At 44.6% G+C, this 529,857-nt stretch overlaps 9 protein-coding genes and 1 pseudogene across 19 annotated transcripts; 1 reads left to right on the plus strand and 9 right to left on the minus strand.

Annotated features, from left to right (window-relative positions):
* Positions 1-8,415: 8,415 nt before the first annotated feature.
* PTN (pleiotrophin) lies at positions 8,416-74,131 on the minus strand. The gene is made up of 5 exons (XM_069763192.1): positions 73,900-74,131; positions 27,546-27,643; positions 26,171-26,344; positions 25,904-26,065; positions 8,416-9,372 (listed from the first exon to the last, which is right to left on the minus strand). The coding sequence occupies exons 2-5, from the start codon at positions 27,640-27,642 to the stop codon at positions 9,320-9,322; spliced, it is 486 nt and encodes a 161-aa protein (XP_069619293.1). The 5' UTR covers position 27,643; positions 73,900-74,131; the 3' UTR covers positions 8,416-9,319.
* Positions 74,132-83,375: 9,244 nt separating this feature from the next.
* Positions 83,376-352,622, minus strand: DGKI (diacylglycerol kinase iota). 10 transcript variants are annotated; one of them, XM_069763213.1, is made up of 34 exons: positions 352,449-352,622; positions 224,838-224,946; positions 224,233-224,328; positions 213,802-213,876; positions 213,440-213,496; positions 211,251-211,349; positions 204,089-204,160; positions 201,584-201,700; positions 195,904-195,978; positions 192,070-192,165; positions 191,882-191,964; positions 191,137-191,197; positions 189,415-189,528; positions 172,094-172,231; positions 168,647-168,725; positions 155,948-156,003; positions 155,691-155,753; positions 150,106-150,179; positions 149,886-149,997; positions 143,056-143,255; positions 141,788-141,850; positions 141,009-141,109; positions 135,700-135,779; positions 134,941-134,979; positions 128,748-128,817; positions 128,617-128,657; positions 128,401-128,528; positions 127,227-127,355; positions 114,991-115,016; positions 112,384-112,421; positions 95,039-95,159; positions 85,671-85,707; positions 85,313-85,412; positions 83,376-84,304 (listed from the first exon to the last, which is right to left on the minus strand). In XM_069763213.1, exons 4-34 carry the CDS (start codon positions 213,817-213,819, stop codon positions 84,188-84,190), a joined length of 2,604 nt encoding a protein of 867 aa, XP_069619314.1. In that variant the 5' UTR covers positions 213,820-213,876; positions 224,233-224,328; positions 224,838-224,946; positions 352,449-352,622; the 3' UTR covers positions 83,376-84,187. The 10 variants fall into 10 exon arrangements, with proteins under 10 accessions (XP_069619314.1, XP_069619312.1, XP_069619307.1 ...); XM_069763211.1 differs by having other exon boundaries at positions 211,251-211,316; positions 352,449-352,568; XM_069763206.1 differs by lacking the exon at positions 352,449-352,622 and adding an exon at positions 229,433-229,986 and having other exon boundaries at positions 211,251-211,316.
* Positions 98,805-110,229, plus strand: LOC138675183 (uncharacterized). Of its 2 annotated transcripts, none has more exons than XM_069763214.1 (3): positions 98,805-98,923; positions 106,451-107,881; positions 109,178-110,229. In XM_069763214.1, the coding sequence occupies exons 2-3, from the start codon at positions 106,475-106,477 to the stop codon at positions 109,178-109,180; spliced, it is 1,410 nt and encodes a 469-aa protein (XP_069619315.1). In that variant the 5' UTR covers positions 98,805-98,923; positions 106,451-106,474; the 3' UTR covers positions 109,181-110,229. The 2 variants fall into 2 exon arrangements, with proteins under 2 accessions (XP_069619315.1, XP_069619316.1); XM_069763215.1 differs by having other exon boundaries at positions 98,832-98,949.
* A 22,032-nt stretch (positions 352,623-374,654) lies between the features above and the next one.
* On the minus strand, positions 374,655-376,539 carry LOC138675172 (E3 ubiquitin/ISG15 ligase TRIM25-like). The gene has a single exon (XM_069763193.1). The coding sequence runs from the start codon at positions 376,388-376,390 to the stop codon at positions 374,813-374,815; it is 1,578 nt and encodes a 525-aa protein (XP_069619294.1). The 5' UTR covers positions 376,391-376,539; the 3' UTR covers positions 374,655-374,812.
* Positions 376,540-393,679: 17,140 nt separating this feature from the next.
* On the minus strand, positions 393,680-395,802 carry LOC138675173 (E3 ubiquitin-protein ligase TRIM39-like). Its single transcript, XM_069763194.1, has one exon. The coding sequence runs from the start codon at positions 395,608-395,610 to the stop codon at positions 394,006-394,008; it is 1,605 nt and encodes a 534-aa protein (XP_069619295.1). The 5' UTR covers positions 395,611-395,802; the 3' UTR covers positions 393,680-394,005.
* Positions 395,803-401,590: 5,788 nt separating this feature from the next.
* Positions 401,591-426,800, minus strand: LOC138674427 (uncharacterized; annotated as a pseudogene).
* A 35,624-nt stretch (positions 426,801-462,424) lies between these two features.
* Positions 462,425-465,944, minus strand: LOC138675175 (E3 ubiquitin/ISG15 ligase TRIM25-like). The gene has a single exon (XM_069763197.1). It carries the CDS (start codon positions 465,928-465,930, stop codon positions 464,344-464,346), a length of 1,587 nt encoding a protein of 528 aa, XP_069619298.1. The 5' UTR covers positions 465,931-465,944; the 3' UTR covers positions 462,425-464,343.
* A 6,584-nt stretch (positions 465,945-472,528) lies between these two features.
* On the minus strand, positions 472,529-478,391 carry LOC138675174 (E3 ubiquitin/ISG15 ligase TRIM25-like). Its single transcript, XM_069763196.1, has one exon. It carries the CDS (start codon positions 476,714-476,716, stop codon positions 475,115-475,117), a length of 1,602 nt encoding a protein of 533 aa, XP_069619297.1. The 5' UTR covers positions 476,717-478,391; the 3' UTR covers positions 472,529-475,114.
* A 24,494-nt stretch (positions 478,392-502,885) lies between these two features.
* On the minus strand, positions 502,886-506,545 carry LOC138675176 (E3 ubiquitin/ISG15 ligase TRIM25-like). The gene has a single exon (XM_069763198.1). It carries the CDS (start codon positions 506,441-506,443, stop codon positions 504,836-504,838), a length of 1,608 nt encoding a protein of 535 aa, XP_069619299.1. The 5' UTR covers positions 506,444-506,545; the 3' UTR covers positions 502,886-504,835.
* Positions 506,546-519,493: 12,948 nt separating this feature from the next.
* On the minus strand, positions 519,494-523,056 carry LOC138675177 (E3 ubiquitin/ISG15 ligase TRIM25-like). Its single transcript, XM_069763199.1, has one exon. The coding sequence runs from the start codon at positions 523,042-523,044 to the stop codon at positions 521,437-521,439; it is 1,608 nt and encodes a 535-aa protein (XP_069619300.1). The 5' UTR covers positions 523,045-523,056; the 3' UTR covers positions 519,494-521,436.
* Between the last annotated feature and the right edge of the window lie 6,801 nt (positions 523,057-529,857).

Consider the following 529,857-nt stretch of genomic DNA (forward strand, 5'->3'; position numbering starts at 1 on the left):
CCTCTTACTCAGCCAGTAATGCCAAGCTGGCCAGCCCCCTTTTCGATAACGTTTTCACAACCTTGTTCCCTTTTTGAAACAATACGGTACTGTATTTCTAGGGATTGTATCTGAAAAATTCAGACAGTTTTGGAAAATTCGGGAATGTTGGCAAGTATTATCATGTGGTGACAGGGCGTTTTACTTGTTGTACAACAGACTGACCCTCCATGATGAACAGACTTCTCTCATTAGAGAATTCTGTACTAAAGTTGGCCACAAACTAGACAGAAGCCTAGATGAAGCCTTCAGAGAAACTTGTCTAAAGGTTAAGCAACTCGCCAACACCTCTGGAGGGTGGCGACGTCTGGAAAATGGTGAAACCTGTTGGACTCCTGGTTGGCAAAATTCTTGGGTATTCTCAAAAACTTCCTGAAATGCAGTTCTTCGAGAAAGTTTTTTCGTGGAGGTTGCGTGAAGAAATGTGGAGGGAAGAGTCATGATGTCTGTAAAGCGCTGTGGAAATTAATGGCGCTATATGAGTGAGCGAAAATAAATAGATGAAGGGAGAGTGGAAAATGTGTGTAGGTGACATGGAAGAGACATGGAAGTGGAGAAACAGAAGTGGCATAGAGAGGGAAGAGGTATAGAGTGGGTGTGGAAGAGTCACAGAGCTGGAGTGGAAGAGGCGTGGAGGGGTTGCGTTGGGGATGTGGAGGAGTCATGGAGGAGTGGAAAAGCATGGATGGGTATTAGAAGAGTTATGGAGGCCAGGAGCAACAGGAGGTGAAGAAGAAGAGGCATTGATGAAGACTCATGGTGGGAGAGTCAAAGAAGCATGAGGGTGGAGTGTGGAACATGCATGAAGGGGGAGTGGAGGGAGGATGGAAGAGTTATAAATGGGGAGTTGAAGAAGTATAGGAGGGATGTGAAAGGGGCATGGAAGGGGTGTAGAAGAGATATGGAGGGGTTGTGGTGGGGGAGTGGATGAGTCATGGAGGAAAAGTGGCTAAATAATGGATAGGAGTTAGCAGAGTTTTGAAGGAACACGAGGTGGAGAGGAAGAGGCATTGATGGAGGGTGGAAGACTCATCAAGGGAGAGTCAAAGAAGAATTGAGGGGATGTGGAAGAAAAATGGAGGTGGAGTGAAAGAGGCATGGAGGTGTTTTGGAGGGGGTGTTGAAGAGTCATAGAGGGGAAGGCATAGAGGGGGCGTTGAAGAGTTATGGAGATGAAGTGGAAGAGGCATGGAGATGAAGTGGAAGAGGCATGGAGACTTACTTGAAGAGGCATGAAGGAGGAGTGGAAGAGGCATATAGGGGAAGTGGAAGAGGCATGGAGGTGTTGTCAAAGAAGCCTGGAGGGGTGTGGAACAGACATGGAGGTGGAGTGGAAGAGGAGAAGTTATAGTGGCAGTGTAGAAGAAGAAAGCATAAATAGATATTAGAAGAGCTATGGAGAACATGAGGTGGTGAGGAAGAGGCATAGAGGGGGAGTCGAAGAAGCATTGTGGTTTATGTGGAATAGGCATAGAGGTGTTATGGTGGGGGTGTGGAAGAGTTATGGACTCGAAGGCATAGAAGGGGGTGGAACGGGAAGAGTTATGGAGGGTGAGTGGAAGAGGCATGGAGATGATGAAGTGGAAGAGGCATTGAGATTGAGTGGAACAGGCATAGAGGTAGAGTGGAAGAGGCATGAAGGGGGAGTCAAAGAAGCATGGAAGGGGTGTGGAACAGACATGGAGGAGGAAGTGGAGGGAGGGTGGAAAAGTCATGAAAAGGGGAGTTAAGGAAGCATGAAGGGGATGTGGAAGAGAAATGGAGGTCAAGTGGTAGAAGCATGGAGAGAGTGTGGAACATGCATGGAGGAGGAGTGGTGGAAGCATGGAGGGAGTGTGGAAGAGGCATGGAGGAGGAGTGGAAGAGGCATGGAGGGAGTGTGGAAGAGGCATGGAAGAGGAATGGTGGAAGCATGGAGAGAGTGTGGAAGAGGCATGGAGGAGGAGTGGAAGAGGCATGGAGGGAGTGTGGAAAAGGCATGGAAGAGGAGTGGTAGAAGCATGGAGGGAGTGTGGAAGATGCATGGAGGAGGAGTGGTGGAAGCATGGAGGGAATGTGGAAGATGCATGGAGGAGTGGTGGAAGCATGGAGAGAGTGTGGAAGAGGCATGGAGGAGGAGTGGAAGAGGCATGGAGGGAGTGTGGAAGACGCATGGAGGAGGAGTGGTGGAAGCATGGAGGGAGTGTGGAAGATGCATGGAGGAGTGGTGGAAGCATGGAGGGAGTGTGGAAGATGCATGGAGGAGGAGTGGTGGAAGCATGGAGGGAGTGTGGAAGAGGCATGGAGGAGGAGTGGAAGAGGCATGGAGGGAGTGTGGAAGAGGCATGGAAGAGGAATGGTGGAAGCATGGAGAGAGTGTGGAAGAGGCATGGAGGAGTGGAAGAGGCATGGAGGGAGTGTGGAAGAGGCATGGAGGAGTGGAAGAGGCATGGAGGGAGTGTGGAAAAGGCATGGAAGAGGAGTGGTAGAAGCATGGAGGGAGTGTGGAAGATGCATGGAGGAGTGGAAGAGGCATGGAGGGAGTGTGGAAGAGGCATGGAAGAGGAGTGGTGGAAGCATGGAGAGAGTGTGGAAGAGGCATGGAGGAGGAGTGGAAGAGGCATGGAGGGGTTGTGCTGGGGGTGTAGAGGAATTGTGAAGGAGAAAGCATGAATAGGTGTTAGAAGAGATATGGAGGGCAGGAGAAACTGGAGGTGGCGAGGAAGAGGCATAGAGGGAAGGTTGAAGCATTGAGGAATATGTGGATTAGGCATGGACGTGTTGTGGTGGGGGTGTGGAAGAGTCATGGGGGAAGGCATAGAGGGGGCATTGGATAGTTATGGAGGGGGAGAGGAAAAGGCTTGGAGATTAAGTGTAAGAGTCATGGAGTCAGAGTGGAAGAGGCAAAGAGGTGGAGGGGAATGGAAGAGTTATGAGTGGTGGAGGAATGGAGGGGAAATGGAAGCAGAACAGATGGGGTTTGGATTGAGAATAGAGGCATAGCTGTGGAGAACCATTTTCCAGCACACTCTTCCCTTCAGGATGACTTTCCTTAGAATTGTCAAATATACTGTAGATGTTTCTTCCATGTCGGGCAGCCATGGGCCTATGTCCCATAGGTGCCTTGGTGACTCCTACCCCCTATAACCTGTAGTGAACTCCCCCTCCAGAGAGGAACCTAACTTTTAGCAAACAATAGAAAATCCTTCCCTCTCGAGCGTCAAAACTCAACATAATTTTGTGGTGAATGGGGGGATCTGGTATGATCTAGGGGATGAGATCCTAAATGTCCGAATGGTCAGTTCACACCTGACTGGTCAAAGGATCCAGTCCAGTTTTAATGGAGCGGTGGTCGACATTCATATAGTTGTCACCTCAGCTCTCGGCGTCCGGACCCCACTAATGAGGCCTAGTGCAATATCTGGCTGACAAGCCACTTGAAGGAGGTTTATACCTGAGGTTAACGCTGACATTTACGCCATAAATTCCCATTTAGCTCCGGTGAACCGATTAATTCTGCCATTATTGATGACCGGCAGCGTCTGCACCGGCGCCAGTTCTATCTCTTTATAATTAATGATTCTGCTCTGATACTGTTTGGGTTCAAGACTCATATTGAAGAGTACGAAAATAAATATAAATAATCAGGTGTCACCATGGAAACTGTGGTTGCTATGGTAATTGCTTGACTTTTTTCTTTTTTTTTCTCCAGGATTTTTATTTCTGTCTTATGAAAGGACAAGTTGATAACTTTATCGGCATAGTTTTCAGAGTGGACAATATTTGGGATTTATTTTCACGTTGTTCATATATATATATATATATATATATATATATATATATATATATATATATATATACACACACACTTCAGGAAAATAAGTATTGAACATGTCACCAACTTTCCAAGTATATCTATTTCTAAAGGTTCTATTGACATGAAATTCTCATCAGATGTCGGTAAGGACCAGTCCATTCCACACAGGCAAAGAAATCATCCATAGTTGTCCATAAATGATGTGTAATAATGAGAAATGACACAGGGAAGACGTGTTGAGCACACTTATTGGAATGTATTTAATGTTTCGTACAAAAGCCTTTGTTGGAGAGGCTTCATTATGCCTCCTGTATGGAGAAACTAGTCGCAGGCATTGCTCAGGTGTGATTTTATCACATACGTGTGCTTCTTCTATGAACTCTGAGCTTTAGTTCCTTCCATACATTTTCTACTGGATTCAGGTCCGGTGATCGGCTCGGCCATTGTAGCAGATTTATTTTCTTTCTCTGAAACCAATTGAGAGTTTCCTTGGCTTTGTCTTTGGGGTCATTTTCTTGCTGAAATTTCCACCCTCATTTCATCTTCTTCATCATCCTGGTAGACAGCAGAAGATCTTTATCAAGAATGTCTTCGTACATTTGTCCATTCATCCTTCCTTCAACCATATGAAGTGCCTTTTGGCCTCCCATATGGTATGTATTATGGCAACCAAAAAGTGCAATTTTGGCTTCATCTCACCAGACTATATTCTCCCAGTATTTCACAGGATTGTCTAAATGTTGTTGAGAAAACTTTAAATATTCTTTTTGTTCAGCAATGAAGTCTTACATAGCGAGTGTGCATACATGCCATGGAGGGTGAGTGTAATACTGATTTCACGTCTTTCTGTTGCTCTCCACAGGTGTTCCTTGGCTTTTGGACAACTCTTCTAGTAATTATTTCCACTCCTGTCTGAAATCAGGCCGAGAGCACCTGGCCATGGATGTTTTATGGTGAGATGATGTTCTTTCCACTTCCGGATTATGGCCCCAACAGTACTCACTTATGGGAGTCTTGGTGTATGTGGTCAAGAGGAACAGGTTTATGCTTCTGTGTGACTTAAGACCATGAAGGGCCCCAACTCATATTGGGTCTTTGAGAGTACTTATGGGAGTCTAAATGTATGTGGTGATGGAAAGGCTTACATGTCTATATGCCTCAAAGATATGGAGGGCACCAGCTCAAGTTGGAACTATGAAGGTCCTTATGAGGGTCCAGATGTATGTGGTGGAGAGGGAAAAATTTGTGCTTCTATATGTTTCAAGAGCATGGAGGGCACAAGCTCAAGTTGTGTCTAAGAAGGTTCTTATGGGAGTCTGCTTCAGAATATATATTTTGGAACTCAACTAGGACATTCCAGAAACAGGCAAGACCTCCCATACTCCCTTACAAAAGTTGGAGAATCACACACATGCGTCATGAAATTTTTCAGAGAGCGGTTGCAAACCATGGCAATCAGAGTTGTATTTCAGGGTGAAGAATTGGGTATGAGTGAAGAAGACATGTCGGAAAGGGCCTTGGTCATGTAAATGAAAATTCCCCAAATTTGCAAAAGCTTTAAAGCATTACACGATCATGGTGGGCACCAGCTGAATTTAAGTTCTAAGGGGTCCAGGTGTACAGAGGTAGATGCTGAAGCTTCTATATGGCCCATAACCATAGTGAACCCCAGCTGAAGTTGAGTTTATGGTCTTTTTGAGGTGAAGGTGTATTCGGAATAGAGGCATGCCCTACCTAATGTACTGCCAAAAATTATGGCAAATCTCCTAGATGGCACTATAAACCATACCAAAAGCTCTCAGAGACAAGTGTTCCTACAAGGTTTTCTTTCCCTTGGTCTCCAGAAGAACATTTGATAGGGAAGGTCGGAGCCAAGAACATTCTGGGCTCAACTGGTGTCTAGATACCTGTAAGCTTGAGGAACCTGGTCGACATATTGTACGAAGGTCCCATAAACATGATGGTTACCAAAGTTGTATCAGTCTACGTTCTTCAAGGGTAATATGAATCACTTTGGTGGTGTTCAAGTCTTCTTCAGCCTCATTCATAACCAAGTCGGGCTCCGTAAATCCTTCTTTCTTTCCCAAGGGAAGTGTGAAAGTCCACCAGACCCTCCATAGATGGTGGTTCACAGGATCATAGGAGGGAACATTACGTTATCTGGGAAGTATGGAAGTATATGGTCCATCATATGGCGACTTCATCGGAGGGCTTTATCCAAGGTAAAGCGCTATGAGAAGACAACTACAAAACTGTACTTTGTGCCAAGCTGCCGTGTTGTCCTTCAGTTCTACGTGGGGAACATCGACCCTGAGTGAATATTCCAGATTCTCCTATAATTATTGCACATTGCTACTTTGAGGTGTTAGGAATCTCCAAGTGTCCTATAAGGAGATCACCCAGTACGACTACCAGCGCCCTACAGTCCGTGCACAGTGGGGGTTGTAGTTGGCCCCTGGTAGCAGATCCTTCAGAACCTATATCAGTAGGAAGGTGTATTGTGGGCTCCCCCTAGTGGAGCACGGAGTGAAGGAACAGCAAATCTCCCACTGTGAAGAGCAGTCTCATCTGGGGTCTGCACTTATGTAGGGTGTCAGGATTTAGTTAGCGGTCTCATCTGGGGTCTGCACTTATGTAGGGTGTCAGGATTTAGTTAGGGGTCCGGTCTCATCTGGGGTCTGCACTTATGTAGGGTGTCAGGATTTAGTTAGGGGTCCGGTCTCATCTGGGGTCTGCATTTATGTAGGGTGTCAGGATTTAGTTAGGGGTCCGGTCTGGTCTGGGGTCTGCACTTATGTAGGGTGTCAGGATTTAGTTAGGGGTCCGGTCTGGTCTGGGGTCTGCATTTATGTAGGGTGTCAGGATTTAGTTAGGGGTCCGGTCTGGTCTGGGGTCTGCATTTATGTAGGGTGTCAGGATTTAGTTAGGGGTCCGGTCTGGTCTGGGGTCTGCACTTATGTAGGGTGTCAGGATTTAGTTAGGGGTCCGGTCTCATCTGGGGTCTGCATTTATGTAGGGTGTCAGGATTTAGTTAGGGGTCCGGTCTGGTCTGGGGTCTGCATTTATGTAGGGTGTCAGGATTTAGTTAGGGGTCCGGTCTGGTCTGGGGTCTGCATTTATGTAGGGTGTCAGGATTTAGTTAGGGGTCCGGTCTGGTCTGGGGTCTGCATTTATGTAGGGTGTCAGGATTTAGTTAGGGGTCCGGTCTGGTCTGGGGAGTGTATTTGGTGAATCTTATTTGGTGCCTGTCTTTATATAGGGTGTCGCCATATATCTTGAGGGGTCTAGGCGAGGGTCTGTGATAGAGCTTCTGGTCTGGAATCTGACTTGTATAGGTGATGGTCTGTATGGGTCTCATATGGGGGGTTTATTTAGGAGATCTGGCATGGTGCCTATATTTATTTAGTGGGTCTTTCCAGGAGTCTGCATTTATTTCAAGGTTTGGTTTGTAGTCGGTATTTATTTAGGGGTCTGGTCTGGGGTCTATTATTTAGTGGATCTGATCTGGATTCAGTATTAATTTAGAGTCCTGTTCTGGGGTCTTTATTAATGTGGCCTGTTTTGGGGTCTGTATTATTTAAGGGTCTGGAGTCTGTATTATGTAGGGGTCTGGGGTCTGCAGTTAGGGGTCTGGTCTGGGGTTCATTATTTAGGGGTCTGGTCTGTGGTCTATATTTATAGGTTATGGTCTGGGGTCTGTCTTATAGTTAGGGATCTAGTCTGTGGTCTGTATTTGTTTAGGGATATGCTCTGGGTCTTGTCTTAGTGAGGGGATATGGTCTGGGGTCTATATTTATAGGGTCTGGTTGGGAGTCTGTATTACTTAGGGGTCTGGTCTGGGGTCTGTATTATTTAGGGGTCTGGGGTCTATATTAATTACAGATCTGGTCAGGGGTCTGTATTATTTAAGGGCTGGTCTGAGGTCAGTATTTATTTAGGGGTCTGTATTTTTTAGGGGTCTGGTCTGGGGTCTATATTATTTAGATTATTTAGGGGTCTGGTCTGGGGTCTGAATTATTTAGGGGTCTGTATTATTTAATGGTCTGGTGTCTGTATTATTTAGGGGTCTGGGGTCTGTATTATTTAGGGGTCTGGGGTCTGTATTATTTAGGGGTCTGGGGTATGTATTATTTAGGGGTCTGGTCTGGGGTCTGTATTATTTAGGGGTCTGGGGTCTGTATTATTTAGGGGTCTGGGGTATGTATTATTTAGGGGTCTGGTCTGGGGTCTGTATTATTTAGGGGTCTGGGGTCTGTATTATTTAGGGGTCTGGTGTCTGTATTATTTAGGGGTCTGGATTTAGGGGTCTGGGGTATGTATTATTTAGGGGTTTGTAGTCTGTATTAATTAGGGGTATGTATTATTTAGGAGGTCTGGTCTGGGGTCTGTATTATTTTGGGGTCTGTATTATTTAGGGGTTTGGTCTGGGGTCTGTCTTATTTAGGGGGTCTGGTCTGGGGTCTGCATTTACTAAGAGGGCCTAGTCTCTGCTCTATATTAATTTTGGGGTGTGCCCGCGGGTGGTCCCCTATAAATCGGCGCCTTCCCTTTCTTTCCTTTGACGACAGCAGATAAAACACTTTTAGTTGAGATGTTTTTATTTCCTTGCAGATTTCGCACTGGTGATAAAACACTCGGACATATTGATTAGTTTATTAAACGTCGCCGTCTTGGCTCTAAGCCGCTGGATTATACATTGACCGTCAGGACCACTCACTGGAATTTCCCACAACCTGATGTAAAATTGCAATTTAGGAATTTTGACCCCTGGGGCACAACTTCTATATGTTTTCCGTTACTCCTATGTATTTTGTTTTACCGTAAATCTGCTACTAAATGACTGCAATTGCCGACAGCCACCACTAGAGGGAGCTCCCTGCATATAGATTTATACACAGTGCTTCCAAGTTACTGTATACGTCTGTACACATTAGGCGCCACCTAGTGGTGATCGCAGGTAACAGCTTTTTATCATCTACTTCAAAGAAGTAAATCATGGGAATTATGTGTCCTCGAGCCCCCGGAGAGGAGCAGCAATTATATGTTACCCCCACTGGATTATTGCTCAATTCTTCCATAGTGGTCCCCTGACCTTGGCTTGTAATGGACAGTGCTGGCATGGGATAGGTGGTCCGCCTGGTCTACAGTACATACAAGGATAACCATACAGACAAGATATAAACACCCCAAATCTCAGTTACACCCCCGCCAAAAAAAACCCTCCCCAGCCCGAAAAAATAATTCTAGAAAATTCTACATCCCCGTCCTCCCGCTATGTACACGTCTAATGGAAGGTGGACACTTTCTCCTCTTCTCTCCTCTAACACAGTGTTACGGTTTTAAAAATAAATCTGTTCCCCCCTCCACCAAAAACAAGACTACAGAGTACAGAGTGCGCCCCCCGCCCGCCACTACAGGTAGAAAGGTAGATAATGTGTTATGCCGTCTCGCGTCGGGCACCGCCGCCCCGGATGCTGTCGTCCATCAGTCCACCATCTTGTCCTGCTTCTTCCCTTCTTTTTTCTTCTTTTTAGACTCTGCATGGAAAATAAAAAACAAAATGTGATGATTATAAGTTCTGGAAAGGAGGAAAAACCAGAGCCAAGGAGAGTGCCACAATATCAATCAATAATATCAGCATCCCTGGTGGTCTAGGGCAGAAAGGGTTAATATCAGCATCCCTGGTGGTCTAGGGCAGAAAGGGTTAATATCAGCATCCCTGGTGGTCCAGGGCAGTAAGGGTTAATATCAGCATCCCTGGTGGTCTAGGGCAGTAAGGGTTAATATCAGCATCCCTGGTGGTCTAGGACAGTAAGGGTTAATATCAGCACACCTGGTGGTCCAGGGCAGTAAGGGTTAATATCAGCATCCCTGGTGGTCTAGGGCAGTAAGGGTTAATATCAGCATCCCTGGTGGTCCAGGGCAGTAAGGGTTAATATCAGCATCCCTGGTGGTCTAGGGCAGTAAGGGTTAATATCAGCACCCCTGGTGGTCCAGGGCAGTAAGGGTTAATATCAGCATCCCTGGTGGTCTAGGGCAGTAAGGGTTAATATCAGCATCCCTGGTGGTCTAGGGCAGTAAGGGTTAATATCGGCATCCATGGTGGTCCAGGGCAGTAAGGGTTAATATCAGCATCCCTGGTGGTCTAGGGCAGAAAGGGTTAATATCAGCATCCCTGGTGGTCTACGGCAGTAAGGGTTAATATCGGCATGCCTGGTGGTCTAGGGCAGTAAGGGTTAATATCAGCATCCCTGGTGGTCTAGGGCAGTAAGGCTTAATATCAGCATCCCTGGTGGTCTAGGGCAGTAAGGGTTAATATCAGCATCCCTGTGGTCTAGGGTAGTAAGGGTTAATATCAGCATCCCTGGTGGTCTAGGGCAGAAAGGCTTAATATCAGCATCCCTGGTGGTCTAGGGCAGTAAGGGTTAATATCAGCATCCCTGGTGGTCTAGGGCAGTAAGGGTTAATATCAGCATCCCTGGTGGTCTAGGGCAGTAAGGGTTAATATCAGCATCCATGGTGGTCTACGGCAGTAAGGGTTAATATCAGTATCCCTGGTGGTCTAGGGCAGTAAGGGTTAATATCAGCATCCCTGGTGGTCTAGGGCAGTAAGGCTTAATATCAGCATCCCTGGTGGTCTAGGGCAGTAAGGGTTAATATCAGCATCCCTGGTGGTCCAGGGCAGTAAGGGTTAATATCAGCATCCCTGGTGGTCTAGGGCAGAAAGGGTTAATATCGGCATCCCTGGTGGTCTACGGCAGTAAGGGTTAATATCAGCATCCCTGGTGGTCTAGGGCAGTAAGGGTTAATATCAGTATCCCTGGTGGTCCAGGGCAGTAAGGGTTAATATCAGCATCCCTGGTGGTCTAGGGCAGAAAGGGTTAATATCAGCATCCCTGGTGGTCCAGGGCAGTAAGGGTTAATATCAGCATCCCTGGTAGTCCAGGGCAGAAAGGGTTAATATCAGCATCCCTGGTGGTCTAGGGCAGTAAGGGTTAATATCAGCATCCCTGGTGGTCCAGGGCAGTAAGGGTTAATATCAGCATCCCTGGTGGTCTAGGGCAGAAAGGGTTAATATCGGCATCACTGGTGGTCTACGGCAGTAAGGGTTAATATCGGCATCCCTGGTGGTCTAGGGCAGTAAGGCTTAATATCGGCATCCCTGGTGGTCTAGGGCAGTAAGGGTTAATATCAGCATCCCTGGTGGTCCAGGGCAGTAAGGGTTAATATCAGCATCCCTGGTGGTCTAGGGCAGAAAGGGTTAATATCGGCATCACTGGTGGTCTACGGCAGTAAGGGTTAATATCGGCATCCCTGGTGGTCTAGGGCAGTAAGGCTTAATATCGGCATCCCTGGTGGTCTAGGGCAGTAAGGGTTAATATCGGCATCCCTGGTGGTCTAGGGCAGTAAGGGTTAATATCAGCATCCCTGTGGTCTAGGGTAGTAAGGGTTAATATCAGCATCCCTGGTGGTCTAGGGCAGAAAGGCTTAATATCAGCATCCCTGGTGGTCTAGGGCAGTAAGGGTTAATATCGGCATCCCTGGTGGTCTAGGGCAGTAAGGGTTAATATCGGCATCCATGGTGGTCTAGGGCAGTAAGGGTTAATATCAGCATCCCTGGTGGTCTACGGCAGTAAGGGTTAATATCGGCATCCCTGGTGGTCTAGGGCAGTAAGGGTTAATATCGGCATCCCTGGTGGTCTAGGGCAGTAAGGGTTAATATCAGCATCCCTGGTGGTCTAGGGCAGTAAGGGTTAATATCAGCATCCCTGGTGGTCTAGGGCAGTAAGGGTTAATATCAGCATCCCTGGTGGTCTAGGGCAGTAAGGGTTAATATCAGCATCCCTGGTGGTCTAGGGCAGTAAGGGTTAATATCGGCATCCCTGGTGGTCTAGAGCAGTAAGGGTTAATATCTCCATCCCTGGTGGTCTACGGCAGTAAGGGTTAATATCAGCATCCCTGGTGGTCTAGGGCAGTAAGGGTTAATATCAGCATCCCTGGTGGTCTAGGGCAGTAAGGCTTAATATCAGCATCCCTGGTGGTCTAGGGCAGTAAGGGTTAATATCGGCATCCCTGGTGGTCTAGGGCAGTAAGGGTTAATATCGGCATCCCTGGTGGTCCAGGGCGGTAAGGGTTAATATCGGCATCCCTGGTGGTCTAGGGCAGTAAGGGTTAATATCGGCATCCCTGGTGGTCTAGGGCAGTAAGGGTTAATATCGGCATCCCTGGTGGTCCAGGGCGGTAAGGGTTAATATCGGCATCCCTGGTGGTCTAGGGCAGTAAGGGTTAATATCAGCATCCCTGGTGGTCTAGGGCAGTAAGGGTTAATATCGGCATCCCTGGTGGTCTAGGGCAGTAAGGGTTATTATCAGCATCCCTGTGGTCTAGGGTAACATAGTAACATAGTTAGTAAGGCCGAAAAAAGACATTTGTCCATCCAGTTCAGCCTATATTCCATCATAACAAATACCCAGATCTACGTCCTTCTACAGAACCTAATAATTGTATGATATAATATTGTTCTGCTCCAGGAAGACATCCAGGCCTTTCTTGAACCCCTCGACTGAGTTCGCCATCACCACCTCCTCAGGCAAGCAATTCCAGATTCTCACTGCCCTAACAGTAAAGAATCCTCTTCTATGTTGGTGGAAAAACCTTCTCTCCTCCAGACGCAAAGAATGCCCTCTTGTGCCCGTCACCTTCCTTGGTATAAACAGATCCTCAGCGAGATATTTGTATTGTCCCCTTATATACTTATACATGGTTATTAGATCGCCCCTCAGTCGTCTTTTTTCTAGACTAAATAATCCTAATTTCGCTAATCTATCTGGGTATTGTAGTTCTCCCATCCCCTTTATTAATTTTGTTGCCCTCCTTTGTACTCTCTCTAGTTCCATTATATCCTTCCTGAGCACCGGTGCCCAAAACTGGACACAGTACTCCATGTGCGGTCTAACTAGGGATTTGTACAGAGGCAGTATAATGCTCTCATCATGTGTATCCAGACCTCTTTTAATGCACCCCATGATCCTGTTTGCCTTGGCAGCTGCTGCCTGGCACTGGCTGCTCCAGGTAAGTTTATCATTAACTAGGATCCCCAAGTCCTTCTCCCTGTCAGATTTACCCAGTGGTTTCCCGTTCAGTGTGTAATGGTGATATTGATTCCCTCTTCCCATGTGTATAACCTTACATTTATCATTGTTAAACCTCATCTGCCACCTTTCAGCCCAAGTTTCCAACTTATCCAGATCCATCTGTAGCAGAATACTATCTTCTCTTGTATTAACTGCTTTACATAGTTTTGTATCATCTGCAAATATCGATATTTTACTGTGTAAACCTTCTACCAGATCATTAATGAATATGTTGAAGAGAACAGGTCCCAATACTGACCCCTGGGTAGTAAGGGTTAATATCAGCATCCCTGGTGGTCTAGGGCAGAAAGGCTTAATATCAGCATCCCTGGTGGTCTAGGGCAGTAAGGGTTAATATCGGCATCCCAGGTGGTCTAGGGCAGTAAGGGTTAATATCGGCATCCTTGGTGGTCTACGGCAGTAAGGGTTAATATCGGCATCCCTGGTGGTCTAGGGCAGTAAGGGTTAATATCGGCATCCCTGGTGGTCTAGGGCAGTAAGGGTTAATATCGGCATCCCTGGTGGTCTAGGGCAGTAAGGGTTAATATCAGCATCCCTGGTGGTCTAGGGCAGTAAGGGTTAATATCAGCATCCCTGGTGGTCTAGGGCAGTAAGGGTTAATATCAGCATCCCTGGTGGTCTACGGCAGTAAGGGTTAATATCGGCATCCCTGGTGGTCTAGGGCAGTAAGGGTTAATATCAGCATCCCTGGTGGTCTAGGGCAGTAAGGGTTAATATCGGCATCCCTGGTGGTCTAGGGCAGTAAGGGTTAATATCGGCATCCCTGGTGGCCTACGGCAGTAAGGGTTAATATCGGCATCCCTGGTGGTCTAGGGCAGTAAGGGTTAATATCGGCATCCCTGGTGGTCTAGGGCAGTAAGGGTTAATATCAGCATCCCTGGTGGTCTACGGCAGTAAGGGTTAATATCAGCATCCCTGGTGGTCTAGGGCAGTAAGGGTTAATATCAGCATCCCTGGTGGTCTAGGGCAGTAAGGCTTAATATCGGCATCCCTGGTGGTCTAGGGCAGTAAGGGTTAATATCGGCATCCCTGGTGGTCCAGGGCGGTAAGGGTTAATATCAGCATCCCTGGTGGTCTAGGGCAGTAAGGGTTAATATCGGCATCCCTGGTGGTCTAGGGCAGTAAGGGTTAATATCGGCATCCCTGGTGGTCTAGGGCAGTAAGGGTTAATATCGGCATCCCTGGTGGTCTAGGGCAGTAAGGGTTAATATCAGCATCCCTGGTGGTCTAGGGCAGTAAGGCTTAATATCAGCATCCCTGGTGGTCTAGGGCAGTAAGGGTTAATATCAGCATCCCTGGTGGTCTAGGGCAGTAAGGGTTAATATCAGCATCCCTGGTGGTCTAGGGCAGCAAGGGTTAATATCAGCATCCCTGGTGGTCTAGAGCAGTAAGGGTTAATATCAGCATCCCCAGTGGTCTACGGCAGTAAGGGTTAATATCAGCATCCCTGGTGGTCTAGGGCAGTAAGGGTTAATATCAGCATCCCTGGTGGTCTAGGGCAGTAAGGGTTAATATCAGCATCCCTGGTGGTCTAGAGCAGTAAGGGTATGTTCACACGTTCAGGATTTCCATCCTTTTTTTTTCCTGACTGTTTTTTAAAAAACTGCAGCTCTTGGCAGAAAACGCAGGTCCTTTTTTTGGTCCTTTTTTGGTCCGTTTTTGATGCGTTTTTTGATGCGTTTTTTGATGCGTTTTTTTGATGCAGTTTTCTAGCCAGAGTCTGTGTGTTTTCTAGGAATTTTTTTAGGGTTAAAATGGCTGAAAATACCCTAACCCTACCCCTACCCCTAACCCTACCCCTAACCCTACCCCTAACCCTAACCCTACCCCTAACCCTACCCCTAACCCTACCCCTACCCCTATTCTAACCTTAGTGAAAAAAAAAAAAAAAAATTCTTTATTTTTTTTATTGTCCCTACCTATGGGGGTGACAAAGTGGGGGGGGTGTCATTTACTATTTTTTTATTTTGATCACTGAGATAGGTTATATCTCAGTGATCAAAATGCACTTTGGAACGAATCTGCCGGCCGGCAGATTCGGCGGGCGCACTGCGCATGCGCCCGCCATTTTGCAAGATGGCGGCGCCCAGGGAGAAGACGGCCGGACGGACACCGGGACGCCGGGTGAGTATAAGGGGGGGAGATTAGGGCACGGGGGGGGCATCAGAGCACTGGGGAGGGGCATCGGAGCACTGGGGTGGGGCATCGGAGCACGGGGGGGCGGGATCGGAACACGGGGGGGGCAGCCACACTCCGCCCACGCACTTCCGCCCGCTCCCCGCACTTCCTGCTGCAGCGGTTCTGCACATCAAACCGCAGTAAAACCCGCAGATATATTTTTGATCTGCGGGTTTTACTGCGGTTTGGACCTCACAATGGAGGTCTATGGGTGCAGAACCGCTGCGGCTCCGGAAAAAGAATTGACATGCTCCTTCTTTTTTCCGGGAGCTATTCAGCGCGTCTTTTTTTTTACAATTTCCGGACCATGTGCACAGTGTGTCCTGTTTTCCATAGGGTACAGTGTACTGTACCCTGCATGGAAAACAGCTGCGGAACCGCAGCGGCAAAACCGCCGCGGTTCCGCGGTAAAAAACGCACTGTGTGAACATGGCCTAAGGGTTAATATCAGCATCCCTGGTGGTCTAGAGCAGTAAGGGTTAATATCAGCATCCCTGGTGGTCTAGGGCAGTAAGGGTTAATATCAGCATCCCTGGTGGTCCAGGGCAGTAAGGGTTAATATCAGCATCCCTGGTGGTCTAGGGCAGTAAGGGTTAATATCAGCATCCCTGGTGGTCTAGGGCAGTAAGGGTTAATATCAGCATCCCTGGTGGTCTAGGGCAGTAAGGGTTAATATCAGCATCCCTAGTGGTCTACGGCAGTAAGGGTTAATATCAGCATCCCTGGTGGTCAAGGGCAGAAAGGGTTAATATCAGCATACTTGGTGGTCTAGGGCAGTGAGGCTTAATATCAGCATCCCTGGTGGTCTAGAGCAGTAAGGGTTAATATCAGCATCCCTGGTGGTCTAGGGCAGAAAGGCTTAACATCAGCATCCCTGGTGGTCTACGGCAGTAAGGGTTAATATCAGCATCCCTGGTGGTCTAGGGCAGTAAGGGTTAATATCGGCATCCCTGGTCATCCAGGGCAGTAAGGGTTAATATCGGCATCCCTGGTCGTCCAGGGCAGTAAGGGTTAATATCGGCATCCCTGGTGGTCTAGGGCAGTAAGGGTTAATATCGGCATCCCTGGTGGTCTAGGGCAGTAAGGGTTAATATCGGCATCCCTGGTGGTCTACGGCAGTAAGGGTTAATATCAGCATACCTGGTGGTCTACGGCAGTAAGGGTTAATATCAGCATCCCTGGTGGTCTAGGGCAGTAAGGGTTAATATCGGCATCCCTGGTGGTCTAGGGCAGTAAGGGTTAACATCAGCATCCCTGGTGGTCTACGGCAGTAAGGGTTAATATCAGCATCCCTGGTGGTCTAGGGCAGTAAGGCTTAATATCAGCATCCCTGGTGGTCTAGGGCAGTAAGGGTTAATATCGGCATCCCTGGTGGTCTAGGGCAGTAAGGGTTAATATCGGCATGCCTGGTGGTCTACGGCAGTAAGGGTTAACATCAGCATCCCTGGTTGTCTACGGCAGTAAGGGTTAATATCAGCATCCCTGGTGGTCTAGGGCAGAGGTCCCCAACTCCAGTCCTCAAGGCCCACCAACAGGTCATGTTTTCAGGATTTCCTTTGCATTGCACAGGTGATGCAATTATTACCTGGGCAAGACTAAGGAAATCCTGAAAACATGACATGTTGGTGGGCCTTGAGGACTGGAGTTGGGGACCTCTGGTCTAGGGCAGTAAGGCTTAATATCAGCATCCCTGGTGGTCTACGGCAGTAAGGGTTAATATCGGCATCCCTGGTGGTCTAGGGCAGTAAGGCTTAATATCAGCATCCCTGGTGGTCTAGGGCAGTAAGGGTTAATATCAGCATCCCTGGTGGTCTACGGCAGTAAGGGTTAATATCGGCATCCCTGGTGGTCTAGGGCAGTAAGGGTTAATATCGGCATCCCTGGTGGTCTAGGGCAGTAAGGGTTAATATCGGCATCCCTGGTTGTCTATGGCAGTAAGGGTTAATATCAGCATCCCTGGTGGTCTAGGGCAGTAAGGGTTAACATCAGCATCCCTGGTGGTCTACGGCAGTAAGGGTTAATATCAGCATCCCTGGTGGTCTAGGGCAGTAAGGCTTAATATCAGCATCCCTGGTGGTCTAGGGCAGTAAGGGTTAATATCAGCATCCCTGGTGGTCTACGGCAGTAAGGGTTAATATCGGCATCCCTGGTGGTCTAGGGCAGTAAGGGTTAATATCGGCATCCCTGGTTGTCTATGGCAGTAAGGGTTAATATCAGCATCCCTGGTGGTCTAGGGCAGTAAGGGTTAATATCGGCATCCCTGGTGGTCCAGGGCAGTAAGGGTTAATATCGGCATCCCTGGTGGTCTAGGGCAGTAAGGCTTAATATCAGCATCCCTGGTGGTCTAGGGCAGTAAGGGTTAATATCGGCATCCCTGGTGGTCTAGGGCAGTAAGGGTTAATATCGGCATGCCTGGTGGTCTACGGCAGTAAGGGTTAACATCAGCATCCCTGGTTGTCTACGGCAGTAAGGGTTAATATCAGCATCCCTGGTGGTCTAGGGCAGTAAGGGTTAATATCGGCATCCCTGGTGGTCCAGGGCAGTAAGGGTTAATATCGGCATCCCTGGTGGTCTAGGGCAGTAAGGGTTAATATCAGCATCCCTGTGGTCTGGAGCAGTAAGGGTTAATATCGGCATCCCTGGTGGTCTAGGGCAGTAAGGGTTAATATCAGCATCCCTGGTGGTCTACGGCAGTAAGGGTTAATATCAGCATCCCTGGTGGTCTAGGGCAGTAAGGGTTAATATCAGCATCCTTGGTGGTCTAGGGCAGTAAGGGTTAATATCAGCATCCCTGGTGGTCTGGAGCAGTAAGGGTTAATATCGGCATCCCTGGTGGTCTAGGGCAGAAAGGGTTAATATCAGCATCCCTGGTGGTCTACGGCAGTAAGGGTTAATATCGGCATCCCTGGTGGTCTAGGGCAGTAAGGGTTAACATCAGCATCCCTGGTGGTCTACGGCAGTAAGGGTTAATATCAGCATCCCTGGTGGTCTACGGCAGTAAGGGTTAATATCAGCATCCCTGGTGGTTCAGGGCAGTAAGGGTTAATATCAGCATCCCTGGTGGTCTAGGGCAGTAAGGCTTAATATCAGCATCCCTGGTGGTCTAGGGCAGTAAGGGTTAATATCGGCATCCCTGGTGGTCTAGGGCAGTAAGGGTTAATATCGGCATCCCTGGTTGTCTATGGCAGTAAGGGTTAATATCAGCATCCCTGGTGGTCTAGGGCAGTAAGGGTTAATATCGGCATCCCTGGTGGTCCAGGGCAGTAAGGGTTAATATCGGCATCCCTGGTGGTCTACGGCAGTAAGGGTTAATATCAGCATCCCTGGTGGTCTAGGGCAGCAAGGGTTAATATCAGCATCCCTGGTGGTCTAGGGCAGTAAGGGTTAATATCGGCATCCCTGGTGGTCCAGGGCAGTAAGGGTTAATATCAGCATCCCTGGTGGTCTACGGCAGTAAGGGTTAATATCAGCATCCCTGTGGTCTGGAGCAGTAAGGGTTAATATCGGCATCCCTGGTGGTCTAGGGCAGTAAGGGTTAATATCAGCATCCCTGGTGGTCTACGGCAGTAAGGGTTAATATCAGCATCCCTGGTGGTCTAGGGCAGTAAGGGTTAATATCAGCATCCCTGGTGGTCTGGAGCAGTAAGGGTTAATATCGGCATCCCTGGTGGTCTGGAGCAGTAAGGGTTAATATCAGCATCCCTGGTGGTCTAAGGGGCTGACATCAACCATCCTGACGGCCTAGGACACTGGAGGGTTAACGATGTCTTCTTTACTGGTCTACAGCCGATCGGAGGTGACTGTCATTATCCCTGGTGGCCCAGTGCAGTAATAGGTTCATTTGTGCGTCCCTGGTGGCCTAGGGCTGTCAGGGATTTCTTAGCAGTTGTCCTTGATAGTAATTGTTTCATTTCTCTGAATGAGTCCACGTCTTTTTGGGATCGCCCTGCGCCGTGTCAGTCTCTACTGTCACTCTAGAATTATATTCATCATCCAAGAAGCTGAGAATAATCGTCATTGCGAGGAACTGCACCGATCGTCGCGTAAAACATTAATATCAGTGTCGTAAGTTTCTGTGACGGATCTTTCCAGCCCAGCAGGACCATTACTGCAGGCGGCCGCGCTGGCCATGTCCTCTACCGGGGCGAGGAGGACACAATACATATGTATATCCTGACTCGCCGTGTGGCCCCCGCAGTGTGAGATGACAGGTGGGCAGCAGAGGGGACGCGATTAATTCTGCCTGTTTTCAGCGATTCACCGACTGTGACCGCGTCAAGTGGACGAGAGCCCAGCGAGCGCGAGGGAGTCAGACCACAGAGAGATCCGAGGCCGGGACGGATCCACTCAGAATTCAGGATGTTCTGTCACTCATCATTGCCATGCTACGCGAGGAAGACAGCAGCAGGCGGCCACAGGGGAGGCAGGTCACGCCGGCGCTTCCTTCCTTCACTGCTTTTATTTACCCTCTTTTGTTTGTTTTTTATTATTATTATTATTATATATACAGATGTGTCCTTCTTCAGAGTTCCTCTTGGCTCAACATATCCCGAAATGCGTCTAACATCACCAAGAGATCACTATATTTCAGGAGACTTCTATGCTATAGGTGCCTATATGTGACCATCCAGTGGTTGCAATGTGGGTTGCTTACATCTGTGCTGTTGTGGGCAAGCCACAGAGTCAGTCACCTTCCCCTTCTGGCTGCTGGCAGAAAAAGCATCCTTCATTCTCTGGAAGCTGACAGAATAGTCTCCTTCCTCCTCTGGCAGCTGACAGAATTAGTCTTCTTCCTCCTGTGGCAGCTGACAGAATCAGTCTCCTTCTTCCTCTGGCAGCTAACAGAAACAGTCACCTTCCACCTCTGGCAGTTGACAAAATCAGTATCTTTCATTCTCTGGAAGCTGACAAAATTAGTCTCCTTCCTCCTCTGGCAGCTGACAAAATCAATATCCTTCCTCCTATGGCAGTTGACAGAATCAGTCTCCTTCTCCCTCTGACGGCTGACAGAATCAGTCTCCTTCCTTTATTACCCAGTGTAAACGCCGCTGTTCTCCTGAATTCCCCTGTTTTTCTTTTGTCTCTGCGGCTCCCTGTTCCCTCAATATGAGCCCCTCCCTATTCCCTTAATGTAAATATAGTCTTTTAGCCAAAAGGGCGTTTTTCCCAAGAAGTCACCCACAGAGAAAATGACCCTGCCCATTTGCCCAAAATGGCTACATTTTTATACAAGAAATTAAGGGTCATATCTCAGGAACGGAGAGGCGCAGGAAGAAAAGAAAAACAATACCGGATTTAGGAGAACAGCAGCATTTACACCAAGTCCTCAGTATTAGTTCATGTAGCTCTGATGCCGATCACTTGATTGGTGGGATCTAAAGTAACATAGGACCATACATCTACTATTGGCCTTTTCTGCTCTTGACTTGTACAGGAAAAAGGTGGCAGTACCCTTCATAACCACTACAAAATGTATGGCGCTGTATAGCCTCCAGCACTGCCTTCAATCAGATGATCATAAAGGTGGCGGGAGACAGACCCCCACTATTCTGATACTGATGATTTATTTATTGTGTCAGACAGCTGCAAACACAAACTCAAACTCAACATGGAAGGACCCCAACATTCTCAGGGCTGAGGAATGGAAGCAGGGAGCACTAAAGTAATAAACTACATAGCACAGCTCAGCAGGGGCCGGACATGGAGAGAGGAGGAGCCACTATAAACCAATGAAATGTGAGGAAGGAGAGAGGGAAGAAGAAAAAGGATTGTATAGTATAAAGCTACAGCATGGCTCAGCAGGGGCCGGACATGGAGAGAGGAGGAGCTGTTATCAACCAGTGGCCCTGGCCAGATTGCCCTCATGTGCAGCGGTTAGGGAGCGATCCCTGCAGATCCGCTGCCTATAGGAGAAAATGGCAGCGGAGCTGCAGGGATCAGTCCTGCTCCCTGGCTGCACTTCCTGTCTGACACAGCAGTGCGGCTGGATGACGTTTCAGAGAGAAAGCTGCAGGCAACAAAGATGCTGCGGCTGCAGGGAACATGCGGAGAGGTGAGTGTGTATGTATGTGTGTGTGGTGGAGAGGGCAATGATGCAGGTGGTGGAGAGGGCAATGATGGAGGTGGTGGAGAGGGCAATGATGGAGGTGGTGGGGAGGGCAATGATGGGGTGGTGGGGGAGAAAGCAATGATAGAGGTGGTGGAAAGGGCAATGATTGGGGTGGTGGGGGAGAAGGCAATGATGAAGGTGGTGGAGAGGGCAATGATTGGGGTGGTGGGGGAGAAAGCAATGATGAAGGTGGTGGAGAGGGCAATGATGGAGGTGGTGGGGGAGAAAGCAATGATAGAGGTGGTGGAAAGGGCAATGATTGGGGTGGTGGGAGAGAAGGCAATGATGGAGGTGATGGAGAGGGCAATGATGGAGGTGGGGGAGAGGGCAATGATGGGGTGGTGGGAAGAAAGCAATGAAGGAGGCAGTGGAATAGGCAATGATGTGGGTGGTGGGGGAGAAGGCAATGATGGAGGTGATGGAGAGGGCAATGATGGAGGTGGGGGAGAGGACATAGATGGGATGCGGGGGGAGGAGAACAATGAGGGGTGTGGGGGATTGGAGAAAGGGGGACTTATAATTGACTTACGAACTGTGGGAGGGGAGGAGGACCTTAGATATGGATGTAAAATGAACTGTATGGTGGAGGAGGGTGCTAAGCCCCTGATAGTGTCCTCCCCATCTCACAATTCATTATGATGCTATCAATGACTTATAATGAATGCTGGGGACACAGGACAGGACTAAGGCTATGTGCACACGTTCCGGAATTGCAGGAGAAAATTCTGCTGCATATCCTGATGTGTTAGCAGGAAGAAACTTGCGTAAAATACATTTATTTTTTTTCCCTGCTTTTGTTACATATTTCTCCCCATTAGTACGGCTGAAATACACTGGGTACGGAAAGTATTCAGACCCCTTTACATTTTCTACTCTTTGTTTCATTGCAGCCATTGGGTAAATTCAAAATAGTTCATTTTCTCTCATTAATGTAAACTCTGCACCCCATATTGACTGAAAAAAACTGAAATGTAGATATTTTTGTAAATTTAGTAAAAAAGAAAAACTGAAATATCACATGGTCATAAGTATTCAGCCCCTTTGCTCAGACTCTCATATGTAAGTCACATGCTGTCCATTTCCTTGTGATCCTTCTTGAGATGGTTCTCCTCCTTCATTGGAGTCCAGCTGTGTGTAACTAAACTGATAGGACTTGATTTGGAGCGGCGCACACCTGTCTATATAAGATCTCACAGCTCACAGTGCATGTCAGACCAAATGAGGATCATGAGGCCAAAGGAACTGGCTAAGGAGCTCAGAGACAGAATTGTGGCAAGGCACAGATCTGGCCAAGGTTACAACAGAATTTCTGCAGTACTCAAGGTTCCTGAGAGCACAGTGACCTCCATAATCCTTAAATGGAAGAAGTTTGGGACCACCAGAAGTCTTCCTAGACCTGGCCGTCCAGCCAAACTGAGCAATCGTGGGAGAAGAGCCTTGGTGAGAGGTAAAGAAGAACCCCAAGATTACTGTGGATGAGCTCTAGAGATGCAGTAGGGAGATGGGAGAAAGTTCCACAAAGTCAACTATCACTGCAGCCCTCCACCAGTCGGGCCTTTATGGCAGAGTGGCCAGACGGAAGCCTCTCCTCAGTGCAAGACATATGAAAGCCCACATAGAGTTTGCTAAAAAACACACGAAGGAGTCCCAGACTATGAGAAATAAGATTATCTGGTCTGATGAGATGAAGATAGGCCTTTTTGGGGATAATTCTAAGCGGTATGTGTGGAGAAAACCAGGCACTGCTCATCACCTGCCCAATACAATCCCCACAGTGAAGCATGGTGGAGGCAGCATCATGCTATGGGGGTGTTCTTCACCTGCAGGGACAGGACGACTGGTTGTCATTGAAGGAAACATGAATGCGGCCAAGTACAGAGATATCCTGGATGAAAGCCTCTTCCAGAGAGCTCTGGACCTCAGACTTCCAACAGGACAATGACCCTAAGCACACAGCTAAAATAACAAAGCAGTGGCTTCAGAACAACTCTGTGACCATTCCTGACCGGTCCAGCCAGAGCCCTGACCAAAACCCAATTGAGCCTCTCTGGAGAGACCTGAAAATGGCGTCCACCAACGTTCACCATCCAACCTGACGGAACTGGAGAGGATCAGCAAGGAAGAATGGCCGAGGATCCCCAAATCCAGGGGTGAAGAACATCATTCCCAAGAAGACTCCTGGCTGTACTAGCCCAAAAGGGGCTTCTACTCAATACTGAGCAAAGGGGCTGAAGACTTATGATCATGGGAGATTTCAGTTTTTCTTTTTTAATAAATTTGCAAAAATTTCTACATTTCTGTTTTTTTTTCAGTCAAGATGGGGTGCAGGGTGTACATTAATGAGAAAAAAAAGAACTTTTTAGAATTTACCAAATGGCTGCAATGAAACAAAGAGTGAAAAATGTAAAGGGGTGTGAATACTTTCCGCCCCCGCTGTATGTAGGTAAATCTATGGCTCAGTCATTTGGGCGCCATGTCTAAGGTCTTGGTAATTTCCCAGTGCACCACCAGAGGGCGCCCGCAGACGTTCCCACACACCGCCCCCTCCTGCGCCCGCACTGCTGGCATAAGCCCTTTCCCATTGCTGGGTGCCAAGGCCGTCTCTATTCATACTGGTAAGTGTAATGAACACAGGGGGGAAAAAAACCCCAGGGACAATCGATGTCTGACATACTTAACGGCCGGAGATAAAGGCGGCCATTGAGGATCTATAGAGAGGAGCAGACATAGTTAAAGTCGTATTACTCTGCGAGCGCCATGAGGCGGCACAAACTCGGGAAACTTCGTCTCATCTTTCTCCTATTATTTATTTCCGGCGCAGACATTGTGGATTCCTGTGGCCACCACAAGAGGGAGCTCAAGAGATTACTGCATACAATGTTACCAGTGACATCAATGTAATCCCCTGAGCTCCCTCTAGTGGTGGCTCCAGGAAGCAAAAAAAAAAAATACAGTTTATCATTTCTTTTTCTGCCTATGCAGAGTATTTGGAGGTATTGTTCATACTATAAAGCAAAAACAGGGGGAAAGAGACATATTGCAGCATAGACACAATAACTGTGCTTCTGTCAAGTTGTCTGTGTTAATTTCCAGGAGGAACAACAGAAGGACGTCCCAGAGAGATAATCCTGACCACCTCTATTACGTGTTTGTTTGTTACTAAATAATTGCATTTCCAATCTGGAGATTCTTTCCTCAGATTTCTGTATTTGTGTCGATCCTCTGTTGCCCCTCCTGTAAATATATGAATAAATTAGACAATTGGGCGTCACCATTTCTCTTGTCAATAGGGTGTTCACTATCAGTCTGTGTATACAGACGCCCCTCTGCTGACCAGATAAATAGCAACACCCAGTTGTCAATTTTATGATAAATTTCCAGGAGGATTAACAGAGGGACAGCTCTGAGCTTTGCATTTTTCAGCAGGTTGTGCGCCCCGCAGTCTGTAAGGTCAGGTCCTGCAAGAGGAATAACAGAGGAGCAGCCACACTTACTGCTGTATCATGGGGAATACAGCTATGTGCTGAAGCCGAGGGTCCGGGTCCGCCCTCCCCAGAGCGAGCGTCAGAGGGGTAACGTCTCCCCGCGGACCCTCCGTGTCATAGAGGAGTCCAGGAGCCTCGGGGGCAGAGACAGGAGGAGAGCGGAGGATCCATGGCCAAGAACGTGAGCTTGTCTGCCAGAGAGGATGGGGGTCTGCTGGGAAACCGGGCGCGGACCACCCCAACCCCACCGCTAAATGTACAGGGAGGTGTGGAAAGATGTAGAGGAAGTATCTAGATGGAAATAAGGAAAGAAAGGAAGGAAAAAAGGAAGAGAGAAAGAAGGAAGGAAGGAAGAAGGAAAAAAGGAAGAGAGAAAGAAGGAAAGAAGAAAGGAAGGAAGAAGGAAAAAAGGAAGAGAGAAAGAAGGAAGGAAGAAAGGAAGGAAGAAGGAAAAAAGGGAAGAGAGAAAGAAAGATGGAAAGAAGGAAAGATGAAAGGGATAAAGGAAGAAAGAGAGGAAGGAAAATTGAAGGAAGGAGGGAAGGAAGGAGGAAAGGAAAATGGATGCAAGGCAGGAATGAAAGAAGGAGGGAAGGAAGGAAAATGGAAGGATGGAGGGAAGGAACGACAAGGAAAATGGAAGGAAGAAAGGAAAATGAAAGGAAGGAAGGAAAATGGAAGGCAGGATGGAAGGAATGAAGGACAGAAGAGAATGAAGGACTACAGACAGACAGACAGATGGAGACAGACTTTTTGTCCAGTGGCCTCTGCTCCCTCGGACATGACATTTTCCGACAACTCTCCTTTCAGTGGCGCCATCTGCTGTCTGACCAATGACATTACAGCTGCAGGGGTCGGCTGTGGACCCTTCACCCTCCACCATTACTGATTCGAGGGGATGACACCATGACGCTTTCTTCGCTCTGGGGCCCCATCATTCCATGGTTTTCTACGCCCCTTTAAGCTCCGTCCATCGCAGCCCCAGAACGGTGCCAGTAAGGGGCAGGAAAGCCCGAAGCCGCCACCGATGGGTAAGAGGACCCGGAGGGGAAGTCTCACACATATCATCATGTGACGCTGGATATTGTGACGCCTGTCCCTGTGGTCCTGCACCGCCCCTTTAACACCACCGCCTTCTCACCTTGAGGTTTGGGTTTGGTGATCTTTCCGCACGGCTTGGAGAGCGTGACGGTTTTCTGGCACTCGGCGTTGTGCAGGGCCCTCTTCAGGCTGCCGTTCCGCGTCTTCACCCCAGTTAGGGTGTCGCACTCCCCCCAGTCCTGAAACTGGTACTTGCACTCAGCTGTGGGGGGACACAGAGTGAGAAGTGACCCAATGCCGCCAGATGGTGCCACATGACAATAGTGCCACGCCATCTGGAGACGCCGCGGAGTTAACCCCTTCTTACCTCCGAACTGCTTCTTCCAGTTGCAGGGGATCTTACACTTCTGAGTCTTCATGGTCTGTTTGCATTCCTTCCCGGATCGGGTGCCCTCCCGAGTGCCGATCCCGCAGTCCCCACTCGTGGCCACGCACACGCTCCACTGCCACTCCCCACAGTCTGACTTCTTGGCCTTCTTCTCTGTAGGATGGAGCGGTCACCATTAGTGGTCAATGACGACACCATTAGGAAGGTCCATCACCCTGTGCTATTCATCAGTAGTGGACACAGAGTCCATGGGAAAACCCAAAACAACGACAAAAATGAGGCCCCTTTAAGCAGCTACCTGACACCAGAACACACTGAACCATCTATAGAAGAAGATTCTGGTGCCTCCACGGATTGTTGGGGGGTATCCTGTGCTAAAGGTTCAGAAGACAAGTGGTGCACAAAGATGATGGGAAGACCCATAACAACAATAAAAATGAGGCCCCTTTCAGGAGCCACTTGACACGAGCACACAGTCAGGAGATCTTGGTATTCGTGAAAGGTTCTGGTACCCTGTGCTATTCCTCGAGGGTCAAAAGACCAGAGCCATAAAAAAAACTGGATAGATGAATAGCAACGATAAAAATGAGGTCCCTTTAAGCAGCTGCCTGACACCAGAGCCTCCATTCATTTAGGGTTGATGTGTCCTGTGCTAGACCCCAAGGGTCAATAGGCCAGTGGTGGCATAGAGGACAGAAATTCTCAAAGGAACGATAAAAATGAGGTCCCCTTTAGGCAGCTGCTTGACACCAGCACTCGCTGAACCATCTATGAGAGGAGGACTTAGTGCCGTAATCCCCAAGGATCAATAGGTCAGTGTTATACAAAAAGGCGGAAAAGCAAGGTCCTTTTAAGCAGCTGCTTGACACCAGAGCCTCCATTCATTTAGGGTTGAGGTAACTTGTGCTGGACCCCAAGGGTCAATAGACCAGTGGTGTACATAGAGCATGGGAAGACCCAAAGGAACGATAAAAATGAGGTCCCTTTAGGCAGCTGCTTGACACCAGCACTCACTAAACCATCTATGAGAAGGGAACTTACTCCCTAAGGGTCAATAGGACAGTACCATATCAGAAAGGCAGAAAAAGCAATTGCAACGATAAAAATGAGGTCCCTTTAGGCAGCTGCTTGACACCAGCACTCACTGAACCATCTATGACAGAAGATTTTGTACATTTTTCAGCATCTGGTGAGGGAGGTCATCTTCTTTCTAGGGTTCCCATGGTCCACCTATAAGCTAGTCTTGGCATATCCTGTCCCTGGGGTCCCACACTAATATTCTATACCCTGGTTCTACAAAAGTGCCCCCCGATAAGTCACCTGAGACTCCATAAACACGGAGTGACCCTCTTACCTTGCTTGTCTTTCTTGACTGTGTCCGTCCCGAGAACCGTTACCACCAAGAGGAACGCCAGCAGCGCCAACGTGAATATTCCATGGGGATGATCCATCCTGGGGGCAGAAACATTCTGCTGTAATATTTCATCATTTCTGTAGGAGTACGGACCCCCCAAAAATGTAATGTACATTTACTCCTGGATGCCACACCGAAGACCTGAGGGTATGACTGTAGTCAGCCATCTTGGGGGCTATGGGGAGCGGACCATGGTCACTCGGTCACCCACCTGCACGCACAGAATCAGACACTTTCCTGCGCTCTCTCCCCAAATAAAGTGGCGCCTCCGAAACCTCCCTAAATCCCAACTATTCCAGGCAGGGGCTCCTCGTGGGAGAAGCTCCTTCATCAGACGAAGCCTCACTGACCAACTGAGCATTAAAGGGGCGAGGAAGGGGCACGGCCTGAAAATGGGGCATGGTTAGGGAAAATGTGGGGGCTACTAATAAGTCCTAGAAATTAAAGGGGAGCAGAGGTAATAATTACACCCAGAGAAGAGGACGGGAGGGGAAGAGACATTGTATCCGCGGCATTAGAGGAGTGGAGTGATTCATTCAATAATTGATAATGAGCAAATATTAAAAAAGTAAAAAAACAAAAACATTTGTCTGCGCTAATCAAGAAAAATGGTGAGAGTCAAATATCAGTGAATTTCACCTCTGTGCCTGACGCCAGCGCCATCTGCAATTACTCTGCACTGGACTGATCTGCTGGGAATCTCCAATGCTGAAAGCTCCCTCCCAGCCAGAAACAATACAGAAAGCTCCCTCCCAGCCAGAAACAATACAGAAAGCTCCCTCCCAGCCAGACACAATGCAGAAAGCTCCCTCCCCAGCCAGAAACAATACAGAAAGCTCCCTCCCAGCCAGACACAATGCAGAAAGCTCCCTCCGAGCCAGAAACAATACAGAAAGCTCCCTCCCAGCCAGAAACAATACAAAAAGCTCCCTCCCAGCCAGACACAATATATAGAAGCTCCCTCCCAGCCAGAAACAATACAGAAAGCTCCCTCCCAGCCAGACACAATACAGAAAGCTCTCTCCCAGCCAGACACAATACAGAAAGCTCTCTCCCAGTCAGACACAATGCAGAAAGCTCCCTCCCAGCCAGACACAATACAGAAAGCTCCCTCCCAGCCAGACACAATATATAGAAGCTCCCTCCCAGTCAGACACAATGCAGAAAGCTCCCTCCCTGCCAGAAACAATGCAGAAAGCTCCCTCCCAGCCAGAAACAATGCAGAAAGCTCCCTCCCAGCCAGAAACAATGCAGAAAGCTCCCTCCCAGCCAGAAACAATGCAGAAAGCTCCCTCCCAGCCAGACACAATATATAGAAGCTCCCTCCCAGTCAGACACAATGCAGAAAGCTCCCTCCCTGCCAGAAACAATGCAGAAAGCTCCCTCCCAGCCAGAAACAATGCAGAAAGCTCCCTCCCAGCCAGACACAATACAGAAAGCTCTCTCCCAGCCAGAAACAATACAGAAAGCTCCCTCCCAGCCAGAAACAATGCAGAAAGCTCCCTCCCAGCCAGACACAATACAGAAAGCTCCCTCCCAGCCAGACACAATATATAGAAGCTCCCTCCCAGCCAGACACAATACAGAAAGCTCCCTCTCAGCCAGAAACAATGCAGAAAGCTCCCTCCCAGCCAGACACAATACAGAAAGCTCCCTCCCAGCCAGACACAATATATAGAAGCTCCCTCCCAGCCAGAAACAATGCAGAAAGCTCCCTCCCAGTCAGACACAATGCAGAAAGCTCCTTCCCAGCCAGAAACAATGCAGAAAGCTCCCTCCCAGCCAGACACAATACAGAAAGCTCCCTCCCAGCCAGACACAATGCAGAAAGCTCCCTCCCAGCCAGACACAATATATAGAAGCTCCCTCCCAGCCAGACACAATGCAGAAAGCTCCCTCCCAGCCAGACACAATGCAGAAAGCTCCCTCCCAGCCAGACACAATGCAGAAAGCTCCCTCCCAGCCAGAAACAATGCAGAAAGCTCCCTCCCAGCCAGAAACAATGCAGAAAGCTCCCTCCCAGCCAGAAACAATACAGAAAGCTCCCTCCCAGCCAGACACAATGCAGAAAGCTCCCTCCCAGCCAGACACAATGCAGAAAGCTCCCTCCCAGCCAGAAACAATGCAGAAAGCTCCCTCCCAGCCAGAAACAATGCAGAAAGCTCCCTCCCAGCCAGAAACAATGCAGAAAGCTCCCTCCCAGCCAGAAACAATGCAGAAAGCTCCCTCTCAGCCAGACACAATACAGAAAGCTCCCTCCCAGCCAGACACAATATATAGAAGCTCCCTCCCAGCCAGAAACAATGCAGAAAGCTCCCTCCCAGTCAGACACAATGCAGAAAGCTCCTTCCCAGCCAGAAACAATGCAGAAAGCTCCCTCCCAGCCAGACACAATACAGAAAGCTCCCTCCCAGCCAGACACAATGCAGAAAGCTCCCTCCCAGCCAGACACAATGCAGAAAGCTCCCTCCCAGCCAGACACAATGCAGAAAGCTCCCTCCCAGCCAGAAACAATTTAGAAAGCTCCCTCCCAGCCAGAAACAATGCAGAAAGCTCCCTCCCAGCCAGAAACAATACAGAAAGCTCCCTCCCAGCCAGACACAATGCAGAAAGCTCCCTCCCAGCCAGACACAATGCAGAAAGCTCCCTCCCAGCCAGAAACAATGCAGAAAGCTCCCTCCCAGCCAGAAACAATGCAGAAAGCTCCCTCCCAGCCAGAAACAATACAGAAAGCTCCCTCCCAGCCAGACACAATGCAGAAAGCTCCCTCCCAGCCAGAAACAATGCAGAAAGCTCCCTCTCAGCCAGAAACAATACAGAAAGCTCCCTCCAAGCCAGAAACAATATATAGAAGCTCCCTCCCAGCCAGAAACAATACAGAAAGCTTCCTCCCAGCCAGACACAATGCAGAAAGCTCCCTCCCAGCCAGAAACAATACAGAAAGCTCCCTCCAAGCCAGAAACAATATATAGAAGCTCCCTCCCAGCCAGAAACAATGCAGAAAGCTTCCTCCCAGCCAGACACAATACAGAAAGCTCCCTCCAAGCCAGAAACAATATATAGAAGCTCCCTCCCAGCCAGACACAATGCAGAAAGCTCCCTCCCAGCCAGACACAATATATAGAAGCTCCCTCCCAGCCAGAAACAATACAGAAAGCTCCCTCCCAGCCAGAAACAATGCAGAAAGCTCCCTCCCAGCCAGAAACAATGCAGAAAGCTCCCTCCCAGCCAGAAACAATACAGAAAGCTCCCTCCAAGCCAGAAACAATATATAGAAGCTCCCTCCCAGCCAGACACAATATATAGAAGCTCCCTCCCAGCCAGAAACAATACAGAAAGCTCCCTCCCAGCCAGAAACAATGCAGAAAGCTCCCTCCCAGCCAGACACAATATATAGAAGCTCCCTCCCAGCCAGAAACAATACAGAAAGCTCCCTCCCAGCCAGAAACAATGCAGAAAGCTCCCTCCCAGCCAGAAACAATGCAGAAAGCTCCCTCCCAGCCAGACACAATGCAGAAAGCTCCCTCCCAGCCAGACACAATATATAGAAGCTCCCTCCCAGCCAGAAACAATACAGAAAGCTCCCTCCCAGCCAGAAACAATGCAGAAAGCTCCCTCCCAGCCAGACACAATATATAGAAGCTCCCTCCCAGCCAGAAACAATACAGAAAGCTCCCTCCCAGCCAGAAACAATGCAGAAAGCTCCCTCCCAGCCAGAAACAATGCAGAAAGCTCCCTCCCAGCCAGAAACAATACAGAAAGCTCCCTCCCAGCCAGACACAATGCAGAAAGCTCCCTCCCAGCCAGACACAATATATAGAAGCTCCCTCCCAGCCAGAAACAATACAGAAAGCTCCCTCCCAGCCAGAAACAATGCAGAAAGCTCCCTCCCAGCCAGAAACAATGCAGAAAGCTCCCTCCCAGCCAGAAACAATACAGAAAGCTCCCTCCAAGCCAGAAACAATATATAGAAGCTCCCTCCCAGCCAGACACAATATATAGAAGCTCCCTCCCAGCCAGAAACAATACAGAAAGCTCCCTCCCAGCCAGAAACAATGCAGAAAGCTCCCTCCCAGCCAGACACAATATATAGAAGCTCCCTCCCAGCCAGAAACAATACAGAAAGCTCCCTCCCAGCCAGAAACAATGCAGAAAGCTCCCTCCCAGCCAGAAACAATGCAGAAAGCTCCCTCCCAGCCAGACACAATGCAGAAAGCTCCCTCCCAGCCAGACACAATATATAGAAGCTCCCTCCCAGCCAGAAACAATACAGAAAGCTCCCTCCCAGCCAGAAACAATGCAGAAAGCTCCCTCCCAGCCAGACACAATATATAGAAGCTCCCTCCCAGCCAGAAACAATACAGAAAGCTCCCTCCCAGCCAGAAACAATGCAGAAAGCTCCCTCCCAGCCAGAAACAATGCAGAAAGCTCCCTCCCAGCCAGACACAATGCAGAAAGCTCCCTCCCAGGAAGATACAATATAGAAAGCTCCCTCCCAGCCAGAAACAATGCAGAAAGCTCCCTCCCAGCCAGAAACAATGCAGAAAGCTCCCTCCCAGCCAGAAACAATACAGAAAGCTCCCTCCCAGCCAGACACAATGCAGAAAGCTCCCTCCCAGCCAGACACAATGCAGAAAGCTCCCTCCCAGCCAGACACAATACAGAAAGCTCCCTCCCAGCCAGACACAATGCAGAAAGCTCCCTCCCAGCCAGACACAATACAGAAAGCTCCCTCCCAGCCAGAAACAATACAGAAAGCTCCCTCCCAGCCAGACACAATACAGAAAGCTCCCTCCCAGCCAGACACAACACAGAAAGCTCCCTCCCAGCCAGACACAATATATAGAAGCTCCCTCCCAGCCAGAAACAATACAGAAAGCTCCAACCCAGCCAGACACAATATATAGAAGCTCCCTCCCAGCCAGAAACAATACAGAAAGCTCCCTCCCAGCCAGACACAATACAGAAAGCTCCCTCCCAGCCAGACACAATACAGAAAGCTCCCTCCCAGCCAGACACAACACAGAAATCTCCCTCCCAGCCAGACACAATATATAGAAGCTCCCTCCCAGCCAGAAACAATACAGAAAGCTCCCTCCCAGCCAGACACAATATATAGAAGCTCCCTCCCAGCCAGAAACAATACAGAAAGCTCCCTCCCAGCCAGACACAATACAGAAAGCTCCCTCCCAGCCAGACACAATACAGAAAGCTCCCTCCCAGCCAGACACAACACAGAAATCTCCCTCCCAGCCAGACACAATATATAGAAGCTCCCTCCCAGCCAGAAACAATACAGAAAGCTCCCTCCCAGCCAGACACAATATATAGAAGCTCCCTCCCAGCCAGACACAATGCAGAAAGCTCCCTCCCAGCCAGACACAATACAGAAAGCTCCCTCCCAGCCAGACACAATATATAGAAGCTCCCTCCCAGCCAGACACAATGCAGAAAGCTCCCTCCCAGCCAGACACAATATATAGAAGCTCCCTCCCAGCCAGACACAATGCAGAAAGCTCCCTCCCAGCCAGACACAATATATAGAAGCTCCCTCCCAGCCAGACACAATGCAGAAAGCTCCCTCCCAGCCAGAAACAATGCAGAAAGCTCCCTCCCAGCCAGAAACAATACAGAAAGCTCCCTCCCAGCCAGAAACAATGCAGAAAGCTCCCTCCCAGCCACAAACAATACAGAAAGCTCCCTCCCAGCCAGACACAATGCAGAAAGCTCCCTCCCAGCCAGACACAATGCAGAAAGCTCCCTCCCAGCCAGACACAATACAGAAAGCTCCCTCCCAGCCAGACACAATGCAGAAAGCTCCCTCCCAGCCAGACACAATGCAGAAAGCTCCCTCCCAGCCAGACACAATACAGAAAGCTCCCTCCCAGCCAGACACAATGCAGAAAGCTCCCTCCCAGCCAGACACAATGCAGAAAGCTCCCTCCCAACCAGACACAATGCAGAAACCTCCCTCCCAGCCAGACACAATATAGAAAGCTCCCTCCCAGCCAGACACAATACAAAAAGCTCCCTCCCAGCCAGACACAATGCAGAAAGCTCCCTCCCAGCCAGAAACAATACAGAAAGCTCCCTCCCAGCCAGACACAATACAAAAAGCTCCCTCCCAGCCAGACACAATGCAGAAAGCTCCCTCCCAGCCAGACACAATACAGAAAGCTCCCTCCCAGCCAGAAACAATACAGAAAGCTCCCTCCCAGCCAGACACAATGCAGAAAGCTCCCTCCCAGCCAGACACAATACAGAAAGCTCCCTCCCAGCCAGAAACAATACAGAAAGCTCCCTCCCAGCCAGACACAATACAGAAAGCTCCCTCCCAGCCAGAAACAATACAGAAAGCTCCCTACCAGCCAGACACAATACAAAAAGCTCCCTCCCAGCCAGACACAATGCAGAAACCTCCCTCCCAGCCAGACACAATGCAGAAAGCTCCCTCCCAGCCAGACGCAATGCAGAAAGCTCCCTCCCAGCCAGACGCAATACAGAAAGCTCCCTCCCAGCCAGAAACAATACAGAAAGCTCCCTCCCAGCCAGACACAATATAGAAAGCTCCCTCCCAGCCAGACACAATACAGAAAGCTCCCTCCCAGCCAGAAACAATACAGAAAGCTCCCTCCCAACCAGACACAATACAGAAAGCTCCCTCCCAGCCAGACACAATACAGAAAGCTCCCTCCCAGCCAGACACAATGCAGAAAGCTCCCTCCCAACCAGACACAATGCAGAAAGCTCCCTCCCAGCCAGACACAATACAGAAAGCTCCCTCCCAGCCAGACACAATACAGAAAGCTCCCTCCCAGCCAGACACAATGCAGAAAGCTTCCTCCCAGCCAGACACAATGCAGAAAGCTCCCTCCCAGCCAGACACAATGCAGAAAGCTCCCTCCCAGCCAGACACAATGCAGAAAGCTCCCTCCCAGCCAGACACAATGCAGAAAGCTCCCTCCCAACCAGACACAATGCAGAAAGCTCCCTCCCAACCAGACACAATGCAGAAAGCTCCCTCCCAGCCAGACACAATACAGAAAGCTCCCTCCCAGCCAGACACAATACAGAAAGCTCCCTCCCAGCCAGACACAATGCAGAAAGCTTCCTCCCAGCCAGACACAATGCAGAAAGCTCCCTCCCAGCCAGACACAATGCAGAAAGCTCCCTCCCAGCCAGAAACAATGCAGAAAGCTCCCTCCCAGCCAGACACAATGCAGAAAGCTCCCTCCCAACCAGACACAATGCAGAAAGCTCCCTCCCAACCAGACACAATGCAGAAAGCTCCCTCCCAGCCAGACACAATACAGAAAGCTCCCTCCCAGCCAGACACAATATAGAAAGCTCCCTCCCAGCCAGACACAATGCAGAAAGCTCCCTCCCAGCCAGACACAATACAGAAAGCTCCCTCCCAGCCAGACACAATACAGAAAGCTCCCTCCCAGCCAGACACAATACAGAAAGCTCCCTCCCAGCCAGACACAATGCAGAAAGCTCCCTCCCAGCCAGAAACAATGCAGAAAGCTCCCTCCCAGCCAGACACAATGCAGAAAGCTCCCTCCCAGCCAGACACAATACAGAAAGCTCCCTCCCAGCCAGACACAATACAGAAAGCTCCCTCCCAGCCAGACACAATGCAGAAAGCTCCCTCCCAGCCAGACACAATACAGAAAGCTCCCTCCCAGCCAGACACAATACAGAAAGCTCCCTCCCAGCCAGACACAATACAGAAAGCTCCCTCCCAGCCAGACACAATACAGAAAGCTCCCTCCCAGCCAGACACAATGCAGAAAGCTCCCTCCCAGCCAGACACAATGCAGAAAGCTCCCTCCCAGCCAGACACAATGCAGAAAGCTCCCTCCCAGCCAGACACAATGCAGAAAGCTCCCTCCCAGCCAGACACAATGCAGAAAGCTCCCTCCCAGCCAGACACAATACAGAAAGCTCCCTCCCAGCCAGAAACAATGCAGAAAGCTCCCTCCCAGCCAGACACAATATAGAAAGCTCCCTCCCAGCCAGACACAATGCAGAAAGCTCCCTCCCAGCCAGACACAATGCAGAAAGCTCCCTCCCAGCCAGACACAATACAGAAAGCTCCCTCCCAGCCAGAAACAATGCAGAAAGCTCCCTCCCAGCCAGACACAATATAGAAAGCTCCCTCCCAGCCAGACACAATGCAGAAAGCTCCCTCCCAGCCAGACACAATACAGAAAGCTCCCTCCCAGCCAGACACAATGCAGAAAGCTCCCTCCCAGCCAGACACAATACAGAAAGCTCCCTCCCAGCCAGAAACAATGCAGAAAGCTCCCTCCCAGCCAGACACAATATAGAAAGCTCCCTCCCAGCCAGACACAATGCAGAAAGCTCCCTCCCAGCCAGAAACAATGCAGAAAGATCTGTATTTCTGTTGGTAAAGTTTACATTCAGTAACAGTTAGCAGAGTTGCAGAAACATCATAAATTGTTGGAATTTTTCACATTTTTCACAGATCTAGTTTTCTTCCAGGCGGAGGGCCAGTCAGCTTATTACACACGCAGCTGTTAATTACCATCTCGGGGCGCACAGAACGGTATTTTCACTGATTATTAGACCATTTTAAGATGGCAGATATCCGTCGTGAAGAATTAGAGGAACGCGTGATGAGAAAATTTGGCACAAACCTATTAACACAGATGAGCCCGGCATGGAGCTGATGCTTTTAGATTCCATTTAGCAGCATCACTCTCATTTCTGCACCGTTATAATTGCTCGTTATGTGTAGTTAAAATCGGAAAATTAAAATAAAAAAAACTTCTGAGAAGTCAATGGAGAGGAACGAGGCAGAATCCGGAAATGGCTGATATTTCTGATTATTTATAAACAGCACGAAAGATGGATGGATGGATGGTAGATGGAAGGAAGGACGGATGGGTGGGTGGGTGGATGGATGTAAGGATGGATGCATGTAAGGATGGATGGGTGGGTGGAAGAAAGGATGGAAGGACAGATGGAAGGAGGGATGGATGGACGGATAGAAGGATGGATGGAAAGATGAATGGGTGTATATGTGGATAGATGGAAGGATGAATGGAGGGATGGATAGATGGAAGGAAGGATGGATGGTTGGAAGGGATGGAAGGAAGGATGGATGGAAGGATGGATGGAAGAATGGATGGAAGGACGGATGGATGGATAGAAGGATGGATGGGTGTGTGGGTGGGTGGATGGAAGGATGGATGGAAGGACAGATGGATGGATGGAAGGATGGGTGTGTATTTGGGTGGAAGGATGGATGGGTGTGTGGGTGGGTGGGTGGATACTGTAGATGGAAGGATGAATAGAGGGACGGATGGATGGAAGGAAGGATGGATGGGTGTGTGGGTTGTTGGATGGAAGAATAGGTGGGTGGATGGAAGGATGGATGGGTGTGTGGGTGGGTGGGTGGATACTGTAGATGGAAGGATGAATAGAGGGACGGATGGATGGAAGGAAGGATGGATGGGTGTGTGGGTTGTTGGATGGAAGGATAGGTGGGTGGATGGAAGGATGGATAGATGGGTGTGTGGGTGGGTGGATGGAAGGATAGGTGGGTGGATGGAAGGATGGATAGATGGGTGTGTGGGTGGATGGAAGGATGGATAGATGGGTGTGTGGGTGGATGGAAGGATGGGTGTGTGGGTGGGTGGATGGATGGAAGGATGGGTGTGTGGGTGGGTGGAAGGATGGGTGTGTGGAAGGATGGGTGTGTGGGTGGGTGGATGGATGGAAGGATGGGTGTGTGGGTGGGTGGATGGATGGAAGGATGGGTGTGTGGGTGGATGAATGGAAGGATGGATAGATGGGTGTGTGGGTGGATGGATGGATAGATGGGTGTGTGGGTGGATGGATGGAAGGATGGGTGTGTGGGTGGGTGGATGGATGGAAGGATGGGTGTGTGGGTGGGTGGATGGATGGAAGGATGGGTGTGTGGGTGAATGAATGGATGGATGGATAGATGGGTGTGTGGGTGGATGGATGGAAGGATGGGTGTGTGGGTGGGTGGAAGGATGGGTGTGTGGGTGGGTGGAAGGATGGGTGTGTGGGTGGGTGGAAGGATGGGTGTGTGGGTGGGTGGAAGGATGGGTGTGTGGGTGGGTGGATGGAAGGATGGGTGGATGAATGGAAGGATGGATAGATGGGTGTGTGGGTGGATGGATGGATAGATGGGTGTGTGGGTGGGTGGATGGAAGGATGGGTGTGTGGGTGGGTGGATGGATGGAAGGATGGGTGTGTGGGTGGGTGGATGGATGGAAGGATGGATAGATGGGTGTGTGGGTGGATGGATGGAAGGATGGGTGTGTGGGTGGATGGATGGAAGGATGGGTGTGTGTGTGGGTGGATGGATGGAAGGATGGATGGGTGGGTGGATGGATGGAAGGATGGGTGTGTGGGTGGATGGATGGAAGGATGGGTGGGTGGGTGGATGGATGGAAGGATGGGTGTGTGGGTGGGTGGATGGACGGATGGATGGATGGGTGTATGGGCGGAGGGATGACGAGACCATGAGAATTTCTTTGCTCATCTTTAGTATAAACCAGAGAACACTTCGGCCTCCGGAAGCGCTGACATCTTTGCAAACATCGAATATATGAAATTTAAACTGTCATATAAACTGTAGTCATAAAACTGAGGACACAGGTAAAGATCTATATAATGTGCGGCAGGAGCCATCAGATCCCTGCTCCACCGTTCTGCTTGAGGAAAAGCTCTCGGACCTTCAGGCCACGTGACATTCTCAGGTTTTGTGACTGCATCAGAGAGCGGCTCATTTGCTGAGAAGCAGAACCCACAGGCAAGTGGGGGCATCATATTGTGTGTAAGTGGGGTCTGTAGGGGCATCACACTGTGTGTGTGTGTGTGTGTGTGTGTGTGTGTGTGTGTGTGTGTGTGTGTGTGTGTGTGTGTGTGTGTGTGTGTGCGTGTGTGGAGCTGTGGGGGTCATCAATGTGTATTTGTGAAGCTTTGCAGGCTATCATACTGTGTGGGGTATCATACTTTATGAGGTGTTAGGGTGTTATGATACTGTTTTGTGAGAGCTGCGAGGCATATCATGTGTGGGGGGCTGTGTGGTCCATCATACTAGGTGTGGGGTCCATCATACTGTGTGGGGGGCTGTGTGGTCCATCATACTAGGTGTGGGGGGCCATTATATTGTGTGTGGGGGACTGTGTGGTCCACCATACTAGGTGTGGGGGGCCATTATATTGTGTGTGGGGGGCTGTGTGGTCCATCATACTAGGTGTGGGGGACCATTATATTGTGTGTGGGGGGCTGTGTGGTCCATCATACTAGGTGTGGGGGACCATTATATTGTGTGTGGGGGGCTGTGTGGTCCATCATACTAGGTGTGGGGTCCATCATACTGTGTGTGGGGGGCTGTGTGGTCCATCATACTAGGTGTGGGGTACATCATACTGTGTGTGGGGGGGCTGTGTGGTCCATCATACTAGGTGTGGGGTCCATCATACTGTGTGTGGAGGGCTGTGTGGTCCATCATATTAGGTGTGGGGTCCATCATACTGATGGGGGGGCTGTGTGGTCCATCATACTAGGTGTGGGGTCCATCATACTGTGTGTGAGGGGCTGTGTGGTCCATCATATTAGGTGTGGGAGCCATTATACTGTGTGGGGGGCTGTGTGGTCCATCATACTAGGTGTGGGGTCCATCATACTGTGTGTGGAGGGCTGTGTGGTCCATCATATTAGGTGGGGGTCCATCATACTGATGGGGGGCTGTGTGGTCCATCATACTAGGTGTGGGGTCCATCATACTGTGTGTGAGGGGCTGTGTGGTCCATCATATTAGGTGTGGGAGCCATTATACTGTGTGGGGGGCTGTGTGGTCCATCATACTAGGTGTGGGGGGCCATCATACTGTGTGTGGAGGGCTGTGTGGTACATCATACTAGGTGTGGGGTCCATCATACTGTGTGTGAGGGGCTGTGTGGTACATCATACTAGGTTTGGGGTCCATCATACTGTGTGGGGGGCTGTGTGGTCCATCATACTAGGTGTGGGGTCCATCATACTGTGTGGGGGGCTGTGTGATCCATCATACTAGGTGTGGGGTCCATCATACTGTGTGGGGGGCTGTGTGGTCCATCATACTAGGTGTGGGGGGCCATTATATTGTGTGTGGGGGACTGTGTGGTCCACCATACTAGGTGTGGGGGGCCATTATGTTGTGTGTGGGGGGCTGTGTGGTCCATCATACTAGGTGTGGGGTCCATCATACTGTGTGTGGGGGGCTGTGTGGTCCATCATACTAGGTGTGGGGTCCATCATACTGTGTGTGGAGGGCTGTGTGGTCCATCATATTAGGTGTGGGGTCCATCATACTGATGGGGGGGCTATGTGGTCCATCATAATAGGTGTGGGGGCCATTTTAATGTGTGGGAGCCATTATACTGAATATTATCAAGGACAAGTTGTTTCCTTAAGTTTTATGCTGATTTATCTTGACATACAGGAGATCAGCCAAGATTCCTGCACATAACCCATCCTGGTGAAGGACGTGTTTGACAAGAAATTGTTTAACCAATATTTCTACCAACCGTTATGTAATACTTCTATTTCCTTTGATCTAATCCCTATAAGAGATGAGCGTATCTAATAACAGACTATTCAGTAATACAGCTGTCTGTGTGTCTTGCTGTTTGATTCATCATGCTGTAGGGGCATCATATTAAGTGGGGGTCTTTGAGCAGTGGCGTCACTATACCAGGTGCAGGGGACAATCTCACCTGGGCCCTGGAGCTTATAGGCCCAAAAGGTCTATTTGGCTCTTATGAAAAAACCATCATGATAGTTGGGGGACCTGATGGTGATTTTGCATTGGGACCCAAGAGGTTCAAATTACACCACTGGCATCATACTGTCTGGGGATCGGGGAGGATGCACTATGGTGGGGGGCATGAAGGGGGAATCGTAATGCATGTGAACACTACTGGTTTAGGGAAGTGACTTAACGTAACATATCATTTGCTGTGTCGCGCTGCACTGAGTGATGTTATCAGCGATCCCCGGGGTCTGTGTGATGTTATCAGCGGTCCCAGGGGTCTGTGTGATGTTATCACCGGTCCCAGGGGTCTGTATGATGTTATCAGCGGTCCCAGGGGTCTGTATGATGTTATCATCGGTCCCAGGGGTCTGTATGATGTTATCACCGGTCCCAGGGGTCTGTATGATGTTATCAGCGGTCCCAGGGGTCTGTATGATGTTATCACCGGTCCCAGGGGTCTGTGTGATGTTATCACCGGTCCCAAGGGTCTGTGTGATGTTATCACCAGTCCCAGGGGTCTGTATGATGTTATCAGCGGTCCCAGGGGTCTGTATGATGTTATCATCGGTCCCAGGGGTCTGTATGATGTTATCACCGGTCCCAGGGGTCTGTGTGATGTTATCAGCGGTCCCAGGGGTCTGTATGATGTTATCAGCAGTCCCAGGGGTCTGTGTGATGTTATCAGCAGTCCCAGGGGTCTGTGTGATGTTATCAGAGGTCCCAGGGGTCTGTGTGATGTTATCAGAGGTCCCAGGGGTCTGTGTGATGTTATCACCGGTCCCAGGGGTCTGTGTGATGTTATCACCGGTCCCAAGGGTCTGTGTGATGTTATCACCAGTCCCAGGGGTCTGTATGATGTTATCAGCGGTCCCAGGGGTCTGTATGATGTTATCATCGGTCCCAGGGGTCTGTATGATGTTATCACCGGTCCCAGGGGTCTGTGTGATGTTATCAGCGGTCCCAGGGGTCTGTATGATGTTATCAGCAGTCCCAGGGGTCTGTGTGATGTTATCAGCAGTCCCAGGGGTCTGTGTGATGTTATCAGAGGTCCCAGGGGTCTGTGTGATGTTATCAGAGGTCCCAGGGGTCTGTGTGATGTTATCAGCGGTCCCAGGGGTCTGTATGATGTTATCAGCGGTCCCAGGGGTCTGTGTGATGTTATCAGCGGTCCCAGGGGTCTGTGTGATGTTATCGGTGGTCCCAGGGGTCTGTGAGATGTTATCAGCAGTCCCAGGGGTCTGTGAGATGTTATCACCGATCTCAGGGGTCTGTATGATATTATCACTGGTTCCAGGGGTCTGTGTGATGTTATCACCGGTCCCAGGGGTCTGTGTGATGTTATAACCGGTCCCAGGGGTCTGTGTGATGTTATCATTGATCCCAGGGGTCTGTGTGATATTATCACTGGTTCCAGGGGTCTGTATGATGTTATCACCGGTCCCAGGGGTCTGTATGATGTTATCAGCGGTCCCAGGGGTCTGTGTGATGTTATCAGCGGTCCCAGGGGTCTGTATGATGTTATCATCGGTCCCAGGGGTCTGTATGATGTTATCACCGGTCCCAGGGGTCTGTATGATGTTATCAGCGGTCCCAGGGGTCTGTATGATGTTATCACCGGTCCCAGGGGTCTGTGTGATGTTATCACCGGTCCCAAGGGTCTGTGTGATGTTATCACCAGTCCCAGGGGTCTGTATGATGTTATCAGCGGTCCCAGGGGTCTGTATGATGTTATCATCGGTCCCAGGGGTCTGTATGATGTTATCACCGGTCCCAGGGGTCTGTGTGATGTTATCAGCGGTCCCAGGGGTCTGTATGATGTTATCAGCAGTCCCAGGGGTCTGTGTGATGTTATCAGCAGTCCCAGGGGTCTGTGTGATGTTATCAGAGGTCCCAGGGGTCTGTGTGATGTTATCAGAGGTCCCAGGGGTCTGTGTGATGTTATCACCGGTCCCAGGGGTCTGTGTGATGTTATCACCGGTCCCAAGGGTCTGTGTGATGTTATCACCAGTCCCAGGGGTCTGTATGATGTTATCAGCGGTCCCAGGGGTCTGTATGATGTTATCATCGGTCCCAGGGGTCTGTATGATGTTATCACCGGTCCCAGGGGTCTGTGTGATGTTATCAGCGGTCCCAGGGGTCTGTATGATGTTATCAGCAGTCCCAGGGGTCTGTGTGATGTTATCAGCAGTCCCAGGGGTCTGTGTGATGTTATCAGAGGTCCCAGGGGTCTGTGTGATGTTATCAGAGGTCCCAGGGGTCTGTGTGATGTTATCAGCGGTCCCAGGGGTCTGTATGATGTTATCAGCGGTCCCAGGGGTCTGTGTGATGTTATCAGCGGTCCCAGGGGTCTGTGTGATGTTATCGGTGGTCCCAGGGGTCTGTGAGATGTTATCAGCAGTCCCAGGGGTCTGTGAGATGTTATCACCGATCTCAGGGGTCTGTATGATATTATCACTGGTTCCAGGGGTCTGTGTGATGTTATCACCGGTCCCAGGGGTCTGTGTGATGTTATAACCGGTCCCAGGGGTCTGTGTGATGTTATCATTGATCCCAGGGGTCTGTGTGATATTATCACTGGTTCCAGGGGTCTGTATGATATTATCACTGGTTCCAGGGGTCTGTGTGATGTTATGACCGGTCCCAGGGGTCTGTGAGATGTTATCATTGATCCCAGGGGTCTGTGTGATGTTATAACCGGTCCCAGGGGTCTGTGTGATGTTATCACCGGTCCCAGGGGTCTGTATGATGTTATCACCGGTCCCAGGGGTCTGTATGATGTTATCACCGGTCCCAGGGGTCTGTATGATGTTATCAGCGGTCCCAGGGGTCTGTGTGATGTTATCAGCGGTCCCAGGGGTCTGTATGATGTTATCAGCGGTCCCAGGGGTCTGTGTGATGTTATCAGCGGTCCCAGGGGTCTGTGTGATGTTATCAGCGGTCCCAGGGGTCTGTGTGATGTTATCACCGGTCCCAGGGGTCTGTATGATGTTATCAGCGGTCCCAGGGGTCTGTATGATGTTATCACCGGTCCCAGGGGTCTGTATGATGTTATCAGCGGTCCCAGGGGTCTGTGTGATGTTATCATTGATCCCAGGGGTCTGTGTGATGTTATCACCGGTCCCAGGGGTCTGTATGATGTTATCAGCGGTCCCAGGGGTCTGTGTGATGTTATCACCGGTCCCAGGGGTCTGTGTGATGTTATCACCGGTCCCAGGGGTCTGTGTGATGTTATCAGCGGTCCCAGGGGTCTGTATGATGTTATCAGCGGTCCCAGGGGTCTGTGTGATGTTATCATTGATCCCAGGGGTCTGTATGATGTTATCACCGGTCCCAGGGGTCTGTATGATGTTATCAGCGGTCCCAGGGGTCTGTGTGATGTTATCACCGGTCCCAGGGGTCTGTATGATGTTATCAGCGGTCCCAGGGGTCTCTGTGATGTTATCACCGGTCCCAGGGGTCTGTATGATGTTATCAGCGGTCCCAGGGGTCTGTATGATGTTATCAGCGGTCCCAGGGGTCTGTATGATGTTATCAGCGGTCCCAGGGGTCTGTATGATGTTATCATCGGTCCCAGGGGTCTGTATGATGTTATCAGCGGTCCCAGGGGTCTGTATGATGTTATCAGCGGTCCCAGGGGTCTGTGTGATGTTATCACCGGTCCCAGGGGTCTGTATGATGTTATCAGCGGTCCCAGGGGTCTGTATGATGTTATCAGCGGTCCCAGGGGTCTGTATGATGTTATCAGCGGTCCCAGGGGTCTGTATGATGTTATCATCGGTCCCAGGGGTCTGTATGATGTTATCAGCGGTCCCAGGGGTCTGTATGATGTTATCAGCGGTCCCAGGGGTCTGTGTGATGTTATCACCGGTCCCAGGGGTCTGCATGATGTTATCAGCGGTCCCAGTGGTCTGTGTGATGTTATCACCGGTCCCAGGGGTCTGTATGATGTTATCAGCGGTCCCAGGGGTCTGTATGATGTTATCAGCGGTCCCAGGGGTCTGTGTGATGTTATCACCGGTCCCAGGGGTCTGTATGATGTTATCAGCGGTCCCAGTGGTCTGTGTGATGTTATCACCGGTCCCAGGGGTCTGTATGATGTTATCAGCGGTCCCAGGAGTCTGTATGATGTTATCAGCGGTCCCAGGGGTCTGTGTGATGTTATCACCGGTCCCAGGGGTCTGTATGATGTTATCACCGGTCCCAGGGGTCTGTATGATGTTATCATTGATCCCAGGGGTCTGTGTGATGTTATCGGTGACCTGTGAGTGTTTGTATGTTGTATGTAGAAGCATACAGCGCCCCCTGGAATGTGCTGCAGGCACTGCGCCTGCTCTTACCACATAGATCGGAACCATCAATTTGTGGTTGTTGTGTGAAAAGGAATAAAATAATCTGTGCAGCCCCCACAGTCTGACACCATATCAATAAGGGGGGACGCGCTGTGCTCTGGACTATACAATGACACTGTGAGGAGAAGGGACGTCTGCAGACTCTGATCTAAAACTTATCGATACTTAGGACATTTCCAACATTACGCGACCAGGAAACAGTCCAGATACAGCTGGGATAATCCTGTGACCTGTGGCGCAAAAGTGAAGGGAATCATGCTAATCCCACCCAAAAGTGTTCATTGGGGTTTTTTTGGGGGTTGTTCCTGGGCGGTCAGTCAGGACAAGGCTTGCCCAGGCATAGATAATAGATAGATAGATAGATAGATAGATAGATAGATAGATAGATAGATAGATAGATAGATAGATAGATAGATAGATAGATAATATATAGATATATAATAGACAGATAGATAATACATAGATATATAATAGATAGATAGATAATATATAGATAATAGATAGATAGATAGATGATAGATAGAAGGATGACTATGACAGTTTCTGTTATTCTCCGTGCTCTTCTGATATCTCCAGCCATTACACTTAACACCCTGATCATTGCTCTTCGGGGGTCTCCCGCGGACCCTGGTGCCGCGTCGGTGGGTGAGGGCGATGCTGCCTCCCTCAGACTCTCCCTGGGCTCCGCTCGCTGCCAGTCGTTCGTGTTTGCTCCTCTTTCCCTGAGGATTCTCCTCTTCTCTCTTCTCCTATTTTTAGTCCAGCTCCATTAATGAGCCGCCAGCGCCTCCTCTCCGCCTGGGGGTCAACGCTGATTTTTAATGAGCCCCAAACAAATTAATGATTGAATAATAAGTCGCGGAGCGGTTACCCTGAGGAATTCAGAGAAGGGGCACATGCACCCGAGGAACTGGCAGACATTACTACGAGACTATCCGAGCCTGTATCTGGCGGCGTGTCCATTCTCCTTTACTATATTCTGCATTATTATCTATGGTCACATTTATTCTCCCCAAGACAAAGCCATAAATTTACCACTGCACAAAAAGACGACTCCTGGTTCTCATTACTTTACTAACAGCATTGGTTCTGACTGCTGGAAATTTATTTCAGGTCCAATATTATCTCTATTTCTCTAAAACTTGGCTCTGAAGTTATATGATACAATTCCTGCAGTCACCACTAGAGGGAGCCGGTGATTTCCAATAGTCTGCACTAAGCTCTTTGGCTCCCTCTAGTGGTGACAGTGGGCAAGCAGACTTTTATTCTTTTATTATCATGATTTTTTTTCACTCCCGTTAATATTTTTTAACCCTGTGACTACTAGAAGCGTGTGTATTTAAATGAGTATGTCTGGAATATCGACAGCCCAGAAGGTTCGTGAGTTACAGTCTGTGGATGAGGCGTCACTCTTGGTAGTTACTCGCACAATTAGTTTCCTGCAGAACACGAACAGCAGAGCAGTCGCTGAACTAGACCATACCCCGTGGGATGCCACCTCCTTAGTAGTATCCCCATAGTCCGGACATTACCATCGTCTATGGGGATACTACTGCGTCTGGAGGAGAGAAGGTTTTTCCACCAACATAGAAGAGGATTCTTTACTGTTAGGGCAGTGAGAATCTGGAATTGCTTGCCTGAGGAGGTGGTGATGGCGAACTCAGTCGAGGGGTTCAAGAGAGGCCTGGATGTCTTCCTGGAGCAGAACAATATTGTATCATACAATTATTAGGTTCTGTAGAAGGACGTAGATCTGGGGATTTATTATGATGGAATATAGGCTGAACTGGATGGACAAATGTCTTTTTTCGGCCTTACTAACTATGTTACTATGTTACTATGTCTCCCTGCTCAGCCGCTCACTCTGGCTAACGGAGGAGGTCGACGCTCCCTGAGGGAGCCAAGGGAGAGGAGTTCCAGATTATTTTTTATCTACAGGAATGAGGCATGAAATAATGGGAGAGAAGGATGTGGGGTACAAATGGTGCAGGAAAGAAATATATCTTGGTACCGTGTTGGAACAAATGGAGGATTTTACTTTGGGGGGCACAAATGAGGGAAAGAAAAAGAGGGATATTACTAGGTGGGGCAAAAATGTGAGAAATTACTGCGGAAAGGCACAAAGAGGATTATTAGGATTACAGTGTGGGGGTCACAAATGCATCATTATTGTGTGCAGGCACAAAAGGGGCACTATTACAGTGTGGAGGAACAGATTGGGCACTATTACCTTGTGGGGGCATAGAGGGGGCATTATTACAGTGTGGAGGAACAGATTGGGCACTATTACCTTGACGGGGATAGAGGGGGCACTATTACAGTGTGGAGGAACAGATTGGGCACTATTACCTTGTGGGGCATATAGGCGGCACTATTACAGTGTGGAGGAACAGATTGGGCACTATTACCTTGTGGGGCATAGAGGGGACACTATTACAGTGTGGAGGAACAGATTGGGCACTATTTCTTTGTGGGGGCATAGAGGGGGCATTATTACAGTGTGGAGGCACAGATTGGGCACTATTACCTTGTGGGGCATAAAGGGGGCACTATTACAGTGTGGAGGAACCGATTGGGCACTATTACCTTGTGGGGCATAGAGGGGGCACTATTACAGTGTGGAGGAACAGATTGGGCACTATTACCTTGTGGGGGCATATAGGTGGCACTATTACAGTGTGGAGGAACAGATTGGGCACTATTACCTTGTGGGGCATAGAGGGGGCACTATTACACTGAGGAGGCACAGATTGGGCACTATTACTTTGTGGGGGCATAGAGGGGGCATTATTACAGTGTGGAGGCACAGATTGGGCACTATTACTTTGTGGGGCATAGAGGGGGCACTATTACAGTGTGGAGGCACAGATTGGGCACTATTACCTTGTGGGGCATAGAGGGGGCACTATTACAGTGTGGAGGAACAAATTGGGCACTATTACCTTCTGGGGGCATATAGGTGGCATTATTACAGTGTGGAGGAACAGATTGGGCACTATTACCTTGTGGGGGCATAGAGGGGGCATTATTACAGTGTGGAGGCACAGATTTGGCACTATTACTTTGTGGGGGCATAGAGGGGGCATTATTACAGTGTGGAGGAACAGATTGGGCACTATTACCTTGTGGGGGCATATAGGCGGCACTATTACCATGTGGAGGCACAAATTAAGCACTATTACTTTGTGGGGCAAAGAGGGCACACTTTTACATTGTGGAGAGACAGATTAGGCACTATTACCTTGTGGGGGCATAAAGGGGGCACTATTAAAGTGTAGAGGCACAGATTAGGCACTATTACCATGTGGGGCATAGAGGGGGCACTATTACAGTGTACAGGGACAGATTGGGCTTTATTACCTTGTGGAACATGGCAGGGGACTTATTGCAGTGTGGGGGCACAGATAGGGTACTATTACCTTGCAGGGGCACAGAGGGGTCACTCTTACTTTTTGGGAGCACATAAGGGCCACTGATAATCTGTAGGAACAGAAGAGGAAGTAATACCAGGTGAAGATATTATTACAGTGCAGAGCACCAAGCACTTTTTCTTTTTTTTGTCTTGAGGTATTCGTTAATGTTTTCTGCGCCAAATTCATCAAAATGGCGCATGTGGTTCATGAATTTGTCTCAATGTCAAAAAAATTATTTTTTTTCCAGTTATTAACCATTTTTTGCACAAAACGGAACTTTTGAAAGATGTGCTTCAAAATCGTATTGCGAGGGGGACTGGAGTGAAGTTGTGCCATATTTCGGGACACCATATAGTGAAAAAAAAAAAGCAGCGAGTGTCTATCAGATAGACTTAAAAACCGAGAGTAACTGGGTGCAAACAAAAAAAGACTGAAAACCAGACATTATCAGGACACAAAGAGTGTCATCATTGTTACCTATGGCATTATCTGTGGTGTTACCCATTACTGCAGGTGTCATCAATGGGATGGCAGGATTACGGGGCTTTTTCAATGTTCAGTCAGGGCCGATCCCCGCTCGCTCGGCCGCCATCTGAGACCTGCAATATTCCATATCCAGTAGCGGTGTACCGATGGAGGACACTTCTCTTCGCGGCTCATGTGGGTCATCCGGGGAGGTTGTGGACATCCATTTAGACACTCATCATGGTGGCCATTATCTGGGCTCTGTGTTCCCCTATTAGCAGTGTATTTTACAGGCACAGATTGGAGAACCTGCCATCTGTTCCTGCAGACGGCCCTGGCTCGCCACCATCATTCTACCTCTCTCGACCTACTCCGTCTGTTGTGTGAAGTGGCAGCCAGGTTCTACGAGATCAGTGTTCACGCTGCCGACATCCACGAGTAACCTGGTACTCGCAACGGGGAGCTTGTCATCTCCAGCAGGAAGCAGAAGACGCTGGCGGGACGAGGACCGGTGATTAGCGATGGAACCGGAGCAGGAGGATGGGTCTATAGCGCACGGTGCTCTGTAATCACCACTGTCAATCATTGTAATCGTCAGACTGATTACAGCGCCTGTCACATACAGTATAGTAGATCCAACTTGTGTCTACAAAACAGCTCTGGCCCGGCAAGGCCTGGTCTCCACACGACCAATGAAGGAGACCTTCACACATCACAAGACCTGCTTTAAACCAAGAAAACCCCACAAGACCCGTGTAGCATGGCTAAAGGGTTTGTAGTCGATGGGAGGTATGTGCCACATAAGTGCCTGGTTGCTGTAATGTAGCCCGGAGTATTCCTGTCTTGCACATAATCTTGTATATGTGTTTCAGGACCTGTGGTAATGTCAGACCACATGGCTAATCATGTGATGGGTTACTGGGTGGGGTTAGCTCTTTATAAGACTGGCTAATCCTTTACACAGCAGATATGTGTGGAGGTGAAACCCTCCTGAGTGTGTTACGGCTTCAGGACTGAGCCGGATGAACTGGACACTTGCTTTTCTTTGCCTGAACCAAAGGCCCATTTTGCTTTCTGTTATTTGCCACATGGTTTATGAAGCAATAAACCCAGTGAACTTTAAAGGAACACGTCTCCTGAGTGTCAGCCGTCGCAGCTGAGTGAGTGAAATCCTTACAATTGGTGGAGAATGCGGGCAGTTCCCAGCGGAGACGTGAGTTTATTTTTGAATGTCCTGGGTCAAGGCTGTTGCAAGCCAGCAAGCATTGCCGGAGAAAATGGAGGACCTGCTGAAACACTTGGTCCAGATGCAGTCACAGCAGGAGAAAAGGCAGCAAGAGACCAACAGGCTGTTGATGCAGCAGATACAACAGAGCCAGCAGGAGCAACGGCAGAGTCAGCAGGAGCAACGGCAGCAGATGCAGCAGAGCCAGCAGGAGCATCAGCAGCAGATGCAGCTTCTGGCAACCGCCATCCAGGGCAAGGCGAGCGCCCCAACCCCAGGTTTGGCTGATGACACCCACGTCCGGAAGACGGTAAGACGCGCATTGCAGAAAATGACTCCCGGGGATGATGTTGAGGCCTTCCTGACGGTGTTTGAGAGGGTCGCTGAGAGGGAAAAACTTCCGCCAGAGCAGTGGGCAGAGGTACTTGCGCCATACCTGACGGGAGAACCCCAGAAGGCGTACTATGATTTGACCTTGCAGGATGCCAAAGAGTATCACAAATTGAAAGCCGAGATTCTCGCACGTTTGGGGGTGACACTGACTGTCAGGGCACAGCGAGTTCACTCCTGGGGCTATCACCGGGACAAACCACCTCGTTCCCAAATGTTTGATCTGTTGCACCTGGTCCAGAAATGGCTGCAGCCAGAATCCTCTGCGCCTGCACAGATGGTAGAACGGGTGATGATGGATCGGTTTGTCCATTCCCTCCCGAGGCCTATACAGTCTTGGGTTGCCCAGAGTGATCCCCAGAATGCCGACGAGCTGATCGGACTGGTTGAGAGATACCAAGGGTTGGAAGGCTCCTTCAGGAGGCAGCCCATGCCGTACTGGGGGTCCCAGAAGGCAGCTGAGTCCCAAAAAGGGGTGGTGCGTCCAAGGTCACAAAGGGCGGGGGAGGTGGTGCCCAAGGTCCCCACGGGTGATATTATTTGTTGGAGGTGCCACAAGCCAGGACATATAGCTGCCCGTTGTTCCCAAACCACTGAGCAGATGGACTGCAGCATAGGACGCCGTTGTTCATACTATGCGTATCCAGCCTGTAGCGTGAACTCTCCATCCAACGAGGGACCTCAAGCGTGTCCCGTAAAGGTGAACGGTCGAGCAGTAACGGCACTGTTAGACTCGGGGAGCCTAGTGACCCTGGTGAGGGCCACTTTTCCTCTCCACCTGCTCCCAGGAAAGAAGGTCGGAGTGCGGTGCATACATGGTGATGCAAAGGACTACCCTATGGCCAGGGTGGACATTGAAACGGCATGTGGCACTGAGTCCCACATAGTCGGCGTGGTTCAGGACTTGTTGCACCCTATAATTATTGGCCGGGATTTCTGTTTGTTTTGGGATTTGTGGGGAAATGGTTCTGAGCTCCCTGGCAGGGAACCAGTGAACCCTGGAAGGGTATCGCCACACCCAGAGGCAGACAGTTTTCCTTTTTGTGTTCTGGTTGGGGATGAGGAGGAAGTATCCCCTACATCTGACATTCTGGAGTTAGAAGTTACCGGTGAAAATTTTGGGACTGCCCAACATAGGGACCCCACTCTGAGGGAAGCCTTTAATAATGTCACAGTTATTGACGGGGTGGTACAGGAGCCGGGGGCAGACACAAGATTTCCCCATTTTCTGTTGAGGGGGGAGTTGTTGTACCGTGTCACGAAAATACGGGAGGAGTTGGTAGAGCAGTTGATAGTGCCGGGTCCGTATAGACGGAAAGTGTTGGACATGGCCCATTCACACATCTTGGGTGGACACCTGGGGGTGGAAAAAACGCAGGAACGGGTTGTGCAGAGGTTCTATTGGCCTGGGTGTCACCGGGAAATAGTGAACTATTGCAGGTCCTGCCCTACATGTCAGCTAACTGCTCCTACTCCTCATTTCCGGAACCCCCTTGTGCCACTGCCCATTATTGAGGTACCGTTCGAGAGAATTGCCATGGACTTGGTCGGTCCCTTAGTTAAATCAGCTCGGGGCCATCAGTATATATTAGTCATCCTGGACTATGCCACACGCTATCCTGAGGCAATTCCCTTGAGAAATTCTTCCTCAAAAAGCATAGCCCGCGAGTTGGTCCATGTCTTTTCCCGGACAGGTCTGCCAAAGGAGATCCTGACTGACCAGGGTACACCTTTCATGAGCAAGGTGATGAGGGAGTTATGCAAAGCCCTGAAGATCTCCCAGTTGAGGACCTCGGTGTACCATCCCCAGTCAGATGGCCTTGTTGAGAGGTTTAACAAGACACTAAAGAGCATGCTGAGAAAAGCTATAGAGAAAGACGGTAGAGACTGGGATTGTCTCTTACCCTATCTGATGTTTTCCATTCGTGAAGTTCCACAGGCCTCCACAGGGTTCTCACCGTTTGAGCTTCTATATGGCCGACATCCACGAGGACTCCTGGATATAGCCAAGGAAACCTGGGAGGCCGAAGTCACACCCCACAGAAGCGTCATTGAGCATGTGGCCCTGATGCAGCAGAGGATTGCAAAGGTGATGCCTATCGTGAAAGAACACCTTCTCCAAGCACAAGAAGCTCAAGCCAGGGTCTACAACCGGTCTGCAAGAGTGAGGCAGTTCAATCCGGGAGACCGAGTTCTTGTGTTAGTTCCAACGGTGGAAAGCAAGTTCTTGGCCAAATGGCAAGGGCCATATGAGGTTGTCGAGAAACTTGGTGAGGTAAATTATAAAATTCACCAACCAGGAAGACGGAAACCATTCCAAGTTTACCATGTCAACCTCATCAAGCCATGGCAAGATAGAGAGCCGACAGCAACTCCATCATTGTTAAGCAACCCAGAAGGTGAGGTTGGAGCGGTTACTATAGCAGAGACGCTATCAAAGACCCAGAAACAGCAGTGCCGGGAGTTACTCCAGAAAAACAGGGACCTGTTTTCAGAATTGCCAGGATACACGAAGGTCATAGAGCACGAGGTCCTAACAGAGCCACATGTGCGGGTGAATGTGAAACCTTATCGTATTCCTGAGGCTCGTCGAGAAGTTATCTCCAAGGAAGTGGAGCGTATGTTGAGGCTTGGGGTCATTGAGGAATCCAAGAGCGGTTGGTCGAGCCCAATTGTCCTGGTCCCAAAACCTGATGGAGAGTGGAGGTTTTGCAACGACTATCGGAAGTTGAATGAAGTCTCCAAGTTCGACGCTTATCCCATGCCCCGTATTGATGAGCTCATCGAAAGGCTTGGGCACGCCAGATATATATCCACCTTGGATTTGACAAAGGGGTATTGGCAGATCCCCATGGCACAGGAAGCCAAGGAGAAGACGGCCTTTTCGACACCTGATGGATGCTTCCAATATGCCCGGATGCCGTTTGGCCTACAGGAAGCTCCGGCGACCTTCCAGAGGGCTATGGATAGAGTCCTTGCACCCCATAAGGCCTACGCTGCTGCGTACCTAGATGATATCGTCATCTTTAGCCCGGACTGGGAGAGTCATCTGGAGAAAGTCCAAGCGGTGTTGGATGCTATAAGAGAGGCCGGATTTACTATAAACCCGAAGAAGTGCGCCTTGGGTAAAGAAGAAGCTAAGTACCTTGGATACATAGTGGGTCATGGAGAAATAAAACCCCAAATCAATAAAGTGGAGGCAATCCAAACATGGCCAAAACCAGTTTCCAAGAAACAAGTTAAAGCCTTCCTGGGAATCGTGGGATATTACAGGAGGTTCATCCCAAACTTCGCCACGATGGCTGCGCCTCTGACTGACCTGCTAAAAGGGACAAAATCAGTAATGGTTAAGTGGTCCGAAGAAACAGAGTCAGCCTTCCAAGAAATGAAAAACGCTTTGTGTAAGCAACCCGTTCTGATGGCCCCACACTTCAAGAAAGAGTTTATTCTTCAGACAGATGCCTCAGATGTTGGGGTGGGAGCAGTCCTTTCCCAAGAACTACATGGGGAGGAGCATCCTGTTCTCTATCTGAGTAGGAAGATGTCCTCATCTGAAAAGAACTACTCAGTCGTTGAGAAGGAGTGCTTGGCCATAAAATGGGCAGTGGACACATTGCGGTACTATCTGCTGGGACGTAAATTTAGACTGATATCCGACCATGCCCCACTTAGGTGGATGAGGGAAACGAAGGGTAGAAATGCTAGGGTCACCCGTTGGTTCTTAGCCCTGCAGGACTTCAGTTTCCATGTGGAACATAGGGCCGGAAAGCTGCACGGTAATGCGGATGCCCTATCGAGAATCCCTTGTTTAGTGGGGGAAAGTGCCAAGCCCCACGGCTTTAGGCAGAGGGGGGAGGTATGTAGCATGGCTAAAGGGTTTGTAGTCGATGGGAGGTATGTGCCACATAAGTGCCTGGTTGCTGTAATGTAGCCCGGAGTATTCCTGTCTTGCACATAATCTTGTATATGTGTTTCAGGACCTGTGGTAATGTCAGACCACATGGCTAATCATGTGATGGGTTACTGGGTGGGGTTAGCTCTTTATAAGACTGGCTAATCCTTTACACAGCAGATATGTGTGGAGGTGAAACCCTCCTGAGTGTGTTACAGCTTCAGGACTGAGCCGGATGAACTGGACACTTGCTTTTCTTTGCCTGAACCAAAGGCCCATTTTGCTTTCTGTTATTTGCCACATGGTTTATGAAGCAATAAACCCAGTGAACTTTAAAGGAACACGTCTCCTGAGTGTCAGCCGTCGCAGCTGAGTGAGTGAAATCCTTACACCCGCCATATACTGAGAGCATCCCACAAAACTCACGATATACCAAAAACTCTCCACAAGACCTGCCGTATACTGGAAACACCTCACAAGACCTGCTGTATACCATGAATGTCCCATAAGACCTTTTGTATACTGCGAACACCCCATAAGACCTGGATGTATACCATAAACACCCCATAAGACTTGTTGAATACTGTGAACACCCCACAAGACCTGTTGTATACCATGAACACCCCACACGACTTGCTGTATACCGTGAACGCACCACAAGATCTGCCGTACACTGGAAACACCCTACAAGACCTGCTATATACCAGGAACAACCCACAAGAACTGCTGTAAACTGTGAACACCCCACATGACCTGCCATATACTGGAAACACCCCACAAGGCCTGTTGAACACCAAGAACATCCCACAAACCACACAATATACCAGGAACATCCCACAAGACCCGCAGTCCACCGGGATCACCATACAAGATCTTCCGTATACCGAGAACACACCACAAGACCCGACGAATATAAGGAACCGCCCTCAAGACCTGGCCTATACTAAGAACACCCTCAAAACCTGCCAAATACCGGGAACACTCCACAAGACCCACCAAATACAGGAAACACCCCACAAGACTCACCGTATACTGGTAAAACCTTACAAGACCTGCTGTATACCGGAAAAATCCCCCAAGCTCTGCCATATACCGGTAAAACCCTGCAAGACCTGTTGTATACTGTCGACACCCCATAAGACCTGCAGTATATTGGTAACATCCCACAAAACGCACAATATACCGGGAACAGCCCACAAGACCTGTCGTATACCGGGAACACATCACAAGGCCCGCAGTATACCAGGAACACCCCACAAGACCTGCTATGTACCATAAACATTCCACAAAACTTTCCATATACTGTGAGCATCTCATAAGACCTGCCATATACTGGGAACACCCCACAAGATCTGCCGTATACTGGGAACATCCCACAAGACCCATCAAATACAGGGAACACCCCATAAGACTCATCGTATACTGGTAAAACCTTACAAGACTTGCTGTATACTGGAAAAATCCCCCAAGCTCTGCCGTATATTGGTAAAACCCCGCAAGACCTGTTGTATACTGTCGACACCCCATAAGACCTGCTGTATATCGGGAACACATCACAAGACCCGCAGTATACCAGGAACACCCCTCAAGACCTGCTATCTACCATAAACATTCTACAAAACCTTCCATATACTGTGAGCATCCCATAAGACCTGCCGTATATCGGGAACATCCCACAAAACGCACGATATACCAAGAACAGCCACAAGACCTGTCGTATACCGGGAACACATCACAAGACCTGCTGTATATAGGGAACACCCCACAAGACCTGCTGTATATCGGAAACACATCACAAGACCCACAGTATACCGGGAACACCCCACAAGACTTGCTATGTACTGTAAACATTCTTCAAAAACTTCCATAAGAACCACCAAGTACCCAGAACAACCCACAGGAACCATTGTATATTAGGAACACCCAACAAGGCGTGCTGTATACCAGGAACATCCCATAAGACCCGCCATCTATCCAGAACAACCCACAAGACCTGTCGTATACCAGGAACACCCCACAAGACCTGAAGTATAACCCGAATACCCAACAAGACCCACCGTATATTTAGACCAAGCCACAACACCCATAAGACACAACGTATATTGGGAGCACCTCACTAGACCACAAGAATCTGGGAAAACCCACACGATCCATCGTCTAGCAAGAACACCCCCCATTATGTGAAACACCACAAAAGACCTGCCGTATAACGGGAACACTCCATAAAACCCGCTGTAAATCTGGAACAGCCTACAAGACCCAAAATATACTGAGAACACCTCACAAGACCACCAAAAATCTGTGAACACCCCAAAAGACCCATCGTATACCGAGAATACCTCCTAGACCTTCCATATATCAGAAACACCACAAAAGACTTGACAGATACTGGGAACACCCCACAAGACCAACCGTATATCTCGAACAACCTACAAGACCCAACGTATACTGGGAACACCTCACAAGACCATTATACAGAAAACTCCCCTTAGACTTTCCCTATACCAGGAACATGCCAAAAGATCTGTCGTATACCTGGAATACCCAACAAGACTTGTCGTATACTAGGAACACCCAACAAGACCTGCTGCACACTGGGAACACCCAACAAGACTTGCCGCATACTGGAAACACAAAACAAGACCTGCTGTATACTGGGGACACCCACAAGACCTGTCACAAACTGGGAACACCCAACAAGACCTGTCAACTACTGGGAACACCCGACAAGACCTGTCGTATACTGGGAACACCCAAAAAGACTTGACACATACTGGGAACACCCAACAAGACCTGCCGCATACTGGGAACATCCAACAAGACCTGCCGCATACTGGGAACACCCAACAAGACCTGCTTCATACTGGGAACACCCAACAAGACCTGCTGCATACTGGAAACATCCAACAAGACCTCCCGCATACTGGGAACACCCAACAAGACCTGCGGCATACTGGGAACATCCAACAAGACCTGCCGCATACTGGGAACACCCAACAAGACCTGCTTCATACTGGGAACACCCAACAAGACCTGCTGCATACTGGAAACATCCAACAAGACCTCCCGCATACTGGGAACACCCAACAAGACCTGCGGCATACTGGGAACATCCAACAAGACCTGCCGCATACTGGGAACACCCAACAAGACCTGCTTCATACTGGGAACACCCAACAAGACCTGCTGCATACTGGAAACATCCAACAAGACCTCCCGCATACTGGGAACACCCAACAAGACCTGCGGCATACTGGGAACATCCAACAAGACCTGCCGCATACTGGGAACACCCAACAAGACCTGCTGCATACTGGGAACACCCAACAAGACCTGTCATATACTGGGAACACCCAACAAGACCTGTTGTATACTGGGAACACCCAACAAGACCTGTCATATACTGGGAACACCCAACAAGACCTGACGTATAATGGAAACACCCAACAGGAATTGCCGCATACACGGAACACCCAACAAGACCTGCTGCATACTGGGAACACCCAACAAGACCTGCCGCACACTGGGAACACCCAACAAGACCTGTCGCATACAGGGAACACAAAACAAGACCTGCTGTATACTGGGGACACCCACAAGACCTGTCACAAACTGGGAACACCCAACAAGACCTGTCAACTACTGGGAACACCCGACAAGACCTGTCGTATACTGGGAACACCCCACAAGACCCGAAGTATAACCCGAATACCCAACAAGACTTACCGTATATCCAGACCAACCCACAACACCCATAAGACACAACGTATACTGGGAGCACCTCACTAGACCACAGGAATCTGGGAAACCCCACACGATCCGTCGTCTAGCGAGAACACCCCCCTAGTAAGTGAAACACTCCATAAGACCCACTGTATATCCGGAACAGCCCACAAGACCCAACATATACTGAGAACACATCAAAAGACCACCAAAAATCTGTGAACCCCCCAAAAGACCCATCGTATACCGAGAATACTTCCTAGACCCTCCATATATCAGAAACACCACAAAAGACCTGACAGATACTGGGAACACCCCACAAGACCAACCGTATATCTCGAACAACCTACAAGACCCAACGTATACTGGGAATACCTCACAAGACCATTATACCGAAAACACCCCTTAGACTTTCCCTATACCAGGAACACGCCAAAAGATCTGTCGTATACCTGGAATACCCAACAAGACTTGTCGTATACTAGGAACACCCAACAAGACCTGCTGCACACTGGGAACACCCAACAAGACCTGCCGCATACTGGAAACACAAAACAAGACCTGCTGTATACTGGGGACACCCACAAGACCAGTCACAAACTGGGAACACCCAACAAGACCTGTCAACTACTGGGAACACCCGACAAGACCTGTCGTATACTGGGAACACCCAACAAGACTTGATACATACTGGGAACACCCAACAAGACCTGCCGCATACTGGGAACATCCAACAAGACCTGCCGCATACTGGGAACACCCAACAAGACCTGCCGCATACTGGGAACACCCAACAAGACCTGCTGCATACTGGGAACATCCAACAAGACCTGCCGCATACTGGGAACACCCAACAAGACCTGCCGCATGCTGGGAACACCCAACAAGACCTGCTGCATACTGGGAACACCCAACAAGACCTGCTGCATACTGGGACACCCAACAAGACCTGTCATATACTGGGAACACCCAACAAGACCTGTTGTATACTGGGAACACCCAACAAGACCTGTCATATACTGGGAACACCCAACAAGGCCTGCCGCATAATGAAAGCACCCAACAGGAATTGCCGCATACACGGAACACCAAGCAAGAACTGCCGCATATTGGGAACACCCAACAAGACCTACCGCACACTGGGAACACCCAACAAGACCTGCTGCATACTGGGAACACCCAACAAGACCTGCCGCACACTGGGAACACCCAACAAGACCTGTCGCATACAGGGAACACAAAACAAGACCTGCCGTATACTGGGGACACCCACAAGACCTGTCACAAACTGGGAACACCCGACAAGACCTGTCGTATACTGGGAACACCCAACAAGACTTGTCGTATACTGGGAACACCCAACAAGACTTGACGCATACTGGGAACACCCAACAAGACCTGCCGCATACTGGGAACATACAACAAGACCTGTCTTATACTGCGAACACCCAACAAGACCTGCCGCATATTGTGAACACCCAACAAGACCTGCTGCATACTGGGAACACCCAACAAGACCTGCCGCATACTGGGACACCCAACAAGACCTGTTGTATACTGGGAACACCCAACTAGACCTGTCGTATACTGGGAACACCCAACAAGGCCTGCTGTATATTGGAAACACCCAACAGGAATTGCCGCATACACGGAACACCCAACAAGAACTGCCGCATACTGGGAACACCCAACAAGATCTGTCACCTACTGGGAACACCCAACAAGACCTGTCGTATACTGGGAACACCCAACAAGACCTGTTGTATACTGGGAACACCCAACAAGACCTGTTGTATACTGGGAACACCCAACAAGGCCTGCCGTATATTGGAAACACCCAACAAGAACTGCCGCATACAGGGAACACCTAACGAAAACTGCCGCATACTGGGAACACCCAACAAGACCTGTCACCTACTGGGAACACCCAACAAGACCTGTCGTATACTGGGAACACCCAACAAGACCTGCCGTATATTGGAAACACCCAACAAGAACTTCCGCATACTGAGAACACCCAACAAGACCTGCTGCATACTGGAAACACCCAAGAAGACCTGCTGTATATCGGAAACACATCACAAGACCCGCAGTATACCGGGAACACCCCACAAGACCTGCTATGTACTGTAAACATTCTACAAAAACTTCCATAAGAACCACCATATACCCAGAACAACCCACAGGAACCGTTGTATATCAGGAACACCCCACAAGGCGTGCTGTATACCAGGAACACCCCATAAGACCCGCCATCTTTCCAGAACAACCCACAAGACCTGTCGTATACCAGGAACACCCCACATGACCCGAAGTATAACTCGAATACCCAACAAGACCCACCGTATATCCAGACAACGCCCATAAGACACAACGTATACTGGGAGCACCTCACTAGACCACAGGAATCTGGGAAACCACACACGATCCGTCGTCTAGCGAGAACACCCCCCTAGTACGTGAAACGCCACAAAAGACCTGCCGTATAGCGGGAACACTCCATAAGACCCGCTGTATATCTGGAACAGCCCACAAGACCCAACATATACTGAGAACACTTCACAAGACCACCAAAAATCTGTGAACACCCCAAAAGACTCATCGTATACCGAGTATACTCCCGAGACCTTCCATATATCAGGAACACCACAAAAGACCTGACAGATACTGGGAACACCCCACAAGACCAACCGTATATCCCGAACAACCTACAAGACCCAACGTATACTGGGAACACCTCACAAGACCATTATACCGAAAACACCCCCTAGACTTTCACTATACCAGGAACACGCCAAAAGACCTGTCGTATATCTGGAACACCCAACAAGAATTGTCGTATACTAGGAACACCCAACAAGACCTGCCGCACACTGGGAACACCCAACAAGACCTGCCGCATACTGGGGACACCCGACAAGACCTGCCACAAACTGGGAACACCCAACAAGACCTGTCACCTACTGGGAACACCCAACAAGACCTGCCGTATATTGGAAACACCCAACAAGAACTTCCGCATACTGGGAACACCCAACAAGACCTGCTGCATACTGGAAACACCCAAGAAGACCTGCTGTATATCGGAAACACATCACAAGACCCGCAGTATACCGGGAACACCCCACAAGACCTGCTATGTACTGTAAACATTCTACAAAAACTTCCATAAGAACCACCATATACCCAGAACAACCCACAGGAACCGTTGTATATCAGGAACACCCCACAAGGCGTGCTGTATACCAGGAACACCCCATAAGACCCGCCATCTTTCCAGAACAACCCACAAGACCTGTCGTATACCAGGAACACCCCACAAGACCCGAAGTATAACTCGAATACCCAACAAGACCCACCGTATATCCAGACAACGCCCATAAGACACAACGTATACTGGGAGCACCTCACTAGACCACAGGAATCTGGGAAACCACACACGATCCGTCGTCTAGCGAGAACACCCCCCTAGTACGTGAAACGCCACAAAAGACCTGCCGTATAGCGGGAACACTCCATAAGACCCGCTGTATATCTGGAACAGCCCACAAGACCCAACATATACTGAGAACACTTCACAAGACCACCAAAAATCTGTGAACACCCCAAAAGACTCATCGTATACCGAGTATACTCCCGAGACCTTCCATATATCAGGAACACCACAAAAGACCTGACAGATACTGGGAACACCCCACAAGACCAACCGTATATCCCGAACAACCTACAAGACCCAACGTATACTGGGAACACCTCACAAGACCATTATACCGAAAACACCCCCTAGACTTTCACTATACCAGGAACACGCCAAAAGACCTGTCGTATATCTGGAACACCCAACAAGAATTGTCGTATACTAGGAACACCCAACAAGACCTGCCGCACACTGGGAACACCCAACAAGACCTGCCGCATACTGGGGACACCCGACAAGACCTGCCACAAACTGGGAACACCCAACAAGACCTGTCACCTACTGGGAACACCCAACAAGACCTGTCGTATACTGGGAACACCCAACAAGACCATTATACCGAAAACACCCCCTAGACTTTCCCTATAACTGGAACACGCCAAAAGACCTGTTGTATACCTGGAACACCCAACAAGACTTGTCGTATACTAGGAACACCCAACAAGACCTGCCGCATACTGGGAACACCCAACAAGAGGTGCCGCATACTGGGAACACAAAAGAAGACCTGCTGTATACTGGGGACACCCACAAGACCTGCCACAAACTGGGAACCTCCAACAAGACCTGTCACCTACTGGGAACACCCGACAAGACATGTCGTATACTGGGAACACTCAACAATACCTGACGCATACTAGGAACACCCAACAAGACCTGCCGCATACTGGGAACATCCAACAAGACATGTCGCATACTGGGAACACCCAACAAAACCTGAAGAATACTGGAAACACCCAAAAAGACCTGTCGTATACTGGGAACACCCAACAAGACCTGTCGCATACTGGGACATCCAACAAGACCTGTCACATACTGGGAACACCCAACAAGACCTGAAGAATACTGGAAACACCCAACAAGACCTGTCGTATACTGGGAACACCCAACAAGACCTGCCACATACTGGGAACACCCAACAAGACCTGCTGCATACTGAGAACACCCAACAAGACCTGCCGCATATTGGGACATCAAACAAGACTTGTCGTATACTGGGAACACCCAACAAGACCTGTTGTATACTGGGAACACCCAACAAGACCTGTCACCTACTGGGAACACCCGACAAGACCTGTCGTATACTGGGAACACCCTACAAGACCATTATACCGAAAACACCCCCTAGACTTTCCCTATAACAGGAACATGCCAAAAGACCTGTTGTATACCTGGAACACCCAGCAAGACTTGTCGTATACTAGGAACACTCAACAAGACCTGCCGCATACTGGGAGCAACCAACAAGACGTGCCGCATACTGGGAACACAAAACAAGACCTGCTGTATACTGGGGACACCCACAAGACCTGCCACAAACTGGGAACACCCAACAAGACCTGTCACCTACTGGGAACACCCGACAAGACCTGTCGTATACTGGGAACACTCAACAAGACCTGACGCATACTGGGAACATCCAACAAGACCTGAAGAATACTGGAAACACCCAACAAGACCTGTCGTATACTGGGAACACCCAACAAGACCTGCTGCATACTGGGAACACCCAACAAGACCTGCTGCATACTGAGACATCCAACAAGACTTGTCGTATACTGGGAACACCCAACAAGACCTGTTGTATACTGGGAACACCCAACAAGTCCTGCCGTATAGTGGAAACACCCAACAAGAACTGCCACATACAGGGAACACCCAACAAGAACTGCTGCATACTGGGAACACTCAACAAGACCTGTCACCTACTGGGAGCACCCAACAAGACCTGTTGTATACTGGGAACACCCAACAAGACCTACCGTATATTGGAAACACCCAACAAGACCTGCCGCATACTGGAAACACCCAATAAGACCTGCCGCATACTGAGAACACCCAACAAGACCTGCCGTATACTGTAAACACCCAACAAGACCTGCTGTATACTGGGAACACAAAACAAAACCTGCCGTATACTGGGAACACCCACAAGACCTGCCGTATACTGGGAACGCCCACAAAACCTCCCATATACTGGGAGCACCCAACAAGACCTGTCACATACTGGGAACACCCAACAAGACCTGCCATATACTGGGAATACTGTTGTGAATTCTGTTTTGGAACTCCCTCCTGTGGTCATGAATGGTACTTCGGCGAGTTCTGTCCATGGACTCCCTCTGGTGGCTGTGAGTGGAGCTGCTGGTTCTGAGATTCCTTCCACAGGTGACCTGGTTTATTCTTAGGCTTCTGCTCTATTTAACTCCACCTAGATCGTTACTCCATGCCACCTGTCAATGTTCCAGTACTGATTCAGTTCGCTCTTGGATCTTTCTGGTGACCGTCTTTGCCAGCAGAAGCTAAGTCCCTGCTTGTTTATTTTGTTGTTCTTGTTTTCTTGTCCAGCTTGCTAATATTATTCTGTCTGGCTAGCTGGAAGCTCTGGGAGGCAGAGTGGCACCTCCGCACCGTTAGTCGGTGCGGGGGTCTTTTTGCACACTCTGCGTGGTCTTTTGTAGTTTTTTGTGCTGACCGCAAAGTTACCTTTTCTATCCTCTGTCTGTTTAGGTAGTCTGGCCTCCCTTTGCTGAAACCTCTTTCATTCCTGTGTTTGTGTATTTCATCTTAACTCACAGTCATTATTTGTGGGGGGCTCCCTTTTCCTTTGGGGTATTTCTCTGAGGCAAGGTAGACTTTACTTTCTATCTCTAGGGCTAGTTAGCTCTTAGACGCCTCGGCACAGCCTAGGCCTGTTAGGTACGCTCCACGGCTATTTCTAGTGTGTGTGATAGGATTAGGGATTGCGGTCAGCAGAGTTCCCACTTCCCAGAGCTTGTCCTGTGAGTTTAACCATCAGGTCTTTCCTGGTGCTCCTAACCACCAGGTCCATAACAGAACAGGTGGCCCAAAGTATTAATGCATCTCAATAGAGGGATAAGAGAAGTTCTGAGACCATTTTTTTTCTCTGCAGTGTGTTTTGTCTCTCTTTTCCCCTTTACCTCTGGGTGGTTCAGGACACAGGTGTAGATATGGACATTCAAGGTCTGTCCTCTTGTGTGGATCATCTCACTACAAGGGTACAAAGCATATATGGCACAAGACCTGCCATATACTGGGAACACCCAACAAGACCTGTCACATACTGGGAACACCCAACAAGACCTAAGGTATACTGGGAACACCCACAAGACCTCACGTATAATGGTAACACCCAACAAGACCTGCCATATACTGTGGACATCACAGTTTTGCTTGCTCATTTTTCCCGCTTTGACAACACGACTGGTTTCTCTGTGGCGAGTGGGACCCCCGGCTGTAGTTGGTTGAGGGCTTCTTGGGGGGCTTTGTGGTGGTGATGGGGCAGACGATCTCCTCCCCAGATACACATTTATGGATTCCTCGTCTACAACGTACAAGCGATGGGGGAGGGGAGGAGATATGTTTCTGTCCAGATTCCTAGATTTGGATCTTTGCCTCCGGTTCTCACTTCTCGGCAGCTTTACTCAACATTCATTCTCTCTGTCCGTTTCCAGGGACAACACGTAACAGAGCCGCAAAAATGGGAGCAGGTTCAGAGGGACCCTCCCCTCCGGCCCCCGACAGAGGGACTGAATGAGGCTCATTCATCAGGGGTGGAATGGAGGCGCTCGGCGAGGGAGGAAAGGAAATGAGCTCCGGAGAAGCCGCCATCCCGACCCACAACAAAATCACCAATATATGTGCGCCCCTCTATACATGGTGAGACGAGGGGTCCTGGGACCACTGACATCACAGGATCCGGCTCTATCATCAGCATCACCTTTAATTCATTTAATCCAATAATCCAGAAAATCCAATAATCCGAGTCTTGCAACACCGGATGGCAACATAGTAAGGAAATTTCATCACTGCTTGTTGTCAGTGAGAGGACGACACCAGGGCCAAACACTTCTCACACATGGGGGTTTGTTACAGTTGCAAATTTTACCTGCACTGATACATTGTAACGCAGGATAAGACGCAGGGAATTATAGGGTTTTTGGGGTGATGGGCACAACCAGAGGTTCCGACAGGCCCACATTTTAGGAAACAATCCTGACAATTTGGGCACAGGACGTGGTTTATGTAATCCCCCCAAAGTCAGCGCTCCCCTCTCTGGTTCTCTCTTTTTTAATTGATCACCAACAGTAAAAGTCTCTGCATAAAGGTGTTTGCACCTCTTACCTGGAAAATGACAACTCCGAGCGGCGGGCAGGAAGCTGCAGGATCATTATACTGCACAGATCCTACATGGCCAGAGGCCGGTGTGTGCTCAGGGGCCGGTGTGTGCCCAGGGGCCCATGTGTGCTCAGGGGCCGGTGTGTGCTCAGGGGCCGGTGGTGCCCAGGGGCCGGTGTGTGCTCAGGGGCCGGTGTGTGCCCAGATGTCGGTGTGTGCCCACGCAACGGTGCGTGCATAGGGACTGGTGTGTGCCCAGGGGCCGGTGTGTGCCAAGGGACTGGTGTGTGCCCAGAGGCCGGTATGTGCCCAGGGGCCGATGTGTGCCCAGGGGCCGGTGTGTGCTCGGGGGCCGGTGTGTGCCCAGGGGCCGATGTGTGCCCAGGGGCCGATGTGTGCACAGGGCCGGTGTGTGCTCAGGGGCCGGTGTGTGCCAAGGGACTGGTGTGTGCCCAGAGGCCGGTGTGTGCCCAAGGGCCGGTGTGTGCCAAGGGACTGGTGTGTGCCCAGAGGCCGGTGTGTGCCCAGAGGCCGGTGGTGCCCAGGGGCCGGTGTGTGCTCAGGGGCCGGTGTGTGCCCAGATGTCGGTGTGTGCCCACGCAACGGTGCGTGCATAGGGACTGGTGTGTGCCCAGGGGCCGGTGTGTGCCAAGGGACTGGTGTGTGCCCAGAGGCCGGTGTGTACCCAGGGGCCGATGTGTGCCCAGGGGCCGGTGTGTGCTCAGGGGCCGGTGTGTGCTCAGGGGCCGGTGTGTGCCCAGGGGCCGATGTGTGCACAGGGCCGGTGTGTGCTCAGGGGCCGGTGTGTGCTCAGGGGCCGAAGTGTGAACAGGGCCGGTGTGTGCTCAGAGGCCGGTGTGTGCCCAGGGGCCGATGTGTGCTCAGGGGCCGGTGTGTGCCCAGGGGCTGATGTGTGCTCAGGGCCCGGTGTGTGCTCAGGGGTCGGTGTGTGCCCAGGGGCCGATGTGTGCACAGGGCCGGTGTGTGCCCAGATGTCGGTGTGTGCTCAGGGGCCGGTGTGTGCTCAGGGGACGATGTGTGCACAGGGCCAGTGTCTGCCCAGAGGCTGGTGCGTGTTCAGGGGATGGTGTGTTGCCAGTGGCCATTGTGTGCACAGGGGTCAGTGTGGTCCCAGGCACGGTGTGTGCCCAGAGGCTAGTGTCTGCCTAGGGGCCGGTGTGTGCATAGAGGCCGGTGTGTGCCCATGGCCGGTGTGTGTCCAGGTACCTGTGCGTGCCTAGGAGATGATGTGTGCCCCAGGGCCAATGTGTTTATGCATAGAAAATGGTGTGGTTCCTGGCACGGTGTGTGCCCAGGGGCAAGTGTCTGCCCAGGGGCCGGTGTGTGCATAGAGGCTGGTGTGTGCCCAGGTACCGGTGTGACCAGGAGACAGTGTGTGCTCAGGGGCCAGTGCATGCGTAGAGCAGGTGTGTGCCCCAAGGCCAGTGAATGCCCAGAAGCCGATGTGTACCCAGGGTCCGATCTGAGCATAGAGGACAGTGTGAGCCCAGGTCCGGTATGTGCCCAGAGGCCAGTGAATGCCCAGGTGGACATGCATGCTCAGAGGACAGTGTGTGCTCATGGGACAGTGTGTGCCTGTTTACCCGGGGGCTGATGCGTGCCAAGGGGGCAGTGGGTACCCAGGTGCCATGAGGAGCTGTGAGACAACTAGTGATCAATTCCTGCCTACAGGCGCCCCGGCGGTCGAGGTCAAAGGCTCTAAGCTCGCACGTCCATCTGGTCAGGAAAACCCAGGTACAAATCGTCTATTAATATCACAACAATCCTATTAAAGAGCACAGACAATCCAGACTAAGGCGCCGCTTATCACCCCGAGGAAACCGCTACACAACAACCGATCTCCTCACAGAGAAATACAATACAGGAGATGCCCAGGTTATACCAGCTGTACATATATAATTATATACAGGAGATGCCCAGGTTATACCGGCTGTACATATATAATTATATACAGGAGATGCCCAGGTTATACCGGCTGTACATATATAATTATATACAGGAGATGCCCAGGTTATACCGGCTGTACATATATAATTATATACAGGAGATGCCCAGGTTATACCGGCTGTACATATATAATTATATACAGGAGATGCCCAGGTTATACCAGCTGTACATATATAATTATATACAGGAGATGCCCAGGTTATACCAGCTGTACATATATAATTATATACAGGAGATGCCCAGGTTATACCAGCTGTACATGTATAATTATATACAGGAGATGCCCAGGTTATACCAGCTGTACATGTATAATTATATACAGGAGATACCCAGGTTATACCAGCTGTACATATATAATTATATACAGGAGATGCCCAAGTTATACCGGCTGTACATGTATAATTATATACAGGAGATACCCAGGTTATACCAGCTGTACATATATAATTATATACAGGAGATGCCCAGGTTATACCGGCTGTACATATATAATTATATACAGGAGATGCCCAGGTTATAGCAGCTGTACATATATAATTATATACAGGAGATGCCCAGGTTATACCAGATGTACATATATATTTATATACAGGAGATGCCCAGGTTATACCACTCTTTTACATTGAAGATCACTTGTAGCCAAGAAGGAAAGTTTTGGGCTTTTCCTGTTCTCTCGGTACAATAAGTGCATTTTTCTGGAGTAATTGTGTAATACTTCATTTCTCCTGTGGTGGCGCTGCAGAGAAATTAAACACTTGTCCCCAGGTTTCCCCCAGATCTTAGATGATTTATAGGATTCCTTGACATAAAAAGATTTCTTCAAAGTAAAAATAAAATCCTTCCTATAACAAGCTGAACTCATCCGCCTCCTCCAAACTAGATCAGTGCTGCTGAGCCAGAGACCTCCCCGGCTTCTCCCCCTCTACACTGCGGGGGGCATCTCGCTATGGTCACCGGCATGATGAGGGAACATGCTGGGATGAGGTGTTACCCAATATTATTATTATTATTATTATTACCCATGATCGTGTGCTAACAAAAAGTCTTCAGCGTGACCCTTGATTAGCACACCAGCCGAAACACGTGTCTGCATGTTAGGCAATCCCTGTGTGTTGTGGCTGTTGGTGAGACATGCAGCCGCGGGGACTCGGACATATTTTTCGAGCACAGCGAAGTCACTCGGTTAACACCCGAGCATGCTCAGATAACACCTTATTCGTGCACGTTCATTCATCACTAGTCACAGTCTTTTTATTATAATTGTGATGTCACCCTCCCCTCCTGCAATATCAATTTATCGTCAATATCACTGGACCAAAGTGACCAACGCATAAAATTAATAATATTAAAAAACATTACAAGCTCCACTAGTCGGAGCAGCAGAGGGACATTAGATCAGGGGTCTGTGGGTTGGAGCAGCAGAGGGGCATTAGATAAGGGGGTCTGTGGGTTGGAGCAGCAGAGGGGCATTAGATCAGGGGTCTGTGGGATGGAGCAGCAGAGGGGCATTAGATCAGGGGTCTGTGGGTTGGAGCAGCAGAGGGGCATTGGATCAGGGGTCTGTGGGTTGGAGCAGCAGAGTGGAACTAGATCAGGGGGTCGGTGGGTTGGAGCAGCAGAGGGGCATTAGTACAAGAAGGTCTGTGGGTTGGAGCAGCAGAGGGCATTAGTACAGGGGGTCTGTGGGTTGGGGCAGCAGAGGGGCATTAGATCAGGGGTCTGTGGGTTGGAGCAGCAGAGGGGCATTAGATCAGGGGTCTGTGGGTTGGAGCAGCAGAGGGGCATTAGATAAGGGGTCTGTGGGTTGGAGCAGCATAGGGACATTAGATCAGGGGTCTGTGGGTTGGAGCAGCAGAGGGGCATTAGATAAGGGGTCTGTGGGTTGGAGCAGCAAAGGGGCATTATTAGATCAGGGGGTCTGTGGGTTGGAGCAGCAGAGGGGCATTAGATAAGGGGTCTGTGGGTTGGAGCAGCAGAGGGGCATTAGATAAGGGGGTCTGTGGGTTGGAGCAGCAGAGGGACATTAGATCAGGGGGTCTGTGGGTTGGAGCAGCAGAGGGGCATTAGATCAGGGGGTCTGTGGGTTGGAGCAGCAGAGGGGCATTAGTACAGGGGGTCTGTGGGTTGGAGCAGCAGAGGGGCATTAGTACAAGAAGGTCTGTGGGTTGGAGCAGCAGAGGGGCATTAGTACAGGGGGTCTGTGGGTTGGAGCAGCAGAGGGGCATTAGATAAGGGGTCTGTGGGTTGGAGCAGCAGAGGGGCATTAGATCAGGGGTCTGTGGGTTGGAGCAGCAGAGGGGCATTAGTACAGGGGGTCTGTGGGTTGGAGCAGCAGAGGGGCATTAGATAAAGGGTATGTGGGTTGGAGCAGCAGAGGGGCATTAGATCAGGGGTCTGTGGGTTGGAGCAGCAGAGGGGCATTAGATCAGGGGTCTGTGGGTTGGAGCAGCAGAGGGGCATTAGATAAGGGGTCTGTGGGTTGGTGCAGCAGAGGGGCATTAGATAAGGGGTCTGTGGGTTGGAGCAGCAGAGGGGCATTATTAGATCAGGGGGTCTGTGGGTTGCAGCAGCAGAGGGGCATTAGATAAGGGGTCTGTGGGTTGGAGCAGCAGAGGGGCATTAGATCAGGGGTCTGTGGGTTGGAGCAGCAGAGGGGCATTAGTACAGGGGGTCTGTGGGTTGGAGCAGCAGAGGGGCATTAGATAAGGGGTATGTGGGTTGGAGCAGCAGAGGGGCATTAGATCAGGGGTCTGTGGGTTGGAGCAGCAGAGGGGCATTAGATCAGGGGTCTGTGGGTTGGAGCAGCAGAGGGGCATTAGATAAGGGGTCTGTGGGTTGGAGCAGCAGAGGGGCATTATTAGATCACGGGGTCTGTGGGTTGGAGCAGCAGAAGGGCATTAGATCAGGGGGTCTGTAGGTTGGAGCAGCAGAGGGGCATTAGATAAGGGGTCAGTGGGTTGGAGCAGCAGAGGGGCATTAGATAAGGGGTCTGTAGGTTGGAGCAGCAGAGGGACATTAGATCAGGGGTCTGTGGGATGGAGCAGCAGAGGGGCATTAGATCAGGGGTCTGTGGGTTGGAGCAGCAGTGGGGCATTGGATCAGGGGTCTGTGGGTTGGAGCAGCAGAGTGGAAATAGATCAGGGGGTCTGTGGGTTGGAGCAGCAGAGGGGCATTAGTACAAGAAGGTCTGTGGGTTGCAGCAGCAGAGGGGCATTAGTAAAGGGGGTCTGTGGGTTGGGGCAGCAGAGGGGCATTAGATCAGGGGTCTGTGGGTTGGAGCAGCAGAGGGGCATTCGTACAGGGGGTCTGTGGGTTGGGGCAGCAGAGGGGCATTAGTACAGGGGGTCTGTGGGTTGGGGCAGCAGAGGGGCATTAGATAAGGGGTCTGTGGGTTGGAGCAGCAGAGGGGCATTAGTACAAGAAGGTCTGTGGGTTGGAGCAGTAGAGGGGCATTAAATAAGGGGTCTGTGGGTTGGAGCAGCAGAGGGGCATTAGATCAGGGGGTCTGTGGGTTGGAGCAGAAGGGGGGCATTAGATCAGGGGGTCTGTGGGTTGGAGCAGCAGAGGGCCATTAGTACAAGAAGGTCTGTGGATTGGAGCGGCAAAGGGGCATTAGATCAGGGAGTCTGTGGGTTGGAGCAGCAGAGGGGCATTAGATCAGGGGGTCTGTGGGTTGGAGCAGCAGAGGGGCATTAGATAAGGGGTCTGTGAGATGGAGCAGCAGAGGGGCATTAGTACAAGAAGGTCTGTGGGTTGGAGCAGCAGAGGGGCATTATTAGATTAGGGGTCTGTATGTTGGGGCAGCAGAGGGGCATTAGATCAGGGGTCTGTGGGTTGGGGCAGCAGAGGGGCATTATTAGATTAGGGGTCTGTGGGTTGGGGCAGCAGAGGGGCATTATTAGATCTGGGATCTCTGGGTTGGGGCAGCAGAGGGGCATTAGATCAGGGGTCTGTGGGTTGGGGCAGCAGAGGGGCATTAGATCAGGGGTCTGTGGGTTGGGGCATCAGAGGGGCATTAGATCAGGGGTCTGTGGGTTGGGGCAGCAGAGGGGCATTAGATCAGGGGGTCTCTGGGTTGGAGCAGCAGAGGGGCATTAGATCAGGGGGTCTGTGGGTTGGGGCAGCAGAGGGGCATTAGATCAGGGGGTCTGTAGGTTGGAGCAGCAGAGGGGCATTAGATAAGGGGTCTGTAGGTTGGAGCAGCAGAGGGACATTAGATCTGGGGTCTGTGGGATGAAGCAGCAGAGGGGCATTAGATCAGGGGTTTGTGGGTTGGAGCAGCAGTGGGGCATTGGATCAGGGGTCTGTGGGTTGGGGCAGCAGAGGGGCATTAGATCAGGGGTCTGTGGGTTGAGGCAGCAGAGGGGCATTAGATCAGGGGTCTGTGGGTTGGGGCAGTAGAGGGGCATTATTAGATCAGGGGTCTGTGGGTTGGAGCAGCAGAGGGGCATTAGATCAGGGGTCTCTGGGTTGGAGCAGCAGAGGGGCATTAGATCAGGGGGTCTGTGGGTTGGGGCAGCAGAGGGGCATTAGATCAGGGGGTCTGTAGGTTGGAGCAGCAGAGGGGCATTAGATAAGGGGTCAGTGGGTTGGAGCAGCAGAGGGGCATTAGATAAGGGGTCTGTAGGTTGGAGCAGCAGAGGGACATTAGATCTGGGGTCTGTGGGATGAAGCAGCAGAGGGGCATTAGATCAGGGGTTTGTGGGTTGGAGCAGCAGTGGGGCATTGGATCAGGGGTCTGTGGGTTGGAGCAGCAGAGTGGAAATAGATCAGGGGGTCTGTGGGTTGGAGCAGCAGAGGGGCATTAGTACAAGAAGGTCTGTGGGTTGCAGCAGCAGAGGGGCATTAGTAAAGGGGGTCTGTGGGTTGGGGCAGCAGAGGGGCATTAGATCAGGGGTCTGTGGGTTGCAGCAGCAGAGGGGCATTAGTACAGGGGGTCTGTGGGTTGGGGCAGCAGAGGGGCATTAGTACAGGGGGTCTGTGGGTTGGGGCAGCAGAGGGGCATTAGATAAGGGGTCTGTGGGTTGGAGCAGCAGAGGAGCATTAGTACAAGAAGGTCTGTGGGTTGGAGCAGCAGAGGGGCATTATTAGATCAGGGGGTCTGTGGGTTGGAGCAGCAGAGGGGCATTAAATAAGGGGTCTGTGGGTTGGAGCAGCAGAGGGGCATTAGATCAGGGGGTCTGTGGGTTGGAGCAGCAGAGGGGCATTAGATCAGGGGGTCTGTGGGTTGGAGCAGCAGAGGGCCATTAGTACAAGAAGGTCTGTGGGTTGGAGCGGCAAAGGGGCATTAGTACAGGGAGTCTGTGAGTTGGAGCAGCAGAGGGGCATTAGATCAGGGGGTCTGTGGGTTGGAGCAGCAGAGGGGCATTAGATAAGGGGTCTGTGAGATGGAGCAGCAGAGGGGCATTAGTACAAGAAGGTCTGTGGGTTGGAGCAGCAGAGGGGCATTAGATCAGGGGTCTGTGGGTTGGGGCAGCAGAGGGACATTATTAGATTAGGGGTCTGTGGGTTGGGGCAGCAGAAGGGCATTAGATCAGGGGGTCTGTAGGTTGGAGCAGCAGAGGGGCATTAGATCAGGGGGTCTCTGGGTTGGAGCAGCAGAGGGGCATTAGATCAGGGGTCTGTGGGTTGGGGCAGCAGAGGGGCATTAGATCAGGGGTCTCTGGGTTGGGGCAGCAGAGGGGCATTAGATCAGGGGTCTCTGGGTTGGGGCAGCAGAGGGGCATTAGATCAGGGGTCTGTGGGTTGGAGCAGCAGAGGGGCATTATATCAGGGGTCTGTGGGTTGGAGCAGCAGAGGGGCATTAGATCAGGGGGTCTGTAGGTTGGAGCAGCAGAGGGGCATTAGATCAGGGGTCTGTGGGTTGGGGCATCAGAGGGGCATTAGATCAGGGGTCTCTGGGTTGGGGCAGCAGAGGGGCATTACATCAGGGGTCTCTGGGTTGGGGCAGCAGAGGGGCATTATTAGATCAGGGGTCTCTGGGTTGGAGCAGCACAGGGGCATTAGATCAGGGGGTCTCTGGGTTGGAGCAGCAGAGGGGCATTAGATCAGGGGGTCTCTGGGTTGGGGCAGCAGAGGGGCATTAGATCAGGGGGTCTCTGGGTTGGGGCAGCAGAGGGGCATTAGATCAGGGGGTCTCTGGGTTGGAGCAGCAGAGGGGCATCATGCTAGGCTTCTTGCTGCTGCTCTGTCTTTGGTGCTGAAGCCATGGAGGACACGGAGCCACTTACTTTGATGCCTCTGGCTCCCCGGTCTCTGTCCTCCTCTCTTTTCCTTCTTGTTACTCTCCTGCCTGGATTCTTTGCCCCAGTCCTTGCGCCTTTTGTGCACTTTTGCGCCTAATATCTTCTCTGTGGCTCTTTCTTTGCCCGGATTTCTCCAGGTTCTCTGCTGGTCCCTGAGATGATGGAAAGTTCTTGTTGTGAGTTCCTGCTGTCTCCGCCTGTTGGTGCCTGTGCTGATGTCTCTGCTGAGGAGCAGGGGGCGGAGGAGACAGTGACAGGGAGCTCTGCCTGGGACCACTCTCCTCCCTGCTCGGGGGGCTGTGCTCTGCTCTGGGGGGGATCACATTCCAGGAAGGAAGAAACATCTGATTTACAAATTAACAGAATGTGACTTTATTCTGGAAATGTTATTGGTAAACATCAGAATGTAACTTGTGTCTAATAAGGGAAGAGGATGCAGAGGAGACAGAGACAGAGGGAAGAGGACAGGCAGAAGGAGGGATGGGTGACACCAACAGAGAAGAGAGGGTGTAAGAAAATCAAAGGGGTTTTGGTATTCATAGGGATATATGAAGGGAAGGCTCAGGGGGGAACATAGAGAGGAAGCGACAGATGAGGAAGGACAACAAGGAAATACAGTGTCATCCATCTTGTGGTCATCCTGATACAGGTGGTAGGAGGAGAAGGGTCAGGAAGAGACACAGGCTAAAGGTTCGTGCACATGGTCGTATTTATGGCCCGAGTGTGATCCAACAAAACATCAGATCGCACTCGGATCAATGTTATTCTATGAGACCGCGCACGTCTGATTATTTTTCGTCGGATCGCTGCATGCCGAAGTTGGATCCAAAATTCAGGTCCTACAAAGCAAGTCAATGCGTCCGTGGAAAACATCGGACTGCACTCGGATAACATCTGAGTGCAGTCTGATTTCTGCAGACTGACAGAATGGAGAAAAAGGAGAATTTTTTTAGTCCATCTTCTGATCCGTAGATAGATCTCTTTGAGACTCTGCCTCCGGAGATTATTATAAATGAAAAGGGGCGTTACCAGTGTGAGACATGTAATGACTGACACATGACTGAACACATATTTGGGGAGAAACAGAGACATAGAGGAGAAAGGGAAAAGAATAACAGGAAAAGGGAAGGTACATTGAGCAAGAAACAGATGAGGGTAAAAGGAGTAACAGAGACGAAAGGTAAAGGAAGTAATGTGGGGAGTCACAGAGAAGAAAGATAAAGGGAGTAACATAGAAGGAAAAGGTAAAGGGAGTAAAATAGAGGGGGACGGTAAAGGGAGTAACAGAGAGGAAAGTTGAAGGGAGTAATGTAGAGGTTAAAGGGAGTAACGTAGAGGAAAGGTAAAGGGAGTAACAGAGGAAAGGTAAAGGGAGTAATGTACAGAGGAAAGGTAAAGGGAGTAGCGTAGAGAGGAAAGGTAAAGGAAGTAACGTAGATATGAAAGGTGAAGGGAGTAACGTAGAGATGAAATGTAAAGGGAGTAACGTAGAGATGAAAGGTAAAAGGAGTAACGTAGAGAGGAGAGGTAAAGGGAGTAACGGAGAGAGGAAAGGTAAAGGGAGAAACATAGAGAGGAAAGGTAAAGGGAGTAACAGAGAGGAAAGGTAAAGGGAGAAACATAGAGAGGAAAGGTAAAGGGAGAAACAGAGAGGAAAGGTAAAGGGAGTAACAGAGAGGAAAGGTAAAGGGAGTAACAGAAGAAAGGTAAAGGGAGAAACATAGAGAGGAAAGGTAAAGGGAGTAACAGAGAGGAAAGGTAAAGGGAGTAACAGAGAAGAAAGGTAAAGGGAGAAACATAGAGAGGAAAGGTAAAGGGAGAAACAGAGAGGAAAGGTAAAGGGAGTAACAGAGAGGAAAGGTAAAGGGAGTAACAGAAGAAAGGTAAAGGGAGAAACATAGAGAGGAAAGGTAAAGGGAGTAACAGAGAGGAAAGGTAAAGGGAGTAACAGAGAAGAAAGGTAAAGGGAGAAACATAGAGGGGGAAGGTAAAGGGAGTAATGTAGAGATGAAAGGTAAAGGGAGTAACGTAGAGATGAAATGTAAAGGGAGTAATGTAGAGAGGAAAGGTAAAGGGAGAAACATAGAGGGGGAAGGTAAAGGGAGTAATGTAGAGATGAAAGGTAAAGGGAGTAACGTAGAGATGAAATGTAAAGGGAGTAACAGAGAAGAAAGGTAAAGGGAGTAACGTAGAGATGAAATGTAAAGGGAGTAATGTAGAGATGAAATGTAAAGGGAGTAATGTAGAGATGAAATGTAAAGGGAGTAATGTAGAGAGGAAAGGTAAAGGGAGTAACAGAGAAGAAAGGTAAAGGGAGTAATGTAGAGATGAAAGGTAAAGGGAGAAACATAGAGATGAAAGGTAAAGGGAGTAATGTAGAGATGAAAGGTAAAGGGAGTAATGTAGAGAGGAAAGGTAAAGGGAGTAATGTAGAGAGGAAAGGTAAAGGGAGTAACGTAGAGATGAAATGTAAAGGGAGTAACAGAGAAGAAAGGTAAAGGGAGTAATGTAGAGATGAAAGGTAAAGGGAGAAACATAGAGATGAAAGGTAAAGGGAGTAATGTAGAGATGAAAGGTAAAGGGAGTAATGTAGAGATGAAATGTAAAGGGAGTAATGTAGAGATGAAAGGTAAAGGGAGTAATGTAGAGAGGAAAGGTAAAGGGAGAAACATAGAGAGGAATGGTAAAGGGAGTAACGGAGAGATGAAAGGTAAAGGGAGTAACGGAGAGATGAAAGGTAAAGGGAGTAACGTAGAGATGAAAGGTAAAGGGAGAAACATAGAGGAAGGGAGGATTTTAGAAGAGGAAAATACACATACATAAAAGGAAAGTAATAGGAGTCACAGATAAATGGTGGAGATTGGGGGAAACACATAGGAAAGGTGGTGACAGATAATAAAGGGGTCTCTAGCCCCCTAGTCTACAGCGTGAGACCTGCAGTGGTGCACAGTGAAGAACGTATAAAAGCATTATTGGACCCGTAGGTTGCGTAGGGACCTGCTTGTACTGTATAGGGCCCCCCTAATAATTTGTGTGCATTTAACACATGAGGGGTCCTGCAAATGTCCTAGTTATATACTGGGGACGGCTGTGACCCCAATAGTCGCCGCTTCCTCCCCCCATACTACATTACATATTCTTGTCTCATCCTGAAATGTCACTGTCCATCCCCTCCATGTTTTGAGTTGTTCCCATTATTCTGGGCCCCTGGAGAGCTCCGGGGGGTCACCTAAGCTGTACCCCTAGGCTGAGGACGGCTCCCAGAGCCGGACGTCCAGCTGCCTGTGGCATGTAATCCACCCCGCCATGCATTATACATCAGCAGGAGATTTATCACAATTCTGCAATACTTCCCAGCATGAAATATAAAAGTGCACCCCCCGCCCCCCGGGAGTCATCTGCTGCAATCACAGGCTGGATGTTTCCATGTTGCATATCATGCCTGATGCACAGGGACCTCTAGCCTCTCAGGAGCCTCAGGATCACATTTAACCATTGCTGAGCCAGAGGGGAAGGTGAATTAACCCCGTCATTGCCTGACCTGGATGTACAAAGTATCTATATAGCTACATATACAACCTCTGACAAAGGTGCTCCAATGGAGTTCATTGACTTCTATGGGCAGCAGATGTCTGGTGCTGAGTCACCTCATTAGCGCTGGGCAGCCATGTTTTCTACATGGGTTATGCATGATCCATTGATCAAGGCTAGCCTTAGGGGGTATGTGGTTCCCACGGCAGATCAGCTGTCACCCTTCTAGAGGCCACAACCGGTCGTAATGATCGGGTCACCTGGATCTTTCCACCTCTGATCCCACATTGCATCCAAAAGTTATGGAAATATAGGGGCACAATACAATCCCTGGTATAGCGAGGTCTTAAGGGCGAGGGGGCAATAAAAGGCATTTCATTGGGCACTAACCACCCTAAAGCCATGGGTGCCCAAAATGTAGTGACCTCCTGAACTGCAGCATTTCTAGTCTCATCATTCATGTCTTCATATTAAGGGCCTCCCTCCCATCACCAATGCCATCAAAATAGATGAACTATCAAACAAAGAGGGGGTTCAAAACCAGACATCCCCTTTAATTACCTGAGTCTATAGCTATTTACTAGGATATTGTCCTATAAGGCATCACATCTCTCCGTGGGTTCATAACCAATCCTAATGCTCTGAGAACAGGGTATTTCGCTTCCTATAGGTGGAGGGAAGGGGGCGATTATGTCCCACCACCACGGTGCATTCTGGAAAACTAGTGCAGCATGCGAGAAGTCTTGGAGACCAAAGTGCATGGGTAAGGTGATAGATGGACATGAGGGAGGTGATATGGGATCTTTGTGGGTGAAAGAGATAAGTTTATATTATGCTCTGTGGCGGATAGGTAACTAGTGCAATGGCCGACACAGCATGGAGGCAACCGTGTAGCGACTAAACAGAAGTAAATGGGGTGATAGAGATATAAGAAGGTGCAAAACTGTGGAGCACTTTGTGGATGAGAGATAAGTATATTATTCTCTGTGGCAGACAGGTAACCAGTGCAATGACTGGCACAGCATGGAGGCATCAGTGTAGCAACTGGACAGAAATACATAGGGTGACAGACAGAGACGAGATATAAGATTGTGCAAAACTGTGGAGCGCTTTGTGGGTGAGAGATAAGTTTATATTATACTCTGTGGCGGATGAGTAACCAGTGCAATGGGCGGCACAGCATGGAGGCATCGGTGTAGCGACTAAACAGAAGTAAATGGGGGGATAGACAGAGACGAGATATAAGATGGTGCAAAGCTGTGTAGCACTTTGTAGGTGAGAGATAAGTTTATATTATACTCTGTGGCAGACGGGCAACCAGTGCAATGGGCGGCACAGCATGGAGGCATCGGTGTAGCGACTAAACAGAAGTAAATGGGGTGATAGACAGAGACGAGATATAAGATGGTGCAAAGCTGTGTAGCACTTTGTAGGTGAGAGATAAGTTTATATTATACTCTGTGGCAGACGGGTAACCAGTGCAATGGCCGGCACAGCATGGAGGCATCGGTGTAGCGACTAAACAGAAGTAAATGGGGGGATAGACAGAGACGAGATATAAGATGGTGCAAAGCTGTGTAGCACTTTGTAGGTGAGAGATAAGTTTATATTATACTCTGTGGCGGATGGGTAACCAGTGCAATGGCCGGCACAGCATGGAGGCATCGGTGTAGCGACTGGACAGAAATACATAGGGTGATAGACAGAGATGAGATATAAGATGGTGCAAAACTGTGCAGCACTTTGTGGGTGAGAGATAAGTTTATATTATACTCTGTGGCGGATGGGTAACCAGTGCAATGGGCGGCACAACATGGAGGCATCGGTGTAGCGACTAAACAGAAGTAAATGGGGCGATAGAGACGAGATATAAGATGGTGCAAAACTGTGTAGCACTTTGTGGGTGAGAGATAACTATATCATTCTTTGTGGCAAAAGGGTAACCAGTGCAATGGCTGGCACAGCATTCAGGTATCAGTGTAGCGACTGGACAGAAATACATAGGGTGACAGAGATGAGATGTAAGATTGTGCAAAACTGTGGAGCGCTTTGTGGGTGAGAGATAAGTTTATATTATACTCTGTGGCGGATGGGTAACCAGTGCAATGGCTGGCACAGCATGGAGGCATCAGTGTAGCAGCTGGACAGAAATATGATCCTTCCATTCTGGTTAGTACAACATGGTACAATATTGTATGATTTGATATAGTACAGTATAGTATATTAGTATGGTGTTATGATATATTACGGTATAGGGTCGTATTGGTAATACTGTATTGTATGGTGATGTATATGATATAGTATGATACGGTATAATCCTGTACGGTAGATTCAGTATGTAACCTTGTGGCCATTGTTAGGATATAGGATAAATCCACTCGTCTAGTAAACGTTGCAGGCGGCACAGTTTCCTCTACAAACCCCCCGGATCGATATAGTCTCAGATTCCCTCCTGGCATTTTTCTGTTCTGCCGGATCGGTAATGGTGGGGAGGGGGAGCGAGCAAATCCTGGAATGTGTTTTATTAGCCATTATTATAAATGGATCATTTCTGGAGAGGAGACAACGCCGACGTCCCGGAGGTTTTCTTCTGCTACATCTTCTGGCTGAGCCAAGTCCATTAAAGTAATGGCTGCAGCAATCTCACGAGTCCTCCGCGTCTGTGAGATCAGACTACAGAAGTCGTCATCTCCCTTCTGGAAGTTCAGTTTTTAAAATATTTGTAGAATTTTAAATTTTAAAAAAAAAAATTAAAGGGGCACTCCAGGAAAAACGGATTCATTGCAGGGCAGGGCAGAGGGGGCGGAGCGTGACGTTTTCTTTTTTTTTGTCACGCTCCGCCCCCTCACTAAGCTTAATATAAACATTACATTTGGTCAAAATTATTAAAAAAAAACTTTCATTTTGCCCGGTGTTCATATAATTGTAAAAAAGAAGTAAAAGTCCACAGAACGATGAAGAGAACGATAAAGATTTTTCAAAATCTTTTATCCCTTTGAATTAACAATTCTTAGAACACGTCGATTCCTCTATTGCTCCTCCTGGAAATAATCAAATTGACAACTGGGCGTTACCATTCTACTACACAGATACTGTCCAATCAGCTCTGTGTCAGAAAGTGCCCAAATTACCGGGGGAATTGTAACACCCGGTTATCAACTTATTAATGTATTTCCAGGAGGTTTAACTGAAGAATTCCATAACGTACAACGTAGTAGTGTATTAATTTATTCTAAAATGTTCTTTTAATTAAAAAAAATAAATAAAAAAACAATTCTGGAACATGGTTCTTTAAAATCTGTTGTTCCTCTGATATTCCCCTTGGAAATGTATATCTAAATAAATGCCTGGATATTCTACTTTACAGTTCTGATTGGGCCTCTCCGAGCTCATGATCCCCAGTGGGAATATATCTAGAATATTTCTTAAAAACCTTCTATGCTGAGACGTCCTTTTTTCTGTTCGGAATCCTTTGCTTAGCTTCAAAAAGTCATAAAGAAAAAAATGATCTTTTCAGCAGCCTTCAGCCACCACTAGGGGGAGCTCACCACTTAATAATAGGGTCTGCATACAGCTGGTTGCTGGCTGTTGTAACTTGCTGCAGAAATAATGAAAGGGATGCATACAGGGCATGGTGGGAGTGGGAGTGCTTTATATAGACTCTATTTTCCTTTTTTTAAAGGAGTCTTATTGATGAGCAAGACTATGTATTCCACCTGTCTCCACACATGCCGGCCACCACTCCACACTGATATATTAGATGCCAGGATCAATATTGTGCCTCTTAAATGCCGCTTCCTCAGGATCCGTCCGGTCAGCGTGACTTTATTACAAGTCTTCCATCACTAACCTTCCCTCTCACTTGACACATTTATGTTACCACCACAGTATTGTATTTATCCATCGTCTGTGATTTATATTACGTCAGTTTAAACCATTTACTGCACAAAACCTTTCGTAAAATTCTATCATAGAAACAATCTGAACGATAGTCATATGAGTACGGCTAATAAATTAATCAAATCCATGAGACGCGACTGTGGCGTCTGCGGTTTTACCCATTATTCCAAGTTATGGAGCATACGATACATATAATTTAACTACAAATAAATGTTTAATACTGCCCCCTATGTACAAGGATATAACTACTATAATACTGCCGCCTATATACAAGAATATAACTACTATAATACTGCTCCTATGTGCAAGAATATAACTACTATAATACTGCTCCTATGTACAAGAGTATAGCTACTATAATACTGCCCCTATGTGCAAGAATATAACTACTATAATACTGCCCCCTATGTACAAGAATATAACTACTATAATACTGCCCCTATGTACAAGAATATAACTACTATAATACTGCTCCTATGTACAAGAGTATAACTACTATAATACTGACCCCTATGTACAAGAATATAACTACTATAATACTGCCCCTATGTACAAGAATATAACTACTATAATACTGCCCCTATGTACAAGAGTATAACTACTATAATACTGCCCCTATGTACAAGAATTTAACTACTATAATACTGCTCCTATGTTCAAGAATATACGGTAACTACTATAATACTGCCCCTATTTACAAGAATATAACTACTATAATACTGCTCCTATGGACAAGAATATAACTACTATAATACTGCCCCTATGTACAAGAATATAACTACTATAATACTGCTCCCTATGTACAAGAATATAACTACTATAATACTGCTCCTATGTACAAGAATATAACTACTATAATACTGCTCCTATGTACAAGAATATAACTACTATAATACTGCCCCCTATGTACAAGAATATAACTACTATAATACTGCCCCTATTTACAAGAATATAACTACTATAATACTGCTCCTATGTACAAGAATATAACTACTATAATACTGCCCCCTATGTACAAGGATATAACTACTATATTACTGCCCCTATGTACAAGGATATAACTACTATAATACTGCTCCTATGTATAAGAATATAACTACTATAATACTGCTCCTATGTACAAGAATATAACTACTATAATACTGCTCCTATGTACAAGAATATAACTACTATAATACTGCTCCTATGTACAAGAATATAACTACTATAATACTGCTCCTATGTACAAGGATATAACTACTATAATACTGCTCCTATGTACAAGAATATAACTACTATAATACTGCTCCTATGGACAAGAATATAACTACTATAATACTGCCCCCTATGTTCAAGAATATAACTACTATAATACTGCCCCTATGTACAAGAATATAACTACTATAATACTGCTCCTATGTACAAGGATATAACTACTATAATACTGCTCCTATTTACAAGAATATAACTACTATAATACTGCTCCTATGGACAAGAATATAACTACTATAATACTGCCCCCTATGTACAAGAATATAACTACTATAATACTGCCCCCATATACAAGAATATAACTCCTATAATACTGCTCCTATGTATAAGAATATAACTACTATAATACTGCCCCTATGTACAAGAATATAACTACTATAATACTGCCCCTATGTACAAGAATATAACTACTATTATACTGCTCCCTATTTACAAGAATATAACTACTATAATACTGCTCCTATGTATAAGAATATAACTACTATAATACTGCTCCTATGTACAAGAATATAACTACTATAATACTGCCCCTATGTACAAGAATATAACTACTATAATACTGCTCCTATGTACAAGAATATAACTACTATAATACTGCTCCTATGTACAAGAATATAACTACTATAATACTGCTCCTATGTACAAGAATATAACTACTATAATACTGCTCCTATGTACAAGAATATAACTACTATAATACTGCCCCTATGTATAAGAATATAACTACTATAATACTGCCCCTATGTAGAGGGATTTAATGACAGAGGTGTAGATGAACGTTACTTTTTAATAAAAGACACTTCATTTAGACTTTAATAACCTAAAATGTCGGACAGAGAACAGTAGTTTGCAACGATCTATGTAATAATGTTACAAATCAAACATCACAGGATATGTCATGGTATATGAGCGTCGATATATATATCCATATATTTGTGAATGTGACAGGATGTCTTCTCGTGTTGTATAATTATAACGGTATTTTAGGTCATGTGAATCGTCTCATTAAAAAAAATACTGATATATTATGTCGACTCTCCATATGATGAATAAATTATAATCTGTTTGTGCCCGGACGGTCACCACACTCATTCCTTGCAGTTTCCAGTCTCTTTTTAATGAGTTGGTTCTGCAGATACTGAATAAAACAAAAAAAATAAATAAATAACAGCTGTGAGGTTGATAACACTGTGCCGGCCCTGGAGTCCTCCCTTCTGACTGAGCCGAGAAAGGTCTGACCAACGTGAGGAGATTAGACAATGGACGGGATCATGCGCCTTTTTGGAATACACAGAGAAAGAGAGAGAGAGAGGGTTCCTCATGGGGCGGGGGCGAGGGCTCGGCCCAGCCTCGGCCATCCTTCACCCCGCTTTCGTCATCCCTCAACAAGTGAGTGTCAGTTCCGTGGCATGTCTCGTTAGCCCTTCAGAAACTGGAAAGTGCACCCTACACTGGAAATCTTGCATGAAGAAGGGGTGCCACTTCCGACCAGTTTCCTCCACCTGGGTGAGGGGGTGACCTTCACCAGGATCCTTTCGGCTACGCGGGTCTCTTCGCTTTTCAAACTGGTTTCTGCCATATGGTGCCCTCATCAAACTGCTGTCTCCAAGTCGTCATTGGAAAGAAGTTGCTTTGCTTGACATGTTTCCAAGTAGGATGCAAGTTCAGAGTCTCCGGTATTTTGGGCTATCTCCAGTGGGGTTTGTCCCTGTTGACATAAAATAAAAAAAAAATCTGTTCAAAAGTAATAAAATATATTGGGTCAACTGGATACAAATTTGCTAATTCTGTAAGAATTTTTATGGGTCATTATATGAGAAGGAAAATTTGGTGAAAGTGCCGTATAGCCACCAAACCAACAAACCTGTTCTGGGGCGCAGTGGTGACCCACCGTAGTTCCTAAAAGGTTATAAAACTGGGGGCATCGAACATTGTGTTAAATTTTATTAGTTGCCAACTTTCACCCAATATACCATGGCCACCTTTAGGCTTGATGGAGCTGGGTTGTCGGCTTCCAACTTCAAGGTGTCTCAACTATTTGGCAGAAGGAGCCAAGGCAGAAAGTGTTGGGTGTAGAAAGTAAAGGTCGGGTAGCAGAAGGTCTTAGAGAGATGGAAACAGTAGCAGAAGGGAGATGGAAACTTTTGGAAAGTTTAATTTTTTGGGGACCATAGTTTGACATTAGTTAATAGGCGACTCAAACTGACTGGGCTCTCGAAGGGGCCAAACGTAAAGATCCACCGGTTCGAAAGTAAGGTCTTCTTCTAACCCTACGGAATTTTTTTTTTAACTTTTTTTTTTTCCAGAGAACACGTCCAAAAACTCAGTGAAAATAGAAAAAAATTGGAGTCTGGCTCAACAGGACTGGATTTTCCTTTTCTTTTTTCTAAAGAAAATATGGTGCATACAAAAGAAAAATTTACATGGTCGACTTGACCCAGTCGACGTGTTTCGACTGCACTAGGCAGTCTTACTGGGTCATGTCGGCCATGTAAATTTGTATGCACCATATTGTCTTTTGAAAAAGAAAAAGAAAAGGAAAATGCAGTCCTGTTGAGCCGGAGTGTAATTTTTTCTATTTTCCTTGATGTGAGGCCAGGGCGAGGCCGGCGTCTGAGCCCCAGGTGGATGAGCATAGAGCAGCTGGGTGAGCTGGAATCAAGTTTCTATAACAACTCATTGATCGTGAAATCCATAAAATTAGTTAATGATTCACCTTAAAGTCCCTCTTTGACAAACAAGCACCGGCATCCACGAGAATTTGGCAAACATGTCGGTGTCCCTGGAAAGCAGCTTTGTGCAACGCCGTCTCTCCTCTAAAAAAACATATAAAAGTGAACACACATTGTGCAAGGTCATACATCTGCGATAAAAAGTCATGTCCATGTATGATGGATAAAAATACCCATTGTGATCCTCAGGGATAGAAAATAAAGCGTTGGCTATGTTTCATTCATCCAGAGCTGCATTTATAATTCTGCTGGCTTCCATATTGCTACACCCTCACTTTATTTTTCAGAGAAGTCAAGATTATCGAAAAGCGTAAGAAAGGAGATAGCTATTGATAAACTTACGTGGTTCTGTCGACCATGTCCAGTAGATCCTCAGGTCCTAAAGGGAAAGAGTAAAAAAAAAAAAAGGGAATGAGAATTTAAAGGAAAATTCCACTTTACATTATATCAGACTTAGTGATAACCAAGTTCGCATGAGCACATGTTTCAGTTTTTTTGGGTTCTTCAAAAATGAGGACAGAAAAAAATGTAGAACCACCATGTTGCTTGCTACTAACATAGGCGGACTTGTTTCATTTTGCTTAGTCTTGAAAAACAGGTTTGACGGTCTTGCACTTAAAATCTAATTAGATATTAATATAATGAAGAGCGTAAAGAGTACCAAGTGTGGCAAGGTAAACCAACAAGTAATCACTTGAGCAATAATCCCACCACTGCTCCTCGAAGATTGAAGCTCTACAAAAAGAAAACCCAACTCAATGGAGAAGACAATTAGGTTTGAAAGACCCAAAAGGATGAAAAGAAGAAAAAAAAAATCAATAGAAACGATTACAGTGATTATGACTACGCCACTGAGAAGCTCAGAGAGCCAAATAAAGCCAGCGATGATCTCGAGAATCCCATTTTAAGATCATTAAGCGTGCTCAAAGTACCAAAGGTGGCAAGAAAAACAACCAATTGACCAATTAAAGCCACCACTTTCTCCTCGAAGACTGAATGTCTGGGTGTACATTAGGAATGAGCCTCAATGTAGAAGACCATTAGGCTTGAAAGAAAAAAAATTTAATAGAAACGTGCGATCGATACTATACCACTGAAAAGCATAGAAAGTAATCCAGAACCAACAATGATCTTGAGAAGAAGTCCATCCTATTGTTGTTCGAAGTAAAAACCCTCAAAAGATGCTAAGATGATGAAGACTATTCAGGAGTCAAAAGGTGGCAAGAAAAACCAATAAGTAACCACTTGATTAATCAAGCCAACCCTTCTGCTCAAAGACTGAAGGTCTACCAGAAGAAGATCCAACTCAATAGAGAAGACAATTAAGCTTCAAAGACCCAAGAGGATTAAAAAAAGTGATAGTAATGATCACAGAGATTATGACTATGCCAGTGAGAAGCTCAGAGAGCAAAACAGAGCCAGCAAAGATCTCGAGAGGTCCACCCTATGGTTGTTAGACATCAAAACCCTCAACTGATACTAAGATGATGTGGAATATTCATAGAACCAAGGGTGGCAAGGAAAACCAACAAGTAACAACCTGTCCAATCAAGCCAACTCTTTCCTTAGAAGACTGAAGTTCTTGAAGACCCAACTTAATAGCGAAGACAATTAGGCTTGACAGAACCAAGAGGATGAAGAGAAAATAAAATTGATCACGGAGATCATGACTATGACACTGTGGAGTTCGAAGACCCAAACAGAAGAATGGGAACATCTCAAATGCTAAATGTGCTTCACCATCTTTCCGAAGACCCTCAGACAACTTATAATACCAGATTATTCCATTATTTTAAGGAGAATTTATAAAAACCAAACCAATGAGAAATCAATGTCGAAACATTCTAAAAGAACTTTACCACCACATGAACATGAATTTCAGGGTTGGGATTATGGAAAAAAACCCACTTAACTGAAGTCAATAATGAAGAGCCCCGAGATTTGTGTTGATTAGAGTGACATAAATAATTAATTTAAGGCTGCGGTACTAGACTCGGAGGGGCGCTCCAATGCTCTTTACCCCCAATGCTCTATTCTAATGTAAATCTTTAAGAAAAAACTACAAAACAAAAGATCTCCTGGATTAAGCCTATTCCTGGAGGCAAGCCCTCTGTAATTACTGACACTGATCTACCCCAGGGATCACCACCAAGATTTTAAGGGACTGAAGGCCTCACAGATGGGAAATGAGAAATCGGCATCCTAGGTAATGAGTGTTTGATTATTCGGAGAAGGAACAATTGTAGGACCTCTGTGGTTGATGTCCGGAGTGAACAGAACGCTGTAATCTCGGTGAATCTTATTTCTTTACGAGATACCTGAGACTTCACAAATACTCCACATCAAGATTGTTCAAAGGTATCTGGGACTTCCCACATACTCCACATCAAGATTGTTCTATCTGCGGTCCTTTTAGGGCATAATTCGGCACAGTGTGTTACGAATGAATATAGTGTGAAACAGATCGTTATGCACATGGGGTTTAGTAAAGGGTTGTTCAATATAGGAAGAGGAAACGGACAGGAGACAGGAGAAAGTGTAGCGGAGGTCAGTACAGACGGAGTATATAACCATTGTGATCAATTAGCCATTTGAATTACAGAACATTAAAAGTGACATCATCGTGTGTGCGTGCTTCCCATATAGTATTTCAGGATGCACCAGTATAGAAAGAACATACATTGGTTTGTTCTAACAGAAGACTGCATTGAAGGATATAATGTGGGATCATTTTGTGTAGCTGGCACAGTATATCCATATACGTCTTCTACACTCACCTCCTATACACTCCATAATAGTATGTACTTCTGTATTGAGCTACTATACACTACATCATTGTATATATGCCTTCTACTCTGACCTCCTATACACTCCTTTACTTTTTATATTTTCCTTCTGTACTGACCGCCTCTATACCTTCTCCTTTATCTTGTTAATTTCCTCTTCTATATACTCCATCATTGTATATAATCCTTCTATACTGACCTCCTATACACTACACCACTGTATATAGACCTTCTATACTGACCTCCCATACACTGACTACACCACTGTATATACTCCTATACTGACCTCCTATACACTGACTACACCACTGTATACACTCCTTCTATGCTAACCTCCTATACACTACATAATTGTATATACTCCTTCTATACTGTCCTCCTATACACTACAACACTGTATATACTCTTTCTATACTGACCTCCTATACACTACATCATTGTATATATTCCTTCTATACTGTCCTCCTATACACTACACCAATGTATATACTCTTTCTATACTGACCTCCTATACACTACACCACTGTATATACTCCTTCTATACTGACCTCTTATACACTACATCATTGTATATATTCCTTCTATACTGACCTCTCATACACTGACTACACCACAGTTTATACCCCTTCTATACTGACCTCCTATACACTACACCACTGTATATACTCCTTCTATACTGACCTCCTATACACTACATCATTGTATATATTCCTTCTATACTGTCCTCCTATACACTACACCACTGTATATATTCCTTCTATACTGACCTCCTATACACTACACCACTGTATATACTCCTTCTATACTGTCCTCCTATACACTACACCACAGTATATACCCCTTCTATACTGACCTCCTATACACTACACCACTGTATATATTCCTTCTATACTGACCTCCTATACACTACACCACTGTATATACTCCTTCTATACTGTCCTCCTATACACTACACCACAGTATATACCCCTTCTATACTGACCTCCTATACACTACATCATTGTATATATTCCTTCTATACTGTCCTCCTATACACTACACCACTGTATATATTCCTTCTATACTGACCTCCTATACACTACACCACTGTATATATTCCTTCTATACTGTCCTCCTATACACTACACCACAGTATATACCCCTTCTATACTGACCTCCTATACACTACACCACTGTATATATTCCTTCTATACTGACCTCCTATACACTACATCATTGTATATATTCCTTCTATACTGACCTCCTATACACTACACCACTGTATATACTCCTTCTATACTGACCTCCTATACACTACACCACTGTATATACTCCTTCTATACTGACCTCCTATACACTACACCACTGTATACACTCCTTCTATACTGACCTCCTATACACTGACTACACCACTGTATATACTCCTTCTATACTGTCCTCCTATACACTACACCACTGTATATACTCCTTCTATACTGACCTCCTATACACTACACCACTGTATACACTCCTTCTATACTGACCTCCTATACACTGACTACACCACTGTATATACACCTTCTATACTGTCCTCCTATACACTACACCACTGTATATACTCCTTCTATACTGACATCCTATACACTACACCACTGTATATACTCCTTCTATACTGACCTCCTATACACTACACCACTGTATATACTCCTTCTATACTGACCTCCTATACACTACACCACTGTATATACTCCTTCTATACTGACCTCCTATACACTACACCACTGTATATACTCCTTCTATACTGTCCTCCTATACACTACACCACTGTATATACTCCTTCTATACTGACATCCTATACACTACACCACTGTATATACTCCTTCTATACTGTCCTCCTATACACTACACCACTGTATATACTCCTTCTATACTGACATCCTATAAACTACACCACTGTATATACTCCTTCTATACTGACCTCCTATACACTGACTACACCACTGTATATACTCCTTCTATACTGTCCTCCTATACACTACACCACTGTATATACTCCTTCTATACTGACCTCCTATACACTACACCACTGTATATATTCCTTCTATACTGACATCCTATACACTACACCACTGTATATACTCCTTCTATACTGACCTCCTATACACTACACCACTGTATATACTCCTTCTATACTGACCTCCTATACACTACACCACTGTATATACTCCTTCTATACTGACCTCCTATACACTACACCACTGTATATACTCCTTCTATACTGTCCTCCTATACACTACACCACTGTATATACTCCTTCTATACTGACATCCTATACACTACACCACTGTATATACTCCTTCTATACTGTCCTCCTATACACTACACCACTGTATATACTCCTTCTATACTGACATCCTATAAACTACACCACTGTATATACTCCTTCTATACTGACCTCCTATACACTGACTACACCACTGTATATACTCCTTCTATACTGTCCTCCTATACACTACACCACTGTATATACTCCTTCTATACTGACCTCCTATACACTGACTACACCACTGTATATACTCCTTCTATACTGTCCTCCTATACACTACACCACTGTATATACTCCTTCTATACTGACCTCCTATACACTACACCACTGTATATACTCCTTCTATACTGACCTCCTATACACTACACCACTGTATATACTCCTTCTATACTGACCTCCTATACACTGACTACACCACTGTATATACACCTTCTATACTGTCCTCCTATACACTACACCACAGTATATACTCCTTCTATACTGACCTCCTATACACTACACCACTGTATATACTCCTTCTATACTGACCTCCTATGCACTACACCACTGTATATACTCCTTCTATACTGTCCTCCTATACACTACACCACTGTATATACTCCTTCTATACTGACCTCCTATACACTGACTACACCACTGTATATACACCTTCTATACTGTCCTCCTATACACTACACCACAGTATATACTCCTTCTATACTGACCTCCTATACACTACACCACAGTATATACTCCTTCTATACTGACCTCCTATACACTACACCACTGTATATACTCCTTCTATACTGACCTCCTATGCACTACACCACTGTATATACTCCTTCTATACTGTCCTCCTATACACTACACCACTGTATATACTCATTCTATACTGACCTCCTATACACTGACTACACCACTGTATATACTCCTTCTATACTGACCTCATATACACTACATCATTGTAAATAATCCTTCTGTACTGACCTCTTATTCACTCATTTCCTCTCTATATTCCCCTTTTGTACTGACCCGTTTCACCTTCTCCCGTGTTCCTTTATCATCTGTTTTCTCTTCCATACACTCCATCATTGCATATACTCCTTCTATATTGACCCCCTATACACTCCACCATTTTATATACTCCTTTACTGGCCTCCTATACACTTCATTATTGTATATACTCCTTCTATACTAACCTCCTATACACTTTACCATTGTAAATACTCCTTATATAGATTTTTTTTATGCACTACATCATTGTATATACTCCTGCCATACTGACCTCATATACTACATCATTGTAAATACTCCTTCTGTACCGACCTCTTATACACTCCTTCACGTTTTATATTCTCCTTCTGTACTGACCTCTTTTACACCTTCTCCCCTGTTCCATTATCATGTTTTCTCTTCTATACACGTCATCATTGAACATACTCCTTCCGTATTGATCTTTTATATAGTCTTTTACTTTTTATATTCTCCTTCTGTACTGACCTCCTCTATATCTCCTTCTGTATATCTGCACCTTTTCCGTTTCCTCTGTATGTATGTACCCATGTGATTACGATCTGTCCCACATTACTTCCTTTCTACGCAGTCATCTGTTACAACCCAGTATACGGTATATTCTTTCTGTATTGTTGTGCCTCCTGAGATACTGGATGGGAAGCATTTGCATTTTATTAATATGTATACAAGGTCAGTAATGAAGGATATACACAATGATGGACTATATAGGAGGTCAGTATAGAAGGAGTATATACAGGGATGGAGTATATAGGTCAGTATAGAAGGAGTATATACAGGGATGGAGTATATAGGAGGTCAGTATAGAAGGAGTATATACAGGGATGGAGTATATAGGAGGTCAGTATAGAAGGAGTATATACAGGGATGGAGTATATAGGTCAGTATAGAAGGAGTATATACAGTGATGGAGTATATAGGAGGTCAGTATAGAAGGAGTATATATAGGGATGGAGTATATAGGAGGTCAGTATAGGAGGCGTATACACAATGATGGAGTATATAGGAGGTCAGTATAGAAGGAGTATATACAGGGATGAAGTACATACAGGTGTCAGTAAAGGAGTATATAGATAGTCTGGCATCTATAGGGTCACTACTGTACATACAGGGATGGAGTATACAAGAGGTCAGTATAGAAGTACTGTATATACAGGGATGGAGTATACAGGAGGTCAGTATAGAAGTATATACAGGGATGGAGTATACAGGAGGTCAGTATAGAAGGAGTATATACAGGGATGGAGTATATAGGAGGTCAGTAGATTCAAGATTCAAAGAAGCTTTATTGGCAGGACCAAATACACATCAGTTTTGCCAAAGCAAGTGTATAGAGGCAATAGGGATAGGGACTGTGGGGATGTTGGGTAGGAGCTGTGGGGGAGGTGGATGGGGCAGATCCAGGTTGGGGGCTATAGTCCATGGCATAGGGGAGGTGGATGGGGCAGATCCAGGTTGGGGGCTATAGTCCATGGCATAGGGGAGGTGGATGGGGCAGGTTCAGGTTGGGGGCTATAGTCCATGGCATAGGGGAGGTGGATGGGGTAGGTCCATTGTGGGGGCTATAGTCCATGGCATAGGGGAGGTGGATGGGGCAGGTCCAGGTTGGGGGCTATAGTCCATGGCATAGGGGAGGTGGATGGGGCAGGTTCAGGTTGGGGGCTATAGTCCATGGCATCGGGGAGGTGGATGGGGGCAGATCCATTGTGGGGGCTATTGTCCATGGCATAGAGGAGGTGGATGGGGCAGATCCATTGTGGGGGCTATAGTCCATGGCATCATAGTTCTCTTTCTCGCAGTCTATGACATTTGCTCACATACCGCGCTGCTATCTCCACTGCTCTCTCTTCTTCTCCCAGCAAGATATATGTTTTCTCTTCCTCCTTCATGGTGGTGAAGTCTGGGAAGAGATGTGAGAGTCTCCTGAAGTGAGTGTCCCTCACTGCTGAGTATTTGGAGCAGTGTAGCAGGAAGTGGGTTTTGTCCTCTATGGCCTCCTGATCACAGTGTTGGCACAGTCTTTCCTCCCTGGGCTTGTAGCTCTGCCTGTGTCGGCCACATTCGATGGCCAGACTGTGGACGCTGAGTCTATATCGGCTCAGGATCTGGCGGTCTCTGGGGTCCGGGAGTTTCTCCAGATATGGGGCCAGTCTGTAGTCTCTCTGTAGGCTCCGGTACATGGTCAGTTTCTGTGAGCTGATGATATCATTCTTCTAGTCACTGACATACCTCTCATGGCCTTCATCTGCCATCTTCCTAATTCCGGCTTTTGTCAGGTTGTTGTGATTGGTGTTCTGCTCCGGTTGGGTTTGGCTGGGCTGTTCCGGGGGTTCTGGTTTTTCTGTTTCACCTTCATGTATCAGGGCTTTATGGTGATGGGAGCTTGGATTGCTCCTATGCAGGTGAGCCCGGAATGACAGCGCCCTCTTTAGAACTGTTAGGTGTAGAGGGAATCTGCCCAGCTCGGCCCGACAAACACTGTTGGAGGTGCTCCGATGGACCTGGAGAAGGTGCTTGCAGAATTCCAGGTGGAATATTTCTGTTGGACTGGAGTCCCACTTTGACCAGTCTGGGTAGGTGTGAGGACCCCAGACTTCGCTGCCATACAGGAGGATTGGGGCGATTATATATCCTCCAGTATAGGAGGAGTATATACAGGGATGGAGTTTATAGGAGGTCAGTATAGAAGGCGTATACACAATGATGGAGTATATAGGAGGTCAGTATAGAAGGAGTATATACAGGGATGGAGCATATAGGAGGTCAGTATAGAAGGAGTATATACAGGGATGAAGTATATACAATAGGTGTTAGTAAAGGAGTATATAGATAGTCTGGCATCTATAGGGTCACTGGTGCAAGTCATACGTGCTGACTGCTGTGGTTTTTTTTGTTCTTGATGACTTCAAACTTTCTAATAATTTTGGCTCTGACTCCTCGAGGATCCGTCACATAAAATCTTGGGCAGCGTAACCCGGGCATCACCGGTGAACCATCCCAAAATCAGCCAAAGATGCCATTACCGGACTGTCAGTCAGTGCCCAGCGGGTGCCCACACAGGAGACAAGGAGGAGGAGAGGCAAAAGATGGAGAAAAGGAGACAAAACCAGCCGGGCTGTGAAAAAGAGAGCAGAGGGGGAGGAAGCAGCAGGGAGGCAGCACGTACAAAGGCTCAGCACACAGGCGCGGCGGGGAGGGAAAATACTGCCAGGAAAGTGGGCACTGTTGTGAGGATTGGGAAAAGATGGCTGCAGAGGGACTGGGACGGCGAGCTGAGGTCATGGTCAGGCGGTAGTCAATTTAACCCTTCCAGTCTTGTCCACAAATGCCCAAGCGTACCAGCTGCATTTACCATACAGATATCGCAGAGCTGGGTTTGTCTGATGCAGCAGGGCAGGAGCTGACGTTTGCCAGGGGAGCAGTCGGGCAGGACAGAGCTTGTCAGAAGCAGCAGGGCTAGGCTTGTCTGCTGGCCAATGCTGCAGAACAGAGTTTATATGATCTAGCAGAGCCAAGTTTGCGTAATGTAGCAGAGCTTGTCGGATGCAGCAGTTTTGCCTCTGTCTGTTGTAGTCGAGCTGAGCTTGTCAGATGTAGCAGAGTTGAATATGAACGTTTTCTGCGCTCACCGTTCTCCAGGATGTACGCTACGATCTCCCCGTGCCCGGCCCGCGCCGCCAGGTGTAGCAGTGAGCAGCGCACCGGCCCCTGGACCCGTAAACGTGCTCCTTTCTCACAGCACTCAGTAACCTGCAGAAAAGAAAAAAAACACTGAAAATGAGTAAAAAATTTTACATCTTCTGTGCAAAAAGTTTTTCAACTTGTGTCCCTACGACAACACTTCTGAGCACTGCTAGCTCAGTTTTATCCTACCAGAGAGAATTGCGCAAATCTTTGCCCCTATGACAACACCGATCCGTCAGAGGCGTCATCATGAGAGACACAGAACAAAGCCGAAAACTTAATAAAGAAGGTTTTAGTGAAGATTTTAAGCTCCGATGTAGCAGAGCCATCAATTGTGTCAGCAGACTCATCAATCAAAGGAAATTAAGAGCCGGGGAGAAAACGGCGCCAACAAAAGGGCGAAGAATCCTGCACCGGGTGCGATAATGGACGGACCCGCAATTGTGATAATGGCAGGTCGGAAATTGACAGACTGAATGAAAGTCGCAATTACGGGAGGCCGGACGCGTCTTCCCGCCATAACGGTCTTTCATGTGCACAAAAGGAGAGAAAAGCAGAGGTATAATATCATCTCCTGCCCCCTCGTCATATTCAGCGGAGCTCATCCGGCCTCCAGACGCCATAAATGTAAGGTACGGTATATCGGAAAGTCGTCTAAAATATAGAATAGTATTGGGTTGTGCCAGGTTCTGCTGAAATAATTTGCAAAAATAAAATAAACATGTTCGCAAACATGATTATAAGCTTCTGCCACTAGAGGGTGATCTGTAAGTGGCGCCCTCTAGTGGTGGCCAAGACGTCCGCTGATTGGATGGTGGCGGAGGACCCCATCGAAGCCAAAACAATCCTCTGTAAAAGCAGTATCATTTTAAGCTACATTTTTGTGACCATAGAGAACTCCGATTCCCCCCCACTATTGCCCCTCCTCAAGGTCGCTTCTCCTGTGGCCTCCAACATTTACTGATTAGAGCAAAAAGTGAAAAAAATATATATTTAACTCCTTCACTTTCTGCCAGATATGGCGGCACAAAGCTCATCAGTTATCTAAACATTCTATAAAAACAAAAAAACGGTTTTTGTTGCCCCCAGCGACCAATTCAAAACTGTCATTTCTTCAACTGCTCTATGATTGGTTGCTATGGGCAACAACGACAGTTAATTCTCACAAACAGTTTTGAAAATTCCGCTTTGATGTTCCGGCATCCGGCAGCATCGACCACGAGGGGCCCTAAAGCAAAACAAAAAATAGTGCACCCTGTCTTTCTGCCATAAGTGAAAATGCGCATTGAATTTCATTCTTATTGTGAATCCACCCTTAAAAAAAAAAGTGGTAAACTCAACTATTCTGTGTATTACCTCCTTGGTTGATCCCTCCGATTGTTAATGATCCACCCGTTAATCCTTGTTGATCACTGTTGATTGGGGTCTCTACAAAAGGTCAAGGAGGAGTAACCCTTTTGGAGTAGGGGGTCCCCAACCTTTCTTACCTAGAGAGCCACATTCAGCTCTGAGATATGGTCGCAAGCCACATCCTACGATAATAAATCCATGAAGTCCCCTGTGTTTATTAGGGGGCACTCTGGAAATTATAACCTTTAAAGTAATAATGCCTCCATATAATATGGTAATGCTCTGAGTACTCCTTCTTAAGAAATAATGCCCCTACAGTGCCCCCTTAAAAAAACCCATCCCCAATGTACCCCTTATAAAGTAATAATGCCGCGGGTGCTCCCTTATAAAGTAATAATGCCGCGAGTGCTCCCTTATAAAGTACTACTGCCATGAGTGCTCCCTTAAAAAATTATTATGTCACAAGTGCCTCATTAAAAAAGACATAATGCCGTGAGTGCCCCTTTTAAAGAAATAATGCCCCTTCTGGGCATATAAAGTAACAATTCCAAAGTAAAAATTATCAGAGTATCCCATTGAAAAGTAATTCCCTTAGGTTCCCCCTTAAGAAGTCATATTATCATGAGTGTCCCTTTCAAGATAATAATGCCCCTTGGAGCTATGGCCGATTTGGTACACTGCCGAGCCCCATGGCTGTCCCTCAAGGTTTGTGTTTCGGTTTGATCATGTCTTACATTGATGGAGTAAAATATAAATAACTTTTAATAGTATGATTAAAAAAGACTATATTTATCCACAATACTAATAAAACAGTATTAAATGTACAGAGTAGACCCTAGATCGAACTACAATGAGTCCTGCCTGGCAGTGGAGGTTGGCACCCTACTTTTCTGCGGTTGGCGCCCCCACTCCTCGACGGCTCGCCCTTACAAGCCCTATAAGGACCTATAATCAAAGAAAGGCTAAATAAGCCCTACTCATAATACCTAAAATGGTAACCTGCCTAACAGTGGAGGTAGACACCCTAATTTTCTGCGGTAGGCGCCCCCACTCAGCAGCGGCTAGCCCTAGGGTCCCTAATAATCCCTAAAATTTGGGATAGACAAAAAGATTTTGTCCCACAACCACCACCGATACCCGTAGAAGAGAAAAAAACCCAAAACAAAATAGAAAAAGTAACCTAAGCAAAAGAATATAAATAACGAAAAAGAGTGTACTGGCACTGTACTATACCAGTGTACCCTAGAGGGTAAACTAGGATGCTGTGATGTAGGAAAAATGTTACCCTCAAGGTAATGTACAATGGAATACCTTAACCCAAATACGGGTATACTGGGTGCAATAATATTTTTGTCCACAAAAAGAAACCCAGCACTTAAATAAAGTCCACTCTTGTTACACTATATAATATGCAAATGCTTGATGTAAGATGACAAATAGTGTATGTCCATAAATATGGCACAGCAACCATGACAAGGAATGGACAAGAGAGAGGAAAAAACCTCCAGGCAGCCAACAAAATAGGACCACAACCACCACTCGGTAATGATATGGTGAGGGCTCCTCAGAGTATATATAATGAGGATTCAAGGACTCCATCGTCCTGCTAGTGCAAATAGACAGTCAGAGTTATTTATCACCAGTGTACTCATCTTATCTGCTGAAGTTTCATGGTGTGGATCCAGCTGCTGCCAAAGATACTGAGCGGTTTCATGTAGATAAACATAACCAGCGTCTCTCAGACAGTCCCCAAGCAATGCCCGACGCGTTACCCCCCCATAGGGAATGGCGGGGGTTCATACACAGAATGAAGGTGCTGTTGCGGTGTCATTACATTGATGGAGCTATTTCTTTGGAAAATATATTGCGAAAATGTGACGCTTTACCAAAATGATGTAAAAATGTTCCCCTTTTAGGCTGTGTACTGTAATTATGAAAGTGATCTGCCAGCACATTATAAATACACAAAAAGGTAAAATAAAATAATAAGTGATAAAACAGCCTAAAAAAAACTAAGACCGTCTTCAAATTAGAAACATGGAGCACATATTTAGCGTCCTCATAGTCGTAACAATCAGTCAAAAGGGGCCAATAAAAGAAACCTTGGGGCGAAGGTTCGGGAACAATAATGGGCACTAAAATCGTGCCTGAAAACCTAAAAACTCCAGCAAGCTCATCCTACAAAAAAAGAAACTAAACAAACGACTTTTTACAGCTCTACTATCTACACAAAAGATATAAAAAAAGGTTTTGACGGTGGGGATGAGGGAAAGCAAAATTAAAACATTTTTCGGTCTCGGTAGCCAAAATTGTGTGCGACATTAAGGGGTTAAACATCTGATCTTGCATGGGAGGAAGCATGGGAGGAGCATTATGTGAAATACACAAAGCATTGTGGTTCCAGAACTGCGTAATAAAAGTCTTTGCACTTATATGCAACAGGACAGGAGAACACAGAGTGACCCCAGCAAAAAGAGAAGGTAAATAGCTGGGCCCTGCACCGCGGGTATGTAACCCTTAAGAAATGACTTCGTATGATGATCTTTTAATATATTATTTACTCAAGTTTTTAGTAATTTAAAGCAATCATCAGATGGTACAATCTGGTCAAAATGGTGCACGGGAGCGAGGCTGGGGCGGGTATCAGATCATCAAGGCATGTTTGCACTAATATGTAATGGGGTTTGTCGCTGTTATTTACCACATTAATATAAAAAATGTGCATAAAACTGGAGCACCCCTTTAAGGCCTCGAGTTCCAGCACGAACATCAGAGTCCGCGATCACAATAGATTACGGTGTAATACTGGGCATACATGTGCTAAGCTATAGGGATATATGGGCATATGTGATTTCATCGAGGTAAGAGTTAAACGTTCGCTTATAGACACGTACACATGAGCTCACAGAATGCACACCTGCTACATATAAGTGAGCACCATATACACACACACACACACTACACACCTGCAGAATCACACACTATGCATCCTAAGTACATGCACGGATACACACATGCGTTTACCCACTACATGCATGACCATGGACACACAACACCCAGATACCTGCACAATCAATAAGTACTATATATGCACCAACACATATGTCTACACAAACAAACCACATACACTGTATGTATACTCAGTACCTACATATAAGCACACAGATACATGCACCCCACGCACAATCACTACATATTGTGTAATCACATTCCATATTCACACACACACGCACTTTACAGTCAAGCGCAAATACACCTACATGCACACTTCACTTTCAGGCACACACATGCAGTTTATATCCATATACACATGCAGTTTACATTTATGCACAAACACGTGCACACTTGGCATTCATAAACACACAGAAACATATACATCTATAATATAATGGTAGGAGCGTCACTCTGTCCGAAGCCTTAATAGACTGCGCAAGCGCGACGCTCCTAGAGCTAGATTATAGACACAGTGTCCGTATTAAAAAAAAATGGCGCCGGAAAGTGCAGACTGCGCTGGCGCCGAAATCTGTGTCACAATCCCGCCCATATCACTTAGTTTCCACCCCCACTGTGTCCCCACGCCCCCTGATTCCAGCCCATAAATGTCCCCCTGCTCCCGGAATCAGGGGGCGTGGGAACACGGCGGACATGATCCCGCCTTCATGACGTTGCAGCAGATCATGCCACAGCAATTACTTACTTACGCCCCCTGATTCCGGCGCATGAATGTCCCCCTGCTCCCGGAATCGGCGCCTGCGCAGTCCGCGCTTTCCGGCGCCATTTTCTTGTGTGTCTTCCAGAAAATGGCGCCGGAAAGCGCGGACTGCGCATGCGAAGATTCTGGGAGCAGGGGGATATTTATGAGCCGGAGTCAGGGGGGCGTGGGGACACGGTGGACACGATCCCTCCCTCATGAGGTTGTGACAGTTCATGCCACAGCAATTACTTACTTACGCCCCCTGATTCCAGGGCATGAATGTCCCCCTGCTCCCGGTATCGGCGCCTGCGCAGTCTGCGCTTTCTGGTGCCATTTTCTTGGATACTGCAGTGTGTTTTCAAGACAATGGCACCGGAAAACACAGACTGCGCAGGCGCCAATTCAGGGAGCAGGGGGACATTTATGGGCTGGAATCAGGGGCCGTGGGGACACGGTGGACATGATCCCGCCCTCATGACGTTACTTACATACATCTGAAGAGACACTGCTGCGCGGACTGCGCAGGCGCCGATTACTGCGGCACAATCCCGCCCTCTCATGATGTCGTGGCATTTCTGCCCACAATAATGATTTCGTTAGAGATCTCAGGAGCATGTGTAAGAATATCTACACTATACAATACGTCACCAAAGCTACCAAATAACTTTCTAAAGAATATATAACACACGTCTGTGGAGCAAGGCAGCCACTTTCAACTCAATACCGCCACAGTGTCTGTTGCCATCACTGATTAAAGCGGGAGCAGGACGGGGACCATATACCAATATAAATGCTCGCCACCCGGGCGTAGAACGGGTTCAATAGCTAGTACATGCATACACACATATATGCACACTTCACATTCATACACACAGTTTACATTCATGCACACACACTTCACATTCATACAGTTTACATTCATGCACACACACATGCACACTCCACATTCATACACAGTTTACATTCATACGCACACAGATGCACACTTCACATTCATACACACAGTTTACATTCATGCACACACACATGCACACTCCACATTCATACACAGTTTACATTCATACGCACACAGATGCACACTTCACATTCATACAGTTTACATACATACACACACATACACATGCACACTTCAATCATACACACAGCTTACATACATGTGCACACACTTCACATTCATACACTCACACACACTTCACATTCATACACAGTTTACATTCATGCACACACACACACTTCACATTCATACACACAGTTTACATTCATGCACACACACACACACACACACACTTCACATTCATACACACACACACTTCACATTCATACACAGTTTACATTCATGCACACACACACACTTCACATTCATACACACAGTTTACATTCATGCACACACACACACACACTTCACATTCATACAGTTTACATTCATGCACACACATGCACACTCCACATTCATACACACAGTTTACATTCATGCACACACATGCACACTCCACATTCATACAGTTTACATTCATACGCACACAGATGCACACTTCACATTCATACAGTTTACATACATACACACACATACACATGCACACTTCAATCATACACACAGCTTACATACATGTGCACACACTTCACATTCATACACTCACACACACACTTTACATTCATACACAGTTTACATTCATGCACACACACATGCACACTTCACATTCATACACACAGTTTACATTCATGCACACACACACTTCACATTCACACAGTTTACATTCATGCACACACACATGCACACTTCACATTCATACACAGTTTACATACATACACACACATACACATGCACACTTCATTCATACACACAGTTTACATACATGTGCACACACACACACTTCACATTCATACACACAGTTTACATACATGCATACACACATGCCCAATACACATTCATACACAGTTTACATTCATGCACACACACATATGCACACGTCACATTCATACACACAGTTTACATTCATACACACACACATGTACACTTCACATTCACACACACATACACACAGTTTACTTTCATGCACTCACACACATGCACACTTCACATTCATACAGTTTACATTCATGCACACGCACACACACTTTACATTCATGCACACACTTTACATGCATGCACACACGCCAACTACAGATCAGCCAGAACACACATGGTATGCATTCTAAGTGAATAAATGCAAGCACACACACACACACACACACACACACACACACACACACACACACACATGCATACCCATAGATACAAAGCTGATGTGAACTTTTATATACGGTTTTTATTTTCAATAGTTTTCTATTTCATTTTTACCTATATATTTATATATATATAAATATATATTTATTTTTATATATTTTGAGCCCACATAGGGGATTTGCACAATTGCATCGGCGAAAGAAGAAACATCCCCATTCTCTCACCGCTTACATGCCGAGGTCACGACTTGGCAGGGCTTCTAGTGAGGAAGTGATGGAAGACAAACTTTAACCTCTTAAAGGGGTGGCGGGCTGATCTCACTCATTTATTTTTCCATCTTTTATCGAAATAATCAGTCGGATCAGAGAACTTTCCGAAGTTCCGACATAAAAATTTGGCTTTAAAACAGCTGCTAAAAAAATCACCAAAGTCCACCTAATTCAACAAAAATAAGCAAGTTATACCTTCCTTACAACAATCTAAATGTTAAACGTAAAAAAAAAATCTGGAAACAAAAATGAGTTCTGATGGCCAAAATTATATGTGTCGTTAAAGGGTTAAAAAAATAGGTTTTTTTTTTAGGCGGAAGGAAGTGTGGGAGGAAAAAAACAGATCCCCAGCTGCTCTGTATTAATCGTCTGTGCACCTGTGTGCAACAGGTCAGGAGAACAGAGGGTGGCCTCCAGCCAAGAGACCTGGGGAGGGGGCAAATTCAGATTTCTGCTGGGCTGGAGGATGTGGCGTGACTGCTAAAGCCTTAATATTCAGGTCTGTACACTTTCAGGAGCTATAAGGACACAGTATTATTTAAATTTTTTATGAGTTTATGAGCGTTTTTTTCCAACAGCTTTTACGGTTGTTTCCCGAGCGTTTCTCTGACAGTTTTGGCGCTCCTTGGTTGTTTACCCAGCTTTTCTCCAAAGATTTTGGCCTTCTTCAGTTGTTTCTGGACCGTTTTTCAGATGGTTTTAGCCTGCCTCGATAATTTCCTGAGCGTTTTTCCAATCATTTTGGCCCATCTCGGTCATTTTTATGGGTGTTTTTCCAAAGGTTTTGGTTCTCCTCGGTTGTTTCCTAAGTGTTTCTCCAACGGTTTTGGCCTTCATCGGGTGTTCCTGGACCATTTTTCCGACGGTTTTAGCCCGCCTCGGTAATTTCCTGAGTATTTTTCCAATGGTTTTGGCCCACCTCGGTTGTTTCACGAGTAATTTCCCCAACGGTTTTAGCTCACCACTGTAATTTTCTGACAATTTTTGCAACAATTTTGGCATGCCTCGGTTGTTACCTTAGTGTATCTCCAATGGTTTTGGCCTTCATAGGGTGTTTTTGGACCATTTTTCTGACGGTTTTAGCCCACCTCGGTAATTTCCTGAGTCCTTTTCCAATGGTTTTAGCTCACCTCGGTTGTTTCCCCAGTTTTTTCCCCAAAGGTTTTAGCTCACCACCGTCATTTTCTTTGACCGCTTTCCAACGGTTTTGGCATGCTTCGCTTGTTTCCTGAGTGTTTCTTCAATGGTTTTGACCTTCATCGGCTGTTTTTAGACTGTTTTTCTGGCGGTTTTAGCCCTCCTCGGTAATTTCCTGAGTATTTTTCCAATGGTTTTGGCCCACCTCGGTTGTTTCCCGAGTTTTTTCCCCAACGGTTTTAGCTCACCACCGTAATTTTCGTACAATTTTTCCAACGATTTTGGCATGCCTCGTGTGTTACCTGAGTGTGTCTCCAATGGTTTTGGCCTTCATCGGGTGTTTCTGGGCCATTTTTGTGAAAGAAATGGTTAATCTGAAATAAATAAAATATATTTCTCTGCAAAGGGTCAAGTATTATCATCCAAGTCTCCCTGAGTCCAGTTTCCCGTACATTCCATCTAGTAAAAGGTCAGTTATTCCGGGGGGAATGTCAATAGGTTGGGAGTTGATATCCTCTCAAGGATGTACATATGTTTTGCCCTCTTTACAGAATAACCTACATAGTTTAGCCAAATCCCTTGTTTACCAGGAATATGTACAAAACACCCCCGCATTCTATCTTGGGCATAAGTGACAAGCCGTCAAGTAATGTGTGTGTTTTTGCCAAGTGCGATGTAACCTATACTCCTTGTAACTTTTGGGCTATAAAAGAGGGCTCGTTCGGGATAATAAATAGAATACTTTGGAAAGACAACCTGCTGTCTGTCTCTCGGATTTATTTCTCCAAATTATAGGTGCCTATCAACAACGATACCTGAGGTTGGTTTCCATTAGAGAGAAAATCTCATCTCTAACATTTTTCAGACGGTTTTAGCCCGCCTCGGTAAGGCTACTTTCACACTAGCGTTAACTGCAATCCGTCACAATGCGTCGTTTTGCAGAAAAAACGCATCCTGCAAAAGTGCTTGCAGGATGCGTTTTTTCCCCATAGACTTGTATTGACGACGCATTGCGACGGATTGCCACACGTCGCATCCGTTGTGCTTTTGCGGACCGTCGGGAGCAAAAAACGCTACATGTAACGTTTTTTGCTCCTGACGGACCGCTTTTTCCGACCGCGCATGCGCGGCCGGAACTCCGCCCCCACCTCCCCGCACCTCACAATGGGGCAGCGGATGCGCCGGAGAAATGCATCCGCTGCCTCCGTTGTGCAATGCGTTAAACGCTAGCGTCGGAATCTCTCCCCGACACATTGCGACTGGGAGATTCCGACGCTAGTGTGAAAGTAGCCTAACTTCCTGAGTTTTTCTCCAATGGTTTTGGCCCGCCTCGGTTGTTTCCTGAGTTTTTCTTCCCAACGGTTTTAGCTTACCTCCGTCATTTTCTGACTGCTTCCTGACGGTTTTGGCATGCCTCGGTTGTTTCCTGAGTGTTTCTTCAATGGTTTTGGCCTTCATCGGCTGTTTTTGGAATGTTTTTCTGGCGGTTTTAGCTCACCTCGGTAATTTCCTAAGCGATTTTCCGACAGTTTTAGCCTGCCTTGACAATTTCCTGAGCGTTTTTCCAATGGTTTTTGCCCGCCTCGGTTGTTTCCTGAGCTTTTTTCCTAACGGTTTTAGCTCGCCTCTGTCATTTTCTGACAGTTTCTGACCACGGTAATTTCCCAACCATTTTTTTGTCTGTTTGCACCTGCTTTTCTAATTTCCTAAGCATTTTTCCAATGGTTTTGGCCCGCTTCGTTTGGTTCTTGAGCATTTCTCCAACAGTTCTAGCTTCCCACAGTCGTTTCCTGAGCATTTTACCCACGATGTTGGCCTGCCTCCGTCATTCCCTGAGCATTTCTCCAATGGTTTTGGCTCGCTTCGGTCATTTCTTGAGCGTTTCCTCAACTGTTTTTGCCCTTTGGTCTGTTTTTTTTGGGATGGTTTTCCCATGTTGTATACAACATGTTTTTTACTGTCGTTTTCTGGTCTTGAAGAAGAAACCGTCAGCTTTTTTATAAAGGTGAAAAATGATGGCAAAACGCTCCAAAAGACGACCTTTTGTCTTTTGAGCTTTCCCACTGACTTGCATAGTAAAGTACAGGGTGTCTTCGGAGCGGTCAGGTCACTTCTTTTAACAGTTTGCCGTTTTTTTAGAAACTTGAAATGGTTAAAAGACGTTTAGAAGCCTGAACAATGTGTCCTTTTTATATAGAAATGCTTATGTTGTTCATTGTTCTGTATGTGCACAAAACTCCTCGAAAAACTCCATCTGCACATAGCCCGGCAGGGTTTGTTGCTGATTATCCTCCCTATATTATAAACTGTATCTACTTATTGCATACCCTTTGTATCACGCCACATCGCGTACAATAATATCCCCTCAGTTTTTTTTTTCTAATCCAGGACAACTCTTCTAAGTATCAGAGAGTTAATCCCATAAAATAGGTTATCACTTGTGGATCAGTAGCTGGTCTTACCGCCGGGACCTCCACCGTTCTGATATTGCCCCATTGAAATAAGGGCCACCAGAGATAGCCCATTTTTGGCTTCTTTGAGTGGTCCCAGTGGTCAGACTCCTACCAATTTGCATGTTATCATCTATCCTAGGAATAGTACTTTTCTAATAAACTTAATAAAATAATAGGTGTAAAACTGTATATATTTTTTTTGTAATAAATATAATTCCATCTCTTCTTAGCAAAAAATCTCAACTTCCACCATTATGGATGCTCTAAAAAACTGGATACATGGGAAAAACTATCGTTCTTGGAGAAAGGTGCGAGACGAGTGGTACAAGGTCATATTTTCTAAATTTACTATCACCTGTAATTATTCTTCTCTGGAATACAAAAATTGGAACCCATGGAAGGTTTGGTGCGAATCATGGGAAGAGTTTCAGTCCTCCGAAGAAAAGCTTCCAAAATCTGATAAGCCCAGAGCCGCCGTGTTTTCGGAGATGTTTAACCTAGCCAAAATGACCAGTGGCAAGCTAGAAGAAGCGAAAGCCATGAGGATAGATCTGAGCCAGAAAATCCACGAGAACGAAAGTTTGAAAAACCAAAATTTCATCTTGGAGAAAAAATGTGCCGAGCTTCAAATGGAATTGAATATCAGAGAGAAGATGAGAGTCCAAAATCTGGAGAAGGAAGTCAACCTCACAACGGCACTGGAGGGTCGGGAGCAAATCTTGAAGCTACAGGTCAAACGCTTGGAAGACGAACTTTGCCAAGCCCGAGCCAAGTGTAACCAACTGGAGGAGACGATTTCGTCTTTTCAAAGGCAATTGGTGGAATATAATAAAAAAGGCAATTGCCAGATCATCATCAAAACTGACATGCATTGCGATCTTTACCCTAAAAGTAGCCAACCTTTTCCTTACAAACAACTGGAAAATGCTGAGGGAGAGAAATCGTTAGATCTAGAGTCCATTAAGAATATTGTCGAAAGGCTTGGACCGGTCACTAGACTCAATGTTTTCGATTGGCTGTGCAGCTGTGATGCAGAATACCGAATATGGGGATGGAGTGGAAAAGACTTTGAAAAAATCCTCCACCGGTGTATGAATTCGAGCATCTACTCTTCAATAACACCCATAACAAGAATGACTGAAATTTCTTGGTCCGAAATGTGCAAAGACATAGCCGAAAAGTTCATTCCTGATCTAGACGACTTGTTGGCCAATGAACGAATGAAGGAGGATGAGACCGTGTTGCAATATTTCAACCGCATGTGGATGATATATCGCTGCATCAGTCTCTTCTCATCCCGGGATGAACCCGAATATATAGAGGCCATCTGTGACGGCCTGCTCCCTCACTTGCGTGATTATGTCAAACAGTTCTGTGACGAGGATGAGGACTACATGGCCATCGAAGCATCAGCCCGTTCGGCTGAGTATTTGTGGTGGAAGTCGGAAAGTAAAGAAGAGGAACGCTATTGGGCGGTTCGGAGAGCGGGGCCCGGATGTCCTTCACGTACTACAATATGGAGGAGGTTGAAAGAGCATGGGGTTCCGCACAAAGAAATTGATGGTGCTACGTGGTGGGATCTCTTGGTGCGTCTGAGCAGATGTGAAGATCTTGGAACGAGAGGCAAGATAATTTGCCAAGAGTGTAGAAAAAAACCTAAGGTAACGTAAACCTAATGGTAACCAAAAACTTTGCAGATTTTTTTCTAAATTTAATCCTTCTAAATTATAAATCCTAGATCTCAGGATATAGGTTGTAAGTGCATAATAAAAACTGTCCGCATTATCTTGCATCCGGAAGTTCCTATAGAGACAATGTGGGCACCTGATTGTATCAGGAGAACCCTGAACATTATATAGATGATATGAATGGGCTACTAGGGAACACATGGGTACACCAAGTCCTCCAGAATGGGAGATGCCTTCTTTTTATATTAGGGTCTTCTGAACGAGGGACCACACGCTATGATGTCAATAGGACAAGAATTTACAATGTCTTCATTATGCCGGAGGGTCTGGACATCATTGTTATCACACTAATAGGTTCTCAGAACTTAAGTGGGCCTCTAAAGCATCATGATGTCATGAGGGCCTCCATATTATGGTGATGTCATGAGGGCCTTTATATTGTAGTGATGTCATGAGGGCCTCTATATTATAGTGATGTGATGAGAGCCTCTATATTATAGTGATGTCATAAGGACCTTTATATTATAGTGATGTCATCAGGGCCTCTGTATTATAGTGATATCATCAGGGTCTCTATATTGTAGCGATGTCATAAGGACCTTTATATTATAGTGATGTCATCAGGGCCTCCGTATTATAGTGATATCATCAGGGCCTCTATATTGTAGCGATGTCATGTGGGCCTCTATATTATAGTGATGTCTTCAGGGCCTTTATATTATGGTGTTGTCATGAGGGCCTCTATATTAGTGATGTCATGATGGCCTCTACATTATGGTGATGTCATGAGATCCTTTATAATGTGATGTCATGAGGGCCTCTATGTTATGGGGATGTCATGAGGGCCTCTATATTAGTGATGTCACGAGGGCCTCTATATTAGTGATGTCACGAGGGCCTCTATATTAGTAATGTCATGAGATCCTCTATAATGTGGTGATGTCATGAGGGCCTCTATGTTATGGGGATGTCATGAGGGCCTCTATATTAGTGATGTCACGAGGGCCTCTATATTAGTAATGTCATGAGATCCTCTATAATGTGGTGATGTCATGAGGACCAATATGTTATGGTGATGTCATGAGGGCCTCTATATTAGTGATGTCATGAGGGCCTCTATATTATAGTGATGTAATGAGATTCTCTATATTATGGTGATGTTATGAGGACCTATATTTTATAGGGATATCATCAGGGCCTCTATAATATGGTTTCCTTTGTCCCATATGACCATGTGAATAATTCTCATGTCTCATTATCGTTTTGCAGTGATTTCCCAGCTGACTTGCTGCTTTCAGGGACCTTCCAGAACAACAGAAGTCCCAGAATGACGTCTTGACCAACCTAATCAACTCTTCTTTAAAGAGATGCCAAAATGTCTCACGTCTACAGACCAAGTCTATGAGTCAAGTGCTAATAATAATAATAATACAAAAATATATCTTAGTCCCACCCTTTTGGCTAGGACCTGCCCCTCCAGCCACTCCCCACCAGAAGGAGGAGAGGAACCAATGCAAGATATGAGGGTGGTCCAACAATCAACCCCTGATTTTGACAAAGGTCTTCTTGTTTCCGGACCCCCGTCCTCTTTTCAGGTTCGGTGTAGCGTCCCTTTAAACTCTACACGGTGTTGTCTGTGTCATGGCGTTCCTGGCTCCTGAGCCATCTGACGGTAATAATAACCGACTAGGGAAACATCAGAGCCGTCCGATAGAGAGATAAATGAACCCATTGCTGAAAAACTATGAAGCATTGTGTCCCTTTGATCTTCCGTGTGTAATCTTTTTTTATTTCTTTTCACAATAATTGTTACAGGGATTCCTGCGTTTCTAATAAATCTCACAATATCTTATCTGTGCTCACATTGTTGGCTTGGCTCCCAGAACCAATCTGTTCCCGCTCGCCGGCTGACGGTACAATGAGGCTTTTACTGATTTTCCTTCGGCTAAAATTCTCTCTATTTTCTCTCGCTTGGTCTCTGCGGATGAGAACTTAGACGGTTTACATCCATGGACCTTGTTTCTAGCAATCTGATCATTACTCTTCAAGATACATTCCGCCAAAATGGGTGGGTGGGGCGAGGATGGGGTGTCATGTTGTCTTCGAGGAGCCTTAAAGAAGCCTTCAACGCCAACTCCAGGCGCCAATGGAAAATCTGTGGTCGCCCAACTATCACATGTCCTATGGGGACTTTTTGGCCAACTTCTTCACCCCCACTCGTGGTTTTGGTTTCATACTTGTAGACCCCCGTATAAGCTGTGCCTGTTTTATACCATATTTCTTGTATGTGATGCCTTCAATAAACCTTATGGTCTCGTAAATTGTGCAATTTTTCTAAACGTATACTTGTAATTTCAGGGGACTTTTCAGAATTAGGTGTCCTGTGTGTGTCGGTGAGGAATAACACAATTTTTGGCCATTATCTGACTCGTATCCTGTATTTTTTTCAGGTTTTCCCTTCTACATTGTTTTCTCCAGTTGTCTCTGAGCTGCTGGGTGTAGACTGGCTGCTATGATGTATCCCATGCACAGCACACACAGACATGAGGGATTCCTGTTTTCCCTTCTCCGTGTAGCTTATGTTCAGAAGAAGCAGCAGCATGGAGGACACTATACAGCAGTACTGAGAAGTGTAGCTGTGATTCCAGCACTGGGGTTAAATAAAACACTATAGCTTGTCTATGCGTCTCGCTCTGCTCCTTCCTCATCTCTGCATAGAGTTCAAAAGTCAGCTGTAATATGATCCCTTGTTTAGAGCAGTGCAACACCCATGCCGGCGTCCCTGCACGGCTACCCTTCTCCCTCCATGCAGGGATGCTGACATACTCATTGCCATGGCCACGCATTCACCTCCCTGTCGCTCAGCATGTCCTGGGTGTGCTCCTTACTTCCTGCTCCTGTGCACGCCGCACTCTGTTCTTGGCCCGTTATTGCCCGCATGCGGGCCACTGCTCATAAAGGTGCAATGCGCACACATTTTAAATGACCCCCACCAAAGGCTAGGAGGCATTTTGTATAAAAGGCACCCCCCCAGTAGGGAGGTGCCGAAACTACGTTAATTCATTAGGGTATTGGTTTACTAGTGAGTTGTTAGGTCTCCAGGTCTTTGTGCGACCAGGCCCTGAATCCGAATCCCTGGTCCGTGTGCGGCCAGTGCCTGAACCTATCCCCCTGGTCCTTGTGTGGCTAGTTCCTGAACTTGCCTACTCTGGTCCGTGTGCAGCCAGTGGCTGAACCTATCCCCCTGGTCCTTGTGTGGCTAGTTCCTAAACCTGCTCCCCCCGGTCCTTGTGCGGCTAGTTCCTGAACCTATCCCCCCGGTGCTAGTGCGGCTAGTACCCTGAATCCTGAAAACCTAATCCAGTGGTACCTGAACTCTGAAGACGCTCCAGCGGTACTCGAACCAGTGCAAGACATCTGTGTGTCTGAACGTGCACCTATCCTTGCATTCTGCATTGTCCGCACTGTTTTACCAGTTTCCAAATCCAGCCCTGCCTGTGACTCCGTGTCAGTGTCTGTTCTTCCAGAGGAGAAGCCTGAATGCAGCCCGAGTCCATGTCTGCGAACCTGACCCCTGGGGTGAACAGCTGCAGTACAGGGGACTGCCTGGGAGTGGTACCTAGTGGCTACCTGCAGCTCAAGTCTGACTCCACCATCAGGAGCTTCCGTGAAGACCAGATAGCCGCTTAGCTATGTCCCTCCTAGGCAAGCCCGACCCGGTGGCACAGTGGGTCGACCAACCATGTGCATGACAAACAAGACAGACTTTAGCACTAAATTATGAGTTCAAGTGGTAAGAGGAGGATGGGGGGAGAAGTAGCTCATATTTCTCCGCTAAAATGCATTTTATTAGCTTAAGCTACAGATTTATGCAAATTATCTCAAAATAACAGTGACCATTTAAGTCATTGTAGTTTAACAGTACAAAATATTGGACTTTTTAGACACCAAAGGCAGCTATTTTGTGGGTTGAACAAACCTAAGAAAAGCAGTCATCCAATTACAAAGACGGATTGCAATTCTTTAGTGGAACTGTAATGGGGTCTACATTAAAGCGTGAATGTAAACCCCACTACTGTCCCCCTTGGAACTGTATACAGTGATTAATTTTTTTTCTTTTTTTTTAGAAATAAACTATTACTTATCCTTTCCATACTACTAGAATTGTCATCTGTAGGTGAAAATCTCAAGGTACGGCAAGGAGCACAAGGTTTTACAGCTTCTCTGGATGACTTTGAGTAACAATGTATTCAGTGGGCACAACAACGGTGCAGCAGGGAAAATGTGTGGTTGTCTGCAACTTTCTCCAGGGATTAATGCTGATTACTTTAGTAGCTCAATTATTATACCCCATTCATTATATTGTTCAACAATTGCAGAATGATGATGCATCACATTCTGGTTTTCATAAGAAAACATTTCTACGTTGTATCAAATGGACCCAAGTTTTGTACAATAACGAACAACATTCTTACCTTGTCGAGGTCACCGTCAAGCACTGCATGTACCAGAGCTACAACAAAATAAAAAAAAACAAAAGGTTTAATGACGAAATCCTACATTCACAGCTTCATCATTAAAGTCATGTATCCCCAATCTGTGATCTCTGTTATCTATTCTCTCCGAGACAGCGCCACCCTAGTCCATGTGGCTGGGTCTGGTATTGCATTTATTTGAATGAACCGCAATAACAGATTCATATTAAGTAGGTCGAGATCAGAACATGGCAAAGCTAGGAAGATGCCGGGGTCTGTAGTTCTTGGGCTGGTGGGGGAAGTTATAGGGAACTCAAAGGAAAAGGATTAGAGGGGGCTACAGTCTAGGATTCTCCTCAATGCGACCAATTTGTAAAACCAACCAAACCCAACTTTGCTGCAGCAGACGGCCTCAGCTCTGGCACCTCGGTGCAGACGCGCGGCACGGACATTTGTCAGCTCTGTATTCTCGCTGCATTGCAGGGCGAGTAAACAATCCTTTGCCAAGATTTCTGCTGCAGTCTCATATATCGGTGGATCCGACTTGAAAGGTATTTATTGCTAGAAGCAATTACTTCAAACCAAAAACGTAAAGCCGCGAGCCGTTCGAGAGCCGCCGCCATTGGATAAATCATTCATTCAGACCAGGAGGGGCGGCGAAGGCAGAGCTTCCATCATCACTTAGTGGACCCGTCCATGACTCCGCAACCGATGGGAACAGAATTAATTTACTTCGCCTACTTTCATTTGCTTAATTTCCTTTATTTACTTTATTGCCCCCCTGGAGGGTCCGGAGCGCAAAACTGCAGCTTGTGATCTGTGCAAGGGGGATATAAGTCAGCGCGTTTCTTGGCTCGGCTCCATAACATTGGGCGAGTCTTCTGAATAACGATGGGTTCTGCAATGCTGAGGATGAGATCTGTGTGTGTGGGGTCCTGCTGGCCCCTATGGAAGACCCCAAATCTGCCTCTCCGTGCTGTAGGTCCTTCAGACGCTGAACACGAGGAATTGAGACTTTGGGGCAATCCGGAGACTTTTTCTTTTACACCATATGTGACCGCGATGTCAGAATATCAGAAAATGTCTGAAGGCAAAACTGTCTATAGTTGGGACCCTATAAATGGGGGGAAAGGGGTCTGGTCTGGGGTTTGTAAATGGAGGGAAGGGTTGTTGTCTGGGACCTGGATACAATGGGCATATGGTGTGGGGTCTGTAAATAAAAGTAGTAGTCTGATGTCTGTATGCACTGTGGGGGATTGGTCTTGGGTCCGTATGCAGGGAAGGAGTGGTTTGGGGGTCTGTAAATAGGGGAGGATGAATTGGGGTCTGTAAATAGGGGAGAATGGTTTGGGGCCTATAAATAGGGGAGAATGTTCTGGAGTCTGTACATAGGGAAGGATGGTTTGGGGTCTGTAAATAGGGGAATATATTTTGGAGTCTGTAAAAAGGGGAGGATGGTTTGGGGTCTGTAAATAGGGGAGGATGGTTTGGGGTCTGTAAATAGGGGAGGATGGTTTGGGGTCTGTAAATAGGGGAGGATTAATTGGGGTTTGTAAATAGGGGAGGATGGTTTGGGGTCTGTAAATAGGGGAGGATAAATTGGGGTCTGTAAATATGGGAGGATGGTTTGGGGTCTGTAAATAGGAGAGGATGGTTTGAAGTCTAAATGGGGGAGGATGTTTTGGGGTCTGTAAATATGGGAGGATGGTTTGGGGTCTGTAAATAGGGGAGGATGGTTTGAAGTCTAAATGGGGGAGGATGTTTTGGGGTCTGTAAATATGGGAGGATGGTTTGGGGTCTGTAAATAGGGAAGGATTAATTGGAGTCTGTAAATAGGGGAGGATGGTTTGGAGTCTGTAAATAGGGAAGAAAGGTATGGGGTCTGTAAATAGGGTAGGATGTTTTGGGGTCTGTAAATAGGGGAGGATGAATTGGGGTCTGTAAATAGTGGAGGATGGTTTGGCGTCTGTAAATAGGAAGGTTTTGGTCTAGGGTCTAAAATTAGGGGAGGATAATTTGGCATCTGTATATCAATAGAGGTCTGTACACAGGAGAGCTACGGTTTGGGGTCTGTAAATAGCGCCGTTTCAGCCTGGGGTCTGTAAATAGAAGGGTTGCGGTCTGGGGTCTGGAGATAGGTGAGGGCTCTCATCTGAGGACTGTAGATAAGGATGGTTTGTATATAGTTGGGGGACTCTGTACAAAGGAAACACGTCGTCAGGGGTCTGTATACAGGAACAATTTGTTTGGGGGGGGGGTCTGTTTTCTTTAAGAGGAGGGGTCTGAGATCTGCTTTCATGTAGGGGTGGGTTGGAGGTGTGTAGGGTGCAGCCTAACGCCAATCCCTCTCGCTGTCTCTAACCCTCTGTATATACTGTATACGTCCTGTCAGGGAGCGGTCTTCAGCTGTCTGCCTGTGTATGCAGTGAGCGCCCCCTAGTGGCGGCTCCATGCAGTCAGAATTGTGACCTTCTGAACGTCGGCGGGAGATCAGAGGAAGCGATCATCTTCTCTCCTGTAAATCTGCACCTGGGATCTCAGGATGAAATCCGTCCCACCCACAACCCGCAAGTGTTTAGGCTTTACCTCACAGGAATTGTATCTTACCTTGTTCTTCCGCTGACACCGGGGATCTGGAGCGCAAAAAAAAAGAGAATTAATCATCTTACTACTTAAAAATATAAATATTTAGAAAGTTCTAATTAAAATATCACCATCAACAGAAATCCTGAAGAGACTGACGTGTAAACGTATCAACAAATACTAAATGGTGACGTAGATGGTAAAAATCTCCTGTGTAACCATGGTAACAGACTACAAATAAACAAAGTGTAGTCTGATCCCTCTAAGGAGCAAGAAATCCCCTCACCGGACTCCCACCCAGCTCCAGCCAATTCCCGGAGATAATGAAGAGAAACGCTCGGAATGAGAGATACTAATTAGCTGTTAATGAGCAGATAATAAAACCAGGATTCCAACCAAAAACTAATAAATCTGAGCAACGAGCTCATCCATCATGGAGAGGACTGCTGGGGGTTGTAGTCCCTGGAAACAGGCAGTCAGATGTTCCAAATGATCTTCTGCCTGACAGGACAGTCTATGAACATGAGCTCTGGGATCTACAGGATGAAGCTGACAAAGTCCTGTATTATACTCCAGAGCTGCACTCACCATTCTGCTGGTGCAGTCACATACATTACATTACTGATCCTGTGTTACCTCCTGTATTATACTCCAGAGCTGCACTCACTATTCTGCTGGTGCAGTCACATACATTACATTACTGATCCTGTGTTACCTCCTGTATTATACTCCAGAGCTGCACTCACCATTCTGCTGGTACAGTCACTGTGTACATACATTACATTACTGATCCTGAGTTACCTCCTGTATTATACCCCAGAGCTGCACTCACTATTCTGCTGGTGCAGTCACTGTGTACATACATTACATTACTGATCCTGAGTTACCTCCTGTATTATACTCCAGAGCTGCACTCACCATTCTGCTGGTGCAGTCACTGTGTACATACATTACATTACTGATCCTGAGTTACATCCTGTATTATACTCCAGAGCTGCACTCACCATTCTGCTGGTGCAGTCACTGTGTACATACATTACATTACTGATCCTGAGTTACATCCTGTATTATACTCCAGAGCTGCACTCACTATTCTGCTGGTGCAGTCACTGTATACATACATTACATTACTGATCCTGAGTTACATCCTGTATTATACCCCAGAGCTGCACTCACTATTCTGCTGGTGCAGTCACTGTGTATATACATTACATTACTGATCCTGAGTTACATCCTGTATTATACTCCAGAGCTGCACTCACTATTCTGCTGGTGCAGTCACTGTGTACATACATTACATTACTGATCCTGAGTTACATCCTGTATTATACTCCAGAGCTGCACTCACTATTCTGCTGGTGCAGTCACTGTATACATACATTACATTACTGATCCTGAGTTACCACCTCAGTAAGGATTGGCGCATAGCAAATGTGGTGCCAATATTCAAAAAGGGCTCTAAAAGTGAACCTGGAAATTATAGGCCAGTAAGTCTAACCTCTATTGTTGGTAAAATATTTGAAGGGTTTCTGAGGGATGTTATTCTGGATTATCTCAATGAGAATAACTGTTTAACTCCATATCAGCATGGGTTTATGAGAAATCGCTCCTGTCAAACCAATCTAATCAGTTTTTATGAAGAGGTAAGCTATAGACTGGACCACGGTGAGTCATTGGACGTGGTATATCTCGATTTTTCCAAAGCGTTTGATACCGTGCCGCACAAGAGGTTGGTACACAAAATGAGAATGCTTGGTCTGGGGGAAAATGTGTGTAAATGGGTTAGTAACTGGCTTAGTGATAGAAAGCAGAGGGTGGTTATAAATGGTATAGTCTCTAACTGGGTCGCTGTGACCAGTGGGGTACCGCAGGGGTCAGTATTGGGACCTGTTCTCTTCAACATATTCATTAATGATCTGGTAGAAGGTTTACACAGTAAAATATCGATATTTGCAGATGATACAAAACTATGTAAAGCAGTTAATACAAGAGAAGATAGTATTCTGCTACAGATGGATCTGGATAAGTTGGAAACTTGGGCTGAAAGGTGGCAGATGAGGTTTAACAATGATAAATGTAAGGTTATACACATGGGAAGAAGGAATCAATGTCACCATTACACACTGAACGGGAAACCACTGGGTAAATCTGACAGGGAGAAGGACTTGGGGATCCTAGTTAATGATAAACTTACCTGGAGCAGCCAGTGCCAGGCAGCAGCTGCCAAGGCAAACAGGATCATGGGGTGCATTAAAAGAGGTCTGGATACACATGATGAGAGCATTATACTGCCTCTGTACAAATCCCTAGTTAGACCGCACATGGAGTACTGTGTCCAGTTTTGGGCACCGGTGCTCAGGAAGGATATAATGGAACTAGAGAGAGTACAAAGGAGGGCAACAAAATTAATAAAGGGGATGGGAGAACTACAATACCCAGATAGATTAGCGAAATTAGGATTATTTAGTCTAGAAAAAAGACGAATGAGGGGCGATCTAATAACCATGTATAAGTATATAAGGGGACAATACAAATATCTCGCTGAGGATCTGTTTATACCAAGGAAGGTGACGGGCACAAGGGGGCATTCTTTGCGTCTGGAGGAGAGAAGGTTTTTCCACCAACATAGAAGAGGATTCTTTACTGTTAGGGCAGTGAGAATCTGGAATTGCTTGCCTGAGGAGGTGGTGATGGCGAACTCAGTCGAGGGGTTCAAGAGAGGCCTGGATGTCTTCCTGGAGCAGAACAATATTGTATCATACAATTATTAGGTTCTGTAGAAGGACGTAGATCTGGGGATTTATTATGATGGAATATAGGCTGAACTGGATGGACAAATGTCTTTTTTCGGCCTTACTAACTATGTTACTATGTTACTATGTTACCTGTATTATACTCCAGAGCTGCACTCACCATTCTGCTGGTGCAGTCACTGTGTACATACATTACATTACTGATCCTGAGTTACATCCTGTATTATACTCCAGAGCTGCACTCACTATTCTGCTGGTGCAGTCACTGTATACATACATTACATTACTGATCCTGAGTTACATCCTGTATTATACCCCAGAGCTGCACTCACTATTCTGCTGGTGCAGTCACTGTGTACATACATTACATTACTGATCCTGAGTTACATCCTGTATTATACCCCAGAGCTGCGCTCACTATTCTGCTGGTGCAGTCACTGTATACATACATTACATTACTGATCCTGAGTTACATCCTGTATTATACCCCAGAGCTGCACTCACTATTCTGCTGGTGCAGTCACTGTGTACATACATTACATTACTGATCCTGAGTTACATCCTGTATTATACCCCAAAGCTGCACTCACTAGTCTGCTGGTGCAGTCACCGTGTACATACATTACATTACTGATCCTGAGTTACATCCTGTATTATACCCCAGAGCTGCACTCACTATTCTGCTGGTGCAGTCACTGTGTACATACATTACATTACTGATTATGAGGTTTTTTTTTGCAGAAAAAAACGCATCATGCGCACAAAAATTGCAGAATGCATTATAATTCATGGGATGCATATGTGTGCGTTTTTATTGCGTTTTTATAGAGAGAAAACGCGAAAAAAACACGAAAAATCCGCAACATGTGCACACAGCCTAAAGGATAATAATATCCAATGTAGAAATACATAATGCTGACATTCTGCACCTCACCTCTATGTAAGAAACAAAATGAGCAAAAACTCTGCTGGAACTAAATACGGTAAGTAAAAAGCACTTTTGCTTTTTACTTATTTAGTTACAGCAGGGTTTTTGTTCATTTTGTTTCTTGTAGGTTTTTGTATGCATTATGGCTAATGTGAACATGCGTTTATGTGCTGCACGTATACCAACTTAAACCAAGCTCAATTTTTGAGTTTTTTCTTTGTATTTTTGCATTCTGTGCAAGCCGAGATGTGGCCTCCCTCTCCTGAGCTGGAAATTACATTTAAAGGCTTCCCTAGACTGGTGTCCACAGGTCAGGACCCGGTCCTTTTGTCTGCCCTTATTCACACACTGAGGACAACTCTAACGCATGGTAAGGTTTTTAATATTAGACAGAGTAGGTCCCGTCCCGATCAGGGTCACCTTGTCGTGGTGGGATGGCTTTTATGCTATTTTTCATCAAAAACAGTATTACTAAGAACTCTGAGTTATTTAGATGCACTTTTGCTTTTTACTTATTTAGTTACAGCAGGGTGTTTGCTCATTTTGTTTCTTGTAGGTTTTTGTCGCTTTATGGCCAATGTGAACATGCGTCTATTTGTTTTGCTGGGTGCCGAGTCCTCATAAGATGTTTTGTGGATATTGATCTGCTTGTTCCGATAAAGATTATTGCTCAGCTACAAATAGCAGAATCATAAAAGGCAGTGACCATTACCTGAACCTTGAACCAAAAAGGTAATGAGAGCAGCTTTCAGCAACGATCAGGAAGATAAGTAAGAGGCTATAGAATCCTGTGCAGCTCGTTTAATAAAAGGGAATATATATGCTTCAACTGACAGCCAGCAATAAAGTGTCATCATTTCTCCGCGTATGTGCGCATACATAGATTAGGCAGCAGACACTTAAAAAGATTGCGCACCCCTGGAGTAACTCAGGATCAGTAATGTAATGTATGTACACAGTGACTGCACCAGCAGAATAGTGAGTGCAGCTCTGGAGGATAATACAGGAGGAAACTCAGGATCAGTAATGTAATGTATGTACACAGTGACTGCACCAGCAGAATACTGAGTGCAGCTCTGGAGGATAATACAGGATATAACTCAGGATCAGTAATGTAATGTATGTACACAGTGACTGCACCAGCAGAATAGTGAGTGCAGCTCTGGGGTATAATACAGGAGGTAACTCAGGATCAGTAATGTAATATATGTACACAGTGACTGCACCAGCAGAATAGTGAGTGCAGCTCTGAGGTATAATACAGGAGGAAACTCAGGATCAGTAATGTAATGTATGTACACAGTGACTGCCCCAGCAGAATAGTGAGTGCAGCTCTGAGGTATAATACAGGAGGAAACTCAGGATCAGTAATGTAATGTATGTACACAGTGACTGCACCAGCAGAATAGTGAGTGCAGCTCTGGAGGATAATACAGGAGGAAACTCAGGATCAGTAATGTAATGTATGTACACAGTGACTGCACCAGCAGAATAGTGAGTGCAGCTCTGGAGTATAATACCGGATGTAACTCAGGATCAGTAATGTAATATATGTACACAGTGACTGCACCAGCAGAATAGTGAGTGCAGCTCTGGAGTATAATACAGGATGTAACTCAGGATCAGTAATGTAATGTATGTACACAGTGACTGCACCAGCAGAATAGTGAGTGCAGCTCTGGGGTATAATACAGGATGTAACTCAGGATCAGTAATGTAATGTATGTACACAGTGACGGCACCAGCAGAATAGTGAGTGCAGCTCTGGGGTATAATACAGGATGTAACACAGGATCAGTAATGTAATGTATGTACACAGTGACTGCACCAGCAGAATAGTGAGTGCAGCTCTGGGGTATAATACAGGATGTAACTCAGGATCAGTAATGTAATGTATGTACAATGTGACTGCACCAGCAGAATAGTGAGTGCAGCTCTGGGGTATAATACAGGATGTAACTCAGGATCAGTAATGTAATGTATGTACACAGTGACTGCACCAGCAGAATAGTGAGTGCAGCTCTGGGGTATAATACAGGATGTAACACAGGATCAGTAATGTAATGTATGTACACAGTGACTGCACCAGCAGAATTGTGAGTGCAGCTCTGGGGTATAATACAGGATGTAACTCAGGATCAGTAATGTAATGTATGTACAATGTGACTGCACCAGCAGAATAGTGAGTGCAGCTCTGGGGTATAATACAGGATGTAACTCAGGATCAGTAATGTAATGTATGTACACAGTGACTGCACCAGCAGAATAGTGAGTGCAGCTCTGGGGTATAATACAGGATGTAACTCAGGATCAGTAATGTAATGTATGTACACAGTGACTGCACCAGCAGAATAGTGAGTGCAGCTCTGGGGTATAATACAGGAGGTAACTCAGGATCAGTAATATAATGTATGTACACAGTGACTGCACCAGCAGAATAGTGAGTGCAGCTCTGGGGTATAATACAGGATGTAACACAGGATCAGTAATGTAATGCATGTACATACATAAGTTATATAATATTGGTTAGTCCAGTGTGTATCCCAGGTTCTCTGTGCCGTGACGTCTGTGCTGACATACGAAATAACGATATATATTCAGCACAGATCACACTGACAGATCACAAATGATGGCGGTTTAGGAGAATTTCACAATGGTAATGTGATGTTTGCTTCGACAGCAGATGAAGGGCCGTGCGGTGATGTCGGTGATGTCGGTGATGTCAGGGAGGGCCGGCTGCCGCTCTGCATCATTCAGACATTCATAACTGCATGATGGATAACCCCGATATTCGCTGTTTGTTTTCTCTAACCACTAATCCAAAGTATTTTCATACCCTGATGAAAGATAAAGGAAAATGCACCCAAACAACAGCACGGTCACAGCGCCATCCAGTGGCCATGACCAGTCCAGGATGCCCATGTGGACACATTGTGAGGAAATTTAGCAAAATTGGAGGTTGGATGTGGCCCCCCCAGCTTTACATGACATTATATGATAGCTCAGGATGCATGAACTGATTTTATATTTTTTTAATTATGTTTATTTTAATTTATTTACATTATGTATTGTTTTCACGATTTCTTAATTATTTCTTTTTCTATTACATATAGGAAAAAAATGCAGGTATCAAATCTATAATTATTTGGATGATTCAATAGCAAATATTGGAAACTTATACAACCTCCCTGCACCCAGAGCTAGTCCTATAAATGCCCTCTTATTAATAATGGTAACATATGACAATAATAAGATCATATCACATAAGACGATCATTGTGTCTAGGAGAAAGCCAAGTGATTGTTCGAGATACTTATCTTGCTACGTTAATGCTTCTATAGGGGTAGAAACAATAAGACAAACAACTAACAATTCCACAGGCTGAGAAAAGTAGCAGTTCCTAGCAAGATCACAAATGTCAAAAGATTAATTAATACCTTCTTTACTTGTCACTTATATTCCACTGGACCTGTCAGTTGCTCTAAAAAAACGTAAATATATACCTTGTAAAATTCCCAGAGCTCCCCTGATTCTGCAGCTCTTTTCTATTTTGCGCTGCGTCGCTCCATTGCAGAGATATTCACATTTGTTTCTACTGGAGCTCACGATGTGAAATCTCTGCTTTGTAGTCCAACTTGGCGTTTCTTCAGAGTCTTCTCTGAGACTGCGCGCTTTTCCCCTCCCTCTGAGATGCTGGCAATCATAACGCATAATCTTGGAGGGATGAAAGCACACACCACCACAGAAGACTCACCTCTGGACTGTAAAGCAGAAATTTCACATACTGCACTTCAAAAGAAACAAATGTGAATATCTCTGCAATGGAACGACGCAGAGTAATACGGAAAAGAGCGGCAGAATCAGAGAAGCTCAGGGATTTTTTTTACAAGTTATTTAACTCAATTTTATGAGTAAGTTATAGGTATGAGGTGCCTGTTCAAGGTTCTGCAGGGCCAGTATCCTGTTTCCTCCAGTCACAATTTCATTCTCCGATTAGAAGATTCTAGATCTTAGTTCTCCTCAATCCTGGTATCAAAGAAGGTAACCAGTTGCTGTATGTATGTAAAAAAAGATCCAAAATAAACTAAAGGCAGCATTCAGATCTGTGCCTACTATGTTGCTTAAAAAATGGAGAGAAAAAAACCCTTAGAGATGTGGTGAAAAGCGATGCTGACAAAAGAAGAATTGGCTCGTCAGTCGCCAGGTGCAGAATATACCTGGGGCTGAAACGCGTGAGGCCGAATGGACCAGAAAATAGGAGATCAGCTCCGAGTGGTAAAGACGAGCTCCGCTGTGCACAACTGGTAATCTCAGCTCTGTCAAGAAAGATTTCATCTTGGCTCAGGCTCCGCCGAGGCCTCTTATTCCATCACAATAACCTCATTACTTAAGAGTCTCTATCTGCTCCTGACATCCACAGCATCTATGAGGCAGAGCGGATGGCGCCTCCAGTGGCCACAAATGCCCAGATGTGAGAAGGTGAACTGCAACTAATACAGAGGAAGCCCACACTGTCCCAGAAACAGATCCACGTCTGCACTAGGAGGTCAAATTACCAAAATTAACATATTTGTTTGTGTGTTTTTCAGCCAGTTTTATTGGTTTCTATTGACGTCTATGTGGGAGAAGTTAGCTACTTCCTCCTTCACTGTAGCTACTTCCTCATCAATTCTACCTACTTCCTCCTTCACTGCAGCCACTTCCTCATCTATTCTACTTACTTCCACCGTCACTGTAGCTACTTCCTTGTCTATTCATCCTACTTCCTCCTTCACTATAGCTATTTCCTCGTCTGTTCTAACTACTTCCTCCTTCACTGTAGCTACTTCCTCATCTATTCTACCTACTTCCTCCTTCACTGCAGCTACTTCCTTCGACTATTCTACTTCCTCCTTCACTATAGCTACTTCCTCGTCTGTTCTACCTACCTCCTCCTTCACTATAGCTACTTCCTCGTCTATTCTACCGACTTCCTCCTTCACTGTAGCTACTTCCTCATGTATTCTACCTACTTGCTCCTTCACTGCAGCTACTTCCTTCGTCTATTCTACTTACTTCCTCCTTCACTATAGCTACTTCCTCATCCATTCTACCTACTTCCTCCTTCACTATAGCTACTTCCTCGTCTGTTCTACCTACCTCCTCCTTCACTATAGCTACTTCCCCATCTATTCTACCTACTTCCTCCTTTACTGCAGGTACTTCCTTCGTCTATTCTACCTACCTCCTCCTTCACTATAGCTACTTCCTGCTTCCTCCTTCACTGTAGCTACTTCCTCGTCTATTCTACCTACTTCCTCCTTCACTATAGCTACTTCCTCATCTATTCTATCTACTTCCTCCTTCACTTCAGCTACTTCCTCGTCTATTCTACTTACTTCCTCCTTCACTATAGCTACCTCCTCGTCTATTCTAGCTATTTCCTTCATCACTGTAGCTACTTTCTCGTCTATTCTACCTACTTCCTTCATAACTGTAGCTACTTCCTCATCTATTCTACATACCTCCTCCTTCACTATAGCTACTTCCTTCATCACTGTAGCTACTTTCTCGTCTATTCTACCTACTTCCTTCATAACTGTAGCTACTTCCTCATCTATTCTACATACCTCCTCCTTCACTATAGCTACTTCCTCCTTCACTGTAGCTACTTCCTCGTCTATTCTACCTACTTCCTTCATCACTGTAGCTACTGCCTCATCTATTCTACATACTTCCTTCTTCACTGCAGCTACTTCCTCATCTATTCTACCTACTACCTCCTTCACTGCAGCTACTTTCTCATCTATTCTACCTACTTCCTCCTTCACTGTAGCTACTTTCTCATCTATTCTACCTACTTCCTTCATCACTGTAGCTACTGCCTCATCTATTCTACATACTTCCTTCTTCACTGCAGCTACTTTCTCATCTATTCTACCTACTTCCTCCTTCACTGTAGCTACTTCCTTGCCTTTTCTAGCTACTTTCTCCTTCAATTCCTCATCTTTTCTAGCTACTTCTCATTAATTTTAGCTACTTCCCCTCTCATTACTCATTCACTAAAGCTACTTCAATCCATTTTTTGGCGTAAACATGTTCTATGTTTAGTCTCAAGACTGAGGGGGACGGAGAATTCTCCCAATGCCACTGAGAACCGAAATTACAAAAGGGGTCATCTGGATGCCCAGTGACATGACTCCTCCGTAGGTGATGGCCTGGCAGTTCCAGGGAGGAGGGCTTCCTATAAGGAAGCCCTCCTCCCCTTCCCAGCCCCATCATCGATATGACTAATCAGATCCCACCTGAAATAAAGCAGAATGAATGCAGCGCTCGCTTGATTAACAAGCAGAACGTATAATTAATTTTCTCCTGCACGCCGGCAATTACAATCTCATTTTCTCGGCGCCCTAAGGACGAGAGTGATAGCGAATCTCAGCCAAAAAAATTGTTTTTTTTTTTACGGAACCTTTCAGATTTGTCGACAAAGCAATGTCATTTTAATCTATTTTCTGAGAAAAACACAAATAAAAAAAATCCTGACAACAATAAATACAAGTACATGATTCGCCCATTTGTTGGGTAAACCAATATGGTGGGCAGTTTAGCCATTGCAGGGGCTTTGCCCCATGATAACTCCATACGACAAAAGTTGCATGTTTTCCTGAAATTCTGCAATATTTGCATAAAAATTTCTGCCGTAGATAAAATTGCCTGAGGGGGAAATGGAGAACATTTGCGACAAATTTTGCCGCTTTTTGCGAAACAATGTGAATGATGAACCTGCCATAAAAATCTGGAAATTCTAAACTCTGCCCACTATGACGAAAGTTAAAAATAACTAGACTTTAAAAAAAAAACGCCGCAAAGTAAAAAAAAGAATGATAAAGTGGAGAAAAACACCAAAAAAAAACAAAAAAGTGCAAAGTAATAGAACAATAAGGCGCAAATGATAAAAGAGGAGAAAAACACCAAAAAAAAGACAAAAAAATGCAAAGTAATAGAAGAATAAGGCGCAAATGATAAAGAGGAGAAAAACACAAAAACAAGGCAAAAAAGGTGCAAAGTCATAAAAGAATAAGGCTCAAACAATAAAGAGAAAAACACAAAAAACAAGATTAACAAGATGCAAAGTAAAAGAAGAATAAGGCGCAAATGTTAAAGAGGAGAAAAACACCAAAAACAAGACAAAGAAAAAGGTGCAAGGTAATAAAAGAATAAGGCGCAAATGATAAAGAGGAGAAAAACACCAAAAACAAGACAAAAAAGGTGCAAGGTAATAATAGAATAAGGCGCAAATGATAAAGAGGAGATAAACACCAAAAACAAGACAAAAAAGGTGCAAGGTAATAAAAGAATAAGGTGCAAATGATAAAGAGGAGAAAACACCAAAAACAAGACAAAAAAGGTGCAAAGTAATAGAAGAATAAGGCGCAAATGATAAAGAGGAGAAAAACACAAAAACAAGACAAAAAAGGTGCAAAGTCATAAAAGAATAAGGCTCAAACAATAAAGAGAAAAACACAAAAAACAAGATTAACAAGATGCAAAGTAAAAGAAGAATAAGGCGCAAATGTTAAAGAGGAGAAAAACACCAAAAACAAGACAAAAAACGTGCAAGGTAATAAAAGAATAAGGCGCAAATGATAAAGAGGAGAAAACACCAAAAACAAGACAAAAAAGGTGCAAAGTAATTGAAGAATAAGGCGCAAATGTTAAAGAGGAGAAAAACACCAAAAACAAGACACAAAAAAGGTGCAAGGTAATAAAAGAATAAGGCGCAAATGATAAAGAGGAAAAAAACACCAAAAACAAGACAAAAAAGGTGCAAGGTAATAAAACAATAAGGCGCAAATGATAAAGAGGAGAAAAACACCAAAAACAAGACAAAAAAGGTGCAAGGTAATAAAAGAATAAGGCGCAAATGGTAAAGAGGAGAAAAACACCAAAAACAAGACAAAAAAGGTGCAAGGTAATAAAAGAATAAGGCCCAAACAATAAAGAGAAAAACACAAAAAACAAGATTAACAAGATGCAAAGTAAAAGAAGAATAAGGCGCAAATGATAAAGAGGGGAAAAACACAAAAACAAGACAAAAAATGTTAATATGCAATAATAAATTGGGCCGAAAGTGTAAAAAAAAAGTCTAACAAAAGCTTCAGAACTTTTCAATGATCATATAATTTTGGAAAACTTGTTTAAGTGATATAATTGCAGCAGTATTAAAGGGGTTGTCCCATAGACAACATACATCACCCTATCCACAGGATAGGGGTCCAACCGATTACGAGGGTTCCACAGTCCCCTGTGTGAATGGACGACCATCGCTCTGCACAGTGGTGGTCGCACATGCTCAGTAACGCTCTAGTCACACGGGACTTTGGGCCTCCCGTTTCCTGGATGTGTGAGGGTCTTCTCAGCAGCTGGACCCCAGTGATCACACATTTAGCATCTTTTCGTTTATGGTACAGACCCTTTAACTAGTAAGAGAAGAACACATTTAAAGGGGCTTTTCAGGAACAATAGGTCCGACTTTCGGCCTCATTGTTTACATCTATCCGTCCCCAAAGACAAAACCCGCTGTATCCCAGGAGACTCACGGGAGGGCGCTGGAGGAAAGAGAATCCTGCCTGTTGTCTGACAGCTCGTTCTGTAGAGACAGCCTCCCTGGGACGCAGCTGTCGCTCACGATGCGTTTCCGACACGTTGGCGTCCACCACTCCGACAACCTGGGAGGACATGACACACAAGCCTTAGTGCAAGCATGGCGCTTGTGGGGTCAATCCCATCCACCATATTGGGGCAGATTTATCAAAACGGTCTCTGTTGCCCATAGTAACCAATATCTTCATTATTTAAAGGGGTTGTCACATCTTTTTTTTTATCAGGCAAAATAAAAAGGAAAAAAATAAGAGCCTTTAATTACGATTTTTGGCAAACAGTGACAGAGCACGTCCAATGTTTCTCTCGTTTCACACATTGCCGCAGTCAATAGTCATAAAAACGTATTAAAAAACCACTAGGCCTCATTTCTCAGCTCTCTCTTAGTTACCCATAGCAACCAATCACAGCACAGCTTTCATTTTACAACAGCAGCTTTAGAAATGAAAGTTGAACTCTGATTGGTTGCTAGGAGCAACAGAGACCATTTTAATAGAGAATTTTTCATTTCTGATTCTTCCCGCCATTTTTTTCTCGTCTTGTTCTGTTATTGTTTTATAACGCTGCGGTCACATGTAGCTGTAAGTCATCAGGAAATCAACAGTTTTAACTACTTTTTTTCTCGTGTGCCGTGTGTCATTTTTGTTATACATTTTATTTCCCTTTAAAGGGGTATTCGCATCTCTAAGACCCTGTTCTACTATGTAATAGGTGTAATAATAATAATATTAGCAAATACTTCCAATAAAAAATGTAGTATAGTTCTTCTGATTAGTGATGTGACTTACCTCATGTGCAGGGCATTACAGTAGCTTAGGTATCCATGGTTACAACCACTATCAACTAACTGTCACTACATGAGAGGTCGTAACCATGGAAACCTAAGCTACTGCAATGCCCTGCACATGGGGAAAGTAACACAGTGAATCAGAAGAACTATACTACATTTCTACTTGGAGGTATTTGCTAATCTAATTATTTTAACACGTACTACATATTGGGAGAGGATATACAAGAGTAGGAATCAGAGTGGAGGGATTCTGCACTGAGAAGACCCAAATTATTGATTTTAATGGATGCCGTGTGGCGGTTATATTACAGTGCTGCACTCACCCCGATGGCTGCTCAACCACAAGATCCGGCATCCCCGTCCCGGCACCACCCTGCGGACTCCCGGCAGCCTCGGGATCTAGTATGAAGATCTCATCCTGGGAAATCTCAGTGACAAAATGGAGATGTTCCTGCGGAGACAAAGACGATTTCCATCCGTAGGTTCCGTAAAGAATCTAGTAACTGCCGAAAGACATTGTGCCCCCCGCTGCCACTCACCTGAGATCTATCGATACGGTAAAACCGGTCAGCGGAGGTAGCTGTGCAACAAAGGAAGAAACACAGGGTACTCCGTAAGTAAAGTACACAAGTGTACACCTACCGCAAAATCCACAGAAACGAAAGCTCACCATCTAGGAAGCACCATCGAGGATTCAGACGCTGGGAGGAGAGCAACCGCGGTAAGTAGCCCTCCTGTTCCTACACAGCGAGAAAACAAGTCAGGATTATAGTAGTTATATTCTTGCACATAGGGGGCAGTATTATAGTAGTTATATTCTTGTACATAGGAGCAGTATTATAGTAGTTATATTCTTGTACATAGGGGCAGTATTATAGTAGTTATATTCTTGTACATAGGGGGCAGTATTATAGTAGTTATATTCTTGCACATAGGGGGCAGTATTATAGTAGTTATATTCTTGTACATGTGGGCAGTATTATAGTAGTTATATTCTTGTACATAGGGGGCAGTATTATAGTAGTTATATTCTTGTACATAGGAGCAGTATTATAGTAGTTATATTCTTGTACATTGGTGCAGTATTATAGTAGTTATCTTCTTGTATATAGGGGCAGTATTATAGTAGTTATATTCTTGTACATAGGAGCAGTATTATAGTAGTTATATTCTTGTACATAGGAGCAGTATTATAGTAGTTATCTTCTTGTATATAGGGGCAGTATTATAGTAGTTATATCCTTGTACATAGGGGTTGTATTATAGTAGTTATATTCCTGTATATAGGGGCAGTATTATAGTAGTTATATTCTTGTACATAGGGGCTGTATTATAGTAGTTATCTTCTTGTATATAGGGGCAGTATTATAGTAGTTATATTCTTGTACATAGGAGCAGTATTATAGTAGTTATATTCTTGTACATAGGAGCAGTATTATAGTAGTCATCTTCTTGTATATAGGGGCAGTATTATAGTAGTTATATCCTTGTACATAGGGGCTGTATTATAGTAGTTATATTCTTGTACATAGGAACAGTATTATAGTAGTTATATTCTTGTATATAGGGGCAGTATTATAGTAGTTATATTCTTGTACATAGGAGCAGTATTATAGTAGTTATATTCTTGTACATAGGGGCAGTATTATAGTAGTTATATTCTTGTACATAGGAGCAGTATTATAGTAGTTATATTCTTGTGCATAGGAGCAGTATTATAGTAGTTATATTCTTGTACATAGGGGCAGTATTATAGTAGTTATATTCTTGTATATAGGGAGCAGTATTATAGTAGTTATATACGGGCTGTATTATAGTAGTTATATTCCTGTATATAGGGGCAGTATTATAGTAGTTATATTCTTGTACATAGGGGCTGTATTATAGTAGTTATATTCTTGTACATAGGGGCAGTATTATAGTAGTTCTATTCTTGTATATAGGGAGCAGTATTATAGTAGTTACAGTGGGGCAAAAAAGTATTTAGTCAGTCAGCAATAGTGCAAGTTCCACCACTTAAAAAGATGAGAGGCGTCTGTAACTTACATCATAGGTAAACCTCAACTATGGGAGACAAACTGAGAAAAAAAAATCCAGAAAATCACATTGTCTGTTTTTTTTATCATTTTTTTTGCATATTATGGTGGAAAATAAGTATTTGGTCAGAAACAAACAATCAAGATTTCTGGCTCTCACAGACCTGTAACTTCTTCTTTAAGAGTCTCCTCTTTCCTCCACTCATTACCTGTAGTAATGGCACCTGTTTAAACTTGTTATCAGTATAAAAAGACACCTGTGCACACCCTCAAACAGTCTGACTCCAAACTCCACTATGGTGAAGACCAAAGAGCTGTCAAAGGACACCAGAAACAAAATTGTAGCCCTGCACCAGGCTGGGAAGACTGAATCTGCAATAGCCAACCAGCTTGGAGTGAAGAAATCAACAGTGGGAGCAATAATTAGAAAATGGAAGACATACAAGACCACTGATAATCTCCCTCGATCTGGTGCTCCACGCAAAATCCCACCCCGTGGGGTCAGAATGATCACAAGAACGGTGAGCAAAAATCCCAGAACCACGCGGGGGGACCTAGTGAATGAACTGCAGAGAGCTGGGACCAATGTAAAAAGGCCTACCATAAGTAACACACTACGCCACCATGGACTCAGATCCTGCAGTGCCAGACGTGTCCCACTGCTTAAGCCAGTACATGTCCGGGCCCGTCTGAAGTTTGCTAGAGAGCATTTGGATGATCCAGAGGAGTTTTGGGAGAATGTCCTATGGTCTGATGAAACCAAACTGGAACTGTTTGGTAGAAACACAACTTGTCGTGTTTGGAGGAAAAAGAATACTGAGTTGCATCCATCAAACACCATACCTACTGTAAAGCATGGTGGTGGAAACATCATGCTTTGGGGCTGTTTCTCTGCAAAGGGGCCAGGACGACTGATCCGGGTACATGAAAGAATGAATGGGGCCATGTATCGTGAGATTTTGAGTGCAAACCTCCTTCCATCAGCAAGGGCATTGAAGATGAAACGTGGCTGGGTCTTTCAACATGACAATGATCCAAAGCACACCGCCAGGGCAACGAAGGAGTGGCTTCGTAAGAAGCATTTCAAGGTCCTGGAGTGGCCTAGCCAGTCTCCAGATCTCATCCCTATAGAAAACCTTTGGAGGGAGTTGAAAGTCCGTGTTGCCAAGCGAAAAGCCAAAAACATCATTGCTCTAGAGGAGATCTGCATGGAGGAATGGGCCAACATACCAACAACAGTGTGTGGCAACCTTGTGAAGACTTACAGAAAACGGTTGGCCCCCTTCATTGCCAACAAAGGATATATTACAAAGTATTGAGATGAAATTTTGTTTCTGACCAAATACTTATTTTCCACCATAATATGCAAATAAAATGTTAAAAAAAACAGACAATGTGATTTTCTGGATTTTTTTTTCTCAGTTTGTCTCCCATAGTTGAGGTCTACCTATGATGTAAATTACAGACGCCTCTCATCTTTTTAAGTGGTGGAACTTGTACTATTGCTGACTGACTAAATACTTTTTTGCCCCACTGTATATTCTTGTATATAGGGGGCAGTATTATAGTAGTTATATTCTTGTACATAGGGGCAGTATTATAGTAGTTATATTCTTGTACATAGGAGCAGTATTATAGTAGTTATATTCTTGTGCATAGGAGCAGTATTATAGTAGTTATATTCTTGTACATAGGGGCAGTATTATAGTAGCTATATTCTTGTATATAGGGAGCAGTATTATAGTAGTTATATTCTTGTATATAGGGGGCAGTATTATAGTAGTTATATTCTTGTACATAGGGGCAGTATTATAGTAGTTATATTCTTGTACATAGGGGGTAGTATTATAGTAGTTATATTCTTGTATATAGGAGGCAGTATTATAGTAGTTATATTCTTGTATATAGGGAGCAGTATTATAGTAGTTATATTCTTGTATATAGGGGCAGTATTATAGTAGTTATATTCTTGTGCATAGGAGCAGTATTATAGTAGTTATATTCTTGTATATAGGGAGCAGTATTATAGTAGTTATATTCTTGTACATAGGGGCAGTATTATAGTAGTTATATTCTTGTACATAGGGGGTAGTATTATAGTAGTTATATTCTTGTATATAGGAGGCAGTATTATAGTAGTTATATTCTTGTATATAGGGAGCAGTATTATAGTAGTTATATTCTTGTATATAGGGGCAGTATTATAGTAGTTATATTCTTGTGCATAGGAGCAGTATTATAGTAGTTATATTCTTGTATATAGGGGCAGTATTATAGTAGTTATATTCTTGTGCATAGGAGCAGTATTATAGTAGTTATATTCTTGTACATAGGGGGTAGTATTATAGTAGTTATATTCTTGTATATAGGAGGCAGTATTATAGTAGTTATATTCTTGTACATTGGTGCAGTATTATGGTAGTTATATTCTTGTACATAGGGGCAGTATTATAGTAGTTACATTCTTGTACATAAGGGGCAGTATTATAGTAGTTATATTCTTGTACATTGGTGCAGTATTATGGTTAGTTATATTCTTGTACATAGGGGCAGTATTATAGTAGTTATATTCTTGTACATAGGGGGCAGTATTATAGTAGTTATATTCTTGTACATTGGTGCAGTATTATGGTAGTTATATTCTTGCACATAGGGGGCAGTATTATAGTAGTCATATTCTTGTACATTGGTGCAGTATTATAGTAGTTATATTCTTGTACATAGGGGGCAGTATTATAGTAGTTATATTCTTGTACATAGGGGCAGTATTATAGTAGTTATATTCTTGCACATAGGGGGCAGTATTATAGTAGTCATATTCTTGTACATTGGTGCAGTATTATAGTAGTTGTATTCTTGTACATAGGGGGCAGTATTATAGTAGTTATATTCTTGTACATAGGAGTAGTATTATAATAGTTATATTTTTGTACATAGGGGCAGTATTATAGTAGTTATATTCTTGTACATAGGAGTAGTATTATAATAGTTATATTCTTGTACATAGGAGCAGTATTATAGTAGTTATATTCTTGTACATAGGGTAGTATTATAGTAGTTATATTCTTGCACATAGGGGGCAGTATTATAGTAGTCATATTCTTGTACATTGGTGCAGTATTATACAGGTCCTTCTCAAAAAATTAGCATATAGTGTTAAATTTCATTATTTACCATAATGTAATGATTACAATTAAACTTTCATATATTATAGATTCATTATCCACCAACTGAAATTTGTCAGGTCTTTTATTGTTTTAATACTGATGATTTTGGCATACAACTCCTGATAACCCAAAAAACCTGTCTCAATAAATTAGCATATTTCACCCATCCAATCAAATAAAAGTGTTTTTTAATAACAAACAAAAAAACCATCAAATAATAATGTTCAGTTATGCACTCAATACTTGGTGGGGAATTCTTTGGCAGAAATGACTGCTTCAATGCGGCGTGGCATGGAGGCAATCAGCCTGTGACACTGCTGAGATGTTATGGAGGCCCAGGATGCTTCAATAGCGGCCTTAAGCTCATCCAGAGTGTTGGGTCTTGCGTCTCTCAACTTTCTCTTCACAATATCCCACAGATTCTCTATGGGGTTCAGGTCAGGAGAGTTGGCAGGCCAATTGAGCACAGTAATACCATGGTCAGTAAACCATTTACCAGTGGTTTTGGCACTGTGAGCAGGTGCCAGGTCGTGCTGAAAAATGAAATCTTCATCTCCATAAAGCATTTCAGCCGATGGAAGCATGAAGTGCTCCAAAATCTCCTGATAGCTAGCTGCATTGACCCTGCCCTTGATGAAACACAGTGGACCAACACCAGCAGCTGACATGGCACCCCACACCATCACTGACTGTGGGTACTTGACACTGGACTTCAGGCATTTTGGCATTTCCTTCTCCCCAGTCTTCCTCCAGACTCTGGCACCTTGATTTCCGAATGACATGCAAAATTTGCTTTCATCAGAAAAAAGTACTTGGGACCACTTAGCAACAGTCCAGTGCTGCTTCTCTGTAGCCCAGGTCAGGCGCTTCTGCCGCTGTTTATGGTTCAAAAGTGGCTTTACCTGGGGAATGCGGCACCTGTAGCCCATTTCCTGCACACGCCTGTGCACGGTGGCTCTGGATGTTTCCACACCAGACTCAGTCCACTGCTTCCTCAGGTTCCCCAAGGTCTGGAATCGGTCCTTCTCCACAATCTTCCTCAGGGTCCGGTCTCCTCTTCTCGTTGTACAGCGTTTTCTGCCACATTGTTTCCTTCCAACAGACTTACCATTGAGGTGCCTTGATACAGCACTCTGGGAACAGCCTATTTGTTGAGAAATTTCTTTCTGGGTCTTACCCTCTTGCTTGAGGGTGTCAATGATGGCCTTCTTGACATCTGTCAGGTCGCTAGTCTTACCCATGATGGGGGTTTTGAGTAATGAACCCGGCAGGGAGTTTATAAAAGCCTCAGGTATCTTTTGCATGTGTTTAGAGTTAATTAGTTGATTCAGAAGATTAGGGTAATAGGTCGTTTAGAGAATCTTTTCTTGATATGCTAATTTATTGAGACAGGTTTTTTGGGTTATCAGGAGTTGTATGCCAAAATCATCAGTATTAAAACAATAAAAGACCTGACAAATTTCAGTTGGTGGATAATGAATCTATAATATATGAAAGTTTAATTGTAATCATTACATTATGGTAAATAATGAAATTTAACACTATATGCTAATTTTTTGAGAAGGACCTGTAGTAGTTATGTTCTTGTACATTGGTGCAGTATTATAGTAGTTCTGTTCTTGTACATTGGTGCAGTATTATGGTAGGACACCTTACATACCTGGCAGTGATCTCTGTTTGTGGTCACGGAATGCAGATCCTTTAAAAGACAAGCAGAGATAATGATTGGGTGAAGAGACTGACATCAGAGAACAATAGATTGTGTTACACCCTGCAGCTCAGAGAGGACATTGCCACACACCGCACTAATAACCTGTCATCTGCTGCCACCTGCTGGTGCGCTGTAGACTGCAGCTCCTCCGTTTCTATACCCATCACAATCTGCGCTGTTTGCTGTGTCCACCCCCAGGGTCTCTTTAGCTGACATGAATTTATTACGAGCTCCAAGAATCCCCTCCGGTCATTTTCTTTTCTGCTATTTAATCTCCTATTTCTGCTGAGTCTATTAGAGGCTTCTATAAATGACAGGTTTAGTTGTATACGACCCTGACTATTCCCACGTTCCTTTTCTCCTACGGCCCTGTACTGTGCATAAAAAAATCATTACAAAAATGTAAGCATTTCTTTTTTTTTTGCAGGACTATGCAAAAATATTGTTGATTGCTTCCAAAAACAGCGCCAGCCCCTTCTGCAGGTTGGGTCTGGTACTGTAGCTCAGCTCCATTGAAGTGAATGATGCTGAGCTACAGTACCAGTCACAACCTGTAAACAGGGGTGGCGCTGTTATGGCATGGAGGCATTACAATCCCAAATCATAAGTGCAAATTAGCCTGACCGCGTCCCTCTATGAGGCTGGAGCTGCAGGGGCTCGGGGGTAGGTACACAGACTCTGCATGGCGCCATAGTGTGCAGGACTCACCTCTTGGAGGCGGTCGATATACATCCGGCAGGTCTCCAGGTCGCAGTCTCCTCTCACCACAATGATCCCTAGAGGAATGGCTGCAGGAGAGAAGATCCATCAGATGGGACAGAAACATCACGTCCTAAAATCCCACATTATCGCCTCTCATCAGCTCCAGAGCGTGAGACTGGAGACCTAAATATACAGATACAGGGCAGAGCCGAGTGTTCCCTATAGATATAATGTATACTCGCCCTCGCCGTACGGTCCAGAGATCTCACAGCCCCGGATCTAATCATCCTCCCGTCTGTCATCTCACCCTCATTGTTACCGACAAGTCTAGAGATAAAACGTCCTAAGTGCTGTAAGTACCACTGCAGACAATCACCGAGAAAAGTCTAAAGTAAATCTACAGGAAATAAAAATATTCCCTCGTCTAATAAAATTACTTATGGTACATTACTGATCCTGTATTATACTCCAGAGCTGCACTCACTATTCTGCTGGTGCAGTCACTGTGTACATACATTACATTACTGATCCCGAGTTACATCCTGTATTATACCCCAGAGCTGCACTCACTATTCTGCTGGTGCAGTCACTGTGTACATACATTATATTACTGATCCTGAGTTACATCCTGTATTATACTCCAGAGCTGCACTCACTATTCTGCTGGTGCAGTCACTGTGTACATACATTACATTACTGATCCTGAGTTACCTCCTGTATTATACCCCAGTCCCCAGAGCTGCACTCACTATTCTGCTGGTGCAGTCACTGTGTGTACATACATTACATTACTGATCCTGAGTTACATCCTGTATTATACCCCAGAGCTGCGCTCACTATTCTGCTGGTGCAGTCACTGTGTACATACATTACATTACTGATCCTGAGTTACATCCTGTATTATACTCCAGAGCTGCACTCACTATTCTGCTGGTGCAGTCACTGTGTACATATGTTACATTACTGATCCTGAGTTACCTCCTGTATTATACCCCAGAGCTGCACTCACTATTCTGCTGGTGCAGTCACTGTGTACATACATTACATTACTGATCCTGAGTTACATCCTGTATTATACCCCAGAGCTGCACTCACTATTCTGCTTGTGCAGTCATTGTACACATCCCTTTAAATCTTCCTCCCCTTTAAGACTCGCTTATATAACAGATCCTATATCCACTAATCAATATTTACTCTGCTTTTCACATTTCTGCGGTTAATCAAGAGCTGCAGTCACGGCTGGTGTCCCGGTGACATGAGAACAGGTACACGGATTCGCATGTAATTGCAGGCAGTCCTGCGGCGTGGCGGCTGCACAGGCGCTTGTACCTCTCCAGTCACTATGAATAATGAGCGCAGGGGATGAACACGACTCCATTAAACTGTTATCAACAGTGTTGATTAATGACTTCTGCCGTCACCCATAGAGGGACTTCATTACGCGGGGAGCGCTGGCAGCGCGCAGGGGAAGCAGCGCCCCGGCTGGGTTTGGTACATGCTACAAAGCAATTAAGTTGTGTATTGCTGCGGGGGGAGAGGGGGCAGCTGAAGGATAATATCACTTTCCTAAGAGCTTTATTATGTGTTCACTTGTCAAGAGCAGAGCCTGCTCCGAGAAGCGGAACCGCCGTTCTGGGCTCGTTTAAGCGCTGACTGAGTTCGGACGGCTCTGCACATTACCGCTGTGATAGCAGAATCTCAGTGTCACCTCACAGAAAAGTTTTTCATTTTACTAATATACATTTTGCAACTTTTGACACTTTTATCACGCGTGGACTAGATGTCTCCTGACACTTAGTCCTGCTGCACTGTGAAACCCGCTCCACACCACTGATTGGCAGCTTACGCGGTATATACAAAAAGCTACCAATCAGTGGTGTGGGCGGGGTTATACAGAGCTCAGCATTTTGAGCTCTGCTAGAAAAAAAACTGTGATTGTATCAAAAGTACAGCAAGCAGCTCAGCTGGAATCAGGGTCTCAGTGCCTACATCATGCTGCTCTCAGATTTCATAACAAAAACCTGCTGACAGATTCCCTTAGTGTTTTAATGTCACATCCAGAGGTGGCGCTAGAGGTTCTGTCCTTTTCCTCTATATTTAATTTCCCCAGAGGAGCCTATAAGTCTCCTTACGCCGACAAGGAGAAATGTTCCTCCTTAAACATACTTTTTTAGTCTTAGTACTTTTTAGCTTTTGTGTTTATGTGCTTTTTAGTTATAATTTTTAGAGCTTTTTTGCTTTTTCACTTTTAGTTGTTGTGTTTTTGTACTTTTTTAGTATTTTTACAATTTTTACTTTTAGTTTTTAATACGTTTTCAATCATTGCTGTTCATGCTTTTTAGGTGTATTACTTTTTAGTTGTGTTTTTGTTATTTTTTTGTTTGTATTTTTTAGTTTTTGGGGTTTCGTTATGCAATTTTTAGTTTTTTTTTACTTTTTTGTTTTGTTTGTGCCTTTTAGGTTTTTTTTTCCATTTTTTACTTTTAGTTTTTAATACTTTTTAGTTATTGATTTTAATGCTTTTTAGTTTCCTTACCTCTTCGTCATGTTACTTTTGTTTTGTACTTTTTAGCTTTGGTTTGTTTTTTTTTGCAATGTTTAGCTTTAGTTTTTAGTACTTATTAATTTTTGATTTTATCCCTTTTTAGTTTTAGTACTATTTAGTTATGTTTTTGTACTTTTTTTTAGGTTTTTTGTTCTTTTTACTTTTTTGTTCGTTTAGTTTTTGTACTTTTTAGCTTTGGTTTGTTTTTTTGCCATTTTTAGCTTTAGTTTTTAGTACTTTTTAATTATTGATTTTATCCCTTTTTAGTTTTATTACTATTTAGTTATGTTTTTGTACTTTTTTAGTTTTTTTGTTCTTTTTACTTTTTTGTTCGTTTATTTTTTGTACTTTTTAGCTTTGGTTTGTTTTGTTTTTTGCAATTTTTAGCTTTACTTTTTAGTACTTTTTAATTATTGATTTTATCCCTTTCTAGTTTTATTACTATTTAGTTGTGTTTTTGTACTTTATTAGGTTTTTTGCTCTTTTTACTTTAAGTTTTTAACACTTTCTAATCAGTGATTGTAATGTCTTTTATGTTGTATTAATTTTTTAATTTTTATTCTTTTTCTTTTTTTGCGATTTTTCTTTTTAGTACATTTTACTTGTGTTTCTTTACTTTTTGGGATTTTTTTGCTCTTTTTACTTTAGTTTTTAATACTTTAGTTATTGATTTTAATGTTTTGTTTTATTCCTGTTTAGTCATATTTTTGTTCTTTTTAGCTTCATTGCTTTTGCAATTTTTTGTTATATTTTTTATTACATTTTATTTGCGATTTTGTACTTTTTTAGTTGTTTTTGCTCTTTTTACTTTTGATACTTTATTAGTTAGTGATTTTAATGCTTTTTAGTTTTTGTACTTTTTAGGCTGTTTTTTTTCCCAGTTTTTAGTTTTAATACTTATTAGTAGTGTTTTTGCTTTTTTAAGATTTTTTTTTTTACACTTCTTAGTTTCAGTGAATGAAACGGTAGTGAACCGTAGACCGCCTCTGGCAGTTGATGTGAATGTGAGGTGGGCAGCGATCTCCAACGGAAAAATTTCCATATGACAAAACTGACTGGACAGATAAGTGTTGTCATGATGACCAATAAAGGAAACCATGCTCAGCCCCTAACTACATGGGCTCCATTTTCTGCTGGTCTCCTTTAGGAATCATTTACCTCCACTGGGTGGCACTAGAGAGTTTTCTATCCTTCCACGAGAGCTAATTTGCATGTTTTTCCAATGGAGCATGGCCAATAAGTCTCCAGACACTGCTGGTCTCCTTTAGGAATCGTTTACCTCCACTGGGTGGCACTAGAGAGCTTTCTATCCTTCCATGAGAGCTAATTTGCATGTTTTTCCCATGGAGTATTGCCAATAAGTCTCCAGACATTGCTGATCTCCTTTAGGAATCATTTACCTCCACTGGGTGGCACTAAAGAGTTTCCTATCCTTCCATGAGAGCTAATTTGCATGTTTTTCCCATGGAGCATGGCCAATAAGTCTTCAGACACTGCTGATCTCCTTTAGGAAACATTTACCTCCACTGGGTGGCACTAGAGAGTTTCCTATCCTTCCATGACAGCTAATTTGCATGTTTTTCCCATGGAGCATGGCCAATCAGACACTGCTGATCTCCTTTAGGAATCATTTACCTCCACTGCGTGGCACTAGAGAGTTTCCTATCCTTCCATGAGAGCTAATTTGCATGTTTTTCCCATGGAGCATGGCCGATAAGTCTCCAGACACTGCTGATCTCCTTTAGGAATCATTTACCTCCACTGGGTGGCACTAGAGAGTTTCCTATCCTTCCATGAGAGCTAATTTGCATGTTTTTCCCATGGAATATTACCAATAAGTCTCCAGACACTGCTGATCTCCTTTAGGAATCATTTACCTCCACTGGGTGGCACTAAAGAGTTTCCTATCCTTCCATGAGAGCTAATTTGCATGTTTTTCCCATGTAGCATGGCCAATAAGTCTCCAGACACTGCTGATCTCCTTTAGGAATCATTTACCTCCACTGGGTGGCACTAGAGAGTTTCCTATCCTTCCATGAGAGCTAATTTGCATGTTTTTCCCATGGAGCATGGCCAATAAGTCTCCAGACACTGCTGATCTCCTTTAGGAATCATTTACCTCCACTGGGTGGCACTAGAGAGTTTCCTATCCTTCCATGAGAGCTAATTTGCATGTTTTTCCCATGGAGTATTGCCAATAAGTCTCCAGACACTGCTGATCTCCTTTAGGAATCATTTACCTCCACTGGGTGGCACTAGAGAGTTTTCTATCCTTCCATGACAGCTAATTTGCATGTTTTTCCCATGGAGCATGGCCAATCAGACACTGCTGATCTCCTTTAGGAATCATTTACCTCCACTGCGTGGCACTAGAGAGTTTCCTATCCTTCCATGAGAGCTAATTTGCATGTTTTTCCCATGGAATATTACCAACAAGTCTCCAGACACTGCTGATCTCCTTTAGGAATCATTTACCTCCACTGGGTGGCACTAAAGAGTTTCCTATCCTTCCATGAGAGCTAATTTGCATGTTTTTCCCATGTAGCATGGCCAATAAGTCTCCAGACACTGCTGATCTCCTTTAGGAATCATTTACCTCCACTGGGTGGCACTAGAGAGTTTCCTATCCTTCCATGACAGCTAATTTGCATGTTTTTCCCATGGAGCATGGCCAATAAGTCTCCAGACACTGCTGGTCTCCATAAGGAGTGCCAAGTCCTCCTCTGAAATATACGGTATATAGTCATCCTGCCCCCTTTTACCAACTCACAGGCTTCCCTCAGCTTATCCTTGTCGAAATGCAGCCCCTCGTACACCTGGAGGCAGATTCGGTTGACTCGGATCCGTAGCCGGTCGGGCATCGAGTGTGGGCTGAGGAGAGAATTAGAGCGCCATCATCTGACTGCTCCCCCAAAACAACAATATTTTGCATATATTTTATATTGTTCTACAAGCTTTATTCCTAATCATTTGTAAGATATCATGTCACGTCCCTCCGTTAGACCTCCTGGAAATGTACGGCTTCATCACTCTTCATCTGAAAAAGGGGGTGACCCCATAAAATTCTGGAGCATCGTGTTATAAACTGAATAACTGAGTGACTACTCAATAAAAAATTAATAATATAAGCAAATACCTCCAATTAGAAATGTATGATAGTTCTCCTGATTAGCTATGTCTCTTACTTCATGTGCAGGGCATTGCAGTAGCTTAGGTATCCATGGTTACATCCACTCATATAGTGACAGTTAGCTGCTAGTGGTTGCAACCATGGATACCTAAGCTACTGCAATGCCCTGCACATGGAGTACACATCGCTAATCAGAAGAACTATACTACATTTCTAATTGGGGGTATATGCTAATATTATTATTATTACACCTAATACTTATTGTGATAGGATCATAGAGATGGGTATATATATGTTAAAAAAAAAATTAAAAAAAGTTTTGATTCCTTGACAGCGAGAAGGGTGCTGGGGATCGGAGGACCGTGTGGGGGCACCGCAGTGATGAGGATGGCTTTGAGAGGGGGAGGTCACATACTTACACAGTGAAGGAGTCTGGGGGTGCGGAGACGCGTCGATGGTCAGCGGTGGGCACTTTATGGACACTGTGGCAGACAGCACAAAGGCAGCACAAAAAACAGAGTGCAAGGCGAGAGGTGAGAGGGCATGAGAGAGAGAAAACCAGAGAGACAGACACACAACAGGTTAACAGGGAGAGCGCTGCACAACTGATGAGTGACAGCCATGCATCGCTCTACGGGACGGATGGCCCCACACAGTGCGGGGGGAGGGATGTCACACAGCATGGCCCCTTTAAGATAAAAAAAATCCCCAGAAATGTTATATTTCTAGGAAAGCTGGGTGACAACAGGCAAATTTGCCTTTCAGGATCCAAGCAAACTCGTACGGATTTCCAGATTGGTTCTCACCCAGCTTTCCCGGTGTCCTGAATGGCAAATCCACCCAAAAATGTAACGATACATACTCTCCTTTTTGCCACCCAGCTTTCCTAGCATCCTGAATGACAAGTTGTGTTATATTCTCTGCTTTGCAACTGTTGCAATACTAGGCAGATCGGTCATCAGGGATAGTAAAAAAAAAAAAGTTGTATTTTCCGCCATATTAGAAGCCATGTCACACAGCTTTTCCAGTGTCCTGAATGGCAAACGTAATTAAACTTACCCTAACTCATTCCCCCATTTACTACTGCGGCAATAAGAGGCAGATTTGCCATTCAGGATAATATAAAAGCTGCAAATTGGTTCTTACTCAGCTTTTTGCCGTTCAGGATTGTAGAAAAGTTGTACAGGAGTCCTTACATTTTCTTACTCAGCTTTCCCAGCATCCTGAATGGCAGTTCTGCATAGAAATACCAGGCGTAATCCCTTCTTTCCTAGTAATTGGGGAGAATTCCTGCCACCCAGGACACCGGGGCCCTCCGGGGGGCCCTCTTTCGCACGGCTGTTGCCCCCGGGATGACACTTCGAGGTGAGATGTGAAATGAGAACACCGCCATCCACAGTGTAAAATGGCACAAACAATATGGCTGCGGAGCGCACACCGCCCAGTCCTGTGCCCCCTGCCCGCTGGACCCTAAATACGCTATCGGGGTACCTCCATGGAGCAAGGACAACATTTAAAGGCCCGGAGTGTCCCTTTAAGGAGGGGGGTGCATCTATTATTGCCTGTGCCCCACTAGATCCCATAGGTGATAGCAGGTAGGGAAATAATAAAGCAAAAATTCTGGAAAATCAGGGGTCCTCCAGGGAGGTGCTGTGTGACTGTTACCACCGGGGGCGCTGTGACTCACTCATTCAGTAAGGGCATGGACGTTCTCCTCTTGCTCTTCTGTACCATGTTAGCTTGGTTCCTTAAGCAAATGCGAATGAGGGAGGGGGCGAGGCGGCAGGGCTCCCCGTCCACCTGCATGGGGATGGCCTTGTACGTCAGCAGGGTCACTTCTCTGCACTGGTGAAGCCTCTCTCCGTGGCCACCGACCTGCAGGGCAGCCTGGAAACACAAAACCCACTGGTATAACCTGGGTATCTCCTGTATATAATTATATATATATATATATATATATATATATATATATATATATATATATATATATATATATATATATACAGCTGGTATAACCTGGGCATCTCCTGTATATAATTATATATATACAACTGGTATAACCTGGGCATCTCCTGTATATAATTATATATATACAACTGGTATAACCTGGGCATCTCCTGTATATAATTATATATGTACAGCCGGTATAACCTGGGCATCTCCTGTATATAATTATATATGTACAGCTCGTATAACCTGGGCATCTCCTGTATATAATTATATATGTACAGCTGGTATAACCTGGGCATCTCCTGTATATAATTATATATGTACAGCTGGTATAACCTGGGCATCTCCTGTATATAATTATATATGTACAGCTGGTATAACCTGGGCATCTCCTGTATATAATTATATCTGTACAGCTGGTATAACCTGGGCATCTCCTGTATATAATTATATATGTACAGCTGGTATAACCTGGGCATCTCCTTTATATAGATATATATGTACAGCTGGTATAACCTGGGCATCTCCTGTATATAATTATATATATACAACTGCTATAACCTGGGCATCTCCTGTATATAATTATATATATACAGCTGGTATAACCTGGGCATCTCCTGTATATAATTATATATGTACAGCTGGTATAACCTGGGCATCTCCTGTTTATAATTATATATATACAGCTGGTATAACCTGGGCATCTCCTGTATATAATTATATATACAGTATACAGCTGGTATAACCTGGGTATCTCCTGTATAGAATTATATATGTACAGCTGGTATAACCTGGGCATCTCCTGTATATAATTATACATATACAGCTGGTATAACCTGGGCATCTCCTGTATATAATTATATATGTACAGCTGGTATAACCTGGGCATCTCCTGTATATAATTGTATATGTACACCCAGTATAACCTGGGTATCTCCTGTATATAATTATATATATACAGCCGGTATAACCTGGGCATCTCCTGAATATAATTATATATGTACAGCTGGTATAACCTGGGCATCTCCTGTATATAATTATATATATGTACAGATGGTATAACCTGGGCATCTCCTGTATATAATTATATATGTACAGCCGGTATAGCCTGGGCATCTCCTGTATATAATTATATATGTATACAGCTGGTATAACCTGGGCATCTCCTGTATATAGTTATATATGTACAGCTGGTATAACCTGGGCATCTCCAGTATATAGATATATATGTACAGCTGGTATAACCTGGGCATCTCCTGTATATAATTATATATATATACAGCTGGTATAACCTGGGCATCTCCTGTATATAGTTATATATGTACAGTTGGTATAATCTGGGCATCTCCTGTATAAAATTATATATGTACAGCTGGTATAACCTGGGCACCTCCTGTATATAATTATATATGTACAGCTGGTATAACCTGGGCATCTCCTGTATAGAATTATATATGTACAGCTGGTATAACCTGGGCATCTCCTGTATATAATTATATATGTACAGTTGGTATAACCTGGGTATCTCCTGTACATAATTATATGTGTACAGCTGGTATAACCTGGGAATCTCCTGTATAGAATTATATATGTACAGCTGGTATAATCTGGGTATCTCCTGTATATAATTATATCTGTATAGCTGATATAACCTGGGCATCTCCTGTATAGAATTATATATGTACAGCCGGTATAACCTGGGCATCTCCTGTATATAGTTATATATGTACAGCTGGTATAACCTGGGCATCTCCTGTATATAGTTATATATGTACAGCCGGTATAACCTGGGTATCTCCTGTACATAATTATATGTGTACAGCTGGTATAACCTGGGCATCTCCTGTATAGAATTATATATGTACAGCTGGTATAATCTGGGTATCTCCTGCATATAATTATATCTGTATAGCTGATATAACCTGGGCATCTCCTGTATAGAATTATATATGTACAGCCGGTATAACCTGGGCATCTCCTGTATATAGTTATATATGTACAGCTGGTATAACCTGGGCATCTCCTGTATATAGTTATATATGTACAGCTGGTATAACCTGGGCATCTCCTGTATAGAATTATATATGTACAGTTGGTATAACCTGGGTATCTCCTGTACATAATTATATGTGTACAGCTGGTATAACCTGGGCATCTCCTGTATATAATTATATGTGTACAGCTGGTATAACCTGGGCATCTCCTGTATAGAATTATATGTGTACAGCTGGTATAATCTGGGCATATCCTGTGTAGAATTATATATGTACAGCTGGTATAACCTGGGCATCTCCTGTATAGAATTATATATGTACAGCTGGTATAACCTGGGCATCTCCTGTATAGAATTATATATGTACAGCTGGTATAATCTGGACACCTCCTGTGTATAATTATATATGTACAGCTGGTATAACCTGGGCATCTCCTGTATAGAATTATATATGTACAGCTGGTATAACCTGGGCATCTCCTGTATAGAATTATATATGTACAGCTGGTATAACCTGGGCATCTCCTATATATAATTATATATGTACAGCTGGTATAACCTGGGTATCTCCTGTTTATAATTATATATGTACAGCTGGTATAACCTGGGAATCTCCTGTATATAATTATATATGTACAGCTGGTATAACCTGGGCATCTCCTGTATAGAATTATATATGTACAGCTGGTATAATCTGGGCATCTCCTGCATAGAATTATATATGTACAGCTGGTATAACCTGGGCATCTCCTGTATAGAATTATATATGTACAGCTGGTATAATCTGGGCATCTCCTGCATAGAATTATATATGTACAGCTGGTATAACCTGGGCATCTCCTGTATAGAATTATATATGTACAGCTGGTATAACCTGGGCATCTCCTGTATAGAATTATATATGTACAGCTGGTATAACCTGGGTATCTCCTGTATATAATTATATATGTACAGCTGGTATAATCTGGACACCTCCTGTGTCTTATTATATATGTACAGCTGGTATAACCTGGGCATCTCCTGTATATAATTATATATGTACAGTTGGTATAACCTGGACATCTCCTGTATATAATTATATATGTACAGCAGGTATAACCTGGGCATCTCCTGTATATAATTATATATGTACAGCTGGTATAACCTGGGCATCGCCTGTATATAGTTATATACAGTGGGGCAAAAAAGTATTTAGTCAGTCAGCAATAGTGCAAGTTCCACCACTTAAAAAGATGAGAGGCGTCTGTAATTTACATCATAGGTAGACCTCAACTATGGGAGACAAACTGAGAAAAAAAAATCCAGAAAATCACATTGTCTGTTTTTTTAACATTTTATTTGCATATTATGGTGGAAAGTAAGTATTTGGTCAGAAACAAAATTTCATCTCAATACTTTGTAATATATCCTTTGTTGGCAATGACAGAGGTCAAACGTTTTCTGTAAGTCTTCACAAGGTTGCCACACACTGTTGTTGGTATGTTGGCCCATTCCTCCATGCAGATCTCCTCTAGAGCAGTGATGTTTTTGGCTTTTCACTTGGCAACACGGACTTTCAACTCCCTCCAAAGGTTTTCTATAGGGTTGAGATCTGGAGACTGGCTAGGCCACTCCAAGACCTTGAAATGCTTCTTACGAAGCCACTCCTTCGTTGCCCTGGCGGTGTGCTTTGGATCATTGTCATGTTGAAAGACCCAGCCACGTTTCATCTTCAATGCCCTTGCTGATGGAAGGAGGTTTGCACTCAAAATCTCACGATACATGGCCCCATTCATTCTTTCATGTACCCGGATCAGTCGTGCTGGCCCCTTTGCAGAGAAACAGCCCCAAAGCATGATGTTTACACCACCATGCTTTACAGTAGGTATGGTGTTTGATGGATGCAACTCAGTATTCTTTTTCCTCCAAACACGACAAGTTGTGTTTCTACCAAACAGTTCCAGTTTGGTTTCATCAGACAATAGGACATTCTCCCAAAACTCCTCTGGATCATCCAAATGCTCTCTAGCAAACTTCAGACGGGCCCGGACATGTACTGGCTTAAGCAGTGGGACACGTCTGGCACTGCAGGATCTGAGTCCATGGTGGCGTAGTGTGTTACTTATGGTAGGCCTTTTTACATTGGTCCCAGCTCTCTGCAGTTCATTCACTAGTTCCCCCCGCGTGGTTCTGGGATTTTTGCTCACCGTTCTTGTGATCATTCTGACCCCATGGGGTGGGATTTTGCGTGGAGCCCCAGATCGAGGGAGATTATCAGTGGTCTTGTATGTCTTCCATTTTCTAATTATTGCTCCCACTGTTGATTTCTTCACTCCAAGCTGGTTGGCTATTGCAGATTCAGTCTTCCCAGCCTGGTGCAGGGCTACAATTTTGTTTCTGGTGTCCTTTGACAGATCTTTGGTCTTCACCATAGTGGAGTTTGGAGTCAGACTGTTTGAGGGTGTGCACAGGTGTCTTTTTATACTGATAACAAGTTTAAACAGGTGCCATTACTACAGGTAATGAGTGGAGGAAAGAGGAGACTCTTAAAGAAGAAGTTACAGGTCTGTGAGAGCCAGAAATCTTGATTGTTTGTTTCTGACCAAATACTTATTTTCCACCATAATATGCAAATAAAATGTTAAAAAAACAGACAATGTGATTTTCTGGATTTTTTTTTCTCAGTTTGTCTCCCATAGTTGAGGTCTACCTATGATGTAAATTACAGACGCCTCTCATCTTTTTAAGTGGTGGAACTTGCACTATTGCTGACTGACTAAATACTTTTTTGCCCCACTGTATGTACAGCTGGTATAACCTGGGCATCTCCTGTATATAGTTATATATGTACAGCTGGTATAACATGGTTATCTCCTGTATATAGTTATATATATACAGCTGGTATAACCTGGGCATCTCCTGTATATAATTATATATGTACAGCTGGTATAACCTGGGCATCGCCTGTATATAGTTATACATGTACAGCTGGTATAACCTGGGCATCGCCTGTATATAATTATATATGTACAGCTGGTATAACCTGGGCATCTCCTGTATATAATTATATATGTACAGCTGGTATAACCTGGGCATCTCCTGTATATAATTATATATGTACAGCTGGTATAACCTGGGCATCTCCTGTATATAATTATATATGTACAGCTGGTATAACCTGGGCATCTCCTTTATATAGATATATATGTACAGCTGGTATAACCTGGGCATCTCCTGTATATAATTATATATATATACAGCTGGTATAACCTGGGCATCTCCTGTATATAGTTATATATGTACAGCTGGTATAACCTGGGCATCTCCTGTATATAGATATATATGTACAGCTGGTATAACCTGGGCATCTCCTGTATATAATTATATATATATACAGCTGGTATAACCTGGGCATCTCCTGTATATAGTTATATATGTACAGCTGGTATAACCTGGGCATCTCCTGTATATAATTATATATGTACAGCCGGTATAGCCTGGGCATCTCCTGTATATAGTTATATATGTACAGTTGGTATAATCTGGGCATCTCCTGTATAAAATTATATATGTACAGTTGGTATAACCTGGGTATCTCCTGTACATAATTATATGTGTACAGCTGGTATAACCTGGGCATCTCCTGTATAGAATTATATATGTACAGCTGGTATAACCTGGGCATCTCCTGTATAGAATTATATATGTACAGCTGGTATAATCTGGACACCTCCTGTGTATAATTATATATGTACAGCTGGTATAACCTGGGCATCTCCTGTATAGAATTATATATGTACAGCTGGTATAACCTGGGCATCTCCTGTATATAATTATATATGTACAGCTGGTATAACCTGGGCATCTCCTGTATAGAATTATATATGTACAGCTGGTATAACCTGGGCATCTCCTGTATATAATTATATATGTACAGCTGGTATAACCTGGGCATCTCCTGTATAGAATTATATATGTACAGCTGGTATAACCTGGGCATCTCCTGTATATAATTACATATGTACAGCTGGTATAACCTGGGCATCTCCTGTATATAATTATATATGTACAGCTGGTATAACCTGGGCATCTCCTGTATAGAATTATATATGTACAGCTGGTATAACCTGGGCATCTCCTGTATAGAATTATATATGTACAGCTGGTATAACCTGGGCATCTCCTGTATAGAATTATATATGTACAGCTGGTATAACCTGGGCATCTCCTGTATAGAATTATATATGTACAGCTGGTATAACCTGGGCATCTCCTGTATATAATTACATATGTACAGCTGGTATAACCTGGACATCTCCTGTATATAATTATATATGTACAGCTGGTATAACCTGGGCATCTCCTGTATATAATTATATATGTACAGCTGGTATAACATGGTTATCTCCTGTATATAGTTATATATGTACAGCTGGTATAACCTGGGCATCGCCTGTATATAGTTATATATGTACAGCTGGTATAACATGGTTATCTCCTGTATATAGTTATATATGTACAGCTGGTATAACCTGTATATACTGATATGGAGCATGCTGATATAACCTGGGCACATCAGATATTATGTGACTTACCAGAGACGCCATAGTGAAGCCAATGACCTCGATATAGCCATCGTCGTGCCGCTGAGGTTCAAAGTCTCGGTGGTCGCCAGGGTTTCCCCAGGGCATTGTGCCAGCACAGTACCTGGCAGCCAGAGAGTTAGGAGAAGCTGTCAGTGACAGTAGTAGACGGTGGATAGTCTCAGATCTACCACACAGTCTCTACAGCCGCCATTATAGGAGCACCGATTACCTGGGGATATTTAAGAAGACAATACACTGAAACTTCAGCTCTTGGATCTTGGGGGTGAGGTCCGTCCCATCGCACTGTAACATCAGAAGAACATATTATATTAGATCTGGCGGAAAATAGATTCTTCACCCATTGTAGTAAGAAATCGAGAACCGATAGCAAGATCTGACTACACAAGGTTTGATTGTAGTCTGTTACCATAGTGATAGAAACCGATGGCAAGATCTGACTACACAAGGTTTGATTGTAGTCTGTTACCATAGTGATAGAAACCGATGGCAAGATCTGACTACACAAGGTTTGATTGTAGTCTGCTACCATAGTGATAGAAACCGATGGCAAGATCTGACTACACAAGGTTTGATTGTAGTCTGTTACCATAGTGATAGAAACAGATGGCAAGATCTGACTACACAAGGTTTGATTGTAGTCTGTTACCATAGTGATAGAAACCGATGGCAAGATCTGACTACACAAGGTTTGATTGCAGTCTGTTACCATAGTGATAGAAACCGATGGCAAGATCTGACTACACAAGGTTTGATTGTAGTCTGTTACCATAGTGATAGAAACCGATGGCAAGATCTGACTACACAAGGTTTGATTGTAGTCTGTTACCATAGTGATAGAAACCGATGGCAAGATCTGACTACACAAGGTTTGATTGTAGTCTGTTACCATAGTGATAGAAACCGATGGCAAGATCTGACTACACAAGGTTTGATTGTAGTCTGTTACCATAGTGATAGAAACCGATGGCAAGATCTGACTACACAAGGTTTGATTGTAGTCTGTTACCATAGTGATAGAAACCGATGGCAAGATCTGACTATACAAGGTTTGATTGTAGTCTGTTACCGTGATGACAGAAGGCAGGATCTGACTACACAAGGTTTGATAGTAGTGAGTTACCATAGTGATAGAAACCAATGGCAAAATCTGACTACACAAGGTTTGACTGTAGTCTGTTACCATGGTGACAGAAGGCAGGATCTGACTACACAAGGTTTCACTGTAGTCTGTCACCATAGTGATAGAAAAAGATGGCAACATCTGACTACACAAGGTTTGATTGTAGTCTGTTACCATAGTGATAGAAACCGATGGCAAGATCTGACTACACATGGTTTGATTGCAGTCTGTTACCATAGTGATAGAAACAGATGGCAAGATTTGACTACACAGTTTGTTTGTAGTCTGTTACCATGGTGACAGAGGGCAGGATCTGAATACACAAGGTTTATTTACAGTCTGCTACCATCGTGATAGAGAATCATGGTTTGTTAGTAGCTCGTTACCATGGTGATAGAAGCAGATGGCAGGATCTGACTACACAGGGTTTGCTTGTAGTCTGTTACCATGGTGACAGAAGGAAAAGACAATTCACGGTTTTCAGCTGCTCTAACTGAAAATGATCCTTGATCCAATATATAAAGAAGCTTTTTTTTTGTTATTCAACAACGCGTTTCCACGCCGGACTGGTGTCTTCTCAAGTGTAAAAACCTATAGTGTACAGAGCACACAAGAGCTGGGGGGGGTTTAATAGCTTAAATTGGGCACCAAATTTTGGGCCCTCTTATCTCTAGAAAGGAGGTCTGTGACAATCAGGGCAGTAGTGGGAATTCCTAATAAGCTAATTCAATGTCTTTTTATGATGAAGCAAGCCTGGTTGATCAATTGATCGCTGGTTGATCAATTGATCGGTGCAGCACTTGGCTTTGGAACGTGCTGGTTTCCCTACAGAGGACACTACAGTAGAAATGAAGAATTACATGCCGAGCATCTTATAGATGCCAGCAGACCTGCAACATAAGACTCATCATCTTTGGCCTCTTTATAGACGTTTTTGTGCCTGAAGAATGGACCGGTCACTTCTTTTAGTCACTTCACGACAAACCTGAAGGGGTTAAAAGAAGTTACAGAAGACGGGAAATACGCACAAGATGAGATTCGCTTGAAAAGTACATCGTGTGCACGTGCAATAAGCGTCTTCTTTGGCCTCTTTATAGACGTTTTTGTGCCTGAAGAATGGACCGGTCACTTCTTTTAGTCGCTTCATGACAAGCCTGAAGGGGTTAAAAGAAGTTACAAAAGACGGGAAATACGCACAAGATGAGTTTCGCTTGAAAAGTACATCGTGTGCACGTGCAATAAGGGTCTTCTTTAGCCTCTTTATAGATGCTTTTGTGCCTAATGAATGGACCGGTCACTTCTTTGAGTCACTTCACAACAAACCTGAAGGGGTTAAAAGAAGTTACAAAAGACGGGAAATACGCACAAGATGAGTTTCGCTTGAAAAGTACGTTGTGTGCACGTGCAATAAGTGTCTTTTTTGGCCTCTTTATAGACGTTTTTGTGCTTGAAGAACGGACCGGTCACTTCTTTTAGTCACTTCACGACAAGCCTGAAGGGGTTAAAAGAAGTTACAAAAGACGGGAAATACGCACAAGATGAGATTCGCTTGAAAAGTATATCGTGTGCACGTGCAATAAGCGTCTTTTTTGGCCTCTTTATAGACGTTTTTGTGCTTGAAGAACGGACCGGTCACTTCTTTTAGTCACTTCACGACAAGCCTGAAGGGGTTAAAAGAAGTTACAAAAGACGGGAAATACGCACAAGATGAGATTCGCTTGAAAAGTACATCGTGTGCACGTGCAATAAGCGTCTTTTTTGGCCTCTTTATAGACGTTTTTTTGCTTGAAGAACGGACCGGTCACTTCTTTTAGTCACTTCACGACAAGCCTGAAGGGGTTAAAAGAAGTTACAAAAGACGGGAAATACGCACAAGATGAGCTTCGCTTGAAAAGTACATCGTGTGCACGTGCAATAAGCGTCTTCTTTGGCCTCTTTACAGACGCTTTTGTGCCTGAAGAACGGACCGGTCACTTCTTTAAGTCGCTTCACGACAAGCCTGAAGGGGTTAAAAGAAGTTACAAGAGACGCGAAATTCGCACAAGATGAGCTCTGCTTAAAAAGTACATCGTGTGCACGTGCAATAATATAGGATTAACAGGAATCGGCTGTTCATTCCTGGCGCATTTACCCACTATGCCGACAGTAGCAACAGCTCTGAGTACTGCAATAGTTCTCATTACACGCCGTCTATACGACACCGGCACCGCCAATCAGCATTTTTTCGGTCGGGTCTGCAGATTCAATATTTTTTTACTACGTTCTTTTGGAAAAAGTGATTATTTTCTGTTCGTCTCTAGATTGTTTTTTTTTTTTTGCTTCTAAACACCAGGCCCTGTGTTGCCAAATGGAGCAGAGAAAATTAGAATATAAAGAGTAAATTGGCGCATGTTCTTTCCACAGAGGACACACAATTTTCTTAAGCAATAATACGAGAGGATATAAAATGGCTTTACATAGTAACATAGTAACATAGTTAGTAAGGCCGAAAAAAGACATTTGTCCATCCAGTTCAGCCTATATTCCATCATAATAAATCCCCAGATCTACGTCCTTCTACAGAACCTAATAATTGTATGATACAATATTGTTCTGCTCCAGGAAGACATCCAGGCCTCTCTTGAACCCCTCGACTGAGTTCGCCATCACCACCTCCTCAGGCAAGCAATTCCAGATTCTCACTGCCCTAACAGTAAAGAATCCTCTTCTATGTTGGTGGAAAAACCTTCTCTCCTCCAGACGCAAAGAATGCCCCCTTGTGCCCGTCACCTTCCTTGGTATAAACAGATCCTCAGCGAGATATTTGTATTGTCCCCTTATATACTTATACATGGTTATTAGATCGCCCCTCAGTCGTCTTTTTTCTAGACTAAATAATCCTAATTTCGCTAATCTATCTGGGTATTGTAGTTCTCCCATCCCCTTTATTAATTTTGTTGCCCTCCTTTGTACTCTCTCTAGTTCCATTATATCCTTCCTGAGCACCGGTGCCCAAAACTGGACACAGTACTCCATGTGCGGTCTAACTAGGGATTTGTACAGAGGCAGTATAATGCTCTCATCATGTGTATCCAGACCTCTTTTAATGCACCCCATGATCCTGTTTGCCTTGGCAGCTGCTGCCTGGCACTGGCTGCTCCAGGTAAGTTTATCATTAACTAGGATCCCCAAGTCCTTCTCCCTGTCAGATTTACCCAGTGGTTTCCCGTTCAGTGTGTAATGGTGATATTGATTCCCTCTTCCCATGTGTATAACCTTACATTTATCATTGTTAAACCTCATCTGCCACCTTTCAGCCCAAGTTTCCAACTTATCCAGATCCATCTGTAGCAGAATACTATCTTCTCTTGTATTAACTGCTTTACATAGTTTTGTATCATCTGCAAATATCGATATTTTACTGTGTAAACCTACACACCTACGCGTGGGGAATTAAAGCGGAACGGACACTAAAAAGAAAGAAAAGTATTAAAGGCATTAAAGGCGCAGGCGGCAGATTTTCCTATGGATATCTTGCATGATATTAATACTTGTCCGTTTTAAGAAAAAAAACATCTGATTATAAAAATCTGATTACTACGACAGTATAAGTGTGGGTTGTGTCCAGACAATCCTCATCAGGAGAAATCTGGAGATGCGTTGGTTGCAAGGGACAGGCTGCCTGACAATTCCATATAATGAAGAAGCTTTCTCCATCTCAGTTGGCATTATTAATCATTACTAACTTTAGTCCGGTGTCCTCTGAGACTCCTAGATCCGTCTGTGCTGGAAGATAGAGAGTTAACTCTTGTCAGTGTTTGCTTCCTATTGTTTGGCCTGGCCTTGTGTGTGGGGAGGCTGCAAGCTATTTAAGCTCCTTAAAGCCTGCTATCCAGGTCCAGTTATAATTTAACTAGCTCCTGTGAACATCTTGCTATCCCAACTCTAGTTATGTGTACTCAGAGACTCATAGATCTGTCCGTGCTGGAAGATCAACAGGGCAAGTGGGAAGAGCGAGGCTAAGTGCCAGAATTGGTACATCTTATAGATGCGCTTGTCCTGGGGAGGCTGAGAGCTGATGTTTTTAGCCTGGGGGAGGGTAATATCCATGGCTCCTTCCTAGGCTATTAATATCAACCAGCAGCTGTCTGCCTAGCCTTTGCTGGTTATTAATTATAAGTGGACCTTACGTCTTTTTTTTTGGGTGGAGGAGGCCCATTTTAATAGCTAGTAAAGGATAAGTATACAGCTGTGAGCTGATATTACAGTAATAGCCTGGGAGGCTCCATGGGTATTACCCCCTTCCCAGGCTATAAAAATCTGCGCCTGTCAGCATTTTCTCTGCTGGTTTGGAAAATTATGCAGGAACCCATACCACTCCCAATGTGATTTTATACTACGCGGTTGCTGAATTGCTGACATTTCCAAGTACAAGTGTGTGTAAAATTCGGACGACACTCGCATACTATGCGATTTTTTGCTCACACTCATAGTACATAAGACATAATTAGGTCCCCCATCCTTGAATATCTGAGCCATATAGCATTGCTTCAGGACAACGTGCCACTACACATCTCATCCCGCTTTATTAATCAGATTATTCTTATTTTCTATCCAGGTGAAAAAAACTTCACGTAGAATAAAAAAAAAAAGATCATGATATTTCATAAAACTGGTGACATCTCGGCACTCACCACAACTTTTACGTGTTTGGACAAATCTCTAGAGCTCCTCTGTAAAAAGTCGGAGAAGGCAGCCTGAGGGGAGAGACAATACTTAAAGAAATGTGCCGACAACAAACTGATAAAACACGACGTTTAGTCTAACGGTCAGGCTGGTGCTCTGTCCTCCATGCTTTTCACTGCAGCACTGCTTCAATGTATATGCAGAACCCATGCCGCCGCTGTTTATTACAGAATGGTGGAGGAGATGTCGCAGACAGGACACTTACCCCTGCATAGAACATCTTGTTGCGAAAACGACTGTTGAATTTTTCTGGATTTGCTTCTGCGAGGGAGACACAGAATATTTCAAGATTTACGATAGAAATGTCAGTCTGAGAGCACGGGAATTCCCAGCAATACCGCCCAAAAGGGAGTGCACCGAGCGCTCACAACGCTCTACCTCCACTCATCCTGTCTAGAGACATAGTAGGATGATACAGAGCATCCTCTGCTGCACCAGGGCCTTCTCCGCTCACATTTACTGGACTCTGCTGCCCCCTGCTGCCTGACTGCTGTCATTACATAATGTGGACGCTCGCTGCAGTAGAATGGTCAATGGAGATTGCGCTAAATAGGTGTAGGAGGCCAAAAAGGCCCCCGCTGGCAGAAATATGGTGAATAAAGTCTTGTGAAAACAATACAGCCTTTGTGTGTAATGTATATATATATATGTAATGTGAATGCATGTGTCTAATGTGTATGTGTCTAATGTGTATATGTGTAATGTGGATGTATGTGTGTATGAATGCATGTGTCTAATGTGTATGTGTCTAATGTGTATATGTGTAATGTAGATGTATGTGTGTAATGCATGTATGTGTGTGTGTCTAATGTGCATGTGTCTAATGTGTATATGTGTAATGTGGATGTATGTGTGTATGAATGCATGTGTCTAATGTGCATGTGTCTAATGTGTATGTGTGTAATGTAGATGTATGTGTGTAATGCATGTATGTGTGTGTGTCTAATGTGCATGTGTCTAATGTGTATATGTGTAATGTGGATGTATGTGTGTATGAATGCATGTGTCTAATGTGCATGTGTCTAATGTGTATGTGTGTAATGTGTATATGTGTAATGTGGATGTATGTGTGTATGAATGCATGTGTCTAATGTGCATGTGTCTAATGTGTATGTGTCTAATGTGTATATGTGTAATGTGGATGCATGTGTGTATGAATGCATGTGTCTAATGTGCATGTGTCTAATGTGTATATGTTTATACATTTTAGTCCAAAACATCAAGAACACATTCCTATATACAGATATACAAAAAAGACCTATAGACCTATAGAAATCAGGTCCCAGAATGCTAAGGTTCACAAAATAGAAATTTATTATTAACACACAGAATAAAATATTACTTTCATCATTTATACATGACGTGCGGATATATCTCAATCAAAAGTATAAAAATTATACAAGATAACACTTTTTATAATTATTTTCCTTAAGTCTTGTAGCTGATGGTTCTGTATATGTACCACGAGGGGCCACTAGTGTATACACGGGGATCAATTTGTGCCACAGTAAATCATATATACATAAATCAAACAATAACTGTTAACCAATAATACTAATCCAGATAAAATTCCCCCATGTAACATCTAAGTGATGCATTGGCCCAATTATATACAAGCAGGCAACTAGGGCTAACTCTCCAGGACATATCAAATGGCAATACAGCCTAAAGCAAAAATAGACATGTCTATCACAACGTGACTACATGCCCTAATATATATGGCGTCCGGAAGGTAAAATACCAATAGTATGCACAACCATGGACAAAAACCATCAGTAACCCTGCTCACAAATCATAATTACCTCCGCACATGTGTCACAGAAAGCCGGTGTGTAACCCCTACGCGCGTTTCGATATAGATCTTCGTCTGGGGGCGTGTATAAAAAGAGGAAATGAGGGTCTATTTAAATGAGACCTCAACCAATCACCGTAGTATCCATGAGCATGCGTATTTGAAGTACTGGCACCGTCATTGCATTATGCGCCGATGCCCAATGACGTAGACATCATGTGTCCATGTTGCTAAGTAACCAATTTGACTCACACGATTGCCGTATTCAATGCCGGTTGTTACCGCTATCTTATGTGCCCATGTGCTATGGCGCAAATGACAAGCGCCTATATTGTTAAGCAGCAGATACCGCCGACTGAACCACCATGTGACCGTGCTCTACATAAGGTATTACAACTATATTGTGCGCCAAAAGTGATTGGTGACGTAGATGATACGCGCCTATGTTGCTAAGCAACTAAATGGCCGCCAACTAACTAACCAGGTCACCATAATCTAGCGCAGAGGTGAACTGCGCTCGTAGTAATTCAATGTGGGTGGACATATGCATAAGGCACCAGTCATTGGTGACGTAGGTGATACGCGCCTATGTTGCTAAGCAACCAAATGGCCGCCAACAAACTAACAAAGTCACCGTGATCAGCGCAAGCGCAGGGGTAACTGCGCTCGTGGTAATTCAATGTAGATGGGCATATGCTTATGCGCACCGAGTGCTACTACGTGACCAACGTATGTCCATCACAAATTTAGGTTGATATATGAATGGGTTCCGCCAAGGATAAACATGATTGTTCTCAAAATGTGATAATAACCTAACTGCCCATATGAAACATTAGTGCAATGGTATATGTCCCCTCCGAATTAAAAGACATCTGTATTCGAATCAAGTCGTCATATATGTCTATTTATGTATTTACATATTGTAAACGTCAACATCAAATACACTACGTGTACATATTGATCATATTAAAGTGAATGTAAATCAGGGAGCACGGTCTTATTGGCGCATGTTAATACGGGAGCCCATGTAAAAGGATCCACGCGCCCCCGGATCGACCCCTCCAGCCTACCAGCCATAAGGGGTGGGAAGCCGGAGTGATACCAAGACCAGGGGCGAGAAAACCCAACATGTGGCACACGCTGCCATGCGCACACCAATTTCCCTGAGAAAGGTAAAAAGTGATGTATGCTAGTAGTAAATCACATAATGTACACCAAAACTAGTAGTACTAACCATAAAGTGCTGGTGCTGATATATATATAAGTGTTACCAATCTGGACTGTAAAACCATAAAGTCCAGGTAAATATTATAAAAAACATATTACCATAAAATCCAGGTAAGTACTATAAAAAACATACTACCATCCTCACAATCTGGGAACTATCATACAAAAAAAGTGCTATGTGCAAAAAAAACAACAGACATCATAGACGACTTTTATCGAATCATGTGTCTTATACCGTTCTTTCGAAGGAGAGAATTTTTCATTGTCCTATGCAATTGTCAAAAAGTCCTTTTTCTCTAGAAGTTCAAAGTGCAAGGTCCTCCTTGACAAGCAGGGCAAGTATAAATCAAATGTCCATTTATTTCAAAGCGGGATGCTCTAAGGTTCAACGCAAGATCCTCCTTGGCAGGCAGAGCAGATACAGATCAAATGTTCATTCATTTCGGTACAATGCCAGTTTAAATTGATGGACCGGATACGAGATAGATGTCCATCCTTGCTCATGATTCAACCAACTTGATGGTATGAGGTTGAGGCTCAATTGATGTTGAAACTATAAACTAATAATGTGAAAGACAATAAGGTTAAAATCGACACTAAACAAAAAACCCACATAAACCCATAAAACTGTATCAGACAAAAAAAGGGGACAAGAAAAGAAAGTCAATTACAAAAAAGCTCCGAACCCTAAGGTTTCATTGAGACCTTGAGGAGCCATAGTGCCCAATCGGTATATCCACCGACTTTCGACTTGGGCAAGAATTTTCCCAATATCCCCACCTCTTATCCCCAAGTTGACAGCGTCTATGCCTCTCACCACCAAACCTGCGGCACTGCATGCATGATATTTTTTGAAATGCCTAGGCAGAGCTTTTAGGCTTGTTTCATCGCTTACTGCCTTAGCCCTTTCAATGTCCCTGCAGTGTTCTCTTATGCGAATTTTCAACTCACGGGTGGTGAGACCAACATAGATTCTGCCACATGGGCAAGTGGCGTGATAAATGACTCCTCGGGTCGAGCAAGTAATATACTTCCTTATTTCATAATTTTTAGTCCCATCGAAATTAGTAAAGCTCTTAGTTTTGACAGTATTTAAGCAAGCCTTGCATAGGCCACATGGATAGAAACCCGCATTGGTCACTTTTTTAGATTTGTTTAGTCTTGCTGGATCATAAAAACTGTGGACCAAGGTGTCTGAGAGATTTTTTGATCTTCTAGCTGTTATCTGTGGCTTTTTTGGTAAAACTTTTTTTAAAATCGGATCAGTGAACAACACATCCCAATGTTTGTTTATAATTTCCCGAAACTGATACCACTTGTTGTGGAATGTGGTAATCAATCTGACTTGGTCAGGATCAACTTTTTTGGTGGTGTGTCCACTGTTTCCGTACAGCAAATCTGCCCTGGAGCTCTTATTAGCCCTTACAAAGCCCCTTCTAATTGTTCTCCTACTATATCCTCTTTCCTGAAAGCGATCAGCAAGATCTCGTGACTGCTCGTAAGCCGTAAGCCTTGGCCGTAAGGTGGAATTCCTGGATCTTTGTGTTGGCACTGATATAAACGGTAATCTTTATACAAATCTCTATAGAAAGCCCACAGCAACTAATGCATTCCTACATGCAACATCGTCCCATCCTCAGGCTACAATCCGAGGGATTCCAGTGGGGCAATTCCTGAGAGCTAAAAGAATTTGCACCAACTCGGATGATTTTATTGAGCAGTCACGAGATCTTGCTGATCGCTTTCAGGAAAGAGGATATAGTAGGAGAACAATTAGAAGGGGCTTTGTAAGGGCTAATAAGAGCTCCAGGGCAGATTTGCTGTACGGAAACAGTGGACACACCACCAAAAAAGTTGATCCTGACCAAGTCAGATTGATTACCACATTCCACAACAAGTGGTATCAGTTTCGGGAAATTATAAACAAACATTGGGATGTGTTGTTCACTGATCCGATTTTAAAAAAAGTTTTACCAAAAAAGCCACAGATAACAGCTAGAAGATCAAAAAATCTCTCAGACACCTTGGTCCACAGTTTTTATGATCCAGCAAGACTAAACAAATCTAAAAAAGTGACCAATGCGGGTTTCTATCCATGTGGCCTATGCAAGGCTTGCTTAAATACTGTCAAAACTAAGAGCTTTACTAATTTCGATGGGACTAAAAATTATGAAATAAGGAAGTATATTACTTGCTCGACCCGAGGAGTCATTTATCACGCCACTTGCCCATGTGGCAGAATCTATGTTGGTCTCACCACCCGTGAGTTGAAAATTCGCATAAGAGAACACTGCAGGGACATTGAAAGGGCTAAGGCAGTAAGCGATGAAACAAGCCTAAAAACTCTGCCTAGGCATTTCAAAAAATATCATGCATGCAGTGCCGCAGGTTTGGTGGTGAGAGGCATAGACGCTGTCAACTTGGGGATAAGAGGTGGGGATATTGGGAAAATTCTTGCCCAAGTCGAAAGTCGGTGGATATACCGATTGGGCACTATGGCTCCTCAAGGTCTCAATGAAACCTTAGGGTTCGGAGCTTTTTTGTAATTGACTTTCTTTTCTTGTCCCCTTTTTTTGTCTGATACAGTTTTATGGGTTTATGTGGGTTTTTTGTTTAGTGTCGATTTTAACCTTATTGTCTTTCACATTATTAGTTTATAGTTTCAACATCAATTGAGCCTCAACCTCATACCATCAAGTTGGTTGAATCATGAGCAAGGATGGACATCTATCTCGTATCCGGTCCATCAATTTAAACTGGCATTGTACCGAAATGAATGAACATTTGATCTGTATCTGCTCTGCCTGCCAAGGAGGATCTTGCGTTGAACCTTAGAGCATCCCGCTTTGAAATAAATGGACATTTGATTTATACTTGCCCTGCTTGTCAAGGAGGACCTTGCACTTTGAACTTCTAGAGAAAAAGGACTTTTTGACAATTGCATAGGACAATGAAAAATTCTCTCCTTCGAAAGAACGGTATAAGACACATGATTCGATAAAAGTCGTCTATGATGTCTGTTGTTTTTTTTGCACATAGCACTTTTTTTGTATGATAGTTCCCAGATTGTGAGGATGGTAGTATGTTTTTTATAGTACTTACCTGGATTTTATGGTAATATGTTTTTTATAATATTTACCTGGACTTTATGGTTTTACAGTCCAGATTGGTAACACTTATATATATATCAGCACCAGCACTTTATGGTTAGTACTACTAGTTTTGGTGTACATTATGTGATTTACTACTAGCATACATCACTTTTTACCTTTCTCAGGGAAATTGGTGTGCGCATGGCAGCGTGTGCCACATGTTGGGTTTTCTCGCCCCTGGTCTTGGTATCACTCCGGCTTCCCACCCCTTATGGCTGGTAGGCTGGAGGGGTCGATCCGGGGGCGCGTGGATCCTTTTACATGGGCTCCCGTATTAACATGCGCCAATAAGACCGTGCTCCCTGATTTACATTCACTTTAATATGATCAATATGTACACGTAGTGTATTTGATGTTGACGTTTACAATATGTAAATACATAAATAGACATATATGACGACTTGATTCGAATACAGATGTCTTTTAATTCGGAGGGGACATATACCATTGCACTAATGTTTCATATGGGCAGTTAGGTTATTATCACATTTTGAGAACAATCATGTTTATCCTTCGCGGAACCCATTCATATATCAACCTAAATTTGTGATGGACATACGTTGGTCACGTAGTAGCACTCGGTGCGCATAAGCATATGCCCATCTACATTGAATTACCACGAGCGCAGTTACCCCTGCGCTTGCGCTGATCACGGTGACTTTGTTAGTTTGTTGGCGGCCATTTGGTTGCTTAGCAACATAGGCGCGTATCACCTACGTCACCAATGACTGGTGCCTTATGCATATGTCCACCCACATTGAATTACTACGAGCGCAGTTCACCTCTGCGCTAGATTATGGTGACCTGGTTAGTTAGTTGGCGGCCATTTAGTTGCTTAGCAACATAGGCGCGTATCATCTACGTCACCAATCACTTTTGGCGCACAATATAGTTGTAATACCTTATGTAGAGCACGGTCACATGGTGGTTCAGTCGGCGGTATCTGCTGCTTAACAATATAGGCGCTTGTCATTTGCGCCATAGCACATGGGCACATAAGATAGCGGTAACAACCGGCATTGAATACGGCAATCGTGTGAGTCAAATTGGTTACTTAGCAACATGGACACATGATGTCTACGTCATTGGGCATCGGCGCATAATGCAATGACGGTGCCAGTACTTCAAATACGCATGCTCATGGATACTACGGTGATTGGTTGAGGTCTCATTTAAATAGACCCTCATTTCCTCTTTTTATACACGCCCCCAGACGAAGATCTATATCGAAACGCGCGTAGGGGTTACACACCGGCTTTCTGTGACACATGTGCGGAGGTAATTATGATTTGTGAGCAGGGTTACTGATGGTTTTTGTCCATGGTTGTGCATACTATTGGTATTTTACCTTCCGGACGCCATATATATTAGGGCATGTAGTCACGTTGTGATAGACATGTCTATTTTTGCTTTAGGCTGTATTGCCATTTGATATGTCCTGGAGAGTTAGCCCTAGTTGCCTGCTTGTATATAATTGGGCCAATGCATCACTTAGATGTTACATGGGGGAATTTTATCTGGATTAGTATTATTGGTTAACAGTTATTGTTTGATTTATGTATATATGATTTACTGTGGCACAAATTGATCCCCGTGTATACACTAGTGGCCCCTCGTGGTACATATACAGAACCATCAGCTACAAGACTTAAGGAAAATAATTATAAAAAGTGTTATCTTGTATAATTTTTATACTTTTGATTGAGATATATCCGCACGTCATGTAAAGTCGGTTATTGGATTGGAGGCACGTCTTTATAAATGATGAAAGTAATATTTTATTCTGTGTGTTAATAATAAATTTCTATTTTGTGAACCTTAGCATTCTGGGACCTGATTTTTATAGGTCTATAGGTCTTTTTTGTATAATGTGTATATGTGTAATATGGATGTATGTGTGTAATGCACGTACCTGTATGTGTGTATGTGTATAATGTATGTATGTGTGTGTCTAATGTGCATGTGTATATACAGCTCTGCCAAAAATTAAGAGTCCACTGCACAGTTGTATAAAAATCCACTTCTCTCCATGCCTGGCAGCCATTCCATTCCAGTGACAGCTGAGTTCACCTCGTTCTGATTAATGCGCTTCTGATTAGGTGATCACCTGATCCAAATCTTATTTAATGAAGGAAAGAACAAAAAGAAAAACCCGTTCACAGTCCTCTTGCAATAGGACAAGCTGGATGGCAAAACGAGAGCTAGTAATATCCCAAAAGTAATAGGGATGGAAAGATACGGTAACTTATAACCATGCCAAAGGAGATGAAAAGAAAAGTCTTGAGTGAGGAAAAGAAAGGGCTCAATCCTGGCCCCCTCGAGGAAGCCCACGAGAAACGCGCGTTGGGGCTGCATCACTCAGGGTTCAGCAGTGGAGAGTAGGGGTAAGGACACTAGCAAAGCTTCTTAAAACTTTGACCTTATTTTTTAAAGGTCTTATACTTAATTACTGGACTTATGACATGTTAAATGGCTTGGCCGCTTTTGGATTAGTAGCACCTGATATTTGGGATTAATCCTATGCACTTGGCGCTTTAAAGTTAGTATGAATTTACCACATTTAAAGAAAAAAAAATTTTAGCGGCTGCGCCACTAAATGTGATGGTGACACCTTCTAATTATGGGTTTATTGTTTTTGTGTGTCCTCCCATCCACTTACCGTACTTATGCTGTCCCTGGGTATTATACCTGTGAAGACAATTTTTTTTACACCTTGTCTATATGTGATTGCCTTTGTTGGTTTTTGTTATGATTTATTTGTAGTTATTAAATAAATTATTTGGATTTTATTTAGGATATTGTACTCTCTTGTTGGTTCTTTTGTATGGTACAGTTATCTGAGAGTGTTCTGAGCTAAATTTACCACCCCCATGATGGTACTAGAGGGGAATCGATGCTGTAAGAAATGGTTTCTGTTTTGGAGCTTTATATGTGTAATGTGTAATGCGTAACGTGTATATGTGTAATGTGTGTATATATATATATATATATATATATATATATATATATATATATATATGTGTATGTAATGTGTAACGTGTATATATGTGTAATGTGTAATGTGTGTATATATATATATATATGTGTGTGTGTAACGTGTATATATGTGTAATGTGTGTATATATATATATATATATATATATATATATATATATATATATATGTGTATGTAATGTGTAACGTGTATATATGTGTAATGTGTAATGTGTGTATATATATATATATATGTGTGTTTGTAACGTGTATATGTGTAATGTGTGTATATATATATATATGTGTGTGTGTATGTAATGTGTAACGTGTATATGTGTATATGTGTAATGTGTGTATATATATATGTGTGTGTAATGTGTATATGTGTAATGTGTAATGTGTGTATATATATATATATGTGTGTGTAATGTGTATATGTGTATATATATATATGTGTGTGTGTAATGTGTATATGTGTAATGTGTGTATATATATATATATGTGTGTGTGTGTGTAATGTGTATATGTGTAATGTGTATATATATATATATATATATGTGTGTGTGTGTGTGTAATGTGTATATGTGTAATGTGTGTATATATATATATGTGTGTGTGTAATGTGTATATGTGTAATGTGTATATATATATATATATATATATATATGTGTGTAACGTGTATATATGTGTAATGTGTAATGTGTGTATATATATATATATATATGTGTGTGTGTGTAACGTGTATATACAGTGGGGCAAAAAAGTATTTAGTCAGTCAGCAATAGTGCAAGTTCCACCACTTAAAAAGATGAGAGGCGTCTGTAATTTACATCATAGGTAGACCTCAACTATGGGAGACAAACTGAGAAAAAAAAATCCAGAAAATCACATTGTCTGTTTTTTTAACAATTTATTTGTATATTATGGTGGAAAATAAGTATTTGGTCAGAAACAAACAATCAAGATTTCTGGCTCTCACAGACCTGTAACTTCTTCTTTATGAGTCTCCTCTTTCCTCCACTCATTACCTGTAGTAATGGCACCTGTTTAAACTTCTTATCAGTATAAAAAGACACCTGTGCAAACCCTCAAACAGTCTGACTCCAAACTCCACTATGGTGAAGACCAAAGAGCTGTCAAAGGACACCAGAAACAAAATTGTAGCCCTGCACCAGGCTGGGAAGACTGAATCTGCAATAGCCAACCAGCTTGGAGTGAAGAAATCAACAGTGGGAGCAATAATTAGAAAATGGAAGACATACAAGACCACTGATAATCTCCCTCGATCTGGGGCTCCATGCAAAATCCCACCCCGTGGGGTCAGAATGATCACAAGAACGGTGAGCAAAAATCCCAGAACCACGCGGGGGACCTAGTGAATGAACTGCAGAGAGCTGGGACCAATGTAACAAGGCCTACCATAAGTAACACACTACGCCACCATGGACTCAGATCCTGCAGTGCCAGACGTGTCCCACTGCTTAAGCCAGTACATGTCCGGGCCCGTCTGAAGTTTGCTAGAGAGCATTTGGATGATCCAGAGGAGTTTTGGGAGAATGTCCTATGGTCTGATGAAACCAAACTGGAACTGTTTGGTAGAAACACAACTTGTCGTGTTTGGAGGGAAAAGAATACTGAGTTGCATCCATCAAACACCATACCTACTGTAAAGCATGGTGGTGGAAACATCATGCTTTGGGGCTGTTTCTCTGCAAAGGGGCCAGGACGACTGATCAGGGTACATGAAAGAATGAATGGGGCCATGTATCGTGAGATTTTGAGTGCAAACCTCCTTCCATCAGCAAGGGCATTGAAGATGAAACGTGGCTGGGTCTTTCAACATGACAATGATCCAAAGCACACCGCCAGGGCAATGAAGGAGTGGCTTCGTAAGAAGCATTTCAAGGTCCTGGAGTGGCCTAGCCAGTCTCCAGATCTCAACCCTATAGAAAACCTTTGGAGGGAGTTGAAAGTCCGTGTTGCCAAGCGAAAAGCCAAAAACATCACTGCTCTAGAGGAGATCTGCATGGAGGAATGGGCCAACATATCAACAACAGTGTGTGGCAACCTTGTGAAGACTTACAGAAAACGTTTGACCTCTGTCATTGCCAACAAAGGATGTATTACAAAGTACTGAGATGAAATTTTGTTACTGACCAAATACTTATTTTCCACCATAATATGCAAATAAATTGTTAAAAAAACAGACAATGTGATTTTCTGGATTTTTTTTTCTCAGTTTGTCTCCCATAGTTGAGGTCTACCTATGATGTAAATTACAGACGCCTCTCATCTTTTTAAGTGGTGGAACTTGCACTATTGCTGACTGACTAAATACTTTTTTGCCCCACTGTATGTGTAATGTGTAATGTGTATATATATATATATATATGTGTGTGTGTAATGTGTATATATATATATGTGTGTGTGTGTAATGTGTATATGTGTAATGTGTAATGTGTGTATATATATATATATATATGTGTGTGTGTAATGTGTATATGTGTAATGTGTATATATATATATATATGTATGTGTGTGTGTGTGTGTAACATGAATATATGTGTAATGTTTATATATAATTGTCCCAGTGGAGTCAGTGATGATGATGATGATGTCTGGCCGGCAGTGTGGCATCTGATGACAGATAGACCCTGAGCCTTATGAGGCTTGTGCCGTCCTGCTATGAGGAGTCTGCTGACACACGGAGCTGCAGCTGCGTCACAGTGTGTAATGACCCCGGCTAGCTGCTGCATCGCGCCCTTGACTTGCTCCGGTCTCGCTCCATTACACATAAATGTAACCAATTTCCACCGGCACCAACAAAGGACGACAAACCAGTAACTTTACGGTCAGAATGCATAAAACTCAGAAGGAGACGTTACGTTGGTGCCGGTCCGGCCACGATGACACAATGGAGACCTATTAATATAAGGATCGTTAGCCCACAATCCAGATTATGTGAATGTCGGGCTGAACTGGCCATTTCCAGCTAAAGACCTACGAGAAGAGCGCAGGGAGGGAGGCATTTCTCCGGGCATTAAAAAGCTGAAAACCGTTTTTTGATATCTCATTTCTAGGCTGAGATATGATCACTTCAAGTTTCAGGCCCAAACTATGAGGCTGCACCACTGAAAGACCCTGACGGTGACGTATTCTGCTGAGCAAACACATCCATGTCCCTAATTACAGGCTGTCGTAGTGACCTGGTCACTGAGGAATGTGGCGAATGATTTGCATCCACAGCCGGGCTCCGAGAATCATCGGATTGTCTCAGTAGTGCAGCCTCAGGCCTCGGACTTGTAACTTCACATCATTATATCTCAGCCTACAAATGAGATATTAGAAAACAGTTTTCACCTTTTTAACGTTTCCAAGTGGGCCTTTTCCATTTAGTCTTCCAGGTCGTCTTTAAAGGGATTTTTCCAACCGTAACCACTTACGACCTATGAGTGATTAGGGGGACACACCTTTTACTGCACAGGTCCTATGGTCGGACGTATGACTGTGGGATACATTCCTCAAACATTACGTAAGAGAACGGAGCTGCAATACCACACACAACCTGTGCACATGCGGGGCGCTGTCTTGGGAAGGAATCAGCTTTATTTCTAATCCTGTGATCCCAGTGATCAGGGAAGAATCCTGGCAGTAACTGCTCAATTTCCCTGCAGTGCCTCCGCAGGAGAAATGAGGTATTACACCTTTCCAATGACACTTCTGGCTTGTCTGTAAAATGTGTGAACTCCGTGCGCCTCACCTCTGGACTCATGAAACTCCAAGGTCACGTGAGCGTCAAATCCCAGACTGAAGTAATTATTGAAAACATTTAGTGGAAGCTGAAAAAAAGAAAACACAGAGATAATTCACAGACGGATCAGACCCCGAGGAGAAAGCAAGAAGACAAAGCGTGCGGACTAATTCTTATAAGAGATGTGAAGAGAATCATTTGGGAAGAAATAGATCCTGACGGACCGAACCGGACCCTGCAAATCACCCGCCTCATATCTACTTCATATCTACGTTATGGAATCATGTCAACAGCAAAGTATTCCTCATCTTACTGCGCCACCTAGTGGCCATTTATCTGATTTATCCTACTGCGCCACCTAGTGGCCATTTATCAGATTTATCCTACTGCGCCACCTGCTGGCCATTTATCAGATTTATCCTACTGCGCCACCTGCTGGCCATTTATCAGATTTATCCTACTGTGCCACCTAGTGGCATTTATCAGATTTATCCTACTGTGCCACCTAGTGGCATTTATCAGATTTATCCTACTGTGCCACCTAGTGGCCATTTATCAGATTTATCCTACTGCGCCACCTAGTGGCCATTTATCAGATTTATCCTACTGTGCCACCTAGTGGCCATTTATCAGATTTATCCTACTGCGCCACCTAGTGGCCATTTATCACATTTATCCTACTGCGCCACCTAGTGGCCATTTATCATATTTATCCTACTGTGCCACCTAGTGGCCATTTATCATATTTATCCTACTGTGCCACCTAGTGGCCATTTATCAGATTTATCCTACTGCGCCACCTAGTGGCCATTTATCAGATTTATCCTACTGTGCCACCTAGTGGCCATTTATCAGATTTATCCTACTGTGCCACCTAGTGGCCATTTATCAGATTTATCCTACTGTGCCACCTAGTGGCATTTATCAGATTTATCCTACTGTGCCACCTAGTGGCCATTTATCAGATTTATCCTACTGTGCCACCTGCTGGCCATTTATCAGATTTATCCTACTGTGCCACCTAGTGGCCATTTATCATATTTATCCTACTGTGCCACCTAGTGGCCATTTATCAGATTTATCCTACTGTGCCACCTAGTGGCCATTTATCAGATTTATCCTACTGTGCCACCTAGTGGCCATTTATCAGATTTATCCTACTGTGCCACCTAGTGGCCATTTATCAGATTTATCCTACTGTGCCACCTAGTGGCATTTATCAGATTTATCCTACTGTGCCACCTAGTGGCATTTATCAGATTTATCCTACTGTGCCACCTAGTGGCCATTTATCAGATTTATCCTACTGCGCCACCTAGTGGCCATTTATCACATTTATCCTACTGCGCCACCTAGTGGCCATTTATCACATTTATCCTACTGCGCCACCTAGTGGCCATTTATCATATTTATCCTACTGTGCCACCTAGTGGCCATTTATCAGATTTATCCTACTGCGCCACCTAGTGGCCATTTATCAGATTTATCCTACTGTGCCACCTAGTGGCCATTTATCAGATTTATCCTACTGTGCCACCTAGTGGCCATTTATCAGATTTATCCTACTGTGCCACCTAGTGGCCATTTATCAGATTTATCCTACTGTGCCACCTAGTGGCATTTATCAGATTTATCCTACTGTGCCACCTAGTGGCATTTATCAGATTTATCCTACTGTGCCACCTAGTGGCCATTTATCAGATTTATCCTACTGCGCCACCTAGTGGCCATTTATCACATTTATCCTACTGCGCCACCTAGTGGCCATTTATCATATTTATCCTACTGTGCCACCTAGTGGCCATTTATCATATTTATCCTACTGTGCCACCTAGTGGCCATTTATCAGATTTATCCTACTGTGCCACCTAGTGGCCATTTATCAGATTTATCCTACTGTGCCACCTAGTGGCCATTTATCAGATTTATCCTACTGTGCCACCTAGTGGCCATTTATCAGATTTATCCTACTGTGCCACCTAGTGGCATTTATCAGATTTATCCTACTGTGCCACCTAGTGGCCATTTATCAGATTTATCCTACTCTGCCACCTAGTGGCCATTAATCATATTTATCCTACTGCGCCACCTAGTGGCCATTTATCAGATTTATCCTACTGTGCCACCTAGTGGCCATTTATCAGATTTATCCTACTGTGCCACCTAGTGGCCATTTATCAGATTTATCCTACTCTGCCACCTAGTGGCCATTAATCATATTTATCCTACTGCGCCACCTAGTGGCCATTTATCAGATTTATCCTACTGTGCCACCTAGTGGCCATTTATCAGATTTATCCTACTGCGCCACCTAGTGGCCATTTATCACATTTATCCTACTGCGCCACCTAGTGGCCATTTATCAGATTTATCCTACTGTGCCACCTAGTGGCCATTTATCAGATTTATCCTACTGCGCCACCTAGTGGCCATTTATCACATTTATCCTACTGCGCCACCTAGTGGCCATTTATCACATTTATCCTACTGTGCCATTTCTCCGACACTGGCTTATTAAATTCCATAGTCACCAGTGTAAAATAAAAACAACAGAGATCCGGTGCTGGGACTCCAAGGGTTTCTGTGACAACCAGCAGACACTAATGGGCTGCTTCGCCCACACTTCCTTTCGATGAAATTTGGACATCTGAATTAAGTGTGAGCGAAGCAGCCCAATAGTGTCCGCTGATTGTCTGCAGGGTTCACATGCAATGTCATACGAACCTTGGGAGTCTCAGCAGCAACATCGCCAGAAGGGAGAAGAGTGGACAACCCCTTCAAATGAGAGTAAGCAATAGGAACATTTTCATCAGCTTTGATACTCCAGAGCTGCACTCACTATTCTGCTGGTGCAGTCACTGTGTACATACATTACATTACTGATCCTGAGTTACATCCTGTATTATACTCCAGAGCTGCACTCACTATTCTGCTGGTGCAGTCACTGTGTACATACATTACATTACTGATCCTGAGTTACATCCTGTATTATACCCCAGAGCTGCACTCACTATTCTGCTGGTGCAGTCACTGTGTACATACATTACTGATCCTGAGTTACATCCTGTATTATACCCCAGAGCTGCACTCACTATTCTGCTGGTGCAGTCACTGTGTACATACATTACATTACTGATCCTGAGTTACATCCTGTATTATACCCCAGAGCTGAACTCACTATTCTGCTGGTGCAGTCACTGTGTACATACATTACATTACTTTTCCTGAGTTACATCCTGTATTATACCCCAGAGCTGCACTCACTATTCTGCTGGTGCAGTCACTGTGTACATACATTGCATTACTGACCCAGAGTTACATCCTGTATTATACCCCAGAGCTGCGCTCACTATTCTGCTCCAGTCTCATCCACACAGTGTCCAGCAGTGCTATGCGCTCTCTTCCCGCAGATCCTTTTACAGCCCCAGACTCCCCGCAGAGCATCTGACCTCTGACCTTATGTGTCCCATCATCCAGCTCCTCATGCAGCAGGTCGGGGTTCCTCTCTACATGTAGATTCCAGCGGTCCAGCTGCACGATGCTGCCATCTTCTACATGACAGAGGATCTTGGAGACGGGTTCATCTGTGTAGCCCTAGAGAGGAGAAAAAGAGTAAATATCTATATACTTTTATTATTAATAAACCAGAAAAAAAGGAAAACAAAATAATTTATTTTCTCTATGGATGCATCTGATCACTGTTATACAAAGCCGCCGGCGCTGCCATGTTCTCATCTTTATACGTGGCCCCTCCAACAATTCTTACTGATACGTTTTCTTTAATTCCAACTGCTGTCACTTTCTCATTCTCTCTAGCACCCTCTGCTGTCACTTTCTCTCTAGCGCCACCTGCTGTCACTTTCTCTCTCGCGCCACCTGCTGTCACTTTCTCTCTAGCGTCACCTGCTGTCACTTTCTCTCTAGCACCACCTGCTGTCACTTTCTCTCTAGCACCACCTGCTGTCACTTTCTCTTTCTCTGTATCACCACATCCTGTCACTTTCTCTCTAGCGTCACCTGCTGTCACTTTCTCTCTAGCGTCACCTGCTGTCACTTTCTCTCTAGCACCACCTGCTGTCACTTTCTCTCTAGCACCACCTGCTGTCACTTTCTCTCTAGCACCACCTGCTGTCACTTTCTCTCTAGCACCACCTGCTGTCACTTTCTCTCTAGCACCACCTGCTGTCACTTTCTCTCTAGCACCACCTCCTGTCCCTTTCTCTCTAGCACCACCTCCTGTCACTTTCTCTCTAGCATCACCTGCTGTCACTTTCTCTCTAGCACCACCTCCTGTCACTTTCTCTCTAGCATCACCTGCTGTCACTTTCTCTCTAGCACCACCTGCTGTCACTTTCTCTCTAGCACCACTGTTATGGCTGGCAATCAGGCAACACAGCGTGCAGTAATCAGCGCACATACAGAGATCTGGCAATAACCCAAAACAATAGGACGAGCTCTGAGACGTGGAATCTCTGTAGACTGCAGTACCTGATCTATCCTAACACAACTGGAAGCAGCAGTGGATTGCGCCTATCAACTACCTATGCAACTCGGCACTGCCTGAGGAGCTGACTAGCCTGAAGATAGAAATACAAGCCTGACTTACCTCAGAGAAATACCCCAAAGGAATAGGCAGCCCCCACATATAATGACTGTTAGCAAGATGAAAAGACAAACGTAGGAATGAAATAGATTCAGCAAAGTGAGGCCCGATATTCTAGACAGAGCGAGGATAGCAAAGAGAACTATGCAGTCTACAAAAAACCCTAAAACGAAAACCACGCAAAGGGGCAAAAAGACCCACCGTGCCGAACTAACAGCACGGCGGTGCACCCCTTTGCTTCTCAGAGCTTCCAGCAAAAGATAATAACAAGCTGGACAGAAAAAACAGAAAACAAACTAGAAGCACTTATCTAGCAGAGCAGCAGGCCCAAGGAAAGATGCAGTAGCTCAGATCCAACACTGGAACATTGACAAGGAGCAAGGAAGACAGACTCAGGTGGAGCTAAATAGCAAGGCAGCCAACGAGCTCACCAAAACACCTGAGGGAGGAAGCCCAGAGACTGCAATACCACTTGTGACCACAGAAGTGAACTCAGCCACAGAATTCACAACAGTACCCCCCCCCTTGAGGAGGGGTCACCGAACCCTCACCAGAACCCCCAGGCCGACCAGGATGAGCCACATGAAAGGCACGAACAAGATCTGGGGCATGGACATCAGAGGCAAAAACCCAGGAATTATCTTCCTGAGCATAACCCTTCCATTTGACCAGATACTGGAGTTTCCGTCTAGAGACACGAGAATCCAAAATCTTCTCCACAATATACTCCAATTCCCCCTCCACCAAAACAGGGGCAGGAGGCTCCACAGATGGAACCATAGGTGCCACGTATCTCCTCAACAACGACCTATGGAATACATTATGTATGGAAAAGGAGTCTGGGAGGGTCAGACGAAAAGACACCGGATTGAGAATCTCAGAAATCCTATACGGACCAATAAAACGAGGTTTAAATTTAGGAGAGGAAACCTTCATAGGTATATGACGAGAAGATAACCAAACCAGATCCCCAACACGAAGTCGGGGTCCCACACGGCGTCTGCGATTAGCGAAAAGCTGAGCCTTCTCCTGGGACAAGGTCAAATTGTCCACTACCTGAGTCCAGATCTGCTGCAACCTGTCCACCACATAATCCACACCAGGACAGTCCGAAGACTCAACCTGTCCTGAAGAGAAACGAGGATGGAACCCAGAATTGCAGAAAAATGGAGAGACCAAGGTAGCCGAGCTGGCCCGATTATTAAGGGCGAACTCAGCCAACGGCAAAAATGACACCCAATCATCCTGGTCAGCGGAAACAAAACATCTCAGATATGTTTCCAAGGTCTGATTGGTTCGTTCGGTCTGGCCATTAGTCTGAGGATGGAAGGCCGAGGAAAAAGATAGGTCAATGCCCATCCTACCACAAAAGGCTCGCCAGAACCTCGAGACAAACTGGGAACCTCTGTCAGAAACAATATTCTCAGGAATGCCATGTAAACGAACCACATGCTGGAAGAACAAAGGCACCAAATCAGAGGAGGAAGGCAATTTAACCAAGGGCACCAGATGGACCATTTTAGAAAAGCGATCACAGACCACCCAAATGACAGACATCTTTTGAGAAACGGGAAGGTCAGAAATGAAATCCATCGAAATATGTGTCCAAGGCCTCTTCGGGACCGGCAAGGGCAAAAGCAACCCACTGGCACGTGAACAGCAGGGCTTAGCCCTAGCACAAATTCCACAGGACTGCACAAAAGCACGCACATCCCGTGACAGAGATGGCCACCAGAAGGATCTAGCAACCAACTCCCTAGTACCAAAGATTCCTGGATGACCGACCAGCACCGAACAATGAAGTTCAGAGATAACTTTACTAGTCCACCTATCAGGGACGAACAGTTTCTCGGCCGGACAACGATCAGGTTTATTAGCCTGAAATTTCTGCAACACTCTCCGCAAATCAGGGGAGATGGCAGACACAATGACTCCTTCCTTGAGGATACTCGCCGGCTCAGATAACCCCGGAGAGTCGGGCACAAAACTCCTAGACAGAGCATCCGCCTTCACATTTTTAGAGCCCGGAAGGTATGAAATCACAAAATCAAAACGAGCAAAAAATAACGACCAACGGGCCTGTCTAGGATTCAAGCGCTTGGCAGACTCAAGATAAGTAAGGTTCTTATGATCAGTCAAAACCACCACGCGATGCTTAGCACCCTCAAGCCAATGACGCCACTCCTCGAATGCCCACTTCATGGCCAGCAACTCTCGGTTGCCCACATCATAATTACGCTCAGCAGCAGAAAATTTCCTGGAAAAGAAAGCACATGGTTTGAACACTGAGCAACCAGAACCTCTCTGTGACAAAACCGCCCCTGCACCAATCTCAGAAGCATCAACCTCGACCTGGAACGGAAGAGAAACATCAGGTTGACACAACACAGGGGCACAGCAAAAACGACGCTTCAACTCCTGAAAAGCTTCCACGGCAGCAGAAGACCAATTAACCAAATCAGCACCCTTCTTGGTCAAATCGGTCAATGGTCTGGCAATGCTAGAAAAATTACAGATGAAGCGACGATAAAAATTAGCAAAGCCCAGGAATTTCTGCAAACTTTTTAGAGATGTCGGCTGAGTCCAATCCTGGATGGCCTGAACCTTAACCGGATCCATCTCGATAGTAGAAGGGGAAAAGATGAACCCCAAAAATGAAACTTTCTGCACACCGAAGAGACACTTTGATCCCTTCACGAACAAGGAATTAGCACGCAGTACCTGGAAAACCATTCTGACCTGCTTCACATGAGACTCCCAATCATCCGAGAAGATCAAAATGTCATCCAAGTAAACAATCAAGAATTTATCCAGATACTCACGGAAAATGTCATGCATAAAAGACTGAAAAACAGATGGAGCATTGGCAAGTCCGAACGGCATCACCAGATACTCAAAATGACCCTCGGGCGTATTAAATGCCGTTTTCCATTCATCTCCCTGCCTGATTCTCACCAGATTATACGCACCACGAAGATCAATCTTAGTAAACCAACTAGCCCCCTTAATCCGAGCAAACAAGTCAGAAATCAATGGCAAGGGATACTGAAACTTAACAGTGATCTTATTAAGAAGGCGGTAATCAATACACGGTCTTAGCGAACCATCCTTCTTGGCTACAAAAAAGAACCCTGCTCCCAATGGTGACGACGATGGGCGAATATGTCCCTTCTCCAGGGACTCCTTCACATAACTGCGCATAGCGGTGTGTTCAGGTACGGACAAATTAAATAAACGACCCTTAGGGAATTTACTACCAGGAATCAAATCGATAGCACAATCACAATTCCTATGCGGAGGTAGGGCATCAGACTTGGACTCTTCAAATACATCCTGAAAGTCCGACAAGAACTCTGGGATGTCAGAAGGAATGGATGACGAAATAGACAAAAATGGAACATCACCATGTACTCCCTGACAACCCCAGCTGGTTACCGACATAGAGTTCCAATCCAATACTGGATTATGGGTTTGTAGCCATGGCAACCCCAACACGACCACATCATGCAAATTATGCAGTACCAAAAAGCGAATAACTTCCTGATGTGCAGGAGCCATGCACATGGTCAGCTGGGCCCAGTACTGAGGCTTATTCTTGGCCAGAGGTGTAGCATCAATTCCTCTCAACGGAATAGGACACCGCAAAGGCTCCAAGAAAAATCCACAACGTTTAGCATAATCCAAATCCATCAGATTCAGGGCAGCGCCTGAATCCACAAACGCCATGACAGAATATGATGACAAAGAGCACATTAAGGTAATGGACAAAAGGAATTTGGACTGTACAGTACCAATAACGGCAGAGCTATCGAACCGCCTAGTGCGTTTAGGACAATTAGAAATAGCATGAGTAGAATCACCACAATAGAAACACAGTCTGTTCAGACGTCTGTGTTCGTGCCGTTCTACTTTAGTCATAGTCCTGTCGCACTGCATAGGCTCAGGCTTACTCTCAGACAATACCGCCAGATGGTGCACAGATTTACGCTCGCGCAAGCGACGACCGATCTGAATGGCCAAGGACATAGACTCATTCAAACCAGCAGGCATAGGAAATCCCACCATTACATCCTTAAGAGCTTCAGAGAGACCCTTTCTGAACAAAGCCGCTAGTGCAGATTCATTCCACAGAGTGAGTACTGACCATTTTCTAAATTTCTGACAATATACTTCTACATCATCCTGACCCTGGCATAAAGCCAGCAGATTTTTCTCAGCTTGATCCACTGAATTAGGCTCATCGTAAAGCAATCCCAGCGCCTGGAAAAATGCATCAACATTACTCAATGCAGAATCTCCTGGTGCAAGAGAAAACGCCCAGTCCTGTGGGTCGCCGCGCAAAAAAGAAATAATAATCAAAACCTGTTGAATAGGATTACCAGAAGAATGAGGTTTCAAGGCCAAAAATAGCTTACAATTATTTCTGAAGCTCAGGAACTTAGTTCTGTCACCAAAAAACAAATCAGGAATCGGAATTCTTGGTTCTAGCATCGATTTCTGATCAATAGTATCTTGAATCTTTTGTACATTTACAACGAGATTATCCATTGAGGAGCACAGAGCCTGAATATCCATGTCCACAGCTGTGTCCTGAAGCACTCTAATGTCTAGGGGAAAAAAAAGACTGAAGACAGAGCTAAGAAAAAAAAATGATGTCAGGATTTCTTTTTTCCCTCTATTGGAAATCATTGAATGGCTCCTTGTACTGTTATGGCTGGCAATCAGGCAACACAGCGTGCAGTAATCAGCGCACATACAGAGATCTGGCAATAACCCAAAACAATAGGACGAGCTCTGAGACGTGGAATCTCTGTAGACTGCAGTACCTGATCTATCCTAACACAACTGGAAGCAGCAGTGGATTGCGCCTATCACTACCTATGCAACTCGGCACTGCCTGAGGAGCTGACTAGCCTGAAGATAGAAATACAAGCCTGACTTACCTCAGAGAAATACCCCAAAGGAATAGGCAGCCCCCACATATAATGACTGTTAGCAAGATGAAAAGACAAACGTAGGAATGAAATAGATTCAGCAAAGTGAGGCCCGATATTCTAGACAGAGCGAGGATAGCAAAGAGAACTATGCAGTCTACAAAAAACCCTAAAACGAAAACCACGCAAAGGGGCAAAAAGACCCACCGTGCCGAACTAACAGCACGGCGGTGCACCCCTTTGCTTCTCAGAGCTTCCAGCAAAAGATAATAACAAGCTGGACAGAAAAAACAGAAAACAAACTAGAAGCACTTATCTAGCAGAGCAGCAGGCCCAAGGAAAGATGCAGTAGCTCAGATCCAACACTGGAACATTGACAAGGAGCAAGGAAGACAGACTCAGGTGGAGCTAAATAGCAAGGCAGCCAACGAGCTCACCAAAACACCTGAGGGAGGAAGCCCAGAGACTGCAATACCACTTGTGACCACAGAAGTGAACTCAGCCACAGAATTCACAACACACCACCTCCTGTCCCTTTCTCTCTAGCACCACCTCCTGTCACTTTCTCTCTAGCACCACCTCCTGTCACTTTCTCTCTAGCATCACCTGCTGTCACTTTCTCTCTAGCACCACCTCCTGTCACTTTCTCTCTAGCATCACCTGCTGTCACTTTCTCTCTAGCACCACCTGCTGTCTTTTTCTCTGTAGCACCACCTGCTGTCACTTTCTCTCTTGCGCCACCACATGTCACTTTCTTTCTCTCTAGCACCACCTGCTGTCACTTTCTCTCTAGCGTTGTGAAGGAACAAATTAAGAAAGATTCTCCATTTTGTGCTTTTCGACTCCATTTTGCTGTTTTAAGATAAATTTTGTTACTCTGTTAAGTTCACAGCTGTTGCAATCTGGACAGGACATAAGACTGAGGGTGTATTGTTCTACGAGACTTTGACGTACAGACTGTTCCTGCATTCTTATAGGTTAAGAACTGTGAGCGTGTTCTTATGCTGATTGGTTGAAGTATAATTTCTATGATTATGAAAAGTGATACACAATAAACGGGGGCCAGAGATCTGCTCGATCTCCCCAAACAGAGACATACATCTCCGTCTGGTCATTTTCAGTTGCCGGCAACACCCTGTAGATTAATTTGGAAATCACTGAGTTAACCGTGAAGGATCACCTTAGATCCTCCCTCAACAGTTGGCGCCCGAACGTAGGGCCCCAAACAGGAACGCCCCTGCCCCCGGAGGACAACAAGACAAAGGACCCTTGGACCAGACACAGGCCTGACCATCCCCCACAACAACCAAGGTAAGCTGGCAGTTATACTGTCCAGACTGACCGTTTGGTGTGGTTTTGCTGTGTTTGTTGCTGCAAAGAGGATCTGAGGTTTGTCCCTTATGGTGGGGTGATTATTGGGTGGAATCATATAGAGGTGTAGTTCCGTTGGGAGCCCAGTGCTCGAACCGTACCTCATAAGGGACGGACACCCCGGACTGACCAGTGATGTCATTCTCTTTATAGTCAAAATATCCTGAATTCCTGATCACTGTTAGAATCAGGCGCAGTGAGGTGATCGAAGATGAGTGGGATGCGTAACTCAGGAATATATCGATATATATGTATATTTCCAAAGGTGTCTGGAGGGTTAGTTTAAGATGCCCTCCTCCTTTCATTGAGTACCGCTTTTTGGGTTGTCCGAGTGGGGGACAGGTAGACCCATTAGAATAGACTATACGGCCGCTCTGGTATTATGTACGACTAAAGTAAGGATATTTAGCTCTAAAGTAGAATCATGTTTCCGTGGAAGAAAAATAAAACTTTGAATTTGTGTGATGAATCTGATATTGTTAGCTCAAAGACGGGGAAAGAAATTTGTCAGGAATGCAGGAAAAATATTCTCAATCATGGGTTTTTCTAAGGTGGTCTGACACATGAATTTTGTGATGAAGGTTTTGTAGAAATTAATTAAGTCTGAGAACTGCTGTATTCTGTTTCTGTGTGAAATTTCTAAAATACCTGATGGGAGGGGGATCAAACAGCTGCACAATTGCTTTCTTCTTTCTGTGTTGAGGAATGCTGTGAATTCTTATCTCTGTTGAGTCTCTGATATGGAGGGGGCATGTGGCTGCTCTCAAGATTCTTTGTATTTTCTGTCCTTGGTGTAGTACGCCATGGGAGATCTGTGTTTTGTTTAAAGCAACAATATTGTTTTGCAGTAGGAAGAAATATTGTAAGTTGAAGTTGGAAGTTGAAAGTGAAATATGGTGCCTAGTTTTAGAAGGAAACTTGTAAGTGATTGTTTGGTTATCAGTGTGATTGAAAGATTGATAAAAGATTCACCTGCTTCAAGTTGAGTGGTTGATATATAGCAAATTGAGAATTAACAGAGGAAGTGAGTTCTGTTTTTGTTACTTTGAAAAAGGAAAGTTGTCTATTACTATGACAAAAAACTGGATGTTTTGTGGTGCAAGAAGGAAATGAGAAAGTGGCTGAGATTAATGTGTCTGGAAAGCAAACAATTAAAAATTTGGGACAGGGGGTCTCCCTGCTAGATAATATGGTCCCTCCCCAGGAAATTAAGCCTCTACTCCCGACTGTAAGCCCTATGCCCCTTAACCCCAAGACATCAATATATCCTGGACTGCTGAGAAGTTCTATGGGCGTCTTATGGTAGTATTTAAAGATCTGGGAATCTCATTGTAAAATAAAGCCCATACACACCTTTTTGTAGTAGCTTTAATGTCCGGCCTTAAATCTAAATTGAAAGAGGCAATAATGTCAGTCAGACCAGATATCGAGACTTCCAATCCGGATGATGCATTAAAAGTAGTACAAAGTTTTCAGAACTTAGTCCGTTCTGCATCAGCAGGGAAATTAAAGGTTAAATCAAAGGCCACAGCGATTCCTGCTCCAACCTCAGCCCCCACCACAGCTACAAGGACACAGCTCCGTTCCTTATCAGTGGCCCACGCAACAGACTTCAGCTCCTGCCCTGCCCACCGTACACAAATCCAGTCCCATACTCCAATATCCCTTTTAACCCTATGTCTGGGAACCCCCGTCCCCAGCCCCCGCCATGTCTATTCTCAGACCAAGACCTTGTTTTAATCGGTGTAGATGGCAGACCCAATAAAGATACTCTTACAAAACCCATCCCTGTGGGACCCTTCCCTGAGGTTGCTACTCAGTTCCTAATCTCTCCCACATGTCTGGTAAATTTACTGGGGGCAGATTTATTATCACAGTTCCACTCCAGAATACAATTCCAAGATGATGGTCAGATGGTCCTTACATTATATAACCCCTTCCCACAGTGATGATGGCCCTCATAGGCCCAGATCCTCCCCCAATAATGACTGTAGAACCAGTAAAAGTGTTTCTCAAACCTGGTTCCCTTTTTCCCAAAGTCAATACCCTTTGAAACATGATCAGGAGCGGGGCCTCAAGGGTCAAATACAAACGTTACTTGATAATGGTGCCCTGGTACCCTGTGTTTCCCCATGTAACACGCCCTTGTTTCCTGTTAAGAAAAAGACCCCACCCGGCCAACCCCCTGTGTACCGGCTGGTACAAGATCTACGGGCAGTTAATGCAGCCCTACCAAGTCCTCCTTATTACTCCTATGTCAGTAAAGCTGGATGGAAGGCCGACGTGGATCCACGCATCGCACTGCAAGCTGGTTAAACAGACTAGTAGCAAATAAGGGGACATAATGTTTTGGTTTTTCGTATTGCCATATAATAATATTAGTTACCGCATGGGACAGCCTAAATTCCCCAACATCCTTGAATAATAAGTTTGTACAATATCATGAAAGAGGAGTAGTACAGATGGGTATAGCCAATAAAATTGTCAGTTCTATTTTCATTTATCCTATGATTACACAAATGTGGGATAAATTGCTTAGGGCCACACAGACTATCTAGATGATCAAATTTGGGATATATTGGATATACTTAATACCACTATTGTTGTCCAAAACCAACTTATTATAGTCACTAATCAACACACTGTAGTACTGGACTACTTAACAGCAGCACAGGGTGGTATGTGTCAGGTTATTGGACCCGCATGCTGTCATTATTTAGATCCCATGCTACAGAACCCCCAGCACCAAGAATATGTTATGCAGTATATATTATGTATAATAGGTTCCATGTGAAATGCATCAATCCACAGGCTGCGCCCCTGGGCAGAGAGGACAAGATATCCCCCTTCTGTCCTCCCCCACCTTTGTAATTCCCACAGTACATATCAGCAGGCTCCGGCCCCCTGCGGCTATTGTAATGTATGTCTGGCCTGCTTTTTCTATTGGCCTGCCCTGTGTATCTGTGTTATATATTCTGTGTGCTGTAAATAAAGTGTGTTCTTTTAGACTGGAAATACGTGGGGTAGCAGTCAGCTTTTATATGCTCTCACGTAACCAAGGAATTCCAGCCAGCGTCCTTCATTCAGAATCCAGCAAAAGCAGAGTGGAGCTCCTGAAACACGGGGTGGTACTGAAAAAGGTACCCCAGCTTGGTAGACCCCGTTACACTGGTGGCAGACAGCGGGATCTGATACCCCTTCTACAGGAGGAAAGGAATGAATGGAAGACAACTACCAGAAGTTAAAGAGGACTACATTAAAAGATCTGATGGAAGCCCGAAGGTTGATTGCCAGCAACAAAACAAAAGCAGATTTGATAGCAGCCATCATGGAACAAGACAGTGCAGCGCCCCCCAATGTGAACGTGGAGGAGACTGAATTCCAGAGGGAGGTAAAGAACAGACTGGCGTTCTATGGCCCAAACCCTGCAGTAGAGATCATACGAGAGGTGATGGCTGATGTGCGTACTGATCTGAAGGAAAAGATGGCCGAGCGGACCAGGATAGAGTTAGCCAAGATGGAGATGGCAGAGCGGACCAAAGTGGAGCTGGCCAAGATGGAGATGGCAGAGCGGAGAGAGGAGAGTCAGCAAGCAGGGGGAGCTCTGGCTTCCGCCCAGGTACCTTCAACAGTAAGCCACAAAAAGATCCAGTATAATGCCTTCCGACAGTTGGGGGAGGCAGAGGAAGACATTGATGGCTTTCTGCAGGACTTTGAGCGGCAGTGTGCCCTTCATCAAGTGAAGCCGGAGGAACGGGTTCAAATTCTGGCCAGCAAGCTGACAGGCCGGGCAGCGGACGCCTATCGCACGGTACCTGATGAGGACTGCATGGACTATGAGCGGATCAAAGAAGTGATCTTGGCCCGGCGCTGACACCAGAGGCATACCGCCAAAAGTTCCACGGACTTATAAAACGAGTAACCGATACCCACGCTGAATGGGCCTGTAAATTACAGCGGTCACTGCTACAGTGGGTACAAGGGAGCCAAGCAACCACTAAGGAGGACGTCCTCCAGCTCTTCTTGTTAGAACGATTCTTTAATGGACTAAACCCCGAGACACAGGAATGGCTTCGGGACAGGCGGCCAATGACTCTTGAGGAAGCCGCTCGTCTGGCCGATGAACATCCTGACGCCAGGAGGCCTCAGTTGTCCGGATCAAAGATGGTCACTAGGGGTCCGCCCATGGACCTGGAGGGCCCCAAACCACCGAAGATTGTAGGGGGACCAGCTAGAAACCTGGCCTACCACAGTTCCCCTGGGGCGCGATGCCACACCTGCCGTCAGCTGGGCCACCTGCAAAGACAATGTCCCAACCGGACTCAGCATACCCAGTGGCCAAAGGCGGGAACAGCTACCTTCCTCCGGGCCGCTGTACACTGCTACCAAGGCAAAGCTGACCTGGCTTTGGGGGCTACAACTAACCAAGGGGTGGAAGACATGGAGGAAGTGCTACATGAAGTAGACCCCGTGCAGGCAGCCCGGGCAGATAATCGACAACAGCATCGACAGGTCGTGTGGGTTAATGGGAAACGCATGCAGGGACTAAGAGATTCCGGAGCAACTTTGACCCTTGTGAAGCCTCACCTCTTCCGGGACCAAGAGAAGACAGACAGTGGCAGTCCGTGTAGCAGGGGGAGCTATACATCGACTGCCCACTGCCAGGATTCACCTGAACTGGGGAGTTGGGGATGGCCTTGTTGAGGTCGGCTTGATGGAGGATTTGCCTGCAGATGTTTTGCTGGGAAATGACTTGGGGCCCATGTTGTCTGCCTTCTCGGTTGCCCCTCTGGCTGAGACATATCCTGTGACCACCCGGAGACAAGCTCGAGCTGCGGAGGCGGAATCACACTCAGAGGAGGCCCAGGTAAGACATCCCAGCCCTACATGTATTCCCATAGCCAGACACATTTCTTGGGCCACCCCAGATGAATTTAAGAGGGAGTTACTTGAGGATCCTTCATTGGAGGGATATCATGGGAAGGCACAGGAGGGAAGAGGGGTACTGGAAGGGGAACAGTTTTTATGGAAGCAGGGACTCCTCTGCCTGATCACAGAGCAGCACCACACAGGGACAAGCCCCACTATATAAAACGACAGCTGGTAGTTCCCAAGAAGTATAGGCAGGAGTTACTGCGAATCTCTCATGACATACCCTTGGCCGGGCACTTCGGCGTCAGTCGCATCAGGCATCGTCTGACACAAAACTTCTTTTGGCCGGGGGTAACCTATGATGTTCGTCAGTACTGCCAGACCTGTGACAGTTGCCAGCGCATTGGCAAGAGGGGAGATCGATGCAAGGCCAAATTACGCCCCCTCCCCATTGTGGAGGAACCATTTAGCCGAGTAGCGGTTGATCTGATAGGGCCGTTAGCCAAACCCAGTCTGTCAGGGAAAAGGTATATATTGACAGTGGTAGATTATGCCACACGGTATCCAGAGGCGGTTGCGTTACCTAACATACTGGCAGAGACGGTGGTGGCTGCCGTGCTCCAGGTTTTCTCACGGGTTGGATTTCCCCAGGAGATTATCTCAGACCAGGGTACCCAGTTTACAGCAGAGGTGACCAACCAACTGTGGAAGCTGTGCGGCGTAAAGTCCATTAGAAGCGCCTCGTACCACCCGCAAACCAATGGGTTGTGTGAACGCTTTAAAGGGACGTTAAAACAACTCATCGGGACTTTTACCAGGACCTACAGGGACTGGGAGAAATTCTTGCCTCACCTCCTGTTTGCCTATCGAGAGGTGCCCCAAGAATCCACGGGGTTCTCCCCATTCGAACTGGTATACGGGAGACGGGTAAGGGGACCCCTAGACTTAGTGCTAGAACACTGGGAAGGGGAGGGCACCATAGAAGGGGTACCTATTGTACCCTATGTGCTGGAATTCCGGGACCGCCTACAGGAGCTGACCCAGGCTGTACGTGGGAACATGCAGGTGGCCCAGCGGCGCCAGCGCGTATGGTACGATCGGAGGGCCAGAGAGCGCACCTTGGAAATAGGGCAGAAGGTCCTGGTGTTAGAGCCCACCAGGCAGAACAAGTTCCAAGCTGCATAGCAGGGGCCCTACCAGGTAGTGGGGAAAATAGCCGACACCACCTATAATGTCGCCGATTGTGACGACCCCAGGGTTATCCGCATGTTCCACGTGAATATGCTGAAGCCCTATCGGGAGCGCCCTGAAGAGGTAGTGGCCATCTGTGCACCTGAAGCAGAGGATTTAGCCGGACTTCCCTTGCCTGATGTCTTAGGGGAGAGGACTCAGTCTAAAACATGGGACCAGGTACACTGGGGTGAAGACTTAGGTCCCCGGGAGAGACAGCAGGCGGAGGAGTTGTTGAGGCAGCGACAGAGGATGTTTTCAGGGAAACCCGGGTACACTCACCTGGCACAACACAAGGTTGAGACCCAGGATCAGACCCCCTGCGACAAAACCCCTTCCGCGTCCCTGAGACTGTACGAGAGGGGATGCGACAAGAGATACAAGAGATGTTGCGTTTAGGGGTCATTGAAGAGTCAGATAGTCCCTGGGCATCCCCAGTAGTGTTAGTGCCCAAGAAGGATGGGACTACACGGTTTTGTGTAGACCAGGGGTCCCCAACTCCAGGCCTCGAGGGCCGCCAACAGTGCAGGTTTTCAGGATTTCTTTAGTATTGCATCGGTGGTAATGTGATCATCTGCACAGGTGATGATTCCAACCCCTGTGCAATACTAAGGAAATCCTGAAAACCTGCACTGTTGGCGGCCCTCGAGGCCTGGAGTTGGGGACCACTGGTGCAGACTATCATAAGCTCAATGAGCAAACAGTGATGGATGCGTATCCCATGCCGCGTGTGGATGACTTGTTAGACCGGCTGGCGGGGGCAAAGTATTTGACCACCATCGATCTATGCAAAGGCTACTGGCAGATTCCCCTTAGTCCTGATGCTATTCCCAAGTCGGCATTTGTCACCCCGTTTGGCTTATTCCAGTTTCGAGTTATGCCATTCGGGATGAAGACTGCCCGGCGACCTTCCAGAGGCTGGCTAACCGGCTTCTGGATGGTCTCCAGGACTATGCGTGTGCCTACCTGGATGACATCGCCATCTACAGCGCGACATGGGAAGAGCATCTAAATCACCTAGAGACAGTATTAGACAGGATCCACAAGGCCGGAATCACCCTGAACCCAAACAAGTGTCATGTGGGCAAAGCAGAGGTTCAGTATTTAGGGCATTGGGTGGGAAGTGGGAAACAGCGACCAGAACCAGCCAAGATTGAGGCCATAGCCAAATGGCCCACCCCACGCACTAAAACCCAGGTCATGGCGTTTCTAGGGACAGTGGGGTATTACAGGAAATTCGTTCCCAATTACAGCAGCGTGGCCAAGCCCCTCACTGATCTGACCCGTAAGAACCAACCCCGCCAGGTAACCTGGACCCCAGAGTGTGAGGAAGCCTTCCGCCAGCTAAAGGACGCCCTCACCAATACCCCTGTATTGGCCGCACCCGATCCAACTAAACGTTTCCTTGTTCACACAGACGCTTCTATGTTTGGGTTGGGGGCAGTACTGAGCCAAGTCGGGCCGGACGGCCAAGAACACCCGGTAGCTTACCTGAGTCGGAAACTACTGCCCCGTGAAGTGAGCTATGCAGCCATCGAGAAGGAGTGCCTGGCAATAGTATGGGCACTCAAAAAGTTACAACCATATTTGTATGGACGACAGTTTTCCCTCCTAACGGACCATAATCCCCTAGTCTGGCTTAATCGGGTCTCCAGAGACAACGCCAGATTACTGCGGTGGAGTTTAGCCCTACAACCTCTGGACTTCACCATCCACTACAGACCCGGCAAACAAAACGGTAACGCCGATGGACTAAGTCAACAAACGGAACTTGTACCCACCCCATAAACTTCGGTCATCCCCAAACCGATCCGTTCAGGATCAGACTGTGTATGCCGATCGCGTCGCTGAAAAGGGGAGCCGTGTTACAGAACACCCAGCACCAAGAATATGTTATGCAGTATATATTATGTATAATAGGTTCCATGTGAAATGCATCAGTCCACAGGCTGCGCCCCTGGGCAGAGAGGACAAGATATTCTCCTTCTGTCCTCCCCCACCTTTGTAATTCCCACAGTACATATCAGCAGGCTCCGGCCCCCTGCGGCTATTGTAATGTATGTCTGGCCTGCTTTTTCTATTGGCCTGCCCTGTGTATCTGTGTTATATATTCTGTGTGCTTTAAATAAAGTGTGTTCTTTTAGACTGGAAATACGTGGGGTAGCAGTCAGCTTTTATATGCTCTCACGTAACCAAGGAATTCCAGCCAGCGTCCTTCATTCAGAATCCAGCAAAAGCAGAGTGGAGCTCCTGAAACACGGGGTGGTACTGAAAGAGGTACCCCAGCTTGTTAGACCCCGTTACATCCCAATAGCACTATGAAGTTAAAGTTAGAAAACATTCAAAGACTCAGAGATTAATATGATAAAGACAATGACCGTAATAAGGACAGTTGGTGGGCAGACACCTTCTCCTTTTTAATCCAGCCAATTGGTTTAAGGGACTTGGGGGCTGGATAGCTGGAATTTTGCAAAGTTTGTTACACATTGCTGCCTTTATCCTTGTCATGTATGTAATACTAAAACTTGTTCTTTGGTGTATTTCTGTATGTATTAGGAAATTCTGCACTAAGACAACTAATGATGAAACCAAAAGCGTTGCCACCCCTGCTCTTCTCTACACCGATTTCACAAAGTTACCTGATGAAGATGTTGAAGCCAAGCGCATGGCTATCTTCAAAAGATCCCCACCACTGTTATCAATAATTGTTATTCGTAAATTCTAGTATACAGGGGGGACGGGTACGCCGCAACAGCCATGGCTGGTAACATGGCACCAGCCATGTGAAGACCAGTACCCCTCGAGCTTATAGCTGGGGATAGTACCTCTGATGCTGGACATTAATTAACAAAATTTATCTAGGGGGGAATGTGAAGGAACAAATTAAGAAAGATTCTCCATTTTGTGCTTTTCGACTCCATTTTGCTGTTTTAAGATAAATTTTGTTACTAGGCTAAAGTTCACAGCTGTTATGAGACCTTGATTGTTGCAATCTGGACAGGACATAAGACTGAGGGTGTATTGTTCTACGAGACTTTGACGTACAGACTGTTCCTGCATTCTTATAGGGTAAGAACTGTGATCGTGTTCTTATGCTGATTGGTTGGAGTATAATTTCTATGATTATGAAAAGTGATACACAATAAACGGGGGCCAGAGATCTGCTCGATACCCCCAGAGACACACGTCTCTGTCTGGTCATTTTCAGTTGCCGGCAAGGAGTGAGGGATCACTTTAGATCCTCCCTCAACAGCGCCACCTGCTGTCACCTTCTCTTTCTCTCTAGCACCACCTCCTATCACTTTCTTTCTCTCTAGCACCACCTGCTGTCACTTTCTCTCTAGCGCCAGCTGCTGTCACTTTCTCGATTTCTCTCTAGCGCCACCTCTTCTCATTTTCTCTCTAGCGCCACCTGCTGTCACTGTCTCTCTTTCTCTCTAGCGCCACCTGCTGTCACTTTCTCTTTTCTCTCTAGCGCCACCTGCTGTCACTTTTTCTATTAGCGCCACCTCCTGTGACTTTCTTTTTCTCTCTAGCGCCGACTGCTGTCACTTTCTCTTTCTCTGTATCACCACCTCCTGTCACTTTCTCTTTAGCGCCACCTCCTGTCACTTTCTCTTAAGCGTCACCTCCTGTCACTTTCTCTCTAGCGCCACCTCCTGTCACTTTCTCTCTAGCGCCGCCTCCTGTCACTTTCTCTCTAGCGCCACCTCCTGTCACTTTCTCTCTAGAGCCCCCTGCTCCATTATCAGTGCCAGCCCACTTACCCCTCCCCAGTTGAGGGTGCGAGCGAGGTCATTCCCAGTCCCCAGTGGAAGAACAGCAACAGGAGGCTGAGGGTTCAGCTGCAGCTCGTCCAAGACAGAAAGGATCCAGCCTACCTGTGGGAAGAATGTGGGATTACACCGCGTATAGAGGGGCAATGACCACTCCACACTGCACATGCTCCAGACCAAACCTTGTCACATGTGACCCCAGAGACTACTGCGCCACCTACTAGCGCCCATCCATTCATCCCACAAAATGCAGACCCTCCTAATAATCATAGGGGGGGCCAAGAGATCTAAGTTATCACCAACTAGTCATAGCCGAAGCCAGAATTACTCTACACAGAAAGATGAGCCACTCACCCCAAGTTACATCCTGCATTATACCCCAGAGCTGCACTCACTATTCTGCTGGTGCAGTCACTGTGTACATACATTACATTACTGATCCTGAGTAACATCCTGTGTTATACCCCAGAGCTGCACTCACTATTCTGCTGGTGCAGTCACTGTGTACATACATTACATTACTGATCCTGAGTTACCTCCTGTATTATACTCCAGAGCTGCACTCACTATTCTGCTGGTGCAGTCACTGTGTACATACATTACATTACTGATCCTGAGTTACATCCTGTATTATCCTCCAGAGCTGCACTCACTATTCTGCTGGTGCAGTCACTGTGTACATACATTACATTACTGATCCTGAGTTACCTCCTGTATTATACTCCAGAGCTGCACTCACTATTCTGCTGGTGCAGTCACTGTGTACATACATTACATTACTGATCCTGAGTTACATCCTGTATTATACCCCAGAGCTGCACTCACTATTCTGCTGGTGCAGTCACTGTGTACATACATTACATTACTGATCCTGAGTTACATCCTGTATTATACCCCAGAGCTGCACTCACTATTCTGCTGGTGCAGTCACTGTGTACATACATTACATTACTGATCCTGAGTTACCTCCTGTATTATACTCCAGAGCTGCACTCACTATTCTGCTGGTGCAGTCACTGTGTACATACATTACATTACTGATCCTGAGTTATATTCTGTATTATACTCCAGAGCTGCACTCACTATTCTGCTGGTGCAGTCACTGTGTACATTCATTACATTACTAATCCTGAGTTACATCCTGTATTATACTCCAGAGCTGCACTCACTATTCTGCTGGTGCAGTCACTGTGTACATTCATTACATTACTGATTCTGAGTTACATCTTGTATTATACCCCAGAGCTGTACTCACTATTCTGCTAGTGCAGTCACTGTGTACATTCATTACATTACTGATCCTGAGTTACATCCTGTATTATACTCCAGTGCTGCACTCACTATTCTGCTGGTGCAGTCACTGTGTACACACATTACATTACTGATCCTGAGCTACATCCTGTATTATACCCCAGAGCTTCACTCACTATTCTGCTGGTGCAGTCACTGTGTACATACATTACATTACTGAGCCTGAGTTACATCCTGTATTATACCCCAGAGCTGCACTGAGTTAAATCCTGTATTATACCCCAGAGCTGCACTCATGATTCTGGTGGTGTAGCAGAATAGCGAGTGCTGCTCTGGAGTATAATATAGGATGTTATCCAGCGCAGAATTTTGAGCCTTTTTACAATCTTTGCAGTTAGATCAGTGATTTTCTTTATGGAGTAAATCTGGTAACAATAAATATCAGTATAATTTGTCGCTCACCGTCCCATCTCCACCACAGGCGAGAATTCTTAAATTTGGCACTTTTCTATATGACTCCAGCCTGGAAGACAAAACAATGAATATAAAAAAAAAACACAATTACCCCCACTGACCAATCAGATCCCAGCTGTCTAGCCTCCTTTTCCTATTTTATCCGTTCAGACTCTGCAGCTTCATCTCCCTCTTCCCCCTCATCACAGTCATCTCTTCACTTGATGGATTTTTGGTGACTGAGGAGGTTTCTGAATACTTACATAGATCATGCCAACAAGAAATATCATCTACAGGCTGCTCTAAGGTTAGAAGGATGACACAGAGAGAAGCTGCAGTTTCATCTCCCTCTTCCCCCTTTGATTAATCAAAAATTATAATAGCTATTTCAGTGTAAAAAAAAATATTTCACATTTTTTACATTATTTATTAGTCTGACTAGTAATATTTAGAAAGAAATTATCATTATTTTTTACTTAATTTTTTTACAAAGTGGCTGTAATGCCTTGCTTCACCTGCGGGGGAGCTGTGGGGAAAAGCGAAGCAAGTTCTTACAGTAGTTCAGGGGCAGCGATCAACTGATGAGCAGATTTAAAACAGCCTAACCACCCATCTAGGGCTGCGTAGAGGGGTCATCCCATATGAGGTCTGTAAGAGTAGGACCCCAAGTGTAACATTTGGCATTCCGGAAGACATTAACCTCTTCCTTACGCTTTTTCTCTCCTGACTAATTTTATGGGGTGGTGACACTCACGCTTCCCGCGGTCCTTCCTGAGAGAGATCAAAGACCTGCCGTGGATTCAGGAACCACATGAACATCTGCAGCACTTTAGTACCCTATTGGGAGCAACGTTGGGGTTAGTGATGGAGACCACACATGCCACGAACCTCTCATAGAGGAGAAAGCGGCACAAAAAAAAAGGCTGAGGTCACACCACTTACCTGGTTTCCACCGCTTTTTGGGTTCACAAAGACCAGCAAAGGTTTCATGAGGGGGGAAGAGATGGGTTTTATCACAAAGGCCCGGCCTTTAATGTCCTAGGAAGGAGGGGAATAGTTACGTTCCTTGGATGGATCTGGCCACCACTGGAGGGAGCTCATGAGGATATTAGTATACAGTAAGCTCCCTCTAGTGGTGGCCGCATATTAGTATACAGTAAGCTCCCTCTAGTGGTGACCGCATATTAGTATACAGTAAGCTCCCTCTAGTGGTGACCGCATATTAGTATACAGTAAGCTCCCTCTAGTGGTGACCGCATATTAGTATACAGTAAGCTCCCTCTAGTGGTGACTGCATATTAGTATACAGTAAGCTCCCTCTAGTGGTGGCCGCATATTAGTATACAGTAAGCTCCCTCTAGTGGTGACCGCATATTAGTATACAGTAAGCTCCCTCTAGTGGTGACCGCATATTAGTATACAGTAAGCTCCCTCTAGTGGTGACTGCATATTAGTATACAGTAAGCTCCCTCTAGTGGTGACCGCATATTAGTATACAGTAAGCTCCCTCTAGTGGTGACCGCATAATAGTGTACAGTAAGCTTCCTCTGGTGGTGACCGCATATTAGTATACAGTAAGCTCCCTCTAGTGGTGACCGCATATTAGTATACAGTAAGCTCCCTCTAGTGGTGACCGCATATTAGTATACAGTAAGCTCCCTCTAGTGGTGACCGCATATTAGTATACAGTAAGCTCCCTCTAGTGGTGACCGCATATTAGTATACAGTAAGCTCCCTCTAGTGGTGACCGCATATTAGTATACAGTAAGCTCCCTCTAGTGGTGACCGCATATTAGTATACAGTAAGCTCCCTCTAGTGGTGACTGCACATTAGTATACAGTAAACTCCCTCTAGTGGTGACCGCATATTAGTATACAGTAAGCTCCCTCTAGTGGTGACCGCATATTAGTATACAGTAAGCTCCCTCTAGTGGTGACCGCATATTAGTATACAGTAAGCTCCCTCTACTGGTGGCCGCATATTAGTATACAGTAAGCTCCCTCTAGTGGTGACCGCATATTAGTATACAGTAAGCTCCCTCTAGTGGTGACCGCATATTAGTATACAGTAAGCTCCCTCTAGTGGTGACCGCATATTAGTATACAGTAAGCTCCCTCTACTGGTGGCCGCATATTAGTATACAGTAAGCTCCCTCTAGTGGTGACCGCATATTAGTATACAGTAAGCTCCCTCTAGTGGTGACCGCATATTAGTATACAGTAAGCTCCCTCTAGTGGTGACCGCATATTAGGATACAGTAAGCTCCCTCTAGTGATGACCGCATATTAGTATACAGTAAGCTCCCTCTAGTGGTGACTGCATATTAGTATACAGTAAGCTCCCTCTAGTGGTGACCGCATATTAGTACACAGTAAGCTCCCTCTAGTGGTGACCGCATATTAGTATACAGTAAGCTCCCTCTAGTGGTGACCGCATATTAGTATACAGTAAGCTCCCTCTAGTGATGACCGCATATTAGTACACAGTAAGCTCCCTCTAGTGGTGACCGCATATTAGTACACAGTAAGCTCCCTCTAGTGGTGACCGCATATTAGTATACAGTAAGCTCCCTCTAGTGGTGACCGCATATTAGTATACAGTAAGCTCCCTCTAGTGGTGACTGCATATTAGTATACAGTAAGCTCCCTCTAGTGGTGACTGCATATTAGTATACAGTAAGCTCCCTCTAGTGGTGACTGCATATTAGTATACAGTAAGCTCCCTCTAGTGGTGACCGCATATTAGTATACAGTAAGCTCCCTCTAGTGGTGACTGCATATTAGTATACAGTAAGCTCCCTCTAGTGGTGACTGCATATTAGTATACAGTAAGCTCCCTCTAGTGGTGACTGCATATTAGTATACAGTAAGCTCCCTCTAGTGGTGACTGCATATTAGTATACAGTAAGCTCCCTCTAGTGGTGACCGCATATTAGTACACAGTAAGCTCCCTCTAGTGGTGACCGCATATTAGTACACAGTAAGCTCCCTCTAGTGGTGACCGCATATTAGTATACAGTAAGCTCCCTCTAGTGGTGACCGCATATTAGTATACAGTAAGCTCCCTCTAGTGGTGACTGCATATTAGTATACAGTAAGCTCCCTCTAGTGGTGACTGCATATTAGTATACAGTAAGCTCCCTCTAGTGGTGACTGCATTTTCTGTAGAAATCACTTGTAAGCAGCCACCTCATTATCATCACAGACAGAATTACAGTGACTGGTATCAGGAGCAAAGGGTCCAACATTATCAGTAAGTGATAGCGGTCACAGCTCAAGCTATACAGCAAGCATGTAACACTCTCCTACAGTGCATACCCACTACACTCCTACAGAGTATGACCACAACACTCTCCTACAGAGCACAAACACAACACTCTCCTACAGAGCATACCTACTACACTCCTACAGAGCATGACCACAACACTCTCCTACAGAGCATACCTACTACACTCCTACAGAGCATGACCACAACACTCTCCTACAGAGCATACCCACTACACTCCTACAGAGCATGACCACAACACTCTGCTACAGGGGATACCTACTACACTCCTACAGAGCATGACCACAACACTCTCCTACAGAGTATGACCACAACACTCTCCTACAGAGCACAAACACAACACTCTCCTACAGAGTATGACCACAACACTCTCCTACAGAGCACAAACACAACACTCTCCTACAGAGCATACCCACTACACTCCTACAGAGCATGACCACAACACTCTCCTACAGAGCATACCCACTACAATCCTTCAGAGCATGACCACAACACTCTCCTACAGAGCATACCTACTACACTCCTACAGAGCGTGACCACAACACTCTCCTACAGAGTATGACCACAACACTCTCCTACAGAGCACAAACACAACACTCTCCTACAGAGCACGCCCACTACACTCCTACAGAGCATGACCACAGCACTCTCCTACACAGCACACCCACTACACTCCTACAGAGCATGACCACAACACTCTCCTACAGAGCACACCCACTACACTCCTACAGAGCATGACCACAACACTCTCCTACAGAGCACACCCACTACACTCCTACAGAGCATGACCACAACACTCTCCTACATAGCATACAAACTACACTCCTACAGAGCATGACCACAACACTCTCCTACAGAGCACACCCACTACACTCCTACAGAGCATGACCACAGCACTCTCCTACATAGCATACCAACTACACTCCTACAGAGCATGACCACAACACTCTCCTACAGAGCATAACCACTACACTCCTACAGAGCATGACCACAGCACTCTCCTACAGAGCACACCCACTACACTCCTACAGAGCATGCCCACAGCACTCTCCTACAGAGCATGCCCACAGAACTCTTGTACAGAGCATGCCCACAGAACTCTCCTGCAGAGAATGACCAAAACACTCTCCTACAGAGCATGATCACAACACTCTCCTACACAGCATGCCCACTACTCTCTCCTACAGAGCATGATCACAACACTCTCCTACAGAGCATAATCTCAACACTCTCCGACAGAGCATGCCCACAACACTTTCGTACCCAGTATGCCCACAATACTCTCCTCGCAAGCTGCTGCACTTTTTACTTCTATTTTTTTTTTTGCATGTCCCATTTAGATAAACTAATTGTCCCCCCGCCTTCCCTACTGTGGAGCATGCAGAGCGGTATCACAGAGCCAGAGTTAGGGGGTAGACACGCCGCTCATCGAGTGGGCATTTATACTGTGTGGGTGGAGTAGACTTTGTTGCCTCCGCCAGGATTCTTACCTCGAAGCCTTTTTTGCTGGCTTTCCTCTTGAAGGACGTTCTCTTTTTCCGTCTACTGGAGTTTTTTGCATTAACCTGCGAAGAAAAGAAGGAAGATTGTCCGGGAGGGCAGGCATACCAGGGGGAACGGAGGGGGGAAAGAGCTCTTAGATCCTTACAGCGTAGGAGCAAGGTGTCCCGTAATGTCATAAATGTGGGAATACAGGAATTTGGAAAGGAATGAAAAAGTGGAAAAATATAAAAGCTCCTAAAAAAGGCATCTGGTAAACTCGAACATGGATCGTCCATGTCACAATACACTGCAATACTCTAGTAGTGCAGTGTATTGTGTTGGTGACCGAATGAGCACAGGTTCGAGTCCCCTAAGCGGACTTTTTCTTTTTTACATAATTGCTATAGTGTGAACCTAAACTGGCAGAAACTAATAAAATATAAAATTATTAATCCCATGAATAAAAAATAAAATAACATTAAAACTCCAGAATTGCCATTTTTTTTTTCACACATTCCTTGAAAAATGCAATCAAAACATAGTTTGTGCCCTAAAATGGTGCAAATTAAACATCAGTCAATCTATGGCTAAATAAAAAAAGAGACGGGTTTCAGAAAAATGGCAAAAAACAGACAAAAGAAATATATATGAAGGGTTTGGGCAGCACGGTGGCGCAGTGGTTGGCACAGCAGCCTTGCAGGGCTGGAGTCCTGGGTTCAAGCCCCACTAAGGACAACATCTGCAGAGAGGTTGTATGTTCTCTCCGTGTTTGCGTGGGTTTCCTCCGGGTTCTCCGGTTTCCTCCCACATTCCAAAGACATACTGATAGGGAATTTAGACTGTGAGCCCCAACGGGGACAGTGATGAAAATGTGTGCAAACTGTAAAGCGCTGCGTAATATGTTAGCACTATATAAAAATAAAGATTATTATTATTATATATATATTTTTTAAAGTTTTTAATTTTCTTTATTAATAATAATAATAATAATAAAAAAAATAAAAACACATTTTATGTTTTTGTTTACTAAAAAAATACTAAATAATAAAATATAGAATTTTTAGTTTCTAATTTGTTTTACCTAAATAAAGAATAATACATAATAATAATATATTTTAAGTTTTTATTTTTGTTTTACTTAATAAGAAGAAAACATATATTTTAATTTTTTTTATTTTTGTTTTACTAAAATAATAAAAAATAATAAAAACAATAATATATATTTTACGTTTTTAATTTTGATTTACTGTACTAAAACAAAATAATAATAATAATAATCTATAAAAGTTTAGCATATTTTTCATCATTTTACTATTTTTCAGAACATTATACGGTAACATGAATGGTGTCATTCAAAACTGCAACTTGTCTTGAAAAAAAAAGTAGTAGCTCTTGCAAGAAGGAGAGGAAAAAATAAAAGGGGCAAAAATGGGTTAAAAAAAAAGGACTAATCTAAATACTGCTGTACTGCTATAATACACATTCACCACCAGATGGCGCTAATGTTGCATTCTGCTCACGGCTTCATTGTATACTGAAAAGTTCTGCAACTTTGGAATGTACTTTGTGCTTTAATTCTTTGCCATTTGCAAGACCTCTGCTAAATGTCAGTGAATGGAAATATTATTATTTACATCCAGACCTAACACTTCTCACTGCAGAGGGTTTGTTGCACTTGTATCTAGTCTCTGTTTGAAAGGATCATGTCATGTTATAAGATGCCTTTCCATGCTGAATCAATAGCAGGGCTACATCCACTTTAAAATTGGGAATGGTCACTGAGACCGACCCCATTTATCATGGAACGACTTCTAAATACCCTAAAAGAACAAAAAGGGTTAATCAGGGGAATTACATTAAAAAAAGTAAGAGCTGACCTAACTGCACCACCAGAGGGCGCTGTCTACATAAATATACAAGATTCAATACAATCTGTATACATTCCTATGTACTGAGCTCCCCCTAGTGGTGGCTGCATACACACGGAATTGATATGATACAGCAGAGGGAGTTGGTCCAGGTGACATTAATAGCAGTGAAGGGGTTAACATCAGGCCAACACATGCACGCAGCCCATACAGGAGCAGGACATCCAGTAACACAGGCATGCAGGATCGGTGACCTCAGACTGGACACATCCACTCAGTACAACACTCAGCGCCATCACCATCACTGCTGCAGGTGGCAAACAGGGTAATGACGTGACCTCTGCAAATCACAGAGCATGCCCACTACTCCATCCTAAAGAGATGTGTCCCTCCTCAGCCTCCCTGTACATGTACAAATCACAGAGCATGCCCACTACTCCATCCTAACAAGATCAGTTCTTCCACATGCTCTCTGTATATGTACAAGTCACAGAACATGCCCACTACTCCATAATAACGAGATCAGTTAGCATGACCACTACAGTAACTCTAGACGCTCAGTTACTCCTCTGTTCTTGTACAGTGATATCTGCAGTCAAAGAGCATGCCCACTACACTCCACCCAACATAGAGCATGCCCACTACACTCCACCCAACATAGAGCATGCCCACTACACTCCACCCAACATAGAGCATGCCCACTACACTCCACCCAACATAGAGCATGCCCACTACACTCCACCCAACATAGAGCATGCCCACTACACTCCACCCAACATAGAGCATGCCCACTACACTCCATCCAACATAGAGCATGCCCACTACACTCCACCCAACATAGAGCATGCCCACTACACTCCACCCAACATAGAGCATGCCCACTACACTCCACCCAACATAGAGCATGCCCACTACACTCCATCCAACATAGAGCATGCCCACTACACTCCACCCAACATAGAGCATGCCCACTACACTCCACCCAACATAGAGCATGCCCACTACACTCCACCCAACATAGAGCATGCCCACTACACTCCACCCAACATAGAGCATGCCCACTACACTCCACCCAACATAGAGCATGCCCACTACACTCCACCCAACATAGCGCATGCCCACTACACTCCACTCAACATAGCGCATGCCCACTACACTCCACCCAACATAGAGCATGCCCACTACACTCCACCCAACATAGAGCATGCCCACTACACTCCACCCAACATAGAGCATGCCCACTACACTCCACCCAACATAGAGCATGCCCACTACACTCCACCCAACATAGAGCATGCCCACTACACTCCACCCAACATAGAGCATGCCCACTACACTCCACCCAACATAGAGCATGCCCACTACACTCCACCCAACATAGAGCATGCTCACTACACTCCACCCAACATAGAGCATGCCCACTACACTCCACCCAACATAGCGCATGCCCACTACACTCCACCCAACATAGAGCATGCCCACTACACTCCACCCAACATAGAGATGCCCACTACACTCCACCCAACATAGAGCATGCCCACTACACTCCACCCAACATAGAGCATGCCCACTACACTCCACCCAACATAGAGCATGCCCACTACACTCCATCCAACATAGAGCATGCCCACTACACTCCACCCAACATAGAGCATGCCCACTACACTCCACCCAACATAGAGCATGTCCACTACACTCCACCCAACATAGAGCATGCCCACTACACTCCACCCAACATAGAGCATGCCCACTACACTCTGCCCAACATAGAGCATGCCCACTACACTCTGCCCAACATAGAGCATGCCCACTACACTCTGCCCAACATAGAGCATGCCCACTACACGCTGCCCAACACAGAGCATGCCCACTACACTCTGCCCACCATAGAGCATGCCCACTACACTCTGACGAACATACAGCATGCCCACTACACTCTGACCAGCACAGAGCATGCCCACTACGCTCTGCCCAATATAGAGCATGCCCACTACGCTCTGCCCAACAGCTCAGCTCTTCCTCCATTCTCGGCACACTGTGACCACTGTACATCAGAGCGTACCCACTACAGTTCTCCAAAGAGCGCAGCTTTCCTCCGCTCTCAGCAGTGACCTCTACACATCACAAAGGACGCCCACTACACTCCATAAACTAAATACGTTATATAACATCTAATGACTGAACACAAACTGCAAAGTGTTTATTTTACGTTATATTTCAGCACATCGGTCTCGGGGCATTTGCTTTGCTTGGAAATTATTTCAGGACAATTAATAACATGATTTGTGAAGCAAATGCTGTGCTGCAAAATATATGCAGAGAGGGTGTGAAAACATATTAATACGGCTAAAAGCTTTGTGACTAACACTGAGACCAAGAAAACCTCCAGACAATTAGCGGTGAGACGGCTGAAATCCTCTGTATTATCTACAGAAAACAAAAGGGGGCACAAGATCAGAAGAAGCCATGCTACAATCAATGTACAGTGACTGCACCAGCAGAATAGTGAGTGCAGCTCTGGGGTATAATACAGGAGGTAACTCAGGATCAGTAATATAATGTATGTACACAGTGACTGCACCAGCAGAATAGTGAGTGCAGCTCTGGAGTATAATACAGGAGGTAACTCAGGATCAGTAATATAATGTATGTACACAGTGACTGCACCAGCAGAATAGTGAGTGCAGCTCTGGAGTATAATAAGGGATGTCACTCAGGATCAGTAATATAATGTATGTACACAGTGACTGCACCAGCAGAATAGTGAGTGCAGCTCTGGGGTATAATACAGGATGTAACTCAGGATCAGTAATATAATGTATGTACACAGTGACTGCACCAGCAGAATAGTGAGTGCAGCTCTGGGGTATAATACAGGATGTAACTCAGGATCAGTAATGTAATGTATGTACACAGTGACTGCACCAGCAGAATAGTGAGTGCAGCTCTGGGGTATAATACAGGATGTAACTCAGGATCAGTAATGTATGTACCCAGTGACTGCACCAGCAGAATAGTGAGTGCAGCTCTGGGGTATAATACAGGATGTAACTCAGGATCAGTAATGTAATGTATGTACACAGTGACTGTACCAGCAGAATAGTGAGTGCAGCTCTGGGGTATAATACAGGATGTAACTCAGGATCAGTAATGTAATGTATGTACACAGTGACTGCACCAGCAGAATAGTGAGTGCAGCTCTGAAGTATAATACAGGATGTAACTCAGGATCAGTAATGTAATGTATGTACACAGTGACTGCACCAGCAGAATAGTGAGTGCAGCTCTGGAGAATAATACAGGATGTAACTCAGGATCAGTAATGTAGTATGTACACAGTGACTGCACCAGCAGAAAAGCGAGTGCAGCTCTGGAGTATAATAGAGGATGTATCTCAGGATCAGTAATAGTGGACATACACTCCGAGGAGATAGTAAGCTTTAGATTACAGGTTTCCATCAATCATGTGGAAGTTAGCCATGACACCTGCACATGCATCAGACAAGCTCTAGATTACAAGGTTTTCCCTCTTCTGCGGTTGTACATGCTGATGGTTTCCCACACGCACAGTAATATGATGTAACATGGCTGGTGTCATTAGCACTGGTACACGGGAGAGACTGACATCTACACTTCAATCACAAAGCAAATCCAGGGAGAAGTTACCAGCAATGCAACACTCTCGAGGCCACATCACGGGGACGGGCGATCCATCTATCATGCGGTTTTTTTACACTCAGGTCGTACATACGGGCGCTGTCCTGGACAATATCAGGGCAGGTGGAAAGACCCTCACAGACAAAGAGTAACATGCAGTTACCTGAGGTTTCTTCACCTTAATGATCCAGCTTGGGGGGACTATGACGGCCGCGTGGGCCCCGAGCGAGCAGGGCTCCTCGATATGATGGAGCAGGAAGCAGGTGACCTTGTTGTGAAACTAGACAGAAACAGACAAGGGAGAGACAGACGGGTTACATACGCCAGACTGGGGTAGTACCGCAGGGGTGGGTCCCCAAAAGTCATAGTATAGCGGACGTCAGCAGGGCAGTACCGGAGGGGTTAACACCCACTCACTACCCACCAATGAAAGCTACAAAGGGTCAATGTAAAAGGGAATGATGGGCCAAAGTTTGTTCCCATTATGGTGCCCTACACTTTACATTTAGGGGTCCCCAAAAATATCTGGTGTCCACTCAGACTGCAATGGGTCGCCAAAATGGTCTGGGAAGGGACGATTCTGACATTATTATCCATTGGTACAATCCCCCATGGCAGGGCACAGATCGGCTGAGTTGTCAACTAGATGTTTCCCCATCATTTTTGGACATAGCTGCAAAATATATTTTACGAAAATCTTTTCCCAAGACATACAAAACAAATTTAGAATTTAATGTACACTCTGTTATTCCTCCTGGAAATTTATGAACAAATGAACAAGAGGGCGTTACCGTATTTCCAGGAAGAATAACAGAGGGAAGCCACAACGAACAGCTCTAAGTAAACAAAAAACGTTCCAGAATTGCTTTTTTTTTTTTACGAGTATTTACGACCACAGACTTGGGCAGATAAAGGAACGTTCGGCAGCCTTGGCACCCGCTATATATAGAGCCAGGAGTTCCACGGCGACAATGAGACTTTTCTGTGCGCCGCGGCACCATCCGTTATAATTATAGAGCATCGGGCCTGTGTCGGCACGCGGGAGGCTTCCCATGGCTAATAGCCGCCAGGAGAACATAGCGAGACTGTCATTACACGGCATGGCCCACGGTAATTCCGGGGTATATAAAGCGCCCGTTCTCTGCTCACCGTCTCCAAGACGCGGACCGATATTGCTTCCCTCTACGGTATAGACGTGATACTAATTTCAGAGATTGGGGTAGTGGAAAAAAAATCGAAACACTGGGGATAGGGTTATAAAAAAATCACAGCGCTGACCTTAAAACTGAACCCCGGTCTAAGTCTTTTGACAATAGATGCCCCCGTAAGTGCATATGCCTATGAGTTGGCGGCATGTAAACTTTTTATTAAGCCCATTTATTTGCTTCTCTGAAGCTGGGCAAATCTCTGTCAGCTTCAGGGCCCCTCGACTCCTCGAACAATTCGTCAATCATCGGGAGCGCACTGTTCCACTGCCAAACAGGAAGCCTTGAGGAAGATGAGCGATGTGCTCCAGAAGATAAAAGTTGAAACAATCGCTGAGGACCCTGCTATCACTATGTATTGTGCCCCCCATGTGAACGCATGACCACCACTGCAATCACTGTCTCTGGGAGCGGTGATCACATAGGATCGCTACTGACCCATGGTTGTCTCAATAGATATAACATTACATTGTTTCGAGCAAAGAGAGGTCAACATCAGTAACATAACTATTGTGCTTGCTCTGGGGTTGCCATGGCAGCATCCAGCTGCAGTTCATGAAAATTCCGTCATGTGACCTTTGACTGTTTTGAATTTGTTCATATGATTGGCTGTCAAATACTGTTACCATGACACCTCCAGAGCAAGCGCAATGTCCAGAGGTGTAATTAGAAGCACAAAATCAGGGACACCACTAACTTTGTGCCCCGTGGTGTAACCAGAAACTCATGAAAAAATCTAGAAAACAGGGGTCGTTTTTAGGCCATTTAGGCTACAGGGCCGAGGAGCGACTACATCTCCTGTGTTTATAGGAGACAGAAGGGAATTTTGCCCATGACAGACACCAGAGTCTGATGTGACTACTAACTCTTCACCTCATATAGCTATAATATTATAAATCCCCTCCGGATCCCTTTTATCCTTTTCTAGAGATTGACCAAGAGAGAACAAAGGCTTCTCCCAAAATAAGTTTAGCCTAAACCCTTTTCTTACAATTTGTTTACAAACACTAGTACTAGAAAGGAAGGGGGAAGAGGAAAAATGAAAAGAACAGAGATATGGGGAAAACCAAGATTAATGAGGAGACAGAGCACAAATTTCCATATATACATTTTTTTTTTTTAACATTAGTGTCCCTTTAAGGAGTAACCATCGTTTTACTTTTTATTCCATAAATCAATAGTACGCATGGAAATAAAAAACTTTGTAATACATTTTATCAGAGAAATCCGCTTCTTTCTTCTCCTGGATTAAGCTTTCACTTTCAATTCACTGAAGACAGATTTTACGTGATGAAAGTGAAAGCTAAGTATTGGAGGAGATAGAAGCAGATTTCTCTTATAAGGTATATTGCAAAGTTTCTTATTTCCATGTGTACTATTGATTTATGAAATAAAACTTAAAGGGACAGTGACACTTTAAATCACTTTAAGTCCCGCAATTCTCTACTATTAAAGTATCTCACCGCTTGCTTGCACCACGAGCAGCTGATCGCCACTATTTCCTTACTGTGGAATGAAAACTTCTGCTGAAAACCCTGCAGACAAATGGGGAAAAAAAACGAGATTAAGACAAAAAAAAAGAGGAAATGTGACCCAATCAGGATGTGGCTTACGCTATGGAAGCGGGTGATGTGGTGAAAACTACTGTAGCGCCCTGCTGCACTGCATTCTTGGAGATGTCATTTACGCTGTATCTTCCAGAATTCAGCGAAGCAGAACAAAGCGGCACCAGATCAGCGAGATGTGAGATCAACCGGTATCAGAGAGAACAGAAAACTGATTTTCGGATGCAGCTTTGGATGTGACTTCAGCACAAGCTGAATATAACGTATTCGCTGCAAAGTGCAGAATCAATTCCTTCTGCATAAAACCAAATAATGAACCGATGAGATTCTGGAGTAGGAAAAAAAATAATGCATTTAAGTGAAATACCGATCTAATATCTGAGGCTTTCACTGCAACCGCTAATTATGATTTAAGTGCAGAAGAAATGACTCAGATCCACCATCTCCTGACTGACAAGACGCGAAAACTGAGAAACACAGAATATCTCAGAAAATCCCCAGCTACAACTGATTCAGTGGTTGGTCCAATCTTATACTGAAGAATAGTGCAAATCTAGTAACAGTATATTCCTGTATATAGGGCAGTATTATAGTAGGTATACTCTTGTATATAGGGGGCAGTATTATAGTAGTTATATTCTTGTACATAGGAGCAGTATTATAGTAGTTATATTCTTGTACATAGGAGCAGTATTATAGTAGTTATATTATTGTACATAGGAGCAGTATTATAGCAGTTATATTCTTGTACATAGGGGCAGTATTATAGTAGTTATATTCTTGTACATAGGAGCAGTAGTATAGTAGTTATATTCTTGTACATAGGAGCAGTATTATAGTAGTTATATTATTGTACATAGGAGCAGTATTATAGTAGTTATATTATTGTACATAGGAGCAGTATTATAGCAGTTATATTCTTGTACATAAGGGCAGTATTATAGTAGTTATATTCTTGTATATAGGAGCAGTATTATAGTAGTTATATTCTTGTACACAGGAGCAATATTATACTAGTTATATTCTTGTACATAGGAGCAGTATTATAGTAGTTATATTATTGTACATAGGAGCAGTATTATAGCAGTTATATTCTTGTACATAGTGGCAGTATTATAGTAGTTATATTCTTGTACATAGGGGGCAGTATTATAGTTGTTATATTCTTGTACATAGGGGCAGTATTATAGTAGTTATATTCTTGTACATAGGGGACAGTAATATAGTAGTTATATTCTTGTACATAGGGGCAGTATTATAGTAGTTATATTCTTGTACATAGGAGCAGTATTATAGTAGTTATATTATTGTACATAGGAGCAGTATTATAGCAGTTATATTCTTGTACATAGGGGCAGTATTATAGTAGTTATATTCTTGTACATAGGGGCAGTATTATAGTAGTTATATTCTTGTACGTAGGAGCAGTATTATAGTAGTTATATTCTTGTACATAGGGGCAGTATTATAGTAGTTATATTCTTGTACATAGGAGCAGTATTATAGTAGTTATATTCTTGTACATAGGGGGCAGTATTATAGTAGGTATATTCTTGTATATACAGTTAGGTCCATATATATTTGGACAGAGACAGCATTTTTCTAATTTTGGATATAGACATTACCACAATGAATTTTAAACAAAACAATTTAGATGCAGTTGAAGTTCAGACTTTCAGCTTACATTTGAGGGTATCCACATTAAAATTGGATGAAGGGTTTAGGAGTTTCAGCTCCTTAACATGTGCCACCCTGTTTTTAAAGGGACCACAAGTAATTGGACAATTGACTCCAAGGCTATTTCATGGACAGGTGTGGGCAATCCCTTCATTATGTCATTCTTAATTAAGCAGATAAAAGGCCTGGAGTTGATTTGAGGTGCGGTGCTGCATTTGGAAGGCTTTGCTGTGAAGTAAACATGAAGTCAAAGGAGCTCTCCATGCAGGTGAAACAAGCCATCCTTAAGCTGCGAAACAGAAAAAACCCATCCGAGAAATTGCTACAATATTAGGAGTGGCAAAATCTACAATTTGGTACATCCTGAGAAAGAAAGAAAGCACTGGTGATCTCATCAATGCAAAAAGACCTGGGCGCCCACGGAAGACAACAGTGGTGGATGATCGCAGAATAATCTCCATGGTGAAGAGAAACCCCTTCACAACAGCCGACCAAGTGACCAACACTCTCCAGGAGGTAGGCGTATCAATATCCAAATCTACCATAAAGAGAAGACTGCATGAAAGTAAATACAGAGGGTTCACTGCACGGTGCAGCCACTCATAAGCATCAAGAAGAAAAAGGCTAAAAACATCTAAAAAAGTCGCACAGTTCTGGAAGAACATTCTTTGGACAGATGAAACCAAGATCAACCTCTACCAGAATGATGGAAAGAGAAAAGTTTGGCGAAGGCGCGGTCCAGCTCATGATCCAAAGCATACCACATCATCTGTAAAACACGGCGGAGGCAGTGTGATGGCGCGGGCATGCATGGCTGCCAGTGGCACTGGGTCACTAGTGTTTATTGATGATGTGACACAGGAATGAATTCTGAGGTCTTCAGAGCCACCATACTGTGTGCTCAGATCCAGCCAAATGCAGCCAAACTACATAATACAGATGGACAATGACCCAAAACATAAAGCCAAAGCAACCCAGGAGTTTATTAAAGCAAAGAAGCGGAATATTCTAGAATGGCCAAGTCAGTCACCTGATCTCAACCCAATTGAGCAGCATTTCACTTGTTAAAGACTAAACTTCAGACAGAAAGGTCCACAAACAAACAGCAACTGAAAACCACCGCAGTGAAGGCCGAGCATCAAAAAGGAGGAAACAGCGTCTGGTGATGTCCATGAGTTCAAGACTTCAGACAGTCATTGCCAACAAAGGGTTTTCAACCAAGTACTAAAAATGAACATTTTATTTAAAATTATTGAATCTGTCCAATTACTTTTGGTCCCTTTAAAAACAGGGTGGCACATATTAAGGAGCTGAAACTCCTAAACCCTTCATCCAATTTTAATGTGGATACCCTCAAATGAAAGCTGAAAGTCTGAACTTCAACTGCATCTGAATTGTTTTGTCTAAAATTCATTGTGGTAATGTCTATAACCAAAATTAGAAAAATGTTGTCTCTGTCCAAATATATATGGACCTAACTGTAGGGGCAGTATTATAGTAGTAATATTCTTGTACATAGGGGCAGTATTATAGTAGTTATATTCTTGTACATAGGAGCAGTATTATAGTAGTTATATTCTTGTACATAGGAGCAGTATTATAGTAGTTATATTCTTGTACATAGGAGCAGTATTATAGTAGTTATATTCTTATACATAGGAGCAGTATTATAGTAGTTATATTCTTGTACATAGGGGCAGTATTATAGTAGTTATATTCTTGTACATAGGAGCAGTATTATAGTAGTTATATTCTTGTATATAGGGGGCAGTATTATAGTAGTTATATTCTTGTACATAGGAGCAGTATTATAGTAGTTATATTCTTGTACATAGGGGCAGTATTATAGTAGTTATATTCCTGTACATAGGGGGCAGTATTATAGTAGTTATATTCTTGTATATGGGGCAAAGTGCAGAATCAATTCCTTCTGCATAAAACCAAATAATGAACCGATGAGATTCTGGAGTAGGAAAAAAAATAATGCATTTAAGTGAAATACCGATCTAATATCTGAGGCTTTCACTGCAACCGCTAATTATGATTTAAGTGCAGAAGAAATGACTCAGATCCACCATCTCCTGACTGACAAGACGCGAAAACTGAGAAACACAGAATATCTCAGAAAATCCCCAGCTACAACTGATTCAGTGGTTGGTCCAATCTTATACTGAAGAACAGTGCAAATCTAGTAACAGTATATTCCTGTATATAGGGCAGTATTATAGTAGTTATATTCTTGTACATAGGGGGCAGTATTATAGTAGTTATATTCTTGTACATTGGGAGCAGTATTATAGTAGTTATATTCTTGTACATAGGAGCAGTATTATAGTAGTTATATTCTTGTACATAGGAGCAGTATTATAGTAGTTATATTCTTGTATATGGGGCAGTATTATAGTAGTTATATTCTTGAACATAGGAGCAGTATTATAGTAGTTATATTCTTGTACATAGGGGCAGTATTATAGTAGTTATATTCTTGTACATAGGGGCAGTATTATAGTAGTTATATTCTTGTACATATGAGCAGCATTATAGTAGTTATATTCTTGTACATAGGGGGCAGTATTATAGTAGTTATATTCTTGAACATAGGAGCAGTATTATAGTAGTTATATTCTTGTACATAGGGGCAGTATTATAGTAGTTATATTCTTGTATGTAGGGGCAGTATTATAGTAGTTATATTCTTGCACATAGGAGCAGTATTATAGTAGTTATATTCTTGTACATAGGAGCAGTATTATAGTAGTTATATTCTTGTACCTAAGAGGAAGTATTATAGTAGTTATATTCTTGTATATAGGAGCAGTATTATAGTAGTTATATTCTTGTACGTAGGGAGCAGTATTATAGTAGTTATATTCTTGTACGTAGGAGCAGTATTATAGTAGTTATAGTTTTGTACATAAGAGCAGTATTATAGTAGTTATATTCTTGTACATAGGGACAGTATTATAGTAGTTATATTTTTGTACATAGGGGCAGTATTATAGTAGTTATAGTCTTGTACATAGGAGCAGTATTATAGTAGTTATATTCTCGTATATAGGAGCAGTATTATAGTAGTTATATTCTTATACATAGGAGCAGTATTATAGTAGTTATATTCTTGTACATAGGGGCAGTATTATAGTAGTTATATTCTTGTACATAGGAGCAGTATTATAGTAGTTATATTCTTGTATATAGGGGGCAGTATTATAGTAGTTATATTCTTGTACATAGGAGCAGTATTATAGTAGTTATATTCTTGTACATAGGGGCAGTATTATAGTAGTTATATTCCTGTACATAGGGGGCAGTATTATAGTAGTTATATTCTTGTATATGGGGCAAAGTGCAGAATCAATTCCTTCTGCATAAAACCAAATAATGAACCGATGAGATTCTGGAGTAGGAAAAAAAATAATGCATTTAAGTGAAATACCGATCTAATATCTGAGGCTTTCACTGCAACCGCTAATTATGATTTAAGTGCAGAAGAAATGACTCAGATCCACCATCTCCTGACTGACAAGACGCGAAAACTGAGAAACACAGAATATCTCAGAAAATCCCCAGCTACAACTGATTCAGTGGTTGGTCCAATCTTATACTGAAGAACAGTGCAAATCTAGTAACAGTATATTCCTGTATATAGGGCAGTATTATAGTAGTTATATTCTTGTACATAGGGGGCAGTATTATAGTAGTTATATTCTTGTACATTGGGAGCAGTATTATAGTAGTTATATTCTTGTACATAGGAGCAGTATTATAGTAGTTATATTCTTGTACATAGGAGCAGTATTATAGTAGTTATATTCTTGTATATGGGGCAGTATTATAGTAGTTATATTCTTGAACATAGGAGCAGTATTATAGTAGTTATATTCTTGTACATAGGGGCAGTATTATAGTAGTTATATTCTTGTACATAGGGGCAGTATTATAGTAGTTATATTCTTGTACATATGAGCAGCATTATAGTAGTTATATTCTTGTACATAGGGGGCAGTATTATAGTAGTTATATTCTTGAACATAGGAGCAGTATTATAGTAGTTATATTCTTGTACATAGGGGCAGTATTATAGTAGTTATATTCTTGTATGTAGGGGCAGTATTATAGTAGTTATATTCTTGCACATAGGAGCAGTATTATAGTAGTTATATTCTTGTACATAGGAGCAGTATTATAGTAGTTATATTCTTGTACCTAAGAGGAAGTATTATAGTAGTTATATTCTTGTATATAGGAGCAGTATTATAGTAGTTATATTCTTGTACGTAGGGAGCAGTATTATAGTAGTTATATTCTTGTACGTAGGAGCAGTATTATAGTAGTTATAGTTTTGTACATAAGAGCAGTATTATAGTAGTTATATTCTTGTACATAGGGACAGTATTATAGTAGTTATATTTTTGTACATAGGGGCAGTATTATAGTAGTTATAGTCTTGTACATAGGAGCAGTATTATAGTAGTTATATTCTCGTATATAGGAGCAGTATTATAGTAGTTATATTCTTGTACATAGGGGCAGTATTATAGTAGTTATATTCTTGTACATAGGAGCAGTATTATAGTAGTTATATTCTTGTACATAGGGGCAGTATTATAGTAGTTATATTCTTGTACATAGGAGCAGTATTATAGTAGTTATATTCTCGTATATAGGAGCAGTATTATAGTAGTTATATTCTTGTACATAGGGGCAGTATTATAGTAGTTATATTCTTGTACATAGGAGCAGTATAATAGTAGTTATATTCTTGTACATAGGGGCAGTATTATAGTAGTTATAGTCTTGTACATAGGAGCAGTATTATAGTAGTTATATTCTTGTATATAGGAGCAGTATTATAGTAGTTATATTCTTGTACATAGGGGCAGTATTATAGTAGTTATATTCTTGTACATAGGAGCAGTATTATAGTAGTTATATTCTTGTACATAGGAGCAGTATTATAGTAGTTATATTCTTGTACATAGGAGCAGTATTATAGTAGTTATATTCTTGTACATAGGAGCAGTATTATAGTAGTTATATTCTTGTACATAGGAGCAGTATTATAGTAGTTATATTCTTGTACATAGGGGAAGTATTATAGTAGTTATATTCTTGTACATTGGGGGAGTATTATAGTAGGAATAGTCTAATTCTCTTTAATGAAGTGTGATTGTTCTTGTATGGAATGGGACCGCCACATTATGTGAATTGAGGACTTTTCTCACTAACATGACGTGATGGTGAAATCCTTCTAAGATGAAGAACCGTGATGATGTACCGTATAGCCGGGGGGTGGCCCGATGCGGCTTATATCATGATATTAATGGTAAGTAGAATAACTGATACTTTATCTTGACGATACGGTGCCAGGGCGTCCTCCTACCTTCCCGCAATGCTTGCATTTTCCTTCTTGCCGTCGTCGATGTACCCAGTGATGCCTCACCAAATTCTGCTGGTTAGAACAACAAGAAAAATGTCTGACCTGAAGAAAAACCATTAGAGCGTGGGTCAGGCTGGATATCCGGAGGTGGACACCGACAGCAACACAGAAGCGGAGACAGGGGTTTAAGGGGTAACTCCACCGATAGTAAAGAATTATATCATAATTCTTATTCCATCCTCTCAAGACTTTTCGGTAGGGTTGGGGAAGAAGTTTAAAACTTCTTTTTTTCCCTTAGGCAAAACTCATTGTGTAAAGGATCGGCTGCAAGATCATGGCCAGGAGAAACTTATTGGAGCAGCAGACCATTCAAAGTAGATAACAGCGGTAGAATCGGGAGCATTATTACAGGATGGGCCCAGGAGCAGGCTGATTATACCATGAAAGGGTCTAGGATGGGGGATATTATTACTGGAAGGGGCCAGGATGGGAATGTTACACCAGCATTATTATGGGAAGAAGCACATTATGGAAGAAATTATTACTGGAAAGGACCAAGTATTGAGGACATTATACCAAGAAGGAGCCCAGGATGGAGGACATTATTTCTGGAAGGGGCCAGGATGAGAACTTTACACAAGTATAGGGGACATTATTACTGGAAGGGGCCAGGATGGGAACTTTACACCAGGATGGAGGACATTATTTCTGGAAGGGGCCAGGTTGGGAACTTTACACCAGTATAGGGGACATTATTACTTGAAGGGCCCAGGATGGGAACTTTACATCAGTATGGGGGACATTATTACTGGAAGGGGCCAGGATGGGAACTTTACACCAGTATAGGGGACATTATTACTGGAAGGGGCCAGGATGAGAACTTTACACCAGTATGGGGGACATTATTACTAGAAGGGGCCAGGATGGGAACGTTACACCAGTATGGGGGACATTATTACTGGAAGGGGCCAGGATGGGAAGTTTACACCAGGTATGGAGGAAATTATTACTGGAAGGGGCCAGGATGGGAACTTTACACCAGAAGTGGGGACACTATTACTGAAAGGGGCCAGGATGGGAACTTTACATTTACACCAGTATGGAGGATATTATTACAGGAAGGGGCCAGGATGGGAACGTTACACCAGTATGGGGAACATTATTATTGGAAAAAGCACATTATGGAAGAAATTATTACCGGTAAGGACCAAGTATTGAGGACATTATACCAAGAAGGGGCCCAGGATGGAGGACATTATTTCTGGAAGGGGGCAGGATGGGAATATTACACCAGAATGGGGGAGATTATATCAAGAAGGGGCCCAGGATGGCAGACATTATTACTGGAAGAAGCTAGTATGAGAACATTACACTAGTATGGGGGACATTATTACTAGAAGGGGCACATGATGGGGGACATTATTATCTAAAGGGACCAAGGATGGAGGACATTATACGAGGAAGGGGCACAGGATGGGAGACATTATAACTGGAAGGGAATATTACACCAGGATGGGGGAGACTCATGATAGGGGACATTATTATTGGAATGGGCCAAGGATGGGGACATTAGACCACGATGTAGGACATTATTACTGGAAGGGGCCAGAATGGGGGACATTATTACAAGAAGGGCTCAAGATGTAGGACATTATAGCAGGAAGGGGCTCAAGATGTGGACATTATAGCAGGATGGTTGACAGGATGGAGGACATTATTACTAGAAGGGGCACTAGGGGACATTTTTACCAGAAGGGACCCAGGATGGAGGACATTATACCAGGAAGGGGCCCAGGATGGGAGACATTATAACTGGAAGGGGTCAGAATGGGGGATATTATACCAGGATGGGAGAGATTATTACTGGATGGGGACATTATATCAGCAAGAGACTCATGATGGGGGACATTATTACCGGAAGGGACCCAGGATGGGGGACATTATACCAGGAAAGGGCCAAGGATGGGTAACATTATTACAGAATGGTGACAATACTACATAAAGGGGGTGCAAAATTTATGTCTTTAAAGAATGCGGAATGCTATAAGGGCTAATACATCTGGCCAACATGTAGGTGGGGGCACAGGCCCAAAGTTTATACTGTGACCCATCGGACTCCAGGCACCGCTCGGGAATGTTTCTGAACATTTCTTCACCTTACCCTGGGTTATGCAGAGTGCATACACACTTACCTCTCTTGGAGCTCGGGAGGTCACGTCACGAAATGTTGGTTTGCACCTAAAATTAATCTGATGGATTCCGTAGAAGAAAAGGTGACACGGTTACGTAACTCAGCGGCAGCAACTATACAAGGTGACATTAGTTGGACATAATATAGTTTTTGCTCATTAATTTAAGACATTTCATTTTTCTCCAGAATCTCAGTTACACGTTACGGCCAGATACCTCCCCCGCCAAGCTAATTAGACACATTCTCCCGGATCCTACGTATCATTATTAGAACTAATGGTAATTAGCTATTTTTGTAATTTTGGGCTGTGATTTATGAGTTAATAATTATTCATGTTCACACCAGAAGGTGGCGCCAACCTACCTTCTCCAGCTGATCCATACACGCGGCGTGCACCACGATTTTACACGCAGCGCACTTCCTCCGTACGGCCGATTTCTAGTAATAAAAGAAACGCAGATGAGACTGGTTATAAAATGTGTGGATGGAAAAATGAACTTGGACAAAACATTCATAGAGGGGAAACACACTTCTAATTAAAAATGTCTCGATCAGAGGATTCGGTCTGCCACCGAACTACCAGAGAAAGGGCCAGTCGTGGTGGCAGAAAAATATGCCACATGGTCAAACGTATGCTTGCCCCAAAAGTCTATCTCACAAGCTTCTGAGAGCAAACATTTCATTTTTCAACTAATAATGTATGGATTTACTGCCAGTTCATAGATATATATTCCTATACAATGCCCAGATAAATAAAGCATAGATTTCATACAGTGCCCAGATAAATAAAGCATAGATTTTATACAGTACCCAGATAAATAAAGCATAGATTTCATACAGTGCCCAGATAAAGCATAGATTTCATACAGTGCCCAGATAAATAAAGCATAGATTTCATACAGTGCCCAGATAAATAAAGCATAGATTTCATACAGTGCCCAGATAAATAAAGCATAGATTTCATACAATGCCCAGATAAATAAAACATAGATTTCATACAATGCCCAGATAAATAAAGCATAGATTTCATACAATGCCCAGATAAATAAAGCATAGACTTCATACAGTGCCCAGATAAATAAAGCATAGATTTTATACAGTACCCAGATAAATAAAGCATAGATTTCATACAGTGCCCAGATAAAGCATAGATTTCATACAGTGCCCAGATAAATAAAGCATAGATTTCATACAGTGCCCAGATAAATAAAGCATAGATTTCATACAGTGCCCAGATAAATAAAGCATAGATTTCATACAGTGCCCAGATAAATAAAGCATAGATTTCATACAATGCCCAGATAAATAAAGCATAGATTTCATACAATGCCCAGATAAATAAAACATAGATTTCATACAATGCCCAGATAAATAAAGCATAGATTTCATACAATGCCCAGATAAATAAAGCATAGACTTCATACAGTGCCCAGATAAATAAAGCATAGATTTTATACAGTACCCAGATAAATAAAGCATAGATTTCATACAGTGCCCAGATAAAGCATAGATTTCTTACAGTGCCCAGATAAATAAAGCATAGATTTCATACAGTGCCCAGATAAATAAAGCATAGATTTCATACAGTGCCCAGATAAATAAAGCATAGATTTCATACAGTGCCCAGATAAATAAAGCATAGATTTCATACAATGCCCAGATAAATAAAACATAGATTTCATACAGTGCCCAGATAAATAAAGCATAGATTTTATACAGTACCCAGATAAATAAAGCATAGATTTCATACAGTGCCCAGATAAAACATAGATTTCATACAGTGCCCAGATAAATAAAGCATAGATTTCATACAGTGCCCAGATAAATAAAGCATAGATTTCATACAGTGCCCAGATAAAAAAAACATAGATTTCATACAGTGCCCAGATAAATAAAGCATAGATTTCATACAGCGCACAGATAAATAAAGCATAGATTTCATACAGTGCCCAGATGAAGCATAGATTTTATACAATGACCAGATAAATAAAGCATAGATTTCATACAGTGTCCAGATAAATAAAGCATAGATTTCATATAGTGCCCAGATAAATAAAGCATAGATTTCATACAGTGCCCAGATAAAGCACAAATATCATAAAGTGCCCAGATACCAAATACCTTTGGTTCATATAGTGCCCAAATAAATAATGCACAGGATTTATATAATTCCCCACTATTGTAGATTTCATACCGTGGCCAGATACATAAGGAACACATTGCATACAGTGCTCAGTTAAAAAATACATAGGTTTCATATAGTGCCCAGATAAATAGTGCACAGGGTTTATACAGTGCCCAGATAACTAATATACAGGGTTCATAAGTCCCCAGATAAATAATGCAAAGTGTTCATACAGAGATGAATAATCCATTTTTCATATAGAGCTCAAATAAACAATGCACAGATATCATACAGTGCTCAGATACATAATGAACTAATTTCATACAGTGCTCAAATAAATAGTGCACAGGGTTCATACAGTGTCCAGATAAATAATGTACAGATTTCATACTGTGCCAAGATACATAATGCACAGGGTTCATACATAGTTAGTAAGTAAGGCCGAAAAAAGACATTTGTCCATCCAGTTCAGCCTATATTCCATCATAATAAATACCCAGATCTACGTCCTTCTACAGAACCTAATAATTGTATGATACAATATTGTTCTGCTCCAGGAAGACATCCAGGCCTCTCTTGAACCCCTCGACTGAGTTCGCCATCACCACCTCCTCAGGCAAGCAATTCCAGATTCTCACTGCCCTAACAGTAAAGAATCCTCTTCTATGTTGGTGGAAAAACCTTCTCTCCTCCAGACGCAAAGAATGCCCCCTTGTGCCCGTCACCTTCCTTGGTATAAACAGATCCTCAGCGAGATATTTGTATTGTCCCCTTATATACTTATACATGGTTATTAGATCGCCTCTCAGTCGTCTTTTTTCTAGACTAAATAATCCTAATTTCGCTAATCTATCTGGGTATTGTAGTTCTCCCATCCCCTTTATTAATTTTGTTGCCCTCCTTTGTACTCTCTCTAGTTCCATTATATCCTTCCTGAGCACCGGTGCCCAAAACTGGACACAGTACTCCATGTGCGGTCTAACTAGGGATTTGTACAGAGGCAGTATAATGCTCTCATCATGTGTATCCAGACCTCTTTTAATGCACCCCATGATCCTGTTTGCCTTAGCAGCTGCTGCCTGGCACTGGCTGCTCCAGGTAAGTTTATCATTAACTAGGATCCCCAAGTCCTTCTCCCTGTCAGATTTACCCAGTGGTTTCCCATTCAGTGTGTAATGGTGATATTGATTCCCTCTTCCCATGTGTATAACCTTACATTTATCATTGTTAAACCTCATCTGCCACCTTTCAGCCCAAGTTTCCAACTTATCCAGATCCATCTGTAGCAGAATACTATCTTCTCTTGTATTAACTGCTTTACATAGTTTTGTATCATCTGCAAATATCGATATTTTACTGTGTAAACCTTCTACCAGATCATTAATGAATATGTTGAAGAGAACAGGTCCCAATACTGACCCCTGCGGTACCCCACTGGTCACAGCGACCCAGTTAGAGACTATACCATTTATAACCACCCTCTGCTTTCTATCACTAAGCCAGTTACTAACCCATTTACACACATTTTCCCCCAGACCAAGCATTCTCATTTTGTGTACCAACCTCTTGTGCGGCACGGTATCAAACGCTTTGGAAAAATCGAGATATACCACGTCCAATGACTCACCGTGGTCCAGCCTATAGCTTACCTCTTCATAAAAACTGATTAGATTGGTTTGACAGGAGCGATTTCTCATAAACCCATGCTGATATGGAGTTAAACAGTTATTCTCATTGAGATAATCCAGAATAACATCCCTCAGAAACCCTTCAAATATTTTACCAACAATAGAGGTGAGACTTACTGGCCTATAATTTCCAGGTTCACTTTTAGAGCCCTTTTTGAATATTGGCACCACATTTGCTATGCGCCAGTCCTGCGGAACAGACCCTGTCGCTATAGAGTCACTAAAAATAAGAAATAATGGTTTATCTATTACATTACTTAGTTCTCTTAGTACTCGTGGGTGTATGCCATCCGGACCCGGAGATTTATCTATTTTAATCTTATTTAGCCGGTTTCGCACCTCTTCTTGGGTTAGATTGGTGACCCTTAATATAGGGTTTTCATTGTTTCTTGGGATTTCACCTAGCATTTCATTTTCCACCGTGAATACCGTGGAGAAGAAGGTGTTTAATATGTTAGCTTTTTCCTCGTCATCTACAACCATTCTTTCCTCACTATTTTTTAAGGGGCCTACATTTTCAGTTTTTATTCTTTTACTATTGATATAGTTGAAGAACAGTTTGGGATTAGTTTTACTCTCCTTAGCAATGTGCTTCTCTGTTTCCTTTTTGGCAGCTTTAATTAGTTTTTTAGATAAAGTATTTTTCTCCCTATAGTTTTTTAGAGCTTCAATGGTGCCATCCTGCTTTAGTAGTGCAAATGCTTTCTTTTTACTGTTAATTGCCTGTCTTACTTCTTTGTTTAGCCACATTGGGTTTTTCCTATTTCTAGTCCTTTTATTCCCACAAGGTATAAACCGCTTACACTGCCTATTTAGGATGTTCTTAAACATTTCCCATTAATTATCTGTATTCTTATTTCTGAGGATATTGTCCCAGTCTACCAGATTAAGGGCATCTCTAAGCTGTTCAAACTTTGCCTTCCTAAAGTTCAGTGTTTTTGTGACTCCCTGACAAGTCCCCCTAGTGAAAGACAGGTGAAACTGCACAATATTGTGGTCGCTATTTCCTAAATGCCCAACCACCTGCAGATTTGTTATTCTGTCAGGTCTATTAGATAGTATTAGGTCTAAAAGTGCTGCTCCTCTGGTTGGATTCTGCACCAATTGTGAAAGATAATTTTTCTTGGTTATTAGCAGAAACCTGTTGCCTTTATGGGTTTCACAGGTTTCTGTTTCCCAGTTAATATCCGGGTAGTTAAAGTCCCCCATAACCAGGACCTCATTATGGGTTGCAGCTTCATCTATCTGCTTTAGAAGTAGACTTTCCATGCTTTCTGTTATATTTGGGGGTTTGTAACAGACCCCAATGAGAATTTTGTTACCATTTTTCCCTCCATGAATTTCAACCCATATGGACTCGACATCCTCATTCCCTTCGCTAATATCCTCCCTTAAAGTGGACTTTAGACAAGACTTTACATAGAGACAAACCCCTCCTCCTCTCCGATTTTTACGATCCTTTCTAAACAGACTGTAACCCTGTAAGTTAACTGCCCAGTCATAGCTTTCATCTAACCATGTCTCGGTTATTCCCACTATGTCAAAGTTACCTGTAGATATTTCTGCTTCTAGTTCTTCCATCTTGTTTGTCAGGCTTCTGGCGTTTGCGAGCATGCAGTTTAGAGGATTTTGTTTTGTTCCAATCTCCTCGCTGTGGATTGTTTTAGAAATGTTCTTACCTCCCTTCTGAGTATGTTTTCCTGGATTTCCTTTGTTCAAGTCTAATGTTTTTCTTCCCGTCCCCTCTTCTTCTAGTTTAACGCCCTCCTGATGAGTGTAGCGAGTCTTCTGGCGAATGTGTGTTTCCCAGGTTTGTTGAGGTGTAGTCCGTCTCTGGCGAGGAGTCCATCATACCAGTAATTCACACCGTGGTCCAGGAATCCAAATCCTTGTTGTCTGCACCATCGTCTTAGCCAGTTGTTTGCATCAAGGATCCTGTTCCATCTCCTGGTGCCATGCCCGTCTACTGGAAGGATAGAAGAAAAAACTACCTGTGCATCCAGTTCCTTTACTTTCTTCCCCAACTCTTCAAAGTCTTTGCAGATTGTCGGTAGGTCCTTCCTTGCCGTGTCATTGGTGCCAACATGTATCAGAAGAAATGGGTGGACGTCCTTGGAGCTGAAGAGCTTTGGTATCCTATCGGTCACATCCTTGATCATCGCACCTGGAAGGCAGCATACTTCTCTTGCAGTTATGTCCGGTCTGCAGATGGCTGCTTCGGTGCCTCTCAGTAGTGAGTCTCCCACCACCACCACTCTTCGTTGCTTCTTGGCTGTACTTTTTGCTGTCACTTGTTGCTGTGTGCCCTTTTCTTTTTTGCTTGCTGGTATTGCTTCATCCTTAGGTGTGCCATCTTCATCCTCTACAAAGATTTGATATCGGTTCTTCAGTTGTGTGGTTGGTGATTTCTCCATGGTCTTCTTGCTTCTTTTGGTCACATGCTTCCACTCATCTGCTTTTGGAGGTTCTCTGACACTTTTTGCACCTTCTGTGACCAGTAGAGATGCTTCTGTTCTGTCTAGAAAGTCTTCATTCTCTTTGATGAGTTTCAAAGTTGCTATTCTTTCTTCCAGACCCCGCACCTTTTCTTCTAAAAGGGCCACTAGTCTACACTTCTGACAGGTGAAATTTGATTCTTCTTCTGGTCGATCTGTGAACATGTAGCACATGCTGCAGCTCACCATGTAGGTTGTCACATCTGCCATGTTGCTCCTAGATCCTGCTGACTTGCTGTGTGTTTTCCTTCTTGTGTAATCTACTCAGCCAAGCTCTCTTGCAATAATGTCCTACAGGCAAAAATACCCAACGATCTTCTAGCTTAGGGAGACTTCGCTTCTCCCAGAAGGCACCTGGAATATGCAAATTAGCCTCCTGAAGCTTGAATCTTGAAACAGTGCCCAGATAAATGTTGTACAGATTTTATACCATGCCCAGATACATAATACACACACAGGGTTCATACAGTGCCCAGATAAATAGTGCACAGGGTTTATAAAGTTCATACAGAGCAAAGATAAATAATGAACAGTGTTCATACAGTACTCAGATTTATAATACACAAGTTTCTTGCAGTACCCAGATAAATAATCCAGTTTTCATACAGAGCTCAGATAAACAATGCACAGATTTGATACAGTGCTCAGATACATAATGGACAAATTTAATACAGTGCTCAGATAAATAACACACAGGGCTTATACAGTGCCCAGATAAATAATGTACAGATTTCATACTGTGCCAAGATACACAATGCACAGGGTTCATACGGTACCCAGATAAATAATGCACAGGGTTCATACAGAAATAATGTGCAGGGGTTTATACAGTGCCCAGATAATTAATTCACCGATTTCATAAAGTGCTTAGATAAATAATGCACATGTTTCAGACAGTGCTCCTATAAATAATGCACATGCTTCACATATATAATGCACCCGCTTTATAGTGTGAACAGATAAATAATGCCCAGAGTTTGTACAGTGCCCAATAATGCACTCACTTCATATTGTGCCCAGTTATATAATGTACACACTTTAAATAGTGCCCAGATAAACAATTCACACGTTTCATACAGTGCCCAAATAAATAATGTAAGAGATTTCAAATAGTGCCCAGATAAATAATTTAAAGATTTCATACATTGCCCAAGTAATAATGTATTGGATTCATACAGTGCCCAGATAAATTGCACTGAATTAATACAGTGCCCAGATTTATAATACCCACGTTTCATACAGTGCCCAGTTAAACAGTTCAGTTTTCATACAGTAACTAGATAGTTACCGCACAATCGTACAGCGCAAACATAATAATAATAATGCATATGCCCAGGTAAACTGTGTCCAGATTAATAATGCACTCACTTCATATTGTGCCCAGTTATATAATGTACATGCTTTATATAGTGCCCAGATAAACAATGCACACGCTTCATAAAGTGCCCAAATAATGTAAGAGATTTCAAACAGTGCCCAGATAATTTAAAGATTTCATACAATGCCCAATTAATAATGTATTGGATTCATACAGTGCCCAGATAAATAATTCATAGATTTCTTACAGTGCCCAGATAATAATGTATTGGATTCAAACAGTGCCCAGATAAATTCCTCTGGATTAATACTGTGCCCAGATTTATAATATCCAAGTTTCATACTGTGCCCAGTTAAACAGTTCAGTTTATATACAGTAACTAGATAGTGCCCAATCGTACAGAGCAAACATAATAATGCATATGCCCAGATAAACAGTGCCCAGATAAATAATGCACAGGATTCATACAGAGGCCATTTAATAAACAGACGGTGCACAGAGCTGCCTTGTCAGTGCCGTACGAAGCCTCGATAGTGTAACTTTTAGACAGTTTTGATAAATCTTCTGAGAGGACGGATAAAAAAAACAAAATAGACAAAATGTTTGCTTTCTTGTCACTTAGCGCTCCGCAGGTCTCCCTGGGGTCAATGATGGAAAAGAACCGATTACCCCCCTCTCCTTCCAAAATCCTCTGCCTCGGCAGCGCTGTCCGCAGACACATAACACAACATGGCAGCCCATCCCTACGGGAGCGGACCCTACTCATACACACTAATTCTTCTCCATGGCAACCCATGTTGCTATGGCAACAGCCTAAAAAAATTTCTGCCGTTCGGTATTGGGGGCTAATCACTCTATATACACTTACTGCAAGGGATGAGCATAGATAGCGGATTACCAACTTCAATGAAAGCTGTTGGGGCGGGGGCAGAATAAACAGAGCTGGGGTTAGGCTGAGGTTACCGGGCCCCGGGGCCGCTCGGAAAACACAAATTGTGCCTAATTAGTGAATATTGTGCAAGTACAGGAGACATCGAGCGCAGAGAACGGCACAACCCGTTCGCTTCATACTGTAAGAAAAAACTCCTGGTCAAACTTCAACGCGTTTCATGACTGTCTGACAACCCGAAGCGCGTGGCTATTACTACAAGTCACCCGCGTACCCGAAACTAATCTGTCCTGTGTGCAGCTCCGCGGCCTAAACTAATCACAGGGGTATTCCCATCTCTGTACCCCCCATCCATCAGCGCAGGTCAGCGCCATATTACTAAGGTAGGTGGTGGTCCTATAAGTGGGAAGGGGGTGCAAGAGAAGAATTGGGCCCCGCGACAGAACTCCAGTCTCTTGTTCAGCCCCATTGCTCCCGGTGTATAATATTCAGCCTTTCGCCCCCTGTGTACAACATCCACCTTCTTGCCCCCATTTTATAACATCCGGCCCTGCAACCCCACTGTATAACATCTGGCCCCCCTCACCCCCAGTGTATAACATCCAGACCCTCACCCCCAGTGTATAACATCCAGACCCTCACCCCCAGTGTATAACATCCAACCTCTCACCCCCAGTGTATAACATCCAGACCCTCGTCCCCAGTGTATAACATCCAACCTCTCACCTCCTTGTATAACATCCAGACCCTCACCCCCAGTGTATAACATCCAACCTCTCACCCCCAGTGTATAAGATCCAACCTCTCACCCCCAGTGTATAGCATCCAGACCCTCACCCTCAGTGTATAACATCCAACCTCTCACCCCCAGTGTATAACATCCAACCTCTCACCCCAGGTGTATAATATCCAACCTCTCACCCCCAGTGTATAGCATCCAGACCCTCACCCCCAGTGTATAACATCCAGACCCTCACCTCCAGTGTATAACATCCAACCTCTCACCCCCAGTGTATAAGATCCAACCTCTCACCCCCAGTGTATAGCATCCAGACCCTCACCCTCAGTGTATAACATCCAACCTCTCACCCCCAGTGTATAACATCCAACCTCTCACCCCAGGTGTATAATATCCAACCTCTCACCCCAGGTGTATAATATCCAACCTCTCACCCCCAGTGTATAGCATCCAGACCCTCACCCCCAGTGTATAACATCCAGACCCTCACACCCAGTGTATAACATCCAACCTCTCACCCCCAGTGTATAACATCCAGACCCTCGTCCCCAGTGTATAACATTCAACCTCTCACCTCCTTGAATAACATCCAGACCCTCACCCCCAGTGTATAACATCCAACCTCTCACCCCCAGTGTATAACATCCAACCTCTCACCCCCGGTGTATAGCATCCAGATCCTCACCCCCAGTGTATAGCATCCAGACCCTCACCCCCAGTGTATAACATCCAACCTCTCACCCCCAGTGTATAACATCCAACCTCTCACCCCCAGTGTATAGCATCCAGACCCTCACCCCAGTGTATAGCATCCAGACCCTCACCCCCAGTGTATAACATCCAGACCCTCACCCCCAGTGTATAACATCCAGACCCTCACCCCCAGTGTATAACATCCAACCTCTCACCCCCAGTGTATAGCATCCAGACCCTCACCCCCAGTGTATAGCATCCAATCTCTCACCCCCGGTGTATAGCATCCAGCAAAAGTCCAAATGTCTTCTGACCCCATAACTGCAGATTCCAGACCTCCTCTGGTATAATATCAGCACAAACACTGCGTCGAGCAGCTGCATGCAGCCATACATCACCAACCACAATGTGGAACATCGGAAGGAGTGGCGTAAAGCCGCCACCACTGGACTCTGGAGGAGACGTGTTCTGTGCAGTGACGGATCGCACTTCTCTGATGGAGGAGTCTGGGTTTGGTGATTCCAGGAGGATGTTACCCCCTGACTGCATTGTGCCTCCTGTACAGATGGTGGAGGAGGATATTGCTATATTCTGTTATCAGGGGTCGGTCTTGGAGCCTTAATCCCAACAGACGCCTCCAAAATCTTGTAGAAATTCTTCCCATAAGAGAAGGAGCTTTTTATATCTGCAAAGGGGCCAAAGAAAACAGCGCCGCCCTTGTCCTCTGGCGGGATGTGGTATTGCAAATCTCCCCATTCAAGGGAGGAAGACCTTTTATTTTCTAATTCATGATTAACCGACCCTTTCTGATTGGATGGCGTGACATGGCTAATGACGCCGTACTCACAGAAAACTTCACTTGGCAGTTCTCTTCCCCCAGATAACACAGGTCTCCGGATACATTGGTCTCCTGCCAGAGGTGCTCCCCGTTCACCGCGTTCTCCTGCAAAGGCAAATAACCAGTTATCCCCGTGTCATGGCGTCCGTTTCATCGGAAGCGCGTCGCTGCCAACTAGTGGCCAGAACGTGTATTGATAAAGTATAGAAAGTATTGATAAAGTGGATAAAAAAAACTTAAAGGGGTAAATTATTGTCAACTCAGAAATATCAATGTGCCCATTTCTCCATTAAAGGGGCAGTCCCAAATTTACAAGATATCACCTACTCACAGCCGAGACCCCCATGGATCCCGAGAACCTGTCGCGGAGGAGCTATGGGACTGACGGAGATAGAGAAGTGTTGTACTTGGCTCTCTCCGGCGGTGCCATAGACAGAGAATGAATGGGTGGCGCAAAGACGTGGCCACTTCAGAGGGTGAATATTCGCAAGTCTCCCTGTATATAAGGATGGGTGTTAATTTGCTAAGTTGGGACAACCCCTTTAATCCTCTACCTGGAGTTTTATTTTTTCCAATCGTTGAGGCAATGATCAATAGAAAAAAAAAACCCTTACAGTCCAATCTAGGCTGGTCCGAGGCTCTTTCAGGGGTCCATTCGAGATGCTCAGGGTCGGGCAGTGCACAGGCGCCAGGTGCTGAAGTCCAGATCGGGAAATGGCTTTCCTGCAACAAAATACAAAAAAACATTCAGGTTACGAAGAAAATAGTTGTCATACAAGCCGACTCCTGTTCTTCAGAGCTACGCGTCTGCTCGGGTACCCCCATTACAAAGAGCGTCTCTCTCTCTGGAGGACCCAACGTGACCTTGTATTACATGGTCGTCCATTCACTTAGCTGGGAGCCTTGTAATACCTCACTTCTCCTTTAGTGGCCGCTGTAGGGAAAAATGTTCCTTGAACTAAAAAAGGGATCAATCCATCAAGGCATTTCAATTAGGTGCAAAATTATTCACCCCCTTTTTCAAATCGATAGTGACAAGACTGAAGAAGTGAAGCTTAGGAAAGGAAAACTTCAAGACAACCCCGATTGTGCCGAGTCAAGTTCAGGGGCTCACCTTTGTACATAAGGGAATGTTCCTTATAGGCCATAAATAAATGATGGATGTCGGCATCCTTCCGGGATACGATCCTTGTTCCATGCAGTTAGATATGAAGAGGTGGATGCGCCTGCGCCGCTCTGTACATTCCCTTTTTTATCAATTTACATTTCCTACATAAATGAATGGAGAGCACATGCGCAGCGACCACCTTCATGCCTGGTAGCATACTGTGCAATTTTCGGAAGTCCCATGCAAGTGAACAGAGAGAGCTGAGCATGAGCGACAGCATCTTCATTCTCGGGTCACATGCTGTGCAACGTTTGGGACTCCCATACGAGAGAGACACGCATGCACAGCCACTTCTTCATTCCTATCTATTCACTCTCGGATTTTTACTATTTCCGTCCATGAGTCGCTCATGCGCAGCCACTTCTTCATTCCTATCTATGCGCTCTCAAATTTCTGCTATTTGCATACATGTGAGTCGCGCATGCGCAGCACTTCTTCATTCCTATCTATGCGCTCTCAAATTTTTGCTATTTCCATCCATGAGTCGCGCATGCGCCGCCACTTCTTCATTCCTATCTATGCACTCTCGAATTTCTGCTATTTCCGTACATGTGAATCACGGATACGCAGCCACATCTCCATTCCCATCTATGTCCTCTCAAATTTTTGCTATTTCCGTCCATGTGAGTCGCACATGCGCAGCCACTTCTTCATTCCTATCTATGCAATCTCAAATATTTGCTATTTCCGTACATGTGAGTCGCGCATGCGCAGCCACTTCTTCATTCCTATCTATGAACTCTGTAACTTTTGAAACCCTGATACAAGTGCATAGAGTAAGCCGCATATTCGTAGCCACTTCCTCATTCCTATCTATGCTCTCCCGAATTTTTGGTACTTACACAGATGAGCTGCGCATGCGCAGCCACTTTTTCATTCCTATCTATGAGCTCTCGAATTTGTGCTATTTCTGTACATGTGAATCGCGCATGCGCAGCCACTTCTTCATTCCTATCCATGCGCTCTCAAATTTTTGCTATTTCCGTACATGTGAGTCGAACATGCGCAGCCACGTCTTCATTCCTATCCATGCTCTCTCGAAATTTTGGTATTTACACAGATAAGCTGCGCATGCGCAGCCACTTCTTCATACCTATCTATGCGCTCTTGAATTTGTGCTATTTCCGTACATGTGAGTTGCGCATGCACAGTTACATCTTCATTCCTATCTATGCTCTCTCGAAATTTTGGTACCTACACAGATGAGCTGCGCATGCGCAGCCACTTTTTCATTCCATTTTTCTCTGCAATTTTTGGAACTCCCAGGTAAATGAGTGAAGAGAGCCAAGCATGTGAGAACATCTTTTCATTCCTCGGGTTCATGTTTGGCAATTTTTTTGATTCTCACACTAAAGGACGGAGAGGAGTGCGCGTGCGCGGCCACTTTTCCATTCTTCCATGGCTCTCGATCAGCGCCAGTTTTGGAGAGTTTTTTTGGCATGTACCAGTGGTGCAGCCGCATCTACCATGCGTTTGTGAACCTTTACGACTCTTAACAGAGGAAAGGACATGATGGAACCAGAAATGGCTGGATAAAGTACACCAATAATGGTAATAAACCTCAAAAAAACATTAATAAGACCTCATTCCAGAAACAAAAGGAACATTCAGTGTCGCCTCTATCATCTGAACTAGTTTTAACCTCCGTGACTCATCGCAGTATCCAGGTTTTCTCCAGTGGGATCGCTGTCAAGAGAGAGCTGACAGATGGACCCATCCAACCGAGAATGTTCATGGGGATAAAATAAAAACACACAGAGGAAAAATGAAAAAAACAAAACAGCAAAATATTAAAACATGTGAAATACCTTCAACTATTGACCTGTAAAATGGAAAAAAAAAATGTAATGAAAAATGTAGATAAATCATCGGAATGGCCTTCCGAAGAACCCCACAAGGACGTGACGCACTTACAAATGCATCCTGAAAATAAAAGAAATTCTAGGAAAAAAAAAAGTTTAAAAACTGAAGCAAAAATATAAAAAAGTTTTGCAGAATCCGATCTCCCCAAATGTCCGTCACACGAGGATTCCGATGGAGATAAGCGGTCATCTGACCGTTCCTCCACTGCTGTCTTTCCAATAGTCAAGAAAGTCATCATCATAGGATCATGGGTATGTGCAATAGTAATTCCTTACAGGCAGTGATTGGCTGCAGTGGTCATGTCGGGGATATCGGGTCCAACTGGGGACCGATATGATAAACATTTATCTTTTTTTTTTTACATTTTTTACACCACTGAAAAACCCTTTAAATGCGTTTTTTTTGGGGGGGGAGCAGAATATTGATAAACAATCCCTGGGACCAACGATCAACAGAGGTCCAGCTCATGGATATTCGAAGGGACGCGCTTACAAATGCATTGTGAAAAGTTAACTAAAATAGTTTAAAAAAAATGAAGCAATAGTTTTGCAGAATTTGAGAATGTTGCGAAACAAGAGAAAAAAAAATCCAAAATTAAATCAGAAATTGCCACTTTATACAGGAAACCAAACCTATCGATCGGAGATAATCCATCAGTTTTCGAAACCTGGAAAACTCCTTCAAAAGGGCTGACTTTTTTTCCTAAAAAGTTTGGTAACCTTTTCCTAAAAAAAACATTACCTCTCCTGCCTATAGGTTTGGTTTAATATTGTAGCTCAGCGCCATTCACTTCAATGGAGCTGAGCTACAATATCAAACCATACTTTGTTTACTAGGGAACCACAGGGAACCATGTTTTTCTAATCTCATACAACCCTTTAAGTCTTGCAGGTGGGATTGCTTTGGAAGACATGGAGGAAACTTGGTGATTGAGGTCCCAAATGTTTTGGATACCCTGCAATGGTCCTAGGGCCCCATATAAGCACTTACTGCTCCTTCTGTTCACCGGAAGTTCTTAGATGGTAGCGATCAAATATAAAGAGGAAACTGCCTCGGAGAATCATTGTACCCAATCTATACATCTCACAAAATAATTAAAAAAAAATAGCAAAGACCGTCATATCCTCCTATCTCATCAACGTAAAAGTCATTCTGCAGATAACGATCGTGGTTTCATGTCCTTAAGAATCGGCGACCAAAGGAAGACGAGCGCTGATACAAATCACACGCTAAACAAAGAGCTAGAAAAATTCCACAATGCACCAGATCATGTCAAGTGATACCAGTTCACACACAAACTTAAAAAAAAAAAAAAAAAAAACTAACATTTTGTGTACGCAGCCACTGTGCAGATCTATAGGTTTGTTAAAGTCTACAACTCCAACCTACGGCATCATAGTCTGATCCTGCAGTCATTTTGCCGTCCATCCGACTCTGGTTAGTAAGCAGTAGGGAGAAATGGAAGAAGATCAGACTACGGAGGGTTTGTTTGTAGTCTGTTACCACGGAGACAAAAAAATATTTTTAAGCATTTCAGTTTCGAAAGTTGCATCCTTTTTCAAGGTCGATGTTAAGGATGCAATTGAATCTCTAGTAGTTCCTAAGGGTCCAACAAGAGGGAACGAAAATTATTTCTACCCCCACACAAGGCCATTTCAACTAATACTTCAGGAAGGATAGTCACAAGACCACAAAGGGGAATGGTATACCAGGCAAGTAATTTTACAGCACAATTGGTACAATTGGACAACCCCTTTGTGAGTGAAGTTCAAAAAATAAAAACAAAAGCGATGGGTCTCCTGGGGCTCACGTGACATCGGTATGCCACATGAGCCCTGCAGACAATCAGTGGCGGCTATCGGGTTAATGTGCTTTCTGTAGTGAGAGTGCAACAGGCCACTGATTGGCTGCAGGGCTCATATGGCATAACAAAGTCAACGGAGACCCGGGAGACTCGGCGCCGGATCAGAAGGTAAGTAGCTGTTATTTTTATTTTGCAAGGGGGACTACTTTATTTAAAAAGGGGTTGGCCAGGTAGTGGACAACCCATTGTTTAAGAAGGCTCATTGAGACCCCTTGTTCAACATTTTGAGCCTCTTTAACCAGTTCCAATCCAGCTGTAAAGTCAAAAACACCAATACGCAAACGGAAAATTCTTGATTCTTAACACATACACACCTTGAAAATTCATCTACTCCGACCTCTTCTGAACTGTCACTGCTAGAGGTATAAATGTCTTCCTCACCCTCCTGATCGTTGGACTGTTGACTCGCCTGGTTAAGTAACTTACAGTCCATCCATATGTCCCAAAACAGGTCCTCGACGTTCCGAATCTTCTCGGACTTTAAGGTATGTTTTTGGACATTCTTCACGACAAATCGTGGGTTTACCCTTACCGGTGCTGTGCTGGATTTCCTTCTACTGCCTACATTTTTCTTGCCTACTTGGACAGATACTCTTCGTTGTGCTAAGAGTCCAAGAGATGGTCCACCAGCTCCGGACTTACGTCTGACTTTCGAAGCCGTGAAAATCGTTCTCCTATCGGATTCAGTTGGAGGGGACTTGTTAAAATGTCGATTGAAAAAGTTCTCCATGGTGTATACGAAATCGGTCCTTCTCCTCTAGCCAGGACGCCTACTCAGAGATCATCTGTGAAGTCTCCTTGTGGTCTGTAGGACAAGCGTGCTCTCTCAAGGTTGTCCTTCAAGGTCCTCGTAGAGTTTTAGAACTCTCGAGTCAATTTATTTCACTTTGGCCGTACATTTTTGTTTTACAATCTGTGAAGTCTCCTCTTGGTCTGTAGGACAAGCGTGGTCTCTCAAGGTTGTCCTTCAAGATCCTCGTAGAGTTTTAGAACTCTCGAGTCAATTTATTTCACCTTGGCCGTACATTTTTTATTTACAATCTGTCCTCTATGTACGTTGCACGAAACCTAAACTGTATCCTTGACTAAGGAGCTCCCAATGACAAAAAAAAGAAAAAAAAACAAGTATCAAGAGTAGAAAAACATAGATTAAACAGGGCTGACACTGTTAGGGTCTGTAGGTGGCGTTGGGGGAAGGGTGGGCGAAAGACTGCGGCCTTGTAAATGAAAAATGTAATTACTGAGAGCTACACTTTCGGCTTGAAGCCAATACATAAAAAATCCTCAGCTGACCTGTGTTTACATTGGAAGGAGTAATGTGAGCTCCTTTTTTAGGGACTCTCTCGGGACTTTCATGCTCCGAATTCCAAATTTGAAGCCTGTTGCGTAGATGGAGAACTTGCTTATATCACTACACTCCATCGGCACCCAGTAACCATATCCTGGACAAGAAAGTGCTCGTTTCCAGAGCCCAATCTTCTAACACAACACTAACTCAACAGGAAAAAAACAAAAAACAAAAAAGTAGAAAGCAAAACATTCAAACCTCCTAAAACTTTGACTCAAAACATGAACACAATGTAAAGCGCCATAATAAAAACACTCGTAACATAATCATACAGACCATATCGAAATCCTAAATCAATCCTCCAATCAAAAAATAAAATAATTGAAAAAAATTCTGATAATTCCCTATATTAACCAAAAAATAATAAATTTAAATATATTTTTAAACAGGAATTAAAATATGACATAAATGCAAAATAAAAGGTGCCTATTTCAAAATTTATAAAAATCCCTTACTTTTGCTTCACCTATAACAATAGGGAAATGAAAAAAAAAAAAATACCCCCAAAAAATATATATTAAATAAAAAATATAAATGAATGAAATTCAAAAGAAAAAATACTGTATCCCCAACTAAAATCTGAAAAAATAAGAATAAATGAATAATAATAAAAAAATAGACTAATCGGTTTGTGATTTGTATCCAGGAGGTGTAATCTTAAGAGGGTCCTTGAGGTATCAGAGGTCAAGTCCCGGAAAATCCATGCCTGTCAGTTGGTGCTATAATCCGTCATGGTAGAGATGGTGACATTTTGGTTCGGCTACAATGGATGGCCCCGTGATAATCCCAAGGCTGATGTACAACCGCCGCTACTTTTTCATCTTTAAGACTTTTCTAAGGACCGGTGAATTTTTAGCAGAAGGAAGACGTCAGGGTCTGGAAGTATTTTGGAGAGAGGAGGATGGGGGGTGTAATCAGGCAGCTGGCTGTAATTCAGGAATGCCGAGTCCGGTGGGGATTGTACTTCCACATGGAAAGTGCATGGGAATATTGAGCCTCCGGTGGGGTTAATATGGCGAGTGTCCTACACACACAGAGTCTTCTGTCTCTTTTCACAACTTTTCTCAGGCTTTCTCTTCTTATACTTTCTCACTACTTCCTCTAGCTTGTCTTTTTTGGAGTTTCTCGTTTTTTATGGGTTTGACTTCCTGTCTTAAAGGGAAAACTTGCTTAGAAAGCAACATGATGACTATTAAATGAGGCATAGACGTCGTTGTGCCTTTAACAGGAGGGGTACTTAACTTTCCCTGGACATCTAACTGGCAGATCGTTACTCAGTAAAAAATATCAAATACTTAAATATCCTGGTGCGGTCACTTGTAGGTGTCACACCTAGCTATAAAGTTTGGAGGGGCTTGGTTTAGGGTCTATATTATTTTTGAGAAGGGACATGGTCTGGGGTCTACATTTTTTAGAGGGGACTGGTCCGAGATCTACATTTTTGTTTTTGGACTATGGTCTGGGGTCTGTAAATGAAACAGCACGGAATGTTAGAATAATCCTGCAGTTGCTGACGCATTTCGAGCCTCAATGATTTCTTTTTGACGGCCCTTGGCTGTGGTGTAAAGAGTTAACTCCTTTGCAGCTCTCACCACATCAGGGAGATCCGTGATGCCATTTACCTTGGCCTGGTTGTGCAGTCACACGCCGGCCCCTGTACTGGAGATTGTAGGTTTCTCATTTCCAGCAGAGTAGAGTCCGATAATCCGTCCTGCTCCGAGATATCAGATTATTGGAAGGACTTCAAATATTCTGGATTATTTCTGAATGCCTTACCATCGGGGTTTCTGAACCGCTGGATGAAGGATTAATGGCATTCAACAGGATTATTCATATTTCATATTCTTCACAGCAAAAACAGGAGATCTAAGGACTCACAAAAGAAAAGGGGGCCGATACATAGAGGAGAGAAGTGCAGGAACGGGCAGAGGAGAGCGTCTGATCTGGGGTCTGTGGAGAGGAGGAGTCTGGTCTAGGGTCTGTAGAAAAGAATGATCTGGGTTGGGGTCTGTAGAAAGGAGGAGTTTGGTCTGGGGTCTGTAGAAAGGAAAGGTCTGTAGAAAAGAAGGGCATGCTCTATTGTCTGTAGAAATGAAGGGTCTACTTTGGGGTCTGTAGAAAGGAAGGGTCTGGTTTGGGGTCTGTAGAGAGGAAGAATCTACTCTGGGGTCTGGTAAAAGGAAGAGTCTGGTCTGGGATCTGTGGAAAGGAAGGGTCTGGTCCGGGGTCTGGAAAAATAAGACGTTTTATCTGGAGTCTGTAGAAAGGAGTCTGGTCTGGGGTCTGTATAAAGGAGGGATCCTGTCTGTGGTCTGTAGAAAGGAAGGGACCGGTCTGGGGTCGGTAGTAAGCAAGGATCTGGCCTGGGATCTGTAGAAAGCAAAGGTCTGGTTGGGGACTGTAGAAAGGGGGAGTTTGGTGTGGGGTCTGCAGACAAGAAGTATTCTGATCTGTTTAAAGGATGGGTCTGTAGAAAGCAAGGGTCTGGTGTCTGTAGGAAGGAAGGTTCTGATCTGGTGTTTGTAGAAAGGACGGGTCTACTTTGGGGTCTGTAGATATGAATGGACAAGTCTGTGGTGTGTAAAAAGGAAGAGTCTTGTGTGGGATTTGTAGAAAAGAAGAGTATTGTCTGGAGTCTCTATAAAAAAGGAATTTGGTCTGGGGTCTGTAGAAAGAAGGAGTCTGGTCTGGTGTTTGTATAAAGGAGAGGTCTGGTCTGGGGTCTGCAGAAAGGAGTCTTGTCGGGGGGTCTATATAAAGAGGGGTCTGGTCTTGGTTCTGTAGAAAGGAAGGGTCTGGTCTTGGGTCTGCAGAACGGGAGGGTCTAATTTGGGGTCTGTTGAAAGGAAGGGACTGGTCTTGGTTCATTATAAATAGGGGTCATATCGGTAATATGTACAAAGGAGGTCTATATAAGGTGGGGTCAAATCTGGGGTTTGAAATCAAGAGATCTGAGGTGGTTATCAAGGTGGGCCTGGATTGGGATCTGCATTTCTTTAAGGGTTATGGTCCGGGGGCTGCAGAAAGGAGAAGCCTCGCCTGGAGCTTGTAGTAAGAGTCTGTGATTCTAGTTGCTACTTTCGGACAAGCCGTGAGGCTGGGTAGTCAAGCGGTCCAAGGTCAAAAGCCAGGAGGGTACATCAAAGACAGAGGGGTGAGACAAAGGCATAGTCAGGTAACAGTCTGAGGTCAGAATTCCAAGGAGGTAGAGGATCACGACAAAAGGGCTAATCCAAGGTCGAGCACCAAAGATCAGAATACAAGACTAGCAGCACATAGGAACACACACCACTTGAGAAAAGCTACAACTGGAAGAAATTTAAGGCAGAGAGCTGGCTAAATAGCCAGGCAATTACTCCAAACATGAGACACAAGGATTAAGCCCAGGCATGCCCTGGCCCTGGTTGGACACCTAAATTGTCACTCAAGACACTGACAGTTCAGTACGTCCCAGCTCCTGATTTGACAGCAGAGCTGTCAATCACCATACCAACAGCTCAGCACACCCCTGTCCTAGATTGCAATGCAGAACAGTCATTCACTGAGTCCAGCACACCGATAAGCATAACCGTGACAGTACCCCCCTCTTCTAGGGGACCACCGGACCCCCAGGTTTCCAATGAAACCAAGATGAAAGGTCCTAACCAGATGATCAGCCTTCACAAAACGAGCCATAACCCAGGATCTCTCCTCAGGTCCGTATCCCCTCCAGTGAACAAGAGATTGTAGAGAATTTCAGACTCTCCGAGAATCCATGATGTTCTGTACCTCGTACTCCAACTCTCCATTGACTGAAACTGGATGAGGTGGAGAGGAGGAAGATAATACCGAAGGGATAAACTCCATTAACAGGGATTTGTGGAAAACATTTGTGATGTGAAGCATTGGAGGAAGTCTTATTCTAAAGGACACCAGATTATCTACCTCCAGAATCCCATACTGGCCAATAAATTTAGGACCCAACTTCGCTGATGGTACTTTCAGCTTAATGTTTTTGGATAATAACCAAACCTACTTTGAAGATGGGACCTGCCGAAAGTTTTCTATCGGCCTTCCGTTTTTGGAGACGCTGAGCTACCCCAATATTCCTTTGGACCTCCCGTAAGACATCCCCAAGTTTCTGTGTGGCAACCTCTACCACAATACACCCAGAACTCTTCCTAGAAAATTCACCAAAATGGAGATGAAAACGATAATTGCAAAAAAATATGGCGAGGTTCCAGTGGACTGATTGACCCAACTGTTAAAGACAAACTCAGCAAGAAGTTAAAATAAGGACCAGTCCTGCTGAGCAGTCACAACTGTGACCTGATGAACGAATGTCTCCATTCTTCAAAAGCTAATTTGACAGCGAGCAGCTTGCTAATCCCAACGTCATAATGTCTCCCAGCAGGCGAAAAATTCCTGGAGAAAAATGCATATGGCCACAAGCTAGTCAGAGTTTTGGGACCTTGAGACAAATAGACCTTCTGAAGTCAAAAACGCTGTCTTCCACTCATCACCCTTCCGGATGCGTATCAAATGATAAACCCCTCTAAGATCAAGTTTAGGAAGCTGATAATATAGGTCAGGGATGAGTGGAAGTGGGTAAGTATTCTTAACCGTAATTATGTTTTGTTTTATTCATGGAAATCGAGGCAAGGACGGAGGCCGGCATCTTTCTTTTTACCAACGAAAAACCCAACAGCTACAGGCAAGGAGGACAGATGGATATGACCCTTCCATAAACTTTCGTTTACACATTCTTTCATAGCGGTACGTTCAGGACCCAATAAGTTACACAGGCGAGCTTTTAGGCAATTTGGCATTAGGGGCAAGATTGATAGCACAATCATACGGACGATGGGTAGGTAATGTCTTCGCCTCTTTTTCTGAGAAAACATCTCCAAAGTCTTTCAGGTTCCCCGGCAGACACTCCAGTCTAGTGGAGCAAATTTGTACAGCACTTAGACATCTCTAATGAGAATTAGGGCCACATTTCACAATATCCTTCTGACACCGATCAATAACAGTATCGTGAATAAGCAGCCATGGAGACCTCAACACCAACCCAGCAGGCAAATTATCCAAAACAAAGCAGGAGATGGACTTAGAATGAAGTGTTCCCGCTTTCCACACTGTTGGTGGTAACGGTGTCCTGTCAATGGCAACAATCTGAATGGTTCTTTCCAACCTGACTGTCCATAATCCTAATCTCAGAAACAGTCCTGAATCCATAAAGTTGGCTGCAGATCCACTATCAATCAAGGCTACCAATAATAATGACTGGCTTTGGAAAAGTAGTTCCACGTTTAGCAATACTTTATCGGAGAAAAAGGTACCTAGAAGTCTGAGTGGTCTCCTTGATAATCACCCAGACTTAGGCATTTCCCGAAGGTTTGCTTGCTTGCATGCGTGCGTAACGAGCAGTCATTGAGAAGATATCCAGCGCGACCATAATAGAGGTAGAGTCCGAGATCACTCCGGCATCTCTTGTCAACGGTCTGAGAGCTGGCAGCTCCAACGTCCATTGGTTCCACCTCAGCTATGTGGACAGATTCGGGTGGAATAAACAAACGCTTGTGTCGTTCATCACATCTCTCCTGAATTCGGTGATCCAACAGAATGTCCTGAGTCATAGCTTCTCCCAAGGAACATGGTGGAGGATATAGAGCCAGAGCATAAATGTATTCGGAAGACCTTGTCGAAACTGACACTTGAAAGCGGCATCATTCCACAAAACTCAGTAGTATTAGTACTCAGCGGTGCGGCCACCATGTCGTGTCAGGTTTATGATCTTTGCCTCCATGTCCTGGATTATGTCAGGGTCAAAAAAGCCTCAACAGATGACCATCCTGTTCTGGAGCTTGGGAGAAAAAAGAAAATGTCCAACTCTTAGGACCCCTCGCAGGGACTCATTCCCTGATGACTGGGTACGCATGGTAAAAAATAGCCTACACCTATCTGTGAACACCCTAAACTGGTCTTTCTCCCCTGAAAATTTATCAGGACGGGCCAATACTGGTTCAGGAGAATCCAACTGCACATCAGACGATACTGACGTCACAGCCACTGCCGGCAGTGGAGAGCTATGGAAAGTTTTCATCCAACTAATTATTTCAATGTCACGGGGATACCGCAACACAATGGAGTCAGACGATCGCAGTGTGCGGTGACACATACAAGTGCAGTAGTTAGAACAGCTTCTCCATCCTATTAGCAGTTTTGGCTTTGTTTGCTCTGTTGCTGCAAGGGTTAAACTGCTTAGTGGGACTCCTGGAGTTCTATGTTTAATTGTATCAGCTGTTCTGAGTTTGTTACTCCCCACAGGTTTAAGAACCCTTCTCTGTGCTCCATTCATTGCCAGTGATAGCTAACCATTACCTGGTTTGGAGCTAAAGAAGAGAACTGAGTTTGGGGCAGTAGGTTGAGAGTTGTTTTCAGGAGATCGCTACGTGGATCTGGTTTGTGTGTTTTTGCTTATCTTCTTCCCATTTGGATTTCCCCACTCGCTCATTCGTGAGTGTATTTGTATGGCAGTAGTTTTCTTTTATCCCTATCTGTCTGGTTTGTGTTAGTACATACGCTTCTGTCCCACACCTCCCTGGGTAGGGGAGGAAACAGATAAGCGTTCATATAGGAGTATAGCGAAGTATAAGACCCTGGCATCCTCACCATCAGGGGTAATCTGGGGAACAGGGATAGTCTAGGGTTTCCCTAGCTTGAGGGACAGGGTAGGAGCCATTTGTCTCTTGAAATTCAACTGCTATAACGTGACACTCACCCTGCAGTTAATACTGCAACGATTCTAAACTCTGGTATTCCTTAGACAGATACTGAATCATCTGCGTCAGATTCGCCACCTGATCAGAGTGTGTGAACAGGATCCATACGGTGAAAAAGACAAATGTACAGATCAACTGAAATGTGATGCAAGCCGTGAGGCTGGGTAGTCAAACAGCCCAAGATCAAAAGCGAGGAGGGTACGTCATAGACAAAGGAGTGAGACAGTCATAATCAGGTAACACTGAAGTCAGAATTCAAAGAAGGTAGCAGATCACGAAAAAAAATGGCAAGGGAAATGAAGGATCAAAGCAAATCCAAGGTTGAGCAGCAAAGATCAGAAACACACACCGCTTGAGCAAAGCTACAACTGGCAGAAATCTAAGGCAGAGAGCCAGCTACATAGCCAGGTAATTATTCTGAAATGGAAGAAACCCCAGCACTTCCTTGTACTGACTGGACGGGTAAACTGTCACTCAAGACACTGACAGTTCAGCACTCCCCAGCTCCCGATTGGACGGCTGAGTTGTAACTCACCATACCGACAGCTCGGCCCCAGATTAGACTGCAGAACATTCACTGAGTCCAGACCCATCGAAAGGCGTAATCGTGACAGGTGTCTAATATGGAATCGGTAGACATTGAGGGTCCGATCAGTTGTCTGTATAACGGGGAAGTCTTTTTCTGGATCTGCATTTTTTTTAGGGATTGTGGACTTGGTTCTGTAGAAAGCAAGGAGACTGGTCTGGGGGCTGAAGGTTAACAAAGCAATTTCTCTCTTCCTGGATGGAGCCAGCTCAGAGCAGTTGTCGCCTCACTTTCATCTTTCCTCTTGGCAGCGCGTACAGAAAACCCCGCCACCAGGGGGCGACAGTGAGTACAGGAGTAACCGTCACAAGTTCAGAGATCATAACATCTGTGGTACATACTGAGGCATGATGGGAGAGAAATTCGCTTTGAGTTTTGAATGAAGTTGCCCTTTAAGCCCAAGTGAAAAGCAATGAGTCACTGTCCGGAGGCGCGAGGACGGCGATCACTTATCGTCACAAAAAAGGGAAGGAAATGCTTTATCACGCTCTCTAAGGAAATCGATCGTTTGGAGAAATAATAATTTTTCATAAAAAATAAGTCCTTAAAGGGCCGCTATCGTTTCAATACACTTTATCGACATCAATAGTACAAACGAATATAAGCAACTCTGCAATATATCTTATCAGAGAAAACTGAAGAAAAAAAAAACAACTCAAATTCTTCCTGATGGACTGCCAGTTCACTGAGAGATCAGATTACAGCTGTGTACTGAAGTCTATGAAAAGCGGAGCAGAGTGACATCAAACAAGTGTTCTAGCTGCTTAATTCACAGCTACACTGCTCAGTACTCTCGTTTTATGTCCTCCTGCTTCTGTACATATTATATGTAGACACAAAAGAGCAGGAATCTCTCTCGCCTGTGTGTGCAGTGTATGGGAGACATCATAGACAAGTGAAAATGAGAGAAAACTGGTAAAAATTGAAGGATGCAAGTCATATAATGGCCAGAAATAGTGTTAATCCTCATGTACAGTCAGACAGACTTCCTCCTTAATGCCTCCTTTTAATAGTGGCCAGAGCTCTATTTTTCCTGATACACAGTGCCAAATCTCCTGCACAGACATACAGTTATATGACAAAATTCTATCTTCCTGCAGCCACCACTAGAGGGAGCTTAGTAGCTTAGTGCATACAACTCCAGAGCTCCCTCTAGTGGTGGCTGCTGGAAGTAGGAATCCTATCATGTAACTCTATGTGTGTGCAGAGGATCTGGAGCTCTGTATCAGTGACGCTGGATCTAAAAATTTTATGGAAGCTCAACCGAAAAGGGATCGTGTTACCCCCACCTTTCCTAGAGGCAGATATAGCTATTAACAGTGCAACAAAAACAATGAAAGCTCTTATATTTCCTATTGATTTCTTCCTATTTAGTGGAAGTAATCTTTTACCGTAACACATTGCGCACGGCCCAGAATAAACAGGGATGGGATTTCTTAATTATAGTGCGGCTGAGTGATTTACCGCCGGCTAATCCGGTATGTTTCTGCCCTGTTTTCAGTACAGGCGCCTCTTATCCCACACACTATGGGAGTAATTATGTATTCCGCTTTAAGTGTCAGTCTCAGAGATTAAATAATACAGCAATGCCGAGACTTCTAATGACACATTTCTCTGCCGCTTGCACCTATTACCGCTAATACGGGTATAATATATCATTTCTCGCCATCTCATAGTGAAAATAGGGTCTTTACCAGCCGCAGACAGATGCTGTGTGTGTGGGGGGAGGGGTGATGATTTCTAACAAGTGTCTTTGTATTTACACATAAAGCAAAATTCCTTTTTTTTTTTTAAGGCGTAGATTGCACCTTCCCAGAATCACTCCAAGCCCCTGCTGTGCAAGGAATCCCTGTGATCTCACAATAGCAGTGTTCCTATCTCTGGGAAGGGCATAGGTCTGCCTCTCCAGGAGGAGAGTCCTGAATTTGGCGAGTTGTCGCAGGAGGTCGGCACCATGTCCTGCTATAAACAGTATACACTTGAATATGATGGTGGAGCGGGGAGTCGTCAGGTCTCTGCTCCACCGTTCATCGGTGTCGTCTGAGGCTTTACAAAGGAGACGTGGTGACATCTCTGTACCCAGCCACACAGGGCAGAGTGGATATGTGCTGCGCTCATTGGAGGAACAGGGTTAGGGGGGAGTCATTTTTTTTAAAATATTTCTGCCATGGAGGTGGAGTACAGGTGCACCATACTGGGGGTTAAGGAAAATCGTTATTATTGGGGATCAATGTGTGTGGGGGCAGTGGGGGAAGTATAATATGTATGGGACACTGTTGGGGCATTATTATTCGGTTGATGCTGTAGGAGAAGCACCAGGGGCATCATACCATGTAGGAGAGGCACTGTGGGACCATCATACTATACAGGTAAGGGGGCATCATACCATGTAGGAGAGGCACTGTGGGACCATCATACTATACAGGTAAGGTGGCATCATACCATGGCACTGTGGGACCATCATACTATACAGGTAAGAGGGCATCATACCATGTAGGAGAGGCACTGTGGGACCATCATACTATGCAGGTAAGGGGGCACTGGGGGCATCATACTGTGTGTAGAGGCACATTGTGGGTATCAATGTTGGGGAATAACATGTATGGGACACACTGGGGGGCATTATTATGTGGGGGTGCAGTGAGGGCATCATACTGTGTAGGAGGGACATATACTGTGTGTAACAGGGTCTTGGGGGCATCATATGGTGTATAGGGGCACATCAATGTGTGTGAGCACTCTGGGGTAATAATAATGTGTATGGTGGCACTGTGGGGACATTATTATGTGGGGGTGCTGTAGGAGAGGGCCTGGAGGCATCATACTATGTAGGAGGGGACTGTAAGACCATCATATTATGTAGGTAAGGGAGCCGTGGGGGCATCACAGCTGACGATGAGGGAGATCGTGGGACACTCTTTCATCACTTTACTTTCAAAAATTGTAAAAACCGGACACCCGTATAAAGTTGAGGTGTACAGACAATTTCTTTTCAATTCTCAAAAACCACATATCAGCAGGAAAATCACAAATTCCTGCAAATATTAGAAAGAAAAAACCAATGACTTACAAATGGACGGTGGATGGATGAGACTGATCGTCTCGTTGGCTCTCGCTCAAAGATAACTGATGCAGACTCCTCATTAAGAGCCCATTAATATTGTATGGAGGGAGGATGAAAATGAGTCAGTGCAAATAATCAAGGGATACGATTACAGTGAAGTAGCCGACAAACAGACGTCTAACTTTCTCAAGTGTTTGCCTGTTGTGACATTTTGGGTGGATGAAAATTTAGAACTCCGTGAAGTCGCTTTAAATAAATAGTTTCATTAGTACGACATGCCTGTATCATACTTACCAAATGTCCAAAAAAGTCCAAGAAAAAAGGGGAGACTTCTGGGACACCAGGAAAATCTCCCGGCAGTTTCGCTAGTTTCCGGGAGATTTACAGACTTTTCCTTTCCAGGGGGTTTCGGCAGTTTTGCTTGTTCCCGGAAGATTTACAGGCTTTTCCTTTCCAGGGGGTTTCGGCAGTTTCGCTTGTTCCCGGAAGATTTACAGACTTTTCCTTTCCAGGGGGTTTGGGCAGTTTCGCTTGTTCCTGGGAGATTTACAGACTTTTCCTTTCCAGGGGGTTTCGGCAGTTTCACTTGTTCCCAGGAGATTTACAGAATTTTCCTTTCCAGGCAGTTTTGTCAGTTTCGCTTGTTCCTGGGAGATTTACAGACTTTTCCTTTCCAGGGGTTTCGGCAGTTTCGCTTGTTCCCGGAAGATTTACAGACTTTTCCTTTCCAGGGGGTTTCGGCAGTTTTGCTTGTTCCCGGAAGATTTACAGACTTTTCCTTTCCAGGGGGTCTCAGCAGTTTCGCTTGTTCCCGGAAGATTTACAGGCTTTTCCTTTCCAGGGGGTTTCGGCAGTTTCGCTTGTTCCCGGAAGATTTACAGACTTTTCCTTTCCAGGGGGTTTGGGCAGTTTCACTTGTTCCCAGGAGATTTACAGAATTTTCCTTTCCAGGCAGTTTTGTCAGTTTCGCTTGTTCCTGGGAGATTTACAGACTTTTCCTTTCCAGGGGGTTTCGGCAGTTTCGCTTGTTCCCGGAAGATTTACAGACTTTTCCTTTCCAGGGGGTTTCGGCAGTTTTGCTTGTTCCCGGAAGACTTACAGGCTTTTCCTTTCCAGGGGGTTTCGGCAGTTTCGCTTGTTCCTGGGAGATTTACAGACTTTTCCTTTCCAGGGGGTTTCGGCAGTTTCGCTTGTTCCCGGGAGATTTACAGACTTTTCCTTTCCAGGGGGTTTCGGCAGTTTCGCTTGTTCCCGGGAGATTTACAGACTTTTCCTTTCCAGGGGGTTTGGGCAGTTTCACTTGTTCCCAGGAGATTTACAGAATTTTCCTTTCCAGGCAGTTTTGTCAGTTTCGCTTGTTCCTGGGAGATTTACAGACTTTTCCTTTTCAGGGGGTTTCAGCAGTTTCGCTTGTTCCCAAGAGATTTACAGACATTTCCTTTCCAGGGGGTTTCGGCAGTTTCACTAGTTCCCGGGAGATTTACAGGCTTTCCTTTCCAGGGGGTTTCAGCAATTTCGCTTGTTTCCGGGAGATTTACAGACTTTTCCTTTCCAGGGGGTTTCGGCAGTTTCACTTGTTCCTGGGAGATTTACAGACTTTTCCTTTCCAGGGGGTTTCGGCAGATTCGCTTGTTCCCGGAAGATTTACAGACTTTTCCTTTCCAGGGGGTTTCGGCAGTTTTGCTTGTTCCCGGAAGACTTACAGGCTTTTCCTTTCCAGGGGGTTTCGGCAGTTTCGCTTGTTCCTGGGAGATTTACAGACTTTTCCTTTCCAGGGGGTTTCGGCAGTTTCGCTTGTTCCCGGGAGATTTACAGACTTTTCCTTTCCAGGGGGTTTCGGCAGTTTCGCTTGTTCCCGGGAGATTTACAGACTTTTCCTTTCCAGGGGGTTTGGGCAGTTTCACTTGTTCCCAGGAGATTTACAGAATTTTCCTTTCCAGGCAGTTTTGTCAGTTTCGCTTGTTCCTGGGAGATTTACAGACTTTTCCTTTTCAGGGGGTTTCAGCAGTTTCGCTTGTTCCCAAGAGATTTACAGACATTTCCTTTCCAGGGGGTTTCGGCAGTTTCACTAGTTCCCGGGAGATTTACAGGCTTTCCTTTCCAGGGGGTTTCAGCAATTTCGCTTGTTTCCGGGAGATTTACAGACTTTTCCTTTCCAGGGGGTTTCGGCAGTTTCACTTGTTCCTGGGAGATTTACAGACTTTTCCTTTCCAGGGGGTTTCGGCAGATTCGCTTGTTCCCGGGAGATTTACAGGCTTTTCCTTTCCAGGGGGTTTCGGCAGTTTCACTAGTTCCCGGGAGATTTACAGACTTTTCCTTTCCAGGGGGTTTTGGCAGTTTCGCTTTTTCCCGGGAGATTTACAGGCTTTTCCTTTCCAGGGGGTTTCAGCAGTTTCGCTTGTTCCCGGGAGATTTACAGACTTTTCCTTTCCAGGGGGTTTCAGCCGTTTCGCTTGGTCCTGGGGAGATTTAGAAAATTTTCCTGTAAGTAGTGAAAGACAGCGTCCAAGTCCCGGGTGAAAAGGTAAAACTAAATTTATTCTGCCATATAAAAAGTAACAACATTTCATTGTTCCATGTTTGTACTTGATAAAGACCTTTTTAATAGGGCTAAACGTTTTCTTCGGTATGACAGAATAAATTTTGCTTCACTTTTTCCACCTGGGACTTGGACACTGTCTTTCACTACTTATTGGATTATATTCAAGTGGGTTCCTGGAAACTTTTTACTTTGCGTCCGTTGATAGAGTGCTGCTGGTTGCTTTCTTCATTCCTGTAACAGAATTTTTCTAGAGAGGAGGTTTCCAAAGTTTCGCTTGGTCCCCAGAGATTTATAGACTTTTCCTATCCAGGGGATTTTGGCACTTTCACTTGGTCCTGAGAGATTTACAGACTTTACCTGTCAAAAAGGTTTCAACAGTTTCTCTTTTTCCCAAGATATTTACAGACACTTCTTGTTCAGGAGGTTTCAGCCGTTTCGCTTGGTTCTGAGAGATGTAGACATTTCTTGTCCAGGACATTTAAACAGTTTTGCCCCAGGATGTTTATAGGCTTGTACGATCTAAGAGCTTTCGGCAGTTTTGCTTGGTCACGAGATATTTACAGACTTTTCCTGCCCAGGAGGTTTCGGCAGTTTTGCTTGGTCACGAGAGATCTACAGACTTTTCTTGTCCCGAAGTTTGGTCAGTTTCGCTTGTTCTCTGGACATTTACAAACCTTTTCTAGCATACACGATCTCGCCTTTTTTACCCCTAGACCCTGCCAGATGTTTTGGGTTTGTTTGAAATTCTTTGCTCGAATATTCTCGCTATGTCTGTGGGAGGGGTGATGGCCAAAGCATAATGGGGGAAGGGAATAGGTGAGAAAAGAAAAATGGGATGGAGGTTCATGAACATAGTGTTTGTGGCGTCTCCTGGAATAGATCCGTTTTTTTATCACATTTTTTCTTTTATGCTTTACTTTTTTTGTAGCTTTTCATTTTCCAGTTTCTTTATCTTCACATATTAATCTATTATTTAAAATGATTTTATATTATTCTTTATATTTTTGTTCTCTTTTATGTTTCTTTTTTATTTTATATTATTCTTTATATTTTTCTTCTGTTTTATGTTTCTATTTTATTTTATATTCTTTATATTTTTGTTCCTTTTTTTTAATTTAAAATATTCTTTATACTTTTGTTCTTCCTTTTTTTTTTCTCATTTTTGTGACTGATCACCTTACAGAAAGCTGCGGCAACTAGAGATATGCCGTTGACAAGATATACCCTAAAGGTGGAGAAGCCTGACAGTCTATTAGAAATGTAATGTTGTTTCATCTTTATCAAGGACGGATGTATCGGGGTTTTTTTTCTCTCAGCTGCCAGGACTTCAATATGTCTCCTTTATGTATTTTCTTCCTAACGAGCGCTCGGAGCGAGATCTTACTTTCTGCTCTGCTTCTGCCCAAAGAACCGTCCTGTCACTCATGATGAATATAACCAGCTGAGAAAAGCCAAGAGGCGCGGCAGAACCGCATTATCGCGGAAAACAGCTGAGCACTTCACGTATTTACATATTACTCAAAATTTTCCATTAACTCCGATCATCCGAAATCTATGACTATTCGGTGTAGAAGAAAATATTGGAAGTTTGGACACTGGAAGCAAAAGCGGAGACGGAATAAATCAATGTCATCACGCGGACTATGAACCCGTCAAATCTGACTGGTGGGTGATTGGCACCATTTTTGGGGGACGTGATAAACACTTCATTGTGTCAACGAGATGGAGAAATCCCAAAGTAACTTCTGCTATTTGTCAGATCTGTCCTGCATTTTCAGGAACCAATCCAAATTTTGGCAAGCCCGAAAAAAAAGGACTAATTTTCACCCCCAAAACGTCAAGTTTTTGCCTATTTTTCCTTGACCACTTTCCTGGGAAGGGCCAACTGTGATATCGGAAAGAGTGTACTAAGAGCGTTCAACTTGTGCAACCAATTGCCTTGGAAACAAATAAAAAATTACAACAAATTTTTTAAATTTTGGGGGGGTTTGCTCGACGATCACTCTCCAGATCTTTGGCTAATTCATCATGTACGACTTTTGAATTGTACATCTGTACCGTACATCTTTTTCATTTATTTTTTTTGTCTAGGTCAAGTCAAGCCAAATTTCACTCAAAGGCAAAAAAATAAAGCAAAGAAAAACTTTGCATTTGTGCAAATTTTGGACATTTTTAGTAATTAGGTGACAAATTTTTCAACATAAAAAGAGAGACAAGGCAAAAAAAAAGACTTAAAAATGAATTTAATGCCTATGTCTACACAATTTTTCGACAATTTTAATTCTAGTTTCCGCTAACCATAATTTTAAATTAAAGGGGTCATCCGGGATTTTAATTCTGATGACCTGCCCTTTGGATAGGTAATCAATATTATGTCAGTGGACGTCATCTTCACTAATGAGATGAGTAACCGTGCCATGGCGCTAGGGCGTGTTTTGCGGCTTTTTTGTTATTTACACTGCTTCATACTCATGCCTATTCGGCAGACGGACCACCGTCTATCTGACACTGACCATCTAGGAGACGGACCACTGTCTGACACTGACCATCTAGGAGACGGCCACCGTCTATCTGACACTGACCATCTAGTAGACGGACCACCGTCCATCTGACACTGACCATCTAGGAGACGGCCACCGTCTATCTTACATTGACCATCTAGGAGATGGACCACCGTCTGACACTGACCATCTAGGAGACAGGCCACCGTCTATCTGACACTGACCATCTAGGAGACGGACCACCGTCTATCTGACACTGACCATCTAGGAGACGGACCTCGTCTATCTGACACTGACCATCTAGGAGACCGACCACCGTCTATCTGACACTGACCATCTATGAGATGGACCACTGTCTATATGACACTGACCATCTAGCCTAGGGATAGGTCACCCAACAATCCAGCCCACTGTCCCCAAATTTGGTGGGACCGTCTCGAATTCTGAGAAACAATCCTGGCAAATTTGGAGTGTCCCGAAACAAAAAGGGGCGTGATACACGCGAAGCAGGAGATCTAGGATGGGCCAGGGGTGGGGCTTAATTGGCAGGAGCAGTTTCCACAAACAAGTCTGAACAGGCAGTCTCCTGTATGGCAAACAGAACTTCCTATACCAAGACATGCTGGAGTAGTGATCACCCAGACAAGTCAATCATCTGCTAGGCTACATAAAGGCCCTGAACTACTGGGGTGAAAAAAAGAGAATGAAGCTACTTCCACACATTTGACTTCAATCTGCCGAGAAGTGCTGGCAGACAAGAGACAATCGAGTACACTCTCGGTTATTTACCTCGAGGTATTAAGGAAATCTCTGTCCCTAGATGCACATTTCAATTCCTTCCAGAAAACCGTCCCTTGGAAGACTCCATGATGAACCTTTGGAGATGAACATACTTCGGAAGTTCTAAACTTCGGTACAAGTATTAAGAACCGCCAGGTATTGTCACTCAATGTGCGGATATCAAAGGGTCTCTACAATGAATGTGAGAGGCTTCTTCTCAAGTTTCTGTACTTGAGCTCACGTCTCAATACTACTCCTCATTGTCTCGCAATCTCGGTGGGGATCTGATTTTCGTGATTCAGACGACAATTAAAAAAAAGGGTCCCCAACTATGTTTTCCAGGGAATAAACAGTAAAGGGGGTGAACCCTAAACAAGTGATTTGGCCCTTTCATTTTCAGGATGGTCAAACCTCCACCGATCTTAAAGGTGTATCATATCCTGCAGGACCAATTTCTGGGATCAACTTCAATTATAGACAATTCGAATGGAGAGGTAGTTGAGCTTCTACAGAAGATCCAAAAATTGACAAGTACACTTATGAAAAGATGGGACCTGTGACATAAATGTATGAGACCTTAAAAGAACTTTCCCTACCCATCGAGACAGTCCCGTGTTTGGGACCACCATCATACAGAGCGCAGAACAAAGAGCGCATCTATTTCTGCAGGACCTGGCACATGTGCCCCATTGTAAAGGCCCCTACTTAACAATACTGGTGACATAGAGAAGTAAAAGTCCAACCCAAGAACGTGATCAACTTGTGCGGGTCTGGCCCCTTTTCTGCCGAATTTGTGTCCCAAAAAGTTGGTATTTGAGGCACATGATTGGCAAGGTAAAAACTGACAACTATCAAGGAACATCCTCCTGGGAACAGTTGGCAAATGTGCTGGACGTTCCCAGAGACTCCTCGAAACCAGAGAATTTTTAGGGACAGGATGTGAAAGGGTAAAGTATGAGGGTAGAGGCGGATTGGCCTCTAAAAATGGGTCATGGCAGCTGGTAAAAAAATTGTCAATTTTTGAAAACGTGTTAATCTTCAGGAAAACTGAATGTCCTTTAAGATGCTCCTAGCTGCAGAATGGTAGTGTGGGGAAAAGGGGTAGACGGGCTACATTTTCGCAGAAGGCAAAACTTAAACTTTTGCCGCCCCCACTGTCACATGATCCAGGACTTCAGTGGACTGATCCCCATCTTCACGAAGCAGCGCCCGGAATCAGCGAGTTTCCACCCTGTGGCCGTCAAGGTGACAAGGTTCTCATTATAATGAATTGAGCTTTTTCATCTTAGTCAAACTGATATTGGCTGCTGCGCTCTGCATAGGCAGTGATAGTATTGAATCATGTGCAGTGCCCATGTGCTGCACTGTGCAATTCCATAGCTCCCCACCTGTCATTTATGAGAGGAGAGCAGAAACATGCTAGTACAGTTGTTGCCAGTTGTGTTTTTGTATAAATTTTCTTACCCTTGCTAAGGATAACGTTTGGGCAAGGACTAGGACTACAGCTAGAGCTAAAGTTTCTAAATTTTCGGCAAGGACTAGGGCAATAGGTAAGGTTACGGCATAGACTACAGCTAGTGCTAGTGCTAAGGTTGGGGCAAGGACTACGGATAGTGCTAGGGCTAAGGTTGGGGCAAGGACTAGAGATAGTGCTAGGGCTATGGTTAGGGCTTGGACTAGGGATAGTGTTAGGGCTATGGTTAGGGCTTGGACTAGGGATAGTGCTAGGGCTAAGGTTAGGGCATTGACTAGGGATATTGCTAGGGCTAAGGTTGGGGCATTGACTACGGATAGTGCTAGGGCTAAGCTTAGGGCATGGACTAGGGATAGTGCTAGGGCTAAGGTTAGGGCATGGACTAGGGATAGTGCTAGGGCTAAGGTTAGGGCAAGGACTAGGGATAGTGCTAGGGCTAAGTGTTAGGAGTCGAGTTCCCGCCGCTGCACAGGGGGAATCTCGAACCATCTCTGCTGCGGTCTCTCATTCTGCATTAGCCGCAGTGGAGTCTGCTCAGCGGAGACGTCGGTCCCAGCGTCTTGCTCAGTCTCACTCTGTGCAAAGGGTTACTGATGCTTTTCCTGCTTCTGTCATTGAAGCCAGTGCTGGGCAGCGGCGAGCAGACGCTCTTGGGACTAAGTTCTGCTTTTCCCCTTCTGAGTATGCCCAGGGCAAGATCTCCCGTTGGAGATCGAGGGTCACATGCTCAGATACTGCAGCAGATCCCATTGGTCCTCCAGGAAGGTCCTGAAGGTGCTCATCTTCTGTGGCAGCCTCTCATTGGTCCTTCTGGGAAGGTCCTGTACATGCTGCAGCTATAAAAGGTTTGCATGGCCGCACGGCCATGCGCTAGTATACATTTGTAATTGTGTGTGTGTTGATGAGTGCAAGTCGTTCCTTAAAAAACCCATCCCTTGTGTATGATTGTTCGCTTAAGGTGTATGGCTGCTATCTAGCGCCCGGCTGAACTCACCACGCCACGTGCCATTAGAGCGCTTCTTTAGCCCAAGTCTGGGTGGTTAGTGGTGTCCGCCAGTACGGCACAGCTCGCACTCTCGTGCTATTTAATTATTAGTTTTGTTACGTGCTGTACTGCGGCCCTGTGACGCAACAGGGTTAGCTTCTTTCACACAGGGTGAAGCTAACCCGTGTGTATCCTCATTGCACCGCCATATAGTCCATCATTGCTTAGCAGCAGGTCCAATCTCTGCATGGTGGACCCCAGTCTGCGAACGCACCTTATTCCTTTTCTCTAATTATTTGGTGCGTTCCGCTAGCTCTAACACTAAGGTTAGGGCATTGACTACGGCTAGTGCTAGGGCTAAGGTTAGGGCATTGACTACGGCTAGTGCTAGGGCTAAGGTTAGGGCAAGGACTAGTGATAGTGCTAGGGCTAAGGTTAGGGCATGGACTAGGGATAGTGCTAGGGCTAAGGATAGGGCATTGACTAGGGATAGTGCTAGGGCTAAGGTTAGGGCAAGGACTACGGATAGTGCTAGGGCTAAGGTTAGGGCAAGGACTACGGATAGTGCTAGGGCTAAGGTTAGGGCATGGACTAGGGATAGTGCTAGGGCTAAGGTTAGGGCAAGGACTAGGGATAGTGCTAGGGCTAAGGTTAGGGCAAGGACTAGGGATAGTGCTAGGGCTAAGGTTAGAACAAAAAATAGCATTACACCTAAGGCTAAGGTTAAAGTAAGGATAAGGGCTACATCTAGGGCTAAATATAGGGCTACATATAGGGGCAAAGGTTAGGCAAGGACTAAGGTTACAGCTAGGGCTCATGTTAAGGCAAGGACTAGGGCTAAGGTTAAGGCAGGGACTAGGACTACAGCTAGGGCTAAGGTTAAGGCAAGGACTAGGGCTACATCTAGGGCTAAGGTTCGGACAGAGACTAGGACTACAGCTATGGCTAAGTTTAAGACAAGGACCAGGGCTACATCTAGGGCTAAGGTTAGGGCAGGGACTAGGACTACAGCTAGAGCTAAGTTTAAGACAAGGACTAGAGCTACATCTAGGGCTAAGGTTGGGGCAGGGACTAGGACTACAGCTAGGGCTAAGATTAAGGCAAGGACTAGGGCTACATCTAGGGCTAAGGTTCGGACAGAGACTAGGACTACAGCTAGGGCTAAGTTTAAGACAAGGACTAGGGCTACATCTAGGGCTAAGGTTAGGGCAGGGACTAAGACTACAGCTAGGGCTAACTTTAAGACAAGGACTAGGGTTTCATCTTGGGCTAAGGTCGGGGCAAGGACTACAGCTAGGGCAAAATTTAGGGCTACAGATAGGGCTAAGTTTGGGGCAAGGACTGCGGCTTCAGCTAGGACTAGGGTTACAGCTACAGATAGGGCTAAGGTTAAGACAAGAAAGAACGCTAAGGCTAGGACAAGTACTAGGGTTAATGTTAGGACAATGACTAGGGCAACAAGTAGGGCTAAGGTAATAGCAAGGACTAGGGAAAGGGCTAAGGCTTAGGTTAGGACTAGGGTTATTTTAGGATTATGGCTAAGAAAATAAAATAGTTACAAAAAACATAATAAAAATGAAAAAATATATATATTATAACATCATACAACTTTTTACTTTTAAAATGACATTTTATGTTGAAATTCAGCTAAAAGCAGAAAAAAGTATAAGGTAAAATATAAAAGGGATAAAGGCTTCATACTGGACTGGTGGAAAAGACTTGCCCCAGTCACCTTTTCTGCTCCACTGCCTAGATATTTGAAGACTGCCTGACTGGAACAGAAAGAGTTAAGAGCACACATATCATTATAATGTATTCTGCGGTTTATAACAACACAGGATTTAAAAATAAAAAAAGTTGACTGTAAGAAGAACGATCCGAACATAGTTCCTCTTGCATTTCGCCAGCCCTGCCCACTTCCCCATGTTTCCATGGAAACGGCGCCTAGATCTTTTAACATGGATGACATTAATGATCAGGTTGTTAAATACATACAATGGAGGACTGAGTTAAAATTGCACGCTTGTCTGTGTGTGTCACCGAAGGACAACCCCTCTCTAAAACTACCGGGGGAGTCAACAGTGGCCTCACTGGGTACAATATGTCCAAACGTCTGTGATGTAACAGCCCTGAGAACTGTTGGGGGTAATGTATCCTTGTCAGTGTAATTTAAGGGATATTATCAACTCTTAAAGGGGACCTATCACTTGCCATAAATATGTAATTTTTGTGACCTGGTGTCAATGCCGCTGTTCTCCTGAATCTGGCGATGTTTTTCTTTTGTGCCTGCGCCTCTCCGTTTCGGAGATATGACCCTCCTTTCTCTGTATGTAAATCCAATTGGGTGTAGTTCCCAAAGAGAGTTGAAGACCACGCCCACTTGATCAGATTTCTATTCAGGAAAGAGAGGGCTATATCTCGGGAATGGAGAGGCGCAGGAACAGAAGAAAAACATCCTCGGATTCAGGAGAACGGCGGCGTTTACACCAGGTTAAAATGAGTATGCAAAGAGTAAGAAGGCTATCTTTTCATCTCATTGGTTGACAGAGGTTCCTGACCCTAATTAATAGGGTATTGATTGTCTAGTTGAAGACCTTTTTAAGATCTAGGTGAATAGGCGGCCCGACAATGCATCCTGGGTAAAAAAGGTATGAAAATTAGGTCTCCTTAAGAAGTATAAAAGTCAACTCTCTAGTGCTACCTTAGATAAGCAAGTAGTAGTGATGGTATTAGTGATGGCTGCACGTGACAAAAAAAACCTACTGGAATGAGCGGGATCCTTCCAGCACAGAGTATTATAGGAGAGATATGAAAATCACGTGAGTTTTCTGCCTATTTAAAGGGGTATTGCCATCTCTAAGATCATATCCCAATATATAGTAGGTGTAATAATAATATTAATAAATACCTCCAAATAGAAACGTAGTATAGTCCTCCTGATTAGCTACGTCGCTTACCCAGGGTAGAGCACTAGCTTAGATATCCAAGGTTATGGCCGATAAGAACTGTCACTAGTTGAGTGATTATAACCTAAGCTACTGAAATGGGGTGAGCAACACAGCTAATCAGAAGAACTATACCGCATTTCTAATTGGAGGTATTTGCTAATATTATTACACATACTACATATTAATCTTTGAGATGGGAATACCCCTTTAAGGCAACAATGTCAGGAAATCGTATATATTGCAGGGATAGTTCCCTTACAGGAAAAGGGAAGCGGGTCCTGATGGGCAGAAATCTGCTCCGGCACACAGAGACGCAGCTGACACCTCCATCTTCACATGTGCTCAGCTGAGTGACTCAGTCGTGGACGTGGATGACAGCTGCGCGTACGCGGGGGAACTCCAGTAAGCGCAGATACTGATGAATGCCCGTCATCTCCGGGAGAGGGGATTATCCCAAGGACTGTTCTTCCTGTCAGAATCCCCATTATTCACAACTTCTATCTGCCTCTCCTCCTTCCAGAACTGGCTGATAACAGGGAACACTTGCAAACTTCTAAAAGTCACACAGCAAGGCGCAGCGTTGGAGCAATGTCAGTTTTTGTTCCTGACCACGCCTTCTCTATAAGCCACACCCTTCATGGCTATTCTCCTCCCTTACACCACGCCTACTGCCCGCCCCTGAACACAATAAACTCCGCCTTCTCAAGTTTCCAGGGGGAACAAGTAAACTGATTTTTGAAAGTTTTTTTGTTTGGGATTTAAAAAAACAAACAACACCCCCTGACACATAAACCCTGCCCCTTTTTGTCCCAGGAGTACCCCTCGTACACATACCCGCTCGCTTCAGTTGAGCGTGCATATTTTGTCAATGGAGGAAAAGGATCAGGCATGTCGCCGTGTAACATGCCCAATCTTTATTTACAGCTGTCGATCAGACACTTCGATGAAACTTAATAGTGGAAATTGGCGGTATGTCCTCCTATAGGTGTTATCAAGCGCCAGATCGCCTGGATACATTGTAACAAACCCTCAGCTGTGATCAGTCGCAGCCCGGATTTATATTACATTGGTTATTGTGATGCTAGAACACGGATAAAACATTTTGGTGACCGCCTGGCATCTGTGGGGCATAAACGCCACTTCCATTACCCCCCCCTCACCCCCCACAGCTAAGTTCTTAAAGGGATCTGCTGGTCACCGGTTGGTGATGTCACTTATCAGAGTTGATCATAATTTGCATTAAAAATAATCTGAATATTCGCCCCGTCCTTCCCACCCGTCAGAGCCGGCAGGGACAGAGGGGTCGCAGCCTCACTTCTCGGCAGTGGGGGGCTCAGCTGTCGTCGCCCCGAGCTTCCGGCAGCTGCAACATTCCGTCCATTCTCAGGATAACCGGAGAGTGACAGCTGCCGGATCAGTATAGATACATGAATCCTAAGAATACGCCGCCCCCGCCAGGCGCACAGCAGCACCGCCGCCGACACTGTTTCCGATACGAGGGACAATGAGAAAACAATCGCCGACGTCATCCCCTAATAATAACGGTTCTTACAGACAGGGAAAGATCTTACACTGGCACACCCCCGAAAAACCTGAAAAGGATGAAAAAAAAAAAAAAAAGTTTCACTATTACTAGAAATGTATAAAATGAGAAAATCAAATGAAAAAAAATATATTTTGATGTTACGGGAAGATTCTGATAGTTATTCCTGACTGATCGCTGGGGTCTCCACTGATCCTGAGGAGCACTGAAGTGTCCTGCTAGAATGGAGGTATGGCCGCGCATGCGCACCACTATGGGACTGACCGATATAGCCAAGTACAGCGCATTCGCACCACTGCTCCATTCATGGTCTATGGGGCTGACGGATATAGCCAAATACAGAGTATGCGCACCACTGCTCCATTAATTGTCTATGGGACTGAAGGATATGGCCAATAACAGACTATGCGCACCATGCTCCATTCATTGTCTATGGGACTGACGGATATAACTAAGTACAGAGTATGCGCACCACTGCTCTATTAATTGTCTATGGGACTGAAGGATATGGCCAATTACAGACTATGCGCACCATGCTCCATTCATTGTCTATGGGACTGACGGATATAACTAAGTACAGAGTATGCGCACCACTGCTCTATTAATTGTCTATGGGACTGAAGGATATGGCCAATTACAGACTATGCGCACCATGCTCCATTCATTGTCTATGGGATTGATGGATATAGCTAAGTACAGATTATGCGCACCACTGGTCCAGTCATTGTCTATGGGACTGTCGGGGGACTGATGGATAAAGCCAAGTGCAGAGTATGCGCATCACTGGAGATTAATTGTCAATGGGACTGAGATATAGCCAAGTACAGATTATGCGCACCACTGGTCCATTCATTGTCTATGGGACTGTCGGATATAACCAAGTATAGTGCATGTGTACCACTGCTCTATTCATGGTCTATGGCAGGGGTCCCCAACTCCAGTCCTCAAGGCCCACCAACAGGTCATGTTTTCAGGATTTCCTTTGCATTGCACAGGTGATGCAATTATTACCTGGGCAAGACTAAGGAAATCCTGAAAACATGGCATGTTGGTGGGCCTTGAGGACTGGAGTTGGGGACCCCTGGTCTATGGGACTGATGGATATAGCCAAGTACAGTGCATGTACGTTGTTGCTCCATTTATTGTACATGGGACTGACCGATACTGCGAAATACATCGCATGTACACCACTGCTCCATTCACTAACTATGAGACTGTCGGATACATAGAAGTACTAAGTATATAAGCACCACTCCTCCATTCATTGTCTATGGGACTGCCAGATAAATAGAAGGACTGCATATATATGCACCACTGCTCCATTCATTGTCTATGGGACTGCCAGATATATAGAAGTACTGTGTATATATGCACTACTTCTCCATTCATTGTCTATGGGACTGCAAGTACAGCACATGCACACCTTTTCTCCACTCCAATGGAGCATTTCAGAGCTGCATTACCATAATTGGTTGAATTCTCAAAAGTAAGACCTCACCTCGATCAGCAAATTATCACCTACCATGTGGATATGTGATAATCTGCAAAAACCTTTAATCTGGCATTAACAAAACGGTGGCGGATTAGCAAGCATCCTGGATTAACACACAGCCATCAAAACTAGCTCGGACGGTCTTGTACGGGTCCAGACCCTTCAGGAGTTACAAGTGCCTTATTATCAGATGTTCTGGATTAACAGATACTGGATTTAATTAAGGCTGCGTTGATAGAAAATTGATTTGATAATGGAAATCACGGAAATCACGGAGCAGCAGCGGATCTGTCGGACAATACCGGATACCAGTCGTCCCAAACAGGCCTGATCAGTGCGCCAATGAATTTCATCATCATGGCGGCATTGTGAGCAAATTTAGTAAATAAATAAAATAATTAAAAAAATTTTTTTAAAAATCTCTAAAAAATCATCTTGTTTTTGGTCAGTGAAGCAACGACAGAGGTGAAATCATAAAAATAAAAAACGTCTTGCACTTTGTCTGTCGACGTAATAAAACAGCTCAGTCCCCAAGACGCCCTATCGAAACAAAAATTGAAAAAGTGCAAACTTTATGCAACGCTCATTAACTTTAGAAAAATAAAGAAAACAATGTATTTTTCGATTTTAAATTATCCTAAAATTAAAATTATTAAAAAAAATATTTTTTTTTTCAATTTTAAATTACCCTAAAATTAAAATTATATATATATATATATATAAATGTAGCAAAACTTTGTATTTTTTTTTCTTTTTTTAAAATTTTGGTTGGAAAAAGTTATCAATAGTTGACATTGCACATGTCCAACCCTCCGCACAGACTCACCAGTCTTCCCACGATGATGTGCTTCCGGAAAAGCTCTGCGCAGGTTTCAAGGAAGGATTCCGCCAGTTCTTTTTGTAGAAAGGCTCCATGTTTTAATGAACACCCCCCAACCTGGATCGGACCCGAATACTAACTGCGTCCCACCCTTTCCCCCCACCGTCCGAGCTGTCAGGTCTGCGCCGTCCGAGCTGTCAGGTCTGCCGCGTCGGCTTTGTTCTCCCTGACACAATGCCCAGGCTGAGCCACATTCACAGAGCAAGAGACAAATCCGTGACAGCTGATGACATGGGGGGAAAATCCCACCCGGGCGGCTGAGTTACGAGCCTGAAAAGCCAGAAATCCTTGACAGAAAAAAAAAATTCATCTATTTTTAGATTTTAAAAATCGACTTTGATTTATTTGGACAAAAGTACAATAAATCACAATAGAATAAAAAAAAAAAAAAATAGGCAGATTAATAAAAAAAACTGTAAAAAAAAAAGTGTAAAACAAACAGCGCTGTTTGGACTAGGCATGCGCGCTGTTTGAACTAGGCATGGGCGCTGTTTGAACTAGACATGCGTGGCGCTGTTTGAACTAGACATGCGTGGCGCTGTTTGAACTAGGCATGCGCGCTGTTTGAACTAGGCATGCGCGCTGTTTGAACTAGGCATGGGCGCTGTTTGAACTAGACATGCGTGGCGCTGTTTGAACTAGGCATGTGTGTAAAAAAAAAACAGTGCTGTTTGGACTAGGCATGTGTGCTGTTTGAACTAGGCATGCGCGCTGTTTGAACTAGGCATGGGCGCTGTTTGAACTAGACATGCGTGGCGCTGTTTGAACTAGGCATGTGTGCTGTTTGAACTAGGCATGCAAGCTGTTTGAACTAGGCATGTGTGCTGTTTGAACTAGGCATGCGCGCTGTTTTAACTAGGCATGCGTGCTGTTTGAACTAGGCATGCGTGCTGTTTGAACTAGGCATGCGTGGCGCTGTTTGAACTAGGCATGCGCGCTGTTTGAACTAGGCATGCGTGGCGCTGTTTGAACTAGGCATGCGCGCTGTTTGAACTAGACATGTGTGGCGCTGTTTGAACTAGGCATGCGCGCTGTTTGAACTAGGCATGTGTGCTGTTTGGACTAGGCATGCGCGCTGTTTGAACTAGGCATGTGCACTGTTTGAACTAGGCATGCGCGCTGTTTGAACTAGGCATGCACGCTGTTTGAACTAGGCATGTGCAACATTCCGAGCACAACATTCCGTGCTCAACATTCCGTGCTCAACATTCTGTGCTCAACATTCCGTGCTCAACATTCAACATTCTGTGCTCAACATTCAGTGCTCAACATTCAGTGCTCAACATTCAGTGCTCAACATTCAGTGCTCAACACTCCGAGCTCAACATTCCAAACTCAACATTCTGTGCCCCACATTCCATGCTCAACATTCCGAACTCAACATTCCGAGCACAACATTCTGAGAACAACATTCCGTGCGCAACAATCCAAAACTGAACATTCCGTGCTCAACATTTCATGCTCAAAGTTTCAAGCGCAACATCCCGAGATCAACATTTCGAGTGCAACATTCCAAGCTCAACATTCAGTGCTCAACATTCAGTGCTCAACATTCAGTGCTCAACATTCAGTGCTCAACATTCAGTGCTCAACACTCCGAGTTCAACATTCTGAGCTCAACATTCCAAACTCAACATTCCAAACTCAACATTCCAAACTCAACATTCCAAACTCAACATTCCAAACTCAACATTCCAAACTCAACATTCCAAACTCAACATTCCAAACTCAACATTCCAAGCACAACATTCCGAGCTCAACATTCCGAGCTCAACATTCCGAGCTCAACATTCCGAGCACAACATTCCGTGCTCAACATTCCAAACTTATACACAGTGTGTACAGAAAGCAACCAGTTAAGCGGGCGGGGTTATGCACACCTCAACATTCCGAGCTCAATATTCCATATTCAACATTCCGTGCTCAACATTCAGAGAGCAACATTTCATGCTGAACATTCCGAGTGCAACATTCCGAGCGCAACATTCCAAGCACAACATTCCGAGCGCAACAATCCAAAACAACATTCCGTGCTCAACATTCCGAGTTCAACATTCCGAGCTCAACATTCAGAGCTCAACATTCAGAGCTCAACATTCCGAGCTCAACATTCCAAGCTCAACATTCCAAGCTCAACATTCCAAGCTCAACATTCCAAGCACAACATTCCGAGCACAACATTCCGAGCTCAACATTCCGAGCTCAACATTCCGAGCTCAACATTCCGAGCTCAACATTTCGAGCTCAACATTTCGAGCTCAACATTCCGAGCTCAACATTCCATGCACAACATTCCATGCACAACATTCCGTGCTCAACATTACGTGCTCAATATTACGTGCTCAACATTACGTGCTCAACATTCCAAGCTCAACATTCCAAGCTCAACATTCCGTGCTCAACATTCCGTACTCAACATTCAGTGCTCAACATTCAGTGCTCAACATTCAGTGCTCAACATTCTGTGCTCAACATTCTGTGCTCAACATTCCACACTCAATATTCCGAGCACAACATTCCAAACTCAACATTCCGTGCTCAACATTTTGTGCTCAACATTCAGTGCTCAACGCTCCGAGCTCAACATTCCGAGGTCAACATTCCAAACTCAACATTCCGAGCACAACATTCCATGCTCAGCATTCGAAACTCAACATTCCGAGCTCAACATTCCGTGCTCAACATTCCGTGCTCAACATTCCGTGCTCAACATTCCGTGCTCAACATTCCGTGCTCAACATTCCGTGCTCAACATTCCGTGCTCAACATTCCGTGCTCAACATTCCTTTAACCTTTGTCCGGCTGAGTAGGTACAATTGTAACTATTCCGTTTTAAAATTGCAATAACTTTTTTTTTTTTAAAGCCGTAGAGGGCTGAAATTTCGTGACATCTCTACAGTTTTAGTCCAGAATATATTGGCCAAATTTCAATAAAATATATATGAAGGTACAATTGTACCTCTGCAGCCTGTTAACGTTGTAAAATTATGCAGCCTGACAAAGGTTAAGGACTAAAAAGAAATTACGGTGTAAAGTTAAAAAAGTTATCAAAGAAAAATAAAATAAAAAATCGAATTCACCTCTTTTCATCCTTGGTAAAGAAATTTAAAAAAAAACAACAACTTGGTTCGGCCACTTCTGTAACAGTCTGTTCTATTAAAATTAAATTAATTAAACATCGTAAAAAAAAAAAAAGGGAAACGTCAAAACTAACATTTTGATGGGGGCTGGTTTTAGTCGCTGCCACTCCCCCCAAAAAATACTATAAAAAGTGATCAAAAATGGTACCGCAACAACAAGGCCCTTACGCAGCTCCATTGCTGGTCTTGGAAAATGGCAATTCTAAGCCCAATTTTAAATGTTATTGTTTTTACAATTGTACGAATGTTTTTTTGACTGCTGTAAAATCGAAAAACGGAGAACAAAAACAATGAGTAACACTTTTGCAACAGACTGAAATTGAGTCTGAACCGCCAGGTGTGGATGTGCCTGTAATTGAGCGGCAGAAGTGGACATTGAGATGTATTTGTCACCCCCCGTCCGCCGGTAACCCAGCATGCACCTCCGCCCATCCCCCCACGTCTCTTCTCCGAAGTGACTTCGCTTTCATCAGCATTACCATCATGGATAATTGATAGCGAGTCCGAGCCGCTGCGAAAAAAAAAAAAAAGAATGACAAGGTGTGGTGACACACAAACAGCTATAAATAGAGGCGCTACACGGCCTGTGTTTGCCAATGTCTGATGAGGCAAAGAAGAAAAAGCAATTACGGTCCCCGGGCCTCGCGGGCACCCTCCTTCTCCTTAACTCCAGAGAACCTGATGCGCAATGTGTTATAAAGAGACAAAGTTACACCTAATGCATCAGTTTAAAGGGTGCTTCCAGGAGTAAAAAAAACAGCGCCACAAAAATCTACGATATTGCATCTTCACTTAAATTACAGATATGGCACTGTTCCTTAAAGTGGCACTATTCTAAGAATTGTCGACTACCGCTTTAAGTCTAGACTCCTCCCCAACATACTCAAGCTCCTCCCAATCGTGAGGCCCCTCCCCTCAATAAGTCCCCTGATCCTTTTCTTTTTGTCACCGCTCCTCCCTTCACCTAATCTATTTCCCTGCTGATCTGATCATCCTTCCTTACTCCAACCTTCATGCACTAGATTCCTCAGGACCTTTTGGTGTTTAGACACAGTAGTGAAAGTGAAAAAGCAGAGCTGCAATGTAAAGCATGGAGGAGAGATAGATAAAAGTAGCCCTATAGAGTCCAATTGCTCAATTTCCGGTGTTTTGTTTTTCTCAACTGTGATATGGTTGGGTAAGGATGACTAGGAGATTTCCAGTTTTGAGGTATACCCATGAGGATCACAATTCATTGAATCTGGATTAGGGTTTGCCAACTCAAAACAAATCAGGGCAGGAATCCATTAAAAAAAATAAAAAAAAAAGCTAAAGGGAATTTGCACCTAAAATAATAGTTCAGGGACTAAACGTAAAAAGTTTCCAAAACAGCAAAAACTTTTGAAACTTTTTTTTCAATTGGCGGCGTTCAGATCACTGCCTAATGGCGCCCTCTAGTGATAGACCACGAGAAATATGCTAATCGTAAGTCTGTGATGGTCCTGACTCTCAGAAAACAACCAGTTGTGATACCAGATAGTAGCGAAACACCAATCCCAAGTCTGTGGTGGTTCTGGTTTTCAGAAACCTCAACCGCAAATCTGTAGTGGTCCCAAATGGCAGAAACACACCCGTTCCAAGTCTCCGGTGGTCAAATATAGCAAAACCAGACCACTTCAAAGTATACGGTCTTTTGGACTATCGGAAACCAACTGATCTCTTTGGCGGTCCCAAAAGAAACAAATCGATCCCAAGTCGGTGATGGTCCTAAATACTACAAACTCACCAATCTAAAGTTCATGTGAATCACAAATGACAAAAGAACACAATGATCCCAAGTCTGTGGTGGACCCAAATATCAGAACAACTGTCTGTGGTGGTCTCATATGGAAAAAGTACACTGATATAAAGCCTGTGTTATTCTGAACTCTCAGAAACTCACCAAACCCAAGTCTTTCGTGATTCCAAAGAGTAGTAAAAAAAACACGATAAAATGTCTGTCATGGTCCCAAATTCCAAAAGAGCAAAAGACCCGAGTCAGTGAGGATCTCAAATGTCAAAAGCACACCAATCCAAAGTCTGTGGTGGTCTGTAATGGCAGAATCACTCCCATAGCAAGTCTGTGGTGGACTCAAATATCAGAACCTTCTGTGGTGGTCCCATATGGAAGAAGCACATTGTTCCAAAGTCAGTGTTGCTCTGAAACCCACCAAACCCAAGTTTCTGGTGGTGCAAAATGTCAAAAGCACTCTAATGCCAAATCAGTGGTGGTCCAGGAGTCCAGAACTCCACAAAATCAAGCTTAGTGGTGGTCTAAAATGTCAGAAACCCATCAATCACCAGTATGAGTTTGTTCTGACTCTCAGAAAACCATTGATCTTAAGTATGTGGGCATCCCTATTGGTCGAAATATACCAATCCCAAGTCTGGGGTGGTCTCAAGTGTTGGAACCAAACCGATCTCAACACTGTGATGATCTTAAATGGTGGAAACAAACCAATTCAAAGCTTGTTATGTTCTCAACTCTCACAAGCTTCCTGATCACAAGTCTGTGGATGTCCCCAATACCAGAAACATTCCTATTCCACGTTTGTGGTGGTTCCAAATGCCAAAAGCACAATAAAACCAAGTCTCTGGTGGTCCAGGAATCCAGAACTTCACTAGTCCAAGGTCATTAGTGGTCTAAAATGACAAAATCCCACCTATCCTGTCTATGTTGGTGCTAACTATAAGAAACCCACTGATCTCAAATATTTGGTTTCCCCTACTGGTCGAAATATACTGATGTCAAGTCTTTGGTGGTCTCAAGTGAAGTAAACCAATCTCAAACACTGTGGCGATCTTAAATGGTGGAAACAAAAGCTTGATATGTTCCCAATTCTCACAAGTCCACTGATTCCAAGTCAGAAACATCCCTATTTCAAGTCTGTGGTGGTCCAAATGCCAAAGCACACTAATACCACGTCTGGGGTGATCCAAGAGTCCAGAACGCCACAAATCTAAGATCAGTGGTGGTCTAAAATGCCCATCGATCTCAATTATGCGGTCTTCCCTATTGGTTGAAATGTATCGATCCCAAGTCTGGGTTTCAAGAGGTCAAACTAAACCGGTCTCAACACTTGGGTCTCACATGGTGGAAACAAACTGATCCAAAGCTTACGTTCCCAATTCTCACGAACCTGCTAATCCCAAGTCTTTGGTTGTCGCCAACACCAGAAGCATCCCTATTCTAAGTCTGTGGTGGTCCCAAATGCCAGAAACCAACCAATTTCAAATCAGTGTGGGTCCCAATTCTTAGAAGCCAAACTGTACCAAATCTGTGATTACCCCAGAGTCCAGAAACCAATTGATCACAAATCTACAGTGGTCTTGTTGCCCTCAGGGGTTCCAACTCATCTGGTAATGAGTCCAGCATCTTGACATTTGGGATCACCCAATGTCTTTTATCAACCCATTCTTAGGCCAGGGTCTGCTTCTCCCTCTAATCATTATCAGTCCTATCAGCCAAAATATATGTGCATTCATGACAGTTTTAATGACCCTAGGTCTCAACTAATTACTTCCCAGAAGATAAACGAGGCTTTTACAACAAAGAAATGAGTCCCTATTGGTTCAGACCCTCGTCACTGATTAATAATATACTGGACGATCATTATAATGGGCTCAGAGAAATAGTGGCCTTAGTGCCATCTGCAACCAATCAGAAATGAAGTGGATTAGTGGATATTGATCATTTGCTCTAAATGAAATTGTTCTCTTTCCCTTTAAGACAGGTTTGATACATGAGGTCCTGATGGGATCAATAAGTCAATATAGGACATTTGTGTTAATACTTACTTGCTGAAAATGATGGAGGAAGGAGCTGAACTAATAAGTGGAAGACTTTGGGATCACAAAAAAAATCATAGATGCTACAACAATGGACTTGGTCACCTGCCGGCCACTTAGGACTGAAGAAGACTCAGGTCACATACTGATACAGACCCATCAAGCAACAGGCTTAGTACCGAACTGTACCCATTAACCTCAATTCTAACCAATTGTTTGGAGAGGCACCATCTATAAGTGAGCAAATAATCCCAAAAAAACAGAAGAGCTTAAATTTAGGGATTTTGATAGACATATGGACTTTCTTGGAGGGAATCCTTGGGCCGCTGTCACCTAACTTGTAAAGCAGTAGTAGATTTGTAGAGCAATGCTGCGGACTGTAGGGCAGTAGGTATGTAAGCCGAGGTCAGAGAAGGGAGAAGTAGGAACAGGGTCAGGGCAGGCAGTGAACAAAAGTGAGGTCAGCAAAAAAGCTGATCGAAAAGCTGACAGCTGCTCCTACCTACAGGACTGAGGCATAATGGCAGGTCTAATGGAGTAATAAATACCAATAGATCGCCAACTACTACATAAATTCGGTACGTGCTGACTTTAGGGTGCGCATGTGTCCTATCACGAACGTGATTGACAAGACAAGTGATGGGGAGCAAAGTCATTTTAGGATGTTTTTCCCGTGATCCATCATGGTCAATGTAGCGCCAAAAAACCACGAGTACGCAGCTAGTCGTATCCATTTCAAACCCAATGCGTTGGCCAGTTGTGACCTCTTACATAAGGCACATTACGTTATGTGCAGTCTCTAAATCAGTAGTATTGTCCAAATTAACTGACCATGTAAAACGCGATTCGTCCGAAGCCCTACACGAACCCTTCTTTGCCTCTGCATCACAGTCCCGGAAAGGCCTTGGTTCAGGGAAAGGCTCAGGGCTAAATTGGTTGGTTCAGGCAGAACCACGGTGTCACTATTGGAAAGGCTCGGGGTTAAATTGGTGAGTGTGCAGGCGTGTTCTCTAAAGAACGCTCACTCTAAAATGCACTTATAGGGGTATGAAAACTAAGATTTCTCACCAGAATGAGTTAAATCCCAAAAAAGCCACCCATCTTCACAAACGATCAGACTACGCCTTAGATAGTTGGAGATCGAAATCTCTGTTGGCCGCCAGAGATACACATGCATGCTCAATCCAACGAGTGTGCATGTGTTCTTAACGGGGAAATAAGATGCTGGACACCCTGGCGTATCTCTCATGACTCCAAAACAATTGATCATGTTATAATCTAACAAGCCCAACCATTCTTTCACGCAGTATTTTAGTCAGGGAAAAGGTAAGGCGCCCCCTATCTGGTCCTGATACTTCCTAAGGTAAGACGCCCCTATCTGGTCCTGATCCTGTCTAAGGTAAGACGCCCCTATCTGGTCCTGATCCTGTCTAAGGTAAGACGCCCCTATCTGGTCCTGATACTGCCTAAGGTAAGACGCCCCTATCTGGTCCTGATACTGCCTAAGGTAAGAAGCCCCTATCTGGTCCTGATTCTGTCTAAGGTAAGATGCCCCTATCTGGTCCTGATACTGCCTAAGGTAAAACGCCCTTATCTGGTCCTGATCCTGTCTAAGGTAAGACGGCCCTATCTGATCCTGATACTGCCTAAGGTAAAAAGCCTTATCTGGTCCTGATTCTGTCTAAGGTAAGATGCCCCTATCTGATCCTGATACTGCCTAAGGTAAGACGCCTCTATCTGGTCCTGATCCTGCCTAAGGTAAGACGCCCCTATCTGGTCCTGAGCCTGTCTAAGGTAAGATGCCCCTATCTGGTCCTGATCCTGCCTAAGGTAAGACGCCCTTATCTGGTCCTGATACTGCCTAAGATAAGATGCCCCTATCTTGTCCTGATTCTGTCTAAGGTAAGATGCCCCTATCTGGTCCTGATACTGCCTAAGATAAGATGCCCCTATCTTGTCCTGATTCTGTCTAAGGTAAGATGCCCCTATCTGGTCCTGATACTGCCTATGCTAAGACGCCCCTATCTGGTCCAGAGCCTAAGGTAAGACGCCCCTATCTGGTCCTGATCCTGTCTAAGGTAAGACGCCCTTATCTGGTCCTGATACTGCCTAAGGTAAGATGCCCCTATCTGGTCCTGATACTGCCTAAGGTAAGATGCCCCTATCTGGTCCTGATCCTGTCTAAGGTAAGACGGCCCTATCTGGTCCTGATACTGCCTAAGGTAAGAAGCCCTATCTGGTCCTGATTCTGTCTAAGGTAAGATGCCCCTATCTGGTCCTGATCCTGCCTAAGGCAAGACGCCCCTATATGGTCCTGATACTGCCTAAGGTAAGACGCCCCTATCTGGTCCTGATCCTGCCTAAGGTAAGACGCCCCTATCTGGTCCTGAGCCTGTCTAAGGTAAGATGCCCCTATCTGGTCCTGATCCTGTTTAAGGTAAAACGCCCCTATCTGGTCCTGATACTGCCTAAGGTAAGACGCCCCTATCTGGTCCTGATACTGCCTAAGGTAAGACGCCCCTATCTGGTCCTGATACTGCCTATGCTAAGACGCCCCTATCTGGTCCTGATAATGCCTAAGGTAAGATGCCCCTATCTGGTCCTGATCCTGTCTAAGATAAGACGCCCCTATCTGGTCCTGATCCTGTCTAAGATAAGATGCCCCTATCTGGTCCTGATACTGCCTAAGGTAAGACGCCCCTATCTGGTCCTGATACTGCCTAAGGTAAGATGCCCCTATCTGGTCCTGATCCTGTCTAAGATGCCCCTATCTGGTCCTGATACTGCCTAAGGTAAGACGCCCCTATCTGGTCCTGATACTGCCTAAGGTAAGACGCCCCTATCTGGTCCTGATAATGCCTAAGGAAAGAAGCCCCTATCTGGTCCTGATACTGCCTAAGGTAAGATGCTCCTATCTGGTCCTGATACTGCCTAAGGAAAGACGCCCCTAACTGGTCCTGATCCTGCCTAAGGTAAGAAGCCCCTATCTGGTCCTGATTCTGTATAAGGTAAGACGCCCCTATCTAGTCCTGATACTGCCTAAGGTAAGATGCCCCTATCTGGTCCTGATTCTGTCTAAGGTAAGATGCCCCTATCTGGTCCTGCCAAAGGTAAGACGCCCCTATCTGATGCTGATCCTACCAAAATTATAACCATGGACACCTTAAATATTCAAAGGCCATGGGTGACGAGCTGACTTGTGCCTATCCCTCTAAGAACAAGTCCCATTACATGAAGAAGTAATGTTCTAGTGAGGAAGCACACCGTATCCCGATGTTTGACGCACTGGTGATTCTCCTCGTATTTTCTAATGCTGATCTGCAGATTGGTATAATTTAGTTTAGGGTACTTAGAGAATATGCTAGAATTCCTGGCACCGGCTGGATAAAATACAATATTGGATTACTCCCACTTTAGAGGGTATCTGACTAATATAATAAATTTATGACGGTTTTAGTGCTCCAGATTCCAGATAAACTCCACCGTCTATTGGAGTCTATGGTCGTAAAAAAAAAAAAACACTTTCTTACCCCCAACAGATGCTCCTCAAACATGGAGATCTCTTTCCATGAAGGGCATGCAGAACTTTCTCATTATACAGCTGCTATGATGCTAACAAGTACGGTAGATGTGGCCCTTTTAGAAACCTGCATATCCTCACCCAATCTACACGGGAAAGTTAAAGTACCTTCACTTTGGAAAATCCCTATTTCATGGAAAGTGATCAGTTGTTATTTCCTCAGGCCCTCCTCCAACATGGAGATTTCCTTGAACTATTTTCTATGAAGAGCATATAATCTGCTGGATACTGACCATTGAGAAACCTGCATATCCTCCCCCAATCTACACAGCGAAGTTAAAGCACTTTTGCCTTGGAAAATCCCTTCTTGTTACAAGATTTCTTTGGCAAAGAACTGATTTAATGACCCACCCCGGTCCTCCACACTCTCCCAGAAATCAGCTATTATCTGTAGAGAAATCTGGTGGGAAGAACTCTATATTTCTGCAGCGCCCCTAAAGGACAAATGAGGTATTAAACAATTCTCTTACAAAATTAAAAAGTTTTTTCTTTATGATGAGGTGGGTCTTCTTTATAATCCCTCGTTGATTTGAAAAAAAGATGAGGATCCTTAACACACACCCCCCCCCCCCCCCCCCCCATAGAGTAGAAATTGGTTTCTTAAACTGGACTATTCCTTCAAAACAGCCAGAGATTACCATCTATCCTTTCTTCAAGGGATCCAGTAGGGGGGTTTAGGGAAGTGAAAAAGTTCTGCCAGGGCTAATTTTTTGCCCATAGCCAAGCCCCATTCTCACTCTTAAAAGTGATCCACCAGATGGTAGCACACCCCTGCATTGAGAGCTCCTGAAGAACAAGTTTCTGAAAAGTTTCGGACAACAACTTCGGTCGTCCCTGAGGTCTTCTCTTTAACTGGAAACCTCCCGGACGTTCCAGGAGAGTTGACAAGTATGGTTAAACATCTTTTCAGGCATGTCCAAAAATTAGAATGACGGTCTACTTAGAGCCTCCTGCCATCGTCCGGGCCATCTCAATGGCATCTGATTGCCGGTCTGGAGGCTTAAACGCTGCGAAATCTGATCGGCTCAATGACTCTTATAACAAGGCAATTTGGGACCTGCGGAATAAAGAAGGGAGACAATGACGTCCCCGCTGAGCTGAGTTTTTTTTTCTGCGCCTTGTAAAGCTTCTTAGCGTTGAGAGGTTTAGTTGGCAATTTTCCCAGTGATGCTAAAAAGCACCAAATAGCGGGGAAAAAAAGCTTAAGCTTCACCGGCGAAGGAAGGGGGAAAGTCTTGGCTGTTGACATATGCTAAAAGTACATTTTCTATCCTTCTTTCCTTTCGATATAAGGTTTATTAGTCCTGTTTTCTTGCCTAAAGGAGAAGATGGGGGGGGGCAATGATATCAGTTCCATCCAGCCTTCCCTCGGTACGCCTCACAGCGGAAATCCAATTAAGGCCTTCATTAGACTGGGCACGCTCTCTGCTCCCACATCCTCCTCCCGTCCTTCCTGCAGGGGAATGAAGCATCAAAAAAGAACAACGGACATGAAAACCGTGTCCTGCTTTTCTTGGGCCTGGTAGAATGGGAACAGATTGGGCTGAGATGCTAAACATGAGGACATCTGGTCGCATCTCCGACCAGACAGAACGCGGGGACCTGTTAAATCGAATGCAGAAGGAAGCAAAAAATAAAAAATGGCCATGGTGGCAGAACGTAAAATACAAATTACGGGGGTGGCCAAAGCAACCTGAAGTACCGGGGTACAAAATCTAAAATAGGACCCTCCACCTACCATCTTCTCCTTATCATCTCCTTATGTGCATAGATAATAGATAGATAGAATTTGGCAGTGAAGAGGCACACCTGGATGTACAATAGTAATGTCATGGTTAGGACATGGTTAATGTCCTGTTTTCTCAGGGTTAATTTTGCTGGCCTCTCTTTCGATCTGGAAGGGGAATTTATACTCACTCCAGACTAGGATTCGCTGTCAGCTATACTTTCTGTTCTAGTCCGTGTGCCTGACTTCTGGAGTGTGAGCCCGGATTGCAATTGCTTTGCTTGCTCTCCGTGCTGTACTCTGTTTGCTTTTCTGGATTTCTGACCTCTGGCTTCACTTCCGACAATTCCCTGTCTCACCCCTTTTGGTACTTCCTGATCTCCTAGCTCTGATCTTAGCTTGTTTGACTACTCTCTTGTGTTTATCCTTTCTTTGTTCCCCGGCGTCTGGCTCTCCCCCGATTACCTCCCACTCTGTCACATGGTTCAGGTCCTGGTTGTACCTGGTTAGTAACCCGGCGCTTTTGCTCAGCTCCCTTGCTGCTGTGTGTAGCGTTTCCCACAGCAGTGTTACCCGGGAGCCGTGACAAGTAATAAGCACAATGACCTTCTTTCCCAGAGGGTCAAAAAGTGATAAGTGCTCCTAGGAGGAATGGCCGCTGTACCTATGGGCTCCGATCTTTGACCCGGCAGACAGCAGTGAATGTCGGGAATATTTACGAGCACTTAAACCGACATCATACAAACAGGCGACGCCACAAATAAAATTAGTGCGGTGAGGACGGCGGCTTATTTTCCAATTGTGCACATATAACATATAACGCAGCTGTATCTGTAATAAGGAGAAATTAGATTATGTTACCACCGGAGCGGAGATTATAATCTAAACATAGCCCTCTATAATTAGGGTGAAATGGAGACTAACGGGCGGGGACGGATCTATACGAGACATATTATCGTAAGAGGATAATGGAAGTGGAAAATCCATACTAATAAAAGATGCATACACCAGTGTGGTAATTGGCTTGTTCAGTCATACTGCAAACATGAGGTCTGAGGACCATCAAGGAGATGCGTTATGGGTAATGGAGTATTTTCTACGGAACGCTGTAAGAAAAAAAATGAGGGGTGACCTTCCCCGATTCGATCCTTATAGCAAACCTTAATCCATAGTCCTGATTTGAGAATATGGACCACAAAGTGAATGAACAAAAGAGAAAGGTAAATAAATCCCATCAATATTTGGTGGCCGCCCGTTGCCTTCATCACTTCTTGTCACCTGTACACAGTTTGTGAAGGATCTCGGAAAGAGGTTGTTACCAAACATCTTTTAGAACTGACCCCAGATCTCAGATGTGTCAGATGATACCAGATGGATAAGTGTCTGCCTGGATTGCTCAGCATTGAGGACACCATTAATCTTGACGAAAAAGCCAACTCCACTGGCTGAAATGCAGCCACAAACTTGCAGGACCCTCCACTGCTTCTACAAACCCTCATGATAGTGCAGCCCTCCAGCCTCCATGGAGCAAACTGCATTCTGCTGCAGCCAAATATTTCACATTTTGATTCATCGGTCCAAAGCACCTGCTGCCATTTTTCTGCGCCCCGGTTCTGATGTTTCATGCATAATTGGGTTCCATTACCTGCATCTCAAAAACATTTCTAGAATTCGCCCTTTTCTTAATTTCGACTCTGCAAAAACTCTGACTGTTTCACTTATTCATTCTCGTCTGGACTATTGTAACTCTCTACTAATCGGCCTCCCTCTTGCAAAACTCTCCCCGCGCCAATCTGTCCTGAATGCTGCAGCCAGGATCATATTCCTCACCAACCGTTACACCGATGCCTCTACCCTGTGCCAGTCATTACACTGGCTACCCATCCACTCCAGAATCCAGTACAAAACTACTACCCTCATCCACAAAGCACTCCATGGCTCAGCACCACCCTACATCTCCTCCCTGGTATCAGTCTACCACCCTACCCGTGCCCTCCGCTCCGCTAATGACCTCAGGTTAGCATCCTCAATAATCAGAACCTCCCACTCCCGTCTCCAAGACTTTACACGTGCTGCGCCGATTCTTTGGAATGCACTACCTAGGTTAATACGATTAATCCCCAATCCCCACAGTTTTAAGCGTGCCCTAAAAACTCATTTGTTCAGACTGGCCTACCGCCTCAATGCATTAACCTAACGATCCCTGTGTGGCCTATTTATAATAAAAAAAAAAAAAAAAAAAAAAGGTTCCTCGCATCATGTTCTCATACACTTTATGCAGTATTAGCCCTCTGTGTCTGTACTGCTACATACTTAGGCAGGTAACTGGTTCATGCAGCTTTACATGAACACCTGAGCCTTACACTATAGCTGGTCCGAATAACTAAAGCAATTGTTACCATCCACCTCTCGTGTCTCCCCTTTTCCCCATAGTTTGTAAGCTTGCGAGCAGGGCCCTCACTCCTCCTGGTATCTGTTTTGAACTGTATTTCTGTTATGCTGTAATGTCTATTGTCTGTACAAGTCCCCTCTATAATTTGTAAAGCGCTGCGGAATATGTTGGCGCTATATAAATAAAATTATTATTATTATTATTATTATAATTGGGTCACTTGGCTTCGTTTCCATGTAGAAAGTCTGGGAGCTTCCATAAAGATGACTTTAGGCCATACTTCTCAAAATAGTAGATGGGTGTAGGTGGGTGCTAGTGGTTGCTGCCATTTCTGAACTGATGGCACTGCTGGACATCTTCCGATGTCGTAGAGAAGAAAGGTTCACTTATCATCTGCTGCACTAAGTTTCGTTGGCCGGTCACTGCATTTACAGCCCTCAATGTTGCCCATTTATTGCTGGTTCTTCAAAAGAGTCTGAACAGGACATTTTGAACCTCCGGTCTGATAAGAAATTTTTTGCCTGGGAGAGACCTTGCTGATGCACTATAACTACTCTGTGGCTTGTTTCTGTGCTCAGTCTTGCCATGGTCTGTGACATGAAACTATCTTCCACAACGACAACATTGTGACCGAGTTTGCATGTTCCTCAACCAAGTCTCCTACATAACTGTTTCTGTTAAAGGCTGTTTCAACCTGCATATGGAATAATCATTATCTGCTGGTATAATTGGTCACTTAAACACCAGATTATAATCCTACAAAATCAATATACAAGGCAATAGTCCTGATGAGGGGGAACTGTGTTAGGCTAAGGGTACCGTCACACAGTGGCATTTTGATCGCTACGACGGCACGATTCGTGACGTTCCAGCGATATAGTTACGATCTCGCTGTGTCTGACACGCTCCTGCGATCAGGGACCCCGCTGAGAATCGTACGTCGTAGCAGATCGTTTGAAACTTTCTTTCGTCGTCTAGTGTCCCACTGTGGCGGCATGATCGCATGGTGTAACAAAGGTGTGCACGATATTGTATACGATGTGCGCAGAGTAACCAACGGCTTCTACATCGCACATACGTCATGAAATTATCGCTCCAGCGTCGTACATTGCAAAGTGTGACAGCAGTCTACGACGCTGGAGCGATATTGTTACGATGCTGGAGCGTCACGGATCGTGCCGTCGTAGCGATCAAAATGCCACTGTGTGACGGTACCCTAAGTTCACACTAGGCGTTTCTGCAGTTTTTTTTTCTCCAGTTCTTGGAAGGAAAGAAGCTGCGGCCAAAACGCAGGTTTTGCTACGTTTTCGTGCATTTTTTTTCATGCGTTTTTTTTTTTCATTCAAGTCAATGGGTAAAGAATCGCCGAAAAGAGGCAAAGAATGAGGTCTTCCAGCTCTGGAATAGGTAGGCACAGTCTGTGGGCAACGAAAGTAAGTTTTAATTGTGTCTGTGGGTTGGGTGGGAGTGACGGTCACCTCACATGACACACGGGTTCTACATGCATCGCGCTCGTCGGTAAACACACATCCCATCTTAGCTCGGTCCCGGAATGGTTGCCATGGAAACATTAATCTTTATCCTCTTTGCCTGCTAAGCATTCCGCCACGTGGGTCATTCAGGAAAGTAGGGGGGTCCGGATGATGGGCTTAGAGGGTGACACCGTGCACTTTACTCCGGGGTCTCGTAAGGAGACCAGTCCGAGTTGGGATGATGGCAGGTCTCCCAGTGACCGCCAGGTCTAAGGGATGGGAGAAGGAGGAGCAGGATGGGATAATGGTGACGGTAGCCCCGGATTTACTGGGCTTTACTCTCAGCGGTGTTTAAGATTTGCATAGCATTTCCTCTAAGCCTCTTTGCTGCCGGAATTGCCTGGCTTGGGGATTTTTGGCACCTAAATTTTACAATCCTCTCCCTCCCCCATGGGGTTTTGGTTCACAATCCTATCTGCTTCTATCAATTCCACTCATCTTCCGATATCAGGCGGCTGCTCTATAGCGCAGGAGGAACCGCTGGGACTTGTAACTTTCTAGTAGTCGGAGGGGAGAGTCACATTTTTGATCTGCATGGAGCACACTCTCCACATCTAGGGGCCGCCATCAGGACGTGGTGCTGTGAGGGGCCCCCGCAAATAAGCAGCGTGGCAAAAAGTCCACAAACATCTTCCTCCTAAATGTGCAATACGGCCCGGATTCGCAGCTGATCACCTTTACTGTGCAACTTCAACTGCACCAGGTTAGGACATCCTGCTTCAATATCAAATACGGAATTTGCGATTTTTACCTCTCCAGCTCCTTCAAAAAATCAGGGCATAAAGAAGCAACTTGCTGAGAGCTGGGGATCTGAACGACGGGACCTCCAGTGATCCTCAGATTAGAGCTCTGAATGATGGGACCTCCAGTGATCCTCAGATTAGAGCTCTGAAAGATGGGACCTTGTGTGATCTCCAGATTGGGGATCAGAATGATGGGACCTCCAGGGATCCTCAGATTGGGATCTGAACAATGGGACCTCCAGTGATCCCCAGATTAGAGCTCTGAACAATGGGACCTCCAGTGATCCCCAGATTAGAGCTCTGCACAATAAGACCTCCAGTGATCCCCCAGATTAGAGCTCTGAACTATGGGACCTCCTGTGATCTCCAGATTGGGATCTGAACGATGGGACCTCCAGTGATCTCCAGATTAGAGCTCTGAACAATGAGACCTCCAGTGATCCCCCAGATTAGAGCTCTTAAAGATAGAACCTCCTGTGATCCCCAGATTAGAGCTCTGAATCATGGGACCTTCAGTGATCCCCAGATAAGAGCTCTGAACAATGGGACCTCCAGTGATCCCCAGATTACAGCTCTGAACAATGGGACCTCCAGTGCTCCCCAGATTAGAGATCTGAACGATGGGATCTCCAGTGATCCCCAGATTAGAACTCTGAACAATGGGACCTCCAGTGCTCCCCAAATTAGAGATCTGAACGATGGGACCTCCAGATTAGAGCTCTAAAGGATGGGACCTCCAGTGATCCCCAGATTAGAGCTCTGAACAATGAGACCTCCTGTGATCTCCAGATTGGGATCTGAACTATGGAGTCTCCTGTGATCCTCAGATTAGAGCTCTGAACGATGGGACCTCCAGTGATCCCCAGATGGGGCTCTGAACAATGAGACCTCCAGTGATCCCCCAGATTAGAGCTCTGAACTACGGGGCCTCCTGTGATCCCCAGATTAGAACTCTGAACTACGGGGCCTCCTGTGATCCCCAGATTAGAGCTCTGAACTACGGGGCCTCCTGTGATCCCCAGATTAGAGCTCTAACTACGGGGCCTCCTGTGACCCCCAGATTGGGGTTCTGAATGATGGGACCTCCAGTGATCCCCAGATTGGGTCTGTAGAACCTTGAAGAACAGAACTCGGCTTCACTCATCGTCTATGGGACTGCCGAGTACAGCATTTGGCTATTTCCAGGAGTACCATAGCCAACGAACGTAGCTCTGATCTCAGAATTGCTGGGGGTCCCAGCAGACGAGTCTTCAAGTAAGTATTCAGCAAGTTATCCCCTATTCTGTGGATAGGGAATGACTGCGCTTTGTGGATAAATTGTATCCGGTTGGCCCTGCGCTTTGTGGATACATTGTGTCCGGTTAGCCCTGTCCTTTGTGGATACATGGTATCCGGTTAGCCCTGCGCTTTGTGGATACATTGTATCCGGTTAGCCCTGCGCTTTGTGGATACATTGTATCCGGTTAGCCCTGCACTTTGTGGATACATTGTATCCGGTTAACCCTGCGCTTTGTTGTTACATTGTATCCGGTTATCCCTGCACTTTGTGGATACATTGTATCCGGTTAGCCCTGCACTTTGTGGATACATTGTATCCGGTTAGCCCTGCACTTTGTGGATACATTGTATCCGGTTAGCCCTGCACTTTGTGTATACATTGTATCCGGTTAGCCCTGCGCTTTGTGGATACATTGTATCCGGTTAGCCCTGCACTTTGTGGTTACATTGTATCCGGTTAGCCCTGCGCTTTGTGGATACATTGTATCCGGTTAGCCCTGCACTTTGTGGATACATTGTATCCGGTTATCCCTGCCCTTTGTGGATACATTGTATCCGGTTAGCCCTGCGCTTTGTGGATACATTGTATCCGGTTAGCCCTGCACTTTGTGGATACATTGTATCCGGTTAGCCCTGCACTTTGTGGATACATTGTATCCGGTTAGCCCTGCACTTTGTGGATACATTGTATCCGGTTAGCCCTGCACTTTGTGGATACATTGTATCCGGTTAGCCCTGCACTTTGTGTATACATTGTATCCGGTTAGCCCTGCACTTTGTGGTTACATTGTATCCGGTTAGCCCTGCGCTTTGTGGATACATTGTATCCGGTTAGCCCTGCGCTTTGTGGATACATTGTATCCGGTTAGCCCTGCGCTTTGTGGATACATTGTATCCGGTTAGCCCTGCACTTTGTGGATACATTGTATCCGGTTAGCCCTGCACTTTGTGGATACATTGTATCCGGTTATCCCTGCCCTTTGTGGATACATTGTATCCGGTTAGCCCTGCGCTTTGTGGATACATTGTATCCGGTTAGCCCTGCGCTTTGTGGATACATTGTATCCGGTTAGCCCTGCGCTTTGTGGATACATTGTATCCGGTTAGCCCTGCGCTTTGTGGATACATTGTATCCGGTTAGCCCTGCGCTTTGTGGTTACATTGTATCCGGTTAGCCCTGCGCTTTGTGGATACATTGTATCCGGTTATCCCTGCCCTTTGTGGATACATTGTATCCGGTTAGCCCTGCGCTTTGTGGATACATTGTATCCGGTTAGCCCTGCGCTTTGTGGTTACATTGTATCCGGTTAGCCCTGCGCTTTGTGGATACATTGTATCCGGTTATCCCTGCCCTTTGTGGATACATTGTATCCGGTTAGCCCTGCGCTTTGTGGTTACATTGTATCCGGTTAGCCCTGCGCTTTGTGGATACATTGTATCCGGTTAGCCCTGTCCTTTGTGGATACATTGTATCCGGTTAGCCCTGCGCTTTGTGGATACATTGTATCCGGTTAGCCCTGCGCTTTGTGGTTACATTGTATCCGGTTAGCCCTGCGCTTTGTGGATACATTGTATCCGGTTAGCCCTGTCCTTTGTGGATACATTGTATCCGGTTAGCCCTGCACTTTGTGGATACATTGTATCCGGTTAGCCCTGCGCTTTGTGGATACATTATATCCGGTCAGCCCTGCGCTTTGTGGATACATTGTATCCGGTCAGCCCTGCGCTTTGTGGATACATTGTATCCGGTTAGCCCTGCGCTTTGTGGATACATTGTATCCGGTTAGCCCTGCACTTTGTGGATACATTGTATCCGGTTAGCCCTGCAGTTTGTGGATACATTGTATCCGGTTAGCCCTGCACTTTGTGGATACATTGTATCCGGTTAGCCCTGCACTTTGTGGATACATTGTATCCGGTTAGCCCTGCAGTTTGTGGATACATTGTATCCGGTTAGCCCTGCACTTTGTGGATACATTGTATCCGGTTAGCCCTGCAGTTTGTGGATACATTGTATCCGGTTAGCCCTGCGCTTTGTGGATACATTGTATCCGGTTATCCCTGCCCTTTGTGGATACATTGTATCCGGTTAGCCCTGCGCTTTGTGGATACATTGTATCCGGTCAGCCCTGCGCTATGTGGTTACATTGTATGCGGTTTAGACAATATTCTGATACAATTTAGCAAACGAGCAGAAGGTTGGGGCCGTCTGGGCACGGTCACATTAATATCAGGTTCTGGCTACTATCTTATGGACTCAGAGCCGGAGCAGCGGTGACTTCTATGGAAAGGTCTCCGGTTCCTTTCTCCGATTACCTCGATCCTCTTACCCGAATCTGTATCCTCTTACCCGTACACATATCCTATTATAAATCACACATCCAATTATCATTAGCCCCTGGCAGCCGGGATTGGCCTCCGCACCAGACTGATGGCCGAAGAGGCCGGAGACATCCCCCCGGGGACGCAGCGTCCCCCATGTGTAGCCCTCACTTGTTTTAGTGAGGGTCATACATAGGAGACGGGGGACAGTAATATCGGATGCCGCCCATGCTCCTCGCACACCACAGAGTCGGGGTATTTCGGGACGCAGTGGTTGTGCAGCACTGAAGGAGTTAACCCCGCAGCATTATACAGTATGGCTGCCACATCTGACGTGGAATCGCCGGCTGCTCATTATCTCCTCACCGCCGCCGTGTTATGGAGAGGAAAATATAGAGTCGCCCTGAATCCTCCGCGCACATGGCACCGAGACCACCCTGTAATTACACCTCCGAGCCGCGGGTCACCGGGGGTCTGCGCCCAGCATGCCCCCTGCAACCTGGGAGTTAGAAGGGTGCGCCGGAAATGTGTGCAGACCCCACAATAGCTAACACAGCGCTGGGGTCCGGGGTCCACAACAGACAATATCTGCAAACAGTTTGTATGGTCGCCCTGTGTTTGGGTGGGATTCTGCTTCTACAAAATTTCTGTCCCTTGTCCCCCCCTAATATTGACCCGTAGAAGCGCATCGGCGCAAAACGGCCGTCGTCTCGTGACACTCACGTGCTCCTGTAAGACCTTGCTATACATTTTATGCCACAATAAAGACTGAACATTTCTTCTGGATGGTGAGTGCTCCTTTCTACTTTTCTCGCGTTGTATTGGATTTTGGCCCCCCTAATATTGAGCCTTGTGCTATAAAATATAAGTTACAGAAACACTTTATAACGGCCGCGCTTTCATTACGGGAATAGTGACTGTCAGGAGCATCCGGAGGACACAAACCGCACCGCAAAGAAAGAGGGAAAGATAATAGAGAGATAATAGAAAGATAATAAAGAGATAATAGATAATAGATAGATACAAGATAGATGGTAGATAGATAATAGATAAATAGATAGATGGATAACATATAATAAATAGATAGACAATAGAGAGATAATAGATAGATAGAAAATAGATGATAGATAATAGAGAGATAATAGATAGATAATAGAGAGATAATAGAGAGATAATAGATAGATACAAGATAGATGACAGATAATAGATAGATAGATAATAGATAGATGATAGATAATAGATAGATAGATAGATAATAGATAGATAATAGATAATAAAGAGATAATAGATAATAGATAGATACAAGATAGATGACAGAGAGATAATAGACAGATAATAGATAGATAATAGATAATAGATAGATAATAAAGAGATAATAGATAATAGATAGATACAAGATAGATGACAGAGAGATAATAGACAGATAATAGATAGATAATAGATAGATAATAGATAGATAATAGATAGATAGATAGATAGATAATAGATAGATAATAGATAATAGATAGATAGATAGATAGATAATAGATAGATAATAGATAGATAATAGATAGATAATAGATAGATAATAGATAGATAATAGATAGATAGATAATAGATAATAGATAGATAATAGATAATAGATAGATAATAGATAAATAATAGATAGATAATAGATAGATAGATAGGTGATAGATAGATAATAGATAGATAATAGATAAATAATAGATAGATAATAGATAGATAATAGATAGATAGATACAGATAGATAATAGATAGATAATAGATAGATAATAGATAGATAGATAGATAGATAGATAATTAATAGATAGATAATAGATAAATAATAGATAAAGAAGAAAAAAAAGGAGGCAGCCCTGTAATAAGTGATGACAACAGTGGACTTTATTAGCCCATATGGCACTGGCATCGTGTCGGCAGTGACGCAGCGGTGGGCTTGTTGCCATGGGTTACAGCTCCTGGCATGTGCGCTATCTGCCGCCTCCAGTGTTTCCTCCGCTCGTGTCCTGACCCGACATTCACCCTGTATTCCACATGCTCCTGTGTGCGGACGGCGCTGTACATGGAGAGGAGCCAGCCAGACATTGGAAACACAGCACGTCAACAAAGGCTCGCAGGACGCCGGCTCCAGTCACCGCCCGACACAACGCGGCTAATGCTACAGCCGGGTACGAGCCGCAGCGCGATTACCGCATCACGGCAGTAACGTCTAATAGAAGACGACGCTGCAGCGATAACATTATTGGATTTAATTAGAAAAGCGCAAGGAAAGATGAAAACATTTACTGCAGAGCCCCGAACAATGTATGAGAAATGAGAAAGACAAATCATCGTCATAGAGAGGGGTCCAAAGGGGTATACCACCCTGCATGTGCCAAATACACAACGGCCACACAGTGTTAGGGTACAACTAGGTATTATACCCCAGAGCTGCACTCACTATTCTCCTGGTGCAGTCACGGTGTACATACATTACATTACTGATCCTGAGTTACCTCCTGTATTATACCCCAGAGCTGCACTCACTATTCTGCTGGTGCAGTCACGGTGTACATACATTACATTACTGATCCTGAGTTACCTCCTGTATTATACTCCAGAGCTGCACTCACTATTCTGCTGGTGCAGTCACTGTGTACATACATTACATTACTGATCCTGAGTTACATCCTGTTTATACTCCAGAGCTGCACTCACTATTCTGCTGGTGCAGTCACTGTGTACATACATTACATTACTGATCCTGAGTTACATCCTGTATTATACTCCAGAGCTGCACTCACTATTCTGCTGGTGCAGTCACTGTGTACATACATTACATTACTGATCCTGACTTACATCCTGTATTATACCCCAGAGCTGCACTCACTATTCTGCTGGTGCAGTCACTGTGCACATACATTACATTACTGATCCTGAGTTACATCCTGTATTATACTCCAGAGCTGCACTCACTATTCTGCTGGTGCAGTCACTGTGTACATACATTACATTACTGATCCTGAGTTACATCCCGTATTATACTCCAGAGCTGCACTCACTATTCTGCTGGTGCAGTCACTGTGTACATACATTACATTACTGATCCTGAGTTACATCCTGTATTATACTCCAGAGCTGCACTCACTATTCTGCTGGTGCAGTCACTGTGTACATACATTACATTACTGATCCTGAGTTACCTCCTGTATTATACTCCAGAGCTGCACTCACTGTTCTGCTGGTGCAGTCACTGTGTACATACATTACATTACTGATCCTGAGTTACATCCTGTATTATACTCCAGAGCTGCACTCACTATTCTGCTGGTGCAGTCACTGTGTACATACATTACATTACTGATCCTGAGTTACATCCTGTATTATACTCCAGAGCTGCACTCACTATTCTGCTGGTGCAGTCACTGTGTACATACATTACATTACTGATCCTGAGTTACATCCTGTATTATACTCCAGAGCTGCACTCACTATTCTGCTGGTGCAGTCACTGTGTACATACATTACATTACTGATCCTGAGTTACATCCTGTATTATACTCCAGAGCTGCACTCACTATTCTGCTGGTGCAGTCACTGTGTACATACATTACATTACTGATCCTGAGTTACATCCTGTATTATACTCCAGAGCTGCACTCACTATTCTGCTGGTGCAGTCACTGTGTACATACATTACATTACTGATCCTGAGTTACCTCCTGTATTATACTCCAGAGCTGCACTCACTGTTCTGCTGGTGCAGTCACTGTGTACATACATTACATTACTGATCCTGAGTTACATCCTGTATTATACTCCAGAGCTGCACTCACTATTCTGCTGGTGCAGTCACTGTGTACATACATTACATTACTGATCCTGAGTTACATCCTGTATTATACTCCAGAGCTGCGCTCACTATTCTGCTGGTGCAGTCACTGTGTACATACATTACATTACTGATCCTGAGTTACATCCTGTATTATACTCCAGAGCTGCACTCACTATTCTGCTGGTGCAGTCACTGTGTACATACATTACATTACTGATCCTGAGTTACATCCTGTATTATACTCCAGAGCTGCACTCACTATTCTGCTGGTGCAGTCACTGTGTACATACATTACATTACTGATCCTGAGTTACATCCTGTATTATACTCCAGAGCTGCACTCACTATTCTGCTGGTGCAGTCACTGTGTACATACATTACATTACTGATCCTGAGTTACATCCTGTATTATACTCCAGAGCTGCACTCACTATTCTGCTGGTGCAGTCACTGTGTACATACATTACATTACTGATCCTGAGTTACATCCTGTATTATACTCCAGAGCTGCGCTCACTATTCTGCTGGTGCAGTCACTGTGTACATACATTACATTACTGATCCTGAGTTACATCCTGTATTATACTCCAGAGCTGCGCTCACTATTCTGCTGGTGCAGTCACTGTGTACATACATTACATTACTGATCCTGAGTTACATCCTGTATTATACTCCAGAGCTGCGCTCACTATTCTGCTGGTGCAGTCACTGTGTACATACATTACATTACTGATCCTGAGTTACATCCTGTATTATACTCCAGAGCTGCACTCACTATTCTGCTGGTGCAGTCACTGTGTACATACATTACATTACTGATCCTGAGTTACATCCTGTATTATACTCCAGAGCTGCACTCACTATTCTGCTGGTGCAGTCACTGTGTACATACATTACATTACTGATCCTGAGTTACATCCTGTATTATACTCCAGAGCTGCACTCACTATTCTGCTGGTGCAGTCACTGTGTACATACATTACATTACTGATCCTGAGTTACCTCCTGTATTATACCCCAGAGCTGCACTCACTATTCTGCTGGTGCAGTCACTGTGTACATACATTACATTACTGATCCTGAGTTACCTCCTGTATTATACTCCATAGCTGCACTCACTATTCTGCTGGTGCAGTCACTATGTACATACATTACATTACTGATCCTGAGTTACCTCCTGTATTATACTCCAGAGCTGCACTCACTATTCTGCTGGTGCAGTCACTGTGTACATACATTACATTACTGATCCTGAGTTACATCCTGTATTATACTCCAGAGCTGCACTCACTATTCTGCTGGTGCAGTCACTGTGTACATACATTACATTACTGATCCTGAGTTACATCCTGTATTATACCCCAGAGCTGCACTCACTATTCTGCTGGTGCAGTCACTGTGTACATACATTACATTACTGATCCTGAGTTACATCCTGTATTATACTCCAGAGCTGCACTCACTATTCTGCTGGTGCAGTCACTGTGTACATACATTACATTACTGATCCTGAGTTACATCCTGTATTATACTCCAGAGCTGCACTCACTATTCTGCTGGTGCAGTCACTGTGTACATACATTACATTACTGATCCTGAGTTACATCCTGTATTATACCCCAGAGCTGCACTCACTATTCTGCTGGTGCAGTCACTGTGTACATACATTACATTACTGATCCTGAGTTACATCCTGTATTATACCCCAGAGCTGCACTCACTATTCTGCTGGTGCAGTCACTGTGTACATACATTACATTACTGATCCTGAGTTACATCCTGTATTATACCCCAGAGCTGCACTCACTATTCTGCTGCTGCAGTCACTGTATACATACATTACATTACTGATCCTGAGTTACATCCTGTATTATACTCCAGAGCTGCACTCACTATTCTGCTGGTGCAGTCACTGTGTACATACATTACATTACTGATCCTGAGTTACATCCTGTATTATACCCCAGAGCTGCACTCACTATTCTGCTGCTGCAGTCACTGTATACATACATTACATCACTGATCCTGAGTTACATCCTGTATTATACTCCAGAGCTGCACTCACTATTCTGCTGGTGCAGTCACTGTGTACATACATTACATTACTGATCCTGAGTTACATCCTGTATTATACCCCATAGCTGCACTCACTATTCTGCTGCTGCAGTCACTGTATACATACATTACATTACTGATCCTGAGTTATATCCTGTATTATACCCCAGAGCTGCACTCACTATTCTGCTGCTGCAGTCACTGTATACATACATTACATTACTAATCCTGAGTTATATCCTGTATTATACTCCAGAGCTGCACTCATTATTCTGCTGGTGCAGTCACTGTGTACATACATTACATTACTGATCCTGAGTTATATCCTGTATTATACTCCAGAGCTGCACTCATTATTCTGCTGGTGCAGTCACTGTGTACATACATTACATTACTGATCCTGAGTTACCTCCTGTATTATACTCCAGAGCTGCACTCACGATTCTGCTGGTGCAGTCACTGTGTACATACATTACATTACTGATCCTGAGTTACCTCCTGTATTATACCCCAGAGCTGCACTCACTATTCTGCTGGTGCAGTCACTGTGTACATACATTACATTACTGATCCTGAGTTACATCCTGTATTATACTCCAGAGCTGCACTCACTATTCTGCTGCTGCAGTCACTGTATACATACATTACATTACTGATCCTGAGTTACATCCTGTATTATACCCCAGAGCTGCACTCAATATTCTGCTGCTGCAGTCACTGTATACATACATTACATTACTGATCCTGAGTTATATCCTGTATTATACTCCAGAGTTGCACTCACGATTCTGCTGGTGCAGTCACTGTGTACATACATTACATTACTGACCTGAGTTACCTCCTGTATTATACCCCAGAGCTGCACTCACTATTCTGCTGCTGCAGTCACTGTATACATACATTACATTACTGATCCTGAGTTATATCCTGTATTATACCCCAGAGCTGCACTCACTATTCTGCTGGTGCAGTCACTGTGTACATACATTACATTACTGATCCTGAGTTACATCCTGTATTATACTCCAGAGCTGCACTCACTATTCTGCTGCTGCAGTCACTGTATACATACATTACATTACTGATCCTGAGTTATATCCTGTATTATACTCCAGAGCTGCACTCATTATTCTGCTGGTGCAGTCACTGTGTACATACATTACATTACTGATCCTGAGTTACCTCCTGTATTATACTCCAGAGCTGCACTCACGATTCTGCTGGTGCTGTCACTGTGTACATACATTACATTACTGATCCTGAGTTACCTCCTGTATTATACCCCAGAGCTGCACTCACTATTCTGCTGGTGCAGTCACTGTGTACATACATTACATTACTGATCCTGAGTTACATCCTGTATTATACTCCAGAGCTGCACTCACTATTCTGCTGGTGCAGTCACTGTGTACATACATTACATTACTGATCCTGAGTTACATCCTGGATTACCGTATACCCCAGAGCTGCACTCACTATTCTGCTGGTGCAGTCACTGTGTACATACATTACTGATCCTGAGTTACATCCTGTATTATACCCCAGAGCTGCACTCACTATTGTGCTGGTGTAGTCACTGTGCACATACATTACATTACTGATCCTGAGTTACATCCTGTATTATACCCCAGAGCTGCACTCACTATTCTGCTGGTGCAGTCACTGTGTACATACATTACATTACTGATCCTGAGTTACATCCTGTATTATACTCCAGAGCTGCACTCACTATTCTGCTGGTGCAGTCACTGTGTACATACATTACATTACTGGTCCTGAGTTACATCCTGTATTATACTCCAGAGCTGCACTCACTATTCTGCTGGTGCAGTCACAGTGTACATACATTACATTACTGATCCTGAGTTACATCCTGTATTATACTCCAGAGCTGCGATCACTATTCTGCTGGTGCAGTCACTGTGTACATACATTACATTACTGATCCTGAGTTACCTCCTTTATTATACCCCAGAGCTGCACTCACTATTCTGCTGGTGCAGTCACTGTGTACATACATTACATTACTGATCCTGAGTTACCTCCTTTATTATACCCCAGAGCTGCACTCACTATTCTGCTGGTGCAGTCACTGTGTACATACATTACATTACTGATCCTGAGTTACCTCCTGTATTATATTCCAGAGCTGAACTCACTATTCTGCTGGTGCAGTTACTGTGTACACACATTACATTACTGATTCTGAGTTACATCCTGTATTATACCCCAGAGCTGCACTCACTATTCTGCTGGTGCAGTCACTGTGTACATACATTACATTACTGATCCTGAGTTACATCCTGTATTATACTCCAGAGCTGCACTCACTATTCTGCTGGTGCAGTCACTGTGTACATACATTACGTTACTGATCCTGAGTTACATCCTGTATTATACCCCAGAGCTGCACTCACTATTCTGCTGGTGCAGTCACTGTGTACATACATTACATTACTGATCCTGAGTTACATCCTGTATTATACTCCAGAGCTGCACTCACTATTCTGCTGGTGCAGTCACTGTGTACATACATTACATTACTGATCCTGAGATACCTCCTGTATTATACTCCAGCGCTGCACTCACGATTCTGCTGGTGCAGTCACTGTGTACATACATTACATTACTGATCCTGAGTTACCTCCTGTATTATACTCCAGAGCTGCACTCACTATTCTGCTGGTGCAGTCACTGTGTACATACATTACGTTACTGATCCTGAGTTACATCCTGTATTATACCCCAGAGCTGCACTCACTATTCTGCTGGTGCAGTCACTGTGTACATACATTACATTACTGATCCTGAGTTACATCCTGTATTATACTCCAGAGCTGCACTCACTATTCTGCTGGTGCAGTCACTGTGTACATACATTACATTACTGATCCTGAGTTACATCCTGGATTACCGTATACCCCAGAGCTGCACTCACTATTCTGCTGGTGCAGTCACTGTGTACATACATTACTGATCCTGAGTTACATCCTGTATTATACCCCAGAGCTGCACTCACTATTGTGCTGGTGTAGTCACTGTGCACATACATTACATTACTGATCCTGAGTTACATCCTGTATTATACCCCAGAGCTGCACTCACTATTCTGCTGGTGCAGTCACTGTGTACATACATTACATTACTGATCCTGAGTTACCTCCTGTATTATACTCCAGAGCTGCACTCACGATTCTGCTGGTGCAGTCACTGTGTACATACATTACATTACTAATCCTGAGTTACCTCCTGTATTATACCCCAAAGCTGCACTCACTATTCTGCTGGTGCAGTCACTGTGTACATACATTACATTACTGATCCTGAGTTACATCCTGTATTATACTCCAGAGCTGCACTCACTATTCTGCTGCTGCAGTCCCTGTATACATACATTACATTACTGATCCTGAGTTATATCCTGTATTATACTCCAGAGCTGCACTCATTATTCTGCTGGTGCAGTCACTGTGTACATACATTACTGATCCTGAGTTACCTCCTGTATTATACTCCAGAGCTGCACTTACGATTCTGCTGGTGCAGTCACTGTGTACATACATTACATTACTGATCCTGAGTTACCTCCTGTATTATACCCCAGAGCTGCACTCACTATTCTGCTGCTGCAGTCACTGTATACATACATTACATTACTGATCCTGAGTTATATCCTGTATTATACTCCAGAGCTGCACTCATTATTCTGCTGGTGCAGTCACTGTGTACATACATTACATTACTGATCCTGAGTTACCTCCTGTATTATACTCCAGAGCTGCACTCACGATTTTGCTGGTGCAGTCACTGTGTACATACATTACATTACTGATCCTGAGTTACCTCCTGTATTATACCCCAGAGCTGCACTCACTATTCTGCTGGTGCAGTCACTGTGTACATACATTACATTACTGATCCTGAGTTACATCCTGTATTATACTCCAGAGCTGCACTCACTATTCTGCTGCTGCAGTCACTGTGTACATACATTACGTTACTGATCCTGAGTTACATCCTGTATTATACCCCAGAGCTGCACTCACTATTCTGCTGGTGCAGTCACTGTGTACATACATTACATTACTGATCCTGAGTTACATCCTGTATTATACTCCAGAGCTGCACTCACTATTCTGCTGGTGCAGTCACTGTGTACATACATTACATTACTGATCCTGAGTTACATCCTGTATTATACTCCAGAGCTGCACTCACTATTCTGCTGGTGCAGTCACTGTGTACATACATTACATTGCTGATCCTGAGTTACATCCTGTATTATACTCCAGAGCTGCACTCACTATTCTGCTGCTGCAGTCACTGTATACATACATTACATTACTGATCCTGAGTTATATCCTGTATTATACTCCAGAGCTGCACTCATTAATCTGCTGGTGCAGTCACTGTGTACATACATTACATTACTGATCCTGAGTTACCTCCTGTATTATACTCCAGAGCTGCACTCATTATTCTGCTGGTGCAGTCACTGTGTACATACATTACATTACTGATCCTGAGTTACATCCTGTATTATACTCCAGAGCTGCACTCACTATTCTGCTGGTGCAGTCACAGTGTACATACATTACATTACTGATCCTGAGTTACATCCTGTATTATACTCCAGAGCTGCGATCACTATTCTGCTGGTGCAGTCACTGTGTACATACATTACTGATCCTGAGTTACCTCCTTTATTATACCCCAGAGCTGCACTCACTATTCTGCTGGTGCAGTCACTGTGTACATACATTACATTACTGATCCTGAGTTACCTCCTTTATTATACCCCAGAGCTGCACTCACTATTCTGCTGGTGTAATCACTGTGTACATACATTACATTACTGATCCTGAGTTACATCCTGTATTATATTCCAGAGCTGTACTCACTATTCTGCTGGTGCGGTTACTGTGTACACACATTACATTACTGATTCTGAGTTACATCCTGTATTATACCCCAGAGCTGCACTCACTATTCTGCTGGTGCAGTCACTGTGTACATACATTACATTACTGATCCTGAGTTACATCCTGTATTATACTCCAGAGCTGCACTCACTATTCTGCTGGTGCAGTCACTGTGTACATACATTACGTTACTGATCCTGAGTTACATCCTGTATTATACCCCAGAGCTGCACTCACTATTCTGCTGGTGCAGTCACTGTGTACATACATTACATTACTGATCCTGAGTTACATCCTGTATTATACCCCAGAGCTGCACTCACTATTCTGCTGGTGCAGTCACTGTGTACATACATTACATTACTGATCCTGAGTTACATCCTGTATTATACCCCAGAGCTGCACTCACTATTCTGCTGGTGCAGTCACTGTGTACATACATTACATTACTGATCCTGAGTTACATCCTGTATTATACTCCAGAGCTGCACTCACTATTCTGCTGGTGCAGTCACTGTGTACATACATTACATTACTGGTCCTGAGTTACATCCTGTATTATACTCCAGAGCTGCACTCACTATTCTGCTGGTGCAGTCACAGTGTACATACATTACATTACTGATCCTGAGTTACATCCTGTATTATACTCCAGAGCTGCGATCACTATTCTGCTGGTGCAGTCACTGTGTACATACATTACATTACTGATCCTGAGTTACCTCCTTTATTATACCCCAGAGCTGCACTCACTATTCTGCTGGTGCAGTCACTGTGTACATACATTACATTACTGATCCTGAGTTACCTCCTTTATTATACCCCAGAGCTGCACTCACTATTCTGCTGGTGCAGTCACTGTGTACATACATTACATTACTGATCCTGAGTTACATCCTGTATTATATTCCAGAGCTGTACTCACTATTCTGCTGGTGCAGTTACTGTGTACATACATTACATTACTGATTCTGAGTTACATCCTGTATTATACCCCAGAGCTGCACTCACTATTCTGCTGGTGCAGTCACTGTGTACATACATTACATTACTGATCCTGAGTTACATCCTGTATTATACTGCAGAGCTGCACTCACTATTCTGCTGGTGCAGTCACTGTGTACATACATTACATTACTGATCCTGAGTTACCTCCTTTATTATACCCCAGAGCTGCACTCACTATTCTGCTGGTGCAGTCACTGTGTACATACATTACATTACTGATCCTGAATTACCTCCTTTATTATACCCTAGAGCTGCACTCACTATTCTGCTGGTGCAGTCACTGTGTACATACATTACATTACTGATCCTGAGTTACATCCTGTATTATACTCCAGAGCTGCACTCACTATTCTGCTGGTGCAGTCAATGTGTACATACATTACGTTACTGATCCTGAGTTACATCCTGTATTATACCCCAGAGCTGCACTCACTATTCTGCTGGTGCAGTCACTGTGTACATACATTACATTACTGATCCTGAGTTACATCCTGTATTATACTCCAGAGCTGCACTCACTATTCTGCTGGTGCAGTCACTGTGTACATACATTACATTACTGATCCTGAGTTACATCCTGTATTATACTCCAGAGCTGCACTCACTATTCTGCTGGTGCAGTCACTGTGTACATACATTACATTGCTGATCCTGAGTTACATCCTGTATTATACTCCAGAGCTGCACTCACTATTCTGCTGGTGCAGTCACTGTGTACATACATTACATTACTGATCCTGAGTTACATCCTGTATTATACCCCAGAGCTGCACTCACTATTCTGCTGGTGCAGTCACTGTGTACATACATTACATTACTGATCCTGAGTTACATCCTGTATTATACTCCAGAGCTGCACTCACTATTCTGCAGGTGCAGTCACTGTGTACATACATTACATTACTGGTCCTGAGTTACATCCTGTATTATACTCCAGAGCTGCACTCACTATTCTGCTGGTGCAGTCACAGTGTACATACATTACATTACTGATCCTGAGTTACATCCTGTATTATACTCCAGCGCTGCGATCACTATTCTGCTGGTGTAGTCACTGTGTGCATACATTACATTACTGATTCTGAGTTACATCCTGTATTATACTGCAGAGCTGCACTCACTATTCTGCTGCTGCAGTCACTGTGTACATACATTACGTTACTGATCCTGAGTTACATCCTGTTTATACTCCAGAGCTGCACTCACTATTCTGCTGGTGCAGTCACTGTGTACATACATTACATTACTGATCCTGAGTTACATCCTGTATTATACTCCAGAGCTGCACTCACTATTCTGCTGCTGCAGTCACTGTGTACATACATTACGTTACTGATCCTGAGTTACATCCTGTTTATACTCCAGAGCTGCACTCACTATTCTGCTGGTGCAGTCACTGTGTACATACATTACATTACTTATCCTGAGTTACATCCTGTATTATACTCCAGAGTTGCACTCACTATTCTGCTGGTGTAGTCACTGTGTACATACATTACATTACTGATCCTGAGTTACATCCTGTATTATACTCCAGAGCTGCACTCACTATTCTGCTGCTACAGTCACTGTGTACATACATTACGTTACTGATCCTGAGTTACATCCTGTTTATACTCCAGAGCTGCACTCACTATTCTGCTGGTGCAGTCACTGTGTACATACATTACATTACTGATCCTGAGTTACATCCTGTATTATACTCCAGAGCTGCACTCACTATTCTGCTGCTGCAGTCACTGTGTACATACATTACGTTACTGATCCTGAGTTACATCCTGTTTATACTCCAGAGCTGCACTCACTATTCTGCTGGTGCAGTCACTGTGTACATACATTACATTACTGATCCTGAGTTACATCCTGTATTATACTCCAGAGCTGCACTCACTATTCTGCTGGTGCAGTCACTGTGTACATACATTACATTACTGATCCTGAGTTACATCCTGTATTATACCCCAGAGCAGCACTCACTATTCTGCTGCTGCAGTCACTGTATACATACATTACATAACTGATCCTGAGTTATATCCTGTATTATACTCCAGAGCTCCACTCATTATTCTGCTGGTGCAGTCACTGTGTACATACATTACATTACTGATCCTGAGTTACCTCCTGTATTATACTCCAGAGCTGCACTCACGATTCTGCTGGTGCAGTCACTGTGTACATACATTACATTACTGATCCTGAGTTACCTCCTGTATTATACCCCAGAGCTGCACTCACTATTCTGCTGGTGCAGTCACTATGTACATACATTACATTACTGATCCTGAGTTACATCCTGGATTATACTCCAGAGCTGCACTCACTATTCTGCTGGTGCAGTCACTGTGTACATACATTACATTACTGATCCTGAGTTACATCCTGGATTACCGTATACCCCAGAGCTGCACTCACTATTCTGCTGGTGCAGTCACTGTGTACATACATTACTGATCCTGAGTTACATCCTGTATTATACCCCAGAGCTGCACTCACTATTGTGCTGGTGTAGTCACTGTGCACATACATTACATTACTGATCCTGAGTTACATCCTGTATTATACCCCAGAGCTGCACTCACTATTCTGCTGGTGCAGTCACTGTGTACATACATTACATTACTGATCCTGAGTTACATCCTGTATTATACCAAAGAGCTGCACTCACTATTCTGCTGGTGCAGTCACTGTGTACATACATTACATTACTGATCCTGAGTTACATCCTGTATTATACTCCAGAGCTGCACTCACTATTCTGCTGGTGCAGTCACTGTGTACATACATTACATTACTGGTCCTGAGTTACATACTGTATTATACTCCAGAGCTGCACTCACTATTCTGCTGGTGCAGTCACAGTGTACATACATTACATTACTGATCCTGAGTTACATCCTGTATTATACTCCAGAGCTGCGATCACTATTCTGCTGGTGCAGTCACTGTGTACATACATTACATTACTGATCCTGAGTTACCTCCTTTATTATACCCCAGAGCTGCACTCACTATTCTGCTGGTGCAGTCACTGTGTACATACATTACATTACTGATCCTGAGTTACCTCCTTTATTATACCCCAGAGCTGCACTCACTATTCTGCTGGTGCAATCACTGTGTACATACATTACATTACTGATCCTGAGTTACATCCTGTATTATATTCCAGAGCTGTACTCACTATTCTGCTGGTGCAGTTACTGTGTACACACATTACATTACTGATTCTGAGTTACATCCTGTATTATACCCCAGAGCTGCACTCACTATTCTGCTGGTGCAGTCACTGTGTACATACATTACATTACTGATCCTGAGTTACATCCTGTATTATACTCCAGAGCTGCACTCACTATTCTGCTGGTGCAGTCACTGTGTACATACATTACGTTACTGATCCTGAGTTACATCCTGTATTATACCCCAGAGCTGCACTCACTATTCTGCTGGTGCAGTCACTGTGTACATACATTACATTACTGATCCTGAGTTACATCCTGTATTATACCCCAGAGCTGCACTCACTATTCTGCTGGTGCAGTCACTGTGTACATACATTACATTACTGATCCTGAGTTACATCCTGTATTATACTCCAGAGCTGCACTCACTATTCTGCTGGTGCAGTCACAGTGTACATACATTACATTACTGATCCTGAGTTACATCCTGTATTATACTCCAGAGCTGCGATCACTATTCTGCTGGTGCAGTCACTGTGTACATACATTACATTACTGATCCTGAGTTACCTCCTTTATTATACCCCAGAGCTGCACTCACTATTCTGCTGGTGCAGTCACTGTGTACATACATTACATTACTGATCCTGAGTTACCTCCTTTATTATACCCCAGAGCTGCACTCACTATTCTGCTGGTGCAATCACTGTGTACATACATTACATTACTGATCCTGAGTTACATCCTGTATTATATTCCAGAGCTGTACTCACTATTCTGCTGGTGCAGTTACTGTGTACACACATTACATTACTGATTCTGAGTTACATCCTGTATTATACCCCAGAGCTGCACTCACTATTCTGCTGGTGCAGTCACTGTGTACATACATTACATTACTGATCCTGAGTTACATCCTGTATTATACTCCAGAGCTGCACTCACTATTCTGCTGGTGCAGTCACTGTGTACATACATTACGTTACTGATCCTGAGTTACATCCTGTATTATACCCCAGAGCTGCACTCACTATTCTGCTGGTGCAGTCACTGTGTACATACATTACATTACTGATCCTGAGTTACATCCTGTATTATACCCCAGAGCTGCACTCACTATTCTGCTGGTGCAGTCACTGTGTACATACATTACATTACTGATCCTGAGTTACATCCTGTATTATACCCCAGAGCTGCACTCACTATTCTGCTGGTGCAGTCACTGTGTACATACATTACATTACTGATCCTGAGTTACATCCTGTATTATACTCCAGAGCTGCACTCCCTATTCTGCTGGTGCAGTCACTGTGTACATACATTACATTACTGGTCCTGAGTTACATCCTGTATTATACTCCAGAGCTGCACTCACTATTCTGCTGGTGCAGTCACAGTGTACATACATTACATTACTGATCCTGAGTTACATCCTGTATTATACTCCAGAGCTGCGATCACTATTCTGCTGGTGCAGTCACTGTGTACATACATTACATTACTGATCCTGAGTTACCTCCTTTATTATACCCCAGAGCTGCACTCACTATTCTGCTGGTGCAGTCACTGTGTACATACATTACATTACTGATCCTGAGTTACCTCCTTTATTATACCCCAGAGCTGCACTCACTATTTTGCTGGTGCAGTCACTGTGTACATATATTACATTACTGATCCTGAGTTACATCCTGTATTATATTCCAGAGCTGTACTCACTATTCTGCTGGTGCAGTTACTGTGTACACACATTACATTACTGATTCTGAGTTACATCCTTTATTATACCCCAGAGCTGCACTCACTATTCTGCTGGTGCAGTCACTGTGTACATACATTACATTACTGATCCTGAGTTACATCCTGTATTATACTGCAGAGCTGCACTCACTATTCTGCTGGTGCAGTCACTGTGTACATACATTACATTACTGATCCTGAGTTACCTCCTTTATTATACCCCAGAGCTGCACTCACTATTCTGCTGGTGCAGTCACTGTGTACATACATTACATTACTGATCCTGAATTACCTCCTTTATTATACCCCAGAGCTGCACTCACTATTCTGCTGGTGCAGTCACTGTGTACATACATTACATTACTGATCCTGAGTTACATCCTGTATTATACTCCAGAGCTGCACTCACTATTCTGCTGGTGCAGTCACTGTGTACATACATTACGTTACTGATCCTGAGTTACATCCTGTATTATACCCCAGAGCTGCACTCACTATTCTGCTGGTGCAGTCACTGTGTACATACATTACATTACTGATCCTGAGTTACATCCTGTATTATACTCCAGAGCTGCGCTCACTATTCTGCTGGTGCAGTCACTGTGTACATACATTACTGATCCTGAGTTACATCCTGTATTATACCCCAGAGCTGCACTCACTATTGTGCTGGTGTAGTCACTGTGTACATACATTACATTACTGATCCTGAGTTACATCCTGTATTATACCCCAGAGCTGCACTCACTATTCTGCTGGTGCAGTCACTGTGTACATACATTACATTACTGATCCTGAGTTACATCCTGTATTATACCCCAGAGCTGCACTCACTATTCTGCTGGTGCAGTCACTGTGTACATACATTACATTACTGATCCTGAGTTACATCCTGTATTATACTCCAGAGCTGCACTCACTATTCTGCAGGTGCAGTCACTGTGTACATACATTACATTACTGGTCCTGAGTTACATCCTGTATTATACTCCAGAGCTGCACTCACTATTCTGCTGGTGCAGTCACAGTGTACATACATTACATTACTGATCCTGAGTTACATCCTGTATTATACTCCAGCGCTGCGATCACTATTCTGCTGGTGTAGTCACTGTGTGCATACATTACATTACTGATTCTGAGTTACATCCTGTATTATACTGCAGAGCTGCACTCACTATTCTGCTGGTGCAGTCACTGTGTACATACATTACATTACTGATCCTGAGTTACCTCCTTTATTATACCCCAGAGCTGCACTCACTATTCTGCTGGTGCAGTCACTGTGTACATACATTACATTACTGATCCTGAATTACCTCCTTTATTATACCCCAGAGCTGCACTCACTATTCTGCTGGTGCAGTCACTGTGTACATACATTACATTACTGATCCTGAGTTACATCCTGTATTATATTCCAGAGCTGTACTCACTATTCTGCTGGTGCAGTTACTGTGTACACACATTACATTACTGATTCTGAGTTACATCCTGTATTATACCCCAGAGCTGCACTCACTATTCTGCTGGTGCAGTCACTGTGTACATACATTACATTACTGATCCTGAGTTACATCCTGTATTATACTCCAGAGCTGCACTCACTATTCTGCTGGTGCAGTCACTGTGTACAAACATTACATTACTGATCCTGAGTTACATCCTGCATTATACTCCAGAGCTGCACTCACTATTCTGCTGCTGCAGTCACTGTGTACATACATTACGTTACTGATCCTGAGTTACATCCTGTTTATACTCCAGAGCTGCACTCACTATTCTGCTGGTGCAGTCACTGTGTACATACATTACATTACTGATCCTGAGTTACTTCCTGTATTATACTCCAGAGCTGCACTCACTATTCTGCTGCTGCAGTCACTGTGTACATACATTACGTTACTGATCCTGAGTTACATCCTGTTTATACTCCAGAGCTGCACTCACTATTCTGCTGGTGCAGTCACTGTGTACATACATTACATTACTGATCCTGAGTTACATCCTGTATTATACTCCAGAGTTGCACTCACTATTCTGCTGGTGTAGTCACTGTGTACATACATTACATTACTGATCCTGAGTTACATCCTGTATTATACTCCAGAGCTGCACTCACTATTCTGCTGCTGCAGTCACTGTGTACATACATTACGTTACTGATCCTGAGTTACATCCTGTTTATACTCCAGAGCTGCACTCACTATTCTGCTGGTGCAGTCACTGTGTACATACATTACATTACTGATCCTGAGTTACATCCTGTATTATACTCCAGAGCTGCACTCACTATTCTGCTGCTGCAGTCACTGTGTACATACATTACGTTACTGATCCTGAGTTACATCCTGTTTATACTCCAGAGCTGCACTCACTATTCTGCTGGTGCAGTCACTGTGTACATACATTACATTACTGATCCTGAGTTACATCCTGTATTATACTCCAGAGCTGCACTCACTATTCTGCTGGTGTAGTCACTGTGTACATACATTACATTACTGATCCTGAGTTACATCCTGTATTATACTCCAGAGCTGCACTCACTATTCTGCTGGTGCAGTCACTGTGTACAGACATTACATTACTGATCCTGAGTTACATCCTGTATTATACTCCAGAGCTGCACTCACTATTCTGCTGGTGCAGTCACTGTGTACATACATTACATTACTGATCCTGAGTTACATCCTGTATTATACTCCAGAGCTGCACTCACTATTCTGCTGGTGCAGTCACTGTGTACAGACATTACATTACTGATCCGGAGTTATATCCTGAATGCAGGGAGACATTAGTATCATGTAAATTAAACAGGTAAATTTCACTGAAAAATGCTCGATTTCAGCTCTGAAGCCTCAAAATTGCCAAGACAATAACACACAATCTGTAACTCAGTGAATCATTCCCGTCTCTCTCAGTCATTACCAGCAGAGTCGCGGCTCATGTAGGGATACAGAGAACTCTCGGCAGCGGTAGTGGCCAGTATCCTGACAGTGGAGGGCGAAGAGGGTCAGGAGGGAGTTACCGAGAGGCCGCACCTCGGAGGTGGAGACACCGCGGCTGTCACATTAGTGGAGCGCTCATCTTCCAGCAGACACATAGTGGATTTATACACAATATATTCTGCTGGTACCAGTGACACCTCTCCCCCCCACATTGATTTGGTCCCAACACTCCCCCTCCTTTACACTTTCCGTCTATGTCGAGAGTTGGGTGGGGGAAGGGAACGGAGCAGACTTGTGTATCTTCTGTAAAATTACAATGTTCATCCTCTAGATTGATGATAAACTGCAATAAAATTGCCCCCTCCAAAAAGAAAAAAAGTTTCTAAAAACTTAATGTTTAAAAAAAATCTAATTAATAATGAGAAACCATAATCCAATCTCCTTATGGGCTTGAGCAGGTGAAAATCAACGAAACACCAAACAGAATTGTAATCGTAAGGATGACGGAAAGTGTTCCTGAAAATGAAATTTCACATAAAAAAAAAATTTGATTAATAAAACCAGAGGCTGATATTACATAGTAACATAGTTAGTAAGGCCGAAAAAAGACATTTGTCCATCCAGTTCAGCCTATATTCCATCATAATAAATCCCCAGATCTACGTCCTTCTACAGAACCTAATTGTATGATACAATATTGTTCTGCTCCAGGAAGACATCCAGGCCTCTCTTGAACCCCTCGACTGAGTTCGCCATCACCACCTCCTCAGGCAAGCAATTCCAGATTCTCACTGCCCTAACAGTAAAGAATCCTCTTCTATGTTGGTGGAAAAACCTTCTCTCCTCCAGACGCAAAGAATGCCCCCTTGTGCCCGTCACCTTCCTTGGTATAAACAGATCCTCAGCGAGATATTTGTATATAACAGATCCTCAGCGAGATATATTCATCTTCTCAGGAGTAGTTGGCGTTAGATGAAAGGGTTATTGACGAAAAACAGCAACGAAAAATTGTAATTAAGGCGGCAAATTATTTCTGAGATTTCGTTTTAACGAAAAATTTGATTAACAAGACGAAGACCAGACCAGAAATGTTTTGAAGTTGAAAGGGATGTCCATAGGCAATCACCGGCTACACCGAAAACCGCTCCTTCCCCGCACGTAGCCCCAGTATCCCAAGACTCAGAATCCCCAAATTGTATTAGTCCATTTATATAAAATCTTCACGAGCTGACAAAATCTAGAGATCCACCGACGCGTTTCGATCTACGAGTTCTTAGTCTAGTTCCATGGTCAGATTTTTTTTGTACGACTAACTTTTAGTCTTCCTTTTGATTTTTTTACCTCCTGGTATTAATATTTTTCTTTCTTTTTTTTTTTTTATCCCATCGCAGTTTAGGGTCATTATCCCTTTCGTCTTCTCCCAATTACCCACAAGAAGAGGAGGATCTGATAAATGTCTGGTTCGTCTTATTACCGTAATCAGATTTTTTTGGGTGGGAATATTAAGTTTCAGAAACAATTTTCTATCATCATTTAAATTTTTCTGCTTCACAGTAAAAATGGAAGAAAAATCCTGAAAATTGTATTAGTCCGTGTAATTAAAATCTTCAAGAGGTCTCAAAAGTTATTCACCGACGCGTTTCGAACCACAAGTTCTTAGCCTTGTTCCATGGTTATATTGATCAGATTTTTTTGGGCCACTAACTTTTAGTAACAGTTTGAGGTCCACCTTCTAATTTTTTTACCTCCTAGTATTAATATTTTTCTCACAGCGTGAGAACACGTAGAGATGAAGTCATCAATTGCACAAATTCTGGCTTCACAACTTAAATCGAGAAAAAAAATCCCAGAAATGTTATTAGTCCAGGTACGTATATAAAAAATTGAAAGAAATGCGGCACTCACCCTTTTTGCTTGTGAAATCGTGCTGTTTTTATTGGACCGACATGAAAGAAAGTGGACGACGGCCGTTTTGCACAGACCCGTTGAAGCACATTGAGTGCGAAACGGCCGTCGTCCACTTTCTCTCCCTGCACCCTCCTGCATGCCTGATGTATTACATGGACATGTAACAATTTCCTTTCATGTCGGTCCAATAAAATCTGCACGATTTCACAAGCAAAAAGGGTGAGTGCCGCATTTCTTTCAATTTTTTGTATCATAGACTTTATGCTATTAATGCTGATCACCTCGATCCCTGAGATTTCGTGCAAGCTGTTAAAGTGGAGTCACGTGTGTCCAAGTCCTGACAGTGTACTCCTCTGGTGCCGTTCACTCTACAAATTTTTCTCTAGTTGTTCTCCAGGTATATAAAATATCCATGAGGTCTTAAAAGTTAGAGATCATCCAACGCGTTTTGAACTCAGTCATGGTTCCGTGCAACTAATTTTTAGAATTTGTTTTCTTGCCTCCTAGTATTAATATTTTTCTAATTTTGTGCATGTGTATTCCACCACTGTCCGGCATCAGTACCTCTTTCACCTCCTTCCCATTACCCAGTTAAACGTCTGGCTAGGTCTTATGAACACCCCTTCATGACCTCGGGATTTTCCATTTTTGCATTTCCGTTTTTCGCTCCCCTTCTTCCCAGAGCCATAGCTTTTTTTATTTTTTCCGTCAATATGGCCATGTGAGGGCTTGTTGTTTGCGGGACGAGTTGTACTTTTGAACGACGCCATTGATTTTACCATATACTGTACCCGAAAATAGGAAAAAAAATTCCATTTGCGGTAAAATTGCAAAAAAAAATGCAAAAACACAATTTTTTTTAATCATGTTCACTAAATGCTAAAACTGACCGGCCATTATGAATTTCCAGGTCATTATGAGTTTTCAGACACCAAACATGAATACGTTTTTTTTCTTCAAGTGGTGAAAAAAAATTCCAAAATTTGTTAAAAAAATAAAAATGGCGCTATTCCCCAAGACCCATGGTGTCTCCATTTTTGGGGCTCTGGGGCCGAGTGAGGACTTATTTTTTGCGCGCCGAGCTGACATTTTTATGATCTTTTGATCATCCATTATTGCATTTTATTGCAATGTTGTGGCGACCAAAAAAAACATAATTTTGGAGTTTTGATTTTCTTTCTCGCTACACCGTTTACCAATCAGGTTATTTTTTTTTATATTTTGATAGTTTCTGGCAATACCAAATATGTATTTTTATTGCTTTATTTTGAATGGGGCAAAAGGGGGGGTGATTTGAACTTTTATATTTTTTACTTTTTTATATATTTTTTAAAACTTTTTTTTTTCTTTTTACTAGCTTTAATAGTCTCCTTAGGAGACTTGAAGCTGCAATCTTCTGATCTCTTGTGCTGAAGCCCTGCTATGTGTAGCAGAAATAATTAACAGCTATAAACAGCGGCCACGGGGCGGCAATCACAAGTATGGGGTCATGTGGCAGTGATCATGTGACGGACGCTGATGGGCGGGATTAGTGATGCTCTTCCAGCGCGCATGTTAAATGCCCCTGTCAGAGATTCACAGCGTCATTTAACATGTTAACAGCCGTGGGTGGATTGCGATTCCACCCGTGGCTGTTAGAGACACATGACAGCTGATCAAATCCGCCGTCACACGTTAGGAAATATGCGGGTTTACCGCTGGAGCCCGCATCAAATGCTGGGACACGGCCTATGACGTACCTATACGTCATAGGTCATGAAGACGTTAACAGCTACTCATCTTCTTATGGATAATATGGAGAGTGAATTTTTTATTCTGTCGCAGTTCAGCATCATTATTCTTTTCACCTGGGATGCTGAGTCACTCCTCACAGACAAGCCGTGAGGCGGGGAGTCAAGGAGTCCGAAGTCAAATAGTCTGTCAAAGACAAGAGGAAGACAAATGAATTGTCAAAGGCAAAGACCGGGGTAAAGCAACTAAGGTCAGAGTAGGTCAAATGTAAAAGGGGTAATACAAAGGAATAGTCAAATGGCAAATCTGAGGTCTGGCAACAAAACAAGAACATCAGAACACAAAGCAAACACACCACAGATCAAGGCTACAACTGGCAATGGTCTGATCATTGCCAGCTAACTAAATAGTCAGGTAATGGTTGACAACTGGAGGAAACCCCATAAGTCCGGCCAGTTTGGGCAGCCGAGCTGTCACCCACAATACTGACAGACCAGCACGCCTCTGATCTCACAGGTCGTCTGAGCTGTCACTCACAGCATCCTTAGGACACCGTGAGTGGTAGAATCATGACATCACCTTTTCCCAAGTACCCATAAGATGGATAGCTGTTAAATGTCTGGTTGGGTCTTATCAACCAGATTTTTCGCAATCTGGTTCGGTCTCATTAATCAGATTTTTTTCCCAACTACACATAAGCAGATGAGTGTTACGGGTGTGTCAGAGGCTGCAGACAGTCGCACAGCATCTGGCAGCAGAAGGTCTCTGTGGTTGCCAATGCAGACGCCTTCCTCGTCCTTCTGACTCTTGGACCCAGTGGCAACCTCCCCCTGGCTCTAAATGACACACCTGGACTGGGTGTTTATAGACTTCCGGTCTGCTACTTGGAATTGCCGGTGATATTTCAATTTTCCCCTGTTGAGGCTTGGAGCTATAGCACTTGGCTATCTGCCTCTTTGGTGATGCTGGAGGACGTCTGTGTTACATATCGAGTCTGCTCAAGATAAGTCTTTCCCTTATTTGTCTATCCCAGCTGTCTTTAGTTGTAGTGGGAACTGACTAGTGTACACCCCATCCTTCCCTAAGCAGGGTTTATTGCCAGGGTCACGTAGGGATTAGGTTCCTGATCGGTGATAGGTGCAGAACCTATATAGGGACGTTTAGGGCAGACAGGGTGACTTTAGATCTGCCTAGAGGTCCCCACTCCCCCCTTCCCTAGTGTTGGGCTCCCTTCCCCTCATCCCTTCATGTTGCACTTAGTCTTTCTTACATTGTGCGTGACAATGAGTAGCTGTCAATTATCTGATTATGCATGCAGGTTTCCATTACCGTATATATTCAAGACCTACAGACATATTCTTTTGGTCATGGGGGGTCTAAAGTCGATAGCAGATTCCCTTTAATATGAAAGAGCCCAAAATTAAAGGGATGTATTGGGAATTGTTGGCATCTATTCTATAACAGATATGGCACAGCATTTTTGAATCAAAACTAATAAGCAGATGTGAACAAAGCCTGATTTTCTTAGCGGAATTATTCATGAGTGGCTCAGTTCTCCTGCAGCGACCACTACAGGTGAGATGTGATATTACATGAAGTCGCTACAATCACCACCTTATTGAGAGACTCGTTAGCGGCTTCTGACTGTGACTAACTGAGAGGTCCCACGTGTCTGAACCTCTTTTACGACGATCATATGTTGAAATAGGCTGCCAAGATGATAAAACTCCTTTAAGCCTTTCATTATAAGTTTGTCCAAGTTTATGATCCGTGGGATCCCAAAAATTAGAGTCTGGTATCTGCATTTCAAGTGGATCAAGAGTTCAGTTGCCGCTCTATTTGTTAGGTATGAGGGTGACAGATAGCGGCGTACGGTGCGTGGCTATATCCAGCTTAACTGCTGCACCATTCGAATTGGAAAATTTTGACCCTCTTTCTTGTGAATGTTGGGGGTCCAAATGGTGGGATTTCCAACAATCAAGAACTTATAACCAGGACTGTGGAGTCGGTATGCCAAACCTCCAACTCCTCAATTTCCATGACACTGATTCCGACTCCACAACTCCGACTCCACAGCCCTGCCAGGGCTGTGGAGTCGGTAAGCCAAACTTCCGACTCCTCAATTTCCATGACACCAACTCCACCAAAATAGACTTCGACACCACAACTCCGTCTCCACGGCTCTGCCAACGCTGTGGAGTTGGTAAGTCAAACTTCCGACTCCGACTCTTTAATTTCCATGACACCAACTCCACCAAAGTAGACTCCGACTCCACAACTCTGTCTCCACAGCCCTGCCAGGGATGTGGAGTCGGTAAGCCAAACCTCCAACTCCGACTCCTCAATTTCCATGACACCGACTCCGACTCCACCAAAATGGGCTCCAGCTCCGACTCCACAACTCCGACTCCACAGCCCTGCTTATAACCTATTCTGGTCAGAGGTTATAATTTGCAATCCCTATAAGACTTTACCATCAATGGTCTATTTTCAGGAGAGGCCATCAACGTTTGATCGGTGGGTTTCCAACCTTCGAGACCCCTGCCGATCATCAGACTGAAGGAGCGGCATCCCCTTCACTGTATATATAGATACAGCAGCGACTCAATGACTTGATGATCAACTTCGGCCCTGCAGAAAATAACAAACACCAGGAGGAACAGCGGCAGAGATTTAGCGCTAGACCCGGGGAAGAAAATACAAACTGCGCCGGGGAACAAGGGTTTTCCAAAAAAAAAACAGAAAATCCCTTTATGCATGGAAATTGCAGGTTTATAGGAAAAAAAACAAAACAAAAGCAGGATTCCTCCAAGGGAAACCCAGTCCTTGTATCAGTGTGACGCGGAGAAGTCTTTATTTCCATCCTTTTATAGATAGAAATCAGGCGTCTGCCAGTAAGTGGGATCCCTCGGTACCATCACAATGAGACAATCAGCGCATCGCTGGCGTCTCCGATCAGAAGCTTTTCCGTTATTGTTTTGCCCAAGGACGTGTGTAGAAGAGAGAACGCGGCTCTCTGTCTGAGAAGAGCTGTTTACCCCTTTATGTGTTAACTGAGACTTGTAAAAGGGATTTCTCATGGAATATTTGCCCCCTAAAACATACCCCGTCTCTTCTGTCTGTGTCCTTCCAGACGCGTGACGTAATAGTGGGAGCTGAGTCTGCACCGTACCCACGAGATGTCGACAGGAGACTGATTTTGCCTCTATAACCAACTGTACTGAAACATATGGAAGAACGATCAAACGATCGCAGGTTCAAATCTCCTAAAGGGACTATAAAAAAATTAATAATAATAAAAATGTGAATTACCCTTTTTCTACTCATTACAAAATAAAGACAAAAAAAACAAACCATATTTGCCAGCGCGTCCCTAAAAAGTCAAATCTATCCAGATCTAAATTATTTAAACCGTACGGTAAACAAAAATTAAAATGATACAATTGCACTTTTTCGGCACCTTCACCTAAAAAATTTAGTAAAAAAAACTATCAAAACATTTCTGGTTCTCCGAAATGCTATCACTAAAACCGTCAGCTCGCTGCGCAAAAATAAAACAAGCCCCCACATGGCTCCATTGAACAAAAATTTAAAACGTTACATAAATCGGTGACAATTTTTTTTTTGTTTACCCTGGTGGTTGTGGGTACTATTGACCTGTCCCAGGTTACGGTGCTGTCCATCACTTAGCTACATCCACCCTTGAAAGTTTCAGGAGGGACGTGACAACCTGATAACTTTCACTACGTGGGTCCTACTCTGACATTCGTGACTGACTTTTGGGCCCTGGTGGTGGTGGGTACCATTGACCCAACCCAGGTTACGGTGCTGTTAATCACTTAGCTACATCCATCCTTGAAAGTTTCAGGAGAGACATGACAATCTGATAATTTTCACCACGTGGGGCCTACTCTGACATTTGTGACTGAATTTTGGGCCCTGGTGGTGGTGGGTACCATTGACCTGACCCAGGTTACGGTGTTGTCCATCACTTAGCTACATCCACCCTTGAAAGTTTCAGGAGAGACGTGACAACCTGATAACTTTCCCTACGTGGGTCCTACTCTGACATTCGTGACTGACTTTTGGGCCCTGGTGGTGGTGGGTACCATTGACCCAACCCAGGTTACGGTGCTGTTAATCACTTAGCTACATCCACCCTTGAAAGTTTCAGGAGAGACATGACAATCTGATAATTTTCACCACGTGGGGCCTACTCTGACATTTGTGACTGAATTTTGGGCCCTGGTGGTGGTGGGTACCATTGACCTGACCCAGGTTACGGTGTTGTCCATCACTTAGCTACATCCACCCTTGAAAGTTTCAGGAGAGACGTGACAACCTGATAACTTTCACTACGTGGGTCCTACTCTGACATTTGTGACTGACTTTTGGGCCCTGGTGGTGGTGGGTACCATTGACCTGACCCAGGTTACGGTGCTGTTAATCACTTAGCTACATCCATCCTTGGAAGTTTCGGGAGGGAAGTGTTTCAGCTGTCACAAAATCTTTGCTACTGGCTCCTGCAGTCCTTTAGGAAAACAATATAACAGACAAAAGACCTTGAGCTCCGAATTGAGCCCTTTTTTGCTAGGAGGCTGGACCCATAACATGAGGTGCAGACTTCTCCGTTATTCTATAAATAGGAACATCTGTCATCCTCTGTCTGTGATTCCTTATATTTTACGAGACAAAAGGGCGTCTTCATCTTATAATGGACACTTCTTGTCTCAGTAGGCAGGATAAGGACATCATCAGAGAACAGACTGTGCTTGTTGACCCTGGGGCCTGCTCTCCTCACGGCACGTGGGATGGTAGTCGCCTCAGCTCCAAGGTGCTTCCATGCCAAAGCTCTGCCTTTTTTGGAAATACTTCTCCCTCCTTCAGTTTTAGAGACAGTGAGAGAATTCACGTGCTGCTGGCGGCCTAAAAGAGAGCCTCGGTGAGTGACCTGGATTTATATACTGACAGGAGAAGATTCACCAAAGGGGCACTGGATTGGCACTATCTTTAGAAAACTGTGGATCCCAGGAGATGGAGCCATCTTCTATCGTTGCCATCTTAATGTTCATCTTGGCTGATTTCCCTGAACAACCTTAAGTGACCACCACTGTGAAGTCTCTACTGAGATCTTCCCAACTTTCGCAAGCCAGTGGCTTCTCCTAAGACTCATAAAAATAATTCAGTTTTTCCAGAATTCATGTGTTCCAAAAAAAACTTAACTGGATTTGAAAGTGGTGCTGAGCTGATTTCCGGGACTCAAACTTCTGCCCATAAGAAGACAAAACCACAACGGTGAAGTAAGTATGAGCCAGCCAGCCACCAAAGAATAGGCCATAGTGATTGAATTAGACTCACCGTATCTTCAAAACGCTGATCAAATTGGGTGCCACCGATATGATTAGGTTAAGTCATCAAGTTTCAAAGGTTGGAAAACCCCTCGAAGCATTCAAGATGCTTTGGCACTGCCCAGAAATTACTTCAGACCAAGATCTCTTGAGCAGAGTCAAAATCTGCTATAAAGTCATTATTTTCTGGAAATTTCTGGTGGTCGGAGATCACAGCCTTCACAGTTAGCTGCTGAACATGGCTCTTGCTCCTAGATAATGAAGGGTGGTTCCAAACCAAGAAGACCCAACCTACTGTAGTCTACTGATTTCAATAGGTCGCCATGTTGGTTCTAAGCAATAGAGGGGTCCTGAGCAACAGTGCCTCCCTGCTGTAGGCTATTGTCTTTACTAGGAGTCCATGGTGAACATGGCCCTCGATTCTAGATAATTGAAGGTGGTCCTGATCCAAGATGCTCCCGAAGTAGCTTATTGTTTTCAACAGGCCGCCACGTTGGTTCCAAATGATAGGAGTTCTAAGAGACAATGTACCCCGCCAATAAGCTGCTGTTTTAAGTAAGCGTCAATGCTGAACATTTTTCTTGATTCTGAATACATGAAGGTCCCGAGCCAAGATGCTCCCTCTCCCAGTAACGTCTGGTTTTCTGGTGAGGCCAAATTGGTTCTAAATAATAAAGGTTGTCCCATCTAACAGTGCTCCCCTCCAGTACGCTGCCGTTATCATTAACCATGATGAATGGCCACTCTCACTCCTAAAGTTGGTTGGACCCGTCGATAAAGATGGGTTCTAATGTTTATAGGGCTTCCCGGGCAACTGATTTTGGGGGAGATATTGATTGGGTACATCTTATTTAGGAGTGCCAATCGCTTTGTTCTCTGGAAGACAAACCACCATTGGAAATAAGCTCTGGCAGAGCGGGTCGAGATGCAAGCCAGTCTAGCTATTTGGTTCAGCCGATAGCCATCTAATGTGTTTGGTTGGCTTTAGGTCTAGATAACAAAGGGGTCCACAGTAGCTTTTCACTTGGTTCAGAATTGTGCATACAGGACCAATAGATCCACATTCACACTGTTCTACACTGCACGGCACAACGCCATATGGGTTTTGGGATGTAAGGATACCTGACAGGTAACTTGGCAGACATTCCCTTCACCTGGGTCTCAACTAGGTCACCAGGTGTCACAGTCTCATCCGATACTGAAAAGATTAGCCGCCCACCTCTGATTACTGTTGGGAGCATATATCTGTTCACTATACAAAAAAAAATATCAAAAGGTCACGAAGGCAAAAAGGGAAATTTGGGTCGCCATCTGTTTAATTCTCACCTGTGCCATCCAGATTTACAAGAGATGGTTTTCATATCTGACTCACTCTGGCGGGCACGCCAGGGCAGGATTTGAATGTGCAAATCTTCGGCAGGCATTGTTTGCATCCACCGTGCACCCGTGAAGTAACTGCCAAAACGTTCTACTTGTCACTTACTTTTAAGTTCAACTTCCTGAGCCGATCATCATTGTACCGCAAGATTACGAGAAAGGGGAGTCCCAAAGTCTTCTGTGACCATGTGCGACCTCTCACCGCCTGTAGGAGTGGTGGACGCAAAAGATCACTACAACTCCATTCATACAAGGAACTTGAGGCACCCTATCCTCAAAATTAGCGGGGAACCCCCCAAAGAACATATGACAACACCTTTCAGAAAGTTTCCAGATGTAAGGATTTGAGTGCTAATCCAAACAGCTCCATATAGCTTCAACATCAGTGTCGGCTGATAGGTTCATGTTAACAGCTAAGCCAGCCCCCTTGTCTGTCTTACGGGTAAGTTATGCCCTAATTTATGGCCTATTCCTGTCCCCTGAAGGTACCAATGGGAAGTCAGCAACACGGAAAAGAAAGTATTGATGGTTTCTGTAGGTTCTGGAAGGGTTCCGCCTGTTATGACCTGGTGGTTAGGACAATAATGGACCTGGTGGTTAAGAGCACATGGAATGACCTGATAGTTACTAATAATATAGGACGAGCTCTGAGACGTGGGAACTCTGCTGACCGCAATCCCTAATCCTATCACACACACTAGAAATAGCCGTGGATTGCTCCTAACGCTCCCTATGCAACTCGTCACAGCCTAAGGAACTAGCTAGCCCTAAAGATAGAAAAATAAAGCCTACCTTGCCTCAGAGAAATTCCCCAAAGGAAAAGGCAGCCCCCCACATATAATGACTGTGAGTAAAGATGAAAATTACAAACACAGAGATGAAATAGATTTAGCAAAGTGAGGCCCGACTTACTGAACAGACTGAGGATAGGAAAGGTAACTTTGCGGTCAGCACAAAAACTACAAAAAGACCACGCAGAGGGCGCAAAAAGACCCTCCGCACCGACTCACGGTGCGGAGGCGCTCCCTTTGCGTCCCAGAGCTTCCAGCAAGCAAGACAAAAATCAAAATAGCAAGCTGGACAGAAAAATAGCAAACACGAGAAGAACAAGCAGGAACTTAGCTTCTGCTGGGAAGACAGGTCACAAGAACGATCCAGGAGTGAACTAGACCAATACTGGAACATTGACAGGTGGCATGGAGCAAAGACCTAAGTGGAGTTAAATAGAGCAGCCAGCTAACGAATTAACCTTGTCACCTGTGGAAGGAAACTCAGAAGCCGCAGCCCCACTCACAACTACCAGGGGAAGCCCATGGACAGAACCAGCCGAAGTACCATTCATGACCACAGGAGGGAGCTTGACAACATAATTCACAACATCCGCCACACCAGGTTGATTCTAGATCTCTCCCAGGAGGCCACAAAGTCCACCCTTTTTCAGGGAAATTTCGGCAGACTTGGCGAATATCCCTATATCATAAAAACGCAACGCCATCTATTATAGGTATCACAAAAACAAAGCTGTCTTTTTCGGAAATACTTCTCACTCCTTCAGTTTTATAGACAATGAAAGAATTCACGTGCTGCTGGCGGCCTAAAAGAGAGCCTCGGTGAGTGACCTGGTTTGATAAACTGAGAGGAGAAGATTCACCAAAGGGGCACTGGATTGGCACTATCTTTAGAAAGCTTTGTGGATCCCAGGAGGTGGAGCCATCTTCTATCGTTACCATCTTAATTTTCATCTTGGCTGATTTCCCAGAACAACCTTAAGCGACCACCAATGTGAAGTCTCTACTGAGATCTTCCCAACCTTCGCAAGCCAGTGGCTTCTCCTAAGACTCAAAAATAATTCTTCAGCTTTTCCAGAATTCATGTGTTCCAAAAAAACCTAACCAGAGATGAAAGTCCCCTGAAGGTACCAATGGGAAGTCAGCAACACCGAACGGAAAGTATTGGTGGTTTCTGTAGGTTCCGGAAGGGTTTCGTCGCGCCGGGTTGACTCTAGAAGGGAGGCCACAAAGTCTACCATTTTTTCAGGGAATTTTCGGCAGAGTTGGCAAATATCCCTATATCATAAAAACACAACTTCATCTATTATAGGTATCACAAAAACATAACAGGGAGTTGTCCAATACATAACATCTCCAGAAGATAAGGGTATGATCGCTGCTCAGGCTGCCATTGATCCCAAAAATAGGGTTCCGAAAGTCTCCTGGCTGGATGAAGCGGTAGTGAGCATGTGCGACCACACAGCAGTGGTCGCACATGCTCACTACATCTCAAATCACAAACGTTAGATTTTAAGGCCTTGAGATCGTTGGCGATCTTACTGATCTGTCCACAGACATATATATGGTTAATATATATTGATTGTGGGACAACCCCTTTAATATCTGCACTGAGATGAGTATTTCTTGCCTGGCTCAGATGCCAGCTTGTCGGATGAACATATTCACAAGTAAAACAAGCTGTGTGCTTCGGTGGGGACGGGTACAGCTGCCCCGCATCCACTCAGACTGCCGAGCCTTCGCCTCGTGGCTGAAAATAACACTCCGTGCAGGATCAGGTTGCACAGGAAGAATATAGAGCAGACACCAAGGGAAACACCGATGTAGCTATGAATAGTTAATGGAGTCAAAGCATTATCTCGAATCATCCACACACCTAATACCCAGTAATGTGTGCATGGCATTAACGACCAATCATAGCTAATTAGCTAACGTAGCCAAGAGCGGTGTCCATTACCGCCATATAGTTCTGCGGGGGCTATTTATTGTGCAGTGGAGGAAGATCTGTTGTGCGGACCGACAACCTGTTTTGACCTTCTTCTGCTTCTGTGTCAGTTTACGCGGCATTTCCGGCATTGTATCCATGAAACAGGAGGATCTGGATAAACAGAGCCGTCAGACCCTACAAAATAGGAGAGCGTTACCTGCCCAAATTGTAGGAATGTTGACGGTGGTCCTAATAACACTGCCATCTGTTCTAAAAGAATTCATGTTTTACAAATAACAGTGCCATGTAAGCCTTATATAATAGCGCCATATATGCGCCACAAAATAGGATCACATAATTAATGATTAAATAACAAAACCTTATACAATAATATCATCCAGTGCCATATGGTCCTCAAAGGACAGTATCATATAATGCCTATATAACTGTACCTCAAAGGATAATATTATACAGTGCCTAAATAATAGTTCCATATAGTCCCCAACATATAGTATCATACAGTGCTTACTCAACAGTGCCAAGGTGTATACAAAGGATAGTACCATACCAAGGAATAAATAATGGTGCGATGAAGTTCCCGTAACATTGAATCATCTAATGTCTAAATAACAGCGCCACAGAGTCCTCATGGATGGTATACAGTGCCTTAATAATAGTGTCATATAGTTCTCACAGGATAGTATCATACAGTGCCCTAATAATAGTGTCATATAGTTCTCATAGGACAGTATCATACAGTGCCCTAATAATAGTGTCATATAGTTCTCATAGGATAGTATCATACAGTGCCATAATAATAGTGCCACAGAGTCCTCATAGGATAGTATCATACAGCGCCTTAATAATAGTGCCACAGAGTCCTCATAGGATTGTATCATACAGTGCCTTAATAATAGTGCCACAGAGTCCTCATAGGATAGTATCATACGGTTCCTTAATAATAGTGCCACAGAGTCCTCATAGGATAGTATCATACAGTACCTTAATAATAGTGCCACAGAGTCCTCATAGGATAGTATCATACAGCGCCTTAATAATAGTGCCACAGAGTCCTCATAGGACAGTATCATACAGTGCCTTAATAATAGTGCCACAGAGTCCTCATAGGAGCGTATCATACAGTGCCTTAATAATAGTGCCACAGAGTCCTCATAGGAGCGTATCATACAGTGCCTTAATAATAGTGCCACAGAGTCCTCATAGGAGAGTATCATACAGCACCTTAATAATAGTGCCAGAGAGTCCTCATAGGAGAGTATCATACAGCACCTTAATAATAGTGCCAGAGTCCTCATAGGAGAGTATCATACAGAGCCTTAATAATAGTGCCACAGAGTCTTCATAGGATAGTATCATACAGCGCCTTAATAATAGTGCCACAGAGTCTTTATAGGATAGTATCATACAGCGCCTTAATAATGGTGCCACAGAGTCCTCATAGGATAGTATCATACAGCACCTTAATAATAGTGCCACAGAGTCCTCATAGGATAGTATCATACAGCACCTTAATAATAGTGCCACAGAGTCCTCATAGGATAGTATCACACAGCACCTTAATAATAGTGCCACAGAGTCCTCATAGGATAGTATCATACAGCGCCTTAATAATAGTGCCACAGAGTCCTCATAGGATAGTATCATACAGCGCCTTAATAATAGTGCCAGAGAGTCCTCATAGGAGAGTATCATACAGTGCCTTAATAATAGTGCCAGAGTCCTCATAGGATAGTATCATACAGCGCCTTAATAATAGTGCCACAGAGTCTTCATAGGATAGTATCATACAGTGCCTTAATAATAGTGCCACAGAGTCCTCATAGGATAGTATCATACAGCGCCTTAATAATAGTGCCAGAGTCCTCATAGGATAGTATCATACAGTGCCTTAATAATAGTGCCACAGAGTCCTCATAGGATAGTATCATACAGCGCCTTAATAATAGTGCCACAGAGTCTTCATAGGATAGTATCATACAGTGCCTTAATAATAGTGCCACAGAGTCCTCATAGGATAGTATCATACAGCACCTTAATAATAGTGCCAGAGTCCTCATAGGATAGTATCATACAGCGCCTTAATAATAGTGCCACAGAGTCTTTATAGGATAGTATCATACAGCGCCTTAATAATAGTGCCACAGAGTCCTCATAGGATAGTATCATACGGTGCCTTAATAATAGTGCCACAAAGTCCTCATAGGAGAGTATCATACAGCGCCTTAATAATAGTGCCACAGAGTCTTCATAGGATAGTATCATACAGTGCCTTAATAATAGTGCCACAGAGTCCTCATAGGATAGTATCATACAGCACCTTAATAATAGTGCCAGAGTCCTCATAGGATAGTATCATACAGCGCCTTAATAATAGTGCCACAGAGTCTTTATAGGATAGTATCATACAGCGCCTTAATAATAGTGCCACAGAGTCCTCATAGGATAGTATCATACAGCACCTTAATAATAGTGCCACAGAGTCCTCATAGGATAGTATCACACAGCACCTTAATAATAGTGCTACAGAGTCTTCATAGGAGAGTATCATACAGCGCCTTAATAATAGTGCCACAGAGTCTTTATAGGATAGTATCATACAGCGCCTTAATAATAGTGCCACAGAGTCCTCATAGGATAGTATCATACAGCACCTTAATAATAGTGCCACAGAGTCCTCATAGGATAGTATCACACAGCACCTTAATAATAGTGCCACAGAGTCCTCATAGGATAGTATCATACAGCACCTTAATAATAGTGCCAGAGTCCTCATAGGATAGTATCATACGGTGCCTTAATAATAGTGCCACAGAGTCCTCATAGGACAGTATCATACAGCGCCTTAATAATAGTGCCACAGAGTCCTCATAGGATAGTATCATACAGCGCCTTAATAATAGTGCCACAGAGTCCTCATAGGATAGTATCATACGGTGCCTTAATAATAGTGCCACAGAGTCCTCATAGGACAGTATCATACAGCGCCTTAATAATAGTGCCACAGAGTCCTCATAGGATAGTATCATACAGCGCCTTAATAATAGTGCCACAGAGTCCTCATAGGATAGTATCATACGGTGCCTTAATAATAGTGCCACAGAGTCCTCATAGGACAGTATCATACAGTGCCTTAATAATAGTGCCACAGAGTCCTCATAGGACAGTATCATACAGCGCCTTAATAATAGTGCCACAGAGTCCTCATAGGATAGTATCATACAGCGCCTTAATAATAGTGCCACAGAGTCCTCATAGGAGCGTATCATACAGTGCCTTAATAATAGTGCCACAGAGTCCTCATAGGAGAGTATCATACAGCGCCTTAATAATAGTGCCACAGAGTCCTCATAGGAGAGTATCATACAGTGCCTTAATAATAGTGCCAGAGAGTCCTCATAGGATAGTATCATACAGCACCTTAATAATAGTGCCAGAGTCCTCATAGGATAGTATCATACAGCGCCTTAATAATAGTGCCACAGAGTCCTCATAGGAGAGTATCATACGGTGCCTTAATAATAGTGCCACAGAGTCCTCATAGGAGAGTATCATACGGTGCCTTAATAATAGTGCCACAGAGTCCTCATAGGAGAGTATCATACGGTGCCTTAATAATAGTGCCACAGAGTCCTCATAGGACAGTATCATACAGTGCCTTAATAATAGTGCCACAGAGTCCTCATAGGAGAGTATCATACGGTGCCTTAATAATAGTGCCACAGAGTCCTCATAGGACAGTATCATACAGTGCCTTAATAATAGTGCCACAGAGTCCTCATAGGAGAGTATCATACGGTGCCTTAATAATAGTGCCACAGAGTCCTCATAGGAGAGTATCATACGGTGCCTTAATAATAGTGCCACAGAGTCCTCATAGGAGAGTATCATACGGTGCCTTAATAATAGTGCCACAGAGTCCTCATAGGAGAGTATCATACAGTGCCTTAATAATAGTGCCACAGAGTCCTCATAGGACAGTATCATACGGTGCCTTAATAATAGTGCCACAGAGTCCTCATAGGAGAGTATCATACGGTGCCTTAATAATAGTGCCACAGAGTCCTCATAGGACAGTATCATACAGTGCCTTAATAATAGTGCCACAGAGTCCTCATAGGAGAGTATCATACGGTGCCTTAATAATAGTGCCACAGAGTCCTCATAGGACAGTATCATACAGTGCCTTAATAATAGTGCCACAGAGTCCTCATAGGAAAGTATCATACAGTGCCTTAATAATAGTGCCACAGAGTCCTCATAGGAGAGTATCATACAGCGCCTTAATAATAGTGCCACAGAGTCCTCATAGGAGAGTATCATACGGTGCCTTAATAATAGTGCCAGAGTCCTCATAGGATAGTATCATACAGCACCTTAATAATAGTGCCACAGAGTCCTCATAGGAGAGTATCATACGGTGCCTTAATAATAGTGCCACAGAGTCCTCATAGGACAGTATCATACAGTGCCTTAATAATAGTGCCACAGAGTCCTCATAGGAGAGTATCATACAGTGCCTTAATAATAGTGCCACAGAGTCCTCATAGGACAGTATCATACGGTGCCTTAATAATAGTGCCACAGAGTCCTCATAGGAGAGTATCATACGGTGCCTTAATAATAGTGCCACAGAGTCCTCATAGGAGAGTATCATACAGTGCCTTAATAATAGTGCCACAGAGTCCTCATAGGAGAGTATCATACGGTGCCTTAATAATAGTGCCACAGAGTCCTCATAGGACAGTATCATACAGTGCCTTAATAATAGTGCCACAGAGTCCTCATAGGAAAGTATCATACAGTGCCTTAATAATAGTGCCACAGAGTCCTCATAGGAGAGTATCATACAGCGCCTTAATAATAGTGCCACAGAGTCCTCATAGGAGAGTATCATACGGTGCCTTAATAATAGTGCCAGAGTCCTCATAGGATAGTATCATACAGCACCTTAATAATAGTGCCACAGAGTCCTCATAGGAGAGTATCATACGGTGCCTTAATAATAGTGCCACAGAGTCCTCATAGGACAGTATCATACAGTGCCTTAATAATAGTGCCACAGAGTCCTCATAGGAGAGTATCATACGGTGCCTTAATAATAGTGCCACAGAGTCCTCATAGGACAGTATCATACAGTGCCTTAATAATAGTGCCACAGAGTCTTCATAGGAGAGTATCATACGGTGCCTTAATAATAGTGCCACAGAGTCCTCATAGGAGCGTATCATACACTGACATCCCTTCCGATCCCCTCCGGCACTAAACACTATTTTTTTTTTACTTTTTTTTTTTTTAAATCAGATCTTCAGAGTTTCCAAAAAATAAAAAAAAATTCTCATATTCACTTTTATGTCTGAATATTTTACATCCCGCGGCTTCGAAACAGATGACGGGAACTTCAAAGGGAAGGCGAGACTCGGCCTCTGACAACGGCGGCGATGCTGGGAGCAGCTGATATCTCCCGGAGGGGAGAGAAAAAAAATACAAAAACGGTAGGATTCCCCTGATGGGAGCGAATCGCACATCAGATGGGACACGAGGAGGGAAGGTCAGACGCAAACTGTCGCTGATCAGTCGATGGAGGCAGGAAATTAAAAAACAAGAGGTGGCGGCGGCAGTGAGGGGCTGTGAGTGACGTCTTATGGGGCAGTGTTGGCACAAACACCCAAAGGACCCATCTGATTTATTGTGACGTCGCCCACGTGTCTCTATATGCTCCGTTTCACGTAGTGTCAGAGACCTGTTCATCCTGAGCTCTCTAGTTCATGAACAAATAGAAGAGGGATGGGATGAAACTTGGGTGACGCCATTGGGCACCGTAAACCCCAAAATGGCACGATTCTTCCCACCGACCATGAGTACAATAACTGCAGCTACTTCGCCAGTACGTTGCCTTTTATCTTGAACCCCTCGACTAAAGGGACCGTGAACCACCTCGTCCCCTCCACATAACAATCTTTTTAAAGGACGGTTTAGTGGATCCGACGACACTAATTCGTTCATCCCCGTGGCCGATGCCCTGTGAGCCCTCCCAAGCTTCTGGGAATCATCCGATCTCCACATCTAGGACACGGCAGTCCCACATTCCCGCCTATATAATAGCACTTCATGGTCCAGATAGGTGTCACAGCTGTCCATGGTCCTGAAACGTAGACCTGTCCATGGTCCTGAAACGTAGACCTGTCCATGGTCCTGAAATAACTCTACAGCCTCCTAAGCTGCCGAATTGTTAACTTAGTCCTGCAATAGAGAAGGTCAATGCCAGAGAGTTGCCAGAAAGCCAGTCCTGTGCCCCTACAATGACAATTATATTTTTTTCCTACTACGGTGTTTCTTAAGTGTCATCCAGTTGGGGTACACTGTATGTCAAAAGTCCAGAAAGAGGGGCTTATGTACAAGAGTCCAGAAGGAGGGGTCAATATACAAGGGTCCAGATGAATGGGGCCAATATACAAGAGTCCAGAAGGAGGGGCCAATATACAAGAGTCCAGAAGGAGGGACCAATATACAAAAGACCAGAAGGAGGGGCTTATGTACAAGAGACCAGAAACAGGGGCTTATGTACAAGAGTCCAGAAGGAGGGGCTTATGTACAAGAGACCAGAAACAGGGGCTTATGTACAAGAGTCCAGAAGGAGGGTCCAATACACAAAAGACCAGAAGAAGGGGCCAATATACAAGAGACCAGAAGGAGGGGCCAATATACAAGAGACCAGAAGGAGGTGCCAATATACAAGAGACCAGAAGGAGGGGCCAATATACAAGAGACCAGAAGGAGGTGCCAATATACAAGAGACCAGAAGGAGGGGCCAATATACAAGAGACCAGAAGGAGGTGCCAATATACAAGAGACCAGAAGGAGGGGCCAATATACAAGACACCAGAAGGAGGGGCCAATATACAAGAGACCAGAAGGAGGTGCCAATATACAAGAGACCAGAAGGAGGTGCCAATATACAAGAGACCAGAAGGAGGTGCCAATATACAAGAGACCAGAAGGAGGGTCCAATATACAAGAGACCAGAAGGAGGTGCCAATATACAAGAGACCAGAAGGAGGTGCCAATATACAAGAGACCAGAAGGAGGGGCCAATATACAAGAGACCAGAAGGAGGGGGTAATATACAAGAGACCAGAAGGAGGTGCCAATATACAAGAGACCAGAAGGAGGTGCCAATATACAAGAGACCAGAAGGAGGGGCCAATATACAAGAGACCAGAAGGAGGGGGTAATATACAAGAGACCAGAAAGAGGGTCCAATACACAAAAGACCAGAAGGAGGGGCTTATGTACAAGAGTCGAGAAGGAGTGGCCAATATACAAGAGACCAGGAGGGGCCAATATACGAGAGACCAGAAAGAGGGGCTTATGTACAAGAGTCCAGAAGGAGGGTCCAATACACAAAAGACCAGAAGGAGGTGCCTGTATACAAGAGACCAGAAAGAGGGGCCTATATAACAGAGACCAGAAAGAGGGGCCTTTAAACAAGAGTCCAGAAAGAGGGGCCATGTACAAGAGTCGAGAAGGAGTGGCCAATATACAAGAGACCAGAAGAAGGTGCCTACTGTATGTACCAGAGTCTAGAAGGAAGGGCCTATATATCAGAGTCTATAATGAGGTGATCTATATACAAGGGTCCAGAGGGAGGGGCCTATATACAAGAGTCCAAAAGTAGCCTATATTCTAGGTAGATTGTGAAAGTTCTCGTTTATCAAGGGGATGGGCTCATTTTACATCAATATATTTAGGACAATGGAAAAAAAAAACTAAAAATTACATGTCATATTACATATAAAACATGCTATTGGGGGAGTATGTGCGATTTGGATGGGGATGCAATCACAAGAAAAAATGGACAAGGAGCACCCTGTTCGGTGTGTACTGGTTTCCCCATTAGCCTTCATGCCCGCGATACAACAGTAACGAACTATCAGGTTTGGAGCCTCTGTAAAAAAAAAAAAAAATTGCCTTCTACTGACAGCAAGCAGAGATCTTAGTTGGGAGTTACACCCGGGATTTCGGCGGGCACCGTTTAGTGCCCCCGTTCCTTATACCTGGCCCTAAAGGGCCCTATTAAAATCATCCCAGTGTTTTCTGGTTTGGAAGATCCAAAGTAGACATCCCCTTTAAGCCCACTTGCATCCGACTTCCCGTAATACATGGAGTCTGTCGAAACTCGAAACCCCCCGACCCTTTTATCTTAATTGGGAAAGTATTTTGCGAGTCCGACCGTATTAGTGTCGTCTTTCCCGTTACAAGAAAACATTAGGAAACTCTCCGGAGAGCAGAAAATGTAAAATTATTCTCAGAGGAAACGACGGAGAAATCCGAGTGTTTAGACAAATTCTAGAAAATTAGTACGTTCTCCAGGGGGGGCTGGGGAATTACAGGTACAGGTAATTAGAGGATTCCCTGAGGTGGGAGAGTTTAATGTCTGCTGCGGAGGACGTGCGCGGCATCACAACATCTGGAGATTAAAAAGGAATGAAGTAAAATCATGGAAGTTTCTGAAAACTACTTATATGCAACCCACCCGATTAGTTACCCTACTAGACTACACGACTTTTTCGAAGTTCTCCTCTAAATCTCAAAACTCCTCAAAAACTTGGAATTTCTGCTCCGAAAACTAATCGAAAAAGACTCCCGTGCACATACCCTCTCATTTATGACCTTAGGCGTATAATTGGGGTAGATACTCCTCTCTGGAGGACCCCGGCAGGTCCACAAATGAACTGTACACTGGTGATTTCACTGGAAGCGATGTAATACTTTGTTTCCCCTGTGGAGGCGCTGCAGGGAAATTGAACGCTTCGTTTCGAAAGTGATCTCTGATTGCGTGGGATTTTAGACACCAGCTTCTTTTTTAGAGAGGAAAAAAGGGATTGTCCGAAGTGGAAAACTTGGTATCGGTAAGGCCAAGGGGCAAAATAATTAGTAGTGCCCTGGTTGGTCGTCCGTGGTTCTGCGAACCTTGGCGCCTCTACAGATTAGTAGACTGCAGCAACGTCATTACGAAGAGAGATGTCACGGCTAGTAAGAGGTTTGTAGGGATCGGATCTGGGAGGCCACGGACCACCGATCAGGGTCCCACCAATATTTTAAGGAGGCGAGTGCCATTGTAAAGGTATCATATATAGGCGTGGAGGTCTTCCAATACAAAGGGGCACTCCGGTCAATGAGAAATTAGAAGCAGAGGACCCCCTACTAGGAGCAAATTCTTGGGGTTTTGTTTTCCGACCCCTTCAAGACGGCCTCAGACATGGGACATCGCCTACTTTTCCACACCAACTCCACCATCAATCATTGCCGGTACCCTAAGACCCGTAATGGTCAAGTGGATCAAAATTTTGTCAAATTTTCAAATTATTAATTTTTTTTATTTAAATTTTAGACTTGTAAAATTAACTGTCGAAACGACTCTGACCGTTGAAAAGGATTTTACAAGTTTAAACATTTTTGAAATTTAAAAAATAAATAACGGCTCCAAATTATGGGACGATCGGGACTAACAGACGATCACAGATACGCACGTCAATCTACTATTATCCCTCTAGTTATTTTCTGCTCAATTTTGTAAATTTTCAAATTATTAATTTTTTAAATTTAAATTTTAAACTTGTAAAATCAGTTTTAACTGTCGAAACGACTCTGACCGTTGAAAAGAATTTTACAAGTTTAAACATTTTTTAAATTTAAAAAATAAATAAATAAATAACGGCTTCAAATTATGGGACGATCGGGACTAACAGACGATCACAGATACGCACGTCAATCTACTATTATCCCTCTAGTTATTTTCTGCTCAATTTTGAAAATTTTCCACAATTTTTATTTTTTATTTTTAGAAAAAAAAACTCCTTATTTTCACAAAAAAAAAAAAAAAAGGATCTTGAAGTTGTCACCCAGCTTTCCTGGACTCCTGAAAGGCAAATGTATGAATCCCTATATGACCATCTCCTGGGGGCTGGGTTGGGTTTCCACCCAGCTCTGAACACACCTAAACCTAGAAAAAAACATATCGAGAGCGTCCATTGGTGGCGGCTCGGAGTGCAGATCGGCGTCGAGGTGGAGGGGGGTAAAAAACGTGATTCATCTCTGTATTTTTTGGGATTATCAGATGTTTCTATAAGATAACCTGCCCTATATTTAGCTCGCCCGTCTGCTATTTATAGAGACATCTCCTTCTACGGTAGAAAGCGACTTCCCACGTATTCCTCAGCCTCGCCATCGCCGCACGCTGGGACCGAGGGAAGAAGCAGGAGGAGGAGGATCATGAACCTGGATAAAGCAGCGGGGGATGGTGGGACGGCGTACGTACGTCTGACCTTGCCTGCTCTGGCCACCCCGTGGTCCTTGCGAGACGTGAATTACATGTGCGCCCTGGCTGGTAATTGCAGGGTGTGTGTGTCAGAGAGGCAGCCGGTGGCATGTGCAGAAAGAACAGGCAGATTTTTCCCTCTTATAATAATAAAGCGCGGGTTATTTTTACGGATCCGCCGAGCAGCTGCGCCTTTTCGTGAGATGCTAAACCTCAGCGGACTGGATTGAACATAGCAATTACATTCTCTCCTCCCGAGAAGACTTTTTATTGTTAAAATTTCTCTCCGGACCCTTCTTTCTTAAATCAGGGAAAGCGGTGTTACAGCCAATATGGCCGCCATTGTGTTTCGGCAGAGGTGGCACACTGCGCCCCTGAAGTGTCCTAAATGGAGAATGCGCAGCCTTCTATCCACTTGTATTGGGGTTCTGAAATATCTCGAGAACCAACATCGCCGCATGCTGCCAGGAATGGCGAGGTGGCAGAGCATGAGCATTTTTCCATTCATTTGTATTGGAGTTACCATAGAGAGAACAATGGCTCTTTGTGAGTCAGCAATCATGGAGAATGCGCAGCCCTCTATCAACTGGTATTAGAGTTCTGGGATCTCTCTTGAGAACAGGCATCTCAGTGTGCCACGAAGAATAGCGAGGTGGTTGAGCATGCGCATTTTTCCATTCATTTGTATTGGAGTTACCATAGAGAGAACCAAGGGTTGTTGTGAGCCAACAATCATGGAGAATGCACAGCCCTCTATCCACTTACTGTATATTGGAGTTCTGGAATCTCTCTTAAGAACAGGCATCGCAGTGCGCCACCAAGAATAGTGAGGTGGTTGAGCATGTGCATTTTTCCATTCATTTGTATTGGAGTTACCATAGAGAGAACAATGGCTCATTGTGAGTCAGCAATCATGGAGAATGCGCAGCCCGAGAACCAAGGGTTGTTGTGAGCCAACAATCATGGAGAATGCACAGCCCTCTATCCACTTACTGTATATTGGAGTTCTGGAATCTCTCTTGAGAACAGGCATCGCAGTGCGCCACCAAGAATAGTGAGGTGGTTGAGCATGTGCATTTTTCCATTCATTTGTATTGGAGTTACCATAGAGAGAACAATGGCTCATTGTGAGTCAGCAATCATGGAGAATGCGCAGCCCTCGATCAACTGGTATTAGAGTTCTGGGATCTCTCTTGAGAACAGGCATCGCAGTGTGCTACCAAGAATAGAAAGGTGGCTGAGCATGCACATTTTTCCATTCATTTGTATTGGAGTTACTATAGAGAGAACAAGGGCTCGTTGTCAGCCAACAATCATGGAGAATGTGCAGCCCTCTATCCACTTCTATTAGTGTTCTGGGATCTCTCTTGAGAACAGGCATCTCAGTGTGCCACCAAGAATAGCGAGGTGGTTGAGCATGCACATTTTTCCATTCATTTGTATTGGAGTTACCATAGAGAGAACCAAGGGTTGTTGTGAGCCAACAATCATGGAGAATGCGCAGCCCTCTAGCCACCTGTATTGGAGTTCTGGAATCTCTCTTGAGAACAGGCATCGCAGTGTGCCACCAAGAAAAGCGAGGTGGCTGAGCATGTGCATTTTTCTATTCCTTTGTTTGGTAGCTCCTTGAGAGAGAGAACAGAGCCTCGTTATGAGCCAACGAGAATGGAGAATGCGCAGCTCTCTATGAACTTGTATGGGAGTTCTGAAATCTCTGTTGAGAACCGGCATCGCCGCATTCTGCCAGGGATGGTAAGGTGGCTCCACAAGTACTTCTCTCTATTCATTTGTTTGTGGGCCAACAAGAATGGAAAATGTGCACCTCTCTATCTACTTGTACAGGAGATCTGACATCACCAAATTCTGCCAAGAAATGGTGAGGTAGCTACATATCTTTGTATTCACTTGCATGCGAGTTCCTAGATAGAGCGAGAGAGAACAGAACCTCGCTGTGAGCCAACAAGAATGGAGAATTTACAGCTCTCTATCCACTTGTATAAAAGTTCTGAAAGTTCTCTGAAGAACCGGCATCTCTGCCAGGAATGGAGAGGTGTCTACATGAGCACTTCTCTATAATCACTTGTGTGTGGTCCAACAAGAATGGAGAATGCGCAGCTCTCTATCCACTTGCATGAGATCCCTAAAACCTCAAGAGAGAAGCGTTGTATGTCACCAGGAATGGCGAGGTGGCTACACATTTTTATATTTCTATTCACTTGTGTAGAAGTTCCTCTCTCGAGAACGGGACCTCGGTGTGGATCAACAAGGATGGAGAATGCACAGCTCTCTATCTACTTGTATGGGAGTTATGAAATCTTTCTCGAGAACTGGCTTCGCAGCATGCTGATAGGAATGGAGAGGTGGCGGTACAAGCACTTCTCTCTATTTACTTGTTTATGGGCCAATAAGAATTGGGAATGTCCAGCCCTCTCGAGTTTAGAAATCTATGTCGTGAACTGGCATTACCACATGTTTCCAAGAATGGTGAGATGGTTGTGTATGCAGATATTTCTAGTTACTTGTATGGAAGTTCCTCAAGAGAAAAAAGGTCCTTGTTGTAAGCCAATAAAAATGGAGCATGCACAGCCCTCTATCCACTTGTATGGGAGTTCTGAAGCCTCTCTCCAGAACTAGTATTGCCGCGTGCTGCTAGGAATGATGAAGTGACTGTGAATGTGAGTTTTTCTATTCACTTGTTTTGGAGTTCCTCTCTCAAGAACGGGGCATCTTTGTGGGCCACCAAGAACGGGGAATGCGCAGCTCTCTCTCCACTTGTACGGAACTTCCGAAACCTATCTCGACAACTGGCATGGCCAATTTCCACTAACAATGGAGAGGTGGCTGTATTAACGCATCTCTCTATTCACTTGTTTGGGAGTTCCTCTCTCAAGAATGGAGCGTCATTGTGGTCCAACAAGAATGGAGAATGCGCAGCTCTCTCCCCACTTGTACGGAACTTCCGAAACCTATCTCGAGAACTGGCATGGCCGTTTACCACTAACAATGGAGAGGTGGCTGTTTTAACAAGTTTCTCTATTCACTTGTTTGGGAGTTCTGGAATCTCTTGAGAGAATGTGCCGCCAGGAATGAGGAGGTAGCTGTGAATGAGGGCCTCTCTATTCACTTATATGGGAGTTCCTTTTTCAAGAACGGGGACCTCGTTGCGAGCCAACAATGGAGAAGAACCAGATTATGCGTAGCTCTCTATTGCGAGATCTGAGTGAATACAGATCCTCGCATGTGCAGTCACCTCTCCATTCCTGGTGCTGCGGAAGGACCCCATTTTGAGAAAAATTTGGGGTTCCAGAAGTGGGAAAAGCATCTATAAGAGATTTATAGCATATCCACACATTGGCCAAGATGAGACAACCCCTTTATATGATGACTATTCTAGGGAATATCCCATTAATAATCATCAGGAACATTAGTCTGGGATCCCCAACGATCTTCTAAAAGTAGGGTAATTATTGCTATGCACCCTTCACTGTATTGCCCCTCCACAGTGCCACCCCAGTCAGCTGGCTTTGCGGGGAATTAGGGTATGTGTCGACGTTCAGGATTGCATCAGGATTTGGTCAGGATTTTACGCAGGTAAAATCTGCACCAAATCTGCACCTGAGGTCACTGGTTTTGACGCGGCTCTACGCAGCGTCAAACACGCAGCGTTTTCTGAACGTGGAAACACACCCTTACAGTAGGACACCATTGAATTTCTAGTGAAGAAATGTCCACATGACAGCCCAAGAATCTGCGGTAGCAATGCAAACATTTTCCTAGGAGAAAGGTTCAACTTAGACGTTTAGATTTTCGTACAAATAGTTTTTTTGAGCAAGATGTTGTATTTCAACAAGTCAGTTCCCCCGCCGCGAAATTCGAAATGTCAAGACGCCAGAGACAGAGAGGAAAGACTCGTCAATACAATTATCCAGCTCGTTAGCGCAAGACAATAAGTCTGTAATGGCTTCCATTAGGAACGGCGCCAAATCCTGATCTCAAATCTACGAGAGCGCATCGCTTGGCGGATCTAAACCGCCACGTAAAACATTGGAGAGTGTCCCCTTTAACAGTTAAAGGGGTAGTTACACAGACTAAAAATGCAAACGAGCATACGCCCCCCATAATGATTGACGAAACAGAGGAGCAGAATGAGTGACCGAAAAAGACGGAATATGCAATATTTATGCCAAGACATTAACAAAAAGGCTGAACTGTAAAGAGGGTCCCACATGACCACCCATCTCTTGTAAGTATCGACCCCCGATAGGAAGGCAGCTGAAATGAAGGGGGCGCTGTCCATGGGGAAAAATGTCAACAACAATGGTGATTTTGGCCTCATAACATGCACAGAAGTTGAAACAAATTGGTGTGAATGGCTCCTAAAGGTAATATCTTCACCTGTGACCTGTTTGCTTGTAATCAGCGTGTGCATAAAAGCTGAGTGAGTTTCTGAGATCCAGACAGACTCTTGCATCTTTCATCCAGCCACTGATGTTTCTGGATTGTGAGTCATGGGGAAAGAAAAAGAATTGTCAACGGATCTACGGGAAAAGGTAGTTGAACTGTATAAAACAGGAAAGGGATACAAAAAGATATCCAAGGAATTGATAATGCCAGTCAGCAGCGTTGAGACTGATTAACAAATGGAAAATCAGGGGCTCTGTAAAAACAAAACCACGATCAAGTAGACCAACAAAAATGTCATCCACAACTGCCAGGAAAATTGTTCAGGATGCAAAGAAAAACCAACAAATAACATCAGATGAAATACAGGACTCTCTGAGAACTAGCGGTGCGGCTGTTTCAAGATGCACAATAAGGAGGCACTTGAAGAAAAATGGGACAGAAGAAAGCCATTACTGCGCAAATGCCACAAAGTATCTCGCCTACAATACGCAAAACAGCACAGAGACAAGCCTCAAAACTTTTGGAACAAGGTAATTGGGAGTGATGAGACCAAAATTGAACTTTTTGGCCACAACCATAAATGTTACATTTGGAGAGCGGTCAACAAGGCCCAGAGCCACCATCAGGGCTTTACTGCCCTGACTGACGTATGGGTCCCGGTGGGCAGAGGGGGCCCGCATCGGGCCCCATCTCATCTCCTCACCGGGCCCCACCTACAGGCGCTGCGGCACGCTATTGAAGTGCGGGCCCACGCCTGCATGTCAAAAGTTAACAGCCGTCAGCCAATCGGAGGCTGGCAGCACTTCACCGGCGTCTGACGTCATTGTCAGCCGCTGGCGAGTGCGCGCTTCACCTGCGTGGAGGGATTGAGCTTCGCCCGCCGCAAGAGCGCGGCCAGGTAAGAACTCGTGGGGGTTTTTTGGAGAGCGGCGACATGCTGGACACAATGGGGCAGATTGCTGGACACACTGGGGCAGAGATGCTGGAGACACTGGGGGCAGAAATGCTGGAGACACTGGGGGCAGAAATGCTGGAGACACTGGGGGCAGAATGGAGATACGGGCATGATTGGAGACAGGGGGCAGAATGAAAGACATGGGGCAGGATTGGAGACAGATCGTGCAGGATCATGGGGCAGGATGGATACGATGGAGACAGATGGGGCGGGATGGGGAGATCATATGGGGCAGGATGAAGAGATCATATAGGGCAGAATGGATACTCATGAGGGCAGGATGTGAGAACATATGGCTGGAGCCAGGAATGAGACACACGGGGCCAGGATGGGGGATATTATTACCATAGGGGCTAATTAAGGGATATTATTACTGCAGTGATGTACCGTATATACTCGAGTATAAGCCGAGATTTTCAGCCCAAATTTTAGGGCTGAAAGTGCCCCCCTCGGCTTATACTCGAGTCACGGTAGCGGTGGGGTCGGCAGGTGAGGGGGTGAGGGCGCTGAGGCATACTTACCTAGTCCCAGCGATCCTCGCGCTGTCCCTGCCGTCCCACGGGCTTCGGTGCTGCAGCTTCTTCCCCTCTTCAGCGGTCACGTGGGACCGCTCATTACAGAAATGAATAAGCGGCTCCACCTCCCATAGGGGCGGAGCCGCTTATTCATTTCTCTAATCAGCGGTGCCGGTGACCGCTGATAGAGAAAGAAGCTGCAGCGCCGAAGACAGGAGGGGACAGCGCGAGGATCGCCAGGACTAGGTGAGTATGTTATATTCACCTGTCCTCGTTCCAGCCGCCGGGCGCCGATCCATCTTCCCGGCCGGCGCCTCCATCTTCCCGGCGTCTGCCCTCTCTGACTGATCAGGCAGAGGGCGCGATGACGCATATAGTGTGCGCGGCGCCCTCTGCCTGATCAGTCAGAGCAGAGACGCCGGGAAGATGGAGGCGCCGGAACGAGACGCCGGGAGCTGCAATCAAGGGAGGTGAGTATGTGTTTTTTTTTTTTTATTGCAGCAGCAGCAGCGGCGGCACAGATTAATGTGGAGCATCTATGGGGCACAGTGAACGGTGCAGAGCACCGTATAAGGCACAGCTAGGGGGCACAATGAACGGTGCAGAGCACCGTATAAGGCACAGCTAGGGGGCACAATGAACGGTGCAGAGCACCGTATAAGGCACAGCTAGGGGGCACAATGAACGGTGCAGGGCACCGTATAAGGCACAGCTAGGGGGCACAATGAACGGTGCAGAGCACCGTATAAGGCACAGCTAGGGAGCACAATGAACGGTGCAGAGCACCGTATAAGGCACAGCTAGGGGGCACAATGAACGGTGCAGAGCACCGTATAAGGCACAGCTAGGGGGCACAATGAACGGTGCAGGGCACCGTATAAGGCACAGCTAGGGGGCACAATGAACGGTGCAGGGCACCGTATAAGGCACAGCTAGGGGGCACAATGAACGGTGCAGAGCACCGTATAAGGCACAGCTAGGGGGCACAATGAACGGTGCAGGGCACCGTATAAGGCACAGCTAGGGGGCACAATGAACGGTGCAGGGCACCGTATAAGGCACAGCTAGGGGGCACAATGAACGGTGCAGAGCACCGTATAAGGCACAGCTAGGGGGCACAATGAACGGTGCAGGGCACCGTATAAGGCACAGCTAGGGGGCACAATGAACGGTGCAGAGCACCGTATAAGGCACAGCTAGGGGGCACAATGAACGGTGCAGGGCACCGTATAAGGCACAGCTAGGGGGCACAATGAACAGTGCAGAGCACCGTATAAGGCACAGCTAGGGGGCACAATGAACGGTGCAGAGCACCGTATAAGGCACAGCTAGGGGGCACAATGAACGGTGCAGGGCACCGTATAAGGCACAGCTAGGGGGCACAATGAACGGTGCAGAGCACCGTATAAGGCACAGCTAGGGAGCACAATGAACGGTGCAGAGCACCGTATAAGGCACAGCTAGGGGGCACAATGAACGGTGCAGAGCACCGTATAAGGCACAGCTAGGGGGCACAATGAACGGTGCAGGGCACCGTATAAGGCACAGCTAGGGGGCACAATGAACGGTGCAGGGCACCGTATAAGGCACAGCTAGGGGGCACAATGAACGGTGCAGAGCACCGTATAAGGCACAGCTAGGGGGCACAATGAACGGTGCAGGGCACCGTATAAGGCACAGCTAGGGGGCACAATGAACGGTGCAGGGCACCGTATAAGGCACAGCTAGGGGGCACAATGAACGGTGCAGAGCACCGTATAAGGCACAGCTAGGGGGCACAATGAACGGTGCAGGGCACCGTATAAGGCACAGCTAGGGGGCACAATGAACGGTGCAGAGCACCGTATAAGGCACAGCTAGGGGGCACAATGAACGGTGCAGGGCACCGTATAAGGCACAGCTAGGGGGCACAATGAACAGTGCAGAGCACCGTATAAGGCACAGCTAGGGGGCACAGTGAACGGTGCAGAGCACCGTATATGGCACAGCTAGGGGGCACAATGAACGGTGCAGAGCACCGTATATGGCACAGCTATGGGGCACAGTGAACGGTGCAGAGCACTGTATATAGCACAGCTAGGGGGCACAGTGAACGGTGCAGAGCACTATATGGGGCACAGCTATGGGGAAATATGAATGGTGTAGAGCACTATATGGCACAGCTATGGGGAAATAATGATCTATTTTTATTTTTGAAATTCACCGGTAAATGCTGCATTTCCACCCTAGGCTTATACTCGAGTCAATAAGTTTTCCCAGTTTTTTGTGGCAAAATTAGGGGGGTCGGCTTATACTCGGGTCGGCTTATACTCGAGTATATACGGTATTTATTTTATTTTTTGAGGATACTGTTTTAAATGGGGGGGGGGCGGTCCTGTTACTGTGTAGAGTGATACCATGTCGCCTTTTTTTCTTCATGTGGTGTAATGTAGAAGTTGGGAAAAATTAAGTAATGTGTTCTGCAAGCGGAGCTCGAGATAACTGTGTTATTTCCTGCAGAGACAAGTCCTGGCTGGAAGAAGTGACGGCGGTCTGTGCTGGATGAAAGTTGAAAGATGAAGGACACTATACTGACACTATACACTGTATACTATATACAGAGCCCTGTGTATAATATCACCAGTGATCACTGTATTACCTGTACACAGACTGCATACTAAGTACAGATCTCCTGTGTATAATGGCACTTATGGTGATAGTATTGTGGGTTTTTTTATTACTGATCAGTATTGTAGTTATCGGTCACTTTGTGGTGGTAATATGTGGTCTGGTCATGGTGCGGTAGTATTTATTCCTTGTATGTGATATTATTCGGTCACTGATGGTAATATGTGGTCTGGTCATGGTGCGGTGGTATTTGTCCCTTGCATGTGCTATTTGGTCACTATGTGGTAATTATATGTGGTTCGGTCATGGTGTTGTGGTATTTGTTCCTTGTATGTGATGTTATTCGATCACAGTGGTGGTAATATGTGGTCTGGACATGGTGCGGTGGTATTTGTTCCTTGTATGTGATATTATTGGTCATTTTAAAAATTGAAAAATAAATAAAAATATACCTAAATTGCATTGCATATTTTAACAAATATTCAATAGGTTACAGCAGAGTAGGGCCCGACCAAAAGTGTCTACCGTGTTATGGTGGCGGCTTAAAAAATCTTTTGGCCAAAACAAAAGCTGCCGGCTATATGTGTGATCTGGTGATCTGGAACTGTTAGTGTTAGCAAATACTGGAGGCAAATTTGCAATCATCAACCCAGAAGCTGCTCATGGGACGTACTTGGACGTTCCAACATAACAACGATCCAAAACACAAGGCCAAGTCGACCTGTCATTGGCTACAGCAGAACAAGGTGAAGGTTCTGGAGTGGCCATCTCAGTCTCCTGACCTCAATATCATTGAGCCACTCTGGGGAGATCTCAAGCGCGCAGTTCATGCTAGACAGCCCAGGAATGTACAGGAACTGGAGGCTTTATGCCAAGAAGAGTGGGCAGCTTTACAATCTGAGAAAATAAAGAGCCTCATCCACAACTACTGCAAAAGATTTCAAGCTGTCATTGATGTTAGAGGGGGCAATACACGGTATTAGGAAATGGGGTATGTGAACTTATATCAGGGTCATTTGGATGTTTTGGGTTGTTTTTATGATTTAAAAAGAGAAAACACAGTAAATGGCTTCACCCAAACACTAACCATGAGAAGAGGAAAAGGGTTTGGTGTTATCATTCATATTCTCTGGAAAAAGGCAGAGAAAGCAAAAAATTCTGCCGGGGTGTGTAAACTTTTGAGCACAACTGTATATATACCCCCAGCTTCTCCTCTGTAAATAAATCTATATACAGGTCCTTCTCAAAAAATTAGCATATAGTGTTAAATTTCATTATTTACCATAATGTAATGATTACAATTAAACTTTCATATATTATAGATTCATTATCCACCAACTGAAATTTGTCAGGTCTTTTATTGTTTTAATACTGATGATTTTGGCATACAACTCCTGATAACCCAAAAAACCTGTCTCAATAAATTAGCATATTTCACCCATCCAATCAAATAAAAGTGTTTTTTAATAACAAACAAAAAAACCAACAAATAATAATGTTCAGTTATGCACTCAATACTTGGTCGGGAATCCTTTGGCAGAAATGACTGCTTCAATGCGGCGTGGCATGGAGGCAATCAGCCTGTGACACTGCTGAGATGTTATGGAGGCCCAGGATGCTTCAATAGCGGCCTTAAGCTCATCCAGAGTGTTGGGTCTTGCGTCTCTCAACTTTCTCTTCACAATATCCCACAGATTCTCTATGGGGTTCAGGTCAGGAGAGTTGGCAGGCCAATTGAGCACAGTAATACCATGGTCAGTAAACCATTTACCAGTGGTTTTGGCACTGTGAGCAGGTGCCAGGTCGTGCTGAAAAATGAAATCTTCATCTCCATAAAGCATTTCAGCCGATGGAAGCATGAAGTGCTCCAAAATCTCCTGATAGCTAGCTGCATTGACCCTGCCCTTGATGAAACACAGTGGACCAACACCAGCAGCTGACATGGCACCCCACACCATCACTGACTGTGGGTACTTGACACTGGACTGCAGGCATTTTGGCATTTCCTTCTCCCCAGTCTTCCTCCAGACTCTGGCACCTTGATTTCCGAATGACATGCAAAATTTGCTTTCATCAGAAAAAAGTACTTGGGACCACTTAGCAACAGTCCAGTGCTGCTTCTCTGTAGCTCAAAAGTGGCTTTACCTGGGGAATGCGGCACCTGTAGCCCATTTCCTGCACACGCCTGTGCACGGTGGCTCTGGATGTTTCCACACCAGACTCAGTCCACTGCTTCCTTAGGTTCCCCAAGGTCTGGAATCGGTCCTTCTCCACAATCTTCCTCAGGGTCCGGTCTCCTCTTCTCGTTGTACAGCGTTTTCGGCCACATTGTTTCCTTCCAACAGACTTACCATTGAGGTGCCTTGATACAGCACTCTGGGAACAGCCTATTTGTTGAGAAATTTCTTTCTGGGTCTTACCCTCTTGCTTGAGGGTGTCAATGATGGCCTTCTTGACATCTGTCAGGTCGCTAGTCTTACCCATGATGGGGGTTTTGAGTAATGACCCAGGCAGGGAGTTTATAAAAGCCTCAGGTATCTTTTGCATGTGTTTAGAGTTAATTAGTTGATTCAGAAGATTAGGGTAATAGGTCGTTTAGAGAACCTTTTCTTGATATGCTAATTTATTGAGACAGGTTTTTTGGGTTATCAGGAGTTGTATGCCAAAATCATCAGTATTAAAACAATAAAAGACCTGACAAATTTCAGTTGGTGGATAATGAATCTATAATATATGAAAGTTTAATTGTAATCATTACATTATGGTAAATAATGAAATATAACACTATATGCTAATTTTTTGAGAAGGACCTGTATATAATTGTCTAAGGGTTTTTCCGTCTGTCTGTCTTTCTGTCTGTCTGTCTGTCTGTCCTGGAAATCCCGGCTGCCAGGCCTTGACCAATCAGAGACCGGCACAGCATCGACGTAGAAATCCCGCGTCTCTGATTGGTCGAGGCCGCCGGGCCTCGACCAATCAGCAACGGGCACAGCGACGATGATGTCATAAAGGACGTAGATATCCCGCGTCTCTGATTCAGCGACGGGCACAGTATCGACGTAGATGTCATAATGGTTGCCATGGCGACGATGATGTCATAAAGGTTGCCTCGACCAATCAGCGACGGGCACAGTCTGCCGCGAATTCTGGAATCATCATTGTCCATATACTACGGGGACATGCATATTCTAGAATACCCGATGCGTTAGAATCGGGCCACAATCTAGTATATATATTGTGAGTGACCGGTGTCATATGCGAGGGTCGCTATGTGTCCCCCAGGATGTGCTTGGAAGCATATTAGATCCGCTGGAGTGCCCTGTGCTCACAGCAGGTTGCCTGTGAGACACAGGGAAGAATAAAAGTAAAGGTACCTTCACACATAACGATATTGTTAACGATATAGTTGCTTTTTGTGACGTAGCAACGATATCGTTAATGAAATCGTTATGTGTGACAGCGACCAACGATCAGGCCCCTGCTGGGAGATCGTTGGTCGCTGAAAAAAGTCCAGAACTTTATTTCATCGCTGGATCTCCCGCGGACATTGCTGGATCGGCGTGTGTGACACCGATCCAGCGATGTCTTCACTGGTAACCAGGGTAAACATCGGGTAACTAAGCTCAGGGCTGCGCTTAGTAACCCAATGTTTACCCTGGTTACCATTGTTAAAGTAAAAAAAACAAACACTACATACTTACCTACAGCCGTCTGTCCTCCAGCGCTGTGCTCTGCACTCCTCCTGCACTGGCTGTGAGCGTCGGTGAGCCGGAAAGCAGAGCGGTGACGTCACCGCTCTGCTTTCCGGCCGCTGTGCTCACAGCCAGTGCAGGAGGAGTGCAGAGCACAGCGCTGGAGGACAGACGGCTGTAGGTAAGTATGTAGTGTTTGTTTTTTTTTACTTTTAGGATGGTAACCAGGGTAAACATCGGGTTACTAAGCGCAGCCCTGCGCTTAGTTACACGATGTTTACCCTGGTTACCGGCATCGTTGGTCGCTGGAGAGCGGTCTGTGTGACAGCTCTCCAGCGACCAAACAGCGACGCTGCAGCGATCCGGATCGTTGTCGGTATCGCTGCAGCGTCGCTTAATGTGAAGGGGCCTTAAGTGTGAACTGGGTCAAGTTATTTGTCCCAGAATTTATTCAGGAAAACCTGGTATGGGCTTTTATTTTGAAACGGACTGCAGGATGGTAGTGGGGCCGGTCCGTTTCCTCCAGCCCAGATCTTATAGTGCCATAGAATCTGGAGGATAGAAAAAAACCCCAGCAAGAGTGTTTGGGTGTGTCAGTCTGGTCTGGGAGTCAGACACAGCAGGAGGCTTGTGCAGAGCTCCTTCCGTGTGGAGAAACACGGGCCAGGCAGAGCCTGAAAAGCCAGACACCCCAGCGTACACGGGGGTGTAATACGCTCACGGCAGCGGACTATGGACTGTTGTTATTTTTTCCCTGTTGCATACCGAAGGACTTATTTGCTTTCTTTTCCGGTTTGTGAGTATGCTGTGAAATAAACAAGACTTTGTTTGAACTTTATATGGGTCACTGCCTATTCACTGCACAGCAAGGACATCGCTACATCACAATATATATCTCTATATATATAATTGTCTAAGAGTTTTTCCGTCTGTCTGTCTTTCTGTCTGTCTGTCTGTCTGTCCTGGAAATCCCGGCTCTCTGATTGGTCGAGGCAGCTAGGCCTCGACCAATCAGAGATCGGCACAGCATCGACGTAGAAATCCCGCGTCTCTGATTGGTCGAGGCCGCCAGGCCTCGACCAATCAGCATCGGGCACAGCGACGATGATGTCATAAAGGTTGCCATGGCGACGAAAATGTAATAAAGGTTGCCTCGACCAATCAGCGACGGGCACAGTCTGCCGCGAATTCTGGAATCATCATTGTCCATATATTACAGGGACATGCATATTCTAGAATACCCGATGCGTTGGAATCGGGCCACAATCTAGTATATATATATACCCCGTCCTCTCACCTGTATACATATACCCCGTCCTCTCACCTGTGTATATATATAAACCCCGTCCTCTCACCTGTATACATATACCCCGTCCTCTCACCTGTATATATATATATACCCCGTTCTCTCACCTGTATATATATATACCCCGTCCTCTCACCTGTATATATATATATATATATACCCCCGTGCTCTCACCTGTATATATATATACCCCGTCCTCTCACCTGTATATATATACCCCGTCCTCTCACCTGTATATATATACCCCGTGCTCTCACCTGTATATATATATATACCCGTCCTCTCCCCTGTATATATATACCCCCGTGCTCTCACCTGTATATATATATACCCCGTCCTCTCACCTGTATATATATACCCCGTCCTCTCACCTGTGTATATATATACACCCCGTCCTCTCCCCTGTATATATATATACCCCGTCCTCTCACCTGTATATATATACACCCCGTCCTCTCACCTGTATATATATATACCCCGTCCTCTCACCTGTATATATATATACAGCCCCCACAATGGACCTGCCCCATCCACCTCCCCTATGCCATGGACTATAGCCCCCAACCTGAACCTGCCCCATCCACCTCCCCTATGCCATGGACTATAGCCCCCAACCTGGATCTGCCCCATCCACCTCCCCTATGCCATGGACTATAGCCCCCAACCTGGATCTGCCCCATCCACCTCCCCTATGCCATGGACTATAGCCCCCAACCTGGATCTGCCCCATCCACCTCCCCTATGCCATGGACTATAGCCCCCAACCTGGATCTGCCCCATCCACCTCCCCCCACAGCTCCTACCCAACATCCCCTCAGTCCCTATCCCTATTGCCTCTATACACTTGCTTTGGCAAAACTGATGTGTATTTGGTCCTGCCAATAAAGCTTCTTTGAATCTTGAATCTTGAATCTATATACCCCGTCCTCTCACCTGTATATATATACACCCCGTCCTCTCACCTGTATATATATATACCCCGTCCTCTCCCCTGTATATATATATACCCCCGTCCTCTCACCTGTATATATATACACCCCGTCCTCTCACCTGTATATATATATACCCCGTCCTCTCACCTGTATATATATATACCCCCGTCCTCTCCCCTGTATACATATATATATACCCGTCCTCTCACCTGTATATATATATATATATACCCCGTCCTCTCACCTGTATATATATATACCCCCGTCCTCTCCCCTGTATATATATATATACCCGTCCTCTCACCTGTATATATATATATACCCCGTCCTCTCACCTGTATATATATATACCCCGTCCTCTCACCTGTATATATATATATACCCCCGTCCTCTCCCCTGTATATATATATATACCCATCCTCTCACCTGTATATATATATACCCCCGTCCTCTCCCCTGTATATATATATACCCCCGTCCTCTCACCTGTATATATATATATACCCCCGTCCTCTCCCCTGTATATATATATATATATATACCCGTCCTCTCACCTGTATATATATATACCCCCGTCCTCTCCCCTGTATATATATATATATATACCCGTCCTCTCACCTGTATATATATATATATATATATACCCCGTCCTCTCACCTGTATATATATATATATATACAGTGGGGCAAAAAAGTATTTAGTCAGTCAGCAATAGTGCAAGTTCCACCACTTAAAAAGATGAGAGGCGTCTGTAATTTACATCATAGGTAGACCTCAACTATGGGAGACAAACTGAGAAAAAAAAATCCAGAAAATCACATTGTCTATTTTTTTAACAATTTATTTGCATATTATGGTGGAAAATAAGTATTTGGTCAGAAACAAACAATCAAGATTTCTGGCTCTCACAGACCTGTAACTTCTTCTTTAAGAGTCTCCTCTTTCCTCCACTCATTACCTGTAGTAATGGCACCTGTTTAAACTTGTTATCAGTATAAAAAGACACCTGTGCACACCCTCAAACAGTCTGACTCCAAACTCCACTATGGTGAAGACCAAAGAGCTGTCAAAGGACACCAGAAACAAAATTGTAGCCCTGCACCAGGCTGGGAAGACTGAATCTGCAATAGCCAACCAGCTTGGAGTGAAGAAATCAACAGTGGGAGCAATAATTAGAAAATGGAAGCCATACAAGACCACTGATAATCTCCCTCGATCTGGGGCTCCACGCAAAATCCCACCCCGTGGGGTCAGAATGATCACAAGAACGGTGAGCAAAAATCCCAGAACCACGCGGGGGGACCTAGTGAATGAACTGCAGAGAGCTGGGACCAATGTAACAAGGCCTACCATAAGTAACACACTACGCCACCATGGACTCAGATCCTGCAGTGCCAGACGTGTCCCACTGCTTAAGCCAGTACATGTCCGGGCCCGTCTGAAGTTTGCTAGAGAGCATTTGGATGATCCAGAGGAGTTTTGGGAGAATGTCCTATGGTCTGATGAAACCAAACTGGAACTGTTTGGTAGAAACACAACTTGTCGTGTTTGGAGGAAAAAGAATACTGAGTTGCATCCATCAAACACCATACCTACTGTAAAGCATGGTGGTGGAAACATCATGCTTTGGGGCTGTTTCTCTGCAAAGGGGCCAGGACGACTGATCCGGGTACATGAAAGAATGAATGGGGCCATGTATCGTGAGATTTTGAGTGCAAACCTCCTTCCATCAGCAAGGGCATTGAAGATGAAACGTGGCTGGGTCTTTCAACACGACAATAATCCAAAGCACACCTCCAGGGCAACAAAGGAGTGGCTTCGTAAGAAGCATTTCAAGGTCTTGGAGTGGCCTAGCCAGTCTCCAGATCTCAACCCTATAGAAAACCTTTGGAGGGAGTTGAAAGTCCGTGTTGCCAAGCGAAAAGCTAAAAACATCACTGCTCTAGAGGAGATCTGCATGGAGGAATGGGCCAACATACCAACAACAGTGTGTGTCAACCTTGTGAAGACTTACAGAAAACGTTTGACCTCTGTCATTGCCAACAAAGGATATATTACAAAGTATTGAGATGAAATTTTGTTTCTGACCAAATACTTATTTTCCACCATAATATGCAAATAAAATGTTAAAAAACAGACAATGTGATTTTCTGGATTTTTTTTTCTCAGTTTGTCTCCCATAGTTGAGGTCTACCTATGATGTAAATTACAGACGCCTCTCATCTTTTTAAGTGGTGGAACTTGCACTATTGCTGACTGACTAAATACTTTTTTGCCCCACTGTATATACACCCGTCCTCTCACCTGTATATATATATATATATACCCCCGTCCTCTCCCCTGTGTATATATATATTATATATATATATATATATATATATACCCGTCCTCTAACCTGTATATATATATACCCCCGTCCTCTCCCCTGTATATATATATATACCCGTCCTCTCACCTGTATATATATATACCCCGTCCTCTCACCTGTATATATATATTTATATATATATATACCCCCGTGCTCTCACCTGTATATATACTCCGTTCTCTCCCCTGTATATATATATACCCCCGTCCTCTCACCTGTATATATATATACACACCCCGTCCTCTCACCTGTATATATATACACCCCGTCCTCTCACCTGTATATATATATATATATACCTCCGTTCTCTCCCCTGTATATATATATATACACCCCGTCCTCTCACCTGTATATATATACACCCCGTCTTCTCACCTGTATATATATATAAACCCTCTCCTCTCACCTGTATATATATATACCCCCGTCCTCTCACCTGTATATATATATACCCCCGTCCTCTCACCTGTATATATATATATACCTCTGTTCTCTCCCCTGTATATATATATACCTCTGTTCTCTCCCCTGTATATATATATATATACCCCCGTTCTCTCACCTGTATATATATATATACCCGTCCCCTCACCTGTATATATATATACCCCCGTGCTCTCACCTGTATATATACTCCGTTCTCTCCCCTGTATATATATATACCCCCGTCCTCTCACCTGTATATATATATATATATACCTCCGTTCTCTCCCCTGTATATATATATATATATATACACACCGTCCTCTCACCTGTATATATATATACAGTGGGGCAAAAAAGTATTTAGTCAGTCAGCAATAGTGCAAGTTCCACCACTTAAAAAGATGAGAGGCGTCTGTAATTTACATCATAGGTAGACCTCAACTATGGGAGACAAACTGAGAAAAAAAAAATCCAGAAAATCACATTGTCTGTTTTTTTTTTTAACATTTTATTTGCATATTATGGTGGAAAATAAGTATTTGGTCAGAAACAAAATTTCATCTCAATACTTTGTAATATATCCTTTGTTGGCAATGACAGAGGTCAAACGTTTTCTGTAAGTCTTCACAAGGTTGCCACACACTGTTGTTGGTATGTTGGCCCATTCCTCCATGCAGATCTCCTCTAGAGCAGTGATGTTTTTGGCTTTTCGCTTGGCAACACGGACTTTCAACTCCCTCCAAAGGTTTTCTATAGGGTTGAGATCTGGAGACTGGCTAGGCCACTCCAGGACCTTGAAATGCTTCTTACGAAGCCACTCCTTCGTTGCCCTGGCGGTGTGCTTTGGATCATTGTCATGTTGAAAGACCCAGCCACGTTTCATCTTCAATGCCCTTGCTGATGGAAGGAGGTTTGCACTCAAAATCTCACGATACATGGCCCCATTCATTCTTTCATGTACCCGGATCAGTCGTCCTGGCCCCTTTGCAGAGAAACAGCCCCAAAGCATGATGTTTCCACCACCATGCTTTACAGTAGGTATGGTGTTTGATGGATGCAATTCAGTATTCTTTTTCCTCCAAACACGACAAGTTGTGTTTCTACCAAACAGTTCCAGTTTGGTTTCATCAGACCATAGGACATTCTCCCAAAACTCCTCTGGATCATCCAAATGCTCTCTAGCAAACTTCAGACGGGCCCGGACATGTACTGGCTTAAGCAGTGGGACACGTCTGGCACTGCAGGATCTGAGTCCATGGTGGCGTAGTGTGTTACTTATGGTAGGCCTTGTTACATTGGTCCCAGTTCTCTGCAGTTCATTCACTAGGTCCCCCCGCGTGGTTCTGGGATTTTTGCTCACCGTTCTTGTGTTCATTCTGACCCCATGGGGTGGGATTTTGCGTGGAGCCCCAGATCGAGGGAGATTATCAGTGGTCTTGTATGTCTTCCATTTTCTAATTATTGCTCCCACTGTTGATTTCTTCACTCCAAGCTGGTTGGCTATTGCAGATTCAGTCTTCCCAGCCTGGTGCAGGGCTACAATTTTGTTTCTGGTGTCCTTTGACAGCTCTTTGGTCTTCACCATAGTGGAGTTTGGAGTCAGACTGTTTGAGGGTGTGCACAGGTGTCTTTTTATACTGATAACAAGTTTAAACAGGTGCCATTACTACAGGTAATGAGTGGAGGAAAGAGGAGACTCTTAAAGAAGAAGTTACAGGTCTGTGAGAGCCAGAAATCTTGATTGTTTGTTTCTGACCAAATACTTATTTTCCACCATAATATGCAAATAAAATGTTAAAAAAACAGACAATGTGATTTTCTGGATTTTTTTTTCTCAGTTTGTCTCCCATAGTTGAGGTCTACCTATGATGTAAATTACAGACGCCTCTCATCTTTTTAAGTGGTGGAACTTGCACTATTGCTGACTGACTAAATACTTTTTTGCCCCACTGTATATATACACCCGTCCTCTCACCTGTATATATATATACCCGTCCCCTCACCTGTATATATATACCCCGTGCTCTCACCTGTGTATATATATATATACCCGTCCTCTCCCCTGTATATATATACACCCGTCCTCTCACCTGTATATATATATACACCCGTCCTCTCACCTGTATATATATATATATATATATATATATATATACCCCGTCCTCTCCCCTGTATATATATACCCCGTGCTCTCACCTGTATATATATACCCGTCCTCTCCCCTCTATATATATACCCCCGTGCTCTCACCTGTATATATATATACCCCGTGCTCTCACCTGTATATATATATACCGGTCCTCTCCCCTGTATATATATATACCCTGTCCTCTCACCTGTATATATGTATACCCTGTCCTCTCACCTGTATATATATATACCCGTCCTCTCCCCTGTATATATATATATACCCCCGTGCTCTCACCTGTATATATATATACCCTCTCCTCTCAGCTGTATATATATACCCGTCCTCTCCCCTGTATATATATACCCCATGCTCTCACATGTATATATATACCCCCGTCCTCTCCCCTGTATATATATATATATACCCCCGTGCTCTCACCTGTATATATATATACCCTCTCCTCCCACCTGTATATATATATATACCCCGTCCTCTCACCTGTATATATATATATACCCCCGTGCTCTCACCTGTATATATATATACCCTCTCCTCTCACCTGTATATATATATATATACCCCGTCCTCTCACCTGTATATATATATACCCCGTGCTCTCACCTGTATATATATATACCCGTCCTCTCCTCTGTATATACAGTATATATACCCCCGTGCTCTCACCTGTATATACAGTATATATACCCCCGTCCTCTCCTCTGTATATATATACCCCGTCCTCTCACCTGTATATATATATACCCTGTCCTCTCACCTGTATATATATATACCCGTCCTCTCCCCTGTATATATATATATACCCCCGTGCTCTCACCTGTATATATATATACCCTCTCCTCTCAGCTGTATATATATACCCGTCCTCTCCCCTGTATATATATACCCCATGCTCTCACATGTATATATATACCCCCGTCCTCTCCCCTGTATATATATATATATACCCCCGTGCTCTCACCTGTATATATATATACCCTCTCCTCCCACCTGTATATATATATACCCTCTCCTCTCACCTGTATATATATATACCCCGTCCTCTCACCTGTATATATATATATACCCCCGTGCTCTCACCTGTATATATATATACCCTCTCCTCTCACCTGTATATATATATATACCCCGTCCTCTCACCTGTATATATATATACCCCGTGCTCTCACCTGTATATATATATACCCGTCCTCTCCTCTGTATATACAGTATATATACCCCCGTGCTCTCACCTGTATATACAGTATATATACCCCCGTCCTCTCCTCTGTATATATATACCCCCGTGCTCTCACCTGTATATATATATATATACCCGTCCTCTCACCTGTATATATATATATATACCCCGTCCTCTCCTCTGTATATATATACCCTGTCCTCTCCCCTGTATATATATATACCCGTCCTCTCCTCTGTATATACAGTATATATACCCCCGTGCTCTCACCTGTATATATATATACCCTCTCCTCTCACCTGTATATATATATATACCCCGTCCTCTCACCTGTATATATATATACCCCGTGCTCTCACCTGTATATATATATACCCGTCCTCTCCTCTGTATATACAGTATATATACCCCCGTGCTCTCACCTGTATATACAGTATATATACCCCCGTGCTCTCACCTGTATATATATATATATACCAGTCCTCTCACCTGTATATATATATATACCCCCGTCCTCTCACCTGTATATATATATATACCCGTCCTCTCACCTGTATATATATATACCCCCGTCCTCTCACCTGTATATATATATATACCCCGTCCTCTCACCTGTATATACAGTATATATACCCCCGTGCTCTCCTCTGTATATATATACCCCCGTGCTCTCACCTGTATATATACCCCCATGCTCTCACCTGTATATATATACCCCCGTCCTCTCACCTGTATATATATATATATATATATATACCCGTCCTCTCACCTGTATATATATATATATATATATACCCCGTCCTCTCACCTGTATATATATATATATATATACCCCGTCCTCTCATCTGTATATATATATACCCCGTCCTCTCATCTGTATATATATATATACCTGTCCTCTCCCCTGTATATATATACCCCCGTGCTCTCCTCTGTATATACAGTATATATACCCCGTGCTCACCTGTATATACAGTATATATACCCCGTGCTCTCACCTGTATAGATATATACCCGTCCTCTCCTCTGTATATACAGTATATATACCCCGTCCTCTCACCTGTATATACAGTATATATACCCCGTCCTCTCACATGTATATATATATACTCCATCCTCTCCCCTGTATATATATATATACCCGTCCTCTCCCCTGTATATATATACCCCGTCCTCTCCCCTGTATATATATACCCCGTCCTCTCATCTGTATATATATATATATACCCGTCCTCTCACCTGTATATATATATATATATATATATATACCCCGTCCTCTCACCTGTATATATATATATATATACCCCGTCCTCTCATCTGTATATATATATATATACCCGTCCTCTCACCTGTATATATATATATATACCCCGTCCTCTCACCTGTATATATATATATACAGTGGGGCAAAAAAGTATATAGTCAGTCAGCAATAGTGCAAGTTCCACCACTTAAAAAGATGAGAGGCGTCTGTAATTTACATCATAGGTAGACCTCAACTATGGGAGAAACACTGAGAAAAAAAAATCCAGAAAATCACATTGTCTGTTTTTTTAACACTTTATTTGCATATTATGGTGGAAAATAAGTATTTGGTCAGCAACAAACAATCAAGATTTCTGTCTCTCACAGACCTGTAACTTCTTCTTTAAAAGTCTCCTCTTTCCTCCACTCATTACCTGTAGTAATGGCACCTGTTTAAACTTGTTATCAGTATAAAAAGACACCTGTGCACACCCTCAAACAGTCTGACTCCAAACTCCACTATGGTGAAGACCAAAGAGCTGTCAAAGGACACCAGAAACAAAATTGTAGCCCTGCACCAGGCTGGGAAGACTGAATCTGCAATAGCCAACCAGCTTGGAGTGAAGAAATCAACAGTGGGAGCAATAATTAGAAAATGGAAGACATACAAGACCACTGATAATCTCCCTCGATCTGGGGCTCCACGCAAAATCCCACCCCGTGGGGTCAGAATGATCACAAGAACGGTGAGCAAAAATCCCAGAACCACGCGGGGGACCTAGTGAATGAACTGCAGAGAGCTGGGACCAATGTAACAAGGCCTACCATAAGTAACACACTACGCCACCATGGACTCAGATCCTGCAGTGCCAGACGTGTCCCACTGCTTAAGCCAGTACATGTCCGGGCCCGTCTGAAGTTTGCTAGAGAGCATTTGGATGATCCAAAGGAGTTTTGGGAGAATGTCCTATGGTCTGATGAAACCAAACTGGAACTGTTTGGTAGAAACACAACTTGTCGTGTTTGGAGGAAAAAGAATACTGAGTTGCATCCATCAAACACCATACCTACTGTAAAGCATGGTGGTGGAAACATCATGCTTTGGGGCTGTTTCTCTGCAAAGGGGCCAGGACGACTGATCCGGGTACATGAAAGAATGAATGGGGCCATGTATCGTGAGATTTTGAGTGCAAACCTCCTTCCATCAGCAAGGGCATTGAAGATGAAACGTGGCTGGGTCTTTCAACATGACAATGATCCAAAGCACACTGACAGGGCAACGAAGGAGTGGCTTCATAAGAAGCATTTCAAGGTCCTGGAGTGGCCTAGCCAGTCTCCAGATCTCAACCCTATAGAAAACCTTTGAAGGGAGTTGAAAGTCCGTGTTGCCAAGCGAAAAGCCAAGAACATCACTGCTCTAGAGGAGATCTGCATGGAGGAATGGGCCAACATACCAACAACAGTGTGTGGCAACCTTGTGAAGACTTACAGAAAACGTTTGACCTCTGTCATTGCCAACAAAGGATATATTACAAAGTATTGAGATTAAATTTTGTTTCTGACCAAATACTTATTTTCCACCATAACATGCAAATAAAATGTTAAAAAAACAAACAATGTGATTTTCTGGATTTTTTTTTCTCAGTTTGTCTCCCATAGTTGAGGTCTACCTATGATGTAAATTACAGACGCCTCTCATCTTTTTAAGTGGTGGAACTTGCACTATTGCTGACTGACTAAATACTTTTTTGCCCCACTGTATATACCCCGTCCTCTCATCTGTATATATATATATACCTGTCCTCTCCCCTGTATATATATACCCCCGTGCTCTCCTCTGTATATACAGTATATATACCCCGTGCTCACCTGTATATACAGTATATATACCCCGTGCTCTCACCTGTATATACAGTATATATACCCCGTCCTCTCACATGTATATATATACCCCCGTGCTCTCCTCTGTATATACAGTATATATACCCCGTCCTCTCACCTGTATATATATATACTCCATCCTCTCCCCTGTATATATATACAGTGGGGCAAAAAAGTATTTAGTCAGTCAGCAATAGTGCAAGTTCCACCACTTAAAAAGATGAGAGGCGTCTGCAATTTACATCATAGGTAGACCTCAACTATGGGAGCCAAACTGAGAAAAAAAAATCCAGAAAATCACATTGTCTGTTTTTTTAACATTTTATTTGCATATTATGGTGGAAAATAAGTATTTGGTCAGAAACAAAATTTCATCTCAATACTTTGTAATATATCCTTTGATGGCAATGACAGAGGTCAAACGTTTTCTGTAAGTCTTCACAAGGTTGCCACACACTGTTGTTGGTATGTTGGCCCATTCCTCCATGCAGATCTCCTCTAGAGCAGTGATGTTTTTGGCTTTTTGCTTGGCAACACGGACTTTCAACTCCCTCCAAAGGTTTTCTATAGGGTTGAGATCTGGAGACTGGCTAGGCCACTCCAGGACCTTGAAATGCTTCTTACGAAGCCACTCCTTCGTTGCCCTGGAGGTGTGCTTTGGATCATTGTCATGTTGAAAGACCCAGCCATGTTTCATCTTCAATGCCCTTGCTGATGGAAGGAGGTTTGCACTCAAAATCTCACGATACATGGCCCCATTCATTCTTTCATGTACCCGGATCAGTCGTCCTGGCCCCTTTGCAGAGAAACAGCCCCAAAGCATGATGTTTCCACCACCATGCTTTACAGTAGGTATGGTGTTTGATGGATGCAACTCAGTATTCTTTTTCCTCCAAACACGACAAGTTGTGTTTCTACCAAACAGTTCCAGTTTGGTTTCATCAGACCATAGGACATTCTCCCAAAACTCCTCTGGATCATCCAAATGCTCTCTAGCAAACTTCAGACGGGCCCGGACATGTACTGGCTTAAGCAGTGGGACACGTCTGGCACTGCAGGATCTGAGTCCATGGTGGCGTAGTGTGTTACTTATGGTAGGCCTTGTTACATTGGTCCCAGCTCTCTGCAGTTCATTCACTAGGTCCCCCCGCGTGGTTCTGGGATTTTTGCTCACCGTTCTTGTGATCATTCTGACCCCACGGGGTGGGATTTTCCGTGGAGCCCCAGATCGAGGGAGATTATCAGTGGTCTTGTATGTCTTCCATTTTCTAATTATTGCTCCCACTGTTGATTTCTTCACTCCAAGCTGGTTGGCTATTGCAGATTCAGTCTTCCCAGCCTGGTGCAGGGCTACAATTTTGTTTCTGGTGTCCTTTGACAGCTCTTTGTTCTTCACCAAAGTGGAGTTTGGAGTCAGACTGTTTGAGGGTGTGCACAGGTGTCTTTTTATACTGATAACAAGTTTAAACAGGTGCCATTACTACAGGTAATGAGTGGAGGAAAGAGGAGACTCTTAAAGAAGAAGTTACAGGTCTGTGAGAGACAGAAATCTTGATTGTTTGTTTCTGACCAAATACTTATTTTCCACCATAATATGCAAATAAAATGTTAAAAAAACAGACAATGTGATTTTCTGGATTTTTTTTTCTCAGTTTGTCTCCCATAGTTGAGGTCTACCTATGATGTAAATTACAGACGCCTCTCATCTTTTTAAGTGGTGGAACTTGCACTATTGCTGAATGACTAAATACTTTTTTGCCCCACTGTATATACCCCGTCCTCTCACCTGTATATATATACCCCGTCCTCTCACCTGTATATACAGTATATATACTCCATCCTCTCCCCTGTATATATATACCCCGTCCTCTCATCTGTATATATATATATATACCCGTCCTCTCCCCTGTATATATATATATACACCCCGTCCTCTCACCTGTATATATATATACCCCGTCCTCTCATCTGTATATATATATATATATATATATATATATATATATATACCTGTCCTCTCCCCTGTATATATATACCCCGTCCTCTCATCTGTATATATATATATATACTTGTCCTCTCCCCTGTATATATATATATATATACCTGTCCTCTCCCCTGTATATATATACCCCCGTGCTCTCCTCTGTATATACAATATATATACCCCGTGCTCTCACCTGTATAGATATATACCCGTCCTCTCCTCTGTATATACAGTATATATACCCCATCCTCTCACCTGTATATACAGTATATATACCGCGTCCTCTCACATGTATATATATATACCCCCGTGCTCTCCTCTGTATATACAGTATATATACCCCGTCCTCTCACCTGTATATATATATATACCCCGTCCTCTCCTCTGTATATATATATACCCGTCCTCTCCTCTGTATATACAGTATATATACCCCGTCCTCTCACCTGTATATATATACCCCCGTGCTCTCCTCTGTATATACAGTATATATACCCCGTCCTCTCACCTGTATATATATACCCCCGTGCTCTCCTCTGTATATACAGTATATATACCCCGTCCTCTCACCTGTATATATATACCCCCGTGCTCTCCTCTGTATATACAGTATATATACCCCGTCCTCTCACCTGTATATATATACCCCCGTGCTCTCCTCTGTATATACAGTATATATACCCCGTGCTTTCACCTGTATATATATATATCCCCGTCCTCTCACCTGTATATATATACCCCGTGCTCTCCTCTGTATATACAGTATATAAACCCCGTCCTCTCACCTGTATATATATATACCCCCGTGCTCTCACCTGTACATATATATACCCCGTCCTCTCACCTGTATATATATACCCCGTGCTCTCCTCTGTATATACAGTATATAAACCCCGTCCTCTCACCTGTATATATATATATACCCGTCCTCTCACCTGTATATATATATACCCCGTCCTCTCACCTGTATATATATATACCCCATCCTCTCACCTGTGTGTATATATATATATATACCCCGTGCTCTCACCTGTATATATATATATACCCCATCCTCTCACCTGTGTGTATATATATATATATATATATACCCCGTGCTCTCACCTGTATATATACACCGTCCTCTCACCTGTATATATATACCCCCGTCCTCTCATCTGTATATATATATATATATATATATATATACCCGTCCTCTCCCCTGTATATATATATATACACCCCGTCCTCTCACCTGTATATATATATACCCCGTCCTCTCATCTGTATATATATATATATACCTGTCCTCTCCCCTGTATATATATACCCCCGTGCTCTCCTCTGTATATACAATATATATACCCCGTGCTCTCACCTGTATAGATATATACCCGTCCTCTCCTCTGTATATACAGTATATATACCCCGTCCTCTCACCTGTATATACAGTATATATACCCCGTCCTCTCACATGTATATATATACCCCCGTGCTCTCCTCTGTATATATATATACTCCATCCTCTCCCCTGTATATATATATATACCCCGTCCTCTCCTCTGTATATATATACCCCGTCCTCTCCCCTGTATATATATATACCCGTCCTCTCCTCTGTATATACAGTATATATACCCCGTCCTCTCCCCTGTATATATATATACCCCGTCCTCTCCTCTGTATATATATACCCCGTCCTCTCCCCTGTATATATATATACCCGTGCTCTCCTCTGTATATACAGTATATATACCCCGTCCTCTCACCTGTATATATATATACCCCCGTGCTCTCCTCTGTATATATATACCCCGTCCTCTCCCCTGTATATATATATACCCGTGCTCTCCTCTGTATATACAGTATATATACCCCGTCCTCTCACCTGTATATATATATACCCCGTCCTCTCCTCTGTATATATATACCCCGTCCTCTCCCCTGTATATATATATACCCGTCCTCTCCTCTGTATATACAGTATATATACCCCGTCCTCTCCCCTGTATATATATATATACCCCGTCCTCTCCTCTGTATATATATACCCCGTCCTCTCCCCTGTATATATATATACCCGTGCTCTCCTCTGTATATACAGTATATATACCCCGTCCTCTCACATGTATATATATACCCCGTCCTCTCACCTGTATATATATATACTCCATCCTCTCCCCTGTATATATATATATACCCCGTCCTCTCCTCTGTATATATATACCCCGTCCTCTCCCCTGTATATATATATACCCGTCCTCTCCTCTGTATATACAGTATATATACCCCGTCCTCTCCCCTGTATATATATATATACCCCGTCCTCTCCTCTGTATATATATACCCCGTCCTCTCCCCTGTATATATATATACCCGTGCTCTCCTCTGTATATACAGTATATATACCCCGTGCTCTCACCTGTATATATATATACCCCGTCCTCTCACCTGTATATATATACCCCGTCCTCTCACCTGTATATATATACCCCCGTGCTCTCCTCTGTATATACAGTATATATACCCCGTCCTCTCACCTGTATATATATATACACCCGTCCTCTCACCTGTATATATATATACCCCCGTGCTCTCACCTGTATATATATATACCCCGTCCTCTCACCTGTATATATATACCCCCGTGCTCTCACCTGTATATATATATACCCCGTCCTCTCACCTGTATATATATATACCCCCGTGCTCTCACCTGTATATATATATATACCCCGTCCTCTCACCTGTATATATATATACCCCCGTGCTCTCACCTGTATATATATATATCCCGTCCTCTCACCTGTATATATATACCCCCGTGCTCTCCTCTGTACATACAGTATATATACCCCGTGCTCTCACCTGTATATAAATATATCCCCGTCCTCTCACCTGTATATATATATACCCCGTCCTCTCACCTGTATATATATACCCCCGTGCTCTCCTCTGTACATACAGTATATATACCCCGTCCTCTCACCTGTATATATATATACCCCCGTGCTCTCACCTGTATATATATATATATCCCCGTCCTCTCACCTGTATATATATACCCCGTGCTCTCCTCTGTATATACAGTATATAAACACCGTCCTCTCACCTGTATAAATATATATACCCGTCCTCTCACCTGTATATATATATACCCCGTGCTCTCACCTGTATATATATATATACCCCATCCTCTCACCTGTGTGTATATATATATATATATATATATATATATACACCCGTCCTCTCCCCTGTATATATATATATACACCCGTCCTCTCCCCTGTATATATATACCCCGTCCTCTCCCCTGTATATATATATACCCCGTCCTCTCCCCTGTATATATATACACCCGTCCTCTCCCCTGTATATATATATACACCCGTCCTCTCCCCTGTATATATATACACCCGTCCTCTCCCCTGTATATATATACACCCGTCCTCTCACCTGTATATATATACCCCGTCCTCTCCCCTGTATATATATATATACCCCGTCCTCTCCCCTGTATATATATACCCCGTCCTCTCCCCTGTATATATATATATACCCCGTCCTCTCCCCTGTATATATATACACCCGTCCTCTCCCCTGTATATATATATATACACCCGTCCTCTCCCCTGTATATATATACCCCGTCCTCTCCCCTGTATATATATACCCCGTCCTCTCCCCTGTATATATATATATACCCCGTCCTCTCCCCTGTATATATATACACCCGTCCTCTCTCCTGTATATATATATATACCCCGTCCTCTCCCCTGTATATATATACACCCGTCCTCTCCCCTGTATATACAGTGGGGCAAAAAAGTATTTAGTCAGTCAGCAATAGTGCAAGTTCCACCACTTAAAAAGATGAGAGGCGTCTGCAATTTACATCATAGGTAGACCTCAACTATGGGAGACAAAATGAGAAAAAAAAATCCAGAAAATCACATTGTCTGTTTTTTTAACATTTTATTTGCATATTATGGTGGAAAATAAGTATTTGGTCAGAAACAAAATTTCATCTCAATACTTTGTAATATATCCTTTGTTGGCAATGACAGAGGTCAAACGTTTTCTGTAAGTCTTCACAAGGTTGCCACACACTGTTGTTGGTATGTTGGCCCATTCCTCCATGCAGATCTCCTCTAGAGCAGTGATGTTTTTGGCTTTTCGCTTGGCAACAAGGACTTTCAACTCCCTCCAAAAGGTTTTCTATAGGGTTGAGATCTGGAGACTGGCTAGGCCACTCCAGGACCTTGAAATGCTTCTTACGAAGCCACTCCTTCGTTGCCCTGGCAGTGTGCTTTGGATCATTGTCATGTTGAAAGACCCAGCCACGTTTCATCTTCAATGCCCTTGCTGATGGAAGGAGGTTTGCACTCAAAATCTCACGATACATGGCACCATTCATTCTTTCATGTACCCGGATCAGTTGTCCTGGCCCCTTTGCAGAGAAACAGCCCCAAAGCATGATGTTTCCACCACCATGCTTTACAGTAGGTATGGTGTTTGATGGATGCAACTCAGTATTCTTTTTCCTCCAAACACGACAAGTTGTGTTTCTACCAAACAGTTCCAGTTTGGTTTCATCAGACCATAGGACATTCTCCCAAACCTCCTCTGGATCATCCAAATCCTCTAGCAAACTTCAGACGGGCCCGAACATGTACTGCCTTAAGCAGTGGGACACGTCTGGCACTGCAGGATCTGAGTCCATGGTGGCGTAGTGTGTTACTTATGGTAGGCCTTGTTACATTGGTCCCAGCTCTCTGCAGTTCATTCACTAGGTCCCCCCGCGTGGTTCTGGGATTTTTGCTCACCGTTCTTGTGATCATTCTGACCCCACGGGGTGGGATTTTGCATGGAGCCCCAGATCGAGGGAGATTATCAGTGGTCTTGTATGTCTTCCATTTTCTAATTATTGCTCCCACTGTTGATTTCTTCACTCTAAGCTGGTTGGCTATTGCAGATTCAGTCTTCCCAGCCTGGTGCAGGGCTACAATTTTGTTTCTGATGTCCTTTGACAGCTCTTTGGTCTTCACCATAGTGGAGTTTGGAGTCAGACTGTTTGAGGGTGTGCACAGGTGTCTTTTTATACTGATAACAAGTTTAAACAGGTGCCATTACTACAGGTAATGAGTGGAGGAAAGAGGAGACTCTTAAAAAAAGAAGTTACAGGTCTGTGAGAGCCAGAAATCTTGATTGTTTGTTTCTGACCAAATACTTATTTTCCACCATAATATGCAAAAAAAATGATAAAAAAACAGACAATGTGATTTTCTGGATTTTTTTTTCTCAGTTTGTCTCCCATAGTTGAGGTCTACCTATGATGTAAATTACAGACGCCTCTCATCTTTTTAAGTGGTGGAACTTGCACTATTGCTGACTGACTAAATACTTTTTTGCCCCACTGTATATATATATACCCCGTCCTCTCCCCTGTATATATATATACACCCGTCCTCTCCCCTGTATATATATATATACTCCCGTCCTCTCCCCTGTATATATATATACACCCGTCCTCTCACCTGTATATATATACCCCGTCCTCTCCCCTGTATATACAGTATATATACCCGTCCTCTCCCCTGTATATATATATATACACCGTCCTCTCCCCTGTATATATATATATACACCCGTCCTCTCCCCTGTATATACAATATATATACCCCGTCCTCTCCCCTGTATATATATACACCCGTCCTCTCCCCTGTATATATATATACACCCGTCCTCTCCCCTGTATATATATACCCCGTCCTCTCCCCTGTATATATATATATATACCCCGTCCTCTCCCCTGTATATATATACACCCGTCCTCTCCCCTGTATATATATATACACCCGTCCTCTCCCCTGTATATATATACCCCGTCCTCTCCCCTGTATATATACATATACCCCGTCCTCTCCCCTGTATATATATACACCCGTCCTCTCCCCTGTATATATATACCCCGTCCTCTCCCCTGTATATATATATATACCCCGTCCTCTCCCCTGTATATATATACCCCGTCCTCTCCCCTGTATATATATATATACCCGTCCTCTCCCCTGTATATATATACACCCGTCCTCTCCCCTGTATATATATATACACCCGTCCTCTCCCCTGTATATATATACCCCGTCCTCTCCCCTGTATATATACATATACCCCGTCCTCTCCCCTGTATATATATACACCCGTCCTCTCCCCTGTATATATATACCCCGTCCTCTCCCCTGTATATATATATATACCCCGTCCTCTCCCCTGTATATATATACCCTGTCCTCTCCCCTGTATATATATATATACCCTGTCCTCTCCCCTGTATATATATATATACCCCGTCCTCTCCCCTGTATATATATATATACCCCGTCCTCTCCCCTGTATATATATATACACCCGTCCTCTCCCCTGTATATATATATATACCCCGTCCTCTCCCCTGTATATATATATATATATACCCCGTCCTCTCCCCTGTATATATATACCCCGTCCTCTCCCCTGTATATATATACACCCGTCCTCTCCCCTGTATATATATATATACACCCGTCCTCTCCCCTGTATATATATATATACCCCGTCCTCTCCCCTGTATATATATATACACCCGTCCTCTCCCCTGTATATATATATACACCCGTCCTCTCCCCTGTATATACAGTATATATACCCGTGCTCTCCCCTGTATATATATACACCCGTTCTCTCCCCTGTATATATATATACACCCGTCCTCTCCCCTGTATATATATATACACCCGTCCTCTCCCCTGTATATACAGTATATATACCCGTGCTCTCCCCTGTATATATATACACCCGTCCTCTCCCCTGTATATATATATACACCCGTCCTCTCCCCTGTATATATATATACACCCGTCCTCTCCCCTGTATATACAGTATATATACCCGTGCTCTCCCCTGTATATATATACACCCGTTCTCTCCCCTGTATATACAGTATATATACACCCGTCCTCTCCCCTGTATATATATATACACCCGTCCTCTCCCCTGTATATACAGTATATATACCCGTGCTCTCCCCTGTATATATATACCCCGTTCTCTCCCCTGTATATACAGTATATATACCCCCGTCCTCTCCCCTGTATATATATACCCCGTTCTCTCCCCTGTATATACAGTATATATACCCGTGCTCTCACCTGTAGGACACCTGTTTCCGGAAGGTCAGGTGCCGGAGCTTCTCCTCCACCGACTCCTCCCTGTCCCTGTGTCCGCTCCCCGGCTCCTGCTCCGCGGACTCCTCCGCCGCCGCCTCCTGCCCTCCCTCCGCTCCCCGGCAGCCGCTGTCCCTGCTCTGGGTTCCGTCGGGCGGCGGGTTCATGTCTGTGGCGGCCCCGGGGCTGAGCGGGGGGTCCCGGGCGCAGTCTCCGCTCCGCTCCCAGGCGCTGCAAATGGAGGAGGCGCCGCTGCAGCATCCATGGGGGGAAGAGAGCCGGGCATTGTGGGAAACTCCTCCCTGACCAATCACCGCGCACTACTCCGCCCCGCCTCTTGCTCCACACTGGCCCGCCCACCAGTCACTGGAAATCACACACTACCCCATCATCCACCATCCATCATTACACACTCCATCCCCATCATCCACTATACACTCCATCCCCATCATCCACTATACACTCCATCCCCATCATCCACTATACACTACATCCCCATCATCCACCATACACTCCATCCCCATCATCCACCATCCATCATTATACACTCCATCCCCATCATCCACTATACACTCCATCCCCATCATCCACTATACACTACATCCCCATCATCCACCATACACTCCATCCCCATCATCCACCATCCATCATTACACACTCCATCCCCATCATCCACTATACACTCCATCCCCATCATCCACTATACACTCCATCCCCATCATCCACTATACACTACATCCCTATCATCCACCATACACTCCATCCCCATCATCCACCATCCATCATTATACACTCCATCCCCATCATCCACTATACACTCCATCCCCATCATCCACTATACACTCCATCCCCATCATCCATCATTACACACTACATCCCCATCATCCATCATTACACACTCCATCCCCATCATCCACTATACACTCCATCCCCATCATCCACTATACACTCCATCCCCATCATCCACCATACACTCCATCCCCATCATCCACCATCCATCATTATACACTCCATCCCCATCATCCACTATACACTCCATCCCCATCATCCACTATACACTCCATCCCCATCATCCATCATTACACACTACATCCCCATCATCCATCATTACACACTCCATCCCCATCATCCACTATACACTCCATCCCCATCATCCACTATACACTCCATCCCCATCATCCACTATACACTCCATCCCCATCATCCACCATACACTCCATCCCCATCATCCACCATCCATCATTATACACTCCATCCCCATCATCCACCATACACTCCATCCCCATCATCCACCATCCATCATTATACACTACATCCCCATCATCCACTATACACTACATCCCCATCATCCACCTTCCATCATTACACACTCCATCCCCATCATCCACTATACACTACATCCCCATCATCCACCATCCATCATTACACACTCCATCCCCATCATCCACTATACACTACATCCCCATCATCCACCATCCATCATTACACACTCCATCCCCTTCATCCACTATACACTCCATCCCCACCATCCATCATTATACACTCCATCCCCATCATCCACTATACACTACATCCCCATCATCCACCTTCCATCATTACACACTACATCCCCATCATCCACTATACACTACATCCCCATCATCCACCATCCATCATTACACACTCCATCCCCATCATCCACTATACACTACATCCCCATCATCCACCATCCATCATTACACACTCCATCCCCATCATCCACTATACACTCCATCCCCATCATCCACCATACACTCAATCCCCATCATCCACCATCCATCATTATACACTACATCCCCATCATCCACTATACACTACATCCCCATCATCCACCATCCATCATTACACACTACATCCCCATCATCCACTATACACTACATCCCCATCATCCACCTTCCATCATTACACACTCCATCCCCATCATCCACTATACACTACATCCCCATCATCCACCATACACTCCATCCCCATCATCCACCATCCATCATTATACACTACATCCCCATCATCCACCATCCATCATTACACACTCCATCCCCATCATCCACTATACACTCCATCCCCATCATCCACCATACACTCCATCCCCATCATCCACCATCCATCATTACACACTCCATCCCCATCATCCACTATACACTCCATCCCCATCATCCACTATGCACTACATCTCCATCATCCACTATACACTCCATCCCCACCATCCACTATACACTCCATCCCCATTATCCACCATCCATCATTATACACTCCATCCCCATCATCCACTATACACTCCATCCCCATCATCCACTATACACTACATCCCCATCATCCACTATACACTACATCTCCATCATCCACTATACACTCCATCCCCACCATCCATTATACACTCCATCCCCATCATCCACTATACACTACATCTCCATCATCCACTATACACTCCATCCCCATCATCCACTATACACTACATCTCCATCATCCACTATACACTCCATCCCCATCATCCACTATACACTACATCTCCATCATCCACTATACACTCCATCCCCACCATCCACTATACACTACATCCCCACCATCCACCATTATACACTCCATCCCCATCATCCGCTATACACTACATCCCCATCATCCACCATCCATCATTACACACTCCATCCCCATCATCCACTATACACTCCATCCCCATCATCCACCATCCATCATTACACACTCCATCCCCACCATCCACTATACACTACATCCCCACCATCCATCATTATACACTCCATCCCCATCATCCACCATCCATCATTACACACTCCATCCCCATCATCCACTATGCACTACATCCCCATCATCCACTATACACTCCATCCCCATCATCCACCATCCATCATTACACACTCCATCCCCATCATCCACTATGCACTACATCCCCATCATCCACCATCCATCATTACACACTCCATCCCCATCATCCACTATGCACTACATCCCCATCATCCACTATACACTCCATCCCCACCATCCAATATACACTACATCTCCACCATCCATCATTATACACTCCATCCCCATCATCCACTATACACTCCATCCCCACCATCCATCATTATACACTCCATCCCCATCATCCACCATCCATCATTACACACTCCATCCCCATCATCCACTATACACTCCATCCCCATCATCCACCATCCATCATTACACACTCCATCCCCATCATCCACTATGCACTACATCCCCATCATCCACCATCCATCATTACACACTCCATCCCCATCATCCACTATGCACTACATCTCCATCATCCACTATACACTCCATCCCCATCATCCACTATACACTCCATCCCCACCATCCATCATTATACACTCCATCCCCATCATCCACTATACACTCCATCCCCATCATCCACTATACACTCCATCCCCATCATCCACCATCCATCATTATACACTCCATCCCCATCATCCACTATGCACTACATCCCCATCATCCACCATCCATCATTACACACTACATCCCCATCATCCACTATACACTCCATCCCCATCATCCACCATCCATCATTACACACTCCATCCCCATCATCCACCATCCATCATTACACACTCCATCCCCATCATCCACTATGCACTACATCCCCATCATCCACCATCCATCATTACACACTCCATCCCCATCATCCACTATGCACTACATCTCCATCATCCACTATACACTCCATCCCCATCATCCACTATACACTCCATCCCCACCATCCATCATTATACACTCCATCCCCATCATCCACTATACACTCCATCCCCATCATCCACTATACACTCCATCCCCATCATCCACCATCCATCATTATACACTCCATCCCCATCATCCACTATGCACTACATCCCCATCATCCACCATCCATCATTACACACTCCATCCCCATCATCCACTATGCACTACATCTCCATCATCCACTATACACTCCATCCCCATCATCCACTATACACTCCATCCCCACCATCCATCATTATACACTCCATCCCCATCATCCACTATACACTCCATCCCCATCATCCACTATACACTCCATTCCCATCATCCACCATCCATCATTATACACTCCATCCCCATCATCCACTATACACTCCATGCCCACCATCCACTATACACTCCATCCCCATCATCCACTATACACTCCATCCCCACCATCCATCATTATACACTCCATCCCCATCATCCACTATACACTCCATCCCCATCATCCACTATACACTCCATCCCCACCATCCACCATCCATCATTATACACTCCATCCCAATCATCCACTATACACTACATCTCCATCATCCACTATACACTACATCCCCATCATCCACTATACACTACATCCCCATCATCCACTATACACTACATCCCCATCATCCACTATACACTACATCTCCATCATCCATTATACACTCCATGTCCATCATCCACTATACACTACATCTCCATCATTCTTCATTATACACTACATCCCCATCATCCACTATACACTCCATCCCCATCATCCACTATATCATTCTTCATTATACACTACATCCCCACCATCCATTATATACTACATCCCCATCATCCACTATACACTACATCCCCACCATCCACTATACACTCCATCCCCATCATCCACTATACACTACATCCCTATCATCCATTATACACTCCATCCCCATCATCCACCATACACTCCATCCCCATCATCCACCATCCATCATTATACACTACATTCCCATCATCCACTATACACTCCATCCCCATCATCCACTATACACTACATCTCCATCATCCATTATACACTCCATCCCCATCATCCACTATACACTACATCTCCATCATTCTTCATTATACACTCCATCCCCATCATCCACCATCCATCATTACACACTCCATCCCCATCATCCACTATGCACTACATCCCCATCATCCACTATACACTCCATCCCCATCATCCACCATCCATCATTACACACTCCATCCCCATCATCCACTATGCACTACATCCCCATCATCCACCATCCATCATTACACACTCCATCCCCATCATCCACTATGCACTACATCCCCATCATCCACTATACACTCCATCCCCACCATCCATCATTATACACTCCATCCCCATCATCCACCATCCATCATTACACACTCCATCCCCATCATCCACTATACACTCCATCCCCATCATCCACCATCCATCATTACACACTCCATCCCCATCATCCACTATGCACTACATCCCCATCATCCACCATCCATCATTACACACTCCATCCCCATCATCCACTATGCACTACATCTCCATCATCCACTATACACTCCATCCCCATCATCCACTATACACTCCATCCCCACCATCCATCATTATACACTCCATCCCCATCATCCACTATACACTCCATCCCCATCATCCACTATACACTCCATCCCCATCATCCACCATCCATCATTATACACTCCATCCCCATCATCCACTATGCACTACATCCCCATCATCCACCATCCATCATTACACACTACATCCCCATCATCCACTATACACTCCATCCCCATCATCCACCATCCATCATTACACACTCCATCCCCATCATCCACTATGCACTACATCCCCATCATCCACCATCCATCATTACACACTCCATCCCCATCATCCACTATGCACTACATCTCCATCATCCACTATACACTCCATCCCCATCATCCACTATACACTCCATCCCCACCATCCATCATTATACACTCCATCCCCATCATCCACTATACACTCCATCCCCATCATCCACTATACACTCCATCCCCATCATCCACCATCCATCATTATACACTCCATCCCCATCATCCACTATACACTACATCCCCACCATCCACCATCCATCATTATACACTCCATCCCAATCATCCACTATACACTACATCTCCATCATCCACTATACACTACATCCCCATCATCCACTATACACTACATCCCCATCATCCACTATACACTACATCCCCATCATCCACTATACACTACATCTCCATCATCCACTATACACTACATCTCCATCATTCTTCATTATACACTACATCCCCATCATCCACTATACACTCCATCCCCATCATCCACCATCCATCATTATACACTACATTCCCATCATCCACTATACACTCCATCCCCATCATCCACTATACACTCCATCCCCATCATCCACTATACACTACATCTCCATCATTCTTCATTATACACTACATCCCCATCATCCACTATACACTCCATCCCCATCATCCACTATACACTCCATCCCCATCATCCACTATACACTCCATCCCCATCATCCACTATACACTCCATCCCCATCATCCACTATACACTCCATCCCCATCATCCACTATACACTACATCTCCATCATCCATTATACACTCCATCCCCATCATCCACTATACACTACATCTCCATCATCCACTATACACTACATCCCCATCATCCACTATACACTACATCTCCATCATCCACTATACACTACATCCCCACCATCCATTATATACTACATCCCCATCATCCATCATTATACACTCCATCCCCATCATCCGCTATACACTACATCCCCATCATCCACTATACACTACATCTCCATCATCCAGTATACACTACATCCCCATCATCCACTATACACTACATCCCCATCATCCACTATACACTACATCTCCATAATCCACTATACACTACATCTCCATCATCCACTATACACTCCATCCCCATCATCCACTATACACTCCATCCCCATAATCCACTATACACTACATCCCCATAATCCACTATACACTACATCTCCATCATCCACTATACACTACATCCCCACCATCCATTATACACTACATCCCCATAATCCACTATACACTACATCTCCATCATCCACTATACACTACATCTCCATCATCCATCATTATATACATCCCCATCATCCATTATACACTACATCCCCATCATCCATCATTATATACATCCCCATCATCCATTATACACTACATCCCCATCATCCATCATATACTACATCCCCATCATCCATTATATACTACATCCCCATCATCCACTATATCATTCTTCATTATACACTACATCCCCACCATCCATTATATACTACATCCCCATCATCCACTATACACTACATCCCCACCATCCATTATACACTCCATCCCCATCATCCACTATACACTACATCCCCATCATCCATTATACACTCCATCCCCATCATCCACTATACACTACATCTCCATCATTCTTCATTATACACTACATTCCCATCATCCACTATACACTCCATCCCCATCATCCACTATACACTCCATCCCCATCATCCACTATACACTACATCTCCATCATCCATTATACACTCCATCCCCATCATCCACTATACACTACATCTCCATCATTCTTCATTATACACTACATCCCCATCATCCACTATACACTCCATCCCCATCATCCACTATACACTCCATCCCCATCATCCACTATACAATCCATCCCCATCATCCACTATACACTACATCCCCACCATCCATTATACACTCCATCCCCATCATCCACTATACACTACATCTCCATCATCCACTATACACTACATCTCCATCATCCACTATACACTACATCCCCACCATCCATTATATACTACATCCCCATCATCCATCATTATACACTCCATCCCCATCATCCGCTATACACTACATCCCCATCATCCACTATACACTACATCTCCATCATCCACTATACACTACATCCCCATCATCCACTATACACTACATCTCCATCATCCACTATACACTACATCTCCATCATCCACTATACACTACATCTCCATCATCCACTATACACTACATCCCCACCATCCATTATATACTACATCCCCATCATCCATCATTATACACTCCATCCCCATCATCCGCTATACACTACATCCCCATCATCCACTATACACTACATCTCCATCATCCACTATACACTACATCCCCACCATCCATTATACACTACATCCCCATAATCCACTATACACTACATCTCCATCATCCGCTATACACTACATCCCCATCATCCACTATACACTACATCTCCATCATCCACTATACACTACATCTCCATCATCCACTATACACTCCATCCCCATCATCCACTATACACTACATCCCCATAATCCACTATACACTACATCCCCACCATCCATTATACACTACATCCCCATAATCCACTATACACTACATCTCCATCATCCACTATACACTACATCCCCACCATCCATTATACACTACATCTCCATCATCCACTATACACTACATCTCCATCATCCATCATTATATACATCCCCATCATCCATTATACACTACATCCCCATCATCCATCATTATATACATCCCCATCATCCATTATATACTACATTCCCATCATCCATCATTATACACTCCATCCCCATCATCCATTATACACTACATCCCCATCATCCATCATATACTACATCCCCATCATCCATTATATACTACATCCCCATCATCCATCATATACTACATCCCCATCATCCATTATACACTACATCCCCATCATCCATCATATACTACATCCCCATCATCCATTATACACTACATCCCCATCATCCATCATTATACACCACATCCCCATCATCCATCATTATATACATCCTCATCATCCATCATTATACACTCCATACCCATCATGCATTATAAACTACATTCCCATCATCCATCATATACTACATCCCCATCATCCACTATACAATACATCCCCATCATCCATCATTATATACATCCCCATCATCCATCATTATATACATCCTCATCATCCATCATTATACACCACATCCCCATCATCCATCATAGACGCCTTCTTCTCTTCTCCCCCATAGAAGTCAATGATTTGTCCTGTTTTTCCTGATCTGACTTGTCGCCATTTTCTCGCCCACCAGGTGGCAGCAGTGAGACAGTCCCCAGGCCTCCAGCATTCTACAGCAGCCCCCCCCACTTCTCAGCCCCCACGTCCCTCATTAGTGACTGACGCCCCCTCAGGACCCACTGTCACCCCTGAGCTGTCACCCGTGTGCCCCCCTCCCCCGGCAGCACCCACTCCTGCACAGGATCCTTTTCATTATTATTTCTGTACATTGACCACTTACTGCCCACACTACTCACACCCCCTTCATTAGCCATTAACCCTCTGTCTCCCAGAGCCCAGGAGCGCCGCCGTGCTGCCTAACATCCCCAGTATGGTCAGTCCTGAGCCACCTTCCGACCCTTGGAACATTCTATACATAGACATAACGAAAGTATTCAACCCCTAAGAATAAACACATGAGCACCGCAAACAACGCAGACTTTTCAGAAGTATTCAACACCCCATGAGACTTGCACTTTTCCGCTTTACAGAGGAGCCATCGTCAAAAAATTGTTTAATTTGGGTTTTTGTGTTTAAAAATTAAAAAAAAAAAAACAACTCGTGTTTTTTTTTTTATAATAATGTTTATTTAACAATAAGAAAAACTGACATTTTTTTCAATAACACCTGGTCCTGTCTTGAATTATTATATTCTTTATTATTATTTGCCTCTTTTTTATTATTCAACAATTCAGATAGTCCATGAATTTTAAGCAAAAATTCATCATTTTCGTGCCTATTTTTAACAAAAAGTCACTGTTGCGAAAATTGTTTTCCGTCATTGTAGAGAAAGAGGAGGAGGAGGTGAGCTGTGACATCACCTATTGTGAATGGTGGATCCTGTGTTATCTACTGTATATAGAGGTGTTATCAGTCATTGTACAGGAGGAGGAGGTGAGCTGTGACATCATATATTGTGAATGGTGGATCCTGTGTTATCTACTGTGTATAGAGGTGTTATCAGTCATTGTACAGGAGGAGGAGGTGAGCTGTGACATCACCTATTGTAAATGGTGGATCCTGTGTTATCTACTGTATATAGAGGTGTTATCAGTCATTGTACAGGAGGAGGAGGTGAGCTGTGACATCACCTATTGTAAATGGTGGATCCTGTGTTATCTACTGTATATAGAGGTGTTATCAGTCATTGTACAGGAGGAGGAGGTGAGCTGTGACATCACATATTGTGAATGGTGGATCATGTGTTATCTACTGTATGTAGAGGTGTTATCAGTCATTGTACAGGAGGAGGAGGTGAGCTGTGACATCACCTATTGTGAATGGTGGATCATGTGTTATCTACTGTATATAGAGGTGTTATCAGTCATTATACCGGAGGAGGAGGTGAGCTGTGATATCACCTATTGGGAATGGTGGATCCTGTGTTATCTACTGTATATAGAGGTGTTATCAGTCATTGTACAGGAGGAGGAGGTGAGCTGTGACATCACCTATTGTGAATGGTGGATCCTGTGTTATCTACTGTATATAGAGGTGTTATCAGTCATTGTACAGGAGGAGGAGGTGAGCTGTGACATCATATATTGTGAATGGTGGATCCTGTGTTATCTACTGTGTATAGAGGTGTTATCAGTCATTGTACAGGAGGAGGAGGTGAGCTGTGAAATCACCTATTGTGAATGGTGGATCCTGTGTTATCTACTGTATATAGAGGTGTTATCAGTCATTGTACAGGAGGAGGAGGTGAGCTGTGACATCACCTATTGTAAATGGTCGATCCTGTGTTATCTACTGTATATAGAGGTGTTATCAGTCATTGTACAGGAGGAGGAGGTGAGCTGTGACATCACCTATTGGGAATGATGGATCCTGTGTTATCTACTGTATATAGAGGTGTTATCAGTCATTGTACAGGAGGAGGAGGTGAGCTGTGACATCACCTATTGTGAATGGTGGACCGTGTGTTATCTACTCTATATAGAGGTGTTATAAGTCATTGTATAGAAGGAGGAGGAGGTGAGCTGTGACATCAACTATTGTGAATGGTGGATCCTGTGTTATCTACTGTATATAGAGGTGTTATCAGTCATTGTACAGGAGGAGGAGGTGAGCTGTGACATCACCTATTGGGAATGATGGATCCTGTGTTATCTACTGTACATAGAGGTGTTATCAGTCATTGTACAGGAGAAGGAGGAGGTGAGCTGTGACATCACCCATTGTGAATGGTGGGTCCTGTGTTATCTACTGTACATAGAGGTGTTATCAGTTATTGTACAGGAGAAGGAGGAGGTGAGCTGTGATATCACCTATTGTGAATGGTGGGTCCTGTGTTATCTACTGTACATAGAGGTGTTATCACTCATTGTACAGGAGGAGGAGGTGAGCTGTGACATCATCTATTGTGAATGGTGGGTCCTGTGTTATCTACTGTATATAGAGGTGATATCACTCATTATACAGGAGGAGGAGGGGAGCTGTGACATCACCTATTGTGAATGGTGGGTCCTGTGTTATCAGCTGTGTACAGGGGTGTTACCTGTCATTGTAATCCTGCCTCTGATGATAAGGAGGTCCCTGAAAACTCTCCAAGACAGAAAGTCTAAAATAGCCCCGGTGGCCTTGATGAGAATTGGAACGTTAATAATGATGTTTTTTTTTAATAAAGATCGTGAAAAAACAGCCTCCAAAATTTTTTAAATATGCAGGTGCTCCTCACAAAATTAGAATATCATCAAAAAGTGAATTTATTTCAGTTCATCAATACAAAAAGTGAAACTCATATATTATATAGTCATTACACACAGAGTGATCTATTTCACGTGTTTATGTTAATGTTGATGATTACGGCTTACAGCCAATGAAAACCCAAAAGTCATTATCTCAGTAAGTTAGAAAAATTAACAAAAAACACCTGCAAAGGCTCCTAAGAGTTTATAAAGGTCCCTTAGTCTGTTTCAGTAGCTCCACAATCATGGGGAAGACTGCTGACATCACATATGTCCAGAAGGCAGTCATTGACACTACACAAGTAGGGTAGGCTACAAAAGGTCATTGGTAAAGAAGCTGCTGTTCCCAGAGTGATGGATCCAAGCACATTAATAGAAAGTTGAGTGGAAGGAAAAAGTGTGGTAGAAAAAGGTGCACAAGCAACCGGGATAACCGCAGCCTGGAAAGGATTGTTAAGAAAAGACCATTCAATAATGTGGGAGAGATTCACAAGGAGTGGACTGCTGCTGGAGTCATTGCTTCACCACACAGACGTGTCCAGGACATGGACTACAAGTGTCACATTGCTTGTGTCAGCCACTCATGACCAATAGACAACGCCAGAAGCGTCTCACCTGGGCCAAGGAGAATAAGAACCGGACTGTTGTCAGTGGTCCAAGGTGTTGTTTTCAGATGAAAGTAAATTTTGCATTTCATCTGAAAATCAAGGTCCCGGAGTCTGGAGGAAGAGTGGAGGCCACAATCCAAGCTGCTGGAGGTCTGGTGTGAAGTCTCCACAATCAATGATGGTTTGTGGAGCCATGTCATCTGCTGGTGAAGGTCCACTGTGTTTTATCAAGACCAAAGTCAGCGCAGTCGTCTACCAGGACATTTTACAGCACTTCATGCTTCCCTCTGCCGACAAGCTTTTTGGAGATGGAAATGTCATTCTCCATCAGGACTTGGCCCCTGTCCACACTGCCAAAAGTACCAATACCTGGTGTACAAACAACAGTATCACTGTGCTTGATTGGCAGCAAACTCACCTGACCTTAACCCCATAGAGAATCTATGGAGTATTGTCAAGAGGAAGATGAGACACCAGACCCAACAATGCAGACGAGCTGAAGGCTGCTATCAAAGCAACCTGGGCTTCCATAACCCCTCAGCAGCGCCACAGGCTGATCGCCTAGATGCCACGCCACATTGATGCAGTAATTAATGCAAAAGGAGCCCCGACCAAGTACTGAGGGCATTTACTGAACATACATTTCAGTAAGACAACATTTCGGATTTTACAATCATTTTTCAAGCTGGTGTTATAACGTATTCTAATTTACTGAGATAGTGACTTTTGGGTTTTCATTGGCTGTAAGCCATAATCATCAACATTACCAGAAATAAACACTTGAAATAGATCACTCTGTAGCAAGCAGGGGCAGGGTATTGTGCAGCAGGTAGAACCGAGAAGTTTCCTAGCACCTGTATAATAGAACTCCTTTTTGTCACCTGTAGGTGAACTCTGTAAAATGTAATACATTGCGACCAAAAATGTTCATTTTTGCCCTCTTGCTTTTTTCTTCCCCTACTAGCCATAATTTTTCTTTTGTACGGTTGGTATATCCATATGAGGGCTCTTTTTTTTTTCAGGGGTGAGTTGAAATTTTGAATGACATTTTATAATAGAATGTACTGAAAAAAAAAAATCCAAAACATGTGAAATGGTGAAAAAAGCCAATTCTGAAATTTTGTGGCTTTAGTTTTTCTTTTATTTCATTATTTATTATTTTTTATTATATTCATTGTGCCGGATAACAACGATACAAAACTACCGTAATCTATTTTTTTTAATATATTATAGTAGTTAAAAAAAAATTCTGTGTCTCCATTTTCAGAAACCCATAACTTTTTTTATTTTTTATTCTTTTTGTGCTTCGAGCTGATGTTGTTGTTTGCGCCATATTCAGATATAGACAACGTTTTGAATAGTTTTTATTGTATTTTTTATTAAGGGGAGATTCAGAGACAGAGGAATGGAAATTTTGGTATTTTGTTATTTTTTTCTTTATGATACCAAATGTGCTTTTTTTTTTTTTCCTATTTTAGGATATGGAAAAAAGAAAGGTGATGGAAACACTTTTTTTTTTTTTGGGGGGGGGGGGGTGATGGAAAGTCTATTTGCTTTTTTTTTTTGCTTTACTTTCTTTTATTTTACTTCATTTTACTTTACCTTTTCCTTTTTGGTATCAGAAAAACTGACACCACTCTGGGATTACCCCCCAAAATACCGCTATCAGATAACAACAGTGGTTAAAATAAAGCGATTGGAATTGTGAATTGTGTAATTCTTCATTTCCCCTCTGGTGGCGCTACAGGGAAACTGAAAACTTCCTATCATCCTATCAGATAACCCCATGGATTATAATTACTACAGATATTCTGATTCCAGCTATTTAACTCCTTAAATGCCATGGTCAATAAGAATCGTAGCATCTAAGGGTTTTGACAGATGAACTGTCACTCAAAACGTGATCCCGAGGTGCCTATAGGTTGCGACGGTAGACAGGATTCCAATGCCATCTGCCAGGTTTGCTGTTTGGGTACACCTGTTAGAAGACTGCATGCTCTTGTGTCCTAACAGGGCAAAAAAATGAAAAATGTCCTGCTGTTCTTTCATAAGGACAGGGCATGAGTACAGAATAAGAGGGAGTTGACTCTTAACATTCCTGCTGATCTTCTGTGGAAAAATGAACGTGGCGCTCATGTTCAATGTTTCTGTGCCATCCGCATGCGCAAGTCTACATAGTAATGAAGGTTCATGGTTTTGCAAAGTTGTCAATTTGAAGTGAATGTGACAAGACTGAAACACACACAGCGCCACTGTTACTAAGTAGACAAAGACCAGGTAGATGTCACAGTGTAAATAACAAAGGTGCGCCTTGGCTCTTTCCAGCAGCTGATTCAAAGACATAAGAAAAGTCAGACACACTCTGAGCTGTCCTATCTTTAGAGGAAGATATTAAATCCTTAAAGACTTTCAAAGGACATAAGGAATATAGGTGATTTTAACAATGTGCATTCAAGATATTATAATTCTTTCTACATGGAGTACAAGTTTATTATGACCATAAATGCTATAATACTGCCCCTATGTACAAGAATATAACTACTATAATACTACCCCTATGTACAAGAATATAACTACTATAATACTGCCCCTATGTACAAGAATATAACTACTATAATACTGCCCCCTATGTACAAGAATATAACTACTATAATACTGCCCCTATGTACAAGAATATAACTACTATAATACTACCCCTATGTACAAGAATATAACTACTATAATACTGCCCCTATGTACAAGAATATAACTACTATAATACTGCCCCTATGTACAAGAATATAACTACTATAATACTACCCCTATGTACAAGAATATAACTACTATAATACTGCCCCTATGTACAAGAATATAACTACTATAATACTACCCCTATGTACAAGAATATAACTACTATAATACTGCCCCTATGTACAAGAATATAACTACTATAATACTGCCCCTATGTACAAGAATATAACTACTATAATACTACCCCTATGTACAAGAATATAACTACTATAATACTGCCCCTATGTACAAGAATATAACTACTATAATACTGCCCCCTATGTACAATAATATAACTACTATAATACTGCCCCCTATGTACAAGAATATAACTACTATAATACTGCTCCTATGTACAAGAATATAACTACTATTATACTGCCCCCTATATACAAGAATATAACTACTATAATACTGCTCCTATGTACAAGAATATAACTACTATAATACTGCCCCTATGTACAAGAATATAACTACTATAATACTGCTCCTATGTACAAGAATATAACTACTATAATACTGCCCCTATGTACAAGAATATAACCACTATAATACTGCCCCCTATGTACAAGAATATAACTACTATAATACTGCTCCTATGTACAAGAATATAACTACTATAATACTGCTCCTATGTACAAGAATGTAACTACTATAATACTGCCCCCTATGTACAAGAATATAACTACTATAATACTGCCTCTATGTACAAGAATACAACTACTATAATACTGCCCCCTATGTACAAGAATATAACTACTATAATACTGCTCCTATGTACAAGAATATAACTACTATAATACTGCCCCTATGTACAAGAATATAACTACTATAATATTGCCCCTATGTACAAGAATATAACTACTATAATACTGCCTCTATGTACAAGAATACAACTACTATAATACTGCCCCATGTAAAAGAATATAACTACTATAATACTGCCCCTATGTACAAGAATATAACTACTATAATACTGCCTCTATGTACAAGAATACAACTACTATAATACTGCCCCATGTAAAAGAATATAACTACTATAATACTGCTCCTATGTACAAGAATATAATTACTATAATACTGCCCCTATGTACAAGAATATAACTACTATAATACTGCCCCTATGTGCAAGAATATAACTACTATAATACTGCTCCTATGTACAAGAATATAACTACTATAATACTGCCCCATGTACAAGAATATAACTACTATAATACTGCTCCTATGTACAAGAATATAACTACTATAATACTGCCCCATGTAAAAGAATATAACTACTATAATACTGCCCCTATGTACAAGAATATAACTACTATAATACTGCCTCTATGTACAAGAATACAACTACTATAATACTGCCCCATGTAAAAGAATATAACTACTATAATACTGCTCCTATGTACAAGAATATAACTACTATAATACTGCCCCTATGTACAAGAATATAACTACTATAATACTGCCCCTATGTACAAGAATATAACTACTATAATACTGCCCCTATGTACAAGAATATAACTACTATAATACTGCCCCTATGTACAAGAATATAACTACTATAATACTGCCCCTATGTACAAGAATATAACTACTATAATACTGCCCCTATGTACAAGAATATAACTACTATAATACTGCTCCTATGTACAAGAATATAACTACTATAATACTGCCCCTATGTACAAGAATATAACTACTATAATACTGCTCCTATGTACAAGAATATAACTACTATAATACTGCCCCATGTACAAGAATATAACTACTATAATACTGCTCCTATGTACAAGAATATAACTACTATAATACTGCCCCTATGTACAAGAATATAACTACTATAATACTGCCCCTATGTACAAGAATATAACTACTATAATACTGCTCCTATGTACAAGAATATAACTACTATAATACTGCCCTTATATACAGTGATACCTATCTAGAATTTAAACATGTAATTCAGAAATTGATATTTAGGAAACATATAAAAAATGAAACATTATATTATATAAGAATACGTAACTTTTATATAACCATATATTTTATTGAACCTTTTGGATGGTGAGATTTTCCCTGTGAGTAGATGCTGTATACTAGTACAACTGTTCTCTACAAATCTGCTGTGTGGTGCCTGTGATTCTCATAGCTGCTCCTGTACCGCCACCTAGTGTTTATTCTAAGACATGCATTTAATGAAGTTCAAACTAGACCTGCAATATTTCCTGCATGTATAATATCACAGTTATTTATTGTCTCAACATACTTGTGGCATTTACCATAGTCCATTTGGAGGTTGGAGCTGCATGAAACACACATTAATTTGAAAGATACTAAGATGCAGGAAGCCCTTCCTGGACTGCAATAGTTAAACTACTTGCGGGCCTCTCAGAGAGAAATACTTAATTTTCTGGGACAATTTCAAGGGTGCCAACACTTTTGGCCATGGGTGTAAGTATATTTTTCATTTTTTACATATTACGATTATTATGTTCTTTGGATTGGGGAGACTGTAGAGCATTAGAAGGGACATTAGATTTGCGAATTTTCCCGAAAAATCAGTGTGAACAGGAGAATTCAAAATATGCCTGATCCGTGTGTAAAATGGACAAATACTTGCACATTGGTTACAGAGAGCATTCTGGGAGTTGTAGACCAGTAATTACAGGCATTCTGAAAGACATTTGACCTCAGTGTGTTACAATGAGCTTTACACAATCAATAGCTCAACAAGAAGCTGAGTGGAGCTCTGCCCAGCAACAGATAGTGAGTAGGTATGGATAGACTTAAGAGTTGGGACTAGCCCAGAGAGGGAGGGACTATGCAGCAAGATCAGAGAGGACTTCCTGGTAGTGAGTCAGACAAGACCCAGTGTGCACCTTAGGGTCTGAAAAGTGAGCCGAGCCGCACGACGTGGGAGGAGACCGAGACAGTGGATCGTGAGATCCAGAGCAGAGGAAGGAAAGTGATCGAAGGACAGAGCGATGCACCGGAGACAGGACCTGGGACAGGACCTGGGACAGGATACCGAGCAGTACGGCCCCGAGTTTACAACTCATAGAGGTAAAGGGCCAGAATGGATCAAGGAACATGAGATGAAGAGAGGGCCCTGGGGTGGGAGTTCCAAGGCGTCAGCAATCAAAGAAGCTAAGTAACGATCATAGAGGCAAACTAACTCCCCTAAGGGAAAAAGGATGCGGAGCCGTGGGGTGAAGTATAGGACTCTCACTTTCGGGACTGTAGAACTGAGCTGGGTTGAGGTGAAGACAGAGGAACTTGAGCCATAAACAAGAACGCCTAGAAGAAGTAGAGGCTGTGAAGATTTCCCAAAACATTTGTGAAGTTATGACCCGCTACCTATTGTACATACTTCCCACCAACTTAATGTTAAGTAAAAGAGAGTATGTTTTCGAGTGCTGCTCTCATTGAACTGTTTAACATCCGGTCCTGGTCTGCCAAAGTCACCGGCAACATGTGGCCTGCAAGGGCATAGTACCCTATAGATGAAGCCCACCCACCCAGCCAGTGCCTCCATCTTGCCAAAGTCACCGGCATCATGTGGCCTGCGAGGGCATGGTATCCTATAGATGAAGCCCACCCAGCCAGCCAGTACCTCCTTCTTGCCAAAGTCACCGGCATCATGCGGCCTGCGAGGACATAGTAATCTATAGATGAAGCCCACCCACCCAGCCAGGAACTCCATCTTCGTATAGCGTGCCAGGACATGGAAGACGAGTTCCTCGCCCGCAGCTACCACCCCATGCCATGTTACAGAGCTACTGGGCATGTGCACAGGAAGCTAGTTCCGGTAAGTCAGTGGTGATGGGCAATCCGGCTCTTTTTGGTGATCTCGCTCACTTGGCTCAGCTTCCCAAAAATTGTCACCTCTTGTAGATCCTAAATGGATCCCAGGTGAACAAATATTAAAGATATGAACGCGACTGAAACCGTCACTACTTGCAGCCAGCCAATTAAATTGATGAATGAGCAGGGTTTTGTTTTGGGTGGGCGAGGTTACGTCCGCCTGAACTCCGGAATTTAGCCATAAAGAGAATTTAGTGGTTCTCACTAGGGTGTCGTTTCTCGTTGTATGCAACGGGGAGCTGGCTCTTTGTTTTGGTTCCTTCATGAATGACCCACCACTGTTAGTCAGTTGTGGTTGAGATATTGGAGGAGCAAGGAGCATCATTTCAGCTATAGGCCACTAGTGGGAAGTGTGCTCAGAGAAAGAACCAAGACCAGATTCGGAACAGAGCCATTGTAACCTATTACCATCCACACGGCTGGAGTACAGAGACAGGAAAGGAAGTCAGAGGGACACACGTTGACCCATGTGACTATTACGCTAAGGAAGAGTCTTCACTTTCAGCGAGTACCTGCAGTAGTCGTAAGCAGAGCTGACGGAGGCGTGATTCCCATAGGCAGCTAGTAAGGCGTGGACAACTGACGATGATACCGGTTGCTTGCTTGCGTTGAGAAACACGTGATGGTGTCTCCGCGGCATTTCTACATGCATTTGCATATTTCCCATAAGGGATGGGGGCAGTGTTCTGGATCACTGCATTGAGAAACACGTGATGGTGTCTCCGCGGTGCTGGATGTTTTGATCTCCCCGAGGTCATTTATCCTTATGTTTACAGTCTTTTCACTAGGCAATTCTCCTAATAGCCAGTTTCCTACTCCACACTGATGAGGGGCAAATACCCCAAAACAGATGTCTGTGGATGAATACCATGTTTTGGCATAGGTGGTTTTCCTTTAATGGATGCTACCTGTTGTGAATTCTGTTGTCGAACTCCCTCCTGTGGTCGTGAATGGTACTTCGGCGAGTTCTGTTTATGGGCTCCCTCTGGTGGCTATGAGTGAAGCTGCTGCTTCTGAGGTTCCTTACACAGGTGACGTGGTTTATCCTTTGGTTGGCTGCTCTATTTAACTCCTCTCAGATCTTTACTCCATGCCAGCTGTCAATGTTTTTGCATTGGTTCAGTTCGCTCCTGGATCTCTCTGGTGACCTGCCTTCTCCTGCAGAAGCTAAGTTCCTGATAGTCATTATTTGTTCTCTGTTTTCTTGTCCAGCTGGTTATCATGATTTTGTCTTGCTAGCTGGAAGCTCTGGGATGCAGAGTGGCCCCTCCGCACCGTGAGTCGGTGCGGAGGTCTTTTTTGCATACTCTGCGTGGTCTTTTGTAGGTTTTTGTGCTGATCGCAAAGTTACCTTTCCTATCCTCTGTCTATTTAGTAAGTTTGGCCTCCCTTTGCTGAAACCTGTTTCATTTCTGCGTTTGTGACTTTCATCTTTACTCACAGTCATTATATGTGGGGGCTGCCTATTCCTTTGGGGAATTTCTCTGAGGCAAGGTAGGCTTTATTTTCTATCTCTAGGGCTAGCTAGTCCTTAGGCTGTGACGAGGCGCATAGGGAGCGTCAGGAGCGCTCCACGGCTATTTCTAGTGTGTGCGATAGGATTAGGGCTTGCGGTCAGCAGAGCTCCCACATCCCAGAGCTTGTCCTGTATGAGTTTAACTATCAGGTCGGGTGCTCCTGACCACCAGGTCATAACAGCTATCCTTCCCGTGGTTGTTTGTTCCCAGTGAAAGACCTGGCTATTCATTGCTTGCATTGAGAAACACGTGATGGTGTCTCCGCGGCTTTTCTACATGCATTTGCATATTTCCCATAAGGGATGGGGGCAGTGTTCTGGATCACTGCGTTGAGAAACACGTGATGGTGTCTCCGCGGTGTTGGATGTTTTGATCTCCTCGAGGTCATTCATCTTTATGTTTATAGTTTTTTCACTAGGCACTGCTCCTAATAGCCAGTTTCCTACTCCACACTAATGAGGGGCAAATACCCCGAAACAGCTGTCTGTGGATGAATACCATGTTTTGGCATAGGTGGTTTTCCTTTATTGGATGCTGCCCTTCCCGTGGTTGTTCCTTCCCAGTGAAAGACCTGGCTATTCATTGCTTGCGTTGAGAAACACATGATGGTGTCTCCGCGGCTTTTCTACATGCATTTGCATATTTCCCATAAGGGATGGGGCAGTGTTCTGGATCACTGCGTTGAAAAACACGTGATGGTGTCTCCGTGGTGTTGGATGTTTTGATCTCCCCGAGGTCATTCATCCTTATGTTTATTGTTTAGAAAGGCAGACTGCACCTACATGTGCACAGGACGATCGTTAACATGATTGTTCTGTGCACATGGTATTCTCGGCAGCACATGTTTTGTTTAGGCCGGTTTCACACGTCAGTGGCTCCGGTACTTGAGCTGACAGTTTCCTCACGTACCGGAGACACTGACTCACGTAGACACATTAAAATCAATGTGTCTCTGCACATGTCAGCGTGTTTTCACGGACCGTGTGTCTGTTTGGAAAACACGGAGACATGTCAGTGTTTGTGGGAACGCACGGATCTCACGGACCCATTAAAGTCAATGGGTCTGTGTAAAACACGTACCGCGCACGGATGCTGTCCATGTGCAGTCCGTGTGCCGTGCAGGAGACAGCGCTACTGTAAGCGCTGTCCCCCCAGCTTGTGGTGCTGAAGCCCCATTCATTTCTTCTCTCCAGCAGGGTTCACCCATAGGGGTGGAGCCGCATATTCATCACTGTAATAAGCGGCACCACGTGACCGCTCATACAGGAAGAGCTGCGACGCTGAGAGGATGGAAGCGCCAAGGGAGCTGGGTAAGTATTTTAATGCCAGAGGGCGGGCGCACAGGGGGTGGGAGGGGGTAGATTACCGGGAACTTTATTTTAACAATAAATTTTTTTTTTTTTAAATGATTTTTCATTCCTTCTTTCCAGCGAATGCTGCTGGGAAGGAATGAATTCTGGATTCAGCACCCAAAGCAGGGGACAGCGCTTAACTCTAGCGCTGTTTCCTGCACGGTGCATGTGGTACCCAGTCGGCACAAGGACGGCACCCGGCTGCCGCACGTGTGCCACACTGATGTGCCAGGTAAGCACACGCACACACGGATAGTTCCAGTACCGATTTTTCCGGTACCGGAATTATCTGGACGTGTGGGACAGGCCTTACAATGGACCTGGGCTGCCAAGCACAATGGTCTTAACAAGCTCCCAGGAGAAAAAAAGAGAATTTTACTCGTTAGGCTGATGATTGACAGCCCGCTGAGTAGATAATAAATTATTTAAGTGGTCTGTGTGCTTAATAAAAATAAACTAAATCCAATCAAAATGTTTAATACCTGAGAATAACAACCAAGACATGGAGAATTATTTACAATATTACACAGAGATTATATATGAGCATTATTCTCAGAGTACATAATATGCAGTATATAGAAGCAACCAGAGAGAAATCATCATATACGTGTGCAGCGGATCATACACCCATGTCACCCCCTAGTATCTTTATAGAACAGTGCCATACACATAATGCAGCATGAAGGGGCTCGGAGAAGGTGGCAGTGATGGTGTGTAAGTGTCTGATGGGGTCACACAGCTCATAAAAGGACAACTGCCCGACCTCATAATCCAGACATATCCTGACTCTATCATTCAAGATATTGTGAGGTAAAGGGATCTCTTTCCTGTCATGTATCACTGAATACTGATTATTATTTCTCCACAAACCCCAGGACTTGTTATTATTTCCAATATATGATCTATACCCCCTCCTGTCCATACTGGGATAACACATCCCCACCATCCACATTCCTGATCTCCTGCTCTCCACATCCCAGTAATGTCGTCCTGAGGTAAATCCTCTCCTGCTCATCACCTGAAAATCCTGGAATCTCTCTGCTGTTTCTGGACGATTCTCTTTTGTTTCTGTCCAAGTTACAGTTTTCAGGTCATTTGATATAAGGAGATTATTAGCGGCTGTGGTTACATCCAGTAATATGTCTGCAGGATCCTCCACATAGATCCCGCTCCTTATACCTGATATTACCTCACATAATGTGTGTAATGTGTGTGAGATCACAGCCACATCCAGGTCATCTCCATCATGGGGCTGTTTATCATGTCCTCCTGTGTCCTCATCACCTCCCTCCTCCTCAGGATCACACAAGTCACCGGTGTCTGGATCCTGTAAGACAGTCAGTGGATCCGTCATGTTACACAGCTCCTCAATGTGTCTCATCTTCCTGGACAGCTCGTCCTTCTTTATTTCCAGCTGATGGATCAGAGCAGACAGTGACAGTGACTCTTCCTTCTCCTGCCTGGAGATCTCACGCAGGACCTTCTTCTCCAGGTCGTCCACCCGTCTCCTGATGTCTGTACACAGGGCAGTGACTCTCTCGGCTTCTCCAGTTGCTCTTTCTTGAGCTTTTCTCCAGCGTTTCTCCAGACTCAGGACTCTTTCCTCAGTCTCCTTTCTCTTTGTGATCAGTTTTTGGAGAACATTTCTCAGTTTCTCCTTTTTCTTCTCTGAAGCCTCATCCTGGTGTCTCCGATGTTCTTTGGCCAAACTGCAGGACACACAGATACAAACAGCGTCCTCGGTGCAGTAATATTCCAGGATCTTCTTATGGACAGAACATTTCCTTTTCTCCAGAGAAGTGCTGGGATCAGATAAGACGTGTTCTGGTGATTTGCTGTGAACCCTCAGGTGTTTATCACACAGAGAAGCCTCACAGAGTAGACAGGATCTAACAGCAGGTACCGGAGAGTCCACACAGTAAGTGCAGCAGATCCCAGGCTGTGTCTTTGTTGCTGGAGTAAACAGGAATTTCTCCATTATGTTTAGCAGCGCAAAGTCCCTCATCAGTGCCGGCCGTTCCAGAAATTGTTCCCTGCAGTCAGGACAGGAATAAACTCCAGACCCATCCTGTGTATCCAGCGCTTGATCTATACAGACCCGGCAGAAGTTGTGTCCACATCTCAGCATTACAGGATCTGTATAAGTGCTCAGACAGATGGAGCAGTCCAGCTCTTCTCTCAGATCAGCGGACGCCATGGCTGTCGCCTGCCGGAAGTAGGAAGAGAGAAACTGAAACTGCAATTCTCAGATACTCAGAAACCATAGGTCAGATTTATACTTTTGAATGTATACAGGGCAGGGCTCAGGAGCACAATGATAGTCAGGGTTAACTACTTAATGGACACTTGATATAACCATATATAATATTTGATGATTTTTTTTTTTAGCACTTACATTATGTTTGTTTATAAACAATTGGGTTGCTATTTGTAGTAAAGATTCTTAAAGGGAATATGTCACATTCTTTTTTACATTTTAGACTTTTTGTTAAAAAGTTTATCAAAGAATAAAATTAAATTATGTGAATTTTTCTTAGAAAGTGTCAGCTGGGACCAATTAATTTATAGGAATCCCAAATACATATATGATCATTATTAACCATGTATAAGTATATAACCATGTATAAGTATATAAGGGGACAATACAAATATCTCGCTGAGGATCTGTTTATACCAAGGAAGGTGACGGGCACAAGGGGGCATTCTTTGCGTCTGGAGGAGAGAAGGTTTTTCCACCAACATAGAAGAGGATTCTTTACTGTTAGGGCAGTGAGAATCTGGAATTGCTTGCCTGAGGAGGTGGTGATGGCGAACTCAGTCGAGGGGTTCAAGAGAGGCCTGGATGTCTTCCTGGAGCAGAACAATATTGTATCATACAATTATTAGGTTCTGTAGAAGGACGTAGATCTGGGGATTTATTATGATGGACTATAGGCTGAACTGGATGGACAAATGTCTTTTTTCGGCCTTACTTACTAACTATGTTACTATAACCATTTATGTCTAGTTTGGATAACATCAATTGTCCCTCAACTGGTAATATAGTGTAAACATTTTTCTAACTATTAATCTGAGCCGCCACTTTTATTTTAGTTCAGCGCTGTGCGCTGCATTACAATTTCCACCTGTCACCTGTAATTGCTGAGATATAAGCAGAGCAGTCACGTCAATGCGGCACTCAGATCACAGCTATACCAGGTCAGCCCCAAAGGGGCGGAGCCGCATATTCAGTACTGTAAATGAGCGGCCCCACGTGACCGCATACAGGAGACGCTGCGGCCAGAAGAGGACGCTGCGGCGAGGGATCCGGAAGCTAGGTGAATATTTTAATCACAGCGGGGGGGTACCCAGTGGGCACACGGGCGGCACTTGTATGGGAATTGCATTATACTGTATGGAAGCTTTTGGGGAGTGCATTATACTGTATGGAGGACTATGGGGAGTATCATTATACCATATGGAGACTATCTGGGGGGCCATCACATACTTTGGGGATTACAGTGAGGGGTCCTTTATATAGTGATGGGGCCATCATACAGTGTGGGAGCTAGTGTGGGTTTTTTGTACAGTGTGGGGACCATTATACAGTGTTGGGGCCATTAAACTGTTTGGGGGTACTAAAGGGTCAGTATACTGTGTGGGGGGGTACTATAAATTACGGGGGTCATTACACTGGATATAGGAGAGCATCATACTGTGATCAGGGAAGCTGACTCAGGACTTTATTAAATGTTAAGTGGGCACATATTGTTAACGGGGAACTCAGGCTATTGTGACTGTCAAAGGGGCACACAGAGGGTATTATTACTTTCTAGGAGCAAAATGTGAGCACTGTTTTCTAGGGTACTTGCACACGGCATAAATATATTCTAGAGGTTTGCTCAGCATTGGGGTATCAGCAGCATGGGGAGTTTGTGCAGGTTGGGGATAGATAGGAACAGTGCTGGAAATGTGAGAAGTCATATATGCCTTTGTTGTAATCTCTGAGGCCGTGTCTTGGCTGGAAGAAGTTATCATGTCAGTCTGGGCCAGATGGGAACAGTGAATTACTCCACCAGAAAGAACGTCAGCTGTAAGTCACCATGAATAAATGTACTGTAATCTATGCTCTGCAGGACTGGAATCTACCACTATATGGTCACCATATGACGGTAATATCAGTGTTGGTCTTTGTATAGAGTTTTTTTTTTTAGTAACAGAGCAGTCATCTGCTGAGGTTCTCCTACGTCCACTATTAGGCCGGAATCACACACAGCGAGATACGGACGAGTCTCGCAGATTAAAACCAAGCTCTGGCACCGGCACTCCGGAGTGGAGCGTGCGACCGCATAGCAATACATGGAGCTGCATGCTCCGCTCCGGAGTGCCGGTGCCAGAGCTTGGTCTTAACCTGCGAGACTCGGGCCATATCTTGCTGTAATGTGACTCCGGCCTTAGGGTGAGCCACAGCGTCGGACTGGAGCACCTTGGGCCCACCAGAGAAAATCATTCTTGGGGCCCACTATGTAGCTACATAGAAATAGATACAAGACCGACAATTGTGCGGTAAAAAGCGCTAATATCAGGGTATAATATAAGGTAGTTCACGTCTTAATAATGTAGCAAGGGTTGGGGTAGCCCCCTCACAGAATATAATGTAGCCCCCTCATAAAGTATAATGCAGTCCCCTCTAATAGAATATAATGCAGCACCCCACAAAATATAATGCAACCCTCTCAGGTATGACGCAGTCCCCACCATAGAATATAATGTAGCACCCCATAGGGTATAATGCAGCCCCCCCCCCATATAGTGTAATGCCACCCACCACAGAATATAATGTAGTCCACTGAGAGAATGCAGTTCCACCACAGAATATAATGCAACCCCCCATAGAGTATACTGTAGCCCCCTCATATAGTATGATGTAGCCCCCATAATATTATGTAGTCCCCTGAGAGAATAATGCAGCCCCACCACAGAATATAATGCAGCCCCCATAGAGTATACTGTAACCCCTCATATAGTATGATGTAGCCCCCCATAATATAATGTAGTACCTTGAGTATAATGCAGTCCCCCCACAGAATATAATGTAGCCCCCCAGGGCCGTATTTAGAGTTTCTGCTGCCCTAGGCACTTTTAGCGCTGCCTCCCCTTTTGGTGAGTATGACACAATCGGCAGTGACTTTGGCAAGAATCGCTGATGTGAAAGTCGCCTTTTGCAGGAGATCGGGCAGTTTTTCTGCATCTGCCGCGTAACGGATCACTTATGGCAACACTGCGTTCGGCCTGATTCATTCCCTATGGGATTTGCGGCACTTGCCGTGATCTGGCAAATGTGGTACCATACCTCCCAACGTTTGAAGGGAAGGAGGTATTAAGTTTGCGGCGCGCGTAGTGCGCCGCGGCAAATTTTAGGCCACGTCTCTGACCAGACCCATTTCACAACTAGTCACACCCATATCCACGTCCCAACCGCAGCCATTTAGCACTGCTGATCACACTGTTTTATATACAATAATTATAAGCAAACAAAAATATGGCCACACATGATGCTCAATACTGTATAACGGCCACCACACATGATGTTCCATACTGTATAATGGCCACACATGATGCTCCATACTGTATAATGACCGCACATGATGCTCCATACTGTATAACGGCCACACATGATGCTCCATACTGTATAATGGCCACACATGATGCTCCATACTGTATAATGGCCACACATGATGCTGCATACTGTATAATGGCCACACATGATGCTGCATACTGTATAATGGCCACACATGATGCTGCATACTGTATAATGGCCACACAGTGCTCCATACTGTATAATGTCCATTGGCCACACATGATGCTCCATACTGTATAATGACCCCCCTCCTGTATGCATGGCTCATCTCCCTCGTATCCCATATACATAGCTCATATTACCCCCCCTGTATGCATGACTCATATCTCCCCATGTATGCATGGCTCATAGTCCGCCCCTGTATGCATGGCTCATATTCCACCCCTGTATGCATGGCTCATAGTCCGCCCCTGTATGCATGCCTCATATCCCCCCCCCCCTGTATGCATGGCTCATATCCCCCCCCCCCTGTATGCATGGCTTATATTCCCCCCTGTATGCATGGCTTATATTACCCCCTGTATGCATGGCTTATATTCCCCCTGTATGCATGGCTTATATTCCCCCCTGTATGCAAGGCTCATATTCCCCCCTGTATGCATGGCTCATAGTCCCCCCTGTATGCATGGCTCATAGTCCCCCCTGTATGCATGGCTCATATTCCCCCCTGCATGGCTCATATTCCCCCCTGCATGGCTCATATTCCCCCCTGCATGGCTCATATTCCCCCCTGCATGGCTCATATTCCCCCCTGCATGGCTCATATTCCCCCCTGCATGGCTCATATTCCCCCCTGCATGGCTCATATTCCCCCCTGTATGCTGGCTTATCTCTCCGCTCCTGCTCGGCGCGCCGGCTTATGTCCTCCTTCATCCCCCCGTCCCTCATACTCACCTGCTGTCCCACTGCACGGCCGTGCCGACATCCCTGGCGCTCTGTCCCGACTCCAGGCGGCGGCGCCGGCGCAGCACCTTCTTCCTGCTTGAGCGGTCATGTGACACCGTTCATTAAGATCATGAATATGCGCATATTCATGATCTTAATGAGCGGTGTCACGTGACAGCTCGTTCAGGACGAGCTGCAGTGCAGACGCCGAGACCATCGCTGGAGCAGGCAGGGTGAGTATTCAAGGCGGGCGGGCGGGCGGCAGCGGGGGAGGGGGCCCTGCCAGCAGGTGTCAGTGCCAGGGCCCACCGGAGGATCCTCCGGTTCCCCGGTGGGCCAGTCCGAGCCTGGTGAGCCACCATAGTTGTAATCAGGGTTAATTGGGTATATTTATTTATAATAAAAAAAAAAAAAAAAAAAAGGTTCCTCGCATCATGTTCTCATACACTTTATGCAGTATTAGCCCTCTGTGTCTGTACTGCTACATACTTAGGCAGGTAACTGGTTCATGCAGCTTTACATGAACACCTGAGCCTTACACTATAGCTGGTCCGAATAACTAAAGCAATTGTTACCATCCACCTCTCGTGTCTCCCCTTTTCCCCATAGTTTGTAAGCTTGCGAGCAGCAGGGCCCTCACTCCTCCTGGTATCTGTTTTGAACTGTATTTCTGTTATGCTGTAATGTTTATTGTCTGTACAAGTCCCCTCTATAATTTGTAAAGCGCTGCGGAATATGTTGGCGCTATATAAATAAAATTATTATTATTATTATTATTATTATAGGGGCGGCCCTCTCAGAAGTTCTCCCCCATCCCACCTGAACCAAAACCCTAGCTGCGCCTCTGACCACAGTATACACAAAAACAAGCTGATGCTCTGAGCTCTGCACCCCCTCTGGGATCTCTGCTCGAGTCTCTCGCATCAATACCCGGCACTGCTGCCGGAACTCAGGACCGGAGCGTGTGGCTGCATAGAAACACATTGTACACGCAAGTGTGACCCGGGCCTAGCACAGTCTCTTCACTACCCGAAGTCAGTGGTCAGTGTCTCCAACACAAAATGGAGGAGGCTCTATCTTTGTCAGTATACCTCAGATATTATGGAGGAGGCTCTGTCTTTTAGTGTACCTCAGATAAAATGGAGGAGGCTCTATCTCTGTCAGTTACCTCAGATAAAATGGAGGAGACTCCTTCTCTGTCAGTTACCTCAGATAAAATGGAGGAGGCTCTATCTCTCTCAGTTACCTCAGATATAATGGAGGCTCTATCTCTCTGTTACCTCAGATATAATGGAGGAGGCTCTATCTCTCTCAGTTACCTCAGATATAATGGAGGAGGCTCTATCTCTCTCAGTTACTTCAGATATAATGGAGGAGGCTCTATCGCTCCCAGTTACCTGAGATATAATGGAGGAGGCTCTATTTCTCTCTGTTACCTCAGATATAATGGAGGAGGCTCTAACTCTCTCAGTTACCTCAGATATAATGGAGGAGGCTCTATCTCTCTCAGTTACCTGAGATATAATGGAGGAGGCTCTATCTCTCCCAGTTACCTCAGATATAATGGAGGAGGCTTTATCTCTCAGTTACCTGAGATATAATGGAGGAGGCTCTATCTCTCTGTTACCTCAGATATAATGGAGGAGGCTCTATCTCTCTCAGTTACCTCAGATATAATGGAGGAGGCTCTAACTCTCTCAGTTACCTCAGATATAATGGATGAGGCTCTATCTCTCTCAGTTACCTGAGATATAATGGAGGAGGCTCTATCTCTCTCAGTTACCTCAGATATAATGGAGGAGGCTGTATCTCTCTCAGTTACCTCAGATATAATGGAGGAGGCTCTATCTCTCTCAGTTACTTCAGATATAATGGAGGAGGCTCTATCTCTCTCAGTTACCTCAGATATAATGGAGGAGGCTCTATCTCTCTCAGTTACCTCAGATATAATGGAGGAGGCTCTATCTTTCTCAGTTACTTCAGATATAATGGAGGAGGCTCTATCTCTCTGTTACCTCAGATATAATGGAGGAGGCTCTATCTCTCCCAGTTACCTGAGATAAAATGGAGACGGCTTTATCTCCCTCAGTTACCTCAGATATAATGGAGGAGGCTCTATCTCTCTCAGTTACCTGAGATATAATGGAGGAGGCTCTATCTCTCTCAGTTACCTCAGATATAATGGAGGAGGCTCTATCTCTCTCAGTTACCTCAGATATAATGGAGGAGGCTCTATCTCTCTCAGTTACCTCAGATATAATGGAGGAGGCTCTATCTCTCTCAGTTACTTCAGATATAATAGAGGAGGCTCTATCTCTCTCAGTTACCTCAGATATAATGGAGGAGGCTCTATCTCTCTCAGTTACTTCAGATATAATGGAGGAGGCTCTATCTCTCTCAGTTACCTGAGATATAATGGAGGAGGCTCTATCTCTCTCAGTTACCTCAGATATAATGGAGGAGGCTCTATCTCTCTCAGTTACCTCAGATATAATGGAGGAGGCTCTATCTCTCTCAGTTACTTCAGATATAATAGAGGAGGCTCTATCTCTCTCAGATACCTCAGATATAATGGAGGAGGCTCTATCTCTCTCTGTTACCTCAGATATAATGGAGGAGGCTCTATCTCTCTCAGATACCTCAGATATAATGGAGGAGGCTCTATCTCTCTCAGTTACTTCAGATATAATAGAGGAGGCTCTATCTCTCTCAGATACCTCAGATATAATGGAGGAGGCTCTATCTCTCTGTTACCTCAGATATAATGGAGGAGGCTTTATCTCTCCCAGTTACCTGAGATATCATGGAGGAAGCTCTATCTCTCTCAGTTACTTCAGATATAATAGAGGAGGCTCTATCTCTCTCAGATACCTCAGATATAATGGAGGAGGCTGTATCTCTCCCAGTTACCTGAGATATAATGGAGGAGGCTGTATCTCTCCCAGTTACCTGAGATATCATGGAGGAAGCTCTATCTCTCTATGTTACCTCAGATATAATGGAGGAGGCTCTATCTCTCTCAGTTACCTGAGATATAATGGAGAAGGCTCTATCTCTCTATGTTACCTGAGATATAATGGAGGAGGCTCTATGTCTCCCAGCTACCTCATATATAATTGGAGGCTCTATCTCTCTATGTTACCTCAGATATAATGGAGGAGGCTCTATCTCTCTGTTATCTCAGATATAGTGGAGGCTTTATCTCTCTGTTACCTCAGATATAATGGAGGAGGCTCTATCTCTCTCAGTTACCTCAGATATAATGGAGGAGGCTCTATCTCTCTCAGTTACCTCAGATATAATGGAGGAGGCTTTATCTCTCCCAGTTACCTGAGATATAATGGAGGAGGCTCTATCTCTCTGTTACCTCAGATAAAATGGAGAAGGGTCAATCTCTCCCTTATAGCTCAAATAACATGGAGGAAGGATGCTCTATCTCTCTGTTACCTCATATAACTGGAAAATACTCTGTTTGACTGAGAAAAATGGAGAATACTTTCTCTCTGTCTTTATCAAAAATGGAGTTTGTGCTCTCTTTCCGAGATAAGATGGAGGATACTCACACAGACTTCTCTGCCTTTTTCTTACTTACAGGACTCCTCTACATCCATCTTACTCCCCTTCCTCAGTTTTCTAGTTCCTCACAGATGCTCCTTTCCCGCCACTTGCGCACTGCAGTACTTTGCTCTGCCCTCAACAGGACAGAGAAGTGCGCCTGCGCAGGAGTGCGATGCTGAGGAGACTTTGTGGATGAGGCAGGGACGCATCATCCACATGAAGCAAGCAGGAGGACGGCATTGCAAGAAGATGGGAGGCACCTGACCAAGACCAGACCGCCCAGCAGGGGAGTATAATAAAAGTTATTTTTCTTCTCTTACAGGTCGGGTTGGGGGCAGATATACAGCATCATAGAATGCTGTATATCAGCCCTGAAAGATGATGGCCGTATCTCATATCAGCCAAACCTGGTGACAGGTTCACTTTAAATCACATTTTCTCACATTTAGTTTAAAAGGAGCAGAACTACAACCCCATATAATGGCAACTACGCAGAAAATGAAACTGTGCTGTCAGTGTCAGACTGAAAAACATTGGGCCCACCAGAGGACTTGATTCTGAGGTCCCACCTTTCATGTATACAAAACCAATGCATTATCATTAAAGTACTTTTTCGGACCTAGACTAATTTTTATCAGGCACGGTATTACGTGGTATAGCCATAAGATATACAATGTTAGAATTCGGCTCCCATCGGTTATCACTCCATTGCTCAGATACTGTTGAAATCCAGATGGTGGAGCTAGGTGCCAGGTTTGTGAGTTGCCCGCCAGGGCTTGTGGGGTACTCGGTACCGGGTCCAGTACTTAAAGTGACCTGTCACGTCGGCGACCCGGTCCGTGGCCCTGGGCGCCCATGTAAAAGGGGAAGGTCTTTAAAGGGGAAATAAAGTCAATGTTCGTGACGCCACCTGTGGTATTCGGTCAGGGTGACCGACGCTGCTTTAAGGGGTCCTCTGGGGTGATGTTATGGCAGCTAGATGGTATACCTTCCCACAGATGAAGTATGTCCCCAGGGCTCCCGATGTGTGGATGGAAGATGGTGGATGATGCAGTAAAGAACGAGGACACAGGTTTGCAGACTCTTCACCTGGTTTACTGTAGACTTCAGGCATCCGCAGTCCAGGGCACCAGATCACAGGGCAGGCAGGGTCCGGCCGGTTTGGAAGCGAATCCAGAGTTCCTAAAAACTCTTAAAAGCCTTCCCTTTAGTGCGGTCATGTTGTAGTCCCTTACTGCCTATGGCTTCAGATAAGGCTTGCAGTTCAGCTGTCCTGCCTGTCTCTGCTGTATCCCATAGAGGTAGGCACTGCCTCGGTGTGTCGGCTACCGGTTATCTGCGCTTCAGAGGGAGAATAGTTCGTTTGCAGCTTGTCTCCCCTGATATATCACTCCTCTGTGCTTTGCTCTCCTTCACGCTCACTGAACGATGTTTCCTTCTGTATGTCTCTTTCCACAGGGGCTGTAGTACTTCAGACTACAGGGCCCCTTCAGACCTTCTGACACTCTCTGTCGGTCTGCTCTCTCTTCTCTTCCTGAACTCTCCAATCTTTCTCACCTTTTTCCCTCCAGATCAGGATGTACTTATATTCACCTTAAACAGGCTTAGAGCTCCCCCTTCTGGTCTGGAGTGTGAACATATTGTGTGCATTGTGATTACCTGATAAAAGATAGCCTTCATCACTTCCAAACGTAACATCACTCTCTCCTTGAGGAAAGCAATGCTACTGTGACAACCAGCACCCTGGGGCGCCACATTTGCACTATAAGCTTTCCTGAATGAGAAGCTAGGGCCCACCGGAGGATTCTCTGGCGCTCCCGTGGGCCAGTCCAACCTTATGTGCTGTTTCAGCTCTGTTCGCCATTTACATTTTGCACCACTTCATCCTTCATCCCCAGGATCCTTATCCATTTTGTCCATGAGCTCATTTAGCCAGGTCTTACTATATTTTCCTATACAATGAGAGATCACAACAATCATCATCTTGCAATGCATACTGTAGATCACTAATGAGTCCATTCAATGTTGGATGAGACCAGAGGCGTAGCTAGGGTTTCAACTTAGGGGGGGCGAAGCATCTGAGTGGGCCCCTAACCAGCTAACCCTGATTACAACTACGGTTGCGCACTCTACTTGTTAATATAGTGGAACCTCAGAATATGACCGCACTGTTATTGAAAATAAATCTATATACAAAAACAAACATTGATTTTACCACCATATTGTGACCGTATAGTGGTAGATACCAGTTCTGCAGTACATATAAGAGATCACAGCACAGTTATAGATGGTGACTTACCGCTGACGTTTTCTCTGATGAATCGTTCACTTTCCCATCTTTTCCATCTGGCCCAGACCGACATGACAACTTCTCCAGCCACGACTCGTCTGCAGAGAATACAACAATGACACATCTGACTTCTCACATTTCCTGCACTGTCCCTATCTTTCCCCAATCTGCACTAACTCCTCATCCTGCCGATATTCCAAAACTGAGCCGCTGCTGCCGTATGTGTCCCTATTACTGCACCTGATACCCCAATACTGAGCCGCTGCTGCCGTATGTGTCCCTATTACTGCACCTGATACCCCAATACTGAGCCACTGCTGCCGTATGTGTCCCTATTACTGCCCCTGATACCCCAATACTGAGCCGCTGCTGCCGTATGTGTCCCTATTACTGCACCTGATACCCCAATACTGAGCCGCTGCTGCCGTATGTGTCCCTATTACTGCACCTGATATCCCAATACTGAGCCTCTGCTGCCGTATGTGTCCCTATTACTGCCCCTGACACCCCAATACTGAGCCGCTGCTGCCGTATGTGACCCTATTACTGCACCTGCTGTGTGTACATTAATGGCTCCTCTTACCGCCCCACAAAATAATGCCACCACTGTGCCCCTTACATAGTAATAATCCCTCCTTTGTGCTCTCTAGAGAGTAAAATTGTCCCCCTGGAAAATATTAATGCCCTTTCCTAGTGCCCTCCACATTTTTGCCCAAGAAGTAATAATACTCCATATGCAACTTTGATTGTCACAATACTCTGAGTGCCCCTATAACAATAATGCTTAAGTGCCCACTTAACATTTAATATTGTCCCCTAAGTTCCCCCATGTACTGCTCCCTTATACACAGTATAGTGAGCTCAAAGCTTCGCTATACACAGTATAAGGCCCCCACAGCTCCCCTATACACAGTATGATGATCCCATAACTCCTATACACCGCATGATGTTCCCGCTGGTCCCCTATAGACAGTATGAGCCCAATGCTCCCCTTTACACAGTATAATAATAATAATAATAATAATTTTTATTTATATAGCGCCAACATATTCCGCAGCGCTTTACAAATTATAGAGGGGACTTGTACATACAATAGACATTACAGCATAACAGAAATACAGTTCAAAACAGATACCAAGAGGAGTGAGGGCCCTGCTCGTAAGCTTACAAACTATGAGGAAAAGGGGAGACACGAGAGGTGGATGGTAACAATTGCTATAGTTATTCGGACCAGCCATAGTGTAAGGCTTGGGTGTTCATGTAAAGCTGCATGAACCAGTTAATTAATTTTTTTTTTTTTTTTAATATAGGCCACACAGGGATCGTTAGGTTAATGCATTGAGGCGGTAGGCCAGTCTGAACAAATGAGTTTTTAGGGCACGCTTAAAACTGTGGGGATTGGGGATTAATCGTATTATCCTAGGTAGTGCATTCCAAAGAATCGGCGCAGCACGTGTAAAGTCTTGGAGACGGGAGTGGGAGGTTCTGATTATTGAGGATGCTAACCTGAGGTCATCAGCGGAGCGGAGGGCACGGGTAGGGTGGTAGACTGAGACCAGAGAGGAGATGTAGGGTGGTGCTGAGCCATGGAGTGCTTTGTGGATGAGGGTAGTAGTTTTGTAGTGGATTCTTGAGTGGATGGGTAACCAGTGTAATGACTGGCACAAGGTAGAGGCATCGGTGTAACGGTTGGTGAGGAATATGATCCTGGCAGCAGCATTCAGGACAGATTGGAGCGGGGAGAGTTTGGTAAGAGGGAGGCCGATTAGTAGAGAGTTACAATAGTCCAGACGAGAATGAATAAGTGAAACAGTAAGAGTTTTTGCAGAGTCGAAAGTAAGAAAAGGGCGAATTCTAGAAATGTTTTTGAGATGCAGGTAAGAAGAGCGAGCCAGTGATCGGATGTGGGGGGTGAATGAAAGGTCAGAATCAAGGATGACCCCAAGGCAGCGGGCATGTTGCTTTGGAGTAATGGTGGAACCGCAAACGGAGATGGCAATGTCAGGCAAAGGTAGGTTAGTAGAGGGAGAAAACACGAGGAGTTCAGTTTTTGACAGGTTTAGTTTCAGAAAGAGGGAGGACATGATGCTAGAGACAGCGGTAAGACAATCACTGGTGTTTTCTAATAAGGCAGGCGTGAGATCAGGAGACGAAGTGTATAGTTGGGTGTCGTCAGCATAGAGATGGTACTGGAAGCCAAATCTACTGATTGTCCAATAGGGGCAGTATACAAAGAGAAGAGGAGGGGGCCTAGGACTGATCCTTGAGGAACCCCAACAGTAAGGGGAAGGTGAGAGGAGGAGGAACCAGCGAAACATACAGTGAAGGATCGGTCAGAGAGATAGGAGGAGAACCAGGAGAGAACGGTGTCCTTGAGGCCGATGGAGCGGAGCATAGTGAGGAGGAGCTGATGATCCACAGTATCAAATGCTGCAGAGAGATCCAAGAGAATTAGCATGGAGTAGTGACCATTAGATTTAGCTGTTAGTAGGTCATTAGAGACTTTAGTGAGGGCAGTTTCAGTAGAGTGTAAAGAGCGGAAACCAGATTGAAGAGGGTCGAGAAGAGAGTTATCTGAGAGATAGCGGGTAAGACGGGAGTGGACCAGGCGTTCGAGGAGTTTAGAGATGAAGGGAAGATTAGAGACAGGTCTATAATTAGCGGCACAGTTTTGGTCGAGGGATGGTTTTTTAAGTAATGGATGTATGATGGCATGCTTAAATGAGGAGGGAAAAATACCGGAAGTGAGGGAAAGGTTGAATATTTTAGTTAGGTGAGAGGTGACAGCCGGGGAAAGGGACTGGAGGAAATGTGACGGAATGGGGTCACTGGTGCAAGTGGTCGGGCGAGAAGATGCAAGGAGCCTGCTTACTTCTTCTTCTGTAACTGGTTCAAAGTCAGAGAGTGAACTAGATGCAGTGGGGGAGGGAGGACAGTGCATGGTATGAAGAGATTGGGAGATGATTTCCTGTCGAATATGGTCAATTTTTTCTTTGAAGTAATTGGCCAGATTGTCAGCACGGAGATCCGTGGTTGGGGCCTGCGCTCTTGGGTTGAGTAGGGACTGGAACGTGTCAAAGAGACGTTTAGGGTTATTGGACAGGGAGGTGATGAGGGTGTTGAAGTAGGTTTGTTTGGAGAGGTGAAGGGCAGAATTGTATGTCTTTAGCATGAACTTATAATGGATGAAATCTTCGGGTAGATTAGATTTTCTCCACAGACGTTCTGCGCACCTGGAGCACCGCTGCAGGAAACGTGTTTGCAGCGTGTGCCACGGTTGTTGCCGTCTGTGCCGAGTTGTTTTATGTATAGGAGGAGCAGCTTCATCCAGGGCACTTTGCAGGGTTTCATTGTAATGCTTCAGAGCAGAATCAGGACATGAGATGGAGGAGATTGGGGCCAATGAGGACTGCAAGATCTTCATAAGTTCCTGGGTGTTAATGGCCTGTATGTTTCTATAAGTGTGGAAAGTGGGGGTGACCTGAGCGGGATGGCAGTTCTTGATAGAGAATGAAAGAAGGTGGTGGTCAGAGAGTGGGAGAGGGGAGTTTGTGAAATCATCCACTGAGCAAAGCCGGGAGAAGACCAAGTCAAGGGAGTTTCCATCTTCATGTGTTGGCGAGTTAGTATGCTGCGAGAGGCCGAAAGAGGAGGTTAGAGCCAAAAGGTGAGAAGCAGATGGGGAGAGGGGAGAGGCAATAGGGATGTTGAAATCACCCATGATAAGGGTGGGGGTGTCACAGGAAAGAAAGTGTGGAAGCCAGGTGGCAAAGTGATCCAGGAACTGATGAGAGGGGCCGGGAGGACGATACACCACCACCACTCGCATGGAGAAGGGGACGTAGAGTCTGACCACATGGACCTCAAAGGAAGGGAAGACAAGTGAGGGTACTTGGGGGATAACTTGGAAAGTACATTTTGGTGAAAGGAGCAGACCAACGCCTCCACCTGCTCTGTTGTCTGATCTTGGGGTATGAGAAAAGTGTAGTGCACCATATGAAAGAGCAGCAGCAGCGGTGGTGTCTGACTGCTGGATCCAGGTTTCAGTAAGAGCCAGGAGGTTAAGAGAATTAGAAAGGAAGAAGTCATGGATGAAGGAGAGTTTATTACACACAGAGCGAGAATTCCAAAGGGCACAATTCAAAGAGACAGAAGGCATGCAGGGAATATTAATAAGGTTAGAGGGGTTTCTGGGTGTAGCAATTGGGAGGTTTGACTGGCTATAACATGGGGGGCCGGGGTTTGGAGAGATGTCTCCAGCAACTAGGAGGAGGAGGATCGAAAGAGTGAGCAGATGGTTAAGTGATTTGTGAGAGCGTCTCTTGTGTTGGATGGTGGGACTGAATGGATCTGCGCTGCTAAGCAATGTGAACAGAGCATGAGTGCTATACATAGGAGAGGCAAGGACAGAGGGGCCGATATGGATGGAGTGTAGAGAGTTAATGCAAGGGCGGTGAATGTGAGTGAATGCAGCAGCCAGGATATAGAATATGCAAATAAATATGGTGAGTATTTGTGTTGTTTCAAGTGAATGTGGATTAGATTTAGATTGTCTTACCTGTCTCCTGCCCTGTCTAACTGCCATGTTATAACTGCCGAGTACTTAGAAAAAAAAGTACTTTGAATAAAAATACACGAATACAAGTGCACGAATGCACCCGTGCATGAATGCTTCCCCAAGCTAAGTCTACATTTATAGAAGGCTAGCCCTTAGATCTTCCTTTTTTTTTTTTTTTTTTGTGTTAAAGCTCGTTAGCAATCAATCAAACTCAGTTGAGACAACAGGACACAATAAATGTAGTGATCAGATAAACAAATGTCCAGGTCTACATGGATCATAGACCACTTTGAAACAGTTATGTGATCTCGCTGAGTAAGGACATGCAAAGTCAGATTAAATATCTATAAACACAAAAAATGCATAATAGGATGACTAACATATATAGATATATGCAGGATTCAATGCCGAAGATAGAATGACTCAGATACCATTCAAGCTGCTTGCTGTCAGGGACTGGAGCAATAGACATGCAGGATATTTCAGCTCAGAGAATGAATGATCTGTTTACCATTCAAGCTGCTTGCTGTCAGTATAATGCTGACAGAGCTCCACTATAGAAAGTATAATGCACACCAGAGCCCCCTATATACAGTATAATGGGTAAACAGCTCCCATATGCACAATATGCCTTCACAGTTCCCTATACACAGTATGATGGGTCCACAGCTCCCTTATACACAGTATGGTGGGTCGACAGCTCCCTTATACACAGTATGATGGGCCTGCAGCTCCCTTATACACAGTATGGTGGGTCCACAGCTCTCTTATACACAGTATGGTGGGTCCACAGCTCCCTTATACACAGTATGGTGGGTCGACAGCTCCCTTATACACAGTATGATGGGCCCACAGCTCCCTTATACATAGTATGATGGGCCTGCAGCTCCCTTATACACAGTATGATGGGCCCGCAGCTCCCTTATACACAGTATGATGAGCCCACAGCTCCCTTATACACAGTATGATGGGCCCGCAGCTCCCTTATACACAGTATGATGGACCCGCAGCTCCCTTATACACAGTATGATGGGCCCACAGCTCCCTTATACACAGTATGATGGGCCCACAGCTCCCTTATACACAGTATGATGGGCCTGCAGCTCTCGGACAAACAGTATGATGTCCCCCACAGTTCCCCTGTACACAATATGATGAGCCCACAGCTCCCTTATACGCAGTATGATGTTCCTCACAGCTCCCTTATGCACAGTATGATGGGCCCGCAGCTCCCTTATACACAGTATGATGGGCCCGCAGCTCCCTTATACGCAGTATGATGTTCCTCACAGCTCCCTTATGCACAGTATTATGGGCCCGCAGCTCCCGGTCATGATTTGCCATTCTGCAGTCACATAAAGTGACTGCAGACATGTATTCCAAGCCTTTATGAACTTAAAATTTTATAGTAATAAATTGCGTATTATTAAATTATTAAAGCCCCACTCTAGCAGGGTTTTTTTTTCCACCGCTGGAGTGGTGCTTTAAGCGCAAGCCCCCTGCCCCGGTCATTTACTCATCCTATGGCGTATTAACTATTTTGTGGCACTGCTGCAGTGCCGCGGCTCAAACTTGTGAGCGCAGCTTCTGACTGGCCAGAAGGTAGAAGCTACGTCACAAGCGCTCACTATAAGACTATGAGAGCGAGAAAGAGGCCAGAATGACGCTCTCATAGACTTACATTGATTGGTGACCTCTGCACCGCTCCATGAAACACTGGAGCCGCGGACAGGCCACAAACTGCAGGAGACGGAGCGGAGGTGAAAACAGATGAAAATGCCGGAAGGTGAGTATCAGACAGGGGGAAGGGGACTTGGATTTTCAGCACTGCTACAGCAGTGAAATAAAAAAAAAATACTGGAGTGGCGCTGTAAATGTGATGCGGCTCTTGGTTACTGTATGGGGGCTTCTTATACTAATACGCATAAAAGACCCAGGTGGTACGTATCAAAAGCCCCCCACCCCATGTCCAGCCTCCCCAGACAGCAAATACTACGTGATGGAGTACATATAATATCATAACAAAACATTATAATATTCAGCCACCAGTGCCCTCCCCCATCCCCACTTCAGCCCCAACAATACCCCCATCATCTCACATCCACCCCCCCAGTACCCTGCCCCCCTCACCCACTTTCAGCCCCCACAATACCCCAATGGTCTCACATTGCCCTCAGAGTGACATACCTGAATTCAGTAAACCTAACAAGCTCCATCCCCACTTGCTGATAAAGTTTGCAGGCCGGACCAGGAAATGTGACAGGGCCCGGGGCAACGGCCCCTATGCCCCCCATTAGCTGCGCTACTGGATGAGACACATCGGTAAAGCCCCTCATTTTAAGAATGTTATGTGATATCTTGCATTAAATAATTGTAATTACTGAAAATCGTAGTATATATTCACGCTATCTTCCTTTATCATTTTCTTTACATAAGTATTTTAGATGTAAAAATGTGCTGACAGGATCCCTTTAAACACCTACCCAATAACTAATAAACTGGGGGAAAAAATTGTAAAAATGCGTCATTAGACCACAAAATAAATCTAAAAAATGTAACACTTAAAGAGAAATAATGAATTTTAGGGGTTTAATACAAGAAAAGGCCAAATCCAATCAAAGTGTTTAATACCTGGGAATAAAAACCAGGACACTCAGCAGAATTCTCCACAATGATCTACAGGGATTATATATTACCAGCCTTCCCATATTATATCCCCCCCAATATACAGAAATATCCAGAGAACGATCATCAGAAACCTGAACAGCAGATGATAAACGCATGTGATCTAGGGGAGGGATCATCTTCTGTATCACCATGTTCTAATTCATCCCATTAATCAAATGATTCAACAATCATAAGTTTAGCTTCGTTCATCTGTCTATGGCCGGATTTCTTATATCATAATGGTTTCTTCCAGTTGCTGCTTCCCTCTAATATCTTTATAGAACCATCACATACACATAATGCAGCATGAAGGGGCTCGGAGAAGGTGGCAGTGAAGGTGTGTAAGTGTCTGATGGGGTTACACAGCTCATAAAAGGACAACTGCCCGGCCTCATAATCCAGACATATCCTGACTCTATCACTGGAGATCTTGTCAGGTAACCGGATCTCTTTACTGTCATGTCTCACAAGATACTGATTATTAGATCTCCACAAACTCAAGGACTTGTTATTATCTCCAATCACTGACTTCCACCCCCTCCTGTCTATACTGGGATAACACATCCCCACCCTCCACTCCTCTGATCTCCTGATCTCCACATCCCAGTAATGTCGTCCTGAGGTAAATCCTCTCCTGCTCATCACCTGATAATCCTGGAATCTCTCTGCTGTTTCTGGACGTTTCTGCTTCTCTTCTGTCCAGGTTGCAGTTTTCAGGTCGTCTGATATAAGGAGATTATTAGAAGCTGTGGTTACATCCAGTAATATGTCTGCAGGACCCTCCACATAGATCCCGCTCCTTATACCTGATATTACCTCACATAATGTGTGTAATGTGTGTGAGATCACAGCCACATCCAGGTCATCTCCATCATGGGGCTGTTTATCATGTCCTCCTGTGTCCTCATCACCTCCCTCCTCCTCAGGATCACATAAGTCACCGGTGTCTGGTTCCTGTAAGACAGTCAGTGGATCCGTCATGTTACACAGCTCCTCAATGTGTCTCATCTTCCTGGACAGCTCGTCCTTCTTTATTTCCAGCTGATGGATCCGAGCAGACAGTGACAGTGACTCTTCCTTCTCCTGCCTGGAGATCTCACTCAGGACCTTCTTCTCCAGGTCGTCCACCCGTCTCATGATGTCTGTACACAGGGCAGTGACTCTCTCGGCTTCTCCAGCTGCTTTTTCTTGAGCTTTTCTCCTCCGCTCCTCCAGACTCTGGACTCTTTCCTCAGTCTCTTCTCTCTTTGTGATCAGTTTCTGGAGAACATTTCTCAGTTTCTTCTTCTTCTTCTCTGAGGCCTCATCCAGCATCTCCACCCGATGTCCCCGATGTTCTCCGGCCAAACTGCAGGACACACAGATACAAGCCGCGTCCTCAGTGCAGTAATATTCCAGGATCTTCTTATGGACAGAACATTTCCTTTTCTCCAGAGAAGTGCTGGGATCAGATAAGACGTGTTCTGGTGATTTGCTGTGAACCCTCAGGTGTTTATCACACAGAGAAGCCTCACAGTGTAGACAGGATCTAACAGCAGGTACCGGAGAGTCCACACAGTAAGTGCAGCAGATCCCGGTGATCTCCTCTTGTTCTTGCTGAGAAATCAGGAAACGTTCAGTGACATTATGAAGATATAAGTTCCTCATCAGTGCCGGACGCTCCTGAAACTCTTCTCTGCAGTCAGGAAAGGAATAAACTCCAGACTCGTCCTGTGTATCCAGCACACGACCAATACAGACCCGGCAGAAGTTGTGTCCACATCTCAGCATTACAGGATCTGTATAAGTGCTCAGACAGATGGAGCAGAGCAGCTCTTCTCTCAGATCAGCAGACGCCATGGCTGACAGAGGAACAGAGAAATGAAACTGCTTCTCAGAAATCTAAGGTCAGGTTTCATATTGTATCCATAGGGCAGGGCTGAACAGCACAGGATCAGATACTATCAACCTGACTTGTTTATAGACACGTTATACTTATAATAATGCACCAACATATTTCAAAGCACGTTACAATTTAGAGAATACATGTAAAAACAATATCAGACATTACAAAGGAATACATTATTTAACACTTTGAATGAAAAAGTGAGGGCCCTGCATGTTTTATAATATATAAGGTAGTACGTGTAATTTTCATGTACCAGTCACCTGCCAGTATCTGGCTTTGCACAGACGTTAATTGTATGGAGTGTGGGATATACTGTTATCAATGAGCCAGGTTATGAAGAAAACTGTAGAAAAGGAGAATCAGAAGAAAAAAATAGGGAATGTGAAAGAACCAGAGTCGGGAAGAGGGGTAGGCAGGGTAAGCACCCGCCTTGGGTGCTACCTTCTGCCTCCCGGACATGACAGTGTCTGTGCTGAATGCCTGAGGCTACCCTGTACCTTTCTCCGGCCACAGGCATTTAGCACAGTGACAGCCGGGGCACAGGCACAAATGGTCAGTCACTGACACCACGCGCCCCTCTCTCTGCCTGCGCTCCGGCATCCCTCCCTCCCTGCAATCATATTTATGTCTGTCAGACGCAAATACAATTGCTGTTATCTGTGTTGCTGGCACAAGAACTGTAATGATCTCCGCGGGGAACATCAGCAGAAAGCAGTCCACTTCCAGTCTGTGGCCTGGTGAAGATGGCGCTTGCAGGGGACACCTATGGATCACCCCCAGTTAGGGCAATGAGATACTCGGTACCGGGTCTAATACTTCACATGGGGATGTCACGGTGGCTGACCCGGTCCGTGGCCCAGAGGGGTCCAATAAAAAGGTGGGAAAGGTCTTTAAAGGGGGATAGAGTTTATGTTTCTGACGCCACCTGTGGTATTCGGTCAGGGTGACCGACGCTGCTTTAAGGGGTCCACTGGGGTGATGTTATGGCAGCTAGATGGTATACCTTTTATACTGGGAGCTGTGGGGGACATTATACATGGGCTATACATTATGCAGAAGGCATCATTTTGTATAGGGGATGTGCGGGACATTACACTGGGGGCTGTAGAGGAAATCATAATGTATAGGGGACTGTGCTGTCATCATACTACATAGGGAATTGTGGGGTCATTATACTGAAGGCTGTGGAGACATCATACTGTAAAGGGGGCTGTGATGACCATGCTGTATTGGGGACTGTGGTGACTATGCTGTATAGGGGCCATTGAGGACATCATGCTGTAAAGGGGGCTGTGGTGACCATATTTTATAAGGGTGGTGCTGTGGTGGACATCATACTATATATTAGGGGCTTTGGTGTACATTATACTGCGTGGGGGACTGTTGTGGACATCATAGTATATATTAGAGGGCTGTTCTGGATATCATACTGTTTGGGCTGCTGTGGTGACCATCATACTATGTAGGGGTACAGTGTGACGAGGGGGTACAGTTTGGAGAGGACAATGTGAATGGCAGTATGAGAGCATAGTGTGAAAATTGAGCACAGAATGGATATGGAGAGGGAGCAGTGTAAAATGGGGGCACAGTGTGGAGAAAGGTTAGCATGGTGGGAAGACCGTGGAGAGAGTGTAAGGGAAAACAATGGAAATGGGACAACCATGTGGTGGCTATATACGATAACGGCAGACAGTGGGATGTTATAGATCATTAAGGTGGACAGTGTGGAGGCCATATACCATTGGAGGCTTATTTAGGGATTATAATGGGCAGATAGTTTTATACAGAGGGAGTTTTAATGACACTCTTATTTGTAAGTGCGCTGTTTAGGAATGTGCTGCAGAAGACTGGAGAAGAGGGAATAAGGAGAGAAGAAATGTGGATGTGAAAAGTCATCATGGCATCAGACAAGATGGAGACGAAAAGAAAAAAAAAGGGAAATCAGAGAAGATGTTACCTATAAGGTACCTGGTAAATGTTTTCTTGTTGAAATGATACTGACTACTTCTCATCAGTACTGTAGTTCCTGTATGGTCCGCAGTGTGATAAAGACTGATAACAACTCCCGGCATCTCCTTACCATTGTTAAGGACATACTGGGAGTTGTAGGTTCATGATATACAAATGTATATGAGCCTGACTTGACATTACAATTGATACTAAGCTTGGTGATGTATTCATGTAGTGATGGTGGTTCTGTTCACTTATACATACAGTGGGTACAGAAAGTATTCAGACCCCTTTAAATTGTTCACTCTTTGTTTGATTGCAGCCATTTGGTAAATTCAAAAAAGTTCATTGTTTTTCTCATTAATGTACACTCTGAATCCCATCTTGACTGAAAAAAAAACAAACAGAAATGTAGAAATTTTTGCTAATTTATTAAAAAAGAAAAAAATATCCCATGGTCATAAGTATTCAGACCCTTTGCTCGGTATTGAGTAGAAGCACCTTTTGAGCTACTACAGCCTTGAGTCTTCTTGGGAATGATGAAACAAGTTTTTCACACCTGGATTTGGGGATCCCCTGCCATTCTTCCTTGGATCTGCTGGTCGGCACCCGGCAACAATAGGAAATTTTTCCTATTGGTTCATTTTGATCAATGTGATAGACCCCTCTTTATCACCCCCTTAGTTAGCTAAAAATAATGAAATAATTTTTTTTATTTATTTCCATTTTTTCATTAGGGTTAGAGTTGGGCTAACGTGAGTTGGGCTAAAGTGAGTTGGGCTAAAGTTAGGGTTACGGCTAGGGTTAGGGTTAGCCACTGGCCAGCATCCATAGGAGATCTGCAATGATCAAATCAGCTGTCATGTGTTGGGAAAGATGCGGGCTCAGCGCCTGAGCCCGCATCAGAGGGGGGGTAGACGACCTTGGATGTATAAGCAGTGAAAAAATTGTAAAAAAAAGCCATAATTTTCTAAAACCTGTAAGGTTTTTTATTTTCCAGTGTCTGTTTTCCATTGGTTGCCGGCTTATTGAATCTGCTCCTCATAAGACACGATCCCTGATGAAGCAAGTGTGAAATGCACGTTGGGGCACCAGGGCCACAGAATGAACCAGGTTTTGCTGACATCATATCATTTAAGTGATTTGTATAGGTCCCTTGTATGTTACATTCAAATAATTAAGGCAGCACTCTGTAGCGCCAAAACTTGCATGCGCTGTAGAGGACTTGTTGAAGGAAACCTCTAGCGGCTGAAAACGGAGCATGCGCAGTGTGGGCGCGCTGAAAGGCTTAGACACGCGCTTCCACTAAATGGCGATGAGACGCCATCCCCATATGCCGAGTGGTTACCCGGGAATGAGGACAACTAACAGTGAGTAAATATAAGTACCCTTTTGCCCCTAGAATATTATGAGGGACACTGTGGATATTTAAAGGCATCTGGGTCATTGTAATCCCTACACCTGCAACCAGGCGCTGCATACATCTCTGATGTGATTCATACACACAGAATTCCCCATATGCCTCCTGAGGAACTACATCATGGGAGGGAAACGCGTCGAGGCGAGACTACTGTTATCATGATATGAATACAGATAAGTTTACCAGTGTTCACTGGATTCTTTTCACCATATGTGGACTTTTATCTTTGGTTTGGGCATGGTGCAATAAGTGGTTATAATTTTGGGACATATATCTTATAGAGGACATGTTGCAATAACTACCGTATATATCTGGTAATCTCTATTTAAGTATTTTTGAATGATCCCAGTGCTGTTTCCTCTGCAGAGGACATGTGGTAAACTCTATAGATCTTTCATATGCCCAGCTGAGGGATCTTTACTAAGCACTTTTTGTGCTGCACTCCCTTTCTCTTTTATTGTGGTCTGACTGTAACTATGGGTCTGCAATAACCTCCACCACTGGTAGTCCCTTAGGCACCTCCCCTGATAGTACCCCTGCATAATTGAGGGATTCATTAGGGCCACCAGGGTAAGCCGCCGTGGAGCGGGGGCGCCACATTGCGTCCAAGAGGGTGCCAACCTCCGCTGGTAGGTAGGGACATTCATCAGGGACATAGGAGGGTGAGAATTAAGCATTAGAGTAGTACTGCCTGATAGGACTGTCAGACCATAATAGTTTGTCAAAAGATTGGTGATTGATACCTAGTATTGATTTGTGTTGGTCACGCTTATATACTTGCTAAGGGTTTTGGTTTATAACCACTGAGTATCTTGAGCTGGTGTGTTTGTACCAGGTGTCGAGGGGTATATTCCTTTAGGATAAGACTTTTTAGTAAGGGACTTCTAGGGCTGGTAGGGCCAGCCGTCGAGGAGCGGGGGCACCATATTGCATCCAAGAGGGTGCCAACCTCTGCTGACAGGTAGGGTGGAAGAAGGGATAAATAGGGTGAAAGTACCCATATATGCCCCCACCCTCTTCTGTACATATGTCTGGCTAGGTTAAATGGACCCACTTTTCATCCCAGTTGGTGGGTGTTGTTGTTGCTTTTTAAGCCTGTTAACGTTTGATTTTTTGGAAATATTTTGAATAATTTTTGACTTTTTATGGTATTAGTTTTTTTGGTTAGATTTTGTGTTGATACTAATCCTCATTATCTGGTAGTGTAGTTTTCCTAATTGTTAGTCAAAAGGTGAAAGCCAGAACAACCTATGGAATATGGTAAATGTAGTGGCTGGCGCCAAGACTGTGGATCAGATGCAAGACCTGACCCATTTAATCCAGGATCTTGCAGAGCGCTTTCAGTATCATGAAACCGCTCAGGCTCAAGTCCCTGCAGCAATTACCTTCTCTGATGAACCTGTTTGACAGATTTTCAGGTAACCGTAATTTTTTTTTTTCCTTTAAGAAGCTTGTATTTCAGGCTCCAACTACATGCTGGTCTGGTTCTGAGGGCCAGCGTTTGGGGCTCTTAATTTTCCTGCTGCAGGATGACCCCCTGACTCAGGCTTTTCCCCTAAAGGCTAATTTCCACTTGAGAGCAAAAATCTGGACCGAAAAAACTCCAGCTCACTTTTCTGTTTTTCTTCAGTATTTTTGTATTCAGTACAAATAGGGTGTGGCCCCCTTTTCACTGAGCTGGCCGTTCATATATAGTTCCTCCATAGCTGGGTGTCCGGTTGGGACCCTGGGACTTTCTGCCACTATTCACACTAGGTAGGTTTTAACATTCGAGAGTGTAGTTACTGTCCCAATCGGGTACACCTTGCCGCGGTGGGACAGTTTTATGCTTTTTTTTTATCAAAAACAGTGTTTACTAAGTACCCTAATGATTTAATGCTCTTGCTTTTTAACTTATTCATTTTCATTAGGGTATAGGCACATTTTTTTTCTTTGGTTTTGTTTGAGGTTTCATGGAACCAGCATCAGCCATGTGTGAGGTAAGATGTAGCAGATACATCGGGAGACACAGCGATGACATGAATTCCTGAGGTAATATATTGATTGATTTGATGTAGGAGCTGATACTACACTAGTACATGATGTCTGAGGTAAATGTGGTCACAATACTTGGGATGTGAGGTGATAACCCCAAGTATTATACTCCCTGACACTGCAGACATGTTTCCTCCAATTCTTCTGGTGAGGTAGAGAAAGACAAAAGGCAGGAAGTTACATCTCTTCATAACCCCGCGCCCCCTCGTAAAGTCATGCTCCGGGGGTAGTTTCATACAATATGTTAATTACAGGTTGTCATAATCGTTTGTATATTAACTTGACAGATTTTTAGGTTCCAGCCATATTTTGAATATGGTAATACCAATACATCATTCCTCCTGGCATTGCACGTGTTCCTTCTGCAGTCACAAGCAGAGCGATTGTCCTCGTCATGATATGGCGATTTTCTTTTTTTTTTTTTATTTAATTTTTCAATCCCCTTCTTCCAAGAGCCATAACTTTATTTTATCTTTCCCTCCCCATAGCCAAATGAGGGCTTATTTTTTGTGGGATGACTTGAACGTTTCAATGACGCCATTCATTTTATCATGTGATGCAGGAAAAAAATCCAAGTGCGTTGAAAATGCAAAACAAAAGTGCAATTTCACAATATTTGGGAGGGTTATTTTATTATTCATGTTCACTAAATGGTAAAACTGACCTGGTATTATGATTCTCCAAGTCAGTATGGGTCCATACCAAACATGTATAGTTTTTTATTTAATTGGTAAAATAAGATATCGGAGATTTTTCATTTTCCGGGATGTGGGGCTGGGTAAGTGCTTATATTTTGCGCTCTCATCTGATGTTTTTACTGATATCATTTTGAGATTGATACAATGTTCTGATCACTTCTTATTGCATTTTATTGCAATGCTACAGAAGCCAAAAAAACGTAGTTCTTGTATTTTTATTTTATTTTTTGTTACACCGTTTACGGATCGAGTTAATTTACTTTTGAGAGATCGGACTTTTACGAATGCAGTGATGTTAAATATGTACCCAAAAGGGGGGTGAATTTAACTTTTGTGTTTTAGTTTTTTTTACAATTTTTCATATTTTTAAATACTTTTTTTTAACTTTTTACTGTATATAATAGTCCCCTTAGGGGACTGGAAGTTGCAATTGTCTGACCGCTTGCGCTATACATAGCAGGGCATTAGCTCTGCTATGTAGAGTGAAAATCATAATCTCCAATGAACGCCAGCTTGGTTTCACAAGAGGATCGTCATAACAAACAAGGAGGTCTTCCGCGGGCCTCCAGCTCTCATGGAAACCCATCAGTGTCCCACGATCATGACACAGGTGCCACAATGGAAGCCATCATCCACCAGAAAGATCTGAGATCGGCGTGCGAGTCTCCATCAAAGGTAGGGACACGACATATGACTTAAATGTATGTCAATGTCCTAACAGAGTTAATGGCCTCTGTGAAGACAGACCATTTTGCGACATTTGAAGGTATTTTATGCCAGAATTCTTTCACAAACACTTTCATGAATAGGGGACCTAGTCTTTTGTTTACCACATTTGGTTCAATACCAGTATGGAGGCAATTTTTGGTCGTTGTTTAGTGGTATTGATAATTTTATAATTGTAGAATAATTTTTTTTGCGAGGGGCACATATGTCATTGAGGTTGAACTCTTGATCTTTTCTGATGATAAAGGGGTTGTTCGGTCCAATCCGATAAGTCTGCAGTCTCTCAGTGTGACTGCAGACTTATCAATTGCTGGTTTTGACCCAGAAATGGAGGGTATGTATGAGTTATACATACTCCCAGTCGATGGCTGCATACTCGCTCTTCATACACTTGTAATTAGCCGAGGCCGCTCCCCATCTAGTGTATGGAGAGTGAGGCCTTGTTTCTGGCCGGGTATGTATAACTCATACATACCCTCAATTCCCGGGTCTGAAACCGGCAAATCTCCGCAGTGCACAATGCGTGCACTGGGGGGATTCATAAGTTTGCCGTCACACAGAATGACTGCAGACTTATCGGTTTGGACCGGACAACCGCTTTAACAACCCCTTTGGAACCATTAAAGCACATTATCATGTGAATTGACTAGTTTTGTCTGTGTTGTTGGTACAATGATTCATTATTCGGAGCCCTGCAGTTAATGCAAGAGCTGAATGTTTCCAATATCAGACATGACAACTTTCAAGAAGAATTACAGTATAAAGCCAATCTGACGTCTGATGCTTTGCAATTATGCCCCACGATGAGCGGACCATTAGCTTACTGAGTTCAGGTCAGAAGAGTTGCGGGCAGTCCGTACATCAGGGACCATGTCCATGACACACAAATGTGTACAGCTAGCCTAGATATACCAATTTTTTTTATTTTTAGCACCTTTTTTTATTCTTTTTATCTTTTAATAAGTATTAATCCAATTTATAAATACACAAACACACTCATATTTCTAAAGTGCTGCAGAATATGGTGGCACTATATAAAGATAAATAAAACAGATTGTAGTCATTTTTAGATAAAATACAGCTTGAACAAAGATATAGACACTCCCCACTCTATCAGTATATACATATATTTTCCTCCACAAAATGTCAAACATATATCAGTGTACAAATTGCCCAATCGGTTATTTATTATGTATTACAAATTTTACTTAGAAATTTGAAAAAAACGAATAATTTTTCTCATATGTCAAAATTGAACGTACATCGACCAAACGTGACACGTAAAAGCAGTAAACGCTCACAAGAATTTAAGCTACACCTCTACATAGACCGATGTTAGCTATGAAATGATTCTGCTGGTCAGACACTGTAAAGTCCATGGGGGTTGATTCATCAAAGCAATTTTGATAGAAATATGGCGTAAATTGATTTGAAAAGTCGCAAAATTTTGGCGCAGCTCTTTTTCTTAAAAATATGTATTATCAAAGATGCTTAAACATACAGAGGCAAAAAATTACAAGGTCTAAAACTGTACAATATAATCACTATATTCTTTGAGTTAGCTGATGAACCGTAGCAGTGCAGTCAAAGGGACTGCTACCATGGAGGAACGTTGACCTGTGTCTCCACCAGCCAGATTCTAGTTTTAGTTGCCGGTCTTTGACTATGTTATGATGGTTTATCAAGATTAATGCTGGCCCAATATGTTTAGTGAGCCATTACCCACACACAATACAGCATGAAGGGGCTCGGAGAAGGTGGCAGTGAAGGTGTGTAAAAGTCTGATGGGGTCACACAGCTCATAAAAGGACAACTGCCCGGCCTCATAATCCAGACGTATCCTGACCCTATCACTGGAGATCTTGTCAGGTAACCGGATCTCTTTACTGTCATGTATCACTGAATAATTATTTTCTTTTTGCAGACACCAAGATTTTTTATTATATCCAACAAGAGACTGATCTTCTCTCCTGTCTATACTGGGATAACACATCCCCACCATCCACTCCGCCACCTCACTGCCCTCCACATCCCAGTAATGTCGCCCTGAGGAGAATCCTCTCCTGCTCATCACCTGGTTATAGTCTTGAAATCTCTCTGCGGTTTCTTTACGTTCTTCATCTGTTTGTGTCCAGGTTGCCATTTTCAGGTCATCTGATATATGGATATTGTTAGCAGCTGTATTTACATCCAGTAATATGTCTGCAGGACCCTCCACATAGATCCCCCTAATTCCAGCAATCCTGACCTTTCCATGATTGTCTCCATTTTTTGATGGTAAAACAGGCAGACCTTCCGAGTAACTGGGTGGATTTTGTTCATCATCGAAATCTTTAATTTGTTTTGGTTGCCTAGACAAGCTAGTATGTAGGTCTGACATGATATTAGATAGTTCTGCATGAAAAGTCCCCTTAATCCAAGCTAGATCTCCATCATGGGGCTGTTTATCATGTCCCCCTGTGTCCTCATCACCTCCCTCCTCCTCAGGATCACACAAGTCACCGGTGTCTGGTTCCTGTAAGACAGTCAGTGGATCCGTCATGTTACACAGCTCCTCAATGTGTCTCATCTTCCTGGACAGCTCGTCCTTCTTTTTTTCCAGCTGATGGATCAGAGCAGACAGTGACAGTGACTTTTCCTTCTCCTGCCTGGAGATCTCACTCAGGAGCTTCTTCTCCAGGTCGTCCACCCGTCTCCTGATGTCTGTACACAGGGCAGTGACTCTCTCGGCTTCTTCAGCTGCTTTTTCTTGAGCCTTTCTCCAGCGCTCCTCCAGACTCCGAACCTTGTCCTCGGACACCTTTCTCTTTGTGGTCAGTTTCTGGAGAACATTTCTCATTTTCTTCTTTTTCTTCTCAGAGGCCTCATCCAGCATCTCCACCCGGTGTCCCCGATGTTCCCCGACCAAACTGCAGGACACACAGATACAAGCAGCATCCTGAGTACAGTAATATTCCAGGATCTTCTTATGGACAGAACATTTCCTTTTCTCCACTGAAGTGCTGGGATCAGATAAGACGTGTTCTTCAGACTTGCTATGAACTCGTAGGTGGTTGTCACACAGGAAAACTTCACAGTGCAGACAGGATTTAACAGCAGGTACCGGAGAGTGAATACAGTTAGTGCAAAAATTTCCAGTGTCCTTCTGTGCTTCTGGAATGGTGCGAAGTTGCTCAATTATGTTACTTAGAGTTATGTTTCTTTTCAGTGTAGGACGTTTATAAAAATGTTCTCTGCACTGAGGACAGAAATAAAGTCCAGACTTATCCTGTGTATCAAGTACACAATCTATACAGACCCGGCAGTAGTTGTGTCCACATCTCAGCATTACAGGATCTGTATAAGTGCTCAGACAGATGGAGCAGTCCAGCTCCTTCCTGAAATCAACAGACGCCATGGCTGACAGAACAATCGAATGCAATGGAGATGAAAGTCTTGGGAGCTAAGAAACCTGAGAGCGTGCCTTGCACTACCACCTACAGGGCGAAGTTGAGCTTAATGAATCAAGATTATATAATGATTCATAAGTTATATTCTACCTGTCATAAACATGAATTGTACAGTTGTCAAGTCCGTAAAGAATGAGGAAATCTTTTTGTTTATATCTCACAATTCCGTTGACCATATATTTTGGATTTTTAAGGGAATACACAATCTATTTTTGGACATCAAGTAGATTTCTTGGAGAGGTTTTAGTCTATATATTTTATATACCAACTTGTATTTTGCATAGTAGCATGGAAAAGCAATGACACCATTGTATGTTGTATTTTTCTTATTTCACTCATCTTAGACTAGGGTAACGCGACCATCTGAGAAAATCAGAAAATTGGTCTGATTATGCTAATCGCACTCACTCTGGTTAAACTATTATGAGACTATGATAAAAGTGTGCTCCAATTTTCTCAGATGAGTAGAAGATGGAGAAACATTTTTTTCCATCTACTCTATTCTGTTAGTGCGTGAAAACGGATGTCATCCGAGGATGGTCTGATTTTTTTCAACCGACTCAGTGACTTGCGTGGCTGAGTGCTATCTTATTTACGAACGAAAATCGTGCATGCTGCGATTCTTTTCCTCAAACAGACTCGGTCCAAGGGAAAAATCAGACAGGTGAATGGCTTAATAGAATAACATTGGTACTAGTGCAATCTGATGTTTTGCCAAGTTTACGAATCCTTACATCGTTTTTTTTCTATTTTGTGATGTCTAAACCAGGGGTGCATCTTAAGGTCCAATAATACAGTATTTTTTTTTTCTTTATAGTTACTTTTTTTGTCCACACTCGCTGTCTAATTTGTTACTGCTTATTATGTTCTCATTTCATTTTCTTTTCTACTTTCCATAGTATAAAAGTTTAAATATAAAAGTTTAAAAAACATATATATATATTTGCAGGTCCATGGTCCGGCATTCACTTCGGTTCTCCATGGTGGTCAGACTAGTGCAGTTCCAAGTAGGCAGGAGGAGTTACCTGATAAAGGTTCTGCAAACAAGGGATAAGCCGAGGGAGAGCTAATATCTGTAGGACGCAGCAAGGTTAAATTCCCACAGAGACCGTCCATGCCACTCTAAATAAATGCCATATGCAGCATTGCTACAAGAGGCAGACTCAGCAGGGTAGCCTTATACGGGGAGAAACCGCAAGGGGAGGCGCTGAGGAGGCATGCGAATAATCGCTGTGACACCGGCGTAATGTACGTTGTGACATCGCGGAGGCTTAGTAAGCACAAGAGGCGCGCAGGAAACAGGCAGTCAAATGCCGGTTGGGAGTGCTGCTGACATGGACGCCAGACTCGGCACACAACTTCATATAAAATACCATGTGGATAGATGTATAATAGCAAAAATAAGGAAATTTAATGGCCGTTGCATGGTAATAAAGTAAGCTAAGGGAAATTTCAACTTTAATCAATTTATGATAAGATTACGTTTAGTTAGTCTGTAATAAAGGGCACTTACCTTCATCTTCATATATTCATTCACTTCCTCTTACAGTTCACCTGACTCCGAATATCTACTAATGGCTCCTGGGCAGATCTTGCAGGGGGAGACGCGGTGCTGAGCTTAGTTTTTAATATTATGTCAATAAATGCTCTATAATTCGTGTTTGTCCCAACAATTCTGATCTTTCCACTTTTTAGTGTTTTAGATATTGATCTCTTTTGTATCATCTCTTGGCTCTTTTTTTTCCTCATCACAACCAATCACAGTGAAGCTTTCATTTTACCAGAGGTTTAACCCCTTAATGACAGCCAATACGTCTTTTAACTGACTTGACATATAAGAGAATAGCCTTCCCATACAGGTGACAATCCAGCATCTGTCGGTTGTCCACTATAGCTGACAACTTGCTGCATCAGCCATGATCAGTATTTGCACCGTCCAAATCTGTTTAACCCCTTAGATGCTGCTGTAAATAGTAACTACATCATTGTATATGGTTAACAGAGTGTGGGGGCTTCCTCTTTATCCCAACTGGTGCCCCCAGATCATGATTTTGTGGTCCTGTTGTTTGCCATGGCAATTCATGACCAAATAGCGGCCTTAGAGTCTGACGGCTGTTGTAACCTGTTCAGAAGTTAGAGGCATTTAGGTGGTAAAAATGCACATTTTCATTTCTGTCATACCACTTTGCATTAATTCCTGTAAAGCACCTGAAGGGTTAATAAACTACCTGACAGCAGTTTTCGATATGTCAGGGAGGTGCTGTTTTTAAAATGGTATCACGTTTTGGAGTTTCCCAATATATGAGACCCCTAAAGTCACTTCAAACATGTTTTAAGTCCCTAAAAAAATAAATTTAGTAAATTTCCTTGAAAAAATGAAAAATTGCTGCTACAATTTTAAACTTCCTAAAATGCTAACAAAATAAAATAACATTTTACAAATGATGCTGATGTAAAGCCGAAATGTGGGAAATGTTATTTATTCATGTTTTGCTGTGGTATGACCATCTGGACTAAAGGGATAATCATTCAAACTTTGAAAATTGCCAATTTTTTTACATTTTTCTCAAATTTTTTATATTTTTTATAAATAAACACAAAACATATTGACCTAAACTTACCATTATCATAAAGTATAATGTGTCACGAAAAAACAATCTCAAAATCACTGGGATTTGTTGAAGCGTTGCAGAGTTATTACCACATAAAGTGACACTGGTCAGATTTAAAAATTTGGCTCTGTCACTAAGGGGTTAAAAAATTAAAACTGAGCTCTGATTGGTTGCAATGTACAATGGATAATTTCTTTTCTAGACAGTATACATAATGGCCCTATTGTATTTACAGTGTATTTATAGGTAGGAGGCGGCCATTATAACAAATACAAATAACATCGGTGGTTTAGTGACCGGTACTTCTGTGCTTAGTCAGGACGCAATTGGAAAAGAGCTGCTTCACCTCTGACAGCAGCAGCAGGAGCACAAGGCCGGGGTCCACCATGTGTAGAACGGAGGGTACAATCACATATGCCACTGCAAAGCAAGATGTGAATGGCCACTATAGAACAGCAGATATCTACTGAGCATGTGCGACCTGCCATGACAGGATACCAGGACGTAGCCATCGGCAACCAGGTAAATAAAATCCAGTCAACCAGCGATCCTGCTGAGTGAAAATTGAGCAGGAGGAGGCATCACTAGCAGAGCAGAGACCCTATTTGTGTGATGCTGCCATACATTATATAACAAAATATAAAGTCTATATATATATATATATATAAGTTAAAGGGGTATTACCATCTCTAAGATCCTATCCTGATATGAAGTAGAAGCACTAATAATATTAGCTAATGCCTACAATTAGAAATGTAGTATAGTTCTTCTGATTAGCTATGTTGCCTACCCCATGTGCAGGGCATTGCCATAGGTATCCATGGTTATTATGACCACTCATATAGTCACCATGGATACCCAAGCTACTACAATGCCATACATGGGGTAAGTGACATAGCGAATCAGAAAAACTATAGAACATTTCTAATTGGAGGTGCTTGCTAATATCATTATTATTACATCTACTACAGCAGGATCTTGGAGATGAGAATACACTTTTAAATGTATATATTTTATATATACCTATGTGTTTTACGTAACTAGATCTCTTATGATCTGAGGATTTGTGGGAGGAAAAGATAGGCATGGGCCTGTGGACCTGAAAAGAAGCCATGTTCTTCCTGGGAAGGACCAGGTAGGGGTGTCTGAAGTGTGTCGAAGTGGTGGTGGACTAGAGGGCATAAGGTGTGACCGAGGACTCTGAAGAGCTGGGAATGCTGGTGGTTACCCGTTACATGAAGGCTAGTTTCAAAAACAGGAACAGGGGGTGTCGGCTGTGGACATGATGAGGAGTATAATATACAGTGTTCTGTGTAGGCCGAGGGTAAAGTGATATTGGCTAATTGTACCGTACTAATTGTACCGTAGGTCTGGAGATGATTGGCTCTTAATAGGTTGTTGGGGATGTAGAGCTAAAGTCAGCCAAGCAAACTAACCAGCAGGCAATCAGTGGTGGGCTCAATCCTGGTGAAGGCTATCATGAGGTCCCTGTCATTCTGGCCCGATAGTCACAAGTTGTGAGGCCTGATTGCCTTAAATCCTTTGTTGTGTCCTGGGTGCCAGGTGGCCTAAGGAGTTGACAGTCAGAGGAGTGACAAAGTAAAAGCTCTCGATGGCCAAGACTGGAATGAGTCAATGTTGCGTAGGACTCAACCTTGACTTAGTACGTCCAGTTGTTAGATACAACCTACTGGATCGTACCTTATGGGTTACAATAGATACAATAGGTAGCAATAGGGTTCACAGATATATAGTGAAAATGTAGCTATTTTTGTGTGGACATCCATACAATGAAGACGTTGCCTCCTAGTGAAATATGAACATTGTGGAATGCGTACACTGTTAAGATTCAGCTTTCCTTGCCGGCTCCAGCAATCATCACGAGACCACAAGAATATGATTTGCATACATACAGTATTTGCGTATCAAGCAATTGTCGCAATATTCTACTGAGAGACGGGGATGAAACCCTAGTTAGCAAACTGCATACTTGCGGCCAGTTGACCACATCTGGAACCGGCAAGCGTAGCCGAATCCTAACGGTGTGTGCATTAGACACTGTTAGGATTTGGTAAGCCGCAGCACTTGCTGAAAATGTCACCATGGCTGGACAATTCCTTTAAACTTTTATGCCTTACCTAAAAATTGTCAAATATACAAGAAAAACAGCCGCACTCAAAGTCTTGATTTCAATGAAAAAATAAACTTCTTTGCTTTTATTCAAGTGTACATGCACCACCAAATAATTTTTTAGAGAAGAAAGTAATAAATGATAGCGGACAACGAGGTGACGTTTCGACCAGGTATGGTCTTTCTCAAAACCTCACTGCAAAGATAAATGTGATATAAGTGTGCTGTACAGATATACATGTAAAAAGAAAAAAACTAATAATACATACATACATATAGATAAAAAACTAACACCCTATGCAAAACTGTAGAACATACAAAATAACAATATAGTAACAAAATAACAATATAGTAAAGCTACAACAATCTATATACATATATACAAAGTTACATGCATACGTGCGTGAATAAGCGTCTGCGATACTTGTCCCCTACTGCGCAGGCGCCGGTCTGGAACCTCCAGACCTCGTACACCTTGCGCAGGCGCCATTCGGGCATAGCTTACTGCGCACGCTCCGGCGCTTCCATACTTTACTCATAGCTGCGGTACTTGACTCTACTTCCCAAGCGCCGTTCTTTGCGGGCCAGACCTCGTTCCTACGCCAGCTGATACCGGATGTAACCGCTACTGCGGTGTACTTATAGCGCCTACAGCGCTCACATGAGCCACTACACCACCTATGTGACGGACAACTTACCTGTATACTCTGCCTGGAGCTGGTAAATATTGGGCTGTTATCTCCTTCACTTTATCCTGATCTCCAGTTCACCATACTTAACCATGTCCTTTCTGTTTCTTTTTAGTCCTTGGGGACTCTCACCCTACTTTTTCCTTTACTACTCCTCCTCCTAAAGGTTAGTCTATATGGCGTCTTATACAATACTGACTACATCTCTGTGGGTATACTTCAATATAGCTATGTTCTTGTGAGTCTATATTTTGGCATAGTCCGTTCATGCAATACAATCCCAGTGCAATGCTACACTATCCCAGAGGACTACTACCTACTCTCATATACTACGGTTTTTGCCCTACATTTTTTGCCCTGGGAGTTTATTTTATGTAGTCCGTGGTTTATATTCTGCTATCTATATTTCTAATAGCGTATATTCACGCACGTATGCATGTAACTTTGTATATATGTATATAGATTGTTGTAGCTTTACTATATTGTTATTTTGTATGTTCTACAGTTTTGCATAGGGTGTTAGTTTTTTATCTATATGTATGTACCGTATGTATTATTAGTTTTTTTCTTTTTACATGTATATCTGTACAGCACACTTATATATCGCATTTATCTTTGCAGTGAGGTTTTGAGAAAGACCATACCTGGTCGAAACGTCACCTCGTTGTCCGCTATCATTTATTACTTTCTTCTCTAAAAAATTATTTGGTGGTGCATGTACACTTGAATAAAAGCAAAGAAGTTTCTTTTTTCATTGAAATCAAGACTTTGAGTGCGGCTGTTTTTCTTGTATATTTGACGTTTGATGTCCAGCCAGCACCTCCCTCATTGGGTTTTACAGTGTGCCCATCTTTCTTCTGGATACATTACCTAAAAATTGTAACTACCAAGATTGCCGTGCCTCTGTATGCGAAGGAGGGTTTCATATAGATATTGGGGTTTTCCAACTGAATTAAAACTTCCCCTTAATGATAATGTTATAAAATAATAAATCTAGGCTCTTATATTCGTTGAGCTGACCCAACCCTCATTGATAAAATACAAAGAACTGGAATTTGCCTAAGGACATAAAACCTGTAGAACTAGGTTATGTATTTTTTACCGCCTGCAGGAAACGGCTGAATACTTTGTGATTGTTTGTTTTTGCATTGCAACCATAGCAATGAACATTTATTTATTTTAGGATGTGCCGGCTAACTTTTACATTGTTTGTAATTGAATTATAAATACACATTCTACTTATAACATTAGGGCACGTACCCGTCAGCGTGAATACAGGGGACATGAGCTTCAGCAGATTAGGCGTAAGGTGAGTATAACTACTTTTTTATTTTTATTTAAATAAAGGTGTCAGTGTCTTTATTTTAATAAAAATACTTTATTTGCTGTGTTTTTATTTACAATATGACTATTGCTCATTGTGTTTCTTGTAAGTTGTTAATATGACTATGGGGTTAGGAATGGAGGCGTCTTATAGATGACATTCCATTACTAACCCTTGAGCTTGATGTTAGCTGGCAATACAAAGCTGAGAGCAACCCAATACTATTACCCCACTTGCCAACGCACCAGGGCAAGTGGAAAGGATGGATGCTAAGTGTCCCAATTGGCGCATCTGGGGTGGCTGAGAGTTGATGTTTTTAGTCTGGGAGAAGGCCAATATCCATGGCCCTTCCTAGGCTATTAATATCAGCTCGCAGCTGTATGCCTAGCCTTTGCTGGTTATTAATTATAGCGTGACCCTACGTCATTTTTTGGGGGTGCCCTATTTTAATAACGTGAGCTGATAGTAATAGCCTAGGAAGCTCCATGTTTATTACCCCCTTCCCAGGCTATAAACATCAGCCCCTGGCTGTATGCTTTCCCTCTGCTGATTAACAAAATTTCAGGAGATCCCACATCTTTTTTTCTGTAAATTATTTATTTATTAATTAAATTCATGTACAGTAAGCTACACACTCACTGTACTAATTATATATCACTCACATATTTGTAGCTATCTATTCTATATATATATAGTGAGTACGGAAAGTATTCAGACCCCTTTTAATTTTTCACTCTTTGTTTCATTGCAGCCATTTGGTAAATTCAAAAAAGTTCATTTTTTCACATTAATGTATACTCTGCACCCCATCTTGACTGAAAAAAACAGAAATGTAGAAATGTTTGCAAATTTAATAAAAAAGAAAAACTGAAATATTTCATGGTCATAAGTATTCAGACCCTTTGCTCAGATACTCATATTTAAGTCACATGCTGTCCAGTTCCTCGTGATCCTCCTTGAGATGGTTCTACTCCTTCATTGGAGTCCAGCTGTGTGTAACTAAACTGATAGGACTTGATTTGGGAAGGTGCACACCTGTCTAGTTAAGACCTCACAGTGCATGTCAGACCAAATGAGAATCATGAGGCCAAAGGAACTGGCCAAGGAGCTCAGAGACAGAATTGTGGCAAGGCACAGATCTCGGCCAAGGTTACAACAGAATTTCTGCAGTACTCAAGGTTCCTAAGGGCACAGTGGCCTCCATAATCCTTAAATGGAAGAATATTGGGACCACCAGAAGTCTTTTAACAGCTATGAGACATACAGGAAGGACTATGTTAACAATTCTATCACCAGATTCATCACAGTTGATTGGCAAGTCTCTTCCTATGTACACACATGCCAGTGACCTTTCAATCGACATTAGCGGGGCAGAAAGAAGTTGGCTAAATACTGCATCACACTATGCGGGTATCCATATAGTCACTGACTATATGTTTTTTTCTAGTTTTTTTACCAGAAGATTTTCCGCATCTAATGTAATTCTGCTAGAAAAGTTTTGCACATAAAACTCAGCGTACCCGCACAGGAAATTGGCATGTTGTGGATTTTAAACATGCAGCACAGGTCAGTTTATGCTGGGTTCAAAAAACCTACAGGGGGCATGAAATTTCTACTTTGCTAGAACTATAAGACGCTGTGAAAATATGTGGCGTCAAAAACTCAACAAAAATTCATTGTGGGAATAGTCTAAGATGTAGTAAAAATTAGTGCCCGTATCAACTGCTTGTCTGCTCTGTATCATCCTAGTGCATCATATAAGTGTATTACACTGAATTAAACCAGAATTTAATACTATGTATATAGACTGCACCTTGTCATCTATAACCATCGCACTCTAATCAGCATGTCTATTTATCTATTCTTCCTACAGGTATGTCACCCAGCTTTCCAAACTTTGTGATAAATCTTACCTCTCCTGTGTGCATGATCTTGTTATTTTTTTAAACTGACCACTGCAAGACCCCCACTCACAACTTTTTTTTTACTAACCAGCCTGTTTTTACTTTCGCCTGTGTTATATCCTGCGTCTGGCTCAATTGTAATTATCTGATAAAGATGAGTAGAGACCTCTCCCCTCTGCTTCACACCTGAATGTATTTGTTAGCAAATATATTGTGAGCAACAAGTCTGCATCACGTAGTCTGCTCTGCATCATCCAAGTGTATCATATAAGTGTATTGCCTGGAATTAGACCAGAATTGGAACTGAAGGTAACTGGATACATGGCCACAGTAAACAATATTTCTGTTTGTCTTCACTCGTAACCCTATAGTTCTCCACTTTCTACTAACCCTCCTAATCTTGACACCTAGTAAAGAACTGGTCATCTCTCCCTCCATCCTCCCCAGCCAGCTCACCTCCTACTCAGAACTGTTCTGTCTCCAAACACTGACAGCCACCTCATGCCCTCTTCTGCTCGCACCTATTAACCCTTTCTCTGCTCATCCTCACTGCTGGCGATATCTCTCCAAATCCTGGTCCTCTTCACCACATACTCACAGTCTGTTCCACCTCACATCCACGATCTATCACAAATTTCCGTAACCTCTCTAACCTTATACCCATTCGCCCAGCCCCGGCTTCCCCAGTCCCTCTAACAGGAGCTCTATGGAATGCTTGTTCTGTCTGCAACAAACTTTCATACATCCATGATCTTTTCATTACTAACAAACTTTCCTTCCTCACCATCACCAAAACCTGCCTCACCCCTTGTGACACAGCCTCTCCAGCTGCACTTTCGTATGGTGGATTCCAGCTTTCTCACATCCCCCGCCCCAGCAGCAAGCATGGTGGAGGAGTTGGTTTTCTCCTATCAGATAACTGCTCCTTCACCCAAATGCCACTGCTACCCTCTTTTACTCTCTTTTCTTTCAAGGTGTGCTGAGTGCACATCTACTACCCCTCCAACTGGCTATCATTTACCGCCCATTAGGGCTAGCCACCACCTTCCTTTTATTATTATTATTATTATTATTATCCTTGACCATTTCACCACCTGGCTACTTAATTTCCTTTCCTCCAACTGGCTATCATTTACCGCCCAGTAGGGCTAGCCACCACCTTCCTTGACCATTTCACCACCTGGCTACTTCATTTCCTTTCCACTGACATCTCCACTATTGTCATGACACTTCCCACTCAGCTGTCACTAAGCTTTTATCTCTCACTTCCTCCTTGGGCCTTGCTCAATGGTCTTACGCAGCCACTCCCAAAGATAGCCTATCTCACCTCTCCCTCTTTCTAACCACAATCTACTTACATTCTCTTCCCTCTCCTCTCTGGGTCCATAATCCCTACTCCACAAACTTGCACACCTTTGCAAAAATCTCAAACACCTCGACCTATACTCACTCTCTGAATCCCTTCTTCTTCTTAGAAACCTAAGTTCCTTACACAATGCACATGCTACTGCCACTTTATATATCACCATAACAGCTGCAGCTCTTGAATCGGTTGCCCCCTTACACATACCAAAGCACGCACAATCGATAGTCAACCCTGGCACACCATCCTGACTAAAGAACTGAGGCGTGCTTCGAGGGTTGCTGAGCAGAGATGGAAAAGATCCCATTCCAATGAGCACTTCATTGCATTCAAACAGTCCCTCGCTACTTTCAAGTCAATGCTCACTGCAGCAAAACAAACATACGTCTCATCTCTCAACTTCCCTGTCTCACAACCCAAAATAACTATTCAACATTTACAATTCTCTCCTCATCACCCCAGCGCCTCCTCACTATCCTCTCATCTCAGCTGATGACTTTATTTTATTCATCAAGCAGAAGATCAATAACATTAGAGAAAGCTTTGCCCTACAGCCCTCATCATCTCCTACCTCGACTACTGCAACCTCCTACTTTGTGGCCTCCCCTCTAACACCCTTGCACCCTTCCAATCTATCCTAAATTCTGCTGCCTGACTAATCCACCTATCCCCCACTATTTCCCGGCTTCTCCTCTCTGTCAATCCCTTTACTAGCTCCCCATTGCCCAGAGACTCCAGTTCAAAGCCATGATCTAGTCTCCCGATACTTACCTGCACATAACCTCCGATCCTCACAAGATCTCCTTCTTTACTCCCCTCTTATCTCCTCCTCCCACAATTGCATATAATTTTTTTTCTGTGCATCTCCCCTACTCTGGAACTCTCTACTACAACATATCAGACTCTCGCCTCCCGTGGGAACCTTCGAAAGGAACCCGAAGACCTATCTCTTCCGACAAGCATAAAGCCTGCAGTAACCCTTGTTCCATCAAACCACTGCATGACTAGCTCTACTCTCATCTCCTGTATCTTCACCCATCCCTTGTAGATTGTAAGCCCCCACGGGCAGGGTCCTCTCTCCTCCTGTACCAGTCGGTGACTTGTTTTGCTCAAGATTATTGTACTTGCTTTTTGTTATGCATGCCCCTTTTCACATGTAAAGCACCATGGAGTAATTAATAATAATAATAATAATAATAATAATAATAAATAATATCAACTAATTAGGCTATGCTACCCGAAGTTTATTTAGGCATTCATAAACAACACATTTTTCAAGTGGAAACCGAATCAGGAAACTCCTTTTTAGGGAAGTTTTTCTTTTCCTGAAGTGTTTCTTGAAGTAGTTTTGAAGAGTTTTTGAGCAACTTTTCTGCTTTTGGATATGTGCAACGAACATCTTTTTCACAAGGATTCCGCGAGGAATTTGTCTGAAACAGCGGTGCAAAAACTACCCAAAAAATGAACCTAGTGCACCGCAGTGGCAAAATGATATTGCTGTGCACAAGTACCGTCTTATGTCACTTTCTTCTAACTGTTTGTTAAAAGAAGTGACATGCTCATTTTAGAGTCAGCTCAGTATAAAGTGAAAGTTGCCGGCGAAGGTGTCTCATGAAAGCGTTTGCTGGCGTTCTCCTAAAATGGCTTTGTCTGTGAAAACTCGATGGCTCCAATGATTGGATACCCTTCGATTGGACAGTGCAGTGCCTAGTTTGAAGACGTTTCCTCCAGGATCCGATTCAAGGAAGTGACAGGCACCTTTTTTTCCCAACTAGACGTTTTTCAAAATCTCTTCAAGGAAAAAATGGTCAGAAAACTCATATAAACATCAAAGGATATTTCCCACAGAAAAGAAGAAAGTTTTCCAAATGTTTTTCAAGCACTTTTTGACGAGCATTTTGGAGATGATCTGCTGAAATAAGCTAAAATCTCTGTATAACTTAAAAGGCCATGATGTGATAACTGCAAATGAACAATTCATCTGTATAACCATGATGTGCTCAACAATAAAGCTGGCTGATGAGGAAAATACAACTAGTAACACTAAAAGAAAAAAATATAATATAAAGGCAGGTGTTCATCATTTACATACATAGATTTTTTAACCCCTTCATGACCGTGGGTTTTTTGTTTTTCCGTGTTCGTTTTTCGCTCCCCTCCTTCCCGGAGCCATAACTTTTTTAGTTTTCCATCAATTTGGCCATGTGAGGGCTTATTTTTTGCGGGACGAGTTGAACTTTTGAACGACATCATTGGTTTTACCATGTCGTGTACTAGAAAACGGGAAAAAAATTCCAAGTGCGGTGAAATTGCAAAAAAAGTGCAGTCCCACACTTGTTTTTTGTTTGGCTTTTTTGCTAGGTTCACTAAATGCTAAAACTAACCTGCCATTATGATTCTCCAGGTCATTACGAGTTCATAGACACCAAACATGACTAGGTTATTTTTTACCTAAGTGGTGAAAAAAAATTCCAAACTTTGCTAAAAAAAAAAAAATTGCGCCATTTTCCGATACCCGTAGCGTCTCCATTTTTCGTGATCTGGGGTCGGTTGAGGGCTTATTTTTTGCGTGCCGAGATGACGTTTTTATTGATAGCATTTCGGTGCAGATACGTTCTTTTGATCGCCCGTTATTGCATTTTAATGCAATGTCGCGGCGACCAAAAAAACGTAATTCTGGCATTTCGAATTTTTTTCCCGCTATGTTGTTTAGCGATCAGGTTAATGCTTTTTTTTTAGTTGATAGATCGGGCGATTCTGAGCGCGGCGATACCAAATATGCGTAGATTTTATATTTTTTTTATTGATTTATTTTGATTGGGGCGAAAGGGGGGTGATTTAAACTTTTATATTTTTTTAACTTTTTTTAAACTTTTTTTTTTTACTTTTGCCATGCTTCAATAGCCTCCATGGGAGGCTAGAAGCAGGCACAACTCGATCGCCTCTGCTACATAGCAGCGATCTGCTGATCGCTGCTATGTAGCAGAATTGCAGGTGTGCTGTGAGCGCCGACCACAGGGTGGCGCTCACAGCCACCGGCGATCAGTAACCATAGAGGTCTCAAGGACCTCTATGGTTACAATGGAGACGCATCGCCGACCCCCGATCATGTGACGGGGGTCGGCGATGACGTCATTTCCGGCCGCCCGGCCGGAAGCGGTAGTTAAATGCCGCTGTCTGCGATTGACAGCACCATTTAACTAGTTAATAGGTGCGGGCAGATCGCGATTCTGCCTGCGCCTATTACGGGCACATGTCAGCTGTTCAAAACAGCTGACATGTCCCGGCTTTGGTGCGGGCTCACCGCGGAACCCTGCATCAAAGCAGGGGAGCCGGCATTGGACGGTATAGTACGTCCAATGCCGGTAAGCGGTTAATAACCCCCGTAAATATTCAACAATTACAAAAACAGATCTGGTGTCCCCGAAAAGTAAAAAAAAAAAATTGTATAAAATAATAAAGCTACGTTACTACGATTAATTTTTGGTGAGTTTTGTCCGTTGCGTATTTTAGAAAAAATGCAAGTAACCTATTTTACTTAATTGAAGAAAAATTTACTGGGAGATCATCGTGGGAATGTAGCCTAAGGGTATGTTCCCAATATATCTATATTCAAAAGTTCAGGTGGCTGCAAACTTTTGAGAATCTAGAATTCTCTTGTACAGCATAAAGGTAGAGCTCCACATTGCTAAACAGGAAAACTCGTGAAAGTAAAAAGTGACTTCAAAGTTTCCCATCACAAACAGATCTGGGTTGTTTTACACTCACTCATATGGCATATCTCTAAGATCAGAAAAAAATCTACATATGTGGAATGTTCTTTGTAATTAACCCAAGGATGGATTCACTCCTTAGGGTGAAATTTACTGTGGAATTTCCCTTGTGGAATCTACACTCGAAACTACAATCTACACTGCAGCAAATAATAGGACAATGTTAAGGCCTCCATACACATTAGACTAACGTTGTCTGAACCCACCAATAACTCTGGGATCGGCTGACAGTCTAAATTGACACTGAGTCTCACGATTCTCTACCCGACAAATGATGTTGGGTGAGAGAAGATGACATATTGGATTTCTGTCTGGACCTTGGTCTGTCTCTAGAAGGATGTCTCTAAAAGGATAACAGCAAATATGACAGCAGAAATATGCCAGAAAAATAACCCCCTGCTATAGATGCTTCATTTTTATTTTTGCTATACTTTGTTATTGCTATCAATCTGACAACTTATCTGCTTCATCCTCAGGTATGTCCGCTGGCTGCTACCCCAATCCCATCACCATCACCCAACTTTCCTGATCTTCCTCACCCTGCTATTCCTTCCTGGTATGTCCGCCGGCTGCTATTACTGTTTTGTTTTTTTTCCTTCCCCTGCATGTTTTCTCATTTTAATTCCTTGATGCCAATATACAGTTTGGCTTTATCTTTCCATTTGGATCTATTTCCCCTTGAGATTTCCCTTCTGACTTCTAATTAATTCCCTCCTGTGTCTGTGATCAGTCTTCCTGCTGCCCCTCCCTCCTGATCACACCTGGCCTATTTCCTGAGCTCTTAGCCTGTTATAAATTATGAGACACAGGTCTGTCTGGACCTTGGTGTGTCTCTAGAAGGATAACAGCAAATATGATAGCAGAAATGTGCCAGAAATGAGCCAGAAGTGAACAGAAGGTAAGACTAACCACTGTTAATAAATGTAATAAATTTCTTTCCCTTTCCGCCACACTTATTCTCATCATGAAAACACAAAAGCGCATAGAGAGGTAAAAAAATACTCTGTTGTAAAAAAGTCACAGTAAATAAGCAAGTGCTAGTCAAAAAATGAAAAAATACAGGGTATTTAGTTAATATGTTTTTTTGCAAAAAAAAAGTATGTTAAGCTGCTCCACCAATCGCCAAGGTATACCCATAATAGAGCAGTCCTGTCTAATGTATATAATCCCTATCTGATGTATTTAAAAACCTGATCATCTGTATAGTACCTGTATGAACAGGGCTCAGAGAGAAAATATCCACGTTGAACATGCGAGATGGAACTGCTACAATGCAAATGACCCACAAAGAAGTGGTGAACTCCCCATACTTATTCTCATCATGCTGACATATGCTCTAACAGTTTTGGCTCCCTTACTCCTCACTCTCCTTCGCTATTCTCAAACCCCAGCACCCCCTAACCAAGTAATAATCTCTCATTCCCTCCTGCCTCCCCACCTGACCTCCTCCGCTGACCTGCTCCTCAACCTCAGATCTCGCCTAACAAAACACAAAACAAGCCGCCCACTCTCTTTCTCCCACCTGCTCTGTCTCTGCTTCTCCTCACTGCTGGTGACATATCTCCCAATCCTGGACCCCCACAGCTCATACCTCCTATTACTACCTCCTCCTATCGCTCCCAACCCAATATAAACACTCGAAATCTTGAAATGCGTGCCCATGATGTCCACCCCCCTGCTCCCTCTCTCTGGATTACTATGGAATGCCCGCTCCATCTGCAATAAACTCCAAGTGATTCACGAACTCTTTACCTCTCGTAATCTTTTCTTTCTGGGCATCACCGAAACATGGCTAACACCCTCTGACACAGCCTCCCCTGCTGCGCTATGCTACGGTGGCCTCCACTTCACCCACACTCCTCGCCCTGGCAACAAACAAGGTGGAGGAGTGGGCCTTCTCCTTCTAACTGCACCTTTAACCCAATCCCACCTCTACCCTCCTTTATCTTCCCCTCTGTCCGCATCTACTCCCCCTACAACCTCCAAATGGCCATCATATACCGACCTCCAGGCCCGACCACTGCCTTTATTGACCAATTCTCCAACTGGCTCCTTCACTTTCTGTCTGCTGACATTCCCACCATCATCATAGGTGACTTCAACATCCTCATTGACACCCACCAGTCAGCAGCCTCCAAACTCCTGTCCCTTACTTCTTCCTTTGGACTTACTTAGTGGTCCTCCTCAGCCACCCACACAGGCGGACACACATTAGACCTTGTCTTCACCTGTTTATGCTCCCTATCTAACTTCACAACCTCCCCTCTCCCTCTATCTGACCACCATCTACTCACTTTCTCATCCCTGTCCTCCTCACCTATTACCCATGTCCATCACCATGCGCACCCACGCATGAACCTCGCACACCTAGACACCCACACACTCTCTGACTCTATCCTACCACTGTCCTCTATATCCTCACTCCATGACACAGACACTGCCACTGCTTTCTACAATGCCACTCTTGCATCAGCTATTGACACAGTTGCCCCTGTCATGCATAGCAGAGTGCGACGAACCAATAGACAACACTGGCACAATAACATCACTAAAAAGCTTTGGCAAGTATCCAGAATTGCAGAACAGCGTTGGAAGAAACCGCATTCGCAAGATGATTTCACTGCACTCAAACAAGCAACACTGGCATTCAAATCAGCTCTCACCTCTGCTAAACAGGCCTACTTCACAACTCTCGTATCTTCCTTATCCCCCAACCCTGAACAGTTGTTCAACACTTAACTCCCTCCTCCGTCCACCACTGCCCCTTCCGAGTTCCCTAATCGTTGCCGAGGACTTTGCCACGCACTTCAAAAATAAGATAGACCAAACAAGGCAAGTCTTTGTTGTCCAACCACCACAACCCCCTTGTATGAGAGACCAATGCCCAAACCCCATAACTTCACTCTCCAAAATCTCTGAAGGGGAGCTTGCTTATCTTCTCGCCAAATCACACCTCACCACTTTTGCACTTGACCCCATCCCATCCCACCTCATCCCAACCTCACCACCACACTAATCTCATCCCTAACCCATCTCTTCAACCTATCACTAACTTCTGGTACCTTCCCCTCTGCCTTCAAACATGCCACAATCACACCTATCCTCAAAAAGCCATCCCTTGACCCATGCGGTATGTCCAGCTATCGCCCCATATCTTTGCTCCCATTTGTCCATGCTGAACTTTCCTCTCACTTTGCACCTAACTCTCTCTTCGACAACCTACAATCTGGCTTCCATCCCCACCATTCCACTGAGACTGCCCTGACCAAAATTACAGACGACTTACTTACAGCCAAAGGTAACAGACAATTCTCTATACTACTCCTCCTAGACCTGTCCTCTGCCTTCGACACAGTTGACCACTGCCTCCTACTATAGATCCTCTCTTCCTTTGGGGTCAAAGACCTTGCACTATCTTCGATCTCCTCATGCCTTGCCAACCGCACATTTAGCGTTTCCTACTCCCATACTACCTCTTCATCTCGCCCCCTCTCTGTTGGAGTCACCCAAAGCTCTGTCCTAGGACCCTTACTCTTCTCAATCTATATACTTGGCCTGGGACAACTCATAAGGTCCTATGGCTTCCAGTACCATCTATATGCCGATGACACTCAGATCTACCTCTCTGGCCCAGATGTCACCTCTCTGCTCTCCAGAATCCCAGAGTGTCTATCAGCTATATCCTCCTTCTTCTCCTCTCGCTTCATCAAGATCAATGTGGACAAATCTGAACTCATTATCTTTCCTCCATCACGCATATCTTCCCTACTTGATCTATCAAAATAAATGAAATCACAAATTGACTCTGCCCTGTCCTTCAAACCGCACATCCAAGCTCTCGCCACCTCCTGACGCCTCCAGCTCAAAAATATTTTCCAGAATCCGTCCTTTCCTCAACCCTCACTTTGCCAAAATGCTTGTGCATGCTCTTATCATCTCCCGCCTCGACTACTGCAACATACTCCTCTGTGGCCTACCTGTGGCCTACCTTCTAATACTCTCGGACCCCTCCAGTCCATCCTTAACTCTGCTGCCCGACTAATTAATCTCTCTCCTCGCTACACTCCTGATTCCCTCTTTGCAAATCCCTTCACTGGCTCCCAATTTCCCAGCGTATCCAGTTTAAATTACTAACACTGACTTACAAAGCCATCCATAACCATTCTCCTCCGTATATTTCCACACTAATCTCTCAATATCTTCCCTCACGTAATCTCCGGTCCTCCCAAGACCGCCTCCTCTCCTCCACGCTTATTCGCTCCTCACCCAATCGCCTCCAAGACTTTTCCCAAATATCACTCATCCTCTGGAATTCAGTGCCCCAACACATCCGGTTATCCACTACTTTTGGATCCTTCAAAAGAAACCTGAAAACCCACCTCTTCAAGGAAGCTTACAGCCTGTAAAGACCACACGGCCACCTCAACACCATTGGAGCTACTGCAACCCTCGACCTACTGTCTCCTTCCCCATAATCCTGTAGAATGTAAGCCCGCAAGGGCAGGGTCCTCTTCCCTCTGTACCAGTCTGTCATTGTTAGTTTGTTTACTGTAAGTGATATCTGTAATTTGTATGTAGCCCCTTCTCATGTACAGCACCATGGAATTAATGGTGCTATTTAAATAAATAATAATAATAATAAATTCAGACCACTGACTCACTTCTAGAGCAATATGACCGTAGCTCTCTTATAGGGAATACTGGAGTGCATGGCCTTGCCGAATGTTCCTGTGCATGGGGTAGCTGAATGAGCTACCTGTCAACTGAATAATTGTGTATTGTGAATTGGGGTTTTAGAACACAGAGATTAAAATAACCCCACTTACCGGTATTTACAGCATAAAAAAAACCTGCAAATTCAGACAGGTTGCAGATTTTTGGATCTGTACCATGCCCTTACTGTTGACAAAAAGTGTTATAAATTTTTATGGTCGATTTAATTAATTGCTAAGGAAACCGTGAAATCCAAGGCCCTACCTGCACATGTTATTGCCGATTTTTTTTATGCAACCTAATGGCGATGACCCATAGGTGAATTAATTATCTGGGGAAAAGACATGGGGATTACCCATGATATCAAAGCATTCCAAAAGTATCTAATATTGTCTCCTATATACAGCTAATACAAAATAATCACCAGGTACCAACACAGCGGATCATTGACCAGTGTGATATAGTCATAGGATCATCCACAAATCAATCTTTTATAGTTATTGCTCCCAGTTGCTGCTTAACCCTAATATCTTTAGAGAACAGTCCCATATACACAATGCAGCATGAAGGGGCTCGGAGAAGGTGGCAGTGGAGGTGTGTAAGTGTCTGATGGGGTCACACAGCTCATAAAAGGACAACTGCCCGGCCTCATAATCCAGACATATCCTGACTCCATCACTGGAGATCTTGTCAGGTAACAGAATCTCTTTACTGTCATGTCTCACTGAATACTGATTATTAGATCTCCACAAACACCAGGACTTGTTATTATGTATGACTGACGCCTCCTCCTGTCTGTACTGGAATAACACATCCCGACCATCCAATTATATGATCTACTGCCCTCCACATCCCAGTAATGTCGTCCTGAGGTAAATCCTCTCCTGCTCATCACTTGATAACCCTGGAATCTTTCTTCTGTTTCTGGACGATTCAGGCTCTCTCGTTTCCTGGTTGCAGTTTTTAGGTTGTCAGAAGTATGGATATAATTACTGGCTGTGGTTACATCCAGTAATATGTCTGCAGGATCCTCCACATAGATCCCGCTCCTTATACCTGATATTACCTCACATAATGTGTGTAATGTGTGTGAGATCACAGCCACATCCAGGTCATCTCCATCATGGAGCTGTTTATCATGTCCTCCTGTGTCCTCATCACCTCCCTCCTCCTCAGGATCACACAAGTCACCGATGTCTGGTTCCTGTAAGACAGTCAGTGGATCCGTCATGTTACACAGCTCCTCAATGTGTCTCATCTTCCTGGACAGCTCGTCCTTCTTTATTTCCAGCTGATGGATCAGAGCAGACAGTGACAGTGACTCTTCCTTCTCCTGCCTGGAGATCTCACTCAGGACCTTCTTCTCCAGGTCGTCCACCCGTCTCATGATGTCTGTACACCGGGCAGTGACTCTCTCGGCTTCTCCAGCTGCTTTTTCTTGAGCTTTTCTCCTGCGTTCCTCCAGACTCCGGACTCTTTCCTCAGTCTTCTCTCTCTTTGTGATCAGTTTCTGCAGAACATTTCTCAGTTTTTTCCTCTTCTTCTCAGAGGCCTCATCCAGCATCTCCACCCGGTGTCTCCGATGTTCTCCGGCCAAACTGCAGGACACACAGATACAAGCAGCGTCCTCAGTGCAGTAATATTCCAGGATCTTCTTATGGACAGAATAATAATAATCTTTATTTTTATATAGCGCTAACATATTCCGCAGCGCTTTACAAGTTGCACACATTATCATCACTGTCCCCGTTGGGGCTCACAATCTAAATTCCCTATCAGTATGTCTTTGGAATGTGGGAGGAAACCGGAGTACCCGGAGGAAACCCACGCAAACACGGAGAGAACATACAAACTCTTTGCAGATGTTGTCCTTGGTGGGGTTTGAACCCAGGACTCCAGCGCTGCAAGACTGCTGTGCTAACCACTGCGCCATCGTTCCTTTTCTCCAGAGAAGTGCTGGGATCAGATAAGACGTGTTCTGGTGATTTGCTGTGAACCCTCAGGTGTTTATCACACAGAGAAGCCTCACAGAGTAGACATGATCTAACAGCAGGTACCGGAGAGTCCACACAGTAAGTGCAGCAGATCCCGGTGATCTCTTCCTGATGTGGCTCAGTTTGCCGGAAATTCTTCACAATCTTACAAAGAGCGAAGTCCCTCATCAGTGCCGGCAGCTCCTGAAACTCTTCTCTGCAGTCAGGACAGGAATAAACTCCAGACTCGTCCTGTGTATCCAGCACACGATCAATACAGACCCGGCAGAAGTTGTGTCCACATCTCAGCATTACAGGATCTGTATAAGTGCTCAGACAGATGGAGCAGTCCAGCTCTTCTCTCAGATCAGCAGACGCCATGGCCGACAGGGAAAGAAACAAATCTACATTTTTCTCCCGCTCAAAAGGGTGGGCTTTATATTGTGTACACAGGGGAGGGCTGAGAAGCAGAAGGTCACTTGAAAATCACAACTTATATATGCTGTAATATTCGTGTCTACATTGTGGTTAAATGTTATTAATTGACATTAAGATTTTTAGGCCGGAGTCACACTACCGTATAATGGTATGTTTCCACCCTCAGGATTGCATCAGGATTTGACGCAGGTTAAATCTGCACCAAATCTGCATCAGAGGTCACTGGCAGGTCACATGTATTTTTTACGCGTTTTTACATGCGTTTTTGATGCGTTTTTACATGCTTTTTTATGTGTTATTACATACCTTTTTTTTCATGCGGATTTGTGTTTTTGAAACCTAATAAAGATATACAAAAAAAAAAGAATTGTGATGTCATTTGTTGTCCAACCTCTTCTTTTACATACTCCATTGAAGAATAATGTTTACACACAGTAGATAGATAGATAATAGATGTCAGATAGATATTAGATACATAGATAGATAGATATAGCTATATATCTATCTATCTAATCTATCGTATCTATCCATCGTATCTATCGTATCTTTCGATATATCTATTATCCATCGATACACAGAATCTATCTATAGATATATCTATAGGTAGCTAGATAGATATATCGATAGTTAATAGATAGATATATCGATATACGATAGATAGATCTATAGATAGACTAGATGGTGGCCCGATTCTAACGCATCGGGTATTCTAGAATATGCATGTCCACGTAGTATATTGCACAGCCCACGTAGTATATTGCCCAACCATGTAGTATATTGCCCATCCACGTAGTATATTGCCCAGTTACGTAGTATATTGCCCAGTGACGTAGTATATTGCCCAGCCACATAGTGCCCAGTTACGTAGTATATTGCCCAGTTACGTAGTATATTGCCCAGTGACATAGTATACAGCACAGAGCCACGTAGTATATTGCACAGCGACGTAGTATACAGCACAGAGCCACGTTGTATATTGCCCAGCCACGTAGTATATTGGCCAGTCATGTAGTATATTGCCCAGCTATGTAGTATATTGCCCAGCCACGTATGTCACAGGTTAAAAAATAAAAAATAACATATACTCACCTTCCGAGGGACCCTTGTAGTTCTGTCGGCTGTGTGCGGTGCACGCGGCAGCTTCCGGTCCCAGGGTTGGTATGAGCGCAGGACCTGTGATGACGTCGCGGTCACATGACCGTGACGTCATGGCAGGTCCTTCTCGCGCAGGCACGCAGGACCTGTGATGACGTCGCGGTCACATGACCATGACGTCATGGCAGGTCCTTCTCGCATACCATCCTTGCCACTGGAACCTGCCGCTTGCATGGAGCGGTCACCGGAGCATCGCAAGGAGCGGGAAAGGCGGCGGAAGGTGAGTATATAATGATTTTTTATTTTTTTATTATTTTTAACATTAGATGTTTTTACTATTGACGCTGCATAGGCAGCATCAATAGTAAAAACTTGGTCACACAGGGTTAATAGCGGCGGTAACGGAGTGAGTTACCCGCGGCATAACGCGGTCTGTTACCACTGGCATTAACCCTGTGTGAGTGGTGACTGTGGGGAGTATGGAGCGGGCACCGGGCATTGACTGCAGGGGAGTAGGGATGGACTAATCGGACTGTGGCCATCGCTGATTGGTTGCGGCAGCCATGACAGGCAGCTGGTGAGACCAATCAGCGACTTGGATTCCATGACAGACAGAGGCCGCGACCAATGAATATCCGTGACAGACAGAAGGACAGACAGACAGACGGAAGTGACCCTTAGACAATTATATAGTAGATAATAGATAGATGATAGATGATAGATAGATAGATAGATAGATAGATAGATAGATAGATAGATAGATAATAGGTAGACAAACATGGTGGAGGTGTGGGTCTTCTTCTTTCTTCAAACTGCAACTGCACCTTTAACCCAATCCCACATCTACCCTCCCTTATCCTCCCCTCTTTTGAAGTCCACTCTTTCCGCATCTACCCTCCCTCCAACCTCCAAGTGGCCATCATATACCGACCTCCGGGCCCGGCCACTGCCTTTATTGACCAATTCTCCACCTGGCTTGCTCACTTTCTCTCTGCTAACATTTCCACCATCATCATGGGTGACTTCAACATCCCCATCGATACCCTTCAGTCAACAGCCTCCAAACTTCTGTCCCTTACTTCATCTTTTGGACTTACTCAGTGGTCTTCCACAGCCACCCACACAGATGGACATACACTGGACCCGGTTTTCACCACCTCCCCTCTCCCTCTATCCGACCACCATCTGCTCACTTTATCATCCCTGTCCTCCTGTTAAATATTAATTATAAATTGAATTATTCTTATCCTGTACTGAGCACATTGCTTCTCGCTGACATTACAAAAAGCTATTTCTGTGAGTATAAGTCAACACCATATAAAGGGGAACACGTGGTCTGTGGGACATATAAATAACGTCTCTTATGAGGGTGGGGGGGCTTGTCACGTGGGGGCTGTCACCTCCTGCCTTCACCATCATTCTCCATGGACATCAGACAAGTCACACAAGGAAGGAACAGCTGGTAGCCATGATGACTTCAGACTTCATACAAACAGACGGCTTTTACCATTCAGAACTTTGGGAAAGATGAGTAACAAGCGCTGATATTTACACATGGACAATCTGTTCGTAACTATTTCATCTACTTTTATGTTTTGCTGCAAATTGGGTTTTTCTGTGGACAATTCAATAAACCACTACATTTTTTTATGAATATCATGACATTTTTCTGTAAGAGTAAAGCACCTGGTAAATAGTCCTGATTAAATAAATGTGCGAAATAAGCATATTTAACACCTCCTCACCAGTCACTCATGTCCAGCAACATGCGCAGCCCCGCAGAAACCTCACACACCTAGACACCCACACGCTCTCTGATTCTATCCTACCACTGGCATCCATATCCTCACTCCATGACACAGACAGCGCCACTGCTTTGTACAATGCCACTCTCACATCAACTATTGACACGGTTGCCCCTCTCCCTCATGGCAAAGTGCGAAGTATCAATAGACAACCACTAAACACCACTAAAAGGCTCCGGCAACTGTCCAGGGTTGCAGAGCGGCGTTGGAAGAAAACACATTTGCAAGACGACTTCACTGCATTCAAACAGGCAACACTCGATTTTAAATCTGCTCTCACCTCTGCTAAACAGGCCTAGTTCACAACCCTCCTATCTTCCCTATCCTACAACCCCAAACAGTTATTCAAAACCTTTAACTCCCTCCTCCGCCCCCCACTGCCCCCTCCAACCTCACTCATCTCTGCTGAGGACTTTGCCACACACTTTAAAAATAAGATCAACCAAACAAGGCAAGTTTTCAATTGTTCAACCACCACAACCCCTTTGTATACCAGACCAATGCCCATACCCCATAACCTCCCTATCCAACATCACTGAAGGGGGGCTTAACTGTCTCCTGTCCAAATCGCAACTCATCACCTGGGTGCTCGACCCCATCCCACCTCCTCCTCAACAACTTCACCACCACTCTTATCCCATTCCTAACCCACCTCTTCAACCTATCACTAACTTCTGGCACCTTTCCTTCTGCTTTCAAGCATGCCACAATCACGCCTATCATTAAAAAGGCAAACCTCGATCCAACTGCTATGTCCAGCTATTGCCCAATATCGCTGCTCCCATTCGCTTCCAAACTCCTGGAGCAGCACGTCCATGCTGAACTTTCCTCCCACCTCTCATCTAACTTGCTCTTTGAAAATCTACAATCTGGTTTCCGCCCCATCACTCAACTGAGACAGCCCTGACCAAAATTACTAATGACCTACTTACAGCCAAAGCTAATGAACAATACTCTGTACTCCTCCTTCTAGACCTGTCCTCTGCTTTCCACAGTTGACCACTGCCTCCTACTACAGATCCTCTCCTCCTTTGGCATCAAATACCTCGCCCTATCCTGGATCTCCTCATACCTTTCCAACCGAACATTCAGCGTCTCACACTCCCACACTACCTCCTCATCCCATGCTCTCTCTGTTGCAGTACGCCAAGGCTCTGTTCTAGGACCTCCCCTCGTGCCTGCGGTGCTCCCTGCTCCTGTCTCGGCGGCTGCCGCTGCCCTGCCTGGGACACAGTGTGTGCGCGCACACCCGCAGTGTCAGAGGCAGAGCTGGGAATGATGAGAGAGGGAGCGTCAGGTGACGCTCTCTCCTCCATAATTGCATTCAACTGTTCCGGCGTCATAGACGCCGGTATAGGTGGATGCGGCGGCGCGGGTGGGGGGGGAGGGTGGTTAATGGTGAGTCGGCGTGCAGTGGCCCACTACTGGCACCGGCCCTTCTGGCATTTGCCAGAACTGCCCGATGGCCAGTCCGGCCCTGCTCCTTCCCCACCATCCTGTAGAATGTAAACCCGTAAGCTCGCCCCTTTGTATCAGTCTGTAATTGTTAGTTTGCCTACTGTAAGTGATATCTGTAATTTGAATATAACCCCTTCTCATGTACAGCACCATGGAATCAATGGTGCTATATAAATAAATAATAATAATAACAGATGATAGATAATAGATAGATAGATAGATAGATAGATAATAGATAGATGATAATAGATAGATAGATATATTGATAGATAATCTATATAATCGTCTAAGGGTCACTTCCGTTTGTTTGTCTGTAACGGAAATTCCGCGTCGCTGATTGGTCGCGGCCGGCAGGCGTTATGCCGCGGTGTAACGCAGTCTGTTAACGCTGCTATTAACCCTGTGTGACCAACGTTTTACTATTGATGCTGCCTATGCAGCATCAATAGAAAAAAGATCTAATGTTAAAAATAAGAAAAAAAATATAAAATCACTGCTACGTCATCATCTCGCGAGACCGCAATGCATTCTTGGGACCGGAGCATCGCTAAACGCCTCGCCTGGATCCAGGGGCTGCCAGAAGGTGAGTATATAACTATTTTTTATTTTAATTCTTTTTTTTTAACAGGGATATGGTGCCCACATTGCTATATACTACGTGGGCTGTGTTAGATACTATGTGGGCTGTGTTATATACTGCATGGGCTGTGTAATAAACTGCGTGGGCTGTGTTATATACTACGTCCCTATGCTATATACTACGTGGGCTGTGCTATATACTACGTGACTGGGCAATATAATACGTGGCTGGGCAATATACTACGTGGCTGTGTTATATACTACGTCTCTGTGCTATATACTACGTGGGCTGTGCTATATACTATGTGGGCTGTGCTATATACTACGTGGCTGTGCAATATATTATGTGGCTGGGCAATATACTACGTGGCTGTGTTATATACTGCGTGAGCTGTGCTATATACTACGCAGCTGTGCAATATACATGGCTTGGCAATATACTATGTGGCTGTGCTATATACTATGTGGCTGTGTTATATACTTTGTGGGCTGTTATATACTATGTGGGCTGTGCTATATACTACATGGGCTGTTATACACTGCATGGGCTGTGCTATCTACTACGTGGGCTGTGTTATACACTGCGTGGGCTGTGTAATACACTGCGTGGGCTGTGTTATACACTGCATGGGCTGTGTTATACACTACGTGGGCTGTGTTATACACTACGTGGGCTGTGTTATACACTGCGTGGGCTGTGCTATATACTGCGTGGGCTGTGCTATATACTGCATGGGCTGTGCTACTGTATATACTGCGAGGGCTGTGCTATATACTGCAAGGGCTGTGCTATATACTATGTGGGCTGTGCTATATACTATGTGGCTGTGCTATATACTACGTGGCTGTGTTATATGCTACGTGGGCTGTGTTATATGCTACATGGCTGTGTTATATGCTACGTGGCTGTGCTATAGGCTACGTGGGTGAGACTCTTTTGCCGGGGGCCCTCAAAAACCTGGAGCAGGCCCTGGCTTCACTGATTGGTCATGCCCGGCCGCAAACAATTAGCGACAGGCGCAGTTCGGCTGCGAATTGGCGCGGAATTTCAACCAATTCGCTAATTGGTCGTGCCTGGCCGGCTGAATCCTGTGTATAAATTGCATTATTCTGAAAACTTCATAAATAAACTACATACATATTCTAGAATACCCGATGCGTTAGAATCGGGCCACCATCTAGTAGATAGATATACAGTATATATATAGATAATACCAAGCCCGATGTTTAGTAATAAACATACTAAAATGGTAATAAAGAGTTAGGCTGGGATCACACATGTGAGAAACTCGGATGAGTCTCACATGTTAATACCTGACACTGCCGCCGGCACTCGGGACCAGAGTTTGCGGCTGCATGTATTTCTGTGCAGCCGCACGCTCTGTTCCTGAGTGACAGCGGCAGTGCCGGGTATTAAGATGCGAGACTCGTCAGAATTTCTCACATGTGTGATCCCGGCTTTAAATAAAGACACACACGAAATCTGCGTTAGGCTGGGGTCACACTTGCAAGAAACCCGCACGAGTCTCGCATCTCAATGCCTGGTACTGCCACCTGCACCCAGGACCGGAGTGTGCGGCTGCATGTATTTCTATGCAGCTGAACGCTCCGGTCTGAGTGCCGGCGGGTATTGAGGTGTGAGACTCGTGCGGGTTTCTCGCAAGTGCGACCCCCGCCTTAAATGCAATATCTGTTTAATGTTTAAAAAAAATTGAAAAACAAAATGGCGTGGGCTCCCGCTCAATTTTCTGTGCTAGAGAGGGAAAGCCAGCGACTGGGGCAGATGTTTATAGCCTGGGAAGGGGTTAATACCCATGGAGCTTCCCAGGCTATGAATATCAGTCCACAGCTGTATATTTAGCCTTTACTGGCAATTAAAATAGGGGGACCCCCCAAAAAATTACGTGGGGTCCCCCTATAATTTATAGCCAGAAAGGCTCCGTGCTGATATTCATAGCCTAGGAAGGGACCATTGATATTTGCCCCCCCGGCTACAAATACCAGCCCCAGCCACCCCAGAAATGGCGCATCTGTAAGATGCCCTTGATCATCTGGAAAAAAATAAAAATAATAAACCAACAGTATACTCCCTGTATCCGACGTAGCCCTTAATAACGAGTGTCCCACGATGAGTCCAGCTCTGCTACATCTGGGTGCCTGACATCCAGACATAGCAGAGCTTGTAAATGACCACTGGAGATAACTCTCCAGCGATCACCTACACTGCAGTGTTCTCACAATCAGCTGACCGTGATAACCAGCCCAGTGACCGGAGATAACCCCGGGTCACGTGCACAGCAGTTCTCGCGGTAAGCCAAGTTATCGTGAGAACTGCAGTGGACGCGGACTTCCGGCGGTGTGACAGGTAAGACCGTATGTAAATTAGGAGACATAAGTAGTAAGCTGCGTTTATGCAGTTACTACGCATGTGACTAATCATTAGATGCGATTTTACCGCATCCAATGATTATCTATGGGAAATTTACGGTGTGGCGATGGAGCGTCGCCGCATTGTAAACAGACATGCTGCTTTCTGAAAAGACACGCTGCATGACGTTTACGCGGGTCTGCCGCAGGCGTCTTGTAACGCATAATGGAGACGGGATTTCAGGAAGTCCCCTCCACTATGCTGTAACATCTGGACGCTGCGTCCGAGTGCTATGCGATAAAACATTGCGTAGCACTTTGCCCAGTGTTATTCTATGGGGCAGCTCAGATCTGCGATTATTTTCTCATGCCGCTTCGGCATGAGAAGACAATCACAGCATGCTTCGGAGTGGCAGCAAGACTCAGCTCACTCACACCCATACAAGTCTATGGGTGGAGTGAAACATTGGACTGCACTCAAATGTCACCGCAGTGCAGTCCGATATATGTTGAGTCAGGATATGGAGGAGATAGAAAAACTAATTTAGGCTGCTTTGTCAATTGCAACTGTTTAAAAACTGGAAAAAATTGACACAAATGTGTTTCAGTTTCACCCCAGAATGATTACGGCTGATATTTTACAAAATATGTACTTTTTTTTTGCTCTAAAAGTGTCAGACAAAAATAATGTTTACTTTGCGCAAAATTCATGAACTATGTGCCCCACTTTGAAAAATCTGGAACAAAAACAGCAACGAATACCACAAGACAAAAAAAGAAAAGTAAAGAAAGGCATGATGATGGAACAATATATAAAACCATGTTGTCACCAAAGGACCTTAAGCAGTTTAACCCCTTAGTAACGGAGCCAATTTGCCAGGCCAATTTTTACAACTCTGACCACTGTCCCTTTATGAGGTAATAACTCTGGAACTCTTCAACGGATCGCGCTGATTCTGAGAATGTTTTTTCGCGACATATTGTACTTCACGTTAGTGGTAACATTTCTTCGATCTTACTTGAGTTTATTTATGAAAAAAACAGAAATATGGCGAAAATTTAGCAATTTTCAAACTTTGAATTTTTATGCCCTTAAATCAAGAGAGATATGTCACACAAAATAGTTAATAAATAACATTTCCCACATGTCTACTTTAGATGAGCACAATTTTGTAAATAAAATTTTTTTTGTTCGGAAGTTGAAAGGGTTAAAAGTTGACCAGCGATTTCTCATTTTTACAACAAAATTTACAAAACCATTTTTTTAGGGACCATCTCACATTTAAAGTCCCTTTGAGGGGTGTACATGACAGAAAATACCCACAAGTAATACTATTCTAAAAACTACACCCTCAAAGTGCTCAAAACCACATTCAAGAAGCTTATTAACCCATTTACGTGCTTCACAGGAACTGAAGCAATGTGGAAGGAAAAATTAACATTTAACTTTTTTTTTACTTCAGAACCAATTTTTTTTATTTTCACAAGTGTAAAAAAGAGAAAATGAACTGCAAAATTTGCTGTGCAATTTCTCCTGAATATGCCGATACCCCATATGTGGGGGTAAACTACTGTTTGGTCGCACGGCAGAGCTTGGAAGAGAAGGAGTTTCATTTGACTTTTTCAATGCAGAATTGGCTGGAATTGAGATCGTACGCCATATCGCGTTTGGAGAGCCCCTGATGTGCCTAAACAGTAGAGACCCCCCACAAGTGACCGCATTTTGGAAACTAGACCCCCCAAGGAACTTATCTAGTTGTGTGGTGAACACTTTGAACGTCCACGTTCTTCACAGAAGTTTGACGCAGAGCTGTGAAAATAAAAAATATTTTTTTTCCACAAAAATGATTTTTTAGCCCCCAGTTTTCTTATTTTCCCAAGGCTAACAAGAGAAACTGGACCCCAAAAGTTGTTGTCCAATTTGTTCTGAGTACGCTGATGCCCCATATGTGGGAGTAAACCACTGTTTGGGCGCACGGCAGAGCTCAGAAGGGAGGGAGCACTATTTGACTTTTTGAACACAAAATTGGCTGGAATCAATGGTGGAGCCATGTCGCGTTTGGAGACCCCCTGATGTACCTAAACACTGGAAACCCCCCAATTGTAACTCCAACCCTAATCCCAACACTATCAATAATCCTAATCACAACCCTAATCTCAACCCTAACCATAACCCTAATCACAACCCTAACCCCAACACACCCCTAACCCTAGTCCCAACACTGTTATGGCTGGCAATCAGGCAACACAGCGTGCAGTAATCAGCGCACATACAGAGATCTGGCAATAACCAAAAACAATAGGACGAGCTCTGAGACGTGGAATCTCTGTAGACTGCAGTACCTGATCTATCCTCACACAACTATAAGCAGCAGTGGATTGCGCCTAACAACTACCTATGCAACTCGGCACTGCCTGAGGAGCTGACTAGCCTGAAGATAGAAATACAAGCCTGACTTACCTCAGAGAAATACCCCAAAGGAATAGGCAGCCCCCCACATATAATGACTGTTAGCAAGATGAAAAAGACAAACGTAGGAATGAAATAGATTCAGCAAAGTGAGGCCCGATATTCTAGACAGAGCGAGGATAGCAAAGAGAACTATGCAGTCTACAAAAAACCCTAAAACGAAAACCACGCAAAGGGGCAAAAAGACCCACCGTGCCGAACTAACAGCACGGCGGTGCACCCCTCTGCTTCTCAGAGCTTCCAGCAAAAGACAATAGCAAGCTGGACAGAAAAAAACAGAAAACAAACTAGAAGCACTTATCTAGCAGAGCAGCAGGCCCAAGGAAAGATGCAGTAGCTCAGATCCAACACTGGAACATTGACAAGGAGCAAGGAAGACAGACTCAGGTGGAGCTAAATAGCAAGGCAGCCAACGAGCTCACCAAAACACCTGAGGGAGGAAGCCCAGAGACTGCAATACCACTTGTGACCACAGAAGTGAACTCAGCCACAGAATTCACAACAGTACCCCCCCCCTTGAGGAGGGGTCACCGAACCCTCACCAGAACCCCCAGGCCGACCAGGATGAGCCACATGAAAGGCACGAACAAGATCTGGGGCATGGACATCAGAGGCAAAAACCCAGGAATTATCTTCCTGAGCATAACCCTTCCATTTGACCAGATACTGGAGTTTCCGTCTAGAGACACGAGAATCCAAAATCTTCTCCACAATATACTCCAATTCCCCCTCCACCAAAACAGGGGCAGGAGGCTCCACAGATGGAACCATAGGTGCCACGTATCTCCTCAACAACGACCTATGGAATACATTATGTATGGAAAAGGAGTCTGGGAGGGTCAGACGAAAAGACACCGGATTGAGAATCTCAGAAATCCTATACGGACCAATAAAACGAGGTTTAAATTTAGGAGAGGAAACCTTCATAGGAATATGACGAGAAGATAACCAAACCAAATCCCCAACACGAAGTCGGGGTCCCACACGGCGTCTGCGATTAGCGAAAAGCTGAGCCTTCTCCTGGGACAAGGTCAAATTGTCCACTACCTGAGTCCAGATCTGCTGCAACCTGTCCACCACAGAATCCACACCAGGACAGTCCGAAGACTCAACCTGTCCTGAAGAGAAACGAGGATGGAACCCAGAATTGCAGAAAAATGGAGAGACCAAGGTAGCCGAGCTGGCCCGATTATTAAGGGCGAACTCAGCCAACGGCAAAAATGACACCCAATCATCCTGGTCAGCGGAAACAAAACATCTCAGATATGTTTCCAAGGTCTGATTGGTTCGTTCGGTCTGGCCATTAGTCTGAGGATGGAAGGCCGAGGAGAAAGATAGGTCAATGCCCATCCTACCACAAAAGGCTCGCCAGAACCTCGAGACAAACTGGGAACCTCTGTCAGAAACAATATTCTCATGAATGCCATGTAAACGAACCACATGCTGGAAGAACAAAGGCACCAAATCAGAGGAGGAAGGCAATTTAACCAAGGGCACCAGATGGACCATTTTAGAAAAGCGATCACAGACCACCCAAATGACCGACATTTTTTGAGAAACGGGAAGGTCAGAAATGAAATCCATCGAAATATGTGTCCAAGGCCTCTTCGGGACCAGCAAGGGCAAAAGCAACCCACTGGCACGTGAACAGCAGGGCTTAGCCCTAGCACAAATTCCACAGGACTGCACAAAAGCACGCACATCCCGTGACAGAGATGGCCACCAGAAGGATCTAGCAACCAACTCCCTGGTACCAAAGATTCCTGGATGACCGGCCAGCACCGAACAATGAAGTTCAGAGATAACTTTACTAGTCCACCTATCAGGGACGAACAGTTTCTCGGCCGGACAACGATCAGGTTTATTAGCCTGAAATTTCTGCAACACTCTCCGCAAATCAGGGGAGATGGCAGACACAATGACTCCTTCCTTGAGGATACTCGCCGGCTCAGATAACCCCGGAGAGTCGGGCACAAAACTCCTAGACAGAGCATCCGCCTTCACATTTTTAGAGCCCGGAAGGTATGAAATCACAAAATCAAAACGAGCAAAAAATAACGACCAACGGGCCTGTCTAGGATTCAAGCGCTTGGCAGACTCGAGATAAGTCAAGTTCTTATGATCAGTCAATACCACCACGCGATGCTTAGCACCCTCAAGCCAATGACGCCACTCCTCGAATGCCCACTTCATGGCCAGCAACTCTCGGTTGCCCACATCATAATTACGCTCAGCAGCAGAAAATTTCCTGGAAAAGAAAGCACATGGTTTGAACACTGAGCAACCAGAACCTCTCTGTGACAAAACCGCCCCTGCACCAATCTCAGAAGCATCAACCTTGACCTGGAACGGAAGAGAAACATCAGGTTGACACAACACAGGGGCACAGCAAAAACGACGCTTCAACTCCTGAAAAGCTTCCACGGCAGCAGAAGACCAATTAACCAAATCAGCACCCTTCTTGGTCAAATCGGTCAATGGTCTGGCAATGCTAGAAAAATTACAGATGAAGCGACGATAAAAATTAGCAAAGCCCAGGAATTTCTGCAGACTTTTTAGAGATGTCGGCTGAGTCCAATCCTGGATGGCCTGAACCTTAACCGGATCCATCTCGATAGTAGAAGGGGAAAAGATGAACCCCAAAAATGAAACTTTCTGCACACCGAAGAGACACTTTGATCCCTTCACGAACAAGGAATTAGCACGCAGTACCTGGAAAACCATTCTGACTTGCTTCACATGAGACTCCCAATCATCTGAGAAGATCAAAATGTCATCCAAGTAAACAATCAAGAATTTATCCAGATACCCACGGAAAATGTCATGCATAAAAGACTGAAAAACAGATGGAGCATTGGCAAGTCCGAACGGCATCACCAGATACTCAAAATGACCCTCGGGCATATTAAATGCCGTTTTCCATTCATCTCCCTGCCTGATTCTCACCAGATTATACGCACCACGAAGATCAATCTTAGTAAACCAACTAGCCCCCTTAATCCGAGCAAACAAGTCAGAAATCAATGGCAAGGGATACTGAAACTTAACAGTGATCTTATTAAGAAGGCGGTAATCAATACACGGTCTTAGCGAACCATCCTTCTTGGCTACAAAAAAGAACCCTGCTCCCAATGGTGACGACGATGGGCGAATATGTCCCTTCTCCAGGGACTCCTTCACATAGCTGCGCATAGCGGTGTGTTCAGGTACGGACAAATTAAATAAACGACCCTTAGGGAATTTACTACCAGGAATCAAATCGATAGCACAATCACAATTCCTATGCGGAGGTAGGGCATCAGACTTGGACTCTTCAAATACATCCTGAAAGTCCGACAAGAACTCTGGGATGTCAGAAGGAATGGATGACGAAATAGACAAAAATGGAACATCACCATGTACTCCCTGACAACCCCAGCTGGTTACCGACATAGAGTTCCAATCCAATACTGGATTATGGGTTTGTAGCCATGGCAACCCCAACACGACCACATCATGCAAATTATGCAGTACCAGAAAGCGAATAACTTCCTGATGTGCAGGAGCCATGCACATGGTCAGCTGGGCCCAGTACTGAGGCTTATTCTTGGCCAAAGGTGTAGCATCAATTCCTCTCAACGGAATAGGACACCGCAAAGGCTCCAAGAAAAATCCACAACGTTTAGCATAATCCAAATCCATCAGATTCAGGGCAGCGCCTGAATCCACAAACGCCATGACAGAATACGATGACAAAGAGCACATTAAGGTAATGGACAAAAGGAATTTGGACTGTACAGTACCAATAACGGCAGAGCTATCGAACCGCCTAGTGCGTTTAGGACAATTAGAAATAGCATGAGTAGAATCACCACAATAGAAACACAGTCTGTTCAGACGTCTGTGTTCTTGCCGTTCTACTTTAGTCATAGTCCTGTCGCACTGCATAGGCTCAGGTTTACTCTCAGGCAGTACCGCCAGATGGTGCACAGATTTACGCTCGCGCAAGCGACGACCGATCTGAATGGCCAAGGACATAGACTCATTCAAACCAGCAGGCATAGGAAATCCCACCATTACATCCTTAAGAGCTTCAGAGAGACCCTTTCTGAACAAAGCCGCTAGTGCAGATTCATTCCACAGAGTGAGTACTGACCATTTCCTAAATTTCTGACAATATACTTCTACATCATCCTGACCCTGGCATAAAGCCAGCAGATTTTTCTCAGCCTGATCCACTGAATTAGGCTCATCGTAAAGCAATCCGAGCGCCAGGAAAAATGCATCAACATTACTCAATGCAGAATCTCCTGGTGCAAGAGAAAACGCCCAGTCCTGTGGGTCGCCGCGCAAAAAAGAAATAATAATCAAAACCTGTTGAATAGGATTACCAGAAGAATGAGGTTTCAAGGCCAAAAATAGCTTACAATTATTTCTGAAGCTCAGGAACTTAGTTCTGTCACCAAAAAACAAATCAGGAATCGGAATTCTTGGTTCTAGCATCGATTTCTGATCAATAGTATCTTGAATCTTTTGTACATTTACAACGAGATTATCCATTGAGGAGCACAGAGCCTGAATATCCATGTCCACAGCTGTGTCCTGAAGCACTCTAATGTCTAGGGGAAAAAAAAGACTGAAGACAGAGCTAAGAAAAAAAAATGATGTCAGGATTTCTTTTTTCCCTCTATTGGGAATCATTGGTGTGGCTCCTTGTACTGTTATGGCTGGCAATCAGGCAACACAGCGTGCAGTAATCAGCGCACATACAGAGATCTGGCAATAACCAAAAACAATAGGACGAGCTCTGAGACGTGGAATCTCTGTAGACTGCAGTACCTGATCTATCCTCACACAACTATAAGCAGCAGTGGATTGCGCCTAACAACTACCTATGCAACTCGGCACTGCCTGAGGAGCTGACTAGCCTGAAGATAGAAATACAAGCCTGACTTACCTCAGAGAAATACCCCAAAGGAATAGGCAGCCCCCCACATATAATGACTGTTAGCAAGATGAAAAAGACAAACGTAGGAATGAAATAGATTCAGCAAAGTGAGGCCCGATATTCTAGACAGAGCGAGGATAGCAAAGAGAACTATGCAGTCTACAAAAAACCCTAAAACGAAAACCACGCAAAGGGGCAAAAAGACCCACCGTGCCGAACTAACAGCACGGCGGTGCACCCCTCTGCTTCTCAGAGCTTCCAGCAAAAGACAATAGCAAGCTGGACAGAAAAAAACAGAAAACAAACTAGAAGCACTTATCTAGCAGAGCAGCAGGCCCAAGGAAAGATGCAGTAGCTCAGATCCAACACTGGAACATTGACAAGGAGCAAGGAAGACAGACTCAGGTGGAGCTAAATAGCAAGGCAGCCAACGAGCTCACCAAAACACCTGAGGGAGGAAGCCCAGAGACTGCAATACCACTTGTGACCACAGAAGTGAACTCAGCCACAGAATTCACAACACAACACTAACCATAACCTAAATTACAACCCTATCCCCAACACACCCGTAACCCTAATTCCAACCATAATCAAAACCCTAACCCCAACACACCCCTAACCCTTATCCCAACCATAACCCTAACCACAAACCTATCCCTAATCTCAACCCTAATCCCAACCCTAACCCCAACCCTAACCATAACCCTAATCCCAAACCAAACCCTAATCCCAACCCTAACCCTATTCCCAAGCCTAACCCTAATCCCAACCCTAACCCTACTTTCAACCCTAATCCAAGCCTCAACCCTAACCCTAACTTTAGCCCCAACCCTAACCCTAGCTTTAGCCCAACTCACTTTAGCCCAATTGTAACCCTAATTGGAAAAGGGAAATAAATACATTTTCTTTATTGTATTATTTTTTCCTAACTAAGGGGGTGATAAATGGGGGGTTTATTTACAATTTTTTTTTATTTTGTTTACTGTGATAGGGTCTATCACAGTGACCAAAATGAACCAATAGGAAAAAGCTTCCTCTTGTTGTCGGGCGCCGGCCGGTAGATCTCGGCGGACGCACTGCACATGCGCTCTCCATTTTCTTACCGGCCGTGGGGGGAAGCAGGAGGACCCAGGGACATCGGGAGATACTGGTAAGTATGGGGGGGAATCGGGGACCCTATTTCTCTGTCCTCTAATGTGCGATCACATCGGAAGACAGAGAAATTAAATGGCAAATTGCGCTTTTTTTTTGGCCGCTGTTACACGGTTAGTAACGGTGATCGCAAAACAGGGGTCGGTAAAAACCGACCCGAATCATGTTCTTTGGGGTCTCGGCTACCCCCCGGCAGCCGAGACCTCAAGACATGCTTGCCGGCAAATTTTGGCGGACGCACTGCGCATGCGCCCTCCATTTTCTTCCCGGGAGAAGATGGCGGCACCCATGGGGGAAGCACGAGGGCCGAGGAGCACCGGGAGTTACTGGGGAGGGATCGGGGACCCTATTTCTCTGTTCTCTGATGTGCGATCCGGTAAACGATTCACACCCACGATCGCAACCCGGGATCGGTAAAAACCGACACGAATCATGTTCTCTGGGGTTTTGGCTACCCCCGGCAACCGAGACCCCGGAGAAAATCCTACTCTGGGAGGCGCTATACACTTTTTCCACAGCGCCATTAAGGCTGTGGTTTAAGTACCCTTAATTGCTGCCGTGAAAAGGCGTATCGGCAGTCATTAAGGGGTTAAACTTCAGAATATAAATACAGAGGGCCTGTAAGTGTAAGGCTACTTTCACACTTCCGTCTTTTTTCCTCCATCGCTATAGGCAAAAAGAGGATCCTGCAAATGTGCTTGCAGGATGCGTTTTTTGCCCATAGACTTGTATTAGCGACGGATCGCGACGGATGTGCACACGTCGCATCCGTCGTGTGATGGATCCGTCGTGTTTTGGCGGAAACGACACACAAAAAAAAGTTCAATGTAACGTTTTTTTGTGCGACGTGTCCACCATTTTTGACCGCACATGCGTGACCGAAACTCCGCCCCTCCTCCCCGCTCATCGCAATGGGCAGCGGATGCGTGGTAAAACTGCATCCGCTGCCCACGTTGTGCTAAATTTAGCACAACGTCCGTCGGTATGTCGGGCCGACGGTTGCGTACCGACGGAAGTGTGAAAGTAGCCTAAAAGTGTCTGGGCCCTGGGCAATTGACCAGTTTGTCCCCCCCCCCCCAAAAAAAAAAAATCCAGTCAGTCAAGCCTGTACCTAGGGCTTATTTTTGGAATTGGGATTATTTTTGGGGAAACTCGGGAGTTACATAGCAACAGCGCTGTATTTCTTGTGCAACACCACCATATGGTAGTTGATTTAGAACTCATATCCTTGGAACTTGGATTGCGCGTTTGCAATGATTCCGAAACAGCATTTTTTTTTTGTGTGCAAGCTCAGAATTTGACACCCCTGTTCGAACATTATTGTTTGTAATTTTAACAATCTACATTTTTAGTGCAAAATTACAGCATGGTGACCCATGCAGGTAACATCAACTGGAGAGGAGAGTAAATGAACGGGAGATTGGAGAGAGATCTTTCATCTTTTGAATTACTGCTTTTAGTAACACACCATTATTCTGAGTTGTTAGTGGCGCATGTTAATTTATCTCCTATGATTCGTTTATACATAAAATTGCTCTCCTTACATTTTACACATTTTTTCGATGACCTCATAAGAGTCATTGAGCCCTACAAACCAATGAGTATCAAAAAATACTTGTCAAAGCAATAAACTTCGCCTCACTTCGTTTTGCAAATGTCAACTTGATCTGCCGAATTGGGAACACCTTCACCTTCTACCTTCCAGAAAAAGAAATATTGCAAAAATAATAATGTTAAGCAACTACCGACAAAGTCTCAAATTATAATGTTGTCAGAAAAAGAGAGGCCTTGCCTGAACTTTTAACTGTTGAGGACATTTAAAGGTCACCATGTCACACTCCTCTAGCTTCCCCTGCAGCAGAAAACCTATAAGTCACTGCTGTCTCTCAAGACATCTCAAGACTCCTCATACCACTCTTTGATAAGAGATTGGATGTACTCCAACTGTCAATTCGGCTCTATTCCAAACAAATGTACAAAAAAAATGCAGAACTGGTGATCAGGGTCAGGCATCCACGAATAGTCAAAGAGAAGAAATGTCCCTCCTTGACAAGTTGGAGAACCTAGAAAATAACGAGAGGCAGAATAACCTCCTATTCATCGGCGTACCAGAAAATATTTTTGGAGATAATCTAATCACTTTTTGTAGCGCCTGCATCTCTGCCTGCAGTCCCTCTCTACCTACAGAGAAACCAGTGTACTCACCACCGAGGTTCCAGTCCTTAGAGCGCACGTGCACACTTTCTCTTTCTTAAAGGGGCCACATGCGTTCCTCTAAAGTGTCACCAGCCAATAGCCTGTGCAATGTTAAGAGTTTGTTCCTAACACACTTGTCAGTTCTCAGGTCCCGGTACCTGCATCTTTTATTATTATTATAGCACCATTAATTCCATGGTGCTGTACATTTGAAAAGGGGTTACATACATGGTTATAGATATCGTTAACAGTAAACAAATTTACAATGACAGACTGGTACAGCGGGAAGATGACCCTGTCCTTGCAGACTTACATACATACTTCAGGATAATGGGGAAGAGACAGAAGGTCGGTGTGCTGCAGCACTGGTGGTGGTGAGGCGGCAGCTCTGGTGGTGGTGAGGCGGCAGCTCGGGTGGTTAGTGAGGCAGCAGCTCTGGCGGTGGCGACACGGCAGCTCGGGTGGTTGGTGGGGCGGCAGCGGCTCAGGTGGTTGGTGGGGCGGCAGCTCAGGTGGTTGGAGAAGCGGCAGCTCGGGTGGTTGGTGAGGCGGTAGAATGGTTATTGCAGGCTGTAGGCTTTCCTGAAGAGATGGGTTTTCAGGTTCCGTCTGAAGGATCCGAGGGTGGTGGATAATCGGATGTGTTGAGGCATGGAATTCCAGAGGATGGGGGATATTCGGGAGAAATCTTGGAGGCAGTTGTATGAGGAACAAATAAGTGTGGAGCAGAGAAGGAGGTTTTGGGAGGATCGAAGATTACGTGAGGGAAGATAGTGGGAGATTAGTTCAAAGATATAGGGAGGGGACAGGTTGTGGATGGCTTTGTAGATCAGTGTTAGTAGTTTGAACTGGATTCGTTGGGGAATTGGGAGCCAGTGGAGGGATTTGCAGAGGGGTGAAGCAGGGGAGTAGCGAGGAGAGAGGTGGATTAGCCGAGCAGCAGAGTTAAGGACAGACTGGAGTGGTGTAAGGGAGTTAGCGGGGAGGCCACAGAGGAGGGTGTTGCAGTAATCGAGGCGGGAGATGATGAGGGCATGCGCAAGAGTTTTAGTAGATTGTGGGCTGAGGAAGGGACGGATTCTGACAATATTTTTGAGTTGGAGGTGGCAAAAGTTTGGACGTGCGGTTTGAAGGACAGGGCAGAATCAAGAGTTACCCCGAGGCAGCGGATTTCAGGTGCGGGAGAGAGCGTGATGCCGTTTACCATAATAGATAGATCAGGTAGGGGGAAGGCGCGAGATGGGGGAAAGATAATGAGTTCGGTTTTGTCTACATTGAGTTTTAGGAAGCGAGAGTTGAAGAAGGAGGATATGGCTGACAGACACTCCGGGATTCTGGACAGAAGAGAGGCGACATCCGAGCCAGAGAGGTAGATCTGAGTGTCGTCCGCATATAGGTGGTACTGGAAGCCATGGGACTTTATGAGTTGTCCTAGGCCAGGAGTATAGATGGAAAAAAGTAGAGGCCCTAGGACAGAGCCTTGAGGGACTCCAACAGAGAGGGGGCGGGGTGAGGTAGTGTGGGAGAAGGAAACGCTAAATGTGCGGTTGGAAAGGTATGAGGCAATCTAGGACAGGGCAAGGCCTTTGATGCCGAAGGAAGAAAGAATCTGTAGCAGTAGGCAGTGGTCGACTGTGTTGAAAGCAGAGGACAGGTCGAGAAGGAGGAGGATGGAGAACTGTCTGTTAGATTTGGCTGTAAGTCATTAGTAATTTTGGTCAGAGCAGTTTCGGTGAAGTTGTAGGGGCGGAAGCCAGATTGGAGGTTGTCAAGGAGAGAGTTAGATGAGAGGTGGGAGGAAAGTTGACCATGGACATGCTGCTCAAGGACTTTGGAAGCAAACGGGAGCAGTGATATGGGGCGATAGCTGGGCATAGCAGTTGGGTTAAGGTTAGCTTTTTTGAGGATGGGTGTGATGGTGGCATGTTTGTAGGCAGAGGGGAAAGTACCAGAAGATAGCGATAGGTTGAAGAGATGGGTTAGGGCTGGAATGTGTTGTGAATTCTGTGGCTGAGTTCACTTCTGTGGTCACAAGTGGTATTGCAGTCTCTGGGCTTCCTCCCTCAGGTGTTTTGGTGAGCTCGTTGGCTGCCTTGCTATTTAGCTCCACCTGAGTCTGTCTTCCTTGCTCCTTGTCAATGTTCCAGTGTTGGATCTGAGCTACTGCATCTTTCCTTGGGCCTGCTGCTCTGCTAGATAAGTGCTTCTAGTTTGTTTTCTGTTTTTTCTGTCCAGCTTGCTATTAACTTTTGCTGGAAGCTCTGAGAAGCAAAGGGGTGCACCGCCGTGCTGTTAGTTCGGCACGGTGGGTCTTTTTGCCCCTTTGCGTGGTTTTCGTTTAGGGTTTTTTGTAGACTGCATAGTTCTCTTTGCTATCCTCGCTCTGTCTAGAATATCGGGCCTCACTTTGCTGAATCTATTTCATTCCTACGTTTGTCTTTTCATCTTGCTAACAGTCATTATATGTGGGGGGGCTGCCTATTCCTTTGGGGTATTTCTCTGAGGTAAGTCAGGCTTGTATTTCTATCTTCAGGCTAGTCAGCTCCTCAGGCAGTGCCGAGTTGCATAGGTAGTGATAGGCGCAATCCACTGCTGCTTATAGTTGTGTGAGGATAGATCAGGTACTGCAGTCTACAGAGATTCCACGTCTCAGAGCTCATCCTATTGTTTTTGGTTATTGCCAGATCTCTGTATGTGCGCTGATTACTGCACGCTGTGTTGCCTGATTGCCAGCCATAACAGTACAAGGAGCCACACCAATGATTCCCAATAGAGGGGAAAAAAGAAATCCTGACATCATTTTTTTTTCTTAGCTCTGTCTTCAGTCTTTTTTTTCCCCTAGACATTAGAGTGCTTCAGGACACAGCTGTGGACATGGATATTCAGGCTCTGTGCTCCTCAATGGATAATCTCGTTGTAAATGTACAAAAGATTCAAGATACTATTGATCAGAAATCGATGCTAGAACCAAGAATTCCGATTCCTGATTTTTTTTTTGGTGACAGAACTAAGTTCCTGAGCTTCAGAAATAATTGTAAGCTATTTTTGGCCTTGAAACCTCATTCTTCTGGTAATCCTATTCAACAGGTTTTGATTATTATTTCTTTTTTGCGCGGCGACCCACAGGACTGGGCGTTTTCTCTTGCACCAGGAGATTCTGCATTGAGTAATGTTGATGCATTTTTCCAGGCGCTGGGATTGCTTTACGATGAGCCTAATTCAGTGGATCAGGCTGAGAAAAATCTGCTGGCTTTATGCCAGGGTCAGGATGATGTAGAAGTATATTGTCAGAAATTTAGGAAGTGGTCAGTACTCACTCTGTGGAATGAATCTGCACTAGCGGCTTTGTTCAGAAAGGGTCTCTCTGAAGCTCTTAAGGATGTAATGGTGGGATTTCCTATGCCTGCTGGTTTGAATGAGTCTATGTCCTTGGCCATTCAGATCGGTCGTCGCTTGCGCGAGCGTAAATCTGTGCACCATCTGGCGGTATTGTCTGAGAGTAAACCTGAGCCTATGCAGTGCGACAGGACTATGACTAAAGTAGAACGGCAAGAACACAGACGTCTGAACAGACTGTGTTTCTATTGTGGTGATTCTACTCATGCTATATCTAATTGTCCTAAACGCACTAGGCGGTTCGATAGCTCTGCCGTTATTGGTACTGTACAGTCCAAATTCCCTTTGTCCATTACCTTAATGTGCTCTTTGTCATCGTATTCTGTCATGGCGTTTGTGGATTCAGGCGCTGCCCTGAATCTGATGGATTTGGATTATGCTAAACGTTGTGGATTTTTCTTGGAGCCTTTGCGGTGTCCTATTCCGTTGAGAGGAATTGATGCTACACCTTTGGCCAAGAATAAGCCTCAGTACTGGGCCCAGCTGACCATGTGCATGGCTCCTGCACATCAGGAAGTTATTCGCTTTCTGGTACTGCATAATTTGCATGATGTGGTCGTGTTGGGGTTGCCATGGCTACAAACCCATAATCCAGTATTGGATTGGAACTGTTATGGCTGGCAATCAGGCAACACAGCGTGCAGTAATCAGCGCACATACAGAGATCTGGCAATAACCCAAAACAATAGGACGAGCTCTGAGACGTGGAATCTCTGTAGACTGCAGTACCTGATCTATCCTCACACAACTGGAAGCAGCAGTGGATTGCGCCTATCAACTACCTATGCAACTCGGCACTGCCTGAGGAGCTGACTAGCCTGAAGATAGAAATACAAGCCTGACTTACCTCAGAGAAATACCCCAAAGGAATAGGCAGCCCCCACATATAATGACTGTTAGCAAGATGAAAAGACAAACGTAGGAATGAAATAGATTCAGCAAAGTGAGGCCCGATATTCTAGACAGAGCGAGGATAGCAAAGAGAACTATGCAGTCTACAAAAAACCCTAAAACGAAAACCACGCAAAGGGGCAAAAAGACCCACCGTGCCGAACTAACAGCACGGCGGTGCACCCCTTTGCTTCTCAGAGCTTCCAGCAAAAGATAATAACAAGCTGGACAGAAAAAACAGAAAACAAACTAGAAGCACTTATCTAGCAGAGCAGCAGGCCCAAGGAAAGATGCAGTAGCTCAGATCCAACACTGGAACATTGACAAGGAGCAAGGAAGACAGACTCAGGTGGAGCTAAATAGCAAGGCAGCCAACGAGCTCACCAAAACACCTGAGGGAGGAAGCCCAGAGACTGCAATACCACTTGTGACCACAGAAGTGAACTCAGCCACAGAATTCACAACAGTACCCCCCCCTTGAGGAGGGGTCACCGAACCCTCACCAGAACCCCCAGGCCGACCAGGATGAGCCACATGAAAGGCACGAACAAGATCTGGGGCATGGACATCAGAGGCAAAAACCCAGGAATTATCTTCCTGAGCATAACCCTTCCATTTGACCAGATACTGGAGTTTCCGTCTAGAGACACGAGAATCCAAAATCTTCTCCACAATATACTCCAATTCCCCCTCCACCAAAACAGGGGCAGGAGGCTCCACAGATGGAACCATAGGTGCCACGTATCTCCTCAACAACGACCTATGGAATACATTATGTATGGAAAAGGAGTCTGGGAGGGTCAGACGAAAAGACACCGGATTGAGAATCTCAGAAATCCTATACGGACCAATAAAACGAGGTTTAAATTTAGGAGAGGAAACCTTCATAGGTATATGACGAGAAGATAACCAAACCAGATCCCCAACACGAAGTCGAGGTCCCACACGGCGTCTGCGATTAGCGAAAAGCTGAGCCTTCTCCTGGGACAAGGTCAAATTGTCCACTACCTGAGTCCAGATCTGCTGCAACCTGTCCACCACATAATCCACACCAGGACAGTCCGAAGACTCAACCTGTCCTGAAGAGAAACGAGGATGGAACCCAGAATTGCAGAAAAATGGAGAGACCAAGGTAGCCGAGCTGGCCCGATTATTAAGGGCGAACTCAGCCAACGGCAAAAATGACACCCAATCATCCTGGTCAGCGGAAACAAAACATCTCAGATATGTTTCCAAGGTCTGATTGGTTCGTTCGGTCTGGCCATTAGTCTGAGGATGGAAGGCCGAGGAAAAAGATAGGTCAATGCCCATCCTACCACAAAAGGCTCGCCAGAACCTCGAGACAAACTGGGAACCTCTGTCAGAAACAATATTCTCAGGAATGCCATGTAAACGAACCACATGCTGGAAGAACAAAGGCACCAAATCAGAGGAGGAAGGCAATTTAACCAAGGGCACCAGATGGACCATTTTAGAAAAGCGATCACAGACCACCCAAATGACAGACATCTTTTGAGAAATGGGAAGGTCAGAAATGAAATCCATCGAAATATGTGTCCAAGGCCTCTTCGGGACCGGCAAGGGCAAAAGCAACCCACTGGCACGTGAACAGCAGGGCTTAGCCCTAGCACAAATTCCACAGGACTGCACAAAAGCACGCACATCCCGTGACAGAGATGGCCACCAGAAGGATCTAGCAACCAACTCCCTGGTACCAAAGATTCCTGGATGACCGGCCAGCACCGAACAATGAAGTTCAGAGATAACTTTACTAGTCCACCTATCAGGGACGAACAGTTTCTCGGCCGGACAACGATCAGGTTTATTAGCCTGAAATTTCTGCAACACTCTCCGCAAATCAGGGGAGATGGCAGACACAATGACTCCTTCCTTGAGGATACTCGCCGGCTCAGATAACCCCGGAGAGTCGGGCACAAAACTCCTAGACAGAGCATCCGCCTTCACATTTTTAGAGCCCGGAAGGTATGAAATCACAAAATCAAAACGAGCAAAAAACAACGACCAACGGGCCTGTCTAGGATTCAAGCGCTTGGCAGACTCAAGATAAGTAAGGTTCTTATGATCAGTCAAAACCACCACGCGATGCTTAGCACCCTCAAGCCAATGACGCCACTCCTCGAATGCCCACTTCATGGCCAGCAACTCTCGGTTGCCCACATCATAATTACGCTCAGCAGCAGAAAATTTCCTGGAAAAGAAAGCACATGGTTTGAACACTGAGCAACCAGAACCTCTCTGCGACAAAACCGCCCCTGCACCAATCTCAGAAGCATCAACCTCGACCTGGAACGGAAGAGAAACATCAGGCTGACACAACACAGGGGCACAGCAAAAACGACGCTTCAACTCCTGAAAAGCTTCCACGGCAGCAGAAGACCAATTAACCAAATCAGCACCCTTCTTGGTCAAATCGGTCAATGGTCTGGCAATGCTAGAAAAATTACAGATGAAGCGACGATAAAAATTAGCAAAGCCCAGGAATTTCTGCAAACTTTTTAGAGATGTCGGCTGAGTCCAATCCTGGATGGCCTGAACCTTAACCGGATCCATCTCGATAGTAGAAGGGGAAAAGATGAACCCCAAAAATGAAACTTTCTGCACACCGAAGAGACACTTTGATCCCTTCACGAACAAGGAATTAGCACGCAGTACCTGGAAAACCATTCTGACTTGCTTCACATGAGACTCCCAATCATCTGAGAAGATCAAAATGTCATCCAAGTAAACAATCAAGAATTTATCCAGATACTCACGGAAAATGTCATGCATAAAAGACTGAAAAACAGATGGAGCATTGGCAAGTCCGAACGGCATCACCAGATACTCAAAATGACCCTCGGGCGTATTAAATGCCGTTTTCCATTCATCTCCCTGCCTGATTCTCACCAGATTATACGCACCACGAAGATCAATCTTAGTAAACCAACTAGCCCCCTTAATCCGAGCAAACAAGTCAGAAATCAATGGCAAGGGATACTGAAACTTAACAGTGATCTTATTAAGAAGGCGGTAATCAATACACGGTCTTAGCGAACCATCCTTCTTGGCTACAAAAAAGAACCCTGCTCCCAATGGTGACGACGATGGGCGAATATGTCCCTTCTCCAGGGACTCCTTCACATAACTGCGCATAGCGGTGTGCTCAGGTACGGACAAATTAAATAAACGACCCTTAGGGAATTTACTACCAGGAATCAAATCGATAGCACAATCACAATTCCTATGCGGAGGAAGGGCATCAGACTTGGACTCTTCAAATACATCCTGAAAGTCCGACAAGAACTCTGGGATGTCAGAAGGAATGGATGACGAAATAGACAAAAATGGAACATCACCATGTACTCCCTGACAACCCCAGCTGGTTACCGACATAGAGTTCCAATCCAATACTGGATTATGGGTTTGTAGCCATGGCAACCCCAACACGACCACATCATGCAAATTATGCAGTACCAAAAAGCGAATAACTTCCTGATGTGCAGGAGCCATGCACATGGTCAGCTGGGCCCAGTACTGAGGCTTATTCTTGGCCAGAGGTGTAGCATCAATTCCTCTCAACGGAATAGGACACCGCAAAGGCTCCAAGAAAAATCCACAACGTTTAGCATAATCCAAATCCATCAGATTCAGGGCAGCGCCTGAATCCACAAACGCCATGACAGAATATGATGACAAAGAGCACATTAAGGTAATGGACAAAAGGAATTTGGACTGTACAGTACCAATAACGGCAGAGCTATCGAACCGCCTAGTGCGTTTAGGACAATTAGAAATAGCATGAGTAGAATCACCACAATAGAAACACAGTCTGTTCAGACGTCTGTGTTCGTGCCGTTCTACTTTAGTCATAGTCCTGTCGCACTGCATAGGCTCAGGCTTACTCTCAGACAATACCGCCAGATGGTGCACAGATTTACGCTCGCGCAAGCGACGACCGATCTGAATGGCCAAGGACATAGACTCATTCAAACCAGCAGGCATAGGAAATCCCACCATTACATCCTTAAGAGCTTCAGAGAGACCCTTTCTGAACAAAGCCGCTAGTGCAGATTCATTCCACAGAGTGAGTACTGACCATTTTCTAAATTTCTGACAATATACTTCTACATCATCCTGACCCTGGCATAAAGCCAGCAGATTTTTCTCAGCTTGATCCACTGAATTAGGCTCATCGTAAAGCAATCCCAGCGCCTGGAAAAATGCATCAACATTACTCAATGCAGAATCTCCTGGTGCAAGAGAAAACGCCCAGTCCTGTGGGTCGCCGCGCAAAAAAGAAATAATAATCAAAACCTGTTGAATAGGATTACCAGAAGAATGAGGTTTCAAGGCCAAAAATCGCTTACAATTATTTCTGAAGCTCAGGAACTTAGTTCTGTCACCAAAAAACAAATCAGGAATCGGAATTCTTGGTTCTAGCATCGATTTCTGATCAATAGTATCTTGAATCTTTTGTACATTTACAACGAGATTATCCATTGAGGAGCACAGAGCCTGAATATCCATGTCCACAGCTGTGTCCTGAAGCACTCTAATGTCTAGGGGAAAAAAAAGACTGAAGACAGAGCTAAGAAAAAAAAATGATGTCAGGATTTTTTTTTTCCCTCTATTGGAAATCATTGAAAGGCTCCTTGTACTGTTATGGCTGGCAATCAGGCAACACAGCGTGCAGTAATCAGCGCACATACAGAGATCTGGCAATAACCCAAAACAATAGGACGAGCTCTGAGACGTGGAATCTCTGTAGACTGCAGTACCTGATCTATCCTCACACAACTGGAAGCAGCAGTGGATTGCGCCTATCAACTACCTATGCAACTCGGCACTGCCTGAGGAGCTGACTAGCCTGAAGATAGAAATACAAGCCTGACTTACCTCAGAGAAATACCCCAAAGGAATAGGCAGCCCCCACATATAATGACTGTTAGCAAGATGAAAAGACAAACGTAGGAATGAAATAGATTCAGCAAAGTGAGGCCCGATATTCTAGACAGAGCGAGGATAGCAAAGAGAACTATGCAGTCTACAAAAAACCCTAGAACGAAAACCACGCAAAGGGGCAAAAAGACCCACCGTGCCGAACTAACAGCACGGCGGTGCACCCCTTTGCTTCTCAGAGCTTCCAGCAAAAGATAATAACAAGCTGGACAGAAAAAACAGAAAACAAACTAGAAGCACTTATCTAGCAGAGCAGCAGGCCCAAGGAAAGATGCAGTAGCTCAGATCCAACACTGGAACATTGACAAGGAGCAAGGAAGACAGACTCAGGTGGAGCTAAATAGCAAGGCAGCCAACGAGCTCACCAAAACACCTGAGGGAGGAAGCCCAGAGACTGCAATACCACTTGTGACCACAGAAGTGAACTCAGCCACAGAATTCACAACATGGAACTCTATGTCGGTAACCAGCTGGGGTTGTCAGGGAGTACATGGTGATGTTCCATTTTTGTCTATTTCGTCATCCATTCCTTCTGACATCCCAGAGTTCTTGTCGGACTTTCAGGATGTATTTGAAGAGTCCAAGTCTGATGCCCTACCTCCGCATAGGAATTGTGATTGTGCTATCAATTTGATTCCTGGTAGTAAATTCCCTAAGGGTCGTTTATTTAATTTGTCCGTACCTGAACACACCGCTATCCGCAGTTATGTGAAGGAGTCCCTGGAGAAGGGACATATTCGCCCATCGTCGTCACCATTGGGAGCAGGGTTCTTTTTTGTAGCCAAGAAGGATGGTTCGCTAAGACCGTGTATTGATTACCGCCTTCTTAATAAGATCACTGTTAAGTTTCAGTATCCCTTGCCATTGATTTCTGACTTGTTTGCTCGGATTAAGGGGGCTAGTTGGTTTACTAAGATTGATCTTCGTGGTGCGTATAATCTGGTGAGAATCAGGCAGGGAGATGAATGGAAAACGGCATTTAATACGCCCGAGGGTCATTTTGAGTATCTGGTGATGCCGTTCGGACTTGCCAATGCTCCATCTGTTTTTCAGTCTTTTATGCATGACATTTTCCATGAGTATCTGGATAAATTCTTGATTGTTTACTTGGATGACATTTTGATCTTCTCAGATGATTGGGAGTCTCATGTGAAGCAAGTCAGAATGGTTTTCCAGGTACTGCGTGCTAATTCCTTGTTCGTGAAGGGATCAAAGTGTCTCTTCGGTGTGCAGAAAGTTTCATTTTTGGGGTTCATCTTTTCCCCTTCTACTATCGAGATGGATCCGGTTAAGGTTCAGGCCATCCAGGATTGGACTCAGCCGACATCTCTAAAAAGTCTGCAGAAATTCCTGGGCTTTGCTAATTTTTATCGTCGCTTCATCTGTAATTTTTCTAGCATTGCCAGACCATTGACCGATTTGACCAAGAAGGGTGCTGATTTGGTTAATTGGTCTTCTGCTGCCGTGGAAGCTTTTCAGGAGTTGAAGCGTCGTTTTTGCTGTGCCCCTGTGTTGTGTCAACCTGATGTTTCTCTTCCGTTCCAGGTCGAGGTTGATGCTTCTGAGATTGGTGCAGGGGCGGTTTTGTCACAGAGAGGTTCTGGTTGCTCAGTGTTCAAACCATGTGCTTTCTTTTCCAGGAAATTTTCTGCTACTGAGCGTAATTATGATGTGGGCAACCGAGAGTTGCTGGCCATGAAGTGGGCATTCGAGGAGTGGCGTCATTGGCTTGAGGGTGCTAAGCATCGCGTGGTGGTTTTGACTGATCATAAGAACCTTACTTATCTTGAGTCTGCCAAGCGCTTGAATCCTAGACAGGCCCGTTGGTCGTTATTTTTTGCTCGTTTTGATTTTGTGATTTCATACCTTCCGGGCTCTAAAAATGTGAAGGCGGATGCTCTGTCTAGGAGTTTTGTGCCCGACTCTCCGGGGTTATCTGAGCCGGCGAGTATCCTCAAGGAAGGAGTCATTGTGTCTGCCATCTCCCCTGATTTGCGGAGAGTGTTGCAGAAAGTTCAGGCTAATAAACCTGATCGTTGTCCGGCCAAGAAACTGTTCGTCCCTGATAGGTGGACTAGTAAAGTTATCTCTGAACTTCATTGTTCGGTGCTGGCCGGTCATCCAGGAATCTTTGGTACCAGGGAGTTGGTTGCTAGATCCTTCTGGTGGCCATCTCTGTCACGGGATGTGCGTGCTTTTGTGCAGTCCTGTGGAATTTGTGCTAGGGCTAAGCCCTGCTGTTCACGTGCCAGTGGGTTGCTTTTGCCCTTGCCGGTCCCGAAGAGGCCTTGGACACATATTTCGATGGATTTCATTTCTGACCTTCCCGTTTCTCAAAAAATGTCGGTCATTTGGGTGGTCTGTGATCGCTTTTCTAAAATGGTCCATCTGGTGCCCTTGGTTAAATTGCCTTCCTCCTCTGATTTGGTGCCTTTGTTCTTCCAGCATGTGGTTCGTTTACATGGTATTCCTGAGAATATTGTTTCTGACAGAGGTTCCCAGTTTGTCTCGAGGTTCTGGCGAGCCTTTTGTGGTAGGATGGGCATTGACCTATCTTTCTCCTCGGCCTTCCATCCTCAGACTAATGGCCAGACCGAACGAACCAATCAGACCTTGGAAACATATCTGAGATGTTTTGTTTCCGCTGACCAGGATGATTGGGTGTCATTTTTGCCGTTGGCTGAGTTCGCCCTTAATAATCGGGCCAGCTCGGCTACCTTGGTCTCTCCATTTTTCTGCAATTCTGGGTTCCATCCTCGTTTCTCTTCAGGACAGGTTGAGTCTTCGGACTGTCCTGGTGTGGATTCTGTGGTGGACAGGTTGCAGCAGATCTGGACTCAGGTAGTGGACAATTTGACCTTGTCCCAGGAGAAGGCTCAGCTTTTCGCTAATCGCAGACGCCGTGTGGGACCCCGACTTCGTGTTGGGGATCTGGTTTGGTTATCTTCTCGTCATATTCCTATGAAGGTTTCCTCTCCTAAATTTAAACCTCGTTTTATTGGTCCGTATAGGATTTCTGAGATTCTCAATCCGGTGTCTTTTCGTCTGATCCTCCCAGACTCCTTTTCCATACATAATGTATTCCATAGGTCGTTGTTGAGGAGATACGTGGCACCTATGGTTCCATCTGTGGAGCCTCCTGCCCCTGTTTTGGTGGAGGGGGAATTGGAGTATATTGTGGAGAAAATTTTGGATTCTCGTGTCTCTAGACGGAAACTCCAGTATCTGGTCAAATGGAAGGGTTATGCTCAGGAAGATAATTCCTGGGTTTTTGCCTCTGATGTCCATGCCCCAGATCTTGTTCGTGCCTTTCATGTGGCTCATCCTGGTCGGCCTGGGGGTTCTGGTGAGGGTTCGGTGACCCCTCCTCAAGGGGGGGGTACTGTTGTGAATTCTGTGGCTGAGTTCACTTCTGTGGTCACAAGTGGTATTGCAGTCTCTGGGCTTCCTCCCTCAGGTGTTTTGGTGAGCTCGTTGGCTGCCTTGCTATTTAGCTTCACCTGAGTCTGTCTTCCTTGCTCCTTGTCAATGTTCCAGTGTTGGATCTGAGCTACTGCATCTTTCCTTGGGCCTGCTGCTCTGCTAGATAAGTGCTTCTAGTTTGTTTTCTGTTTTTTTCTGTCCAGCTTGCTATTAACTTTTGCTGGAAGCTCTGAGAAGCAAAGGGGTGCACCGCCGTGCTGTTAGTTCGGCACGGTGGGTCTTTTTGCCCCTTTGCGTGGTTTTCGTTTAGGGTTTTTTGTAGACTGCATAGTTCTCTTTGCTATCCTCGCTCTGTCTAGAATATCGGGCCTCACTTTGCTGAATCTATTTCATTCCTACGTTTGTCTTTTCATCTTGCTAACAGTCATTATATGTGGGGGGCTGCCTATTCCTTTGGGGTATTTCTCTGAGGTAAGTCAGGCTTGTATTTCTATCTTCAGGCTAGTCAGCTCCTCAGGCAGTGCCGAGTTGCATAGGTAGTGATAGGCGCAATCCACTGCTGCTTATAGTTGTGTGAGGATAGATCAGGTACTGCAGTCTACAGAGATTCCACGTCTCAGAGCTCGTCCTATTGTTTTTGGTTATTGCCAGATCTCTGTATGTGCGCTGATTACTGCACGCTGTGTTGCCTGATTGCCAGCCATAACAGGAATGAGCGTGTTAGTGAGGTTGGGGAGCAGGTGGGAAGGGATGGGGTCAAGTGCACAGGTGGTGAGGTGTGATCTGGAAAGGAGGCGGGTAAGTTCTCCTTCAGTCATGTTGGAGAGGGAAGTTATTGGGGAAGGGCAGAAGTCTGGTATATGGAGTGGTTGGGGTGGTAGAACAGTAAAGGTTTGCCTTGTTTGGTCGATCTTGTTTTTGAAGTAGGTGGCAAAGTCCTCAGAAGAGATGAGGGGAGTTGGAGGTGGCTGTGGCGGGCGGAGGAGAGACTTAAATGTGCTGAACAGTTGTTTTGGGTTGTGGGATAGTGAAGATACAAGGTTAGAGAAATAGGTTTGTTTAGAAGTGAGGGCTAGTTTGAAGGCAAGTGTAGCTTGTTTGAAAGTGGTGAAGTCGTCTGGCAGGCATGTTTTTTCCAACGCCGCTCCACGACCCTGGATTCTTGTTGGAGTTTTTGGTGAGGATGTTATGCCAGGGTTGCCTATTGATTTGTCGCACTTTACCAAGCATGAGAGAGGCGACTGAGTCTATAGCTGATGTGAGGGTGGAGTTATAGAAAGCGGTTGTGCTATCCGTGTCATGGAGTGAAGATATGGAGGACAGGGGTAGAGGAGAGTCTGAGAGTCTGTGAATGTCTAGCTGTGCAAGGTTTCTGTGAGGATGTGGTACTGGCTGGACATGGGGGGAGAGTGAGGAGGACAAGGATGAGAAAGTGAGTAGATGGTGGTCAGATAGGGGAAAGGGAGAGGTTGTGAGATTAGATAGGGAACAGAGGCGTGTGAAGATCAGGTCTAGTGTATAGTGTGTAGTGCATCTCTGCCTGCTGCACCCGCCAGTGCTTACATCAATGGCAGCAGAACCAGCTGCACCCGTCAGTGTTCACCTTAATGGCAACCGAGCCAGCTTCACCCACCAGTGCTCACCTCAATGGCAGCTGAGCCAGCTGCATCCTCAGTGCTCACCTCAATGGCAGTCGAGCCACCTGCACCCACCAGTGGTCACCTCAATGGCAACTGAGCCACCTGCACCCACCAGTGCTCATCTCAACGGCAGCTGAGACAGCTGCACCTGCCAGTGTTCATCTCTCCCTCAGACTGTCCTGTTTGCACCTGCAGTTCCTGCACTCCTCCTGTACTGTCTGTGAGCGTCGGTCAGCCGGAAAGCAGAGCGGTGACGTCACCGCTCTGCTTTCCGGCAACTGTGCTCACACAGACAGTACAGGAGGAGTGCAGAGCACAGCGCTGGAGGACAGACGGCTGTAGGTAAGTATGTACTGTTTTTTTTTTTTACTTTTAGGATGGTAACCAGGGTAAACATCGGGTTACTAAGCGCGGCCCTGCTCTTAGTCACCCGATGTTTACCCTGGTTACCAGTGAAGACATCGCTGGATCGGTGTCACACACGCCGATCCAGCGATGTCAGCAGGAGTCCAGCGACCAAATAAAGTTCTGGACTTTATTCAGCGACCAACGATCTCCCAGCAGGGGCCTGATCGTTGGTCGCTGTCACACATAACGATTTTATTAACGATATCGTTGCTACGTCACAAAAAGCAACGATATCGTTAACAATATCGTTATGTGTGAAGGTACCTTTAGAGGTTCTCCAATGGTTGGTAGCTCTTTTTCCTTGCAGACTTTAAACAAAGCCCTGGTTTTCTTTTCTCACTTGGACAAAGAATCCTGATGGAATGTTTTACCCTTGGCAGATTAAACCCTTTGTCAAGACATCAAAGATGAGTGTATCAAACAACACTACATCTCCACAATAGACAACCTCATCTTATCTTAAGATTATATCATGAAATACCACAGGCCTGAATACCTGTTAAACATAGTATGCTCATTAACCATTTGAAACCTAAGATTCCTGACATTCTCTACTTACAATAGACACACTGGGTGAAAGGGTAAAATTCCACACTGAACGCTACTTAGATGCCTGCTACTCAGCAGTTTGTGTATATGCCCCATAGTCAGCCTTATCCTACCTTTCTCCCTAATCTAGCTATTCTACAACAGAGAAACCCTCAAAACATAATTCTAGGAGGTGATTTAAACTCTGAAAATGATCCACACATGGACATATCAAATTGTTGTACTCACTCCCTATTATCTACCCCATAGTTCTTCCAGATGTTGAATACATCTTCTTTGAGATCCCTGGCGACTCCGACGAAGCTCTACATTTTACTCAGCAAGAACATGATTCTTTTTCAAGAATACATTATCTCTTTATCCCGATGTGAATACTTTTCGGCCCAATGATGACAAAAGTATTCTCGGAGTGGTACATTTATTGGCGAACCAGAAAATAATATGTTTGCAAGCTTTCAGAGCACAGAGGTTCCTTCTTCAGGCAGGATTACAAATAAATTAATAATAGAAAGGCACAACATTTTAGGGATACTACAGTAGGGCATTTGTTCATGAGGTGGGAGGGGTGATACCTCCTAAAGATAAGCCAAGGAAATCAAATTATGCATTTTCTTACAAATGGAGAGGCAGTGGGAATAATATTCTTAGTTACCTGGCGTCTGGTGGAGGTGTGAATTGTATTCATTTAGTGAGTCATAAATCCAGGTGTTAAATTGAGTCCTAGCGTTAAAGAATTGAACATTTTTGTCAGTTCAAATTCCCAAATTTTTATTTTTCTGTTGTCCTTAAAATGACCTTTTAGTATTAAGACTTTTAAGTCTGTCAATGTCGAGTTCCAGAGAAATGTTTTCCACAGGCGTGTCCATTTCATTCCTGATTGTGTCTCGGTGTAAATTTATCCTTGTTTGTAGTTTTTGCCTGGTTTCCCCAATATAGTTACCTCCAGGGCACCTCGTACGTTGCATCATGTACACCACATTGGAGGATGTACATGAAAAGAAATTAACGACCTTATAGTCCTGATTTGTGCTTGTTTTGAGGACTATATTTTTTAGTAATATGTAGGTACACGTTTTGCATTTTTTATTGTTGCATGGGAATGTGCCCGTTACTGATGGTGATGAGAGGACACTTCTGACAAGGAAATTCCTAAAGTTAGGGGTCTGTTTGTAGGAGAGAAGTTGTAGTTCTGGGATTATGTCTTTCAATTTCTGGTCTCTGTGGAATATGGGTTGGAGATCAGCACCAATTTTTTTAGGATGCTCATGTGGGGGTTGTATTTGACCACAAGAGGCGCCCTGTTGTTGTCCTGTCTCAGTTTGTATCCATCCCCGGTAATAGACGAACAGATCCACAGAGCTACAAGGATCCCAAGAAGCAGCCTCCTGGATTACAAACTGAGAGAGGAGTGGAGCTCAGCCACAGTGATCTTGGGGTTCATATTTACGTCTCTCACCAAGGCTCTTCTCCCACAAGTAGTTAGTTTGGCTGGACGGCCAGATCTAGAAAGACTTCTGGTGGTCCCAAACTTCTTCCATTTAAGGATTATGGAGGCCACTGTGCTCTTAGGAACCTTGAGTACTGCAGAAATTCTTTTGTAACCTTGGCCAATCTGTTCCTTGCCACAATGTTGTCTCTGAGCTCCTTGGCCAGTTCCTTTGACCTCATGATTCTCATTTGGTCTGACATGCACTGTGAGCTGTGAGGTCTTATATAGACAGGTGTGCGCCTTCCCAAATCAAGTCCTATCAGTTTAATTAAACGCATCTGGAGTCCAATGAAGGAGTAGAACCATCTCAAGGAGGATCACAAGGAAATTGACAGCATGGGACTTAAATATGAGTGTCTGAGCAAAGGATCAGAATACTTATGACCATGTGATATTTCAGTTTTCTTTTTTAATAAATTTAACAAAAATTTCTACATTTCTGTTTTTTTAAAGTCAAGATGGGTTGCAGAGTTTACATTAATGAGAAAAAAATGATTTTTTTGAATTTACCAAATGGCTGCAATGAAACAGAGTGAAAAATGTAAAGGGGTCTGAATACTTTCCGTACCCACTGTATTTCTAATTTCCAATTACATGCTCAGCAGTAAATCATCCTTGAAATGAGAACTGTAAATGAACCCCAGGTGCTTTCAGCTATAATGCTGGAAATTCCCTCAAGCATGCCGTATAATCAATGTATGCAATGAGAAACAACGTAATGTAACAATGAAACACAATACTAGAAAATAAAGACACAGGAGCATATTGATTATATTGTTAATTTTTAATGAACTCCCGAAAATATCCAGTAATTACATTCTGGTGTCCCGAAAAGTGATAAAAACTGGCATAAAATTACATGTGTATGGGTCATTATCAAAACAATAATTCTTAAGTACCAGATGAAGAAAAGACTCTACATTGTAATTTCTCATTTGTCAAATATACATTGCGACTTCAACGTCAATGAGCCTCTTTCACAAAGGTTTCATTTTGAACTGGTCATACAACCTTTATAGTGACTGCAGAGCAGAATAAAATGTTTTTGTTTAGTTTTTCTTAATTTCTTCTCTCCTCATGCACAGATGATAGGAATCAAAGTATTTGGCATGTAACAAGTTAATCTTCGTTACATGCAAGTGGGCATTCTCAGAGAATCATCACTGGGGGGCGTGTACTTCTTCCCCATGTATGACGATATCCAATCATAATCAGGATGCAACATGCAGGAGAAAGAAAACACGCCCACAGCATAGCTGAAAAAAGGCTTCTCTTGTATGTGATGTAATGACAGACAGGCTGATTTCACTACATAACGATTGCAAGTTACTGAGAACAATAGATATTAGTTCGATTAGTCAAATCTCTGAGTTTTCATCTCCTGGAAGTCCATATGGGTGAGAGCAGTAAAGATGAGCTTGCAGCAATATGAGGATAGAAGGGATTGTAATGTGACACAGCTAAACTCAGCCATACTGCCCATGTGGGGGAGAGACTATCAGGAGATGAAAGTTCAAAGGTGTCTATAATCACACATCTGTTATGTCTCATTATTTGTCTCACATTGAGAAACCTGTAGTGGGGTATGTTCATCTTTCTCCTGAGTGTTGCTGCTTGGTTATGATTTGGTAACATCATATAGTGGGAAGAACTACAGGCCCCCAGGAAAACTGTCTGATAACAGTCAAAAAAAGTCAACATGGCTAGTGAAGTCTGGCACAGTGTATTTTTCAGATTTTAAGACACACTTTTATCCCCCAAATTTGGGAGGAAATGGGGGGTCCATCTTATAATCATAGAGTATGTTCCCTGGGGCGGTGGCGGTAGAGTGGGGTCACAGGATCCAAAGTCGCTGATTCATGAGGTCGGCGGCAGGAGGAGTAGGGCGATGCTGTGGGCACCAGTGAACGGAGGTCCACTCTCCAGGACATATGTCTATGGTGGGCTTTTGGGAAAATGACCACCGGAGGCAACGCATGTGCACATTGAGATCTTGAGAGACGAGATCTTGGATGAGAGGCGATTTTCCTGAAGCCCACAGCAGGGATATGTACGTGAGAGAGGACCTCCGCCGACATCTTCTGGGAGGACAGGGCCCACAGCATCGCCCCACGTCTGCCGTAGCCGACCTCCAGAATCAGCGACCATTCTGAGAGGATGTTGCCCACAGCATTGCCCCACTCCTGCCGCCGCTGACATCCTGAGGCAGCGACCCTGGATTCTGTGGTCCCTCTCCTCTGCCCCCCAGGTAAGCTACTGTTAAAATGGATTATAAAGCGCACAAGCATTTTATTTAAAAAAAAAGTTTTTTGTCCTATTTTCCATCCCAAAATTTGGGGTGCATTTTATAAGTTGGGGCGTCGTATAATACGCAAAATATGGTAGTTTTTTTCCCCCACTGACAAACGACTATTTAATGTGGCCATCCCAAATTGCATGTTACACACATTCACTCATATGGCTTACATTGTGAATCGACCCAGCAAAAAGTTCTCTATGTATGTGAAATGAGAATTTATAACAGAATCTGCAGTTGAAAGTACATAGAGGGCAGATCATCTACCCATGTGATATAGTCATAGGGATAGCAGTAATATAGGAATTATCAGCTGATGCCCTGTCTTCTTATTAATGCCTTTGGCAGAAAGATGCCGCAGTCTCTAGGTGAATTCAGATGGCTTCTTTCAGTTTCTGCTTCCCCCCAGTATCTTTATACAATCTCTCCATACACATAATGCAACATGAAGGGGCTCGGAGAAGGTGTTAGTAAAGGTGTGTAAGTGTCTGATGGGGTCACACAGCTCATAAAAGGACAACTGCCCGGCCTCATAATCCAGACATATCCTGAATCTATCACTGGAGATCTTAACATGTAACCGTATTTCTTTACTGTCATGTATCACTGAATATTGATTGTTATACATCCTCAAACTCCAGGACTTCTTATTATATCCAATGTGTGACTGACCTCCCATCCTGTCTATACTCGAATAACACATCCCCACCATCCAACCCCTTGATCTTCTGCCTTCTACATCCCAATAATGTAGTCCTGAGGTAAATCCTCTCCTGCTCATCACCTGATTATTCTGGAATCTCTCTGCTGTTTCTGGACAACTCTGAATCTCTTCTGTCCAGGTTGCAGTTTTCAGGTCGTCTGATATAAGGAGATTATTAGAAGCTGTGGTTACATCCAGTAATATGTCTGCAGGATCCTCCACATAGATCCCGCTCCTTATACCTGATATTACCTCACATAATGTGTGTAATGTGTGCGAGATCACAGACACATCCAGGTCATCTCCATCATGGGGCTGTTTATCATGTCCCCCTGTGTCCTTATCACCTCCCTCCTCCTCAGGATCACACAAGTCACCGGTGTCTGGATCCTGTAAGAGAGTCAGTGGATCCGTCATGTTACACAGCTCCTCAATGTGTCTCATCTTCCTGGACAGCTCGTCCATCTTTATTTCCAGCTGATGGATCCGAGCAGACAGTGACAGTGACTCTTCCTTTTCCTGCCTGGAGATCTCACTCAGGACCTTCTTCTCCAGGTCGTCCACCCGTCTCCTGATGTCTGTACACCGGGCAGTGACTCTCTCGGCTTCACCTGCTGCTTTGTCTTGAGCTTTTTTCCTGCGCTCCTCCAGACTCCGGACTCTTTCCTCAGTCTCCATTTTCTTTGTGGTCAATTTCTGGAGAACATTCCTTAGTTTTTTCTTTTTCTTCTCAGAGAACTCATCCAGCATCTCCACACGATGTCCCTGATGTTCTCCTGCTAAGGTGCAGGACACACAGATACAAGCCGCGTCCTCAGTACAGTAATATTCCAGGATCTTCTTATGGACAGAACATTTCCTTTTCTCCAGAGAAGTGCTGGGATCAGATAAGACGTGTTTTGCTGATTTGCTGTGAGCTCTCAGGTGTTTATCACACAGAGAAGCCTCACAGTGTAGACAGGATCTAACAGCAGGTACCGGAGAGTCCACACAGTAAGTGCAGCAGATCCCGCTTTCTGTCTGTGTTGATGGGGTAAACAGTAAGTTCTCCATTATATTACATAGAGCTAAGTTCCTCATCAGTGCCGGCCGCTGCTGAAACTCTTCTCTGCAGTCAGGACAGGAATAAACTCCAGACCCGTCCTGTGTATCCAGCACACGATCAATACAGACCCGGCAGAAGTTGTGTCCACATCTCAGCGTTACAGGATCTGTATAAGGGCTCAGACAGATGGAGCAGTCCAGCTCTTCTCTCAGATCAGCAGACGCCATGGCTGACAGGAACGGAAGAGAAAAAGGAAACTACAATTCTCTCTGCTCAAAAGGGCGGGCTTTATATTGTGTACACAGGGGAGGGCTGAGGAGCAGAAGGTCACTTACTATTAACCTGTTAGGACGCTTTCACACATCACTTTTTTGCCGTCAGTCACAATCCGTTGGATCGATGGATCCGTCACAGATTGTGAAAACTGATGCAACAAATCCACTTTTTTGCCGGATTCGACTAGCGGATCTGGCTAATTAGATCCTAAAAAAATCGGAGCATGCTCAGTTTAAAAAAACGGAATCTGTCTCCGGATTCTGTCATTTTACGGATCCGGCGCCCATAGTCTTCCATTCGAGCAAACGACGAAGGGCAACAAATCTGTCGCTGTCCGCTTTTTCAACGTACACAATTAACTTTACTTTGTCTGTAGTCTCCTGCCGCCGGACAAACAGTTTTCAATGGATCCGGCAAGCTACGGATGAAACAAGTCTATGAGAAAAAAACTGATCCGGCGGCATCAGTCGCTGGATCCGTTTTTTTCAACATTCGACGGATTGCGACTGATGGCAAAAAACTGATGTGTGAAAGGGGCCTTAATGGGCACTTGTGAAAATCACATCTTATATCTGCTGTAAATTTTAGGTCTACATTGTGGTCACATATAAGGAGTGAGGTTATTACTTACAGTTAAGATTTTTAATGTGATTATTAGGTAGAAAATAAGAGGAACACTGACATAAAAGAACATTAACACTTTAAAAAAAATCACAAGAATGAAGCTGATATACATGCCCAACTCATAAGTCATTATCTTCTTTTTAACCGCAGGGTGGTTTGCACGTTAATGACCGGGCCAATTTTTACAATTCTGAAGACTGTCACTTTATGAGGTAATAACTCTAGAATGCTTCCATGGATCTTGGTGATTCTGAGTTTGTTTTTTCGTGACATACTGTAATTCATGATACTAATACATTTTTTTCGGTAGGACTTGCATTTATTTGTGAAAAAAAAATGAAATTTGGTAAAAATTTGGAAAATTTCGCAATTTTCCAACTTTGAATTTTCATGCCCTTCATTGACAGAGATATGTCACACAAAGTAGTTAATAAATAAAATTTTCCACATGTCTACTTTACATCAGCACAATTTTGGAACCAAAAGTGTTTTTCTGTTAGGAAGTTATAAGGGTTAAAGTTGACCTGCAGTTTTTCATTTTGCCAACAAAATTTACAAAACAATTTTTTTAGGCACCACCTCACATTTGAAGTCACTTTGAGGGGTCTATATGACAAAAGATTCCCAAAATTGATACTATTTTAAAAACTGAACCCCTTAAGGTGCTCAAGACCACACTCAAGAAGTTTATGAATTTTTTGAAAATAAAAAAAATTAACAACTTTTTTTCACAAAATTTTTTTACTTCAGATCCAACTTTTGTTATTTTGTCAAGGGTAACAGAAAAAATGGACTCCAATATTTGTTGTGTAATTTCTCCTAAGCATGCCAATACCCAATATGAGGGAGAAAACCACTGTTTGGAAGCACGGAGGATCTCGGAAGGGAAGGAGCGCCATTTGACTTTTTGAATGCAAAATTTGCTGGCACAATTGCCGGATGTCATGTCGCATTTGGAGAGTCTCTGATGTGCCTAAACAGGTAAAATCCCCCACAAGTGACACTATTTTGGATACTAGACCCCGGAGGGAACTGATCTAGATGTGTGGTGAGCATATTGAATCCTCAGGTGCTTCACAGAAGTTTATAACGCTGAGTCGTGAAAATAAAAATCTAAATTTCTCACAGATGTGTTTTTAGCACAAAATATCGCATTTTCATAAGGGTGACAGGAGAAATTAAACCACACAATTTGTTATGCAATTTCTCCTGAGTATGCCGATACCTCATATGAGGGAGAAAGCCACTATTTGGGGACATGGCAGAGCTTGGAAGGGAAGGAGTGTCATTTGACTTTTTGAATGTAAAATTTCCAGGAATCATTAGCGGACACCATGTTGCGTTTGGAGAGCCCCTGATGTGCCAAAACAGTGGAAACCCCCCGTAAGTGACCCCATTTTGGAAACTAGATCCCTCAAGGAACTGATCTAGATGTGTGGTGAGCACATTAAACCCTTAGATGCTTCACAGAAGTTTATAACGCTGAGCAGTAAAAATGAAAAAAAAAATCAAATTTTCTCCACAATTATGTTTTTAGCACAAAATATTGCATTTTCTTAAGGGAAACAGGAGAAATTGCACCATATAATTTGTTGTTCAACTTCTCCTGAGTACGCCGATGCCCCATATGAGGGATAAAACCACTGGGAGCACGGCAGGGCTTGGAAGGCGCGCCATTTGACTTTTTGAATGTAACATTTCCTGGAATTCGAGTTGACTTTTGTATTGGTACTATTTTTGGTCTCATGACATTTTTGGATTGCTTTCTATTCCGATTTTTGGAAGTCAGAATGAACAAAAACCAGCAATTCAGGAATTTCTTTTTTTGGGGGGTGGGGTTATGCAGTTCTGTGTGTGATAAAATTGATAGGGAAGTTTTATTGTTTGGGTCAGTACTTTTACAGCGATACCTCATTTATATTTTTTTAATGTTTTGGCGCATTTATACAATAAAAACTATTTTATAAAAAAAATTATTATTTTTGCATTCCTTTATTATGAAAGCTATAACTTTTTTTTTTCCCGCTGTTTGGCAGCTTGTTTTTTGCGGGACAAGATGATGCTTTCAGCGGTACCATGTTTATTTATATCTATCTTTTTTATCTCGTTTTATTCCACTTTTTGTTTGGCAGTATGATGATAAAGCATTGTTTTTTGCATTGTTTTTTTATTTTATTTTTTTATTGTGTTCACTAAAGGGGTTAACTAGTGGGACAGTTTTATAGGTTGGGTCGTTGTGGCCACGACGCTACCAAATATGTGTTCATTTATTTATTTATTTTCACTCCAACATTTATTTAGAGATACAATATATTTTCTGATTTTTTTATTATTATTTTTTATATTTTTACAGTTATTTAACTTTTTTTTTTAGTTTTTTTTAGAACTTTTTTACATTTTTTTATAATTTTTTTGCAGGCTGATCGCTTCTACAGCATGGGGATACAGCCACATCCCTATGCTGCAGAAACTGTCAGCTCTGCACCAACAAACTTGCTCATCATGCACTGGGCATGATCAGCAAATTTCCTAGGTCTGGTGACCCGGATGTCATCATTACGACATTGGGTCACCATGGAAACGATTAGGACCCCCGCGCCATGCTGAGGGGTCTCCATTCGAAAGGCTGAGGGGCTGTTAGTCCTCTGACGGCTCCTGGAATGCTGCGATTGTGTTCGATCAAAGCATTTCGGGGGTTAAAGTGCCAGGAGCGGTCTGTGACCACTCCTGGCACTTAGTGTCGGGTGTCAGCTGTCAGAATCAGCTCACACCCCGTGGCGATCGCCCACACACACCCTGTGTGCGTGTGCGGGCGATCGCACAAACGTAATAATCCATCCCTTGTCAAATAGGCCCAGGGTACATGCCCGATGTCAGGAAGGGGTTAAAAACATTTATAAAAATCTGTTGCGATTAATATATTGCTAGCAGAGATGTGTAACAAAAATCACCAGGCTCGTGGTTCATAGGAAAATCAGGCGGTCAATCTAATAAACAGCGAACAAACTTGGCTTTACCGACAACAGATTGTGAATTTAAGAACCCAATTAGCATTTTGTTCCCGATTCATTATTGCGTTTGCGCCTATTTTTTTTGTATTTCTTTTACCTGTTTTTCATTTCCAGTTACTGAGCCTGGATTGCGGTGACCTCATCACTTGCATTTTCCCACGGTCCAAATCTTACCGCAGTTCAGGCCGGCTGGGAAAACAGCATCAGTGACGCCACCGCTAGTCACTCGGGCTGCGCTCGCAGCATCTCATTCACCAGTGGATTTCAGCCAGGATGGTCGCATCTTGGCACCATCCAGGTTGAAAACTATTTATCCCCCAGACATTGATTATGGCTTGGGACAGAATGACGGACAGGTATGGTATATTGTTGCTTTATTATTTTATTTTTATTACAGGAGATCGAGGGTTTCGCTGGAATTAGGCGTAATAATAAAAATGGAAAATTGTTTAGTGTTATTTCAAATAAAATACTTTATTCTGGCTGTGTCTTTACTTAACATATAGCTATAGGCTTAGTAATGGATAGGTGTCTTATAGACGCCTCTCCATTACTAGGCTGTGGGCTTGATGTCACCAGACAATAGAAAGGTGACATCAACCCCACAACTATTACCCCACTTGCCACCGCTACAGGGCAAGTGGGAAGAGCCAGGCAAAGTGCCAGAATTGGCGCATCTAATAGATGTGTCTTTTCTGGGCAGCTGTGGGCTGGTGTTTTTAGACTCAGGGGCTATATCAATGGCCCTAACCAGCCTGAGAATACCAGCCCCCAGCTGTGAGCTTTAGCAAGGCTGGTTGTCAAAACTGAGGGGGGACCTCATGCCAGTTTTTTAAATTATTTATTTAAATAATTTTAAAAAACAGCGTGGGGACCCCTCTATTCTTGATAACCAACCTTGCTGAAGCTGGCAGCTGAGGGTTGCAGCCCCCATCTCTGAGTTTTGCCTGGTTGGTTAAAGAAAATAGGGGGAACCCACGTTTGGTTTTTCATTGCAGCAGGTTTCAGATGATGGGAGTAATAGTCCCAAAAGCCCCCACATGCTGTCATCATTCTGACTTTAATATCTCTCATCATTCTCTTCTGCTCGCACCAATTCTCGGTCAGAGCAAGGGAGAATGAGGAGAGCTGTCTTCAGCACTTGGCGCCTTGGAACAGCACTTACTGTAGCGCTTCTTCCTCGGCGGCCAAGTACTGGTACTGATGCGGCACACGTGTGCCGCAAGTATCACATTCACAAGACATGGACACACGGACACGGATATCTCCTGTAACGGTTTTTCCGGTACCGGAAATATCAGGAAGTGTGAAACCAGCCTTAGAAAGAGTCACAACTGCAACCACAAATTATGGTGTCTATAGCATACAGAACACTTTTGAATAAAGCCCCTAACTAAAAAGCTGCAGGGTCTAGTAAGATGCAGCAATCGCTTTAAAACACCCTTTATCGGTAGGATTTATATGCTCCATAGTGATGCATCATCCATGAGGTGAGAACTGTACATTATTACTATTATTGCATCATTTATTCCATGGCGCTTTACATGTGAGGAGGGGTGTACATAACATAAAACAATTACAATAATCTTAAGCAATACAGGTCACGCTGGTACAGGAGGGGAGAGGACCCTGCCCGCGAAGGCTCACAATCTACAAGGGATGGCTGAGGATACAGCAGGTGAGGATAGAGCTGATCATGCAGTGATATAGTGGAACGAGGGTTACTACAGGCTTGCAGGAAGAGGTAGGTCTTCAGGTTCCTTTTGAAGGTTTCCATGGTAGAAGAGAGTCTGATATGTTGGGGTAGACATCAAGCCCACAGGTTAGTATTGGAGAGGTGTCTATAAGACACCTCTCCATTACTAACCCCATAGTGATATTGTATAAAACACAGACACCCAGAGTAAAGCCTAATCCCCGACACCCTCGTCTCCTACAAACAATCAAAAAATAATAAACCGACATATAATACTATCCTTTTTGACATAGTCCATTTTATACTGAGTGTCCCATGGCGATCTCACATGTAGAACAATCATATCGAGAGATGTGACTGTTCTACCCGGCCTCTGGCGATACACTGACAGGAGTTACCACTGCTTGAGAACCGGAGCTGATCAGCTGATAATCTCTGGTGAACTCTCATGGCAGCGCAGTGATACACTGCGGGAGCGATTACCTCCTGTTAGTGTTTTGCCAGAGGCCGCGTAGAGCAGTCACATCTCTCGATGTGACTGTTCTACAAGTGAGATCACCACGGGACACTTAGTATTAAATGGACTACGGCGGAGAGGGAGTATATGTTGGTTTATTACTTTGTTAGCAGGAGACACGGATGTTTGGGATTAGGCATTCGGTGAGTATGTATTTTGTATGTGAATATCTATGTAATTATGTAAAGGTGTTTATTTCTCCCATCATCGGCTCATGCGGTCTCTGTTGTGACAAAAGATGTAGCCGGGTGGGAGTAGTAGTCCCATCAGACGACGTCTAAGTACAATCACTATGGGCTGTTCGTCGCATGGGTACACACAGACAGACACACATATTCTCCGCTCACACATATTATCTGGCCACACACTCTTCTTCCTTCTGACATCATTTCCGTTGACAATTCGCAGTGTTTTTGGCAGCAAATAAGCAGTATATACACAGCAAAGACGCAAACCTTTTTACATCTGTGTTTTTTTGCTGCAGATTTGACTGACTCAATTGAAGTCAATGAGTCAAAAACGCTGCAGAAACAAAAAGAATTCACATGCTGCAGAAAATAAAATGCTGCAAATACGAACGGAAATTTACTGATCATGTACACAAAACTTCAGGATTGTCATTGAATTATCTTGCATAAGTATTCCATTGCTTTTTTGGACCATCTACACGCATAAAAAAAGCCACGATAACGCATTAAAAATGCATCGTCTGCAAATAGCCTTTAATTAACAAACCATTTTTTTAGAGACCACATTACATTTGAAATGACTTTGAGGGGCCTATATGACAGAAAGTACAGAAACGTGACACCATTCTAAAAACTGCACCCCTCAAGGTGCTCAAAACCACATTCAAGACGTTTATTAACCCTTCAGTTACTTCACATGATTTGAAGCAATGAGGAAGGTAAAAATGAACATTTTTTTTTTTTTTCACAAAAAAAATACTTTAGGCCCAAACTTTTATATTTTCACAAGAGTAAGGCTATGTTCACACGCTGCGGATCCGCAGCTGCGAGTCCGCAGCAGTTTCCCATGCGTTTACAGTACAATGTAAAACTATGGGAAACGCAATCCGCAGTGCACATGCTGCGGAAAAAAACGCGCAGAAATGCAGCGGCTTACATTCCGCAGCATGTCACTTCTTTGTGCAGAATCCGCAGCGGTTTTACACCTGCTCCATAATAGAAAACCGCAGATGTAAAACCGCAGTGGAATCCGCACAAAAACCGGGGTAAATCCGCGATAAATCCGCAGAAAAAATGCAGTGTTTTTGCCCTGCGGATTTATCAAATCCGCTGCGTAAAAATCCGCAGTGGACCATTCTACGTGTGCACATACCCTAATATGAGAAAATTGACCCCAAAATTTGTTGTGCAATTTCTCCTTTGCACTCCGATACCCCATTTGTGGGGGAAGTCTATTGTTTGGGCATACGGTAGGGCTTGGAAGGGAAGGGGCACCATTTGACTTTTTAAATGTAAAATTTGCTGGAATACTTAGCAAACGCCATATCGTGTTTGTAGAGCCCCTGATGTGCCTAAACAATGGAAACCCTCCAAAAAAGCGATTGCATTTTGGAAACTACACCCCTCAAGGATTTTATTCAGGGGTATAGTGAGCATGTTGAACCCACAGGTACGACACAGAATTTGATAACATTAGGTTGTCATACTGCATATATCCTCATTAGTGTTGAGCCCAAGTGCTCAGTACTCCAGTTTGCATCGGGCGCACCGGTATGCACCGAATATCTTAAGTGCTAAAGTGACATACTTGAGACCCCACCCTGCATGTTTCACGGCTGTTAGACACCCCATGATGCACCGAGTGCCTGTACTTGGTTTCAACCATCACTCTGAACTGACAGAGTCCTTTTAAAAACACTAGCAGCAAAGGTGGATTACAATGAGGGCAATCTAGTCAATCGTCTGGAGCTCGGAGGGGCCCAAGGCCAGGTTACCCCCATTATAATGTTTTGAGCACCATTATCGGCAGCACACGTCTCTGGGCAGGAAGCTTTCCTGAAGTTCCGCTGCAACAAATACAGAACAATAGTGCAGCTCCAGGAAAGCTCCCGTCGCCTCTCCTGTGACATGGCGGGGTGAGGACGTCATCGCAGGAGCATGTACAAGCTGGCCACAAGAAGTGGTGCCCCGAGAACCGAAGCAGAGCACTGGAGGAACAGGTGTGAGGTGAGTATTTAAATATGTGCATGGGTGCTGGAATTTTCTCAACCCTCACAATAACTTCCAGAAAACTTAATTTTTACGTCAGGAAAATCTACTCAGTGTATATTTAGCCTTGATTCAAAACATGTTTCAAATGTAGTTTGGGATCGGGTTATTACTAGGAATAATGGCTATTACACATAACTAAATTTTCCACAAGGACATATGCTAATTGGCATCTGTCCCCAACCTTCCAATATCATCTCTAAGGCTAGGTTCACATTGCGTTAGTGGCAGTCCGCTAACGGAATCCGTTACATAGCGCCACTAACACCACGTAACGGATCCGTTAGCGCACCTATTGACCGCAATGTATCTAACGCATCGCTAAGGCTAGGTTCACATTTCGTTAGTGCAATCCGTTTAGCGCATACGCTAATGGAATGCGCTAACGCAATGTACAAAAAGGGATTGTGTTTAGCAATCCCGCTAGCGCAGATGCCCGATCTGCGCTAGCGAGAACGGATCCAAAAATGCTGCAAGCAGCGTTCGAGGTCCATCAGAAAATAACGGGACATCGCTAACGCATGCCAAAAATGGCATACGTTAATGATGTGTTAGTTACATTGCGGTCAATGGGTGATCTAACGGATCCGTTACATTGCGTTAGTGGCGCTATGTAACGGATTCCGTTAGCGGACTGCCACTAACGCAATGTGAACCTAGCCTAACGTATGCCATTTTTGGCATGCGTTAGCGATGTCCCGTTATTTTCTGATGGACATCGAAAGCTGCTTGCAGCGTTTTTGGGTCCGTTCTCGCTAGCACAGATCGGGCATCTGCGCTAGCGGGATCGCTAAACGCAATCCCTTTTTGTACACTGCGTTAGCGCATTCCGTTAGCGTATGCGCTAAACGGATTGCACTAACGCAATGTGAACCTAGCCTAATATAGAGCTGCACTAAAAGTAATCACCAAATGCCTACACTACAGATAATCCACCCATGTGATATAGTCATAGGGCCAGCAGTCATATAGGGATCATCAGCCGTAATCCTGACTTTTCATTAGTCCCATTAGCAAAATAATCCAGCAGTCTCTTGTGGAATTCTTAGATCATGACGGTTTCTTCCAGGTTTCTTCCCCTAATATCTTTATAGAACCATTAGATACATATAATGCAGCATGGAGGGGCTCGGAGAAGGTGACAGTGAAGGTGTGTAAGTGTCTGATGGGGTCACACAGCTCATAAAAGGACAACTGCCCGGCCTCATAATCCAGACATATCCTGACTCGATCACTGGAGATCTTTTCAGGTAACCACATTTGTTTACTGTCATGTACCACTGAATACTGATTATTACATCTACTCAAAATCCAGGATTTAATATTAAATCCAATAAGTGACTGACGCCCCCTCCTGTCTATACTGGGATAACACATCCCCACCATCGACCACCCGTATCTCCTGCTCTCCACATCCCAGTAATGTCGTCCTGAGGTAAATCCTCTCCTGCTCATCACCTGATTATTATTGTGGAATCTCTCTGCAGTTTCTGGACGTTTCTGTTTCTCTTCTGTCCCAGTTGCAATTTTCAGGTCGGCTGATATAAGGAGATTATTAGCAGCTGTGGTTACATCCCATAATATGTCTGCAGGATCCTCCATATAGATCCCCCTCCTTATACCTGATATTACGTCACATAATGTGTGTAATGTGTGTGAGATCACAGCCACATCCAGGTCATCTCCATCATGGAGCTGTTTATCATGTCCTCCTGTGTCCTCATCACCTCCCTCCTCCTCAGGATCACACAAGTCACCGGTGTCTGGATCCTGTAAGACAGTCAGTGGATCCGTCATGTTACACAGCTCCTCAATGTGTCTCATCTTCCTGGACAGCTCGTCCTTCTTTATTTCCAGCTGATGGATCCGAGCAGACAGTGACAGTGACTCTTCCTTTTCCTGCCTGGAGATCTCACTCAGGACCATCTTCTCCAGGTTGTCCACCCGTCTCCTGATGTCTGTACACAGGGCAGTGACTCTCTTGGCTTCTCCAGCTGCTTGTTCTTGAGCTTTTCTCCTGCGCTCCTTCAGACTCTGGACTTTATCCTCAGTGCCCTCGGTCTTTGCGATTATTTTCAGGAGGACATCTCTCAGTTTCTTCTTCTTCTTCTTAGAGGCTTCATCTATCAGTTCCACCTGATGTCCTCGATGTTCTCTGGCGAAACTGCAGGACACACAGATACAAGCAGCGTCCTCAGTGCAGTAATATTCCAGGATCTTCTTATGGACAGAACATTTCCTTTTCTCCAGAGAAGTGCTGGGATCAGATAAGACGTGTTCTGGTGATTTGCTGTGAACTCTCAGGTGTTTATCACACAGAGAAGCCTCACAGTGTAGACAGGATCTAACAGCAGGTACCGGAGAGTCCACACAGTAAGTGCAGCAGATCCCACTTTCTGTCTGTGCTTGTTGAATAAACAGGAATTTCTCCATTAGCTTACACAAAGCAAAGTTCCTGATCAGTGCCGGCCGCTGCTGAAACTCTTCTCTGCATTCAGGACAGGAATAAACTCCAGACTCGTCCTGTGTATCCAGCGCCTGATCTATACACATCCGGCAGAAGTTGTGTCCACATCTCAGCATTACAGGATCTGTATAAGTGCTCAGACAGATGGAGCAGTCCAGCTCTTCTCTCAGATCAGCAGACGCCATGGCTGACAGGAAGGAAGAGAGAAGCGAAACTACACTTCCCTCCCGCTCTAAAGGGCGGACTTTATATTGTGTACACAGGGGAGGGCTGAGGAGCAGTTCAGCTACTATTAACCTGTTAATCTTTTATCTGCTGTAAATTTCGTGTCTACATTGTGGTCTCATATAAGGAGTCAATTTATTGAAAACGAACATGGACAATATCGATAATATGTGTAATATGAATGACTGAACTTACAATTTGATCCTCAAACACTGGATAGCACTAAAGGTCATCAAAGGTCTACATCAGATGTGGGGAATCTTTGGCCTGAGGTTCCCACCCCTGGTCTACATCAAAGAGATAGACCATGTCCTGTGGGGGTCATAAAACCTGTTAAGCAGCAAAGAAATTTGCATCCTGTGGTGACTTTGTTCTTGTTTCCAACCAGGAATTTGAACCTGTCCTCAGGCCTTTTCGACACAAAGACCTTTTGGCTATATAAAATGATGCCATCTGTGCTGCTCAGTTTATTATGATACATACATGCTAGCCACCTTAGGGAGAGACCCAAGTTGGGCTAAATGTAGCGGGACGAAAGAGACCGAAAAGCCCTCTACTTAAAGGAAATACATAGTGGATGCTTTCCTGAAACGGAAAGTACTTGCAAGCAGCATAATACAAAGAATACCAGGTTTACCCAGAATCCTTTGCAGTAGGCGGAGCTATGCAAATCATCTCTTTCCACCCCTGTCTAATCCACAGCGCTTGGAACCGCCAAGCGTGCAATGCTGCGGATTAGTTTCTAAATTTACACAGCCAACCAATTCCTACCTGTGGACACGTGTTTTGGGCTTTAGGCCCTCGTCAGCACAGGGCTGGAATTGGTTGGCTGTATGGAGTGGGGCTCGGTGAGCAAGCGATACATACATGCTAGCCACCTTAGGGAGAGACCCAAGTTGGGCTAAATGTTGCGGGACGAAAGAGACCGAAAAGCCCTCTACTTAAAGGAAATACATAGTGGATGCTTTCCTGAAACGGAAAGTACTTGCAAGCAGCATAATACAAAGAATACCAGGTTTACCCAGAATCCTTTGCAGTAGGCGGAGCTATGCAAATCATCTCTTTCCACCCCTGTCTAATCCACAGCGCTTGGAACCGCCAAGCGTGCAATGCTGCGGATTAGTTTCTAAATTTACACAGCCAACCAATTCCTACCTGTGGACACGTGTTTCGGGCTTTAGGCCCTCGTCAGCACAGGGCTGGAATTGGTTGGCTGTATGGAGTGGGGCTCGGTGAGCAAGCGATACATACATGCTACATGCTAGTACATATGCTAGTACATGCTAGTCTATTATGATAGACTTTCAGCCATACATGGACAATATGTAGTGCTAATAAGCCTGGTTCTATCATTTGTTATACTTTGCTGCCATCTACTGGCCGTTTGCTATATCACTGTAATATTTGTTATGGAATTTTCCCACAACACCTTTCTGTCTTTAGCTCCTCCTATCTTTTTCCTTCTCTTCCTGTTTTGTACTCCATGCCATCTTGGATCCCACATGTGCTGCAGAGCTGGAGAAGGATTCTCTTGTTACCTCTAACCTGAAGCTTCTATTATCTCTATCTGGTGATTCTGTAACAGCTCTAACCTACAGTCCTCACTCTCACCAAGGTACTGTAAATAAACCTGTTGAATGTATCACTGCATCATCCTTCCGGATCACCACGCGCGGCTGATAGAGACTGGTGGCACAGTTAGTGAGTAACGCTACCTGCCATTGTTTATATAGCGATTTGTGATCACATCCCTCAGACACATCTCATCCACATATATCGGTGGCAGAATAGTAACAAGAGACCTAAGTCTACAGTGTCTGTGTGCATATGCATTGTCTGCTAGCAAGTCTTAACCGTCCGCCATCTTATCTAAAACATGTCCACAAAGGGCACCATGGACCCATCTGCAAGTGAAGCACATCAGGTTCCCGACACCATAGATACTGCAGGAGCAGAGTCCACACTTACTGCAGAGCAGGACGTACGACCCAAATGTGTAACCAAGCCGACACAAAAGGCCAGAGAGAACTTTGAGACTACTAGAGACGAGTTCCATGATAACCTAGAACATTTATGGGGCAGAGTTGATCACTATTTAGCAGCTCTTCCACGCTATCACAGTGACGCTGCAGGTTTAACCGCCACATTGAAGAGTTTATCTGCCGCCTATGATCGCTACCAGAGACTGTCTGCAAAGTTCATCACATTCCTGAGTAACTGTGACATGGAAGATGCCCATGCAGAAGTAACTGAAAGGGAAACTCTTCTCCAAGAAAAGACCTCATTAGTACGAGATGCCCAGGATAAAGCAGAACTCCGCATCGCTCACCTCCAAGAGGTTAGGTCACATCGCACAACATCGACCAAAATCACAGCTCGGTCTTCCAGATCATCTCACTCCAGGAAGTCAACATTGTCCGACAAGCTACTGGAGATCCGTGCAGCTGCAGAGGAAGCTAGAGTAAAAAGCTCCTTTGCTAAAAGGGAGGCTGAAGTGGAAGTGGAAGCTCAAAGAAACAAAGTGGAAGCTCAAAGAAATGAGATGGAAGCTCAAAGGAAATTAAAAATACTCCAAGCAGAAAGGGAAGAAGCAACAGCCCTTGCTAAACTGAAGGTCCTTGAACAAGCACTGGGACAAGATGATAATCCGGACTGTCTTATTCCAGAAGAAATGGAAGACGCAGCTGATCGAACTTCAGACTACGTGCTAAGACATGTAACATCTGCACCAGCACCACCTCCAGTTTCTAACACGGATGCGCCCGCAAGTCAAGAAATGTCGCCACCTACTGCCGACAAGGTAACTTCCAGCACTAACTCACAATTTAGGCCACAGCCAGCAGAACCTATAGAGACTAAACCACAGTTTAACCCTTATGCCGCATCATTTCGTCCTGATTTGTCGCAGTCATATAAGCCAGAGAACTTACATTCCCTACGGATACCACAAGTTCATCCTGCAACAATGACCGGGAGATCGGATATGTTTGACTTCGCCAGATACATGATTCGCCGGGAGTTAATAAACATTAGTCTCTCAAAGTTTGATGATCGTGCTGAGAATTATAGAGCCTGGAAATCCACCTTTCAAGCAGTGATCCAGGACCTTAATCTCACCGGCAAGGAACAACTGGATTTGCTTGTTAACTGGTTAGGCCCTGAATCAGCAGAGCGCATAAAGACAATAAGGGCAGTTCATGTGCACTATTCAGATGCAGGTCTTATTGCAGCCTGGGAGAGACTAGAACAAACCTACGGCAGCTCAGAAGCTATAGAATGTGCCTTATTTAAAAGACTGCAAACCTTCCCAAAGATAACTAACAAGGACAATAGAAAACTTCAAGATCTGAGCGACCTGCTAAAGGAAATAGAATTGGCAAAATTAGACCCACGTCTCTCAGGACTGAGCTACCTAGATACTGCTCATGGCGTTAATCCAATAGTGTCCAAGTTGCCACACGGCATGCATTGCAGGATAAATGGGCAGACCACGGCTCACGGTATAAAAGGCAGTATAATGTGTCCTTTCCCCCCTTTTCATATTTTTCCAGGTTCATCAGTGACCAAGCTCGGAAGAAGAATGATTCCAGCTTCGACTTCACTGAGCCTACTCCACCAGCATCATCATCATCTACAAGGTATGATAACATTGCCAAACGTAGAGATTCAAGGAACACAGTATCTGTGAGAAAGACTGACGTTCCACTTACAACACCTGCCTTCACTAAGACAAATAATGTTGCTCCTAAAGTCATGGACAGTAACCGTATGTGCCCTATCCACAAAAGGCCTCACCCACTTAAAGAATGCCGTGGATTCAGAGCAAGGACTTTGCAGGAGCGTATAGATACCCTCAAGGAGCTTGGGATATGTTATAAGTGTTGCACCTCCTCAGACCACCTCGCTAAGGAGTGTAAGGCCGCCATTAAGTGCACTGAATGCAGCAGTGATAAACACGTCACAGCCATGCATCCCACGCCAGCTCCATACAACTCACAACCTTCTGCAGCATCTAACCCTGCTCAAAAGCATGGCGGGGAGCCACAGGTCCCTGACCCAACTGCAACCGCTGTTTCCTCCTCATGTACTGAGGTATGTGGAGAAGGGACTGATCCTAAATGCTGTGCCAAGGTATGTCTGATTGAGGTCTATCCAGAAGGACAACCCGACAAGGCCTCCAAAATGTATGCCATAATAGATGAGCAAAGTAACCGATCTCTAGCAAGGCCCAAATTCTTTGAGATCTTCAACATAAAGGGACAAATGACTCCATACACCCTCAACACCTGCTCTGGTCGTATTGAGACTTCTGGCAGGAGAGCCTCTGGGTACATAGTCTCTTCAATCAAGGGAAACGTGCATATACCTTTGCCAACCCTAATTGAATGTGACCAGATACCTGATAACAGGGAGGAGATTCCCACTCCGGAAGCCGCACTTTATCATCGCCACTTGAGGCACCTGACTAATGAAATTCCTCCTCTGGACATGAATGCTGATATTCTAATCCTACTCGGAAGGGACATTCTGAAGGTCCACAAGGTACGCCAACAATGCAACGGCCCAGATGATGCTCCACACGCCCAAAGACTCGACCTAGGCTGGGTAATCGTGGGCGATGTATGTCTGGATAGGAGTCACAAGGCATCCGAAGTCAACGCCTGTAAAACGTATGTGCTCCAAAATGGTCGCGCAACTCACTTTAAGCCATGCCTTCATCACTACGAAGTGAAAGAGAGGTTCTCTGATTCCATCCAGGAGCCTGACATCATTCCCACTCCCTACGGTGATGACTTAGGGAGAACAGTGTTTCACACAACAAAAGATGACAACAAAGTTGCCTTATCCATAGAAGACAAGGAGTTTCTTAAAATCATGGACAGTGGATTCTTCAAAAATGAATCTGACCGCTGGGTTGCTCCCTTACCCTTCAAGGCTTCAAGGACCAGGCTTCCTAACAACAGAGAACAGGCCTTATCTAGATTCATCTCACTGCAGAGAACATTAAGGAACAAGCCTGAAATGAAAGAACATTTCATAGCTTTTATGGACAAGATATTTCGCAATGATCACGCAGAGCCAGCTCCACCATTGCAAGCTGATGAAGAATGCTGGTATCTACCTTCCTTTGGAGTGTATCATCCAAGAAAGCCGAAACAAATCAGGGTGGTGTTTGATTCAAGCGCCAAACATGACGGCGTATCTCTGAATGACGTTCTCCTCACTGGTCCGAACCTGTCTAACAACCTGGTTGGAGTGCTCATGAGATTCAGAAAGGAACCGGTCGCCATTACCGCCGACATCGAACAAATGTTCCATTGTTTCATCGTGCAACAAGATCACAGAAATTATCTCCGTTTTCTATGGCACCGAGACAACGACACCAACAAGGAAATGATCGAATACCGCATGAAGGTGCACGTTTTCGGAAACAGTCCTTCTCCTGCAGTCGCCACCCACGGCCTACGTAGGACCGCCTCCGATGGTGCAGCAGAGTTCGGGAAGGATGCTCAACAGTTCGTTGAAAAGGACTTCTACGTGGACGACGGTCTTAAATCCCTTCCTACAGTGGAGGAAGCCATAGATCTGCTCCAACGGACACAAGGTATGCTTTCTAAAGCTCATTTAAGATTGCATAAAATTGCCTCCAATAGTGCTGTTGTCATGAAGGCCTTTCACCCTAATGATCATGCCGCAGAATTTAGGGACTTGAACCTAGGCTCAGACAATCCACCAGTACAGAGAAGTCTAGGCCTGAGGTGGAACTTGCTAAATGACTCCTTCAGCTTTCAGGTTAGTGGTGCAGAAAAACCATTTACTAAGCGTGGGGTTCTGTCAGTGGTGAACAGTCTATATGATCCACTTGGGTTTGTCGCACCCCTGACTATACAAGGCAAGCTCCTGCTGAGACAACTCTCAGAGTACATTAAGGACTGGGATATACCACTCCCTGCAGACAAACAACTAAAGTGGAAGTCATGGAGAGAATCTCTTTGCGCCTTGGATAAGATCCACATACCACGTTGTTACACTCCAGCATCCCTAACTACAAGTCAAAGGAAGGAGATTCATGTATTCGCTGATGCCTCCACTGAAGCTATTGCCGCTGTCGCTTACTTGAAGGTTGTAGACTCTAACAATGAAGCCCATGTTGGATTTCTGTTTGGAAAGGCTAAACTGGCTCCTAAACCCGAGCACACCATACCCAGACTCGAGCTCTGTGGGGCTGTACTAGCCATAGAGATTGCAGACTTCATACAGAGCGAACTAGCTATTCACGTGGATGACATAAGATTCTACACAGACAGTAAGGTAGTTCTGGGCTACATATACAACCAGACGAAACGCTTCTACGTCTATGTCAGTAACCGAGTGGAAAGGATCAGGAAATCCTCCAAACCCCAGCAATGGCAGCACGTCCCATCCCATCTTAACCCTGCGGACCTTGCTACTAGACCAGTGTCTATTGGTGCCTTCGCAAGCTCTTCTTGGTTGACAGGACCGGAGTTCCTTCACGAACAGTGCAAAGAGACTGCCGTTGAAGACAGCTTCAGCCTTGAGGATCCAGATGTCGACCCAGAGATCCGTCCTGATGTCAGCACCTTCATCACCAAACTCAAGGAGGAGGTTGGCTTGGACTGTCGGCGTTTTGATCGCTTCTCAAGATGGACGAGGCTGGTTCGTGCCATTGCAAGGTTAGTACACATTGTACAATGCTATCGCAATAAGGACAGTAACACTGATTGTCACGGTTGGCATATCTGCCATAAGCCTCTCTCTGCAGAAGACATTGCTCTGAGTGAACTCATTGTGATACGCAATGTGCAGCAGAATGTTTTTCACAAGGAACTGGAATGTATACGTAAAAAACAAGACGTTCCTAAAAACAGCCCCATTGTCAACTTAAACCCAGTAATAGACGAAAGGTGTTTATTGAGAGTTGGTGGTCGTTTAAACAAAGCTAAATTGGATGAGGCAGAAAAGAATCCTCTAATTATTCCTGGTCATCACCATATCACCACTCTACTTATACAACATTACCATGAAAAAATCAAACATCAAGGCAGACACTTCACTGAAGGTGCCTTAAGAGCTGCAGGCCTCTGGATTGTGGGAGCAAAGAGACCGATTTCCCATTTAATTCATCATTGTGTTCAGTGTCGTAAGACAAGAGGAAAACTGCAACAACAACAGATGTCTGATTTGCCTGCTGATAGGACAAGCACAGAGCCCCCATTTACCTATGTTGGCTTGGACGTTTTTGGCCCATGGGCAGTCGCTGTACGTCGGACCAGAGGCGGGCATGCGGAAAGTAAACGTTGGGCAGTGTTGTTCACGTGCATGAGTGTACGAGCAATACACATAGAAGTGATAGAGTCCATGGACTCCTCCAGTTTCATTAATGCCTTAAGACGATTCTTCTCCATCAGAGGACCAGTAAAACAACTAAGATCTGATTGTGGAACAAACTTTGTAGGTGCCTGTCGAGAACTACAACTGAATTCAACACCAGTCCAGAACTTCTTGACAACCAATGGCTGTTCCTGGGTCTTCAATCCTCCTCATGCTTCCCATATGGGCGGATCATGGGAAAGAATGATAGGCATTACTCATCGGATACTGGAATCTATGCTGATGGACTCAAATCTTTCAAGACTCACTCACGAGACCTTGACCACTTTCTTAGCAGAAGTCTCTGCTATAGTAAACTCAAGACCTCTTGTACCCATATCTACGGATCCAGAATCTCCTACAATTCTCACTCCGGCAACTCTCCTCACCCAGAAACTTGGAACTGTTCCTAACCCGCCTGAACACTCTGTGTCTGGTAACAAATATCAGAGACGGTGGAAATATGTGCAACATCTGGCTAATTGTTTCTGGAATAGATGGAAGAAGGAGTACCTGACACTTCTCCAAAAACGAAGAAAATGGCAACACGTAAAGCCAAATTTACAAGTAGGAGATATTATCCTCATGAAAGACCAGAAGGAGGAAAGAAGCACATGGCCTATGGGACTTATCTCTAAAACCTTTCCAAGTGACGATGGCAAGGTACGCAAGGTAGAAGTGACAGTTACTAAGCAAGGTGACCCCAAAACTTTCATTAGGCCTATATCAGAGATTATTTTACTCATACCGGTTGAGGATTGATTATCCATCCAATCAGTAGGAACTCTTTCAAGGAACTTCAACCTTTGGATTACAAATGGGTTGGAGACAGTTTGGCCTAGCGCGGCTTCTCCAATCCGAAGATGGGTTATCCTTTGGATTACTTCAAGAAATCGTTCTAGACTTGTTATTCAATATGTTATTGTTGCATTGCATGCGCTGTTTTTATCTTACAGGTTGAGGTATCCCTCCATGCACTTCTGGTGAACACTCCCAATTCGAGACTTATGGTATAGTGAAATCCAAGGATTTCAGACGGGGAGTGTGCTGCTCAGTTTATTATGATAGACTTTCAGCCATACATGGACAATATGTAGTGCTAATAAGCCTGGTTCTATCATTTGTTATACTTTGCTGCCATCTACTGGCCGTTTGCTATATCACTGTAATATTTGTTATGGAATTTTCCCACAACACCTTTCTGTCTTTAGCTCCTCCTATCTTTTTCCTTCTCTTCCTGTTTTGTACTCCGTGCCATCTTGGATCCCACATGTGCTGCAGAGCTGGAGAAAGGATTCTCTTGTTACCTCTAACCTGAAGCTTCTATTATCTCTATCTGGTGATTCTGTAACAGCTCTAACCTACAGTCCTCACTCTCACCAAGGTACTGTAAATAAACCTGTTGAATGTATCACTGCATCATCCTTCCGGATCACCACGCGCGGCTGATAGAGACTGGTGGCACAGTTAGTGAGTAACGCTACCTGCCATTGTTTATATAGCGATTTGTGATCACATCCCTCAGACACATCTCATCCACGTATATCGGTGGCAGAATACCATCTGCAGGAAGATGAAAACCACTACAATCACATTTGACCCTTGACCCTCTAATCCATTCTGGACCTAAGGGTACCGTCACACAGTGGCATTTTGATCGCTACGACGGCACGATTTGTGACGTTCCAGCGATATATCCGTGACGTTCCAGCGATCTCGCTGTGTCTGACACGCTCCTGCGATCAGGGACCCCGCTGAGAATCGTACGTCGTAGCAGATCGTTTGAAACTTTCTTCAGTGCCGGCCACTGCTGAAACTCTTCTCTGCATTCAGGACAGAAGTATTCTCCAGACCCGTCCTGTGTATCCAGCGCACGATCAATACAGACCCGGCAGAAGTTGTGTCCACATCTCAGCATTACAGGATCTGTATAAGTGCTCAGACAGATGGAGCAGTCCAGCTCTACTCTCAGATCAGCAGACGCCATGGCTGATGGAGGAAGAGAGAAAGGAAGCAGCAATTCTCTTCCAGTTAAAAGGGTGGGCTTTCTACTTGTGTGCACAGGGGAGGGCTGAGGAGCAGAAGGTTAGCTACTATTAACCTGTTAATGGACACTTGTGAAAATCACATCTTGTATCTGCTGTAAATTTCGTGTCTACATTGTGGTCCCATGTGAGGAGTGAGGTTATTACTTACAGTTAAGATTTTGAAAGTGAACCTCAGCTTGATCAGTAGAAAATAAGAGAAAAGCTAACAAAATCACAGCTATGATGCCATATACTTACTTTTAACAAATGTGTATAGGGTGTGATGCAGTGACCCATGTTACAGCCAGGGGATGCTGTATGTGCTCATCAGGATACACATGGAAGCGTATCTGTAATGGTGACAATGACACAGTGTCCAGCATGATTGTAAATGGCCGGTATGTGTCGCAGAGGGAGTCGGCACTGTAAGCCTGTAGTATTGTTGTTCTCGGACCTGTAGTCCCACAAGTATTTGTATAGTTAAAAGGGAGGCTTGCAGGGTTAGTCGGAGAGCTGGGTGGGACTAACCACACACATCTCCCAGCTATGGGGGTGGTTACAGCTGCATAATGTGACCAGGGTTTGGTCATATGGTTCAGAGTGTATGGACCGGAATGGTCCGTGTGTAAAGTCCTCGATGGCCTATGTGTTGGAATGTCCTGGAGTGGACTGGATCCCTGAAAGCATCTGGTGAAGCTATGGACTGATGGCCTGTGTGTTGGAATGTCCTGGAGTGGACTGGATTCCTGGAAGCACATGGTGAGGCCATGGACTGAATGGTCAGTCTGTTGGAATGTCCTGGAGTGGACTGGATTCCTGGAAGCACATGGTGAGACCATGGACTGATGGCCTATGTGTTGGAAGTGCCTGGGACTGGACTTCCTGAATAGCGCACAGAGAGGCCGTATCTCCAGAGCCTAGGATGGCTACTGTGGTGGGGAAGCTACAGTTCCATATGCAGGTCTGGATTATCTGAGGTGCCCTGGTGACAAGGATGGTGACCCCAGGAAGGCAGCTTTCCTCTGGGAACCAGGACTGACAGGAGTCAGTGTGTGGAGCAGGAGTTCCTGTAAGGTAACTCCTCTTAGCCTATTTTTTTGCAAGCTACACATTCCCAGATCCTTTAACCATTTCTCGTAGGACATAATTTGCTGTCTGCTCACCATCCTGGTAGCTCTACTCTGAACTTCCTCCAGTTTTTCAATGTCTTTTTTAAAATGTGGTGCCCAGAACTGGATACAGTATTCCAGATGAGGCTTGACCAAGGAGGAGTAGAGAGGGATAATTAATTCACATGATCTATACTCTGTGCTTCTCTTAATACATCCTGGAACTGTGTTTGCCTTTTTTCCTGCTGCATCACACTGTTGACTCATGTGCAGTCTGTGAGCAAGGGGAGCTCTGGCCTCCGCCCAGGTACCTTCAACAGTAAGCCACAAAACGATCCAGTATAATGCCTTCTGACAGTTGGGGGAGGCAAAGGAAGACATTGATGGCTTTCTGCAGGACTTTGAGCGGCAATGTGACCTTCATCAAGTGAAGCCGGAGGAACGGGTTCATATTCTGGCCAGCAAGCTGACAGGCCGGGCAGCGGACACCTATCGCACGGTACCTGATGAGGACTGTATGGACTATGAGCGGATCAAAGAAGTGATCTTGGCCCGGTATGCGCTGACACCAGAGGCATACTGCCAAAAGTTCCGTGGACTTATAAAACGAGTAACCGATACCCACGCTAAATGGGCCTGTAAATTACGGCGGTCACTGCTACAGTGGGTACAAGGGAGCCAAGCAACCACTAAGGAGGACGTCCTCCAGCTCTTCTTGTTAAAATGATTCTTTAATGGACTAAACCCCGAGACACAGGAATGGCTTCAGGACAGGCGGCCAATGACTCTTGAGGAAGCCGCTCGTCTGGCCGATGAACATCATGACGCCAGGAGGCCTCAGTTGTCCGGATCAAAGATGGTCACTAGGGGTCCGCCCATGAACCTGGAGGGCCCCAAACCACCGAAGATTGTAGGGGGACCAGCTAGAAACCCGGCCTACCACAGTTCCCCTGGGGCGCGATGCCACACCTGCCATCAGCTGGGCCACCTGCAAAGACAATGTCCCAACCGGACTCAGCATACCCAGTGGCCAAAGGCGGGAACAGCTACTTTCCGCCGGGCCACTGTACACTGCTACCAAGGTGAAGCTGACCCGACATTGGGGGCTACAACTAACCAAGGGGTGGAAGACATGGAGGAAGTGCTGCATGAAGTAGACCCCGTGCAGGCAGCCCGGGCAGATAATCGACAACAGCATCGACAGGTCGTGTGTGTTAATGGGAAACGCATGCAGGGACGAAGAGATTCCGGAGCAACTTTGACCCTTGTGAAGCCTCATCTCGTCCGGGACCAAGAAAAGACGGACCGGACAGTGGCAGTCCATGTAGCAGGGGGAGCCATACATCTACTGCCCACTGCCAGGATTCACCTTAACTGGGGAGTTGGGGATGGCCTTGTTGAGGTCGGCTTGATGGAGGATTTGCCTGCAGACGTTTTGCTGGGAAATGACGGGGCCTATGTTGTCTGCCTTCAGGGTTGCCCCTCTGGCTGAGACATATCCTGTGACCACCCGGAGACAAGCTCGAGCTGCGGAGGCGGAATCACACTCAGAGGAGGCCCAGGTAAGACATCCCAGCCCTTCATGTATTCCACTAGCCAGACACATTTCTTGGGCCACCCCAGATGAATTTAAGAGGGAGTTACTTGAGGATCCTTCATTGGAGGGATATCGTGGGAAAGCACAGGAGGGGAGAGGGGTACTGGAAGGGGAACAGTTTATATGGAAGCAGGGACTCCTCTACCGGATCACAGAGCAGCACCACACAGGGACGAGCCCCACTATAAAATGACAGCTGGTAGTTCCCAAGAAGTATAGGCAGGAGTTACTGCGAATCTCTCATGACATACCCTTGGCCGGGCACTTCGGCGTCAGTCACACCAGGCATCGTCTGACACAAAACTTCTTTTGGCCGGGGGTAACCTATGATGTTCGTCACATGAATATGCTGAAGCCCTATTGGGAGCGCCCTGAAGAGGTAGTGGCCATCTGTGCACCTGAAGCAGAGGATTTAGCCGGACTTCCCTTGCCTGATGTCTTAGGGGAGAGGACTCAGTCTAAAACATGGGACCAGGTACACTGGGGTGAAGACTTAGGTCCCTGGGAGAGACAGCAGGCGGAGGAGTTGTTGAGGCAGCAACAGAGGATGTTTTCGGGGAAACCCGGGTACACTCACCTGGCACAACACAAGGTTGAGACCCAGGATCAGACCCCCCTGCGACAACCCCCCTTCCGCGTCCGTGAGTCTGTACGAGAAGGGATGCGACAAGAGATACAAGAGATGTTGCGTTTAGGGGTCATTGAAGAGTCAGATAGTCCCTGGGCATCCCCCGTAGTGTTAGTGCTCAAGAAGGATGGGACTACACGGTTTTGTGTAGACTATCGTAAGCTCAATGAGAAAACAGTGACGGATGCGTATCCCATGCCGCGTGTGGATGAGTTGTTAGACCGGCTGGCAGGGGCAAAGTATTTGACCACCATCGATCTATGCAAAGGCTACTGGCAGATTCCCCTTAGTCCTGATACTATTCCCAAGTCGGCATTTGTCACCCCGTTTGGCTTATTCCAGTTTCGAGTTATGCCATTTGGGATGAAGACTGCCCCAGCGACCTTCCAGAGGCTGGCTGACCGGCTTCTGGATGGTCTCCAGGACTATGCGTGTGCCTACCTGGATGACATCGCCATCTACAGCGCGACATGGGAAGAGCATCTAAATCACCTAGAGACAGTATTAGACAGGATCCACAAGGCCGGAATCACCCTGAACCCAAACAAGTGTCACGTGGGCAAAGCAGAGGTTCAGTATTTAGGGCATTGGGTGGGAAGTGGGAAACAGAGACCAGAACCAGCCAAGATTGAGGCCATAGCCAAATGGCCCACCCCACGCACTAAAACCCAGGTCATGGCGTTTCTAGGGACAGCGGGGTATTACAGAAAATTCGTTCCCAATTACAGCAGCGTGGCCAAGCCCCTCACTGATCTGACCCATAAGAACCAACCCCGCCAGGTAACCTGGATCCCAGAGTGTGAGGAAGCCTTCCGCCAGCTAAAGGATGCCCTCACCAATACCCCTGTATTGGCCGCACCCGATCCAACTAAACGTTTCCTTGTTCACACAGATGCTTCTAAGTTTGGATTGGGGGCAGTACTAAGCCAAGTCGGGCCGGACGGCCAAGAACACCCGGTAGCTTACCTGAGTCGGAAACTACTGCCCCGTGTAGTAAGCTATGCGGCCATCGAGAAGGAGTGCCTAGCAATAGTATGGCCACTCAAAAAGTTACAACCATATTTGTATGGACGACAGTTTTCCCTCCTAACGGACCATAATCCCCTAGTCTGGCTTAATCGGGTCTCCGGAGACAACGCCAGATTACTGCGGTGGAGTTTAGCCCTACAACCTCTGGATTTCACCATCCACTACAGACCCGGCAAACAAAACGGTAATGCCGATGGACTAAGTCGACAAACGGAACTTGTACCAACCCCATACACTTCGGTCATCCCCAAACCGATCCGTTAAGGATCAGATTGTGTATGCCGATCGCGTCGCTGAAAAGGGGAGCCGTGTTACAGAACCCCCAGCACCAAGAATATGTTATGCTATATATATATATTATGTATAATAGGTTCCATGTGAAATGCATCAGTCCACAGGCTGCATCCCTGGGCAGAGGGGACAAGATATTCTCCTTCTGACCTCCCCCACCTTTGTAATTCCCACAGTAAATACCAGCAGGCTCCGGCCCCCTGCGGCTATTGTAATGTATGTCTGGCCTGTTTTTTCTATTGGCCTGCCCTGTGTATCTGTGTTATATATTCTGTGTGTTGTAAATAAAGTGGTTTCTTTTAGACTGGAAATACCTGGAGTAGCAGTCAGCTTTTATATGCTCCCATGTAATCAAGAAATTCTAGCCAGCGTCCTTCATTCAGAATCCAGCAAAAGCAGAGTGGACCTCCTGAAACACGGGGGATGCTGAAAGAGGTACTACAGCACAGTAGACCCCATTACATCAGGTGTGACAGACAGTTGTCCTGGATCTAGCTGTAGAAGGACTTTGCAATTAACTCAAGTACCCTCTTGATTTTTGCATCTTTGTTATGGAGCGATATCCTCCCTCTAGAACCCAACAGTTACCTCCACCTTCTGCTGCTAATTACACACCTGTGTGGTAGGTTGAAATATATTCAATTGCTACAGCATGGTGCTATTATTAGCTCGTGTCTCTGTCTAGCTGGAAGTACTAAGTCGGTTAGTTCCTTCTCAGAGGACTCTTGGTGGATTGCTGGCGTGACATCTTGGTTGTTTTATCAAGCTAAGTGTTCCCTTCATTCATCTACACTCCCTGTCTTTAGTTGTAGTGGGGACTGACTAGTGGCATCCCATCTCCTCCCTAACCAGGGCCTATTGCTAAGGTCAAGTAGGGATTAAGTTACTGCTCGGTGATAGGTGCAGAACCTATATAGGGACAGTTAGGGCAGACAGGGTGATCTTAGAGCTGCCTAGGGATCTCCACTCCCCTCTTACCTAGTGTTTGAGCTCCCCCTCCCTGTTACTGTGCACTTACTTACCTACCCATCACCCAGTATGACATTACCACCAGCCATATACTTTTTTTAAAGAATAAAGAAACCTGACACTTCATGGATCCTGATTGATGTTCAGCAGCGACTGCAGACTCCTCCTGTGGAAGACTTTGCTGGTGGAACCCAAAATTGCCATCCCGGACAGGTTTTCAGGAGGGAAGGACAGTTTTTTGTATTTATAGAAGCTTGTAAACTGTATTTTAAACTTTGTCCTTAGTCCTCTAGGAATGAGGAGCAACGAGTGGAAATTTTGATTTAATTGTTGCAAGGGGTCCTGGGCTTATTCTTTGACACATGGTTCTGTTTGTCTCCAGTCCATAAAAGGGGTTTTCAGGGCCTTAGCCCTTATCTATGATGATACTGACAGTATTTCCTTGGCTGAATCCAGGCTCCGTCGCCTTCAGCAAGAGAATCGTTGAGTGGACACTTATAGCTCTGAATTCTACTGGTGGGCAACCGATACCAAATGAAATGACCCGGCTCTTAGAAGCCAATTTTGTTAAGGTCTCACTGAAAGGTTAAAAGATGCTTTGGTAGTGTATGAAACTCCTGAGTCATTGGAGGCTGCCATGTCATTGGCTATACAGGTGGATGGATAAATCTGGGATAGATGGGTAAGACCACCTTCTCCTGAGCCCTCTTTCTAGGACAATACCCCTGTGTCGGGGGGATGGTCTAGGGGTGAACCTATACTTGTGGAGTTAGAATAACCCATGCAGTTAGGAGGTGCTTCTGTGTCTTATGTCTCTCCCGACATTTGCAAGAAAAAGGGCGTGTTTTTTTTGTGGAAGGGACATTTTATTGGGGCCTGGCATTTGATTCCTAAACTAAAAGAGACTTGATTAACCTTTGGGAGCCTGGAGTTTAATAATCAAGGGGTATGTTCGTCTTCAACCTGCAATTCTTGGTTTGTCCTGACAGCAGAGGTGATGCTAGAGAGCAGGAATGAGTACTCCCATCAGCCGCTCCAGCTCTCGCTGTTATTAGAGGCAGCAGGTGTAGGCTGATGAGAGTTATCACTTGAATATAACTCTCATCATTCTCCCTTGCTCGCACTGATCGCCAGCAGAGCAGGGGAGAATGATGAGAACGGCCTTCTGCATCTGACGCCGGGGAATAGCACTAACTGTACCGCTGCTTTTTAGGCGCCGGTACGTGTCACACAGATGACATCCCAGTGTGTCATCCATGTGCACGTGTGCAGGACATTTTGTGGCCCGTGCTGCCGATAAAAAATGGGCATGTCAGTCTGTTTTGCCCACGGGCACACGGTCCGTTGAAATACACTGACGTGCACAGAACCATTCACTTGAAAACTGTCACGACACGTACTGGACACACTGACGTGTGAAAGAGGCCTTACAATCTATATTAGGCTACGTTCCCATGCAGAGCTTTTGCTGAATTTTTTGCATTGCAGAATTTCTGCACTTAGGGTAAGTTCACACAGGGCGTTTTTGCTGCTTTTTTTTCTGCAGAAAAACCTGATCTTCTTGGCAGGAAAGAAGCTGCGTCAAAAACGCAGGTTTAGGTGCGTTTTTGGTGCGTTTTTTGTTGCGTATTTGGTGCGGTTTTTTTTTCTCTTTGTCCAGGCTAATGTCCTTGGATTTTCAGCAGCAAAAACGCAGCAAATAATGATTCCTGCCTTTTTGTTGCATTTTTTTCAACACCCATTCAAGTCAATGGGTGAAAAAACGCAGCAAAAATGCTGAAAGAAGTGACATGCTCTATGTCAAAAAAACGCAGCAAAGCACAAAATACTGATCAAACAAAAAAACAATGTGTGTGCATGAGATTTCTGAAATCTCATAGGCTTTGCTGGAACTGTAAGGCTATGTGCACACGTTGCGTTTTTTTCGCAGTTTTTTCGCAGATAAAAACGCTATAAAACCGCAAAAAAACGCATACAATAAGCATCCCATCATTTAGAATGAATTCCGCATGTTTTGTGCACATGATGCGTTTTTTCCGCGAAAAAAACGCATCGCGGTAAAAACCGCAGCATGTTCATTAATTTTGCGGATTTCCCACTACAAAATGCATTGGGAAATGTCCGGAAAAAAACACGGCAAAACTGCGGCAAAACTGCATACAGATTTCTTGCAGAAAATGTCCGGTTTTTCTCAGGAATTTTCTGCGAGAAATCCTGAACGTGTGCACATAGCCTAAAAAGCAGCTGAAAATTAGCATAAAAAAACAGCAAAAATACGCAGCAAAAACGTCCTGTGTGAACTTACCCTTATTATGTCAATCTCTGACAGGAGCATTTAACATGATCGGAAGGGCTGAAGCCCTGTATGTGTAGCACAAGCAATCAGAAGATCATAGCTTCAAGTCTGCTAAGCAGACTATTGAAGAAAGTAAAAAGTGTAAAAAAAATTAAAAAAATATAACAAAAATGTAAAAAAATATAAAAGTTCAAATCACTCCACTTTTGCTGCATTCAAAATAAAAGAAAACATATTTGATATCGCTGTGTTCAAAAACGCTCACTCTATCAAAATATGAAAATTAATTAATCCAAAAAAAATCAGAACACCAGAATTACGTTTTTTTGGTCTCTGCAACATTACAATAAAATGCTTTAACAGTGACACACACCCACAGTGCCCCCACATACAGTGACACACAGTGCCCCCACAAACAGTGACACACACACAGTTCCCCCACATACAGTGACACACACCCACAGTGCCCCCACATACAGTGACACACACAGTGCCCCGACATACAGTGACACACACCCACAGTGCCCCCCACGTACAGTGACACACACAGTGCCCCCACATACAGTGACACACTCACAGTGCCCCCACATACAGTGACACACAGTGCCCCCAGTGACACACCCACAGTGCCCCCACATACAGTGACACACAGTGCCCCCACAAACAGTGACACAGTGCCCCCACATACAGTGACACACACACAGTGCCCCGACATACAGTGACACACACACAGTGCCCCCACATACAGTGACACACACCCACAGTGCCCCCACATAAAGTGACACACAGTGCCCCCACATACAGTGACACACACAGTGCCCCAACATACAGTGATACACACCCAGTGCCCCCACATACAGTGACACACACAGTGCCCCCACATACAGTGACACACACAGTGCCCCTGCATACAGTGACACACACAGTGCCCCTGCATACAGTGACACACATCCACAGTGCCCCCACATACAGTGACACACACACAGTGACCCACATACAGTGACACACACACACAGTGCCCCCACATAGTGACACACAGTGACCCCACATACAGTGACACACACAGTGCCCCCACTTACAGTGACACGCACACACAGTTCCCACATACAGTGACACACACACACACACACAGTGCCACCACATACAGTGACACAGACACACAGTGCCGACACATAAAGTGACACACACAGTGCCCCCACATACAGTGACACACACACACAGTGCCCCCAAATACAGTGACACGCACACACTGCCCACACATAAAGTGATACACACAGTGCCCTCACATACAGTGACACACACACACAGTGCCCCGACATACAGTGACACGCACACACAGTGCCCCGACATACAGTGACACACAACCACAGTGCCCCCACATACAGTGACACACACAGTGCCCACACATACAGTGATATACACGGTGCCCCCATATACAGTGATATGCACAGTGCCCCCACATACAGTGACACACAGTGCCCCTACATAGTGACACACACAGTGCCCACACAAAGTGACACACACAGTGCCCCCACATACAGTGACACAGACAGAGTGCCCACACATGCAGTGATATACACAGTGCTCCCACATACAGTGCCGCCACATACAGAGACACAAACAGTGCCCCCACATACAGTGACACATACAGTGCCCCCACATACAGTGATCAGGGCCACCATCAGGGCCTAACTGGCATATGAGGCCTGGCGAGTAGAGGGGGCCAGCAGCGGGCTCCCTCTCTTCTGCTCACCGGGCCGCAGCGGCAGAATCCTGCCGCTTCACTTACTTAACTGTGCAGTAGATTCCACAGATTCCTCCCGCACAGCAACAGTTAACAGCCACCAGCCAATTACAGGCTGGCAGATGATGTCAGCTCGCAGTCGCTGGGAATAATGGTTCATACCTCAGATGAATGTAGCAGAGGACACCGTTGGACCTCGGCCAGGTAAGGAGAAACTTGAAAAAAAAAAAGCTGTACTATGGAGTGCATTATACTACTATGGGGGTGCATTATACTGCTATGGGGGTGCATTCTATTGCTATAAATTACTATGAGGTGAACTATACTACTATATATGACTGGGGATGCATTATACTACTATATATGACTATGGGGTGCAATATACTATTATATATGATTATGGGGCTGCATTATACTATCCAGAATCAGTCCTTTCCTCAACCCTCACTTTGCCAAAATGCATGTGCATGCCCTAATCATCGCCCGCCTCGACTACTGTAACATCCTCCTCTGTGGCCTACCTTCTAACATGCTCGCACCCCCCCAGTCTGTCCTTAACTCTGCTGCGCGACTAATTAATCTCCCTCCTCGCTACACTCCTGCTTCCCCTCTTTGCAAATCCCTTCACTGGCTCCCAATTTCCCAGCGTATCCAGTTTAAACTACTAACACGGACCTACAAAGCCATCGATAACCTTTCTCCTCCATATATTTCCACACTAATCTCTCAATATCTTCCCTCACGTAATCTCCGGTCCTCCCAAGACCTCCTTCTCTCCTCCACACTTATTAATTCCTCATACAATCGCCTCCAAGACTTTTCCCGAATATCACCCATCCTCCGGAATTCTGTGCCCCAACACATCCGACTATCCACCACATTTGGATCCTTCAAACGGAACCTGAAAACCCACCTCTTCAGGAAAGCTTACAACCTGTAATGACCACAAGGCCACCTCAACACCATCGGAGCTCCTGTAACCCCCGACCTACTGTCTCCTTCCCCATAATCCTGTAGATTGTAAGACCGCAAGGGCAGGATCCTCGCCCCTCTGTACCAGTCTGTCATTGTTAGTTTAGTAGAGTAACCATAAGAAAAAAAGAGTTATAATTCCCAATTGCCAGTCAAGTAAATAATAACAAATATCAAAAAGATAAACTGATTTAGAAAAAAGTACAAAACTTTATTAACATCTAATATATAATTGCCTAGAATACTACTTCCTGCAATTTGTGCCAACTTCCGTGGCTTTGTCCGGAGCTAATGTCCGGAGCTAATGTCCGGAGCTAATGTCCGGAGCTAATGTCCGGAGATAAGTGACGTCAACAGTGTCCAGTGTCTGATTGGTTGCCGCCTGCTGCGAGCGACCAATCAGAAACGTGCCGTACTGTGACACACTCCGCCCGCCATTTTGGTGTGATTTTTGAATTTTTACCTCACAGCAAGTTTCTACTGCGTGGAGGCGGGCCCAGTGACGTTGCTCTTCAAACTCCTGCCAAATTTCGTAAAAAAAATGATAATACCATTTACCAAAACTATATATATTTAGTTGTGAAGTGGTTCAGTGACATTTTCACACCAATTTTGAACTTTTGTTTGGTGTTTTCTCCATATACTGCCTATTATTTTTGTTCTTTCTTACTATTATTTATTAATTGTATTATTCTTACATTTGAATAAATAAAGTATATATGGATTCTAGACTCCCGATTCTTTAGAATCGGGCTGCCATCTAGTATAATACATAAATATAAAGACACACAATAAAATCCAAAGTAACTGGACAGGTAATCTAAGCAATGATGCATATAGGCAGTGACAGGCTGTCCAAAGTACAGGGGTACTCTAACCGTAACATCATCTGATAACAGTATCTAATAATACATATATAGAAAACCCCAACTGTCAGAGTACATAAATGGGTGAGAAGAATATATAACCACCAGCCTGCTCTCAGGACAGTATAAGTGGATAGGTATAGTAACCGCACATTATGCCCCATTAACCATATGGATCAAGAGTCAGTCAGGAGCAGATGCTAGATAAAGGAATTTCTCACCCATAGGACAGCACTGAACACCGCACACACCCCAACAGCTTCCGCTTCTTCAGGGAGCAGTGTCATTGTTAGTTTGTTTACTGTAAGTGATATCTGTATTTTGATGTAACCCCTACTCATGTACAGCACCATGGAATTAATGGTGCTATATAAATAATAATAATAATTATACTAAGGATGACTATGAGGGTGCATTATACTACTATATATAACTGGGGTACAGTATTCTACTATAGATGACTATGGGGTGCATTATACTACTATGGGGTGCATTATACTGCTATATATGACTAAGGGATGCATTATACTACTATGGGGGTGCATTATACTGCTATATATGACTAAGGGATGCATTATACTACTATGGGGGTGCATTATACTGCTATATATGACTATGGGATGCATTATACTACTATGGGGGTGCATTATACTACTATGGGGGTGCCTTATAGTGCTATATATGACTAAGGGATGCATTATACTTCTATGGGGGTGCATTATACTACTATATATGACTGGGGGTACATTATCCCCTTCATGACCTTGGGATATTCCATTTTTCCGGGTTCGTTTTTCGCTCCCCTCCTTCCCAGAGCCATAACTTTTTTATTTTTCCGTCAATATGGCCATGTGAGGGCTTATTTTATGTGAAACAAGTTGTACTTTTGAACTACATCATTGGTTTTAGCATGTCATGTACTAGAAAACAAGGAAAAAATTCCAAGTGCGATGAAATTTCAAAAAAAGTGCAATCCCACACTTGCTTTTGTTTGGCTTTTTTACTAGGTTCACTAAATGCTAAAACAGACCTGCCATTATGATTCTCCAGGTCATTATAAGTTCATAGACACCAAACATGTCCAGGTTCTCTTTTATCTAAGTGGTGAAAAAGAATTCCAAACTTTGCTAAAAAAAAAAAAAAATTGCGCCATTTTCCGATACCCGTAGCGTCTCCGTTTTTCATGATCTGGGGTTGGGTGAGGGCTTATTTTTTGTGTGCCGAGCTGGCATTTTTAATGATACCATTTCGGTGCAGATATGTTCTTTTGATCCCCGTTATTGCATTTTAATGCAATGTTGTGGCGACCAAAAGAACGTAATTCTGGCGTTTCGAATTTTTTTCTCGCTACAACGTTTAGCGATCAGGCTAATCCTTTTTTTTATTGATAGATCGGGCGATTCTGAACGCGGCGATACCAAATATGTGTAGGTTGATTTTTTTTAATATATTTTGAATGGGGCGAAAGGGGGGTGATTTAAACTTTTATATTTTTTTGATTTTTTTCATATTTTTTTTTTTTACTTTTGCCATGCTTCAACAGCCTCCATGGGAGGCTGGAATCTGGCACAACTCGATCGGCTCAGCTACATAGCAGCAATCATCAGATTGCTGCTATGTAGCTTAGTAACAGGCTTGCTATGAGCGCCGACCACAGGGTGGCGCTCACAGCAGGCCGGCATCAGTAACCACAGAGGTCTCAAGGACCTCTATGGTTACCATTCTGATGCATCGCTGACCCCCGATCATGTGACGGGGGTCAGCGATACTCTTATTTCCGGCCGGATGGCTGGAAGCGCCGGTTAACTAGTTAATAGCAGCGGGTGAATGCGATTTCACCCGCCGCTATTGCGGGCACATGTCGGAGCCCTGCATCAAAGTGGGGGATCTGACCTCAGATGTACTATCCCGTCCAAGGTCAGAAAGGGGTTATACTACTATATATGACTATAGGGTGCGATATACTATTATATATGACTAGATGGTGGCCCGATTCTAACGCATCGGGTATTCTAGAATATGCACGTCCACGTAGTATATTGTCCAGCCACGTAGTATATTGCCCATCGACGTAGTATATTGCCCAGCGACGTAGTATATTGCCCAGCCACGTAGTATATTGCCCAGTTATGTAGTATATTGGCCATTTACGTAGTATATTGCCCATCCACATAGTATACAGCACAGAGCCACGTAGTATATTGCAGAGCGAGGTAGTATATTGTCCAGCCACGTAGTAAATTGCACAGCGACGTAGTATATTGTCCAGCCACGTAGTATATTGCACAGCGACGTAGTATATTGCCCAGCCTTGTAGTATACAGCACAGAGCCATGTAGTATATTGGTCAGTGATGTAGTATATTACCGAGCCAAGTATGTCACAGGTTAAACAAATAAAAAATAAACATATACTCACCTAACGATCTGAGGGCCCCTTGTAGTTGAACATACTCACCATTCTGGTCGCTGCTCCTCAGCGTCCCGTCTCTCCGCTTCCTGGGATCCAACGGCGCTGTGCAGATGGGCGCGCGGCTGCCGCCATCTTGCATTCCCCGGATGCTTTGCGAAATTACCCATATGACTTAGCGGTCTCGCGAGACCGCTAGGTCTTCTGGGTAATATCGCAAAGCATCGCTGGGAAAGGAAGATGGCGGCAGGCGCGAGCAGCTCAGCGGACAACGGAGGGTGAGTATAGCAGGTTTTTTGTTTTTTTACTATTTTTAACATTACTTTCTTTTACTATTGATGCTGCATAGGCAGCATCAATAGTGAAAGGTTGGGGACACACAGGGTCAATAGCGGCGGTAACGGAATGCGTTACCCATCCCGCGGTCCGTTACCGCCAGCATTAACCCTGTGTTAGCGGTGACAGGAGGGGAGTATGGAGCGGGCGCCGGGGACACTGACTGCGGGGAGCGGAGTGCCGGGGACACTGACTGCGGGGAGCGGAGCGCCGGGGACACTGACTGCGGGGAGCGGAGCGCCTGGGACACTAACTGTGGGGAGTGGAGCGCCGAGGACACTGACTGCGGGGAGCGGAGCGTCGGGGACACTGACTGCGGGGAGCGGAGCACCGGGGACACTGACTGCAGGGAGCAGAGCAGCCATTTTCTTCCGGACTGTGCCCGTCGCTGATTGGTCATGGCTGTTTTGCGGCGACCAATCAGCAACTTGGATTTCCATGATAGACAGAGGCCACGACCAATGAATATCCGTGACAGAAGAACAGACGGAAGTACCCCTTAGACAATTATGTATATAGATTATGGGGCTGCATTATACTAAGGATGACTATGCATTATACTACTATATATAACTGGGGTACAGTATACCACTATGGATGACTTTGGGGTACATTATACTGCTATATATGAATATGGGATGCATTATACTACTATAGATGACTATGGGGTGCATTATATTACCATATATAACTGTGTGGTGCATTATACTACTATGGGGTGTATACATACATGATATAAAAGGACACAAATGCATGTTTTTCTCAATATCTGACATGAAATCAGAATAAACCTTTCCCGTTTTAGGTCACTTAGGATTACCATAATTATATTATTAATATTTGCTAAATGCCAGAAAATGAGAGAATGTTTTAAGGTATTTTTATTACTTACTGCAAAGTCGAAAGTTTACATACACTAAGATTACTATGCCTTTAAACATTTAATAATAATAATAATAATTTTATTTCTATTGCGACAACATATTCCACAGCACTTTACATTTTAGCAATTCTGGACAGTCCATATGATTATGTCATGTGTTTGGAAGCTTCTGAGTTAATTAGAGACACAACTATCGATGTATTTTCATGTACACCTGAAACACACTGCTTCTTTGTGTAGCATCATGTGAAAGTCTCAAGAAATCAGCAAATATATCAGGAAGAAAATATTGGACTTGTACAAGTCTGGCTCATCCTTGGGTAGTATTTTAGGATACTTGAAGGTACCTCGTTCATGTGTACAAACAATTATATGCAATTGCAAACAAGATGGGAATGTCCAGCTATGATACCGCTCAGGAAGGAGATGGGTTCTGTGTCCCAGAGATGAACGTGCTTTGGTCCAATATGTACATATCAACCCAAGGACAAAAGCAAAAGACTTTGTGAAGATGATGGCAAAAGCCGGTAAGATTGTTTCAATATCTACAGTGAAACGAGTACTGTATCATCATGAGCTAAAAGGCCTCTCTGCCAGGAAGAAGCCATTAATCCAAAACAATGATTTGGAGCGGCCATCACAAAGCCCTGATCTAAGTCCTATTGAAAATGTATGGGCAAAGCAGAAAAGGCCGGTGCAAGCAATGCGACCTACAAACCTGGATCAGTTACACCAGTTTTGTCAGGAGGAATGGGCCCAAATTCCGACCAACTATTGTGATGAAGCTTGTGGAAGGAAATCCCAAATATCTGTACCAAGTCATTCAGTTTAATGGCAATGGAACCAAATTGTAATGTATATGTAAACCTTTGACTTTGCAGTAAGTAATAAAAATGCCTTAAAACATTCTCTCTCTCATTATTCTGGCATTTGGCAAATATTAATAATTATGGTAAACCTAAAACGGGAAAGGTTTATTCTGATTTCATGTTAGGTATTGAAAAAAACATGCAGATGTCTCTTTTTATAAAGTGCATGTAAGCTTCTACTTTCAACTGTATTTGTATATATATATTTATCTTGAAGTATATTTCCTTGGAGAACAATGTGTAAGTGACATTGCTCTATATAAAAGCCATGTTAAAATCTCACTGCAATTGATAAGCATTCGCATGGAAATCGGATTGTACTCGCATGAAAATCACATGACACTCGTCCCACTTTTCTAGACAGAAATTGGACCTTTTTTTTAAGGGTGATGGGTATGAGTCCTAAAACTACACGTCCCACAAGTATGACACGCATCCCTGATAACACTGGTTTTTCCAGTACTCGTAAAGTCAGAACTTGTGAAATTTGCCTAAGACACAGTGATCGCTTTACTGCACCCCTTATTGGTAGGATATATATATATCAGTAACATGCTCCATAACGATGAGGCGAGAACTGTGCATGAACGATAGATGTATTCAGCAATGACGCTGTATAATTAAAGTGTGCAAAGAGAAACAACGTAATGTAACAATGAAGCACAATAAAAGAAAATAAAGACAGAAGAGCAAATTGATTTTATTATAATTATATTTTACTTACGGTAAATCTCAAAAATATCCAGCAGTTACATATATAGATCTAATGTCCCCAAAAGTGATACAAAGTGGCATGAAATAAGGCACGGTCATGTGATTGTGTCATTATCAAAACAATAAGGGCAAGCCCCCCAAAATTTACACCCACAGTCGGGTTCAGGTAGTCAGAAATATCTGAGTATAATTCTGTTGTACAGGATAAAGATGGGGCTCCAAATTTATGATGAGGAAATAGTAAATATACAATGTGGCTTCAATGAGAAGACCCCCAAACACATCCAGCACTGCAAACAGAAACCAATAAACCCTTATTCCTCCCTATTGTAATTTTATGACCCTGGAATAAATTTGCTAATTTTTTACGTCTTGGCGAGAGCTGGTAATTTCTCCTCTCTACTCATAAGTATTCACTCATTTGACTTACTCTGTGATCACATCCTGCACAATGACCTCTATGTATGAGAAATGTTAGAATATGCAACAATGTAAAGTACAATGTAAGAATAGTATATTAACAATCACAATCTACTCACAGTATAGAAAGGTTTTGCATCAGATACAAATCTGCACAGCGCAGAATCTGTTGCAGAAATGTCACATTTTCGCAGCAAAACTTTTAGGCTATGTGCCCACATTGCAGAAATGCTGTGGAAATGTCCGCAGCATTTCCACAACTCTCTGCCAAGGGTAAAACGCATGCGGAATTCGCATGCGTTTTCCTGCAAAACACAAGCGTTTTTAGCTTGCAGAATGCTTGCGTTTTCCAAGTGATTTGAAGCATCGCTTGGAAAAGTGATTGACAGGTTGGTCACACAGGTTATCAGCATAGTGCTTGACAAGTGTGACCAACTTTTCACTATTGATGCTGCCTATGGAGCATCAATAGTAAAAGATAGAATGTTAAAAATAATAAAAAAAATTAAAAAATATAGTTATTCTCACCTTCCGATGGCCCCCGATCTCCTCAGCGGTGCTCCTAGTACGTTCCGTAACCCAGGGATGCTTTGCGTGAAGGACCTTTGTGACGTCATGGTCGAGTGACCGCGATGTCATCCCAGGTCCTTCTTGCAATGCATCCCTGGGAACGGAAGCCGCCGAGTGCACAACTGAGAGGCGGGAGGACTCCGGGGGCCATCAGAAGGTAAGTATATCCCTATTTTTTATTTTAATTATTTTTTTTACAGAAATATGGTTCCCAAGGGCCTGAAGGAGAGTCTCCTCTCCTCCAGACCCGGGTATCATCCGCACACGAAGCGCTCACTTTACGCATGGTGGGCATAGCCATATGCGTAAAGTGAGCGTTCAATGCAATCCTATGGCTGCAGAATCGCCGCGATTCCGCAGAAATAATGTACATGCTGCGGATTATACCGCTATGCGATTCCGCAGCGGGAAAATCCACAGCATGGGCACAGCAACTGCGGTATCCCATAGGATTGCATGGGAATGCGGTTTTTAAGCATTTACACTGCAGGAAAAAACACGGCAGAAACGCATAAAAAAAAAAAACGCAACATGGGCACACAGCCTTACTCACTGCTATGGAAAGACTAAGGTCCGCAGCCATACCTGTCGCAGTATTTGCAATAAAACACATTTTCAGGCAGATTTTCATGAACCTTTAGTTCAATGCGTAAATTTACCCTCATTTCAAAACATGTTTAAAATATAGTTTGTTTAGTACTCGAGGTATTACTAGGAATAATGGCTATGACACACAGGTAAATTATCCACAAGGACTATAAAGCCGCACATTGGCATCAGTCCCCAAACTTCCAATATCATCTCTAATATATAGCTAAATGTAATCACCAAGGGCCTATATACCAGATAATCCACCCATGTGATAGAGTCATAGGGCCGCAGTCATATAGGGATCATCAACTGTAATCCTTTATATTAATCCCATTAGAGAATAATCCAGCAGTCTCTGGTGGAAATTTTAGATCATGAATGATCGTTTCTTCCAGTTTCTGCTTCCCCCCAATATCGTTATAGAATGATTAGATACATATAATGCAGCATGGAGGGGCTCAGAGAAGGTGGCAGTGAAGGTGTGTAAGTGTCTGATGGGGTCACACAGCTCATAAAAGGACAACTGCCCGGCCTCATAATCCAGACATATCCTGACTCCATCACTGGAGATCTCATCAGGTAACTGAATCTCTTCACTGTCATGTATAAATGAATACTTATTATCATAGCTCTCCAAACCCCAGGACTTGTTATTATTCCCAAGCAATGACTGACGCCCCCTCCTGTCCATACTGGGATAACACATCCCGACCCTCCACACCACTGCTCCACTGTCCTCCACATCCCAGTAATGTCGTCCTGAGGTAAATCCTCTCCTGCTCATCACCTGATTATCCTGGAATCTCTCTGCTGTTTCTGGACGTTTCTGCTTCTCTCGTGTCCTGGTCGCAGTTTTCAGGTCGTCTGATATAAGGAGATTATTATGAGCTGTGGTTACATCTAGTAATATGTCTGCAGGACTCACCACATAGATTCCGCTCCTTATACCTGATATTACCTCACATAATGTGTGTAATGTGTGTGAGATCACAGCCACATCCAGGTCATCTCCATCATGGAGCTGTTTATCATGTCCTCCTGTGTCCTCACCACCTCCCTCCTCCTTAGGATCACACAAGTCACCGGTGTCTGGATCCTGTAAGACAGTCAGTGGATCCGTCATGTTACACAGCTCCTCAATGTGTCTCATCTTCCTGGACAGCTCGTCCTTCTTTATTTCCAGCTGATGGATCAGAGCAGATAGTAACAGTGACTCTTCCTTCTCCTGCCTGGAGATCGCACTCAGGACCTTCTTCTCCAGGTCGTCCACCCGTCTCCTGATGTCTGTACACCGGGCAGTGACTCTCTCGACTTCTCCTGCTGCTTGTTCTTGAGCTTTTCTCCTGTGCTTCTCCAGACTCTGGACTTTCTCATCGATGTCATTGGTCTTTGTGATAAGTTTCTGGAGGACATTTCTCAGTTTCTTCTTTTTCTTCTGAGAGGCCTCATTCAGCAGCTCTACTCGATGTTCCCGATGTTCTCCTGCTGAACAATAGACACAGATACAAGCAGCGTCTTCAGTGCAGTAATATTCCAGGATCTTCTTATGGACAGAACATTTCCTACTCTCCAGAGAAGTGCTGGGATCATATAAGACGTGTTCTGGTGATTTGCTGTGAACCCTCAGGTGTTTATCACACAGAGAAGCCTCACAGCGAAGACAGGATCTAACAGCAGGTACCGGAGAGTCCACACAGTAAATACAGAAGATCCCATTTTCCATCTGTGTTGGTGGAGTAAACAGGAATTTCTCCATTACTTTTCGCAGAGCTATGTTCCTCATCAGTGTCGGCCGCTCCTGAAACTCTTCTCTGCAGTCAGGACAGGAATAAACTCCAGACTCGTCCTGTGTATCCAGCACACGATCAATACAGACCCGGCAGAAGTTGTGTCCACATCTCAGCATTACAGGATCTGTATAAGTGCTCAGACAGATGGAGCAGTCCAGCTCTTCTCTCAGATCAGCAGACGCCATGGCTGACAGAGGAACAGAGAAATCAGAGAAATAAAACTACAATTGAATTCTCTCCCGCTCAAAAGGGCGGACTTTATATTGTGTACACAGGGGAGGGCTGAGGAGGAGCAGAAGGTCACTTACTATTAACCTTTTAATGGACACTTGTGAAAATCACATCTTATATCTGCTGTAAATTTCGTGTCTACATTGTTTTCACATGTAAAAGGATTGAATATATTGAAAGCCAACATGGACAATATCGATAATACGTGTAATATGAATGACCGAACTCACAATTTGATTCACAAACACTGGATAGCACTAAGGCTATGTGCACACGTTCAGGATTTTTTGCGTTTTTTTCGCTATAACAACGCGATAAAACCACGAAAGAAGCGCATACATTAAGCATCCTATTATTAGAATTCAATCCGCAATTTTTGTGCACATGTTGCGTTTTTTTCCGCAGCGGAATCGCGTTCCCGGAAAAAACGCAGCATGTTCATTCCTTGTGCGGAATCGTGGGGATTCCGCACACACAGGAATGCATTGATCCACTTACTTTCCATATGTGGCTATGCCCCCACATACAGTGACACACACACAGTGCCCCCACATACAGTGACACACATACACACACAGTGCCCACATACAGTGACACACACAGTGCCCACATACAGTGACACACACAGTGCCGCAACATACAGTGACACACACAGTGCCCCTACATACAGTGACACACACAGTGCCCCCACATACAGTGACACACATACACACACAGTGCCCCCACATACAGTGACACACACAGTGTCCCTACTTACAGTGACACACACAGTGCCCCTACATACAGTGATACACACAGTGCCCCTACATACAGTGATACACCCACAGAGCCCCCACATACAGTGACACACTTTGCCCCTACATACAGTGACACACATACACACACAGTTCCCACATACAGTGACACACACAGTGCCTCCCCATACAGTGACACACCCACAGAGCCCCCACATACAGTGACACACACACACAGTGCCCACATACAGTGACACACACAGTGCCCACATACAGTGACACACACACACAGTGCCCCAACATAGTGACACACACACAGTGCCCCCACATACAGTGACACAGACACACAGTGCCATCACATACAGTGACACACACACAGTTCCCACATACAGTGACACACACAATTCCCACACATACAGTGATATACACAGTGCCCCCACATACAGTGACACACACAATGCCCACACATACAGTGATATACACAGTGCCCCCACATAGTGACACACACACAGTGACCACACATAAAGTGACACACACAGTGCCCACACATACAGTAATATACACAGTGCCCTCACATATAGTGACACACACAATGCCCCCACATACAGTGATATACACAGTGCTCCTACATACAATGATATACACAGTGCCGCCACATACAGTGACACACACAGTGCCCCCACATACAGTGATCAGGGCCACCATCAGGGCCTTAATGGCATATGGGGCCCGGCGAGTAGAGGGGGCCAGCAGCGGGCTCCCTCTCTTCTGCTCACCGGGCCCCAGCGGCAGAATCCTGCCGCTTCAGTTACTGATCATGCAATAGATTCCACAGATTCCTCCCGCACAGCAACAATTAACAGCCACCAGCCAATCACAGGCTGGCAGATGATGTCAGTTTGCACGTCCCTGGGAATGACAGTTCACACCTCAGATGAATGTAGCAGAGGACACCCTTGGACCTCGGCCAGGTAAGGGGAAACTTTAAAAAAAGCTGTACTATGGAGTGCATTATACTACTAAGGGGGTGCATTATACTACTATGGGGGTGCATTATATTACTATAAATGACTATGGGGTGAACTATACTACTATATATGACTGGGGATGCATTATACTACTATATATGACTATGGGGTGCAATATACTACTATATATGATTATGGGGCTGCATTATACTATCCAGAATCTGTCCTTTCCTCAACCCTCACTTTGCCAAAGTGCTTGTGCATGCCCTAATCATTGCCCACCTCGACTACTGCAACATCCTCCTCTGTGGCCTACCTTCTAAAGGTACCTTCACACTGAGCGACGCTGCAGCGATACCGACAACGATGTCGATCGCTGCAGCGTCGCTGTTTGGTCGCTGGAGAGCTGTCACACAGACAGCTCTCCAGCGACCAACGATGCCGGTAACCAGGGTAAACATCGGCCCTGCGCTTAGTAACCCGATGTTTACCCTGGTTACTAGTGAAGACATCGCTGAATCGGCGTCACACACGCCGATTCAGTGATGTCTGCAGGGAGTCCAGCGACGAAATAAAGTGCTGGACTTTCTGCAGCGACCAACGACATCACAGCAGGATCCTGATCGCTGCTGCCTGTCAAACTGAACGATATCGCTAGCCAGGACGCTGCAACGTCACAGATCGCTAGCGATATCGTTCAGTGTGACTGTACTTTAACACTCACGCACCTCCCAGTCTGTCCTTAACTCTGCTGCCCGACTAATTAATCTCTCTCCTCACCACACTCCTGCTTCCCTCTTTGCAAATCCCTTCGCTGGCTCCCAATTTCCCAGCGTATCCAGTTTAAACTACTAACACGGACCTACAAAGCCATCCATAACCTTTCTCCTCCGTATATTTCATTTCCAAACTAATCTCTCAATATCTTCCCTCACGTAATCTCCGGTCCTCCCAAGACCTCCTTCTCTCCTCCACACTAAGGGTACCGTCACACTATAACATTTCGATCGCTACGACGATACGATTCGTGACGTTCCAGCGATATCGTTACGATATCGCTGTGTCTGACACGCAGCAGCGATCAGGGATCCTGCAGAGAATCGTACGTCGTAGCAGATCGTATGGAACTTTCTTTCATCGTTGGATCTCCCGCTGTCATCGCTAGATCGGTGTGTGTGACACCGATCTAGCGATCTAGCGATGCGATCCAGCGATGCGTTCGCTTGTAACCAGGGTAAACATCGGGTAACTAAGCGCAGGACCGCGCTTAGTTACCCGATGTTTACCCTGGTTACAAGCGTTAAACTAAAAAAAAACAAACAGCACATACTTACATTCTGGTGTCCGTCAGGTCCCTTGCCGTCTCTGCTTCCCGCACTGTGACTGCCGGCCGTAAAGTGAAAGCAGAGCACAGCGGCTGTGCTTTCACTTTCACTTTACGGCCGGCAGTCACTGAATGCGGGAACCAGACTGCAAGGGACCTGACGGACACCAGAATGTAAGTATGTGCTGTTTTTTTTTTTTTGGTTTAACGCTTGTAACCAGGGTAAACATCGGATAACTAAGCGCGGTCCTGCGCTTAGTTACCCGATGTTTACCCTGGTTACCCAGGGACCTCGGCATCGTTGGTCGCTGGAGAGCTGTCTGTGTGACAGCTCTCCAGCGACCACACTACGATTTACCTACGATCACGGCCAGGTCATATCGCTGGTCGTGATCGTAGGTAAATCGTATAGTGTGACGGTACCCTTATTCATTCCTCATACTATCGCCTCCAAGACTTCTCCCGAATATCACCCATCATCTGGAATCTGGAATCTGCCCCAACACATCCGACTATCCACCACATTTGGATCCTTCAAACGGAACCTGAAAACCCACCTCTTCAGGAACGCCTACAGCCTGTAATGACCACACGGCCACCTCAACATCATCGGAGCTACTGTAACCCCCGACCTACTGTCTCCTTCCCCATAATCCTGTAGAATGTAAGCCCGCAAGGGCAGGGTCCTCGCCCCTCTGTACCAGTCTGTCATTGTTAGTTTGTTTACTGTAAGTGATATTTGTATTTTGATGTAACCCATTCTCATGTACAGCACCATGGAATCAATGGTGCTATATAAATAAATAATAATAATAATAATAGTTATACTAAAGGCCCCTTCACATTAAGCGACGCTGCAGCAATACCGACAACGATTCGGATCGCTGCAGCGTCGCTGTTTGGTCGCTGGAGAGCTGTCACACAGACAGCTCTCCAGCGACCAACGATGCCGGTAACCAGGGTAAACATCGGGTAACTAAGCGCAGGGCCGCGCTTAGTAACCCGATGTTTACCCTGGATACCATGCTAAAAGTAAAAAAAACAAACACTAGATACTTACCTACAGCCGTCTGTCCTCCAGCGCTGCGCTCTGCTTCTCTGCTCTCCTCCTGTACTGGCTGTGAGCCGGAAAGCAGAGCGGTGACGTCACCGCTCTGCTTTCCGGCTCACAGCCAGTGCAGGAGGAGTGCAGAGCACAGCGCTGGAGGACAGACAGCGGTAGGTAAGTATCTAGTGTTTGTTTTTTTTACTTTTAGCATGGTAACCAGGGTAAACATCGGGTTACTAAGCGCGGCCCTGCGCTTAGTTACCCGATGTTTACCCTGGTTACCAGTGAAGACATCGCTGGATCGGTGTCACACACGCCGATCCAGCGATGTCAGCAGGAGTCCAGCAACGAAATAAAGTTCTGGACTTTGTTCAGCGACCAACGATCTCCCAGCAGGGGCCTGATCGTTGGTCGCTGTCACACATAACGATTTCATTAACGATATCGTTGCTACGTCACAAATAGCAACGATATCGTTAACAATATCGTTATGTGTGAAGGTACCTTAAGGATGACTATTAGTGCATTATACTACTATATATAACTGGGGTACAGTATTCTACTATAGATGACTATGGGGTGCATTATACTGCTATATATGACTATGGGATGCATTATACTTCTGTGGGGGTGCATTATACTACTATATATGACTGGGGGTACATTATCCCCTTCATGACCTTGGGATATTCCGTTTTTCCGGGTTCATTTTTCGCTCCCCTCCTTCCCAGAGCCATAACTTTTTTATTTTTCCGTCAATATGGCCATGTGAGGGCTTATTTTTTGTGAAACAAGTTGTACTTTTGAACTGCGTCATTGGTTTTAGCATGTCATATACTCGAAAACGGAAAAAATTCCAAGTTCGGTAAAATTTCAAAAAAAGTGCAATCCCACACTTGTTTTTTGTTTGGCTTTTTTACTAGGTTCACTAAATGCTAAAACTGATTCTCCAGGTCATTACGAGTTAATAGACACCAAACATGTCTAGGTTCTCTTTTATCTAAGTGGTGAAAAAAAATTCCAAACTTTGGTAAAAAAAAAAAAAGAATTGCGCCATTTTCCGATACCTGTAGCGTCTCCATTTTTCATGATCTGGGGTCGGGTGAGGGCTTATTTTTGTGTGTGCCGAGCTGGCATTTTTAATGATACCATTTTGGTGCAGATATCTTGATCCCCATTATTGCATTTTGATCCCCATTATTGCATTTTAATGCAATGTCGCAGCGACCAAAAAAGCGTAATTCTGGCGTTTCAATTTTTTTTCTCACTACGTCGTTTAGCGATCAGGTTAATGCTTTTTGTTATTGATAGATCGGGCGATTCTGAATATGGCGATACCAAATATGTGTAGGTTTGATTTTTTTTTTATAGATTTATTTTGAATGGGGCGAATGGGGGGTGATTTAAACTTTTATTATTTTTTTTTCACAATTTTTTAACTTTTTTTTACTTTTGCCATCCTTCAATGGCATAAGCTGGCACAACTCGATCGGCTCTGCTGCACAGCAGCGATCATCAGTTCACTGCTATGTAGCTTAGTAACAGGCTTGCTATGAGCGCTGACCACAGGGTGGCGCTCACAGCAGGCCGGCATCAGTAACTACAGAGGTCTCAAGGACCTCTATGGTTACCATTCTGATGCATCGCTGACCCCTGATCATGTGACGGGGGTCAGCGATGCTCTCATTTCCGGCCGGATGGCCGGAAGCGCCGGTTAACTAGTTAACTAGTTAGCTGACATGTCCTGATGCGACTCCATATGCCTCCCTGCGTGTGGGTGGGCGTGTCCATGCTGCACTCACTCTGATTTGATTGCTCCACGGCATCTCCGGCCTCCTTTACTGTGAGTTTCTTCGGTATCCTGATGCGCATGCGCTGGTTTCCGGAAGCGCTCACCCATGTGACTGCAGTGCGTTCCACTGCGTGTCACAGAGCACTATTCCGGAAGTCCTTTTAGCTATAGGGGGCGTTTCCAGGCTCATGCGCTCATATAGGTCCGACGGCCTCACACTGCCCAGATTCCTCAGCCTATCAGCACACACGCTCAATATATAAAATACTCTCACTCCCACATACCTGTACCCGCCCCGAAAGAAGCATTTGCGAAACGGCGCTCGTCAGGCGCTGGGGGAAGCCTTGCCAGCTGACTCCACACACATGTATGATCCCTTGGCACTAGCCCTTATCTCCACTGTGGTAAACAGCAGGTAACATTACCAATACTGTTTCTTCTGATTCATATGCCTTATACCTCTTTCACAGCAGCCTATGCCATGGTAAAAAGGGATTCCCTTATCAGTTTGAGTAGCTCTAATTAAGCACTAGCTGTTTTTTTTACCTTATATCCCATTTTGTATCACATTGGCATCTTTTAGGTCTATTAATTTAGGTTACTAATTGCATTTTTTTGGGGAAAATATAGTCTAATAGCTAAAAGTTTAGCAATGACGTTTTTTCACCTTGCACTTTAACACTTATTATATCTGTATTTTTTTGAGGTCTGTGAATCTAGTGAATTTTTATGCCCACCGCATTGGAGGGGAATTTATTCATGCATTTTCTACATACTGATTAATCATTCTATTAATTTTTGCTGGCTCCCTTCCCCCCATCATTTGGAGGTCCCATTTTGTCCTTTTTACTGTATAATTTTTAATACTTGTATTAATAAACATTAATTTTTAAATTTATTTATAATTTTTTATTCACTTCTTATCCTCTTCGTGGTATATTCCTCAGAGGATTATGTTTATCATTTGCTATGAGCGCCGACCACAGGGTGGCGCTCACAGCAGGCCGGCATCAGTAACCACAGAGGTCTCAAGGACCTTTATGGTTACCATTCTCATGCATCGCTGACCCCCAATCATGTGACTGGGGTCAGCGATGCTCTTATTTCCGGCCGGATGGCCGGAAGCACCGTTTAACTAGTTAACTAGTTAGCTGACATGTCCCGGCTTTGATGTGGGCTCAGCGCTGGAGCCCTGCATCAAAGGGGGGGATCTGACCTCGGGCGTACTATCCCGTCCGAGGTCAGAAAGGGGTTATACTGCTATGTATGACTATGGGTGCGATATACTATTATATAAGATTATGGGGCTGCATTATACTAAGGATCGCTATGAGGGTGCATTATACTACTATATACACAGTAGCTGGCAGGGCTGGCGTCAGCAACCGGCATACCTGGGCAAGTGTCGGGGGCCCTGGCGAGACAGGGGGGCTCACAGGTCCGGCGTCAGCACCCGGCATACCTGGGCTAGTGCTGAGGCCCTGGCGAGACAGGGGGGCCCATTCAGGGTCAGCGTTAGGGGCAGGCAGCTGCTTAGGGCCCCCGCTCCCCCAGGGGCCCTCAGTTAGTGGCACATCAGCAGCCGCTATGGGGTCTCTGTGAGGCAGGGGGGCTCGCCTGTCACCAGCGCTAACTCCCCCGCCGTCGCATTGAACTATATCGGTGGCTGTTCTATATACTACATGGGCCGTGTTATATACTATGTGGCTGTGCTATATACTATATGGGCTGTTATATGCTACGTGGGCATTGCTATGTACTACATGGCTGTTCTATATACTACGTGGGCCGTGTTATATACTACATGGACTGTGTTATATAATATGTGTCTGTGCTATATACTATATGGGCTGTTATATGCTACGTGGGCTGTGCTATATACTATGTGGCTGTGTTATATACTACGTGGGCTGTGTTATATACTACATGGCTGTGTTATATGCGATCATGAATCGTGGTATGTGTTAAAGGGGGGGCCCACTGAGACTCGTTCGCCCGGGGCGCTCAAAAACCTGGAGCCGGCCCTGATAACTGGGGTACAGTATACTACTATGAATGACTATGGGGTGCATTATACTGCTATATATGACTATGGTGTGCATTATACTACAATAGATGACTATGGGGTGCATTATATTACTATATATAACTAGGTGGTGCATTATACTACTATGGGGTGTATACATACACGATATAAAAAGACACAAATGCATGTTTTTCTCAATATTTGACATGAAATCAGAATAAACCTTTCCCGTTTTAGGTCACTTAGGATTACCATAATTATATTATTAATATTTGCTAAATGCCAGAAAATGAGAGAATGTTTTAAGGTATTTTTATTACTTACTGCAAAGTCAAAAGTTTACATACACTAAGATTACTATGCCTTTAAACAATTATTATTAATAATAATAATTTTATTTCTATAGCGACCACATATTCCATAGCACTTTACATTTTAGCAATTCTGGATTGTCCATATGATTATGTCATGTGTTTGGAAGCTTCTGAGTTAATTAGAGACACAACTATCGATGTATTTTCATGCACACCTGAAACACACTGCTTCTTTGTGTAGCATCATGGGAAAGTCTCAAGAAATCAGCAAAGATATCAGGAAGAAAATAGTGGACTTGTACAAGTCTGGCTCATCCTTGTGTAGAACTTCAAGATACTTGAAGGTACCTCGTTCATCAGTACAAACAATTACCGTATTTTCCGCTTTGTAAGACGCACTTTATTTCCCCCAAATTTGGGGGGGAAATGTGGGTGCGTCTAACAAAGCGGATATACCGCTTACCATTACAGGCTGGGAGGAGGGGGTGTCCGCCGCCGCTACCGCCTGCCGCCGCTGTCGTCCGCCGCCACTGCCGGGGTTGTCCGCTGCTGCCCCGGGTGATGCTGAAGGCTCCGGTGCTGCGGGGGGCTCTGGCGACATATTGTGAAAGACCAGAGCCCCCCGGCAGTTCTTCCATGCGTTCCAGTATGACTAATTCCGGGAAAATGGCCGCCGGAATCTCGGGAGATGAGATTTCAGCGCTGAGATCTCATCTCTCGAGATTCCGGCGGCCATTTTCCCGGAGTTAGTTCCAGTATGACTGACTCCGGGAAAATGGCCGCCGGAATCTCGGGAGATGAGATTTCAGCGCTGAGATCTCATCTCTCGAGATTCCGGCGGCCATTTTCCCGGAATTAGTCATACTGGAACGCATGGAAGAACTGCCGGGGGGCTCTGGTCTTTCACAAAATGTCGCCAGAGCCCCCCGCAGCAGCGGAGACAGCCCTACAGCACAGGAGCCCCCTGCAGACCCCTCATCCCAGCCTGCAGCAAAGGAGCCCCCTGCAGACCCCTCATCCCAGCCTGCAGCAAAGGAGCCCCCTGCAGACCCCTCATCCCAGGCTGCAGCACAGGAGCCCCCCTGCAGCACAGGAGCCCCCTGCAGACCCCCTCATCCCAGCCTGCAGCAATGCTCCACTCCTGCCTCCGGCAACGAGCCTGGGACCCTGATCCACCACAACCACAACCCCTGGTAAGTAATAAGACGCATGGATTATAAGACGCCCCACCAATTTATTAAAAAATAGTTTTTTCCTATTTTTCTCCTCAAAATTTGGGGTGCGTCTTATAATCCGGAGCGTCTTACAAAGCGAAAAATACGGTATATGCAATTGCAAACAAGATGGGAATGTCCAGCCATGATACCGCTCAGGAAGGAGATGGGTTCTGTGTCCCAGAGATGAACGTGCTTTGGTCCGATATGTACATATCAACCCAAGGACAAAAGCAAAAGACTTTGTGAAGATGATGGCGAAAGCCGGTAAGATTGTTTCAATATCCACAGTGAAACGAGTACTGTATCATCATGGGCTAAAAGGCCTCTCTGCCAGGAAGAAGCCATTAATCCAAAACAATGATTTGGAGCGGCCATCACAAAGCCCTGATCTAAGTCATATTGAAAATGTATGGGCAAAGCAGAAAAGGCCGGTGCAAGCAAGGCGACCTACAACCCTGGATCAGTTACACCAGTTTTGTCAGGAGGAATGGGCCCAAATTCCGACCAACTATTGTGATGAAGCTTGAGGAAGGAAATCCCAAACGACTGTACCAAGTCATTCAGTTTAAGAGCAATGGAACCAAATTGTAATGTGTATGTAAACTTTTGACTTTGCAGTAAGTAATAAAAATGCCTTAAAGGGAACCTGTCACCCCGTTTTTTGAGATTGAGATATAAATACTGTTAAATAGGGCCTGTGCTGTGCGTTACTATAGTGTATGTAGTGTACCCTGATTCCCCATGTATGCTGAGAAATACATTACCAAAGTCGCCGTTTTCGCCTGTCAATCAGGCTGGTCAGGTCGGGTGGGCGTGTTCACAGCGCTCTTTTCTTCCCCAGCTTTCCGTTGGTGGCGTAGTGGTGTGCGCATGTCCAAGGTCCGGATTCCCTGCGCCCACGTGAAGACACAGCGCGCGATCTGCGCTGTCATCCCTTTCATCGGTGGGGGCGGCCATCTTCCTGGGGCCACGCGTGCGCAGATGTAGTGCTCTGCTGCACGGGGGTTCAGGAAAATGGCCGCGGGATGCCGCGCGTGCGCAGAAGAGATCGCGGCCGCCATTTTCCCAAAGCCGAGATGCAATCTCAAAAAACGGGGTGACAGGTTCCCTTTAAAACGTTCTTTCTCTCATTATTCTGGCATTTGGCAAATATTAATAATTATGGTAAACCTAAAACGGGAAAGGTTTATTCTGATTTCATGTTAGGTATTGAAAAAAACATGCAGATGTCTCTTTTTATAAAGTGTATGTAAGCTTCTACTTTCAACTGTATTTGCATATTTATATATTTATTTATCTTGAAGTATATTTCCTTGGAAAACTATGTGTAAGTGACATTGCTCTATATAAAAGCTCATGTTAAAATCTCACTGCAATTGATTAGCATTCGCATGGAAATCGGATTGTACTCGCATGAAAATCACATGACACTCGTCCCACTTTTCTAGACAGAAATTGGACCGTTTTTTAAGGGTGATGGGTATGAGTCCTAAAACTACACGTCCCACAAGTATGACACGCATCCCTGATAACACTGGTTTTTCCAGTACTGGTAAAGTCAGAACTTGTGAAATTTGCCAAATACACAGCGATCGCTTTACTGCACCCCTTATTGGTAGGATATATATATATCAGTAACATGCTCCATAACGATGAGGCGAGAACTGTGCATGAACCATAGATGCATTCAGCAATGACGCTGTATAATCAAAGTGTGCAAAGAGAAACAACGTAATGTAACAATGAAGCACAATAAAAGAAAATAAAGACAGAAGAGCAAATTGATTTTATTATACCGTATATACTCGAGTATAAGCCGAGATTTTCAGCCCAAATTTTTGGGCTGAAAGTGCCCCCCTCGGCTTATACTCGAGTCACGGTAGCGGTGGGGTCGGCGGGTGAGGGGGTGAGGGCGCTGAGGTATACTTACCTAGTCCCAGCGATCCTCGCGCTGTCCCTGCCGTCCCACGGGCTTCGGCGCTGCAGTTTCTTCCTCTCTTCAGCGGTCACGTGGGACCGCTCATTACAGAAATGAATAAGCGGCTCCACCTCCCATAGGGGTGGAGCCGCTTATTCATTTCTCTAATCAGCGGTGCCGGTGACCGCTGATAGAGAAAGAAGCTGCAGCGCCGAAGACAGGAGGGGACAGCGCGAGGATCGCCAGGACTAGGTAAGTATAGCATATTCACCTGTCCTCGTTCCAGCCGCCGGGCGCCGATCCATCTTCCCGGCCGGCGCCTCCATCTTCCCGGCGTCTCTGCTCTCTGACTGTTCAGGCAGAGGGCGCAATGACGCATACAGTGTGCGCGGCGCCCTCTGCCTGATCAGTCAGAGCAGAGACGCCGGGAAGATGGAGGCGCCGGAACGAGACGCCGGGAGCTGCAATCAAGGGAGGTGAGTATGTGTTTTTTTTTCTTTATTGCGGCAGCGGCGGCACAAATTTATGTGGAACATCTATGGGGCACAGTGAACGGTGCAGAGCACCGTATATGGCACAGCACAGCTATGGGGTACAGTGAACGGTGCAGAGCACCGTATATGGCACAGCACAGCACAGCTATGGGGCACAGTGAACGGTGCAGAGCACCGTATATGGCACAGCACAGCTATGGGGCACAGTGAACGGTGCAGAGCACCGTATATGGCACAGCACAGCACAGCTATGGGGCACAGTGAACGGTGCAGAGCACCGTATATGGCACAGCACAGCACAGCTATGGGGCACAGTGAACGGTGCAGAGCACCGTATATGGCACAGCACAGCTATGGGGCACAGTGAACGGTGCAGAGCACCGTATATGGCACAGCTATGGGGCACAGTGAACGGTGCAGAGCACCGTATATGGCACAGCACAGCTATGGGGCACAGTGAACGGTGCAGAGCACCGTATATGGCACAGCACAGCTATGGGGCACAGTGAACGGTGCAGAGCACCGTATATGGCACAGCACAGCACAGCTATGGGGCACAGTGAACGGTGCAGAGCACCGTATATGGCACAGCACAGCTATGGGGCACAGTGAACGGTGCAGAGCACCGTATATGGCACAGCACAGCTATGGGGCACAGTGAACGGTGCAGAGCACCGTATATGGCACAGCTATGGGGCACAGTGAACGGTGCAGAGCACCGTATATGGCACAGCACAGCTATGGGGCACAGTGAACGGTGCAGAGCACCGTATATGGCACAGCACAGCTATGGGGCACAGTGAACGGTGCAGAGCACCGTATATGGCACAGCTATGGGGCACAGTGAACGGTGCAGAGCACCGTATATGGCACATCTATGGGGCACAATGAACGGTGCAGAGCATTGTATATGGCACAGCTAGGGGGTACAATGAACGGTGCAGAGCACTATATGGTTCACACCTATGGGGAAATATGAACGGTGCAGAGCACTATATGGCACAGCTATGGGGAAATAATGATCTATTTTTATTTTTGAAATTCACCGGTAAATGCTGCATTTCCACCCTAGGCTTATACTCGAGTCAATAAGTTTTCCCAGTTTTTTGTGGCAAAATTAGGGGGGTCGGCTTATACTCGGGTCGGCTTATACTCGAGTATATACGGTAATTATATTTTACTTACGGTAAATCTCAAAAATATCCAGCAGATACATATATAGATCTGATGTCCCCAAAAGTGATACAAAGTGGCATGAAATAAGGTACAGTCATTTGATTGCATCATTATGAAAACAATAAAAAATTTACACCCACAGTCGGGTTCAGGTGGTCAGAAATATCTGAGAATATATAATTCTGTTGTACAGGATAAAGATGGGGATCCAAATTTATAATGAGGAAATAGGAAATATACAATGTGGCTTCAATGAGAAGACCCCCAAACACATCCAGCACTGCAAACAGAAACCAATAAACCCTTATTCCTCCCTATTGTAATTTTATGACTTTGGAATAAATTTGCTAATATTTTACGTCTTAGCGAGAGCTGGTAATTTCTCCTCTCTGCTCATAAGTATTCACTCATATGACTTACTCTGTGATCACATCCTGCACAATGACCTCTATGTATGAGAAATGTTAGAATCTGCAACAATGTAAAGTACAATGTAAGAATAGTATATTTACAATCACAATCTACTCACAGTATAGAAAGGTTTTGCATCAGATACAAATCTGCACAGCGCAGAATCTGTTGCAGAAATGTCACATTTTCACAGCAACTTTTAGGCTATGTGCCCGCGTTGCAGAAATGCTGCGGAAATGTCCGCAGCATTTCCACAACTCTCTGCCACGGGTAAAACGCATGCGGAATTCGCATGCGTTTTCCTGCAAAACACAAGCGTTTTTAGCTTGCAGAATGCTTGCGTTTTCCAAGTGCTTTGAAGCATTGCTTGGAAAAGTGATTGACAGGTTGGTCACACAGGTTATCAGCATAGTGCTTGACAAGTGTCACCAACTTTTCACTATTGATGCTGCCTATGCAGCATCAATAGTAAAAGATAGAATGTTAAAAATAATTAAAAAAATTAAAAAATATAGTTATTCTCACCTTCCGATGGCCCCCGATCTCCTCAGCGGTGCTCCTAGTACGTTCCGTAACCCAGGGATGCTTTGCGTGAAGGACCTTTGTGACGTCACGGTCGAGTGACCGCGATGTCATCCCAGGTCCTTCTTGCAATGCATCCCTGGGAACGGAAGCCGCCGAGTGCACAACTGAGAGGCGGGAGGACTCCGGGGGCCATCAGAAGGTAAGTATATCCCTATTTTTTATTTTAATTATTTTTTTTACAGAAATATGGTTCCCAAGGGCCTAAAGGAGAGTCTCCTCTCCTCCAGACCCGGGTATCATCCGCACACGAAGCGCTCACTTTACGCATGGTGGGCATAGCCACATGCGTAAAGTGAGCGTTCAATGCAATCCTATGGCTGCAGAATCGCCGCGATTCCGCAGAAATAATGTACATGCTGCGGATTATACCGCTATGCGATTCCGCAGCGGGAAAATCCGCAGCATGGGCACAGCAACTGCGGTATCCCATAGGATTGCATGGGAATGCGGTTTTTAAGCATTTACGCTGCAGGAAAAAACACGGCAGAAGCGCATAAAAAAAAAAAACGCAACATGGGTACACAGCCTTACTCACTGCTATGGAAAGACTAAGGTCCGCAGCCATACCTGTCGCAGTATTTGCAATAAAACACATTTTCAGGCAGATTTTCATGAACCTTTAGTTCAATGTGTAAATTTACCCTCATTTCAAAACATGTTTAAAATATAGTTTGTTTAGTACTCGAGGTATTACTAGGAATAATGGCTATGACACACAGGTAAATTATCCACAAGGACTATAAAGCCGCACATTGGCATCAGTCCCCAAACTTCCAATATCATCTCTAATATACAGCTAAATGTAATCACCAAGGGCCTATATACCAGATAATCCACCCATGTGACATAGTCATAGGGCCGCAGTCATATAGGGATCATCAACTGTAATCCTTTATATTAATCCCATTAGAGAATAATCCAGCAGTCTCTAGTGGAAATTTTAGATCATGAATGATCGTTTCTTCCAGTTTCTGCTTCCCCCCAATATCGTTATAGAATCATTAGATACATATAATGCAGCATGGAGGGGCTCAGAGAAGGTGGCAGTGAAGGTGTGTAAGTGTCTGATGGGGTCACACAGCTCATAAAAGGACAACTGCCCGGCCTCATAATCCAGACATATCCTGACTCCATCACTGGAGATCTCATCAGGTAACCAGATCACTTTACTGTCATGTATCACTGAATACTGATTATCATATCTCCACAAACACCAGGACTTGTTATTACTTCCAAGCACTGACTGACGCCCCCTCCTGACTATACTGGGATAACACATCCCCACACTCCACAACTCTGATCTCCTGATCTCCACATCCCAGTAATGTCGTCCTGAGGTAAATCCTCTCCTGCTCATCACCTGATCATTCTGGAATCTCTCTGCTGTTTCTGGACGTTTCTGCTTCTCTCTTGTCCAGGTCGCAGTTTTCAGGTCGTCTGATATAAGGAGATTATTATGAGCTGTGGTTACATCCAGTAATATGTCTGCAGGATTTACCACATAGATCCCGCTCCTTATACCTGATATTACCTCACTTAATGTGTGTAATGTGTGTGAGATCACAGCCACATCCAGGTCATCTCCATCATGGAGCTGTTTATCATGTCCTCCTATGTCCTCATCATCTCCCTTCTCCTCAGGATCACACAAGTCACCGGTGTCTGGATCCTGTAAGACAGTCAGTGGATCCGTCATGTTACACAGATCCTCAATGTGTCTCATCTTCCTGGACAGCTCGTCCTTCTTTATTTCCAGCTGATGGATCAGAGCAGACAGTGACAGTGACTCTTCCTTTTCCTGCCTGGAGATCTCACTCAGGACCTTCTTCTCCAGGTCGTCCACCCGTCTCCTGATGTCTGTACACAGGGCAGTGACTCTCTCGGCTTCTCCAGCTGCTTGTTCTTGAGCTTTTCTCCTGTTCTTCTCCAGACTCTGGACTTTCTCATCGATGTCATTGGTCTTTGTGATAAGTTTCTGGAGGACATTTCTCAGTTTCTTCTTTTTCTTCTGAGAGGCCTCATTCAGCATCTCTACTCGATGTTCCCGATGTTCTCCTGCTGAACAATAGACACAGATACAAGCAGCGTCCTCAGTGCAGTAATATTCCAGGATCTTCTTATGGACAGAACATTTCCTACTCTCCAGAGAAGTGCTGGGATCAGATAAGACGTGTTCTGGTGATTTGCTGTGAGCTCTCAGGTGTTTATCACACAGAGAAGCCTCACAGCGAAGACAGGATCTAACAGCAGGTACCGGAGAGTCCACACAGTAAGTGCAGAATACCCCATTTTCCATCTGTGTTGGTGGAGTAAACAGGAATTTCTCCGTTACTTTTCGCAGAGCTATGTTCCTCATCAGTGCCGGTCGCTCCTGAAACTCTTCTCTGCAGTCAGGACAGGAATAAACTCCAGACTCGTCCTGTGTATCCAGCACACGATCAATACAGACCCGGCAGAAGTTGTGTCCACATCTCAGCATTACAGGATCTGTATAAGTGCTCAGACAGATGGAGCAGTCCAGCTCTTCTCTCAGATCAGCAGACGCCATGGCTGACAGAGGAACAGAGAAATCAGAGAAATGAAACTACAATTGAATTCTCTCCCGCTCAAAAGGGCGGACTTTATATTGTGTACACAGGGGAGGGCTGAGGAGGAGCAGAAGGTCACTTACTATTAACCTTTTAATGGACACTTGTGAAAATCACATCTTATATCTGCTGTAAATTTCGTGTCTACATTGTTTTCACATGTAAAAGGATTGAATATATTGAAAGCCGACATGGACAATATCGATAATACGTGTAATATGAATGACCAAACTCACAATTTGATTCACAAACACTGGATAGCACTAAGGCTATGTGCACACGTTCAGGATTTTTTGCGTTTTTTTCGCTATAACAACGCGATAAAACCACGAAAGAAGCGCATACATTAAGCATCCTATTATTAGAATTCAATCCGCAATTTTTGAGCACATGTTGCGTTTTTTTCCGCAGCGGAATCGCGTTCCCGGAAAAAACGCAGCATGATCATTCCTTGTGCGGAATCGTGGGAATTCCGCACACACAGGAATGCATTGATCCATTTACTTTCCACATGTGGCTATGCCCCCACATACAGTGACACACACAGTGCCCCTACATACAGTGACACACACAGTGCCCCTACATACAGTGACACACAGTGCCCCCACATACAGTGACACACATACACACACAGTGCCCCCACATACAGTGACACACACAGTGTCCCTACTTACAGTGACACACACAGTGCCCCTACATACAGTGATACACACAGTGCCCCCACATACAGTGACACACATACACACACAGTGCCCCTACATACAGTGACACCCACAGAGCCCCCACATACAGTGACACACACAGAGCCCCCACATACAGTGGCATACACAGTGCCCCCACATACAGTGACACACACAGTGCCCCTACATACAGTGACACACATACACACACAGTGCCCCCACATACAGTGACACACACAGTGTCCCTACTTACAGTGACACACACAGTGCCCCCACATACAGTGACACACATACACACACAGTGCACCCACATACAGTGACACACACAGTGCCCCTACATACAGCGATACACACAGTGTCCCTACATACAGTGCTACACCCACAGAGCCCCCACATACAGTGACACCCACAGAGCCCCCACATACAGTGACACACACAGTGCCCCCACATACAGTGACACACACAGTGCCCCTACATACAGTGACACACATACACACACACTTCCCACATACAGTGACACACACAGTGCCTCCCCATACAGTGACACACCCACAGAGCCCCCACATACAGTGACACACACACACAGTGCCCACATACAGTGACACACACAGTGCCCACATACAGTGACACACACACAGTGCCCCAACATAGTGACACACACACAGTGCCCCCACATACAGTGACACAGACACACAGTGCCCCCACATACAGTGACACACCCACAGTGCCATCACATACAGTGACACACACACAGTTCCCACATACAGTGACACACACGATTCCCACACATACAGTGATATACACAGTGCCCCCACATACAGTGACACACACAATGCCCACACATACAGTGATATACACAGTGCCCCCACATAGTGACACACACACACACACAGTGACCACACATAAAGTGACACACACAGTGCCCACACATACAGTAATATACACAGTGCCCTCACATATAGTGACACACACAATGCCCCCACATACAGTGATATACACAGTGCTCCTACATACAATGATATACACAGTGCCGCCACATACAGTGACACACACAGTGCCCCCACATACAGTGACCCACACAGTGCCCCCACATACAGTGATCAGGGCCACCATCAGGGCCTTAATGGCATATGGGGCCCGGCGAGTAGAGGGGGCCAGCAGCGGGCTCCCTCTCTTCTGCTCACCGGGCCCCAGCGGCAGAATCCTGCCACTTCAGTTACTGATCATGCAATAGATTCCACAGATTCCTCCCGCACAGCAACAGTTAACAGCCACCAGCCAATCACAGGCTGGCAGATGATGTCAGTTTGCACGTCCCTGGGAATGACGGTTCACACCTCAGATGAATGTAGCAGAGGACACCCTTGGACCTCGGCCAGGTAAGGGGAAACTTTAAAAAAAAAAGCTGTACTATGGAGTGCATTATACTACTAAGGGGGTGCATTATACTACTATGGGGGTGCATTATATTACTATAAATGACTATGGGGTGAACTATACTGCTATATATGACTGGGGATGCATTATACTACTATATATGACTATGGGGTGCAATATACTACTATATATGATTATGGGGCTGCATTATACTATCCAGAATCCGTCCTTTCCTCAACCCTCACTTTGCCAAAGTGCTTGTGCATGCCCTAATCATTGCCCACCTTGACTACTGCAACATCCTCCTCTGTGGCCTACCTTCTAAAGGTACCTTCACACTGAGCGACGCTGCAGCGATACCGACAACGATGTCGATCGCTGCTGCATCGCTGTTTGGTCGCTAGAGAGCTGTCACACAGACAGCTCTCCAGCGACCAACGATGCCGGTAACCAGGGTAAACATCGGCCCTGCGGTTAGTAACCCGATGTTTACCCTGGTTACCAGTGAAGACATCGCTGAATCGGCGTCACACACGCCGATTCAGCGATGTCTGCAGGGAGTCCAGCGACGAAATAAAGTGCTGGACTTTCTGCAGCGACCAACGACATCACAGCAGGATCCTGATCGCTGCTGCCTGTCAACTGAACGATATCGCTAGCCAGGACGGGGCAACGTCACAGATCGCTAGCGATATCGTTCAGTGTGACGGTACTTTAACACTCACGCACCTCCCAGTCTGTCCTTAACTCTGCTGCCCGACTAATTTCTCTCCTCACCACACTCCTGCTTCCCTCTTTGCAAATCCCTTCGCTGGTTCCCAATTTCCCAGCGTATCCAGTTTAAACTACTAACACGGACCTACAAAGCCATCCATAACCTTTCTCCTCCGTATATTTCATTTCCAAACTAATCTCTCAATATCTTCCCTCACGTAATCTCCGGTCCTCCCAAGACCTCCTTCTCTCCTCCACGCTTATTCATTCCTCATACAATCGCCTCCAAGACTTCTCCCGAATATCACCCATCATCTGGAATCTGGAATCTGCCCCAACACATCCAACTATCCACCACATTTGGATCCTTCAAACGGAACCTGAAAACCCACCTCTTCAGGAACGCCTACAGCCTGTAATGACCACACGGCCACCTCAACATCATCGGAGCTACTGTAACCCCCGACCTACTGTCTCCTTCCCCATAATCCTGTAGAATGTAAGCCCGCAAGGGCAGGGTCCTCGCCCCTCTGTACCAGTCTGTCATTGTTAGTTTGTTTACTGTAAGTGATATTTGTATTTTGATGTAACCCATTCTCATGTACAGCACCATGGAATCAATGGTGCTATATAAATAAATAATAATAATAATAGTTATACTAAGGATGACTATTAGTGCATTATACTACTATATATAACTGGGGTACAGTATTCTACTATAGATGACTATGGGGTGCATTATACTGCTATAGATGACTATGGGATGCATTATACTTCTATGGGGGTGCATTATACTACTATATATGACTGGGGGTACATTATCCCCTTCATGACCTTGGGATATTCCGTTTTTCCGGGTTCATTTTTCGCTCACCTCCTTCCCAGAGCCATAACTTTTTTATTTTTCCGTCAAAATGGCCATGTGAGGGCTTATTTTTTGTGAAACAAGTTGTACTTTTGAACTGCATCATTGGTTTTAGCATGTCATATACTCGAAAACGGAAAAAATTCCAAGTTCGGTAAAATTTCAAAAAAAGTGCAATCCCACACTTGTTTTTTGTTTGGCTTTTTTACTAGGTTCACTAAATGCTAAAACTGATTCTCCAGGTCATTACGAGTTAATAGACACCAAACATGTCTAGGTTCTCTTTTATCTAAGTGGTGAAAAAAAATTCCAAACTTTGGTAAAAAAAAAAAAAGAATTGCGCCATTTTCCGATACCTGTAGCGTCTCCATTTTTCATGATCTGGGGTCGGGTGAGGGCTTATTTTTGTGTGTGCCGAGCTGGCATTTTTAATGATACCATTTTGGTGCAGATATCTTGATCCCCATTATTGCATTTTGATCCCCATTATTGCATTTTAATGCAATGTCGCAGCGACCAAAAAAGCGTAATTCTGGCGTTTCAATTTTTTTTCTCACTACGTCGTTTAGCGATCAGGTTAATGCTTTTTGTTATTGATAGATCGGGCGATTCTGAATATGGCGATACCAAATATGTGTAGGTTTGATTTTTTTTTTATAGATTTATTTTGAATGGGGCGAATGGGGGGTGATTTAAACTTTTATTATTTTTTTTTCACAATTTTTTAACTTTTTTTTACTTTTGCCATCCTTCAATGGCATAAGCTGGCACAACTCGATCGGCTCTGCTGCACAGCAGCGATCATCAGTTCACTGCTATGTAGCTTAGTAACAGGCTTGCTATGAGCGCTGACCACAGGGTGGCGCTCACAGCAGGCCGGCATCAGTAACTACAGAGGTCTCAAGGACCTCTATGGTTACCATTCTGATGCATCGCTGACCCCTGATCATGTGACGGGGGTCAGCGATGCTCTCATTTCCGGCCGGATGGCCGGAAGCGCCGGTTAACTAGTTAACTAGTTAGCTGACATGTCCTGATGCGACTCCATATGCCTCCCTGCGTGTGGGTGGGCGTGTCCATGCTGCACTCACTCTGATTTGATTGCTCCACGGCATCTCCGGCCTCCTTTACTGTGAGTTTCTTCGGTATCCTGATGCGCATGCGCTGGTTTCCGGAAGCGCTCACCCATGTGACTGCAGTGCGTTCCACTGCGTGTCACAGAGCACTATTCCGGAAGTCCTTTTAGCTATAGGGGGCGTTTCCAGGCTCATGCGCTCATATAGGTCCGACGGCCTCACACTGCCCAGATTCCTCAGCCTATCAGCACACACGCTCAATATATAAAATACTCTCACTCCCACATACCTGTACCCGCCCCGAAAGAAGCATTTGCGAAACGGCGCTCGTCAGGCGCTGGGGGAAGCCTTGCCAGCTGACTCCACACACATGTATGATCCCTTGGCACTAGCCCTTATCTCCACTGTGGTAAACAGCAGGTAACATTACCAATACTGTTTCTTCTGATTCATATGCCTTATACCTCTTTCACAGCAGCCTATGCCATGGTAAAAAGGGATTCCCTTATCAGTTTGAGTAGCTCTAATTAAGCACTAGCTGTTTTTTTTACCTTATATCCCATTTTGTATCACATTGGCATCTTTTAGGTCTATTAATTTAGGTTACTAATTGCATTTTTTTGGGGAAAATATAGTCTAATAGCTAAAAGTTTAGCAATGACGTTTTTTCACCTTGCACTTTAACACTTATTATATCTGTATTTTTTTGAGGTCTGTGAATCTAGTGAATTTTTATGCCCACCGCATTGGAGGGGAATTTATTCATGCATTTTCTACATACTGATTAATCATTCTATTAATTTTTGCTGGCTCCCTTCCCCCCATCATTTGGAGGTCCCATTTTGTCCTTTTTACTGTATAATTTTTAATACTTGTATTAATAAACATTAATTTTTAAATTTATTTATAATTTTTTATTCACTTCTTATCCTCTTCGTGGTATATTCCTCAGAGGATTATGTTTATCATTTGCTATGAGCGCCGACCACAGGGTGGCGCTCACAGCAGGCCGGCATCAGTAACCACAGAGGTCTCAAGGACCTTTATGGTTACCATTCTCATGCATCGCTGACCCCCAATCATGTGACTGGGGTCAGCGATGCTCTTATTTCCGGCCGGATGGCCGGAAGCACCGTTTAACTAGTTAACTAGTTAGCTGACATGTCCCGGCTTTGATGTGGGCTCAGCGCTGGAGCCCTGCATCAAAGGGGGGGATCTGACCTCGGGCGTACTATCCCGTCCGAGGTCAGAAAGGGGTTATACTGCTATGTATGACTATGGGTGCGATATACTATTATATAAGATTATGGGGCTGCATTATACTAAGGATCGCTATGAGGGTGTATTATACTACTATATACACAGTAGCTGGCAGGGCTGGCGTCAGCAACCGGCATACCTGGGCAAGTGTCGGGGGCCCTGGCGAGACAGGGGGGCTCACAGGTCCGGCGTCAGCACCCGGCATACCTGGGCTAGTGCTGAGGCCCTGGCGAGACAGGGGGGCCCATTCAGGGTCAGCGTTAGGGGCAGGCAGCTGCTTAGGGCCCCCGCTCCCCCAGGGGCCCTCAGTTAGTGGCACATCAGCAGCCGCTATGGGGTCTCTGTGAGGCAGGGGGGCTCGCCTGTCACCAGCGCTAACTCCCCCGCCGTCGCATTGAACTATATCGGTGGCTGTTCTATATACTACATGGGCCGTGTTATATACTATGTGGCTGTGCTATATACTATATGGGCTGTTATATGCTACGTGGGCATTGCTATGTACTATATGGCTGTTCTATATACTACGTGGGCCGTGTTATATACTACATGGACTGTGTTATATAATATGTGTCTGTGCTCTATACTATATGGGCTGTTATATGCTACGTGGGCTGTGCTATATACTACGTCGCTGTGTTATATACTACGTGGGCTGTGTTATATACTACATGGCTGTGTTATATGCGATCATGAATCGTGGTATGTGTTAAAGGGGGGGCCCACTGAGACTCGTTCGCCCGGGGCGCTCAAAAACCTGGAGCCGGCCCTGATAACTGGGGTACAGTATACTACTATGAA

This window comes from Ranitomeya imitator, chromosome 4 (genome assembly GCF_032444005.1).
Source record: "Ranitomeya imitator isolate aRanImi1 chromosome 4, aRanImi1.pri, whole genome shotgun sequence".
In the NCBI taxonomy this organism is placed as follows: Eukaryota; Metazoa; Chordata; class Amphibia; order Anura; family Dendrobatidae; genus Ranitomeya; species Ranitomeya imitator.

Excerpts from the sequence above, each read along its gene's own strand:
- PTN (XM_069763192.1), bottom strand. The coding sequence starts at position 27,642 with ATGGATCATCCCCATGGAATATTCACGTTGGCGCTGCTGGCGTTCCTC. Across the intron at positions 26,066-26,170 it reads CTGGAAGAAGCAGTTCGGAG|CTGAGTGCAAGTACCAGTTT; the intron begins GTAAGAAGGGGT and ends GTCCCCCCACAG. Across the intron at positions 9,373-25,903 it reads CACCAAACCCAAACCTCAAG|AGTCTAAAAAGAAGAAAAAA; the intron begins GTGAGAAGGCGG and ends TTTTCCATGCAG.
- LOC138675183 (XM_069763214.1), top strand. The coding sequence starts at position 106,475 with ATGGATGCTCTAAAAAACTGGATACATGGGAAAAACTATCGTTCTTGG.
- DGKI (XM_069763203.1), bottom strand. The coding sequence starts at position 229,848 with ATGGAGAACTTTTTCAATCGACATTTTAACAAGTCCCCTCCAACTGAA. Across the intron at positions 201,701-204,088 it reads GCTCGTGGTGCAAGCAAGCG|TTTCACAACAAGGTCACCTG; the intron begins GTGAGATACTTT and ends GTTTCTGTCTAG. Across the intron at positions 141,110-141,787 it reads CCCCCAGACTCCTTCACTGT|CCCACACTCGATGCCCGACC; the intron begins GTAAGTATGTGA and ends TTCTCTCCTCAG.
- LOC138675172 (XM_069763193.1), bottom strand. The coding sequence starts at position 376,390 with ATGGCGTCCGCTGATCTGAGAGAAGAGCTGGACTGCTCCATCTGTCTG.
- LOC138675173 (XM_069763194.1), bottom strand. The coding sequence starts at position 395,610 with ATGGCGTCTGCTGATCTGAGAGAAGAGCTGCTCTGCTCCATCTGTCTG.
- LOC138675175 (XM_069763197.1), bottom strand. The coding sequence starts at position 465,930 with ATGGCGTCTGCTGATCTGAGAGAAGAGCTGGACTGCTCCATCTGTCTG.
- LOC138675174 (XM_069763196.1), bottom strand. The coding sequence starts at position 476,716 with ATGGCGTCTGCTGATCTGAGAGAAGAGCTGGACTGCTCCATCTGTCTG.
- LOC138675176 (XM_069763198.1), bottom strand. The coding sequence starts at position 506,443 with ATGGCGTCTGCTGATCTGAGAGAAGAGCTGGACTGCTCCATCTGTCTG.
- LOC138675177 (XM_069763199.1), bottom strand. The coding sequence starts at position 523,044 with ATGGCGTCTGCTGATCTGAGAGAAGAGCTGGACTGCTCCATCTGTCTG.